Source organism: Mustela putorius, unplaced genomic scaffold, assembly GCF_011764305.1.
Source record: "Mustela putorius furo isolate JIRA1106 unplaced genomic scaffold, ASM1176430v1.1 tig00003845_pilon_pilon_pilon, whole genome shotgun sequence".
In the NCBI taxonomy this organism is placed as follows: Eukaryota; Metazoa; Chordata; class Mammalia; order Carnivora; family Mustelidae; genus Mustela; species Mustela putorius.
The window spans coordinates 86903570-87383304 of record NW_025421998.1 but is presented as its reverse complement, the minus strand read 5'-3'; the positions used below and the strand labels follow the sequence as shown (position 1 = coordinate 87383304).

General features: G+C 41.2%; 1 protein-coding gene and 1 pseudogene across 3 annotated transcripts; one reads left to right on the top strand and one right to left on the bottom strand.

The window, feature by feature from the left end:
* Nucleotides 1-127522: 127522 nt before the first annotated feature.
* Nucleotides 127523-405326, top strand: CHCHD3 (coiled-coil-helix-coiled-coil-helix domain containing 3). Of its 3 annotated transcripts, XM_013050368.2 has the most exons (10): nt 127523-127792; nt 139454-139523; nt 186255-186336; nt 229436-229553; nt 308291-308305; nt 309334-309417; nt 351347-351417; nt 393438-393573; nt 402056-402122; nt 404592-405326. In XM_013050368.2, exons 1-9 carry the CDS (start codon nt 127712-127714, stop codon nt 402077-402079), a joined length of 681 nt encoding a protein of 226 aa, XP_012905822.1. In that variant the 5' UTR covers nt 127523-127711; the 3' UTR covers nt 402080-402122; nt 404592-405326. The 3 variants fall into 3 exon arrangements, with proteins under 3 accessions (XP_012905822.1, XP_004741794.1, XP_012905828.1); XM_004741737.3 differs by lacking the exon at nt 402056-402122 and having other exon boundaries at nt 127524-127792; XM_013050374.2 differs by lacking the exons at nt 308291-308305; nt 402056-402122 and having other exon boundaries at nt 127526-127792.
* Nucleotides 262097-288843, bottom strand: LOC123394810 (annotated as a pseudogene).
* Nucleotides 405327-479735: the final 74409 nt, after the last annotated feature.

Here is a 479735-nt window from a genome sequence, read left to right as displayed (position 1 = left end):
GAGAGAGAAAGGAAGAAAGAAAGAAAGGAAGAAAGAGTGAGAGAGAGCAAAGCTGCAATGTGTTTTGTAGCCTAACCTTGGGAGTAACTTACCATCACTTCTGCCATATTTTATTGGTTACCCAAACCAACCTGGAACACTGTGGAAATAAACACTAGGTGTGAATACCAGGGACGCTCTCTTAGAGGCTGGCTAGCACAGGTGGAAATATCATATAATGATGTGCTACTGTGTATGTCTCCCAAACTCTGCAATTGGTGACATCACACTGATCATTTCACATTGACTGTGGTAGAAGTGTTTATACCAAAGAAATCAATAAATGTTACAAATCAAGTAGTTCTTGTTGTTGTTTCTTTGTGGGTTATTTTGTATGTTTGGTTTGAGGGGAGAACCAGTTGTTAAACACTCACACAACATTATAGATTAAAGTATACTTTGTACTGAGTTTGGTAAAGTAGGGGGGAAGGAGCAGGTGACCCATAGTTTAGGATCATGTGGCAGGGAGAATTATTTGGAACTTATTTGGGACCCCATTAGGGTTAATGAACCAAAATAGAGGTAGCAGATGAAGATTGAGGTGGTGAGAGATGGGATCAAGTGAGGGGCTGGTCTTTCAGTGGTTTGGAAGGAGAGCAGAGTGGTCTGCAGATCACTGCGTGCTCATCATAAATGTCAAGGACAAGGGAAGACTAGAAAAATACTTACCAAGTATAATGTGGTGTGCATTCAAGGCTTCCACTCCCTAGGGGGCTAACATGTGGTTAACATTAGGTTAATAGAAGGTCTGAATTTTGACCTTGATTTGACCTTGAGCTCATATCAATGTCCTAATCTGAGACTGAAACAATAGTCATTTAAGACTGAGGAAGCAAGAATTTGAAGCAATGGTTAAAGAAACAAGCAGAGAAGCATGGTAGAGGAGCAAGAGACAATGTGAGTGGTCTTCTGGATAATAAATGGCTGTTGGTCAAAAGCAAGCAAGACAATAATATTAGTGATGAGAATTGAATCTGTCCTGTGAGAAGAGATCCCTTTCAATCTCTGTTCTTACTGGATAATGAATGTAGGTTTGTTTCATTCTCAACTTAACCATTCAAGATTCAATTCAGTAAGTACTTCTTTGAGGCCTGCTATGCACCACAGAATGGGCTGAGTTCCTGGGAACAGTGGTTGAGCTTGGAGCTAAGAGAACTATATTCAAGTCTGTACTCCAGATAATGTTATAGACTTTGGGGTCTAGTTTAAACATTTTAAGGAACTTCCTATTTTTTCCTGATTAAAAAAATAAGTATTTTGGAATTAAAAAAAATTTTTTTACTGCAGAAATAGACATAACATAAAATGTACCATTTTAACCATTTTTAAGAGTTTGCAGTGAAGTGGCATTAAGTACTTTCATAGTGTTGAGCAACCATCACCACTATTTTCAGGATTTTTTCATCATCTCAGACAGAAATTTGTACCCATTAAACAATAATTCCCCAAGAGATCTTGGAACTTTCAGTATTCTGTTCACTTTTTTTTCTTTTTCTTAGCACCATCCAAGTCCAGACATCATGCATTAAATATGAAAGCAAAAATTCACTAGCCAGGGTTAGTGAGCAGACACAAATTGAAATGTTTCAAACCCAAACAAAACAAGGCTTTAACCTACATCATACAGCTGCTGATAAATTAAAACTGAAAATTTAAAGATCAATGAAAAAATGGGTTTGTTGATTAATTACAAAACTGGGGAACAACCGAATGCAACCTTCCCAGCAACAAAGATCAATTCCATCATATACATACTTAATGAGGGAATTATGTGGGCTGAAATAAGAATCATAATTTTATCTTTAAGAACTTAGCCTTAAAAATGTGAATGGAACCAGAATTACTCTATTTTAACTCACCTATCTCTTACCAGATAATATTTTATATAGATATAAAAACACCATACTTATAGGGGCGCCTGGGTGGCTCAGTGGGTTAAGCCTCTACCTTCGGCTCAGGTCATGATCCCAGGGGCCTGGGATCGAGTCCCGCATGGGGCTCTCTCCTCAGCAGGGAGCCTGCTTCTCCTCATCTCTCTCTCTGTCTGTCTCTCTGCCTATTTGTGATCTCTCTCTCTGTCAAATAAATAAATAAAATCTTTAAAAAAAAACAAAAAAAAACACCATACTTATAAATATATAAATAAAATATATTAAATATATATTTTTATTGCTTTTTTTGAGAGAGAGAGAGTAAAGGGAGAGGGGCAGAAGGACAGAGAGAATCATAAGCAGGCTCCACACCCAGAGAGAAGTCAGACACAGGGCTCAGTCTCATTGCCTGAAATCATGACCTGAGCCAAAATCAAGAGTTGGATGCTTAGCCAACTGAGTCATCCAGGTGCCTCATTTTTATTAATGTATATGTTTTATTATGTACATATTTAATAAAAATGTTCTAGAGATCCAGTGGTATGCTTCCCACCCCACCCCCACTCTCTAGACTTGACAACTAGACCTCTTTTATTTTCAGTCTTAGGAATCACACCATGGGAAGACAGTTGGGAGAACAGGTGTGAAGGTTAGGAGAATGGGAAAGAATACACCTCAATTCAGTATTCCTCCATTTTTAATTTTGCCAGAAGCAGTACTTAAGACAAGTATTCATGTGCAAGTAATTTCATCTGGAGGGGCAGGAAGAAGCTCCATAAAGGAGTGGGGAAGTGAGACAGGGATGGGAAGGCAGCCAATAGAGTGTGCATTATCAGGCTAACTTCCACTTGAGTGATTGCAGCTTAATCCCGTAAGCAGTTCTGGTAAATGTTACCAAACACATTGGTAATGTTACCAAACACAGGTGCATCGTCAAAATCAAAAGTGGAAGGAGTTGGGTATTGGAGAAGAAAAATAATTTTCCCTGTACCATTCTGAGCTCTAAGCTGAGAACCCTATAATAAAAGACAGATTAACAAAAGAAAAACAAACAGAAGTTCATTAAGATGTATACGTCATACATGCATGAGAGATATGCAGGGAAAAATGTGTAACTCTCTGAAGGTGGCTTAGAATTCAGGCTTAAATATCCTGGTAATAGGGTCAGGGGAGAGTCAATGATGTTTAGGGAAGATGAATGGAACCTTAGAAGAGCGTATGGAAGGTATGATAGTTCATGACAAAATCTGTCTGGTGTGATACTGACTTCTGGTCTCCTCTCCTGTGATAAGAGTCACAAGGTTGATGAAACTCCTGGGGAGATTAATGACAACTGAGTTCCTTTTGGAGGGTGTGTCTTTAGGAGCTAAAGGGAGTTCACAGAATGTTCTCCTTGTGTTTGTTCTTTCTCAAATGCATTCAACTCAAAATAACATATCAAAATGGGATACTTTGGGGTGACATACCCTGAACTCCTCAGTCCTATTTCAGAGTATACTACGTGATTCTCCAATGTTTATACACAATTCCCAGGAGTCATTGTTTGAGGGCTATTCCCATGGGTGAATTAAAAAAACACACACACACACACAAAACAAATGGCTGCATTTGAATTCATGTAAGAAGTTGGAGAGGCAGACCCAAGACTGTGGGAACTTGAAACATGATGAGCAGTTAAAACTTTATCCCTGGTATCAAGAATTTTATTCAAGAATTTACTCTTGAAGTATTGGAGAACATTTCCATTCAGCATGGCGATGACAGCAGTTTTAGCATGGGAGCGTTATCTGGCTAAGTTCTAGTTAAGATTACTCTGGCTGCTCTGAGAATAAGAAATTGCAGGACAGCAAGAGTTGAAACAGAGAAACCAATTAGAAGCTGATGGATGGATTGATTGATTACTGGAAGTGATTTTAAATTACCCACTGGGGCAAGAGATGATGGGGGCTCAGGTTCGGGTGACGGCAACAAGAATTGAGCGCAGTGGCGGGAGTCAAGATACATTTTGAGGGTAGAATTAATAGCACTCCAAGTAAAGAGTGAGAGAGAGAGAGGAAAGTAAAGGCTGGCTCTCAGGTTTTCGACTTGAACAACTGGGTGGCTGCCAGGGCTTTGCAAATTCTGGAAAGGCTGGGGAGGCACACGTTTGGTGGTAGAAATCAGGAATTCTGTTTTGAATGTGTTATGCTTGAGATGTCAGTTAGACACACAAATGAAGCTGTTAAGTAGGCTGTTGGAGCTACAAGTCTAGATTTTAAAGAATTCTGGCTTGAGATATAAATTTAGGCCTTAATAACATCAATTTAGGTGACAAATACAGAGATAGCATTTAAAGCCAGGAGACTGAACTTCAGTTTTTAAATAGTTGGCAGAAGACATTCTTGCTTGTGTCGGATATCTGCTGCCCCTCCCCCTAGACCTACCCTCCTCCTGTTTCTACACTGCTTTCTGCCTCAAGGAGATTGTTAAGTGTGGAGGGAGCCATCCATGATCTTCCTCGCCCTCTGAGTCCAGGTTGAGGGCCACCTATGGGGAACCCTCCCTCTACCTCCAGGAGATGAGAGGGAGGAAAGATGATGCAATTCTTTGGTCGCCTCTTTACAGGGTCCCCTCAACCAAAAGCCACTGGGACTGAGCTATTCCCTGTGGTTCCCCTCCATCCAGCTTATACCTTTTATTGAACATTCCTCAAATTATCCCAAGCTCAGTATGCTGTGCCCTTCCTCTTGGGGCCCTGTATAATACACCCCCTTTCTCCTCTTAAAAATCACTCCCAAACGCTAATGGAAAGAATGACTAGAAGCTCAAACTCTACCTTATCACGCATGTGTAACCCAAACTCATACTATATGAAGGTGGGAAAGGGGGTGCGGAATGATGAACGACTGTGCAAAGCTTGGGAAACCACGAGATTGTTTGGAAGGAAGGGGTACAAAGGGGTAAAAACAGGAAGATGGTTTAAAAGGCTGGTGAGCAATACACATGTTCCTACCTCTACTTCAAATTCAGGGCAGGCGGTCTCAACCACTTCAGCAGCAGAAAAGAGATTTCTTTTCTGGAGAGGTTAAACCCCAGAGAGGCCAGATTGGAGCAGAAAGTGGAGGTTCCAGGAGGACTATTTTCAAGAAATAAAAATTAGAATGGATCCACTTCCTGACAAGTTTGACTATGAAGAAAATTCTGTGCAGTGGCATTTTACATTTCCCTGTGATTATCCAGGAAAGCTTAACTATCCATTCAAAGAATATTAAGCAAATGAAAAAATGAGTATATTTTTAACTCCAGGTAAAACAAAAATTTGCACAAGAAAATAATCATAATTATGGTACGTCAGTTGGCTCAGCAGTGAACAGTATTTATATATTCATTATACTGAAAACAGATTTAACATATTATTATGTTGGGAAGAAAGGGAAATACCTATTAACTTAAAATGCACATACCTTATGGCCCAGGAATTCCCCCTGAAATAATTTATACTGTGTATTTGCACATACTCAAGGATATTTATGACAGTGTTGTTTAAAAACAGCAAAAGGTTGAAAATGACCTAAAGGACAACAATAGCAGTAAATCAATAGTATTCCAAAAACAGAATAATATTCAGCCTTCTGAAAGAATGAGGCAGTGCCATAAATACTGACACTGGAAAAAAAAAATATCCAGTGTATATTGTGAAGTGACATAAGCAGGATTCAGAGTATTCTGCAAATTTTATGTAAAGGTGTGTTTGTGTTTGTGTACATCTAGAATACCTCTGGAAGGAGATACAAGACACCAGTAACGTTGGTTGCCTCTATGAAGGGAAGGGAACCAGCGGGAGGGGGATGGTTCAGGATAGGGAAAGACAACGGTGTTTTGCTAAAAACAAAAAACAAAAAACAAAAAACCCCGTGGTGGGAGACCTAGGTGGTTCAGTTGGTTAAGCCTCTGACTTTGGCTCAAGTCATGATCTCAGGGCCCTGGGATCAAACCCTGTGTTGGGATCCCTGATGAGTGGGGAGCCTGCTTCTCCCTCTCTTTCTGTCCTCCCTCCCACTTGTGCATGCTCTCTCTCTCTCTAATAAATAAATAGCATCTTAAAAAAAAAAAAGGCTCTGGCATGGTGTGACTTTTTAAAAAGTATATATATAAAAAAAGCAGAAACAGACCCATAAATACAGAGAACAAATTGATAGGTTGCCAGATAGGGACGGGGTGTCGGGATAGGTGAAATGGGTGATGGGGAGTGGGAGGGGTAGGTTTCCATTTATGGAATGAATATGTCGTGGGGATGAAGCGACAGTAGCCAAGGGATTGTAATGGTGTTGTAAGGTGACAGACGGTAGCTACACGTGTGAACATAGCATAAAGTGTGGTGTTGTCAAGCCACTATGTTGTACGCCTGAAACTAACATAACATTGCGTGTTAATGTCATTTCAATAAAGAAGAAATTTTAAAACTTATTTTTTAACAGTGAACTCATCGACTAGATTGGTGGTTGTTAGAGGGAATTAGAGGGTAGAGTAGGAGTGAGCAAAAGGTACAAACTTCCATCTTTAAGATAAGTAAGTCCTTGAGATGAAATGTACAGCACAGTGTCTGTGTATACCTACTATACATATGACTATACTAAGTAAGTTTGAAGGCTGCTAAGAGAGGAGATCTCCAAAGTTCTCACAAGAAAAAAAAATTTGTAATATGTGCGGTGATGGATATTAACTTAATGTGCCCATCAATTTGCAATATATGCATGTACCAAATCATTATGTTGTGTACCTAAAATGAATACAGTGTTATCTATCAATTATCTCTCAATGAAAAAAAGAAGCCAAAAAACTAAGAATTAAAAAAATTAAAACTATGGACAGTCGATCCCGCCAAATGAATACACAAGTCTCTCCAGCAGTCATATGTTTTTTAAATGCTGATTTCAAATCTGGTCAAATTTCTGAACTTCCTTATCAGCCCTAGTAGTCTTAAGTAATTATCTGGAACACTGGAATTAAACATAATTTGTGATACATAAAGGCAGTTATCTTACTTCCCCAATATTTGTGACTTATTTCTTTGCCTTCAGACTCAAAGCTCCAGTACAATGCAGAACAGAGGAGCTGACGCTGATACCCGCTCCCACATCCCCATTTCAGCTAGAATGTTCCCAGTGCTTGCCCACCCCCACCAAGTACCTACTGCTTCTAGAAATTTCTACCACTTGTTTGGAATCTATGGCAGAGATCATTTATCAGGTTAAGAGTGTTTCATTCCTTTCCTATTTTAGTTTAAGGCTTGTAATGTTAATCAGAAATAGGAATTGAATTTGAGCAGATTTTTAAAGTATAAATATATATATATATATATATATATATATATATATTAAGATTTTATTTGTTTATTTGACAGAGATCACAAGTAGGCAGAGAGGTAGGTAGAGAGAGAGGGAAGCAGGCTCCTGCTGAGCAGAGAGCCTGATGTGGGGCTTGATCCCAGGACCCTGGGATCATGACCTGAGCCGAAGGCAGAGTTTTTAACCCACTGAGCCACCCAGGCACCCCTTTAAAGCATATATTGATATTGATTTCCCTATTTGTTAGTATAGAAAATTACATGAAAAAGATTTTCTGCATTGCAATATCCTTAAATTCGTGGGATTAAATGACACTTGGCTATGGTGTAGATTTGTGAGATTATATACTTATAGATCATCATTTTATAACACATTATTTAGGATATTTATTTGTATTTATAGTGATATATTTATATTTGGTTATATCCATCAATATATTCTATCCATGACCATATAACAAGGTGGGATGGTTTCCATCTTTTTCTATTCCTGGAATAATTTATATAAAAATTATCTGTTTCTTGAACATTTGATAGTACTTGTCTATAAATTTTCCGGGACTGAGACTTTAAAGGATAGATCTTTGATGAACTATTCAATTACTTCTATAGTTGTTGAATAATTCAGTTTTCTACCCCTTATTTCTCCTGAGGTCTATATGGAGATATATATTTTTCTGGAATATCATCCATTTAACCTATACTTCCAAACATAATGGTATCAAATTTACATAATTTTGTAGAGCTAAAAAAATAAAACACTGCTGGACCTTTAGTCTGTTTGCTTTCTTTTTTCTAAGGTTCATTATTTTTGTATTTTCTCATTTACCTTTGTAAGGATGGCCAAACTGTTTATCTTGTTACTCTTTCTTTTCTATTTTTTTTAAAGTAACTCATTTTTGTTTATATTGTTCAATTCTACCATATCTCTATTCTGTTTCATTCATTGTTTTTATTTTTACAATATTTTCCTTTTACTCTTGCATACACTTCAAAGGTTCTTGCAACAAATTACTAGTTCACTTTTGAAAATTTTATTTTCAAATAAATACCTTTAAAGCTATAAGTTTTCTTGGGCACACCCACAGGTTTTGATAAGTGGAGCTACTGTGGCCATTTATCTCTCAATAATTTGTAATTTCAGCATTGATGTTATTTGTATACCAAGTATTATTAGAAGTGTGTTTTAGATATCTTAAATTATATTTTAGAGGGACTTGAATTTTTTAGAGGGACTCCACTTTGATGCAAGAAAAGGCACAACAATGTGAATATAATTAAAACTACTGAACTGTACATTTAAAAATAGTTAAGATGGTAAATTTTATGGTATGTGTATTTTATCACAATTTCAAAAAGTTAAAACACACACACACACACATACACAAAGAGACAAATGGATTTCTAGGTGAGTTCCGTGTAGTCACAAGACAGAGTCAGAAGAACCAGAGCATTGGCAGCATCAGAAGGACTTCGACGATAGAGAAAGGGACCCTGAGCTGAGCAATGCGGCAGCTTGTAGAAGCTGGAAATGGCAAGAAAACATATTCTCCTCTAGACACTCTAGACAGTTCTGCCAACCCTTGATTTAACAGTTAGTTAAGCCTGAACTTCATCAGACATATTACCATATTAGCCCCTTTCTATATTTGGTATAAAACTAATGTAAGTATAGTGATCTGCATGGACTGGCATATAAGCCATGGCTGAAGTCTTCCTATAAGATACACAGAGACTTTCCTCCTCTCACCATCCTTTTGCACAGCCATAGCGCAGACAGCATCATCTAAGGTTCTCAGTGAGAAAATGGTGGCAGAAGGAAGTTAGGCTCCTAGATCTCAGGATCTCAGCGGTGGATGAGGGGGTAGAATTTACTAGATTAGTGCTATCTCCGCCATCCTAACCGAGCTCTCTCCAGAATCCACTCTGCCCAGTTAGGATTGGAACGTTAAGCCCTTGGTACCCAGTCCCAGCGAGGCCCAAAGAGTGAGAGCTTGGGAAATATTAACCTGGAACACCTCTAAAATTTTCACCTGCAGTGACTAGAATGGTGGAGGAGAGAAAGGCCACAGCCCACCAGGCTCTTTGCCCTCTCAAGGGCTTAAGGGAATTTCATTCCCAGAAATGTGTACAGAGCCTTTGCCATTGTGTCCCAGATGTGTTCCACTCACTTATCCTTTGAACTTTAGATTGCATTAGAAGAGCTAACATTTGCTTGTGTGGAAGGAGGCTCTTCTCTATCCTTCTCCCTGGACATCTGAGAAAGGTCTGAGACAGAATGATTCCTTTAATAAACGGATATAGCACTGCATCTTGCCAACAATATTTTGGTCGATCTTTTCTTTCACTGTTTTAAAAACAGAATTCAAAGTGGTTTCCAGATTTGGTACAATTCCTCTGACTTATGATTTTCCAAGTTCATGGATCAGTGCCGGACATTCTGGCCTATAAGTTGGGGAAATTGAGGCAGGGGGTGGGGGAGTGTTGGAGTCCAAGTTACTTAAGATTGGAAAGGGGATTTGAAAACCCATGACAACATTATGAGTTGATGAGAAACTCAACCAGAGATTTTCCAGTTTTTCCTCCTCTTGCCCTCAATGATGCCTCTAATTCTAATTATCTTAAAATAATTATCTCCTAGGCTTCAATGGTAGCACTCTCTCTACAAGGCAGAAAACGAAGGTGAAGATGAATGCCACACGTTTAAAGCTGAAGAAATGTTTTTCTCTCCTTCCCTGCCTCCCCAAATCATCCAAATCACTTCTGCAGTCCCTGAGTCCTGAAAAAAGCTTAAAATCTTTAAATGGTTTCCATTTTTGGTGTTAAAACGCTATTCCAAATGTGAGTTCTTCAGGCAAAAATATTTGCACACAATAATTTTTATTAGGACTTTTACAATGTATAATCTTTACAAATGACTTTCTTCTGCAATATTCCTCAGAAAGTAGTTTACTTAAGAAGGCAGTTTATGAAACTTGTAAGTTGTTAAAAAGTTACTAAGGAAAATCATTTATGTGCAAAATAAAATATTGATCAAATGGTTATAACTTGAAGTGAGCTCTCACATAAAAGAAAAATAAAACGCAAAGATGTAAAGGCACTCAAGTGAAGAGAGATCTAGAAATAGAATTAATTACTAAGAGGTTTTTTTCTGAAGGACTGAAATGCCTTACCTGGCCATAATCTCCTGTTCCTGCTCCATGCAAAGAATCGATGAAAAGACCTAAAAGTTAGAAGGAACTACTTCAGCAGAAGCTGTTAGAAGAGGGAGTCGCTGAAATGCCTCTTTAAACTAAAGCAATAGCCGGGAATTGATGGAAACTATGAAAACAACACTTCACCCTGAGGCAGAGAGTCTATAGAGCCACGGACATGAACCATCTGATGCATTGCCTGACTTTAAAACAGGGATTAAAGAGACATTAAAAAAAGATATCTTAAAGTCAAGTCTTGGGATAAGAAACTATGCGATGGATGATCATGTTTAGAATTTATAAGAAATGAACTGAGTTTTCCATTATACCAGGTGTTTTTTCCCCCCAACGATTGCCCCTAGATGAATGCATCTAAAGCAAAAGTCTCTAGACATGGAATGAAGTTTCACTGATACCTAAGTTTTTCCTATTCCACCTGAACCTGCCAAGAGAGGACATTCCCCTTCCCCTTTTACAGTTAGGTGTGGCCTCTCGACTGAGTCGAGCTCTGGACTTACCAAGGCACTGCAGTGACAACTCCCAGATCCTCGATAACCCCACGCTCTCAGTCTTCCTTCAGTTCCTGGCTGGAGATGGCTTTTCTACCCAGAGGACTCAAAGTCTGTAGAAGATGACAGAACCATGAAATGGAAGAAGGCGGAGTCCTGGAATTTCTGCATGGAAAACAGCCAATCCATTTGGATTGGGACATGAGCAAGAAATGGACCTATTCTTGTGATAAGCAGCAAGGCTTGGAGGTTATTTGTTATGGCAGATAAACTACCTTAATTAATACAGTTAACATGACAGATCCCTCACTCCATTCCAAGATACATTGAATCAGAAACGCTTGGAACAGGATCCAGGTCTCTGGAATTCTTAAGTTCTCCAAGCAGTTTTTAAAACTTTTTTTTAAGATTTTATTGAAATGACAAAGAGAGATGCACCAAGAGAGGAAAGACAAGCAGCGGGAGTGGGAGCTCAGTGGGAGGCTTCCCGCTGAGCAGGGAGCCTGGTGCGGGTTCCATCCCAGGACTCTGGGATCATGACCTAAGCTGAAGGCAGAGGCTTAACCAACTGAACCACCCAGGTGCCCCTTCTCCAAGCAGTTGTTTGTGCTGCTTAAAACTTAGATTCCTTTAAAGTTATCCATATCTATATGAAAATGAACCCTTTCTTAAAGGTATTAAGTCAAACAATTCAAAAGAGCTTTAAATCTGTTAATATAGAGCAATGCTTTAGAAACTATCCATCTTGTTTTTAATGCCACATAGTTTAAATCATGTAGGTCCGAGTGTGCAGCAAATATTCAACAAATATTTTTTAAGCATTCATCATGTGTCAGGAACTGTACTGGATGTTGGACATACATGATCAACAAAACAGTCACATCTCCTCCTGTGGGTGTGGATAACTATAATATGTTGTGATAAGTGGAAATACCTGGTGGTCTGAGAGCTTATGAAAAGCATTTAACCCAGGTGTGGTGGATTCGGAAAAGACATCTCAACTTAAGCATGAAGGATGAGTAGGAATGAGCCTGAGAAAAGGGAGGAGGAAAACATTTTTCCAAATAGGCAAAGTAAGTAGCATGCGTTAAGATGAAAGGGGAGAGAATTTCACATGTGACATGGCGTTGAGGATGGGCATGAAGAGACTTGGGGCGAGGGAACTAAGCATGGGCCAGGGAAGAAGGCAGTGGAAATCAACTTCAGGAACTTAGAAATCATCTTGAGGGGAATGAAGTGCCATTGAAAGGATTTAAAGGGAAATGCACTTTATCAGATTTGTTTATAAAATTGTCTTGGTTGCATTGTGCAGAATGGATTGGATGGGCTAAGACTGGGGGAAAACAGTTACTAGGCTGGTCTGTGTGTGTTACAGAAATCCAAGTAATATGTTAACTAATTTATTCACTCAACTAACATTTATTGATCCCCATCCAAGGGGCTTGGGATACAGTGGTGACAAGGCAGATAATGATTTATCCTCATGAACTTTAAAACTGAGAGAGAGAGATTGAGATATTGAGATATATAATAAAAAGATGATGGTGGCCCAGAGTAGTCCTGGTAAGGGTGGAGGAAACACTGGTAATTGAGGAAATGCAGGAGAGGAGGAAGGAGAAGCCCAAGATAATGTTCTGGTTTCTGGCATGATGAATGGTACCACCGTTCATGGAAATAAAGAGGACAAGAGTACGATGACGTTGAAAGGAGAGAATGTGTCTAGACTTAACACTACCTGATTTCGAGACTTATAAAGATATGGTAATCAAGACAGGGTGGTATTGGCATAAAGACAGATCAATGAAACAGATTAAAGAGTACAGAAATAGATGCACACATATATGGTCAATTGATTTTCAACAGAAGGACAAAAGAAATCCCATGAGTAAAGTTAGTCTTTTCAACAAATGATTCTGTGACAATTAAACAACTATATGCAAAAATAATCCTTTGATCTATATCTTATACCATGTAAAAATTAAACTCAGGACATATTTTAGATCAAACTGTAACTTCTAAAGCTTAAACTTCTAGAAGAAAATATCAGTGGCCTTAGACACAGATTTCTTAGATCTGATATCAAAAACATGAACCATAAAAGAAAAAAAATAGATATGTTGGAGTTCACCAAAATTAAGAACTGTGACAGAGAGAACTTCATCAAATTTAAGAACTTTATTAAGAAAAGGAAAAACCACGGACTGGGAGAAAATATTTGGACGTTTTGTATCTGGTAAAGAACTTAGATCCAGAATATATAAAGAATTCTCCAAGTCCAAAAATAAGAAAGGAAACAATTATATTAAAAAATGGGCAAACGTTTTGGGAAGTCGTTTTACCAAGGAGGATGAATAGATGATAATCACATGAAAAAATGCTCAACATCTTTAGGCATTAGAGAAATACAAATTAAAACTATAATGAGATGACACTGCACACCCATTGGAATGGCTAAAATTAAAAGAAAAATGAACACATAATGTCTATACAAAGATAAATCTGCAATCCCTAACCTGGAAACAACACAAGTGTTCAACAACAAATTATAGTATAGCTACACAGTGGAATATGACACAGCAACTAAAGGAATTAGCTATTGATACATGCAATAGTACAGATGAATCTCAAAATTATGACAATTAGAAAAAGTCATGAAAAATGATATATGCCATATGCCTTAATTTATTTAAAATTCTAGAAAGTCCAAATGAATTTATGGTGACAAAAGCTGATCAGTAATTTCCTGTGGACTGACAGGGAGTGCTGGTGTGAAGGGATTGGAGAGAGGGATGACAACGGAATTCAAGGAACCCTTTGGCGTGATGGATGTATCCATTATCTTGACTGTAGTGATAGTTTCAAGTGTGTGTGTGTGTGTGTGTGCGTGTGCGCATGTGTGTGTATAACACATACAAAAGTTTGAAAGGTTTTAAAATTGTGTACTTTAAATATGTAGAGTTTCTTGTCTATCAAATATACTTCAATAAAACTGCTAAAGTACTTAAAAAAAAAAATACTATGTGGGGTGGGTCTTATCCGGTTTTTTAAAGGCCTAAATAGATAAAAGGCTAAGAATGAATTTTCTTTTTTTTTTTTTAAAGGTTTTATTTATTTATTTGACAGAGAGAAATCACAAGTAGACGGAGAGGCAGGCAGAGAGAGAGAGGGAAGCAGGCTCCCTGCCGAGCAGAGAGCCCGATGTGGGGCTCGATCCCAGGACCCCGAGATCATGACCTGAGCCGAAGGCAGCGGCTTAACCCACTGAGCCACCCAGGCGCCCCTAAGAATGAATTTTCTCTCTGCTTGTCTTCAAACTGGGACATCAGTCTTCTCCACCTTCAGACTTGGACTAAGACAATAATTTGCACCATTGCCTTTCCTGGGTCTCTAGTTTGGGACTATAGATCTTGGGCTTTTCAGCTTCCATAAGTGCAAGAGTGAATTCCTTAAGTAAATATACACATATATACACACGCATGTGTGTATATATGTAAATACATACATATAGAGAAAGAATTATATATGATATACAATTCTATAAATTTATATTATTGAAACATCATATTTATATATTTTTGTTATCTGTTAGATTATACACATAATTTTATGTAGAGATAGATTACAGAATCGAGAATAGGAGATATATACATATGTCCCATATTTTATATATGTGTGTGTGTGTGTATGTGTGTGTGTGTGTATATGTATATATATATATACACACCCATGTAGATATAGATAGAGATAGACATAGACAATGCAGGTATTTCCCATTAGTTCTGTTTCTCTGGAGAACCCAGACTGATGCAGAAGCAGAGAATGTGGACAGTTAGATCAGTCAAGGAATGCTCCTCAGCCAGGTGGTAGAACTGGACAGACAGAGACAAGAGTTGATGAAGATAAAGCAGGGAAGATAGGGTATGGGGGAAATAAGAGGAGGGCCTGGGAAGCAGGGGTGTCCACGTGTTAACTAACAGATACAGAGGGGATAATGAGTGAATGAAATAGTCGTCGGGATGAAAACTTTAACAGAAAACTTTGAGAAGCAGATTTCCAGATGATGACAAGATATTGGGACGTGGAAGGTAGACCACTGAGAAAAAGAGGAGGCGATGTCTATCGGCATTGTGTGAAACAGGGAGCTGACTGACCAGGTCCTTGAGTCATCCCTGTGAATTCTGAAGAATCCGGGCTGGCTGTATCAGCAGCTCCCACTTGCAGGTTTTGCTAGTTCGAATGATTCAGTACCTCTGTAGAAAATCTCATTCCTAAACACACATAAAATGACCATGGAAAATAGCATGCCGAAATATTTTGATCAGAAAAACTGTGTCTTTGGTGTTCTAGATGGTCTAGCCCTTTCTTGTCCTTTCATGGTGTTTTCAGCCTTGCAAGCTATAGGACTTAGAAAAATCCCATTAAAGAAGTTCCTTTCCTGTGATTGATCTTTCCTAATCCCTCACTTGGCAGCTCTGCTTTAGCCCAGTGACTTGAGTTAGTTATGATTGAATGGGTCCTATGAAATGAAGGCACTGGATTAGATTAGATCAGCAAGAGGTTCTGGACCTTTTTTGTTGTTGTTGTGGACTCCTTCAGAAATTTGATGAAAATATGAGTTCTTTTTCTGGGAAAATGAACGCTGCACATATCTACACAATTCTGCATTCAGCCTAAAGGCAGTTCATAGACTGTCACTTAATATAGCCTGAATTTGATTATCATGGGTATGTTTCAATTCTACAATACTACGTATCGTAAAAGGTACAAAAATCAGTTGGCTTGTTAGCAAAAAAAAAAACCAAAAAACAAAAAACCGAAATATATATATGTATACATATATATATATTTTAATTTTATTGCAGTTCTCTCTCCTTAAGTTGTCCCTGAGATCTCTTTCTGTAATTGGTGACATCTAGAGCTACTGTACACATTGGTTATGGCATGATATTTCTCTCCTAGCACGACCCTTGCCTGTCAGAGCACCTGAAAGCCATCTTATTCACCCCAACAGATTTTATTTAAAAAGGATCAGTCTCTTCTGCTGAAACAGCTGAGCCTGACTTCCTGTTTGTTGACTGGCAATGGCCCAACCCCACAGCTGAAGTGGCGGAAGGGACATCAGAGACTCCAACTATTTCTGGGCAATTCTCTCTGAACAGGGAATACAAGTTGGAGAGATGGGCTTGGCACAGAAGGGAGTGTAGGGAACTATGGGCGATGGCAGGGTCTCTGCTGCACATATTTGTGCTCGTGGTCCCAAGAGTGTTTAGAAATGGCCAGCCCAGGAATAGACAATGGAGTGAAATAAGGAAAAGAGAAAAGAAAAAAAATGTCCTTCCCAAGCAAGCAAGCAAGCAAGCAACAAAACATACACCATTTTTTAAAAAATCATGTTTAGAGATAGACTTCATTTTTTATTCCTCTTAAATTAAGATCAATCACCAACGTGGAAGCTTTCTCTTTCTGTGAAAAGGTCCCTAATCATTTGTCTACAGCAGAAGTAGGAGATCTGTTTAGTAGCCAGAGTAAATGCAAATTCCTTTTTTTTAAAGATTTTATTTATTTATTTGACAGGAGAGAGAGAGAGATCACAAGCAGGCAGAGAGGGAGGCAGAGAGAGAGGGGGAAGCAGACTCCCCACTGAGCAGAGAGCCCAATGTGGGACTTGATCCCAACACCCTGGGATCATGACCTGAGCCAAAGGCAGAGGCTTAACCCACTGAGCCACCCAGACACCCCTAAATGCAAATTCTAATCCATTTTAGAAAATGGGCTCTGTAGATGAGGTTATTTCTTCCGGCTCTAGAAACCACATACTAGAAACCACTAAAAGACAGCAAAAGGAGAAGAATCAAGCAAAAGATGGGTTATAGCTGTGTCCTAAAAATCTCAAGCTAAGCAAAACTACTTCAGTCACTCCCCAAACATAGTTCTGAGTTCCCTGGAAGCCAAGGTAAGAAATTTAGTGGCAGAGGTAGTCTTCATTAGCTGCTAAATAAATATATCAGCTTTAAAATTTTTCCCTATCATTAAATTCTCAAGTAAATTTACCTGTCGAGCAGATATTCAACTAATATGGTGGATTTAAATACCTTCAATTGTATTTGAGATACAGGGACATTTTTATATGGAAAGTTCTCAAATATATTCTTGATAAGTGTCAAGGGGAGGATATTAAGTCATTCACTTGTTAAGGTTCTCTCAGAGGTAGCTTAAGGAAGTCTATCATGAAAGTGTTATTTGCTAGTTTTTGACTTGGCATGAAGATAAAACTTAGACTAGAAGAGAATTTAGGCTAGAGGAATATGTCTTTAGCTATTCTTCTTAGAAAATTCTTTTCAATTATCAGTTGTCTCAAGTGGGTAATTAACAGACAGTGAATGGCAGGTAATTTGAGACCTAAAGCATAGATATTCTGCACGGCTGATAGAAGACGACTAGTGTGGTATAAGCATTTGATGTGCAGAACTGAGGTTTTATTATGAACGAAGAGGCTTGACTTATATTCTTGCCTACGTGGAAATTTCCATTTGTACCCTGGGTAGTTTTCAGATGCATATGCAAATGGTGCCAAGATATTTTTCAGGAAGCAGCCTTGAATAACGAAAACATCTCTTGATAACCAAATTAAATAACAAAACTGTTTAGTCTGAAAACTGGTGCACATCGACCCATAGGGACTATTTAGAATTTTGCAAAATTTTAGGCTTTTCAAAAAAATAGTCAATGGGATTACTTGCTTTAGGATGATTGGTAAAGAGAATAAAACTATGCCAACATCAAAGGAGAGGACACACATATTCCTGTTTGCACTGGGAAGAGAGAATGCCTCCAGCTATCCAAAAGTTGTACCAATATGTTGGTATGAGTTCCAGGGAATGGGAAAGGAGTTACAGAGTTGCAACTAAGAGTACACGAGACCTCTTACTTCTGCTTCTCAGGACTCATTTAAAGGTACTGTTAAAGTTAGACCAAGTAGAACCAGATTTACATTATTCATTTCAGTAAGGATGAAAAAGGGCATGGTGCAAGCTATAAAAGCAAAAGACTCATAGTGTCAGCATGGTTGTTAAAGCAAGAGGAAATTTGCATTACAGTTTTCCACATTATTAAAAAAGAAAAAAAAGAGTTCCTTTGGATTCGAAGTCCACCCAAGCATCTTGTCCTATGATTTATGATTTGAGAACAAAGAATTCCTTTGCCTTTTATCCAGTTTTTTTCCCCCTCTGGGAGTGTGATTATCTTGTAAATTAGTAAATAGCTAGGCAGAATGGGATGCAGAGAAGAATTTAGTAAAGAAAGACACTTCTTTGAGTTCAGGATTTGGAAAACTGGTCCCACCATTGTTGGCAGTGTGCAATGAACAGAAGAGTATAATCAGTAGAACCAGAGGTCCAAATAAACAATAAACAACAAAATGTTGTTTATTTTAATATAAGTATATTTAAATATAAATTTATATTTGTTGCAAATAAATATAAATATGTTTAAAATAGATTTTAAAATAGACTTTAAGTCAAATTCGGTTATAAGAGACAAAGAAGGTCACTATATAATAATACAGAGGTCAATTCATCAAGAGGATATCACAATTATAAATATATATGTGCCCAACACCAGAGAACCTAAATGTAGTAAGTAAATATGAGCAGATCTGAAAGGAGAAATAGACAATAATACAATAATGATAGAGGGCTTCAGTACCCCGCTTTCAACAATGAACAGATGATCCAGACAGAAAATCAATAAAGAAACACTCGACTTGAACTACCTCTTAGACCAAATTGACCTATCAGACATATCCAGAACATTCCATCCAGGAGCAACAGAATACACATTTTTCTCAAGTGCATAGGAAACATTCCCCAGGATAGATCATACATTGAGCTACTAAAATAAACCTTAGCAAATGTAAGATGGGTGAAATCGTATCAATTGTCTTTTCAAATCACCATGATTTGAAACTAGAAATCAGTAACAGGAGGAAAACTGGAAAACTCATAAATGTGTCGAAACTAAACAATACACCCTGAACAACCAATGGGTCAACAAAGAAACCAAAAGGGAAACCAAAAAGTATTTTGAAACAAAAGAAAATGGAGATACAACATATCAAAATTTATGAGATGCAGCAAAAACAGTTTTAAGAAGGAAATTTATTGTGTTGAATTTCTATAGCAAAAAAAAGAAAAATTTCAAATACACAACCTAAATTTACACCTTAAGGAACTGAAAAAAGAAAGATAAACTAAGCCCAAAGAAAAGATCAATGATATGAATTGCTTGTTTTTGAAAAAACAAAACTGACAAACTGTTACCTAAACTTACCAAGAAAAAAGGTACAGTTCAACATCCACAAATCAATAAATGTGATATACCACATTAACAGAATGAAAGATAAAAATCATATGATCATCTCAATAGAGAAAAAGCATTTGACAAGATTCAACATTCTTTCATGATAAAAATTCTCAAGAAACTGGATATAGAAGAAATGTACCTCAACATCATCCTCAATTGGGAAAGGTTAAAAGTTTTCCTTTTCATAGAAATAAGAGAAGGGACCCAGTCTCACCATTCCTATTCGACTTTGTACTGGAAGTCCTAGCAAGGGCATCTAGCCAAGAAAAAGAAGTAAAAGACAAAAAAACAAGGCAGGAAGATGTAAAATTGCCTCTAACTGATGGTATGATCTTATATATAGAAAACCCTAAAGATTCTGCAAAAAAAAACTTTTAGAACTAATTAACGGATTCAGTAAAGTTGCAGTATACAAAACCAACACACAAAAATCAGTTGCATTTCAACATATGATCAAGGAAGTCTCTAAAAAAAAGTTTAAAAACCTCATGTATAGGGGCACCTGGGTGGTGCAGTTGGTTAAGCATCTGAGTCCTGGTTTTGGTTCGATTGTGATCTCAGGTTCATGAGATTGAGCCCCACATCTGGCTCCAGAGTCTGCTTGGATTCCCTCTCCCTCTGCTCCTGCTCACCCCCTGTCTCACCCTCTCTCAAAAATAAATAAATATATCCCATTTACAAGAGCATCAAAAATAATAAAATAGGAAGGAATAAATGTAACCAAGGAGGTGAAATATCTGTGTGCTAAAAACAATGAGATATTGATGAAAGAAATTGAAGAAGACATACATAAATGGAAAGATATCCCACCTTCATGGATGAAAAGGATTAGTACTGTTAAAATGTCCATACTGCCCAAAGCCACCTATGGATTCAAACCAATCCCTACAAAAATTCTAATGGCATTTCTCACAGAAATAGAAAGAACAATCCTAACATTCATATGGAACTACAGAAGTCCCCTAACAGACAAAGCAAAGCTAACAAAGAACAAAACTGGAAGCATTACAATTCCTGATTTAGGAAGAATGAAGAATGCAGAAGAATGAAATTGGACCCCTATCTCACACCACTCAAAAAACTAACCCAAAATGGATTAAAGACTTAAATGTAAAACTGGAAACTGTAAAACTTCTAGAAGAAAACACAAGGAAAACCTCCTTCACGTTGATCTTGGCAATAATTTTTTGGGTATGACACCAAAAATACAAATAACAAAAGCAAAAATGAACAAGTGGGACTATATCAAACTAAAAAGCTCTGCACAGCAAAAGAAACAATGAGCAAAATAAAAAGGCAACTTATGGAATGGAAGAAATATTTGCAAACCATCTCTCTGATAAGGGGTTAATGTTCAAAATATATAAGGAACTCATAGAACTCAACAGCAAAGAAACATAAAACTCAGTCTGATTTTAAAATGAGCAAAGAACATAAATAGGTATTTTTCCCGAAGAAGACATGCACATGGTCAACAGGTACATGAAAAGATGCTCAAATCACTCATCATCAGGGAATCACAAATCAAAACCATAATGAGATATCACACCTGTTAGAATAACTATTATCAAAAAGACAAGAGATAACAAGCATTGGCAAGAATGGAGAAAAGGGAATGTATGTGCACTGTTGGTGGGAATGTACATTGGTACAATCCCCAAAATAAAACAGTATGGAGGGTCCTTAAAAAATTAAAAATAGAGCTACCATATGATTCACCAGCGCCGCTTCTGGGTATAGATGGGCAGTAAATAACATCACTATCTTGAAGTGATATCTACATGTTTATTGCAGCATTATTCACAATAGCCAAGGCATGGGAACAACCCGTGTTCCTCAAGTGCGTGTAAAAGGAACACGTGAGAATTTGTATACAATATTATTCAGCCATAAAAAAGGAAACCCTACCTTTTGTGGCAACATGGATGGACCTTGAGGTCATTAGGCTAAAGGAAATAAGTCAGGCAGACAAAGGCAAACACTGTATGACCTTACTTTACTTTGTGATCTTTTCTTTTTCTTTCTCTTTCTTTCTTTTTAAGATATATGGAATCCAAAAAAGCTGAACTCAAATTGAGAGTTGGCGGTGGCTGTCAGGAGCTGAGAGGCTAACGGAAATGGAGAGATGTTGGTCAAAGGATACAAACTTTCAGCTACAAGGTGGTTAGGTTCTAAGGGTCTAATGTCCAGCATGGTGATTGTAATTCATAGTACTTTATTATATACTTGAAAATTGTTAAGAGAGTAGATCTTTTTTTTTTTTTTAAAGATTTTATTTATTTATTTGACAGAGAGAAATCACAAGTAGATGGAGAGGCAGGCAGAGAGAGAGAGGGAAGCAGGCTCCCTGCTGAGCAGAGAGCCCGATGCGGGACTTGATCCCAGGACCCTGAGATCATGACCTGAGCCGAAGGCAGCGGCTTAACCCACTGAGCCACCCAGATGCCCAAGAGAGTAGATCTTAAAAGTCATGACCAGGGGTAATGGGCTGGCTCACGCAGTGGAGCGCGTGACTCTTTATCTCAGGATTATGAGTTCGAGCCCCCCACTGGGGCTTAAAAATAAAATCTTTCCAGACATCATCCCACACACCCAAGCCCACACACAAACATACCAAGTACTTACGGGAGGGGACAAAGGTGTTAACTAACCTTACTGTGGTAATCATTTCCTCATATGTACGGTTCAGGACTCCTGCCTGAATTCCAGAATGATAAAATAATAAATCGGTGTTGTCCAGAGTCACCAAGGCTGTGGTCATTTGTTACAGCAGCAACAGAATACTAATCCCACGGGCAACGTGGATGAAATGTGTCACTGTCCTCAGGTGTTGATATAAAAGGCCATCTTAGGCTTGGCAGGAATTGAAGCAGAACAGTTGAGGGGAGTGGAGTAGGTGTGTTCTTGTTTGTTGCCTGGTAGAGAGGTTGTTCCCCACTCCCATCCCTCAGCTACCTGCATTCAGAAGTAAGGGACAGTAGAGCCGCAGGGGAAAATGTATGAGACTCTCTCCCCTTCCCTCCAAGTGTGAACAACAAAGATGCGTGTGGCAGACTATTCCTCCAGCCTGACGCCAGACTGCAGAACAGGACATGTGGGTCCCCAGGAGAAGCCACACCACAAAAGAGGAGGAAATCTAGGCCGGAGACTCAAATTTCGCACGAGCAATTTGCCTGTCAAGGGAAAATATTGGTTTGAAGCAGAGCCCATGGACTAAAACTTCTCACCCAGCCTCCCCAGCATGGTGGAAATGGCTGTATATTCAAAGAGGGGTGCCCCTCTGAGACCGGGACAGCAGTGTGGCGGGCTGCCTCTCCCGGCTTTCCATTTGGCCCCGTGGCGGGGGTAGAGATGGAAACTCCAGGCAGACGGGAGGCCCAACAGTTCTCGTTGTTGTTGACTGACTGGCTAGCAGGGAAGATAAATGAATTCTCCCTTTCCTGGCTGCCAGCAGCTGGCGGAGCCCTGAGGGGGTCTCCCTGGAGAAACAGTGGGGTTCTTAAGGAGGTCTGGCAAGAATGACTTGGATCTGGCGATTTGGGGTCTTAAAGAAAATTCAGGCTTCCTACGTTTTTGTCCTAAGCTTGTGGATTTTGGAACTTTGGGTTAGTTGAGGTAGCTTTTTTGTCCTATATTTGCATTTAGAACTAACAAATGACCACGTGTAAGTGACGTGCTCAGACTGGGGTGCCTAAAAGATAGAGATTATATGTTTTAGAGATAGAGATTTTATGTTTATAATATATATGTTTACATATATATTATATATAATATAATATTATATTATAATTATATAATTTTATAAATATCCATTGACGGAGATGCTTAAAATGACCACCTTTCCTAGAGAGACTGTTTCTGCCTTATCAAGGACAATTCACTTGGGCGAACCACGTATAAATATCAGAGAGGGAGTCCCCGTGGCGTGAGGAGGGGTGGCAAGACTGCTCACAGCTCGGACTTGTCAATATAAGGGTTTGTCTCTGAGGACAGAGAACCAAATCATCCCTGAAAGGGAAAGGCAGAGGGAGCATTTAGGGGAGGGCCTCTGGGACTCTACCCTATGCTGATAAAACTGGCTCTCTTATTCCTATGGGATTAAGCCTTTAGTGTCCTTTGATCACTGGAAGTATCAGGGTGGCCTTGAGGGTAGAACCCTGGGCTTTCTGCCAGTAGGCACCTGGGAGGGCTTTGCTGTCGGGCAAATAATGGGGAAAGCAAGAGAACTGTGAACATATTTGCACCCTGAGTTTGTGAAGCAAACGGTCATACAATGGATATAAATGACGCCCTGTATCCCGAAGCATTAAGCATTCAGGGAAACAATGTCACTGTTTCCCTCCTGCTCAAACAACGCGTGGCCTTGTTGTCTAAAACTGCAAACAGGGGCATCTTTAGGAGAAGAGGCTGGGAAATACTCATATAGCCTCTTCACAGCCATCCTTGGAGAACAGTTGTGTAGACAAGTATCACTGGCTTTGTCTGACATTTACCAGATTCCTACGTAAATAACCAGTACCTGCATCTCTAGCAGCTGGGAAAGAAATAAGATTTAATACGTTGCGACGAATAAGGTGGTCCGGCCTGGCTGACTTTGTTTTGAAACAAGATTAGATACCCTTGTAGGAGCTGTGAACGTGTAAATATGTGCTAAACGTGTCACTGAAAGCCTGGTAGACGCAGCCCTGGGCTTCACAGAGGTGTGAGGAGGAAGACGTTTTCTCGGTGTGCAGCTGTAGAACGTTTTAACACCCTCTGTCTCGGTGGATGAAACACTGTCATCTTGGCAGCTCCGAAGCCTCTCTGTGTTCTTCTCGAATATTCCCCTGTATTCAGAGAAAGTGATCTGCAGTAATTTTAAGAGGGAGCTCTCCCCAGAAGAGGTCAGGACGGAAAATTTAACTTTTCCAAAAGGCTGGCCCTCCTGTTAAGGAGACAAGGCTTATGCAGATGAGGAGAAAGATGACCTTCAAGATGGAGGAAAGCTTCGAGTTGGTTGGTGAAGAGACTCGAGAAATCGTTTTGGATTGGTGGAGCTCCCACGGTGCTGACCTGTGGGCGTGGTGGGGTGAGAAATCTCTTTGCAGCACTGAGTTCTGCGTTGAGGACTCCGTGTGTGATTAAGGAAGTTCTGGAACATTCATCTGCATGAAATAAGGTGAAAGAAGTAGAGTGGAGGGGTGAGAGGGAGGGGAAGGAAATTGGTGATAGAAAAGGCCTAGAGGGAAGCAAGGGCAAAAATGAACGATTGGGACTTCATTAAGATAAGAAGCTTTTGCTCAGCAAAGGAAACAGTCAACATAACCAAAAGACAACTGACAGAATGAAAGAAGATATTTGCAAATGACATATCAGATCAAAGGTTAGTATCCAAAATCTATAAAGAACTCATCAAACTCAACCCCAAAGAACAAATAATCCAATCAAGAAATGGGCAGAAGACATGAACAGACATTTCTGCAAAGAAGACATCCAAATGGCCAACAGACACATGAAAAAGTGCTCCACTATCACTCGGCATCAGGGAAATACAAATCAAAACCACAATGAGATACCACCTCACCCCAGTCAGAATGGCTAAAATTAATCAGTCAGGAAACAAAAGATGTTGGCAAGAACGTGGAGAAAGGAGAAGCCTCCTACACTGTCGGTGGGAATGTAAGCTGGTGCCGCCTCTCTGGAAAACAGTATGGAAGTTCCTCAAAAAGTTGGAAATAGAACCACCCTATGACCAGCAATCACACTACTGTGTATTTACCCTAAAGATAAAAATGTAGTGATCCGAAGGGGCACATGCACCTGAATGTTTACAGAAACAATGTCCACAATAGACAAACTATGGAAAGAGGCTACATGTCCATCAACAGATGAATGGATAAAGAAGGTGTGGTATATATACACAATGGAATATTATGCCGCCATCAAAAAACCAAAATCTTGCCATTTGCAACGACATGGACGGAACTAGAGAGTATTGTGCTAAGCGAAATAAGTCAATCAGAGAAAGACAATTATCACATGATCTCATTGATATGAAGAATTTGAGAAACGAGATGGGATTATAGAAGGAAGGGATGGAAAAATGAAACAAGATGAGACCAGAGAGGGAGACAAACCATAAGATACTCTTTTTTTTTTTTTTTTAAAGATTTTATTTGATTTATTTGACAGACAGAGAGCACAAGTAGGCAGAGAGACAGGCAGAGAGGGGGTGGGGGGGAAGCAGGCTCCCCTCTAAACAGAAAGCCTGATGCAGGGCTCCATCCCAGGACCCTGAGATCATGAACTGAGCCGAAGGCAGAGGCTTTACCCCACTGAGTCACCCATGTGCCCTAAGAGACTCTTAATCTCAGGAAACAAACTGAGGGTTGCAGGAGGAGAGGGGGGTGGGAGGGATGGAGTGGCTGGGTGATGGACATTGGGGAAGACATATGCTATGGTGAGTGTGTGAATTGTGTAAGACTGATGAATCACAGACCCATACCCCTTAAATAAATAATGTATTTTATGTTAATAAAAAAGGCCTAGAGGAACAGTAGGTTTTCTGTCAGTTTCCTCCAAAACGTCTTCCAGAGGCTTGCTGATACAATTAACAAGTCAACACAGCTCGGGATCCCAACAGTCAATCCCGGATGGGGTGCCCGACCTGATCCCAATCACCTGGCTAGGTGGGTACTTTCCCACCCCCAGAGAGGGAGAAGCTTGCATCAGGGACCAACGAATCCAAAGTTTGGGGAAGCTTCCCAGCACTGTCCAGTTCTCTGGTGGGCCCAGATTTACAGGAACATGGGGCTCCTCCTGTGGTCTGGTGGTTGAGACAGAGCCTCAGACCTACTCAGGGCCACTTAAAACTCAGAGAGTCAAACTGCAGGTTTCAGAGGCAAAGCCAAAGCTGTCTGTTAGTAATGGAACCTTCAGAAAAGACCTAAGACACTAACAACAGTAGGTCATGTAGAGAGTATGGAGAGAGTGTCCTGGGGCTGGGGACAAATGTCAGATACGGAAATAATTCTTTGTTCAAGTGTAACATAGTGCCACCAGCTCCAGACCCTTCCAATTTTAGTTTCTTCAAAGTCTAGATCCCATCTCAGTAAGAGCTGGATGCTATATTTGGTTGGTTGATGGACTGAGACCCATCGATTTCAATATCCCTAGATTACGGCAAAATCATTTAGAGGCCCCTCTGACTGATGGGTTATTCTTCTTCCCCTTCCATCATCACAGCACGTCAACTGTGTGTTTGCCATAATTAACTAACTTAATGTTAATAGCAAACTTCAGTGATGTATATCAGCCCTCAAACTCGCTAAGATCTTGGGAGAAAAAAATAGACTCATTTTTTTTTCTTACTTAACACAATCCCCTGGGGAAATCAGAAGCTAAGGAAATTTCCAGCGATGAAATTAAAAACTATTCCCTCAGCGGCTTAAGTCAAATAATAGGGAACAATAGTGGCTATAACTTAACTGTAAGGGACTTTCTAGTGTCATTTCAGAGTTGGCAGGACTGGAACACAATGGGCCTTCAATAAATGTTGAAAAATACAAGGGATGGGGGCTGGGGAGAGATTGAGAGAATGAGGGACGGATCGGGAGCAGGTGGGAGGGAGAGAAGGACCGAGGACTCCAGTTTCGTTCTGATTTTTGAGGAAGCCAGAGACAGAAAATATATATAATTAGGTATGTTGGAAAAGTATTTAATTGCTTCCTAAAACTTTTGACATGTCAATAGTTACACTGACACATAACTTCCCATCAGAGGTTCCTGTAAAAATGGTAAACAGGTAGAGGAATCTCCAATATTGCTTGCAGTTATGATACTGAGAATCCTCTGGAATGGAAACAAGTGAGGTGTATCTGGGTCAGGTAAAAAATACTATCAACAGGAGGTGTCTGGGTGGCTCAGCTGGTTAAGCATCTGCCTTTGGCTGAGGTCATGGTCTCAGTGTCTTGGGATGGAGCCCCACATGGGGCTCTCTGCTCAGAAGCCTGCTTCTTCCTGTCCTTCTGCCTGCCACTCTCCCTGCTTGGGTTCTCGATCTCTCAAATAAATAAATAAAATCTTTTTTAAAAAAACAAGATAAGATCAACAATGGGGGCACCTGGGTGGTACAGTCATTTGAGAGTCCAACTCTTGGTTTCAGCTCAGGTCATGATCTCAGGGATCATGAGATCTGGCCCTGTGCTGGGCTCTGCACTCTGCTCAGAGTTGGTTTAAGACTTTCTTCCTCGGGGCGCTTGGGTGGTTCAGTGTGTTAAGCTTCTGCCTTCGGCTGGGGTCATGATCTCAGGGTCCTAGGATCAATTTCTGTATTGGGTTCTCTGTTCAGCAGGGAGCTTGCTTCCTCCTCTCTCTCTGCCTACTTGTGATTTCTGTCTGTCAAATAAATAAATAAATAATCTTAAAAAAAAAAAAGACTCCCTTCCTCTCCTTCTGCCACTCCCCCACAATAAAATATATAAATCTTTAAAAAGAAGATAACACCAACAGAGAAAGGTGTTCTCTTGAAACTTAGGTTAAAATAACAGTGATACCCACTATTCTCAACCTCTTAAAAGTATTATCTATATTATATATACACATAATTTTTAATTAAGAAATTCAGGTGTGGAAGTGAGCGCTCACCTGAGACCCTTTCTGGTGATTAAATTAAAGCTATCTATAACACTGGAGAAACCTGTCTTTATAATTTGGAAGTTGAACACTAGCTTACGATTGACTGGTGATTTGTGCCAGTCTATAGTATTTGAGTTTAGGGCTCAGGGTTAGGATTATATCTACCTTCATCTGCCAGAAATTCTAAGCAAAAGATATGACCTTAATCCATAGATGTTAATCAAAACCCAATTAAATACCAGATGATTAACGATGACAATCTCAAGTTCCTGTTTTGAACTCATTTGAAGAAAATGCTGACAAAATATAAAAATGGAAATTGGACCAAAGGAAGTGGAAGGTGGCAAGAAGGAAATCATGAGAAAGGCCTTGAGAGGCAATCAAAAGTAAAAGAAATCCCAAGAAAAGTCCTGAAGTCTTTTGTCTTATGTGGAGCCTCAACCACCTCTGCTGCTCTGCGCCACATCTTAGACATAAAACTGACTCTGCCCTCAACAGTGTACAGACCTGAAAAGTCTAACAGGGCAGGGAGTGAACACCAGGGCTCTTTGCACTTAACCTGCTTCCCACACCAACAAGGGACCAGAAGAAGCTTCTAGTTTTCTTTCTCAGGTCCACCTTTCTCTTGCCAGTTCCAGGGTATATATACTTAGACACATAATCTCTCCGTTTGTTCTCGACCAGCCAAAGCTCTTTCTCGCTCTTTTTCTTACTGTTTAAGGTTTCAGAGTCTATCACGCCTTAGCCTATTCGTTGTGCATTATAACTTGAATATAGTGCAATCAATCAAGATTTTGTTGTTGTGGCAAGTGACAGAAAACTAACTCCAACTGACTTTAGCACAAAAACAAATGAATGGGTTCTCATGATGGAAAAATCTAGAATGTCAGGTATAGCTTGGTCCAGGGGCTTAAACCACGTCAAATTATTAGCACTCAGTTTTCTTCTCTCTCATCTTTATTAACATCAAGAGGATGGTCCCCGTATGGGAGCTCCCAGCAGCTTCAAACTTCTATCATCCATATGTGAGTAACAAGAAATATCTTCAAGAGCTTATCTTTCCCTATAATTTCGGTAAAAGTCACGGGGTTGCATTGCGGTGCCTGGCTTGGATTGCATACCCATCGCTGAACTCATCAATGTAGTCAGCAAAACACAACCTGCTGGCTTACCATGCTGGACCACATGCCGACTTCCCGACCTGAGGGCACAGTCAGTCTTACTGAACTATATGGACCGGAAGTGGTATTGTGACCAGAAAGAAGGGCGAAAGCAATCACTCTCCACCACATAATCTTTATTCTTTTTCTTTTTCTCCACTTTCCTGAGAACATCAGAAGGTCCTTTTATTTGCTTTTCAGGAACCACTTCTCCTACCTTCAGTTCCAGTTGGAAAATGATCTCCTCAGTAAGTTATCCACCTACACGATGTGGTTCACATCCTCTGCCCTCCTTTCCCTTCCCTCAGAGCTATCAAACGAAGAGAAAACATTCCCCTCAGCATTTGCTGCCTGCTTTCAAGGCTCTTCTAGCTGACTTGCCTCTGCTCTGGTAACATCTCTTTTCTGATTATCTCTGCCTTCCTCCAGATCATGTTCCCTCATCCTACACCGTTCTGCTACCTCTTCCATTTGCCCATTTCTACTAGCATCTTTGAGCTTCCAGGCCTGAAGGGCCTCAGCCTGCCAAACAACGTTAATCTTAACAAATAGAAGCACAATTATTGGTTCAACTATTGACCAAAAAGAGGTAGTTTTTAAAAACTCCACAGAAAATTGGGGGGATGGCAGGTAATTCACGATGATGAGCGATGGTAAGAATAGTAAAATTATTACACATGGGTAAATAGTAAAATTATTACACAGGGGTTAGTAATTTGGTAGTCTGGCCAAGTATCCTGGAAGGTTATGGAGAAAACCCTGAATTTATAGCTCGGGCTTTCTTTCCCTCACTAAATGTACAAAACTACACTGAAAATTTGAATGTCTACAGAAGCCTGGTGGGTTGACCTAAATGGCGACAGAACCGGGTCTCAGACAGCAGAGAGTGATGGGTACATCTGTGGTGAACGGCAGCATAGTGGTGTGTTGTTCTTAAGAGGACACATTCTGGTACTGGAGTGTCTGAGTTCAAATCCTGGTTCTACCATCTCTTAGCACTGTGATCATGGTCTAAATATCGGCCCCTGTTTCTCATGTGTAAAATGGGCAAATCGCTGGGGCACCGGGGGGTTCAGTAGTTAAGTGGCTGACTTCAGCTCAGGTCATGATCTCAGGGTCCTGGGATCGAGTCCCACAGTAAGCTCCGCACTCAGCCAGGAGTATGCTTGTCCCTCTGCCCGTCCCCTCACTTGTGCTCTCTTTCTCTCAAATAAATAAATAAAATCTTTTAAAAAATGGGCAACTCACTGAATCTGCCTTGTATCACTGTGAGTACTGAGTTAATACATGTAAAGCATGTGCAGTGGTTTCTGGTACATAATAAGCAACATGTAAGTGTTGACAATTATGATTTGCAAATCCAGCCCATCATTTCCACACAGGAATGTCTCCATCTTGTGAGATCTTCTTATATTTCAAGACAAGCTAGAAATGCAGTTTATCATGGTTAATTTCTCTAAGCCTAAATGTTTGATCTACTTGAAAAAACATTTCAAAACACCAAGAAAGTTGTATTGGTTAGGAATGCATTCAGTTGCAAGTTACTGAAAACCCAGCTTACAATGGCTTAATCAAATGACTGTATTTTTTGCCACATAAAAAGAAGTCTGACACAATCTCTTTGGAAAGCTGCTTAGCAGGACATATACTCTTGGGTGTATACCCACCAGAAATATGTACATGTGTTTATCATCAGACTGTTTACGAACGTTCATTGATAATAACCCCAAACTGGATAGTATACAAACGTTCCCTAACAGTAGAATGGATAAATTATAGTTTATATACACTTGGGATACCATACAGTAATGAAAACAAGCGAACCACAACATGTACCAATATGGAAGGATCTCACACACATAATATTGAGTGAATGGACCAGACACAAAATAATACACATTCTATAATTTCAAGTATATAAAGTACAAAATCAGGCCAAATTAATCAGTGGTATTAGAAGCAGGAAGAGGGTTATCCTTGTGGTGGTAAAGAGTGAAAGGAGAGGGGCTCAGTGGGTTAAAGCCTCTGCCTTCGGCTCAGGTCGTGATCCCAGGGTCCTGGGGTCAAACCCCGCATCAGGCTCTCCATTCAGCAGGGAGCCTACTTCCCTTCCTCTCTCTCTGCCTGCCTCTCTGCCTACTTGATCTCTGTCTGTCAAATAAATAAATAAAATCCTAAAAAAAAAAAAAAAGTGAAAGGAGACCTAGGGGTGGAGGGGGACACTGGGGTGCCGGTTACTTTCTGTTTCTTATTATGAGTTCTGCTTCCAAGGATGTATGCCGGTTGTGAGGTTTTGTTGAGCTATCTATTTATGGCTGGTGTCTTTTTTCTTTGTATATTACACTTCAATAAAAATACTTTAAAAGGAGTATAGAGGTGAGTGGTTGCCGGTATTGATGCTAAGACCTAGGATTTTATTCCTTCGTACACTACATCCTCAGCCTCTTGGCCTTCGTTCTTAAGCCTGTTCACTCATGTGATGACCACCCCATGCCCTGTATCTCACGTTCACCCTCATGACCCGAGGATGAGGCCATCACCCTTTTTTATCAGAAAATCCAAAATTATTTCCCAGAAGCCCCCCTCACCCTAGCCCACAGCCATTCACTTCTATCACGAAGGCCAAAACTGGGTCATGTGGTCACTCCTAGTGGAAGGAGAGACCCTCTCCCCCATAGTGAAAGGGGCCAAGGAGGAAGACCTTTGGGAAAGGTGGGTTTTTTAAATTTTATTTTTTTAAAGATTTTATTTATTTATTTATTTGACAGAGAGAGAGAGAGAGAGAGAGAGAGCGAGCACAGGCAGGCAGAGGGGTAGCAGAGGCAGAGGGAGAAGCAGGCTCCCCGCTGAGCAGAGAGCCCGATGCGGGGCTCGATCCCAGGACCCTGGGATCATGACCTGAGCCAAAGGCAGCCGCCTAACCCACTGAGCCACCCAGGCATCCCGGGAAAGGTGTTTTTGTAATCAGTCAACAGTATCAGCCATACAGGCCAAAGATGATACATTTGCAAGTCAGATGTAATGGTTGCTACTTTTCTGGATCCCCGTGTAAGAGCATTGTGTGTGTGTGTGTGTGTGTGTGTGTTCCTGGGTATAATTTATCATACGGAATTTAAGAGATATTTTTGAGATTAACACAGCTGATCACTGAACTGTCTTACCTGATAGGTCGGGCCTACCCAAAATGATAAGATAGAGAGGAGAACAGGCATGAGGATGATCCAGAGCGATAGGGTCCTTTTGACACAAATTGTGACTTTTTTTTTTTTTTACTAAATAAAGAAGGAAATGTAGAATTACTCCTCTACAAATATCCGTACTAGTCAGATTTCAGACGATAGGGCTAATTTGGTGCCTAAGTAAAAGCAGGTTTAGTTTTCATTTGAACACTAAACACCCCTTCTGAAAATCCTGAGCCCTTGGTAATCTGTAATAAATTTTTTGTCTCTATGAATTTGCCTCTTCTAGATATTTCACGTAAGTAGGATCAAATGATATTTGTCCTTTTATGGCTGGCTTATTTCACGTAGCATAATGCTTCCAAAGTTCATCCATGTTTTAGCATGTGTTGGAACTTTGTTTCTTTTTGTGGCTGAATGATATTACATTTATGGGTGTACCACACTGTTCCTCCTTTCTCCCATCATGGGACTTTTGGGTTACTTTTGACTATTGTAAATAATGCTGCCATGAACACTGGCATGTAAGTACCTGTTTGAGTCCCTGTTTTCAGATCTTTGGGGTATACGCCTAGGAGTAGAATTGCTGGGTCATACAGTAATTCTATGTTTGGCTTTTCGAAGAACAGCCAGACTATTTTCCAGTTGCTGCACTACTTGATATTCCCATCAGCAACGCATGAGGGTTCCAATTTCTCCAAGGGTATGTTCTTTAACTGAATTTCCGCCACTAATGGGCACATTCCACATCTGTGCATCCTCATCTCCCATTTCACGTTTCTGGGAGAGAGAATACCATTGGCCCAGCTTGGGTGGGATCAGGGGCTTGCCCCCAAATCAGCTGGCAACGCCGGGAGGAGGAGGGGTCATGTGAAACTGACACAGCCGAGTGCTGGGGATGGGGTATGGGATTGCGTGAGCTGAGCAGTCCATCCAGGAAGTCTGTACCATACTCGGTTTCCTCTTCTCTGACATGGGGATAATAATACTTAATACAACCCACCTGTGAGGATTAAATAAGATAATACATAGAAAGTTTTTAGTAATTGCCTAGCACTCAATGTATGCAGGTTAGTAGCAACAGCGCCCGCGGGCTGAGAATGGGAAAAGGCTGCTTGGTGGGCAAGCACCGCCCTCTTCGGTCAAGTGTCAAGTGTACCTAGCTTTCCCATTAGGAAGAAAGCCCTCTGTTGTAGATTTATAAGCCTTGAGTTTATACAACGCAATTTTTGAGCCCACTTCTATTTTCAGCCTATATGGACTTCAGCAGGAACGTGTCTCATTTCTTTACTACCTGCTTTGTCTGGGGGTCATTTGTTGTATTTTTCCTAACTGCCTCCCGTGTCCTGTTTCGAGCTCCTGCGACTGCGGGAGCCCCGGGACCTTCACCAAAGGACCTGTTTGCATTTCTGACTTCAGGTGAACGGGAGGCATTTGCACGGGTGCCGGGCTTTCTTCTGAGTTGCTTTCCAAATCATGTATTATTCTTTGCATATCTTCACAGACAAGCTTCTAGTCTTTTTAGCTTTACTGAATCAGCAGAATGAAATCACTTCCTTACAGCATTCACGTAAGTTGCTGCCCAGGAGCTAAGTGGCTGCTTTGTGGCTGGCTAGGTGCCACCACCATCTCTAGGCCTTGTTCAGCTACCCATTGCCCAGTACAGGCCGTGCAAACTCGTGCCACAATAAAATGACAATTTTCTTCTTTTTAGATTTTTTTTTTTTTTTTTGAGAGAGAGCGAGAGTCTAGGTAGGCAGAGTGGCAGGCAGAGGAAGAGGGAGAAGCAGGCTCTCTGCTGAGCAGGGAGCCGCCGTGGGATTCTATTCCAGGACCCTGGAATCATGACCTGAGCAGAAGGCAGACGTTTAATCAACTGAGCCACCCAAGGGCCCCCAAATGACAAGCTATCTTACCTGCCTTTAGAGTTACTCCTATCACAAAGGAAAATTCAGGACTGCGAGAGTATTGATTCAGAAGTTAGTAACAAGTGCATTTTACTTATTTTTTTTTAGCCTTTTCTTTTAGGTTTACAGGTGCAATTAGGGGCATCTGCAAAGAGCTTTTTCTCTATACAAAACCACAGAGAGCCGACTGATGCTCTTCCTTGGGCCCCGCCAACTGAGTCAATCACATTAACCCAAGCTCTGAGAAATGCTACCATGGTGCAATCCATGAGCAACAACTGTGTCTCTTCCCCACATACAGTCACTCCCAATTATCTGCACAAATGCAGGGGTGCGGTGGTGCAGATAATTCAAAACCACAAACAATCCAAATGCCATTTCTGCTTGGCTTGAGAATACATTATGCAAATTTTGACAGCAAATTTACCTTCTTTATTACATTTTGCTTGGATTTCTATTAAAAAATTATTTGCATTCTGTATGAGCGTGTGGGGCGGGGGAGGGAAGGGGCGTGGGGGGGAGGGGAGGAATGGCATTCCTGGAGTTCAAGAGAATCATTAAATCTTGGCAGTGAAAGAAGCCTTAGAAATCATAATGCAACTACTCCTTTTTTTTTTTTTTTTTTTTTTTTTGAGAAAGCAGCCAAGGCCGGGAGCAGTGATGTGACTTACGTGAGATCCCGAAGCAAACTGGTGGCAGAGGAGGAACGAGAGGCTGCTCTCTGGCTTTTTCGTTTCAAGGGGAAAAACACACAGGATTATGTCAGAAGCCCCACTGAGTGATCCAGCTTTTTTCAGGACAAACCCGAACCCACAAACCATCTTGTTCGCCCTTCCGAATGCTGAAGCTATCCACACTCTTGCTTGGAGGGACAAAACTTCCAGAACAAGGCTGGATTGGGAGGTTCTGCCTCTGTAGGGACGAGACAGTACCTGTTTCCCAGAGGCAGCTAAGAGCCCGGGAGTGCTCCGAGCCTTCTTATCACATGCTGTGGGGATTTGAATTGCTTGGCATTAGCTAAGAGCTCCCAAGGAGAGTCACCTGAGTTCTGTGTGAGTCGGGAGTACGGAATTGTGGGGAGGCCACTAACGCTGGAATTAGCGGCTCTGTGCCTTGGGAAGTGTTGGAGGGTGGGTGTGTATCAACACAGTGCTTTGAATCAGGACTCTAGCAGCATGTGCCAACCTGATGGGCTGGAACCTGGCCGCTGGTGAGTGAAGTTGACCTTGAAATAACAGCTAAAAAGCAAACACAAAGCAGATAGGCAGGCCTCCCCACTCCGCTAACTTTAGTTACAAAGCATAGCAGTGAGGTTCAAGAAAAGACATTCACAGAGTCAGCCAGCCAGCAAAACATCAACTCAGGTGTCTCTGGAGAGCTGGGTGGCCAGAGGGGACAGTAAAGAAGGACCCTGCATTGCCCCACTCCACAGCAACTTCCAATACGACGGGCAGCTGTGCCAAGGGTCTAGATCAGCTAAAGGCTCTTTGTTGGTTGGAGCCAGCTGGCTGCGGGTCTTTAAGCTTTCCTGTGTAGGCAGGTGTTCTCAGCACCTTGGCCCTCCTGGAGTGATCCAGCGGAAGGTGCTAGAGCACCTGGAGGTGCTCAAAGGCTGACAAGGCATGGGAGGCCAGCTTCAAATGGGAATGGAAGCCAAAGATGGAGGAGAAACTCTTTGCAGGGAAATAGGCAGGGTTTGCTTCGAGCTTCCAGTTGGGCAAGTTTGATCAATCCCCACCACTTGCATGTCCTGCACACCCTTATTTTCTGCCAAGAATGAAGACAAACATTTACGTTTGAACGTAGAGTAATATCTGAAGCCACTTCATGGGTTAAACTCCTCCCTTCTAATCAGAGTTGGATTTTATTCATGTTTATTTATTCTTTTGGGGGCAAAGCCTTTTTGTCTGCTCATAGCAACTTCTGCTTAGAAGTGCTAGGATTGGGGTGCCTGGGTGGCTCAGTGGGTTAAAGCCTCTGCCTTAGGCTCAGGTCATGATGCCGGTGTTCAGGGATCCAGCCCTGCTTCGGGCTCTCTGCTCAGCAGGGAGCCTGCTTCCTCCTCTCCCTCTGCCTGCTTCTCTCTGCCTAGTTGTGATCTCTCTGTCAAATAAATAAATACAATCTTAAAAAAAAAAGAAGTGCTAGGGTTATCAATAATAGCTATTATCATTATTATAGCTTGCTAACAATAATACATCATAACCATACAACTTTAGTTTACGGAAAGTTAACATTGATGGAAGAGTTTGTATAGAATTTCCCATTTAATTCCCACAATAGCAATGTAAAACAGATAAGAGCAGTTCATTATCTCCAGGTCTTCCCTGAGCTTGTGTAAGGACACAGGACACTGTAAGGCTGGAAGGACACTGTAGGATGGAAACTTGAACCCAGGTCTTGTAATTTTCTTTTGCAAGTTCTTTGGCTCTCCCTCCAAATACCTGGGGGGGAATGATTCAATGGCTTAGGATAGGGCAAAGTGAGAGCTATGAGCAGAACTGCATTGAACATACCGCTCTCCATTACACCTGCGTTGGGACTGAGAACCTTCAATTACCAGTTCATAGAGGACGCGAAATAAGTTGTTGCCTACAGAGGGTAATTCGAAGATCATTAGAAAGAGTTGGAAATACAAATTCTTAGGTCCTCCCCAGATCCAGTGAATCAGAAATTCTAAAAGTAGGCACAAAAATAATCAGAGCTTCCCGGTAGCTCTGATCCTCACTAAATAAATGGATGAGGCTGTGTTTTAGTAAAACTTCATTTAGACTAATCAGAGCTTACTCGGTTAATGACAATAATGCATACCAATGTGAGGATACCTACAGAATAAATTCCTGTAAGCAAAATTGCTTTTTCAAAGATAATGTACCATTTTATGAGAGACTTTAAGAAGTCTTATTTATTTTTATTTTCTGATGACTCACCTCTAGCCTGAGATACCTAGGTTTTCAGTATTACAAACACACCTAGTAGGTTGTTCCCCCCTTTTTTTACTGAATTATATTCCTTTTTATCTTTTATCAGCATATATTCTTATATCAGTATATATGTTATATATATTTTTATATCAGTATATATCTTTTATATTGGTATTTATATCAGCATAAATACATACTGGTATATTTATTAGTATACATTCTTTTTTCTATTTTATCAGTTAGCTTTGCTACCTAACAAACTACCCTAAAGCTGAGGGACTTAAAACAGCAACCATTTACTATTGTTCCCGATTCTATAGTTCAGCTGGATGGTTCAGCTCACCTGAGCCAGGCTTGGCTGATCTGAACTGGATTTGCTCATGTGTCTGTGGTTAGCCAATGGGTTAGCTGGAGGCTTACTCATCTAGGATGGCCTCACTCACACCATCTGAAGGTTAACAGGTAATGATGATGGTGACTCCGACATATATCTCTCATGGGAACAAGCCCAGGCTTATTCACGTGGTAGCTGGACAGTGCTCCAAGAGATCTAGTGAAAGGCCATAAGTCTTGAGGCCATTGTTTGGAACCGGTACAAAGTTACCTCCACCATATTCTATTCATAATGGAATTCACAAGGTCAGCCCAGACTCAAGTGGTGGAGACCTAGATAAGTCCTCTTGATGGAAGGAGTTGCAAAGGCACATTGCAAAGTAATGCGGTTCAGGGAGGAGAATAATTGTGGCTATTTTTGCAATCTACTGCAGAGATGCTTTTAATTTTTATATTTGCTTTCAGAAAGTTCTGAAAAAAACTGCACTGATCATGAAACTAGCTCAGAGTCCTGGATGACATTTTCAGCTCCTCTATCCCGGCTGATACATCTGGGAAAGAATTATGTTGAACCTTAGGCCTTATGAAACCTTCATTACCTACCCAGTGCTGTGAGGAAAGCCCCAGTGAGGTGGGATTATTTTAGTCTCATCTAATGGTCTGTGAAGCTAAAACTATTTTGGAATCATTGTCCATTCCCCTATCTCTCTCTCTTGCTGAGATATAATGTACATGCAGTAAAATTTACCCTTTTTAATGAAGTTCTAAGAGTTTTGACAAATGCATATCATTGTTCAACGCACAGCACAATGAAGACACAGACCTCCATCAATTCAAAATTCCCCTCCCCCATTCCAGCACCTGTAGAGTCAACCTCCGATCTATTTCCTGTCCCTATAGTTTTACCTTTTCCAGAATATCGTAGTGATAGAATCCAATATTATATAATCTTGTGGTTCTGGTTTCTTTCCCTTAGCATAATTCCTTTAAGATTTATCCATTTTGTAGCATAGAGTTTGTTCTTTCATACTGCTGAATAGTACTCTGTCTGTGTTCTTTTAAATTACTCTTCAGGAAATTAACTTGGGCCAAGTTCAGAGGTAGGTTCTATTCATGCAAACATGTTCTTTTCTACTCCAAAGCTTATGGAATTAGTATAAGAGCAAGAAAGAAGAGGCCAATGCCGGGGAAGAAAAGTCTTTATTTAGACCTTTGACATGTTAGTTACTTTTCATACTTTTCTCCTTCCAATGGTTTCTCTCCTTTGACATTTTTAATAAGTGCTTTTAAAAGCACCTAGTATGACCCCATTATTATCTAAAAGTAAATGTTTACTTTCTATCAATTTGTCACAGGCAGGTAATTTTTAAAAATGAAGAAGAGCTGAAAGAACTGAAAGTTACAATCCCAAACCCCACCAATTCCTGGTTCCCCACAGGCCAGTCCTCTCTTTTCAATCCTTTTGTTTCTTCTTTCTGGCTTTTACCTCAATTTCTCTAGGTCATGAGCTCATAATGACGTTTAAGTTACACTTTCTGGTGTTTTCTGTGGACTGTTACATCAGATGAAAATTTAGTTTTCTTATATACTCTTTCCGCTCCCTCTAGACTCGTAGTGTACTCATATCACAGTTGAAGGTTAAACTGACATTCGTATTTACATGACATTATTTTGACTGTACAAACTTTGCCCACTGATGTACCAAATAGTTCACTATGATTGTTTCCTTTTTTGGACTTTTTCCTCTGGTGTTCATGATTGCCTCACATTTTTCATTTCCTGTTCTCTTTGTAAATATTTAACTTTTCATCCAACAACCTCTCAATACAATTTTCCGTGGTGATACATTCATCACATGATCAATCGGTTCCTTCTTTTCCCGGGAACCTTCCATTTTCTTACTCCACTATTGACTTGTTGCTCTCTGGGGTTGCCGCTCTCATTCTAAGAATTCTCTTTATCTTTCTATCTCTCTCTCTCTTTTTTTTTAAATCTTTCTATCTCTTATGTTGGATCCCCAGTGACCTGTTTCCCATCTTTTCTTGTGTCTGTTTTAATCCTTTTTGTGGAGTGCATTCTCTAGTAGCTTCCAAAGAATGATTAATGAAAGGTAAAAAATTTAGGTCCTTTTATACCTGAAGATGTCTTGTCTTTACCCTTACAGTTGATAGTTTGGCTGGGTGTGGATAGAACATAATTTTCCTTCAAAATTTTAAAGACATTTCCCCACTATCTTCTAATTTCCAATAATGCTGTTGAGAAATCCAATGCTATTGTGATTCCTGATCTTGTGTATATGATTTTAAAAGAAAACCTCTGATAGGTTTATTCTCTTTATTCCTGATGTATTGAAATTTTACAATGATATTCTTGGATGCTGGTTTTTTTCATTCTTTGTAGTGACATTCTAGAGGCTCTTTCAATCTGGAGATCCATGTCCTACAATTTTCTTGTATTATTTCTTTGATAATTCCCTCCCCATGCCTTCCTTTGCTTTCTCTTTCTGATATGTCCATTAATCAGATGTTGGATCTTTTGTTTTGAGCCTCTAATTTTCTCATTGTTTCTCCTATGATTTATTTCCTTGCCTTTTTGTTATACTCTCTGAAACATTTCTCAAACTCTTTTTTTCTCTCAATTTATTGGAAAAAAAACATTAAAAAATTTTTTTTGTAATATTTTTAATTTTGAAGAGTTCCTTTTCTCTGATTATTCTTTTTATAGTTCCTTCCCCCCATGGATTTGTTATCTTCATTATTTCTAAGAGTACAAATTATATTTATTTTTTGAAAATAATATTTTGCTGCCTACATTGTCTGTTTCTTTGTCATTCATTTTCCCCATGTGCATGTGTGCGTGTGTGCGTGCGTGTGTGTGTGTTTTGTATCTTTTATATTGGAGGATTTTCTCAAATGTCAAGAGATCCTTGGTTGTCAGTTCATATTTTAGAAGGAGCTATTAAAGAGCTGATTGGAAATTCCATCTGTAGAGCTGAGCTTGCTGCCTTCGTTGTAAATTAGTGGAGTAGCAAGCTGATTGATTTTTATTGGTGGAATTCATATCTGTATCTCTAGGTGTTTTCTCCGGGACATTCAGTTATTCCAGAGAAGAATTCTACAATTTATTTTACTTTCTTTGGGTAGAGGGTGATGGGGAGAGCAGAAGGCCACAGCAATAAATCTGGTTCCCAGTGTTTTGGCAGCTAAGCATAGCAGAGGAGGTGGGGGTCTCGCTGTTCATTTCACACATAATTTACTTTTTTTAATTTAGTGCTTATTCCCTGCCTTCCACTGGCCTGGTGACCCTGAGTTTGAAGCCACTCTGCTTTAATTCCTACTTGGTCCTGGGAATGAGAGAGATACACATGTGGCTGCTCAGGATGGGGTGAGGGTCTGAGGCATTCTCTTTGATCCTTAGATAGACTTTTAATCAATCTCCCTTATTTTTAGCCACTTCCTCACTCCTGCATTCTGTGGTTTAAGTGTCTTTAAAATCTTATTGTTAACCAACTATACAGGCTTTCTCCATGCTGTCACATCATTTAAACTCCTTCATTTATTTTCATGTATTATAGTTTGAGGTTATAAATATTTCCTAATTTCATAGATTATGGAATTTGTGTTTTTTTTCTCTCATATTCCTTGTCAGTTTTGGGTGATATCTTCAAAGAAAAAGAGACAGGAAAAGACCATACTGCTGTCTTAAAATTGGACATTCTCTAATAGCATGTTTTAATTTTTTAAATTAATTTATTTATTTTCAGAAAAACAGTATTCATTATTTTTTCACCACATCCAGGGCTCCGTGCAATCCGTGCCCTCTATAATACCCACCACCTGGTACTCCAACTTCCCACCCCCCCGCCACTTCAAACCCCTCAGATTGTTTTTCAGAGTCCATAGTCTCTCATGATTCACCTCCCCTTCCAATTTACCCCAACTACCTTCTTCTCTCTAACACCCCTTGTCCTCCATGATATTTGTTATGCTCCACAAATAAGTGAAACCATATGATAATTGGCTCTCTCTGCTTGACTTATTTCACTCAGCATAATCTCTTCCAGTCCCATCCATGTTGCTACAAAAGTTGTATCCTTTCTGATGGAGGCATAATACTCCATAGTGTATATGGACCACATCTTCCTTATCCATTCGTCCATTGAAGGGCATCTTGGTTCTTTCCATAGTTTGGCGACCGTGGCCATTGCTGCTATAAACATTGGGGTACAGATGGCCCTTCTTTTCACTACATCTGTATCTTTGGGGTAAATACCCAGGAGTGCAATGGCAGGGTCATAGGGAAGTTCTATTTTTAATTTCTTGAGGAATCTCCACACTATTCTCCAAAGAGGCTGCACCAACTTGCATTCCCACCAACAGTGTAAGAGGGTTCCTCTTTCTCCACATCCTCTCCAACACATGTTGTTTCCTGTTTTGTTAATTTTGGCCATTATAACTGGTATAAGGTGATATCTCAATGTGGTTTTAATTTGAATCTCCCTGAAGGCTAGTGATGATGAACATTTTTTCATGTGTCTGATAGCCATTTGTATGTCTTCATTGGAGAAGTGTCTGTTCATATTTTCTTCCCATTTTTTGATATGTTTGCCTGTTTCATGTGTGTTGAGTTTGAGGAGTTCATTATAGATCCTGGATATCAACCTTTTGTCTGTACTGTCATTTGCAAATATCTTCTCCCATTCCGTGGGTTGCCTCTTTGTTTTTTTGACTGTTTCCTTTGCTGTGCAGAAGCTTTTGATTTTGATGAAGTCCCAAAAGTTTATTTTCGCTTTTGTTTCCTTTGCCTTTGGAGACATATCTTGAAAGAAGTTGCTGTGGCTTATAGCGAAGAGATTACTGCCTATGTTCTCCTCTAGGAGTCTGATGGATTCCTGTCTCATGTTGAGGTCTTTTATCCATTTTGAGTTGATCTTTGTGTAAGGTGTAAGAGAATGGTCGAGTTTCATTCTTCTACATATAGCTGTCCAGTTTTCCCAGCACCATTTATTGAAGAGACTGCATGTTTTAATTTTAATGCAGGTTCTCAAATTATCCTCCATGGAGTTTGTACCAATTTATATATAACAATATAAAAGTGTCTTCCCTATATCATCACCATCTTAATATGTTAACTTAAAAAATTTTTATTTTATTATTTTTTTAGAGAGAGAGAGAGTGAGAGCAAGGAGAGGGGCTGAAGGTGGCGGGGGTGGGTGGTAGGGAGAGAATCTCAAGCAGACTCTGGGAGCTGAGCCTGGTGACCCAGGACTAGATCTCACGACCCTGAGATTGGGACCTGAGCTGAAATCTAGAGTCCGTTGCTTGACTGACTAAGTCACCCAGATGCCCCAATAGGTTAACTTTTTAATCTTAGTCAATCTTTGTGAAAAATGGAGATGACATGATTTTAACTATATCTTTTGTAAAGGGCAATAAGACCTCATTCATTCTAAATATAGTCATTCAGTAAATACACATCTTTGCATACAAGTGTTTGTAGATAAATTACTACAAATTCCTCTTTGGAAAATATCTCAAAGCATTCACTCTTCTGAAAGTAGATTGTCAGGAGAGTTGTATTTATATACGAGAAATTGCACATGAGTGGGCTTGTTTATATATAATAAAGGGCCTGGTGAAGTGGAATTTGAAGAACTCTGGACCCCATCTCATTATTCCCTAGTTTGCTCTCTGAGAATTTCCTTCAGGGAGCCAAGTAATAGGTGATGAAAGGGGTGGGGACACTTATCCTACATTATGTTTTCTTCTCAGGTTCCTGACTTCTGAGCTCTTAGTTTTTTTACACAGTATGTGTCCTCTAAGCTGTTCAAGGTGGTCTATAATCTCTTTGACAGTCAACATTTCATAAACTGTTCAACAGCTCTGCCATTAGATACCAGCCTAAAGGGACACATTTGGCACAGAAGCAAATCCAAATCTCTGGCCTGCCATCACTGAGAGTTCTAGAAGATGTTTAGCTCAGAGAGACCTGATTAGGAAGTTATTTATCCTCATGTTTAAGAAATGTAAAGGGATTGCATTTTCCATTATGTGGTCATTTCTCCTCCACTGGGGTCCTTGCCTATCTGGAAAAATAAAAGACACTATTGGAAGATAAATAAGAGAGAGTTGTCTCATTTTAACAACTTTGTACAACAAATTGTAAAACTAGTTGGCCATTATTTGGAAGAAAACTATTTCTTTGCTCTTTATTAACATTATTTGGCAATTTTTATACCCAATTTCCAATTCCCAGCTCATATCTGTGGCTAGGTGGGGTAGGTAATCTCAGTTTGAGTAGAGGTTAAGGGAGTAAACAAAGAAGGATTCCTATTTAGTGTGGCATGTTAGCCACACAAACATCCATCCTGGCACCAATCTCTCACTGGTTTTGTTTTTGTTTTTGTTTTTTTGTGGTTTTTTTTTTTTTTTTTTTGAGCCTTAATGACTATATTGTCTTCCAAGGGTTACTCTCCTCAAAGATTTAAATGGGTCTTTAATGTTCTGAAAAATTTATAAAACAAACAAAAAGGCTGGCTTCATTTAAAGGTGATTTATGGTTCTGAATCCACTTCACTGCATGTTATCACCCTCATAAAAAGGAAAAATGGAAATAGACCTCTTAATTCCTTGATTTTAGAGGAAAAAACAAAACTGCGTTCTTCGCTACACTTCTCTAGGTGAAGTATAGAGAGGGATTTACACCTTATATTTCAGTGAAGTTTCTAAGCATAATTTTTAGCTTACTTAGTGAATGCCTAACACCTGTGTGTCTCCAACGCTGTACCATATTCCTACCTTATTTAAGAGACACCCAGCAATTCCATCAATAAGGTTTTTTTTGTTGTCACTTGACAAGGGAACAATACGCTGACAGACTAAGCCCACAATAGCTTCTATCAATCAAGCACTTTGGGAAATCAGAAATGACAATGAAACTCACTGCATTAAATAACCCATGGTGCTGGGAATTAATCAGAAATCTGGTGTTGTTGAAAATAAATGAGTTTTTAATAAATTAGATTTGAGAATTACTTACAAGCTGTGGATTATGGGTCTGTGCAGAGACAGCTTCTGATTCATTGGGAAATCTGCAGGGGGTAACTGCTGCTAAAGTAGACAGGAAAATATGCTCATTCCCTCTGGGAGAAAAGGAAAAGAAGGTTGGTTGCCTGAAGATGTGCCAACGTCTCCTTTCCTGCCCAATCTCACACCAGCCAGGCCAGGTCTTTGCTTGAAACCCCTACGTTCTCTGTGTTGACACTGATATCCAACAAAGAAACATTTTTCTTTCTTAGCACTCTTACGTGAAGCATCTGCTTTTCATATTAGGCTTAAACCACCTGAAGTTTCAGAGTAAAATATTTAACATGTGTGACACTCAATTTCATAATTAAATTAATTGATTTGGTTTGGGAAACATTCAGTTAATGATCCACAATAGGCAGCAGGATCTGGCCCACCATACCTAACAGTTAGATTTAACTCAAGAAAATACAGCATTAGTTATGGAGTCCCTACTATGTGCAAGATCCTATGCTATGTATTAGGAATATAAAATTGCCACTGCTCTCTCAAGGATCTTAGAATATTATGGGAAAGTTGGATCTGAATATAAAGCAAGATGTCCTAAGTGTTCAGTGAGGTTACAAATTCCCGTAGAATGGCAGAGGAGGGACAGGAAATTCTAGGTTGAGTTGTTTGAGAAGACCACAGATATGAGGACATTTGGAGTGGATGCTGGATGACTAATCTGAGCACAACAGATAAGGAAAGTGTTAAGGCATTCGAAGCAAGTGGAACAGTATGACCAAACACTAAGATGGAATCCTGAAAATGCAGGATAAATACAGTTAACAGCCCTATATTATAAACTTGAAACTTGCTAAGAGCATGAATCTTAAGTGTTTTCACTACACACAAACAGAAAAAAAAAAAGAAGGAAAGGAAAGAAAATGGTAAATTTTGGTGGATATGTTAGTTAACGTGATTGTATCTATTATTTCACAACATATCCATATATCAAAACATGAAGGCATACATCTTAAATATATATATAATTTTTTGTCAATTATACCTCAGTAAAGATGGAGGGAAGAAGAAGTGCAGGTTATATTTGAAAATTGTAATTCATTTGTTCACCCAATAGGCATTGAATGCCTACTCTAGCTTAGGTTCTACATAGCTTCTGAAGTGTAAGGTTGAGGAAGGACTATAGAGGAGAGGAGGCAAGGAAAAGTTGAGGAACAGAGATTGAATCATGCAAAATATTTTTATTTTGTTTAATGTTTAATGTTTTTTCATAAATGTTTTTTCATAATGTTTAATGTTTTTTCCATTTTTTTATAATGATTTTTTCATAAATAGGCTCAGGCAAGTGAGCCTATGTTTCTGCCACTTCATTTTTTTCACTTAATATGTCCTGGAATACTCCTATATCCGTACCTGTAAGACCATCTCATTCTTTTTTAAAATTTATATATCTTACATAAAAATGAACTATAATATATCTAACTATTTTCCCACTGGTGAATATTTAGATTGAGGAAAATGATCTTAAATATTTTCTTTTGTTTAAAAGAAACCAGCCCAGGGGTTTCTACTATGTTGTAGAACTTCTTTGAAGGAAGATATATTAGAGCCAAGGCTGGATCTTATCAATCATCAGTCACTCAGTCAATATTTGCAGAGGATTCGATCAGAGTCATGCCAGAAAAAAAGGGAGTGCATTCACAACTAGGTAATTGAGAGTTTAGTCAAGTTTTACGATGTCCGATAAAGTAATAATGCTTAGTAAAGGCAGGATTTATGAAAGCATATGTAGGGTTTAGGGGAACTAACAAGGAATGATGTTATACTCCACAGTAAAAAATCAAGAAGCTGTCATCACCTCTAGGCTAGACTGGCAAGGAGCAGGAGAGGTTCCTGGATACTCTACAGAGAGAGGCAGCCAACTTCTCATGACCAGGCAAAGAGGGTTCCACAGGGATGCACATCTTGACCTCATTCTCATCCTGACTGTTGTCTTTCATCTGGGTATTCCAGTGGCCAAACCATTTAGCAGCCAGAGAGCAAGATAATGCAGTCCACAGTCAGCCCCTTGGGCCACAAAGCAGGATGGAGAAGGATGAAGAGAGAATCTGGAGGCGTATCCAGAAAATCTCTAGTAGAAAGACCAGTTAAGAGTTATCAACATTTTTATATTGAAAATCATACTAAGGGGCACCTGGGTGGCACAGATGGTTAAGCACCCAACTCTTGGTTTCTGCTCAGATCATGAAATCAAGCCCTACATTGGGCTTTGTGCTCCACTCAGAGTCCAGTTGAGTTTCTCTGCCCTCTCCCTCTGTCCCTCCCTGCCCAAACAAAAAAATAAGTCTTTTTTTTTTTTTTTTTAAGTAATGCCAAATGATGAGAAGTTTTCATTGAGAGTTTCAGGATTAGTATTTATTGGGAAGAGGTTAAATATTATTGAGAGTCAGTGAGAGAACTTCTAGGACATTCTACAATATACCTGACAAGTAGGTCTACAAAAACAGAACTCCTAAACCTTTATTCTTGACTTTTTTCTTGAGTTCCAGATTCCTCAGATTTCAACTGATTGTTGGGCATCACTTCTTTTTTCAAATATCTCTGCAGGGAGTCGGATTTTATTTTATGTTATTTTATTTTTTGTTTCAAGTTTTTATTTAAATGCTAGTTAGTTAACATAGAGTGTAATATTGGTTTCAGGAGTAGAATTTAGTGAATTATTACTTACCTACAATACCCACTGTTCATTAAAAGAAGTGCCCTCCTTAATATCCATCACCCATCTAGCCCATCCCCTGCCCACCTCCCTCCAGCAACCCTCAGTTTATTCTCTATAGTTAAGGCTCTCTTGTGGGACACCTCGGTAGCTCTGTTGGTTGAGAGTCCAGCTCTTTATCTTAGGTTGGGTCTTGATCTCAGGGTTGTAAGTTCAAGCCCTGTGTTGGGCTCTGAGCTAGGCATGGAGCCTACTTTTAAAAAAAGAGTCCCTTATGATTTGCCTCCTTCTCTCCCCTGGCTTCCCGTATGTCCCTCTTTTGTTTCTTAAATTCCACATATGAGTGAAGAATATAATAATTGCCTTTCTCTGAGTGACTTATTTCACTTAGCATAATACACTTTAGCTTCATCCATGTCATTGCAAATGGCAAGATTTCATTCTTTTTGATGACTGAATAATATTCCAGTGTATGTGTATACCACATCTTTATCCATTCATCAGTTGATGGACATTGGGGCTTTTCCCATAATTTGGCTATTGTAGATAATGCTGCTATAAACACCAGGGTGCACATGTCTCTTCAAATCAGTATTTTTGTATCCTTTGTGTAAATACCTAGTAGTGCAGTTGCTGGATCATAGGGTAGCTCAATTTTTAACTTTTTGAGATGCCTCCATACTGTTTTCCAGAGTGGCTGCCCCAATTTGCATTCCCACCAAGAGTGCAAGGGGGTTCTCCTTTTTCCACAATCTCACCAACACCTGTTGTTTCCTGTGTGGTTAATTTCAGCCATCCTGACAGGTGTGAGGTAATACCTCATTGAAGTTTTAATTTGTATTTCCCCGATGATGAGTAATGTTGAGCAACTTTTCATGTGTCTGTTAGCCATCGGTATGTCTTCTTTGGAAAATGTCTGTTCATGGCTCCTATCCATTTCTTAATGGACAGGATTATTTGTGTTTTGGATGTTGAGTTTGGTAGGTTCTTTATAGATTTTGGACACTAAAACTTTATCAGATACATCATTCACAAGTATCTTCTCACCAGGCATCATTTCTATGTCAAACTTAATATGCCTCACTTGTGCCTTCTTAGACCTGTCCTTGACCCTGGCTCACCTTGACTACTCTCTCCTTCCCCTATGTCTCTATTTCTATTACCTTATATTATAAGCTGTCACTCTAGCTTTCTTCCTCCACTACATCATTAGCTTGTTGAACTCAAGACAAGGATATGGCTCTCTTTTACCCTCTGCATGTCCTATGTAGAGCTTGTCTACCTTTATCTTGGGGAGAAATAGGAACTTACTTTTCCAAACCAAACCTGTTCCACAGGGCTCACCCTAATTTGTATCATCTTCATTGTTCCCAAACCATTCAATTTTTTTAGTCATCTCCTCACTGTCTTGTAAGTTATTTGAGGGCAGGGACCACATTTATTTGTGTTGATATGCCTCCTGGTGTCCCACTCATTGTGGAAAGAACTTAACACTCAGTAGGAGACCAATGGCTACTGTTGATGTTTTTGCTTTCACTGTTAATTGTGTCTGGAGTAAACCGTGTCTCAGCTTGGGCACCATCTGAGTTTACCAGACAAACTTCAGTATGAGAACTAAGTTTGGAACTGTAATATTCAAGATGGATTCCTGTTGTGTCAGGGCTCCCCACTGAGAAAATTGCCTTCAGTTCAGCCAGTTTTTAACTGCTCTGTCAGCTGACATGAATATGCAAAGGAAAAAAAAAAAGGCCACTGACAGATCACAGGGTGGCTTGGTGATTAGGCATTAACAGACAATAAAAGTTTGGACAGATCGCGTCTTCAAGTGCCGCAGGTATCACGAAAATGTACTACATCGTTCCGATTTCATTGAAATGGCTGTTAGACAAGACTGAAAAACACTTGATTATAACTATCCCTTTGTGGGTCTTTTCCACATTCATTTGAAAGAAGTATGGCAGCTCGTAAAGAAGAGCAACTTCCTTGCAAGCCAGAGGGCTTAATGAAGAATTAAAGATATTGCAACCTTGTAGCTGAAATAATAGAAAGAAAATTGAATTATTCTTCCCATATTAAATGCATATATTTCTGAGTGTTTCTGCCAAAATGCCTTTGCTAACCCTGTGGAGTGAAATACACTTTGTTTTCACATGGGTGCATTAAACAAAGCTGGAGCTCTTCTACCACTGCTTAGAAGGGAACAAAAAACATCAGGATGAAAAAGCGCGCTCGACGTATGGTTATATCAGCTCAAAATTGTATCACAGCTGCTTCTGGTACCATTAGATGGAACACTGGGCAATTTATAGAAGTCATTTTTAACAATTTGATTGTTGGTATATATCTGCTGAATTGATTGGTTGTGGAGACAGATCTTTATTTTTGTAATAGCAATAACATCCTTTGCAGATTACTGCTCAATTTATTCCTGATGCTAACATTACCCACCAGCATCTATCAATTTATATTGGAAAAATATGTTCTTATTTCTTAATTATCTGTTTAATTGTAGGGAGACTAGAGTCCCGTGATGCCCTGATTTGCCAGCACTGGGGAGCCTGCCAGAGTCAATGAGAGTCTCTCAGTTTGGCTTCTAGAGAGCTCTATGCAACCTCATGGTATTAACAACATTTACCCCTGTGTATAATAAGGAGCTCATGCCCTGAATCACAGCCGGCAGCACAGCCTACCCCAAGTGAAGTCTCTGCAAGCCAGCAAATGGCTTCTCCATTGACCTACTTTCCTGCTGCTCTAGTCTTGCCAGCTCTTGTGTCAGGAATCCTGATGCTGACACCCTCCATGGGGTCTCACTTGGGCTTCTCTGGAGAGTGACTGATGGGAGGGCAGGACTGCCCAAATTTTGTAGCAGCTCCCTGGGATAAATTGTGGGTCTCATTTTTGACCTGTGAGTTCAGATTAGTAAAAATGGAAATTAAATAGATTTTGCTGGTTTCCTCTTCACCTCAGCCACCACTACCACTAAATATAAACATATATCTATGTTATAAATGTGCGTAAGAAAGCAACTACTGTAATTAAGTCATATTTACGTTTGCCTGTTCTTTCATTTTGAGGTTTCCTTTATTTTTCATTATTTTGATTGTAATAGATGTAACATAAAATTTACCATTACAGCCATTTAATAGTATCATTCAGTGGAATTAAATATGCTCGTATTATTCTGCAATCATCACCACATCCATCTCCAAACTTTTTATCTTCAGCAACCAATCCATTTTTCTGTCTATAAATGTCACTACCCTAGGTGCCCTGTATAAGCAGAACCCTACAATATCCACTTTGTGTTTGGTTTCTCTTATTTAGCATAATACCTTCAAGGTTCATCATGTTGTAGAACCTATCAGAATTTATTTCCTTTTTAGGGTCGAATAATATCCTGTTGTATGGCTAGGCCATATTTTGTTTATTTTTTCATATCATCAATGGACATTTGGGTTGTTTCTGCCTTTAGGTTTTTGTGGTTTATTTTTTTATAGTGGTATGATTCGATCTTTCTCTTTATCTTTTGTGTATCTACTAAAGGATTTTTATTTTTCTTTTTTTAAGCTTTTTCTTTGTGGTCATCATGAGGTTTACATAGATCATCTTACAGTTAAAGCATTTCATTTTTTTTTTTAAGCATTTCATTTTAAGTTAGTTGTTGTGAATAAGGCTATCATGAACATGGGTATATGCATATCTGGTTGAGTCCCTGCTTTTGATTATTTTGGTCTTTGCTTACTCTTTAGAAGTACTGCTCATGGGGCACCTGGGTGGCTCAGTGGGTTAAGCCTCTGCCTTCGGCTTGGGTCATGATCTCAGGGTCCTGGGATTGAGCCCCACATCGGGCTTTCTGCTTAGCGGGGAGTCTGCTTCCCCCTCTCTCTCTGCCTGCCTCCCTGCTTACTCATGTTCTCTCTCTCTCTGTCAAATAAATAAATAAAATCTTTAAGAAAATAAAATTAAGGGGCGCCTGGGTGGCTCAGTGGGTTAAGCTGCTGCCTTCGGCTCAGGTCATGATCTCAGGGTCCTGGGATCAAGCCCCGAGTCGGGTTCTCTGCTCAGCAGGGAGCCTGCTTCCCCACCCCCTTCTCTCTGTCTGTCAAATAAATAAATAAAATCTTTTAAAAAGAAAAGAAAAGAAAATTAAGAAGTAAAAATAAATAAAAGTACTGCTTATTTTCTTCACCATATGACCATATCCCAACCTCATCTCCTTGTGATTCAGAGTTCTTGTCAAAGACTTGCATTGTTGGTACCTGAATTTCCCCTCTTCTCATTCTCTGCCCTCCCTGGCATCCTCTTCTTCAGTGCACAGACTGTGATTTATCTCCCAAACCTCCTTTCCACCCTCAGTCTTCTATGGAAGAGGCAGAAGGCCAGGGCTGGACTCTCAGAAGAGAAATAACTCCCATATCTTCTCACGGATGTCCAATGGCCAGGGTGGATCCCAGTACCAAGCTTCCCACAGCCAGAAGTGGTAATGTCTGATTTCTACCTGGCAGCCTTTGTGAATGCATGAAAATCATCCCTGATTTTGAGACCCTGGCAGAAGATAAAGGCTGAGCATAAGCCCCATGGTCAAAGACCAATAAATGGCTGGAACTGTCATATTGGCCTCCGCAACTTTGAACTCTATCAACACTGTGGCAGGAGGAGGCCATCTTTGTCCCAAGTAGGATCTAAGGTCAAGTAAAGACAGCCCTGTCTCCAATAAGGAGGAAAGGTTGGTTGAGGCCAGCATCCCTCTCAGGGGTTATAATCACTTTTCTAAATCACTCTGGTGTTTTATTATTCTTTTCATCATAATCATGATCAATATTTTATATCACTACCATTTCTAGCATGCTTACTATATACAAAGTACATGATAAGAAATTTACTTGAATTTTTTCTCTTCGTGTATTTTTCAACTCACTCTTAACTAGAGGTAGAATACTCTGGAACCAGACTTCGAAGTTCTAGTCCCACTCGCTAATGGCTTGAACCTCTCTATCCCTCGCTTTCCTCACATAAGAAGGGATAATAGCTGTCTGTATCTTGAAGAACTGTCAGGATTGAATAAGATCATCTGTGGAGAGCATTGGAAACTAGCACAGACTCAGTACCTACTTAAGTTGGTTCTTCTTACTTCTCCATCTTAAGGATAAAGAAACTAAGGCAGAACAGGTTAGGAAACTTACATGAGGCCACACATTCTGAATCTGTTGACTCGTAATATTTCTCAGCTTTGTAGATGCTCATTCTGTTGTCCATGGAAGAGGAAATACAAAAAGCTGTATTTCAGCCTTTTCTATACATTACAAATATGTACCCACCCCAAGATATATTTTGTGTTAACCAACCTACCTCTACTTTAAGTTGCAAAGAGAAGATAAGACAGAGTTAAATAAAATACCTGCCTCTAATTTTTACTGACCTAAGGCAAGTAGATATCTAAAAGGCTTATATATTGATATCGTCCATGTACAAACACTCAGAGAGCATGAAGATTCCTTATCTCACCCTCTGCTAAATATCTATTCTCAACATTCCCAGCCACTGGAAAGCAAACTATTAATCCTTCCTCCTATCTCACCACCCTCATCACTCTCCACAAATTGTTACATCAGAGATAGTGAGTGGAGATGGCAATTCACAGAGCAGGAAATGATCTCCACAGGTATTCCTTCTGCAGAAACCTGCCCATTCCCGAAGAGGAAGGACCAGATGAGTCCTTCTCAAGTGCATTTCAAAGTCATCATGGCAAAACTCTTAAAATCTGGATCATTTCAACATAACCTTTAATAGACTTAGCATTGAATTTTCTTGGACTTGACTCACATCAGAAGCAGTTGGGACTTTATTCTCCCTCTCCTCAAACCTTCATGCTGTGGTCGATACGGATTGGTTATTTGCAAGTGGGCATGGCCCCTCTGACTACAGGAAGGCAACAGGACACAAGTGTGAATGCAGATAGTTTTTTTATTTTGTTTTAAGATTTATTTATTTATTTATATATTTGAGAGAGAGAGAAAGATAGAGAGGCAGGAAGGGGCAGAGGGCAAGGGAGAGAGAGTCTCAAGCAGATTATATGCTGAGTGCAGAGCCCATCCGGGGACTTGATCTCTTGAAGATCTCTTCATGTCTGAATGCAGACAGTTGTTTTTTGTTTTTGTTTGTTTGTTTGTTTTGTTTTTTAAGATTTATTTATTTGAGAGAGAGAGAGTGGTAGGGAAGGTCAGAAGGCGTGAGAGAGAGAGAAAGAGAGTCTCAAGCAGACTCCATGCTGAGCACAGAACCCATTGCTAGGCTCTATCTCATGACCCTAAGATCATGACCTGACCCAAAACCAAAAGTTGGAGGTTTAACTGACTATGCTACTCAGGTGCCCTTGAATGCACACAGCTTTAAATTGAAATATCATTCTGCCTCAGTTGTGATGGGTCCCTGGACATAGATGTGAACTCATCTTTGAAAGGTGATACCAGGTAATGCAGACATGGTGGAATATAGGTGAACTCTTCAGAGTTGGTTAACAAAAGATTGGTGGGCACATGTCTAGATTTTATGGAAGTTTTCTTGCAGAAGACAAGGTGTTAGACTAGAAAGTGAAGTGTAAAGTTTCTTTCAACGTTCACATTTTCTGATTCTAAAGGCTAGAGATGGAGAGTGTGTACTGGGGAAAAGACTATGTCTAGGTCCAGGGTTGATACACATTTTCTGTAAAGGGACACGTAGTTAGGTTTGGAAACTATGCGGTCTCTGTCACAAGCTCTGCCATTATACCAGGAAAGGAGCCAGAGACAAGATATAAATGAATAGTCATGGCTGTGTTCCAATAAAACTCTATTTACAAAAAGAGGTTGTAGGCTGATTCAGTCTATGGGTGCAAGTTGGTCAGCCCCTGTACTAGGTTCTATGCTAGGCACTTTTATACATTATCTCAAGTGCTTAGACTTGAATGTAAGTCCTTAGACTTGAATGTAAGATATAGTCCAGTTATGCTAACCTAGTTACGTTACATGAACAAAGGTAAAGAGATTTTTCGCATGCATCAAGTGAGGAAGAGTAAATAAGGCTGGCCCCAGACTTCCACAAGAGTATCCAACACTAAAAGAAAATAAAGGAGGAATATCATCAGAGTTCTAAAAGAAAGAAATTGTGACTTGTGAACATTTCATGTATGTAAAAAAACCATACCAGACTCTCTCACATACAAAATAACTAAAAAAAAAATACAGACCCATGAGAATTTCTGAAAAAGCTGCAGATAACAAAATTCCACATTGAGGTAAATCAAAATAAAGAACCTAAGAATGGACAGTCCGTGATCAAAGTACTGGTAGAAAGCATTAAATACCTTTGAATAAGAGAGTCAAAGCCAGATTCCAAGGAACTAGGGTATATTACATGTATAGAAATTAAAATGAAAACTACATATGTAGACAATATAAAAACAATACAGCAAACACAGATCAGAGCTGGGCGAAGGGAGCTGGGAGGAACTGAGAGAGTACTGATGTCTAACAGAGAAATACGTGATGACTCTACCTGCCTAATAGTTTTCATATTCTCAGCTTTGAAGGGGTCTTTTAGAAAATTGTTTCTGTGGCAGGTGAAGGAAATAGTTATTTGAAGGTCAACAAACAGTTCCTCTGTTTCATGTCCATTTAAACAAAGCAAAATTAAATTTACTTCTTTTAACTTAAAGTAACCTCTATAATGTGAGCTCATTTAAAAAAATGTATTTACATCTATTTCTAGGTCCGAGTTTGCATTTTAAAAAGATATCTTGGGTAACCCCCCCCCCAAAAAAAAAGGTTTTGGTTGTATTATCCTAAATAAAGAATAGAAATTTGGGCTGGAGGAGTTTGAGCTGTTTCTAAATTTCTGGGTTTTTTTTCTTACATTTCCATTAATTGAATTTACATCCTGATCAAGTAAAATATTTTTTTAATAAAATGATGAAGTGGTTTTCATAAAGAAAAGAATGAAAAAGAAAAAAGAATCAAACATGTTAGCAGGAGTTAACTTTTGGTGAGGATACAAAAAAATGACTATTTCATTTTGTTCATTTATATATTAAAACAATCAAAGAAACCAACATGAATTTGTAAAAATGTAAGATATGTTGTCCAAAAAGCCATAGAAAGAGCATTTTCTAGGAAAGAATAGTCAACAGTGCCTAGTTCTAAAGAGAAGTTAAATAAGATCAAGACAAATATTACCAATAGGAAAGTCACAGTTGACCTTAATGAAACCAATTTCAAGGGAATGATAGAAGCAGAAGCCAGAGAAGTAAGTGAATGTGGAGGGAGTAGGAAGTGAAGAAGCGGAGAGTCTGAGTTCAGGTAACTCTTTCCAAAACTCATTCTTCCTCAGAAACACCTCTTAGGATAGATATTTCCTCCATTCATATAGGGAAATTTAGGTTTATTGTCCTTAACCAAGGCCACAAGGTCTGTCTGATTCTAGGCCTATTCTCTTTCACAGTACCATGATCTGTGTAAAGTTGTGCTTGAAAGGTTTGTTTGGATGATAAGACTGTCCTGGCCATATCGAATTGGACTAGAGTGGACACCCAGTGGACAGTACCAATTGGACTTGAGTAGACCAAACATGAACCTAAACCTCCTGGGAATTTTTATTAGAGCTACAAGATACAGTACTTCTTTTTTTTTTTAAAGCCTTTGAACTGAGGACAATTAAAATGGGTCAAGGTAACCATATTTGTCCTTGTGCACATAAAGAGGCAGAGAAAGCTGATTAAGAGACACAGCTAAATGGAAGAAGGCAGAGGTGGAGATGGGGGTGGGGAGAGGTCATGCAGGGAAAGGCAAAGTGCAAGGCCATGTGGTTCTAGAAAGGGAAAGGGACAGAGTGAAGTAAAGAGAAGCTGCTTTGACTCATCTGGCTTTTCAGTGTTGGTTCTGCAAAGTCCAGCTGCACTTTTTAAATTGAGCTTGTTATTTCTGTTCCTCATAACCCACTAGTCTTGACTAGGGCAGGAAGGTAAGAATTTAGTCACGTCCGAGGAAGACTGATGGAAGGGTGGGAGCTGAAGGTTGACTTGACATCTCCATGGCATTGGGCCTGCTACTTACCAATGGATTGTTGGGTGGACTGCTTATCTATCAGAGTCTTCCAATTCTACTGAATAAAAAGAAGCCTCCTGAGAAATAATAGCCCTGACCTCTCTTCCCAGATACTTTCCTCTTTCTCTGACTGGACCAAGAGAAGCTTTTACAGAAGAATATAACTGAAACCATCTATAACCCAAAGGCAGGTTATGAGCTGTTGAAGCCTCCCTTAGTTGCACTGAATCCTCCTTTCTTGAGAGGAACTGGGAGGATCCCAGCCTGCTGTGGAATGCTTGAACCGTACTTCAGTGCTTCTCAGTCTTTGAGAATACCCTTACGGCTCCTTAGTGGGGTTTGGAGAACATAAAGTTTCCCATAATTACTAAGTCCCATTCCTTCAGGCAGCAGCTGGAGGAGGAGACCACTTATTCCTTTCATTTCTAAGGAAGAGTTCACTTCCTTTATAGTGAAGAATTGGCCTTAGAGGGACTCACAATATTCATTCACTCATTGTTCATCATCATCATTCTCCTGCCAAGTCTCATATATGTAATCAATCAGTAAATGGGTGATGATAATAAGATCTTAAGTTTAAATGACTGTAAGTCATTTGGTATTATTCTGATTTAAGGTGATAGCTGTTAAGCCAGCCGTGGGCTTCATAAATTGCTCCACGGGGGTCTACCAGCATCAGTACTTGAAGGTAAACTCCTCACAAGCCATGACTTTTCCACAGGGGATTGGAGGCACCATCTTCTTTCCAAATGTTTGGAATAGCTTCATTCGTCAGCTCGTTTCTCCTAAGGGCCCAATAGTTGAGGAGTTTTTCAGTGGAGAATGGATAATTCAATGTAGCAGATAAACTTGGGCTCTCAGATGCAGTGTGACGTAGATGTTCTTCCTTAATGCATTTTACACCCTCAGCTATCACGTGCTTCGCATGAGATCATGTCCTCTGAGTAAAGAGCATCTTGTGTCCACGCTGACATGTGTGACTTGGCTGATACTGACTTCAAGGCTGCAATGTGTTACAAGGTGCCTGATGCCACCCCAAGTTGTATCCCCCCGCCCATCATGGCTTAGGTTGACAGGATGCAACAGGTTGTAGCAATGCTGGGGCATGTAGAAAGCAGCGTTACGTGTTCTGCCTGCAAAGCAGGGTGTTCTCAGCGGGAGCAAGCACATCACAACAGAAAGCCCTGCTCTCACCCCATCCTGCATCTGTCTGCAGACTGCGGAAAGCTGGCTCGCTGAGGCTCTCACCACCTTAGAAACTACTGTTCATATCTAAGTGTGTTTTACCCAATTCTCTCAGCAATTGCTTTCAAAGAATCAGCCTGAAGCCAACCTAAAGCCACCTCGGGGGAGATAGGAACCTGGAATTGCAGGTCTGTGGTTAGAAATTAGGCATGTGTGAAATCTCGTCATTTGCCTTGACTTTTGAAGGCTGTCATATAGCTGCTGCATGTGTTTGCCAGATCTACATTTCACTCTGAATATGATCCAGTCGGTGGTACCAAAGAGTCTACACAAGACCACCGTTAGCCTAGAAGTCACCTTTTTGTAAATTAGACAAAGGCACAGCTTTTTCTATGGGGTGTCTGCAAGACTGTTCGTTCTGACAATAGCTGCTTTCTCTCCAGACCACAGCCCCTCCCCCCTTACTCTTAGCCACCGTCTCCTCCTTGGTCAGGTTACCTTCGTTTCTTGCCCATTGGTGTTGCCTATGCCTATCTCCCTGCAGAGCCCACTTCAGAGAAAACTTACACGAAGGGGATGTTTAAAATTCCAAGCTGCTCTAGAACATCCGCTTGCTGATGCAGGACCAAAGCACATCAATAAAATCCAACAACAGTGAAGACAATGTTGTGGTTTCTCACCGAATACGAGATGCTGAGTCATCATTATTAAATGAGGTGTTGGTCTTTATACATAACAGCTTTCCTAATCATAAAAGTGGTGTTTACGAAAGAAAAATTGAAGTGCACAGAAAGTATAAAGTAAAAAATCAAAATCACCTATAATCCTACCATTTTGACATTATACTACCAATGTTTTGGTATATTTTCTTCCAATTTTTGTTATAGGTATACTCATCCATTAAAAAAGCCTCTTGGGATTATGTATATGATATATACTACCAGGTACAATGTATTACACATAATAATTACATGATATAATATTACATTACTGCAAATATATAACATATATAACATTATTCCATATAAATATAGTATATATAATTTTGTGCCCTTCCTTTTTCCCACTTATTATAATATTACTAACATTTCCCCATGATTTATTTTGGATAACTTACTAGCATGGGAATTACTAAGTCAGAGGGGCATTTGTAAATCACGCAATGTATATGTTTGGTCACATCACGAGGATGTTATCTGGGTGTGAAATCTTAGCAAGAACACAGGCCAAGGAAGAACAGTCCATCATCTTTCCCTGAGAGGGACCCAGGTTCATTACAGGAATTCATCTACAGGAGCTGGAGGCTGAGGGTGCTCCTTCTACTTCATTCACCAAGTCACTGGAACAATATATATGTCCACCCCCATGCCTCACTTTTTACCTCTATAAAAGGAATTTAGAAATTGCCTTCAGGATTCCTGAGGTCTTCTTGGGAGGATCACAAGACAGCCAGGCTGGGTTCCCAGACTTCCCGACACATACTGCTCACCGTTCCTGGCTCTTCTCAGAAGTATGTTTTTTGCATATGTTTGGTTCTTCTGGAGACCGGGGAAGGGGTTCTCTGGTGAGTAGAGGGTTGGGAACAGAAGTGAAAGATGACAGAGGAAAATGTTACCGAAGCCTCATGCTCGGCTCCATTTGCTAGGTTCTTCCTTAATTCCCAAAGATTTTTCTCAGGAGACATTGGGAATAAAATGTAACTTAGTCCTTGAAACCTGTCCAATGCAGTAGCCACCAGCCACACACTGGCTATTTAAATTTAAATGAATTAAGGGGTGCCTGGGTGACTTGGTCTGTTAAGCATCTGCCTTTGACTCAGGTCATGATCCCAGGATCTTGGGATCAAGTCCTGCATCGGGCACCCTGCTCGGAGGGGAGTCTTCTTCTTCCTCTCCCTCTGCCTGCTGCTGCTTCTGCTTGTTCTGTCTGTCAAATGAATAAATACAAATCTTTAAAAAAATTTTAAATGAATTAAATAGAACATAACTAAAAATTTTGTTCCTCCATCTCACTAGTCACATTTGGAGTGCTTAGTAGCAACATGTGTCTATACAGATTATTCCCATGATCTCAGAAATGTCTGTGGATAGTGCTGCTCTAAACCATTCCTAGCTAGAGTAGAGTAAGTGCATACCCCTGGGATTCTAGAGCCTTCACCAGAGCTTCATCAGGGAAGAGATTTCTCTGAAGACTCTTGTTTTCTTTGAAAAGCTCATGTGAATTTTTCCTTTCTAAAATATAAGGCATACATATTTGCTTTAATGTAAAAACATGATTTTATATACTGAGCACTGTATAAAAAGGACAAACCAAAAAGGTGCCAGATTTTCCTTGTGCTTTTTCACATCATGGTTGGAGGAACAAGCCCGTGGGGCATGGAGGGTATTGCTTTCTGCTGCCTGTCACCAAGGCAAACCTCTCACAGAATTTTTCCCCACACACCCAGGGAGAGACACATGTGGTCCCTGAGCAACAGCACTTACCGAACACCTACTGTGTTGGGTGTCATGGCAGGCAATGGAAATATAAAGCAGATAGTCATGAATTTCTAGAATCCTAAGATTAGAATCAGCCTTCAACCTTCAAAGCATATACAATCCACACAAAAGCTTCAGTGGCTTCAGTTATAATCTGTGGTCTGATCCTCCCTTCAGTGCACGAGACTGGGATTATCTGTTGATGAGTTTGGCCTGTCTTTTTTTCCCCCCTGAAGGAGTGCTTTCATTTAGCGAAGGCTGCTTAATGGTTTTCAACAAGGAAGATGTCCACAATGAGATGGAGAAAAATGGAGATTTGTACAGTGCATGGAGCAGGGTTGGGTTGAGATTTATGGTCTGTTTGCTATTCTCAAGGCTTCCAGGGAATTAGATCAAATGTCTGGGTTGTTTCCTGCTCTAGAACCTAAAATGTCAAAATGTGTGCTCATTTCAGTTCCTCATTCTGTAGCTGAGGCTTTATTTCTTCCCTGGGCTCAGGAGAGATGGAAACAGCGAATCCCTATCCTATGGATAGATCTCTATCCATAATGTTGAAAATGTTGAAACCTCTATTAATGTCTTCTGCAGATTTACGGCCCAGACTAAATCTCTGCTCTTCTCACCTTCCCCATAGGTACTGTTTTCCAACTCAATCACTCTAGTTTGTTTCTGGAACGTCTCCAACTTCTCCATGCCTATTCTAAAGTAAATGGGATGACAAAATAAGGTCTTAACCAGTGCTCCAGGGTTGGATTCTATCAAAACCGCACCAAGACCAATTTCAATTCCAATTTCTCCTGGCCCATTGGTTTTTCTCTAACCTGGGGCCTAACACCTGTTGTGTGTATGTTTGTGTGTATGTTCTTTTGTTTTGTTTTGTTTTGTTTTGGTTAACCCAGATCAGACCTCACTGTTCAGATTCTCTCAACATGCAACTGTTGCAGATGTATCATATATGGGAGTTGTTGTTGCAAATATTTGTTTCAATTAATTAGCAACAGCCTTATGATGAAGCCTGCCTGCATTTTTCTATTGTAACCATGTGGTAGCTCTAGCCCCCGGGCCACGCAGAGCCCAGCAACAATCCCTAACGATCCTCTTAATTACACAGTTGGGGTAGCCATTCTGTCTAAAAAATCTGCTTTGTAATTACAAAATCACCAGCCCAGCCAGGCGTGTTGACCCATCAATCGCTTGCATTCCACTGTGTCCTTAAAATGTGTGCTGTCTTCTCTCCAAATCACGGGGAAGCTTCAGAAACTGGGGGGCGCAGAGTGCAGCTGCTCCTATAATAAGTGTCTCTGCCCCAGGGTTCCTCCACGGCTGGGCTTCTTCCTTTACCTCCTGCCATCTTTTCCTCCACCAACGCCTCAAATCCACGAAGGAATTCATTTCTTCTTTCAAATCCATCTGCAAAAAGCTAGTTGCCATCATTTAGCACAAGCCTGAAAAAGCTCACGTTGGCCCCCTAGGTTGACTGGCTTGGTTCCTTGGATGCAAAAGATGTTGTGGAAATTGCTACTCAACTGGCTCCCATTTACAAACCAGGCTTGAATCGTCAGCTCCCAGATCAGTATGTGTCCCTCTGTTATTGTGTGTATTGCATTGAATTGTGATGACCTGTGGACATGCGAGTTTCCTTCATGTAAAAGGAGCTCTGAGATGCTAGTATCCAGCACAGTGACTGGCCCATAGCGTGGGCTTGGTGCATCTTTGTAGTTAAGTGTTGGTAATGAAAAAGCTGGCAAGTTCTTAAATTCTCTGCTGTGTCACATCTTTTCATTTTGAAGGCTCCCACTGGTAAATTCATCCTGACTGCAGTAAACATGAGGAAATTTGGGGACCTGGGTAATATAGGTGCATCTTGGGTGGCTGGTTAGTGGGGTTCCTTTCTGACATCCAAGGAACCAAGGAAATACTGTTTGGCTGTGTCATAAGAATTCCTAGTGTTCTGGGTATTCTCCACACGCTCTTCCCTTATTTCACCCAGGCAATCATAGCCTGCCCTTAGACTGTGGAAATATCAGAGCTCCAGTTATCCTCTGGGAACCAGTGGCACCTAGAGGATCTGTGTCCCGGTCACCACCTCTCCTTATGGAAACCCTGCCTTCTGGAGCAGTGCAAACTGGCTAGATGCTTGTGCTCATGTTGTGAGTGACATGATTTGAAAGAAAAGGGAAGTTTTGGAACAACAGGAATGCTCCTTCCTTGCTGGTGGGAATACAAAAGGGTACAGTCACTCTAGAAGACAGTTGGGCAGTTTCCTGCAAAGCTAAACAGTCTTTCCATATGATCCAGGAATCATGCTCCTAGGTATTTGTCGAATTAATTGAAAAGTTATGTTCATGAAAACCTACACAGAAACGTTTATAGCACATTTTTTTAAGAAAAATTATTTTTAAGTAATCTTTTTTATTTTTTTAAGATTTTTTTTATTTATTAATTTGACAGACCGAGATCACAAGTAGGCAGAGAAGCAGGCAGAGGGAGAGGAAGGGAAACAGGCTCCCTGCCAACCAGAGACCCTGATGCTGGGCTCCATCCCAGGACCTTGGGATCATGACCTGAGCTGAAGGCAGAGGCTTTAACCCACTGAGCCACCCAGGTGCCCCAATTTTTAAGTAATCTTTACACCCAACATGGGGCTCCAACTTACAACCCTGAGATCAAGGGGTTGCATGCTCTACCAACTCAACCAACCAGGCACCCCTGTTTATGACAATTTTATTCGTTATCACTAGATGTTGAAAGGAACGGAAATGTCCTTCAATAGGTGGATGGATAAACAAACTGTGGTCCACCGCTACCGTGGTATATTATTTGGTGATAAAAAGAAATCAGCGATAAAGCCGCAGAAATACATGAAGAAACTTGAAAGCTCCTTAGTGAAAGATGCCAATCTAAAAGGCCCCATATGATATGATTTCAATCATATGACATTCTGGAAAAGGCGAAACTATGTAGCCAGTAAAATGATCCATGGTTTCTAGGGCTTCACTTGGAGGAGGAGAGGGGTGAATGGAGGAAGGACAGGGGATTTTTTTGTAAGGCTGGGACATTATTCTGCATGATACTGTAACAGATACATGACATTACACGCTTCTCAAGACCCAAAGAACTTTACAACACAAGGAGTAAATCTTAATGTATGTAAACTTAAAAAATTATTTAGGGGGTTGAACGGTTCCAGGAAGGAATGCAGACGGTGATAAGACAATCTAAATAAATGTATGAAACATTCTCCCTGAAGGGGACAGGGGAGAAGATGCTGACTTAAGTAATTCTGGAAAGCAGTCGAATCTGTAAGACTGAAGATGAAAGACACGGCACACCAGCACTGTGCTTAGCAAGTTGTTATCCCCAGGGTTGTAGGCTAACAGTTCTGATACTGCTACTTGTATATATTGGAAATGAACATTCACGTGTACTAGAATTAGGTAAATGAATGGCAAATGGTACAAATGAGGTTTCTCACTGATGGGTGGAAATTTACAGATCAACTAGGGGAGAAATCTAGAATGATCCATGTGGTAATGGATCAGGGTTGGAGACATCAGTATGAATTCATAGCCTAGTATAGATATAGAAGCCTACATATGGAAATGTATACTTTTGTATTTGTGCATGTGTGCATACATGGGCATATGTAGTATATGTGTACACACATGTATATACACATGTGTGTATATACACACATGCATACATGTATGTGTACACACACACATATTTTTGTTCTGTTAGCTGAGAGAGTCTAAGAGAAACAACATCCCAGTAGCAACAAGCACACTTAACACCCAGACTTTGGTTTCTAACATCACTCTTTAATGAAAGGAACCAGGGCCCCTTGAAGAAATGGCAGATTTTAGAACTAGGACTAATGTGACAAAATAAGAAATACATATTTGGTCTCTCTTTCCAATTCCAGGCAGAGAACTAAAATCCCTGGAACTTCCTGAGTGATGGAGTAAGAGGCACAACTTCTGTTCTTCACAATAAGCCCCTTTAAACTGTACCCAAGTTTCTGCTAATGAAGTGACTCTTGGAGGATGGGAAGCTGGTTGCCAGAGGAACCAATCATGTGGTTAGAGAGTTGGAACTTTCAGCCCTACCTCTACTTTCAGAGAAGGGAATAGGGCAAGAGATTGAATTAATCACCAGTGGCAGCGGTGTAATCAGTTATGCTTATGTAAAGGAATCTTTATAAAAACCCTGAACAAGGCGTTCAGAGAGAGTCTGGGTTGTTGAACATATCCAAAGTACTAAGGGGACAACATGCCCTGAGAAGGCATGGAAGCTCCACACACCTTCTTCCTTCCTTGCCCTATGCATGTCTTCTATTTGGATGTTCCTGAGTTGTATCCTTTATAATAAACCGGTACTAGCAAAGTGCTTTTCTGAATTCTGTGAGCCATTATAGCAGATTACTGAACCTGAGGAAGGAGTTGTGGGACCCTTCAATTTGTAGCCTAGTCAGATAGACATGTGGATGACCTGGAGACCCATTGCTCATGATTTGGCAACTGAAGTCAGGGCAGTCTTGTGGGACTGAACCCTTAAGTGGTAGGGTCTGTGCTAACTACAGGTAGTTAGTGTTACAATTGCTTAATATAAGGCAGAACTGCACACATTTAGTATCAGGAGTGTTACGGGGCTAGAGGACATAATTTTTCTTTTAGCAAAAAATACACAGAATAAGCCTCAAGCACCTTATAGGGCCAGAAATTAAGAAAGCTCACACACAAAAATGAAAGCAGAACAAGCTGATGGGGATGCATCCGTGGAGTCCAAGAGCCAACTGAAAAGTTCCCAACGGCCAAAGCTGGGACTATTAGAACAGCACGATAGATAAAGCAGTGCTGAATTATAACCTAAAGCAGAAAAGAAATATCCGTGAGTCCACACTGACATAAAGAATGATTGAATAAAATGATAAATGGTGGAGAAAAGAGAAGTCTGCCATGCAGAAAAATTCCAAATAATTTATGTAGATACTCCACCTTCAAGGAGGGGAAGTGTCATTCTGCGATCCTTAAGTGTCAAACGTAGTGACTTCCTTCTAGAGTACACTATGGAGAGGGGGAAAAAATTACTGTGTGGTGCAGAAAGCTAACAAACACTTCCTCAGCCTGGTGATCAAGGTCAGCATCAATAGTCATAAATCATGTTGAAAGTATGTACCCTTGATATGACATGATAAAAACGGTACTTTACCCCTGTGGTTTTCCTTCCAGTAATCCATAACCCCGTCTTATCATGAGAAAAGCATCAGACAAGTTCCAATAGAGTGGCATCCTGTAAAATACCTGACCACTACTCCTCAAAACTGTCAAGGACATAAAAAACAAAGAAAGTCTGAGAAGCTGTCAGCACTAAAATGAACCAAAGGAAATGTAGTGATTGAATGTAATATGGGATTGGGTGGTTGGGAGGACTTTAAGAAAAAACTAAGGAGATCTGAAAAAAAAAACCTATCAAGTTTAGTTAATAGTAATGCATCAATACTGGCTCATTAACCATGATAGATGTGCTATACTAATTTAAGATGTTAATAACAGGGGAACCTGGATGCAAGGTATATGGAAAGGCTTTGTATTATCTTTTAGATTTTTCTAGAACTCCAAAACTGTCCTAAAATATGGATTGTTTTTTTTAGATTTTTATTTATTTATTTGACAGACAGAGATCACAAGTAGGCAGAGAGGCAGGCAGAGAGAGAGGAAGGGAAGCAGACTTCCCGTGGAACAGAGAGCCTGATGTGGGGCTCGATCCCAGGACCCTGGGATCATGACTTAAGCCGAAGGCAGAGGCTTTAACCGACTGAGCCATCCAGGTGCCCCTAAAACATAGATTATTTTAAAAGAGAGGACAAGCTCTGTGGTCATCAGGGCTTCCATCCTGGTCCCCTTCTCTCCTGACTCTGCATTCTGGGGTACTGTAGCTCTCCTGGTTTGTCCTCGCTTACCTTGGCCAGTATGGCAAGGGCAATGCTGGCTATACCCGCCCTGCGCTCCCTCCTTACCCTTTCTCTGTGCCCCTAGAAGTTGCCCACTATGAATTGTACCAACTGGACTCCCTTCCCTCTGACTTCTGCTAGGTTCTGCAAAAGGAAGGCACGGGCAGGAGTTCAGAAAGTAGAAGGAGAGAGAAGCTGGGGAATGTATTCCCCTGGTGTCCCTCCTGCTTGGCTGTGAGCTGGTGGTGACTGTGTTGTATTCTATGAGCTAGAGCTCTGTCTGGGAGCTCTGTCCAGAGCCCTGTGTGTTTCCCTAGCCACTCCCTCCTCTTGTACCTTCAGATCTGGTCTAGTTATAGGTGCTGCTGCTTCCTAGAGATTTTACCATTACTCATTGGTTTCTTTGAACCCTGCCAACAGCTTGTAAGTAGCCCCTTGATTAAACTCATCTGTATTTTTCCCCCACTTGAATGTGCCACCCGGATCCTGCCCCAAGCCTACTGACACTCCGGGCTTCAAGGCCCTGATTATCACCAATGCTCCCCTGTGTGCTGGACCCACCCCCTGGCTCTCCTCGCCCCGCTAGCAGTAACTCACAGGCTTCTCTAAGAAAACAAGAAAAGCTTGTCCCCCACTGGTGCTTGGAAGCCTGAGCCTCAGAGTCTGCTAACCCGGTAGAAGCAGGAGGATAAGACATTCGGTCAACATCATATCTCTATGGAAACTCGTGGTGAGGCACCCTCTTCTACTTAGTAAGGGTCTTCATTTGAAAATTGGGCATGTTAGGGGTGCCCAGGTGCCTCGGTCGCTAAGTGTCTGCCTTCGGCTCAGGTCATGATCCCCGGATCCCGGGATCAAGTCTTGCACCGGGCTCCCTGCTTCTCCCTCTCCCACTCCCCTGCCTGTGTTCCCTCTCTCACTGTGTCTCTCTTTGTCAAATAAATAAATAAATAAAATCTTTAAAAAAAAAAAAAAAGAAAGAAAAATGGGGATGTTGCCCCAGGCATACCTTATCTCTTACTGTAAGAACTGCCAGTGACAATGCAAGTGAAGTCATTAATAAAACTAAAGAAACATGTAATAACATCATTTTTGTAATATTTTCTCCTCATTATAAAAGTAATATAAGTTCTAGGGTGTTAAATTTTTTATAAGCATGTATTCATACATTAATATTATAATTAAGAGACTATAAAAAGATAGACATAAAATAAATGCTTATGATTAAACATTTGAAAAATATTTTAAAAGTTTAAAGGAAGCAATAAAAATGACCCGCAAGGTTGGGACAACAAAATGGCGTGTTGAGAGAACATGAGACTTCACGGTTAAAATCCTGGCACCATCCTTTTTAGCTGTAACCTTGTAGAAGGCACAGAGCTCCTCTGAGTCTCATTTGTCACAGCTGTAAAAGAAGGGACACTAATACTTCCCTAAGAGTATTGTGGCAAGCATTAGCGATAATATAAGCATGGCCTTTCATACAGCGCCTCACGCAGAGTTTGTCTGAGGAGAGACGGAGATGGGCTTGACTCTCCGCCAGTCCCAAGCTGTTTGACCCCGAGAAAGTTAACTAACCTCTCCTGGTCTGTAAAACAGGGAGACAGAAATGATTACTCCTTCTCGAACAGGGTAATTCATGACAGAAGAGCTTCTCAGGACAGCCAAGAGCCCGCAGGGAGGGTCTTGTGTTTCCACCTCTCTCTTTGTCTTCTACCTGCTCCTCATCTTTATGCCTTCACCATCATCAGCCACCACCGCCATCATCAGGGAGGAGGGGGGCAAACTGGGCCACGTGGGCGCCATCCCCAGAATGCGCCTTCGGAAATGGATTTTCGTTCAAGCCTGTTGACAAGGCAGTCCTGGTAACGTGGGAGGTCATTGGTCATGGGCTTGGGGAAGGGCTGCTTCCTAGGGGATGGGGGCTGGGGCCTTTCCCACCCATGCATTCCTACGCTGACCAAACCCAACAAGAACAAGCAGTAGCAATAACCTGACATTGGAGAAGAAAAAAAAATAAGGAAAGTGGTGAGACAGAGGGAGGGAGGAGCTGGGGATGGGGAACCCAAAGGAGTGAGAGAGGGCGGCTGTTGGGAGAAGCTGTCTTTTCTAACTCGGCTCAGCGATGAGGGGATGTTTGCCAGGTTTTTGTTTATTTTATTTAGGTTTATGTGCTTGCTGGAGAATCTGCTATTCTCTTTTCTGTGAGCTGGGCACTGTACTCTGCACTTTGCAAATATTAAATTTGTTGTAAACATACACAGTTACAATTATAATCATTTGATTATATGGCGTTCTAGGAGACTTGGACATGGTTGAAAGCAGCAGGCACACCTCTTCTGTCTCATTCCCCTTCCTGTATTCTGGGGGTTGGTACAATGGCATTTGCACACCTGACTATACACTGCTCATTCATTAATTTTTTCCCAGAAAGATTTACTGCACTGTTAAGTCAAGAAAACAGTACACACTGACCTGGAGCTTATATTCCAGTGGAAAGAGACAGAACAAAGAAAAATTAGTCATAAATAATTCTTTCAGGGAACCCAGAGTTTCAGGATGAGTAAGTCCATCAGAGAGTCTTTCTGAAAGCAGCTTTTAATGGCTCAGATGGTGGCCAAAACCTAAGGACATGGTTTTGGAGAGTAGGGTTATATGGGGACATGCTAACAAGAGGAAGACCCAGATGGGGTGATCCAAGGTCAGGGCTATTCCCCACATCCCATCTTCGGCTGGGTCCTGGCCAGGCGCTCTGGCCTCGCTAGCTAACCAGGCTGTTCCCCACAGGCTCCAAGAATGAGGGTAGTGCTGAGCCCAACGGCGGGCTGGGGGGCTACAGAACTCCCTTATCTCTTTATCTTCTGCAGGGACTGTTTCAATAAGGCGGAGGGAAAGCAGGGATGATAGATTTTCTTAGGAAAATCATATTAAAGTTCAATTTGTTAAATCAGCCTCCTGATCTTATCAACGGTGGGCACTCCTTCTAGCAGCAGAACCAGGAGGTGATAAATTCCTCAGGCTGAGCCCACAGATGGTTATCCTAACGGAGGACGAAATCAATGGAAAAGTCATCTAAGGAATGTACTCGGGGCTTACAGAATACCGGGCTGGTAATATTGCTCGATCAGATCACAATCATTATTTTCCCCCGGTGTGTGTGTGTGCGTGTGTCATTTCAATAACCAAGCTTTCGGTATTGTTGGGATTCCCCTCTTCGGGTGAGAACAGCAGAAACACCTGTTACCTCTGTTCTTGTTTTCAACAACAAAATTCAGACTCTCTACTGTGCCAAAACGTTTCCTGGAAATTTTTGGAAACGAGGCTGGGAAGGAGGTTTTATGCTGCTGGCAGTCAGCACAAACCCATAGGACCTAAGCGCTTCTCAGAGAGCCTTCAGTGCTGAGGAAAGCAACCTGACAGCCTGAGGGGCGACTGGGGAAGGAGCTGTCTTTGGGGAGACTTTATGGGCAGATACGGTAAGGGGTTACACCAGGGAATGCCTTAGGAAATGGCCCAGGGACTGCATTTACCTCATTTATCCAGTCACCCAATAAGGGCCAAGCACGTTCTGTGTGCCAGGACCTGTGTGGAAACACAGAATCGTGGGAGCCTGAGCAAGTTATTCCCTTGCTCGAGGAGCTTGTGATCTAGGGAAAGGTGGGCCATATTGGCCCTGCTGGGTGTTGTCATACCCCAAGGGCGAAAAATGATCTTCACATTTTTTTAATGGTTGCAAGCAGGTGGGGGTCATATTCCATGACAGGTGAAAATGACAAGAAATGTCAATTTCAGTGTCCATAAATAAAGTTTTATTGGAACACCGTGCTGCTCATACATCTATATTATCATCTACGGTTGAGTACTCCCTGCAGTAACAGAGTTGAGTACCTGCGGCAGAGCCCTTATGGCCCTCGAAACCCAAAATATTTGTTATCTGGACCCTTATTTGTTTGTATGTTTGTTTGTTTCATATTTATTTATTTAATCTGGCCCTTCAGAGAAAGAGTTTGCCAGCCTTCATCAGGAGGGCAAAAGCAAGTAAGAAAGGAGAAGCTGCCCCACAGGGTTGCTAAGACCTAAGGGTGGTACGTAGAGTAGGGCCCCTACCTCTAGGACCAGGACTCGGCACGTACCACAGACATCGGCATGACAGGTGTCCACACAGCTAAGGAGAGAGTAGAAGAAAGCTTGACCCACTCTGCTGGAGTGGGATCTCCCGCCGCTGGCTTCTCAGACCCCCGGCTGGTCTTGCAGCCCCTGCCAGAGCACGTTCCTGTTGGACTGGAAAGATCGCAGTTCCAGGAGGCTGGTAGGCCTGGATTCCCTGCATCAGTCAGGGTTCTCCAGAGAAGCACCCCCAGAATCAGTGGTGAGCCAAGTATCTGGGCACCCTGTAATCCCGTCGAGTCGACATAGAAAATTAACCTGCAGAGTCCTGACTGACCCTGGTAAGCTATTTATCGTTTTGGATTAGAAAAAACTGCCCTTTCTAACTCATACGCTGGTGGTAAGGATGAAACTCACTTCAAGCTTCACAAAAGAGCCGAGTGCCCTGTAAATATGACATGATTTCTATTTTTTCAAAGGCCCCTTCTCATTTCTTCTATGACACTGCAGACTTTTCAGAGAGTATTAGCTGCCTGTCTGCAGCTTTGCCAAGAGCCTGATCTGTATACAGTTAGCACTTAATAGTGGGAATTTGCTTCCATGGACTAGATGGGTTCACTTGGCTCCAGGCCGTGTCTTGCGACTCACTGGCATTTTCCTATCTCTTTGTTAATCAGTCTGATTCTGAGCACTGAGGAACCACAAACATCCATGAAAAAACTACAGATCTGTGTTTCTGACAAAAGCAGCTCATCCTTCAACCAGACTTTTTTTTTCTTAATTAAAAAAATAAAAATATAAACGAAACTGCGGGACCGTCCTGAGCCCCCAGCCCACTCTGTTTCCTGAAAAATGAAGTGTGTTTGGGTGACAGATGGCACACCTTTTCACATCCTGCTTTCCCGGGATCACTGAAAAGACGCTTTTCCTATTTTTGAGGAATTGATCTTTGATTGTATTTGCTGCTTGTGGGATATCTGGGGAGAACAAAATACTCTGCTGGTTTTAAATATATGCAAAGTATCTTAACCTCAAAGAAGACAGTGTTCATCAAAGGGAGAAATAGCAAGGGAAGGAAGAGGGAGAAAAGGAGGGGCGGGAGAGAAAGAGAGAAAGAAGCGAGCCCTCTCAGGATGTCGTCCCTACTCTGGTCAGAGAAGAGGCAGGCGTGGAGAAATGATAGCAACAGGACAGTCACTATCTTGAACTTACTGCTCATCGCCGCTTGGTTCAGTCCAGGTGAAAATGTTATGAAAAAATATCTTCTGTTTAAATCCATTCATTTTCACAACAGCGGAGAGAGGCACCAAGTAAAACCAATTCCATTCTACAGGTGTGGGAAGTGAGTGCCTAGTGCTCAATGACAGTAGAGCTGGACAGAGAAGCCAGACAATCCCAGAGAATCCCTAGGGACCCCCTTGGTTTAAAGCAGCCTGATTCCCTGGGGTCCCATTCCGCCCATTCCTTGGCCCATTTGTCCCTCCCCCACCCCTGGCGATGACATGTCCTTCTCCAAGGTAATTTTGAGCAGTAGTTCCCAGTCCTGCCATTTGAAGAAAGAAATGGTTTTAAAAATTGAAACTCTCAAACTCTGGAGTCAGTCCTTTACGTCTCCTTCTTGTTTTAAACACCGAAAAGCAGAAATGCTCACTATTCTTAAAGACAAGCAGAGATCAAAGGCAGGAGTTAAACCCACAGTTACAGAGCTGTCATTTCAAAGATTTTCCCACCATTGCTGTACTTGGAATTTGCGGTAAGCAGCGTGTCTCAAGTCAATTGCTTCCCATGTCTTTCATGATTCCTCTTCCTGAGGATTTGACAATCTAACGGTAGGTTTCCCCCATCACAAGAGTCAGCTTGACACCCTGTTTCTCCTTTAATAGATAAAGACTCTGATAGAGAAATGACACATGGCTTTTCTTGTGGTCTTATCAAAGTCAATAGAAGAGTCAGCACTTGACCATTGTAATTCTGGCCTTCCTTCTATTTGGGATTACTAAGGAATGCAGCCAGTCCCGTCTTGGGCTGACTGGACTAAGAAGGCAAAGAGGAATACTACGCCAGGACAACACATTCCCTGGGGGGTCTGGGGGGTCTATCACAGCATCCATCAGCAGTCTTTTTAAAAATTAATTAATTAAACGAATTGATTGATTGATTTGAGAGAAAGTGTGAAAGAGCATACACACGCCAGAGGGTGAAGGGGCAAAGGGAGAGGGAGAGAGAATCTCAAGCAGAGCCGAACAGAGCTCGATCTCAAGACCCTGAGATCATGACCTGAGCCGAAGTCAAGAATCAGACACCACCAACGGAGCCACCAGGCATGCCCCATCAGCAGTCTGAAGATAGACACTGATAATTCCAGCAAAAGAAAGAAAGAAAGGAAGGAAGGAAGATGAGAAGAGAAGAAAAGAAAAAGGAAAGGAAAGGAAAAGAAAAAAGGGAAAAAAAGAAATTAGATGAGGAAAAAGAATCTAGTCGTCAAGAGTCCCTAGTGCCTCTAGCCCCTCACCAGCCCTTTGGCAAGAAGCTCATCACACTCATCCAACAAGCTCTGGAAGATGCAAGACATAAGCTGAACAAGGGAAGCTCAAGTTTTCTTGTAGCTGCGGGCTACACAACCCCTACCTTTGTACAGAGGGTGTCCAGGAGCAACAGCGAGCCCAGGCATGGCTTCAGGTGTTGGGTTTTGTTCTTTTTTAAGATTTTATTTATTTATTTGTCAGAGAGAGAGCGCAATCAGGGGGAGCAGCAGGCAGAGCAGGCAGAGGGAGAAGCAAACTCCCCGCTGAGCAGGGAGCCCAATGCGGGGCTCGATCCCAGTACCCTGGGATGATGACCTAAGCAGAAGGCAGACACTCAAATGACTGAGCCACCCAGGCATCCCCAAGTGTTGGTTTTACAAGGAAAGGACCAGAGTTAGAGTAAAATGTTGTCCATTCTGTCTCTAAGGAACCTGGGCTTGCAGAGCTCAGATTGGTTTAACTCAAAACTACTCTGGAGTAAGGTAAGGAGCAAAGGGCAAATTCAATACAACTTCAGTTACATTAATGAGAGCTAAGTCATGCAGGGCAGCCCTCTCCTGCGGACTCTACCAGGGTTCCTGAGTGAGTTGCCCCAGTGGCCTTCTCCTCTCAACACCTGGAGCCTGGATCCCCGTAGCAATGTAATAGATGCTCATGAAATGGAATGACCCTAAAAATGAGACTCACATCCACAGAGGAAGACTTGGCCCTCCTGGGGTATGGGTGTCCTTTCCCAGTTCTACACTCTGGCATTTGAGGCGTGGTCTATATGGGGAGACCCAGCGATGGGAACGAACTGGGATGGTGATGCTTGAAGAATGTCCAAACTCAATGAAGGCTGGAGGTCTGACCTGATTTTTTTAGTGATGCCCTTTTGAGTTGTGAACATCTAGAGAGGTGAGTACAGAGTTGAACCTGAGCCCATTGACAGGGCTGATCTCTAGGATTATCTTGACTTTGGAAGGTAAATTCCTATATCTATCCAGGCATGAAAGTTTCCTGTTTATTCTTTCAGCAGACATTTTTGTGAAGAACTCCAGGCTAGGCATTGCATCAGAAACTACAGATACAAAAACATTAATATGTGGACCTTTTCCTTGAGGAAATCATGGTGGGCTTTATAGTGGTATTTCCTAGAATCATTACGTCATCCACAGTGTTGGATGGGGCAAAACTGGGGTAGAGGAGTAAGGATAATTAGGGACCAGTCTTGAGCCCAAATGACTTTGACTATTTAACATGAACTCTAGGGTTTCTGCTGAGACAAGGGCCCTGCTCTGAACCTCAGACTTTCTGGCTAAGGCTTTGATATCCTATCTGGCAGTTGTTTAAAAAAAAAGAAAAGAAAAGCTCCTACCTAATGTCAGGCTCTAACAAGGATGAATTTCTTTCTTTCTTTTTTTTTTTTTATAAGGATGAATTTCTTGCCATTTTTTATACCTCCAGGCATCTCAGCATCATAGAAATTTCAGCATTTCTGCTGACATGTCTCACCCATTGGGTTGGACCTCTACATATTTATGCCATTCCAGACTGAGCCTGAATTTGCTATAGACCAGTGGACTTTTCTTCCTTCTTTTCTTGTTTCCATCCTTCTTTTCTTATTGGGACTAACTCCACAGATTACCATCTCGTGAGGACCACCCAGAAAGCAAAATTAATACCTCAGCGCCAAACCTACTTATTTGTAGCTTCTTCCTTTTCATCTTGGCTTGCAGCTGAGAAGCCAGCATGCCACCAGACAGACCCCAGTTATTATAACACTGTCCAGATTAAATCTTTCCCCAGGAAGACCTTATCCTCCGTGTCATCTGTACCATGCCCCCTTCTTTGTGCTGCCATTGTGGATTCTTGTGTGTGTACCAAGGAGAATGACAGCCTGAAATTAGGCTGTTGCTTTTGGACACTGGGTAGGAAGATGATTCCAAACCCAAGTGTGAAGTTGAGTTGACCCCTGATGATCAGCTTGAAGGGTCTCTTTTAACCCCCTCCTGCAGATGACTTTGGATCAGCTTCAACACAAGAGTTAAACTGGTGCTTTGGGACAACAGACCTGGGTCCTAATGCCAGTTCTACCTTCGCTCTGTGACTTTGGACCCATTACTTAGCTCTCTAAGCCTCAGTTTCCCTCCCTCCCTCTCTTTCTTTCTTTCTTTCTTGTTTCTCTATCTTTAAAGAGGTGCTAATACCCTCCCAGAGAGGATGATCAGAGAATTTAAATGAGATGGTGTATTAAGACATTGGCTCAATGTTCAGGAAGAGTTCAACACATGGCAACTATCATTACTTTCTATGGTGATGGTTATTTCTTTGGCTCTCCCTAAATGAAACTGTAGAAGAGACTCAATCCTACCTTTGCAATGACAGAGCCAAAACGTGATTCAGGAAAACCTGGAGGAAGAGCACAGGAAATTGCAGGCGAACCTGAAGAGCAACCTGAAAAAGAAAGGGGAAGCAAGGCTCAAGGTCATGTCCTGTCCTGGGACAAAATGTGCTTTTTGTTTTTTTTGTTTTGTGTTTGTTTCTAGGTCTTGCATTTATGTTTTCATTATGGATTATTTCTAATATGCGCAAAAACAGAGGAAACACTCTAATCAACCATCCATATACTCATCCTCTAGCCTCAATGATCATTTGCCAACCACGTGAAACTTGCTTTTGATACCTTAATTTCTTCCATATATAGTGATTAATGACCAATATCTATTTCCCTCCTTGCTAACAGGAATGGATAAGGATGGTCGTGGGCAACCTGCCATTCTTCCTACTCCTCAAATACCTTCCAGAAAGCCATGAAACACATCATGTCATCATTTCAAGTACGGTAGACTTGTGAAAATGTTGAAATTTTCCAGTCTGGCTTCCCCATCCCCAAACTTGCCCACAAATCCAAGATATAACCTTAAACATATAAAGGAACATGACTTCCTTTTTCCCCCCAACTCCTGTCATATTATGCAGTATGAAACAATTTGAGATTAAAGTGACAAATTAACTGTTAACTGCTAAATATTTAATGTCAAGAAAAGCTGTTTAAAACCCATAAAAATGCAGGCAATAAATCTGAAGAGTATAGAGGGGAAATGTTATATTAACTTAGATTTTGCAGCACCTTAATATTGTCTTATATTAGACGCTTGCCAATTGGAGAACACACAACACATTTACTGCATAAATTTATGAACATGTTCTAGTTACCCCATCCATTTTCTCTGTTTTGTTTTCTCTTGGCATTTATAGCAGCTTCAGTTTGTCACTGCATAAGGATAAGTGATTTTTAAATTTTTTCCTCTGGCATTGGCTCTTGCTTAGTGAAGTACACTCATGGCTACCTCACCTTTTTTCCATCACCCTGGAAAAATCAGGTTGATTTTTAAAATGAAAGTGATAGAAACTAAGTCAGGACTACAGAAGAGGTAGAACCCAAGGATGGGAAAGCTCTCACTTTCAACCTCCCAATAACTCATCCTCAGAATTCATATTGCTACTCTTAATGTATTCTACTGAGGTTGCTAATACTTGCCACAAAACAATTGTCAAGAAATACAGAGGGAGTTAATGAAGTAATAATGAGGTGAAAATGCCTATGAGTTATAGAATGTTCCTTGGTTTAAAGTGGTAATAAATGAATGTGAATCAAGAGAGAGCTTTTGGATCTTTGCTTATATTGTCTTCCCTGACTAGAATGCTTAATCCCCTTCTTCTTTGCCTATCTACAGGGATGCCATGTGCAGCTACACAGGCTGTGCACTGCATATGTCCAGGGACTCCATTCATACAGACCTCTATGTGATTAGTGTTCTTGTCCATTGTGCTCCACCTCTGGGATGCTTTCCTGACCCCCTCAGTCCTCAAGTTTCTCTCCCTTCAGTGGGCACTCGAAGATGCTCTGGCCCTGTTCTCATGAGAGGACAATGCCTCACACCCCAAATAAGAATTCTCATCAGGGAACCCTGAAGACCTCAGGTGAGTGATCAAGAGTGAGCCGAGAAGGGAGCTTTAACCCTATATGTAAAACCCAGTCACCACAGTGATGTTAAACTACCCACAGAAAAACCATAGCAAGGATTCTTGGGCCAAGAAGACCTCCGCCATTGCCACAGGGAAACCAAAGGGTGTGTTCAGATGCAACCAACTCCTTCATCTGAAAGGATATCAGCTCATGGTCCAGCCTGAGGTCAAGCTGTGTATCTCAGAATACTGCTGCCAGAATTCCTTACATTGGAGCCAGGACAGAGCTAGTCACATGCATGTCTCCTAACCTCCAGTTCCACCCTCTGAGTCATCAGGAACTGGGCTTCATTGAGCTGCAACTTATTCTTCCTTTGCTTTAAACAAGAGCCCAGAACCCCTTTGTATGAACATCATTCAGACTCCTAGCCCAACTCCTGCTACAGACCATGACCTAACCAGTTAACCAGGTCCTCTAAGCCTGGCCAGTAGGCCTCCCTGTTACTGCTTCTGTCCCCCTATCCAGGGCCATTATGCAGCCCAGGACAAGGCAGTTATACTGATAGCTTGATATTTGGCTCATGTTACCTGTGATATGTTTTGAACATAGTGTTCCACTTGGATGAGGACACAGGCCAAGCTGCATTGGTTTTTCTATCCCTAGGAGCCAGCACAGCCATGAATGCACAGTGGGTATTCAAAAAACATTTTTTAATAGTGCTAGGTGTGTAAAGGGAGCAGTTTAAAATTTCCTAAACTAATGAAAGAATCATAGCCCTTGTATCATCTATTTTTTATTGCCTTGTGTTGACATGCCTCTGGTTAGTTACCCAAACCTGTTTCCATGGTGAATGTGGCAGGAATATGTGATTATGGGTCTGTAACTTTCTCTTCCTTTTGAAAAAGCTACATGATCACCATATTTCTAAATACTATCTTGTAGCGGACCTGTCATTGTCAATGGCCTTCTGGAGTTGGCTTCTCTTACCATGTAGTTGACTGTTGTATGGAAATTTCTTATAAATGTTCCAGGAAGGAGAAATAGGACAGGGAATTCCTAAAGGTCCATATGAGGATGAGAGAGGTAACCTTTCTGTGGGGCTCTCCGATGCCAGGATATACTTATATAACTTTATTTAATCCTCTCAACCCCATTTTACAGATGAGAGAAACTAGGACTCAGAGAGGTAACTACATAAGATAGGGGGGCTCTTAAAAGAAGAACTCGACTCTAATGCAGGAATATCTGACTCCAGGGTCCAGTCTCCTTTCACTGCACATGCTTCAGAGCAAGTTGGGCTGGGAAGAGAACTTAGCAGTGAAGCTATGGAAGGTTGAGGACATGGATGAGAAAGATGACACCCTACACAGATGAATTGTGTGGTGATAAAGAAAGACAAAGGGAGATAACAGACAATATCTGGTGTTGGCTTTTATCCAGAAGCAGGGCAAGGATCCTATCTGTCCTGGTTACCATTGTCAAACCTCTGCTTAGCATATGCCTGGCTCCTAATTTGTGCTTTACTTTTTTTTTTTTTTTTTTTTTTTTTTTAAGATTTATTTTGAGAGAGACAGAGCTGGTGGGGAGAGGGGCAGAGGAAGAGAATCTTTCACACACACACTTCCTGCTGAGCGAGGAGTCCAACTTTGGACTTGGGCTAGATTCCACAACCCATGAGATCATGACCTGAGCCAAAACCAAGAGTTGAATGCTTAACTTACTGTGGCACCCAGAGACCCTTAATTTGTGCTTTAATTTGTCAAATAAGTTTCTAGTCTCTGGCATGAGGCTTTGTTTGTTTTGCAATTAAATCTCAGCAGGAATAGTCAAATGCACCTTTATTGGTTTTAGCCACTCTGCATAGATCGTTTCATGAAGTGCAACCCAAAGTGCTTCATAGCTTACCCTAAGTCTTTCCTAGAAGGTAAACGAACAAAGTGGTTTTGAGCTGTTGGGCTTGGAAAATCAGGAACCATGTAAGATGATAGTCCCTGGCTGCATGCGACTATTTTAAATTAAATTAAATTAAAAATGTAGTTCCTGCACTGCGCTAACCACATTTTGAGTCTTCACAGCCACATGTGGCTAGTGGCTACCACACTGCGTAGGCAGTGCAGATAGAAAACATTCCCATTGTCACAGAAAGTTCTATCGGACGGCACTGGATTCAAACACATCCTAGTTGTATGGTCCTACAGCTGTGTAACATGGACAAATGAACAAATCATCAACTGACACTTACGATGGAAATAATAATAGTACCTGTCTTAGCTTAAGTGTCCCAAAAAACAGAATCTAAAACAGATGTCTATGTACGAATCCTTTACTGGGGAGTGCCACTCCAGAGAACAGGCATCAAGAATGAAAGAGGGAGAGCGCGTTCATGGTACATGTTTGAGTGGCTGTCATCGTAAGCAACTAACTACTTGATTCTTCAAGACTATCTGCAAAGCTGTATAAAGTGCAACTCAGATTCAATTTTCTGGGAAATGGAAAGGGCCAGGAAATGTTCATCTATGGGTTCTCACTCCCTTTGCTTTCCTCCAGGGGTAGGGGGTGTGCTGATTCAAATATTCATCTCTGAACAAGCTAAAATTTGGTTGCCCTGACCTTGCCAGACAGTGATCACTCCAATTCCCGTTCACCGGTCCCTAAGAGATACTCAAGTTGAATCACCTGGGTTCTAGATTAAATCCTTCCCTATGTGAGTTGTATCTCACTAGCTCTTTGTGGTAATCAGGGGTTAATTACCCTTGCCAGTATAATAGTTCCTTTCTTAGTCTCCTTGTGCTTTAGCTTGAGGACTCTGCAAATGATCAGGTGGAATGACAGTTTCAAGTTCAGCGACTAAGTCCCCTGGCACAATTCCTCCCTGCTCCATATATTCTAGATGTTGGGGAGATAGCATTTTTCTTCTTTAGACTCCATACATGTATTATACCCTGCAGCAAAAAAAAAAAAAAAAAAAAAAAAAAGACAATCCAGCAGGGTGCCACTCCTGAGATAGAGTCTTTCTGGGGATGGCCCTCAGTAAAGTATTCAGTTAGGATTGCTGCTTCTGAATAATAGGGTACATGGTCAGATCAGAGGATCCTGTGGTCACGTATCCATTATTGATCCCTGTTTGCCATTAAAAAAAAAGACCCTTTCTTCTAAGGAAACATGATGCTATATATAATTCTATATATATAACATTGTATCTAATGTATTATATATACATTATATCTATTGTATATATCATATATACATTGTTTGTAATGCTAATAGAAGAGGGATTCTGTAGTTTGATAATAGTGGCTCTGCTAAGGGCACTGTGGGCTAGAAAGGCAAACACATATCTGGATTAAGTATCAGTTCTGTTAAAGGCAAATTTCTGCTCCCTCTGGGGTAGAAGAGTCTGATATAATCAACCTACTACCAATAGTCTGGCTGGTGTCTTTGAGGAATGGGACTATATCGAGGGCTCATGGTCAGTCTTTGATGTTGGTTAATTGAAATGACATTAGGCTTGATGAGAGAGGACCTATGCCACTGGACCCATGGATAGTCTCCATGGCTGCTGCCATTGGTCACTCTGGTTTTCAATCCATTGCACCGCCACTAGAGTGGCTTATGAGAGATGCTGACCAACATTCATAGGATGAGTTATCTTATCCATCCACCGGCTGTTTAGGGTCTCCTCTGAAGAGGAGGTATCAGATATCCTCTGTTGGGCGTCAGTGTGAGACACAGAGATCTGCCTGCTTTTTCCTCATTCCCACAGGTCCAGTCGTATATCTTTCCCCCAGAGTTCTCTCTGCCTTATGTCTTCTAATCTCATTCCTTTCAAGTCCCTGACCAACCAGCCAAAGCATTCACCACTGCCCAGACATCTGTGTTTATCCATACCTCAGGCTACTTCTCTGTTAATAGAAAATGGAATAATTAAATAGACAAATTCTCACTGCTCCATCTACTAGGAAAATTTCCCTTTACCCCTGTACTTATAGAATACATTTTTAGCCAGCACCAATATAGTATACCAACCCATCTAGGAACTGGGGTCAAATTCTTTCTCCCTCTATTAGCTGGCTATAGAGACACCCTCCTCCCACTTCAGAAAGCCATTGTTGCAAGTTGAGGATAGATGTTGGTGCAAAAAAAGGTAACTGACTTGGGGACTGGGCCAATAGATCCTACAACTTCCTTCTGCATTCTGGATCTATTCTGACAGGATTCCAAATGTATTGTTTGTTATGCACAGAGAATGTCTTCTGTACCCAACTGACCTTCTGTCTTAGTGGTTCTGATAACAGTGAGCTCAGAATGGTCAGTCTGGGTTTCATAGACTTTTGACATCCCAGGTATTAGAGACATCTGCTAGAGCCCAGGACATACCAGGAATCATTTCTGGAAAGAAAGAAAGAATGAAAGAAAAAGAAAAGAAAAGAAAAGAAAAGAAAGAAAATTGTCTGATTCAGAAAGGTATGGCCAACTCCAGAAACAAGCTATAATTCTCATGTTAGGGCTTGCCAGAAACTTCAGACAGCATTCTTACCCACGAGGATCTCCATAGCACCATCAGATCTGCTGGGTCAGGTGGTCCCAGCAATAAGACAGTTTGCCCTGAAACCTGGACCCATTGCTAATTGTTTTTGTGTTCTGGATCCCACTTGAAAATAGAAGGGTTTCTAGTCACTTGATATACTGGTTAGAATAGTATTTTCAAGTAAGTGCAAGCTGCTTCCAAAATCCAAAATGCTTACAAACATTGTGCCTCCTTGTTAAGATGTGCAAGGTATAAACACTTGCCCTCTACCTTAGTATAGGTATCCCAGGCCATCCCAAACTTTATGGACGTCTAAAAATTTCACCACCAACTACATATCTACAGGAAACATAGAATAACATGCCAAAGGACTCCACAGGGATGCCATTAGCAAAATATAATTCTGCAGGAAAAACAACTTAGTTCCTTTAACAAATAAATTGCAAGAAAAAAAAATCCCAGAGAGATGGAAGGGGAACTGGTAAATTAAAAGCAACTTTATTTAATTTTTTAAAAAGATTTTATTTATTTATTTGACAGGGAGAGATCACAAGCAGGCAGAGAGAGAGGAGGAAGCAGGCTCCCGTTGAGCAGAGAGCCTGATACGGGGCTCGATCCCAAGACTCTGGGATTATGACCTGAGCCGAAGGCAGAGGCTTTAACCCTCTGAGCCACCCAGGCACCCCTAGAAGCAACTTTAAAAACATATCAACCAGGGCACCTGTGTGGCTCAGGCAATTAAGCATCTGACTTTTGATTTCATCTCAGGTCATGATCTCAGGGTCATGGTTATCAAACCCCAATTAGGCTCTGTGCTTAGCAGGCAGTCTACTTGAGATTTTCTCCCTCTGCCCCTGCCTTTGCCACCTGTGCTCTGTCTCTCTCAAATTAATCAATCAATTAATCTTAGTTGGAGAAATGTCTGTTCATGTCTTCTGCCCACATCTTGACTGGATTATTTATTTTTAAGGTGTTGAGTTTGATATGTTCTTTATAGATCTTGGATACTAGCCCTTTATCTGATAAGGCATTTGCAAATATCTTCTCCCATTCTGTAGGTCTTTTGGTTTTGTCGACTATTTCCCTTGCTGTGCAAAAGATTTTTATTTTGATGAAGTCCCAATAGTTCATTTTCGCTTTTGTTTACCTTGCCTTTTGAGATGTGTCTAGCAAGAATTTGCTGAGACCAAGGTCAAAGAGGTGGCTGCCTGTGTACATGAAAAAATGCTCCACAGAACTCGGCATCCAGGGAAATACAAATCAAAACCACAATGAGATACTACTCCACACCAGTCAGAATGGCTAAAATTAGCAAGTCGGGAAAAACAAATGTTGGTGAGGAGCTAGAGAAGGGGGAGCCCTCTTGTACTGTAGGTGGGAGTGCCAGCTAGTACGGTTACTTTGGAAGACAGCACAGAGGTTCCTCAAAAAGTTAAAAATAGAGCTACCCTACAGCCCAGCAACTGCACTACTGGGTGTTTACCCAAATGATAAAAATGTAGCAATCCTAAGGGGCACCTGCACCCCGATGTTTATAGCAGCAATGTCCACAACAGCCCAACTATGGAAAGAACCCAGATGTCCATTAGTAGATGAATGGATAAAGAAGAAGTTATATATATTTAAAAATATATATATGCAAATTATATATATACACACACATACATATATACATATATACACACACACATATATATCTGGATCATATATCATATGAATATATATGTATGTATATATGTATATGTGTATATATACCATATATATCTGATATATGTATATGTGTATATACATATGTATATGTATATGTGTATATATACCATATATATATCTGATCATATATATATCATATATATATGCTACTCAGCCATTTGAAAAAAATGAAATCTTACCATTTGCAATGACATGGATGGAACTAGAGTATTACGTTAAGTGAAATAAGTCAGAGAAAGGCAATTATCATATGATTTCACTCTTATGTGGAACTTAAGAAACAAAATAGAGGATCATAAGAGAAGGACGAGAAAAACAAAATAAGAGGAAATCAGAGAGGGGGAGATAAACCATAAGAGACTCATAACTATGGGAGATAAACTGAGGGGTGCTGCAGTGGAAGTGGGTGGGCACATGGGCTCCCTGGGTGATAGGCGTTAGGGAGGGTATGTGATGGGGTGAACCCTGCGTGTTACGGTCAACTCCTGAATTACTGAGCTCTACCTCCGAAACTAAGGATACACTATATGTTAATTAAATGAACTTAAAGAAAATACAGCTTTGGGAATTGTATTGGGAATAAAATAAATAAATACAACTTTAAAAAATAAACCAATACATACATACATATATAAATAAATAAAAACATACCAACCAATTGCAATGTGTAGATTTTCTTTGCGTCTTTATTCAAACAACCAACTTTAAAAATGTAACATTGAAAAAGGCAACATTTATGAAACAACTGGAAATTTGAAAAATAACTGAATATTTGATGATATTAAGCAATTATGAAGTATTTTTAGATATGGAATTAGATACTGTAACTATGTTAACAAGAAGTCTTATCTTCCAGAGGTATATATGAAATAGTTAGGAGTTAAAAGATATGATCTCTGGGGCTTATTTCAAAATATTATGGGAGGGGGAAGTGAATGAAGTTATAGAGGAAACAAAATTGGCTATGAGTTGATCAATGTTGAAGCTAGGTGAAGGACACATGGTGATTTATTATATTATTCTGCCTAGTTATGTGTATATTTGAAATTTTCTATAATAAAAGTTAAAATTTTCAGTTAAAACATTTTATTTTATCACAATGTTTGTAATCAAGAAATCACACTAGAAATGCTTGCAACTTGAGTCTGTAGAATTTATCTCCACAACTGGCTCGCGTAAAAGAGCATCCAGGATACTTCCATCGCATTCTCCCCAGATCCCATTAGCAAGATGTCATTAATGCTCTGGCGGGATGTCAAGACAATGAAGTCCCTACAGACTTGATTGGGGGCGAGAATTGGAAAGTTAGCACAGCCCTGGGGCAAGACAGTGAACTCACTTCTGTCCCTCTCATGTAAAATCAAACTGATTTTAAAATCAAAATCTGATCCTCCCTCTACTGATTTGGATGGGGAAGAAGGCATCTGCCAGATCAGTAGCCCCCCATGAAGAACTAGAGGCTGTGTTGATTTGCTTTAGTCAAGATACAACAGCTGGAAAGACAGCTGCTCATTGGGGCGACCACTTGATTAAGGTTTATGGTTATCACCCACCAGGATGGATCTTGGATTTTTTTGGTTTTGTTTTTCAGCATCCAGATAGGCGAATCAACTGGCAGTATGATGGGAACCACTACCCCTGCATCTTTTAAACATCTGATTGTAGCACTAATCTGCACAACTTCCGAGATGCACAGTTGCTTTGCTGTCTTGGTTAGAAAGGTAAGGGAGGGGAGAAATGAAACTGTTCTTTCTATCATAGTGGTGTTTATTCTAGAACTGAGAAAACTAACAAGAGGTTTCTTCTAATTTTTGAACTTATCAGTCCCAGTGACATACTTGGACTTTCTCCAAGCAACCCATGCAGAGCAGGAGCAGAGAAACTCTGGGGCAAGAAGTATGGGACTGAGGGCAGATATCCAGGTTGCATCTCTATGGAGCTGGCTGGAGCCCATGCCAGACTGTTCAGTGTAGCATTGACTTGACTAACAGATCAGTAAGATCCAGAGAATTTCAAGTAGTGTACAGGGAGTGTCCTCTACTGTCAAATTCAGGCTGAAGGATTATCGAGAGGATTAAATAAGCAAGCCATATAATGTTGCATTGTGTATTACATACTTAGGTACTCAAAACTCTGAACTACTCTGTCATTACTGTCATCATCATCATTATTATTTCCCTGAGGAGTAGACCTTTTACTTCGGGAAAGAGCAAGGTGCAGAAAGCTTGGATTATGATACCACGCCCTCCTGTCATCCCTGGGATCTTCTTCTTAAGGATTTCATTTGCTTGCTGGGCCCCATAAGGCATGCAAACATAATTAAAACTACAGTAGCAATTGCTATTTTGCCTCTTCTACCAGAATCTTCCGGATAATGACAAGTTATATTTTCCCAGTTATCTTTCCTCCTATTATTAATTAAGGTTTTACTGAACGGCCATGCTGGATCCTTCTCATGAATTCTCTTTTCAGAGGCCTGTTGTGATTTCATTATGGCACCTGGATTCTGAGCTATCCTTATTTCGAATCTGGCTGACTATATTATCAGGTTCACAAAACTTGCTTCTGTGAAGTGTAATATCCTACTAGGTTTCAGACTAATCCAGAGGGGGGAAAAAAATGAGAAGAATAAAAAATAATCAATTTGAAAGAAAGGAATACATGGAAACAAATATATAGAAAGAACAGAGAGTAACAATAAAAAGATGAGGTGGTGGATATAAATCTAAATAAATCAGTAATTACTTATAAAAATGGACTAATAGGAGCACCTGGGTGGCTCAGTGGGCTAAAGCCTCTGCCTTCGGCTCAGGTCATGATCCCAGGGTCCTGGGATTGAGCCCTCATCAGGCTCTCTGTTCAGCGAGGAGCCTGCTTCCTCCTCTCTCTCTGCCTGCCTCTCTGCCTAGTTATAATATCTCTCTCTGTCAAATAAATAAATAAAATATTTTTTAAAAATTATGAATACTTTAGCTAAAACAAAGATCTTTCAGGCCACATTTAAAAGATCCAAGTACATGTTACTTACAAAAAAATCTAAAGCATGAGACTATAGAAAGATTAGGAATAAAAGGATAGAACTTCTGATTCCAGCCAAGATGGAATAACAGAGGTCTGAAACAAATAAAAGCAGACAAAATATTTGAAACAGTATTTTTCAAGATGTTGGAACTTAACAATGAAGAACAGTGATCGTTAGAAAACAGGAAATGAATGAGGCGAGCCACACACTGCCCCCGCTTAATGTCTTGAGAGTTTCCAATTCAGTGGACAGAAGGAAGAATCCATCCAGAGGTTGGTGAACTCCCTGAATTGAGGAAACAGAGCTGAGAGTCCAAGGTGCTTAGGTGGGTAGACCTTGCAGGAGAGTGCTGCAAAGAAAGGGCTGAAAAGATAGATAACTCTGGAGATCTACAGAGGGTCGTTGAGTATCCAACAGAGCACTGATCAATGTATGCATGTGAGGAAACTACCCAAGACGGGCGGGGCGGGGGGGGGGCATTTGCAGGCTTTCACATAGGGCTGGGAACAGTACCTGTTCTCACCAGTCAGACTAGAAACCTAATTCACAGATAACTGGATAGAGTACTTAAAAGGGTCTTCCCTCGGTAGTGAGGAATAATTAGTCCTAGACTAATTACTGTTCTGGTCCTAATGAACAAAAATTAAAGAAAGAGCAAAAAGGATCAAGTGGTTTCCAAGTAACCTAATTATGTCCCAAAACAAAGATCAAAACTATAGAAAAACAAAACTTTTCAGCACCCAACAAGGTAAAATTCACAATGACTGGCATCCAATTAAACAGTACCAAACCTGGAAAGCAGGAAAATATGCCCCAGAAAGTGGAGTAAAATCTGTTAATTGAAATTGACTAAGAATGGACGAATATTAGAGTTAGCAACAATATTAAAACTGTGTTTTCATATACTTAAAAAGGCAAATAGAGGGGTGCCTGGGTGGCTCAGTCAGCTAAGAATTTGACTCAGACTCAGGTCATGATCTTGGGGTTATGAGGTCCAGCCCCAGTTCTGTGTCTGCACTGAGGGCAGAGCCTACTCAAAATTATCTCTCCTCCACTCCCTCTTCCCCTCCCCCTGTTCTCTCTCTCTTGCACACACACTCACACACTCTCTGTCTTAAAAAAACAAAAACAAACAAACAGCCCTCCCCAAAACAACAACAACAAAAACAAATGGAACTTCTGGATATGAAATTTACAATGTTGGAGATGAAAAGCGTGCTGGATGGGTTAACAGCAGATCAGACATTACAGAAGAAAAGATTGGTGAACTTGAAGGTAATAATAATAAATGCCAATTAAAATGAAACACAGAGAAAAACAATTTTAATGAAAAGAGTTTCAGTGACCTGTGAGACAACTTCACGTGGAAATAAGAAATAAGAAAAAATAAGAAACAAGCAGGAAAGATCTACTGATATATGCCACATGAATAAACTTAAAAATAAATATGTCAAAGAATTCATATACAAAAAAGAGAACATAAGGAATGATTCCTTTTATATAAAATTCTATGGGAAGCCAACTAATGTATAGTGACACAAAAATGGTCAATAATTGCCTTGGGACTCTTAGGAAAAGCTGCAGGAGAATCAAGGGAAAATGGAAAGAGGTGTATGGGAACTTTTGAAGGTGATGCTGATGTCCATTATTGTGATGCACAAAGATACCAGGCAAATACTAACTGAAAGAAATATGCTTTAGCTATGCTAATATTGGGTGGAACAGATGCTTGGTACACAAAAATATTGTTAGTGGTAAAGATGATCATTTCTTAGTGATATAATTGCGATTACCAAGAAGATACAGTAAACAACTTAATATATACTTATTAATATCATCTCAAAATACATAAAGCAAAAATGGACAAAACAAAAATGACAAATAGATAAATCCACAATCTTAACAAGACATTTGAACCACCTTTCTCAAAAATTCATTTAAAGAGCAGACAAAAATCAGTAAGAATATGGAAGATTAGAACAATGAACAATTTAACAAACTTTGCCTAATAGCATCCAGTAACACAGCACCCAACATTTCTAGTATGTTGATGCCTTTCAAGGACCCATGGAAAATTTACAACAACTCTCCATGTGCTAGGACAGAAAAGAAATCTCCACACATTTCAAAGTATTAATTCATATAGAACAGTGTTGCAAATTGGGTTCTCCAGAAGCATGTCCCTCCCAAAGGGAAAGGGAGCTGGGATACTCATATACCAACTCCAATCAGTGATTGGTTGAAGTCAACTCCCTGGGTTTGAGGGAAATCGAGAAAGCTCTCAGGCAAAAAAGGCAAGGCAGGCAGTGTGAGATTGGATCAATGCTCATTGAGGAGGTAAGGATGAGGGGATAACCATATCTGCCACCACAGAAGGGGGTGTGCTAGGGAGTGTGGTGATGAAAAACACATGGATGACCCTTTCCAAAGATATCCCAACTCTTAGTCTTTATTCCCCTTAATAAATTTGCCTTCTTTCATATTGTCTAGAGGTGGGTGATGAGCCAGTGCTGGATAGAATGTTCTCACCATCCTTTTTAGCATGTCTTATGTAATGGTCTAACACTGCGATTTAGAATGTAGAGGTATTTTGCACATTTAAGCATGAGTTGGGGAGCCTGAGCCCAAATTCCAAGACAACAAGAGTCGTATTTTTATATCTTACTACAAATTCTTATAGTTCTTTGCCCTTCCCACTTTCTCTTGAGGCAATGGGGCAAATCTCTATGATTTGAAACCCAGAATCCAATGAAAACATATATATATGTTGGCAGAGAGGGTGTTAATTACAGGACTGGGATGGAAATTGTAGTTTTGAAATCTTTGGAAAGTAATGGAGCATTAGTGATTTTTTTTTGAAGCATATGGCACAAGTTCTTTTGTTATTTCTCAAAGGGTGGAACAAATTTTAGTGAGAAAGGAAATCTTCTAAATGTTGGAGTTGATCGTAGTCTGTATCCTGTAATACACCCATCTGTGCAGCAGCTCTCTTGCCCCCGGAAGCTCAAGTCCTACGCACCATCCTTCCACTTCCCAAGTAAACAGTTCAGAGAAACTTTTCATCTCAAGTCCAAAACCAAAAAGTTGGAGAGATCATTTTCACAATCTGTTCAAACATCAACAGACCAGAACAGCTCAGTCCTCCAGAACTCCTGGGCAAATACAATGATGCCAAATCCAACCGAGAGCTCCCACCACTTCTATCCAAAGAAAGCCCTCCCTGTCCTAGCTCTTGGGGTTGGGTCACCTATTCTTTCTCTGCAGTTTGTCTCTCAGAGACATCACTCTGTGCCCAATTCCTGCTTTCTTAGATAAGGGTTCCATATGGCTTATCTGAACTATAGTCTTCTGGAAGATTTTCTTGCCTCCCACCACTATCTCACCAACATTATGTACCCTGTGTAATCTGGAGCCAGGATAAGCCATTTAAAATACCACTTCCATTACTTCACTGTCTTATTTAGTATCGTACTCCAGTACAAAATTTTTTTTTTATCTAAGGCCCATCCTGACTTTCACAAGTCAGCTCTTCTTTATTTGTCTAGGATGCCCTGTGCCTAATTTTTCATGTGTATCCTATGCCTTCGTTTATCTGGTCTGTTGCCCAGACTCATGATGCTTTCTCTGACTCTCGTATGCACACGCCCTCACTCTTTCCTTCCCACCCACCACTAACATCCAAATGCTACTAAATGAGATGGTATATGTAGAAGAATCTACCACTCTAAGTGACGTAATCAATCTTCACATGTTGCTCCCCTCCCCGCAAATGGTACTGATTACTATTATTTCAGGTGCCCCAGTGATGTGACACCCTCCACCTCCGAGGAATGAGAAAGAAAGGGGAATCGAGTCCAAGCTTTAATGAACAGTGGCTTCCAAACCAATCCGTCTAAGAACCCCCACATCTGTTACTCCTTCCTGCCATTGTAATTTTCTTCATAGTGTTTTCATCATTTGAAATTACCTATTCATATACTTGCTGACAGTCTATGCCTCCCCACTAGGTTATGATCTCCACCAGAACAGTGCCCTTTCTATCTTGTTCCCCACATTATCCCCCGCACCTGTGCCTGACACACAGCAGGTGTTCAAGAAATAGAAGTTCAGGGGGGTTTAGGTGGCTCCATTGGTTAAGCATCTGAGTCTGGTTTTGGCTCACGTCATGATCTCTAGGTAGGGAGATAGAGCCTTGGGTGGGGAGCTAGAGCCCCCTGTCAGGCTCCCCACTCAGTGGAGAGTTTGCTTCCACTTTCCCTCGCCCTCTGCCCATCCCCCCCTACTTGTGAACAAACTCTCTTTTTCTCTCTGAAATAAATAAATACATTTAAAAAAAAATAAATAGTAGTTGAATGAATGAAAGGATGAATGGGTCTGCCTCATGAAGTCTTCTCTTATGGTGGCTAGCACTGATTTCTAACTGGTAACTCAGTACCTCAGAGTCGACCCTCGGTTAGAATGAGTATGGCACTCACTGAAGTTGTCTGCACTTACTTTATACGTGTATCTTATTTCCCAACTTCAACATACTTTATTTCAAAACAATTTTTTTGAATTTTTAAGTAATCTCTACACCCCTGCAGGTCAAGCATCACGTGCTCCACCAAAAGAAACAGGCCCCCTCAGTATACTTTTCGTTACTTCTTTTTGGTAGGAATGTAAGCTTGGTGAATGGGATCACCAGTTTTGACTGAGATCATCCAGTTTTTAGAATTAGATTTTAGTTCCATTTTTTTAGCTGAATGATTTTGAATAAATTACTCAATCTTTCTGAACTGGAACAAGGTTAAAACAGTACTTTTCTCAGAGGATTGATAGAAGGATTCAAAGAGAAATTGCATGTAAAGAGCTGGTAGAGAGCTTTGGACATAGTGAATACTTGTTAAATGCCAGAAACTTTTAATTTAAAAAAATACATACAGAAAATACAATGTATATTAATGTTATAATGCATGTTATAAAAATATAATGCATGTTTTAATAAGCATTAAACTGTATATATTATTAAAATCTATTGTTAAAAAGAAAATAATATAATGACCATGAGCCCACTACTCAGAATTAACAACTAACAGGGAGGAGCAAGATGGCAGAGGAGTAGGAGCCCTAATATCATTGGCTCCCAGGAGTTTAGCTAGTTAGTTATCAAACCATTCTGAACACCTACAAACTCAACAAAGATTGAAGAGAAGAAGAGCAGCAATTCTAGGAATAGAAAAGCGACCACTTTCTGGAAGGTAGGACGTGTGGAAAAGGGAATCCCAGACCATGGGGGTGGGGGAGGGGCCGGGTCCCGGCAAACAGTAGAGCCACGGAGCCCAAAATTGGAACTTTTAGAAGTCTGCTCTGCTGAGGGACGTCACTCCAGAGGCTATAAGGGAGGGAGGGGGTTGTGCCCTCACTGGGACAGTGTGGTCTTAGGACCTTCAGGGACACAAAAAGATGGGTTCCTGAGTGTGGCAGAGCCCCCAGGTATCAGAGTGGGGAAGCCGGCTGCAGAGACAGAGCCGAGGAGAGGTCACTCAGTTTGGGGTTACCTTAAACATTGATCCGAGGCACAGTCGGGTCACTGCTTCTCCAGCAAGGACCCCCACAAGTGGCAGATCTGGGGAGTCTCACCTTCCTCTGGGAGGCAGGGTGCAGGAGCGTTTTGCAGGAATCAGCTGAGTTTGGAGACTCCAAACGGGGCATGTGCCAGAGATAGAAATGCTCAGAAACAGGCCAGGTGACACAGCACGGCCCGGAGACCATGGAGATAGGAGGGACTGACTGCTTTTCTCTGAGGGCGCAGTGAGGAGTGGGGCCCCAAGGTCTCAGCTCCTTCAGGCCGGATATTGAGAGGCCGCCATCTTCATTCCCGTCCTCCAGAGCTCTACAAAAGCGTTCAGGGAACAATAGCTTCTGAGAGCGAATCTGAGCAGATGACTTAGCCCAGCCCCTGGCAAGGGTGGTGCAATTCTGCCTCGGGCAAAGTCATTTGAGAATCACTGCAATAGGCCCCTCCCCCAGAAGATCAGCGAGAACACCCAGTCAAGACATAGCTCACCAATCAATGAGAACCGCAGAACTCACAACACATAGAATTCATGGCTTTTTCCCCATGATTCTTTAGTCTTTCAAAGTTAAAGTTTTTAAATTTTTTTATTCTGTTCTTTAAAATTTTTCCTCTTTCCTATTTTAACATTTTTTAAACTACTGTATCTTAATAATACCTTTTTAAAAATCTTTTTAAATTTTCATTGTTATAGTCATATTCTATCCCTTTATTGTAATTAGCCTTATTGTTTGTATACCTATAGGTTTTTCTTTCTTTAAAATTTTGGGGTAGAAAAATAGAAATGGAAGGACAACTTCCAAACTCATTTTATGAGGCCAGCATTACTTTGATCCCCAAACCAGACAAAGACTCCATCAAAAAGGGGAATTACAGATGAATATCCTTGATGAGCATGGTTGTAAAAATTCTCACCAAAATACTAGCCAGTAGGATCCAACAGTACATTAAAAGGATTATTCACCATGATCAAGTGGGATTTATTCCTGGGCTGCAAGGTTGGTTCGACATCCACAAATCAATCAATGTGATACAACACATTAATAAAAGAAAGAACAGGAACCCTATGACACTCTCAATAGATGCTGAAAAAGCATTTGACAAGTACAGAATCCCTTCTTGATCAAAACTCTTCACAGTTGGGATAGAGGGTACATACCTCAATATCATCAAAGCCATCTATGAAAAACCCACAGAGAATATCATCCTCAGTGAGGAAAAAACTGAGAGTTTTTCACTTAAGGTCAGGAACATGGCATGGCAGGGCAGTCCACTATCACCACTGCTATTCAACATCGTACTAGAAGTCCTAGCCTCAGCAATCAGACAACAAAAAGAAATAAAAGGCATCTGAATCAGCAAAGAAGAAGTCAAACTCTCACTCTTTGCAGATGATATGATACTATATGTGGAAAACTCAGAAGACTACTCCAAAACTGCTAGAACTCATACAGGAATTTAGTAAAGTATCAGGATATAAAATCAGAGCACAGAAATCAGTTGCATTTCTGTACACCAACAGCAAGACAGAAGAAGAAAGAGAAATTAAGGAGTCTATCCCATTTACAATTGCACCCCAAACCATAAAATACATAGGAATAAACCTAACCAAAGAGGCAAAAAAATCTGTACTCAGAAAACTATAAAGTACTCATGAAAGAAATGAGGAAGACACAAAGAAATGAAAAAACATTCCATGTTCATGGACTGGAATAACAAATATTGTGAAAATGTCTCTGCTGCCTAAAGCAATCTACACATTTAATGCAATCCTTATCAAAATACCAACCCTTTTTTTCCCCAAAGAAATGGAACAAATAATCCTAAAAATTACATGGAACTAGAAAAGACCCCGACTAGCCAGAGGAACATTGAAAAAGAAAATGAAAGTTGGTGGCTTCACAATTCCAGACTTCAAGCTCTATTACAAAGCTGACATCATCAAGACAGCATGGTACTGGCACAAAAACAGACACATAGATCAATGGAACAGAATAGAGAGCCCAGAAATGGACCTTCAACTCTATGGTCAACTAATCTTCGACAAAGCAGGAAAGAATGTCCAAAGGAAAAAAGACAGTCTCTTCAACAAATAGTGTTGGGAAAATTCAACAGCCACATGCAGAATGAAACTGGACCATTTCCTTACACCACACACACAAATAGACTCAAATGGATGAAAGACCTCAATGTGAGACAGGAATCCATCAAAATCGTTGAGGAGAACACAGCCAGCACCCTTTTCGACCTTAGCCTCAGCAACTTCTTCCTAGAAACATCACCAAAGGCAAGGGAAGCAAGGGCAAAAACGAACTATTGGGACTTCAATAAGATCAAAAGCTTCCGCACAGCAAAGGAAACAGTCAACAAAACCAAAAGACAACTGACTGAATGGGAGGAGATATTTGCAAATGACATATCAGATAAAGGGCTAGTATCCAAAATCTGTAAAGAACCTCTCAAACTCAACCCCCAAAGAACAATAATCCAATTAAGAAAAAGACATAAGACATGAACAGACATTTTGGCAAAGAGGATATCCAAGAGGCCAACAGGCACATGAAAAAGTGCTCAACATCACTTGGCATCAGGGAAATACAAATCAAAACCACAATGAGATACCACCTCACACCAGTCAGAATGGCTAAAATTAATCAGTCCAGAAATGACAGATGTTGGCAAGGACATGGAGAAAGGGGAACCCTACTACACTGTTGGTCGGAATGCAAGCTGGTGTGGCCTCTCTGGAAAACAGTATGGAGGTTCTTCAAAAAGTTGAAAATAGAGTTACCCTACGACCCAGCAATCGCACTACTGAGTATTTACTCTAAAGATACAAACGCAGTGATCCGAAGGGGCACATGCACCTGAATGTTTATAGCAGCAATGTCCACAATAGCCAAACTATGGAAAGAGGCTACATGTCCATCAACAGATGAAAGGATAAAGAAGATATGAAATATCTATCTATCTATCTATATATATATAGATATATATATCACATCAGATTTATATATATGTGTGTACACACACACACACAATATGGAATACTATGCAACCATAAAAAGGACCATGAAATCTTGCCATTTACAACAATGTGAATGGAACTAGAGGTATTATGCTAAGAGAAATAAGTCAATCAGAGAGAGACAATTATCATACGATCTCTCTTATATGAGGAATTTGAGAGGCAAGGTGCGGGGTTGTGGGGGGCAGCGAAAGAAAAAATGAAACAAGATGGACTTGGGGAGGGAGACAAACCATAAGAGACTCTTAATCTAAGGAAACAAACTGAGGGTTGCTGGGGATGGGGGTGTAGGCAGAGGGTGGTTGGGTTATGGACATTGGGGAGGTATGTGCTATGGTGAGTGCTGTGAAGTGTGTAAGACTGATGATTCACCCGTACCCCTGGGGCTAATAATACATTATATGTTAATAAAAAAAAAGAATTAACAACTAAAATTTCATCATTTTTCAGGTTTTTTGAAACACATTACAGATAAACATAGATAAGTCCTTGGTGCTAAATGTTATTGTGACCATGATAATGGTTAAGGAACCCAGAAATTTTCCTTGAGGATAATAATCATGTCATATATTTTTTCCATTCCAACCATTCTAGAACAAGTGTTGGTATAGTTACCTAGGAATACTCATTGAATTAAATTGAGATGAGAGTTTATTCACACTGTAGAAATCTGATTTATTTTATTTTTTAAAATATTTTATTTATTTATTTGACAGACAGAGATCACAAGTAGGCAGAGAGGCAGGCAGAGAGAGAGGGGGAACCAGGCTCCCTGCTGAGCAGAGAGCCCAATGCGTGACTCAATCCCAGGACCCCGGGATCATGACCCGAGCCGAAAGCAGAGGCTTTAACCCACTGAGCTACCCAGGTGCCCCTAGAAATCTGATTTAAAGAAGATAAGATGCTTCATGATTGTCAGATCCAGGAAAAATCTACAGGGTTTCTAGATCATGTATAAAAGATTTTATTAAGTTTATCAACCCTGTGACAGAGCTGAAGATAAATCCTCTTCATGTAAGATCTCACAGAAACACTACATTTTGAAACGGAACCAAATAGGGGGATGGGAGTCCTATTCCACTCCACCTAGAAAGCCTTTGAAAGCAGCAACCAGCCAGCTAATAGGAGTCAGAAAGGCTTCCAGCAGGGAAGAGATGATTAAGAAGACACTGGCCTGTTCAAGGCAGTTTCCTTTTGTGAACCAGATGAGAGGTAGCGGGTTTCTGGGTGCTCAGCAGCGCCAAGCCTGGGCGGTAGTACTGAACAAAACCAGCACTAAAGCAGCAGTTTGAAGATGCATCCAGGTCTAAGTCAAGCTGTCGCCAATTCACTCCATAACAAGTCCCTTGGTCCCCTTTGAGCTCAGGCTCCTCACTTTTCTAATGAATTGGTAGGAACAGTTGAGCTCTCGGGAGCCTGTTAAAATTCTAAATATTGTGATATTCCAAGTCCCATCTGTTTCTGAACCAGCCTGACTCCTTCACGTTTCAATGTTGTATTAGTTACCTATTTCCATGTAACAAGATACCCCCAAACTTTGTAGCTTAAAACAACAAACGCTTATTATCTCAGTTTCTGTGTATCAGCAATCCCATGATGACTCCACTGGGTGCCCAACGGAGGGTCTTTCTCAAGGCTCCAGTCAAGATGTTGGCAGGGGCTGCAGTGAGCCCAAGGCTAGAGAGGTAATCCGTGTCCAAACTCATCAGGTGACAGTTGACAGGTCTCGGGTCTTCACTGGTCGGTGGCAAAGACATCCATTTTTTGCCATGTGGCCTTCTCCATAGGGCTATTCAAAACATGGCCCCTGCTTATCCTCTGAGGAAAAGGGAGAGAAAGGGGAAGGGAGAGAAGAAGGAGGGGTGGAGGGAAGAGAGAACAAAGAGAGGGAGTGCCCAAGACGGGAGCCACCATCTTTTTTCTAAAGCCTCAGAAGTAACATCCTTCACTTCTACCCTATTCTCCTTAGAAGTGAGCGAATAGTGATCCAAAGGGGCACGTGCACCCGAATGTTTATAGCAGCAATGTCCACAATAGCCAAACTATGGAAAGAATCTAGATGTCCATCAACAGATGAATGGATCAAGAAGATGTGGTATATATACACAATGGAATACTATGCAGCCATCAAAGAAATGAAATCTTGCCATTTGCGACAACATGGATGGAACTAGAGCGTATCATGCTTAGCGAAATAAGTCAAGCAGAGAAAGACAACTATCATATGATCTCCCTGATATGAGGAAGTGGTGATGCAACATGGGGGCTTAAGTGGGTAGGAGAAGAATCAATGAAACAAGATGGGATTGGGAGGGAGACAAACCATAAGTGACTCTTAATCTCACAAAACAAACTGAGGGTTGCTGGGGGGAGGGGTTTTGGGAGAAGGGGGTGGGATTATGGACATTGGGGAGGGTATGTGCTTTGGTGAGTGCTGTGAAGTGTGTAAACCTGGTGATTCACAGACCTGTACCCCTGGGGATAAAAATAAATGTTTATAAAAAATAAAAAACTAAAAAAAAAAAAAAAAGAAGTGAGCGAATACATTCAGCCCGCACTCGACTGGAGGGGATTAACAATGACATAGAATTCAGAAGGTGGGGATCCCTGGGGCCATCTCAGAGGATGGCCACCACAAAAATAGAAATAGAAACAAGGTTAGATGGAGACATGGGACCCGGTGAAATTTATCCGGGGGAGCCAGTGATGAAGATACAGGTAGGAAGACCAACTCATCCCAGCTTGCTTGAGTCTCTCTTGTTTTTAGCAGTGCCAATCCTATGTCCCAGGAAAACCCTTGGTTCTTGGCACATAGAGACTTTTGGTCACCCTGTGGGTGTTCTGGCAATTTCGAATTCTCCATTCCAGGGTGTGCTCTGTCAGTCCAAAGGGGTTGCTTTCTCTCTCACAGTCGCTCTACACAGACAGAGCCAATGGGAACCCATGGGACAGGGTCTACCCTGAAATGGGCCATGCATGAGTTGCCATAATGAGAGATGTTCCTAATTTGGCAGCGTGGACCTTCCCTGGGAAGACCTCCTTACTGAATGGTATACAGTTTATTGTGTCACGCAGGGCATTGTTGCTAATGCCACTTTGGCTGGCACCGGGCTGGTGGATATTGGCACGCCACCCTGCAGCCAGGGCACGGGGCCATCATGACAGATGGATTCGTGTGCTGGCATGTTGTGGAATCAACAGGTCCACTGCATGCAAAAGTGATAGACTAGAAAGGGATTTCAGACACTCAGAATGCAGACTGAGCCCTAGGAGACTTTGGGATATTGTCTAGGCAGTGCTGAGAGATGAGTTTCCTGAAAACAGAATGAAGCAGACTGATGCCCTCTGAAAGACTTTGTAAAAGAATTTGGCATCAAAGAAAATTCCACCCATCCTTGATTTTTTTCTCTCTTAGTGGCAACAAATGCCCAAATGGAAGATCACCTCCTTCCCACCAACGAATCAGAGCAACACAGAGACAAAGAGAAAGAGAGCCTCTGAATCTAACTGAACCTTCAAGTCTCCCTCTGCTTTGTCTATTTCTTTGTGCCTGTATGGTTAAACCAGGTGACGAGTTAATAGAAAAGTCCTATGGCGAAATCTCCTCGAAGAAACACTTTTGCTAAAAATAATAAGTTATCTCATACATTATTATAATTTTTTTTTTTTTTACCCAAGAGTCATCCTCATTCCACTAGAATGTAATTCAATTTACCATTGTGACTATTATTCCCTGCATTTTCCTTAGAAACCTTGGGAAATCATACTCTCAGCCAAAAGGAGTAGTGGCAGGCATAGAAAAGGAATGATTTTTAGTTTCGATACAATGCTTTTCTTAGCAATCAGAAAAGCAGGACAAAGGACAAATCAGGCAAACAGGGCACTGGCCTGACATGGATATGCTGATAGTTCTGATGGCTCAGATACTTGGATTCTCAGAATATCTGTCTGCATCAGACAGATTTGCGCTGCTGTGGGGAAAGGAGACAGAGATTTCAGATAGAAACTACTAGAAGTTGTAAGATTGGGAAGGGGATCACAGAATCTCAGCCATGGTCATACAGTTTCTCAGGGTCTGTTAATTGTCCTCTCTAAGGCATTCTTATCTATAATCCTACCTGGGCAATGATGGTAGGGAAGGTGTTATGAGCCCCGCTTTATCTCTGAGGAAAGGGATGACGAGACTTCCTTCACATATCTGAACTCCAGCCAGTATCTTACCCTTAGATCCCGAAACTGTCACTAAAACATGGCCCAGTGAGGTCCGAACCACATACCATTCAGGGCCCGAGTACCCATAATCCAGCACTTGAAACCCATTCAACGACCCCCTTCACATCGTGTGACAAAGAAAATGATGCCATTCTCTTTTTTTAAAATAGATTTTAATGTTATTTTAGACCAAGTACATATAACAGAAATAACATTTTTTTGGAAGAGTTTATTTATTTATTTGACAGACAGAGATCACAAGCAGGCAGAGAGGCAGGCAGAGAGAGAGGAGGAAGTAGGCTCCCTGCTGAGCAGAAAGCCCGATGCAAGGCTCGATCCCAGGACCCTGGGAACATGACCTGAGCCGAAGGCAGAGGCTTAACCCACTGAGCCACCCAGGCGCCCCAGAAATAACATTTGACTTAGGGTGTGAGTCTTAAAGCCATGATTCACTTATTATTGGGCTTTCTTTTCTTGAGATATAATGGATATATAACTTTAAATTAGTTTCAGATATACAACATAATCACTCAATATTTGTATATATTTCAAAATGATCCCCCCAATAAGTCTGGTTAGAATCTGTCACCATACAGTTAGAATTTTTTTCTTATGATGAGAAATTTTTTCATATATATAGATATAATTTTATATATAATAATATTAACATGTATATATTTTATTAAGCTTTTCAAAAAAAATCCGGCACAGTGAACATAGTGTTCCATTAGTTTCAGGTGTGTGATGTAGTGATTCAACAATTCTATACATTACTCAGTGCTCATCATGATAAGTGTATTGTTTAATCTCCATCACCTATTTATGTATCCCTCCCACCTCCTTGATGGGAACCTTCATTTCATCTCTATAGTTAGGGGTCTGTTTCTTGGTTTGTCTTTCTCTCCTTCTGTTTTTTCCTTTGCTCATTTGTTTTGTTACCTAAATCCCACATATGAGTGGAATCATGTGGTATTTGTTTTTCTTTTATTTCACTTAGCATTATACTCTCTAGATCCATCCATGTTGTTGCAAATGGCAAGATTGCATTCTTTTTCATGGCTAAATAATATTCCATTGTATTTATATACCATATCTTCTGTTGATGGACAGTTGGGTTGCTTCCATAATTTGTCTCTTATAAACAATGCTGCAATAAATGTTGGAGTGTATGTATCCCTTTTAATTAGTGTTTTCGTATTTTGGGGGTAAATATCCAGTAGTGCAATTACTGGATCGTAGGGTAGTTCTGTCTCTAACTTTTTGAGGAATCTCTGTACTGTTTTCCACAGTGGCTGCACCAGTTCACATTCCCACCAGCCATGCACAAGAGTTCTTTTCCTATGATGAGAAATGTTAAGATCTACTCCCTTGGGAACTTTCAAATATGCAATACAGCATTATAACCTACTGTCACTATGTTGTACATCACATTCCTAGGACTTATTTATTTAACAGCTGGAATTTTATAGCTTTTGAACCCCAGAATGTCATCCTAAATCCCTGTCTCTTTTAAGAAAATTAGATGCCGAGGAAGTTCTTGGTAAGGATGCAAAGTGAGAAAGCTGAGGGGAGCTCTAACTTGTTCCATGGGGAATAGGAAGCTCGAGAGGGGGACATTACCTCCAAAGAGCTGGAGAGTCTGCTCCGTGGAAAAGGGAAGGCCACCATGTCCTAAGAGGAATTTAGAGGAAATCTTATAAAGTTTTACTGAATCAACTGTACTACACAGATCTTTCCTCTGTCTTATCACAAAATCTATCATAGCTTATGCAACTTGCTGGTACTCTTGGAGTTGGAGTTCTTACAGATGGGTTTGTTGTCTCCCCGTTTGGGGAGATGGGGAGGTGCGATAAGTTGTGAGGTACTGAGGTGACCCAGTCAGTGGGCAATGAGCGTAACGTAGATTCTGCCCACACAGAAAAGATCAACTTCGGCCCTCCCTTGGCTATGCTAAAGCAGCTCAGGAACTCGAGACAGCAGATGTGGTCAGAAGTGATGCCACAGAGTCACTAGGGAATATATTTATTTATTTCAGAGAGTCATTTGAGATGAAGACGTCCCCTGGATATTCTCGCTCAGAAGCAAGACTAAATAGGACAGCATTCTGAAGGTCTGTCATTAGAGCAGCTTCTCCTGATTGGCCCTAGCTGGGGAATAACAGAACAACATACCAAGAACAGAGAACAGCATGTTAAGAGCCCTCCTAATCCAGGCTACTTTTTCCCATTTTCTCTTTGATTTGCAGAAGGGAAATAAGGAAACTTACCCCTACTCATTCAATTATTTGTCTGGCCACCTCTGGCCCAGAATCTATGAACTAAGGCTTTCTCCACCAAGGCTGAAAAACAGCAGATGGTATTAACCTGTACTTTAAAACCAAGCGAGTCAAACATATTAGCAACAGAAGCTTGAAATAAGAGTCTTTGCACCAATCTCTTACTGAGAAAATAAGCTGTTGTAGTTGTTAGCAATTAATCAATTTGGAATTTCGTGTGGGATTCAAAGGAACCTATGCCTTCCATAGGCATAGCCTGCTTTTATTCTGAGAAGACAATCCATTATCTGCCAGTCCTTTAGCATGGCTGAACTAGACTTGAGGGGGAGGCCCATAAAAGACAACATGTTGTCAGCATTGGGGTGGGTGACACCACTGTCCCTCTCTCCAGAGTAGTGGAAAAAACTGAGCTCCCCAATGCCAGGGAAACATCTGCGTCTACTGCAGCAAAATGCTGTGCTCATTCCCTCTGCTTTTTGACTCATTGCAGGAATCTCATTATGAACTCATTTCATCTCTCCGGGGAGCAAGCTGATGGAAGACACTGTTAAAATTGTATTTCAGTGTCTTGAACCTATTTAAAGCAGACTGCTGGGAGGTTATTATCCTTCCTGTCGTTAAAAGTGGAAACAACGCTAACAATAATAATATTTTTATTGAGCACTCAAACCACAAATATTTATTGAATAAGTACTGTGTCTACCTAGCACTGTATCAGGAACTACCCACACCTCAGAACAGCTTGGTACCTCGCCCCGTCTCAGGAAATTTACAACATAGTTGGAAGACAAGGTCTATAAAATATTTTCAGTACAGTTGAGCGGTATAGTGGGGGAGATTCAGTCCACAGACACAGAAGATCTGGATTCTAGCTTTGGTCCCACCATTTACTCACTGTGTGACACGGCGTGAGCTCTGCAGGCTTCAGTGTCTTTACTGATAGAGAAAGAGGTTTATCCTGCATTATGTATTTTCCAAATATTTATTGAACATGTAGGTGTCAGGCATCATACTGGGGTTATAGAAATAAAATCATCCATGTTTTAATGTGAGCAGCGGATAAATCAATAAATAATGACAATATTCTTTGCAAGGTAATACAATAGAGATCTGTTCATTCCCTTTTTCATGTCGTCACTTAGCACGTACTATGTACCATGTCCTCTTTAGGTGCTTTGGGAAACATCAGTGGACAAAATGGACAAACACTCCCTACCGTCATGGAGTTCATATTCTAGCAGGGAAGAGATGGGGAATAAATAATGAGTAAAAATAAATAATTGGACACCCAAAGGTGGTAAGTATGAGGGAGACAACAGGAAAGCAGGCTCTGTTGGATCAGGATTGAGGGGAGGATGGGGGGTGGAAAGGTGAGGAGGTGATTTTTTTCTTTTGAGAAAAGACTTGAAGGAAATGAGGAAGTTAATCATGCAAATAGCTGAGGAAGGGGTGCTCTAGGCAGAGGGTCCAACGCTGGTGGTATTCGAGGGGTTGGTGAGGCGGCTGGCATGGGTGTGCAGGGGAAGCAGAGCAAAGAAGTAGAAAGGGACAGAGAGACGGGATGGGTCGGGGGAAGACTCTGTTGGATCCTGTGAAATCCTGGAAGGATATTGACTCTTAAGTCTTCATGAAATGGGAGCTTCTGGAGGGTTCAGGTAGAGGAGGATATTCTCTTAACTTACCGACCAAATAGCAGCAGAACCTGACAATTCCACAACCCCAAGGAGCTTGAACCGTAGCCTAAGGGCAGTGGAGTCTTGCAAGGATGCCGTGACATTTCATGACTTGAATTTTAGAGGGTTACCCCTGGCAGTAGTGTAGAGAGTGAGCTGGAACATGAAGCTTGGAAAGGTAAAAAGAAACCTCTTACCCCCTGCACTACCCCCCCCCCAGCTTCATTGGGATATAATTGACATATTACATTGTATAAATTTGAGTTGTCCCACTTGCTGACTCGATACACTTGTATATTGCACAAGTGTAATATACACCTCCAACATGTCGCATGATCAGCATTTCTTTTTTGTGGTAAGAACATGTAAGATTTAACTCTCTTAGCAAAGTTCAAGTATATAATATGGTATTAATAACTCTTATCTCCAGGCTGTACATTAAATCCTCAGAACTTATTCGTCTTGTAACTGGAGGTTTGTACTCTTTGACTAACATCTCCCCATGCTCCCCCATTCCACTCCCCACCTCCAGCCCCGGTAACCACCAAGCTACCCTCTTTTTAAATAAGCCTCTTTTAACGCTTCAGAAGAGAAGGCAGCAAGGCAGAAACTAAGTATTAAAGATGGAGAAGGAAAACCAAATCAAAATATTTTTAAGGTGACAGAATCAAAAAGACTTCGCGACCAACTGTCTTTAGAGAGAAAGGGCGAGGATGGCCCTCAGGTTCTGGGCTGGGGAACCGGACAGATGGCATTATCAGTCTCTCAGAGAACACCATACACACTTCAGGGACCCCTAGGGCAGGGTACGGTGGGAGAAGACATGCTCGGTTTCAGACTTGTTGAATGGGAAGGGAGCGTGGTCACCGTGATGGAGATGTGCAGTCGGTAGTCCTGAAAGACCTTACCAGTGCTTGTGAATTTCAGCTTCTGCCATGGGGCAGGGCCAAGGGATTTATTCTGTCTGATGAGATGTGAATGAAAGTGATGTGGGCCATTCCTGCCACTGTTTGCATATTCTTTCAACAGTTCTTCAGTGGGTAACTCCTTGTGTGCTTATGGCAGTGAACAAAACAGACAAAGGGCATGTATGAATCTGATACTCTAGGGTGTATAGGGGAGGTGGACTGACAAAACTTTTTTTTCACTGCATGTTATTTCTGAATCTGAGATGCACCATGAGACGGATGGTATGTCATGCTTAATTGGCAACACTCTTTCTTCTTAGTAGTATATAAAATAATACTGTGTCTTACAATTGATGACATCTTAAATTTGATGATATATGGGTATAGGTCATCATAGTCACAAATAATATAAAAAATGACTATTGGTTTAGCCAAAAGTTCTGATGTTCTATAATATAAGTGTCAGGGGCTGTGGGAGAGCAGAGGTAGTGTAAATGAGCTGAGTTCTCCCCTATCACTGTGGGAAGTCAATAGATAATACTTAGAATAGAAATAGGATTTGCAGGTTACTTAAAATGTTGAGATAAATACTAAGAGAATTAGAAGAATGGAGAGTGACTAGTTCCTTGACTGGGGTAGAGAAGTGTCAAGCAGGAGATGGCTGTGTACCCATAAAAGCCTTTTCATGCCTTTTTATTTTTTTTAACCATGCCATGTATTTCTTTGATTAAAATATAAACTAATGCAAAGCAAACCATCACCTCTTAGTTCATGTTCCCTAAATGCAGAGGCTGACAGGGACTCTGGTGCCTGGGACTTGTCGGGCTCCTTAGGAAAGCTCTGTGATGAAGCAAGAACATGAGGACAGGGAGGAGGAAGGAGCCAGGCAAGGACTTCAGCCTTAGCCGAAGTCTCACCTTGGTGGATCCACTGAAAGTTCGAGGTCATAAGTTCTACAGAGTTGTCCCACCTCGAGGCTGGAGGGCATCAGTCAGACAGTGGCTGACCCCTGGGTGGGATGTAACTTCCCAGGCACCTCAGAGTGAAGATGTTTTGTCAACCGAGGGCATAGGCATAAGTCACTAGCTTAGCCCTTATGGCGGCATCTGGGGGGATGGGCACACTACCTTGGTGGAGCCTCGACACCAAGCATGCCATAGATCTCAAGGATAAATGCACAATCTCTCATAGCCAGGGTTTTTTGGGTTGCAAGTGACAAAAAGCCACGCCTAACTAAACGAAGGGAAAATAAGGCAGGCAAGGATTTTAATGACTCTTAAAAATCAGACTCGGCCGCATAAGCTCCATTTTTCTCTCCCTCTCACGCAGTCTCTCATCAGCTGCTGACAACCCACAGCCCAAGACGCCCATCTGGTTTAGCAATTCCGGGGCAAAGAGAAGGTTTGCTACAGCTTTGGCAGAAAACTACCCAGGAGGTTGCTGATTGGCATCTTCAGTCGTATCCTTGAACCAATCACCACAGGCCTGAGGTGGGAAGAGGCGGGGCAAGGGGCCGAGGGCTCTGTGGTGAGAGGCAGGGGCAGCCTGTCCCAACCACAGGGAAATGGTCTTCCCAAGAAAAGAAGAGTTCTGGGGCATCTGGTTGGCTCAGTGGGTTAAGCCTTTGCCTTCAGCTCAGGTCATGATCCTAGGGTCCTGGGATTGAGCCCCACATGGGGCTCTCTGCTCAGTGGGGAGCCTGCTTCCTCTTTTTTCTCTGCTTACTTGTGACCTCTGTCTGTCAAATAAACAAATAAAATCTTTTAAAAAATCTATTTAAAAAAAAAGAAGAGTTTTACAAGCAGAAGGAGAAAAAGTGATGTTAGGTGGGCAAAACCCCAGCAGCCCTCCAGGACCACCCATTTCGCTAGCTTTTCTCATTCTCCTGGTGGCCGGACCCTTCATCCTCAGAAAGGAGGACATTGTACCCCTTCATCAGCTCTCTTCACTCGGGCTCAGGAGTCCTGTCAACTGTCCTGACCTTAGCTGCCACCTCTAAGGAGCCCAGGGGCCCATGTGAAATGGTTATTTGTGACTCCACTTAGCTCATCTCTGTTCTGCTCTAAGCACAGGAAGTCTAGGGAGAAGAGAGGGCTTGGGCAAGGTCGGAAGAGAAGGGAAAATTTTCTTGACCCAGTGGTAAAGACGATAAATTCCGTAGCTCGGAGGTCTCCAATCAGGATGTTATGACCTTTTCCGTCTTCAAGTCGTGTGCTCTGCCAGCCTGGTTATTCATAAGAGTTCCGAGAGGCCCAGAGGCTTTCATGAAATAGAAGATGTCATTTCAGAAAAGAACACGCAGTTCACCTCTTCCACAGTGGATTATATTTTTCCCCATTCACACGAATATTTCTCAGCTCAGAATCCCTAAGCTGCTTTTAGCAAAGGAACGCTATCCCTTGTATCAAAATTGGATTCTGGGGGCACCTGGGTGGCTCAGTGGGTTAAAGCCTCTGCCTTCAGCTCCGGTGGTGATCTCAGGGTCCTGGGATCGAGCCCCATATTGGGTTCTCTGCCCTGCAGGGAGCCTGTTTCCTCTCACTCTCTCTCTCTCTCTTTGACTGCTTATCTGCCTACTTGTGATCTGTCTGCCAAATAAATAAATAAAATCTTTTTTAAAAAATTGGGTTCTGATTTAGACTTTAAACATTGAACTGGCCAGAAAACTTGTATCTCCAAACCCGCCTTTACCTCAAGTCTAGACCTTATGGGACATAGAGGAAAGAGTAAAAATTGAGTATTAATAAAGTCTTAAAAATTGCACACTGGGGCAATAGTTAATATTGAAAATCAAAATGACAAGGAAATGCCAAAAAATGTGAGCGGACGGTTTCTAGCTGAGAAAGGAGGGAAGCCCACCATGGAGATTTAAGCCTTAGGAACAGCAGTGTGGGCCTCCGACCGCCTGCATCAGCATTACTGGGAAAATGTATTAAAAAGGCAGATGTGGGGGTCCCATCCCAAACCTAATGTGAATCACAGTATCTGGGGATGGGGCCAGGTATTTATTCATACACGTGCTAGAAGTCTCCCAGGTGATTCTGGTGCATGTCAATGAGTTGACCTGTCACCCCAGCCAGAAAGCCATCAGAGGCAGAGCTCTGTCTTTGGCACCAATAATACCGGGTACTTCAATCTTAAGTCTGCTTTGGAATGCTAAGCCTTTGTAAGGACAGATAAAGAAATTAGCCATGCCATTGTGACATTATTCTTTATAATACGATCACTTTTAGAATGCGGCCAAGAAATGCTTAGTACGACGTGGGTTTTTTAAAGAGATTGTACTATTTGATCAGGAAACCCCTACCTCACGTTTCAAAGGATGAAAGCAATGAAAGGATGGAGGGGCCTTAAGAATGTATTTCTCTGAAAAGTATTTTAAGGTAGCACTTGAGGATTTCAAACCTTCTGCTAGCCAGCATCACAAGATTTTGTGTATAACCGTGTTAAAGCTATTACAGAAGAGCTCCGTCTCTGAGTAGTGCCAAATCAAAGACATGTTCACAAAGAAAATGCGACCTCTTCCCCCAGGGTCACCTGCTGAGGTCCTGTGGAGGTGGGCTTCCTGCTGTGAGGCCAGAGGCCACTGCCAGAGGGACGCTTGAGTAGGCAGTTGACTCTCTCCCCTCCACCATGAGCTTCTGTTGGCTCCTCTAGAGCAAAGTGGGCTTCGTTTGTGTTTCTTGCCTGTTTGTCCCTTCTCACTCAGCTTCGCACGCTTCTGCATTCTGAATTCTCCTTGGATCAATTCCAGCGAGTGTGAAAAGAGAGCTTCTGCTCCACTTTTTATTTCCGATGCTGTCCCTTCTGCCCCACCCTGGAGCTTTGTTTCTGCACATGGAATAGTTTGCACCATCAGGGACAACGACCTGAGTGTCCTGTAGAGGGGACAAAGCCCGTCAGGGGTAAAAGAAAGCACTTAGAGCTTAGGAGCCTGATTTCCGCACTGTCGCCAGTTCACGGAACAAGGGAGAAAACATTCTGGGACAAGAGGGAGTTTGGTGTTACGCTGGAGAATAAACAAGAAATCAGGGACCTTGCCTTTGTTAGTAAACTTAGTAAATTAAGTTTCTGAATCTGATACATTATATTCTGATGTCCCCTTTGTCCACCACGTTAGTTCCCGACTTCTGTTATTACTGGAGCCAGACCCTAAATCCAATCTGTGTTCTCCTTCAAGGCCTCCAGCTACTCCTACCCCTGGCCAGCTGTCCCCCCAAATCATGCCAGTAGCTATCAGAGAAACCTGGTACTTGTCAGTTATCCTATGGAAATATATCCCCATTTTTGGACAGACAACTGAGGATACGTACCTACTGATGATGGTATGGTTTAAAAGTCTTATTCTTCTTTATAAAATTTCATTTATTTATTTGTGTGAGAGAGAGAGAGCACAAGAAGGCAGAGTGGTAGGCAGAGGGAGAAGCAGGCTCCCTGCTGAGCAAGGAGCCCAATAGGAGACTCAATCCCATGACCCTGAGATCATGACCTGAGCCAAAGGCAAAGGCTTAACCAACTGAGCCACCCAGGCGTCTCAAAGGTTTTATTCTTAAAAAAAAAAAAAAGCTTCATTGTCATGTTCAAATGAAAGAAATATCAATATCATTTGGATATCATGCTTTCTTAGAAATCTTAGAAAGCTGCTAGCTGTGCTTAGATTTGATATTCATCAATAATCCAGGACCTCATGGGCCACAAGTGTCCAGATGTTTGACAATCAAATCTGCCCCCGCTTGGGAAAGGGAAGGAAGCCCAAGAGACTGACCCATCACTGTTCCTTTCTCCCAAATCTGGGAAGGGACCAGGCATCCCAGAAGCATGGTAGGACATGCTCTTTTATCTTTTCACCTTGAAGCTAAAAAGGAAGTCTCTTGGTTTTTTACTAGTTGGTTGGTTTGTTTTAGACTTCCAGAAATTATAAAATATGTATTTTATTTTCAAGTAATATTAGAGTATATACAGTGGAAAAATTAATCATCGTCATCATCATTCATCATCTCTCATTCCATTCTCCTCCTCGAAAATAACCAACTTGATAAGTTTGTTGTTGTAGTCATTGCTTTATGGTTTTCTAGACATTTACAGTGTATATAATTATATACTACATATATATTTATTGATAGTTGAGCTTTTTACAAAGCTTCTTGAGTTGGGGAAAACACTGGTATATTCTAATTCTTTTTATACTTCTGATGACACAGATGAACAAGTCTATGAAACTTTGCCCACAAAAACCAATAACTCTAAGTGTAAATTGCACAGGACTTTCTAGAGAGGTTACTGAGTTTTCACTGGCCAAAAGCTTAATATGGGACACATGAGAATATTTATGTAATTATCCAAAAACCATCCTTTTCAAAAAATGAGGTGGTTCGGGGCGCCTGGGTGGCTCAGTGGGTTAAAGCTTCTGCCTTCGGCTCAGGTCACGATCCCAGGGTCCTGGGTTCGAGCCCCGCATCGGGCTCTCTGCTCAGCAGGGAGCCTGCTTCCTCCTCTCTCTCTGCCTGCCTCTCTGCCTACTTGTGATCTCTCTGTCAAATAAATAAATTTTTAAAAAATGAGGTGGATCCTTTTAGAATTCTTCATAAACGATGACAGTGTTTCAACTATTCCTGGTAAAGAGGAACAAATACGTAGGAAGATATTATATTGGTATTAACATTGTCTTATTAGTTGAGAAAAGAGATGGCAAGAGAACACATTTATTTTGATCCCATTCTTTCAGGGAAGATTTTTTTTATCCCTAAGATATATACCAAAATATGATTTTTCACTTTTTTATATATTTTTAGAACTATAAAAATATTACAGTGGCCACATGTTGCGTTTTCATTGTGTCAGGAGAGAAGGATCAAAATATAAATTGCCCTCTGGGGCCTGAAATCCTATGCAACCTAGAGTTTAGCTGGAGCCTGCCCAGCTAAAGGTTTGCCCTGAATTCCCAACTCCATCGCCTCAGGAGGTCCCCAGTCCCCTGCTGCCATTTCTTCCAGTCTGACAGATACTTCTCTCTCTCTCTGGCGTCCTCCATGATGGATTGCTCCTCCCACCTCAGCCCCAATGCAAACCCCAGCATTCTCACTACTTTCCACAACAATGTAATGTTTCACTGGTTCTGGGGGAGTTTTCAGAAGCTGTGTAGTTTAGAGAAAAGGAACACGCCATAGGACATGGGGCTTTCCTCCATCCCTGACTCGACTCTTTCTTCTCCCAGGTCCCAACCCACATCTCTCTCCTTTCATTCCTTCTCCCCTCTCCTTTAGGGAACAAAAACCATCTGCCCTTGTCTTACACCAAATGTGTTTTCGGCCTTCTCTGAAGCTTTGACATCGGCCAGTGCTCTTGCCTGTACCAAGGGGTGGAGTTTTTCCAACAAAAGGGGTTTCTCCCCTCCGAATAAATTTGCTAAGAGCCTATATTTTAATTCATTTTGTTAAATGTAGATGGACCACCACATCCTAGGTTGGAATTGAAAGATTAGATAATAATTTCAAACTTCTGTCCTTCCAAGAACGTTTGTTTTGATCAGAACTTCTAGAAGGAGACCTCTCCTTGTTTAACCAGATGGCTCTCTGCTCTTTTACCAGCAGCTACTGAAGGATGAGCTCCTCGAGATGCGTGGTGCTGGATAGAAGGATATAGAAGGAATGCCTGGGGACCTGGTAAGCGAAGAGAACGTCCCCATGACCTGGGAAGCCGGCCCATCTACAAAGCCCATTCCTGAGGTCATCACCACCTGGCAACTAAGACTCTTGGGCGTCTAATGTCCGATTCTGCCATGAGCAAGCAGGGCTTGCCAAGGTCAGTCCCTGGTCAGGCACTGGAGCTGCCCCCCCCCAAAATACTAGGGTATGTGTATGGGGGTGACAGGGTGGGCCTGGTAAGGGCAAATCGCTCTCCCAGTGCCAAGATGGGCTAGAACAAAGCAACGAAACCACTTTCCGGGCACCGGGCAGAAGGCAGGGCTAAACCCCAGTCCTGAGGGAGACCGGGTTACTCAGTGGGGCAGGTGGTTAGAAGTGAGGAGAATGGAAGGGCACAGAAGCCCAGTGTTTCATACTACGCCAGAATGGGGAGGCAGTAATGTTCCAGGGGGGCCACCCTTGGGGAACCAAGGCTTGGGATTGGTCTGGATGAGATTGACTCAGTCTAGTAGTGTTTCAAGTCTCTGGATTCCAGATGGAGAAGAGTAATCGTTCCAATTACTATGGCTGTTGAAAACAAAACAAAGCAAAACAAACAAATAAACGAAAAATGAAACAACCCCAAAAAACCTATCCTATAAGTTTATGGCTTAAAACAAGACAATAGTCATTTTGCTTGCAGATCTGGTTTGGACAGGGCTCAGCAGTGAGGCCTCCCGCTCACTCACATGTCTGGCGGTGATGCTAGTCGGAAGTGGGGACCTTAGCTGGTACCCTCAGCTGGAACGCATGGCCTCTCCCTGCGACCTGGGCTTCCTCTCAGCTGGGTAGCTAGGCTGCATGGATTGGCATCTTGAGAAAGAGAGAGCCAAGCAGAAGCTATATTGCTTTGGGTGACCTAGCCTCAGAAGTCCTGTAGTGTCTCTTCTGCCTCATTCTATGCATGGAGGCTATTGCCAAGGCTCAACCAGGATCATGGGGAGTATAGACCCCACTTCTTAACAGGAAATGGCAAATCTCCAGAAAAAGAGCACTTGGAACTAGAAGTATTGGAAACATCACTATGGCTATTTTGGGAAAATTCAATCTGCCCAAGTTCTAATACAAAATCAAGGCGGTGACAGTGATACATGTCCTCTCCCAGGCCAATGAGCTGTGGCCCTGGGGCCCATTCAGCCTGGGAAGGGAGGGTGACTAGGAGTGGCAGAGGGTGAGCTTGAGTCTGCGTACCCCATTCTAGCTCTGAAAGGCTGGGGAAGGGAGAGCAGAAGAGATGAACTGAAGGGGACGGGGCAGCTGGCAACGATTCTTCCTTCCGCCGTTCACCGCTACGTTAGCCATTTCACATTCTGGCGGAGGGCCGGCATTTCTCGCAGGGACTTTGTTTATAGGTGAATCACTCTCTCTGAACACACAGGTAGTAGAGTCACAAAGATGGTTCCAATATGAGATGGATAAGGTTCATCACAGCTCCGGATTAACTACAAATTCCTAATGTGTTGAGGCAAGACACATCTCTACCTCTCAGCAGACAAAAAGACAAGCACAATGATCCGTGAACGAAAGAAACAGAGGCGCTGCCCAAGTGAAATGAGCCTTTATATGTCACCTTCCTTACCTTGTGTTTTTGTAGCTGTACCTTCAGACTCCCAGATTGCTGCCTGAGGTTTACTGATGGTTTCTTTCAGGGATCATTAAAAGTGATTTGTGGGCTGGCAAGCCTTGTATTTTCCATGCTCGGGATTCAGTTTACAGCATGTAACTTGGGAAGGGGTATCTGGAGGACTGCTTTCCCATCCAGGAAATCTCCTACTCCGGAAAGTCAAAGAGGGCCTCAACAGTCCATTGGCCGTTGATGATGTGGAGCTTGAGCTGGAGGAAGTGACTCCCTGAGACTCAGGGTGAGAGTGGGGTGAGGGCCCGGGAGGTTGCTGCCTCTCTTCCCTCCTGTCATGCTGCCCTGGTGAACGGGGGCCTTGGGAACGCAGGGCTTCAAGCAGCTAATGCTTTGTGCCGGAGAGCTCAGCCGCACATAACTGGGCTGCTCAAGAAGCCTTTTGCATATTTCCCTTCACTTGCTTCTCAGTGGCTCCTGGCCCCCAATTTTTTTTATCAGGGGCTGTTTTTGTTCACAAGTGAATAGCGCGGTTGGACTTTGCAGATGCATGCTGTCAGTAATCTACTGTGGTTAAGGGTGTGTGTGTCAGGCATCAAGGAATTCTCTTTTGAGATGCTGCCGTTCCTCTGGGCCAGCGCTCCATCCTGGAAAGTACACATCCTGCTTGCCCATCCCGGGGCCAAGGCCCTTCCCTGGGCATTCTCCAAAGGCCGAGCCAGGATGCCCACCTGCCTGGTTGTTTTCTCTTTCTCCCCATACCCCGTAATTTAATCAGCGAGAAATGCTTTGCCCAGCACCTGCTTCGTCTGCAGACGGTCACTGGTCCTAGCATGTGTGTGTGAGACTTGATACTCATTACCAGAAATCAGTCCTATTGCACTGTGTGGATGAGTCCTGCCTGGGTCGCGCTCTCACCCAGAAAAACGGTCCGGTGCCAGAAATGCAAAGTAGATCTAATTGACACGGGTGTGAGGGTCAGTTTTCTGTGTCAACACGGTTAGCTTCTCAGTTGGCCAGTTATTCAATCACAGGCTAATGGAGATATTGCTTTGGGGGTATTTCCACAGATGTGGCTAACATCTAAAATCAGTTGACTAAACAAAGGATATTACCTCGATGATGTGGGTGATCATTTTAACCAATCTGTTATAAGGCCTTAATCATAAAACCGAGGTTTCCCTGAGGAAGTAGCAATTCTGCTCAAGACCACAGCATCAGCCTCTGCCCCAGGGTTTCCATCTTGCTGGTCACCATACACATTACAGGTTTGCTGGCCCCTACATAAGCCAATTCCTGGAAATATCTATACCTATGAATCATCTATCAATCATCTATCAACATCTATCTATTTATTTGTCTGTCTGTCTATCTATCTATTATCATCTTCTCTCTATCAAATCTCCTACTATTTCTGTTTCTTGGGAGAACCCTGACGGATGCAACAGACATCCACTGAAAGACAATGAAGTAGGGCCAGTTCTTTGTCCACAGAAACATGTGCTGACTTTCCCTATCTCCCTTGTCACTAGGATCTCCCATCTCTGACACCCTGATACCCTCATGTTCTGCAGCTACCCCTGGCGCCATCCTCTGAGCCTCTCTGCCTCCATGGTAGCCTCACCTGCCTGGAATGGAGGTGGAGAAAAAGGAAAAGGCAGCAGCCAAGTGAACGAGCCACACGTGTATTTTATGGGGTCAAAGTGAGGCTACCTTAGCCATCCTTTATTCTCTTAAATGTTTCCAAACCACTTTTAAATTCAAATAATTTAAAAATTCTCCTGAAATCTTCATAACAACGTAGAAGGCTATTTTTATTTACGCATACAAGTTAGATTAGGTGTTATTCCTTTCCGCGATGAGAAAATAAAAAATTAGGGAAATTAAAGATTAGGTCTAGGGCGGCCAGGGTGGCTCAGTTGGTTAAGCATCTGCCTTTGGCTCAGGTCATGATCCCAGGGTCCTGGGATCGAGCCCTGTGGGGGACTCAGCTTGGAGTCTGTTTCTCTCCCTCCGTCTGTGCCTTCACCTGCTTGTGCTCTCTCTCTCTCTCTCTCAAATAAATAAATAAAATCTTTAAAAAAAAGTTAGGTCTAGGTCTCACTCTAGATATTGCTTTATTGACCACAAAATTGGGGTTAGGATGTAAGAATTAGGATGCCACTCATTATGATGCAGGCACTTTATAATCAAGAATATGCTTGGGGCGCCTGAGTGGCTCAGTGGGTTAAGCCGCTGCCTTTGGCTCAGGTCATGATCTCAGGGTCCTGGGATCGAGTCCCGCATCGGGCTCTCTGCTCAGCAGGGAGCCTGCTTCCTCCTCTCTCTCTCTGCCTGCCTCTCTGCCTACTTGTGATCTCTCTCTGTCAAATAAATAAATAAAATCTTAAAAAAAAAAAAAAAAAGAATATGCTTGATTCACATTAACAGACGTACCTCAAAGACTAGGGACTTTAGATGGGCTGAATAGAAAGTTGAGTAGGACACAATCCCCACCTTCAAGTACAAGGGAGGAGAGGGGTGCTGTGATACAGACAGTGCCCCCTGGTTTCTCACCACACTCAGGAGGAAGGCAGTTTGTGGAGGTGCCTTCCTTGGGTGAGATCTCCTGCCTACCTTCCTTGCTTTCCTTGTGGAACGTGGTTGGCAACAGCCTGCCCCTGTCATGTGTCAGGAATCCCAGGGCAGTCGGCGAAAGAACACTTCCAAACGGCCTTGATCATCAGGAACTCTTCCCACCCAGAGCCACCGCTGTCCCTGCTTCTCTTCCTATTAGTTTTGTAATTATTCAAAAGATAATTAAAAGCAGAGAAAATGATTCTCAAAAGAAATGAGGAGGGGATAAAAAGCAGGATTTTGTAAGGCAAGAAACGGTTTGAAGAAAGAATTGAGAAAGACTCAAATGAGATAACAGCAATTATAAAAAATTGGGAACGCATTTGAGAGATGGACAATTAAAAATAGATATAAAACAATTTAAAGTAAAAAATCATAATTAATAGTATAAAACAAAATCATGATTAACTTTATAAGGCAAAATTATAGTTAATTATGCTTTTTAAAGATTGATAATTAACAAGCAGAGATAAATAGTATTAAGTTAAAAATGATAATTAATTAAAATAATATTTTAGAAATGATGGGTGTACCAATAGGAAAATGGACTAAGGACACAAATTCACATTTGAAGAAATCCAAATGATAATATGTATATGTAAAAATGTTCAACCTCACTAGTAATAAGATAAATGTAAATTAAAGCCATAAGCTTTTGACTTTTTGTTTATCAAGTTAGTTATGGCTTAAGAAACTAATGCCATTCACTGTAGTCAAGGGTACAGAGAACAACCTCTTCATGACATCTACTTCAAGACAGGTGGAATTGTGAATTGTGAATCTCTATAGAGATTGGCAAAACACACAAGAACTTTGAAAATACCCATTTTTTTTTATTTCAGTTTTTTTTATTGTGGTAACATACATGGAAACTTTACCATCTTAATCATTTTTAAATGTACAGTTCAGTGGCTGTAATTAAACATACATTCATATCATTGCACAACCACCTCCACTGTCCATCTCCAGAACTCTTCTCATCCTGCAAATCTAAGCTCTACACCCATTAAATAATAACTCACCATTTCCCCCTCCCTGCAGCACCCCCTTCCCCAGTTCTACTTCCTGTTTGTGTGGTTTTGACTCCTCTGGGACCCTCATATAAGTGGAATCATACCGTTATTTGTTTCAATATCCATATTCTTTTGTCCAGTGATTTCAATGCCTGGGTTTGATCCTACAGAGGTAATCACAAATACGTACAATGAGTTGGCCACAAGAATCTTCATCGAAGCATTGTTAATAGCATTTTTTAAATTAGCAGGGGATGAAGGGGACACTTGGGTGGCTCAGTCTGTTGGGTGTCCGATTCTTGGTTTTTGGCTCAGGTCATGATCTCACGTTGGGTTCTGTACTCAGCAGGGAATCTGCTTGGGATTCTCTCCCTCTGCCACTCCCCCTTCCTCCTTCTCTTCCTCTAAAATAAATAAATCTTTAAAATTAGTTGGGGGGGTCCCTTTGGCCTGATAGTAGGAAATTTGACAAAGACTTATTATAAAAGGATACTATACAATCATTAAAAACATTGTTATATAAAGAATATTTAATGACATGGAAAAGAGAATCTCAATATATTAAGAAAAACTGCAACAGGCTAAGACCAGTGCATACTATATGACCCTGTTGGTTTTGGAGGAAAAAAATGTGTGCATATATTCTTACTCTATTAGCACCAGTTATTTATAGATAATGGGTAGTTATGGGTGATTTAATTCTCAATTCATTGTTTATCTACTTTGCTACAATAAACACATATTATTTTTCGTAAGTGAAAGAAACTCAAAGAAGGTTATGGGAAATAAGATAACAGGTTAAAAATAAGAAATCCAGATTAAGATTTTAAAATAGAATCAATCTAAGTAATTTAAATATCTAAGACATATACAAACAAAATACAATATTAAGGGCTTGGAATTATAATTAATAAGATACTTTAAATCAAGCAGAATAAAACTGACCCCATCAGAATAACACAAAATCACCATTTATTGAGTTCTCAGTGGATTCTTGCTGCTTGGTGCTTTAAATATATTTAAATACATTAAAATGGGGTGATGGGAAAAAAATTCCTTTATTTAAATAAATTAGTGGATAATAGAGGGGAAAGGTAGAAGAGCTTCAGTCCTTAGGGTCGACTCTAGATGGTGCATCCATTCCTTCTTGAGAAACTCCTTCCTCACAACCTACTCTCGGGAGCAAATGAATCTTCCCTCCTGCTAGTCAGCAGGCATCAAAGACAATGCATTCAAGTGGTTCTTCAGACTCCAACCTATTCTCACAGTGTCCGTCCCTGTTCAGGGCCCCAAGAGATCCCCCTCGTCCGTGATCCAGTCCCTATCTCCTACTCTAGTAACCAAAAGGACCAAGCAACTCTGTGCCACCCGAAAAGATGGAGGGAATTAATGTAATTTTGATACACAGAACTTGAAGCAATTTATTAGTTGTTGTGTTTTTTGTGGCAACTTACAGAAGACAAGACTCAGAGTCTAGGAAGACTTTTGACTAACGGTAAGACTTGATTCAGAGCTGGGAGATGGGACCAGGGCTCAGTTTCTCTCTCTCCGGTTCTTCTTGGCTCTGTTCTCTCTGGGTTAACTCCATTTTCGGGCAGCCTTCTTTTGGGACCAACAAGGGACACACCCCAGGCAACAGCCTCCTTTCCCATGTAGTGGGAATCTATTCCAGGAGCTTCCTCAGAAGAAGGACTTTTTTCCCCTCCTAAAATCACCAGGGGATCTGCTGACAGGCGTGTAGGTCACCGAGGAACATTATTCCCACTCCTCACTGGAGCTGAGGGGGGGACAGTCTCATCCCAAACGGATGGTTGAGGAAGGAAAAGAGGGAGTTCATGAATAGAAAATTAGATTATTAATGGCAGGAGAGAAGAAAAGCAAATGTCAGGAAAAACCCAATAAATGTCCATCCAGCAATTCTTTGATTTTAGATCCCCTTTGATCTGGGGAGGATTTTATTATGCAGGTGATGTCTGAATTGGTGTTTTCAGGGTGTTCATGACCTGAAGAATCTTTCTGGACTGAAATAAGAGCATGGAGAATGGACTATTTAGACCTGGGGGAAAATTTAGTGAGGTGGCGAACCACAGGTGGACAGAGGGAAAGACTGGCCAGGATCCGATCCTGCCTGATTAGTAACCAAGAGACAGAGTGCAGACAGATTTTATTTAAATGTATTTACTCTCCGATATCTGGTCCTACAATCCTGGGGGCAGTACACCAACCCCTGTGGATTGCACCTTAAGTGCATTTCAATAACTTGATGTTTAACAACCAGCGTGAGGAAAAAAATAAAAGAGCTCTGATTTGTAGTGTTTGCCTTCCATCGAGGTGAAATTATTCTTATCCCAGTCAAATCCAAGCTACTGAGGTGATATCAGGAAATACAGAGGCAGGGGATCACTGAACGTAGAAGAGCCCTCATGAGTCAGTGGGATCTTGTCCTTAAACCTCAATGCTTTCCATTCCTCAGTTTGGGGCTGCCTGGGATGTATCTGCCCCACTGCTTCCTCTTTTCTCCATCTTCTGATTTTCTCAGTTTTGCTGAGGAAGACTATAGTAGATTCAGAATGTTCCTGTTAATTATGAATTATTCTGGATCCCTGCTTTCCCATAAAGGATTCACTCAACCCCTAAGACGGATTCTATCAAACACATCTTTCTCTCTTTCAACTGACTTTCTAAAATTTACTTATGTCTTAGAGAATGCAAAAATTGTAAGCGTCCGTCTCGGTGAAGTTTTAAAAATCTAGGCACCCACTCTGCACACTATAAAACATTCCCAGCATACCAGAAGACGCCATCGGGCCCCCTCCCACTCAACCCCACTCAAAAAGCTAACTGCTCCTCTGATATCTACCACCGCAGATTAGTTTTGCCTATTCTCGAACACCATGGAAATGACCTCATGCATATGTATTCTTCCGCTTCGGGCTTCTTTTGATCAATATCCTGTTTATGATGTTCAGCCATGTTGTTGAATGCAGCGATAGTTAATTTTTTTTTTTTTTTGCAATAGTATAGCATTCCATTGTGTAAATATACCACAGTTTCTTTCTCCATTCCAAAGTTGACAGACATTTGGAGCTCTTGTGAACAAAGAGCTGCAGGGAATATTCCTGTAGGTGTCTTTGGGTAAGCATTCATTTCCGTTGCATATAGTCACAGGAGTGAAATTGCTGGGTCATTAGCTAGGGAATGATTAGCAACTGAATTGATGAAGCCTCCAATACTCCCATGGGGAAGGTGTACTGGTTCATGCCAGCCCTGAGCCACCTCGGTACTGAACACGCTTTTGCCCCCTCACAGCTGCGCCCTGTCCTTCCCCACCTCTGCTTGTTGATGTGTTTGCGGTGGGTCCACTGGCCACTGCAGCATCTCAAATTGGGCTTCCAAGCCCTGGCATATCGGACTCATGAGGGCAGATTCTCATGATAGAGCAGCACGAGGTGGTGGTAAAGTACTAGATTAAATTGCTGGAGTTCAAGGGTATCTGGGTGGCTCAGGTGCTCAGGAGCCCCCTGTCAGGCTCCCTGCTCAGTTGCACCTCCCTCTGCTCTATTGCTCTCACAAATAAATGAATAAGATCTTAAAAAGAAAAATGAAAAAATGAATTGCTGGGGATCTGGGAGTTTCCTAGGCTCTGATGAAATGAGGCTGTGTGGTCTTGGTCTTGGTCTTGGGTCTTTCTGGTTGTCAGTTTCCTCGCCTGAGAAATAAAAGAGAAGGTCAAATAGTTGCCAAGACCACCACTTCGCAGTCCTTGATTCCTGATAAGAGTTATAGTGCCCAGATTCCTGTTCCAGGGTGAGTGCTGGGATTCATGGGGTTTAGAACATTCAGATAAAACAGAATTTCAGGGGAGGTGAGATGCTCACAAAACACCCTTGGGGCTTCTTTGAGCTGGGGCAAAAGTGGAACCAAACAGGGCAACACACTTAGGTGAGGACCAGTTGTGTGGAATGTATTCTTCGGGACATTTCTACACAATTAGCATCAATAAACAGGCATTTCTCTGCCCGTCCAATGCTGGAGAAGTGCTCCTGTAACCCTGATGCATTTCAAGCATTTGTTATTTGGAAGTAAAGAGACTAACAGCCTGTATTTCAGAAATCTCTCAAGATCCATGACAGGTAGATATTGTGTAAGGGTTAGGAGAATGTCCCTGTGCTCTCAAATAAAAATGGTTTGAAAATTCATCAAGGCCAGAGGAGCTCTTGAGGAGAGATGACAGATGGAATGTTTGTGCCTGTTTGAGGATCAGAGGAGAAATGAGCCTCGTCTGACCTGGGCTCTGTTTGTCAGAGATGATCACTCCACTATCAGATGCAGAGGAAATCCAAGGCCCCTGAGACTCCTGCGGGGCTTGAGGGTGGAGGGGATAAGAGCTGGGCCAGGTGAACCTCTTACCCTCTGGGCAGAGACTCCCTTAGACTCTGGTATCCGTCCCTCCCTCCCCTGATACCAACACTCTGTATTTCAGCCACTCTATTCTGATGAATATAAGATGAGGAGAAAAGAAATGAGGTGTCAGGGAAACATACATAAAAATGAAAAAAAAAATCAGAAGGATGTGTAGGAAATGGCAGAGAATGGCCTTTTAAGAAACATGCTATACATTTGCTGAGGCTTTACTCTATGATAATCTTTACGCCAGAGGTAACGGGAGATCTTGGTGCATCGCCAAGTTGTAACCCACGTGTAAAATTTATTTTAGTTATGTGGTATTAAGTGGTGTCTGTTAAGGAGAATGGTCGCCGGAGCCCATCCTGTGATGACAATGGAGAACAGCTTATGAAATGTATTTTGAATGAGAAGTTAGTAGCAAAGGCAGCTATTAAGTGGAGGGGAGATAGACGGAGGGGTTCCTGAGACATGGGAGCTGGCTGCCTCGAGATTTTACTGGATGCATGGGCAGTGCGAGGATCAGTCTCACTTGAACAGTGACGGGATGCTAAAGGGACCCCGTGGAATTTGTGCCGTTACTGTGGATATTTCCCAAGACACAGAGAGATACACTTATACAGAACTTGTGAATGCCTTGTAATTAGTGCTGACTTGTCTCATGCCATTTTGTGTTTCTAATCTCTTCAAGTATGCTGCCCCAAATTCTTCTATTCAAAATATGTCTCATAAGCACACTTGCACATGCACCCACACACACACACACACAGACACACACAGACACACAATTACTGTTTTAGGGCTTCATTGTTTTTATGGGATTCTACATACAATAATTGGCTGGGGAACCTTAGGCTGACATCCTGCTCCGGCTTGCTGTGTAAGTCCTAGTCCACATTCTCAGAATGTTTTTATATTGACTGCCTGCACCACGTAAGAAGCACTTTTCGGTAATTTTAATTGGTTTGCTATAACTATGGCAACTCTATGTCCTAGATTTTCTAGGATGATCTTGATTTCAAGGACTGATTTAATTGTCTTTATAAGTACACAAATAATAGAGTGTGTGCTTCAATTTTTAGCTCAGAAAACATGATCATTATATATATCTTCTCTTTTAGCACAGGTCCTAGAATCTGAGGACTCACCTCCGCAGCTGAAGTGCTACTCAGAAATGCTGGGGGAAAAGCTATGATGATCAACAGAGTCATTCGTGTTTCTGGTTGGGGATCAAGAACAGGTCTCTCTCCTTCCTGATACCTCATCATGCCAGATTGTGTTCTTTTTCTTCTTACTCTCCTTCTCACGCACTTCTTCCTACACTCCCAAGTAGTAGAGCAAGGACCGTCAAATAATGTGTGAAGGAAAGTGGTAGAATTCACCAGGATTTTGCTTCTGTGACTTTTTATTTAGCATTGGAACTGAAAAATCAGAGTGTGTAGTGCAAACCTGCTTCCTAACTTGGGACTTCTGGAGTTTTTGTTTGAGTGATTTGGAAGTCTAGTGTATCCCCTGCCTCCCCACCACCCCACCTCAAGGGATAGGGGGAATTTGGGATGACTGGAGTTTTGACAGCAAAAGCATTTATTTATTTGTTTGATTTATTTCTTTGCAGCATTCATTCCAAAGTTTTGACCTGGTGCAAATGTAAAATAGGCTGCTCAGGATAAAGAAGTGGGAAGGTAATATTGCTTGATGGCCAAGCTAAGAGTTATGAAGAATCAAAGTATTGTTCGGTTCTCTGCTTTGTATCGGTGTATACTGTTGCTGGTCTCCTGTGTGAAGACTGAAGAAAATATGTTGTATTATGGTTGTAGATATTTAGGTAGGAGTTGTATGATTACAAAGATTCTTTGGTAAGGCTGGCTGTACCCCAGAACCTAAAAAACATGGAACACTTGGGCTTTAGGAAGAGTAGGAGTCTTGAAAGCTTCAGTCCTTGTAAAAACCCGCAGTATGAAAGCCTTCCTGAAGTCTAGGGAACTCTTGAAGCTTCAGAAGTTGTGGGTCTTTCCCCCTCATGCAATTAGTAGGACTAAGGAAGATCTGGTTTATTCTAGTCTCTCTTTCGATTGGCTTGTTTTTCAGTACCTCAAAGCTTCTCAGAGTTTCTTTTTTCCCTTCCTTTTTCTTTAAAAAACCTATTTGAGATTTTATTGAATGATAAATATATTTCGATAAGGGTTGATAGCTATACATTTTTTTTAACAGTAGAACTCAAATTTTATTAAAATTTATGTCTGCATACAGAAATAAAACATTTTTACACTAGTTATCTCAAACTTGTGGAAAGGTAAGTTATTTCAATTTTACTGTTAATGTCTTTCTTCTTTTTACATTTATATAAGATAATCTTTTAAAACAATTTTTTCTTTTTAGAATTTTTTAATGGTAAAAAAGAAAAGTGAAAATACAGCCTTTAAGATATTAGATACATTTTTAAAAGATTTTATTTATTTCTTTGACAGAGAGAGCAATCACAAGTAGGCAGAAAGGCAGGAAGAGAGAGAGGGGGAAGCAGGCTCCCTACCGAGCAGAGAGCCTGATGTGGGGTCTGATCCCAGGACCCTGAGATGAAGACCTGAGCTGAAGGCAGAGGCTTGACCCACTGAGCCACCCAGACACCCCTAGATATATTTATTTAAAAAAATTTTTAAAAAAGATTTTATTTATTTACTTAACAGAGACAGAGCAAGAGAGTAAGCACAAGCAGGGCGAGTGGCAGGGAGAGGGAGAAGGAGAAGCAGGCTCCCCACTGAGCAGGGAGCCCCATGTGGGACTGGATCCCAGGACCCTGAGATCATGACCTGAGCCGAAGACAGACACTTAACAGACTGAGCCACCCAGGTGCCCAAATTAGATACACTTAAACATTCCAGAACCCATGCCTATAGTTGAAAACACATATTTTACATATTCTGGAAATTTGTGTTCTGTAGATTATTCTTTAGGCAAATTAAAAATTGTTAAATAATTTAAATTCCTAGTAAATGACAAACAAAACTACATAGGAGACAGTTTCTTATTTTTTAATTAACATATAAAGTATTATGTGTTTCAGGGGTACAGGTCTGTGAATCATCAGTCTCACACAATTCATAGCACTCACCATAGAACATACCTTCCCCAATGTCCATAACCAGCCACCCCATCCCTCCCACCCAGTTCCGCTCCAGCAACCCTCAGTTTATTTCCTGAGGTTAAGAGTCTCTTACGGTTTGTCTCCTTGTCTGCTTTTGTCTTGTTTCCTATTTCCCTCCCTTCCCCTATGATCCTCTGTATTGTTTCTCAAACTCCTCATATCAGTGAGATCATATGATAATTGTCTTGGAGACAGTTTTTTTTTTTTTTAAAGATTTTCTTTATTTGACACAGAGAGATCACAAGTAGGCAGAGAGTCAAGCAGAGAGGAAGGGAAGCAGGCTCCCCACTGAGCAGAGAGCCCGATGCAGGGCTCGATCCCAGGACCCTGGGATCATGTCCTGAGCCAAAGGCAGTGGCTTAACCGGCTGAGCCACCCAGGTGCCCCTTGGAGACAGTTTCTTATATATGGATTTCCTTGGGTCTAAGTTTAAGAAGTTGTATTTATTCTTTTTTTCCATTTATTTAAATTTTAGTTATTTAACATATGATGCAATTTGGGTTTCAGGAGTAGAATTCAGTGACTCATTACTGACATAAACAACCCAGTGCTCATCACAAGTGCCCTCCTTAATACCCATCCCCCATCCACCTCCCTCCGTCACCCTTCAGCTTGTTCTCTGTCTTTAAGAGTTTCCTATGGTTTGATTCCCTCTCTCTTTTGTTCCTTTTCCCTCATCCCATATGTTTATCTGTTTTGTTTCTTAAATTCCACATATGAGTGAGATCATATGATAATTATCTTTCTCTGACTTACTTCCCTTAGCATAATACACTCTAGCTCCATCCATGTTGTTGCAAATGGCAAGATTTCATTCTTTTTGATGGCTGAGTAATACTCCATTGTGTATTTATAGCACATCTTCTTTACCCATTCATCAGTTGATGGACATTTGGACTCTTTCCATAGTTTGACTATTGTTGATAATACACACTGGGTGCAAGTAAACCTTCAAATCTGTATTTTTTTTTATCCTTTGGGTAAATATGTTGTGGTGCAATTGTTGGATCATTAGGTAGTTCTATTGTTAACTTCATGAAGAACCTCCATACTGTTCTCCAGAGCAGCTGCATCAGTTTGCATTCCTACCAGCAGGGCAAGAGGGATTTCTTTTCTCCTCCTCCGTGTCAACAGCTGTTGTTTTTTGTGTTTTTAATTTGGATAGCTATAAATTCTTCATTGGTATGCATGCAGCTTGCATTATAAGTCCACCCATTCGGAGTATACAATTCGATGAGAGTCTATGTAAAGAGCTCTGCAAACATCACCATAATCCAATTTTAGAACATTCTTATCACCATCCTCCCTGCTGTCCTCCTGCAAAAAGAAACCTTGTTCCAACTGCAAGTTACTTCCTACCTCCTCCTAATCCTTGGCAGCCTAATTTGATTTTTTTTTTCCCTATGAATTTCCCTATTCTGGACATTTCATTCAAATGGAGTCATAACAAAGTGATCTTCTATGACTGAGTTCTTTCACTTGATGGAACGTTCTTGAGGTTCATCCATATTGTGGCATATGTCAGTACTTCATTCCTTTTTATTGCTGAATAATATTCCAGTGCCTAGATACACTACATTTTGTTTATCCAACAGTTCATGGGACTTGAGTTGATGTGTTGCTGTTATAAACACAATTGTTTTCTTAATTTCATTCTTGTTAATTGTTAGTGTATAGAAATACAGTGGATTTTTGTAAGTTGATGTTGTATCCTGCAGCCTTGGTGAATTTTAAAAATTAGTTCTAATATTTTTTTAATTTTTTTTAAGATTTTATTTATTTATTTGACAGAGAGAGATCATAAGCAGGCAGAGAGGCAGGCAGAGAGAGAGGAGGAAGCAGGCTCCCTGTTGAGCAGAGAGCCCAATACGGGGCTCGATCCCAGGACCCGGAGATCATGACCTGAGCTGAAGGCAGCAGCTTAACCCACTGAGCCACCCAGGTGCCCCAGTTCTAATAGTTTTTTAGTGGATTTCTTGGGATTTGTGTATTTATAAGATCAAGCCATCTGTATAGAGATCGTTTTACTTCTTTTCCAATCTGGATGCTTCTTATTCTTAGGGTTTCTGCTCTCACCTCTCTTTAGTTTATGATGCCTCATGGTTCTGACTCAGTATCAGAGCTTCTCTCTTTGTTTTCTTTTCTTATGCTCTGAATGTTCAAGTTTAAATTTGAGACTGCAATAGAGAGATAAAAAAAAGGTAAAAGACATATAGAATCTGAGTGGCTCAAGTGTTTGCTATTGTTTTTGGTTGGGTAAATCTTTGTGTTCTAGTTCATAGGTCTCTGGCTAATTGAATGCTGCCTTGAGTTAGATGATCACCAGTAAGCTGTGGCCAGAGAGCAAGGGAGACCACAGGTTCTGCGTGGCTCACGAAATGTTTTTTAGAAGGGACTGTGGGCATGCTTGGCCTTGAGAGTGATACAGATAGGCCAATATTGTTATAGTAGGCATAGGATGTATCTTTTTTTTCAGTTCAAAAATTTTTTTTCATTTATTTTTTTGGTAATGTTGTTTGGAAAGCATTATGAATTCTGAAGCATTTTTTATATTGCCTAATAAGCCCGCTTACATGTTTCTATACCATAAAAAGTGACGGCAATGCACTACTTCTCACACTTAGACCTCATCACCTTTATTTTGTTGAAAGAACTCATTTAATAGTTTAAGGACATAAATATATTCAAGATAACTTGTGGTTCTTTCATATCTTTACTTTCTCCTAGAACTCTTACAATTAGTTATTTTGATAAGAATTTATTGAGCATCTGTTTTATGTAGAATCTCCAATATGTACTATATATTGGAGTAATGAATGAGGAGGGTGTATATATGGAGGGAGTGGGCCAAAGAAAAGAAAGACAATCCCTGGTAACTTTAGTTCCTTGTAAAAGGGAGGTTTAAACATATTACACAATTTGAGAATAAGTACAAAGTAACATGCAGTCTCAAAACTGCAAAGTAGTGTAATACAATTTAGAAACATACATATTGAAACTAACAAAATGATGACATGGGATAAACTCAGTACTCTGCTACTGACCCCCAGGGACACAGAGATGAAAGACACAGCCTGGGCCCTAAAGGTTCCTACATTAATAAATCAGCACATAATTGAAACTCAAAAACGTTATCACAATTTAAGGGGTGCCTGGCTGGCTCAGTTGGAGGAGCATGCAGTCCTTGATCTAGGGATTGTGAGTAAACTCCATGTTGGATGTAGAGATTAAATAAATAATACTTTAAAAAAGTGTTATTGCAGTTTGTGAATGCCTGTGTATTAAGAGGATGCCATGCTGTGTTGTGGCTGGTTGCTTTTAATGTTGAAAGGGATTCAAGGAGAGTATTATCATTAGCCTAACTTCCAAATCGGCCTCTGTAAGACTAAAGTTACATGTCACAGATATATATATATATATATATATATATATCCCTATATTATATAATATATAAAAATATAAATAAGTATATATAAATATGTATTATATATTTTTATATATAATTTTTATTTTTAATTAATTATTTATTTTAAAAAAGATTTTATTTATTTATTTGACAGAGAGAGATCACAAGTAGGCAGAAAGAGAGAGGAGGAGGCGGGCTCCATGCCAAGCAGAGAGCCGGATGTGGGACTTGATCCCAGGACCCTGAGATCATGACCTGAGTTGAAGGCAGAGGCTTAACCCACTGAGCCACCCAGGTGCCCCATAAAATATAATTTTTTTAAAAAAGTGGGCTCCACACTGGGTGTAGAGCCCAAGGCCAGGCTCAAACTCAGGACCCTGAGATCAAGCCCTGAGCTGAGATCAAGAATCAGATGCGTAGCTAAGGTACTAGGTACCCCAGTAACAATTTTAAATGTGTGTGTAGATTACTTAAAAATTACTGGTCTTGTAGAGGTCAAATTCTAAACTAGAAACTTTCTAAAATAGATTATCTCAATTTTGGTAGAATTTTAATTCCTCCATTAATTTATTCCATTTCTATCAATCACTTAACTTTTCTTTGCCTCATTGTGTTATGGCTTAACTAGCTTGTGTAACTTAAGTGGAAGGAGATACAAGAAAATGAATGATTTGCATGCTTGGTGCAAATAACTTATCGTCTGTGTTTTCATGAATGCAGATTTGAGAAACACAGTATTTAAACTTTCACTGTACAAAGTAGAATCAGTAAAACTAAAAACACTGTAAAAGTAAAAACAAAACTACATAGTACGTAGTCCTCATGAGATAAGGCCATAAGTCAACTCTTTTGTTTTTATTTTTTTAAGGCTAAGACTTAAAAAATTGTTAAATTTTGTCTCCGCTTTTTATTGTCAGAAATCTAGGTATGGCTTCATTAAGAGAGTGCACCTCCCTCATTAAACAAGGAGTTGCTTTAGAAGAGACCCTGTATATTTTAAATCACCAACCTAAGTTTCTACAACAATATTTTCAGAGTATGTTTTGTGAGAGAAACGAACTTCTCTGAAAGTCGCTGGGTTAGAAACCTTCGGGATAGGAAAGACCACATCTCCCAGAATGCCATGCTCCCCTTGCCCTCTGGATCGGAGGCGAGAACGTCCCAGCCACCACCGCTTGAAGAAGACTACAATTCCCAATACTTCCAGCGGCTGCGGAAGCCCTGTCAAACAGCACCTGTTGCCATAGCATCCGGGTCCAGGCCAACCAATCCGAGAGCCCCTACCGAGTAGGGGCGGGTCGTTCGTATCTCCGACCAACCGGAGGCATTTTTGTTGTGGAGCGTGACCGGAGGAGGCGGGAGCGGAGGACCGGCGCCTTCTCCTTGCTTCTTGGGGTCGTGGCCTTGCTCCCGCCGTGCGGGGAAAAGGTTCGGGCGTGTCCACGCGCGTGTGTGCGCGCGGGGCCTGAAGTGCTCGTGCGTCCGGGCTAGGTCTCTGCGGGCGGCAGAAGCAGGAGCCATGGGCGGGACCTCCAGCACCCGCCGGGTCACCTTCGAGGCAGACGAGAATGAGAACATCACGGTGGTGAAGGGCATCCGGGTGAGTGACAGTGGGCGGGCAGAGGGCCAGCACCCGGACTCGGACCCCAAACCTCCGACCTTCCCCGGACCCGCTCAGCCTGGTTCCCCCCGTCCCGGCCCCCAGGGTTGTCCGGCCCGAAGCCGAGTTCTCTGCAAAGAAGCTTGGAGTTTCAAGACTTGGGACATTCATTCAGAGAGATTTCCTAGTCGTGTGCCCAGTGCTGAGCGCTGTGCTGGGGGGGGGGGCGGGTGCATTCCACGTCGAATTAGGCTCTCCAGGGGCTCGCAGTCCGGGTGGGACTGCATTGCTCCCTCCTTGTGGGACCTTACGGGAAGCCCCAGCCTTACCTTCTGTGAAATGGGGCTTGCCTTACTCCGCCTGGTTTCAGGAGCCCCAGCCCTCATTTTGCACTGGCCTCGCTACCTCTCGGAGGTGAATGGGCGTTCTGAGAAAACCTGCATCTGCGCTCGTCCGTTTCGTGCTTTCGCTCTGATACCACCCATGGCCACACGCTCACACGCCCCATCGACTTCTGCTTAGGGTGACTTCTGGCTTCTTTGCTTTCTTTCACTTGATACCTCCACTTTCCCTTGTCTGTGGCCTGCCGCCTGAGTTTTGGACGAGGCCCAGTGGCTGGGTGACAAGTGTCTGCCAGCCCCGAGAGGGCCCGAGACAGGCTTGCATATTTCAGACCGCTGGCGAGTTGTACAGTCAGTTCTCAGCTAGACCTTGCGGAGAAAGTTCTAACGTCCCCCGCATGTGCTTGACACATAAACTGAAAACTTGATTTTTCCCTAGGGTTTTTAGTCCACCAGCGCTAACTGCATTAAGGCATTCTTCGCTGCACCTGAATTTGGAGCCGCTCATTTTTGAAAGTATGCTTGAACCTAGGAAGTAAAGCAGTTTCACTTCTGAATGTTTTAGAACCTTTTGAAAATTTTTCCTCCTCTGTTATTAGACAACCACCATAAGTAAATGAAATGTGTAAATAATTTTTAGTGTCTGTTATCAGGAAATAAAACTTCTTCAATACTTAAAATGTTTAAAAACTTTTACTCTGAACCTGTTACCTTGAGAAGAATTTATTAAAGTTTCCTTAATAGAAACTCAGACTGTGGAACTCAATTTTTGGTGTGTGACCACCATTTCTTTATATCATATTAATTAATGATAGCACCACATTTTGTAATAGAGTGAGGCTGCATTACATTGTCGTGGTTTAGTTTGTACTCTCTGGAGTAAAATAAAAACTACTATAAACTCTGAGTTGCATGCAGAAATTTGTTTAACCTTGCCTTAGGTTTTGACTGTTCCGTACCTGAAGGTGAAAGACAAAAGTAAGGGAGACCAAAAGGAATTTTGGATGAGAAGACACTGGCCAGAACAGCGTATAAATCCACGTTGTTTGCCCTAAAACAGACACAGTGATGAACGCAAACAAAATTAAAATTTGGTCACAGCACGGACATTCATATCAAGTATTAGGTAATAAATAGGATAAATGACGATTGGGTAGCTCTTAGACCAAAATGGAGACACTGTTTAAAAAACTTTTTCTTAAACCTTTTGGGTAAAAGAAGCTGTGTCTTTTGGCCACTCAGCTTGACAGAAGTATTCTTTATTTTTGTCTTTTCTCTCAGAGTACCTTTTATTTTTATTATTATAATTCAGGCACACACCATGCTTCTTTTGACCTCTGCGCTTTACTTTTCTTCAGGATACACCCTTCACCTGGAATGCCCTTGCAGGGTTCTCCCACTTGCTTCAAGTCCTTCTTTTTCAAGGTTGATTTGCATCACTGTGGTTCAGTTTTCTCATCTGCAAAATGATGGGGCTTGAGCGTTCAGGATCGCTAAGATCCCTGATCTTTCCCAGGTCTGCAGTTCTGTGAGTCTGGCAGCACTCTACATTTCTCGTAGCCATACTCAGCCAATTGCAGTTTCCTCTAAAGATGACACACTCTTGAATTATTGAGTACTGAGTGGGTCATCCTGGACCCAGCAAGTTCTTCGAGGTCCTGGACAAAAGAGCATTAGCTTGGAGTTAAACAGACCTCCGTTTAAGTCACAGATTAAACGTTTACTGTCTGCAGCTTTGGACAAATCGCTTCTTTATATTTGGTAAGAAGATGAGGTAAGGTAGCTAAAGCATGTAATATGTTGTAGATTTTTTTTTTTTTCAAGATTTTAAAAAATTTATTTGACACAGAGAGAGAGATCACAAGCAGGCAGAGAGGCGGGTGGCGGGGGCGGCGGGAAACAGGCTCCCTCTTGAGCAGAGAGCCTGATGGCGGGGCTCCATCCCAGGACCCTGGGATCATGACCTGAGCGAAAGGCAGATTCTTTAACCCACTGAGCCACTCAGGCGCTCCTCGTTGTAGATTTTTAATAAAAAGCTGCTGTTGCGATAAGGTTCCTTCACATCCAATATTTGAAGATTCTCTGGAGATGCTATATAGTTAGTCTAGTGGCCAGAGCACTTGCTTTGGAACCTGGCCACCTGGTTTAGTCCTAGCTCTGGCTTCCACCAGGCTCTGTGGCCCAAGTCACTCTTCATTGTGTTTCTTTGTTCAGTAAGTCTAGATACTGTAGCCTGCTTGTGTTACATACGTATCAAGCACTACTTTTGAGAAATTTGACATAATGTGTGCAAGCATTTAGTGTTCTGACAGGGTTTAGTACTTATATGAGTAGTAGCTATTATTAGAGTTGTTCAGAGGAATGGATTTATAAACTTACATTGAACTTAAAATAATTAAATAAAAATAAGAGCATAATGTGCTCCCATGGGCATATCTAAAGATGTGGGCTGTGAAATAGGAGTCCTGTGTTCTGCAGCTGATCACCTGTGTGATTTTTCTTCAGGCATTTTGTGTATTTTTTCAGCTGATCTTTGAATTTTTCTTAGCTCTAACCAGTCCTCTTGTTTCCCTCTGAGGCATGGGGAAGGATAAGCAACAATCTTGGTATCACAAGTGAGCCACTGTTTCTGGCCTAGGTGATTAAGACATGGTGCTGATGAGGTCCAAACTTCGGTGTTGAACTGCAGATAGGTTCGTTCAACTTAGCTGAAGAAAACATTCCAGATTTCCCCAATTGTCTGATATTGATGCCATCACTCATAAGAGAGTGTGGAGCAGCGATTCACGGACTCAGTCACCACTGGAAAACCAGTTCTGCATTTCACTGATAAGAATAGTAATTTCATCTTCATTTATATTAATATAGGAAGAGTAACATTTAGTAAGCAACATAAGGCTTTCAGTAACTAGGCTGTGTTTATTAATAGATAATGTTTTCCCAGATTTTTCTTGCTGAAAATGTCCTCAAGGGCTAGCAATTAAAGGACCTACTTACAATTTTAAGTTTAGAGTTTATTCTTACCCACCAGGTGTTATTTTCATGGTATTTATAGCGTTTTGTTTATTTCCTTTTTCCTTAGCAATTGATAGCAATTGATAGCTTTATCCACTTGCATAAAATCACCCATATTCTTACACCTGGTTCCAACTTCAAATCTGAAATGACTCATGGTTTGGATGAAAGGCCACCCTCTTGTCTTGCCTTCCTCTCCAAGTCTAAAATAATTTCTAGGGATAGAAAGACCAGGCATTTTCATTACTCACATTACATGTGCTTAATAGGATTTTTCTGAGCACCTGCTGTGCCTGTTTGGAAGGTATACTTACCACTCAGTTTTTCGCTGGTTTATCTGAAACATCAAAGCTGTGAGTGAACTCTTCCAGAGCAAATGTCAACTTCAATGACTTATCATTTTCAAAGTAATATTTATCGTGCTTTCCAGGCATAAATGAATCTCTGCAACTGGCCTTGAAGTTGCAAGCACAAATTCATAGGTACCATACATGTGGTAGTGCGGATACTCAAATGGAACACACCTAAGGCTTTGGGAAAGTATTGGCAGTTGAGAGACCCTAAATGAAAAGATTATTTAATGTGAGATGTTGTCGAGGATTCTGGAGAGTGTATATTAACAGAAGCAACAAATCCAGTCAGTCATTGGGAATGTTGAGGGATGTTGTTGAGGTAATTAAGCCAGCTGGTAGATGATTGGTCCCTTTCCAGTTTAGATTCTGTGACTTTCTCGGAGATAGTATCATGTTAAGCTTTCTAGGACTTTTCTTTTTAAAGCATCCTAAGATTTTAGACAGACAGTAGAAGTTCATTTCTAGTAAGTTCATTTGCAAAGTGGCAAATTACATACATAAGCTAGAAGTTAATTATAGAACTCCATCTGTCCTTTCCCCTGCCATGCCCTTAAGTAAGTATTTAGGAGTAATATCTTCCTAATAATAATGGCAGTTTTTGGAGCCTATGTCTTAAAATGGTCGTTAAAGCAAACCAGTACTCTCACAGAAGATGACCTATGCTACATGGAAGGAAGACCAAGTGAGAAAATGAGTCTGAGTCCTTTAGTCAGTTTGATTAAGGCATATCTGGAAGAGAAAAATATTATGAAGATGGGTATGTGATTTGTTTCTGTCTCATACGGTTCCAGAATTTACCTCTTAGAAGGGCAGCTTGGAAGGAGTTCTCTTCTTTTTCTCTGTTCCTTGGAAGTGGAAATACTTTTACCTCTTTGTCCCTCTTACGCAGCCTCCTGTTTCTGAGAATACTGGATTCTAGAGTGGTGGGTGATATGTTTGTGCTTATTTTAGGTAAGACCAGCCAAGGGGAGTGGGAAGATTTGAGTGGGAAGACCACAGCACATGTTGGTATGGTGAGTGGTACAGCCTAGAACTTAATAATAAGCCCCATTTCCTTAAGTTTTCCTTTAGCAGCAGTAGAGAATAGGGCAGATAATCAAAGTCAGTGGACTGAAGTCTGTGATGTTAGCAGGCCCTGGCCATCTTCTCTTAGTTATCTGTTAGAGTAGAACAGTGTTTCTTTTAGTTTGCAGATGATTGTAAATCTCTAAACTGTGGACTCTGCCCAGAACAATGTAATAAGCAGACTATTTTGCATTCAGCTGAAGAACCAATCTATATATCCCCGAGTCCATGGACCTTAGGGCATAATTCCAGAGTGTTTTGTGTGTGTGTGTGTGTGAGAGAGAGAGATAGAGATAGAGAGAGAGAGAGAGAGATTTTACCATTCTTTGCTGCAAATACTTTTTACACATGGTATTTGCCTTGATGGGGAGTGCAGAGAGGTCTAGAAACCAGGTATAGTTGCTACAGATCTTTAAATAGGACAAAAGCTTTTCTAACAGAAGTACCCTGTTTAAGGAAAGATGTTTCCTGAAGAAGCTGCTTCTGTGGAGGGCTGCTTATCCAGTCCTTGCAGAAGCTTATGTTCTACCCCTGACCCTTCTTTGGGTCAGTTCACATCACAAAGAAGAGTTGTTCTGAAGCTACAGATTGTGTATGTAACCCCGACCAGCATGTCTAAATCTTGTCAGCTGCTTCATGAGTACCCCAGTTCACAGAGGAAGGAGATCAGGTGAGTGTGCCGGTCTGAACTCATTTCTGCAGCCAGAAGGTCAGCTCATCTGGTATTAACTGGAGATACAGAGGGTAACACAGCATGGCCCTTGCCTTGTAGCACCTTGGCTGGGAATGTACTGGGGATGGGGTGAATCATACTTGAAGTAAGCAGAGTTACTACTGTCGGCTGCCATAGATGGGCCTTTGCAAGGGCCTGCGGATCCACTTAGGAAGATTGTAAGGACAAAAGAGGGAGGTTGACTCTCCACACAGCCCTGCAGTATGTTTATCAACTCAAAAGACGAATTGTGCTCCTTCAGATGGCGTGCTGATAAATGTACCGAAATATAATCAAAGACCACGTTGGAAAATGTTTTGAATTGCTAATAGAATTTAGTATTAAGTAGCAAGTTTTGAGGCATCAGGTAAGCCACAAAAGTGAAAGGAAACAATTAGTGATTAGGCTGAAAGAGACTCTGTAGCCAAAGAGCATGCGTAGGTAAGGATAAATGCGGAGATAGGGATAAAGGAGCACTTTATATAACCCTGCTGGGACGTAGGTAGCTGTTTCTGGCAATAACTGTAGCCCAGGCCTTCATGTACTGTGTAGCGAAGGGGCTCGGCACAAACTCGACAGTTGGTGGATGGACTGAGATGAACTGATCAGTCGAGGTCCCCATGACTGGAGCTGTATTGGTAGTATCTTTACCAAATGTATGTGTGGCATGTTAGAGTTTATAATGCACCTGCAATCCTCCCTATAACTTGGGCTTAGGTGTTCTTCAGTTTCAAACAAGGAAAATGAGGCTGATGGAGATGACTTCCTTAGGACTGTGTAGCTAGGGGGTGGCCAGGGCACTTCCTCCGTTCAGGTTAGCCTTGGATTTTGCTCTTAAGAAATGATATTCGAGGCTGCTTTAGTCACCAGAAGGAGTTTTGTAGCGTTCATTTTGAAAGTAGCCATAAGTAATGGCAATATGTGAATTTTTTTTTTTTAAGATTTTTAAAAAAATTTATTTGACAGAGATCACAAGTAGGCAGAGAAGCAGGCAGAGAGAGGAGGAAGCAGGCTCCCTGCCGAGCAGAGAGCCCGATGTAGGGCTGGATCCCAGGACCCTGAGATCATGACCTGAGCCAAAGGCAGAGGCTTAACCCACTGAGCCACGCAGGTGCCCTGGCAATATGTGAATTTTGATGAAAAGTAGATGAAGTGGTATTCAGAAAAAAGGGTAGCCAGTCTCCAATACAGATGAAAACTTACAGCTAACACTTGACTTTTAGCAAACACGTTCACTTTCTTATTGGGTAGAATATATATTTAGTGTAGTTGTAATTCTTTGACTTTGGCCTGAACTATAGAAATAGAAATTAAAATCAAAATTATATACATATATATGTGAAATTAACTTTGCAAACATGACAAATTATAAACATATTAACTATGTAACATACAACAATAAGCAATATTAATTATGAACAATATTAACAATATAATAAATTATATTAAGTATGTAACATATACAATATGTTGTATATAATTGTATAATCCACGGCATATATGGTAGTATATGATACACAGTATATAATATGTGTAGTGTATTATAGAGTACTGTATTTTTTTTTTTTTTAATTTCACAGTTTATTACTCCTAAGTGGCTATACCATCAGGCAAGTCACTGAACTTCTTTATTCCTTATTTTCCTCTTTAAAACAAAGAGATTAGAATAGATACTTGCTAAGATTCCTTCCAATCTTCACATGGTAGGATTCTGTGCTTCTGAAGGAATATCTTGTTGATCTATTGAATTTTCTATATATCAAGAAAACTGATATGAATTAAAATAGCACAGCTAAGCTAATCCTGCCCTATGTGAAAAAACACAAAGACCGTGTTAAATCTCAGCTTCCCTAACTTTACTAGATCCATTCTCCTTTTAGCCAGACCTATGAATAGCCCATAACATAGCACAAATATCTTAATTACATAAGTTAAATTATACTATTATTATTAAAATATATTAAGTCTATGCCACAGTTTTCCTGTATAGAGTACTATAAAATGGCCTATGAATACATATGATATGTAGTATATTATATTATATATTGAATGAGCTTTAAAATCACTTTAAGATTCTAAAACTCTATACTTGATCTTAGCCAAAAGGCCGAGAAGCTATTAAAGATTCTAAAACTTCAGTAAGCCTCATTTTATCTCCTTAAGAGGAAGTGGATTTATTTTCACATAGGATTGTAGGGGTGTATTGTTTAACAGAGAAAGCACTGGACTAGAGATTGGGGGTTGCTTCTTATCCTGATGCTACCAGTAAGTGGATGTTACTCAGGACTTTTTCCTCATCTATAAATTTGAGAGGATTGTGGTCAATCTTAAAGGGTTTTTCCCTACGATGTATCTCAGCTTTGCAGATGAGTTTAAGCAGCAGTGTCAGTGGCTGTCAGTTGTTAGGAAAGAAGCAGCTGACCCTGACATCTTCAAATAGAAAGTTCCTTGACATTGTCCTTCTAACTTCCATTTCTCTTCCTAGAGGAGTCTTGGGATTTTCCTCCAAAGACCCCAGCTTTTGAGCTGTAGTCTTTCCATTAACCGTATCCCCTGCATTCTGGTTTTGGTCCTGAGATGTTAGTAACTGCTCAGGTACAAATTGTTTTGTTCACTCTTGTTATCACAAGGGCCTTGATTAGTACTTGGCCTGGTAAACATTTAGTGAATGATTGAGTAATATTCAGGAGCTCACAGTTTTGTGGAAAGGCAAATACTTGTTCTGTTGTGGAGTGCCATGTTGGGAGATTGGTGCAAGGTGTGGGGGGGCACGAATACGGGTAGCCTTGGGTTGGCAGAGTTGGAATGGAGTGGGGAGGTGATTTGGGCAGAGAAGGCGTTAGGATGTTTGAACTGGGTTATGAAAGGTGCTTCCCTCCCACGGGGCCAAGGGAAAAGGCAGTACGGCCATGTGTAAAAGCAAAGAGACAGCATCCCAAAAGTAGCTGGTATGGGTAGAGAACAAGGTATGAAGTAGTTAGGCAAAGGGCTGTGGAAATTGAGGTTGGACCATGACCAAATGATGAGGAAGTCTTGAATGCTGTGCAGGAGAATTTGGACTTCTCTGTCAACAGAAGGTATGAAGGATTTTGAAGCAGCGAGTTACCATAATCAGATTTGCATTTTAGGAGGATTATTGAGGGTACCATGAATTAGGCCAGGGGAAGGGGGATGAGAGAAGAAATGTGTTCTTTGAATATTTAGGGGTTGAGGAATTTATAGCAAAGAGAATGAGGGAGAACAAAGAGTCGAAGCCAAGTCCTTTGTTCTGATTTGGAAAGCTGCAAGGGGGTGGCGTCATTAATGAGTGAAGGAAAGCAAGAGGAAGAAGAGATTTTGGCAAACATGAATTCAGTTTAGGACATGTTGGGCTTGAGCTGTTTGTGGTCTGTCCAAGAGGAGGTGTCCTTCAGGCAGTTCAGTGTACAGGTCTAGCTTTTGGGACACACAGGTCTTGGGCTGGAGATAAAGGATTTAGAATGCGTTAATTGATGAACTGCAGTTACAGGTCAAGGGAGTGGATAAGACGACCAACAGGAGCACTTAGAGTGAGAAGAGAATAAAGGCAAGGAAGCCGATGTGGGGCCCTCTGGCTTTGAAGGGTAGGCAGGGAAGGGGAAGCCTGCAGCAAGAGAGTAGATATGGCCAGAGTCCGAGGGCAGTCAGGGTAGTGGGAGGTCAGAAGAGCCAGTGGACGGGTTTCCACAAGAGGACAGTGAGCAAAGGTGTTAGATACTAAAGGGAAGCCATGTAACTTAGGTGTTTTAGAAGTATAAAAGTTCTTTATATAAATACAAAAGGTTATTTGGTCACTGGTGACTTTTACAAGAACACCGCTGTGTTGGGGTATAAGCTAGATAGATAGTAGTGAATCAAGGAAGTGGAAGTGGGAAGGTCTCTGTGGGTGGAGGATAAGGATCGCCCAGTTACGTGGCCCAGAAACCTAGATGTCCTGATGACTTCTGCTTCACTTCCACATCTGATCAGACCCTGAGTCTGCCTGTAAAACAGGATACCTGAATGGAACCTTGAGACTCAAACTTCCTGGGTTTGAATCCTGGCTCCATTATTGATCAAATGGAAAATCCAGAGCAGATATATAATCTAGCTGTGTTTCAGCTTCTCACCTATACAGTGGCGATGGTAAAACTATCTATTTCCTATAATTGTTAGGGATTAAATGAGGAAAGTGTTTTGTTTAGTGTAATGTCTGGCACATAATAAGGAATTGGTGAATGTTAGCTATTTTGAATCCTAAGTATCTTTTGAATGTGTTCCCTTTGGAGTACCATAATAGTTTTTATTTTTTTTTTTTAGTAACAGCTTTATTGTATAATTTACATATTATAAAATTCACCTCTTTCTGCATACAAAACTTTTTAATAAATTTACTGAATTGTACAACCATCAGCACAATCCGGTTTTAAAACATTCCCATCAAAGCAATAAGATCTCATATTATAGTTATTCCAATAAGATTATAGTTAAACCAATAAGATGCCCATTTTATAGTTAATCCCCATTCCTATTCTAGCCTTAGGCATCTACCTCTCTACTCTCTATCAATGCAGAGTTGCCTTTTCTGGGCATTTCATATAAATGGAATTATACAATATGTGGCCTTTTGTGTCTGGCTTTTTCCCCTTCACTGTTGTTTAGGTCTATCCATACTGTAGCATTTATCAGAACCTCACTTCTTTTAGCGCTGATTTTTATTCCATTGTATGGACACACGATGTTCTGTTTATCTCTTCACCAGTAGACGGACATTTGCTTGGTTTCACTCCTGCTGTCTTACGAATAATGCTGCTCTGAACACTCCTGCACGAATCTTTGTGTGGCCATATGTCTAATAGCTTCTTAATTGGTCCTTTAGCTTCCTTCAGGGGTCCTCCTGCTTCTGTTCTTGTCCCCCTCCGATCTGCTCTCTACACTGTAGCTAGAGTGATCTTTCTAAAAAGTAAGTCCGATCTTGTCACCGCCCTGCTTAAAATCCTCCAGAAGTGCCCAGTTGCCCTCAGAATCCGTTTAGACGGTTTCACTTAAGGGGTTTACTAGGTGTCTTCGGAATCTAAAACCGTATTTCCCTTTGCGCCCTCTCTCACGACTTCCGTCTCCCCCTCCTCAGCTTCCTGCTTCAGCTGTTCTCCCCGTTCATTCGTCGATGTTTCAGTCCTTTTCTTAGCCCCTCCTCCAGGTAACCAGCTTATTGAGGCTCCAGGGACATAATAGGACAGCCAAATGCTAGCTTGCACGGAGCTTCCTTTTGAGTGTTAAAAGGCAGACACACAAGACTGCCTCACACAGTGGCAAGTGCCATAAAGGAAGTAAAAAGAATGGTATGATAGTAACTTGGGGGCTGAGGACTCTCAGAGCCTCTGCCTTATTGCAAACTGCCTACTTGTTATCTGTGCTTGGTGTCTGGTGGTGGCAAGCCCGGTTTCTCATCTATACGGCCGTGTGTTTCCCTCTTCCTGGAGTACTGTTATGCTACGGCTTCTCTTCCTAACACCTGTTTATCTTTCCCAGCGCCACACCCAAAGCCTGGCTAGATGTCCTGTCCCTTCTGCTTTCTGTATACTTCCGTTCCAGGCCCTATGACTTAGGTGGTGCCCTTCCCATTACGTTCCACTGCCTGACGATTGTTTCTTCTACTCTACTTGAAGCAACTTGATGACTATGAAATACCCCAAGTCTAGCCTAGTTCCTGGCACAGATGTGGTGCATAATAAAATCTGTTGAAAGAGCAATTGTTTGTGATTAGCTTGAACAGGAGCGAGGGAAGGATACCATTTCCTCTGGGACTGGAGGGAAGGAAGAAGCTAAGACCTGTTGCTTGCAAAATTAATTTGTAGGATTAGGGGAGGAAAGTCGAAGGAGTTTTCTTGGCTTATGTTTTCTCAAAGATTATAGTTTAATGCACTGTACAAAATGAGGAGGGGAGTTATTTATAATGAGCAATTAACAGCATTAGAAGAAATAAAGGAATAGTGCTGTGGGGTGCATCTTGAAATCTTCAAACTGCTCTTCCTTGCTTCCAGTTTCATAGCTATTAGATTTCTTTAGGCCTTTTGTTATACATATTGATGTGGATGACTGCATTACTTGGATGCTGTGGTACCATTTTCTTTCTTGTTTTTTTGTAATTGATTTTGTTTTGATGTTGCCTTTTCAGCTTTCGGAAAATGTGATTGATCGCATGAAGGAAACCTCCCCATCTGGTTCGAAGTCTCAGCGGCATTCTGGTGCGTATGGTGCCTCTGGTATTTCAAAATTTTAATTTTAGAATTTTTAGTAGGAAAATTGAGAGATAAAAGTTTACTTGATAGTCAATTCTTTCATACTTCTTTCTCTCTTGTTATCTGGATGTTTGGCTTTTTATACGGAATTATTAGAAATCAGTACTAAGGTTTCTTTGAAAACATTTTGTAAGAAAAGGAGAATGAATTTACTGTTAAGCAGTCTTGGGAGGATTTTTTTCCTCATCCAGCTTCTGAACCCTCTATTAAGCTTTGGCAGGTTATGTCATATCTTTTGTGAAATGGATTACTTGTGGGAATATTAGAGACTTAGGAGCAAATATTTATACTAAAATGAACTCAGAAACAATTGATTTACTATTTGCAAATTGCAAACTATCTCCAGTGCTTTAATTTTCTAATAGAGTTCTTCTAAGTTTATAAACAGTTTATTTCTCCTCCATCTTAATTATTGATGAAAATAAGATGTTAAATGACATTTATAGAGAATTATTAAGCCTCATTTTATCTGTGGATCCTGTGGGATAAGAAACGATCTCCCTATCCTTTGCTCTCCTCTACCCCATCCATTTATTTGTCCAACAAATATTTATTGAGCATCTGCTATGTGTCTGGTCCTGTTCTTGTTGCTGCCCAGTTTGATGGATGGACATGCTGTTTATTGGAGAAATGGTAATGAGAAAATAATCGAGATGATTAATCTTGGTCTAAGTAGTTTCTGTGTTTATTAGGAAGGGTGTTGTGTGGCAGATCTGCCTCCAGACTGAAATGCATTGAGAAAGATGGGATGCTGCCCAAATGCCATTCACTTGGGGACAGTTGTGACCTTACTAATCATGACTTGTAACCATGAATTGAGCTTCTGATATGTTTAAAGCAGAGGCTAAGAGATGAATAAGAAATAGTCGAGTAATAAGTCATGAATAAGAAGTAGTTCTTGCGCTTACGAAACTCCTTTTTCAGTGGGAGCTTTAAGAGGGGTTCACTGTTTATAACGTTAGAAAGTGACCACTCCCTCCTTGCTGGAAATCCTTTCTTTGGCTTCTGGACCACACTGTTGGTTTTCCTCCCACCTTACTGGCATCTTCAGCCCAGTTGTCTCTGCTGAATGCCACTAAGGAATCCCATCCACTTGTGTGGCTTTTGAATGGTGGTGCAGCTGTGTGGGACTCCCACAGTTGTATCGCTGGCCCTGACCTCTCCCTGAAACAAAACGTAGACAACTGCCTACTTGAAATCTCCGCTTTCAGATCCTCAACGTAACATCTCCAAAACAAGCCTTTCTGTTAAAGACTTGCTTTTCCGTGTCTTTCTCAGTAAATGGCACAGGTGGTCAAGCGCCAAATCTGGGCCCTGTCCTTTCCTTCCTCCTTACCTTAGGCCATAAGCAAGGTCTGTCCGTCTGTCTGCAGCACACATCTGAGTATGACCCTTTCACATCTGTCTTTGTGGCTGCAGTCCTGACACAGACAAGCAGCGGCTTGCACCTTGCCTTCTTAGGAGCCTCGTAACTGGCTCCCTTTTCCTCTCTCATCCCCTTACACTTTGCCATGTGATCTTGGAAATTGGGCCTTAGCAATCTTGGAGAAAAAAAATAATTAATCAGTCCGTGTCACATCCCAGTGGTGGCTCTCCATGGTACATGGACTATAATTTGAACAGCTTTCCCTCGCTTCCATGGAGGCACACCATGACTGGACTCTGGTTTTCATCTCATCATTTATCATCTCCTACCACCCTTCTTTTACTTGTGCACAGTGGCTGCCATCTCCACCAGAAGATAAGCTCCAGGGACCTTGTCCCTTGTCTGTTTGTTCACAGCAGAATTCCCAGCTCCTAGGATAGTTCCTAGTGCTTAGTGTTGAGTTACTTTAGGGCAGATGCCATATATATATATATATATATATATATATATATATATATATAATTTTTTTTTTTTAGAGAGAGAGAGCAGGTGCACATGTGAGTGGGGCAATGGAGGCACAGAGGGAGAGAATCTCAACCAGGCTCCACGCCCAGCATGGAACCTGACATGGGGCTTGATCTCACAACCTTGAGATCGTGACCTGAGCCGAAGTTGAGAGTCGGATGCTTAACCAACTAAGCCATCCAGGCACTCCCATTCTACATTTTAAAAATAGCTACTCCTGATCATTCTGGAATATAATTCTATAAATTTAATTCAGGTGATATTTATTGAATATCCACTATTGTGCAAATAATCAGGGTCTGTGTTTTGAGAGGACACAGAAACAGAAAAAAAAAATCTTTCCTTTCAAAAAGTTTAGGGTTTTTGGGCAGAAACAACTAAATATATAAGAAAGACAGAAGCATAGGGTTGCCTAGGTGGCTCAGTGGGTTAAGCCTCTGCCTTCGGCTCAGGTCATGATCCCAGGGTCCTGGGATCAAGCCCTGCATTGGGCTCTCTGCTCAGCAGGGAGCCTGCTTCCTCCTCTCTCTCTGCCTGTCTCTCTGCTACTTGTTATCTGTCTGTCAAATAAATAAATAAAATCTTAAAAAAAAAAAAGGCAAGAAGCATAAGAGAGACCTAGACAGAATAACTTTTGGTGTATAGATATTTTTTTAAGTTGGAGTTTGATCTAAAATATGATTCGTTGTAGGTAGATTCCTTTTCTGCCTACTGTGTTGGGGAGAGAGGATGATAATGGTGATGACAGTGAAGAAATAATGAAGGAATAGTGATAAATAATACTTAAATAATGTTATTTGTGTGCCTGGCATTCTGCTAAATCCTTTATATGTCTTATCTCATTTGATCTTATAACCCTATGAAGAAGGGACAGTTATTGGACTGTTTTACATAGAAGGAAACAGAAACTTGACATGATTAATTTTCTTGCCCAAAGTCACAGAGCTGGTAGGCAGTGGAGGCAATGGTTGAATTCAACTGTCTTTGACTCTGAGCCACTCTGTTTTATTATAAGTTGTAGGACACTTTGCTAATTTTTATGGAAGGAAAGTGACAGAATCTAGATGGAGGGAAAGAGTGCCCTTCTAGTGACATGCTGTTGGAGTATAGAAACCACCTTCTTTCTGTAAGCAGTTGTTGCTTCTTGGTTCTCGTTGAGTAATGTGTGGTAGGAGAGGTATTTTCCTTCTCGCGTTGGTTTCTTGAACTGATACTTCGAGAGAGTGGGAATGAGTGGAAAGGCTCTCTGTGAATGCACCTGGTCTGGCCTGCGGGGCATGCCTGGACATTGTGGTGCACCCTGGTTGTGCTAAGGGATCTGTCCCTTCCCAGTTCTAGGTTTGACATGACCGATGGATGCTGGTCCCTGACCACCCTGGGCACTGAGCACTCTTGGAAGGCCATCTCATGTTTTGGTGGTCAGGCTTGAGCTGAACTCCAGATGGTAACTGCTACTCACATGTGGCTGTGAAGAGTTAAATTAAAATTAATTAAAATAAAGTAAAACTGACATTTTAGCTCGTCAGTTGCACTTGTCCCATTTTAGTGCTCAGTAACCAGACGCAGCTGGTGGCTGCCTTGTTGGACAGTGCCGGTACATCGTGCAGAAAGTTCTTTTGCACAGTCCGGTCTGGAATACATCAGGGCATGGCTTTGGGACCTTCATCAGATGATTTTAATGACATGATGGAGGTCATGGAGCTTGATGGCACTGTGTGTTACCGAATTTTGTTTCCTGCCTTTCCCGTATCCCAGCTCCTCCCCCAGGACCGTGGGTAAATGGACCCTTCTGGGAATATGTCCCTGGGGTGTACTGTCTTCCCCGCAGTCTATAGAAAGCTTCCTGACCTGTGTGTTGTGGGTGTTTTGGAGATATTGATTCCCTGGACTCTGGAGTAGCCGGGGAACACCTGTACCCTCACGTCCCACCCAAATACTTGCCTTTTCTGTCTGTACCATGATGTGGTACACGATGCAGCCCTCTGAGTAGAATATCTCCCTAACCTCTTCCAACCCAACTTGAGAGAAGAGCCAAGATCTGGTATGCAGTTTTGAAATGATCTTGCCTTTAGATTAAGAATGCAATTAGGCTATGATTGTGCAAATTAACAGAGATTTATTCTTCTTAAAATTATAGAAAAAGTGTTTATAAAAGTAGAAAGCCTCAAAGTTTACGTTTTTTTCCCACATTTGTCTCATTTGGGGGTTTCAGTTAATACTCAGTAATAGATTTCTTAAGATTTATAACTTAGATGTGTTATGAAATAATTTTTCAAGTCTATAAAAATATATTGATAAAAATGTCACCAGCCTTTTCTACATTTTTCAGTGTCAAGTAAATTACATATTAAATGTGAGTTGAATTTTTAATATTCACTAAAATGCCTTCTTCCTCATACGAGTCTTAATTCGTACCACCCCTAGGCTATTCATACGTGTGGATATAGGGCAGCGTGTTTGATGGACTGAGAGCCTTGAGATTTCTGTATATAGGAACTAAGTTTTGTGATATATATAGTTTCGAGAATATAATTTATGTTATAAGAAAGTGAGTTCCTCCAAAGATTTTACTGAAACTTTTTTTTGCCAAACCTTGAACCAGATCAATGAGTCGTTGCAATAAGTATTTGCATGTAAAGCTGTTCAGGCAAAATAATATAATATGTGACACACGGCAGATTGTAATGCCACTTTAATAAATGAATGTGCTCTAAAGAACTTAACTGTGTCCTCGCTGCCTCAGACTCTTCGTTGTGTTAATGTGTTATCCCAACTGTTGGTTTGCTTTTACACCAGGGAATTTTTTTTAGTCTGTCTTAAGGAGATACTGTTGTACTAGTTATATATTGACCTTTTCATTAACATCTTGCATCTTTTGATTTTAAAAACCAGTGTTGGATATTGATTTTCTTCACTTCCACCCCGATCCTTCAATTTTTCTGGCTTATGGGGAGGTCAGACCTCTCATGCTTGACCATACCTGATGTAGAGGAAACCTGTCCCCAAATCAATAGGGAAAAACCAGGCAGGAAATGATATTAGGACACTATTTGTCAGTTTCCCAAGCCCCTAGCAACCAGATGAAAATGAAGCATCTGGAGAAAAAGACAAATGAACTCCCTTTTATCATTATCCTCCCTGTGCAAGTTTCTCTGTACATTTCTTGTCATTTTAAAAAATAAGAAAGATTTGCCGATTTGTGTTAAGTACATCACTGAGATCACTAAGTATTTGGCAGCCTTAACAAATTGCAGGAAACCAATTTAAGCTGGAAATAGAACAGCCCAAACTAAACAACCAATTTAGGGAAACAGATTCATCTATATGTTCTATGTGTTTTTCTCCTAGAATCTGGCCCTCTTAGTTATTTTTAAACAGCTCTTTAAGGCCTATTTAGATATAACACAGTAGGGAGAGATCACAGTAAACAAGTTGTGCGTGTTCTTTTGACTTGAGTTGCAAGAGCGGAATGTCTAGGTTTCCAACTTTTCACATACAAAACTCTTTTGATGTCAGTTTCTCAACTCTGCACTTTTTGTGCCATAGAAGATAATTTGTCTGACAGTTCCTAAAAGGAAGTTATGTGTATACTATTGACTTGCAGGTTTTATTTATTTATAAAGATTTTACTTATCCATTTGTCAAAGAGAGAGAGAGAGAGAGAGAGTGCACATGCATGAGGGTGAGCACAAGTAGGCAGAGAGGCAGAGAGAGAAGCAGACTCCCTGCTGAACAAGGAGCCTGATGTGGGACTCGATATGAGGGTGTTGGGATCATGACCTGAGCCAAAGGCAGCCACTTCACAACTGAGCCACCAAGGCATCCCAACTTAAAGGTTTTAAATCAAATTCTGTAGGCAGTATATTCTGCTCTTAAAAAAATAAATCCACAGTCTATGTTTAATGGGTGGTTGATCTCGTTTTGTTAATTCCATCCATCAGCAAGTACTAGCATGGCAGCAATCTTTGGCTTCAAGGAATTGTTACTTTGGTCAAAACCTACTTAACATTATACTGTAATAGATAAGTACTCATTTAGTACCCTTCACTTGCTCAGTTAATATTTTTGAGTTGGCGAATTTGTAAGAGAGATAGAATATGTAAGAAGTATAGAAAGTGTTTTAGGAACTCAGAGAAGGTCAAGAGCTTGGGCAGACAGGTCACGGGGTGGGGGGTGTTGGTGTTGAAGGTGATCAAGAGTGTCCGTACACAGACCTGAGTACTTTAGATGAAGGGTACATGAAGGGTAAGGGAAGGAAGACGGGGGAAGTTAAGGAGTTCCCTTTTATCCTGTAGGGCCTAGTGGCTACTGAGCACTTCCATTTAATTTTAGGATGCCAGTATAGAAAGTTGCATTCGTTGCTACTTTTCAAATACACTCAGATATTAATAACGCTTTTATGGCTAAAAAATGCAGTGCTGATTTTCCCATTGATATTTTTATATTTAACAAATCTAAATTGTAAGAATATATGTTTTCTACTAGACTGCTAAATAAAATCATTTTCGTTTTCATGAAAAAGCAAGCAGCCTTGTAAGCATTTTTATTTGTCCTTAATCCGCCCTATGGCAAAAAAATTAAAAAAAACAAATTAAAAAACCCAAAAAACAAAGTTGCCCTTAGCTGCTTGAGGCAGTGTAGGACACAACAGATAATTTCCGAGCAGGGCAGATGAAATGATGCCAGTGGGTTTTGGGTAAAGTAGAGGATGTGTTGGAAATTAGAGATGGGGACGGCCACCTCGTGCGGTGGAGATGGAAGGGACCAAGGCAAGGAAGCACGTGGCTGGGTCTGGTCCTGAGGCCACTGGGCTGGTTAGTGGCCTTCCTGGCTGGACTTGAACTTCAGTCCTTGCTCCCCTTGGTCTAGGGCACCTTCCTTGGAGTCCCTTGATTTGTCACTCTTTTGTTATATTTATTTTTTGAGAAACCAGCATAAATTTAAACCCATTTTATTTTAAAATTGAGAGCAATGGTTCCATCTTAAAAATGGCATAAAAAAATCATTGGCAGTGTGGATGGTGACATGGGCGTCATGCAGAAAAGAAAAAGCTCCAGCTGTAGAGGAAAGGGATTAGAGAAGCTTAGTAGGTTCTGAAATGCTGTGAGTCACACCTTCCCATAGTTTTCTGTGACTTAGGACTTCTGCCCTCTGATTTCTGGGTTAACTGGTTGACTACTGGCTGAGCTGCTTTTTATGACGTCTTCGGAGGCCCGTGCCCTGTGATCTGTGTAGCATAATTGCATTAGTGTTTCCAAGGAGTATGAAGTCAGGTGGGCCAGAAATTCCTTACCTGTTCCTTCTTTACTAGAAAGAAGAAACTGTTTTCTTAGGTGCATTGCATACCGCAGATTAGAAATACAGGAATGCCATGGGGTTGCAGTACTCAGGAGCTGGAAGGAAGGAATGTCAGTGACCACAGGGAAGGAAGGAGCAAAGCTGTATTGAAGAAACGCCCCCTTACTGCTGCCGTAGATTTTGACACTGAAGTGAATCGTGGGACAGTGGATTGTGTTTTCTCATAGAGCAAGTCTTGTTATTGGGCATAACAATCCAGTAAATCATGTCTAGTACCAACAATGTATCATAAACCACAAAGAGAGAACCATTCTAAAGTATAAATTTTATAATCATGCTTCAAGAGTTATAAAGTAAAATACCAGACAATTGTTTATAAAAGCAGCCCTAATGGATTATAATGTGTAGGACACGCAGCACATAAAAATACTATCTCTGATTTAGATTTAATATGCCAGTTGTAAAATAAACACTTGACTAGCAGTATCTTTGCCTTTCTTAGGATTTGATAGACTTTGAGAGCATCATCTGGGTGACCCTGATCTCGTAAAATAAATTGCCCAAGAGCGCTTCCAGTGTACATTTTTCTGCCGAAAGCTGAGGTATTCAAAATCAATCCGTGGACCCTCTAGCTGTCCACCAAATAGTAGGTTGTTGTTGTTGATGATGATGTTTTCCGTGTAAAAAACATTTTAAAAAGTAAGGTCTGACCCGGCATCTCATTTCTTCCCTCTACCCTTTCCTGGCTCCCTGGTTTCTTCAGAATTACACGTGCAGTACTCTGTATTAGGCCACATCAGGGCTACCACGGAACAATAAGTGCTTTCACGTTCCCTTTTCAACCTGTTCTGTCCCCAGGCCCACTTGATGCTTTGTTGACAGCTGTCGCCTTGCTTGAGTGTTTCTTGAGAAGCTTCGGGAACCCGTGTGGATCATTATAGTGAGACTTTTCAGACTTCTTCCACGGAATTGCCGCGGCACGCTTCAGACGAGGTTCTGGTTCCGCGGGCCCTGGGTCCCCTGAGTGCGTAATTGGAATCTGGGCTTTAATTAGCCAGCCGCAGATGACTGGTGCTTGGAATTACTTCACAGGGCAGTAATGTAACTCTCTCCTTACTTAAAGGCATGAGGTGGTTAGAACATCCCGCGGATTGTGTGTTGGGCAGGTAGAGGCTGCGGAAAGCCCCCGTGTGGGGACTTTGTTGGCAGCATCCGTGGCCTCTGTCCCACGTGCCAGTGCCGCTGCTCTGCTCCTTGCTTCACACTCCCTTGCTCTTTCCTTATTATTATTATTTTTTTGTCTGTGTTCCTTGTGGCTGCGGTCCTGCAGGGGATACCCGCAAGCCTCGCTCCGTATTTGATGAGCAGGTTTCAGGTTCTACAGTTTCTCCCGTCCCTGTGTCATTGACTCAGCGGCTACCGTCTTCTCTCTCCTGCCATGTTCTAGCACTCTCTTGCTTGGGGTCCTGGCCTTCGGTTCCCAGTCTCTTCTAACTGTTAAAGTGTAGAACCAGCCTTGCCATTCCCCTGTTTAGTGCTTGAGACTTCACTTCCTCTAGGATGACCTCCATTTCTTTTACGTAGCCAGCACGTCCTGCGCAATCTCTCTGCTGCTTTATCTCCTCCTTCTCCTCCCAGGCCTACTTGTCTCAGTCAAACTCTTATCTACTCCTGCCGAAGTTCTGGAGTGTCCTTGAACATGGCCCTTTTGGGTTTTTGACTATGTGTGAACCTCTGTGTGAGCACTGTTCCTCCAGCTGTCTTCCCCGGCCCCAGCCCCACCTCACCTACTTGCCTTCTGTCTGGCCAACCCCCCCTCCTGTTCACGTGGCTGCCTGGAAATCACGGACTCCAGGAAGTATTTCCTGACTCCAGGTGTGGGTTAGATGTCCCTCCTGGATGGCCCCCAGCTCCTGCGTGTGCTTCCCCTGTCCCAGCACTGGTCCCCTAGTGGTGCGCTTGCCCATTTACTCAGCCCTGTCCCTCAGGTGCCATGGCTTGTCTTCACCTGCGGGTGCTCTTGGGACCTCCTTCTGTGGCATTTCTTTCAGTACTTTTCCTTTGCCTTGTTGGTGACCTGTCTGCTGAGGCGAAAAGCAGTTGGGGTCTGTCTTCGTTATAGGTAAGCATCAACCTGTTGAGGTGAGAAGATTAGCAAAACTGGGATTAAAAAAAGCCTCAGAGAGCTGAGGAGATTCATTTTCCCATCATCTTGGGGCCGACTTCCCACATTGATACCTTTTTGAAGAATCTCTTGTTCTTGTATCACTAAGTCTACAGTACTGATCTCATTATAGTATATGCTTCATTATATTTTAGCTACTGGTTTAGTTGTCAGTCTTTCCTACTAGACTGTGAGCCTTTGAGGTCAGGGAGTGCTTGTTCCTCATCTTGTGTACCCTCAACCGCGGTGACTAATTATGATACATGCTTAGGGAATGAATGAGCTAAAGCCAGTCAGGTCATGAAGCCTGGTATGTACACATGCACGTGTCAGCTAGACGCAAGGCGGAAAAGGGATCCTTCTTTTAAACTTGTTCCGTGGGTGTGGGTATGAGGGTCTTCACCAGGCCCAGGATGGTGGCCATACAATGCATTGCCAGTTTTTGGTCTTCACTGTAGAAAACCCAGTGAAACCCAGTTGTAAGAGATGACTTTCTTGAGCACCATCTTGTGAAAAGCTCAGTTTGGGGAGGAGGGCCCTGATTTGGAAATGTTGATGTGAAGTTTTCATGTTCTACTCCTAGTTTTTAATTTAGGAACGAAAATAATCTGCATAGATTCTGCCAAGTTTTGGGGCAGGCTGAAGAAGGTTGGGATTTTTCTCCTCTAGGACCCTCTGCTCTTAGTTCTTGGTACCCTTCTCACGTTCCTTCTCTGTTAGGTCAAAGCTAATCTGACATTCGTCCCTTTGCCCTGGAATTTTAGGATAAGAGTTTTTAGGTTGTTTAGATCAGGCCTTTGACTTTGCAAAGCAGCTACTCAGCCCTGGCAACCTCTTCCAGGGGGACCCTCTACTGTCTTTCTGTTGTCAAACTCTGGGACCCTTGAAAGTAGAGCTCCATTTCACCCTCTCTTCTTTCTGGGCGGCTGTTCCCATGCCGGATCTCCATTTCCGACTCAACTGTTAATCACACTTGTCTTCCCGAAAGGCTGGTCTCTCTGCTCTTATTGACTGCAAGTCCTTGGGTCCAGCTTTTGAAGCCTGGGGGTTTTGGTGCCTGGAAGCTCAGGAACGTTGAGGTTTTAGGGATTAGAAGGAAGACCCACTGCTTGTGTCCTCTCAGGCCAGTATAGAGGAGACTGTGAGACCAAAGAGCTGGCTCGCCTGTGTGTGTGTCTGCACACACACACACACACACACACACACATAGCTAAGCAGTAACTAACAGTGATAAAAACTTCCAAGAATTTGGCTGAGCTCATATGGGCCTCTACTCGAGGTATCCCTTTTTCACCTTATTGCCATGTACTGTGGTAATGAAAATGCATATAATTATATCACATTGGCTTTGCCCTACATTTTATTTGGTAGTTATGCTAAATTGTTCAGATGCAATTAGTCTTTGTTATTGACGTAACAGTCATCTCATTACTTTGAAAAATAAGGTAAATATGGATTGCCGTGTGTCATTTTTGAGGATGGACCTGAAGAATTATAAGAAAATCAATTACCATAATCAGAATAGATTTGATTTAAGTAAAAAAAAAATATAAAGCAGTGTTTGAGATTTTCAACTCCCCCAAAACATTTGTATTGTTTTATTAATGCAACCAGCAAAGTTATGGATTCTGAATGTTGTCTTTACAATTGTTTAAACAACTTGTTTTAGCAAAAACACTTCCAAAGCTCTCAATTCATTTCCCTTCTTCGCTGTGTATGTGCACACTTGCAGACATCATAGCGCTGATCCACTCTGTTTTCTTTTCCTCAGACAGGAAGAATGGGGTTACCCAAGGAGCTTTGGTTTAATTTTGTGGGAAAACCTGGACACCCATTGGGCACAGGGTGTTTGTTTAATTTTTTTAAAGTAATATGGTGATTTCTCTGGGAGTTTCACAAGATTGAGCCCATAAACTGCCTTTGTGACATCTTTATAAAATTTTTCTGAAAAGGTTCCTTTAGTACTTTCTTAGAAACTTCTTAGAGTGATTATTATAAGATTATGGGAGGTTATAATCCTCTTTCTGTGACTGTTCCTTAACCTTTGACATACTTTATTAGTTTTTTAATAAAAAATCTTTGAGAAAACAAGGACTGTATAATTAAAAAATAATTTTTATCAAGCCTGATAAACATGCAAATGATAAATTAGTCCCTCTAATTTTTTTCTCTTATTGAACATTATGTGTCTATTGACATAGCCGTTGTTTCATGATTCATGTTCACCTTTTTGCAAAATGATGTCTGCAAAAATGACAGTAAAATTTAAAAACAGTGATTTTTAATCCACTGAGCCACCCAGGCGCAAAACAGTGATTTTTAAAAAATTGCTTATTTTTACTGCCCATTATTGCTTACAGGACTTTGAACTGAAACTTTTTAAGGCTGTGTTATCATTTAATTGCGAACTACCCTCTTCTCCATCCAAGTAAAATTCTTTTTTTTTTTTTTTAAAGATTATTTATTTATTTATTTGACAGACAGAGATCACAAGCAGGCAGAAAGGCAGGCAGATAGAGGAAGGGAAGCAGGCTCCCCACTGAGGAGAGAGTCCGATGTGGGGCTCGATCCCAGGACCCTGAGATCATGACCTGAGCCGAAGGCAGCAGCTTAACCCACTGAGCCACCCAGGCGCCCCTTCAAGTAAAATTCTTGTAGGTGAACCTTCCCAGAGGCCACTATATTGCCCAGGTCTGCAGCATTATTTCTGATGTGCCCGGGAGGTAACGGTCTGCACCAGGCTAACCAGACCCAGGAGGGAGGCTGCAGAGGCTGACCAACATCACCACCTCTTTCCCTGCAGTGACACAGTGCGATGGTGATTCCAGTGCGAACGGGACTCCAGAGGAAGGGAACCCGTTTCTTCAAATAGGAAATGGAAAGGTTGTAGCTGAACTACGTCTGAATAGAAGGGTTTGTGCATGTGTTTATGTGTGCGCACGCACATGTGCACAGTGTATGTTTAGTGTTCAAAGAACTTTTGCCGCTTAATAGTTGTGTGATCTTGTCTTATCTCCGTGTCCTCCAGGATAAAACGGAGAGACTAATTTCACACGGTCGCCATGGAGACTCAGTGAGATAATGTACAGGTGCTGAAATAAGCAGGTCATCGATAAATGTCCCTCTGTTAACACAGCATTCAGGCCTCTGACTTCACTGCCACTCTTCACGCACTCCAGGGTGACTCTGCCAGTCTTTCTGTCTACTCTTTGCCTTTCACTTGGTGTTCTGTTCCCTTGTCCCAACAAGCATCTGTTGAGTCCTGGCTGTGTGTCAGACACTGTACTGAGTGCTGGACTTCCACGGCTGAATCGGGTGGAGCAGTGCAGTGTGGGCTTTAACGCAGATACACATGTAGCGTCAAGACTTAAGGACTGGCTCTGCCTGGGGAGGTCAGGATAGACATGAAAGAGGTGGTGGTACTTGAGCTCAGTATTGAAGGATGAATAGGAGTTTGCTACCTATCAGACATAATGGAATCGATGATGGGGAATGATGGGAAGAGATTCTCTTCCCAATTCTCTCTTCTTGGGAGAAGAAATGGTGGTTATAGCAGTTAGAATCATAAAGGGCTTAATGATGTCTAGGAATTTAGTTACATTTATTTGGAATGCAGGCACTGAGTGGGAGATTAGGGTACAAGGAGTAATTATAGATGGAATAATCAAACTAGGGAGTGTGGATTTACTTCTGTAGGAAATGACTCCATTCTTGTGTTTCTATACCTGATTTTGACTGTCTGTGTGTATATATGATCAAGTCTATTTGAAGTTCACCTTATCAGAACTTCTCTTGTTCCTATTTACCTGGCCTTCCTCTGAACATGTGATACTTTGTATTTTTCCCTTGGCAGTCACCATTTCCATAAAAGTAATAAGTTATTTATCAATAGCTTTGTTTCTTTACTCTTCAGTAAGCTCCTGGAAGGCAGAATTCACACCTGAAAGCCCCCGCGGGTCCCACTGTGACCTGTCTGGCATCTGCCTCACCTGTAGAGGGTGCTTAAGAATGGAAGGTCCCATGAGCATCCCCAACTTCTTCAAAATACTTTTAGCTCAGAAACATTGTGTTCAGTGAGAGAAGCCAGTTACAAAAAAAACCCCAAAACACATATGATCCCATTCTTATGAAAAATGTCCCGTGTAAGCACATCTCCAGAGAAGGAAAGTAAATTAGTGGTTGCCTAGGGCTTGTGGGGGTGCAGGTGGCGAGAATGGCGATGCCTGCTGATGGATGCAGAACTCTGTGAGCCTACTGCCACTGACCCTGTATACTTTAGATGGGTGAGTTTTATTTTATTTTATTATTTTATTTTATTTTTTTAGATGGGTGAATTTTATGATATAGAAACTTTTTCAATAAAGCTTTCAAATCTTGTCAGATTTTTAAAAGAGTATTTTTCAATGCATATTTTTTCCTGTTCCCAATGTTTCCAATATTCACGTAAGGACTTGTGTTTTGATATTTCTTACTCTGTTTTAAAATTTTGGCTTGGAACTCAGTAGAATGTAAGTGAAGTAGAGCTTTGGGAATTTAGTACCCCTTCAGAGATGCAAGGGGGTACAAGGAGAATCTTCTGGGGAGCCTAGCAGAGACCTCATTCTCTTGTGAGTTATTTTAGTATCAGTGAAATGGCATTGTTGGATATAGTTGAACACTATATTTTTATTTTTCAAGTTTTTGAAGAAGTTTGTCTTCAGTGCATTCTTGCCAATGCATTGCTTTGTCTTAATAAAAAGAAATACAGCATTTGTAGAAAGGTAGAAGGAATGGCATTTTTCTGTCACCTTCAGAATGAAGAGAGGTACATATGGTGTGTTTAGCCTGTCAGTCTTGTCTCTCTCATTAACGGGTACTTTATTTTTTACAGTCTGTTTTATACTAAAGCATTTATGAAACCACACATATTAATGAAACATGTGCCCTTAGATAAGTTGTTTAATGTGGTTTTCTTTTTCCTCCCTCATTGTGGGAACCAGTAGTTTCTGTGTTGATGAAACAGCAGGGAGCACCTGTTCCAGTGTGCTCACTCATGCAAAATCTAGCCCTCTTGGAAGATGAACAAGATCATTGCCAAAGGGTATTCATCATGCTGTCTACCCACAAGAAATTTTCAATGGAATCATTATCAAATAACTTAGATAAAACAGTTATTTCCTGATGCTCTATCACCAAATGTAATCATTCAGGACATTTACCATTATGATGTGTGCAGTTTTCCTTATCATATGATTGCCAACTCTCTGAAAAAAATGGGATGTTTCAGATTACTGTTTTGGGGAAGGCTGATATGGTCTACTTGACCCTGATTTAACATGAATAGCAGCAGTGAGTGGTTCTTCACCATGGAGCTGATTGTTAATAGGGTTCTTCAGAGACTCTGTAACAGCAAAAGCATCACATTTGATTTCTCCTCACTTACCTGAAACTAGGTGAGGTCTACCCTGGGTTGCAACCCAGGTTGGATCAGTAGGTCTTTTCCAAGGGTGAGTGGGAGGACTTACTAGGCCAGAGGAAGCCGGAGTCCTCAGGATTTGGTGGGAGATTTTACCCATTAGTTCCAAATAGGCCCCCCAACCCTGGCCTTCCTGTGCGTGACCCAAGAGGTTGCTCAGATGGCTGTTTAAAAACTGCCAAGCACTGGGTTTGACGGAAGGAACGTGAATACTGATAGATGTTGAGGTCCTGACATCCTGAGCCTGGACTTCAGCTCTGCCCCTTGCTGTGTGTCTGACCTGGGGGCAGTGTGTTCGTCCTCTCTGAACCTCAGCTTTCTCTAATCTGTGAGGCCCAAGAGTGGCAGAAGCTGCGTGCTAAAGGCTCTGTTTGTTGGGCAAGCCCCTGTTATTGGGCAAAGACCCTCGGAATGCATTTTCCTAAAAAAATAACAGATGCAGTTGAAAAGAGTGTTCTTAGAGTAATTCTTCAGGCTTTTAATGGATTTTGGGTTAACTCCGAAACCCAGATGCCATTTTACTTTCCAGTGATGAATTTACATTGAGCTCTGGCACCGCTGAGGTGTTGGCACTTTCCTGTAGTCTGTGGTCAGGTTTGGCTCCTTTGGACAAGGTTTCTTTTTGGCTCATAGAAGGGCTTATAATTCTTCACTTTGGATTCCACCATTTGTGGTCTGGTATTGTCTCTGTAGTTCTGGTTCAAATAAACAAAACCTCGTGTGTGTGTGTGTGTGTGTGTGTGTGTGTGCGTGCACACGTGCACATACAAACGTGTGTGGATATTCATCTCCTGTGGAAATAACATGTCAACCACAGATACATTTGCATGACTATTTAAACATTTTATTTTATTTTTCTTATTTATTTATTTTATCATTTCAGCTTAATTTTATTTCCTCTTATAAATGGGCACAGCACGGGAAGTGTTAAAAAACAAAAACAAAAACAAAAAAACACAAACAAACAAACAAACCAAAAAAAACCCAGAAACAAAAAACCCCAAACAGCTCCTTCACAAGGCTGGGCCAGGTAAGCACCCACGGTGGGTCAGGCACCTGGGTCTCTTTTTCCAGTCTTTTCCCTCCACTTCTCCTTAGAGATTTGGCCATGAACTCAGGACAGTTATGGTTAATAAACAGGTTATGGGGGAGAGAAAGGGCGGGGAAGGCCTGGGGGAGGGAAGGACACACTCCCGTCAGGTTCTCAGGGGGTTTCTGTACAGGAGAAAGGGCGCACAGGAGGGACACTGTGTTCAGGGGGCTCTCTGGAGCCACACTGCCTACGAAATATATTTACATGTGTTTGCCACGCTGGGGTCGGGTGCACTGAGCTGGTGCACTGAGCTGCCGAGCAGGCGCCTGGTGGAGGCCGTAACCATCGGCCCTGAGCTGGCAACCCCAGGGCCCGGTCTTGGCGTCTCTGTAAATCTGTACAGTTTGTGGGCTTCTATTTACAGGCAGGAGGCCTGAGGAAGCAAGTCCAGGCTGCTGGCTGTCAGGAGAAACTCAGGAGAGCAGAGGAGGAGGTGGCCACTCCTGCCCCCACCTGAGAGGCCCAGCCGGGTCTGCATCCCATGCCCTGGGCCCAAGCCTGGAGGCCTGGACAGCTGGCTTGGCCGACCCTTGTGGGGGGCCGTCTGGCCACTGTCCGCCGGTCTGTCTCATCCAGCCCTGGTTACCACGCAGCCGCCTGCAGGGCTCAAGGGGACAAACCTTCCAGGAGACGCACCCCACTCTGGCCTCCTAGGGAAGCAGAGCCCGGGAGAGCCAAACCCCACTTCTGGAGGCCCCAGGCGCTCTCCCTGGCAGCTGAGGCCCAGGCTCAAGCCACACCAGCTCCCTCCCCTTGGGAATTTGCCCGGCTTCCAGGAGATGCCAGGGCTCCCGCAGGACTCCCTCTCCCAACCACACTTGGGTTGACCAGACATGTCCCCCTTACGCCCAGGCTGGGGAGAGCCCCGGCTCCCACATTGCACCGAGGAGAGCTCCAGCTCATCCTCTGAACCGACCTCTCTCTTGGCCAGCCCTGCCCAAGCTGGGCCGGCTGGAGTGCATTTGGACCAGTCAGAATGTATTCAGTTTCATGAGGATAATGCCCGGGCCTTTGTCGTGGGTCCAGGGCTCCACGAACATTTTTATTTATTTTCTTATTTAGGCAGGCTTCACGCCCGGGGTGGAGCCCAATGTGCGGCTTGAGCTCACGACCCTGAGATCAAGGTCTGAGCTGAGATCAAGGGTGAGGTGCTTAACTGAGTGAGTCACCCAGGCGCCCCTTAATACATTTTAATTAGTAGTTACTGAAGGCTCCTTGCAGTATAAGCTCTTGTCAAAGGCAGATGTTCTGCCATTTGCTGTTGTGCTTAGGCCTAGCATGACTGAACAGTGAAGTGGTTTTACTCTATAATTATATGTATATAAATATATTTACTCTTATAATAGTTTTAATAATTTTGGTTGGCTTCTGTTTATTCAGTTTTCCCAGTGTGATGGTGGTGGCTTTTTGTTTTTGTTTTCCTCTATTTCAAGACTATTAGGTATGGTGTTTCTCCCCATTACACTGGGAGGGAGGATTTCGCACATGTACATGGAACTAATTTCATGCCATGTCAGGCCATTTCTCCGGGACTCTCAGAGCCCGTCAGAGCTGTGTTGCTCGGGCTTTGGGATCAATCAGTCCTGAATCTCTGTGAGCCAGTCACAGTGGTTCGCTCACCTATAAAATTGGGTACTGGGACACTTGGGTGGCTCGGTTGGCTAAGTGTCTGCTTTCGGCTCAGATCATGATCCCAGAGTCCTGGGGTTGAGCCCCAAATCTAATTACCTCAGAAGAACCTAATGCCCAAAATATTATCTAATAAGTAGAGACTAGTTAAATTAATGTGTTATTGGATTGCTGGTTGAAAATGAGAAGAGCTGACTTTTATCTCAACTTTATTACCAACTAGCCTTTTTTTGGTTGTTGTTGTTTACATTGGAAAAGTTTCTTTATTTCTCTGGGCTGTAGTGTTCTTATCTGTCAAGTGGTGGAATGGACTCTCACCTTTGAGAGTCCTTGCATCTATAGGGACCATTTTCATTTGTGTTTGTGGGACACTGTTACCTGGGGGAAACATTTTTTGAACAAATTATTGAGTTTGCAGCTGTGTATATCTCCACTGGAGTCATAGTTACATAATTGGAAATAGTTACATTGTAATTATGAGCTTGTATGTGTATGTTTGCGAACTTTATATATGAAAATTCTCTTTTCGAAGTTTCTTCCCAGACTGAAATGTATCTAAAAATTCATTCATATTAAGGAGAGTACTTGCGATAAGCACTTGGTATTACATGTTAGTGATGAATCACTAAATTCTATCCCTGAAACTAATATTATGCTATATGTTGGGGCGCCTGGGTGGCTCAGTGGGCTGGACCTCTGCCTTTGGCTCAGGTCATGGTCTCAGGGTCCTGCGATCGAGCCCCACATTGGGCTCTCTGCTCAGTGGGGAGCCTGCTTCCCCCTTCTCTCTGCCTGATTCTCTGCCTACTTGTGATCTCTTTCTCTGTCAGGTAAATGGATAGAATATTTAAAAAAAAATTACACTATATGTTAACTAACTGGAATTTAAGTAAAAACTTGAAACAAAAACCCCTTAAAAACAAAAAACAAAATTCATTCATACATATACATAAAACTTAAAAATTAGATAAAAGTATGTAATAATGATCAAGATATGAGAGTATGTATTTTAAAGGATCTCCTACTTTAAAAATATTTGTATTTTATTATTTGGATATGATGCTCAGAGTAACTTGGCCAACAATAACAGAAGTGCTGTTGGCATCTTCTAGGTTTAAAAAAGTCACTCTAGAGAATTAGGGAACAATAGTCATTAGAAGGATACTGTCAAGGTTGGTGGATCTCAGTTTAACATACCATCTGTGTTTTGGTTTCTCAGGGGTATGTGTGTCATGTGTGTGGTCCGCCTCCCCCTGCCACCCTGGGGGGTTTGCTGGCCCTGTTATGAGCTGGAAGTGTGTTATCATGGGGCTAGGGATACTGCTGCCTCCTGAAATGCAGCCTCAGGAAGTGGCTGCTTTAATTTTGCAGAGCTCTGCTGGCCTGCCAGAGCCTCGTCAGTTCCTGGAGACGTTGTAAGCTGGCAGGTGCACTGTCGTTGGGGTTTCCAGCTTGGCCGTGGTCTGTTTCTGAAGGAGATCTTCAAGAACATAGCCTAGCCTTCTCCACTGTGCTTGCAGTACTGTGATTTCTTGAATCGAAGAAACTGAAGGATCCTGTTAATTAGATGATGCACCATTATTTTATGTTCCACCAGGAAAGAAACTTGACAATTAGCCCCATAACATGCTTTCTTTTCCATTAGGACGTTCGGTTTTTGTTTATTGGAAGAACATGGGTTAAAAAGGAAAATTGAAGTGAAATGAGTTGCTCATGAGCACAGAACCTTTTGAAACGTGTTGAGTCCAGGTGTGACTCCCTCTGTGACTCTGAGTTGTTCTCACCAGTGTATTTCCGCTGGCCCTCACCCTCTGTGCCATTAAGATGTTGCATTTCTTAACAAGAGCGCTTTTCTTTCGACTCGGCCGTTTTCTCTCGAGCTGCCGACACTTGTTCTGTGTGTTTTGATGCCACTGCTCCCTCGATCCTACACAAACAGTGTCATGAACTCTGTTGTGACTGCCATCCCGCTTACAACAACAGTCAGAAGCTGTCACTAATACAGCAGCAGCGTACGAGCTCCTGGAAGGGACCTGGACCCAGGCCTCACAGTCTTGAGGTTAATAGCCAAGGTGTGAAATGTGGAATGTTTTTTTTTGGGGGGGGGGTCCTAAATAATTAACGCTGAAGTTAAGGGTAATGTTTCACTTTTAGACAGTCATTCTCTGATCATTTTAATGTGCACTGTGGTTTTCTTTCATGGAGAAACTTAATGGAGAGTTTAACCTGAAAAGATAGCCCTGGTCTCTCTGCCTGTCCTGTTGAAACGTCTTCCAGGCATCAAAGTTTAGTATACATTATGGGGAATACAAAGATGAGTGTGAGGCTTTTGCTCTCAAGATGCTGATGGTTAAATGGGAAATGGGAATAACAAAGCCAACCAGAGTATAGCTTAGTCTTGTGAGCCTCATTATTGGTGAGAAAGCATTTACTGTGCTTAATACACTTAAATAGTGTAAATGAACCTCTGTCTTTTATTTTTTAAACATGTAAGGCCACCATAATAGTGCATGTAAATAGAACTGAAAAATTACATCAGGTAAGATTACTGGGCACCATTTCCTCTAGATATACTAAGTTTAAATTAATCTTTAAAAAATTAACAAAAATCATGTGTCTGAAGTATGTCGCTAAGTGTGTGATCCAGGATTGGATCTGAATCAGACTTTTTTTGGACATGTTTGGACAGCTCGCAAATGAAATAAGATTTAGTATTATATGGCTGTTAACTTCTTAATTTGGATCATTGAACTGTAGTTATGAAACAGATTGTCCTTGTGTTTCAGAAATCACTGGAATATTTAGGGTGAAGGCCATCATGTCTGCAACTTACTGTCATGTGTTTCAGAAGCATGTGTGTGTGTGTAGAGAGAGTAAATGTTAATTGGGAAATCTAGGTGAAGGGTCTATGTAAATTTTTTGCAATTTTTCTCCAAGTTTGAAATGACATCAAAATAAAAAGTTATAAAATTTAAAAATTTTGCTGAAATACCAGGTGTCCAGTACTTTAAATTAACACATTCTGTATGGCTTTAGAGCAAATACATATTTTTAAAAATTTTCACTTTGTTGGCAGAAACTTACAAAATGTCCTTACCCTGTTTCCATGCCTTAAGAAATCTGAAACCCTCTCTCGATTTGTGAATTTCTGTGTATTTCGAGGCTTGCTTGGGGAGTATTTGCACATATGTTTTTATATTGTTGCTGTTCCCTACATACTTCATCATTATCGTGTCTGAGAGGTTTTAAATTATTTTTAGGGGGACAGTTCTTACGCTTACCCTTTGGTAGTAAATTCCCAATGATATATGAGTAGGTATTTTGCTGATTTAATTCAGAAAGGAGATCTCTTGTTACTTTTAAATTTTTTTTTTTTTTTTTTAGATTATATGAGAGAGAGAGTGGGCACACACACATTAGCAGGGAGAGGGGCAGAGGCAGAAGGAGGGAGAGAACCACAGGCCAACTCCCGGCTGAGCACACAGCCTGTTGCGGGGCTCGATCTCAGGACCCCGAGATCATGACCTAACATCATGACCTGAACCGAAACAAGAGAATGCTCAGCGTTCTCAACGCCTGAGACACCAGGCGCCCCAACCCCTTTCTCCTTTCTGAACTGGCCCTTCTGATCCCTGTGCCCCTCCTGCCTCTTTACTCTTACCTTCCTGTCCTCCTCTCTCCATTAGGCCCTATTCGTCTTTAAAATCAGTAAAATCCTGCCTTTTCCAAGAAGCCTTCCTAGATCGTCCCTGTGGATGATCTTACCACACTCAGTTTCGCATAGTTACTTTATTGTTTTATGTTGTTCTCAGTGATGGATTAAAATTATTGTTGCCTTGTGGTCATTTAAAGGTCTGTGTATATATTATTTTCCCAGCGCAGTGTTAGAATACTGGTGGTTACAAATTGCATTCTTTTTTTTTTTTTTCCTCCTGAATTTATACGCACAGCTCATGGCTGTTTAATTGATTCCGAGGGTCTCTTATTGGATCCCAAACTAAAGCAACTGTGTTTGAATTTTTGGATTATCTATATCTTTCTTCCTTTAGTTTTAACCTCCAGTCTCTAAAGATTAAAGATTTCTTTTTTGGGCTTGCATTAGTTGAGATAATATTTCCATAATTTAGCCAGTTTGCTTACTATTTTATATTCAGACATCATAGGTGGTTTTTTCCACCTGTCATTAGATCTATGATTGTTAAAATGTATGAATCATATTTGAACAGAAAAGTATTCCAACATAATTTATAAATGTGCTCTACTCTGTGGTAAGGATTAAGTGATGAGACTGATTTTTGCTTGAGGATAAACCACATTTGCATCTTGAACATAACTTAATATTTCTCTTGTTATTCAACTCAGGTAAGATATCTTTTTTTTAAGTGCCAAGAATTTAGATGATTACGTAAAATAATGAGCCGTGGCTCTAAGTTTGGTTCATATCTTTTCATTCTGATTTTCCTGGACTATCTTTTTAAAAGAACCCGAGGACAAGATAGTTTATAGAATTAGGATTATAAAACTGTGAAATACCGTCTTTTACCTTTGTCTTTACTCTGAAACTTTTTTTGGTTACATCTTCTAGAGAAGTCATATTGACCGATATAGGCTATTAAGTTTGGTATCTTTACCATAATTTGGCATCATCTAAAATTTGATTCATCGTCTTTCATACATTATCACTGTCCAGCGACTCTGAGAAATATTTGCAAATGAAGGAGCTGAGGCCCTAGGAGGTTAGATGCCTTGCTTAGGCCACAGGCAATTACATCTGGATTTAAGCTTGGGCCTTGACTACAAACTGTGCATTCTTCTGCAAGAGAAGGTCTTCACTGTTCTGTGTCATGGTCTCCTTTGGTATCTGGTGAAGTATATGGAGTCATTCTCAGAATACTGTTTTTATAAATACATAGAATATACAGCATTACAAATGAGACCAACTAAAATAACATTTTCAAGATACTAAAGGACCCAATTTTGTAATATAGAAATATGGTTACTGATTATAAGCACACTAAATGAAAGGGTCTGGTCTTTTACTGTTACTTCAAAGTAGTAATGAGTGTGAATGATATTTTGAGATGTCTGGAACTATTACAATATATTAAGAAACTATGATTTCTTCTGGTGAAAAAAATCACAGATACTCGCTCTAATACTACTTGATTTTAGGCTGTCATTCATAATCAAAGGCAATGCTCATGTTTAATTTAGAGGTTAGTGAAAGTAAAGATGCATTTTTTTTCTATCCAAGTTTATGAAAACCTCAGAATCCCTAGGATAAGAACTGTATCAGATCATACTGTCCTTCGCGCCAGTATACGTTATGTTACCTGTTGGTCTTGGCACATATTAGGTACTTAATAAAGGTTGAAAAAATTAACTGCAAGACCAAAAATATATGCTAACGATTAAAGCTTCATAAAAAAGAGTAACTAAGGCATCCATATGTTGTCAAATTCTTGAGGGTAAACATTAATGTTCATTTTAATTTAAAACAGAACCTATACTTGTAAATTATTTGTTTCTCAGATTCTAGTCCATTCTCTATCCTCCTGACCCCAAAAGGTGAAACGATTGTACTGGGGTTTGGTGTTTTCTTCATTAAGAAGCATTAGTCTTCTGTATTTCAGCTCCTTTTGGGCAGTTTGTTTTAATAAGGGTGACTGAGGGACGCCTGGGTGGCTCAGTTGGTTAAGCAGCTGCCTTCGGCTCAGGTCATGATCCCAGCGTCCTGGGATCGAGTCCCACATCGGGCTCCTTGCTCCACAGGGAGCCTGCTTCTCCCTCTGACTCTTCCTTCCACTCTGTCTACCTGTGCTCGCTCTCACTCACTCTCTCTCTGACAAATAAATAAATAAAATCTTGAATAAGGGTGACTGACCATGCGAGAGCGTTTCAGGTCCCCATCAGTCATGACTGGTGCGTAGGGCACAGACAGGAAGGACCCCGGGGGGCAAAGGTAAAGAGCATTGACATGGCATTGCTCTGCCGTGCGTTAGGGAAGCCTGAAAAGGCTTCTTTGTCGCTTGCCACCTGGAAAGTCTGAACCTCTTCATCAGCTGTCAGACCCGACAGCTTGAGTGTATTATAGTTACTCCTGTACTTACCTGAAGTCTAATTCTCCCTGTTCTTTTGTTAGTTAAATAGGAGATAACCACTCAAAAACATTTTATTTCTTCCCTTAGGTGGTGAATAAGTAGGCTGTTTCTTCTTAGCAGTTAAGGCCTGGGTTAGGGCCCCTCCTTGGCGTGACTTAGGGGTAGCTTCAGAGATAGGAAGTAACTTGGATGGTGTGTCAGGAAGAGCTTCAGGTAGAGGGGAAAAGCCCCCTTAGCACATTCACAGCTCACTAGGACTGCCGCCCTCCAAGACGCAACAAGTTTGTGGCTCTGCTTGGCCCTGGCCAGCTTCAGGGGGTCCCAGGTGTGGCATGGTGGGGCTCACCGGCAGAGCCCTCCTCCTCAGCCTCCTGCCCCTCCCACGGAAGGGGCTTGCACACCTGCGCGTGCTTCCTTCCCCAGGTCGGCCCTGCAGAAATATCTGCCAGACTTCTCTTCCGCCACACACGTTCTCTCCCTGTACTCTTCCCAGCCTTCAATTTGTTACTTGTCTATAGCACTTTGTAACAGCTTTTGGCCTGAGTTTTTATAACAGACTTTTGCTTACTATTGGGCTGGGGAATGCCGTTAAGTCCTGATTATCCAAGGACAAATCTTGAAATTTGGCATAAAGAGAGTACATTTTTTTTTCTTTTAGTTTTTATAAAAGACTTTTGTGTGTGTGTGTACCTACCCTGTGCCCCCATTAATTTTTATTTTGCTATTTGTTTGCCATTCAGACATTTCTGGAGCACTACAACACAAGCATTTATACAGTTACAGGGAAAGTTTGAAGGAATCCGTGTCCGCTTATGTTAGGATTTTGTACCATTCTAAAACGCTGTTTCCCAACTGGGGACTTGAATGACTGTTCTGGAGAACACATTGCTGTTAAAAGCCCTAATGGAGGATATTTTAATTTCTGTGAACAAATCAACCAGTAAAACAGTTATTTAAATATTTTCTTTGCCTGTCTAATGAGTTTTGTGATTGTTAGTGGAGATCAGGCAAATCGGCTTCAGTTCCTTGTTTGCTTTATCACACAGTTGCTTTATTACACATACTCCCACCTGTCTTGGCGAGTAGACATTTAAGTAGTTTAAAATTTTTATTCATGGACACGTAGTATTTGATTTATGCCCATAATGGATTATTGGTTAAAGTCTAGAAACATATGGGACACTGGAGATGAAAAGCAGGTTAATGAACATCATCAAAATGATAGTTTTGAAAATTAGCTTCAGGATGCTTGTTGCTAGATCTGTAAGCTGTATTCATTTGATACAAATTCTCATATATGAGGTGTGCCTATTATTTTAATACTAAACTTAAAGAGAGAAAAATATGGTGATCATTACATTCAGTTTTTCTTTTAATTTATTGGGAATAAAAGCTATCCTCCCTCAAGTTTATTTGCATTTACAGATAGCACCCTGAAATCTCTCTTATCATTTAGAATTAAAACACAAAGGGTCTGAAGTTAAACCACTAATTTACTTTAACCACTTTAAACAACTTAATGCAAAATGTAAGATTTTTGATCATTAGGTCAATGGAAGCATTTTTTTGGTCTGTTTTTGATACTATACTTAAAAAAATTATTGGTCCCCAAATATATGGTCTTTGATTTTATTTAATTTTTTTCCCTAAAGACTGGAACAAGTTGAATTCTGTGATATACTATAAACACTATAGAAAGATTATTGATAAACTTTGTCATGATCTCAGGAATTAGTAATTTAAAATCAAATGTTTTAGGGGCACCTGGGTGGCTCAGTAGGTTAAATGTCCGACTCTGGATCTCAGCTCTTGTCTTCCATCTCAGGGTCATGAGTTCAGGACATGTGTTGGGCTCTATGCCAGGAGTGGAACCTACTTGAAATAAATAAATGAAATGTTTTAAACTTAAAATTATTTTATCAAATAGCATACATTACAGATTCTTTAAAAAATTACAAAGGAGTTTTTCAAGATTCTGTTATTAAGAGGACTTGTGTTTCTAGAAGCTCTGAGCCAAGCATTTGGCTGGTGGAATGTGTAGTAGGAAGAAGAGCTTTGGGAAGGAAAGGGAAGCGTCTCCCTAGTTTCTGCACCTGGGAGTGACTTTGTGGAAATGTGCGTACATTGGCACAGACAAGAGCCAGCTTGGAATGACTTCTGCAGTGTACTGGCCCTACTTGGTCCCTCTGTTATTGCAGAGTTGACTGTAATGATGAGTATCACCCAGTAGGGATGCCAAGATCCCTGCTTGTTTCTGGGGGTAAGGACGGCTGTCAGGAGGCAGCAAGTCATGTAAGGCTCCCTCAGAGGGCGTTCTCTTGGTGTTTGTCTGTCCCGTGTGGGAAAGAGGTTTCAAAACAGTAATCATAGGTGCTCCACCATTTGAAAGAATCCTAGGGAAATGCAGAAATATAAGTGCAATGTAAGGGAAGCATTTTGGGGATTGTCAAAGTATTAAGTATTGCTCTTTAAAAAGGGGAAAAAAGTAGATGTGTTTCAACAAAGCTTTCTGTTAATTGAATATGTTTAAGTGGATTATGGTTCTCCATTTACATCTTTTATGAAATTGGACATGCTGTACTGGAAAAAAAAGGGCCTCTGGATATAATTTGCATTTCTTAAGAATGCAACAAATCAGTCACTGCATGCTTAAAATAATTATTTTCTTATAGAATTTTAACATTAATGCTAAAAAACATTACCAGCAGCTTTAATGTATTAATATTTTACCTAACTTAGGCCCACGCAGACTGTTTTAGACCTAAACGGATGTTTATTTTGTAGCTGATAGTTGAAGTCCTCTTAGGAACTGTTAGCGTATCAAAGGGAGCATTGAAGTGGTGCAGTTGTTTGTTTTTGGCTTTAGGAATTCCTGAAAGTTAGCAGCCAACACAGATTAGTGCAAGTGGGGTTTCTAGATGGCACACGTAGGATAGAATGATCACGTTTGAGTTTTTTGTGTATGATCGGGGTGGGGGCGGCAATGGGGAAAATGAACTTGCGACATAATCAATCCTTTTATTTCAAATGCTGCTTGGTAAATTTGCAAAAAAAAAAAAAAATCTATAAAATAGGAGGACTTAGGAGGATTTGTTTTGGACCCTTGCTGCTATGTGGAGTGCTGCTTCAGAAGAGAGAAGGAAAATATTTGAGAGCATTGCTTCAAGTAGATACTCAACAAACTTCGGGTAGCTGCAACATTTTTTTCAGAAAGGTTTAACTTTCCAGGAAGGTGGTGGAAAATTAGTGGATGATTAGTGGACAGGCGGTATGTTAGACTCCTTTGGAACAGGAGGCAGATGGCAAGATGGAGCCTTGAAGAAATGCCAGGGTAGAAAAAGTAATTGGTCATTTCCATGAGTAATCTGTAAATTGCTGGTTACTTGAATTTGAGGACTACATGTACATATCTTTAGGTAAAGTAGTTTTATGAGAGATAAAATGTAATCTGATGAGGTACTGATAATACATTAGGAGGAGATATAATTCCCACAAAAATCCTGTGATGTGGTTACTTTTGTGATACTTATCTTTACAGGCGAGGAAACTGTGTCACAGGGAAGCTAAAGACATAAAACAAATGGTAGAGGCGGGTGGTTATAGTTCTGCGCAGATTCCAGAGCTGACTTTCTCAGCTGCTCTGCTGTGATATCATGGGTAGAAAAGCATAGGTTCAGAATTAGGTTAAGTGAAAGGGACGTTAGAAATGATCTAATCCATGCCTCTCATTCTAGAAATATGAAACGGAGGCTCTTCTAAAGAGATTGAATATCTTGCTTAAATGACTGACCCTGGAATGGACAGAACGCCTGTGTTGTTTTCCAGTTTCTTCTTCTTGCGCACATCTGGATGGGGAGATTTTCCTAGGACAAAGCCTAGGCTTCTGCCCTTAAGACTTCCAGCTCTTTTCTTTTCTTCTTCTTCTTCCTCTTCTTTTTTTTTTTTTTAAGATTTTATTTATTTATTTGATGGAGAGAGAGAGAGAGGTCACAAGTAGACAGAGAGAGAGGGGGATGCAGGCTCCCCACTGAGCAGAGAGCCCAATGTGGGGCTCGATCCCAGGACCCTGAGATCATGACCTGAGCTGAAGGCAGAGGCTTAACCCACTGAGCCACCCAGGCACCCCGTCTAGCTGTTTTCTATGTTGCGCAGCAGAACAGGTGTTGAAGCTTTTCTTCTCTTCCCCACTCCCCCCTCTCTCTCCCTTCTCTTCCCATTCCCATCCCAAGTGTGCCTGTTTTTGAGACTGTCTTTGATTCGTCCTGGTCTGAGAAAGGGTAGATTAGAACTTTGAATTTTTGCCATGTTTATGAGAATACATAAGGTAGAAGATAGGTTCCACTGTCTAATGGAGACCCTAAGTAACAATGGCTTAAAAAATTAGAATTTTATTTTTCTCTCACATAATACTTTGGGTAATTTGAAGATTCCTTCGTGTTGGGACTCAAGTTCCTTCTGTATTACTGCGTTGTATCTCTAGAGTGTTTCTGTTATCTATATGATCCAAAATGGTCCCAGCTGTCCTCCAGCCTCTGCGGTGGGGAATGAGAAGCTTCGCACACCATGTCCACGTACATACTATTAGCCACGAGGCTACCCAGCTGTGAGCGAGGCTGGAAAATGTAGTCTTTACTCTGATCAGCCACATGCCCAGCCAGAAATTTCCCCTCGTGGCACCCTGTGGTGTGTTAGTTCATAATTTTCTTTGGATTTCCAGGTGAGACTGGAAAAGGATGTAGCCAGGATTGTAAGTGCTGAGAATTTGGGCATCCGTGAGGCACAGGCTCTTCTCCGAATAGAGCTGAGTAATGTTGGGACATTTTGGTTACAAAGACTGCACTTTGTCACATGTCTGAATTCCTGTTTGGATTTTAGTTATTCCTGATTTAGTAGTATGGGTGAAAAGTTGAAAAGACTTGATATTTTCAGTTTACATTCAAACTGCGTAAACATTATCTGAGGATTCCTCTGCTACTGTGTGGAATGAATAATTTAGTTTGATTTTCCTTTAAGCCCAAATAAAGAAGATGAAGAGTAAATTCATGATAAAGCTGTAGTATCTGTTACAGTGTCCTGTCATTCATCATTGCTACTCTGTCTTGAAAGCTTTGCAAAAAGCGATGGTTTTGATATTTGTTATTGAGATATAGTTCCTACAAATAGATATTTAAAACCTTTTTGTCTTAGCCAGTGATTGTCATGTGTACATGTACTAAGCAACTTTTTAAAAATGAGAGTTTGGTACATTGAATAATAGCTTTCACCAGAGACGCTTCAGGCCACGAAACCCCAGCGAGAAGTTGTCAGATTCAATTTTAAGGAAGCAAGGCTAAATTCTGATATGTATTTCCTACTAAGTATAAATCTAATCAGCAAGCAAAGAACATTAAATGTTTTATTTTGCTAGTGGCAGCAGAGAATATAATGATGAATATAATAGTGTAAATTTATAGTCAAAGTTATATTTTCTTTTAGCCTATGCCTCTGTGGAATAAAATAAATAGGACTCTCTGTCTGTCTCACAGCCAAAATGGACAATTTATCGAGTGATTTTCTAGAACATCCCCAAATGTAGTGACTCTGTAGCTGTGACTGTGGCGTGTAGGAAATGGATCTCCATAGAGCTTTACTATCATTATGTTGTGGGTTATTTGTTGCATGATGTAGAAAATTGTATCAGTGGTTATCTTTCATTCCTTTTATCTGACTTAGCTTAACCTCAGTTGATTACTTAAGTCAGTGACCAAGAATTTTTCATCAGCTGTCCTTGATAACATGTTATCATTCATCATACTAGGACCATTGGTGGTATCAATTGGAAAAATCTAAATGGTAGACAAAAAATTAAATGCTACTTGAAACAATGAAGTGTGAAGAGAATATTTTGGCTCTCTGAGGCTCCCTGTCCCCCATTTTCTTCCTGTATTTAATATGGCTATCAAATATTCTTTTTCTGACACTTTGGATCTCATAATTTTCAATACAGAAGAACTCTTCAGCAAGTAGCCCTCGTGTGGTGTGCTTCTAGGTAGCACAGTTAGGAGCCATGCTGTAACTTCCGCTCCCCCAGACATTACAGTAATGGTATATAATCGTACTTTCTTTGAGTGATTTGCCTTTTAAGAATACATAGTCTAGGGTGCCTGGGTGGCTCAGTGGGTTAAACCTCTGCCTTTGGGTCAGGTCATGATCTCAGGGTGCTGGGACCCAGTCCCACATTGGGCTGTCTGCTCAGCTGGGAGCCTGCTTCCTCCTCTCTCTTTCTGTCTGCGTCTCTGCCTACTTGTGATCTCTCTCTGTCAAATAAATAAATTTAAAAAAAATCTTAAAAAAAAAAAGAATACATAGTCTATTATAATGAGGTGTAGGCAGGATGGCTGAGGTAAAAGGGAAAAACAAAAACCAATTTTCTTTTCTCAGATCTTGTGGTGCTCAATTTCAGACTCTTTAATCCCAGCTGACTCCTTTTTGGTATTAGTGAGATTTGAATGTCTGTTCTGCTAACCTGATATATTTTGTATATTTGAAAACTGGAATTGTCTGTTCAAGTTTTTAAAAAATAATTTCTTAAATGAAATTAGGAAAGTAAAAATGCATTTTGTAAAAAAGTCCAATTAAGTATAAAGAATGAGAAAAATGATTCTTCCATTCCTCCATTCCTCCCAAATTCAAAGATATCATTATTATCACTTTATATATATCATTCGAGACTATATATTTATATGGATTTCTTTGTGATGGTTTCCTTATGCTTTTTTCAGTACTGGACATACAGTGTACAAAACAACATGATCAAATAATGTGTCTAAACAATGTGATCAGTTTAGTATCTTGTCCTTTTTGCTTAATTGTGAGACTCTTTTCATGGATTAATATTCTTTAACAAAGCATGTTAATATTAGCACCATATTTCATAATATGGCTCTTCTGTATTACTGTTGGTCCATTTCCCCCGTTTTTGGGTATGAGCTTGCTTCCCATTTCTTATTGCTTTATATGTAAAATACAGGTTGCTCTTCCTTGTCTAAATCTTTCTCTTTGCTACTGACCTTCCTGTTTCTAACAGTATTTAAATGGGCCATGAAAATGAATTTTTAGGCAAGGCTTGCTCAACATCAGTTTTACTTTACCCTTCAGTCTCCTGATCATCTATCATAATCCACGATTTTAGCAGTATTCAAAGACAATGAAAGAGATTAAAATTCATTCTTGTTACTGTCAGATCAAATTCATTTACAATAAATACATGAACCTTGGAGATCAAAAGCTGAAATACTTATGTAATTGGGCCTCAACTTTAGGCCAGATCCTGAATTCTCATGAGAGGCACAGCACAATTTTTTCCTTTTTCAGGTTTTTGTTTAAATTCCAGTTAATGCCGTGTGATATTAGTTTCAGGTGTACAGTTTAGTGGTCTGTCACTGAGTACAACACCTGGCGCCTTAATCCCATCAGCCATTTTACAGTCTCCCCCCACCTCCGCCCTCGCAGTGCCGGTCCAGCACCCTTCAGTTTCTTTCTTTCTTTTTTTTAAATTACATGATCTTTTCTGTATGATGAAAAATTTGTGATCTCTTGGGAAATATACAGTGTTGGCTCAATGAAATATTATATAGTAGTCAGGATTTAAAAAATCCAAGGCTGGAGGCTCTTCAGTTGAACAGAGTTTCATTCTGATTTGTAATGATGCTCATCATTGTCCTTAAAATACCTTCTCAGTTTATTTCATTTCGTATTGAAGAGAAACCTCATTGGAAATTTATAGATAAGAATGTAAGTCACAGAGGATAAAGTCAGGAACAGAACACAGATGTCTTTAAACCTGGTTCTTTAAATACTTTTGCTGTGCTTCTCATTGAGCTCTGTTTTTCCATTTCAGAGAAATGAAATAAGATGTGTTTCTCTGTTTTACAATCCTATGATGTACACACACACACACACACACACACACACAAGCACAATGGTTGTGATTGCGAAATGGAGATCTTTCATGTGTGACGTTTTATACTATTTTCATTATTTCACAGTCATGCTTCAGATGCATATAAATTTAAATCTGAACATATTATACTATTAAAGATATTTTTATATTACATATATATCTTATTTTTTACTGTTAAATTCTTTATAAACTGTATTACGGATAAAATATGTTAAAGCCACTTAAAAAAATGTTAAAAAGATGCAGTAAAATTAATTTGGATTCATTTAAATGACAGCTTGTCACGAAATTAGAGAAGCTTTATGTTTACTTAGCGTAGCAGGATGGGGGATGGGCTGGAAGAGAGGGAGGGTTTGGTAAGAAAATTCCTTGCGGGGAATTCTCAAATTACTTAGCAAATTATTTTATGAAATTGTCATGTACATTAGAAATTGCTATTTACAGACAGTAAGTTGGTATTCTAATTATTGGTTTTGTTAGAGCAGTTCTAGGGACCTTTACCTGATAACATGTTTTAAAAGATTGGATCCAATTGCTAAAGGTACTTAAAAATGACATAAATACATTTTTCTTAAAGTATCTTACATATTTGGATTGTACTCATTCTTGCTGCCTTCCTATAATTTATGCTAGACAGTTTTCTATTATATGCTATAGTGAAAGCTAATTTATTTTTGGTATTTATAGAGAAATTATTCCTTAGTAAACCTTCACTTCCTTAATTTCAAGGAAGTCTCTCTGTGAATTATTATTAGTCAGTTTAGAGTGAGTAACTTTAAATCCTTTTCTCATTTTCCTGGAATACAAAAATGATATGGCCTATTGAACTTTGTTTGGTGTTAATTCTGATATTGTCATTTATGAAACATAGAGTTTTAATTGGCCAACTGATATTGTCACGTATGAAACATAGAGTTTTAATTGGCCAAGAATCATCAGAGGCGGACACTATGGATGGGAAGCGTGCTATGTTTGGGAAATTGTTCTCTTAAAGACATTAACCTGAAAATGTCTGTGAGTTTTTAATAATGAGAACATTAGAACAGTTGGTGGGTAGATGGGTGTCATTTTGTATCTGTGTGTATTCCTGAGGTCTAACAAATGAGCTGGAGTCTCTCGGCTGCCATTTATACCGGCCTTTCCATTTCCATTGAATTCCTGATGGAGTCCTCATCCTTTGAGGACCTATCTTGAGGCATCGGGAGAAAAAAATTAGACAAGTCAATAATTGACAAAAAGTGGTTTGGGATAAATTAAGTAAAATCAAGGCGTTGTGTAAGAATGGGACTGGGCAAATGTGATTTTAGTGAGTATGAAGAGAGAGGATGGTACTAATGCTTGCGCACCTTGGAGCAAAGCATTAAAAAAAATTTTGCAGCCCCCTGCAAATTTTTATCTGTGTTTGGAAACTTCATATTACTATCAGTGCATTATTTGCGACTATCAGTGGTGGTTATACACACCACAAAGTAGCTAGGTTTCCCATGTTCTTCTTGTACCAGAGTGAATATTCTAGCTCAGTCTCAAACAGTGATGCTCGGTGGTGGGGCTGCACTGCTTCCAGATGGGCATTTTATTTATTTTATTTTATTTTTTACTGTGTGATGCCATTTATATGAAGTGCATGAATAGGCAAAACAACTTTTCTATGATAATAAAAGACAACAGTGGGTGTTGCTCTGGGGAGTGGGGGATGGGGGAGGCAAAATAAGAACTGATTAGAAAGGAGCCCAGGAGAGTTTTCTGAGACAATGGAATGTTCTAGATCTTTTTTTTTTTTTTTTTAAGATTTTATTTATTTATTTGACAGAGATCACAAGTAGGCAGAGCAGCAGGCAGAGACAGAGGGGAAAGCAGGCTCCCCGCTGAGCAGAGAGCCTGATGTGGGGCTCAATCCCAGGATCCTGGGATCATGATCTGAGCCAAAGGCAGAGGCTTTAACCCACAGAGCCACCCAAGCGCCCCTCTAGATCTTTTTTAAATTTTATTTTTGTTAACATATAATGTATTACTTGCTTCAGGGGTACAGGTCTGTGAATCATCAGTCTTACACAATTCACAGGACTCCCAGGTGGGTATTTTAGAAATTCTTTGGGGAGCTCCTGGTGTTTAGTGGTATGGGCAGGGATCTAGAGGTCTTACAGTGCCTGAGAGAGTTCTGTCCCTTGAAGTTGTCCTATGGCCTCAATTTTCTGAATGTCCCAGCAGAAATTCATGCAATTGAAAACCTGCTTACTCAGCCCAGAGCTTAATATATAAGCTGACTGTCTGTTCTGCATGGTTTTAAGATATACTGAATTTTCTGAGAATGTAGCTGCTGGGTAGCAATAGTGAAAGCTGTTGCCTTTGTGGTGACTTAATATATAAGCTCAAGATTCAGGCTGATACATCTTCTAGTGTGGTTAGGTTTGAGCATTTATATAGTGAAAAGCCATTATTTTATTACACATTAGTTTCTTTTTTCTTTTTTTTTTTTTCTAAAAGAACACCTAGGGTGTTACAGTGATTAAAAATTTTTGTGTCAAATTATTGTCTGTTTTCAGGGTAGTAAAGGGCATATTACAAAATGTTTGCTGAAAGAAAGCAGCATTGTATCGGGTAAGGGTGAAAACCACTGGTCTCAAAGAAAGCAGCTGTTTTCATTACTACCTTGGACAGCGCTGGGTATTCTAAAAGTTTACATCCTGAAACCTACATAGCGCACGGTGTAAGTTATAAAAGTGAAATGTTACTGAAAGAGAAAAGTGTTTTACTGTCTTTCTCTGTATAACACTGATATTGAGGAAGTTTGTGGATTGTTAGGAATATATAATCATGATAAATACATAATCACAATAAATGTTTTACTATTATCTTCTGCTCAGCCTAACTTTACTATGGGTGATTTATTTTACTCCTAGAGAAAAAGGTTAAATACATTCTTGGATTTAAAGACAGAACAAGACCTTTGGTATTGAAATCCCCCCCCCCTTTTTTTTGGAGAGGGAGAGAGAGGAAGAAAGGGAGAGAATCTTAAGTAGGCCCCGTACCCAATGTGGAGCCCAACATGGGGCTCCATCCCACTGCCCTGAGATCATGACCTGAGCCGAAATCAAGAGCTGGAGGCTTAACCGACTGAGCCACCCAGGCATCCCCGAAGTCTTGTGTCTTAAAGATGGTATAATAAGCAGCTGTGACCAGCCGATTCACAGCTTCCACATTTTTCCCTTACTAGAGATGATGGCTACATTGAAATTCTGTTTTCTTTACAGTAAGTAGAGATTTGTTACTTTAGATGAAGGACAAAATAGCACTGCTATCGATACATTTTTTCTTCAAAAAAGAGGCTGATCTAATTATCACAGTGTGAATTAAATTAAACAAAAAAACAAAGCTCAGGATATTGCACTACAGCTTAATGAAAAATATAGTACTGATGTGTATTCTGCTTTCTCACAGTTTTAATATATTTGAAGTACCATAAATAAAATATGAATTAAGCATGGGTGTTAAATCTGAATTGCTTTTTTAAAAACTTCCCAGGAGAGGCCATTGTTCTGAAGTGGTTAGCTCGTGTGTTAAATAGGCCCTTTTGGCACCTTCCACTTGATGGGCTGTAAATGCAGGCAGTGGAACCCAGAGGTCTGTCTGTGGTCCCTTACTATTTCTACTGGCTAGTAGTGGGTCAGTATCTAAAATAGGACTCTGTAGTTTTCTTCCTTCTCAAAAGGGCCATAATTAGGCCAGACATTTTATTTTCATTTGAGGGAAGAAAAGTCTTGAGATTGGGGTCCGTTGATTTCCCAGAGCTGTGGACAGTTAGGTGGATTAGAGGGTAGATTTTATTTTCAGGCTTTCGAGTCTTTTCTTGGGCTTTGGTTACATACAAAGATAATTTAAAGACTCCCTGAGAAAATAATGTTGGTCAGAATTTAAAGAACTAAATATCCCATTATTTTGTTTATTTGTTACTTAATCACTTATTATATTAGTGATTAAAGGATTTTTGGATAAAATACAATTTTTCTTGCTAAAGAGCACACACTAGTTCATAACAATAGGAAGAGGGAGGATTGATTTATGAGTCTAAGTGTTGGAGTGGTATTTGACTTTATATTTACCAAAGCAAATTATTTAGGGAAGGACATTAGTCTTGGTTAAAGCTTTTTAGCACATGAAGTGGGCTTGTCCACTCCGTCTCACTGTTACAAAATATACTTTAAAAATTGCACTGTGAACTTTGCAACAGGGTGGTAATGAGGAAAGTGGACTGTAATATAATATATAAATTATAGTTGGGCTTCATTCCTGTACCTTAAACTACCGTATCCTAATGAGTAATGTATATGTTGTGTTCTCCACAACTACTCTCCAGAAACAACAACTAGCATTCGTCAGCCTCTTACAGTTTTGTTGTAGATTATTCATTATGGCCGCCCTTAAAACATGCACAGATTGGCACTTTTTGTGAAAATCCTCTTTTATTTATAAATTTTCCACCTAGTTCTCGTTTTATTTCTAAATTTGTTGGTGAGGCCTATCACTGCTGCCCTCCATTGCTCTCTTCCCACTGATTCCTGATGCCCACACTATCCGATTTCCATGCACTCCATGGGATAATAAGTAGTTGTTAGCTGTGCTGCTAGATCTTCTCCAGTGCCCAGCGGAGGCTGTAATTCACGGAACCTGGAATTGGCCGTGGAGTCCTTCCACACCAGCACCCCAAGCAGCTACTGCCAGTTGACTGGAATTGGCGCAGGAGATGAAATCTCTATCATTTGTGCGCATGGTATCTTGGTTCATTTCTTCCTTTCCATTCCATTTCTTCTTTGCTCCTACTGGTGTTTGCTCTTTCACTCCCCTCCTTCTTCTGATGTATTTTTAAGGCCTAATCCTTATACTTTTTTCCCTTCATGCATTTTTTTCTTTTCCAGAATTCACTAAGCTCAGCTCTGTAATAGTCATTCCCAAGTCAGCATTTCCTGCCAAGTCGCAAATCAAATCTGAATTTCAGGTTCAACTATCTAATTGCCTACAATTCCATGTGGTGATTCTACCATTACTTTCAATTGACAATGTCTGGAATGGAACTCATTATCCTTGTTGCCCAAACAGCCTCTCCTTCTTAATTGACCATCATGGGTATTAATTTCTTGGCATCTGGGTGCACCTTTGACTTCTTTCTCCTTCTGTCAGTCATGGAGGATCAGTTTCTCCACGAAAGCTCTTGTATCTTCCACGATGTCTTTACTGCCAGTATCCTAAGCTCAGGTCGGTGTTCATCATCCCATGCCACTGTCTCAAATTTGAGTGACCATCAGGATTGCCTGGAGGGCTTGTTAACACATGGAGTGCTGCCCCTTCCCCCCACGGTATTTGATTTATGGGTCTGGGCTGGGGCTGAAGTTCCTGGTGCTGCAGCACCATGGGAAGGGAGAGAGGTGGGCCTGGGGGGATGAGCTACACTTTGAGAACCTCTCATTCATTGCCATATGCTTTCCCCATCCTGTTTATCTGCAAACCTGTGGCAGAATAAATTTCCTATAACACCCTGTTTGATTGCATTATTTCTGTATGATTTTTTAAGGATTTTATTTATTTGAGAGAGAGACAAAGAGAAAGTGAGAGACAGAACATGAGTGGAGGGGGAGGGGCAGAGGGAGAAGCAGACTCCCTGCTGTGCGGGGAGCCTGACCTAGGACCCCATCCCTGAGATCATGACCTGAGCTGAAGGCAGATGCTTAACCACCTGAGCCATCCAGGTGCCCTGCATTATTTCCATATTGTAATAGCTGTTCTTGGTGCCCTATTTCTAAACATTTTGTATCCCAGTTTCTGCTTGGTTTCCAGGCCTCCTCATGATTAGGCGTTAATTTACGCTTCTATTTTTTTTTCTTCCTACAAACGTGCTTTTTGGGGGTTCCTTTTCTTTTTCTTTCTTTTTTTTTTTAAGATTTTATTTATTTATTTGACAGACAGAGATCACAAGTAGGCAGAGTGGCAGGCAGACAGAGAGGAGTAAAGCAGGCTCCCTGCTGAGCAGAGAGCCTGATTCGGGGCTTGATCCCAGAACCCTGGGATCATGACGTGAGCCGAAGGCAGAGGCTTTAACCCACAGAGCCACCCAGGCGCCCCTCTTTTCCATTCCTAATGTAGGTCCTTGCTCATGTCCCACCTCCTTTATGAAGCACTCCATGACTGCAGCAAGCCTTGGTAAAACTCAAGAGCACAATTTTACTAACTCAGGCTACAATCTCTGACCATATACCTTCATCTGTTAGAAGGCCTAGCATAGGATTAAGTCAGTGTGCATTTCCTATCTAGTGAATTGATGGATTTCCCTAGTTTGTGTTATTCCTAGGGGTTACTTGATTTGGAAGAAAATAAACAAAAATAAGTTCATATGGTTGGCCATAGAAGAGCTTAAGCATTGAAACCTATGGCTAGTACAGGAAGTTCGTAATGAATACCCATCCATCTCTCCTTTATAAATATTATACTGTCCGTAGTGGTGGTTCCAGATTTTTTAAAATAAAGATCTATTTATTTATTTGAGAATGAGATAGAAGAGAGAGGGCATGCGAGTTGGGGGTGGTGGGGATTGTGGGGATGGGCAGAGAGAGAGAAAGATTCTCCGCTGTGAGTGCAAAGCCTGACATGGGACTTAGCTCCACAACCTTGAGATCATGACCTGAACTGAAATCAAGATTGGAGGCTCCCGGCGCCTGGGAGGCTAAGTGGGTTAAAGCCTCTGCCTTGGGCTGGGGTCGTGATCCCAGGGTCCTGGGATTGAGCCCTGCATGGGGCTCTCTGCTCAGCAGGGAGCCCACTTCCTCCTCTCTCTCTGCCTGCCGATTTGTGATCTCTATGTGTCAAATAAATAAATAAAATCTTAAAAAAAAAAAAGAGAGAGAGATTGGAGGTTCAACCCCCTGAGCCATCCAGGCACCCTGGTTCCAGATTTTCTGAAAGGAGGGTCCAGGAGCAAACTTGGTGATGGTGGCAGTGGTGTGGGGGTGGGGTGGGCTGGGGGAAGGGGAGCTTATCTTGAATTTCTTTTTTGAGGAGCTGGTACACTTTTTACTTTCATTGTATGTGCTTTTACATTGTATATGTTTGTTCTAAATCTTCCCAACCTCAAAAGTTGATGACTTATTTTATGTAACAACGATGTTTGATTCTACAGATCAAAAAATTAGTACATCCTTTTTGAACATCTGTCATAACCTGCACAATGTTGCTTCTCCCTCTTTTAGTTTTGCATTGTCTGTGAAGCTTAGAGGCTGTTTTTGGTAGTTTGCTGGGTGGGTATCCGATAGTTTCTCCAAATGAGGAGTGTAACTTCAAGCAACTGACCATGTACGTTGCCAGTGATGTACTCTTTTATTCCTTTCCCTTCATTTTATTTTATTTTATTTTTTTTTTATTTTTTTTTTTTTTTAAAGATTTTATTTATTTATTTGACAGAGAGAGATCACAGTAGGAGAGAGGAAGGGAAGAGATCACAGAGAGAGGAAGGGAAGCAGGCCCCCCGCTGAGCAGAGAGCCCCATGTGGGACTCGATCCCAGGACCCTGAGATCATGACCTGAGCCGAAGGCAGCGGCTTAACCCACTGAGCCACCCAGGCGCCCCCTTTCCCTTCATTTTAGTGGGCTTTTAGGGGAAGTGGAGGCTTAAGCATGAATTCAGTTCCATGAGGTTCCCATCTAACCCGTGTTTTCAGGGGAAGGGCTCTTGACTTTTAGAGATTTTCTCGTTTGGGCCTTCAAGTTTACAGATGAACTGTCCATCCATGGCCTAGAGCAATGGTGTGATTTTGAGCAAAATCACAAAAACCAATTGTGGCAAAGCCTAGATTAAAGGGGAACTCCCTTCGTTTCCAGCTCGGTCCTCTTTGCATTTCACGGGTCTTTCCAAGAAATGTTTGAGTATGGCCACGCTCAGGACTACCGAAACGAAATGGAAACAGGTTTGGGTGGTCTTGGTTCTTTATTTGGGGTTGGAGAATTAACACAGTTTAATTTATAGTTTTATCCCCCGTGAACAAAACACATCCATTTATGAAACACAAAAAATTAAGCTATGCATCAAAAAGCAATATCCAGAGGTAATTATTATTTTTTAATTTAAATTATGGATCTTACTTTCCTTGAGGCTTTGTGAGGTCGTGCAACTATTATTCAGGATATTGAGACGTGAAATACTAGATGTACCTGGTTCTCAATACCGGTTTTATGAATTATCTACTTAAAAATGTGGAATCTGTAGCATGTGACTGATGAGCTTCTCTGGTGCTCTTCTGCTTCAGTGGCGTAGTATTGATGTGTGTTTTCCCATAGAATGGAACGTGGAACCGGTCGCCTCGAGTGCTGGTTGCGGAGGAAACAATAAAGTCGACTTTATTTGCATATTGTGCTGTTCAAATTAGAAATTTACAAAGGTATATAAATCCCGATGGAGCAGTAGTAATACAACGAAATAAGCCATTAACTTGATGCTGCTAATGTTTAGGTGGCCACACTCTATACCACTGTGCCTTCTGATTCAATATTTATGGTTATGAATGTGCATTTACAGATTTTCATTCTAACACTGTCATTAACTGTGTCGTATAGGTGGCCTCAATTACTCAGCCAGGTATCTCGACAGACGGCATTTGTTTGAAGGCAGTCTTAAGATACATTATCCTTGGGTGATAATGAATGTAACTGTCAACTGAACATCACACTTAGTATACTCCCCTGTGTTGTGTGTTGTGTGTGTGTGTGTGTGTGTGTGTGTGTGTATGTGTGTTTAAATCAGGTTTATTTGTCTGCCAAGTAAATGGTGCCACAAATGGGTAATGGCAAACCGTTACATGTTTCTTTTTAACCTCAGAGATTTATCCTTATTATCTTTTGACTCTTTTTCCAGTCAAACCCTGTACCTTTTATAAGATAAGGAGGGGGACAGGATTTATCCTGCAACCCATGCTGTGAGTCATTGAGTTCCAATATACTCTGTGCTGTATTTCATTGATTGCATGGATGCTCCCATTATTCTACTTAAAACAATCAGTGCTCTTTTTGTATTAATGAATTTATTGAAATTATCAGATTAATGGGTATTTCTATGGAGCTGAAAATTTAATTTGGCTGTGTCTCATGGTATAAGCTGGGGCTCAGCTGTCTCAATCCTGGCAGAGCCTCAGTCTTTTTGTAACATCTGCTGCTCGTGTTATGCAGTTACCTACATGTATGTCCCTCTTAGAGCAGATCTTTGTAGTTTCCCTTCAGTGTTTTTAAACTGGCATATGAAAATAATAAGCATTATAAATCTGGAATGACATATATCAGCAAATGGTAAAACCGGAAAGAGAACTGGAGTAAAGAAAAAGATCCCAGAGGACCTGACATTTTCCTAAGAGGCAAGCCATCATTTTTATTAAGTAACTTTTGGAGATTGTTTAAGAAATACTGTAATTGGGGAGGAAATTACAGTGTAAGGATGTTGCAAGGGAAATGAAGGGAAGGGAAAGTCCTAGTCATGTCCATGTTACAAAGGACATTGATATGTCCCCTGAGGTTCAGGGAATCTGTATAAATTGAATCATAGCTTCAGTTTCAATTTTTTGTTTTTTCATACATGATGAGGCATTCATGAAGTTCTTCCATCGTTTGGGGTCTGTTCTCCATTCAAGGAACTATCTTGAATATTGTGAATCTCTTTTCTCACTTCTTCCTTCCTTGTCTTGCCCTAGTTTAAGAAGTTTCTGAAAATGCAGTTTGGACACAAGTCGTATAACATAGAAGGCCGGTGAAGCAAATGGAATTTATGCTACACTTTCTCTGAGAATTAAGAGCATGGTATTTTATTCCTAGGAATACTAGGCTCTGTAATAAGTAGGAGTTTCTTATTTAATCCTGAACCCTGAGAACTGAATCTGAGAAATTCAGATTCTTAGAATCTCTAAAGGATTTAAGTTCTTAGAAATTTAGAATGTGGCCAAGAGGAGTAAAAGATTTTGCTAGGTAGTAAAGAATTAGTGGGCACCTGGGTGGCTCAGTGGGTTAAGCCGCTGCCTTCGGCTCAGGTCATGATCTCAGGGTCCTGGGATCGAGTCCCGCATCAGGCTCTCTGCTCAGCAGGGAGCCTGCTTCCTTCTCTCTCTCTCTGCCTGCCTCTCTGCCTACTTGTGATCTCTATCTGTCAAATAAATAAATAAAATCTTAAAAAAATAAAAAAAGAATTAGTGTACTAACCAAAACATTTGTTTAGAAAGGTGTTTACTAAAAACAAACACAAATTTGTTAGGAATCATGAACTGCTTTTAACCATACAAATATTTATTATATTCAGTAATGTTTTAAAGGGGCACCTGGGTGGCTCAGTTGGATAAAGTGTTTGCCTTTGGCTCAGGTCATGATCTCAGGGACCTGGGATCGAGTTCCACATTGGGCTCTCTGCTCAGTGGGGAGTCTGCTGCTCCCTCTACCTCTCCCTTTGTGCTCTGTCTGTCTTTCTCAAATAAATAAAATCTACAAAAAAGTAATAGTTTTAAAGAAAGGATTTAGGGGGACACCTGGGTGGCTCAGTTGGTTAAGCAGCTGCCTTCGGCTCAGATCATGATCCCAGGGCCCTGGGTTCAAGTCCTACGTCGGGCTCCTTGCTCACAGGGAGCCTGCTTCTCTCTCTCTGCCTCTGCCTGCCATTCTGCCTGCTTGTGCTCTCTCTCTCTCTGAGAAATAAATAAAATCTTTACAAAAAAAAAAAAGAAAAGAAAAGAAAAGAAAGGATTTAGGGCCAAACTTGCTATAACCATGCAGTTGAAACACTGGGCGTTTTTTTTTTCACATGTTCTATGGTCAGTGTTGGGTCATCTACAACTAATTGAGAAAATGCTAGCACTTGTATACGTTAAGATACATTTGCCATTGAGAAAGACAATGAAGTGGTTTTTGAGGAGATTTTTTTTTTTTAAAGTATAGGGTTCAAGTATGTGAAGAAAATACCCTTTTGTCTTAACACATTTTAAAAGCAAAGTGTTGTATGTATGTCAAAGCTGTGGAAACATACTTACTGAGCTTGAAATAGGTTTGCAGATTTCCATGGCAAATCTGATATATGTGGCTTGAACAGTTCTCTTTTTTACTTATTTTCATTTCACAAACTTTGCCAATCCCTAAAGATCTGCTTGGAAACTCCCTGTGCTAATAGGCAAGGTTGGCCTTTCCTGAGCTTCTCTTAAAGTAGCCCATCCTGAGACACTGACCTTTTAATTTAATAACAGTTTTATTTGAGAAAATGTTCAGATCCTGGGAGCTGAAACGAGTGTTTTCAGAAGGGCCATTTTAAATAGTGGTCTCCACATGGTATATCTTTTTCCCTTCTGTGCTTTGGACAAGACCCATCAGAAGAAATAATATATTGTTGCTTTCTGTATTCTATTGATTTTAAAAACAAATAACATGAAACTTAGATTTGCTCAAAACCCATTACTGTACTGGTTTATTTCCCTGCTTTGGCTTTGATTTGCTATTTTAGATTTTAAACTCTTTATGCTAGGTCATGTTTTATCTTTTGTTATTTTAAATTCTCCCTTGTAGCTAAGGTAATTACTTTTTCAGCTGTGACCTTGGACGTGAGACCCAATATTGTAATTTTTTCTTTTTTCTTTTCCAGAAATAGCTGGGGTGTTAGAAAGACAGCTGTGCTTTGATCTCTTTACCGACCGAAAGTGATGTCAACCAGTGGGTCCCTTGGGCACGTCTTCCTCAGTGGCCTCCGGAGTTTCTGGCCCCTTGCATCCCTTTGTGGTGCTTTCTCAGTCCATACCCCTCTCCCTTCTGGCCTACCTAGATGACACCTCCAGTGACCTCCAGCCTTTTCTCCCCCTCACCCACAGTGGGTGGAGGGGCTCACAGGATAGGCAGGATGGTACAAAGAAAGAGGATAAGCCTTAAAGCTACACTTCCCTTCTCTGCAGTCTCTCCTGCGTGGCTTCCTTCCCAGCCTCCCAGCTGGTCGCCATTTGGTAATGGAGTCCTTCCTGTTCCATTTTAGGTTTATCACATCATCCTTAAAAAGCTCTCTGCGGACTTCGGCTTTTCCCGTAGTAGGGAGCTCCTGTATAAACAGCCTAAAATGCACCACGAAGACCTGGAGACTTACTGGCTCACTTCGAAAACCTATCCCATTGCTGCATCCTCAGACCTTGTACGCTGAGGTTTCCCTGAAGCCTAGTTCTAACTGTTTGAATGAAATGCACTTGAATTGTGACCGAGACTTCGACTGAATTTTGCCTGAGAAAAGTGTTGCCGTGATAATTTGAAAAAGTCCCGGGGTGGGAGGGGGAAAGCTGTGTGATTGTGCATGTCAGCCTTTTTCTCCGTAGATTCTAACTGGTATGGGAAACTCAAGAGTACAGTTTGTGTCGTAGTAGTTGGGTTAATATTTGTTTCAGGTTTTGCTACTAATTAGAGCTACCAGCTGTGAACAGCTTGAAAAAATGTGCGATGTTGTTTTGCTTGTTTATGAGAAGTAGCTGGAAATGTGAAAATTGTCACCTTGTGGAGTACATAGTCTAGAACTTCATAGCCAACTGACCCCCATATAACCCAGTGGGTCCTGGTTTTGGATGAGAAAAATCAAAACTCAGGTAGGTTACCTGATTGATCCAAAGTCTTGCTGATGGAAAAACAAAGACTGTTCGGACTTTTGGCTGAGCTGTTGCCATCTGTAGTGTCTCTGCTGATGTTGGTATTATTTTAAACCTTGAATACTGAAAAAGTCTTTTGAGATTTGCCTGAATGCAGACAAAATTCTCTCTTCTTGTTTTGTTCTTGATTTTCTGTGACCTTTTCAAAGCCAAGACTTGTATCTTTCTCATGTTACAGACTGTGAAGTAGGAGAGAAGCCAAACAGTGGTGTAGTATATAGATCAGAGGGACCCTGGAGAACATCCAGTTGAGAACAAACAGGCTTTTGAGGAAAACTGTACAGAGAGGCTAGTAACTTCCCTCTCAGGTCCTCCAGATTGTTGATGGCCAAGTTTGGATTAGACCTCCAATGGTATTGATTCCTTTCTATGATTCCTTGTCCATTTTATTATTTTTCTGTTTTTTTTTTTTTTTAAAGATTTTATTTGTTTATTTGACAGAGAGAGATCACAAGCAGACGGAGAGGCAGGCAGAGAGGGAGAGAGAGGGAAGCAGGCTCCCTGCTGAGCAGAGAGCCCGATGTGGGACTCGATCTCAGGACCCCGAGATCATGACCTGAGCTGAAGGCAGCGGCTTAACCCACTGAGCCACCCAGGCGCTCCATTTTTCTGTTTTTATATTATTTTCTTTTTTCTCTTTACAGCTTTTTTGAGATGGATATACATTTTGTTTATCTATTATCAGTGATGGGCATTTAGGTTGTTTTCATTTTTGGTATATTGCAAATAATGCTACCATAAATATTTTAAATTCTTTTGAGTATATACAGTACCTAAGTGTGGAATTGCTAGATCACATGGCAGCTGTGTTTAGCATTTTGAGGAACTGCCAAAGTGTTCTCTATGGTGGCCACGTCACTTTACATTCCTGTCAGCAATGTATCAAGGTTCCAATTTCTTCACATTCTCACTGACGCTTGTTAATGCTTGTCTTTTTGATGATATTGGGTTTGAACTGGTATATCATCCTAGTTTTGATTTGTGTTTCCCTGATGATGAATGCTGTTGAGCCATGTTTTGTGTGCTTATCTTTTTTAGAGAAATGCCTGTTTCAGTTCTTTGCCCATTTTTAATTTTGTTGTCTTTTTGTTTGTGTATTCTGGATACAAGTCTTCTGTCAGCTATAGGATTTGCCAGTATTTTCTCCCATTCTGTGGGTTGTCTTTTCACCTTGATGGTGTCCTTTGGTGTTGTTTTTGTTTTCTGATAATCCATACCTAGGAGGTCCTTATGACCTTTTCCATATCTTCATTGTTATTGCCCAGTGTCAGCTAAATTTTTAAGGTTTTTCATATTCCATTGTAATTCAGTTTTTGTATATGCCCTGAGGCAAGGCAGTTACAACATGGAGATCATCACATAAAGTGTCTGTCTGGTTTTCCACCTAACAGGCTCCACCATTTGAAGTACTTCTTAAGTCCTGTGTGTACTCTTAGATCCTTCCAAGTTTTTCTGGTGCTTTCTTGGTCATGATTTTAGGTAGTGCGTTCCTGGTAAAGCAGAAATAGTCTCTGCTTATTTCTTATGGATGGGTCTTAGCAATATATAAAATTTGTCTATTTTATTTGCTATCATAGCTGTAAGGATCTTAATAAAACATACCATACAACATCTTCCATTTGAAAAGACCAGATGTTTCAAATCAAGTTACCAGGTATTTAGAAAGCTCCAGCTGTCTTCTCAGCACTTTTCTGTGTCTCTCTGCAATTGTTGGCACTTGACGTTGAATGACATATTTTCCAAAAAATATGGCTTTACAATGTTCATAAATCATAAATGCCTTTTTTTATAAGTCGTGGGAAGATGAATATAACTACAAATGATTTACTGTCATAAATGGTTTTTTAAAGTGTTTAATTGTATGGGGCATGTGGGTGGTTCAGTGGGTTCAGTCTCTGACTCTTGATCTTGGCTCAGGTCTTGATCTTAGCATTGTGAGTTCAAGCTCCATATTGGGCTCCACACTGGGCGTGGCCTACTTAAAAAAAAAATTGAAGTGTTTAATTATCAAATGAGAATGTTTTGGTGTCATTTTCCTCTCTGAAGTCCCTCTCTTAAGCCTCTCCTCCCCTTATACATGATTGTCAGACTTTAATGATACGACATCATTTTAAAGAATTTATACTTAATGGCTCAGTCCCCAGTGGGCACTAAGCACCTCCTTGAGTTTATTATACATTTTGGCAGGTGTGGAAATTTCTAGGTCTCCAGGGAACTTTCGATTAAATTACTCCTGAAGTGCACTAATTGGTCTTTTCTACAGTGTTTAGGTAGTTCCAAGGAGACACTGACCAGATGGGCAGAACTTAATGGGCAGAACTTTGTCCGTTAAGATCTAGCCTCAGCTTTATCTTCTGGAGTGTTTTCTTGCTTTTGTTTTTTAAGATAATGCTGATTTTCTCTCCTTCTACTTATTATTGATCCTAGTTTCTGATGAAGAATTGAAGAGAAGAGTGGCTGAGGAGCTGGCATTGGAACAAGCCAGGAAAGAGTCTGAAAACCAGAAACGGTGAGTTTTGTGGTATGTGAGAGTGATTTTGCTGCCCTCTTATCATAATAACAAAACATTTTTGGAGATGAATGATTGTAAAAAGACTCATTATTTGTGTTTGGCTGCACTTCGGGATGTGTTGAGCATGAGAATGTGGCCGTTTTCAGTTTTGGATTGTGCTTGTAAAAGCCCAGTGTTACCCTCTTCCCACACTTGAGTGTGACCACTGTATCTCTTGTGTGGTTCTTAGCTACATGATTGCTGAGAAGTTTCCTACTCAGTGAGAAGTAGTTCTTGGGGATTCTCCAGGCATTTCTTAGGCGAGTTTCTTCCAACAAACGCATTTATGATTGAAAATTGTATGGTCTACAATGGGTGTTAGAGCTTACAATATTGTTGCTAATGATGAATGTCATATTTGACATAGTGTCTATATTAACACTAATTAACTCTAATTAGTAATGTACTCACTTTAAAAAGCTGAAGATGTTGGGGAAATATGTAAAATTGGAAATTTAAAATCCTCCGTAATTCTGTCCCACTCTTGAACATTTTAGTCTTTTGTACATCTATGCAATTATTGTCATTACTAATACTACTAACAGCTGAAAGAATGTTCACTGAAGTGTTCTTGTTATAGTAGAAAACTGGAAGCAATCCACATGCCCATTAAGGGGACTGGGTGGATGAATCATGGTACATGCCTGCAGTGGAATACTACACAGTCAAGTAGATCCTTATGTGCTGATTCAGAAGGATGTGGAAAGGCCATAAATTGGAGAAAAGCAATGTTCAAAACAGCATGATAATATTTTCTTTTAGTAAAAAATACTACTTTTAAAGATTTAAAGTATATCCTTATTCATAAAAGTATGTGAATACATTTTAATCCAAGATAGAGTCAAGTGCTTCCCATCTGTGCTATTTCTGAAATTTGCATTTAGCACAGATTTTATTATATAATCATGTGAATGTCTTTCTGCTGTGAATACTAGGCACATGCCTACCACGTGTAGATGCCGAGTATGTATTTGTTTTTATTTTGGGCTGCTTAACTATTTTGTTTGTGAGAGCTAAATGGAGTCTAGTCCTCACTGACCACAGGACCTTCAACGTATAATATAACCTGGGCCTTCAAGATTTTATTTCTAAACTAGGGGATTTGAAAATGTTCTCTAATATTTCTTTCCCTTTGACAGAGTGCTAAGCTATCTCTAATTTGCTTGAAATGTCTGGAAAAGGATATAAGTATTAGATTAAGACCACCATTTTGTCAGGAAATAGGGAAGGCTCATGGCTTAGGGTTTTAAAAAATCAAGATGTAATTAGTACTGATAAAAGGGTCTGTGTGTATTTCAATAGTTTCTTACGCAGCACTTTATAATTATTTAATTGGGTTAGGTTGATGGAGTATATAATTAGAGAGTGAAATTTAAATATTCAAAAAATTTCAGACCATTTTCATTAAGAACTAAAGAAAATCGATACGTTATGGTAGAATTTCTGGTCTTTGAAATTTTATTATTTTTAATTGAATTTTATTTTAATAAGGCTTTTTTGATTAGACTCTCATATTTACTTTGCTTATTGTACTTCACATAGGATTTTTGTGTTCCTCCCTCCCCATACAGTACAGGTTTTTGGTTATAGTAACGCCTTACTGCAGTGTTTGGTTTTTGTTTTATGGGTTTTTTCCCCCTTTGTTATTCAACTCCCACTTGATCTGCTGTGGTCTGTGGAAGGGTAAAGGGCACATGAGATGAATAAAAGGTACCAGTGAGATCCGATTTCATATCTCATGTGGACTGGGGTTGGCAGCCTCTCTGCAAACTGGACAAATGACTATTGATAAGGAATTTATTTTCTGTCACCTTTAAGGAGAACAGAGGGTAGTACAACCTTTTTATTATTTTTTCTTATATAAAAAAATATTGTTTGAAGGCTTCTTCATGAAAACTTCCAGCTGTCAAATCTTGGCAAAAAGAACTATATGATAGTTCTTAGTAGAATCAATAGTTTTTTTTCTTCTTCTCTTTCTACTGGAGAAGAAAATTTAGAAAAAGCATTAAAAAAAACCTCTTGGGCGTCTGGGTGGCTCAGTGGGTTAAAGCTTCTGCTTTCAGTTCAGGTCATGATCTTAGGATCCTGGGATCAAGGCCTGCATTGGGCTCTCTGCTCTTTGCTCCCCCTCTTCCCAACCCCCCTCCTGCCTGCCTCTCTGCCTACTTGTGATCTCTGTCAAGTTAAAAAAAAAAATCTTAAATTATTTTTTGAGAGAGAGCACGCAGGGGCGGGGAGGGGGCGGTGAACAGAGGGAGAGGGAGTGAGAGAATCTTGAGGGAGCGAGAGATCATGTGGGACTTGATCTCACCACCCTGATGTTATGACATGAGCCGTAATCAAGAGTCAGATGCTTAACTGACTGAGCTACCCAGGAGCTCCACATGAAGAAAGTTTCATGTGTAGTCTTTTCTTTTTATTTATTTATTAAAAAGATTTTACTTATTTATATGAGAGAGAGAAGATGAGAGAGCACAAATGGGGAAGGGGCAGAGGGAGAAGCAGGCTGCCTGCTGAGCAGGGAGCCCGATGCAGTACTCCATCTCCGCAGGGAGCCCGATGCAGTACTCCATCTCAGGACCCTGGGATGAGGACCTGAGCCAAAGGCAGATGCTTAATCGACTGAGCCACCCAGGCTCCCCTATGTATAGCCTTTTAAAAGCAAGTTTTTGGAGTCAAGAAGCATTTGATACATTATTATATCTGTAGCCTTAGTTGAATAAAGCTTTGTATGCCACTTTAGAGAATGGTTCCTTAGGCCATTGTTCTGTTACTTGTATACATGCCGATTACTAGTCTTACCTTGCTCTCAGGTGCCCATATAATGGTAGGTGAGTTCTCAAGCATTTAAGATTGGCACATAGACACACATATATGTAAGGAGCCAAATTTGTGCAAAAAGGACTTTGGAAATCATGTATTTTTTTTCTTATAGAATATTTATTATCATTGTATAACCTTTTTATTACGGACATTTTAAAGCACACTGAAAAACAGAGAAGAGTACAATGAATCCACAGGACCCATCATACTGTGTTAAACAATTTCAGTGTCATCTGTACCCCATTCACTCTGCCTATGTAGGGAATGGTAAGGGAACATTTTTGGTAAGGGAACAGTAACATTTTCGCTAAGCTGGTGAACTCTCTGGCAGAGAAATCTAAAATGTCTTCTATCAGGCTAGCTTAAAGAAGGACCTTTGTTTCAGTTGGGTTTTTGGTTGAGAGACTGAAACTTAACTCTGGCTAACTTAGGAAGCAAGAACATTTTGAGAAGCATATAGGGTAGCTCAAAAGAATCAAAAGGAAGACGAGAGACCCACTAGCTAGTGAAGAACTGGGTACTGCTGAAACTGTACACGGTGGGGAAGAAGTAATTCCATAAAAGGAAATCAGGATGAAGGTTTTACAACAAAGGGGAGAGGATGGTGGGTGGCTAAATTTCATTGAATTGAAGATACTATTGATTTTAGGAAGCATTTGGTATACCACTAAGAAAAAAATTGCTGCAAATTATAGCAATAATGGCTTATCTCTTAGAAATCTTATTGAAAGACCTCATTAGGATTTCATTTGAATTTTTAAAAACCTATCACTTGTGTATCCATGAAAAAGGAAAATGTAAGCAAAATAAATAGGTTAAGGCAGTATTCTGGGTCTCAGGGGGGATGCTTCGGACCCCAGGGGACATGAGACCATGTCTGCAGACATTTTTGGCTGTCACAACTTGCTCGGTGTCACTGGCATCTAGCAGATCCAGGCTAGGAGTGCTGCTGAACGGCCTATAATGTGTAAGGTAACCACGTCCCCACCCCAGACAAAGAATTTTCTGGCTCACTGTGTCACTAGTGCTGCTAGTGGGAAACCCAGCGTTGCTCACTTTGGGTCAGCTTCTTCTGGATGACTCTTGGACTCAGAGTTTGATGTTCTTGTTCTGTGCCATTGAAACCTTGGCACCACAGCTTTCTATAAAAGATGGTTCCGCTGTCATTCCTGCGATTTTTCCAGGCTGCCAACACCAGTTGTGCAAATTTTGATGTCGCGCACTGGCTGCGGCAACTGTGCAGGACTGCCGAGTGGCAGACAGCAGTAGTGAGATGCTTTCAGGCGGGGAAAACATGCAAGACGGTGGTCCTGGATCTATATCCTGCCGTTAGAGCCCACACACCCGCAATGTGCGGGTGTGCCAGCTCGGAAGGGACTTCCCGCGTGTCTTTCTCATGTTCCACCTGGTGCGGAAGGCCTTTGACAGTGCCTGGCAATGCCGCACGTATTTAGATCCCGTCTAGGAATCGTTCAGACAGAAGATATTTCAGTAGGCCATTGAAAATGTACCTGAACTCCTTTCCTTTAACTCTCCACTCAGTCTCACATGCAGATGTAGCCTCGTTAAGAGTTGTTTTATGTGGTCCCTGGTTGGCTCAGTGGGTTAAGCCTCTGCCTTTGGCTCAGGTCATGATCTCAGGGTCCTGGGATCGAGCCCTGCATCAGGCTCTCTGCTCAGACGGGAGCCTGTTTCCCCCCTCTCTCTGCCTGCCTCTCTGCCTACTTGTGATCTCTGTCAAATAAATAAATAAAAATCTTTAAAAAAAATAAAAGTTGCTTTATTAGGAGAAGGGCTCTTCTAAGACCAGTGACCATGCAGCTGGTTGTAAGCTCTATGATTATATAGTATACCCTTTCTTTGCTTTCTTCGCTTGCTCTGCTTCTTTCTTTCTTTCTTCTTCCATATCTAAGAAGACATTTACACATGGAATCTCAATTCAGGTTACTTTAGATCTGATTCTGTCTTATGAAAATCTGCAGTGATTTGCTTAGTTGACAAACTGATACCCCCCAAATCACTGACGTAATATTACTACACACGCTAAAATTGATGGGTCTAATTTGGAATCCTAGTTTTGCTTACCACAACATCTCATGGATGGAATAGTTCTTTGGTGTATTGGGAGTCAAGAGTAAATTAAATGCCCCTGTCAGCAGTCTGTTTTTGCTGTTATTCTGTGTTGCCTATTTTGGATTACAGCTGACCACACTGTGTTGGAACGGTAGCAGGTCAGTATGGCAGGGACACAGTATGCTACAGTTTGAGTATAGACTTTGAAAATGTGGTCTTCTGCACCCTACCTCGAGAGTCAATCTCTGACAGCAAGAAAAATGTGACTACTTCTGACCTCTGGCCGTTGGCATTTGAATTTCACCCCTTTACCTATAAAGGCGAGTGAAAGTGTTTCAGTTTTAATAACCTTTCTTCAAGACACCAAGAAGAAAGGGAATAGCTCTGTGATGTTGTAACTAACTACATCAACCAAGATGACTTGCTTGCTGGTTTTTGATGAACATCAGTTGAAATTTTACCCCATTTTTAATGACTTGGAAAATTACCTTAAATTTGTGAGATTTGTGAGACTTAAAATAATTATTTTGGTTTAATAAATTAGTCATAAATTTTGTCAGTATCTGGGTAAGTTAGAGTATAACACAGTTCATTGATTTTTACAATTTATAGCATCGGGTAAGGGCTTATGTTATCAAATAAGGGCTTAAAGCTTATTTGTGCCTATACTTTCTTACAGTAAAAGTGAGATTCACACTGATGGTATCTTCTGTTTAAACTCATAATTCATTTCAGTTTTATTATTAGTTGTTTTCTGCCTTTGGAAGAAAAGGCTGGGAAAGGAAGGAGTAAAGAATCCACTGGAGAAAAACAGGGAATTCGTGGCTTCGTGTCACGCTGAAAATATGTAAGTCTGAAGCCCTTTACCTGGTGTGGTGCCTTGCACATAGTGAGCACTCACAAACATTTGCTCAGCTGAATCGGTGGAGCTGGAAAATCCTGAGAATCTTCTAGCAAGAATGGTCTGTTTTATAACATATACATGTATATGCTATATTTTGTTAAAAATAAAAACAGATTGTACCTTTAAAAAGACATTAACTAGAGACTATAGATACTTACAAACCTTTGCTCTAAATTAGTGTAGTGTTGAATATCACTTTCCAGTTGTAAACACAGATCACACATGTATGAAATTGCATATCTTCAACCTGCGTGTAATCTCTAGGTGCATAACAATTTAAAAAATCAACAGTTTTCAGGGAACAAGTGCTGTTTATAACTGATATTTATCAATGGTGTATTATAAAAGTGTAGTTTTAAAGTGACTTTTTTTTTTTTTAAAGATTTTATTTATTTATTTGGCAGAGACACCGTGAGAGAGGGAACCAAGCAGGGGGAGTGGGAGAAGGAGAAGCAGGCTCCCCGCTCAGCAGGGAGCCTGATGTGGGGCTTGATCACAGGACCCTGGAGGTCATGACCTGAGCTGAAGGCAGATACTTAGGTGCCCCTAAAGTGACTTTTAAAAGATCAGTTGATCAATATTTTCTCAAGGCACTCAACTGTCACAGGCAAATGAATCTCACTTCTGACTGAGAAATATTTGCAAATAAGGTGATGAAAGAAATTTGAGTCATCACTTTTCATCTGATGTCCAGATGTGACATGTACCACTCTGCTGTGATGTGGGCATATGTCCCCATGTCTGGCTCCAGGAAGGATAGCGGATGGCTTGTTGGCATTGTCTGCAAATTATTCCTTTATCTGCACTCGCATTTAAGAGCTCCTTCTGTAGTATAAAAATCCCTATGTAATAGAATTGTTTTCTTATTGAAGCCTTTTCTAAAATGCATACTGCATTGCTGTTATTTTATACCTATCCCTTTTCTATTACATTTGCTGGAAAGTAGATAAAGAACGAACCTGTTCTCCGTGCAGGAGGAAGACCGCGTCTTAGCCACCTGTTACTTTTTCCCTGGAAGATGATTAGAAGTGCTGTGTATGTACTGGGTATGGGAATCTTTCGCCATCTGCCACTCTCATCTTTTTCTCTTCAAATGGCACTTTTCAATTTTTAATCGAGATGACTGCTTTCTATATCCAGTCGTTATAGGACACTGGATTATCCAGTCTGTTTTAGTTACCTCTCTTCTTTTTCCAAAGCCAATTTTCTTTCCTATCGATGCCGTGTTGTTGTAGGATCCTACCCCGAATTCTGTTTAAGAGGCCATTTCTCCATGGTGGGAATATTAAACCTGGAAAAGCAGAATCAGTCAAGCATGCCGTGGAGATCTGTAACTTTTTTATTGATTGTAATAGCTGCAGTGATGTTCAACCGCTTCTTGTTCACAGTTCTTTTGACAGTAATTACAGCGTTTTCTCTCATGAAGCCTAGAGTTTGAAGTAATTTGTGCTAAAGTTGGTTTCTACATGGGAAGTTTCTAGAATTGGTTTCCGAGTGTTCTGTGGTTCTAGTAGTTTCTGTTGAAGTTTCTGCGTTACCAGTACGTACAGTCTGCTTTACCAGTACGTGCAGAAGAGAGGAGCTTGTAATAAGCTCTCTAAACCATTTATCATTCCTCCCATAACACTGACAATGGCGTTCGTAGTTTATCATCCCCTTATAGGAACAGGTGACTGAAATAGACATATGTGAAGTTTCTAAGTCAGCAGCAGAACGGGACGTGAACTGGACCGCCCCTTAGCCCTACCCCATCTATTGCTGAGGTGATAGAATCATACTGTCTCACATCATCTTGTAAAACATTTATTCAGAGGAAGCCCGTGTATTCAAAGGGACTCCAGAAGAAAGCTGACTCAAGTGCCATCTGGTTAGGGCTAGGATTAGGAATGTAGAGCTCTGTCAGCCTTTTCCCTACTCCTTTCCCTTCCGAGAGAACCGGGGAATCACCTTCATAGGCCCTAATGCTATTAGGACTTCGTGTGAGAAACCTGTGGTCAGGATAATTTTCTCTCAAATTTGGACGCTTGGTGTGTGAGGAGGATACTTGTCCACACAGCATTTGTTGGATGGCTGCAGTTTTGATTCTGTTTTAGAAGGTGAGTGGGCAGTGGCCTGATGTCCATTTCCTTGAGTCCAGAAGTCTGTATTTATGATGGTGGTCCACGTAGGCTGGGCTTTACCCTGGCTCAGCCCTCAGTCCTCACCCTTCTGGAAGCCATCTGCTGATCCTGCTGGTAACGAATGCTGTGTTAGGAAGAGTGTGTAGAAGAATCTGAGATTCTTCTATGGCAGTTCACTTTGGAAACAGTGGAAAAATATATGGAGAGGGCCCCCTCTTTCCTATCCTGACCTTAACAGCTTTGCCAGTAGAGCCGTGAGTTGACGAGCGATGTGGGCAACATAGATGTAAATCAGATGTAAATTTTTTCTCAGCGTTATAATATTTCCAAACGTTGGCACATTTTGATGTTTAAGTAATAACCCCTTCCCATTCCTTTCCAGGCTGTTAAGAAGCAAGTACCTCATGTTAAGTTTCTGTTAAATATTTTGTTGAGAAAATCCATATTCTTTTGCATCCCACTCATCCAGAAGCGGATAGGGTTTGTCTTTGGAAACTTTGTTCACAGTTTATAGACGCCAGCCACATAGAATATGCGCACTGGGATCACATATTATCTATTGTGATCACATATTATCTATTAAGACCATTTCTGAGTATAGGACCTATTTGCTCAACTAAAATGAGAAAATTAAAAAAATCTTAGGTGATGTTGCCTTGTATTTGTTATGTGTTCGGCACTATTCTGAGCACTCTATGTATTTTGAGTCATTCATCCTGCCTCTGTTAAACCAGAAAACTGAGAGGTTAAGGGACTTGCCCAAGCTTGTATCTAGTAAGTGATGAGTAGGGATTTGAACCCACGCTTATGGAGTCCGTGCACTTCTGCATCCTATAGTAGTACTACCTTTCTGTGTGGACAGGGAGTCCTTCCTGTAAAGTTTTTCATTTATCACTGTGGGAATGAATAGCAAGCATTTACTTGGATTTTCATGTCTAAAACGTAGTAAATAAAACATAACTTGAAAATGACCTCTGCCGTGTGCTCCTGTTTAGTAGATCTGGGCACCTGCTCAGAATGATTACCACTTATCTCCTTTATTTTAGGACCAAAATCTTTGGAGAATTTGTGTTTAAAGTTAATATTCTTTATTTATGTAGGCTATAAGTTAATATGAAATGCTTGTTTGTGTACATATTTTAAGTGATGGTGGCAGTTTGAATTTCCTGTTAGCTTATGATATTTCTCTTAATTGCTCAGTGTGGTGGCAAGTCGTGTGGAAGCCAATGGTACTCCGCCACCTGAACTTGAGAGGTGTCAGCTTATAGTCACTGAGGCACTTGTGTGCTCAGTAGTGTTCTGAGCATTGCAAGAAGGACTAAAGAGGGGCACCTGGGTGGCTCAGTGAGTTAAGCCTCTGCCTTCGGCTCAGGTCATGATCTCAGGGTCCTGGGATCAAGCCCCGCATTGGGCTCTCTGCTTGGAGGGGAGCCTGCTTCCCCCTCTCTCTCTACCTGCCTCTCTGCCTACTTGTGCTCTCTCTTAAAAAAAAAGAAAAAAAAAAGGACTAAAGAGGCACAGGCTTTACTTTAATAGATGACTGTGGAATGGAAATCATTTTGCATTTCTCCTTTTGTATTCATCCATAGGGTTTTTTTTTTTTTCAAGATTTTTATTTATTTATTTGAGAGAGAAACAGTGAGAGAGAGCATGAGAAGCGAGAAGGTCAGAGGGAGAAGCAGACTCCCCATGGAGCTGGGAGCCTGATGCGGGACTCGATCCCGGGACTCCGGGACCGTGACCTGAGCCGAAGGCAGTTGCTTAACCGACTGAGCCACCCAGGCACCCAGGTGTTTTGTTTTTTAAAGACTTGGGGCAACTCTTTTATTTTGTATTGGTTGTGTCGCTTCATGTATTGGGTTTTTGGTTTGTAGTATTTGTTATTATTCATCTGTGTTTTTTGTAATGACCAAAGTAATTTCATTGTAAAAATGATTTTTTTTACATTCATTGTAAAATTTTTTTACATTCTTTGTAAAAATGAATACAATGAAAAATCATTGTAAACATTTAGTTTACAAACTTCTCCAGTTTTAAATCAGTTAGAAAATGAGCTGTTAGGATGATGGGCCTTTGGAACTAGAATATAGAATTCCTCCATTGAATAACGAGCAGTGTAATGTATGGAACAATTTATTATATACTGTTTACTTACAGCTGCTTCCTCACACATCCACTATATAGCCCCTACATGCTTAAACCATTTCAAATGGATTTTTTTTTTTTAAGGTTATCCCATTAAAATGGTTGTAGTGTGATTTTTTGACATAAAATATTAAGTATAAAAATAGTTTATTAACCATTAATGTTTCAATTAATGATTTCAATTTGAGTTCCTTCACAACTTCTTTGAATTGATTGCTTAAATTCCTTATTTCCTGGTGCCATTTTGTGAGTGCTGATTAGATTAAAAGAGAAATCCTGTAAAAACTCATAAATTACAATTTTGCTACAATTACAGTAGGATGATAGATTAAAACCAAACGAAATCAAAACAAAACCAAAAAAAGGCTACTGAAACCACTAATTTAATATGGAAAATGTCAATTAATTTAAAAACCATTACCCATACTCTGGTTTCTCTTCAAATGATATAATTCTTTGCCTTTTAAAAACCATTATCCGACAGAGTTTCTGTAATTTTCATGATTGCTATAGAATCTGGTACGTTTGACTTAGAAAGTCATTCCTCAAACTATTGAAAGCATGGATGTTTATTAGTTTAAAAAAATTACGAAAGAAATATGTGTTGAAGAAAGTCCGATATTATAGAAGCATAAAAACTTAGTCCTCTTTCCCTCTCCCCTCCTGCCTCCGCTCTCCCCCCTGCAATACTGTTCATGCTTTCATACCCAATGGGAAATGTATTTTTTTTTTAATATTTTTATTTACTTATTTGACAGAGAGATCACAAGTAGGCAGAGAGGGAGGCAGAGAGAGAGGGCAAGCAGGCTCCCCGCTGAGCAGAGAGGCCTGATGCGGAGCTCAATCTGAGGACCCTGAGATCATGACCTGAGCCAAAGGCAGAAGCTTTAACCCACTGAGCCACCCATGTGCCCCGGAAATGTATTCTTAATCATGCTTGTTTGTGGTTTGTGTTATAAGCAAAATGAGATGGAAGTAATAATGTCGCATAACTTGCTTTCCCTCCCTCCAGTCTTATATTGTGGTCCTCTTCTCATGTACAGTGTATACGAGCCTTACAGACTTCAGATCTGATCATATACACCATATAAGACAACTTCACCTAGGAAGAGTAATACTAACAGTAATAATAGATAATAATAAGTAATAATTACCACGCAGTGGTAATAGCTAACAGTTTTGAATGCTGCTTTTGTCCCAAGCGCTGGTGCAAATCTTTTGTACATACTGGTCATGTAACCCCCCTGCAGCGGAGTGGTGGAGGTGCTGCTGGCACATTCCCATCGTAGGGGCGGCGTCCAAAACATGCAGAGCTGCACTCGCCAGTCTTATGTTCAGAAAACAGGTTGGGATATGAACATAAACAATCGAATATGAAGTCATACTCATCGCCACTCTACTTGACTGTGTCTCAGAGGCTATCTTATTTTCTGGCCCAACAGTGATGTTGCCTATTATATATTAGTCTGAATATTCTCTCTGAGACCCTTTTGATGTGATTTGCTGAAATTTTATGTTTTTTTCAGATTTCAGTACATTCTGTTTTGCCTTGATTATGGAGCTCAATAAATAAGGAATTTAGTTTTGAAAAGAATTCACAAAGTGAAGGGATTTTTTTTTTGTATTTTTGTTTTTTGAATTGACTGTATTTTGAAATGAAACTGTCAAAATATAGTCAAATAGTACATGAGAATTAATATTTCAGTAAATTCTGCTGTAAAATGTTGGGAATTGCGTATTTCTTTATGAATCTACCTGTCAACTATACAATTCCGTTTTTATAGCCTTAAAGATAAAAGAGCCCAAGCTATTGTCCAAGTGAATTTCTGTAACTTCCTATTTGTGCAGCCGCAAATAAGTTTGACACAGAAAGCACTTTCCTGAAACTACTGAAAACTTGTGTGTTGGCCTGAGAAAAATTGAGGGTAATACTCAGAATTTTGATTACTGATTATTCTTGCTCCATTCTTCTTGCCTTTATGTCTCTCCTTTCCTCCTTATAATTAATCAGCCCTGTTTCTGCCTTTAGTATATGCGCTGCCAAAGCCAGCACATCCCTGTCTCTGCTTTTAAAATGGACTGCAAATCCATTTACCTCTCACCATTTCGGTCCCTACTTTGTCCAGGCTGGTGGCTCTCAGCGGGGGGGTATCCCCCCTCCCTCCATCTCCCCATGGGGCATTGGGCCATGGGTGAGACCTTGACAGTTGTCCCAACTTGGAGGGTGCTCCTGGCATCTAGTGAGTGGGTGGTGGCCAGGGATGCTGCTAGGATGCACAGAACACCCACAAGAAAGAGTTGTTCAGTCCAAATTCTGTCTGTGCTAAGGTTTTGATACCCTGGTCTAAGCCATTATCATTTCTCAGTTGCAGTTATTACAAAGTCTATTCCAGGGAACCACCCTGGTCCCCAGATTCTACTCTTCACAAAGCAGTATTAGTGTGCTTTAAACATTTATCTATTGATTGATCGATTTATCTCTCTATTTATTTATTTATTTATTTTTAAAAATAGATTATTTATTTATTTGGCAGAAAGAGAGAGAGGCAGGGAGAAGCAGGCTTCCGGAGCAAGCAGAGAGCCTGATGCGGGACTTGATCCCGGGACACTGGGATCATGACCCGAGCAGAAGGCAGACGCCCAACTAACTGAGCCACCCAGGTGCCCAACACTTACTTATTTTTTTTAAATGTAATCTTTCTGCCCAACATGGGGCTCGAACTCATGACCCTGAGATCAAGCATCGGACGCCCTACCCACTAAGCCATTCAGGTGCCCCTAAAAAGTATTTTGAATCATGGGAATTTATTTGATTAAAATTCTGTAATGGCTTTTCATTAGATTTAGCATAAAGTCCAGACCTTTCCATGACCTTGTAGCCCTCTGATTCCGTTTATATATTCATATGCTCGTGCATGATCTCCTCCCGCCCTCTCACAAGGATGTCAGCTGCAGACCTGTCTGTGCCGCTTTCGCCCGGCTGGCTCCCTCCTACTGGTCGATGTTCTTTTCAGCCCGACCTAGAGGCTTTCCTTGCTTGTTTTATCTAAATCTTCTGTCTTGTCCCCTCACGGTGGTTATTCTCTTCTCTGCTTCGTTTCTTCCTAGTGCTTTGGCCGCTGATGACTGTCTCTTCCACCGGAATACAAAGGTCTGTGAGGCCAGAGCTCATTGTCATGTAGCAAGTGTCAACAAGAATGCATTACCAAATTAAAATAACATTTTATGGGTATGGCTAAGTAGATGAGAACAGGATAGAATTTGTCCATAAGGGAAAAGAGGCAGGAGACTTAATGACCGCAGTAACTCCCGTTCCCCAGGTGCTGTGCCGGGCATTTGTGGGCCTCAGCTCTGTGTGCCCTGTGAGCCTTCTGACCAGGCCTGTGTCACCTGTGTGGCAGCCTGGGGGTGCCTGCACCCCAGATTTCCCTGGGACTGGGGGAGGGTGGCTCTGCCCTCCACGGATTTGTCCTACAGCCATAGAGCGCTCCAAAAGGCGGAGTGCCTCGCCCTTCGAACCGACCGAAGGCAGCAGAAGGATTCGATCCTGCTCTTCCCTGACGTGCCTCTTTCCCAGCTGTTCCCCTTCAGCAGTTTTTGGATCATAGGAAACAACTGTGGTTTGTGTCTTCTCCCCCGGAGGCTTTGTCGGCTCTCCGTGTTTGACGTGGAGACTTTGTTTTTAACAAAAAATGGTCTGCTTTTCCCCCTGTCCCGAGACCGTTGCTTCATCCTCATTGCCTGGAAGTGAAGGCCCTACATTAGGAGAATGCGGTTTGAGCTCTGGACCGTTTTTATTGGCAGCGAAAAACCTACTCAAAATTTGAACTACGTGTGAAATACACTTGTATGACTGATCCTTGTATGTATCATACTTGTATGACTTGTGTGACTGACCCCAAGTGTGTTTTACCTAAGTCTAAGTCTGTGAGCCTTGAGTGTTGGGTTGAAGTCAGCAAGTCTGAAGCTCCTGCCACAGACCCTTTATTAGAACCTGTGCATTTTGTCAAAGGTGTCCCTTTTCCTCCCTTCAAATGGAGCCTGGGATCCCATGGATTTGTGTTTTGAAAATCTGTGTCCCATTGCCTGGTTTGGTGAGAGTTTTTTTGTTGAATCCTGAGAGATCATCTCTTCTCTGCTTTTCCCAGCCTTCCTGCTCCTAGGAATCAGTGTCCCCATGAGGCCCCCTGGAGAGACAAAAGCCCAGGGTGGCCCACGGTGGCTAACTGTTCCAAGTTTCAGCGTTCCTGTCTGCTTTGGCATTTGAGTATTGTCTTGTGCTTCGTGCTCTCTCGTGTCCACCCTCCCACTACCTTCAAGTGTTTTTTTTTTCTTGGTTCACTTTTTTTTTTTGTTTTTTCATTTTCAGCAGCTTGTCATAGGAATGACACACACACAGCAGAGTCAGCTTTAGACAGCTTTTTGCAGACAAGAACAACAAATTCACCAGTCAGGGAGCAAAGTGAGAGAAAAATGAAGAACAATATTAGAAAAGAACCCTTTGGGAAGCTGCACAAAAAATGTTATATTAAAATCGATACTGGGGCTTGACCTTTTGTGGTACTGTATATTTTAAAGCCTTCTATTGATTCTCTTTTAATAACATGTTTATTCTAGTTTACTGACATAAGCCTAGGGAGAATACAAAAAAAAAGATCAAATTCTTTATTATGGTGGTCATTTAAATTTGTCTCAGGCATTTTTCATGGCAGACTGCTGTTATCTTTATGTATTTAATATATATCATTCTTACACAGTATAGGACTGAGAGGTTATAAAAGTGGCAAAGTGATTTTTTAATTTACTTTTATTGAAAATAGGACTGGCCTTGCTGTGTCATAGAATTGTGGTACCCTGCCACCACCTCCCCCATCCCCCGTAAGATTTTCTTTCTTTTCTGCATGTGTGCAGAAGACAGAAGATTCTCATTTTGAATCCCCACCCCCCCGCCAGACCCCAAAAACATTGGTAGTATAATCTACCAACTCTGGGACCGTTTGGAAACAATTCTACGCATAACGACCGCTATCTGACTCTGTAACTAATGGCAGAATGCCGAAGAATAGGAAATTGCCTTACCTGACCCTTTTGATCACTCAATCTTGTCATTTCAGAGACAGAAATATTCATTGCTTTTCTCTGTGAGCGGCCATTCATTGTTCAGTCAGGAAGGCAGCCCTCTTCATGGTGTAGTCCAGTCTTGAAGTGATTGCGCAGTATGCTCATCTCCGCCAGTTTTCCCCATTAGGAGAAAAACAGGATTAATTTTCTTATCTCATTCCGATGATTTTTCCCCAACATACAGATATTAAGAGGTATCCAGAACAGCAGGAAGGACTTGAAAGATACACCTGGAAAGGTTATCCTGTAAATGGCAAATTAAATGAGATTCAACCTGTAGAACATCAAGTTAATAGGCTTGGGGAGAAATAGGATGCTCGGATCTAATTCACGGTTTTAATATAATAGTTCTGTTGTTTATGGGACATCTGATAGCACATGTTGGGAAGCCAGACAGCAATTCCAGGAAGGCTGTAATGAATTAGAGGACATTTTGAAAGGGCAAATAAATTAATCAAGAAGCCAAGAGAATCAGAAGACTGGAGACGTGTATTGTAGCACGATGGGGAGAGAGCTCAGCAGGGATGTAGTTCAGGGTCCCCAAGGAGGTCCAGATTGGTGAGTTTGCCCTCCCTGTGAGTTGTTAAGTGCTGAGGGCATCTGGAGGCAACAGCAGCAGCCATGATGGAGCCACCGTCTCTGCCCACTTCCGGTGGCCCCTCAGGCATTTGATAAGGGGACTTGGCTTCTGAGCACCAGCCCGTGGCTAAACCCCTCTAGAGTCTGTCTCTGCTTGTTGATTTCCCTTTGTCCCATAGTTGGTTCTTTCTTGTAGCCTGGTCTGCTTTCCCGTGGGCTTTCATCCCCTCACCCGTACCGTCTTTCTAACGCCTGAGACGATCTATGGAGAAAAGCAAAGTCAAAGGCACACATTAGTGGTAAGAAGTGTTTTATTCTCATTACCAAAGTAATGTGCGCTGTATCCAAAATTGAGAGAAAAGCAGCTCAACAAAATGAAGAAAAAAATGAAAATTGCCATAATCCCACTGCTTCTACAAAAACCATTGTAAATATTTTGGTACATGGGGGAAAGTAACAGAGGTGGTGTCGTATGGTCACTGTTGTTTTATTTTTGTTGTTAGGATGTATTGTGAATGTGTTCTCATTGGATAATTTCATGGTAGTTCACCATTAGACATTTGGCCTTCCAAGTAAATAGTTCAAAATGTTTCATTACTGTGAATATTGATCTTTGTTATTAAATTTACACATATCCAGGGTTATTTCCTTTCCTATTATAGTATTATCCAGTATTTCTTCCTTGAGTTAAATTTTTACAAGTGGAATTACTAGGTCAAAAATTATGCAAAATAATTTTTGGTTGGCTCACTCAGCTAAGCATCTGCTTTCAGCTCAGGTCGTGATCTCAGGGTCCTGGGATGGAGCCCTGTGTCCAGTTCTCTGCTCAGTGCGGAGCCTGCTTCTCCCTCTCCTCCCTGCTGTGCTCTCTCTTGCTATCTGTCACTATTTCTGTCTCTGTCTCTCCTAAATAAAATCTTTAAGAAAAAAATTATATAAAATATTATTGCCAACATACCTTCAAGGAATTGTGCTAGTTAACTCACTACCGATGAGCTCGTGCTTTTTTCCTCACTGTTGCAGATTTGGGGAATATAGTGGTAAGACCAGTGTTACCTTATGCCCGTATGATCACAGCTTATCATCTCCATTTGTTTTCTAGTGTTTTCATTCACTTTACATGGGTGGTTCTTAATGGGATGGAATAGTCTTTTTGTTGGTCTTGCTATTACTGAAGAGGTGCTGTGAGAGTTTAGGCACCTACTAAATACTTGCCAGATGATTCTGGGTTATTGTTATGTCAGTATAGACTAAAAAACTCTTAGTTTTTTAATAGTTTAAACTATTACTTAGTTTTTTTTTTTTAAGATTTTATTTATTTATTAGAGAGACAGAGCAAGCATGAGCCAGGGAGACAAGGAGAAGGGCAGAGGGAGAGGGAACAGCGAAGCCAAAGCAGGCTCCATCCTAGGACCCTGGGATTGGGGATCATGACTTTAGCCGAAGATTGACGCTTAACCGACTGAGCCACCCAGGCACCTTACTACTCAGCTTTAACCCCTTGTTAGTTCTCTCTAGATATAAAAACCTGTCACAGAGCCCTGTGTACAGCTGATGAGAGATAGTGTACTCATAGTCATAAGAGATAGTATTTGGCAGGCAGACCCCAGTAGCCTGGAGTGAACTTGGCATTTCTCAAATTGCCACAGTGGATCTGGCCTACATGTGATTTGGCTGACCCAACAACACCATGTTATATCGACGAATGTGTGAATGTGTCCTAAGATCAGGTGTCAATAGAAGAAGTAAACCAGCTTTGAGACATGCCCTGCACATAGTTAGTACTAAATAAATATTTATTGAATGTTTAATTTGGCCACACTTTCATCTTTTAAAGGATAACGCAGTGTTTGCTTTTTGCTTGCTACAAAAAAATGAAAGGAAAATCAAATAAATCTGAAGGTTGAAATGAAAAAACCTATGGCAAGTGGACGACTGAAATCTAGGCTTAAAGAAATTGCATTGCTTACACTTTTGTCTATTTTTTTTGTGTCTTGATTTTCTATAATTACCTAATTTTAAATTTGTAATTAGTGCAGTTATTTTCTTAAGTGTTTATCTTTTTCCAAAACACGTAAGTAAATATTTTTGATGGAACATCTCTTGATTCCGGACTAATAAAAGATGCAGAAGAGGAGCTAGGCATTCAGTTTCAGCCTGGAACAAGGGGGAACTGAGGGTGTCCCCAAACCTCACCCTTACAGCACCCGGGCAGGTGAATATAGTAGACACAGAAATGGAGTAGAAATGGAAGATATTTCAGGGTGTGTGTTTGTACACAAGAACTGGGAATCCGAAAACCGGGGTTCTGGTCTTTCTGTGCCCACTTATTAACTGTTGGAATGTGGCTGAATCACAGAATTAACTCCTATCTAAAAACATGGAAACAGCTTTGAAAGAGTATAATCCTACTTGTCTTCTGGTGTTGTGAAGATCAAATAATATATTGCAGTTGTGTTGGCCCTGTAAACTTTTATAATAATGCTATTTTTAATAATAAAAGTAATGACAGTTATTACCATAGCTACTCTTACTGTAGCTATTAATCTCTTGAATAAACTCCCTTCTTATCACAGATATGACAGTGGAGATATGATGCAGACGTTTCACCAGCAGGATCCAAACAGCCTTTCTTCCTTTTGCTGTATCATGTTGATGAGACTCCATAGATCACTGAACCAAAATAAAAAGTTTCTATATTTGAAAATCTTCTTCATTGTAAAGTATTGTGCTAGTTTAAAGAAATTTCTTTTCTCTTTTCCCTTTCCTAACCTAGGTCTAGAGACTGTTCCCCCTTCACACTGCTTTTTTACTCCTGTTATTTTCATCTGCTACTTAAGTATGCCAGTGTTTAAATTGCTGTTCTCCTTCTCTTTTTGGGCATATATCATAATTCGTGTTCTACCAAGAGGTCAGTTAACCTGACCTCTCTGCCAGATACTGTTTTAAATCTCGGTTCCATTTGAGTCTTATCTTTACTTATAAACGATCTTTACTTATAAGCTTGCTTTTTTGAAACTCTCCTTTTGCTTTCATGGCCTGCTTGTGTAGTACGATCAGTCTTATTTTCTAGGACTCTGAAGCTGCTCTGGTATTCTTCTCAGGAGATGGTGTGTTAGCTTGCTGTGGCTGCCTTAAGAAAATGCCATGGACTGGGTAGCTGAAACAATAGAAATTTATTTTTTCATAGTTCTGGAGGCCAGAAGTCCAAATTAAAGTGTTGTCGAATCTGATTTCTCCTGAGTCCTGTCGTCTTGGCTTGCTGATGGCTGACTTCTCTCTGGTCTTCATCTAGCTTCCTCCCCCACATCTCCCCCACTCCAAGTTGGAGAGCGTCCTTCCTGTGTCGTCTTCTTCTAAGGACACCAGTCATATTGGATTGGGGCCCCACATTTATGACTGCATTTAATCTCATTTACCTCTTTAAAGGACCTGTCTCCAAATACTGTCATGTCCTAAGATACTAGAGGTTAGGTCTCCAAAATAATGAATTTTGGAGGAGACACACTTCAGTCCATAACAGAGGGGTAGACTGATATATACAAGTAAAAATCGACTCTAGTTTTTAAGTTTTCCCTCAGCAGGAAATTCTCATATTAAATCTTTAAGATACCTTTTAGGTCTAAAATTTTAAGTGTTGCTTTTTTTTTTTTTTTTTTTTTAAGATTTTATTTATTTGAGAGAGAGAGAGCACAAGCACGGGGAGGGACAGAGGGAAAGGAAGAAGCAGACTCCCCATTGAGCAGGGAGCCTGATGTGGGGCTTCATCCCAGGACCCTGGATTCACGATCTGAGCCGAAGGCAGATGCTTAATGACTGGGTCACCCAGGTGCCCCCTGAGTGTTGGTTTTTCTAATGGAAGTTATTTTTATCAAGACTCCAATGATTATAGCTTGAAGTTTAAAAAGGGTTAGGGTCAGGATTTATTGATTGGTAAAGATGATGTTATATGTTCCTATTTTTTTTGTTTTTATCTAAGCAGGTATGTTGGTAGTAGTAAAACAAATGAGCCAAATGGTAGCCACTCAAAGGTGGCAGATTAACATGGGCAGGATCTTGAGTTGAAGCTCTGAGCCTTGGCAAATGTAAAACAGAAGACTATGTTAATTTGAACTTGACAACTAACTATAAATGGTAGTGCATTGTCACAGGAACAAAGTAAAATTGGTCTTTACAGTCACATAGTACTTTTTCACTGTCACATATGATGGACAGTGACAGAATTATCATTTCTTCATTACCACATTTTTGAGTCATATGAGATATTTAGCCAGTTTTATGTGACTCACACAGTTAAAAAAAAAAGCTCGATAGTTATATTTGTTATTTTAAACTTTGCTTTAAAAAAGAAATGGTCTCCTGTGTCTTCCCATAGAGCTGACCTGAACCCAGAGAGGGTAATTTACCATTTGAAGCCCATTTTTAAAGCATACAGTTTTCCAGGTATTTTTAAGAGCATGTTTGCCAACTCTGTACTTCTTTAGCCCTAGAAACATGTGTCCTAAAGAAATTTTTAAGAATTGGCAATAGTGGGAGTTTCAGGTTCTAGCAGACTTCCACAAATGGTGCTGCATGTTGTCTTTGAAACATTCATCTTACCTTACAAACTGTTTCCCGAGGTTCATCTTGATTGATTTTAATACATAGATCTTTAATACCTTTGGGATTTATTTTTTCACATATCCTAATTGACCTTATTGGTTACTTATATCTTTTCACACTATTTCCATGCTCTCTTTTATATATACATACATGCATTAATGTCCATACATTTATATACATAAAATGTATATAATATATAAAATATATAAATAACAAATATGTAAATACATACACATAGCATCTCCTAGAAATTGAAATAAAAGTTTTATTTTTCAATGACTAACCCATTTTATTTTGCCATGGAATCTGTAATGAAGCCTTATAATAATGTCACTTATTTTCATTTTTATTCTTGTTTAATTTCTACTTAAATGAATGGTAACTTAATATCATTGTAACATTTACAGCCTATATGAATGTATTATTGTATATGAGGATTTCGGGAGGCATCATTATTGTGTGACATTAAATTGAAAAGCAGTTTTAATAAGGGTTCTGTAGATATTTGAAAAGGAAAAATTTGAAAATGTGTCCCTATTTAAATAGTACTCCCATTCTAAGTTAATTATATTAAAGCAAGCTAAAAGTGAATTAGAAATTGAAGCAGTGTTACAGCCTCTAATAGTTTTGTAATGAGTGGTCTTCTTTTGTAGTACTTAACCTTCATGCAGGTTATCTCTCTGTGTAAAGAACGCTCTTTTTGAACTGTTAAGTACTACAAATAAAATTATTTAGTCATAGGAAAGTCTAATTACATGGGTTTCTTCCATTGTAGTAATTACGAATTCACTTACATTATGGGAGGGGCAGGAATGGGCTGAAGGTTACCAGATGGAGATCTGATCTTTTAGCTTTGCCTCCTACCCGTCTGGGATCTTGACTAGCTGACTTGCCTTCTCAGTTCCCTTAGTTATGAAATTAGGTTGTAGAATACCTACCTGATAAGCATTTTTTAAAAAAAGATTTCATTTATTTAATTATTTGAGAGAGAGTGAAAGTGAGAGAGATCACAGAGAGAGAGGGAGAAGCAGACTCGCTGAGATCCCGATGCCACTGAGTTAAGAGCTGGATGTGGGGCTCGATTCCAGGACTCTGGGATCATGACCTTAGCCGAAGGCAGTTGCTTAACCCATTGAGCCACCCAGGTGCCCTGATAAGCTCGTTTTTAAGTGAAGGATAAATGAGATAATATATATAAATTGCCTGGCACATGTTAAACTTTTCCATACAAAATACTTTTTTACCAAGAACTTTCGTCTCTCTGAAGAGTGTGATGGTTAGGGGTGTGGCCTCAGGGGTCAGACTGCTTGGGTTTGAATTACAACTTTACTGGTTACTAGTTCAGAGACCACATAGTAAATTACATAACTTCTTTAATATGTAAGGTGGAGGACAATAATAACACCCACATTGGGATATCTTCAGGGCTTCTTTGCGAGACTAAATGGGACATTCCATGTAAAGTTCTTAGATTAGCACAGTGACTCACACAGAATCACAGAACATATATTCCATATATGTGATTGTCTATCTTGTCTGTCCATCCATCCGTCCATGCATTTCAGAGAATTATTCCCTAGTTGTATAGAGAAAAACTTGCCTGCTGTCTTCTGCGTGAGCCCTTTCTCATTCCTTGCCTTCATTATTTCTAAGGAGTATAGAAAATCTCTTTGTTGCTGAAAATTCAAGAAAAACAAGCTAAGTGAAGCTAGATGAGCTTTGTTTTCTTTTGCACGAGCCATTGATTATGTTTCTTCAAGGGTATGCCATGCCTAGTTCCAAAAGGGTTAAGTGTGAGAACAGATAGGGCATTTTTTTTTTTCTTATCAGATTAACAAGTGGTTGAAAATAATCAACTCCTAGTTTGAAGAAAATAACCCTTTAAGTTAATATAAATGTTAAAATTGATAATGATGCCAAATGGTTGATTCTTGTGTATTGGCCCTTTTACTTTAAAAAAAAAAAAAATTTATTTATTTATTTAGAGAAAGTAGTGAAACAGTAATATGCCATGAGCTGAGAACTGATGAGAGAGAGAGCTTTTAGTGGGCACCTCCTTATTGCTTTGAAATACTAGGAAGAAAAATACCTAACTTGCACATAGATATACTTGCACATAAGATAGACTTAGTGTAGCCCTGTGGTGTGCTATGGCCACAAGTAATTATTAAGCACTTGGAGTGTGGTTGCTCTGAATTAAGATTTGCTCTAAGTATAAAATACAGATTTCAGAGACTCAGTGTGAAAAAAGAAGATGAAACAGCTCTTTAATTTATAAAAAAAAAAATCTCTTTAATTGTATTGATTATTTTGTGGAAATAATTATTTTGAATGTATTCAGCTAAATAAAATACATTGTTCAAATTAATTTGACCTGGCTCTTTTTACCTTTTTAATGTGGCCTTTAGCAGTTTTTAAATTACATTTGTAACTTTCATTGTATTTCTTTTAGCCAGTATTACTCTAATGTCTTATTTAAACAGTGCATTTACATAACAATGGCAACATCGCAAAATTGAAAAAAACTCAGCCCAATACCCTTCTTTTTCCCCAGTGGTAACCATCATTAACAATTTCTTGTGCATTCTTCCTGCCATTTTTCTAAGCATACTGAGCCGCTCTTAAGTACTTTTTAAAAGAGAATATTCATAAAAGCTACTGTAATTTAACATAGATTCTTGGATTAAGGTGGCAAAAAAGTGCCAAGTGAGTATTTCTCTGCTTTTTTTCTCAGTTATTCACACTTGAGGGAAGTCTAATTACTGAATCTATGTTCCCTTAAAGAGACACTATCATTACCTGCAGGAGCATCAGGACCAGTGCTTAGGAATTAATTAATTTTCATTGAGTTTGTAACATCAATTTTTTAAAATGGTTTAACAGAAAAAAAATGGACTCTCACTGATTATGGTGGTAATTAAGATTTTATAGTCAATGAAGTCTATTACCTGTCATTGGCAAACTTTTCAAGTTTTCTATAGTAGACATTTTAAGGCATTTTTGTTTCTGTTTGTCTCTTTTTGAAATAATTGTCGTTACAATTGCTGATCTGGTAAAAACAGAATAGAATTAACTTAATAGCATTATATAAATGTTATGATATAACAAAGGAATGACATCATTGTTGATGTTAGAGTCACTGATTTTTTAGTATGTTTTGTACACTGTTCTTTTTTTGGGGGTACAGTATTCTAAGCACATAATACATGCTCAGTATGTACTTTAATGGTTAAAACATGGTATATCAAGTTGAATAGTAGAGCATCATCACTTGATAATTTTTCCTTTTTCCAAATTGAGAAGATACTTTGTAAACTATCAAAAAATGACATCAGTGGAAATATAGATGTTAGAAAACATTTCAGCCATATATATGTTCATTCTGCTGCTTTTTTATGGTTAATATATGAAACTGTTCATTGTACACTTGGAAAGAATATGCATTCTCTAACTGTTGGGAATAGGGTTCTATACATGTACATTAGATAAAAATGGTATTCAAATCTATAGTCTTACTATGTTTTCTTTCTTTTATACTGTGTCATCTGCTAGTTTTTGTTAAGAGCTGTGTTAAATCTATGATAGCGGATTTGTCAGTTTTGTCTGTATTTCTGACAGTTTTTGCTTTATAAAGTTTGAAGCTATGTTATTATAGGTTGAACATTATATCTGTTCCTTTTGAATCTTGTTATCATCGTGTAGTCATCTTTATCTGTAACGACACTTAAAGTTTATTTTGTCAATATAGCTGCACCAGCTTTTGGTAAGAGTTCACTAATTACATTTTTCCGTCTTTTTATTTTCAGTCTTCCTGTATTTTAATAATTTTGCTGTATCTCCTACAAACAGTATGTAGGTGGATTTTTACAATCCAGTCTATTTTTTTTTTTTTAAAGATTTTATTTATTTATTTGACAGAGAGAAATCACAAGTAGATGGAGAGGCAGGCAGAGAGAGAGAGAGGGAGGCAGGCTCCCTGCTGAGCAGAGAGCCCGATGCGGGCCTCGATCCCAGGACCCTGAGATCATGACCTGAGCCGAAGGCAGCGGCTTAACCCACTGAGCGACCCAGGCGCCCCGCAATCCAGTCTATTAATATGTGACTTAACTAGCAAGTTCAGTCCAAATTACACCTATTATGATCCTTATATATTTAGAATTATTTCTGCCATTTTGTGCTTTTCGTCTCTTTTTCTCTCCATTCTTGTTATTTTTTTGTTTATTTTCTCCCTTTTTTTTTTCTAGAAGGTAAATGAAGCAGCATAGAAATTGCTGCTGTCTGCTCTTTCTCTTCTAACAACCACAATGATAAACCAGGAAAGGTTTCTTGCAGGCCCTTTCTGGTTCATTGTTATTGAAATGTTTCATAGATTTTTCTGTGTTTACTCACATTGGTGTAATGCTTTGAGTATGACCTAGTGCTTAACATTGTCATTTAATTTGATTCTACAACAATCATTTGACATAAGGTTATTTCCAACTTCTTATAAGAAAAAACACCAACTCAGTGAGGTTTTGCTGATAAATTCAGTATGGCAGAGTAGAGGTTTAAATTCAGATGTTCTGATTCTAATGTTTTAGTGATTACTGACATGGCTCTTGTGAACTGTGAATGCAGATAAATATTGGAAACTGGGCCTTCTTTTCATCCTTTGAATAGTGCTTTATTTTATTTTATAAAATTCCTTCTAATCAATCAATTAATTAATTAATTTTAAAAGATTTTATTTATTTATTTGGTAGAGAGAGACACAGCGAGAGAGGGAGCATAAGCAGGGGAAGTGCGCTGAGCAAGGATCCCGATGTGGGGCTCGATCCCAGGATCCTGGGATCATCACCTGAGCCGAAGGAAGACGCTTAACGATCGAGCCACCCAGGCGTTCAGTGTTTCATTTTAAAAGCACGATAATATTAACATTCCAGTTAGTACTTTGCTGCCCTTTCTTCACAGTTCTGTGGTTTGGGGTATCACTTCACTGCTTTCGATAAATCTCGTTCTTGTTGCTCTTCATATGCTTAGTTTTAAGACATAGGATTGTTTCCAAGTAAGTCAAGGCCAGTAATGTGTGCATTAGATTGACACACTGAACTAACTTCACTGTGTGATCCTTAAGATTAGGCACTTAGCCTTTACAGAAGATAAGAAGGTAAGTTACTTGATCTGAAGTTAATACTTTATAGTTTCACACATTTTTAAAAAGAGGAATAATCAAATTGATATGTTGATGCAATTGGCAGGTTTGATTCTTAAATGTATTTGAATGTGGACTGCCCACTGTTCCCTCCTTTTTCGACCTCTTGGCACAGACTTGTGAGCTCCTAGTAATTTAAAAATTCTGATGAATGACACTTGATAAACGGTGTGATGTTGTGAATACTGATAAGCGCTAGAAATTCAGTTGGTGAAGCATCAATTTCACACCTGAGACCCCAGCTCAAAGTTTAGGTTAAAGGTTTGCCTGGAGTCCGTAGTCCTTTTTCTCAGGTCCCCTGATAAATGCAGTGATTCCAAACCACATTTTTCTTCTGCATCAAATCCAGGCAGCACTCGGAGTCATTAAATATTAAACCTTATATTCAAGAACATTATTCACTCATTAATATTGCATTGTGGCCTAAACTGCATTGTTCAAAACATTTTAGGATGTTATGCAAGTCTGTCAAAATATATTAACAAACTTAGTCATGTTGAACTAAGCAAAAAAAATGACAAACTGTTTGCACCACAAATGTGTTGCACTTACATTTTTGTACAATGTAAGCATTCTGAGTTGGGATATTTGGAAATCACTGTAAAGATAAAATGGATGGCAGTGGAAGCCAGATGGAATGAATATTCATCTTCCACGTAACATCTGCTATATATCTTAATGAAATTTATAGTTCTCCCTGAAATTTTTCTTCCTTGACAGTATTTATTTATCTTTAAAATTATTCTAACTAGGACTTGAATATGAGTTAGTACAGTTCTAGCTGCTTATAAAACTGAAGTATCTAATTCAGGGATCATTTTTCAAATCTCCGTGAAGGCTATCATCACTGTAGAATCGAAGCTAGATGGGCTTCCTGTGAACTGTGGGGTAACTGGGACACTTCTGATACTCGGCAAGTGTAAGAGAGTGATCGAGTTCAAGCCTTGGTGTCTGTGACCAAATTTGTTCTGGATTGCTATGAACGCATCTGGTTTCTTGCTGCTTTTCACAACCCTGTTAGTTACAGTGAGAAGCCATAAAATTCTTCCATGAAGGAAAATGATAGAGGCATTTTGTGTCTAAAATTGTTCCTCCTTAAAAAAAAAAAAAAAGAAAAGAAAAGAAAGAAAGAAAGAAAGAAAGAAAGAAAGAAAAAGAAATGAAATCCTTTTCCTGGTGCAATAAGGAAAAGCCAAGTAGTAAAAGGTTTGAAAATACACAGTTGATGAGATACATTGTTTTTTGTGCGGTGGCAATACCACATTTTATGAGCTTTATCTGAAGTATGATTACACTGATTATATTATACGTTAGGGTTATTGACATTTAATGGGTTAGAATTTAATGAGGGAGCTCAGTAAGAGAGTGTAGGTTGATTTTAAAACATCCTTGATCACTTAAATATTTTTGAACGGGGTATGAATTAATTTTCCTGTGATAGTGGATCAGAAACCTTGTAAGTAGCCCATGGGCTCATCTTGAACACCTTCAGCTGTTATTTCAAAAAGAACAGAAATGGGTATTGTGAAGTAAATAATGAAGGTGGCGTAGTGAATTCCTGCTGGCTGAGAGTTAAATTATTCATTTTGTTAGTTTAGCTAACATGGTTCGTGCTGCGTGGGATTGGAGCACTGTGTCAGTGACTAATATTGCATAATTAAAAAGCCTTAGTTCCTCAGGCCAATAATATAGCTGGAATTTAGAAATGGTTGTTAACATCGTGGAAATAGTTTTATTTGTGTAAGTAGATGTGGTTTACCTAATCATTTTGAAGTTTTTCCGTTATTAAGCATTTGTATATAACAGGTAGGCAGTGTGCCCAGGATGTTTTTAGCTGTAGTTAATCTTGTAGTTCCTTCCCCTTGCTTTGCTTACCACCCACAGTGTTTTTCTTCTGGATAGGCGGCCCAGGAGTAAATGGTCTGGCTCAAGAGCCTGATGCGCACACTCCCTTCTCATTGCAACACCATAGTTCCTTTTCTCACTTAGAATTATGTTGCAGATCAATGAAGGGGACCGCATGGCTGTTTATGTTAACTGAAATGTTAATGTATTACCTCTGCAGTCTTGGTAACTCTGACTCTGAGAGAAAGACCCCACATACGTAGTATTTTGTAGTCGTAATCAACGTGGCTGTACTCTTTAGTTTATGCTTCTTCACTTAATGTCATTTTATATACAGATGATACCTTTGGGAAAGTGCTGTAGCAGGATTTCTGAACCTCGGGTGTCCATGAGTAGGGGGAGGAGTGGAGGCACATTCGGATCCTCTGTTAGCCACTTGTTGCCATGTAACATTGCCGCCCGTGTTTGCTTTCACAGTTGCATTATGGCCAAAATGACAAAAGATGGAGGGCTTTGTTTGGGAGGGAAGAAAGACTAGATGTGTATGTTAATATAATTGAATCGGAACACTGAACATTTTACTTGGGGGGGTTTTAAGCATTTTGATTTCGCATAGGCAAGACCATGTAGGATAGTAATGAGCACATGGTTTTTAAAGTCAGAAAGCTAGAATAGAAATCTTACCGCGTCCTCTCTTAACGTGATTTGAACAGTGTATTTAACTTCTCTCCGCTTCAGTTTCTTTAGCTCTGAAAGGTGAATAACTACTACTCTGTGGGATTTTTGTGAGGATTAAATAAAATAATGTACATAAAGCACCCGTTAAAATACCTGGCACAAGGAGGTACTCCCTAAATGGTACCTATTATAATATTATTAGTTGAATATTATGCACATTTTTCCATTTAAATGGCATAAGTTGTATGTGAAAATCTTCAGAACTCACAATAATAAATGAAATGGACCAGAGAGTAAAAGGACCACCTGGGTCTGAATGCCTTTTGTTGGAGTGAGTTGGAGTTGTGTTCTGGTAGACTCCTTACCAGCAAGGCCTGGGTGTCCTGCTCCGGCTCCTGCAGGTTGAGTCCTTGTTCCTAAACTAGGGGCCACAGATCGAATTTGGGGGGAAAAAAAAGTATTTTTCAATGCATTTTCATTTCTGGTGGCTCCATTTGTTTCTTTCATTGTTATCTTTGATGTGAATTCTGAATGGTAATAATTTTTTATTTCTTAAAGTACGTCTGTGATTTTTTTACTTTAGAATCAGAGATGGAGACTATCAAGCGAAGGAAATGAACATGAACCCTAGAATGAGAGTAGGTGAAGTCCTACAGAATTTCACATTTTTGGCTCTTGTGATACGTCTTTTCTGCTCTCTCATGTTCTGTTTAAAGGTGAAAATTAAATGAAATCCAGTGTACTGCTTAGTGTGGCTTTTAGATCAGTGTGTTTTTATTAGAATTTGTTTTTTCTTTAGCAAGATTTCATAGGGAATGCTAGAAATAAAACCTCTGCCCAGGAATGAATTTTTAACGGATGAGTAGTGTCAGAGAGCCATGCAAACTGGTTGCTGTTACCTAGGGAGAAGGCACTGTGGGGATGGCCTGGTGGGTGCTGATGTTTTCTGTTGTACTCGCTGGGCAGACCAAGGTAACTTGTAACAGAAGGATGAGCTTGGTCTAAGGGACAAGGCCTCTTCAGCTCTTGGTATTTCTTTTGAGGTTATAGAGCAGTCGAGATGAAAAATACAGGGCCATCTTTATGCACATGTGAGACCGATGGATATTCTTTTCTAAGGTTTGTGTTTAACTAGCTAATAATAACAGTTGTGACCATGCTCAATAATGTAAACTTTGATTTTTTTAAATTAACACATAGTGTATTATTTGTTTCAGTCTTACACTATTCACTGCACTCACCATGGCATGTACCCTGCCCATTGTCCATCACCCAGCCACCCTATCCCTTCCCCACCTCTACCCCCCAGCAACCGTTAGTTTGTTTCCTGAGATTAGAAGTCTCTTATGGTTTGTCTCCCTCCTGATCCCGACTTGTTTTGTTTTTTTCCCTCCCTACCCCCCACAATCCCCCACCCTGCCTTCCAAATTCCTCGTATCAGAGAGATCATATAATTGTCTTTCTCTGATTGGCTTAGTTCGAGTAGCATAATACCCTCTACTTCCATCCACGTCTTTGCAAATGGCAAGATTTCGTTTTTGTAAAATTTGGTTCTTAAGAGACCATGCATCCTTTTGTTGTAGTGGATTTCCATTAGTTTTCTGAGAATAGAATTGGTCTTGCAGCATCTACTCCTTTGGTGGAGGGTTGGGGGGGGGGCTGTCTTTCCTTACAACTTCATTAGGCTCTTCAGCTCTCCAAAGAGGACGTCACTCTTCTCTCAGGCTGACCTTTGCGGCAACTGGCTGCACATTTCACCAGGATTATAGAATAGGTGCTTGCCAGGGAATTTAATCTTGAATTTACTACTGTGCAACATTTAATCAAAGCAGCACTCTGTGATATAGGCATTCTGTCTATTCCTTGATGCCCTAAGACCTGTCCTTCAATTATGCTTGATTATTATGAGCTGCAGAACTGGGCCATGCTATTCTGTCCTTACGTGAAATTGCTCTTATCTGATTGTGTAGGTGTTAATAGTTTTCATGCATATATTACATATTATATGTTATATGTATGAAAACTTCGTAGTGTTTATAGTACAAGGGAGATGTGTTATACCCTGAGGTTTCTTTTTAGGAAAATGCCGCTTATAGCGAAAAGGCGATATAGGGAGATTATTTCTATAAGAATTAATTTACAGTACCCTGGATTGTTTCATCCGGAGCTTTTTGTTTGTTTGTTTGTTTTTTAAAGATTTTGTTTATTTATTAGAGAGAGATCAGAAGCAGGCAGAGAGGCAGGCAGAGAGAGAGGAGGAAGCAGGCTCCCCTCCATGCCGGTGCGGGGCTCAATCCCAGGACCCTGAGATATGACTTGAGCCGAAGGCAGAGGCTTCAACCCACTGAGCCACCCAGGCGCCCCTGTTTGTTTGTGTTTTTAAGATTTTATTTATTTATTTGTCAGAGAGAGAACGCACAAGCAGGCAGAGTGGCAAGCAGAGGCAGAGAGAGAAGCAGGCTCCCCGCTGAACAAGGAGCCCGATGTGGGGCTCGATCCCAGGACCCTGGATTCATGACCAGAGCTGAAGGCAGCGGCATAACCAACTGAGCCACCCAGACATCCCTCATCCAGTGTTTTAATCAGTTAAACTTTGCCCTAAAATGCTTTAACAAACCCATTAGCGTTAAAAAAGAATAAAAAATAGAAGAGTAATGTCAAAAGGGGAGACGATATTAGGGAGTTGGAGGCTTAAAAGCGTCTAAAGCATGTCCACCATCCTCCCGTCTCAATTTCAGCCTCATTCCCAGCTGCTGCTGGTTAGAGGAGTGTGTGATGGACGGGTGGGAGCCAGTGGGCTAGTTGGGCAGAGCAAGGATCACCAGAGTGCGTCCCCATCTGTGTGAATGCCCGTCAGCTGGTCTGGGAGAGAGATGGGAATGAGAGACTTTGTCCTGGTTCCTTTGACTGGGGTGGGGGTGGGGGTCGTGGTGAGGGGGTGGTGCCTGAAAACTCAGCTGGTGATCTGCCACCTGGTCCCAAGGGCGGAGACTGCCTGGTCCCCCACCGTGGAACAGGTACCATTGCTAAACACAGCCTAGCATCTGGGCCTACGCCCTGGGAAGTGGGCAGATGAAAAGAAGGTACTTACTGGGCGCTGCAGCCAGGCAGAAAGACAGATGAGAGGAGCACTCCACAAAGGTGCTTCCAGCAAGAACCGTTGGAGTGTTTCACTGGTGCTTTTGATGTTTGTGGCATTGGCAGCTGTTGCTACTTGATTATAAGATACGTCGATTTGAAGGTGCATCTTGGTTTTGTAGATACTGAACGATGGGGAAGGTAACACCATCACGTTATAATTGATGAAAGATTAAATCGTAGATGGAGATAAACAGAAGAGATAGAGAAACAGTGAATGGAATAAACCATTTCCCTGAGCTGAAGATAGACTGGAGTCTGCACAGGGCAGGACCTCGCTGTTTCAGAGGGTTGATGAGAGCAGACGCGCACCGACTCATGGACCCTAACAGTTTTCAACTCTAGGGATAAAGAGAAGATCCTATAAGCTGCCTGGCAGAAGGAACCACTCATTTACCAAGGAGATGGGATCAGTGTGGTTCTGCCAGCCTGTAGGCTGGAAGGTGGGAAGACTGTCAGGATTCCTGAGAAAAACAAGGCTGAAACTCCTGAATTCTGTATTGAGCTCTCATTTGCCTGTCAGGTAAAAAAAGGACCTATGGGCATGTGAGGATATTGAGAGTTTATTATTCTTGAAATATTATTTTGGCTAGCAGCCAGCATCCATCGAGGAGCCAAAACTCATCAGTTGCTTCTACAGAGAGAATTTAATATAAGAATTGTTAGTGAAGTATATAAGGGCTGAAAAGGCAGGAGGAAGCCCACAACACAGAAGAGCCCTAAGGCAGTGCTGTTTACATCGATGGCTCACATTACATTTCTATTAATAAAATCGGTCTAGTAGGTCAAAAACGTACAAAGAAATAGGTGAAAAGAATTCTAAGATATGTTATTTCCCCCAGTATATCCAAAATACCATCATTTTAGCATTGAATTTATTAGTGACAACACATTCTTGTTTTCTACTAAGTATTAAAAAAGGACACAAGTGTGTCCTTTATTGTGACAGCACATCTCAGTTTGCAGTGGTCCCATTTCTGTGGCTCCTGTTGACTGTGTTGGACAGCACAGCTTGCAGGTGTCCCAGAGGTAGCCCTGGCGGGAAGCAGCCGCAGTTGAATAAAACACTGAACCTGCAGGAGGAGTTCTGTGAACTGCTGCTCAGCCTCAGGGGACGAGGTGCCTCCTGGCTGGTGGCACTGCTGTTTGTCTCTGAGCTTGGAGGAGAGGCCAGTGTGTGGGGGACTCTGGTTTTGAGGAGCATCCTGGTAGGGCTGAAGTCTCCAGCGTGGGATGCAGTTAGGTTGATCTTTGCAAGTGTGGGCGAACTGGATTAAATAGTGAGGCCCGAGTGATGCTGAAAGAAGTAGACAGCAAACAGGAGAGTGCCTTTTTTCTCTCCCCAGCCTTGCAGTCTCCTGCTGGCACCCTCTTTGGGCAGAGTGAAAGAGGGACCCAGCTGCGGAGCGGAAGTATGGCTTAGATGGCTCTCACATCACTAGAGAGTGAGAGTCAGAGAGACAAGTATCATGTCAGAGACAAGTATCTGATGTAGTAGACCATCTTAGGAAAATACTTAAGAGAATTCTAACCAAATAGCAAATTCATTACAGCAGATCTCAGTACAGGGAAAGGTGGAGAGGAGAGGAAGCACCCACGAGGAGCAGTCAGCAGTCTTTGCATTGTATGCCCGAATGGTACACAGGGACGTCTAATAAAGATACTGTTCATATGGATCCTTGAAATTGGTGAGAAAGCCTTGAAGAGAGAGCTCAAGAATTGTAGGAATTCAATAGCACTAGGAGTTGGATTCTGGGGAAAAGTCAGCGTATTCAAATGATTTCATCTTACTGAGTTGGCAGAGGGTAGTGGTTGAGAAAATAGTAGGAATTGTGTTTTTAAACAATAGCAGGGGGATGATGTATCTGTGAGGGGAAAGGAATGACCACTAACTGCATAGAAAAATATACTAGAGCTTTTTGAGAGGGGAAGAGAATATATAGTAAAGGAAGGAAGGGGAAAAAAGATAAAGTAAAATTAATCGTAAACATAATATAAAACGGAGGAAATAAAGGTAAGTGTATTAGTTATTGTACTCTTAATAATTGTGGCTGGCCACATTGCCCCTTTAAAGATCAAGGCTGCCAGGTTGTGTTAACATGCAGACACACCCACCCCTCAGGAGCTGTGTAGTATATGACGTACACTTAAAAGTAATCTTTTTGAACCTTAATAAGTGAATTAAAAATTAATGGGTTGGCAAAAGTGTACAAACAAAATAGGAGGAAAGGTACGATTCAGGGTTCTAAGGACTAACGAGAATAAAGAAACACGATTATATGATGACAAGCACAGCTTAGAAAACAAGAGTCATTAGCCTTTACGTGTCAGTCAAATTAACAGCTCAGTATATGAGTCAAAACCAGAAATTCAAAGGCTACTTGATTTAAAACAGAAAAATAAAGAACTTTGTGTCATCATTCTTTTCTTAAAAATGTTTACTCTGGGCTTGATAGAGGAATCCACTAAGCTCTAACATTAAAGCGTCTCCCATAAAAGAGATGGATTGAGTTAGTGAGGTGTGTGTCTGTAAATTCCAGAGGCATAATGCCGGTGGAGGGTGAGAGGTTGCAGTTTGGTTGAAGCTTGAAAGTTCTTTGAAATAGAAAACAGGTATTGATTCTTTTTCCTCTGCAAGTCTTAGAATGGAGAACGGTAATCTCTCTCTCTCTCTCTCTCTCTCTGTCTCTGGTCAGAAGTTTCCCCAAACTTACCAACTTGACAAGGACATAATTTCAAAAAGTGTACCTTGGGTACCTGGGTGGCTCAGTGGGTTAAGCCTCTGTCTTCCGCTTGGGTCATGGTCTCAGGGTCCTGGGATCGAGCCCTGCATCGGGCTCTCTGCTTGCCAGGGAACCTGCTTCCCCATCTTTCTCTGCCTGCCTCTCTGCCTGCTTGTGATCTCTCTCTCTGTCAAATAAATAAATAAAATCTTAAAAAAAAAAAAAAGGTGTATCCTGGTGAGTTGTGTCTTTTATGAAGAAGAAGCAAGTCATTGTAAAAGACTTGATGCGTGTTTCGTATACTTAAAAATAGTGAGAATGCTGTCATTTCTTCATAGCTGAGTCTTCTTTATGAGAGCCTCCCCTGTATCTTAGGTCACTGATCCAGGGAGGTCATAGTTTTCCGTCTACAGGAGGATGCCGGCTCACATTGTCACTGGTCCCTGTCCAAGTTGTGTCCCACGGGGGCTGATGACGGGGATTTGCTCCGGCGATGCCTACATTTGTGCTCTAGACCCTTTCTCCTCCAGCTGACCCTGTGGTTATCTTCCTCCAGCATCTCAGTACATAAACCAGCCCAGCAACCTCAAAAGGAATGTTATAGGCTGGGGTGTAGATACTTTCTAGTCAAGTAACAAAGGTATAGATACTTTCAGGTCATGCAGGGTTGTTTCTTCCTCCTCCTTCTATGAAACAGTTGGTTTTCAAGCCCTACTGATATCCACAATTTAATGGTGTCTCTTTATCTCCACTCTGACCATTGTCCAGTCGTATTTTGAATATTGTAACAACTGATGTATAAAATAAAAAGTTGATTATTTTGGTTTAAGATGCCTCTGAATAGTCAGATTAAGCCAGATAAAGAAGTGATTGTAGGTCCTTCTAGGAGAGGGAAGGCAAAGGTGCTTCAGGTTGTCTTGTAAGTTCCTCCTGTGGAGTTTGATTGTGAATTTCCAAGGGACAAGGAGGTGCATGAGCCATGGATATGGTGACATTAATTTGAGAATAAAATCAGAATTCTTAAAAAAAAATCAGAATTCTTTTCAAATATAAATATACTTTTCACTCATAGAGAATGTATTCAGTAAGAAAATGGTATTAGAAAAGTTGGACAGGTAGATCTTTTTCCCTAAATGAGAATTGAAAAAGGAACTCTATCTACAAAATAATATGTGATATGGGATGGGAGGCAGTCATCTGAGGTTGGGGTTTGGGGCGGGTTAGGATTATGGCTCTGGGTAATCCCCAATAGAAGTTGTGAGCTTTCTGTTATAGGCTGAGTTTTCCCTCCAGCATCATTTTGAAGCTTTGCAGGAAAATGTCCGGACGATGACTACCTTTGAATGTAAGCTAAAATCACTTTTAAAAAATATGTTTGTGCAAAGGAAGGAAATCTTGATTGTTAAATTCTGAATGACCTTTTAAATGATATTTTTTTTTTTTAAGATTTTATTTATTTATTTGACAGAGATCACAAGCAGGCAGAGAGGCAGGCAGAGAGAGAGGAGGAAGCAGGCTCCCCGCTGAGCAGAGAGCCCGATGCAGGGCTGTATCCCAGGACCCTGGGACCATGACCTGAGCTGAAGGCAGAGGCTTTAACCCGCTGAGCCATCCAGGAAACATAGATGACCAAAATAAATGTCCTCTTAGTTATATTCAAAGCCAGGTCGTAATGCTGGTTAAGTAATACTGGTTTATTATATGCTTTGCTAGATTGCAGTCCTTCAGCTTTCTAAGACAGTGCCCTTTATTGCAAAATTACAATTATATAAAGAATACCTATGTTCTATAATATTAAACTATACTCATGCTCTGTATTCCTTCTTTCAAAAATATTTATTGAATGCCTGCCAAAGCCAGGCGCTATTTAACTTACAAATGCTTTGGTTTTACATAACTTCTCTTTGTCTCCACTTCCTAATTCAGAATATAGTAATCAGTTCCATAGGGTTGTGAGTTATACCTGACAAGTGCCTAGACCTATGCCTGGCCCAAATGTCAGCATTATTAAATACTAACTCTTTATCTGTTGTATATCAAGATATTACATATAGATACATATAAATGTTACTTACAGACACGTAGCTATTATATATGACTGTAACATGGCTGTATTAATGTATATTCCTCTGTGTGTGTGTATTTTGAAACCTCAATGCACAAACATTGCTTCCAATATTTGAAATAATTTGAGTGGAGAAGTATTAAGCTTCCTATATTCTTTTATTTTTATAAAGTCTTACTATTAAAAAATTGTATACTTGTTCCATCATTATTCTTAATAGTCTAATAATTAGTTTGTTGAATTACCCAGCTCAGCTTTTCTGTTTAAAAAATGAACAGTAAACAGTATTTTGAATGCTGGTTCAGCATGTTCTGACAAAGTATGATGCATTAAAATAAAATTCATCATTAGCACTGGAAATGACCTTTGAGGTTGTAGTCGCTCATTTTTCTCTTCCAGTGTTTGAAATAGTCTTCCGAGTCAAGTGCATTGCAATACTTTGCAGATACTGTCTCTGTAAAATGGTCACAGTTCAGTTGTAGATAAATCATTTCATCAAATCACTGTATCTCTAACAATCTTCATTTCCAGTTTATTCTCCCCCATTATCTGAGGTTCTTGTCATCTTTCCTCAGTAATATAATGGCCTTATACATTAAATTATAAAGTAATTTTCTAAGCTAGAATTGTATAGAATTACTTGTGTGTCAGCCTATACGAAGATAAATCTGAGTGTTTGTGTATGGTCACGTGAGCAGTGTCCAGGTTCAGAGAAACAGTTAGGGCCCCTGAAAGCCAAGCCACTTTTGGGAAAGGGCTGGTAATAATTTTGAGTTTGGCAAACTCTGATTTGTTATAGTGGAGTCAAATAAAAAATGAGCTTTTAAAAAATAATTATGAATAATATCAGATCTACAAACCGTCCTTCTGTGACCACAGAGGTGAGTAATGCAGTGGGATCGAATTCCTGTCGAGGGAAGGTTTAAGAAGCACAGCTTTGGAAATCAGATCAGGTGATTTTATGTCTCCCATGTGCTTTTGCACATTTCAGTCTTTTTCTTGTGAAAGAAGGAGGATAGAAATGCCTCCTTCCTGGAGGGTAATGAGGTTGATTACATTAAAAAATAAATAGCTAACGCTATCTTTAAAATGCCCTTCCCACTTTCTTGAAATCTTTAAGTTATTTGGAATCAAATAATATTGGCTGGTTTTTATATAGAAACGGAAACATGTAGGACCAGATTTTAGATATCTGTGAAAGCTGAATGTATATGAGGGTTTCTCTTTTTCTTTCCCTTTAAAAGGACATGTTGTAATAATTCATTATAGGAGATTTGGCTGGTTTTTAGAAATTCATTTTGCCGGTGTATCTTAAATCTCTCACCTGACTGAGAATATACCGAGAAAAACAGCTAAGTTGCTAGGGCTTGAGGTATAAGGGCAGAGCTGCCTGGTATTTGTTTCATTAAGCTTAGGCAAGCTATCCAATTACTTAATGCAAATAAGAAAAGTTTACACTAAACTCCTACTTCTTTGCTTAAAACTCTAGAGAATTTAAATGAGGAGAGATAGGTATTTAAAAGAAGGAGATTTAAATGAAACTTAAATCAGGGGCTTAATGTAGAATAATATTAGACCAGGAGATCTGAAATAATAAGTGGGGGAATGCCAATAAATAAAGGGAATGTATTCTCTAGGATGCTTGGTTTGTTTAGTTTTATTTCGAGATAATTCTTGAAGCTTTGGCAACCCGGGTTAATAATCAAAGACCCGTTTTATCTTATGCCTCCTTTTCACCTAACAGGGACCTTCAAAGCAGTAAACTGCTGCCTTCTCTTGTCAATGAGCACTTCACTGGCTTGCCTTGTGGAGTGTTTCCAGAACAACCCGGCTCTGATGTGTGGCTCCACCATTGGGCCAGTAGCACTCAGGCCCAGAAAGCTGGGTCATCTCACTTGGCTCAGAGAGAAAAATGAGATGATCACACAGCCATCAACCTTTCATAGATGGCCGTTGAGCAGAATAGCTCGATAGAACAATCAAACCAAGAGCCCCGGAAAAGAAGCTCTGAAAAGACTTGGGAGCTTCTGAATATACAGGCAGTGTGTGTGTGTGTGTGTGTATGTGTGTGTGTATGTGTGTGTGTTTTGCAATACATTTGGAAAGTGATCTACATGAATCAGTGAAAGAGGAAACTAATTAGAAGAAATGTATTGCTCTAAGTGAATCTCATGGAGGAGAGATATGGGGAAATTAGGAATACAACAGTTTAGAAATTTTTCCTCTGTTGCTTTTACTTCTGAAGTAAAAAGGAAACTTCATTTAGTGATACATCTATCTGAAACTCTGCCCTCCAAAATCATATGAAAGGAAGCAGAACTTCCAAATTTTTCTAGACTTTTTTCCCTAAAATTTTTTTCTGTAATTGTAAGGTTTTTAGCTTTAAAGTTTTTAGCTTTTTAGTTTTAAGCTTCAGAAACTCTTCCAAGCCTTTCATCAATTTTTTATTGATAATTGTGTGTGTCTGTGTGTTTGTGTGTGTATGTGTGTGTTAACAGTGTTCCCTCAGTGACTCTGGGTCTCTCAGCCTTTGGTGTCTGAAACAGCCGGGACACACTGAGCTCTAAAGAGAAGCCTTTCTCAGTACCTCAGGACCCGACTGATGTCTCCCCTAAAACACGTTCTCCTTCTCGAGGTTGCTCAGTTAATATCCTCAGATTTCAGTTCAGATATTGGTCCCATCCATATCATTTCAGAGCAACCTCACTTAAAAAAAAAAAAAAATGCATCAGGGTTTAAACTTCCTGAGGGTAGGAACTGTCTCTTGTGCTCACCATTTTGTTCTCAGTAATCAGAATAAGTCTTTCACCCAGTAATATATATTGAATGAATTTGTGAATCCCATTTATTCTTACCTAGTTCATAGTTTTTATTAAGTAGTGGGAAACTCTAAGGATGAGATGAGAAATATAAGTGCCCACTGAGTGGAAATGATCAAATTTGGAGGTAGTATTCCTTTGTTTCATTTATCTTCTGCTACCAACTTCTCAAGAGTTTTTATGGGATGGAGAATAATGTATTTAATGTTTCATGTTTGTAAAACTTTTACCTGCAAGGGACTTTAAGATTATATAGTTCAACCATCATATTTTAAAGCTGAAAAAACAGGTTTATTAGATTGCACAGTAAAGTTACTGATAGGTAATAAGAATTTATTACCTATGACATTATATATACAGACATAGACATATATATGTAAGGGTGTGTGTGTGTGTGTGTTTAGGCAAGTGGGAAAGAAGCGAGGGAGCATATGAAGGGATAGGGCTGCAAGTCATTGTCAGTTTTTAAGTTTGGAAGCCCTTGAAGATAATAAAAATAAAGCAGATCTTCCTTTTTTTATTAACCTATAATGTATACAGGGGTACAGGTCTGTGATTCATCAGTCCTACACAATTCACAGCACTCACCATAGCACATAGCCTCCCCAATGTCCATCACCCAGGTACCCCATCCCTCCCACTCCCCTCCCCTCCAGAAACCCTCAGTTTGTTTCCTGAGATTAAGAATCTCTTGTGGTTTGTCTCCCTCTGTGGTTTCATCTTGTTTCGTATTTCCCTCCCTTCCCCTGTGATCCCATGTCTTGTTTCTCAAATTCCACATATCAGTGAGATCGTATGATAATAATTGTCTTTCCCTGATTGTCTTATTTCCCTTGGTATAATACCCTCTAGTTCCATTCATGGTGTTGCAGATGACAAGCTTTCATTTTTTGTTTGATGACTGCATAATGTTCCATTGTATATATAGACCACATCTTCTTCATCCATTCGTCTGTTGATGGACATCATCTAACCTCTTTCCATAGTTTGGCTATTGTGAACATTGCTGCTATAAACATTAGGATGCACATGTCCCTTTGGATTACCACATTTGTGTCTTTAAGGTAAATACCCAATAGTGCAATTGCTGGGTTGTAGAGTAGCTCTCTCTGTTTTCAACTTTTTGAGGAACCTCCATCCTGTTTTCCAGAGTGGCTGCATCAGCTTGCATTCCAACCAGCAATGCAAGAGGATTCCCTTTTCTCTGCATCCTCGCCAACATCTGTCATTTCCCGACTGGTTAATTTTAGCTTTTCTGACTGGTGTGAGGTGGTATCTCACTGTGGGTTTGATTTGTATTTCCCTGATGCCTAGTGATATTGAGCACTTTTTCATGTGTCTGTTGGCCATTTGGATGTCTTTGCAGAAATGTCTGTTCATGTCTTCAAAGCAGAACTTCTTATCAGTGAAAATTTGGGAAAAAAGGAGGATGGAAAAGATAAAGCATCCCTAGTCATGGTGAACGGGGAGAGTTTCTTCTTCCTTCCAGAAAACCACTGCTTTTTCTGTATTCCTGACCCCACAGTGGGCACTATTATTATTGCTATTATGTAACCATGTTAAGTGTTGAGTGCTTCAGACTAAGTGTTTTGTGTATATAGGTCCTGGTAAGGTAGGTATTATAGTGGTTCATTTTACTCAGAATAACAAGACCCCGGGAAGTTAACTCAAGTATTGACTCAGCTAGTATGTACTAGAACCTTGATTTGGACCCAGGACTCCCAACTCCAAAGTTTGTGCATCTGTACCAGGTATTACAAACTGATAATCTTTACTTTTATTATAACATTGAAGGCTTTTGTGCCCAAGTTTTTGCTTCTTTTTCATTAACTTGCCAAAACTTTTTAAGTTGAGCTCCTTTTTACTCTCTTTGTAATTAAAATTGATACCCTATGCAAGTAAACTAAATTAGAAAAATAGTTATTATTATTTAAGTAGTATTTTAAACTATGATATACCACATGTGGTAGATATGAGAAAATCTACTTGTATAGAATCCATTTTATGTGAATGAATTAATAATGCCATTTTTAAAACAGTTTACATATGTATGTAAAGTCCTCAGCACAGTTCTTGACGTGTAGTAGGTGATCTATGCAATGATAGTAATTTTTATCATTTTAGTTTAGTTTCCACCTGACTTGTAACCTAGGTAATATCTTTTACTGGTAGGTGATATGCTAGTGCAGTGCTTTAACTGCACTGTTTTGTAATCTGATACAGTAACCTCAGCAGTTACCAGCACATCATCCTTATGTGAACCACTTCATTTTTGTTGTTACTCTCCTTTTATAGATCTCCAGGACTTACGTGGGTCGAAGTATATTTTGGTAATTGAGGGCTGTGGCTCTCACTTCAGTATGCATTAGAGTCACCTGGAGGACTTACTAAGAGGCAGTTTGTGGGGCCCTACCCCCACAGTTTCTAATTCAGTAGATGTGGGTGGTGTCCGAGTGTTTGCATTTCTAACACGGTCCCATGGATGCCGCTGCTACTGAGGTCTGTGGATGCTTTTAGAACTGCTGCTCTCCACAAAACGAGACGTCTAATTATCCGTGTTCTTTTATGATTATGCACGTCCGCTGAGTTACTGTACTGATAGCATTGATCCTGATGAACTGGGAAATAATAATGGAGAAATTTGGTTTGTGTAAGTGTAATTGTACTTACTGCTTAAGGAAAAGCTTCTAGAGGTTACTTTTTGCATTAGAGAATTTCAGAGTATAGGTTTTAATGTATTTCTGTTCTTCATCTTTATTCAAGACATAAAAACAGGTTCAGTTTTTAGGAGTATATTTTAAAGGTAATTTCTGATTTTATTTATTTATTTGAGAGAGAGAGAGAATGCGGGGTGGGGCACATTGGGAGAGTCTTTAAGCGGACCCCCTCTGACCGGGGAGCCCAGGACTCGATCCCAGGACCCATGAGATCATGACCTGAGAGTCAGATGCTCAAGGGACTGAGCCACCCAGGCACCCCTCTGGTTATATTTTTAATTATAATTGATGATAATGAAATTTGATTGTAATTGATACCTGAGAATTTCAGAGTATCTGGATGATGTGGCAGCTTAAAAATAGTAACAAGTTTTTATTTAGTTCTTTTCAAAAATCTTTTTAAAACTAAAATTTGATAGACTAGTATTGAATTCAGTTTGGTGCTCATCATTCCCACTTACAAAGTAGATTTCACTTGGAATTTCACTTATACCAACATAACGATTTTACCTTTTCTTTTTAAAGCATCGCTTATACCTTTGGGGATATGATGGTATAGAGGGGTTTATTCTCTCAAGAGAAGAAAAGGCAATCAGAAAATCTTTGTCCATAAGATTAGACTAAAATGTACTCTCATTCAGTGATTACAGAATGCCTTTATGTGCCAGGCATTATGGTGAAAATTGGTGCCAAAGTAATTTATCTTTTTCATGCACAATGAGGGGCTTTAAGTGGATTGTAACTTAATATGTTGTAATTGTGTGATGAGGTTACCGATAAACCCAGTGCTATCAGATGCCTCATTAATAGAATTAGTATTCTATACAGATCTTGGGAGGTAAAGTTCTGCTGTCTTGTTTTTCTAGACTATGTCCACAGTGTTACATTTGGTGTGGGGCTAAGAGACAAATTAGAGTCATTCCAGAAGTGAGGATCCCTGCTGTTCAAAGGTCTGGCCATTTTTGCATATGAGGATCCTTGGAAAACGGGAGTAATTCATCTGGAGGGGGAAGACATCTTAATTATGTTTTTAGTTCCTTGCTGTAATGTAAGATCCATGAGGACAGGGACCCATCCTTCTTGTGTAGCACTGTGTCATCAGGGTCTTATGCATGGGCTGGTGTGTATTCAACAAACAGTTGAATGGGTCAATTTTGAAGGGAAGATGACGGTTACTTTCAAAATATTTGCCTTGTAGATGACTTGTTAATTAGACTTACTGCTTGTGTTACCAGAGGACAGACAGAGGCACCAGGAATGGAATTTTTAGGTGCCACATTTCAATTTTACATAAGAAGAACTTTGCAAAACTAGTTTAACAGTCTTACAAATAACTATTCTTGGATTTGAACTCCACTAGTTTAAATGCTTGGGTAGAGACTGCATGGGGACTTACTAGAAAATATACCTGCTTTTAGTAAATTATAGGTCAAAGTGATTTTGGCTACTTCTCTTTTTATTATTTAAGTATTTCATTAAATAACAATCCACAAAATAATTTTTTGTCTTTTCAGACTAAAGCAAGGCAAAGAACTAGAACGAGAGAGGGCTTTTGCTAATGAGCAGTTAACCAGAGCTATTCTTCGAGAGCGGATATCAAGTGAAGAAGAACGAGCCAAGGCAAAGCACCTGGTGGGTATTAAAGATTTAGTAGAAACGTCTTGTCTACAAGGAGATCGCTGATGTTTGGGAAAAGCTAAGCACTCCTTGCCAGCTTTTAGTGTTGACAAATGCATGTTCTTTCTCTTTGCTTAAATTTTCTTGGTTTTTTGCCTTTTACAAGTTGTTGACAATTTGCTGAGATTAACTGTGAAGGACTTTTTAAGGCAGGTGACTTGAGAATTATTGCAGTAAAGATCAACAGGGAGACAGTGGCACATGCATCTTGCCTGAAGGGATATTGCTTGTTTGCTCTCCCTGCCACCCCCTTGATTTTGATTTCATCGTTGAAACCTCTGGGACAGGCAGCTATCTTGTTTGTCTCCCTGTGTGCTGCCACCAGATGTTAGTCTGGGAAGTCTCTGGCAAAGGTGAGTAAGGTTTGATCAATCACTTTTTGTGCTTTAGAAAGGGAAAAATGCAGAGCAAAGTCTTCTGGGAACAATCTTTTTAAAGAAAGGGGATCCTTTTTTTTTTTTAAAGAACTATTTGAAAAAAATTTTTAAAAGCAAAGATTAATAAACATGTTTATAAATGATTATTAATAGAAGGGAGAAAATTTAAAAGGTACCCAGAAATCTCTCATTCTTACATAACCATGATTTACACTGGGATGTGTTTCCTCTCGAAAATGTTTATTCCTAGGTTTGTTACATACTTAGAATGTGTTTCGAATTTGTAGGTATGAGAATACAGAAGAATTTGAGCAATGCTGCATATAGCATTTAACATCATGAACATTTTCTTTAATCGGTGAATGTTCTTCTGAAATGTAGTTTTTAATGGCTGAGTAAGGGTTCTGTCTTCTTTGTGCATCATAAGTTAGACGATTTTCCATTGTTAGGTCAAAGTAGGGCTGCTCTGGTTGAAGTCTAGGGTCCTGACTGCTTATCTCCCACTTCAGCCTTCTAGAAACGCACATGTCACTTATCAGAACCGTTAGTGTTCTTTGGAGTGTAGTTGGGAGCTCAGCGGAGAGGTAAACTGAGGTGATATAAGGGAGAACTTTGGATGGAGGACTGAGGGGTTGTCCCTATCTCGGTAGGCAATTGAGAATTGTTTACAAATCGATAAGAAAAGGGTTAATTTATATTCTCTTGTATTTTTTCCCTTGGTCTTGGAGAGGTCATGTGACAGTAGAGAAAATAAAAGGAAGCCGATGTGTAGTGAATCCATTTCTCCAAAGACTAATCCAGGGTCCAGCATGAATGGGTAGACAGTAAAGCCAGAACAAAAGTGATGGACCAAGAAAGAATTTTTGGGGACAGCTGTTTTGAAGGTCTCTCCTTTCTTGATTCTGGGGTTGTAGGATATAGATGGCGAGTAACAGTATCTTCCAGATTTTAGCACCTATCATAATATTAGCCAGATGGAGCCCTCATAGAATTTAGGGAATAAAAGTAGAATTTATGTGACAGGATTATAGTTGATTTCTTTTGGCATGAGTGTTCTTAGACAGCTGAGTGGTAGTTCATGGCCAAAGCAAAATGACCCCCCACAGTAATTTAGGTACCCTGATGATTCCCCACTTACTTATAAGGTTAACCCCCTGTATTGTTACTATTTGTTAAAGAAAGCATTCGTTGGGAAAGAGCAGAAAGTAAATAGGAAAAATATGAAGATCACTTAAATTACTGCTATCCAGAGATAATCACTGTTAACATTCTGGTTTATTACTTTTATATTCCTTTCCACATTCCACTAAATCTGTATAAAACATTTATATCAATGTGTTTATATGTATTTCCCCAAACATAGGTGATAGTATACATAGCCTCATATAACTCTTAAAATAACCTGCATATTAAAAACAATTAGACTTTAAGGTAAAGATCTTTATTAATAAATATATGTTTGTATGATCACTTTTAATGGTTGTATTTCACTGAATTTTCTTCTAATAAGATAATACAGGGATAGTATAGAAAATTTGGAAAATATAAAAATTACTAAGGAACCACGTCATAATCATTAGGATGGCTACCATCAGAGAAAAAGACATTAACAAGTATTGACAAGGATGTGGTTGGTGGGAATGTAAAATGGCACAGCCACTATGGAAACCATTATGGTGCTTTCTCAAAAAAACTAAAAATAGAATTACTGTATGATTCAGCCATCCCACTTCTGGGTATTTACCCAAAAGATTTGAAAGCAGAGTCTCAAAGAGATATTTGTATGCCCATGTTCATAGCAGCATATTTCACAATAGCCAAAAGGTGGAAGCAGCCCGAGTGTGTATCAACAGATGAATGCATAAGCAAAATGGAATGTTACTTACTTATAATGGAATTTATATACTTAGAATTGAATGTTATTCAGCCTTAAAAAAGAAAGAAACTGACGCATGATACCACATAAATGAGCCTTGAAGACATTTTGGTAAGTGAAATAGTCTAGTCACAAAAAGACAAATACTGTCGGATTCCACTTAGATGAAGTCTCTAGACTAGTCAGATCTGTAGGGACAGAACATGGGAGGGTGGTTGCCCTGGCTGCGGGAGGGAGAAATGGCGCACTTTTTTAACAGGTTTGGAGTTTCAGTTTTGCAAGATGAAAACTATTCTGGAGATTGGTTGTATAACAACAGTGTTAATGTACTTTGCCTGAACTTCTCTCTTCTAAATGGTTAAGATGGCAAATTTTATGTATATTTTGCCACAGTCAACGATTAGAAAAAATTCTAAGGAAATAAGCATTCCTGCACGTGTAATATTTAGAGAGTATGAAGTTCATTTTTTTCTTCCCTGACATGTGTCCAGTCTGGGTTTCCAGACCATCTTGTAGAGCGTGCGGTATGGACTGTGATTTAAGTCTAATGTTGTCCCTCAGCCCCTTGATCCTCAGCTGGGGAAGTGGGCAACCCCAGAACCCGTGATTCATGTGGAAGTCACCCTGAGAACGTCAGCATGTTTCTGTTGCGAGGTTGGGCCCCCTTTACTGCCATTCTTAAACCTAATATGTGGGACTGTCTGAGTGATGGTCAGACATCGATTTGTTCCTCTTTGTTCAGATGTCGCAGCCTCTAAGAATGTAAAGGTTGGGGTTCACACCCATTGGAAGGAATTGGAAAGCTCTCTCTCAGGAGAACTAGGAAAAAGGAAACAAAGCCAATGTGTTGTTGGTATTGTGAAATAAAACTACTCCACCCCAGTCCCCATTTTCCTCCGCCCACTAACAGTCGACAGTTAGATCGCCTTCTCCGCGCCTGGGAGTCCAGGCTTCTCCGCCCACAGTTGTAGCAGCTAGCTTTGCAGGGGCTCACAGGAGCCCAGTTGCTGACGCTTTAATATAGAATCTGATTGGACTTTCCCCTTAGGAAGAATTGCTTTAGCTGGAGAAGCTACAAGTGCTGCTCTAGATTTGAGAAGAGCATAGCAGACCCTCACCCTACTTCCCACATGCTGGAACAATAATTTTAGTCAACTGATTTTGCCTAGAAGTCCCGGAGAGGGAGTTCACTGATAATCTTACCTACATGGAAATGCTAAGTAAAATTCACATTAAAGGAGTGCTTCTTAAGAACAGGAAAACACCGCCGTAAAGAATGAAGATTACATGGCACGAGGCAACCTGTGAAGTTCATGCAACTTGACATTCTGTGAATCTTTAAGATCTCGTACATATAAATCTAACACTTGCTGTGTCATTAGTTTTTTAAAAAGGTAGAATTGTATCTTTTTTAACTTTGCAATTACATTTGATTTCTTTTTAAAATGCTGATTAAAATTTTGATTTACTCTTCCTTTATCTAAGTAAATTTTGCTGATTTGACATTGGTCATTTTTTGTATTTTCTTTTTTCCTTTTTAGCCTCAACTTTAAAAGAACCTGCATTTACCTAAGGAAATATTTAAATATTTATACATCTAATTGTGAAATAGTTTCCTTCACCCATTGGGCAACATTTTAGTGCTTCGGTAGATGGACATTTTGATATCTCACCCTAGTGACGTGTGAAGGATAGAATAGAAGAGAAAGTGAATGGAAATGGACAAGTTAGCAGTCTTCACATTAGTCCAGTAGAGAACAAGTGGTACTTGAACTAGGACAGTGCTAGTGGGGAGGAATGGAGAAAAGAAGAGATATAAGAGGTAATTACGTGATGGTATTACTAGGATATTAGATTTGAAATGTTGAAAGATGTGTCAAAGCCACAAGGTTTCTGTTATTAGAAACCCTCTTATTTTAAATAGAGAAAGTAGCAATCAATTAAAAACAATCTGGGTCAAGTGTATATTGTGAGGTGTGACTTCAGTGTAGAATTGGGACAATTCTGGCCTCAGATATTGCAGTAATTATTTTGTTTGACTTTAGGTGAGATCATTAGATCATTATGTATTTTGGTCCCTTTCCACATTCCCCTCCTTTGCAAATTTATTAAACACCTACTATGTGCTAGATGCTGTTAGTTGCTGGAGGTGCAAAGATGAACCACATCCCGTTGCTTTTCCTCAAAGAGTTTCCTATCAAGTGTAGGATTTGTGGGAAGGTCATTTCTTACCTTGAACTTTTTTTCTACTTATATCCTGTTTCTTTGAATCTGTAGAACCTCATAGTGCTTAGAAAAAAATAACACTAAAAAAAAAAAATTGGGTAGGTGAATGCATGAATTTAGTTTTTCTAAATTTAAGTGACTGTTTCACCAAAATGTCACTTTTTATCCCCTGTTTCCTTTTTGTCTGAAATGCACCAGTGAAGCAATCAAGAAGAAGAATTGATTAATTTTGTGCTGTGTGCTTTTCAGTTCTGTGTTTTGTTTGTGCTTCAAACTGTGACAGTTGAAATTTCATGGTAAAAGAGAGAAAGGTTTTGAAATTTGGGGGATGGAGGAAAATGACTAAATTCAAAGAAGTAGATAAGAATACCAGTGCTGCCCAAATAGAAGTGAGGTTCTGGCCAAGGGCAAAGGATGCAGTTGGGGTTGTCATTTTGAAATGATCAACATGGTCCTTCCTCAAAAATTCTCTGTAAAAGAACAATAAGACTGATCACTTGGGGCTTTCAGTGTCATTAAAATTAACCAGGTGAGTCAAGTTTCATGGAGCAGCAGCTCTCCTGGGTTCTTGTATTGGGCACTTAAAATACACTTTAACAAAAACTGTTGTAGTTTTTTTGGGTGCAATTTAGCGCTCTGATTTTAATCTCTATTAATATGCTCCCTCTGGTTATATAAACTGTGTGCTGGTTTTCTTTCAAAAGACACCAAGCCCCAAATGTTTTGACATGTATGGTGTATTAATTTGCTTTTAATGCCAGAAATGAAGTTAATGATTTTGAGCTTTTACTTTTGAAGACTGTTTAAATGTAGAATTTATACTTCATGTTTGGGTGATCTAAGCCCTGTAGGTATAAGATATTTTCCTCGGTGTTACTGGTAAGAATGGGACCTGGGATCCGTCTCCAAGTCTCATTCTTTTCCTCAGGACCGGTGTGCGCGGAACTGCAGCATTTTGCCTCTTGTGTGTTTGGATTCAGCAGGCACTTACCTTTCCAGAACAAAGCATTCAGATGCCATCTTCTCTCTCGGTTCTTTGTTATCATTTATGGTCCTTACTTCCTGTGTGTGTTAAAGTGGTATTATTATTCTCAGCGGGAGGGCACATAGCAGTATGAAGAGATTGTTAATGAAATATCCCAGGGAAAGGATATTTCTAGTGCTCCTGCAGTGGAAGAGAAGAAGCACATTTTGTCTCTGTTTGCCAGCTTAGCCATTATGTTAAGAGCCCAGAGAAAGAATAGGATTGGCATGACAGATTTCAGTATATACTGAAAGCTTAACCAGATAAACATATTTCTCCAATGTACACAGTCATACTCCCTTCTCATCCAGCTTTACAGAAATACCTGGGATCTCAATGTTACCAAATAGCCTTAGAGAAACACGATACCATGCTGAACAGATACCATGGGGCGTGGAGCAGAGAATGGCTGAATGCTTTCCCCGTAGTAGAGACTGAGTCTCACCGTCAGGGATGATGAATCTGTCCAGTGAACACAGTGTACGGGTGACGGCAATTTGCTTCTGTTGCTTTTTTTCCCAAGGAAGTATTCTCAGGCTGTGTGACCTTGTTGACAAAGTGATTAGAGAAGAAATAGCACAGTTCAGTACAATGCTATTGATGTCCTTACCAACAACTAGTTATATTAAAAGACCCCTATGAGGAGCAGCTCTGCTTAGAATGTGCTGTCATATTTCTGTTCGAAATGTACTTTAAAAATGCATCAAGTTGTTTGCAAAATGGTTGGCTCAGGGCAAGTCCTCTCAAGTGGTGTCCTATGTGGTAGCCCTGCCATAAATAGCTTATTGACATCCCATCAGTTGGGTCATTATGGGTGTCAAGGTGAGGTATGGAGAGCACTGAGTAAAAATCCATAGGTAACTAAGGTGCAAAGGGTTGGTTATAATTCCATCTCTTCATAATGACCTAGCATTTATTGTTAACTTATTTGCTTCACTGCCTGGGCCGAAATGAACTGTCATTAGGGCCTTAGAATTTTATCGAACTGACATCATAATCTCATTTCCTACTGAAGAGGCTAAGAAATATGGACCTTGGTGTTTGTTTTAACCTTCAACACATTAAAAGTTAAAGTATCATGAAGTCTGTCAATCCTTACAAATCCCAAAGAAGAGTCTTGTACATTACATTGTGAATGAGAATGTAAGGTACACGGGCTCCTTTTTTGTCCACCAGCCATTTTTTTGTTTGTCTTCATGACAAATCTCACAACTGTCAGTTCTGACATAGCCTTGGAGAATTGCTTTCAACCTCTCGTGGGTGGACCAGTGACTCCGTGAATTCAGCAGTAAATTGAACAGCAGTAACGTTTACTATGTGACATACCATGTGCAATGAGATCTGCTTCATTTTTGTTTTTTGGACATTAAATTTTTCACAATGTTGGACATTCCTGAATAGTTCTGTATCTACACTTATTTCTTTTATGTACCCCTGGTTTTATTGCTTAGTTATGATCCCTAAATGGGACTGAGTTATGTTCTTTCTGAGTTTCTTGATGTTTTACACCGTGCCTTGCTTCTGGGGGTAGGAGGGTTTATTTTCATGTAGCCTAGAGTTATTCCCTTAACCAGAGAGACATTCAACATTTTGTTTCAGTGTGACTCTCTCCACTCTTTACTAACTGTATTTTAAGGATGACTTCTCCTGAAAATACCGGGGGGCAGAATTACCAAATGAAGTAAGGCCGCCATTCTCTAGAGAGCAGGAATCTGTTTACAAACCTGCAGTATTTATTACATACCTCATTTAGTCCATTCATCATTTTAATAGAAAAATGAGTCATTTTAGATGATTCTGAAATAATTCGAGGTAAGCTACATAGCCCCGGGCAGAATATGATTTACTTAGACAGCACCAAGCTTTTTTCAAAAAAATGTAATGGAATGATCAGCACCAATAATTTATGATTACTTGTGGTAAACTCATCAGATGTCTTCATTGTCCTAGAAATTTGTTGATGAGATTAAAAGTTTAGAGGAGTTTTCTACCTAACTTCTCTTCCATTCTTCCATCTTTTATGACAGATGGCTACAAAGTCCCATATTTAACTGTCCTCTGCCTTTTTAAAACACTGCGTATAAATCTAATTCCAGATTGTGCCTGATATTCTCTTGATAAGAAAGAACAGTCAGTGTCATAGGGCAAGTTCTATTGGAGATTATAAGGCCTACTTATATACATTTTCTGCTTAGGCACCAAACACTAATCCTTTTACAGTTTCTTTAGTCTGATTCTCAGAGACACAGCCAGTTGATTGCCTGGAACGATATAGCTCCAAATCCAAGAGAAATCACATAACGTTTTTATGTAATGCTATATTCCTCGTGAGCTTTGTCAACCAGCATCACAATGGAAATAGTTGATACTTATTTTTAACAATTTTCATTTAACCAAGAGTTTCCAAGTCCAGTGTCTTATTTGGTGTTAATAATTGTTTGAAATGGGTAGGACTTCTGTCATTCCTGTAACAGCTGGTGAAACAGATATTCGTAGAAACTGAACTTGAAGATGGACAGGGAGTGAGCTACAAATTAGGTCCCCCCTACCTGTGGTAGCGAATTTTGTTATTATTAAGTTTTTAAGCTGTACTAGTCTGTGCCAGCTGTGTTAGAAAGAGTAAGGGGACTGTTAGGGTAGGCAAATGGACAAAGGAGATAAATAAAAAAGGCATCAAAAAGTAATGCATGGTGAGCACATACAGGAGGTAAAAAGGTCACAGAAGGATGGGCATATTATACTCACAGAGAAGAAACATGGGGGCAGGCAGCCCTAGCTAGTCTAGCAGGCTTTGTGTGGTATTGCTTAATAAAATAATATATTCATAATTATAACACTGGCAGGGATTAAGAGGAATCTGTTTAAGGACATAGAATGGAATAATACATATTAAAACTAAAGTTTCCTTCTAGATTATTTTGAGTTGAAAAAGTTCTGGCAGGTTAGGTTGTAAATTTCAGTATTCCAGAAACTTTCTCACCTGTGAATTTCATGTTGCAAAGGACACTGGTTAAATGAAATTGGTATACTTTTATAAAATCATTTTTGAATGTACTTATTGAAAAAATACTTGCTCCCCTCTTTTGTATTTTGGGAGAGGTGATTGATATACATTCAGAACAACCTGGTTTGGAGCAGTTACCCATTTCCTTGACCTCAGAAGACCACCAGTAGATAATGGCAGAATTTTTTTTTTTAATGTGCAAGGTAAATTCTTTATTTACAGGGGGAGGTAAGAGAAGATTTGATTCTTTTTTTTCTTTTTTTAAGATTTTATTCACTTGTCTGAGAGAGAGAGTGACAGAGCACAAGCAGGGGGAGCAGCAGAGGCAAAGGGAGAAACAGGCTCCCCACCGAGCAAGGAGCCCCGTGCAGGACTCAGTCCCAGGACTCTGGGATCATGACTTGAGCCAAAGGCAGTCACTTAAGCGACGGGTCTATCCAGGCGTCTCAGAAGATCCTATTCTTTTTCTACTTTGGATAGTAAAGATGTGTTAATCCAGCAGGGTTCTTGTTGAGAATAGAGATAGGTTTGCGGAAGTAGATTTAATATTATGAGTAAATGTAACATATTTACAATGTCCACTTTACTCTTAAAGTGGATTCAGTCAGTTTTGTGTTTCATGTTTTCATTGAATTTTATGAGACCTTTAAAGTGAAGATATTCCACAGGTTTTTCTTATAAAGTCAAACTCAATAGTTTAAAAAATATGTCGTTGACCATTTTGGAAATTAGTTAAATTTTTTTTAAAAAGCAACAAATTTGGGATAAAGTTACGTAACCATTAATTTATTTTTCAATTGCATTTCATCCAAGAATATTTCTAACTGACAGCAGATTAATTAATGTAATAGAAAAATTTGTCTACTTCATAAATATAAGCTCTTGTCCTTATCGCTATGGTAGAAGGATAGGGAAGTTCTAGTAACTAATTTTTATTGTAAGTCTACTATAAATTTAAAACTTGCATATAAACAGGGCTAGATGATATACTTGTGTGTCTGCATGTATACTTTATTTTTTTGCACACGGTAAAGGCATTTTTCAGACACAGTAAGAAATTTTAATTTCAAAATTAGTTTCTTAAAGTTTTTATTTTGAATTTTTAGCTTTCAGAAATGTTATGAGGAAGGGTGCCTGGGTGGCTCAGTCAGTTAATCATCTGCCTTCGGCCCAGGTCATGATCCCAGGGTCCTGGGATCGAGCCCCACATCAGGCTCCCTGCATGGCAGGAAGCCTCTTTCTCCCTCTCCTGCTCCCCCTGCTTGTGTTCCCTCTCTTGCTGTCTGTCTCTGTGAAATAAATAAAACAAATCTTTAAAAAAAAAAAAGAAAGAAAGAAAAAAGAAATGTTACGAGGACAAAGAACTTGCTCAGATTCATCTAGCATGCATGCTTTATCATTCTATCTAGGCACATACGTGCACGTGCGCAGGCGCGTGCGCACACACACACACACACACACCTTCTCTGAACCATTTAGCATGAGTTGCAGACATCATGCCAATTTGCCTCTTAATACTTCTACCCTTTATTTTTTATTTACTTATTTATTTTTTTTAATACTCCTACCCTTTAAAAATTAGTGTGTGTTTCTTACGTAACCAAGTACGGTTGTCAAAGTCAAGAAATTGAGCATTGATGCAATAATTCAGTCTTTAATCCAGGTTCCAATAATGTTCATGGTATTTTTCCTCCTGGAATAGGATAGATTCCAGGATCATATATTGCACTTAGTTGTCATGTCTCAAGACATTTTAAGCATGGTTTGCAAACAGTAGAATCAAGACGAATACTGTGTTAATTTCAATTTATGAGTTCTTGCTGATATAGAGTTTTACAAAGACGGAAGTGGAATGGACAAGAAAATGATAGGTCAGACATACAGATTAATATTCTGTATTATGAGTAAGGATTCAATTGTTTTGGGTATTTTCATGAACCAAAATGAAAACAATTTAAATGCTTTCACCAGCATCTGTATTGATTCTGTGTCTTTGAAACGTGGCAGGGATCCAAGTTGTATCATTAAAAACTCTTTGTAAACTCTTATTTTGCTACAAAATTTTTTGACCGATTTTATCTGAAATAGACTTCTCCCCCTCTCTTACCCCCACCTCCCAGTCTTCTCCCCCAGGCACTCCTTCATGTAATTTTAGACAAATTGCTTTTTTCCTTTGTGCTCTTTGTTTCTATCTGTTTAAAATGAGGACAAGGTCTTTAGTGCACTTTGCTTTCAAGTCTGTTACCTTGATGAATAAATATATAAATACAGGAGTTCTAAGAGAATGCAAAGTTCTATGTACTTACAGATTGACTTTTCATAAAGTAATTTTGCTTTATGAATAGGTTACCAATTCCAAGAGTCATGTCTATTTTAATTCTCTTTAGTTATTAAAAAACCCCATTTTAAAAAGGGAAAATAGTTAAAGTTGAAAGCCTCTATTTTCTTGGTTAAATTGGATTTTTGTTATTGAATGCTTACTCTGATTGGTAGAAGTGGTTTAGTCACAAGCACAGGTAAAAATGGCTGGTAGCAGTCACTGTACTGAGAGGGTCAAAATGAGAGGGGTCCTTTTCTTGGTTGTAAGAGGATGGGGTCTTTCTGCTTAATATGTGCTTGTGTACTTAGAATGAAAACCCAGGCCTTTGTTAGCAAAATAAACTTAAATTGGTATCAGTTAAAATATAAATACAATCTAATTAAAAAACAGAATTGGGGCACCTGCGTGGCTCAGTTAGTTAAGCAACTGCCTTTGGCTCAGGTTGTGATCTCAGGGTCTGGGATCGAGTCCCACATTGGGCTCCCCGCTCAGCAGGGAGTCTGCTTCTCCCTCTCCCTCTGCCTCTACTCCCTGCTCGTGCTCTCTTTCTCTTTCTTGCTCTCTGTATTTCAAGTAAGTAAGATCTTAAAAAAAAATAGAAGACTGAATTGGTCGATTTTATACCTTTACAAAATGACTATTAAATGCCATATATTTCTGTATTATAGTGGAATAACCCCTTTTGCTACTCCTAAGTCCAAAAAAAGATTCATCTTTTTAAATGCTTGCTTTATTTTCCATTCATTTCCCACTTATTTCAACTCACTAAAAATCCTGTGCTATTTTTTATTTCAAAGATTTTAGTTATTTATTTTAGAGAGAGGGGGAGAGAGGACCATGAACAGCAAGGAGGGGCAGGGGCAGAGGGAGAGGGAGAGAAACAGACTCCCTGCTGAGCAGGGAGCTGGAGGTGGGGCTCCATCCCAGGACTCTGGGATCATGACTTAAGCCGAAGGCAGACGTTTCACCAGCTGAGCCACCCAGGTGCCCCCTAACTTAATTTTAAGTATGCGCACTGTATCACTACCTTGTCCGTTTGTGTCATAGTTTTTCTTTCTTAACCTTAACCTCCTCTTCGTGCCATGTTAAATTTGCAGCACGTGGACTGCAGAATCTCTAGAATGTTCCCATTGTTCCCGGTTATGCACAGGTGACAGAAGAATATTCCGATTTAAAATGCTTCCAATTGGGGCGCCTGGGTGGCTCAGTGGGTTGGAGCCTCTGCCTTCGGCTCAGGTCATGATCTCAGGGTCCTGGGATCGAGCCCCACATCGGGCTCTCTGCTCAGCAGGGAGCCTGCTTCCCCCTTCTCTCTCTCTGCCTGCCTCTCTGCCTACTTGTGATCTCTGTCTGTCAAATAAATAAATAAAATCTTTAAAAAAAAAGCTTCCAATTTTTAACTCCTTATAGAACTCAGTATATTGTAAAAAAAAAAAAAAAAAAAAATTTCTGAGCTCCATCCCTGAAGGCATCAAAAAGAACAAGATCTAAATTACATCCCCCTTCAGTGTGCAGCATATTGTAACCGTGTATCTCCATCTTGTTGATCACCATTTCCAAGATGTATGTATAGCTGTACATATGCTCTGCGTGTATATTATCATATTGCTTCCCCCACCCTCTTCTCCCCTCTCCTCTCTTTATATGTGTGTGTGTACACACACACACACAATCTTTTTTTTTTTTTTTTTTTCTTCTGTGAACCCTTGGAGCAGGTATACTTGGCCTGTGGAGTGACACAACAAAATCAGGCTCTTGAAGGAGCCTGGTTTTGTCCTTGTAAATGACACGGTACAAATGCATGTGGTGGATTAAAATATGTTCACCCTGACAGAAATCTTTTACTTGAAGTGAAAAAGCCTCCCGTCAATTCCAATTGCAACAAAGGTTGCTGCTGTACCCACGACTTGCCAAGACTGCAAGCTTCTCGAGCTCTCTTCTGGAGATACATTTGTTACTTGATTCTCAGCTTTGAGTTGGATATAATCTTGTCTTGGCATGTTCTGTTTCCAGAATTACATCAGTTTTCAAGTTTCTTCGGCTTTTTCTCCAGATTTCTGAAGGGGCGGGGTTAGCTTTTTGTCTAGCAGGTAGCAAAAATTCTGTTGGGAGTTCCCCAATCAATAATTGTAAAATAACTAGAAATTGATCCATGCCTGCTGTAAATCCATCCATGCATTTCTGTTAATATCTGTCATCTTGGAGAATCTGTACAAAAGACATTTCTGTCCCCATGTCCCTGAAAATGGGACCCAAGCAAGTAATAGCCGGCTGTGCACTAGGGACTGTTCTTATGAGGTCCATGGTTTGATACAAGGTGTTGGGAGCTTTTCTTCTGCTTTGTAGTATGTAATTGCAGGAGGTTGAAGTTTTTGTCAATGTGAGCACAACTTAATTAGGGGCTTAGAGCTTGTCCTGCATGTAGGTGGGATAGTGATGTGATTTAATGCTACTGCTGGGTTATACCTCTCCGAAATACACTCTTCACTGATGTGTCATGGCTTCACCCTCTTCTCTCTTAGGCCTGAAATTCTTATTTCCCTCTCTCTGAAGATAGAAGTAAGGGGGGATGGGGTGCCTGGGTGGCTCAGTCGGTTAAGCCTCTGCCTTTGGCTCAGGTCATGATCTCAGGGTCCTGGGATCGAGCCCCATATTGGGGCATTTGCTTCTCCCCCTGCCTCTGCCCCGCACCCTGGCTTGTGCTCACTCGCTCAACTAAATAAATAATAAATAATACCTTTTAAAAAGGAAATAAAGGGGGAAAAGTGCTTGGGTGTTTAATTTGGCAAGACCATCATTGATAGGTACATCGGTTGCTGGGAAAAGAATGCCAGTTGATACCCTCTCCCAGCTCTGGTCGTGAGGTCTTAGTTGGTCAGATTGCCACCTTGTCACTGTGGAGACTTGATAAAGCCTAAAGTTTCTAACTGGACAGGGCACTTTCAATTTGGGAAGTCTTTTCTGTGCTTTTAGACTGCAGTACAGTAACTTAGAATAAGGGAGAAATAGTTAGTTGTCTTATAATAAAGTTGAAAACATATTCTGAGTGACTCCAGAGTAAGACTTGCTTGTCACAGATGGAATATATTAACATGTCTAAAGAAAGAATGTGTCAATTTTTTATTTTTTTAGTCTTTAAACTGGAGTTTTAAAAGATTATTTAGGATCATGGGGCATGTTTACAATATGATTAATACAGAAAAAAAAATCAGCATGTTTTTCATAATCTGTGTATCTACACCGACAGCTTGTTATACATTATATATATATTTTTAACTTTGTCTGTTTTTAATACACTTCTCTGTTGGGGTGCCTGGGGGCTCAGTCAGTTAAGAATCCAGTTCTTGGTTTCAGCTCAGGTCATAATCTCAGGATTGTGAGATCGAGCCCTGTGTCTGGCTTTGCAGTGGGTGTGGAACCTACTTAAGATTTTCTCTCTCTCCCTCTGCCCCTCCTCTGCTCTCCCTCCTATAACCACAACAACAAAATGTGTGTACGTGTAAAATGTGTAAAATATGTAAGAATATATATTCTTACATATACATATCTATTTATTATATATAGAATATATATATTCTTCTGCTCTATCTATATATAGATATATATAGACATATATATTCTTCTGCTCATATGCACATATATGGCCCCTTCTCACTTCTATGTTTATCTGATTCCCTGAATTGAATAAGTATTTATTATACATGATAAAAAATAGATCCCTTTAGTCACTTTTAAAGGAGTTACATAGATAGAAGGAAAGAGAAGACTTAAAAAGAGAAATAATGCTGTGTCCTTCCCCCCCGGGCAGGGGTCTACATTTAGTCGTCTGGTGCTGTTGGATGTCTGCCTTTTGTGGAGATACTTCCAACAAGCTGTCGTAGCCTCATGCCAGCACACTTCTGGGTCATAAAGCTGATTGAATAACTTTCTAGTTTCCACATAGATGACCTGAAGAAAGAGCATGTCTTGGTTGCAGGTCCTACATGCCTGTTCTTTTTGGCAGATGTAATTCTTATTTTAAAGCAGTAATTTGGCCTCTTAGTTGATTCCTAAGTCTCTGTAAACTTCGGAGTCTGTCAACAAACTAGGCTTCTAAGTGTGCAATACTGAATTCACCGAAGTAATTAATTTGTCCCCTGGGGCTCTTTGACAGGTAGCCTGCTGCTGTTCCTAGTAATAGCCCTTGTGCCGCATGCCAGGCGGGCCTCTTATCTTCTGCCCTGCACTGGAGCAAAGGAGTCTAGAGAGGTGTGCTCTGGAAGGCATGCCTTGTGATGTGAGAGCCGCGTCGATTCCGAGCTGCAGTCCACAGCACAGTTTTGCCCAGAACCTGCTATATGGGGCTCCAGCTCCTTCCTTTGCCCTGTCTTAGTGGCCGGTCAGCCTTGATGCAGATAGAGGCAGAATTTTCTTGCATGATCACTGAACTTCTATTTACAACTTAAAGAGACCGTAGAAAAACCCCACCTAACCTCCTTCTATTTTTAAAGAAAGAGACCTAGGGCTCTTAGGGATAAAGTGGCGGTGAGATCAGCACCTGTATCCATTTCCCTTTTCTGGGCCGTTTTTCATCTTCTTCAGTGGTGATCATGGGCCAGAGAGCAAGAAGGAAGAAGGCCAGGAGTCTTTCTATAAATTTGGGCTGGCTTGGGGTAAGAAGCCCTACTGAGATGGAGCAGCTCCCCTTTTGCACAAGCCAGACACACACAGGACATTTGGGATAGATTCTTCAAGGCCACTGTTATGACAGCTTTGGTAGGGAGTAAATGTCACTGGCTTCTCTCTTCCTACCTTGAAACAAAGAGGCAGAAATAGGGCCATCGAATAATGATCACGGATAGTCTTCATTGCATGTTCATTATGACATTTTATTATATTCAGGTAGAATTATAATAAAGCTCCTGTAATTTAAAACATAACTTGCCTATCGTAGCCAGTGCTCATTGCTTGAGCAAGAAGGAACATTTTCTTTCCCTCATACGTCCATCTGTCTGGGGATGTGTGCATTTTATTTGCATTTCTTGTCATTCCGGAATTATTAACTGAGAGCCTACTACACGCTAGGCACTGTAGTTTATGTGCTGAGGAGATATCAAAACAGACAAAAAGAGAAATCACTCGCCTAGTGCACTTTATGTTTTAGTAGGGGTAATTGGTACCTACCATGCTTAATGCTGATGCCAGAAATAGGGGCAGATTAAGGAGAGAGAGGGATTAACCCTTAAAGGAGTAAAAATAGTTCACTCAGTCTTTCAGGCTCTAATTCAGTCTCTTGATCATTTGTGCATGTGGGTACCTTATACCTGGAGTGCTTTGTAATTATTCAGGGTGTTTTTACTTTTATGTTTGAGTTGGAACAATTTTGATAATTGAGCCAGATGACAATAAAATTTTGAAAACATTTTTAAAAACCGTATCACACTTAAAATATCTATTAACCAAAGAGGTGAAAAACCTGTACTCTGGAAACTGTAAAATGTGGATGAAAGTAATACAAGTGGAAAGATATGCCATGCTCATGGATTAGAAGAAAAAAATATTAAAATGTTCATACTACCCAAAGTAATCTACAGGTTTAATGCAGTCCCTATTAAAATACCAACAGCAGGGGCACCTGAGGGGCTCTGTCGGTTAAGTGTCTGCCTTTGGCTTAGGTCATGATCTCAGGGTTCAGGTTGTCATCTTGGGGTCCTGCGATGGAACCACAAGTTGGGCTCCCTGCTCAACAGGGTGTCTGCTTCTCCCTCTTGCCCTCTCTCTGTCCCTCCCCCCGCTCATGCTCTGTCTCTCTGTCGCTCAGATAAATAAATAAGATCTTACTTAAAAAAAATACCAACAGCATTTTTCACAGAACTGGAACAAACGATCTTAAAATTTTCATGGAACCACAAAAGACCCCCAATACCCAATGCAGTCTTGAAAAAGGAAACCAAAAACAGTAGGTATCATAATTCCAGATTTTAAGTTATATTATAAGACTGTAGTAATCAAAACATTATGGTATGGGCACAAAAACAGACACATAGATCAATGGAATGGAATAGAAAGCCCAGAAATAAACCCACAGTTACATTGATCTTTGACAAAGGAGGCAGGGGTATGCAATGGGAGAAAGGCAGTCTCTTCAACAAATGACATTGGGAAACTGGGCAGCAACATACCAAAGAATGAATCTGGACCACTTTCTTATACACAAAAACAAAATGGATCAAGAACCTAAATGTGAGACCAGGAGCCATAAAAATCCTGGAAGAGAACAGAGGCAGTAATTTCTCTGACATCAGCTATAGCAACATCTTTCTAGATAAGTCTCCTGAGGCAAGGGAAAGAAAAGCAAAAATAAGCTATGGGGCCTACATCAAAATAAAAAAGCTTCTGCACAGGAAAGGAAACAACCAACAAAACTAAAAGACAACCTACTGAATGGGAGAAGATATCTGCAAAGGACATATCTGAGAAAGGGTTAGTATCCAAAATATATATTAACAACTTATACAACTCAACACTAAAAAATATCCAGTTAAAAAATGAGCAGAAGACATAAACAGACATTTCTCCAAAGACGACCTACAGATGGCCAAGAAACACATGAAAAGATGCTCAGCATCCGTCATCATCAGGGAAATGCAAATCAAAGCCATGATGAGATATCCCCTCAACCTGTCAGAGGGGCTAAAATAAAAAACTCAAGAAACAGCAAGTGTTGGCGAGGGTATGGCGATCAAGGAGCCCTCACGCACTGCTGGGAATGCAAATGCATACTCTGGAAAACAGTATGGAGGTTCCTCAAAAAATTGAAACTGGAACTACCCCATAAGCCAGTAATCGCACTACTGGGTATTTACTTTATACGTGTAACAGAATATTATTTAACCATAAAAAGGAATGAAATCTCGCCATTGGCAGCAACAACATGGGTGAATGTAGAGATTCATAGAGAGTGTGATGCTGAGCAAAATAAGTGAGTCAGAGAAAGACAAATACCATATGATTTCACTCATATGTGGAATTTAAGAAAGAAAACAAATGAAAAAGGAAAGAAAAAAGAGCAAACCAAAAAAACAAACTCTTAACTGTAGAGAACAAGCAGATGGTTACCAGATGGGAGGTGGGTGGGGGAATGAGTGAAACAGGTGAAGGGGATTAAGAGTACACTTACCGGGAAAAGCACTGAGTGATGTACAGAATTGTTGACTCACTGTGCTGTATACCTGAAATGAATATATGACTGTAAACTACACTGGAATTTAAGAACTAATTTTTTATTTTTCTTTGGAATTTCAGAAAATTAAAAAAAAAATACCCCCCAAACTGCACCATACTATATAAATATATGGGCTTAATGATAAATCTGTATGGGGGGGAAGGGTGTGTGGATATGTCCAGTTGATTTTTAAGCAGTAGGTACGTGCATTTGTAGGCCTGGCAGATCAAACATCTTGAGGGCGGGGGGGATGGGGGGGCAGACTGGAGACCCAGAGAGGAGTTGATACGGTAGTCTGGAGGCAGAAATCCTTCCTTGGGGACCTCAGTCTTTTAAGGACTTGCTGCTTAGCCAACTTCATGGACCGTTGGGAGATGTACCCCATATGCTGTTGGGTCTGCAGGTGTGGGCTCCTCTAGTCTCCGAGCACACTAGAGTCCCTGTTTTGTTGAGATGCAAAATGTGACACAGGTGAGAGCTAAAGTGGCACCATGTTGGCACTGTCACTTCCTCTCACCTCTCAACCATTTCTCAATAATTTGTCTCTGGATGATTGCCTCATGCTAACCCCTGACCCTGCCTCTGCAAAGATGTGGGTTCTCTGGGCCCTGGCAGTCTCCTTTATATTCTCCTAAACTACAGGGCTAGCCAAAAAATGTTAGGGTCATAGCTGGAACTGTGTAATATGGCAGAGCTAATATGATGCTGCCCCAAATGCTATTCAGCTGAATAGCAACACAGCCAGTAGGTTTTGGGTACCTCCTCTGTGTAGCTGCTGTGTCAGGGGCCGGGGGAACAGAAGACTGAGCCTGGCCCTTGCTCTCAGAACGTGTAGAGTAGCCTGAATGGAATTCTTCCTGTCCACAGTGGGTATCAGTAGTTGAGCAGGCTTGTTGGAACCTCCAGGAAAGCTGTCAGAAAATCCGAACGGGTGGAGTTGGGCCAGGGAGACTCAGCTGTGCAGGGGCTCCTTTTGAGTTGTCTAACAGTCTAAATCTTGGGTGTCATGGCAGTTCGGGCCCCTTCAGGGCTGCTGTGGCCAATCACATGGCAGGTCTGTCCTATTAGGTGGAGTGACCTAACAGGACACTCACGACCATGAGTGACGCTCTTGGGTGCGTTCATCTAAGAGGCCATAGGAAACTAGCTACAGGTGAGAGGGGACACCACCCGTAAGGCTAGTAGGTGACAGGACCCTGTTCCTTCATGCTGTGATTGGTATCTTTGGGGTCTTCATTAGACCTGAACACCCCCGGTGCTGTTTTAAACTGAGAACACTTGAGAAGGTTATAATCACTTCATTAAGGTTGCTAAAAGTTATGTAGGACAGAAGATTCTGTAAGGTTCTTTTATAGACTAGGTGTCACTGATAGATTTCCTTGATGAAGAGTCCAGATGACATTAATTCATGGGCTTTTTCATAGAAATGAAGCACTTGCCGTTTAAACAGTCCTTTTTACTGGCCAGAGTAGGCAGCTATTGGTATAATGAACTCAGGTATTGAATATAATACTGAATTCATTACCACACCATTCTAGAATAAGTAAATAATGGACACATTGACTTATGCTTTATAGACGGCTATAAGACAAGCCCTCTTGAGAACACTTCAAAGGTCTCTAAAGGTGCAGTGTTTTATTGCCATGTCCCTTGTTATCACGTTCTTGAGTGCCTGGGGGCCGACTCCCATGAAAAGGTGCACACTTAGGATCTTTTTGTGGATAATGAGCATTTGGTTTTACTACAGTGTGTAGTTTGGACTTCAGTGGCAAATTGTTAATACAAACTTTAGAGCTTAGGGTATCATAACACCTTTTGTCAAATACGTGTGCTCAGCAAACACTATATGGCATGGGCTTATTGTATTTTCTCTGAAAGTGAGCTTCTTATCCGTCCTTTTAAGGCTATCCTGAGTGCTTTCCTTTATGTAGTTAAAAATCCCTTAGGCCTGATACTACCTTCCTGGACAGGATTGTTTATCGTTTAATTCTTTGCTACACTCCCTGTCCTTTACTCACTCTTGTAAAATCTGTAGCTGGCTTCCAGAGCTGAGAATTTTGCGCTGGCCTCTCTGTCCTCTGCCAGGTGTGTGTGGGGTGCAGAAGAAGTGCTGTGATTCTAGGGTGAAGTTTTCCAAGCCTGGGTGGTCACCAGGGTCCCCTGTCAAGCTGGTAAAAAATATAAATGCCCCAGCGGACTGGGATTTAGAGAGTGGGACATGGGCAAGTGCATTTTTAACACAGGATTTTAAATGTCCAGCTCTCATAGTGAGCAACTATTGGAAGAGAGAGAGAACCAAGGCATCCTCCCCGTCTTGTTGGTGCCTGGTGGCCCCGCGGTCAAGAATGGCTTTTGTGTAAGCCTAGCAAGGCCATGCATTGGTGTGCCAAGGCCTGCACGCCCATATATATTTTTAGGTGTCTTCCATGTAATGTGCCTGTAACATCTCTATTATAAACAGGTTAGGCAGCAGTCATATTCTTCCTGTTTTTGTAGAGATTTAAAGAAACTATCCCCACCCTTCCTACCACTTGTCCCTCCCTCAGTTCTTTCTCCCTTGGTCTTTAAGAAGAGAGCCTTGGCCTTGCAGAGAGAAGACCTGCCTTCTGGGCCCTTCAGCCAATGATCTTGAGGTCTTGAGTCCATCCCCTCCCTCCTTCTAGATCGATATTTTCTTTTTTTTTTTTTTTTTTTTTTTTTTTTTAAGATTTTATTTATTAATTTGACAGAGAGAAATCACAAGTAGACAGAGAGGCAGCCAGAGAGAGAGAAAGAGGGAAGCAGGCTCCCTGCTGAGCAGAGAGCCCGATGCGGGACTCGATCCCAGGACCCTGAGATCATGACCTGAGCCGAAGGCAGCGGCTTAACCCACTGAGCCACCCAGGCGCCCTAGATCGATATTTTCTTTAGAGCTTCCGTGGTAGGCTCCAGTGAGCTAGCATGCCTGCAGTCACTTTGTAAAAAACCCAGTGGTCTGCTTCTGAATTCCCGCTGTGGCTGGATCGGTGTGTCTCCTCGAAATGGGTGATCAACAAATACTCTTCACGGGTTGTAGGCAGAAGGTTCTCAGGGTTCTGATGTGTCCCCATTCTCTTTATAATTCTTCCCTTCTTTCCCTCATGCCTCCGTGCGAGGCTTGGAATTCCAGTCCTTGATTCATTCCCAGGAAATAGGACACGCTTTGCCTGCAGTGGATGTCTCATGTCGGAGACTCACCAGTCAGTAAGCACACGGAACTTTCCCCTTGGCCTTTTTAATAGTTTAATTCCAATCACGTTGTTAAAGCAATATTTCACTACTTCTGATTTTCCTAATTATCATGCAGACAAACAGTGGGGATCATGACATTAGAATAAGTGAGTGGCTTATGATTTTTGCCTCAGAAAGAGAAACTCTTGCTGTTTTTCTCCGCCCTTGAGCAACGCAGCAGTAATAAATGAGCAAGTCCAGAGTACTTTATGATAGATAGTTAATGGTACTGTGCCTCAGCCAACAGGCCTGTTTCCACAGCATCTGTCACAATTCAGAGTCATTAGCATACCTTTAATGGTTTCTTTTCAAAATAATTTCTACTAGGGCATTTAGAATGCATCAAGGAAAAATATTGAGTTGTAGAGATGAGGAATTTTAAATGTAGACAAATGGTTTTCATTCTCTCAGATGTAATTTTGATAAAATCGAGAAACCACATAGCAACATATTATACAGTGTAACACAATTGACAGCATTTAACAGACTTATCTGGGAATTATTTTTTTTAGGCATTCTGAAATAGTTAATTAAGAAAACAAAATTTTAAATAAAAAATCTTAATTTAGACAATTGTAGGGTTTCTTAGCTCTCTGAATCCCACCATAGGCCTTCTCTGATCTGTGTTTGGACTGTCCCTTGGTTGTTTTTCACATTCCCTTTTATGATCAATCATGGAATCAGTGTTTTTCTCATCATACAAGATGAGACCCGTTTTGTTGGTTGTGTGTCATTTTTACATAATACTGGTAAATATTAGCCTTGTTATTTATTTAGTTGTGGGGGGTGGGGGGAATCTTCAGAGAAGCAAATTAAGCCATCTTTTCCTGAAATGTCAAGTGCAGGTGAGAGGAGCTCTTTATTAGATTTTTAAATATGAATGCATTTACAATGACTTATTTAAAAAAAAAAAACAAATGCTTTTTATAAATGAAAATGACGGTGTACTTTAGCATGTATATATACCTATTTGAATAATAGTTCTTTATGTTTGCAAAGGATCTTCTTTTTGGGGGGATATATTTATATGTATTTTTTCATAGTTAATTTCTACAACAACGCTGTGAAATAGACTGGGCACATATTACACCATTTCTCAAGGCAAAATTGAGATTCTCCAGGAAGAATGCATATATTGCCAAGTATATAGAGCTGACAGTTGGGAGGCTCAGGATTTCTAACTTGTCTCTGTCTTTTTTTAATTTTTCCTTAAAGATTTTATTTATTTATTTGACAGAGAGATCACAAGTAGGCAGAGAGGCAGGCAGGGGTGGGGGGGAAGCAGGCTCCCTGCTGAGCAGAGAGCCAGGCTCAATCCCAGGTCCCCAAGATTATCTCTGGCTTTTAACTCCTTTTATTGAATGTTATTGTGAGGATTCTCTGCTTCTCTGGGGTGATTTTTGTAGTCTCACCATATTAAAATTTTACTTCTTTAGAGAGATTGTATTGTTTCAGTATCATTTTTTGGTGCTTTGGAATCAAGTAATTTAATTTTCAAATGTCTTAAAACTAATTTTTAAAAATTTCCTTGAAATAGCGATACTCTTTAGGTCATTTATTCATTGTTCTAGGCCTTTTTTTTTTTTTTTTTGAGACTACTTTCGATTTAACATCATTTGACTGCACTGGAATAGGTATTATCCATTTCTGGAGGTTATTGCATGTATTTTTGCATTCTGTAACACTTACTGTTATATTACTTAGGCAAATAAATACAGGCTTGTTAAAAGATGGAACTTGCAACTTTAAACTTTAAAGTAGTAGTAGTAGTATATGTTTATGGTTAGTCTTCATCCATACTGTCTAAGAAAGCTTATTTTCATGTTTTTGATCTGTACAACAGGAGAGTATCAGGGGAAAAGGGCAAGTAGGGATATACTGGGGTGAGTCCTAAAAGATACACATACTACTTTCCTTCATATTCTTCTGGTCAGAACTTACTTACTCTGGTTCCCACCCAACATCAGAGGAAGTTGGGAAATGTGCCTGTCCCTACCCCCATGCCCATTGATCAGGAGCCCTGCTAAACATCAGAGGCCTTATCATGGGTAAAGGTGAGATGGATATAAGAGGAGTTATCAATCTACCAAAATCATATGGTCTTCAAAACTAATATTTGAGCTTTCTGATGTGAAGCCAATTTTAAAAAGTATTTAGGTATTTAACATTTTTTGACAGCTCCTTTGCGATTATAAATCATATTGACTTTTTGATTACATATATTCATTTGAAAACACCAAATACTATTATTTTCCTAGATATTATGGTGATAAAAAGGTGTCAGTAAAATCTAGACATTTGAAAAGGGGTGATGGACCAAATGGAATTCTAATTACTTGACTTCAATACATTTCTCTCACATTTGAATCTTTGAACAGAAAAGCAAAAAGCAAGATTATTCTTGAAAAATTCTCTCTCAGCATCTAAGCAGCCGTTTTTAATTACAGAGAATGTCTTCAAAATTTGTTTTGTCATTTTAAAGTTTTAGCTGTGAGAAAGTCAATTGTCAGTTGTGCAGCGGAGGAAGGAAATCTTAAACTAAAAACGCCATTTATATATTATGTTGAGTAGACATGTGTTATTTGAACATTAGTGGCTGATTTCCCACAGAACATTTTTCTTCTTGAATGAGGTATCATTGTTGGTCATGTGAGCACAGAAGAGTCTCCACCATCATCAGTTCATGGCTGCAGAAGTAGGACTGGTATGAATCGTTTAAACTAAAATCACACAGTAAGTGTTCTTCCTTCTATAGGAGCCTCCCTGAAGCTGTCTTACTAATTCTGTTGGAACTGTCCTGGTTCGCTCTCCTCCCCTTCTGTCCTCTCCCCCTTTCTCCCTCTCTCCTCCTTTTTCTTCTTTTCTTTTTCTTCTCTTTCTGCGGGAATTGCCTTTAAAAGCACATCCCTTTTGCCTGTCCTCCAAGGTGATAAATCTTCATCAGCTGAGAATAGATTTAATATTTGGGGAGCAAGCTGAAGTCATTTAGAGTTAAGGCTCTTGGGTGATGGAACTGTAACAATATTTTCAATTAGAGACAGAGAGTGACTATAAGGTAATGAGACCAGTTTTTTTGAGTTTTTGGATGGCTGACTAAAAAAGGAAGTTCCAAAATAGAAACTCTCAGTATGATGTTTATGTTTGTTAAAAAAAAAAAAAAAAACTAGGTTCATTATTTGATAATGATATCACGGAATTCATGTATTTATTTATTCACTTATTTTTGTATTTGCCCCTACATTTTTCTCCTAATGGCTGTATTTTGTGGCTGCCTGTGGTACCATTGTCATATTTTTATTTTACAATAATAGTCCTTTTGGAGATTTACTGATAATTTAAGTATCATATTTGAAATATGGTAATTAAACTGACATACACAGGAGGGCATCAAACTTTACTCAATGTTTAATTATATAAATTGGGTACCTGATAGATTTTTTTCTTCTAGAGTTTAGTACTTGAAAATTGCAGCCAGGTTTTTGTGCTTATCTTTTTTTTTTTTTTAAAGATTTTATTGATTTATTTGACAGACAGAGATCACAAGCAGGCAGAGAGGCAGGCAGAGAAAAAGGAGGAAGCAGGCTCCCCACTGAGCAGAGAGCCTGTTGCGGGCCTCGATCCCAGGACCCTGAGATCACGACCTGAGCCGAAGGCAGCAGCTTAACCTACTGAGCCATCCAGGCGCCCTTTTTGTGCTTATCTTAAACATAATCATCATGTATCATATTATCAAATGCAGTGCTACTAATATAACACCATCAGATAAATGATGCACTTAGTGCACTGTCAATTTACTTTGCTTAGAAAGTATAACTTTCAGAAATAAATTGAGATAGGGACACTTGGGTGGCTAATCATTTACATGTCCAGTTCTTGATTTTGTCTCAGGTCATGAGCTCAGGGTTGTGAGATTAAGCCCCGCATCAGGCTCCACCTTGAGTGTCCCCCTCTCACTCTGTGCCCCTACCCCTCACATGTGTGGCTGCAAGCACACGCGCTCTCTCACTAGCTCTTTCTAAAAAAAAGAACAATAATAAATAAATAAAGGTATTCAGCAATTACACTAAGCATTTGAATCTTTCTATTATCTTATTAAACATAAAACTTAACGGTCTTGGGGCGCCGGGGTTAAAGCCTCTGCCTTCGGCTCAGGTCACGATCTCAGGGTCCTGGGATCCAGAGATCCAGAGGCACTGGGCTCTCTGCTCAGCAGGGAACCTGCTTCCTTCTCTCTCTGCCTGCCTCTCTGCCTACGTGTGATCTCTGTCTGTCAAATAAATAAAATCTTAAAAAAAAAAAAAGATTTAACGGTCTTTATTTAAACTTAAAAATCTGTGGTTCTCATTTTCATATTTCTTTGAATTTAAATGGTACCTCAATTTTTTAAGGTTGTGGTTTTAGAAACTCTTCATTTTGCGTTCTTAATGCCATCAGAGGTTTTTAAAATTTGTTCATTTTTCTTTTCTCTCCCTCAACTTCTAGGGTAAAGGTTTTTTTTTTTTTTTTAAAGATTTTATTTATTTATTTGACAGAGAGAAATCACAAGTAGGCAGGCAGAGAGAGAGGAAGGGAAGCAGGCCCCCTGCTGAGCAGAGAGCCCGATGTGGGACTCGATCCCAGGACCCTGAGATCATGACCTGAGCCGAAGGCAGCGGCTTAACCCACTGAGCCACCCAGGCGTCCCTAGGGTAAAGGTTTAAAATAAAGTGAAGATGTTATTGAATTTGCCTTGGAAAGCAGTCAAGAAGGGAAATAAATTAGTACAAAAGCCAAATAGTCGTGCTTAGATAGTGAGATAAAATGCCTTTTGTTTCTGGTTATTTGTACTACATTGTTTGTTCCATTTAATTTTTGATTATTAAAATTATGCCTTCAACTATGATGCTACATAATAAATTTAGGCACTAATTGTAGTGATTAGATATACTTAGAAGCATGTCAGCATGCCTTTAAACATTAAGTTTACCTAAAAAGCAACAATCTTCATTAGATTTTCTAGTATTTTGACAGAGTGGTCTGTCTTGTAAATAAATACTCATTAGCTCATGTCTTGAGAATGAGCAAAAGTTTATGCTTGTTTAGCAAAAAGAATGTTGATTCATGTACATTTTTTTGTAGAAGAGAAACCTGATAAAACTTAGGAGGGCATGTATTGCATGGAGCACTGGGTGTGATATATAAACAATGAATTTTGGAATACTGAAAAAAAAATAAAATAAAATGAAAAAAAAAAAACCACCCCAAAAAACAGTGGCTTGGCAAATGTTTTAAGACGGTGTAAAGGTTATTGTGGATTTGAACATTAAAAAAACAAAAACTATACAACTTAGACATTTCTTCTCATTAAAGACATTATCTGAACAGATTATAATATTAATTTGCTCATTAATTCTTTTTAAAATATCATATGTATTAGGCTATAAGCTTGGTAATAATGACACAAGTTTGCACTAACATAGAGTCCTATCACTTTAGACCTTAGTTTTATATATACAAGTGTTTACTCTGCCTGAATATTTCTAAAATTGGAATATGGGACCAGTCCTTTTTGGATAGAAATTCTTGGAGTTAACGTTCAGTGACCTCTAACAAGAAATTTAGCATTTGCCATTTCCAGTTGAGTGATGCCTCCAATAACATGGGGGTCCAATTTAGCTCATCTTAGCCTCTCAGCCAAACTGAGCAAGAACACAAGAAGAATTCTAAGTAATGTCCCAATCATAAGAGTCTAAATGGACTGATTTTTATTAAAAAAATACTTACTGAGTGCCTACGCTGTTCCGGGCCCTGTTTGGTACTTTTTTTTTTTTTTTAAAAAACACCAAATTGGGTACATTCCAAAGGTATTGAGGTACTCTTGAATTTCTCATTGTTTTCTTTCCCCAAAAAGGCCAACGAAAGTTTTTAGTTAAATTTTTCTTCTGTGGTTAACTGAACATATCTTTATTAAGACCAAATGTTTCAGCATAACTTTTTAATGTTGGATATAATATCTACTTTTATCCATTTTATAACTCCTAATGGCTCTTTAGACACGGGGTGCATATAGATGGTTCTGTTTATCATTTTCCATTAAAATGTGTATGTGACTTTTTAAAGTCTTCTCTCTGAAGGTTATGCATCATAGAATCTGCAGTGTTTATTAGTACAGTTGCTAACTAGTGTTTCTTTTTCTTTTCTTTTCCTTTTTTTTTAAAAAAAGATTTATTTATTTGACAGGGAAAGAGAGAGAGAGAAACAGCGAGAGAGGGAACACAAGCAAGGGGAGTGGGAGAGAGAGAAGCAGGCTTCCCGCTGAACAGGGACCCCCCCCGCCCCCCACCATGCAGGGCTCAATCCTAGGACCCTGGGATCATGACCTGAGCCAAAGGCAGACGCTTACCTACAGAGCTACCCAGGTGCCCCATAACTTCTTGATGTAGATTGTGGTTTTCATCAATTTAATTCAGAAAATCTTATGAGCACTTTTTGTAAGCTACTGTCAGTGTTGTGCATTTTATTGGATCTTAAGTATTTATCTAACTAGCTTAATTATTCTTTTTAGAAGTTCTTTTAAAACAAATTTTATTTTGGCAAGTTGAATTTGCTTCCTTGAGTATTACACAAACGATTGCTTACTCTTCTTGTCAACATCTTTGCAGCTTGCTCTTGCGTGTTTTCTTTTGGTTCCCCCCTTCTTTTGTTTCATTGACATCACTCTCATTCAATCACATGTACTATTTTAACTTACAGTGAAATACAGGAATTCATTTTGATGCTTGACAGCCCCATTGGGTTGTGTGTGTGTGTGTGTGTGTGTGTGTAAATATACACACTATACTTTTTTAAGGATTTATTTACAAGAGCGCTTGTGCATGCATTACCATGCAAGCGGGGGGGTGGGCGGAAACGGGTAGGGGGGAAGAGAGAAAATGAGTCTTCAAGCAGACTCTCCCCTGAGTGTGGAGCCCGATGGGTTTGAGGGTTCAGTCCCAGGACCCTGAGATCACAATCTGAGGCAAAACCAAGAGTCAGATGCTCAACTTACTGAGCCACCATGAGGCACCCAAGATACCCTCATTACTAAAGAAATTTAATCTATTGTGTTATATTCCTTTGCCACAAAAAATAGGCTGGACTACTAGATCTTATTTGAGAAGTATTATTTAAGGTTATTTTTACATTTGTATGCATATTTAATTAATTCTTTTAGTTTTAGGCAACACCATCTTAAGAAGAACCTTTTTAAAAGTTGATTTAAAAAAAGAAACAACAAAAATCAAGAAGACTTCATGGTTCTAAATGGTGATTTAAAAGAATCATTCCCATTGATGTCAGGAGCAGCATAGGGTGTCTTGGAGGGACCGACCAGTACTGTTAGAGAAGAGAAAAAAATAGAAGGGAAATCACTGAAAGGAGAAAGTAAATTTGCAGCATATATATGTGTGTGTGTATATATATACACACACACAGACATAAACATATACGTATACATATATATATAGGCTTTATATACAGTTTATATACATATACAGTTTATATATATATATAAACTGACAAATTTTTATAAGCTAAGAGAATTTTATAAGCTAAGAGAATTAATTCAGTTATAGTAACTGCCTATAAAGCCAGTGAAGAAGTTCTTTGAGTACTGATAAGAAGTGAGAACAACAGAATGAGTTTAGGGTAAGGTTCCATTTTGGAAGACAATTATGTAACATATAGATGATTATATTAAAATAAAACTAAAACCAAATGTTTATTGTAGAAAAATTTGTACTGGTAATATTAAAAACAACAACAACAACAACAACAACAACAAAACATCCCTAATCCCACCGCTCGTGATGACTACTGTTAATATTTTATGATTCCTGTTTTTTACTGTTGTATATACAGACATCCATATACACACGTACAGATTAGGGCTGATACTGTATTACTGTTTTAAAATCTTAGGGCACCTGGGTGGCTCAGTCAGTTAAGTGTCTGCCTTTGGCTCAGGTCGTGATCTCAGGGCCCTAGGATTGAGCCTTGTGTTGGGCTCCCTGCTCTGCAGAGAATCTGCTTCTCCTTCTCCCTCTGCCCTTCCCCACTCTTGTGCTCTCTCTGTCTCAAATAAATCAATAAAATCTTAAAGAGAAAGGAAAAGCTTTTAAAAAATAGAATAAAATATTCTGTAATACAGAAATACATTACATACTTTTTTTTTTTTTTGCATTATTACTTTTTTGTGGTTATCTTTTCATGGATGTACAATTGGATATTTGACCAGTTCCGTATTTTTGGATGCCTGTATTGTTTGCATTTTTAAAAATTTTACCAACAAAGCTAGGGAGAATATACCCTTGAGCTAAATCTTTGCAGACATCCATGATTTGTTTTCTGTTTTTTGATAAATGTCTGAGGTAAATTTGTTGGGTGAAAGGGTATATTGAATGTTCTCTTTCTCTCTCTCTCTCTCTCTCTCACACACACACACACACACACACACACACACACTGCTAATTTGAATTGCCCATTTATAACCTTTTTTCATTTTCCAGTATTTTTTTGAAATATTTTTTTCAATTTTTAGATTGCCTAATCTGTCCGTCTTCTCTCTCTTTTTTAAATTTATTTTTTATTTATTTTCAGCATAACAGTATTTATTATTTTTGCACCACACCCAGTGCTCCATGCAATCCGTGCCCTCTATAATACCCACCACCTGGTACCCCGTCTTCTCTTTTTATAGTAAGTATATGATTAGAACGATGTGTCCATCTGCAAGATTTAGTTTTATTTCTACTTTCATGCTTTCAATTTTTTACAATGAAATTTTAATTTACTCTTGTATTCATTTTGGAATATGGTATCACATGAAGTTTTTCTAGACAGTTTTGCTAGAATCAAGTTTTTAAATAAGTAATGTGTCCATTCTCCTTAGAAATATCTTGGTTATTTTATACCAATTTCTAAGGTAGAATTTTATTTTTATTTCTCTTTATTTATTTGAAAGAGAGAGAGAGAGCACAAACAGGGAGGAGAGGGAGAAGCAGGCCCCCGCTGAGCAGGGAGCCCAACGCAGGCTCAATCTAGGACCCCAGGATCATGACCCTAGCCGAAGGCAGATGCCCAATTAAGGCCCTTTCTTTCTTTCTTTAAAGATTTTATTTATTCATTTGACACACACACACATACACACAAAGCACAAGCAGGGGGCGCAGCAGGCAAAGGGAGAGGGAGAAGTAGGCTCCCCTCCAAGGAGGGAGCCTGATGTGGGGCTCGAGCCCTGGACCCCGGGATCATGACCTGAGCTAAAGGCAGAGGCTTAACTGAGTGAGCCACCCAGGCGCCCCGCAGTTAAGGCTATTTCTGGTCTTAAATTCTGCTCAGTTGCTGTCTTTGCCAATTCTTGAACCAATACCACATTATTTATATTACTGTAGATTTACACCTTAAAAAAAATTTATCAAGGCAGTTCCCTGGTCATGATCATTAATTTTTAAAATTTCTTTACTGATTCGATTCATCTGTTCGGTGAACATTAGTCTGTTTTCATTAAATATTTTCATAATAATCAAGACCCTTGGTTATTCTTTGTGCAGTGAAATACCTTGATGCAGTATTTGGGACGTATACGTAAACAAATTGTTGTGCTCTTGATGTAACTTGAAATACCTGGCAGTTTGTCCTTTAAAGGATCTATTCACTCTTATTCCTTATCCTTTCTCTTTTCTTCTCTCATTGTTTGCCGGAGTCTCTTCTCTCTATTTGCCATGAAACCATTTATTACTCTTGCATGGCTGGGTGTTTTGTGACCCTGAACAGCCAATCAGATGCCTGGTGGTGGACAGCACGTGTAATGTGGATTTTGCTATTAATAAATCACATCAGTTTGTTATTTATGGAGGTTCACCTGTGAACTTCATTTAGCTCCCTCTTCCTTTTCTCATTATGGACAAAGAGAAGTACTTGTTTGCTTTTTCAGAGGACGGTTGTGTGATATATTTTCTTTCTTCATGTTTTATGGATGCTGTCCTACAGCATACCAGTCTAGATCGCATCATATCATTTTCAGCTCTTCCGTGTACTTCATATAGATGTCTTCTTTTAATATTAAAAACACACAGGAGAAACTGTCTGAAAATTCTTCTGATGTATAAAGCCACAGGATTCAATGATGTGAAATTACAGTGGGTTCTTTAGTATCTTCAGAGAATTGCAATTATTAGCACCGAGAGTGATTTTCTTTCTTGTAGTTGTTAGAGAACAATTTAGAAAATTGATGCTTCTGTCAAAAGTCTGGATGAGTAGGATACAGGCTCAGTCTGGATGTGGCAACATTAAGAACCCCAGAACTTTTACTAACTGTGAAAAAGTGAGTCTATTTTATACTCCATTAAACTGTTATACATCATAAATAATTTATTTCAATCCATGTTCTCATCTATATCACGGATGAGAAACTAGTCACTGTAAAGTTTTGTTTTTTTTTTTTTTAAATAAATGGAGTAACGTTCTCCTCTTGTCCTGCCTTGTGGGACTTCCTGCGTTCCCCACCCCACGTGTCTCTTGACATCCTTAGAAAGAAGTTTGTACCTCCTGGATGGTCCCTGTCAACAAATACAGGCCTAGAATTGTTATGGGGATCCTCAGAGGACACTTATGGAAGTCGTAGCTCAGGGTGATTTACTCCCTAGCTCTCCTGCTCATTAAATGTATGATTTGGGCCACAATCCAGTCTTTCTGTCTCCCCATCTTTCAAATGACCATGGGTTCTTCAAAGTTTTGTTCTGGAAATTCAGAGAGATGAGATGTGTGAAGGTGCTTTGTAAATCTGTCCTCCTCATCACCGTACCCCTATGACATTCTTGTAGGTGACTGCCCCTGTCCTTGTATTTGGCCATGTTAATAAGGATTGGGCATTCTGCATACAGATTCCACCATCGTCCATGGGAAGCCAAGCGCCAGTGCTCTCCCGCCTTTTCCTAAACATCTCCTGACTCCCTGACTACCTTCCTGCCCTGGCTAACCGTGCATCTGTCCCAGCAGTTTGCTGGAAAAGCAGGGGAGATGATGGCATTAAGAAGAACAAGATTGAGTTGCTCATTTTTGTGGTCTCCAGCCACGTAGAGAACCCAGCAGCCCCAGGCAATGGGCCATTGGCTAGAGAAGGTGGAAGTTTGAGTTAGAGTTTGTTAAGGAGGATCAAAAGACAATAAGGAGGCTGTGGTTGAAGTGATGGAATCTTAAGTCACAAATCTGTGTAGGGGAGCAGAGTCTGCAGAAAGTGCTGTCGTCTGGGAGGGGCTGTTCCTGGGGAGTGGCTGATGGTCTCAGAGGGGATGTTTGGGAGAAGATAAGGAAAAGCCTTGTTGAGAGCTGAAGTGTGGTTAGGCTGAGCAGCAGGGAGACTTAGTGGAGCATGGCTGAGAGCGGCCTCCAGAGTGGTGTAGAGATGTGGCTTCCTAGGCGGTAACTGCAGCCAGAGAGCACCGCCATGCAGTTGTACGAAGTCTAGTGCCTTCTTTTAACTATGGTCTTCAAGGATGACTGTGTACCTGAGGACCATTGTTCAGTAGAGACATTGGCTACCCCTTCTTATGTTGGGTATAGTCACGTATTTGTGGACAGAATTCAACGAACTGCTGCCCTACTATAATCCTTTTCATTCATTTGAACACACAGATGATAATGCCTTTAGCAGGAAGAATCATGTAAGAATGGATGAAAATAGGTGTGCCTAAAAATAAGGCACCTGTGATTGGGAAGCATCAGCTTTAAATTATTCTGAGAGAATGTTGGCCATTGAGAAATTGGGTTCTTTAGTTGTGTTGGAATTTGGATCTTAGATGTGGAGTCTCGGGTCTAAGAGTTCCCCCTGCTGTCTTCTAAAAATGGAAACTGACAGGGTAAATGCAACAATACCTTTCTCTTTCCATTTCTGACTGCTAATAAGAATAATAAAACCATGTGCTTTTCTTCCTTATGCCCCCAGTCCTAGACTTATTGATGCTTAGTCAATATCTTTCTTTCTTTCTTTCTTTCTTTCTTTCTTTCTTTCTTTCTTTCTTTCTTTCTTTCTTTCTTTCTTTCTTTCTTTTTTTAACCTAAACTGTTTATTAGGTAGGAAATATGCAAACATTACTGTAGTAGCAATAACGGTGGAGCTGAGGGTACTGCATCTTCTCCATGCCTGCAGCGAGGGCCACCAATACTGTGGCAGAACTTGTGAACCTTTCCAAGGCCACCACTCTTATGACCTGCACGTGTCAGTCTTCACTTCTCCCCGTGCGGGCAGACTGGTTCTGTGATCCACTGGGTGTCAGGATTTCCTCTAATAGCTTTGTGGATTGGATCCAGGAGGATGACCTCAAAGAACTTGTATGTGGAATCTCGGCCAACCCAATAAGAATTCAAGACTCTTGGAGCCCCACAGGGGCATCCAGCTCGCTCCTCTGTAGCCAACTGAGGCTTCGAGCAGACTTTGAGCTGGTTAAGCCCATGAGGGAAAGGCTTGCCATAGGTCGCACCCCTAGGAACTGGGCGTTTGCAGCTGCCACACTGTACAGGAATCTGATAGATGACATAACTTTGCTTGGCCTTATACTGGAGTCTGTGTGGTTTACCGGGCCAGGATAGGAGGGTTGGGTGGTGGAGCGCAGATAGCTGTCAGTGCTGCCCATGGTGCACCCCGAGAAGAAAACACATCATGTCGGACTGCTGCTTCTGCCACAGCTCCTGGATGTGCTTCCAAGTGCCCCCATTGGCTTAGCTATGAGCCAAAGGCTGCCGCCAGACGGAGAGGCTTAGATGTATTTCTTAACACATTTAGTTATTTCCCCCACTATGGAAGATGCCACAGACTCCAAGCCTGGAGTGAATCATGGAGTCTGTAAATTAGAAGCCATCACCGTGATCCCCGGAGAAATGACTGCTAAAAGCCCGACGTTGGAAGAAGAGATGAAATATAAAAAGTAGCAACTGTGTTGAAGTACTTTGGCGATGACTGTCCCTAATGATGGCCTTAGTTCATCCATAAAACAAAACTCAGAAGCACTTCACCTCTTTCTGTCCCGATGCCTAGAGAGAGACAGGGAGATGAAAGACTCTGAGGAAAGATCTCCTTTACAGATGGCCAAGATTTAATCAGGGATTTAGACTGCATGAAGACAGAAGCCTCAGTTACGTAGACATGCACTTCCACGGAGCACTTGATTTCCCAGGGATGCCAGATAATTGAGTTATACCTGAAACCCTGAACCGTCTGCATAACACACAGGCACACACACACCCAGCTTCTGTGTGCCAGGAGGTGTTAAATGCTCTGAAAACTGTAATTAAATAGCTGACGTTGTGCCGCAGAGCCACCACGAGCATCGACTGGTGCCGTCCTTCAGCGTGCCGCGCTAACATTCGATCCCGGGAGCTGCGACGAATCCAGCCCCTGTTGGTAACACATTCGAACTAAGAGGTGTGTATTCTTGTTCATGTACTTTTTCATTAGCACTAATAATGCTAATGGGAGTGACAGATGTGATATGTTTTTGCCTCTTATCACTCACACCTTTTAGGTAGCGAGCTCCTTGGAGGAGGTAATTTCCCATGTGATACATTTACAGAGCCATGTGTTTAATAGTTTTCCTCAAAAGAGAATATGTCCGTAGGGACTGTTTATTAGTGGATGGACTCTGGGGAAAAGAAATTTGAATTAAATCAGTTTGAACCACTGAAGAAATTATGATGACAATTAATATAAATGGGAATGCCACACACTCACTTGTTCTTCTGTGTTTTTCAGGATTTTTTTTTTTTTTAAATTTCTTACAAGATTTCAAGGTTTTTTTCCTCCCCCCAGACTCGTGAATTTGATGCTTGAGTATATACCCTCTTCATTCCTCCTCCGCAAACCTTCCTATTGGTTCAAAGGGCTCTGTAGTGTTTAAGTGAGTGACCGACAGTTCTCAGTATTTGAAACCATGCAAAGCCGTCTTCTTCTTGTGAGTACTCATCTCATTAAGGGCTTGTATGCTTGGTTATTGTATTCCCTCCACCATTATAGCAAATACTTAGTTTCTTTTTTGAGAGACCCAAAATGGATCTGTCTGGGATGGCCTGCTGCTACTCAACACCCTGCAGCTCCCCACAACCCCAACTCTCACACACTCAATGTTCACCGCACCCCATGCCTTGGGGGAACAGTGGCGGTCCGGTCCTCACAGCTCCGGCTCCTCTCTGGGCGCTTCTGCCTTCTTCTCCCCCAGGCTCAGAGATCTCAACTTTCTTCCTGGAGAACTCCTTTCCTAGTCCTTTAGTGATGGCGGGGGGAACTCATGGGGATACATGTGTGAGAAGATGGTGGAGGAGCCCTGCTGCTCTGGACGGTGGCATGTGGGGACAGCTTTCTGGCATTCTTATTTCCATGCAACATGCATGTTTCCTTAGAGACGATAGTATAGAATGACGGTTAGGTTACCTAGGATCACAAAGTTTTTATGTTAACGTGGTTCAGAAATGTTATAGACTAAATAAGGACTTGTCTAGGATGGTTTGGGACTGAATGCATTGATCTCCGCAAACCAAATTCCAAATGACCTTTAGGAACAGCCCATTTCCAAATCATGTATAATCTCTGGTCTATATTTCTGTCTCTTCTTGATGGGTTACTCAGATTGTTTACTCAGGCTCTGGAAATAGATGTACTAAGCCTGCGGTGTAGCATGGAGGAAAGAGTGTGAAACCCTGCCATTATTAGCTTTATGTCCTTGCGCAAGTCATGTAATGTCCATGAGCCTCAGTATTTCCATCTGTTAAATGGAGATGATTAATAGCCACGATACTTCACAGAATGATTGGGAATATCATCGGAGATAATGTACATTAAAGTGCCTTATAAGTTGTTAGGCAGGGATGTAAACCAAAGATTATTTAACAGTTGGATGGAGAAGAGCTGTGTTGGCAGGTCTCTCAGATACCATACATTTTCTTAAATTGTTGAAGGTATTTGCTAGGATTTTTTCCTCTTACCATTTTATAACACCACTGATGTATTGTTTTTAAGTAATACAGATTTTTAATGAATTAATATTCTTAATGGCTGTATGCTTTATAAGTAAAACACTTTACAGTAGTAAGGTGCTTCAAAAAGGCAATGTCCTTTTTTGAGTGATTAAAAACATGCTAGTCTCTATGTAACAGAAATGCTCGCCACTAGATTAAATCTTAATCAGTAACAATGTTTCACTAATTACAAAGTTGCTTTATATATTGGATAAATTGCTGTTTGTAAATATTGAATTATATTAACTAACAGAGCTGATTGCCAGCCATAGAATAAAGCACAAGGTTTGCTAAAAGCTTTCATCAGTGGTTCAAAGTAGGTAGGCACTGCTGCCTAATATTTCACTTAGCATGGAAAGGCAGGTAATGACATTATGAATACATTTATAATGCAGGCCAATTTCTTCTAAAATGCATGTAAGTATTATTACTTTACCGGGAGTCTGTGAAATATGATTTATTTAATGCATTTCAGCCCCCATAATATTAAGACATAATTGAGATGCGGAGTAAAAAAAAAATTGCATGCAGTCAGTATGGTACATGAATCATAGACTAAATTGCTTGTAATTTTAAAGGCACTTAGAAAAATTGTGAAATTTATATAATGCATTCTTATGTTTGGAAAAGGTTATAAGAACAATAGTCTGGTTATTTTAGTAGTTCAGTCCTAAAAATAGGACTTATGAAGTATTCCTAAACCTAAGATAGCCATATGTGTGAGGAAATCCAAAACTTCTTATGTCCAGTTCTCATTAAATAATTTCTGTGAGTTTTTCTTTTAAACCTCTCATGTTTAGTGAAGTCGCTGAGCAGTATATAATTTCTATAAAGGCCATAATCTAGTTTTTATAAACTATGCAACTGGATGAATGACAACATAAACGTTGCCAGCGTGTTTAGAAGGGAATCAGTTAAATGGTACTTGGAATTTTGATGATTATTGCTTTGAAAAGACTGAAAATCACAGGTCTTGGCTTTATAGTTTAATTACTTGCTTAACAATTGCTAGTGATTCACTAAATCACAAGGCTTCCAAACAAATAACATCAGTAACTGCTGCCATGCCTGAGCAACTCCAATTTTCTTGACAATGGCTACCAAACTGTGTTTAGCCTAATATAAACTGTTAGTTTAACAGCAAGCAATAGGAGTTTCGAGTGTACCATTGATGAGACGCCAGCAAATTGAGCGCTTTACCAGTGGTGACACTTATGTCAAGAATAACTTCAGCGTATTTCATCAAGACCAGTTGGAAAAGCAAATATAGTAATTATCCCCATCCCTTTTTGATATTGGATTTAATAATAACAAGCACCGTCCAGCCCTCCAGGGCTTCTAATTAATAATTGGTTCTTGAGAACACAGCATGTGGCTCCTCACAGTTGGAAGAAGGCTGGCACTCAGGGTGAGCTTAAGGTCCTTCATACTTTTGTAGGCCGGGGTCAGAGCTCCTGGTGATGGTTTAAAGGGAGAGCAAGATGCAGGTGTCCTGGTAGGAGAAGTTACGTGGGCTTTTATCGACCTGTGCTCTCTTTCTTCACTGTGTCTTCACTTCATGGCATTTCTGTGAGTTCATGCCTCTTCCATCTTGCCCTTTGGCAATGGCGAGCTCTTTATTCCAAGTACCTTCTTGCAGAATTAGATGATTTCCTCAGTTTTTACGTAGGTAGCCATCCCCGTCTTGCTCGCATGAGTCACCTGAACCCCTGTTCTTTAATATTTTACCACTGAAATAATGTAAAAGGACATTGCGGACTTGCATTTAAGTAGTGATAATAAAGCGTAATATTTTATCAAGCACTTGCTTTTGCCAGGCTCTGTGCCCAGAATTCCACATGTATCTAATTTGATTGTTATAGCATGAGGTGGTAGTATTACTGTTCCTGTGATTGGAATAACTGAGGCTTAGAGAAGTTAAGTAATTCACCTTTCACCACTAGGCAATCACTTTGGCTTCAGACCCATGCTTTGAGCTACTACGTACGCCATTGAGTCTAGTATAAATGTGCCTTCTGAGTTTGTGAACATTACTTATTTAGTTGTGACCCTGTATGAAATATGGCCCTCCTTGGTGTAGAAGGGTACTTAAAATTTTTTAAAGTCGTGACCTCCAATAATACATTTTAAGTTATGATGCAATGCACATGGATATATTAATAAACACAAGAAATTCTACTTTCTGCCCTCATATTTTCTGTTTTATTCTGTTTTCATTTTTAAAGACAGTGGGTCGTAATCCACTAAAACATTTTCACAGTCCTCTAATAGGTAGCAACCTACAATTGGAAAATCATTGAGAATCAGTGCTGGCCTTCTGAGGTCCAGGCTCGTCAGTGAAATCTGAGTCTCACTGGTTTTATGTCTCACTTGCTTATATGCTGCCTCAGGTACTTGCACTTCTAATTTTGTTAGTTTTCTAATTTTGTGGGACCTTAAGTAGTTTTGGTAGTAGGCGTTTGTGAGTGATTGAATTCTGAGGATGGATTAATATCTTTCCTGAGGCTCAAGAGTTTCTCCTTTGCCGTTTCATCATGGTCCTTTGGGGGCGTCGTGTGGATTTGAGATTGAGGGTTATTCTCAGGCATAACAGCAGGGAGTCTGCTTGAGAGTCTCTCCCCCTCTCCCTCTACCCTGGCCCTGCTTATCCTCTCTCTCTCTCTCTCTCTCTCAAATAAATCTTAAAAAAGTAGAATTGAGAAGATGCAGGGTAGTCTCTTGTCTTTGTTATGTTGCACCCTTTGCCAGGCAGACCTACCTAATTATTGGCCAGAAGGCAAGACCGAGGTTGTTGCCCCACATCTCTTTGCCTAGAATGAACTGGTAGCACAGACTGGGGTAACCAAACACCAGCGTGACATGCGGTGCCCACGTCCTCTCATGCCGTCCCTCCTTGAGCCAGCAAATTTGGGTACCTGTGCCATGCTGGAAGCCTCTAGGGTTACAGTGGGAAGCTTGACACACATGCTGCTGCTTTGAGTAGCCGTTCTAGTGAGAAGACAGTTGGAAAATAAGCAGATATACATTTATCTGCTTATTTAACAAAGGCAGGAAATATTTGAGGGGCAGCACTCTGGAGTAAGATGACTGTAGTAATTCTCCACTCATCTGGGCTCCATTCTCAGGGTGGTTAGTTTTGCCAGTACCTGCAGATGTTCCAAAGTAACCCAGAATGGGTCCGCCAAAGGCTACCACCGGATTTCCACTTGGGAGAGGCCTGTAACTCAGGGGGAGACTGTTCTGAAGAACAGGGCTGTGCAGGCCATGGAATAGCAGCATTGCTGTCACTTGGAAGCTTGTTGAAAGTGCAGACTCTCTGACCCAGCCCAGATCTACTGAGGCAGAATCTACATTTTAACAGGATCCCCAGGTGAATATGCGCATTAAAATTGGAGAAGCCCTGCTAGAGTAGTGGTTCTCTGCTTGGCTACTCTAGAAAAATAGGGTTGGGTAGGATAAGTCACTCCCAGCATAATGACATTTTGTCCAACCTTGAAGCATCTACTAGGGTGGAAATTGTCAGATGCTGCCACTTAACTCACTCCTGCTACTCCCAGCAAGACCGAGCAGGGTACCGTCTCCTCCCTTTTGATACCTCCCTCCCCGCAACCGGAATGGACCACCAGAAGTTCGTCCTCCCCCAGCATTCGTTAAGAAATCCCCCTGGTGGGATTCAGTTCTACATGGGTATCCCCAGCGGCCGACCTCATTCGTCTCCTTGCACCTACTTTTGGAGTAGGAGCCCTTTTACCTGTGGTCCCCTTGCTCCCAGACTCCGCTAGCCATGTCCGTGCCCGTGTGTGTAATAAACCTTTGAAATACTTGGGATCTTTGTCTTAGCTGTGCTGTATTTTGGTGTTTTGACCTCTGGTATCTTTTTGGAGGGAAGGACCAGCAGACCCAGATATAGACCAAGTCCAACTGGGGCTAAAAAAAAAAAAAAAAGAACATTTCTGCAGGGTAGGACCTAGGATGCAACATGTTTCAAAGCTTCCAGATGATTCCAACTGGCAGCCAAAGTTGATATCTTTTATGTTTTTAGGGCCCTAGAACAATTTAGAAGCAACTTATGATAAACTCTGACTGATGCTTTCCATGTCCATCATTGAAATACACCCTCCTCTGCAGATGAATATGTAGAACGCAGGCTGAGTGTACACCCTTAGAATCACTTGGTCTTGTTCTCACAAAACTCATGGCAGCAGAACAGAGAGCCACCAGAGTTGAATTTGAGTCACCACAATGAGGCTGACATCAGATCCTGTGGAAAATAGGTGGTTACAACTGTGACTCAGTTGATAAATGAATAATAGCACTTTAGCATTTGAAAAATGCTTTTTAAAAAAAGTTCTTTTCATGTGTAGGAAATTTTTGTCTATCATTTTCATCTGACTCAGGCCAGAATGTGCTCCACATTTGTGGAAGTGATCCAGACCTAGGTTTCTGTGTGATTCTGAAATTGACAGCTGTAGTCCCAAACTTCCACACTCTGGAAGGTTTTCGCGTCAGCCTTGCTTTTTTTGCCTTTTGCTTTTTCAGATGACACAGAGCAGAAAGGATCAGTTGGGAGTCCCTCAAAGCCAGACGATTAAATGGGATTAAGAGAAGGTATTCTGAGGCGGGGAACGGTGACTAGATGAAAGAACTCAGGGGGGAAGATTTTGAGGTCCTTAGATTTGATGACGTTTTGGTAAGCCAGGGCTATAAGCTGTGGCTTAGAAGAGACACTCAGGTGGAAAAATTGAAAGGAGGTCCTTAAAATTTTGTAGGATGTAAAAAAGAGAAATTTTAGCAGAAAAGGTTCGTGTGCCAGTAATGAGCCTGATCTGAAATACTGTCCTTCCAGCACTTTGATACGTGTCTATCAGTGGGCTGGCTTTGACGTTCCGACCCTGCATGAGCTGGCTTAACTTGTGAATCCTGACTAAAAGGAAACAGTTGGAGATGGCAGGTTCAGTGCTCACGTACCACAGCGATGGGCTCCCGAGTTGGGCTGGCCAATAAGCAGTTCCTTCCAGGACAGAGACCAAGGGAAGCGCCTTGCTTTTGCTTTGTCTTAGTGCCTGCATGTCTCTGACAAGTGAACAATAAAATGTACTGTTTGATTTTAGACAGTCTTGCTTCTTTTCCTCTGTCCCTCCTGCAATCTTTCTTTTTCATGTCGCATTCATTGCATGAGGTGCTTTTCACCTCTCCTTCCTGACCCTGGGTTCCAGTCAGTGTTCATTGGTAGCTCTCACCCAGGATGTGCTCTAATTGGCAAAACTGTAACCTGGTAGCAGCAGTTCGCTATTTCAGTTTCCTAATTGGTGTCAGGGTCTGCTGGTGAAGCCCAGCTATGTTGGACTGATGGATAGATCGGCCGCTGTGACCGCCACGCTTCAGTCTGACCAACAGGTTTATTGCTTTTTGAAACCAAAAATTAAAATGTTAAATATATCCTACAGTGTTCCTAGTGGGTCTGAAATGAAATCAGCTATTCATCATTAAGGAATACTTTCAATGTTACCTGAAGGTCCCTTGGGTTTGCAACTCAAAATTTTGTTCTATTTCTAACTCACAGCTGGCTGTTTTCTTGCTTTCATAATGCACTGTAAAGCTGCCTTATATTTCACACCGCCTGCTGCACAGTGGGTTTCTTCTTTTCAGAAGTAACGCAGACATTGTGTCAAACGTGTGCGTGTTGGGGGTTGGGCTGGCATTTAGAGACCCCTCACAGAACTTGAAATTTACAAGCTCATTTACATTGGTCAGTGAGAAGGTAAGTTGTTAACTGAATCCTAAGAAAAAATGATACAGATTCTTTTTCAAAAGCTCTTTCATGTAATTGACATTTATGTCAAAAGTATAACTGAGGAGTTAGGCATATGAGTGTAGTATAATGACTGTTTACCCAAATTAATGCCTGAAGTTACAGAAGGCTACAAACTGCTGCATTTTAAAAGCGAGTTTTAATACTTTGATTAGCATATTACACTCCAGTATAATAAACCAATGTAATAATCTTAAAGAGATCAAGTGTTACCAGTGAGCAAACCTCTGATGTTTTTGTCTCTTCGAGTTTCTGTAGCCAGCACTTAATCATTTATAGCAGCATTTCTTTTGTAGAAAGAGTCCATCTTTATCAACACACAGTGTGTTTTAAAACATTCTAGTAATACTGTCTTGTATTTGTTTGCTTTATACTGATTTTCCGTAGAACTTTCCTGGCTGTTCTTCCTCTTGTGCCTTTGAATATCCTCAAATTAAGGAGTTACTATTTTACATTTTATTGCGGGGGGGGCGCTGAAAAACAAAAGTTACGTGACTTGATGGAAATCACTACTTCCACATAAGTGACCAAGTTGTGGCTTGAACCAGCTCTTGTGACTCCATGTCTAGTGTTTTCCCACATTAATATATTGCTCTCTATGTGCTGAATGTATCATTAGTGCTCTGGGCATTACAAAGATGACTCACACTCTCTTGGCCTAAAATTCTAGTTCAGAAGATCAACATAGGCACAGGTAGAAACACAGAGTACTAAAGGGCCGAGGTAGAATTCAGGCTCTAGAGATAAGGTTGGGCTATAGGGATGAATGAGGAGAGAGCCTGCCAAAATTTCTTAGAAGAGTGAGTATCTGAGCTGGAACTTTAAAAAGGAGGGGTTAGGGGTTTGAAAGGTTTTTGGCATCCAAACTGAGAGGACAGCTGGAACAAAAAGATCCAGAGGTGGGAGAACCCATAGATAGCAGAACCTGCTTCTGGATGTTGAGTACACGAATGTCATTGGAACTTACGGGCTGGGTAAGGCGGCCTGTTAATGGCCGACAGGTTAGAAGGCACAGAGTACCCAAACGGCCAGTCTTGTGGCCATGTCGAGGCAGATTAAAGGAGAGATAAAAAGGATGAAATCTTTTAGGATAAGAATGTGGGCTAGTCTTTCCAGCAAGGCGAAGCTATTTCTATTAGGAGACTGTACATTGGCATTCAAGGGGGGAGATTATATATGGTAGGCATTGCTGAGTTTAGAAGTGGAAGGTCCAAAAGGAGAAGTGAGCTACACCATACCATAAAGATTACTCTGATTTCAAAGACTGACAGGAATCACTAAGTCAGTTTAAGGTTTCTGTCATTTTGGTGTATTACTGAAGCAGCAAATAGGCAATCCTAAGGCCATCTGATGAGGTAAGGATCCATGTGACTGGATGGAGAGGCTTTCTCTTACTTTCTTATTTCCTTAGGGCAGACCTTAAGTACTGTGGTCCTTAGAGCAGTCATGGAGGAAATACTCTCTCATGTTCGTGGTGTTCAAAACTATAGGTTCTCTGACTTTGTATATGAAGCTGAGGAAGGCACTCTCCCAACCCTTAAACATCTACCTGTCACTATAAGAAGAAAGACTTCCTGTGCCTATTCCTGTGTCATGTTTCTTACTGTCTAATTGGATGGTGATGGCTTGAGATTTGGTTAATGACCAGTTATGTTTCAGGTTGCTGTGTTTGAAGTACCTCCAAGACATCCATGTGGATATATTCATTAAATAAATTAGAGGCAGTTTTGGAACTGGGGAGGGTGGCCAGGGATGGAGAGAGGTCTGAGAATCTTTCTCACAGCGGTAAAGATCGGGAGTGGGGAGATCTCCAAAGAAGAGAATGTGGACAGAAAACAAAAGAGGGCAAAGGTAGCATTTTGGCAGATACCCGCTGGAGGAAGAGTTGTGGAGGAGATGACATAGGAGCCATCTGCAAGGAGAGAAGGAGGAGTATTGGCTGTGAGCAGAAGAGAGAGCTTCAAGAAATGGTTCCCAGAGAGGGCCAGCAGGATGAGCGCTGATGGGAGGCCGTTGACTTAGGCAATTATCGATCAGTGATTAGCTTACCTAATAATGTGCATACCTCAAGCAGTGGAATCAGAGCCAGCTTTCAGGTAGTTAAAGAAGGGAAAAAAGGAAAAAGCTGAGGAAGTTACTTTTCTGTCAGGACTTTAACCTGTGAAAGAACTGTGGTGAAGAATACATACCTTGAAGAAGCAGCAGTGTTTTGGGAGTTTTCCCTTATTTTTTTCCTTCATTAACCCCCCTTCTTTTAAATAATTTTTCTTCATTGTTTTTAGCTCATTTTTTAATTCAAGTATAGTTAACACACAGTGTTGTATTAGTTTCAGGTGTACAATATGTGATTCAACAATTCTGTGCGTTGCTCAGTGCTCATCAGGATGCGTGTACTCTCTATCCCCTTTCTCTCTTTCGCTCATCTCCAGCCCCCCCAGCTGCCCTCTGACAACCACCAGCTTGTTCTCTATAGTTACAGAGTCTGTTTTAGGTTTGTCTCTTTTTTTTTCTTTGTTCATTTGTTTTATGAACAAATAAATTCACACGCGAGTGAAATCATATGACATTTGTCTTTCTCTGACTGACTCATTTCACTTAGTATTTATACCCTCTAAATCCATCCATATTGCTGCAAATGGCAAGATTTCATTTTTTTTTAAGATTTTATTTATTTATTTGACAGAGATCACAAGTAGGCACAGAGGCAGGCAGAGAGAGAGGAGGAAGCAGGCTCCCCACGAGCAGAGAGCCCGATGCAGGGCTCTATCCCAGGACCCTGAGATCATGACCTGAGCCGAAGGCAGAGGCTTTAACCCACTGAGCCACCCAAGCTCCCCAAGATTTCATTCTTTTTTATGGCTGAGTAATAGTCCATTTGTGTGTGTGTGTGTCTGTGTCTGTGTACCACATCTTCTCTATCCATTCGTCAATGGAAGGACACTTACATTGCATATCATGGCTATTGTACACAATGCTGCAATAAAATAGAGGAGCATATATCTTTTTGAATTAATATTTTTGTTTTCTTTGGGTAAATACCAAGTAGCGGAATTACTGGGTCATATGGTAGTTCTATCTTTAATTTTTTGAGGAGTCTCCGCATTGTTTTCCATAGTAGCTGTATCAGTTTGCATGGAGAGGTTTCCTTTAAAGAGAGATTAATGTGTTTGAGAGCTTAGAGCAGGAATCCAGTGGCAAGAGAAAGATAAAAAATGCAAAACGGTGGTAGTAAGTTGATAGAACACAATCTTAAGGGAGTTTTGGCGGGGGGGTGGGATATATCCAAGTTTAGAGATGAGGGTCTTTGAAAAGGGAAGAGAAATCCTCTTCAGAAGATCATGTGAGGAAATTTAAATTGGAGGGAGAGAAGTTTGCAACCTAATGGGCTCCATTATCTCAGTTACAGGATTCACCGAGATTCTGTATTCTACTGTGTGAATGCCAGGTCAGTTTTTTCTTCAGGGCAGGTCTGAGGCAACCTCAGGTGAACAGGGTCAGGTGAGACATGATGGAATGGCCAGCCCGGTGCATCTTTGTTGCTAATCAGATGTTGATACCTCTTACCTGACTGACTTGTCCTTTCATGGTCCCAACTTGAATTTCACCCAGGTCTCCTGGACTTCTTTTAGTTTTTACCCTTTATCCTTGATTTCATTCTTTTCACGTTCTGGGTCTTCTTCTTGCCTGGGTCCATCCTCCTCCCGTAACAGGATACCCTCCTCATCAGGCCTCCAGCGAAAGACCTTAGCCTAGTCTTTCTGAGGGAATCTTCTGTAGGTTCTGTGCTTCCAAGAGAGAAAGAGGCTGCAGTTGCTTCACCTGTATCAATCAATAGACTTACTATCTGAACACTTAAATACGTTCCGAAGATCCTTCGCGATATGGATATCTTTGATTTTAGGGGTAGTGTAAGAAACTTCTTGGGAAAGATGGGACCTTTTAAAAAAGTTAGAATGAGGGGCGCCTGGGTGGCTCAGTGGGTTAAAGCCTCTGCCTTCGGCTCAGGCCGTGATCCCAGGGTCTTGGGATCGAGCCCCACATCGGGCTCTCTGCTCAGCAGGGAGCCTGCTTCCTCCTCTCTCTCTCTGCCTGCCTCTCTGCCTACTTGTGATCTCTGTCTGTCAAATAAATAAATAAAATCTTTTTAAAAAAAGTTAGAATGAAGTCTTAAATGTATCCAACAGATTTGAGTTCTGTCAGACTAGTTTTTGCTTACTGAAACCTACCTTTGAGTCGTCTTTAGGGTTGAGTTCTTCTGGGGCTTCTGAAATCCATTCTGACTGGCATTGGAAATGGACATCTAATTCAGAGAAGATACTATTATTAAAGATTGTCAGTTTTAAACAGCTTAATGCGTACATAAATGATAGAGCTATTTGAACAGTGTCTTTTATATTTTGAAAAATAACACTTGTTTTAGAAATTCAAGCCATTTTAAACCAGTTGTTTCCATGCACTTTGGCAACAGCTGTCGATACTATTATAAATGCTTGGGCAAGGGTCAGTGTTGTAATCTTGGAGGAGCTGAAGTTTAATACATATTTGATCAAATTACCAGCTTTTTCTACATTTACAGATGTGTAGATTTTTTTATACCTACTTGAGTAGGAACAGTAAAAACAGGGTTAGCTGTGAGGCGTTAGAAATGAGTGGAGGGGTGCCTGGCTGGCTCATCTAGTTAATTTCTCATTTGGTTAAGCATCTGACTCTTGATTTTGGCTCAGGTCATGAGATTAGGGTTGTGAGATCCAGCCCCGTGTTGGGCTCTGCATAGGGTAAGGAACCTGCTTGGGATTCTCTCTCACTCCCTCTGTTGTCTCTGTCCCCCAAACCCACCCCCACAAAAAAACAAGTTTCCAGAGACTTGGTGTGCATATTCAGAGTAAAGGAGATTTTCCATTTCACTTCATTGTGGTTAATAAAGACAGCTGGGCAAGGGGTCAGAAGCATCAGCAATCATTTATGATTTTCCATAAAACTACTGTTATACTACATTTTGGGGGACCAGACTGACATTCATCATTGTCATGGTTATAGGGAGCCCTTTACTGTATGTTCTAATCTGGGGGCGTGGGCTTATGTAATCTGTGTGAAGATAGGTATTAATAAACTGCACTGCCTAAAGTTCTGTCATCTGTTAGATTCTAATCATTAGCTCCATATCCCATAATATATAGAATTGTTCATAAAAAGTCATCAGAGATTATCTGATAAGGAGGGTGGGCACTGATACGTCATTAAAAGAAAAGCACCTCTGTGTCGAAGGTGCACGTTACGGGATGCGCTCGTGTCCATCATCTCCTTTGCTCCTCTGGTTCCCGTGAGTACTTCTTTCCAGCCTCTGTACTCCATTTAGTCTCATCCACTCCCAGGGCTCGAGCCATCAGCTATAAACCAACAACTTCAGAGTCTAGATTCTTAGGCTGTAGTTTTCGACACGGAGCGTTGAGCCGAGTCTTCTCTTCTCCCTGGCAGACTGCGTCGGAGACTGCTGTTCTCTTTCTCAGTGAGCGAGACCACCCTCTGGATCAGAAATCCAGTTGTCCTTGCCATGCCTCCTTTTCCATACCCTGCTGATTCCACTTCCTGAAAACTCTGGAATCCAGGGATGCCTGCATGGCTCAGTGGGTTAAGCCTCTGCCTTCGGCTCAGGTCGTGATCTCAGGGTCCTGGGATCAAGTCCCGCATCAGGCTCTCTGCTTGGCTGGGAGCCTGCTTCCGCCTTTCTCTCTGCCTGCCTCTCTGCCTACCTGTGATCTCTCTCTCTCTGTGTCAAATAAATAAATAATTTCTTTAAAAAAAACAACCAAAAAACCCCCCTGGAATCCAAGATCTGGCACAGACCTTATCTGGGCCTTCGTGACATTTAGCCTGTATCCCTTCAAGCATATCCCCACTGCTTGCCTCAGTGTTGCACACCGCCTCTGGAGTGGTTTGGTTTATCTCAGGTGGACCTCTGATGTGTTAGCCCCAGGCAGGATGTCCTGCAGTGGCCTGCCATGGTCTCCAGGTCAAGTTGGAGCTTCAGCAGGGTACCAAGGCGCATCTTCATAGTCTGCCCGTGCTCGGTTTTACTACCTCATCTTTGGCCATATTTCCTTTTTTTACTTTTTTTTTTTATTTATTTTTGTTATTTTTAGCTAATTATTGGCCATATTTCCAAGGGCAGCTTCAATGCCACTGCCATGAACCAGGTCGCTGAGCCTGCCATGCATTTCCAGGCTACCATCCCTCCGTGCTTTAATGCCTTTGCTTGTGAATATCCATCTTTTTCCACCTTAACTCTTTCTTGAGCCTCTTCTTTTGGAACCGTTTTTGTTAACATTTCTCCATCCACTGTGAAATTTGTTATTCTGCTTCTGTGTTTCTGCTCCACTTCCCCAGTGGATATGAGCTCTTGGTGGATGGGGGCAGCGATCCTCTGTTACTTCAGCACCTTGTATCATGACTTAGGAGTGTCATGGATCTTTGCAGAACATTGCACAGGTCTGAGTCTACATACATATTAAATAACTAAATGACTTCTTCAGGTTGTAAGAGCTACAACTATAGCTAACTCCAAAGGTTCTCCTCTAGAACTTCTGCTCCGCTCCTGTATACACCAATTCTTACAAAAATAAGTCGTGATTCGGCTGACTAAACCATTGATCTTGTTTGAGTTATACTCTGGCTTAAAACAAAAAAAGTATTGACAATAAAACAGTTCATTAGTGTGGCATTAGTATGGCTGGGTGCTGATAGGTTGTTCCATAGGTGAAAAATACCAGCCACAGATTTTTTAAAAAATCTGTATAAATAATATAAACTCAGTTAAAACTTCACATTACCATACTGAGGGGCTAGCTCGGGGAACTGTGTCCCCTGTGAACAATGCATTTAATTAAGTTAAATTTTAATATTTAGGGGTAGCAACCAGACAAATTTATTACTCCCAATATTTATATCTTATAAAGTAGTAAATTGTTGCTGGAAAGCAGTAATAAAATCCAGTCATTTTGAAATGAATTCCAGAGTCACTGTAGTACAGGGTTAATCCGTGAGGTACCATGTTTTCTACTTGCAACATTGCAGCATAATCAGGTTCTTTTAAAATTTATCTTACTTAAATGAGAAATTGTCTTCCACCCATTTGTTAGATTAGAATCTCTCCCCTTTCTAATGGAGACTGAAGTGATTTTCCTCACATCCTTTCTTTCTCCTGGCTCCCTGCTCCACTGCATTATTGATATTATTATCTTGTAAGGGTTGTTTTGTGTTTCCAGAATTTATTTTTCTCCCCCAAACTCCCCCACCCTCTTCCCTTCCGAACAGATAAATTCAAAGAAAGAATAGCCCTTCTTTCATCCATTATAAATCATTTTTCATTTGAGCATGTCATCTTGCTTTTTTGTTACAATGAAGATCAAAGGGAATCAGGTTCACCACTAGTGTTCAGTTCTTTTCAGTTCTGGGCCTTAAAGAAATAGGATCTAGTTTAATTTGTCGCAGCTTTAGATCTCTCTCAAGGCATGTGGCACTCAGGTGGCTGGGCATGAATTCATGCTGTGTGTGTATGTGTGTGTGAGAGAGAGAGAGAGAGAGAGAGAGAGAGCGAGCAAGCGAGCTGGACATTTGGTATTTCATATGCTTTGCATTGCATATCCCAGAGATAGCACATCTCAAAGAACGTGTTTGTATTGGAATATTGCTTGCTTCTATTTAAACCAAGCTGGGAGTCCTTTAGAGATCCTCATTTAAAAATACGTACTCCGTAGTTTGAACTCTGGTGTCCTGTGAATTTTGTATATTCCACACTTGCTTGGCCTTTTTTCCTTTTTTTTTTTTTTCTTTCTTTTTAAAGAGGTTAGAAAAAAAGAAGAAGAATTTTATAAAAAAGGATTTCAGTCCCTCACTCTGATCACAGCCGGTCTGTCCCTTTTACACCATGACCTCTCAGTTGTTGGTTGTCTGAATTTGGAGTATTAGCAGGTCAAATGAGGAGAGGTTAGTCCTTCCCTATATTTAAAACCAGGAATAATGAATTGCCCTTAAATGACTGTGAGACAGTGACAGATTTATAAATTAAAAACAATTGAGCTATTTTTAAACACCCTGCTTTTTACTTCATCCTGTGATTCATGTCTTTATGTCATGTTATTGTGAGACCATCGTTGGGTAATATTAGACCAAATCCTTCCCACTCAGTAGGCTGCTTGTCTGATCATTTTTAGCCTCCAGAATTTCCATATGATGTATTCCGTATTTCACTAAAACCAAGTCTCTTTTTCCTAGTCTCATTATCATCACATAATCTCACCCTGGTCAGTCAGCTTAACACTTCTTTTGTTAAGAAGTGCCAACAGTTCTTTTGTTCTCATTCCTTATTTCTCCAACTGTGGTCAAGGTTCCAGTCTTCTGGTTATATTTAGTCTAAGGTTTGTAAGCCAAATGCTATTCTTAAGGTTTTGATGAGTTGTCTGCAAAGGATTGAGGTGTTCTTCAGAAGTCTAGTACCCATTTATTTATTGCATAGAACTAATGAATACTTAAACACTTCAACTGTGTATTTTTGGGCTTCATTATTCCTGCTCATTCCCTAAGTCAAATTACACTTCCCATATGTGTGTTTCTTTTTTATCTTTGGGTTGCAAAAGTGTTTAAACAAATCTTTCAAAGTCTAAAGGCCAAAAATATTTCCGGTTATTGAGTGGGGTCTATCTCCCACTGATAAGTTATATTCCAAAAAGTGTGTTTATTTGATTGTAGAACTTGGGTTCTGATTTTTATCTGATTTTACATGCAATTTTATGCATGAAGATCTGAAGGCACATAAAACTCATGTATAGTGAGGTTTACAGACCCTGACACCCCGTTGCTAAGAATTAAAAAAATAAATCTTATTCACAGTCAATACTATGTTCTAACTGGTTGCACTTGCCAGAAATCTGGCCACTGCGTAAATGGAATAATTTAAATTTTTTTTCTCTCTGAATATGTTACATATTTATTTCTATCTGTGTCTAATCTTATCTATCTATCCATATGGAAAAACCAGGTTTGGAGTGTCCAGTCACATACAAATCTGTCTATAAATGGATAATCACATTCCAACTATGGTGAAACACACAGGCATTTAAAACTAACTAGAATATCAAGGTTTTGAAAAAGATTATTAATACAAATTTTTTGATAAGGAAACAAATTTATTGAAGATTCTATTGATGCATTTGATCTTTGAATGTCTGTTATGACATTGTTGTGACATTGTCTATTGTGACATGGTACGTGTTTTGATCTCATTTTAGCAAGACATTATTCCAATTTGAATCCATATTCTAAGTGGCTCTTTGAGTTTGGTTTTCCTTCTTGACCTTGTGTGGGAATACGTAAGTTTTCACATGAAGGTTTACATGTAGATTCTGTATAAGATATACTTAATTTGTTTATCCAACAACATTCAGCACATTATGGATGGTGAGGGTTTGATAAAGCATGACTGTTTGAAATGATGTTTCCTTGTTATTGGCCAAGGGATTTAAAAAAGTAAGTAGTTACTTTGCTGGTAGGGTTGCCCTGTCCGTAAAATACAGAGTAGCAGTTTGTAAGTAGACCTACAGTAATGCTGACAGTCTCAGTTGTAGCTAGAAACCTGTTTAAGTGAATAAAACTTCCTAGAAATTGGTCAAGCAACTTAGAAGCCGGACTTAAATACTCAAAATAATGTTATGCTCAAGGGAAAAAATAGGGCTTATGCCTTTCACATGGACATTTGATCAAAGTTGAAATGTATCAAAGTACCTGCTGGTAATGTTTGCCATCTCCGTCTCCTCCGAAGAGAAGCCGGGTTACGGTACCGAGACTTCTTTTAGTGTGTAAGCAGGGTGTGGGGTACAGACCAGGCATGGACTCAAATCAGGGAGTGGCACTTCAGTGATGTGTTGGGCAGTTTTCTGAAGTTTGTAGTATTTTCTTTGGTGTTTAGGCTTTGGGGGACATGAACCAGAGACTGTTGATTACTTAGCTGAGGTACTTAGTGCTAATATTAGTAGTTTTGTTGGGAAAGGTCACATTCAAGGCCTGCAAATAAATTCTGAGTCAGGAGTGATTTGGTCAGTCAACTCCTTTCTTCCTTCTTAGGATAACTGGCGTTGTGCTCTACAAGCACATTCATTCCCGTCTCCCTGCACTCACCTTAAGCTGTTTCTTCTTTTCCCTCCGGCCTGACTCTTGCCTGCCAAGTTGATAACAGGTTTTTCCCTATCCTTTCTGCATTCTCTTTGTGAGCTTAAGAACGCTTATCCAGTCAACCTCAGTTGTGTGTACCCAGAAAAAGATGGCGGGAATGGAGGCAGTGCTTCTTGGCTCTTGTGTTGACTCTTTAGGGCTCTGGGTCCACTGATGGTCATTTACTGTTGCTGAACCTTTGTTCCTTCCTATCAACAGAGATGATGCTTGAAAGAATGGACTTCTCAAATCCTTTAAAACTTTACAATTCTCTGCAAATTCCCTATGTTCTGTAGGGAAATTAGACATCTCACTAACCCAGTGCCATCAGCCTCTGAGACTTGTGGTAAGAAGTCCCCTTTAGGCTTTACTGCTGCCTTTGGGCCATTTTCTAATGGAAAAATACACTCAGAATTTCAAACAATTGCCTTTGAATATAGTCTTTGGAAGATGACTAATGTAAACTTTTTTTGTGTTTATTGTCAGTGTGTGTTATGTTTTTCTGTTTTTTTATTTAAAGATCTCAAGCTCTTCTTAATTTCAGTTTATTTATTTGTAAATTGAGATTTTTGACACATCCTTCAAGAAACTATTAGGCTTATTTACTGTTTATTTTTAGGATGGGCCTAATATACAGAGGCTTGTAGATGATTAATCTTATTACTTTGCAAAAGAACAGTTTCAAGGGGTGAGTACTGAAACTTGTCCTTGTACTTGGAATTTACTTGCTTTTATTACAGTTCTTAAATGAAATTTCAGAGCCTGGAGGAAAGTAGTGGTGTAAGTATATTTCAGGAATATATAATTGGTTTGAATTCTTTGGTAGAGAAGAGTTTTATAAAATTAGAGTATCATTATGAGTAGAGTTTAGCTTTTTTGCTTGTATGTATATATAGACCCTCAAATCTTTTCAAAATTGGAGTCATAATTTACTCAGATATCATCATATTAACACTAAAATATTGTTCATGTGACTTTTTCCTTCCCCTTGTTCCACATTTAATGGCATTCAATGAGTTTTGCTTCTCTGTGGTGGTGACTTGTCAAGAGGAAACTGTCAGTGGTAGGTAGGGAACAGCCTCTCTCCCGGGGGCCCATATGAGGATATGACATGTGGTTCCCATTGTAACCCAAGCAGTACCTGTTACTGTGGTTCTCACTCAGCCAGTAAGTGTTGTTACAAAAAAGAAATGAAGTCTAGAATTATTTTTCATACTCTCATGCAACAAAGAAGTGAGCTGTATTGGGATGTATAGTTTAAAAAGCCATTTTCATGGAAAACTACAGTGCCAGATATTTAAAAGAAGCCATCTGTAAATAGCTTTTTAAAATTTAAAACCTGAGAACATTAAGAAAATATTGATGGATAAAATGAAATAATTAAGTGAACAACGATTATGTTCTTATTTTGGAAGATAGCAAGCCTGTAATTCTAAGTGAATTTGAACTTGGGTTGGAGGAGCCGTTTGTTGGGTAGACATATTGAGCACAGAATATCTTTCTTCTAAAACACACAAGAGCATGCCATCACCATCCTGGAACTCCATCATCACTTTTGCTTCTCTTTTCTATGGCAACGAACAAACAATAAACAAATAAACGATAAATAAAACACAAGTTCAGGAACTGTCCTCTCTGGGACTCATAGTCTTGTATTTAAGAATAGTAAGTTGAGAGAACTTGATCTTTAGTGTCTGTGTTTGGTCATTCAGAAAACTAGTTCTGTATCTAAATCATCTGCTTGCTTTTGGAGAGGACTTGCATGTTAGGTAAGCATCTTCTTTATATAGCTATTCATTTTCTCTCCCAAAGTGTCAGAAGACTAGGTTTTCTAGGCCTTTTGGTTAAGGTACCATATTTCTGTTAGAGCCAGGGTCAGCAAACTATCTGTAAAGGGCCAGATAGTAAATATTTTAAGCTTTGCAGGCCAAACAGTTTCTCTTGCAACTATGTAACTCTGTCATTGCAGCACTAAAGCATCCATGAACAAATATGTAAGTGAATGGATGGGGCTATGTTTCGATAAAACTTTATTTCCAAGACAAGTGGTAGGCAAGATTTGGCCCTTGGGCTCCAGTTTACTGACCTCAGTGGTAGAACAATAGTTCTCTCTCTTTGTTCATATGTGCTGTGGTGCTGCATAGATTACCCACATTATAAATAAAGGGATAGATAAAGGGGTGATGATGGTATGCATTTCTAGGGTGCCACCTGTAGCACTCTCACTTGGAAAACAACCCAGAAACCCAAGGAATGAGAGCAGCTTATCACGGGGATAATCGTTGGTCATCTGTGGTTTGTGTAAGAAGTCAGTCGGTCACAATCTTTGATACTTTATTAGTAGAGTAGGATTACTTGTCCTGCTCCTCATACTTGTGTGACATATCAGATTGTAGCTATAAGTCTTTGAGAAACACCCGGTTTAAACGGCCAGTTCTTTGGAGTTAACAGTTTGGGTTGCATTTAGAACACAATTTGTTGAAGCTGGAGCAAGACATCTCTGCTCATCCAGTGGTGTACACGGAGGCCACACACATCTTACTGTGCAGAAAATGCTTTCATTATAAGGTTAGCCAAAGAGTGTTTTGGGGGATTTTTGTTGTTTTGTTTTGTTTTTTAGTGGTATACTTTGTGTTTAATATTCCTGGATCTTTCCCTGTCTCTGCCTCCTGCAAGCTAGAATCACTTCAGACTAATCTTGAAATCTTGTGACTGGATTTGGTCAACTTGAAAGTTTGTTTTGTAGCTTTCTGGAGGGAGTCAGATCAATTGTCTTAGCGATCATGTGGTCAAAGAAGGGTAAACAATTTATGTGGGATCTTCCTGGAGCGAACCCAGGTATATGGGATTAGCGTGAAAGCAAAAGTGGTGGTGATGATTCAGCTGTAGTGGAACCCTTTGACCTCCCCAGAATCCACCTGGTAGGTTAAACAACTTCCATTCCAGTCCCTCATGAAATAGAGTCAGTCATCTCCATGGTTCATTGGTGCTCATCGCGAGTAGACTTTCTGACATTCCTGTGCATTACCTGATCAGTGAAGTTGGATGCTTACCAAAAGTAGGTCATGTTTGTTTGCAAGCCTGTTTATGTTAGGTGTTGTTATTGCATAAATTAGTTAAATGTCATGTCATCTCTTGCTATTATATGAAAAATAAGGTGAATGCTTTGGAAAGACTCATAAATGTGATTTACTGAAAACTGGCTATTGAATTAGGTGTGGGTTTGAGTGAGAGAACTGTGGGAAGGATTGGGGGATGGAAATCAAGAGGGATCCTGCATGCTGGTTGCTCTGTGAGGGTCTTTTGGTCCTCACTCATCTTTAGGAAAACCAGCTCAAATTAACGATAGTCTATTATAAAGAGGGTAGAAAACTCAGCAGAGCCATACTCAAAGAAAAGGACTCATTCTTATTTCAGACAACTGGCAAAGAATTTGTGTTTAGATGCTTTATTACAACTTAATGTATAAAATACATAGGTAGCTCTTCTATTTGTGTATCATTTACTGGTCCTGACTGTATTGTTTCCCAAATGTATGCCACACTGTGCCAGAACTCTGATTATTGTCCTCATTTTGGTGATGGAGAATCTAAGACTTAGATAGCCTGTGTAATTTTTCCAAGATCCTAAAGCTAGTAAATGCTAGATTTGAACTTCAGTGTCTTTGTCTCCCTAACTACACCATCGCCCATCCAGCAGCCAGCTCAAGATTTTTGCAGTAGATCTTTCTGAATGCAGCAGTAGGTAAGATCTTAACTTGTTATCATTTGCTATGCTAGTCCTTATTAGATTCAAAACTGGAAGTTGTCACAGAGTGAATAAGCTTTAGTGAGTGCAGGAAATATAGACAAAGCTTGACTTAAATTTTAACTGTGTTATCCTTAATGTCTTTTCTTCATTCTGGTCCTTTTTTCCTCATTTGCTTGCTCACATACCTACTTAGAATGAGTATGTTGTTTTTAACTTCTTAAAAATGCCTTTACACATATGATTTAATTTGATTCTTAAAAGAGAAGAAAAAGTCAGGTGTCACTAGCTTTATTTTTTAGATGAAGAAATCAAGGTTCACGGAATTTAAATAACCTGAGAGGGGTGTAGAATTTGAATAACATACAGAAAAGATCCACCTTGCAGTTGAAGAGCTGGATAAAAAAATATGTAGCTGCATAACACAGATATTTAGTTAAAAGAGGAGAAGTTTGAGGGGATTACCTTCTGGTAGTATGTGTAGAAGTACGACATGGAGGATTATGACTGGCTCTTTTCTAGCTACATCTGAGTATGGGATTAATTTTTTTTTAAGGATTCAGTTTCAGCAGGAGGAATTTCATTTAAAGACAGGAACTAGTTCTGGTAGAAGGAGAGTCTATTGGTTAATCGTCTCTGTTGGGATTGTATAGAACACTTTTAGATTTTATCCAGATTCAGAATAAACTCGCCAACCAAGTACAGGGCTCCGAGGTATATATATTGATTTTACTCTTCTTTTTAAACAACAGCAGAATCAAACTTGGAGGCAGCCCACACTATTTGAATGCATTCAAAAGAAATTACATACTTAGAGTTTATTGTAAATAATTTCCTACAATGTTCTTTTCATTCTCGGGAAAATAAGGAATGGTGATAAGAAGCAATGCATTTAGGGAAAAAAGAGGCTGCTCAACAAAGTTTCACTTTTATCAGTTTGTATCTTTTCCCACTGAGTGATTTAGTTATTCTTTCTAATTCTCTGGAAGAGCACTTGAATGGTAGACCCAGGCAGCCATAAACTGTTTAGGATGAAGAGTAGAAGAAAGTAGATTTAATCCAGACGTATATGGAATTGAGGGATGAGAAGGATTGTTTAACTAGATCATTGGGAAATAATTAGAAAAATAGATAACCAGTAGACAAGAGACATTTGGAAATCCAGTTTCATGAGGGGGCTCAGGAATTCATTGGCCTTCCCCCCATGTATGTGAGAGTCCAGAATGGCAATGCTAACTTCGACTTACCAGAGAAAAGCATTCTGCTTTCTTTGAAAAATTAGTTTTTTTAAAACTCACACAAAGCATCACAGTTTTACATGTGTCATAATACTGTGTCTTCTTACTCTTTGTTCTCCATGCTCACAAAGTTAAAAATTAGAGAAGTAATGGAAAGATCGGGGAGAGATTCATATAAGCAAAGATGAAGAGACCTCAGAATGTATTTGTTAAATTAGGAATAGGGAATTTTTTTTTTCTCTGAATTTTTTTTCTTACTAATTGTCTGGAGGGGGGAAAAAAAAAAAGGAATCCAGCCATAAGAAGTAGTGCATGGGGGGTGAAACTAATGCTTCTGGATTTTGAGAGTCAGATGTGTGACGTACTCAACTTGACCTCTTTTGAACTTGGAAACAACAAAAAACTAAGGCATCACATACATTTTTGCCCACTTAAGGGCAAGAACAAAAATGAGGAAGAAGAAATAAGCCAAGAAAAGAGCCACGAGGAAAAGGAAATTCTTGATAAGTGCAAAGATGGATAAATAAGGGAGGGAAAGATTATGACAAAGAGTCTAAAAGTAAACACCAGAGGAAAGAGAAAGAGGGAACAATAGAAATTATCCCCATCTGCCCTCACCATGCCAGTTCCAGCACTTTCTCAGGCTTCCCGGCCCATGCTTTTGCCCGCTAACAAGGCTTGATCAGAGTAAAGCTTTGTCAGAATTGCTCCCATGCTTATTACCTCTGTCTTACCCATGGCCACACCTGTTTACCTCCGCTTTGGTTCCTTGCTGCTCTCTCCCAATGGATGCCCTCCAAGCTTGTGGTATCTATAGGACTTCAGAGTGTCCTTGTTGAATTTATCTTTTTCTTCTCTGTTTTAGCTTCATTAGTAAACTTTTCCTCCCATTGTTTCTAAATTGATGTGTTTAAGTAATCTGACGAGAAAGTGTAGAGCATTTGAGGGTTCCTGTTCTCTTCACCCAGCACACACTTACTCACACACATCTGTCAGACAGGGGGTGCTGGTTTGCCATAGCTGCACCCATTTCTTCCATTTTTAGGCTCCGTGGTTGAGAGCTTCAAAGGCTGTTGACTGGAAAAGGAAAGTATGTTTGTACTTTGTTGAAATCAAATCTGTTGTGACTATCACAACAAATAGGTCATACTTTTTTTTAAGTTTAACCATTTTTTTTCTTTACCTGTTCTATGGAAAAATCTGTTTCCTATTGAATCTATACATAATCGTACTAATTTCAGGAACACCTTGGATGAACACAGTTGTATGCCCAGGTCTCAGTGGTTGAGGTTGTGATGTCATTTCTTCATGTTCAAGAAAACAGACATGCAGAACCCCTTTCTTTGGTTGGCTTCTATGTCCTAAATTAATCAGAAGTTAGAGAGCCTTTGGCTCTTTATATCCCTGATTTTCATCCAGATATCATTCTAAATCCATTGCTCATCAACACCCATTTGGCTTGGTTTGCTGCTCATCAGTGTGCTCTTGTTTTGTAGTTGCTTCCAAGCGGGTCATAGTGATGCCACATCGTTCTCAATTATCTTTCCACCTGTCTTTATAGACTCTCTCCCCAGCCTGTGCTACCAGCCTCAGACCACTGGGGTATCCCTCAGCTGCTGATTCTTCACACTTGTTCAGCCTGGGCACGATATAGCAAGAAAGCACTGTGTCATAGACACCTCCCCCCATTCAAAGTCTTGTGTATTTGGGGTTTGGGGGCTTAGACAATGTAGAATAAGCAGTTCAGGTACTCACATGTGGTGCCAGTCCTTGAATGCAGTCTGCTTTTCCACCTTTAGGCTTCCTGCATTCTGAGCCTGGACGGCCCTTTCTCTTGTCTGGTGGATGAACAGCTACTCCGCCTCTAGGACTCACCTCAATGTTGACCTCGTTGGCAAAGCCTTTTCTGACTCCATTGGCATCACTTTCTCTGATTTCCATGCCATTAGCTTTATCATCGTATTATGTTGTGATTTTTAAAAATCATCTCTCTCCCTCTTTAGATTTCTAGGTCCTTGAAGCAGAGTTTTGTCATCCTTGACATGTCTACTACATCGACCAGAGTTTGTTGAACTTGGGGAGTGGACAAATCCCTAGTCCAGGCAGAGGAAAGGCAGAGCTCATTTCCTTCACTACATACTCATTCTCAGGCCTCTTTTGGTATGTGTCCTTGACATATCTAGTATCTTGATTGATCGATGCTCTGGAATTTTCATCATACGATAGGCTGTTGTTCATTGTGACTTGCGAGTTGTTGCCATGCTCATGCACTCTTCAGTAGAACCAAGCTGTGTCATCATGTGTGGTAGTTGAACAAACATACAGTGAAGATTTCAGTGTTTTGCAAATACTAATCCATTTAACTTCATAGCTACCTTATAAGGAAGGTACTATTAACATTCCCATTTTATAGATGAGGAAACTAATGCACCGAGAGATTAAAGTAACTTGCCTTATATCACAGAGCTAATAGGTGGAGGAATTGAAATTCCTACCCAGGAGTTCTGGCTGTGGATTGTATGCGTAGTTCACTGCCAGCGTCTGTGAACGTCTACTTCGTCTTTAACCACCCAGCATAGTTTATCTGCCTTTTTTTTTTTTTTTAATATTTTAGTTATTTTACAAGTAGGCAGAGAGGCAGGCAGAGAGAGAGAGAGAGAGGAGGAAGCAGGATACCTGCTGAGCACAGAGCCCGATGCGGGACTCAATCCAAGGACCCTGAGATCATGACCTGAGCCGAAGACAGAGGCTTAACCCACTGAGCCACCCAGGCGCCCCGTTTATCTGCCTTTTTGACAAAGAAACAGGAGCATGTCTCAGCTCAGAATCTTGGGCTGGGCAATAATTTCTAACCAGAAATTGTTTTCAGTGTGTTTTCCCTATTATCTTTATATATGACAGCTGAATCTGGTTTTCTAATTATGGTAGTTATATAAAGTTTTCTCTTACAATTATTGAACCTTTAAAAGTGAGCTAGTTTAAAGAAAAATACCAAGTCAGTAGCAGTAGGTCTTAAATGGTGGTAAATTAATATCACAAAAATCCTAAGCATGGGGGCACCTGGGTGGCGTAGTCGGTTAAGTGTCTACCTTTGGCTCAGGTCATGGTCCCAGGGTCCTAGGGTCGAGCCCCGAACCAGGCTCCCTGCTCAGTGGGGTGTCTGCTTCTCCCTCTACCCTCCCCCTACTCTGGTGCTCTCTCACTCATGCTCTCAAATAAATAAATAAAATCTTTAAAAAATAAATCCTAAAGGTGGTACATGAAATATTAATTGATAGAATTTTGTGATTAGTTGCCTGTACAGGATGAGGAAGAGTTAAGAATACAACAGGTTTCTAGTTAGGTTGATGTATTTGATTTTTAATGTGTTACCAAAGAAGCAGCTGAAGATAAAAATGTGAGTAGTAACTGAGAGGAAAAAGGGAATAAAAAGGACATGGGAGGGGCGCCTGGGTGGCTCAGTGTGGTAAGCCTCTGCCTTCGGCTCAGGTCACGATCTCAGGGTCCTGGGATCGAGCCCCGCATCGGGCTCCCTGCTGAGCGGGGAGCCTGCTTCCCTTCCTCTCTTTCTGCCTGCCTCTCTGCCTACTTGTGATCTCTGTCAAATAAATAAATAATCTTTAAAAAAAAAAAAAAGGACATGTGAGGACACATTCATGTTTGATTATTAGTTTACTCAAATTGTATGTATATTCAGTTCTTTTGTCAGATTGGGTGTATAGGTAAAAACTCACTCGTGCTGAAAATGTTCTGCTGTATACAGTTTTATTTTATTTTATTTTCAAAGATTTTCTTTATCTGTCTGACAGAGAGAGACACAGCGAGAGAAAGAACACAAGCAGGAAGAGTGGGAGAGGGAGGAGCAGAGCAGGCTTCCCGCTGAGCAGGGAGCCTGATGCGGGGCTCGATCCCAGGACCCTGGGATCATGACCTGAGCCGAAGGCAGATGCTTAAGAAACTGAGCCACCCCATGCTGTATACAGTTTTAAACACTTAACCTGCTTGAGGAAGTAGTTTAGAATAGATGGGTTTGGAGAGCCAAGAATCCGTCCTGTGAGTTTAGTCCAAAGGCACTAAGTCAGTGGGTAGGAGAGCAAGGGGTTTATCTGGAAGTGGCAAGTAGACTGAGCCAAGATAAGTTCTGTATATAGTACATGTGATTTTTATTTTCCCATGTCACTTTATGCACCTTGACATCAAACTTTTGGTTTCTCATAGGGCTTTTATGGGAAGAAGGAAAATGAAAATAATTTGAGCTGTCCACACCTTTGGGCTCCTTGGGCCTTTTCATGGATCTTTCACTGAAAGCCTCTGCTATGATCCATTTGAGATCTGATGGTTGCCGGGCCCACCATTTAAGCAGGGGCTGTTTAAGTCATCTCGGCTGCTCTATGTAAAGGTGACTCTAACAGGTGCTTCCGTGATGCTCCGGGGTGGCCCCTAGTTTTGTTTGGATGAGGGGTGGCAAGTCATCTTCTGAACATTTCCTGGGCTGGGCTCTTCCCATATTATCCCCATCAGTCCCTGACCCCCAGAATGTGAGCTACTTTCTTTCCACCTGTTGCTACTTAGATGTGTTCTTTCAGGGAGTGGGCATGCTCCTGGGACTGGTGGATCCCTGCTCTGTGATGGCGGAGCTCCTGTCTCCTCCAGCTTTTCTGTCCACTCTCTCCATGCCCTTTCCCTCCTGGTTGTTTATGGTTCAGAATGGTCTGTGCTTCTTTTGGGTCTAATCTGTGATTGCATCTCCTGACCCTTAATTATTCTCCTTTATTCTTCTTGGTTTTCTGTAACTTTTTTCTTCTGCTTTTTCTTTCACTGAAAGCCTCTGTGACAGCCAGGGTGGTACTCTGGCAAACTGTCAGCCAAGTCCATTCGATTAGTACTGCCTGCCTAGAGCCCTGTGTTCAGGAGGTTCTACAACCCCTTCCAGACTCTGAGTCAAGGGCTGTGATGGCCTAGTGATGTCTGCCACGGGCATGGGAGAGAGAGGCAGTGACGTGCCTCTGCCTTCCATTCTGGAAGGAGTCTTGGAAGCACGTAATTGCTAGCTCTTCGCTGATCAGAATGCATTGCTCTCTTCTGTGTGATAGAATAGAGGGGGCAGGTTGGATCAGGAGGAAATGGAAATAGTAAGCTGCCTGCTTAGGCCTATGTCTTGGAACAAGAGAGATGGAGAGAATCACATGTGGAAAAATCACAGTATTAAATTGGGAGAGAGATCTAGAAAGGGGAATTTCAGAAATACACTTTTTTTTTTAACTCACCTTTCTGTCTCAAAAATACACTCCTTGAAATCCCAGTAGTTATTAAAAATAAGGAAGTTGAGGAGTGAGGAATGTGCATTTAGTTAAGCCACTCTGTATCTGTCAGGAACCTGAACAGTGTGGGCAGGTGTGTAAGGAAATCTCATCATTCATTCACCAGACCTTCTTCTCTTAGGTACCTGCTAGGCTCTGTTCATGCAGTGATCAAAAGACATCTTGCCTGGTCTTGAGGGGTTCACAATCCTTTACTTCCATTTTTGTAGTTATTTGCATGCTTACATTATTTCTTGAAGCAGTTTTTTCATAGGAAAAATGATCTGATTAATTTTCATTCTCATTCCAGTCTCTGATGATTAATTTTATGTGTCTGCTTGACTGGTCTAAAGGATACCCAGATAACCAACTGGTAAAACATCACTTCTGAGTGTGTCTGCGAGGGCGTTTCTGTAAGAGATGAATGTATTTGATTCAGTACACCGCGTAAAGAGATCTGCTCTCCCCCAGGTGGGCAGGTATCATCCAGTCTGTTGAGGTGAATGGAACAAAAAAAGCAAAGGAAGGGTGAATTCTCTCTCTTCTTCATCTGGGGTGTCCATTTCTCCTGCTGGTGAACATTGTAGCTGCTGGTTCTTGGGTCCTTGGACTCCTTGACTTAGACCAGTGACCCCACCCCCGTTCTTACACCACTGGTTCTCATACCTTTGGCCTCAGTCTGATTGTTACGCTGTCAGCTCCTCTGGTTCTTAGACTTGCAGATTCAGGCTGAATTGGGTCTCCAGTTCGCAGACGGCAGATTGTCGGACTTCTTGGCTTCCATACCACGCAAGCCAGTTCCTATAATAAGTCTCCTCTGATACCTGTCTCTCCATGTATCCTCTTGGTTCTGTTTCTCTGCAGAAATCTGACTAATATAGTCCTGAGCATCAGCACTCTGTACAATGCCTCACACATAGACGTTTTTTCGTAACCATTACTGAATGAATTGGTGCCTCAGGCTGCAAGTGCCGTGGGAGTTCATAAAAGGGAATGGTCATCAGAACTTGGGCGTGGCTTTGTAGAGAAGGTGGTAAAGGCACTTGTGAGAGTCGTGGATAGAAGACATCTTGACCATTTATTGGCCATGTGTCTTGGCCATTTCTTCTCACTTCTGTGACCCTCAGTGTGCTCGACTGTAGTATTGGGGTGATAATTTTCCCAGGGCTTATTTTACTATTTTTATGCTATGAGCACTGTAGGCATAGTTTGGAAAATTTAATTTAGTCTTAGCATTGTTTTGAGAATTAAATGATGTAATAAATATGAAAGAATTTTAAGACCTCTAAGTGCTGTACAACTAGGAGTTTTTATTAATCTTTGTTATTAAAAGTGGCTTTCTCCAGACTCTTGAGTTCAGGGATCTGTCCCCTTGGGTTTATCTTCTGTTTTGTTGAATTGTCTATGGAAGCCTAAAGGAGCCAACATGATCTGCATAGGATAAAGGCTTGTGCTTCTGACTCATTTATCGGGGCCTCTTAACTGTCTATTGAAACTCATTGGCAGAGGGTCTAGAGTTCTGACTTTTCAACCATACCTTGGAAACCAAGGTCCTGAGACAAGGATGCCTACCTAAAAGCTAGTTAAATCACAAGTTAAGAATGGAATACAGGTTTCCTTGAGTCACATTTTAAAAGTGGCATACTAAACAACATGTCAGTGAAAAATCTGAGGAAATATTAAAATTAGGATATTTTAAAATTTATCTAGAACCATCATGATCTCTTCAAGGTGGTAGGTTTTATTAAAATTAAAATTTAGTGTTAGACTGTAGCAAATTTGAGCTTTTTTGTGGGAGGGCATTGGTACTTGTGTAGAGCTAGACATGGAGAAAGCTCCCAGTTGTATTTTTCCTTGTGATGGCATAATTCTCTTCAACACCAGAATTTCAACCTCTGACTGTCACTGGTGTTTAAAGAAAATAATGCCTAATAGCTCATGATGACATGTCCCAGTTTCCGTCCTCTTTCATTAATTATATCTTCCTTTCCAGTTAATTTTATTTTAGAATGGTGTGTTTGACATCAAATGTTTCAGTGGCCCATGTCCAGATGACATGGTTTCACTGTCTCTTTCTATGCGGAGATTTTCTGTGGTGTGGCTAACGGTACACACTGTGTTAATCCTTGCACGTCACCTCCCTGTGTTTTGGAGAATGGTTTGTTCTTTCAGTAGTGCACTGTCCTCTCATTAGAACTTGTGTTATTTACTTTAGATGGGATTTAGAACGTGCTGGTGGAAACATAACTGCCATTCAGCACATGTAGGCCTCTATTATCTCACACCTGGATCCTTTCAACAGCCCCCATAATGGTTTCCCCACTGGCATTCTCCCCTCTTTCTAATCCATCCCATACACTAGGATTAATCTTCCTAAAATACTGTTTTCATCACACTCAAAAACCTTTAGAGGCTCCCCATGGCCTACAGGCTGAAGTCTGGACCTCTTAGCCTGACAGTTCCGTCTTCCTGCGGGTTAGTTTCCACTTACGTTCTGACCCTCCTACTGTAATTCCCTCTTCAGCTGCTGTACATGCCCAGGCCTCTTGTCTTCTCTCCTCTGTACCTTTGATTACTGTCCCCTTTCTTGCAGTGGCCTTTGACTCCATCTCTGCCCATCTAAATCCCACTCATCAAGCTTTCAAGCTCAGCCCAGCTGATCGAATCCTTTATTTTCTTTGCAGTACTCACTGCCCTTATCATATATTATCTTTTATGATGGCTGTTTGTTTGTACAACCCGTGCACTGCCCTCCACCCCAGTTTGTAAATCCCTGAAGGACACAGCCCTCACGGAAAAGAAGGGATGGTTGGTGGTTTTGCAGCTCTGTGCAAATTGGAGCTTTAGGGTTGTGATGTATGGTCATTGAGATGGATTTGGCTCTTGTTCTACCATGTCTAGCACAGCGTTGGAGGATCTTCATAAAATAGGTTTCCATTGAGTGCTTGTTGAATAAATGAATAGGTAAGTTGATTTTGTTGTTCAGATAGGTAGATTACCTTAGCATTTAACTTAGCATGTTTGCAGGTAAATAGGGTTTGAAAGCCCAGGAAGAGACATGTTCACAAGTGCCCCAGAGTCATTTATGGACTGTCTTGAATTGTGTAGTCTTGCTCAGATCCTGGTTTTATGCTTAGTTAGAGCTGAGTAAGTTGGTGACCAGGTTTTCCTACCAACCACATTGGAAAAGTTCTCCAAAGTGTTCCAGGAACTATTTGGAGAATACATAAATTAACAGCTTTATGGTACATTTCAGCTCTTGAGGATACAGACTACCTCAGCAGACAGAAAGCAGCTCCAGGAGGACAAAATAGAGCTTGTTGCGAAGATCAGTTCAGCAGTCTTTTCACAAATATTCAGCCAGTTGTCAGCTCTTCCTTGATCATGTCATCATTACTGCTTGTGTTCATCTGACACCAGACAAAAAGAACAAAGGAAGAAGATGGGGGGACTTGGGAGGGAATTCCTCCAGTGCTTAAACCAGGCTTGTCACCCGGCAGGGGCACAGTATCTGGTTTTAATAATCTCGTATGTCATCTGCGGTTTATTATTAGCAAAATATAAATCCACATCTCAGAACTTTTTGTAAAATTTTTGAGAAGATTATGAAATGTCACTTGTGCTCTTCTTTGAGGAAAGTGGGGGGAATGTTAACTTGCTAAATGTCATTATACAGCTTGTTTTCAGCTTCAGATTAATAGCAGGTGGGCGCCATTTTTTCAGAGCAAACAGGCTGCCTTTTTAGTTCATTTGGGGGGAAAAAAAAAAAAAGCACTAATTCTTTGCCAGGGCCTGAATATTCTGTGCTAGGTGACAAATGTCAACAATCACAAAACATTCAACATTTTAAGAAAACAGAATAGCTGGCTAATAATGTAAAATTTTAAAGAACCAAGCCAGAGCTTTCAGCACAATATTTCTTTTACCATACTAAATGACCTCTACGTGGTGGTATTCATGCTTATCATCTATACCTGTTACTTTCCGTGACTTTATTTTCTCGCAGCTCTTGTAATTTGTGGTTTGTAGTATCTTTGTCCACTTCCGCAGTGCTCATCCCAGATCATAAACACCACTCAGAAGCTCTGTAGATGCTCCCACATGCAAATGCATGCAATGCACGTGCATTGTAGTGGGGTTAGGGGAGAGAGCAAGAATGGTACGTTGGGAACAGTAAGAATTTTTATTTTTGCATTCTTTCTTCTTACTCACAGGCAGGCTTTTTTTTTTTTTTTTTTTTTTTGAGATGTTGTTTAATGTGTCAACTTTAAAATGTGAGTCAAGATAACCTGTATTCCGTTCTTAACCCATGACTAAGTAGGTTTACGGTCTCATGTGCATAGAGCTGTCGCACAGTTAGATCTTCTGCGTCTGAAGACCTTGGTTTCTAAGGCACGTTCCTGCCTCAGATGTATATGATCCTTCCTCTTTTTATCGGAGTATTTCTGATAGTTGCCGAATATAGCAGCCAGTGCCGTTCAGTTTGTCATTAAGATCGTCTTTTTTACTTGCATTTGGTTTAAGAGGCAAGAGGGTGGGGGTCACTTTCCTTGGGGCTGGAATCAGATCACTTAGCTTCTCAGTCTGAACAGTTGCTAGGAGCTTTCTGGCCTCGATCAAATGATGGATGAATGAAAATTACACTCACAGGAGGATGGTTTTTAAGCCAGAAAGATAACATGTAATAAGATAGGCACAACTATAAGGCAGGCAGGGTATCATGTCAAATAGTTAATAATATTCTGTCTTCCCCAGCAGGCAAAACCAAGTCAAAATCATGAGGTTGCTTTTTATTCTTGGGTCCCAACTTAGAGAATTGTCTGCCCTCTGAGCTGTCGTGGGAAGAGTCAGAAATTCTGTTTTCACGTGACAGCTATTCCACCTGTGAATTTCAGGCAAGTCTCTTGTCTGTAACTGTTTACTTAAATGCAAAAAAAAAAAAAAAGTTGGGGCCACGGTGGCTTAGTTGGTTGTATCTGACTCTTGATTTTGGCTCAGGTCATGATCACGGGGTCATGAGTTCAAGCCCTGCACACATTCCCCTGCTTGTGCACTCTCTCTTTCTCTCAAAATAAATACATGCATCTTTTATAAAACAAAACGTAGGTGTAAAACTATACTCCTTACTTCACATTGCTGTGGAGTGAAGCTTTCTAAAGTGATGGTGTAGTTTTAGGTCCTTAATAGTGATCAAAAATATTAAGAATTGAGCTAATGTTTTGGTTATGTCCATTCCTGAGTCCCTTGTTCAGCAAACCTTTGATGAAAGGCACTGCCCCGTGTGCCAAGGGATTCTAGGATTTGAGAATCCAGAGTTCTCTGCTTCATTATGGCCCTTCCCCCCCAGTGTACAAATAGGGATCAGGACCATGCTAGGTCTAAGCCGGCCACGCTGAGGGAATGAATGCGAAGACGTCTGATTCGGTGGAACCCCCTCCCCACCCCCAGAAGCAGAGACCAGCCGCCTTCTCATCCCTCTTCAACCAGCTCGATCCGTGAATAGAAGTGGCTTATTTACATTCTCTCTGGTGTACTCTGTTGCTTTCCACTTGGATGATTCATGGTTTGGGTGCATTCTCTTCATTCCTCCTCTCTAAGACATCTTTCCATTTTTGCTTTGTTCAAGCTAGAGTTTAATCATTCATTGTTCCCATGATCTCGTGTCTCCTTTAGCCCATCAGTTAAGCTGGAGGCATACAGAGGCTACAGATTTTTAAAATCCTCCTCCCTATCAGGTTTGGGGAGAAATGGGATGTCATGAAGGGCCAGGTTCTCCTTCATTCTTTCATTCCCGTGACCGTTGCTGAGGAATGTTTTAGAAAAATTTTTATCCTTCTACTACTTTGCCAATTCCAGTTTTTCTTGGGATACATGGAGTCACATCTCACTTAAGAATTTAGCTTTAAAATCAGCATGTGAATATTATTTGTCAATTACAAGTCAGTAAAACTAAAACAAAACAAATCATCAACAACAAAAAACAACCCAAAAACCAAAATCTGTGTATGAGGCAAAGGTTTCTTTAGTTCCGATTTATTCTGAGGAGTCCAGCCATGCTATTTTTCTTCCTGTTATTAGGTCATTAGGCTTCTTCAGTTGAGCACTAGATGAAATGTTGGCTTTTGTTTAAGGATTTGTGAATGAAAACTGTATTCTCTTGAACCACTAGACTTCCATTTACTGGGCAGGGAATGAGAGAGGCCGAGAGTACAGCGGATTCAGACTTCCCGGTGGAGTGGGTAGAATCCTGCGCTCTACTTAAATTTCTCTCTCCCCTCTTCCGTGAGCAGTTGGATTTACATACACTGAATGTTCCTGGGATGCAAGGACACTGCACTGCTCTCTTTAAAGCCTATATGTGAGATAAAGATGTCCTGGTATTTTCTGAACATGTTCATATTTCCGTAGAAAACGATAGCTAGTGTGACTTGCTTAGCACCAGTGTGTTGAACTTGTTTTAGAAAGTAGTCCATTTTTCTGTCTGTCTCACCCGTTTGAATCTTACAGGTAGTGCAGCAGGTTCAAGAAGCAGCCCTGTGAATTTTGCTGGGACAGAGAGCCCTGTCACTCCTCCGGTAGCCACAGACCCATGACCGATGCCAAGTCAGGCAGGGAGAGAGCGCCACTGCCGCCATGCAGCGTCTGCCTCTGGCAACCAGGTGTCACATACGCACCGTCATTTCCAAATGTTTTTGAATGTGTGTTTGTGGCATCCTAGCAATTTGGCAGCAGAACACACACATTCATTGAATTTCCTCTGGCCTAACTTTCAAGTAGATTCAAACAGAATAATAGGAGAAATGTTGTGGTAGATGTACTGCATAAAATGTGAATGTTACAGGGATATTGAATATTATCTAGCCCACCCCCTTAACTTTACAAAAAAAGGAAGCTGGCCCTGAAAGGTTAAGGAATTTGCCCAAGATCATGAGTGAGCAGCCAAACTGGACTGAAAGTTTTAACTGTCCAATGACTGTTTTGTTGCTTTTCCTGCTACCCGGGATTTCTGGATCAAATTGTGTTCCGCAGGTCCAGTTGGAATTACCCAGCCTGGCCTGACCTGACCGAGCTGGAGAAATTCTAGCGAGGACGGATAAGTTCAAACCGATAGAACCGCTCTCTGGTTTGCTGGTTTATGTTCAGCTTGAACCGGAAGCTGAAGTGTAAGACCTGCTCAGAGTTTGTTGCCCTTACGTGTGTTCTATGGCAGCCGTGGGAGTGTGCCTTTGGGGTGTCTCTAGCAGAGAAGCTCTGTGAAGGGTGCACTTGGCTGTAAGCCTCAAACGGCCGCAAGCCCCAAACCCACTGCAGGGTACGTCCCCAGGTCACGCCCCCACTGGCTTGGTAGCACACGGCAGGAGCTCTAAGCTGGGCTGTCTCCCCTGACACAGGATTCCTCTACTGGACAGTCTCTGCTCCAAAGCTCCTGGTCATCCTGGCTGGGTTTTCTCAGAGCTACGCTGTTGTCTTCTTCTGTCCTGGGCTCACATCCCAAGTGTCAGATCTAGAGCATCGTCTGGTATTCTCTCCCCCAGTGCTGTTCCCTCTCTCCTTTACCCTTACTCCAGTACATCTCTTGGACTTCTAATGCTGTCTCAGCATCTGCATCCCAGCAGACCTGAACTGACGTGGCATATTGGCAGTTTCGAACACATTTTTAGAATAGCCTACAGTGGGGCACCTGGGTGGCTAAGGGTTAAAACCTCTGCCTTCGACTCGACTCGGGTCATGATCCCAGAGTCCACTCAGTGGGGAGCCTGCTTCCCCCACCCCCTGCCTGCCCTTCTGCCTGCTTGTGATTTCTGTCAAATAAATAGAAAAAAAAAATCTTTAGAATAGCCTATATTAGCCATTACAGCAAATCTTGAAAATCTCTTTATGCTGAATACTGTTGAAAATAACTACAGATTTTTTGGTTAGTCACTTTTACATTGTCTTCCCTTAATGTCAAGCCAAAATGAAAAGAAATACAGTCAGGGAGTGATGGGGAGTGCACTGCCATCAAGAGGTCGGTGCCAGAGCCAACTCTGGCCCTGACCTTAAAGGATTCCCTTAGTCAGCAAGGAGCTTGGAGCCTTGCTTACTTCCTGATACATGAGCTGGATGATCTTTGTGGGTTTTTTTTGTTTGTTTGTTTTATTTGTTTGTTTTTCCAGCTGGGAATACAAAATAGATTCTAAGAGGAGAGGTTGACTCCAGCCAGTTGGTCCTAATCGTGTACACATTACATCTAAGTTTAAATTGAACAAACACAGGTTAATACAAAGAAAAGGAACTCAGAAGTTGTGCAGTAATTGTCTCTGTGTTGTTGTCCAGCTTACATGTCAGATCAGTGACACCAAATGTCTTGGCACAAGTAATGGGGTTGAGCTAGCATCTCTGTGTTAGAGTGCTTCTGAGATTTTTAATCTCTATGGTAAAACAAGATTATACGTAAGTGCCTGGAAATGGAAGTATTATTCCCTGCAATATGGAATAAGAAGAGAGACATTTTAGTATAATTGCACCTTCAGCTGCAATTGGAAGGGCTTGATGTTCCTTTCTGCTCCGTACCATGTCAGCTGTGGTCCGGAGTTAAGACTCCTATGCTGTTATATGTAATGGCAACATTCAGTGGTTTATAAGCCCATCTACTCTGCAGCCGAATCTGATAGTAAAAGCCCCTACCTGCTCTGAGTCCACATAATCACACGGCAGTTTCATTGAACGCGTCCCTTTTTACAAACCACTTTTCCCTCTTTCGGAGATCCTTCTTATCCTGAAGGTTTCTGAGCTTACTAATGATTCTGTGACACAGCATTCTCGTTTCTTTATAGAACTTGGTCTTCTGGAAACTTGTTTTTGTTATGGATGGTCTTTTAGACTTGATGCATGTTTACATTCTCTTGTGTCTTCCATGAACATGTAGTGGCTAAAGCGAGTCTTCATTTCAGAGAAGATAAAGCTACTGCTTTGAGAACTCTGAACCCCTAACAGTTCATTTCACTTTTGATTCTGCATTTATTTAATGTTTCTTCTGTGCTGGATATGGTGATGGCTGTTCTTTCTTTAAGTGGGGGAACCAGTTTCGTGTTGAAATCTCATGTGGCTTTGTACCTTTGAATGTTGTAAGTTATAATGGAAGCATTATATGCCTCTTCTCAGGAATGATACATAAAATATTTAACATCAGGTCCAGGGCTGTCATTACCCAGGCAGGACAGATATTAAACAAGTAGTACCCGTTCATGTTAAATGAATGTCCTTTCTGCCTGAACTGAACATCGGGCACATGGATTCAAAATCCAAGGTTGTCTAGGCATTGATTCCGTTTGTGTAAGGAGAGGGGGAAGATGATAGAACTGCCATACCTGTTTTATGCTTCTGACACTTAGTTCAAAAATAAAGAACTAAGGTTCCCAGTGTCCTCCCTCACTGGGGTATGATGCATTACATGTATGTGAGCTGTTCTGCGTTACACCTGTGCAGTGCAACCCTGCCAGTGTGAGCCAGACTCCAGCTCGATTCTGTAATACAAACAGACGTTTATTGAAGAAAACTTTATTAACAGGCAGGTACGGAATAATTCCTATAACCCATTCAGTAAACTTCTGTGATGCTCCAATTGTCTATTCTTTTAAGTGTTTATTTGTATGTATGTTTGTTTTTCAAGAAGAGGGTTACTTGCGGTAAACAAGGCTGCCTATAACCGGCCTCAGACAGCCAACAATCCCTTTCCACCAGGAGTTTCACTGGGGGCAGTCTTGGCAATGCCTGGACACATTTTTGGTTGTCATAGCTCAGGGTTGGGGCGGTACGGTTGTCATCACAGAGGCTGGCTTTGCCCCTCAGCATTCTGCAGGGCAGAGGGCGACTCTCCACAACACAGAATGGTCTTGCCCCAAAGGTCCGTAGTACCAAAGGTGAGACCCTCTGTCCTGGACCAGTGTCTGGATAGAAGCCTGTTAGGTGATCAAGCCAGAGGATACCATCCCTAGAGTTAGAGCTGTAAGCTTTGTGGTCATAACCTCGAGTAGTCTCAAAACAGTTTACCTAGCAGATGCAGGAGTATCTTTACGGTAGCTGACCTTTCTATCTTTCTCAGTTTTCATTTTACTAACTAGAAGGAACCTGTATCTAACATCTATCATGCTAGTTAATGAACCATTTTCACTAATAAAATCTCATTTCCAGCAGCCATTGTGCTAAGTAGCAAAACATCATTATTGATCAAGGCACGCCCGAGTGACACCCTTGGAGTAGCCCCCCTCTACGTTTTTAGCTTCCAGTTTTGAGCTTCCGGTGAAAGCACTTGCTGGTGGCGCGCACATTATGTGTCTTCGAGGGCCATGGTGGCAGCACCTATTCAGAGCATAACCTAAGGAACATGGACACATAATGTCACACTGTGTATTTTGAACTAAATCACAGATTCTGTGACAGATGGGCTCCCCAGAAGTTGTGTCTAGACTCTTTACCTCAGTGTACTTTTTTTCATTTGGGCTGGCATGCCCCGAGTGTTTCCGCTGTGGAAGCCACAGACCGAGGTTGAGTCAGAGATCCATAGAGAGGAGTAAATCGCTTTTCCTGTCTCAGAGTTTACAGGTGAGAGAGGGGCTGTGGGTAGATAAACAGGTATGATACAAGGCAAAGTCAAAGTCAGGTGCCACATGGGGTGCCTGGCTGACTCAGTGGAGCGTGCAACTCTTGATCTCAGGGTTGTGAGTTTGAGCCCTGCGTTGGGTTGTAGAGATTACTTAAAAATAAAATCTTTAAAAAAACAAAAAAGGAGGTTACCATAAGAGACCTATTCAAAAGTTTTATTAGGTACAGAAGTAGAAGAGGCAGCAGGGTTATTACTTGGCAATAGCTACATGAAGGAAGTAATATTACAAAAGGGTTTTAGACCATGGGTAGGGGCTGGGGTGGTTCAGTGTGTGGTCACATGGTGGTTTAGCAGAGTAGGAATGGGTCTCCCAACTCCCCATCAGGTGGAGTTTCTACTATCTGTCATAGTGATAGTAAGTTCCAAATTAAACTAGAAAGCTGGAGAAGTGAATGTGCCATTAAAAAATTATTTTTCCTCTCTAAAGCTGTAGAAGAAAGCTTGCAAAACCATTTTTTTATTTCATCTAGCACTTAATTTTACTTCTTTTGTCAAATACCTGTGTTCTTCTCAAATGTTAGGAGAGAACTTGTGGAAAAATTTAAAGCAAAGCAATACTAGGTTGCTTTCTTTCTAAATGTCCTCTCTTCACTCATTGTTTGCTTTACTTTTTAGTAAAAAGTAAAGAAAATAAATAGAAATGCCCCCAAGTGATAGAGGACGTACTCAACAGGCTGTTTCTAGTATGTCATCAGCGTGAAGGAAGGTGAAATGAAGAAGAGTGTTCCCGAAGCTCTTCTTGGGAAGGAATGGACTGATCAAGTAATGGAGGCTTGGGTGGGAGTTCCAGATTTAGGAAGTTTGTTGCTAAGTCTTCGTCTAATATTCAGCTTATGCCAGGCCTCACCGTGTTTACGCATGTAAGCATAGTTTCACATTTAAAATCTATTTTTTTTAAGATTTTTATTTATTTATTTGACAGAGTCCACAAATAGGCAGACAGAGAGAGAGAGGAAGGGAAGCAGGTTCCCTGGTGAGCAGAGAGCCCAATGTGGGACTCGATCCCAGGACCCTGGGATTATGACCTGAGCCGAAGACAGAGGCTTTAACCCACTGAGCCACCCAGGCATCCCGTAGTTTCACATTTGAAGCTAGAGTTTGCTCGTACCTTGTGCCTTTTAAGTCGTCCCTGAACGGTGTGCTACAGTGGATAATAGGATGGGCATCATTTACATTCACCTAATGTGGCTCGGAAAACAGTGCTTTTAAGTATGATTCTTTGCTTACTAATGTCACTTGATAAAGGCTCAGTGAACCCTGTGTAATTTCTCATTTATAACAGAAGTCTAGTATTGAGCTGATTGAATACATGGCTACTTTATTTTGTTATGGCTAATTGGTATTCACAGTGATCATGTTCTCCAGCTTCTGAATAGATTATTACCCTACAAGTTTATGACTCAGCCCCACTGGAGCCCTCAGTTCTCTGTTTTATGTCAGCATATACTTTTCTTAGGTTCCTATATATTTTGTGTTCTGTGTAGTTCTGAAGAGAAATAAAGCGCTTTTCCCTGGTCTTATTTGCTTATGTGAGTTTAACATAGAGATTGATCTTTGCTGCAGATTATCCGTATCATTGTGAAGGACTAAATCTCTCTCCATCCATTATGTTTGTGTTTCAGGTTTGTTATAAGATTTAGAATGATAGGAAATACCATTATAGGGATTTCCTATTTAGGTTGATTTGTAGTTGTTGCCTTTTCTCAACCCTAGTAATCTCTGGTGTCATAGTATCCTCCCATGGAAAACTGAGCAGGTACCTGCTTTGTTTTCTCCCTTGAGCTATTCACATTGAACACTGGCATTTCAAGGAACTTTGTCATTTAAAATGTGCAAGCTTTCCAAGTAGCCCAGAATCTTTTCTTAACATGCCTTGTACTTGATGTCCAAGGTAACAGTACAACCTCTGAGCTAGGTGATTGTGATGTCACGGGATTCTCCAGGCCATGTACCTTGTGCCACACCTCAGTCTTCAGAAGCAACTGGGCCTAAGAAGGCTGAGCTGCTATGCCAAGAAGCTTTCGCTATGAAGAGTTACCTAGGAATGTATGTGGGAAGGTAAAGTTCCTACCAGCACAATATGTCGTGTCCATAATCCCGGTTTTTACTTCTGTTGACCTTATTATATATTCTTTGTCATAAGTGCCTTCAAATCCTTTCTGCAAAGAAGTAAGTCTTAAGGAAGTTAAAACAGGGGCACTTCATTTGGAATCTAGCTACCAACACGGAGTTAAAACATTGAAATATTTCTGTGTTGGGTTTCTTACAGAAAACTGGATTTCCTTGTTTTCTTTATGTCCTTTTTGCATATGGGGTGCTCTAGTTTTCCATAATGATCCACTTCAGTTCTGTCATGTTTTCAAGCCCAATCATGTTATCCCAAAGCTAACAGGATCTGAAAACTAATCAGTGCACATTTCTTGCAGCAGGATGAATAGTAAACAAGAGATGAGGGGAAATTTCTTATATTCATTTTTTCCCCCTAAGAAATGGTTCTATAACAATAAGTAATGTTGTAATCCTCTGTTTTTGTCCATTTACAACAATGTTCTCCCTGTTAGAGAGGTCTTCGTAGAAGTTTTATTTCCTTGCACTTGGTTTACTGCTTTTTCATGAGTTGAGTGTGACTCTCCATCCTTGGCAGCTATTAGCTTAGTCAATGTATTCCAGGCTTATTTAAGTTTCAGGATTCATATTGTGTGACTTTCCCTCCCAGCATCACATTAACTGTTTCAAAGCAATGTGCGGTTCAGGTGCTGTGGCTATGTTTCTTGCTTTGTTATTCTCCCCAGTGGACCTCAGACTATTGATTCTGTTGGCTGTCTAGGAAAAGATTTGTGATGTTAGCCAGTAGCTTGGTGGTTTAGGGTCGTTGGAGGTAGTTCCTTTATGGTGTGCACACCTGACCTTTTCACACGTTGCTTTAAGTTTTTTCAAAGATTACATCTTTGACAAGTGAATGAGGATATCACTATATATCCTTTATTTATGTTGCTCCTCAAAATTAAATTTTTTGGTGCATGTCGTCCTCAGTAGGCTCGAGCAATATGTTTGTAGTATTGAGTTCTTGAGTGTTTTCTAAAGGACCATAATAGAATACATACTACTTTTTCTTCGCATTTTAAAAAATGTCTCACTGTGCACTATATGTGAACAAAAGGAACATTTAGTGCAAGTGTTTTAAGAACTGAAATGTGGGTAATGCCATACTTGGAGAGAATCAAATGCTGGTACATTAAGGATTTTGTACGTAAGGTCATTTCCATGCTATACATTATTGTTCAAGTTGTTAAAACAATTTGGTTGTTAATATAATTGCTAAATACCTCACTCTCTGAGCTTCTATCTCATATTATGTTTCCATCTCATCATCAGGGATGCATGTATGTGATAATGTTTTAAGAAATATTTTTCTGATTACAGAAGTTGTAATTCGTTCTAGAAAATTTAGAAAGTATAGTAGTCCAAGTAAGAAAAAGTATCCCACTATGCGTATCATATCCACTGTTAACATCTTGGCATAATAGGTAACGCTTTTCTAAATCTGTATAACAAGGTGCACTCAACTCTCCCTGTTCCTTCCTTAACCCAAATTAGGAATTTCCTGTACATACTATTTTATGACCTGTTCCCCCCACCGCCAAATAAAATTTTGACTTAAAAAATTACTCTATTAGAACATTATTTTTTTTAATGGCTCTAAATGTTTGGCATTATGTTTGGACTGTAATCTTTATAATCAATATCCTATTGGACCAAATCTTATTTATACAAACTTCTATTGTTCCCACTTGTTTGTTGCTTTAAGTAACATTTTTTAATATTTTCATAGATCTAAACCCTTGTGTGCTTTTCTTAATATTTCCTAGGGTTAAATGCCTAGAATACAATTGGCCAAGTGATAAGCAGATTAAGAATAACAAAGATATATGTACAAGTTCATCCATATATTTATATGTAGTTATTTTCGTGAATTTTAGTGTACTTAATTTGAATACATTTTATTTACATAGTTAAATTCATTCTTTGTGATACATAGTTCTATGAGTTTTGACAAATGCACGCAGTGGTGTAACCACCACCATCGTCAACAAGCAGACTAGTTCTCTTACCTCAGAAAATTCCCTCCTGTGTCCTTTGACTACAAAGTATTTGTGTGTGTGTGTGTGTGTGTGTGTGTGTGTGTGTGTGTTTTAATTTGGAAAATATAAAGAAGCAGGAATAACTAAAAATCACCCATAAACCTACCATTCTACTATAACTTTTGTTGACATTTTGTTGAGTATCCTTCTGGTTTTTTCTTTCCCTACAAAGAACGAGATTGTACTGTCCTTTTTGTTTATAATCTGTTCCTTTTTTAACTTAGTATATTTTGAGGATATTTTTATTTAACCATTAAATTCGTTTTTATTTTGGTATCTTTGCAATTCTAAACAACCCTATCTTGAACATTTTTATTATATTGTCATAATTACTTAAGAAAAGTCCTAAAAATAGAGTATAGATCTCAGTGAATATGTACATTTTAAAAATATTACATTTTGTCAAATTCATTTAAAAAGTGGTTATACCAAATTACATCCAGTATGTTAGAATGTATATTTGCTGTACTCTGACATTATTATTTTTCTGTATTTGTGCCATTATTATTACTATTTTATATTATTGTCAGTTCAGTAGATGAATAATGGTATTTCATTGTCATTCTTGGATTTCTCTTAGGGTTGGCTTTTTTTCCCCATGTGTTTATTATTTGTATTTTTGTGTGTGAATTACCAGTGTATGTCATTTGTGTATTTTTCTTTTGGCTTTTTTAGGGGAGGGGTAGAGGGCTCTTTTAAAGTGTTCTGTATTTTAGTAACTTTAACTCTCACAGTTGCCCATTGTGATTTCTTTTCCTCTTTTTGTCATTTGCTTTTTCATTTGGTCTAATGATTTCTTTAAAAAAAATCTTTAATGGAATTTTTCTTAAATAAATTCTTTTACATTTCCTTTATTTCTGTTTTGGGTGTTTATGTGTTCAGTTTAAAAATCTCCTTTCTCTGTAGATCATATAGTCATGCTTATTTTCTTCACACTTAGCTTTTTAAAAAATCCTTTCCCTGTTTACTTTTTCTTTTATATTCCTGGTAGGCTAGTCAGGTCTTTACTATGTTGTACCAAGGAGCCATAGATTATTTTTATAATCTTAATGTATCTTTTTAAATGTATTCACATGCTTTCAAGCAGCATGAGCTTTTCATTGAAATCTTCTATTCAAATTGTAGCAGCACAGTGTCATTTAACTGTGTCTTAAGTTAAGCAAGTTCTCTGATTTTTTTTTTCCCTATTGCCTTCTTTGGTTTGCATCTTAGATATCATCTCTCAGATTTCTTTGCGACATTAGGAAAAAAATACTACTTCTGTTGTTAAATAACTGTTGTTTGTTTTTAACATGCTGCAGGACATTGAAGACAAAGTAAGTAGCAAAGCAATGACCTATAAATGTGCCAAGTGGGGACACTTAACTAAGCAGATAATGGAAGTCCCCCTCACACAAGGTTGAGCCATATGACCCTTGATCAACCTGCAAAAACATGGGGTACATGGCAGAAGGGTGGGAATGCCAACATACACACTTGCTGAGTGTCTTAAGATTTCTCATCAAGTGTGTATTCAACATTTACTGAAGCCAAAATGTTTTAAAAACTTTTCTAACTTGGGGTGAGAGTGGGAGGTCTGTTCTCAGAGATAAGGATCACTTCAATGTAATGATGAAGATACAAACAACAATTTGAAAAATGCATTTTTTATTAACCTTGAAAAATATCCATAAGGAACTATCCTTGTCATTATTTTTCATGTATCAAAATAATTGTACTACCTTTTTAATTTTGAAAAAAAATCTTAGAAATGGGATGACTGAGTTTTATAATGAACTATTTTTATTTCTTACTATTAATTTTTAATTATTGAAAAAACACTTACAGTGGTTTTTGCTCCTTGCTCCAAAGACTACTGCTTCATAAAAAAGAAAATAGACTAATACATGGACTTAGGTGCAGGTTTCAATGGGTTTAAGGGTTCTCAAACATAAGATTTATATAGGAAATGTCATATAGGCATTTTTGTTGTCCATAAAAAAGTAAAAAGATTAATAGCCATGTGGTTTACGCTTGGAATAAATCTGTTTTATTGTATAAAATATTAATCCTTGAAATTACTCTTCAAAAGAAGTTAAATAAAACTGTCTGTGTTGTATTCTGACACTTTCTGACAAAGTAGGGCACAGCTGTCACAGTAAAAAAAAAAAGCACAATGCAGACTCCTTCTTTACATTTAAATACAGCAATCATCATCTTATTAATATTGTTCTATGGTAGAGACCTAATAGATTGCAAAAATCTTCGGCTTTGTGTACTTATTTCTAATGCAATTTATACTTGACTTTTGCTTTGCTGTTGCTGCTTTTTCTTGATATAGTATATTCTTCATTTCTTTTTTTAGGCTAAGCAGCTGGAAGAGAAAGATCGAGTGATAAAGAAGCAGGATGCATTCTACAAAGAACAGCTGGCTAGACTGGAGGAGAGGGTATGACTATTTCTTGTCATTGATTCTCTTCTAGAACCACATCTGCAACTTTCCCATAGAGTTATTTAAGCATCGATAATTAGAACTATAGCTGCTTCTCCTAGTTGAAAGGAAGTGAAGAAGCCAGGCAGGCAGGTAGATCATTCTCACAGGGGATGTCATTCCTTCTTTGGTTGTTTCAGGGTGTGGTCTCGTTATTGGGTCAAGGAGGCGTTTATGGCTCTGCCCCTCCCCCAGGTATTTTTCCATAAACGTTTAGAAACTGCGCTGCCCCCAGGTCAGACAGTAGAGTGCTGCTCTTGCCTCTCCCTAACGTTGATGACACTTGAACAGGTTTGTAGAAATGGACGTGTTTTAGGGGCTATGTTGTCTTGCGTAATCACAGTTTCACTGCATCTATGGCCAAACAGTGGGCAGGAGTTGAACAGTAGGACTGAGGAAGAGGAGTTAGGAGGAGGAGTTGAGGCAGTACCCGTGGGAGGCCCTAGAGTTTGACAGAGATTCTAAGGCAGGGATTAAGGCTAAAGCAGGAGGAGACTGTGGGTTTCAGAATGGGAGTTTGAGCCACCTCATCAGTGCCCCTGACCAGTAACAGATTTGTCCAGAATCATTTCACACTGGGGCCATACAAAGCTGGGTCTTTCTTCCCTTGGATGGAAACCTCTAAAATTTGGTTTGTTTAGAGTAAGATAATAAGTTTCCTAAGAAAGTAGATAAAATAAGAAATAGAGTATTAAGTCCCATTCAGTACAGTTATTTACACAATATGCTCACCCGTGTCTGTGTGTCACTGGTATGTGTGCTGCTTGCATGCAGGGATCATTTCTTCCTTCGTCGAACAGATGTCTACTTAAGCCCCTAATATACGTCAGGCCCCGGGCTAGTGCCAGAGACGTGCTAATGAGGAAAATGAATGAAACTTTTGTCCTCTGGGAGCTGAAGTGTATGTAGTGGACAGCAGGTTGCCATAAAGCCAAGAAAAAGGAGTCCCAGGGCCTTGGAGTGTAGGTGTGGGGTCTGGTAGAGAGGAAGGGCCCGTCTGATAGACAGTGTTTGGGAAAAGGTCTGCAGTAATGGGAAGCCAGCCAGCACCAGAGCCCCGCAGCAGGGCTCTGTGTTAGCATGTTAGAACGGCTAAAGGGTTTGTGAGTGTGGGGAAGGGCTTGCTGGCTGTTGTCTGAAGCAAGAGAGACCTAGTAAGAGGTAATGGCGGTAATTCAGAAAAGGGTTACTGATAGCTTGGGCCTGGCTGCTAGCCATGGAAGGAATGAAGCGTGGGGTTGGATGTTTCAAAGACAGAGCTGATCAGGTTTGTTGATGGTTTTGAACATGAGTGGGAGAACTCAAGGATATCTAGATCTATGGCTTCTGTACCTAGAAGGATGGATTTTCCATGGGGAAGACTATTCAGATACGGATCTGGATACGAGTGGTGGAGAAAATCAGGAATTTGATTTTAAATACTTCAAGTTTGGGATATTTGTTAAGACATCCAGGTAGAGGGGCGCCTGTGTGGCTCAGTTGGTTGAGCAACTGCCTTCGGCTCAGGTCATGATCCCGGACTTCCAGGATCGAGTCCCACATCGGGCTCCCAGCTCCTTGTGGAGTCTGCTTCTCCCTCTGACCTTCTCCCTTCTCAGGTTCTCTCTCACTCATTCTCCCTCAAATAAATAAATAAAATCTTAAAAAAAAAAAAAAAAGGCATCCAGGTAGAGATGATAAATAAGCAGAGAGTGGAATGGCTTATGGCAAGAGTAAGCAGATTTTTCTGTCAAAGGAGTTACTTCGGACTTTGCTGCCCATGTATGGTTTCTGTCACGGCTACTCTGCTTTCAGCACAACTGCTCAGCTCTGCCATTGTGGTGTGACAGCAGCCACAACCAGTGTGTCAGTGAACAAGTGTGACTGCATTCCAGTTTATGGACACTGAAGCTTGAATTTCATGTGATTTCCGTATGTCATGAGATACTCCTCTTTTGATTCCTATCCTGCCGCCACTCCCCACCCCCCTTTAAAAACCTGAAACCACTCTTAGGGCCTTCGAGAGCAGGCTGGATTTGATTCGGGAGTTCTAGTCTGCAGAACCCTCGTTTAGAGCACAGCCTCTGACTTGGGTTTAAGGCGCTGGACGGACATTCACCTGCTGGGTTTTTGTAGCCTGTTACTTCAGATTTCAGCTTCTTCAGCTGTAAAATGAAGATAGAATCGTACTTACCTCACAGATTTGTTAAAGGACTCATTTTCTTAAAGCACCTGCAGTAGTGTCCCACACAGAGTAACCACTCAGTCAACTCTTAGTCTACCTCAACCCTTCCAGAACGCTGTACCTGAATAAATGTCAGCTGAATAAAATGAACAACTGATCATTTTTTGAGGGGATTTACCCAGCACCTGTTCTGTCCCCACCCAGTGGCCATTTTCTTTGCCATCAGGCATTACCGCGCTAGGTACCTTTTGGATTTGTCATTGATCACTGTCGGGTACGAGAAAAGACAATGAAAAATACTCATCTGTTTCTCATAAATCCACTAATCTGATGGTGGTAATTCAGTGATTAATGTGAAATACTGAGAGGATTCACTCTTGGCAGAAGAAGCCAATCTGTTGAGCAGCTAGCTGTTGTTTTTGGCCTCAAGTTAGCACAAGGGTTGGTGGATCAGATGGAGTCATGGTGATGATGTCAAGTCATTGCAATTGGCATCTTTTTATGTAGGTGAAATATATATTTTTTCCTTTTTGAAGATACGACTGGAAAGTAGTTATTTAGGAATTTTAACTGAAAACTGAGCAGTACCAGTGAGCTTGGAAAAATCCTACGGTGGAAGAATCAGCGTACTATTTGTTACTACCTAATAACTGCAGGCTGGACTAGAAGTCAGGAGGCATGGTGCTCTCATCCGTTATTTGACAAGTCACCTGATCTCTTCTGGTCTCTGCTTCTTTATCTATGAAGTGCGGGTAATACTCCATTCCTTGCTCACGTTTATGAGTTTTTGGGGGGACCAGATAAGACGAGGTATATAAAAGCTCTTTGAAACTGGAAAATGCTTAACAAAAGCTGTTGCCATTAAAGAATATCTGCTTACTTTCCATTGTGTACAAAACACTAAGAATCGTGAAATTACTTTAGTATTGCTCAACTTCCTGCTGTCTTCTCTCCATTTCTGTAAAATCATGTTTGTTTATTACTGCCATTCCTGAAGTAGCTACATTAATTTCCTTCAATTGGATTTCTTCCAGGAATATGTGAGAGATGTAGGTGTTCAGTGATAAAGCATTTTGCAGGCTTAATGCAGAAGATTGCAAAAAGAGTTCCCCTTGTATTGTGATGACTGTGAAAAGTGCAGTTTCTCACCATTTCTATTAGGAATTCTACATACAATTCATGTTAGAAGATATAAAAGTGCTGAATCCAATAGTGCATGATGTAAAAAAAAAAAAAAGATTATAATATTATGATAACTTGTAGAATCACCTAATGTGTACTATAAGAAATTAAAGTTGCCTATGGTTTAATAGTGGTTTAAGTACATTTCTTTATTTAAACCAAATGAAACAATGAAGCCATAAACCAGACACCAGGTAGTGTATCATTATTGGAGAGGGAACATTGACAGAATCTCACAGAATCATTCCAAAAGTGATCCCCATCAACTAGATCAACACCGTCATTATGTACACGATCACTTTTAGATGACTCATAATCTTATTACTTGAACTGATCATTTTCATTGACTTGATACGAATTTCTTTTGAGACTGTGAACCCAAGTCGCCCGAGCACATGGAGCACATTTGGTTCTGTAGCACAGCGCGGCTTGCCTCTTGGATCTATTTCAATACATTCCATCAATTAGGTAATTCCTATGTGTGAATGGAGCTTTCTCTCGCATGTGTTCATACTGGTTAGTTAACGTGTCTGAGAGGACTTTCTCCTGTCACCCCCTTATGAGGAGGAATAAGTATGATTTAACTGGACACCAGTTCACCCTTCTTAGGACCAGTATTCCAAAAGCAGTGACTCTTGACTGAGAAAGAAAGTCAAAGCCATTTGAAAAGTTTTTCAAGTCCTTATTTCATTGCAAAGGTTGCCGGCTTTATCAAGTGACATTGACATAGATGTGAAGTGAATTTCTGTATTTTAATTACATATCATGAGGCCACAGTGAGATGTGTGGCCTAACTGAAAGAGACTTGAGTATTAACTCCTGGTTGTTGATGTAAGAGACTTGGAGGATATTAATTCCTGATTGGTGATTTGATGAGAGGAAGCCAAGAGCAGCCTTCAGAGACAAGGTTCTTAAATGTTTTTAGGAAGCTTTCCACAAATCTCTAAGGGAGTGCTCTACAGTGTTTTATATACCTCTCTTTGTGGTGCCACATCTATGATAATTGTGATTTGTTCTCTGTGTTTATCGCATAAATTCCTTGAGGGTAAATGTCATTTTCTCATCTCTGTATTTACCCTGACTCACAGAGGAGTTAAGTGAATAAATCCTAGATTTACTAAACTTAATACCATAAAATTGTGTCTTAAGTAGTTAATGTATAGTTTTTGACTAGCCACAAAGTACCTGGTATCTTCTTAACTCATCATTTAAATTAATACTATATATCTATCCTATGAGAATCAAGTTTGTCTTGATATTATTTGTAGCATCATCATCATTGTGATAGTAACTCACAATAACATTTATTATGCATTTACATGAGCTAGACACTTGGCATGGATTATGTCATTTGATTCACACAGACAGCCCTATGAAGTTGTCGGTCCTATTATTTAGATGAACGCCTTAAGGCTTCAAGTAACTTGCCCAAAAATATCTGACAAAAACATTTCGTTTGGAGGCAGGTCCAACACCTGAGCTTTTTGAGCCATTAGCCAGTACTAGCTTAAATAGTTGTTAGTTCTGTGCTCAAGAGTTAAATCCTGCTGGTTGCATGTTAGCTCTTTGGGTGGTAAGCTAGTTCTTTTTGGCTTCTAATATAACTTTTTAGGTCCCGATGTTAAAATGGGATTAATGCTACCTCATAGTCTACAAGATTGTTAAGCATTCGAAATGCAGAATCTTCTCCCCAGGATTCGGTACTTCCTGTGAACATTTGGTCAAAAGGGAGTAAATAAAGTCTTAATACCTAGCAGCTACAGCATACCGCTAAGAGCTATTTTATTTTATTTTTATTTTTATTTTTTTTAAAAAGATTTTATTTATTTATTTGACAGAGAGATGACAAGCAGGCAGAGGCAGGCAGAGAGAGAGGAGGAAGCAGGCTCCCTGCTGAGCAGAGAGCCCAATGCAGGCCTCAATCCCAAATTCCCTGAGATCATGACCTGAGCTGAAGGCAGAGGCTTAACCCACTGAGCCACCAGGCGCCCCACTAAGAGCTATTTTAATGTCTAGTTGTGCTGCTTCTACTTTGAAGTAAGAAAGCCGTAGTCATTGAAGCAATTCACAAACGCCTTTGAGCCATTCGTTCATTTGTTCCTAGTGTTGCTAGCAGATAGGCCTATTATTCCACCTCTAGAAAGAAAGAAAGTTTCTCTTACTTTTGATAAATGCTTCCATGGTTATTTCATTACAGTCTGGATTGCATTCGTGTTCTTTAGGGAATGTGTAGTAGTCTGTTAGCCCTTTGGGAGGGAAGTGAGAAGCAAGACCAGGCCATGATTGAAGAGGCCAGAGTCCAGATTCTCCCAGGGATCTTCGAGGATGAAGGACCCCCTTCTCCCCAAGACATCTTGCAGATATGAGTTCTTTGGTGATTAGTGTGTCTTTGCGTCTAACTTCCCAATTATGAACTTGAATTGATATGCTCTCCTCTTTTCTCTTGGCGTTCATAAGAGTGGCGGGGTTTGGCACAGTGTGAAGAGAGCTATAAAAGCCTTGGTGACTTGAGCTGAGGGAGATAAGAGGCCTTACATATAGTCACAATGTTCAGATCAACAGGGTAGTGGGATCTGTATTGCTTTCAGTTTATAGGCTCCTCTGGATTTCAGTAGGTATTTGCATACACGCTGCAGTCAATCCCATACAATTAAGGAGAGGGAATTGTACAAGCTGGGCAGAAGAAAGCAGTGCAAAGAGAATGGTGAAAAATAAATTGTCATTAAGAAGAAAAGTACTTTACTAGTTCATCACCTGTGGAGAGAGTTACTAATTAAATTCTGAGGTCGTGCTTACTTACACCAAATGAGCAATTTTTAAAAGCCTTTTACTTATAGTGGGTGGCATATCTTCCATTGCATCATAAAGTGTTGGGCTCATCTGTATGATTAATTGGCTTTTTTGATTGCTTGACTTCTTTGTCAATTAGTACCTTGGTTTCTCTATTCCTCTCTGCAGAGCTTGGGGCAAAGTAATGCCGACAACGATAATAAAAAGAAACGACAACAGAACAGATTATTGTCAGCCCAGTGTGCTGCTTTTGGGAAGAAATTATTATGTATTTTTACTACCAGATGAAGTCTGTCATTACAAAAATACTTCACTGAGTGAGGCTTGGTCAGCCTTTTGATGGGATTAATGCAGGATAGAATCATAGTTCACTGACATCTAAGATACTAAAACATAAGGAGTCTTTTCTGGGGTGGGAAGATAATTTAATACATTTATTGGATTAAAAAAAAACCCCTTTGATATTTCCCCCTTTTGAGTGCTTTCTGTATGGTCATCAATGATTTTAGGTCCTATGGGTAACTCATAACATCTCAGACCAGGGTATGTGCTCTGGCCATACAGTGTGACATAGCAAATTTAACACAGTCGTTAAAAGCATAACTTTGTGGTAGATGACTAGTTTGCAGTTGTCAACCTAGAGATATTTATTATTCCACTAACCCTCTGAATTTTTGTACTGGTTTCCTCATTCATCTTGAAATCAAGGCCGATTCCCTGTGGTCTGAAGTCATCCAGAGTTGCAGAAATAAAGTTCTCTGGTCCAGGAGTTAAACACTGAAGACGATAGAAATCAGTGATACTTTTAATTGTAACGCCATTACACACGACAGGGGTTTTAGTAGCAGTTTGCTAGCATGGCCCTTGAGTTGCTCTTATTTTTCCTCATTAACAAGTAATGATAGCTCACAGAAATGTGCTTCGATCGTCATTGTTAGGTAGAGAAATTAATAAGGGCCAGTATCATCCTATCTTTGCTCATATAATGGATGTATTTATTTATAATGTAGGTTCAAAGACCTGGACCTTTATACACTCTTCACTGCCTCCCTAAAGGAAGCTCATTATTGCAGATATTCCAAAGGTAGCAAGCAGGAATAGACTTCTTTTCCCCACTTCTGTTTTGTTCTCCTGCGGGGGAAGGGAGCGAACCACGCAATGTAGTGGATATGGGGTCCTTATCCTTAATTCATTATTCAACAAGTCTTTCAAACACATGGGCTTTTCTGTTAACCTCTCTGAATTTCCTAATGGGAAATGTGGTTTGGGTAACCTTGAAATGCTTTTTCAGTCTGGCTTTAGGGATATGCAACTTAACATTCTTTCCTGGGGTGAGCCTGTTAAAAGTGCGTCCCGTGAAAATTATCCCTTTAACTGGAGCCAGTTTTTCTGTGCTGAACTTTAGAGGAAAGATGTGCAAATCATGGGATCAGCACTTAATTTGGGGCTCTATTTACCATGTAGACTGTCAAGAAGTATTAACCTGAAGGTAAGATGAGAACATGGAATACAAAGCTATGAGCTGATAGCACACAGTACACCAGGTATTAAATAGCATTATCCATCCTGCTTGCTACAGTAAATAGGATTTCACCATTATGATGTGTCAGGGCTTTCAGTGAAATCAAATTTACAAGACACTAAACTGCTATCCTCTCTGCTGAGCAGCTTTATTCTGGGATCTTGCCTTCATATTAATCCTGTTGGTAGGAAATACTTGTACCAATTGTGCATGGAAATTATAATTTAATGATCTCTTCCTTTTCTCTATTCAGAGCTTAGAATGGACCACTGTGCTTTGCAGTGATAGCCCCAGGGCTCTGAGAAAGAGATAATACAGAGTTCAGCTTTAAAGCCCAGTATTACTGCCTTTTTGTGAGCTCTTGTAATGATCCTAAGTGCTAAGATGCCAACAATACGGGTTGCATACTTTCTCAACTCTTCCCATTCCCTTTACCTCCTGAAAGACCGTATACCATCAAATAATTAAATTCTGTTTATCATGACAGGTTTTAAAAATGGTTTGCCACTTGAATGTGTAAAGACAAGGTGAGAAATAAAGTGTTACGAAATCCAGGGAAAATTAATTTCACTTTTAAAGATTCTGTTTATTTTGTGTGGGGAGGCTCAGCAAGACTGTTTTATTTGTAAAATAATTAATACTCCCTTTCCTTTCTTTGGGAGCTTTTCTTGCTATTGGTAGGAATCTTGAAGATAGGAAGTAATTCTGTGTTTTTCCGGGCCAATGTGATTGAAAATGGGCTGGATCTCTGAACCTTCTTTGCATCCAGTTTCATAATTAGTGATTGTTTTGCTTCTTGATAGCTTGTTTATTTATAAATTTCAAATACACTCCATTTAGGCAGACCAGCCAATGTTTATTTCCCTGTTTTACTAAGAAACTGAAATACACGAATATTAATTTTTTTAAAGGAAATTGCAGGGCTGGTGTTAGAAAATGCTCTTGAATCCCATTTTTATGTTCAGTCCGCAAGCCAGCTGTGCCTCTACAAGGGATTACATTTCAGCACTTTAGCTTCAGTTAGAAAGATGTATTTGGTCATTAAAACATTTGCAAATAATATTAGCTCATAACATCGTCAAAGAAGAAGTGCCCACAGCTGAACTTGGCGTATAAAGCAGGTTGGCACAGTGAGAGCGGCATTCAATAAAGAGAACCCAAATCCAATTTGGCTACACGGACTATGATAGGGTTTTGATCTTGGTCATTCTTATTGGAATTTTCAGGGGCTAGAGGGAGTCCTTGTCATTTACCGTTCATTCTGGAACACATTTGTTCAGCTCCTCCAGTGAGCCAGGCAAGGGTGTGTAGGTATAGTGACAAATACAAATAGCACAGACCCCCTTTGGCATCTGGTACAGAGCTTTGAATGGCCACAGTGGCTCCGTGGGGGCTACGGCAGACTATTATTTTCCAGAGCAGAAATGTTTTGTGAGGAGTAGCTGCTCCTTCTGTCTCAGAGAGCTGGAGAGTATGGGATTTAGAGGGGAATTTAGTGGGTTAGAGGGATCCATCAGATGATGAAATGCTCAGATAAAGACCCAGTGAACTGATTGCCTTAAATAGCGGCCTTTGAAAATAAGTATTAAATACCTAAACTCCATGAAGCCCAGAAACAGTTCCCCTTGGATCATCACAATAGTGCTTGGCACATAGTTAGGCACTAGATAACTTGTAAAAATTAATATGTTTGTCAGAAAGTGGGATGGGTTCCATGGCCAAATAATTTTGAGGAATGTTAAGTTTAACTAAGCCGAACAGATTTCTTTACTGTAGGGCCTTCTCAGAGTTTATATACATTCAGAGCTTCCAGAATGATGCTACTGCACGCCATGTTTCAGCATTACACTCAAGCCACGGAATCTTTCTTTCAAGAAACACTAGCTTATCCTGGCACGCAATCTGAGGTCTGCTGTGCCCTGCGCAATGCCCGTTCCTGGAACTTCGGGTCCTTCCTAGGACGTTGAGGTCAAGAAGCCCTAGAGTTCCATTAGTAGAGTTCCTAACGTGAAGGTTTCTGAGGACCTGCAGCCATCCCAGAATGACCTGCCTTTGTGCTGTGTTGCGAAAGAGGAGACAGATGAGAAAGAGGCCTGAGAATTCTTAAGGTCCTCTGGAGTGGGAGTTGTTCACACTTTTCTCTTTATAATCTTTAGTCTTTCTAAGAATCTCTAGAAAACTCTGCCTGTAATTTTCAGTGTTATATTTATATTCACAGTCCTTATTTCGGCTTGCATTATTCCAAGCTCTGCAGAGTTGAGAGCCATGGGTAGTGAGGTTTCCCTGGGGCCCTTCCATCTCAGGACCCATGTTCATACTCTTTAACCTAGGACTCTTACGTCCTTGGCTGAAGAATCAGGCAGTGGGGGCTGATGTCACCAAGGATCGAGGGTCCAAATAGGAATTTTTCTTCTCTTTCATAAAATGAAGTAGGATGGTAATCAAATTAGATGAATATTTAATGATCATTGCAGGCCTTTAAAAATCTTCCCCCAAGTGTTTACCAAGATCTAAAGCTAGAGGGATAAGGAAAACATGTATTAACACCTTTCTTTCCTTCAGAGCCTGGAGTTTTCTGTGACCCTTGAGTAAGAGTTAATAGGATTGGCTACTATTTGATCAGGAAGCTGTAGGGTTTGCTTGCCTAGGTCAGAAAACACAGTCTTTGTATCCAGTGAGTTAAGCTGAATGAAGGTCAGTGGTCTTGGGCTCTGTAATTTCATTCGCTCTCAGAGACCGTTAAAAACGAGAGATCCGGGGAGAAAAGGTGGACACAGTACTGTGCCCTCAAACTGTTAGTAGTTCTCATTTAGATCTGTAAGGCCAGGAACCTTGTCTGTTCAGTGCTGTATGTCCAACCCCTGGCACAGTGCCTGACACATAGTGGGTGCTTTGTGAACCCTTCTTGAATAAAGTAGACAAGTTTTCAGGAGGTAAAAGGCTTTAAGTCTCAACAACGGTCCCCATGATTTGGATATTCATCTTCCAGGTTGCTTAGTGTCCACCTAACGTCAGGTTACACCTTAGCCTGCAGGATTTCTGCGGAAGCCTGGGTGAGGGTCCTTCTGCTCCAGTCATGCTAGCGACTGATAGTACCGCAACTGCGTATCTTACCTACATAAAATCAACCATCAGTGTAGATACCACTTTCTGAGCAAACTTTGAAAGGAAATTAAATCATATTGCCTAAACAGTGTTCTTAGCTATTACTTTTACGTGACTTTGAAGGGAAAGGCAAACAATTTCATTGACAATCCCTGTCCTCAACGGAGTCCTCAACTTCATGGATTATCCCCAAACTTGGCTTTGGGTGAAAATGCCCTTTTGGACTTTGCACTGTGGACACCCTTGCTATTTGAGGCTGTTGGCCAAGAAATATAGTATCTGTGCCTCTGTCCTCAGCAGCGTCACTCAACCTTTGTTGTTGGTTTTGTTGGTGAGGCTCAGAGACCTCAAGTAACTTGCCCTGAGTTTCTCAGCTGGTGCAGCTAGGTCCCTGTCTCTCTCCTCACTAACAGCCTTTCCTTCCTTGTGACCTTTGCTGTCTGGCCTGGCATTTTTCCATGCAGTTCCACTCCCCTGCCCCCCACTTTAAGAAGATTTTTGGTGAAAGTGGGCCTGACACTTTTGGAGCCTCTAGAGTTCAGGTGTATGTTCTCAGCTGGGTTTCCCTTGGTATCTTCTGTACTTGGCTTATTTCTTAAACTCAGCACCAGTAGGCAGGCATAATTGTGGATCGTGTTCCACAGTAAAGAGAAATTACACCAGTTTCATTAGAGGGCATGGGCCAGATGATGGATATAGTTCATCTGTCAAGTGCACAGGCTACGTTATAGGAGAGATAAGAGTCTGGATCAGGACTTACTCCTCCAGGGGGGTGGAGAGAAAGAATGGGGTCTGAGAAGTATAATGGGGAGAAACCTCCAGAAATCAAAGTTCCACACCAAGCCAGATCCGCCAAGGTAATGTTGGGACTTAGTGTGATAGCAGCAAGGGGAGTATGGGATGTGATCCCCGTCCGGCTTGCACGTTCGCCCTCACTGTCTACCTTTGCCAACGCCCACTCTGCAGAATTCTTTCTTTCTAGAGCACCTTTGGTGAGGGGACCCGGAGTCACTGTATCCACAGTGCCCAGCCTTCTTCCTTGCCTGCTGATGAGATTGTATACATATGGACTCTTGAGGCATTAACTTCTTGTACATTTCGATTATGGTCACATAAATAGGAGTTTACTGTCAATTTCCTTCCTCTAACTTAAGGCCACAGTTAGTTGTCCTATCCTAGAGCTACGTGACCTTGCAACTCAGTGGCTTCCCTAGACTCTGCCTCAGAATTAACCCAAGTAATTTATAAATCTCAGAAATCGGGGCGCCTGGGTGGCTCAGTCATTAAGCGTCTGCCTTTGGCTCAGGTCATGATCTCAGGGTCCTGGGATTGAGCCCCGCATCAGGCTCCTTGCTTGGCGGAAAGCCTGCTTCTTCCTCTCCCACTCCCCCTGCTTGTGTTCTCTCTCTCGCTGTGTCTTTCTCTGTCAAATAAATAAATAAAATCTTCAAAAAAAAAAAAAGTAATCTCAGAAATCACCCTCCATCAAGTACCTGGAAGCCGTTTCTTCATTTCATCTCTTGTGATGGTCTCCATCTGCCACTCCAGCATTGCACACCAGACCTGCAGACTTGCTGTCTCTCCGCACATTCCTCTGCCCTGTGTTATACATCCTCCTTTTAGGGAATGTTGAGCACCTACTGTGTGCCCGGGTAGCGTGCATGGTAGGTCCCCACGATACACAGAGTGACTGAATCAGGCACAGTTCACCACTCATCTCTCCTTGCTCCTCCTCACCCGTTACCTCTCATCAGTGTCTGTGTTTCTAGAACTTAATTCCAGTGTAGTTCTGCCTTGCCCAGACGGATTCTTACATGATGTGACTTCTCGCAAATACAGGCAGGAGAAGGGTAGTTTAAGGCAGAGAGTTGAGACCCTCAGGTTATCTCCTTGAATAGACAGTGCACGTGTTGAGGTCTGTTTTTCTGCTGATCTCACTACCATTCAAATAAAAATGTCACTAGAACTACAATGAGTATTTCTGTAGTTTGAGAAAAATAATACATAATAAATTGTGGACTGTCTGTTCTTTCACGTTATAGTTGCTTAATTTATAGAAATTGGGCAGACATTCCTAGAACTGTTTGTTAAAATTCAATAGCTTGCAATTAAAGACAGAGATTGCCATTTCTCTGTTGAGTACATTAAAAAATTATATTGTGTATCATTTGGATTTGACCCTGAACTCGGTGCCCAAAAGAATAATGCCAGAAAGTTATAAGAGTGCTTTAGTCTAAATAGAGGTTCAAGTAACTACGTTTACAGAAATATCAGTTACACTATAGCTAGTTTAGAGTAATTACACAAAAGAGAGTTTTTGAATGAGTATTACTTTAGGAGTAGCCAAATGGAAACAGTGATTTATGATGAAATTCTGGACTTCAAGCCTTGCCAGGCAACAAAACAAGATTGCTGATATTTGAAGCCTATGCTAACTGACAATTACAACCATTATTAATACAACCACCTGGATTCTGAATTAATGAAGTGGAATATTATATAGACATAAAAGTTTACTGCTCCTTGGAACTTCAGCATTCATCTGCTACAGTAGTATACTTTTTCAGGCAAGGACACAGAAACCTGGAGGTTTGGGGATTGGTTTTATGTAATTGGGGAAGGGAGTGCTGGCAGTGTTTACCTAGTCATTATTCATATCTGATTGAATACATTCTAAGTAAGTAAGTGAATATTTATGTGGGTTCCTAGAACTGATTTGTGTTGGGGTGACCATCCCAAATACTGCAAATGTGTCTGAAAAATCTTGAATTACGTGAGTACTGTTCCTTACATTTAATGAAACTCAAACTTTCACTAGCTTTATTGATAACATGGCACAAAGTAGGCATGCAGTTGTTTTTTAATTAATTGCTGTGCTGAATGAAAGAAATTTCCAGTAGAACTCACACCCAATTGGTTCTAACAGAGGAAAGGTTAGCTAACTTGCTGATTTGTTTCAGTGGCTAATTTCCACATACCCCCACTGCTTTAAAGCAATAATTCCCAAATGCTCGTCTCTCAGTTATTTCATAATTACCTGAGATATTCATGACCCCTGACCTCAGCAAGTTAGGGAGATGGGCTTTGATGATTCTGGTGTGCCTCAAAGGCTCAGGACCTCTCCCCCAAAGGACCCCAAGGTAAACGTAATGACATCAAAGACAAGTGGTGTCAGACCTACTTATTGAGTATTTGTCCTTGGAAACACCACATACCCTCTTTCTCCCCTAGATCCTCATCTGTAATGTGGCTTTCCTAACCTATTTCTTGAGGGTATAGAGATGAAACAATGTTACATATGAATTTATATGAATATTAAATTAGGATAGCTGCTATTACTCATCTTTGGTCTCCAGCATCTAGGAGGATGATAATTCCATATAGTTTGAGGTAACTTGGGTGGGAAAAAAAAAAAAAAACCAAAACTCTAGGAAACAGTATTTTTCCATTATTTTGTTATGTTGAAATGGTATATTGAATTTTGCCAAAAGAAACAGAATGATTAGCTCGACTGTGTAACTGTTTTGTGATACAGAAATCATTTTAAAAAACTACAATTAGCGCTTTAAGTTTTCAGAGCTCTGTAAATACTTCATTTTATTTGACAGAAGAGATACTTCTCTTGTATGTGTATCCCTTCAAATTTGACAGGCTCTGTGTCAGAGGGAGGGAGGGAAGGGGGAGATACCAAATCTGGGCACTTTGGTGTTTTGAAGCCCAGGTCTTGGTTTCATCCTCCATCTTTTGCACAAAGGCTGGTTAGACTCTTTGTTCGTTTCTGACCATCAGGCCAGCCAGTGGTGGGAAATTAAAAACAACAACAGCAGAGTGGAGCTTGTTGAACTTCCACTACTCTGGGTACAACTGGTTTTTTTGTTAAACCCCAAGTTACTGGGATCTTGGAGTACAGCTCCCTCGAGACTAGGGACAGACATGTAAAGATGAAGAGACCAGGTTCCGGAGAGGAGCAGTTGCAGAGTTTAGGGAAAGCAGCTTTAAGGAAGTAGCTCGCGTGTGGGGAGCACAGGGGTGGAGGAGACTGTAAAATTTGGGAGAAAAACTACACAGGTGCTTCTTTAGTAATGTGCTGTGAGCACATGTATTTTACTTGAATGTTTGTTTTTTATTTTCATTTTTTTTTAAAGATCTTATTTATTTATTTGACAGAGAGAGAGAGAGATCACAAGTAGGCAGCAGGAGGCAGAGAGAGAGAGGGGAAAGCAGGCTCCCCACTGAGCAGAGAGCCCGATGCAGGGCTCTATCCCAGGACCCTGAGATCATGACCTGAGCTGAAGGCAGAGGCTTAGCCCACTGAGCCACCCAGGCGCCCCTATTTTCGTTTTTCATTGGAAGTCTCAGATTTGGGATAGCAATGAAGAATAAGGATTCGCTTTTCATTGTGAGTTTTGGGTCAGTCCTGCAGAGTTTTCATTTAACAAGTAAGTGGTACAGAAAGTTATTTTTTCACTTTCTGTATTACCTGTTAAAATGGAATGGATGACCAGGAGGAGAAAGCATGGATGAAGACCTGAAGTCATAGGTTTGGCTTGGGGCAAGAGCCAAGCAAGGAGATACATGGTAAAATAAAAACTGGGAGGGGTGATTCGTTGACATGGACTGTTCTTTAATGATGGATTTCATGGATCAGGGTATTTCTGGTTACAAGGGTCTTCTTTCTTTTTTTTTTAAATGAGGCTTTTATTTTGGATTGTGTTCCTCAGAGGCAGAGAACATTTCTGTTGGGAGTCATGGCGTCAGGGAAATGGCAGTGGAATATTGATACCAATATTGTAAATTTCCTTTCTAAGGAAAGTGTACTAGGTCATGTTTAATTCTGGCATGTCTCATCTTTTTGTGCATTTATGCAAGAGTCTGTTAAAAAGTACTCACCAAAGAACAAAATCACTGAAGTCCTTTTAATTATAAAGCTAATAGTCTCAACATATTGTTGGCCTGCTCAGGAAAAACAAGAACAAAAACAGAAACACAAAAAAACACACCACAGTAGGCTGTGTTAACTTTCTTAACAATGTGCCTTTTTTGACCAGATTTCTCCAAAGTCATTCTGAGATTAGAGAATTTGCACAAACTTAAATGACTAAATACTTCATCTAAAAAATGAAATCACTAAACAGTAACCCTTCCAAAAGCTCTGTCTGTAGGAACCTCTATTGTTCTCATATAATGTAAACTCATTTTTCTCTCTTTCTGACACCTTGCTGTTGTCTTTACTGCTTCTGCCTCAAACAACAAAGCAGAAACAACTAATACTGGTTAGGCCCCTTAAATTATCTTTTATATATGCAGATCTTGTATTTTCAATCCCTTGAATCCAAGTATATTTTAATGACTAAAATATGCACTTGTTACAATATAAATTATGGGCATTATAAGGATTAAACCTGGTTTCTCAATTGTGGGTGAATGGCTTTTTTCATTTGAATATGCTATAATTTAAAGATAAAGGCATAAGCAACTGTTATAAACTGTGTTTTCTTTCTCATTTTCTCTGTGGTACCAAATATGGTAAAATACCTGCTAAGTCGCCACCTTGAACACCCACACCGCAGTTTAAAAAATTTCCTATAGCTTATTTTATACGATGTGCTTTCTGGATCTTCCCATAATCTGAAGAAAATCATTTTTCTTTTGAGAAAATTGCTGCTCTTAAAGTTTATCCACATAGAAGAACAGATACAGGTAGATACTCTTTATGCCTTATAGTTTTCGTTATTCATTTATCCTAAAATCAGTAATGGCAATAGAATACTATATGTTCACGGTAAGTATTTTAAGGAACAGAAATATCGACTTAACATACTTCTTGGCACTTTCTTTATCTGCGGACATTATAGGGGAGAGAAAAATGTGTGCTGATTTCAGTTAACAAGCGAAATAAACTTTCCAAAATACGCATTCTCATAAACCTACCTCGTATACTCCTCATTCATTTTTGTTGATTTCAGGAGTATGTGACTGACCTCCATTTTCTTAGTCCCATCTGTGATTTAGAATGCTTTTAGATAGCTTGCTGGATTTTCATAAACTTGAAAGTCATTATTGCTTTAGCTGGCAATATTCATTTTTTTTTTTTTCAAACAAGCAATTTAATACTCCCATTACTGACTGTTCAGAACTTTTGCTCAGTTTCTTTTTATTTTTTTTTGCTTTGTCACTAGGAGCTCTTCACCTGGCTGGATCATTCATTTAATATTTATTTAGAACAGGCTCCAGGGATATACCAGAGAGGAAAATTGACAGAAATTACTGCTAGAGTTAACACTCTGTTAATATTGACAGTATACAACAAGTATATTTTATGTCAAGTGGTAATGAGTTCTGTGACGAAAAAGAACTCGTAATAAGGGAAGAGAAAATGACAGTGTATGCGTATGTCGGAGGGAGTGGGTGCAGATGCTGTTTTATACCAGGAGGCCCTGGATTTGGGGCCACTTGAGCAGAGAGGCCTGAACACCAGGCCTGGGCCATGCATGTGGGAGAAGGGCCTTCTGGAAGGTCCTGTTGAACACCCATTGCCCCCATCTCTTGACTTGATTACATGCCATTTATTGCTCTAGTGTTTCTTCACTATCTTTTCAGAAAGTGGCAGGTTTGCTTTTCAAGTACAGTATCTGTTTGGCCAAGCCTGGCAGACATTGCTTATTTTGGTCTGTACTGTGTTAGCAGATCAGTTCTGCGTTGAGTTCAAATGGCACAGTGATTTCAGAGTGATCCTAATCCTTGTTCTCCTAGAGGAATAGTAAGCAGATCCTGGGGATCTGGTAAGTGAATACTAATTCCTCACCAAGGGGAAATGTCCCCGCAAGACTCCCTGTGACCTCACGTTCCTTTCTCCGAGCTCCTATCCCCCTCCCCCAAAGCCAGGTCAACACCAGTAATCCTGCCTAGCTCTTTTTAAGGAAGAACTGCAGCATTTACTGTGAGCTGACCCTTTGCCCTCATGGGCGACACACTTCACATGCGTTCATGTCCGGGACTGTATCCTCACTTTCCCTAGAAGGAGAGAGAGAGAGAGAGACAGACTCACAGTGTGTCCCTTATTCAGGTGCAGCGATAGTAAGCAATTGAGTCTGGATTCGACCGCAGGCAGTGTAAGCCCACATTTTCCATGTCGGGACGGCACGGACTCCCGGGAGGCCAGAGCTGCGATGGGATTGAATCAGACGCGGAGGAGCCTCAGCAGGCCTCTTTGACTCAGTGTCCCTCAGCAAAGCTGAACACTTATTTAGATTACACAGATGTTGTATGCTTAGTTGGGTAAACATTCCTCCTCTAACCATGCCCATGGATGGGAAATGGTTAGCTTGTTTTCATCACCTCTGTGTTCCCTTTCTGGCTTTCCTTGATCCTATCAAAACAGATAAAGGCTGGATAGCTATTCTTTGCACCTGACTTTTTTTTTTTTTTAAAGATTTTCTTCATTTATTTGATAGGCAGAGATCACAAGTAGGCAGAGAGGCAGGCAGAGAGAGAAAAGGAAGAAGCAGGCTCCCTGACGAGCAGAGATCCCGATGTGGGACTCGATCCCAGGACCCTGGGATCATGACCTGAGCTGAAGGCAGAGGCTTAACCCACGGAGCCACCCAGGCGCCCCTGCACCTGCCTTTTTTTATACCAAGTCTCCATTTTGTCACCCTCTCCTTAAGGGAATTCCTAATGCCCTCCTGCCCTCTTATCTCTTTTCCATCCTTAAACCGAGACACAAAAAGATGGGACTCCCAGCTGGTTTCTCTGCCATGGACAGTGTGCTGAGGCTGCCACGGTTGGGCACAACTGTCAACATTAGAGTGTCCACTGCGGAGCTTGGGGACACGTGTTCCTGCCCCACCCTAGCGTGGCCGAACCATCATAGTCAAGGCACTCAGTCATGTGATGTTGCTTTCCAGTTGGTGTAATTTGATTAGGTATTTAAAGGCATATTTGTATGATAGCTTTTTTTATCTGATAAATTAAAATTCATTTTAATGGTCTGTCTCTCCATTTTTGACTGTGGAAAATGCACATTTTTAATGATAGAGCTATACGGTTAGAGCACGATTTTGTAATTAATAGAAATATAGCCTGGCATCATATTGGAAAATAGTGTTTGTTCTGAGCAGGATGACCTACAGGATAATAATAAGTGTTCTTAGAACTTCATACATTTTTTTTTAAGTGTCTTTAAATCAGTATTCTACTTGGAAATTGAGGTTGATCTTATGGCCAGTCATCTTCTGAAATTGATGTCTTTCTCAACATGACCCGGTAGTACCAGAATCAAGAGAAAATAAGCTCTGTCTTTGTTTCAGAGTTGCTCATTTTTGCTCTTTTTCCTCTTCTTTCAGTCAACAGACATTAAGTATTAGGTGACAAGATTTGTGGACCTGGTTTCTTTTTCTCGAGAAACCGGGAGGCTATTGGGAGGGTAGCAGATCTGTGAATACAGGGATTGTTTGACAGTGTCAATTCCTCGGCGGAAGTCACACCAGACGCCTCACCCAACATTTCCTCACTCTCTGCTTCCTTGACGGTGGATGTGTAAATTCTGGATAGACCAGGGATCAGCAAACTATGGCCCACAAGTTAAGAATGCTTATTCGATTTTTAAATGGTTGAGAAGGAATCAAAAGAATAATTTCATGACCCACAAATTTTATTAAATTCACAATTCGATGTCTGTAAATATAGTTTTACTGGTACACAGCCACACTCTTTTGTTTGCATATTCTCTGGCTGATCTCATGCTCCAACAGAGTAGAGTAGTTGTGAGAGACTGCATAGCCCTTGAACTTAAAATATTTACTCTCTGGCCTTGTGTGGGAACAGTTTGTCAACCTTTTAGGCGTATTTTTTTTTCCCTCTCCCCAGAAATTCTTGCGGATAATTGGGCAGATGTTTATTGAGTTGCAGTTCCCTGCCAGGATCTGCGCCTAGGCACGCAGGAAGCAGGAATGTATATGAAAGACTTACTACTTGCCCTCGTGGAGCCCATAGTGCAGTGAGTGGGAGATGGTAAGAGGACGAAAAAGCCAGAAAATGAGACCATAAATAAAGTACAGTTAATAACAATGTGGATACTGCGAGAAAAAACAGGTTGCACAGGTGTTTCAGGACACCTGTTTCAGGTGGTGCGCTCTGAGAATGAAGCAGTTAAGAGGAAGAACACAAACAGTCTACAGAGAAGGTGAAGTGTAGGGGTGCCTGGGTGGCTCTGTCGGTTAAGCCTCTGCCTTCTGCTCAGGTCATGATCTCAGGGTCCTGGGATCGAGCCCTCTGTCAGGCTCTAATAAAGTCTTAAAAATAAAAAATAAAGGTCAAGTATGTTGGGGAGGGTGGCAAGTAAAATCACACACATGCCCACCTTCCCCCTCCCTCCTACCTCTTAGAATAGCAGACATAGAGGTCTGAGGTGTTCTGGATACCAGGCTTCCTCCAGGTTCCTTTCTTTTCAGGATGTGACACCGTTATCTATTCAAGGGTTGAAACTAAAAACCCATGACACATATTGAATCTTAGTTTTCCTCACATGCTGTCCTTTCTCCTTTTGAATATGAGAAAGTTCTGTTTATCTTCTTTCAAAATACAGCTCAGTTTTGTCTGCTTTCTAGTTCTACTACCAACAAAGACCAAGCCTCCACCATTTCTCACCTCAACTCTGGCCATCCCTTGTCTTCTTAACTCTATTATCTGCCCCACCAACCAGGAGCTACAGTGATCTAAGAACTTGAGTTAGAGTATATCATTTCTTTGCTTAAAAAACCTTGGCTGCTTCCCTAGTGCTCTTAGAATAAAATCCAAACCCATTCTCTGCCTGTTAAAAAAGAAGAAAGGAGGCAAGTCTGGCCTGAAAGTAGGGAATGAAAACACATGGTATGATGCACTGGAGGTAAGACGTGGAAAGAAGGGGGATTTCTGTGTTTGTGGCTTCATCATCTGGGTAAAAGGAAGAACAATTGACTGAACTTGGAAGACCAGGAGGGATACATTGGGTCATGAAACAAGGAGATCACTGTGGAGCAGAGATCACAACTTGTGTTTCTATCCACTTAATTTTGGGGTGCCTTTGTGATAGCCAGTTGACTTGTCAGCAGAATATTTGGACTAGCAAGTGTGTCGTTGGGGACAGGGTCTGGGCTGACTATACAGTTTGTCAGCCGGGGAAAATTTTAGACTCATGAGGCAGAAGGAGCTCCCTGAGAGACCCAGAAGGAAGAAGGACATGAACCAAACCTTGGGACGTGAACGGATAGTTGACTCTTTGGAGAGGACGGCTTCATAGGAATTGGATGGTGCAGGGTATTTTGGATGGTATGGGATAGTATAGGACTTGTAATATTTATACAGGGAGGGGGTTCTCCATCCTCACAGAGGGAATGAGAATTTGGACAAGAAAAAAAGCAAGAGATTATTAAGAGCATTTTCTATTAGAAAAGTCTGGCTAGTCAAAATTTAGTTCAAGGCCACGTAATATATGGCTTAGGAGTTTAATTTGTATAGAGTGAAAATAAGTTTTGACCTTTATAATCTCTCTGTGTCAGGAAAGTTACATGTTCATTGGCTTGTTAACCAGTTTCCCTGTGATTATTTTTCTGTGGGTTTTTTGTGTTTGTTTTTGTTTTTGTTTTTGTTTACCTTCAGTTTGTGGTACAGAGATTTAAAAACAATTGTCTGGATAGCCACAAAAGCATCACAGCCACTTCGCACCTGTATCTGCATTTGTTTATAATTATAATTGTCTTCTCACTCCTCCTCCCATTTTAAAGCTAAGTGAAATATATAATTAGGAATTTTTTAGTATAATAACTTAAAGATCTAGTAGTAGATTGAGGCAAGAAATGGAATTTAATTAGAGACTAAACGCGGCCTCCTGCATGAAGCTTTTAGATCCTTCTGTCCAGATGTGATCTCTTTACATACGGCACTTCAGGGTTTTTTTTTTTTTTATAGCTATTTGGAGATCATTCCAGTAGAGCTGTTAAGAATATCATCCCTGGAGCCAGCCTGCTTGGATTCTTTTCTGATCGTGCCACTGACAAGCTCACACAATCTGCTAATCATTCAGCTTCTTTGGGCCTCCCTTTCCTCCTCGGGGAAGTAGAGAATATAATACCAACCTAATGGTACTGTTGTATGGTTTAAATTAGATAACAGTATAAAGCACATATAGTGCCTGGCACATAGGGTTTTTTTAGTGGATGTTAAATATTACTATTTATGTAAACTCTGGCAGATTCATTAGTTGAGAACAGAGCTTGTGTGGTGTTGATCTTTGTGTTCCTCCTGTAGTTCCTTACATGCAGCAAAGCATTTGAAAGAATTTATCTTTATTTTATTTTAATTTTATTTTGATCCCCGTCTAGTTTATTTAACATACAGTCTTGCATTAGTTCCAGTTGTACAAGGCAGCGATGCAACGTTCCATACGGTTACTCGGTGCTCATCGTGATCCGTGAACTATTTAATCCCCGTCACCTGTTTCCCTCATCCCCCCCGCCCACCTCCCCTCTGGTAACCATCAGTTTGTTCTCTGTAGTTCAGAGTCTGTTTCTTGGTTTGTCTCTTTTTTTTTCTTTGTTTTGTTTCTTGAATTCCACAAATGAATGAAATCATGGTATTTGTCTTTCTCTGCCATTTCACTTAGCATTATACTCTCTAGGTCCATCCACTTTTTTGCAGATGGTAAGACTACCTTCTGTTTCATAGCTGAGTAATAACCCATTGTGGATAGATACCCCACACCTTCTTTATCTGTTCCTCAGTCATAGACACTTGAGCTGCTTCCCTGTCTTGGCTGTTGTAAATAATGCTGCAAGAAACACGGGGGAGGGGGTGCATGTATCCCTTTGAATTACTGTTTTTGTAAGGAATTTATGAGTTAAAGACATCTTTGGGGAGACTTCTACTTGAATAAAATAAATGCTGAAACTAAATTGAAAAATCTTACTTATTATCCTGTATCATGTAATGGAATATGTAGGAATTGTTAAACTGTGAAACCACCCCCGCCCCCACAAAGAACCTCTTTTATCCACGCTGTTGATACCAAATAAGGGAGACTCTAGCATCCAGGTCATTTTACCGCAGGTGTAATTTTTTATTTTTAATGAAGTATCCTCTAGCTTTATGTTGACATTAACTCTTTCTGGAGGGAGGACATGAATTGACCGTTGGGAAGTTACATTGCTATGTTCCACAGGCTTCTAAGCCATGGTCGAACATGTAAGGGGGCTCTTAATGAAAGTATCAGTTTCGTGTCTGCATCAGTTCCTGCCAGTGAGTTCACCTAAGGCTTTTGTAGTAACAGGTGAGACTCTCTTCCGTTTGGTAAAGTGAGGTTCCACGGCACCAGTGGAACCACTCCTCAGTGCCGCAGTGTAATTACTAGTGCACACAGCAGGCTCATTATCCAGGTTGCTTGCCTTGTCTGACTTAAGAGCTACTTAGGAAAAATAGCTGTATGAACACTTGCCTACAAGATGTTACTTTTACAAGATTTGTAAAGATAATAGTCTTATGAGCATTTATATTCTTTCTTATCCCTAAAATGATTCAGTGGGACTTGAGCAATATTTGAAGCAATGTTATATCAGGAGGGCTAATATTCTCTGACATACAAACTCTTAAGTAGGCAGAACACTAAGAACCCATTTTCTGTGTGTCATCAGTGCTGGCACAATACTGGGCTATTCATACAGAATATTGTTCAGCAGAAAGCCAAACCCCAGAAAGCTGGTATCAGAGAACCAGGAAGATGGGGGCATGGCCGGCAGAAGCCAGCTGCTTCAGGGGTTGTGTTAGCAGCTGCAGGCCTCAATGGAATTTTCCATTGTGTTACAGTTTCTGCTTTTTGTCAAGATGAAAGGTGTATAACAAAAGTTGGTTCAGGGGAAGTGAAGCCAAAAAGAAAAGAAGAAAAAAGAATGAAGAAAGAATGGCTCATGAGTTGAAGGCTACCGTACTCTGAGTGAGCTCCCATGTCCTGATTGGAATGGCTGTATCTCAGCATAGAGAGTTCGAGACCAGCGTGGTGGCTTTGCTTATGGTGTGACAGCACCCCACAAGACAGTGCGGGATCCCACTCCCCACTGAATCAGAGTCTTTTGGCTGGCATGAGGCCATTGCACCTCTAACTGACTTTTCCTCCTTCACTCTGATTCTTTCAACATAAGGATAACTTAATTTTTAAAACAAGGACCCTGAGACCCAGAGAGGTTGAGAGACTTGCCCAAGGTCATGTGATTCATTCAGGCCATCTTTAGGAGGTGAACCCCCTGTCAACCAGAGGCCTACAGCTCTCAAATAAGCTGCTTTGGTGGCGGGGGTGGGGGTGGGGGTGCATGACAATTTCCCTGTTGCCACCATTGTTTTAGGCAGAATGAGAACAATCACATGTCAGGGGTGGCCTAAAGAAGGTTCTTGGAAAAGGATTCCATAACCTGGAAGTTCCCTTACGGCTTTAAATCCTGTGATTCTTGCTCTATTTTCTTTAGTAAGGAAGTGTTCTCTTGCAGGCTCTTTATGGAAATGGATCTTTGATAGGATTTTGTTACATTTTCTGTTTAAAATAGCAATTAACTTTGCATCTCCCATGCTTTACTGAGGACCATATATATCATTCATTTGGAGTATTAGTTCACCAGTTAAGCCCACAGTTCTAGTTATATATGACGCTGTAGTTCAGCACAAGAAAGCTTCTTGCTGCAGAGAGACCCTCATTTTCCTGGCTGTCAACCTGACTGATATTTTAATTTTTCTGCCCTGTAGAAAACTTCAGTCTCTTATCCAATAGATAAATGAGTGAACCCCCCAGGAAATGCTGCAGAATGTTTCTGTTTGCCAATGCAATAAATGCAGAAGCTAATAAATGTCTACTTACATCAGGAGGAGGCGTGTAATGAGTAAATGATGAGCAAAAGAATTCGGGGAAACAAATGATCTATCCAATCTAAGATGACAACCAGGTTCTTAATAACTTGCCTTCTAGTTGGAGAGAGGGCTTTCACCAGGCAGAGAATCAGCCTAGCACAAGGCCATTTACATCTGGCTGCTGATGGATTTGGTTATATTTGGGTCACACTGAGCCGTAAGCCGTGATTCAAATTCAGTCTGGTCATCGCAGACTTTCTTTGCTTCTGTAATTTCTGCGTCCTAAGAAGGGCAGTGATGCCAGGGCCCAGCTCACACTGCTTGCTCAAGATTACATTTATAGTTCACATTTGTCTTTTTAATAAAGACCTTTTTCAAAAGTAAAGAAGCAGTCTCTTTCCCTTGAGATGTGTTCAGATCACAGGGGTTTCACCAGAACTTCTCTCCTGTGGGTGAATATGCTGTTCTTTTAAGTGCTTTTGTAGACCTCAACTCTCTAAACCCCCAGGGTCCGCCTTTATGGACACTCACAGAATACAGAATGCTTTGTCCCCCGGTGGATGGCTGCTTTCTCGCTTGTGGTGCCTGGAAGGACTTGCAGGAGGCAGAAGGCACAGTGTGATTAAGACAGAGCCACTGAGATAGGCCTTGGAAGCAGTTGCGAGCCATGCTGAAGCTCAGAGGAGAGACTCCATGCCAGACCAAAAGATCATTCGATGACATGCATTTTGTTATCACCCCTTTGTGTGATCTTTCTAAGAACACTTCTCAGTAAAGTCATGTGGAAAAGATTGGCTACTGAATACCAGCAGTTTTCAAGAACAGATTTTCATGAATATTTCTAGAAGAGCTATCAAATTTGCTTGCTGGGTCTTCCAGAATTATCTCTTCTTCCCCCTCTTCCCCTCCTTCCACTCTCCTCCGCTTGCTTTTTTTTTTTTTTTTAAATAAGACACACATTCTGGCCTGTTTTAGTCCCACATGAATGAATGCATCTCTGCAGCTGAGGAGTCAAAGTTTTAAGGAGTAGTAGGATTCGGGCCCCATAATGAAGGAAAATGTTAATGAGTCATCAGATAAAAGCTGGACCTGAGCGATACCGCAGAGCCCTTGTGTACTTGGCAGCATATGAAATGTGCCTTGGAGATGGAGGAATCCTGCGCAGGCCTTTCTGAGGCAAAGCCATTATACCTGAAAGCTAAGACTTTTCAATGCGCTCCTATTCACATGCATATTCCTCTGCCAGATCTTTCAAAAGGCCTTTCCTTTGAAAATACAAAAAGATAAACACGTCTTTGAAATGGATAGGTGATCCCTTCACCACTTTCGAAATCTTTCTCCATTTCATACCAGGATTTTAACCCTTAAATTAAGACTGAGTTTTCTATTCACCTGTGAAGCTTTGTGTGTGTTGCCAGCCCTTGAGAGAACCATGTCACTGTTACTATTAACAGCCGAGTCTGGGCTCGGAATCGATGAGAGGAAATTAGAACTCGAGATAGGTGTTCCATGTGCGTGGGATCTTATTCTCCTTGGGTGACCGCGGCTCATTCTTACGTGCCTTAAAGGAAGATAATACCTCTGAAGTCAAGGAAAATCACGAGTTTGTCGAGTACTTACAGAAGAGCATCTATTGCTTTGTGTGAAAGAGGCTACAATATATATATATTTTTTAAGATTTTATTTATTTATCGGGGGAGGGGGGAGAGAGCGAGCACAGGCAGACAGAATGGCAGGCAGAGGCAGAGGGAGAAGCAGGCTCCCCGCTACAATATTTTTAAATCTCAAGACTTGAGTTACAGCCCTGTACTTAGAGCATCAGACGGGGCTGATTTGGTTATAATACTTACTGCCTTTGGGATGTCAAGCCAGTATGTAACTTTAGTTAAGCATACCATTCCTGGTAGGTAAAATGAAGGTAGAGCCTCTGACTTTGCTGCTGCTTTAGCTGGTTTTCATGATAATATCTGTTGATACAAATAATCGTTTATATCACGTATGTGCTCTTGGGCATGGGTGGGGGTCCAGATCCTGCAGTTTTTAAGCTGTTGCTGTGATGGGATTGTGTTTTCCTTGCCAAGGTGGGATCCCCAGAGCCTCTGCTCTTTCCAGGGACTTTTTCATAATGAATACCACATCCGTGTAGATTATAAAGCATTGGAATCATGTAACTATCTTTTTTTTTTAAAAAAAAAAGGAAGAAAAATATTTCCCTCAGCTACTAGCACTTTGCTCCTAGGAGATGGTTGCCAGTAAATATTTCTTATTCAAGAAGTGAACGTTCACCCACTTAACAAATGGCAGAAGAATTTCAGGGACACCAGGAATAAATAGGGTTTTAACCTTTATCATTTAAAATAGGTTTCCCCTCTCTTTTAAAATTAACTCATACCATCTCATCTGCATTTTGGCCTCATGGATGGTTACATACTATGTAGCTTATGAAAATGCTAGCTTTTTATTTTCATTTTCTCACTCTGGAAGAGAGCTGGTACCACAGGAACATTGTAAGAAATTGTAAGACTGTCTTTACTCTTCAACCTATTCACCAAAGACCAAATATTTAAATATTTCTTCTCTCCTTTTTCCATCTTCAGGATTGAAGCAAGCTGAAACAGCTCCTACCTTTCCATTAAGTGGGTGATCTGTTATTTATCTGAGCTGTCCTCTCTGGTTGAATGTTTAAGTTGCTTTTCATTTTTCACTATTATAAGTTCTGGGATGAAAAAAAAATTAGCTAGATTTTTATACATACCCATGATTTCTTCAGATACTTCTAGAAATGAAGCTGAGTCAAAGTCCTTTGAGACATGTTGCTATAAATTGTACTGGTTTATACTTGCACTAGCAAATGATGAGGGGAGCCCATGACTTCATATGCTTGTCAGCATCCCACATCTGTATAAACAAAACAAAAAGCAAACCAAAAAACCCAGCCAACTTCATAAGAATAAAGTGAAATGATTTAACCAATCTCATCTCACAAATTTTCCTGTACCCTATCAGATGCCACTTTCAGGGGAATGTATGTGGCAAATACCTGTACTCTAGAGCTTTTTTTCAATGAGGAGATCTTGAAAGAATGGCATTTTCTCCTAGGTGAAAAATTTTTTTTTTAGAAAATAATAAAATTATTTTTGAAATGTTGGCTTTGGTTGGGTTTTACCTAGTTTTTAAACTAGGCTTCTGATAGCGTACAATGCCAGGGACAAAAGTAGCTCCACAAATGAGAAATGGCTGTGGATAGTAATCCTCTGCCCCTTACCTGCACCACACCCCGACTATTGAATACAGGTATGAGATGTCACATCAGAGGGAGCACCTTAGCTCCTTTGTGAGTAGATCTCAAAGGTGACAGGCAGCTTTCTAAGCATGATGATGAAATTAACCTTTGAAGCTGTGGGGTGCTTTGCCATATGTGCGTCTCGGGGGCACTCTCATGTAAGTTTTTAGGCATAACTCCGCTGAGGAATCTTCTCTTGCTTAAGATGTGCTCAGCCTGGGATTCTGAACATGCGTGCGGCACTCTCCCTTTTATGTAAACTGCTGATTTTCATGTAGTGTTGGAAGGGTATGACCTCTAGCAAAGATTATATTCACTTTGGGGTTGCTGGTCAGCTGGTGCCAGAGGAGCAGAGGCCAACACTGTCATGTCTGTGAGAGCAGCCTCGAAGGTTTGCTTAGTTTTCAGGAAAGTTCTTCTTAAAAGAGATTTTCTGGATCTTAGTGAGTTACTGGTGTTGGCCTCTATCATATTTTAAAAATTCAGGTTCTAGGCGAAAGTGGGAAGATGGCAGGCTCGGTTTTGGCCTGTCCAGCCTGTTGTGTCAGGACCCCTTGGTTTCCTGACCCTTCTCCTTCCTCCTGGGGATTTAGTCTTGAGTCTCCATGCTTCTCTTTTGCCTTGGGAAGCATTAGCGTTGCCCCCACCTGTTTGATTAGGAGTCCCTCGGAGGAAGTCACCTTATAATAAGCCAAAGGGTAGTAAATGGGTTAGCTCAGAGTTTCTCAACCGGGATTCAAGGAAATAATCTCAGAAGGTCTTCTGATCTGTGTGAGAATCTTTAAAATTTGTGTTCTGTTCTACGATTGTATGATCAGTATAATCCTATTTGCGATGGGTAGCGTGGACCTTACATGTTTTAGGAGCACGGGGTTGGATGCTTGCCTCCCTCCTCCCGTGGCATTCGCACTGTGATGAGGAACTCTTGGAGGCCGAAAAGGCTTATGGAACCAAAGGCAGTTACAGCTGTGCTTAGTGTAGTGAGTGAGTTTCTGTTTCTCTCTCCACTAGCCTTTAAAGAGGTTTTCACCCTCCCATCTGCAGGGCCCACCCCTGGGGGCTTGGCTTGTTATAGAAAAATAAGCCCTTTTGTATGAATTGTAGGTTGGCCTGTCAGCGGGCTAGAAGAGAAGGTGAAATGCGGACAGCAGTTACATCACAGGGAGCGTGTCTTGTCCATTCTTCAGACCACAAATACAAAATTGTGAATGAGTAAAGAACACAGCAGAGTTGATGGTGAAGGAACTCGGGTTTGCCTGCTTCTCTGCCACAAGGGTTAATGTTTCCAGCTTTCTTCTCAGCCCATGGTTTTCAGGAGGACACTGAGCATGCGTGCGCGCCAGTGCATGTGCTGAACAGGTACAGGAGAGTTCGGTTTCTAGAGTTCCTTTCCACAGGAGGCAATGTGAGACCAGTTAGGGTAAAATCGAGCGTGTACCTGAGATGTGTTGGCGCCTTCTAGAGAGAGTTGCCCAGTGGGTATGCTGTTCAGTGTGCCTGTAGCCTTCCCTCTGTGAGCCCTTCACAGGACTTACAACCTGGCGAGCGGACCGTGTCCTGCTCCCCAGTCGGCAAGAGGACTGGAGGTTCCTGGGCTGGAAACACGTGGTAATTTTAAAAAGCCTCTTTGTGGAGGCTTGCAAGACATCATGGTAAAGTCTCATGATAACCCGTCTGAGAACTGTGAAATCGCCTTGTCTCACCGTTGTTGAAGAAACAATGAAACACACAACCATGTTGGAAGTAGGAAGGTCTCAGGTGTATAATTCAGAAGTCTAAAAGGTGAGTCATAGGTGTGTAATATAGACTAAAGGATGAGTTGGAAAGGGGGTATGGTTTTCTATCAGAAGAACTACAAATAGTAGAAGATTTTGAGACCTTTTATCGACATTATTATAGAAAAGGATAATAGAAAAATGCATAGCTTCTGTGTAGGGTAAATGGGAAGTCTCTCTGTAACCATGGTTAAAGGCAAGAAGGCGTCAGGGAGTCACTTTGCCGAAAGTATCTACATCAGTTCCTTTTCTGGTATGATATAAATTTAGGTATAATGCCTGTTGGAAATTGCAGCATGGTTAATTTTATTATAAGATGATACAATCCCACGGAAAAATTTTAAGTTGTTACAGAAGACTATTAAATAAGGAAAAGTATCTCCTCCTCGTGTCCTCTTGGCAGGGGTGGCAAATAGTCCTTCCAGATTATTTCAAGATTTGTGTGTGTACATGAATATACACCACTAGTTTAGAAAATACACTGTTCAAATTATTTTACAACTTTCTGTTTTTCCCTGCTATGTGGACCTCCATATCATATCAGTACAAGTAGATTTTCCTTATTTCTAAAGGGGTTAGAAGCAAGTTTTACAGGTGGAGAGAATTCTGCTCTGAACCTTGAATCATCTGACAAAAATAGCGAGAGAAATGAAAAGGAAATAACTAACTTAAGAACTGCCGATGAGGGGTGATAGCTAGTTAGCTCTTTTAGGGGAAAAAATAGGGCTTTAGAGACTCATTAGAAAAACTACTTCCTAGAAATAAAAGAAGTTCTATATAGTGATCCTGTGGCACTGTAGTTCCCTGTAATTATACATTTATTGGTGTGATTTGTGAATTTGTGTCTTGTCTCCTCCCGTATGTCATACGCTTCCGAGAAGCTGGGCCAGCCCCCTGTTTACTCTCCATTATACTCCAGATTCCTGGCCTCGTGTCTGGCACGGACCTTCAGTATTTGTAGAATGAAGAGAAGAACAGATGAAGGAATTGTAGAGTGCCAAGTGAATGGTGCAGTTGTTTATTTAAATTGCCCAGATGAAGAAACTGAGGCACGAGCTAAGATAACTCCTATATACATAGTATAGCTCACGTACTTGCAAGGCTGTCAGTGAATCTACAGTTTCTATTCTAATTAGAAAACTAAATCAGGAAAGAAAAACCTGAGACTCTTAATTAGTGAAGTTTCTAAAGTGCCTGGGATAAAACTCAAAATGCCAGAAGCGGCCCTGAATAGCTCTGTTGCTTTACATGAGCAACAGTGAAGACGGAAGGAGAACGACTCATTAACTCATTAACTTTGCCAAGGTGCCTAGGAGATAGTGGTGTTTTCATGAAATATGGCTTCTTTAAGTCGGTAATATTTGATAATCCAGGTAAACATGGCTTTAAAATTTTACAGTTCTTCCTGTCCTTTGTCAGAAAAGGAGAGAGAGGCAGATGGAAACAGCTTCCTGACAAGTGGAAGCAGAGCATTACTGCAAAGGACAGAGGTGCTCCTGGTACCTCTTTACTTTATTTGAAGTCGTTCATGGGGTGCACAAAAAGCAAACTTGGCAGGGTTTAAGGAAGGTCTATTCTGGATTATTGTGACTCTGGTATCATGAAGATGGTAGCTTCAGTTTTAAGTTTATTTTCTTCCTATTTAATAAGTCGAGAGGTGGGCAGTCGAGGGCTGACATGTTGACTTCAATGTCATAAGAGCCCCGGGCACCTATTGCTTTGCTCCAGCTTCCTGGCCCAGGGTTTTCCCTCTTGAAGGTCAGTTTGTATTGCAGGATGGCTGCTGGAGCTCCGGCCATCACATCTACCTCGCAGACTGGAAAAAAGAGAAAAGGCACAAAAGGGCTGAAAAGATTCTTTGCCAGCTGAGGTTGGCTCTCTTTAAGCAGCCTACTTGGAATTCCCATATAATTCTGCTTACAGCCCGGCCTAATTAGAAGCAACCTGGAAATTGTAGTTTGGTTGATCATATATCTAGCTTAAAGGGGGTTTATTATCTAAATAGGAGGGGAAAATGGTGGGATTAATTTCTCAAAGGCTTTTTTGCAGGGAATCTTCATTTGCCTTTACATAGGACTTAATAATCAGAACTGATTTGTTAGAAACTGCTAAGTTAGTAATTTATTATTGATCACTAGTGTTATGAATTTGGGAAAAAAAATAAGGTAGAGAATAATTAAGATATATATGTACCCAAAAGGTTATTAGCAGAAACACAGGCCTACTCATGATAGCCCTTCAGGCGTATATTGCTTAAACAAAACCAGCATTAACTCCTTCCACTTGAAGCTCAGTTTTCAGGTTGGAGTGTCGTGTAGGTAATTTCATGAGACTGGGCTCTGATGGGATTCGCTAGGGGGCTAAGGGTTGTTGGTGGGAATGGTATTCTGGTGGAGAATAAGGAAAAGCCAGGCTCTGTGCCAAGTGCTGAGCCTACAATGTCCCATTGATATAATCACCCCAAAAGATAAGGTCCTCATTTTTAGATGTTAAAAAGTGAGACCCAGTTTAAATAACCAAATCGATTCCTTGGTGTACCTCTTAGAAACAGAATACTGAATCTGATACACCATGCATTTGAACCAATGTTGGCAGTTTGCAAGCTACTTAAATAGGCCATGTATTTATTTAAAAGGCATTTTCTGGAGCAGGAGGTTAGCGGGAGGGAAAGGGATAAAAGGAGAGAGTAGAGACAGTGGACTCAAGGCCACAGGGTTCAAGAAGTGCCAGTGTTGAAAGAGTCTTGAAGATGCCAAGTCCTTTATTCAAGGGTCGCTTTTCTCACTGATTATGATCAAATTCCTTTCCCTACTCTTCTTCCCACCTGTAATGGATTTCAGCATCTACAGGAACACAGAGAAGGCAGAATTCAAATCAGCCATTAGGCTTTCTGATAGAACGTTTGTCAGGAGAAATACCGAAACCACTAGATAAACTAAATTTAGACCATTAGTGGTTTTTTTTTTTTTTAATTATTTCTAAAACTTCTATAGTTCTTAAAATTGTTGTGCTAAAAATTTAGGTATATTGCATTCAGTCTTTTGCTTCTGTGTAAGTTTATAAAAATACAGGTTGGGTTGAGGAAGCATGAACTCTCTTTGGCCACCTGAAGCCATTCACTGGGTGACTGACTTCTAGGGCTTCTCTGCCTGGAACTGTAACTACACTGCGTTTGCAGCATTAAGTCACGCCCCCAAATGCTTAGTTTCATCTTGGGGGAAACGTACTTAACCTTCATCTAGCTATCACATCCTGTAACATAGTTCCTGGACAAGTGTTGAAACAAGAAGTGGAAGCAGTAACACTCGTGTTTGGGTGGGTGGTGGAGGGATAGAGACCTACAATAGTGGTAATTATAGATCATCTTTGAAAGAATAGAGCCGTATCTTCAGCCAGTCTGCTCACACCTAAGGTCAGACCTGGGGCTTCTCCCATTCACTGTCGCTAAATGTCTGCAGAGTTGCCTTAATCTTTGAATGGACGGTGAGGAGGGGTGATACTCGCCTCTGAGAAATCCTGTAAGGTTACCAGAATTTAAATTATACCTCAGTGTGATGCATTATATACTTGTGCCCAAATCATCATCAGAAGCATTTTGTAGAAGAACTGGCAAGAGCTAGTTAACAAATTTTTTTTGTTTTCTTGTGACCTTTTTGATTTGTTCGTTTCCTGTCTACCGCAGGTATGAGCATTAGTTAGAACAGAAATAAGATTCAGAACCTGAGAAAATACTGCCGGAATACTATGTGTGCATGTTTTCTTTTGATCTAATTTAGAACTTGCAAACAGACACTTTTCAAATGTAGCAATAATGTGTGTCTGTGCACGTGCATTTTAAAATACACTTTTAAAGGGAGACTTTCTGAAAATGGAAAATGGCAGTATCACACATTGAAAAACATGGGCCACGGCCAGCCCCCCCCCCCAAATTGGGAATGATGCCCGCCCTTGTGCATTCCCATTTCCTTCCTATACTGTCTAAAAACTTGGTTCTTGGATATTAGAATACCAGATGGGTAAATCCCGTCCCCACCCCCCGCCAGACCCCAAATTCGGATCTTAAGGGTGGCTGGAAAGAAATACTGGAATCCTTGTATCTAAAATCAACCACACTGTTTTGCGCATCATTTTGTGCTGTCGGTTCAGTTCTCTGTGGCCGGTATGATAAATTGCCTCAATAAACACCAATTCCAAACTCTGGCTTTTCTCTTGCTGTAGAAGTGAGAAAACGAAAACACTTGCATCCAGGGCTGGGCATGGTCTGTGGTTCTGGCCACCGAGCTGGAAGCGCGGATCTCTGGAGGGAGCTCCTCTTCCTTCCTGAGATCATGGGCACGAGAACGGAGCCGCAGTAGCTAGACTAGCTAGACCAGCTAGCCGGCCACTCGGGACACAGGCCGTGCTGAGCCTGGCTTTGAAGGAAGAGAGAGGAGAGGGCCTCGGTATTGGATCATATCCCCGGCACCGACATCAGCTCTGGGTGTCCAGCACCCAGACTTCTCCTGACGTGAGGAAAACAAGCCCCTTACCTCTGTGTGAGCTGCCGTGCATCCCGTGAACTGTTAACCGCGCTCTCTTCGTACTTGAACGTGGTCCTAGGTGAGGTCCGCATCCTTTCTTTGTTGTTGTTGTGGCATAGCAGGCTGCAGTGTTGGTCAGTGTGTGTAAGAGACGTGTAACAAATGTGGTAGTCTTCCATTTTGTCCATGTTTTAGTATTTCATTTACTTTGGACTTACCTCTCTGCCAGCCACTTTGGACTGAAGTTTAGAATGGATGGTGACACTCTGACGTGATTTCAGTAAGTTTCGTGCATCACGTACTGTGCCAAGTGCTGTAAGGGTAGCTGTGAGTGGGATGAGACACTTGCGTCTTAGGATCGTTCGGGCTCGTGAAAGAGACCACACGGAACACATGGTTGGTACTGGGTGCTAAGTGCTTTGGTAAACGTGGCGCCAGGAGAACACAGACGAAGGGCATAAACCAGTTAGCTTTTACTGTATAACCAACTAGCCCAAACTTCACAGCTTAAAACACCCCCCATTAATTTACCTCATGAATCTGCAGGTCACCAGCTGGGTGCTCCTTCTGGATTTGGCTGGCCTGACGCACGCTGAGTTGGTTGAAGTTGGGCGGGCCTAGGGCAGCCTCAGGTGGAGTGACTTAAAGTCTCCCCTTCTTCAGCCTGGGCTGCTTGATGTGGCGCTAGTCAGGGTTCCAAGAGAGAGGCTCCTGTTTGCAAGTGGCACGTCGTGGCTCCTGTCACATTCTGTTGGCCAGAGCAAGTCAGAAGCACAGCCCGGATTGCAGGGGTGGAGAAACGCCACCCAGTCATGTTGGGGGAAACTTACAAGGTTGTGTCACCCAGAAGCATATACACAGAAAAGAGGAAACAACAGTGGCCAGTTTTGCAGTCCACCACAGGGCTCTGAGGGAACAATGGAGAGGTACAGCAATAGGTTTTTTTAAGGACTTCATCTCAACTTCTTTTCTTTTCTTTTTTTTTTTTTTAATTGAGAGAGAGAGACCACAGGCAGGGGTTGGGGGAGAGGCAGAGGGAGAGGGACAGGCAGTCTCCCTGCTGAGCAGGGAACAAGACCCTGGGATCATGACCTGAGCCAAAGGGAGATGCTTAACCAACTGAGCCACCCAGGCGCCCCTCAATTGACTCTTTAAAATTCAGGATAATAGCAGGTTCTTTTTTTTTTTTTTTTTTTTATCAGCACTTCAGGAAAGGGATGCCATCCCTATTTCCATCCATATTGGCATTGTTTTCCAATATTGCCAATTTCTACTGTATAGAACACTAGGCTTAAAAGTAACCTGTAAGGGAATGTTACTCTGAGAAGAGGAAAGTTGCATGCACAGAAGTATAGGATTGAAATAGCGGTTGTCAGCTTGTCCTTAATCCAGGGTTTCTCGGGGACATTTGAGGGATCCCGTTCTCTCAGGATGCTCCAAAATGAACAGGTTCCATGGGAAATCAGTATTGTTCATCTTGGAGATTCACAATGTGTAGTAAGAATTAAGGCCCTAGGAGGTCCTGGCATTAAAAAGTACTTTTAACATTTTAATTTGGGTCACTGGATTTCATTGGTGAGAATGTCAAAAATTATTGGTTTGATTTTTTTTTTTTTTTTAGATGTGGGCTGGTTATTATCACCATCTCTCTCTCTCTCTCTCTCTCTCTATATATATATATATATATAAATATAGAGAGAGATATATAAATATAGATATAAATATAGATATAAATATATATAATATAAATGTAAATATAAATATATATATATATATAATAGTTTTTTTCCATAGCCATTAATGTTTTTGGTACTGCCCAGCCACTGTCTTCACATTTCCCGTTTATCTCAAGGAACAGAAAAAGAGAACTGATGAGCTGTATAAGCAAAGTTCAGTGATGATTGGTTTAATGGAAGAAAAGATTTTTGTTTTGTAAAGATTAAATTTTTATTAAAAATGGCTTTTGAAAAAAAGGTACCTAACACTACATACTTTTCTTTATTTTTTTTTACTCTTCAAATAATTTATAATGATAATAGGTAACATTCCTATAATGCTTACCATATATAGCCCCAGGTACTTTTCAAAGCACTTTACACGAATGACCATATTTAATCTCCCAGAGATTTTCAGTAGGCCACTTCTGTTACTCTCCCCATCTTACGGATCTGAGGGAACTGTTGGGGTAGAGTCACATGTGTTGTTTTACTGGGACAGAGCTGTCATTTCTAGTGTGGCTCTGAAGGAAAGCACAGGCTCTTACCACCGCTCTGCTGTGAATCGCTCACCGAAGTATAGGGTACTGTGAACAATATATTCGTTTCTTAAATACATTAAAGAATTGTGTACAGTGGAGCATTCAGTCTTGCCAACTCAGTCTGTTGCCTGTGTTTTTAGTAATTAGTATCTAGTGCCTTAGATTGGAAAATGTTTTAATATAGAAAATGGAAACGCCTGTCATTTCCAGTGGTGTCTTGTCCTCTAATATAGGGGACAGACACATCTCCCATATCTAGTATTGTTATTTTGGAGATAGTTCACCTCCTAGGAACTCTTGTTTCACTAAATCTTTGACAAAAGAAAAAAAAATAAGCCTTTATCAGATTTTTGATAGTGCTAAAACATTGAAACGATAGTATTATTCTACTTTGAATTGGTAAGGTCTACCTTCTCAAAGGAAATCTTGGTGGAAGACGTTTTAGTGGTCCTGTCAAACAATAAAATCTTCTTTCAAAGTAAGAAAATAATAGACTTTTAATATTTGATTTAAATAAGCTTTACCTGCCACAAATTCATGTAACCACTGGACAAATCATGTCAAATATTTTACCTGCTGTTAATAGAGCAGAAAACTGCAAAGTGAATGAAAGATATTTTTAAATTTTAGGTCGTAGGGGCACCTGGGTGACTCAGGCAGTTAAGTGACCTAGCGACTCTGGATTTCAACTCAGGTCACGACCTCAGGGTCCTAGGATTGAGCCCTGTGTTGGGCTCTGTGCTCAGTGGGGAGCCTGCTTGAGATTGTGTGTCTCTCTCTCCCTTTCCTGCCCCTGCTCACTTTCTCTCTGTCTCTCAAATAAATAAATCTTTTAAAAAAATTATTTTTAGGTTGTAAAAGGGCCTTACCATTATAGAAAACTGTATGGCCATGTACAAAGCAATGTTCCTTTTACCACAATGTCAGATTTGGAGCAGCATTCTCTGCCTCTTCTTTTTGGTTCTCTTTTGAGGGTCATCTCACCAGATGGTTTCTCCCATTCCTCATACAGTATGAGGACTTAGAAAGTATTTAAACAAAGTTTGGAGGGGAGATGTAGGTACATATATATATATATATAGGTACATACATACATTTTTTGTATGGCCATTTTAGATATATAGTTATATATATTCTTTACCTTCTTTGGAAATTGGAGTGTTGATGTTACTTCTTTGAAGCACAGACCATATAGGCCTCAAGATTTGGCTATTAAAAAAGGATCAGATGAAAATACAATTGATGGAAGTGCACTACTACAGGCTATGGGGTTGACCAAATTACAACTAACTTAGTTACATTAATGACTTTAAAGTAACAGTAATTTATAATTGATAAACAAGAAAAGGGCCTTATATGAACCTACTACCATCTCAAGACACCAGAGATAACACAGATAGCCTCGCAGAAAATTAGGGTGTGTCTCCCACCTGTGAGTACCAATTCAGAGTAGAAACATTGTAGCATTGGTAGGCAGCTGTGAAGCCAGAGTCTGGGAGTAGTTTGGGGTCCAGTTTGGAGAAGGACCCATTGGTTCCATGGTATGTGTCTCCATAATGCATAATAATGTAGTCTAATTACGAGATAACATCAGACAAGCCCAAAGTACCAGTCATTCTACAAAATTTCCAACGGGTGTTCCTCAGGAGTGTCAAGGTATCATGAAAGACGAGGGGAGGCTGAAGAACTGTCACAGACAAGAGGAGACTGAGGAGCTGTGACAACTAAATGCAGTACGACAGGCAGGATTGGGTCCTGAAATAGAAAAAGAACATTGTAGAGAAACTGGAGAAATCCAAATGAAGTCTGCAATTTAGTCACTACTATTTACTAGTAATGTATTGTAGAATTGTTAACTTACTCGTTTTGATGATTGTGCTATGATGATCTAAGATGACTTGAGAGGAAGGAGGGTGAAGATAGACTGAAACTATTCACTTTTTTTGTTTGTTTGTTTTGGAGACTTTATTTATTTATTTGAGAGAGAGTATGAGCAGGGAGAGGGGCAGAGGAAGAGGGAGAGAATCTCAAGCCTACTCAGAGCTGAGCCTGGAGCCCACCACGGGGCTCGATCTCACAACCCTGGTATCACGACCTGAGCTGAAGTCAAGAGTTGGACACTTAATCGACTGAGCCAGGCAGGTGCCCTAGAAACTTGGCACTGTTTTTGCCCCTTTTCCATAAATCCAAAATTATTTCACAATAGAAATTGAAAAGGTACTTTTATTTGGTAATGTGTGGACATTCTGCTTTAGCTTAGCGTTACCAAATCTTGACGTAGCCAACGTCTTCAGCATGTATGCCCCTACACATATTTTTCTGTTCTGGCTATATTAAATAATCTGTTGTTGTTAATTAGCTCCTTTGGAGAGAGGGAGGAGAGTAATACAATTTTTGTATATAATACAAAATATAACTAGTGTAATAAATAGTTGTGTACACCTTTTAGAACACTTCATTTGAAGAAATGTAGGAAGGTAGTGAAGCTGCCTGTTTTCTTTGTGTTATTCTGCCCCTCATCTCCTACTACTACCACCAAACTGCTACCACTTGGAGATAATCAATGGAATTTACTATTTAATAATCCTGTTTCATTATTTTGCACTTTTCCAAACTTGACGTAAATTACACTCTATGATATCATATCTAGAACTTGCTTTTGTTTTTTGGGTTTTTTTTTTTCCTCCACGTGTATGGCTAATTCATTCTTTTTCATCACTGTGGAGTTCTCCACTGTATGAATACCCAGTACTTATTCATGCTTCTGCCGGCAAGCATGTTGAGAGTGTTGGGGTTTTTTTGTTCTGTTTTGTTTTTGTTTTTTTTATGGTGGTTCACTTTTTACAAGTATCTTCTGAAACCAAAATTGATCTGTACTCTTTCTGAACTCCAGTAACACTATCTACAACTTTTAACTCAATTATTTGTGACCTTTCCTTACTAGTGTTTTTCTTTTCTCTTATATCGGACGGAAAGCTTCTTGATGATCTGTTTCCCCAAGGTGAACATTATTGGGATAATAAGTATCTAATTTTGTTGAATGAATAAGTAAATACTTAAGTGAATTAAACACTGTCTATGTATAGATCTTGGCCATATTTGTGTTTATTCCCCTTAGTTGTTATATGGTGTTGCCTCCTGGGGCTTTTTCTTTGTTAGAAAGATTCATACAGTGTGGGGAATCTGGGCACTGAGGTGGAAGTTAGGGGCATAAATAAAGCCTGAAACTTTAACCTGTGAAGTTAAAAGCTGAGATTGCGACAGCACAGGTACATTCTCTCTCTCTCTCTCTCTCTCTCTCTCTCTCTCTCTGTGTGTGTGTGTGTGTGTTTAACATCCTAGGGAAACTTCGACAAAATTAGTAATAATTTTACCTGCATTTGGCGTTACAAAACCAAGGGGAGCTCACTAACGTATAGTAGGGCATCATTCTTGTTAGAAAGCTTACTGTTTGCCTTAGATCATTTTGAATTTGTACCCAGAATTAGTTTTGCCGAAATTGGTTTTTTCCTCCAAAATTATTTTATTCTCATTATGCTTGCCAGCAGGAGAATGAATAAATACTGGGTATTCGTACAGTGTTGATCTTACTCTGCAAAAACACTTAACAGGTTTCACAGCTATGGTGCCCATCTTGTTGGATTTCTGTAGCCGCTTTGGCAGAGATAGGCAGGGCTGATATCATCCCTATATTATAGGTTAGGAACAGTGGAATGGAAGCTGAGGGAGTCTGATGGACTTGCTCAAGGCTACAAAATAGAACCAGAAAGCAGATCTTTCAACCTGGTCCTGGCTCTGTCTGGACATTACAGTTTCAGTGCTTAAAATAATTGAAAGTATTAATCAAGATGTTACTGCTTCACCAGAATTCTAATAGGTGATTCAGTAACACAGTGCCCACTTGAGAGTTTATCATAGTATTAGGGGGAGTTTCTCATCAGTGTTACTGTGGATTAACTAGCTTTTTTACTGCCCTCTTGGTTAAAAGGGTTCATGAAAAAGCTTAAAGCAAACATTGCAAAAGAGCATGTTGTGACTGGTGTGTATTTTAACAAAAAGAAAAATCTTATAAGCAAAACTGGAAGGAAGGTGTGACACAACTTCAAGTTGAAATATCTGGGAAGACAAATGGCCTTTTGGGTAGCACGAGACCTACAGTTGAATTAAAACCTCTCCACATACAGACTGACGAAGTTGGTCACTCAAATTGTAATTTTAAAAACTGCAGAAACAGTACACTTGGAATATTGTCTTCATGTCAGAAATGCACCTTCGTGCTTGAAAATGATAAAAAATTACAATCGATCCTTACAACTGTTCTGTTCATCTTTATTGATCAGGTGCAAGAAAGATAAATCGCAGCCCAAATAAGATTATAGTAAATGTTAGCATCGTAGGGGACTCTAGGTTGATAGAGAGCCATTCATCATCTCAAATGGTGACCTGTCCACTGCTCCAGCCACCCTGAGTCTGCTGTCTAATCACATACCTATTGATTTTATCTACATCCAGCAAACCTGGATGTGACTGTCATTGGGCAACCCAGATTGTTAAATGCAAAGGGGTCACTGGTGTGAAGAGGATTTCATTTTCATTTTCTCCCCAACCAACAATGATTTATTAAAAAATAAACTACTTCAAGTCATGCATGTGAAACCTGAGTGATTAGGGATTGAAGGTGCACAATAGACCACTGTATTGTGTAGTGTTCTTTTGTACTGGGACACATTTTGCAGGATATTTCATTGAGTCTAAAGGTGCTGGGGTCATTTAGGCCACCTCCTACAGCAAAACAGGTTTCAAAGGAGCCAGCCAGAACAGACAGTTTTAAATTTTCCTGCATCAGGAAAGGCATTACTTTCCTATTGCAACTTGATTTATGTTGCTTGTGTGTTCATTTATGTAATAGTGGGAACGTTTTTCCTTTTTTGGTGTAGAAATCACCTAAGTCCTTCCTCTGTTCTTACTGACAAATTTGTTATAAATGTTGATGCTCTTGTGGTCATAGGGAGGCACTAGATAGAACTCATTCTCCTCCATAAAGAATCCTTCTTGAGGGCAAAAGTACTGTGCTTAAAAAAACAAAACAAAACAAAACAAAAAACCAACCTTGAATAGCCTAGGTAGAACATTGGAATAATAGGCGAAATATGTTAAGAACTTTCTCATGGGATCAAATAATGATGCATTTTAACTCTGAAAGTTTATTTTAATTATAACTTGTATGCCAGCAGGTACACTATTATTTAAATGGATACCTTTCCATGCATTTTTAGAAGTATCTATGTCACTTATGCAAGAAGTCTTTATCCTTTTGCTTGAATGGCTGAACAGAGATTTTACGTATTGTTTGTAATTTTAAGTCCTGCACACGTTTTGTCCTCTTGGACAGTGAAAACTATACTATCAATCTTTGTCCACAGAGCTCAGAGTTCTACAAAGTCACCACTGAACAGTATCAGAAAGCTGCTGAAGAGGTGGAAGCAAAGTTCAAGTAAGTTTTGAACACTGTTACAGTTACTGTTCTTGACAAGATGCAAGTACAACTTTATCACTTTTTGCACAGAAGATAATTTGTTGCTTAGCCCTCTGGAATACTTGGAAGTGTATTTGGAAGGACAAGGTGTATCCATGTTATCTGCTGTTGGCAGAATTCAAACACAAGGAAAGAGCCTTTGTTGAAAGCTTATTGCAACTTAATTTTATGAAGTAAGAGAAAATTAAAAGCAACGGTAATAGAATTTTCATTTGGAATCATACTACCTAAGATAGGCTGCCCTTGATTATGAAGGTGATGTGAAATTGCTATTAATAACAGAAACATAGAGACCATTCGGTTTTATGTAATAAAATGATGGGCATGTCCAAATTTGAGTACTACTTTTCTCATGTTTAAGCTGTTTTCATTTCTTCATATGTACCTTGAAAGCATTTAAATCACAGACTTTACCTTGCATTTGATTATGAAGGTGATGTTAAATTGCTGCCTCTGTTAATCCTTGGAATGTTTAAATGAATGTTCTGTAATTGATGGATCAAAGTGTCCATGACCTATAGCCCTGTACTTTCCCTTTGCTGCCAGTTCTCATGATAGGTAAGAAGACATCATTCAGAATTTTCCTGAGAGTATAAATAGTTCTATTGTGTAACCGCTGTTAGTAGCACATGTGCAAATTAGCGAAGCAAAAAAAGGTGTTGTGACAGGTTTAGTTGAAAGATCACACTGGGCTCTGACCTCCTTCCTGGTGCATGTTTATAAGCATTTGATAAAATGATTAAACCCTAAGGTGTAATGTTATTACTTTCTGCTGTAGTACAATTTGTATGGTAATGGATAATAGTGTTCTTTTAATGTTGATTTTTTTTTTAAATGTGTGTGTGGTTTTTTTTAATTTAAAGATTGTTTGAGTTGTAGTTAAACAGACCTCTAATCTTTGTTAGTGAATTCTCTTTTTAGGGACAATAGGGAAAGTCCTTCTGAGGATGGGCCACAGATCTCATTCTTAAAGGTTAATGTGCTATCTTAAGTATTTAGGTATAAAATTGGGTATGGACTTGATTTTAAAAGGTACTTTACATATGCATTTTTTAGTTACCTTTTTATCTTTTCTCCCTAATGATAAAGTAGCATTCATTAACTTTTTTTATTTTCTCATGAGAATTTTTGACTTGGCACTCTGGGTATTTCTTCATTGTAAGAGAACAGCTCTTCAGATAACTATTTTAAGGTAAATCGAAGGAGATCAGTTCTGACTAGGATGATCTGTGAAGTTCTCATAAAGAAGGTACTAATGTGGTTGAGGCTAGAAGGAGGAGTACTCAGTGGATGGAAAGGAAAAGTATTCAGAAGGAAAATTACACGGTCTAATTGGTGGGTGAGAAATCAGTTCAGATCAGTGGTTTGATTCAGAGGGACTTGTGCAAGACAGAGTTGAAAAGGTCGGTAGGGGTCATCATTAACTAAGAAGTTGGTCTTCATTTAGTAAGAAGTTTTTGGAAGATCTTTGACCAGGTAAATGCCCTGATTTCTGACCTTGAGTAATATTAATCTGACAGCGGGTGTGAGTCTCGATCGGAGGCGTGAGAAACAGCAGTGGTACTACATGAGAGGACTCTGTAAGCAACAGAGAAAAGGAAGAGATGGGTACAAACAAGTCATTGAAAGATTAGATAGGAGTTGGCAAATACCAGTGCATTGTTGGCTAGGGCTGCCTGACAGAGTCCCGCAGATCGAGTGGTCTAACAGAAACCACTTGCAGTTCTAGAGGCCACCAGTCTATGATCAGCAAGCCAGCGGGGTCGGCTTCTCCTGAGGCCTCTCCGCTTGGCTTGTGGGCGGCCGTCTTCTCCCTGTGTCTTCACAGTGTCAGCCCCTCTGCATGTGTTTTAATCTCCTTTTCTTATGAATCACATTGGATTAGGGCTCACCATGATGACTTCATTTTAATGTAATTATCTCTTTGGAGCCCTTCGTCCAAATGCACTTTCTGATACCCGTCATTAGGTCTTCAACATCCGAATTTGGGAGGGGGAAGTTCAATTCAGCCCATAACACCTGGATAGAGAGGCCAGGGGGTGGCAGGGACCAGAAATAGAGGTTTAGCAGATTGGAAAATTGGTGGAGGCTGGATTTTTATAGAGTTAAGTCTGGTTTGAGATGAAAAGAATCATTCTTCTGAAAGCCCCGTGCACCTGCCATATCCTTCAACCTGGGCTAGCCTGCTGGCAAGTGAGAGGGTACATGGGACACAAAGCCAAGTGTCCTGCTGGCTTACGCTCTCCAAGACAACATGGAGCTATAGGTTAGACTTTGTTTTATTTATTTAGTTTTAAAGATTTTATTTATTTGCGAGAGAGAGGGAGAACAGAGAGAGAGAGAGAGCAGAGAAGGAGAGTGAGAGGGAGAAACAGACCCCCGCTGAGCAGAGAGTCTGACATGGGGCTCGAGCAGAGGACCCTGAGATCATGACCTGAGCTGAAGGCAGACACTTAACAAATGAGCCACCCGGGCGCCGCTAGACTTCGTTTTAATCAGAGCCTCGGCAGCTTCATCTCTCTTTACCTTTAGAAGATATTTCTCTTTATTAATTCTACTCTCACCTCCTATAGTAGAGAATTTGGCCTTTCCCAAAGGGAGGTCTGGCCTTTATACTCATCTTCTAGGAGAGGTAACCTCTCGGCCCTTGGAATTTCCCAAGCAATGGAAGTGTCTCATTAGTCGTGATGGGCCCTTTGGGCCATGTGGTATCAGCCCAGCCTCTGGGGAGGTAGTGCCGGTGACTGAATTGAGCTGAGCAACATGGGCAGTTAGTCAAGTCCATATAATGAGGTCCCAGTGAAACCCTGGGCACTGGAATTTGGGTAGGCTTGTCCCATTGATAATACTCTGTGCATATATTGTTACAGGTTGCTGCCGGGAGAGTAGAACATCTTGAGGACAGTGGAAACTTTGCATCTGAAGCTCTCCCAGACTCTGTCCCTATATATCTCTTCATTTGGCTGATTCTCCTTATCATTTCCCATAATAAGCCGTACTTATGAGTTTAATAGCGTTCTATGAGTTCTGTGAGTCCTTTTGGTGAATCATTAAAGGTTAGAGTGCCTTTGGGAACTCCTTGAACTGGCAGATGATGTCAGGGTGAGGACAGTGTTAGGGACTGTGCCCTCAGACTTTGTAATTCGGCTAAGTTTAGTACAAACAGAATTCCAGGTTTTTATATTCTGTGGGGGAATTTTAAGAGCTAGCTTTTCAAGACAGTGACTTTAATTATATTATTATTATTATTATTATTATTATTATTATTTTTGGCACTAACTGCTAGACCAAGCTTCCTAGACACTGTATTTTTGATTTGCAATAAGTTTGTTGGCTTCACACCTAGAAAGTGATAGTGCTTTGGCTCTCAGAGGTGCTTCGCATCTTTGAAGGCCCTGAAATGGCTCAGTGGAACTTTGTTTCTCCTTACAGATTTGGCCATCCCAGGTAACCATGACGGCTTTAATCTTTTACAAGGCAGTATACTATCTCCTTTTCATTTCATGACAGAGCTGATCTTAGTGGTCCCCCTCAGACAACAGCTTGGAGGGACTTTGAGGAGGATTTAGTTAATTTTATCTGATGGAAGGTTTCATGTGGGTGCATCTTGGTTACAGGAGATGGCAGCTTTTTAAATTACAATTTCAAGGGCAATATTATACACCTAATAGGGGTTCACACAAAATCATTGTAAAGAGAAAGAAAGCTAAGAGCATTTGAAGCCACACATGATAAACACCAGTCGCAAGGATCCATCCTGCCAGGATAGCTTAATGGAATTATTTTAGGGATGCTTAAATATTAACTCACACTTCAGCCCTTCAGTTTATAGTTTTGGCAGGAAACCATTAAAACACTTTAGATTTAATGGAATTTTTCCCCCTATTTAATCAACACGCCATTTATTCAGAGAGCTCCTCTGTGACATGCCCTCTGAGTTCTGAATATACAGCCATGAAGAAACAGGTAGGATCTTACCAGTGTGAACCTCGGAGTCCATCAGAGAGCAGGACGAAGACAGAATTTTAAAGTCGCTTTTGAAAAATTCTAAGTTCTACTGTCATGGGATAATTGTATCCCTAATAAAAATTAAAAATACTATTTACATTTTTTTCAGTAGGAATTAAGCAGTTTGGGAATTAAGAATGTATGCTGTTTATTTTCCTACAAGAGCTTTTACCCCACAATAGCTTTAACATTTTAGCTATAAAATCCAAATCACTCAGCAAATCAGCAATTTTTTTTTATATCTAGCTTTTATTTAAGAGAGAACCTTTGCTTTTCCCAGTCCGACTAGAACCAGTCACTGTTAACAGTTCCAACTGCTTTTTATCACTCCTTGTTATTATCTGTTAAATAGAGCAATTTATGGTGTTAGTTCTTAGTTTGATGATGCTGGGGCCATGTCACGTTAGCTCAGCATACTGAGAATTATGCCCCGTGTTAATCCTTATTCTCCACCTGATAGGTAATTAATTTTAAAAAATACTATATTAAATGGCACATTGATGGTACTTAGCATAGGTCTAGCATAAGATAAATGCCTAGTGAATATTTGATTTTATTGTTTTTATTGTTCTATATATACTCTATATATCTAATATATTTATTGTGGTAATGTTATTTTATTATTATGTCCAACTCAAGTTATACAACTTTGCAGCAGAAGAGAGATTTCTGTATTTGTTTCCAGATAAAATCTACATGATGTTAAACCCTCCTCTGGAAACAAACAAACAAAAGCAACAGAAAGAGTTCTTATCCTCTGGGTTCTTATCCCAGCCCAGCTGAAGACAGGGGATGAAGCCATGAGGCTAGAGGAGGGAGAGGACCTCTATCTCTGGGTCCCTCTCAGAACCGCATCTCCTCGGGGGATTAGAGCCTGGGTCCCACCTATGCAAGAAGGAAGCATTATTACCAGGGTGTTCTGTACATACAAGTTTTTATTTAATATAAAAATCAATATTAAGCACATATCAAAGAAATGTAGAATATTCTGAAAGCAAGGGAAACCTCATGAAGACAGTGCAGTATCAAACAAATGAAAAGCATTTTGAAAACAATTGATAATTCTTTCCCATGCCGTCGTAGATAACAACGTAGCCCAGTTCCACCTTCCATAAAGGAGAAAGTGTGAATGTGGGAAGCAACATAGGTCTGTTCGAAATATTTTGGGGATCCTCTCATTAGACGTGTAACATTTCAGCTTGTCACCAGTTTTGGTGAAAGACGAGACACTTGTGAAGGACTACAGTTTGTGAGATTGTATGTGAATATTCGTAATACTCCTTTGTGTGCCCGACTTTATAAGGGTTTTCACTTTTATCCTTGAACGAAGTTGTTGAAACCTGACTTATAAATTTGGGCTCATGGAAGAAGCCTGGGTTATCCTTACAAGGAATTAAAAGATTAGTTACCCTGTGGAAGAAGTTTAGGTGATTTTAGAGTATCTGAGGAATGCTATGCAAAACTCTTAGAGATAAAGTGGATTTTATAAGTATTACCATATATTCAAAGTTTCTCTCAGTGTAAAATGCTTTAACTTAAAATATTTTTGGTTTTATTAGGTTTTTCACTTTGGCCAATGTAGGGATGGAAAAGTTATCCTAAACTTGGTCTAGGTTCTTTGGCTGATCAAATAATTAAACTGATATAAAACCAATTAACAGGAGAAAACAGCTCAGAGTGTAGTAACGTGTATACATGAGAGAGACCTGGAGAAAGTGAGTAACTCTCCAAAAGGGCCAGAACCATCAACCTTAAAGGGCACCTTCAGCAAAGGACAGAAGATGTGAGAGATATGGAATCACTTATGGGAGCGCAGTAAGCAAGGGTGCGGCTGTTATGCAGACTCCAGTCGTCGTCTTCCCCACTGATGAGAGTTTCTGGAGGTGGGTCGTGCCCTCTCCTGATACCGCAGGAGAGCTGTCCTGGCTGGTGCAGGATTCCTTTAGACATGTCAGCGTCTCCCTCGAAAGGGTCACATCTGTTTGGTTTGGAGAGCTGCTCATGTGTTGGCGGTTAAGTAAAAAATCATCAACCAAAAATAATCCTTAGGCCAGATGTGTCTTGGGGTGGCAGACCTGCTCCTTTTCACCGGCAGTCCTGTGTTTTGTTTCTCTTCTGGGTGGCTGGTTTTAACAGCTCTACTGCAGATGAGTTCGTGAAGCTGAGGATGACACGCCACTGGTATCAGCAGGTGTTTCTCGTGTTCTCTGTAATTACACACGGGATCATGGACAGTTTTAAGCAACAGTGTTTAAAGATCCTGCTTAATTGGCTGTAAAATAATTAAATAAGGTTTTGACTGGCAAATTTATAATTCTGTTAGATGCATAAGCCGGTGCGCTGGAATGTCAATGTGACTTCGGTTTGGAAATATTAGATTAATAGAACTCATTGTACTGCAGGTACAAAGTTTACTCTGATTAATAGTCTCAAAACTTTTCCAGAAGTGTGGCCAACTAAATTTATGTTACTTACCTTTTCCTTTTAATTAAAACTTATTTCAAAAGTTTGCGCTGTTCGGTTCTACTGTGCTTCTCTTTCTGGTTTCTCCAAAGTGGAGCTCCAGCAATTTTTCGGTGACTCCAGCTGCCTTTCTGAATAACTTGCCTTATCAAAAGGATTAAAATTATATACTGTTGTACATGTGTTTGTATCCGCAGCTGACAGGTACCCCGCACATCGTCTCTAACACATATTGATGTCTGCTTATAACCTACTTTAGTGCTGCGTGAATGGCTCTGATAGGCCAAATATACATGATAAATGTTTTATCTCTGATTCTCATTGATCAATTTCTAAATGATCAAATGGTTTCTCTCAGTAAGACACTAATTCACATTGATCAAATTCTAAATGACCAAGTTGACTTGGTTTCTGCTGAACACAAATTGTATTAAAACAACATTACTTGAACATGCTGTCTTTTCTAATGCAGGAGTTATGTTACCAGCAGTTACATTATAACTAGAGTTATTGTATTATAAAGATGTCTCCTTCATAATGAAAAGTTTACACAAGAAGAAAAGAATGCGATATTGCAGGAAGAACAGGGCTTTGAGCAAGGATTTGGGCTTTTACTAACTAATTAAATTCTGCATTTGTACTGGGCCCTCCTTCCCCTTTTTTTAATTTGAAAGGCTGAGAGCAGGAAGCATAGCAGCTGCAGTGGTGACATTTTATCCCCTAAGGTCCTCGGAGCCAAGTAACATCTTGATTATTCATAGTAAGAGATTTAGTAACCGAAGAAGAGGCAAAATTCTAGATAAAGTAAATAAATACCTGTACCCTTTGTGTATAAACTTGGTTTCGATAGCGTATTTAGAAGTTTAAGGTTATTTATTGTTTTTCTAAAAAACAGTCACCTATGTCAACTGGCAGGGTATCTCAAGCCCTGTAGAGTTTGTCAGTGTGTTGCTGGCGGAGGATTTGAATTCTGAAATTGAGAAACAATGTTTATGAGCTGAAGGATATACTTTGTATATAAAGCTAATGGCAATTATACATTTGGCTGAAACATCGCCTTGGTTATTTAGAACAACTAATTCCTCGGGCAGGTTATTTATTACCTCTCTGGCTTGTCTCTTCCATCTGTAGAATGTAAATTATAACCGCCACTCTCTTTAGGGCATCCAAGCTGAGAAGGTTTTAGAAGTTGAAAAAGAAAAGAAAGTTGTCATTGAGCCTCATCTAAAAATGGTTGTAAATGGTTGTTTCACTCAGTTCTAAGACACTGGCCGCCATTTTAAGTATGTTCTGGATGCTGTTGGCAGCCTTTCGATTCTTCCTCAGGGTTATGTGCTGGGTAGTCTGGCACCTGTCAGTGTATGAGTCTGTCTCCCTTTCCATCCCCCACATCCTACCCAGCTCCAGCCACAGACAAGTCCCAATTGAAGTGAGATCTGCTTCGGAACACACCAGTGTTAGACAATGTTTCATATAATAGGCATTTAAAATTGGTTAGATTGTTGAAGAAACCTTGGGTGATTAATGCTTTTTTTGAAACTGCTTTAAGATTGGAGCCCTTCTAATCAGATCTAAGTTAGTTTCTTTTTGTTCCTTGGTTTGGATATCTATATTTAGTCCTTGCGCTATCATCTGAGGGAACAGAAGTAAATGGCAAGAAACACGATGTGGGAGTTAACTTTTTGTTTGTACTTTTTCTCTGCTTCCTAAACTTCCCTTCGCAGCCTTCCCCTCAATCCAGAGGTGAGTACAGAAAGGGGTGGCAGGGTGGCAACGTTGGTTGGAATATAGGGCCCCAAAGGGCAGGTGCAAGAGTGTAAACCAAAGGCAGTATGGTCTGTTTCACAAAAAAGGACATAGACTGCAGCCATCACATGAACATCTGCAGTTGGTGACAAGGTCAAGAGAAGGTTACTGCAGCCACTTCCTCCTCACGTCAGCGTAAGTAGGTAAAGGAGCCTTGAGTGGTGACAGAAGCTGACAAAGGTCCAGTCCAATTAGCCCCATCCTATCCAGGACCTGGAACTCTTTCTTATCTCTGTCCCAGCTATGGTAGTGAGGGTTGGTTTGGTTTGCTTTGGGCATTCTTTTTACTTTAATCTCTTTGTGGATGTTGTATGGAAATGATCCTGATCAGTCTTCTTGTGGCCCTTAGGTTTGTGACCATGAGCTCCTGAATTCCTGATTTGTTCCATGTGAAATAACAAATTGTTCTGTTTTCCCCTAAAAGTACATTAGCATTGAACTTTCATCCTTAATCAATACAGTCCATTAAGAATCTAGCATACCCTACATGGTTATATGAAATATTAATTGCACACTGTTAGATAAATGGAGAGTCTGCCCGAATGATAGCTTGTTTCTTGCCTTGTACCATAGTATTTAAAATGAGAAATTTGGGGTTCTAGAGTGCATGGGATTTTGGAATTTCTTTACTGATCCTTGCTTATTTGAGTCATTAACTAAACTCGCAGCCCAGAGTTCCCAAAGGCTATTTCTAACTGGGACTAGGAAGTTTTTTCCTCTTGCTCGTTCTGTCTAAAGTTCCTTTACATTTTAAAGATCCAGTAGAAAATAATTTTTGATTTTCCTTTGATGTTTTTAAAGATGAGAAAAAGTTCTTATGCTTTTTGAGTGCCACTCAGCTGTAGGTAGAAAGGAGAGAAGCTTGTAAGGAGGGTCAATTAGAGTTAATTATTGTCTGACTGACCTGCCACATTTAAAATGTTCAGGAAGAGTTTTGGGACGTAGATTTTTCCTTCTCTCCTTTTGTCAAGGTTACAGAGTTAACCATCTTAAAGACATGAGCATGGTTAAAAATTGCATCACAGCCATTATCTACACATAAAAACGATAGCTGTCAGGATGGTCTCTGGGAAGTTGTATAGGTTCAGCCATATTGTAAGATCCAATTATGTTTTATTGCTCCACAGTTTGGTAAGCCTGGTCCAAACACTATCAGGTCTTCCTGCCTCTAACCAGATAATTAGGGCTGTCTGAGGCTGCCCTTTCACCATGCATGAGATAAAACCATGGTAGTAAGATTGAAAACACCTTCTCGGATAATTGTGCTTAAATACACATTTCCATAGTTCATTTGAAATTATAATTTATCATGAAATGTCTCATGGTTTCAGTTTATTAAGGATTCTCATTGCTGGCTTTTTCAAATTTTCTTAAGACATAAGCAAACAAAATACAAAAGTTGATAACTTGGTCCTTAGCATAATTTAAAACTTGTGTTCATTGAAGGACACCATTAAGAAAATTTTTAAAATGGGGAAAAGATTTGAACAGATACTTCAAAGGAAGATATAAGGATGGTCATTAGCCATGAAAAGTGCTAATAACATCTTTAGTTATTAGGAAAATTTTAAATTAGGAATTTAAAATGTTGGAATGCTAGAAACTGTAAGGACTGACTACTAATTGTTTGAAAGGATGTGGAGAAGCCAGAATTTTCATCCTTTGCTAGTGGAGTTCTAAAACTTCGGGAAAAGTTTGTCAGTTTCTTATAAATTTAAACATACATTTGCTCTATGACTCAGCAATTCTAGTTTTAGTTATTTATCCCAGAGGAAAGAAAACAGACATCCACAAAAGTAATTGTACACATATATTTGTATCAGGCTTTTCATAGTAATCAAAAACTAGAAACAGCCCCAATGGTCCAGAGAATGGATAAACCAATTGTGGTATATTCACACAGTAGAATAGAATCCTCTTCAGGAGTTTAAAACAACAACAACAACAACAAACCCCTCAAATTGATACATGTAATAACATGGATGAATCTGAGAAACTTGTTAAGCAAAAAGAAGCCAAACACAGAATAATACTATGTGCTTCCACTTATTTGATTCTACAGATGAAGTTCAAAAATAGGAGAAATTAGTCTGTACTGACAGACATCAGAACAGTTAATGAATGGGGAGAGAGGGCAATTTGATTGGAAAGAGACACAAACCTTCTGAGGCACTGGAAGTATTTGTTTTCTGGATAATAGTATACAGACATATACAATTTTTACTACAATATGCACAATTAAGATAGGTGCTTTTTACAAAGAATGCTAATTATTTCGAGTATCTTTGTGTATAGTGTAAGAGAATGGTCGATTTTCATTCTTCTACACATAGCTGTCCAGTTCTCCCAGCACCATTTATTGAAGAGACTGTCTTTTTCCACTGTGCATTATTTCCTGTTTTGTCAAAAGATTAGTTGACCATAGAGTTCCAGGTCCATATCTGGGCTCTCTACTCTGTTCCACTGGTCTCTGTGTCTGTTTTTGTGCCAGTACCATTCTGTCTTGGTGATCACAGCTTTGTAGTAAAGCTTGAAATCAGGCAAAGTGATACCCCCAGATTTGTTTTTCTTTTTCAACATTTCCTTAGCAATTCAGGGTCTCTTCTGGTTCCATACAAATTTTAGGATTGTTTTTTCCAGCTCTTTGAAAAATGCCAATGGAATTTGGATCAGGATGATGTTGAAATTATAGAATGCTCTAGGCAGTATAGATTTTAACAATGTTTGTTCTTCTGATCCATGAGCATGGAATGCTCTTCTATCTTTTTGGGTCTTCTTCAATTTCTTTCTTGAGTGTTCTGTAGTTCGTCAAGTACAGATCCTTTAACCTCTTTGCTTAGGTTTATTCCTGACCAGGGATCTTATGGTTCTTGGTGCTTTAGTAAATGGAATCGATTCTCTATTTTCTCTTTCTTTTTTTTCATTGTTAGTGTATAAGAAAGCAACTGATTTCTGTACATTGATTTTGTATCCTGCCACATTAATGAATTGCTGTATGTGAGGTCAGGAATCCACCAAAATCCTAGAGGAGAACATAGGCAGTAACCTTTTCTACATTGGCCACAGCAACTTCTTTCAAAACATGTCTCCAAAGGCAAAGTAAACAAAAGCAAAAATCAACTTTTGGGGCTTCATCAAGATCAAAAGCTTCTGCAGAGCAAAGGAAACAGTCAACAAAACAAAGAGGCAACCCACAGAATGGGAGAAGATATTCGCAAATGACACTACAGACAAAGGGCTGATATCCAAGATCAATAAGGAATTCCTCAAACTCAGCACACACAAAACAGATAATCATGTCAAAAAATGGGCAGAAGACATGAACAGACACTTCTCCAAAGAAGACATACAAATGTCTAACAGACACATGAAAAAATGTTCATCATCATCAGCCATTGGGGACAGTCAAATGAAAACCACAATGAGATACCACCTTAAACACCAATTAGAATGGCCAAAATGAACAAGACAGTAAACAGGTGTTGGAGAGGGTGTGGAGAAAGGGGAACCCTCTTACACTGTTGGTGGGAATGCAAGTTGGTGCAGCCACTTTGGAAAACAGTGTGGAGATTCCTTGAGAAATTAAAAACAGAGCTATCCTATGACCTTGCAATTGTATTGCTGGGTATTTATCCCAAAGATACAGATGTAGTGAAAAAAAGGGCCCTCTGTATACCCCAGTGTTCATAGCAGCAATGGCCACAGTCACCAAACTGTGGAAAGAACCAAGATGCCCTTCAACAGATGAATGGGTAAAGAAGATGTGGTCCATATATACAATGGAGTATTATGCCTCCATCAGAAAGGATGAATACCCAACTTTTATATCAAGTTGGGTGGGACTGGAAGAGATTATGCTGAGTGAAATAAGTCAAGCAGAGAGTCAATCATCATATGGTTTTACTTGTGGAGCATAAGGAATAACACGGAAGACACTGGGAGATGGAGAAGTGAGTCGGGGTAAATCAGAGTGGGAGACGAAGCATGAGAGACTGTGGACTCTGAGAAACAAACTGAGGGTTTTGGACGGGGGGTGGAAGGTAGGGTGAGCCTGGTGGTGGGTATTATGGAAGGCACATAATGCATGGAGCACTGGGTGTGGTGCATCAACAATGAAAATTTTTTTTTTAAAGATTTTATTTATTTATTTGTCAGAGAGAGAGAGCAAGAGCAAGCACAGGCAGAGTGGCAGGCAGAGTCAGAGGGAGAAGCAGCCTCCCTGCGGAGCAAGGAGCCCGATGTGAGACTCGATCCCAGGACGCTGGGATCATGACCTGAGCCGAAGGCAGCTGCTTAACCAACTGAGCCACCCAGGCGTCCCTCAACAATGAATTTTGAAACACTGAAAAAAAATGAAATCTTTAAAAATATATATAAAATAAAAATAAAAAATTTTAAAAAAGCAATCAAGACCCAGCAGATTCAGGGAAAGCTCTTTACCTCCCCTGACAGCTGTCTAAAAAGAGTTTTGATAGAAGGTCTGCCTGAGGAAGAGAGCTATCACCAGAGGTAACTACTTTATCATGTGAACTGGGTCTGGTGCAGAGGGAGAAGAACATAGCCTAGTCCATGAAAGGCCTCTATATCCCACTGTTTCTAAGTGGCCCAGAAAACACCTGTTTACTGAACAGCTACTGTTTTGTTCTTCCTGAAGATTGCATTTCTTTTCTTTGAAGACCCAGACCCCTACCCACCTCTCCTTAGTTCACAATGATATATATACCTCACTCTGCCAGACTGTCTTTGTAATTTCTATGTTGGTATGGCTTCCCCATACACAGCCTATTAAATTCAATTTTTCTCCTGTTAAAAAAATGCTAATTATATTTAAAACACCCTAAATTCATTGATAATTAATTTTAACTAGGGAAAAAAGTGCCCAAAATACTAGGAGTGCGCAACTTCTAATTATAATTTGTCGGAGGTAAAATAAGTTTCTTCAATTTAATCAGTCTTCAGAAATTTCTGATTACTAACTGTATCCATAATCATATTTTTTCATCCAGTATATTTCAGTGCTTTCAAGATGACAGGAGTAAACCTTGCTTTATTTATTTATTTTCTTAAGAATCAGCCTTTTTTCCTCCTTATTAAGTTACATTTTCCTAGCACGTTCTCTCTTTCTCATTAGCCGAGAGTCATGTAGATAGACCTGGTTACATTTTGAAAGTTGTTTTTGGTGAAGGGATTTTGAAGGCCGTATTTATAAATGAAACACTTATACCGTAACACTGGTACTTTTTTAATATAATAATCTTAGGCAGCAGTTTGTTCATACTATGTATTACGTCCTGGCAAAATGCTTCAGAACTTGTAAAAGCTTGCATCTTGGCCCTTCCCTACATGTTGAAACGAAAGCACACATGTTCCCATGTTCAAATGTCGCCAAGCATCCCCAGCTTGCTCACATGGCTGCCTTAAGCTGTTTTCTGTGCTTTCTCATTCAGTGGCCAACAGTTAAATTGCCGTGTTCCTTTTGTGAGTGTGTATGTCTCAATGCTGGTAATCAACTGCGTCCCTTGAAAATTGATAGATGCGCTCATTATGGGGAGCTCTTGCTCTTGGCTCCTCTCAGGAGTCACCTCCGCTAGTGTTTCTGGATGAATCTGGCAAGAAATACTGTGCCGTGATACATCTGGCTTTGTACTCCGTTGCAAGGGCGCCCGTGTCCTTTTTCAGTGTGTTAAACATGCTTCTTTGTAGGGATCTTAAGTACAAAGAAGTCCGCTATTTGCCAATTACGGTATTAACACAAGAAAGATTAAGGGCTGCTGTTGGGTGGTGGGATTTTTTTTTTTTTTTTTTTTAATGTACTGCCATTTGTTCTTCATTTTGTTCCCTTGTGCTGCTGAGATTACACACATGCCTATTTGTGAGACATACGCACCTACTGGAGACTCTGAAGGCCACCAGCCTGCCACTGGTAGAGATCTCAACAAAGCTGCCTGCGTGAGAGGCACATTCTGTGTGGTTGATGGTGGGGATTTTGAAGGTAGCGTCCACCTGTTTCTGCTTTCCGGATGAAAAATGAATTGCCAATTACTGTAGACATGTTCAGACATGACACTTCCTATCAGTTCTGAAAAAGGGGTGTGTTGGCGAGAAGCAGAAGAGAGAAGGGCCTCCATCCTTGATCCATTAACTACTTTTTTGTGCCCGTGCAAGCTGTGGGAAGGAGGTCAGTGCCTCTCACCTTTGTTGCCCCAGCAGAGCTCTTGAACAAGATGAAGCGATCAAAGCCCAGGGCCAGCGCATCCTCATTGTCTCATTACTTTGCAAGCTGCACGCCCAGATGCTGCTGTTTTCCGCATCAGTCTTCCCTGATACACATTCCCAACACCTCCCATCACAGCTCATTGGGCACTGCTCATAATTAGCCGCTTCTTTTCTTTTCATGATCGTGTTTTCTCCAATACAAAAGACGCTAATGTAAAGAAGAAAATAACATTGCTGGGTGTACACTGCGGCTTTCACATATCCTGGGTAGTTGACAGGCAGCAGGAATCAAACGTGTTGTCACTACTTAAATAATCCATGGTTTTGGCTCGGTTAGTAGAGTTGGTTTGGGGGTGTTTTTGAAATCTGTGAATTTGAGATACTGGATTTTGCCAGCAGATCAGTATCCTGGATGCCCATGTCCTAGAGTTCCTTTCTGTGCATGTATTCTGAGACACTGTCCCCACTGTTTGGATTCTTCCTCCAGCACAGAGCTCAGTGACATCTATTTATTTTGAAAGATTACTAATGTGACAATTTTTGCTTTGGAGAATTTAAATCATCATTAAAATCAATGGAACTACCCATTGAGGGTCTTCGATGCTCTGTGGGCACTGGAAATACGGAAGTACAAGTTTGATTTCCTGCCCTCAGAGGTCTTCTACCTGTTGAGACCATGAGCTCTGCTATTGAGGTGTCAAAACCTTATAAAGAAACCATAACTGTAACATTTGTTCAAGTAAAATTGTTGAGTGTCTCCTATCACATACATTCCGGGTGGTTTTTATGAACAGGAAATAGAGAGATGAAGAGGGCATGATCCCTGACTTCAGAACACTTGAAGAATACATGGGGGAGACAGGTTAATACAAAAGTGATTAAAGTATGGTAACTGCTAATATGAAGGTACAAATGAAATGCTCTAGGAATAAGAAAGGGAAGCTGGATTACAGGGAGAAATGACTGGTATAGGCTGGGTCTTTTCACTTTGAGATTTTTGTAAGGGAGGGAGAGTAGCTTTCCATCAAGAAGGAACCCGATGCTGGATGTGGTTGGGATGAATGTGGAGGGAGATGTGATGAAATAGGAGGCCATAAGTTATTAACTCTGGGGGGTAAAGGTTTGAGGATTCAGCAAAAAAGTTCTACCTATTTGAAAATATTTTTCCGTCTCCCATCTCTGGTGTCCATGATTCTCACTGTGGAATTATGCCTTGTGAGTTGGTCATTGTTTCTAGACATCTTCTATCGAATATACAAGTGTAATGTTTGGTGCATATGCATGTATTTATTATAATCGCAGCTTACCATACCATACCCTTTTAGTTACTATTATTTTAACATTATTAATACCCAAAAATAAGCACATATTAAGCCATCATATTAATGATCTTTTAGCAAGGTTCAGGGCTTTGAGAGATTGGGACAAAGGAAGAGAGAGCAGCTGTGATTGAAAAAATAGGGAAGAGAGAATTCAAGAAAGATTTGGTTCATGGGATGCTGTGTGGGAAACTCCTAGAGCATTGTAGCAGAGGAAGAACATTTCAGATAAAGGAACACCAAAGTGAATAGGCTGGTTCCTTATTTTAGCACTGTCCCTGCAGACCATGTTGTGCGATCATCTTTTAACTGAAGTGATAGAACGATGAACTTTTAAAAATATTCCTAGCCATGAACTCTTTGAATGGCATCCTGAGAATTCATATGATACCAAATTCTTCATGTTGTTGCAGAGAATATGTTAAAAACAAATTTTATATGGTTTATATATTCAGATATGGTCTGTCTGGGTGTATGATTTGCATGCTTGCATGCACCTGAGATACAGAAAATTAGCTCCTATATTGCTAGTCTACCTAGTAAGATCCTAGTATTATCATTAAGTGAATATTTTAAAAACTTTTTCCTTCCCATTGCATTTTGTGATCAACCTTTGCCTTTTGATAGCCTTCCTAGAGGCTCAGTGTAGTGAAAAGAATATGAAATTAATAAATGCTATTGAATTTTTTAAAATTACCAAGGTGTAGTACCTTTTTTTTTTTTTGGTAACAAGGCAAATGAAATTTTTTCCTCTCTCCCAGGTTAACCCCTAAAAGCAAATCATGTGAAATTGTAGTTTGATTGTCATCCTTCCACATTCTTCTCTATCCATAGAAATGTTAGTAAAAAATAGATTTTGTTTGAGTTTGAAAAAAATATTGTGCCATATATATTTTCTTTAACTTCCATTTGTTATGCATGTATCCTCCTCAGTCAACACCTGTAATTCCAACTCCTTCTTTTAAAGCTGCTTATCATTCCATGGTGTTGAGCCATCAGAATTCATGGAGCCCATCCCCTATTGACAGGCACTCAGGTTGTGTTTCAAATTATTTTGTTTTTATGACAAGTAAAAACAAAACAAAAACAAACAAACAAACAAACAAGTATCTACTGCAGTGAAACACATTTGTATATAAATCTTTAGGAAGTGGTACTTTTGTTTCTGTAACATGGGCGGTTTGCATCATGAGCGGTCCTTCCCACTATGTGGCATTGTGCTGTTCTTTGCTGATGTAGAAAATGTATATGCTATAATAACTCATTGGGTTGTTATAAACGGTGATGAACAATATAGGTAAAATTCCGGGCGTATAGTAGGCACTCAGCGCTCTACAGGATCAATTTCTATATTGGTAGAATTGGCAGAGCTAACTTGAGAGGTATTATTACAGTGTGAATCTAAATCTGACCTCCCCAAGTATGTGTCTCTCTCTCTCTTTAAGAAAAGGAAACCCCATTTTGTGAAAATTTTCAGTTTTTTTGACTTGTGTAATTTAAAAATATTACATTTTGGCACAACCTTTAGAGTTTTTGCTGCTGGTTTGTAATTCCCTAGAGGTGAATTGAAAAGATTAGTGGTAGAACTTTTTCCATTAACTCTGGGGAAAAACTACAGAGCAAAAAATTGTCCTTTGGCAGAAATGTCAATCCATACCTCTTTGGGAGCATTTGGAAACTGAAGCACTGAGAAGCTGATTTAATAGGAGAATTGAAAACCAAAATGTATACACATCTTCACCTTTCCTAACTGACGACAAGACAGGTGAAAAATACACACTCAGAACTTGATGACGGAAAGAAAATAGGATCATTGCTCCAGAGAGTGCATTAAGGCTAGATCTGAAAAAGATCTAAGTGCTAGGCTTTTGACCATGTTCTTCAGAAAGCTGATCTGTTCTTATTAATGATACATCTCTTTGGACCTCATGCCATAAAATAAATTTCCCTTTTGTATGATATAGTGTCTAAGAAGTAGCTTTAAGAAAAAGAGAATGTTTAATAATGTTACAGATTTTGCTGTAGCAACTACTAAGAACATATGCTCATTTTCTCTTGTTTGTGGTTTTTCCTGGGTGTTGTGCCCATCCCACGACTCCAGGTCTTCTCTTAATTTTTCCTCCCATTCCATAATGGCAGTATAGCAATAATGAAATAGTGAATATCCATGTCATTGAAATTTTACTGGGTTTAATCTTTATGCATATCTTTCACTTAATGGAACAGAGTTGTTTGATCAAGTTTTCCCTCCTCCTTCCGCACCTCCATGCTTCTATTTCTACATCTGTGAAAGGTGATAATCACAGAGATGCTCTACAGGAATTAAATGAAGACCATCCTTGTTTTTGGCACACCCAAGCTGTTAGTATTTAGCTAATTAGTATAGTCATCAATAGTTCAAGTTTCTGTTGAGTGAATTTTGTGTTTTTAATTGACATCCATAACATAATTCAATATATGTTTCCCTTGGTGATAATCCCTGGACATATAAATTTGCAATTGAGAATATACCATGTCTCTAAAACCATGTGTTTAAGGACATATGTTTTCTGTCAAATCATTAGCCAACAGTTAACAACACTACTCCAAGTAATAATTATATTTTAACGTGCCAGGATGTACATAATTTAGTTAGGAATGCATATGGGAGGCCGTGCTTAGAGAAATGCCGCTATTGCTTATAGTATAGTTTTCATCTAATAACTTGTCTTACCTTTAGGATATTTATATTAATTTGAGATTGTGGGCAATTCTAGGTTGGTAGTGTATAATGAATGAACAAAATTCTTCCTAAAGTTTCTTCTGTCGTCACTTGCTTGGGATTTGGACCATAATTTTTTCCAGAAATGAGGAGGACTTAATTTGTGGTTAACTGTCTAGGTTAGTCCTCAAAGGCCTATTTAACCCCTTTATGTTTGTAGTTAAAGATGAGGTTGGGGAATGTGGGAAGGGAAAGAAGCGAAAGGGGGGAAATAGTGTATTTGCTTATGTGCTTGTGTTTAAACTACATTATGGATTTCAAAAGCTAATCTAGCATGGGTATAACCTTGTTTCTGTGAAAAAAATAAAATGTAGATCCACATATAGAGTAAACCCGGAGCCAGAAACCTTTTAAAGAATAGCTCACTCCCTTCTCCTCTCTGTCCCTTTGACAGCTTTCAAACTTTTTTTCCAGGGTTGGGGGCGCTGTTGAGCAGTGAGCGGGATTCAGTTTTAAAATGAAATCTCAGGTGCAGTCATAACTCTTCCAAATGCTAATATGATATTAAAAAAAAACATAATTGTAGTTTTAAGCTTATTGATATAATCTTTGCTAATTCTCAAGAAAACAAAGACACTTACTTCTGTGAACACAGTGTTTGAAAGTAAGGGCTAATGGTGGTGGCTACAGCCTTCTATCAGCCTCAGCACCCAAATTTTATTTGGACATGCAGCATTGCGATCATCCTGATTTGCAGCGGTCAGTAGTGGCCACTGATAATAGTTGGTTTTTCAGCAGCTTTCCTTGCGGTCTCAAGATACTCATTCATCAGTCTGATCCATAGGATCGACGGTGAGATAAGTTTCTGCTTTAAAGCTGAATTAATTGACAGTATCTAATAAATCATTATATGGAAGTGGGGACAAACACCCCAAACACCCAATATACCATATTAAAACACGGTATAAACATAACCTTTGACATGACCTCAACCTCATCCTTCTGTCTTTCATGGACCTTGGGGTTGGTTATTCATTAAAGAGAGAATGTGCCTTCCTGCTTCTGCTGCTTTGCCCACACTGCCCCGAGCACAGCACACCTTCTCCATCTCCTGCTGGGAAGCTCCTCTGTCAACAGCTGTCTTACATGTTAGTGTTTCTGAAGACTTCTTGACGCTTCCTGCCCACCCCACCTCCCATAAAAGAGCACAATTAATTGCTCCCCCTGTGTTTGTGCAACTCAAGCCCTCATTACAATCCAGTCTGTATCGTAGTTGCCCGAGCTCCTGTCTCCCCTGGAAAGTAAGACCCCTTAGCGTGTGAGCAGTGTCTTAGCCACCTTCATAGCAGGTGTTCAATTAATACCCATATTGTTATTTACTAAGTTGATTTTAGCTCTTATAAAATTTTTTCCTGCTTTTCAACTTCTGCCCTTCTACTCGAGAAGGGACCTTGAATTGACCTGAAAGGAAACCCTTGTGTAAAAAGCTAAGAATTATAGACTCTCGGGAGTTTAAAGGGTCCATTGCCAAGGTTGTCTAATCTAGTTACAGTGTGTGAGTCTCATTCCCAGTTGAAGTAAAGTGAAACCTTCTTGAGGGCAGGAATTGTGTTTTATTCTGTTCATAGCTTTCCTCCAGCACCTGGCACAGGCACTGCACTTGGTAACTACTGGTGAAATAAGTTCCTTCAGCAAATTAGAGTACTGGGGTTATGTGACATCTCTCTGTCCAGCTTAATGGTTTGCTTTGTCTAGTTGTTGGTGTTATTACAGGCTGTTAATTCAGGGCTAATTTTTTTTGGACCCTAGCTAATTGCTGTTCTTCTCCAGTACATGCCAGAGAGAAGGTAAGCATTCCTCTTGACGGTATCAGTAGGGTAGTTAAGATGATAGCAATACTCCACTATTGAACATATAGTGGAGTATTTGTTAGTTGAAAATTTGTCATTAATTGGAAATTCGTACAGTTCAGATTTCTGAATTTTTGTTAAAGAAGATGTTCGAAAAACTTACTGACCTTTGCTATGTTGATATGTTAATATTACATTAACATTTTCTAGTTAAACTTGGAACTGCCAAGGAACCCAATTAAATATATAAGAAGTTACCTTAGGAAAGCCAACTTGCTTTCCCCTGAGGTCTCTATTGTCTGCTCTACAAGTCTGTATTAAACTTGATTATAGACATTTTCTGATCAAGGCACTGGGGGAACCAAGGCATAGAGGAGAAAACTATATGCTTTAAGAGAAGGCTAGGAGAGCTGTTTCTTTTTCTGGCTCAATTAGAATTTAATGATGGTCAAGTCCCATTGACCCTAGTGGTCTGCTGCTTTGCACGCTTAGACAGCCAGCCCCCACGGTCATGGGAAGCAGTCTTGCCACATCATCATGGACACATTTACTAAGATAAATCACAGCCAAGTTTCAGTGTTAACTTCTGTTGTCAGGCAGGCTGTATAAGAAACTCTCTGGCATCAAAGCAGGATGATACTGGCATGAAGACAGACAAATAGACCAGTGGAACAGAATCGGTAGCCCAGAAATAAACCACATTGTGTATAGCCATCTAATATTTGGTAAGAGAGCCAAGAATACCAAGTGAAGAAAGGACAGTCTCTTTAATAAATGGCGCTGGTATAATGGAATATTCACATGTTAAAGAATGAAACTGGACCCATATCTTATGCCACTCGGAAAAATTAAATCGAACTGATTAGAAAGACTTAATGTATGAAAATCCTAGAAGAAAACATAGGAACAAATCTCTTTGACAGAGGTTTTGATAATGATTTTTTTAAAGAGATACCTAAAGAACAAACAACAAAATAAAAAACCCAAGTGGGCCTCCATCAAACTAAAAAGCTTGTGCACGGCAAAAGAAACCATCAACAAAGTGAAAAAGACAGTCCATGGAATTGGGGGAAAAATTGGAACGATACATCTAATCAGGGATTAATATCCAAACTATATAAAGAACTCACGTAGTGAATAGCAAAAAAAAAAAAAAAAAACAAGTAACCCAACTAAAAAATGAGCAAAGGACCTGAATGGACATTTCTTCAAAGAAGATAAACAAGGCTCAGCCTCATCAGGGACACACCAGTTGGAACCACAACCAAGTATCATGTCAGGCCTGTTAGAATGGCCATCGCCACAATAATAAGAGATTACAAAGGCTGGTGAGGATGTGGAGGGAAGGAAACCCTTAGCACTCTGGGGGGATTATAAAATGGTGCATTCACTACAGTATGGAGATTCCTTGAAAAATTAAAAACAGAACCACCATATGATCCAGCAATTCCACTTCTGGGAATATTTCAAAGGAAAGAACGTGGAAGCAGCCCAAGTGTCCACCGATAGATGAATGTATAAAGAAGTTGTGTTTTGTGTGTATGTGCATATAAATATATATAACTCAGCCATAAAAAGAGGAAATCCTACCATTTGTGGCAACACGGATGAATCCTTTCAGCCTCGTGCTGAGGGAGATAAGTCAGAGAAAGACAAAATATTGAATGATCTCACATATATGTGGAATCCAAACAAACACCCACATTTGTAGAAGAACAGATGAGACCTGTGGTTAGCAGGGGTAGGGGAAGGGGAGACTAGAGGAAGGTGACTGAAGGTACCAACTTCCAAGTTACAAGATAAATAAATACAACAGGATGACGACAGCGGGACACTGCCGTGTGATTACGGTTACGGTGGTTCGGAGGGTAGATCCTAGGAGTCCTCATCACAAGGAGAAAATATTTTGCTCCTTCTTTCCTTCTTTCCTCACTCTGTCTCTGTATGAGAAGGTGGATGTCAGCCAAAATTCTCACGGCCATCACTTAACAGCGTACGTAAATCAGACCGTCATGCCATACGCCTTAAACTCACAGGGTGATGTGTGTCAGTTACTTCTCCATAAAACCGGGGCATAAAAGAAACTGGTTTGGCTCTTGCTTTGATTTGTGGAAGGGTTGCTGCTTGAAAACGCTATCACATAGAACAGCACTGTGGCAGCAGTTGTAAGTATAGCAAGTAATGACTGACTAATTAGGTTCATTATCTTCTTGCTCCATTCTGTTCTTCTGATGGGGTGGGCCCTCTTAGCAATACAGTATCTTCCTTGCTTTCGCTTGGATTAGCATGTTTCTCCAAAGGTTTCCTCTTAACAGGAGCGTGTGGTGTGATGCTGGTCGTCTAAGAGGGGATCATTAAGTAGTCGGCTTGATGGTTCAGTTATCCCACAGTGACAGCATCGAGTAATTACCTATTGGTTTTGCCTCAGGGTGCACGTGCATGCACACTCTCCCACACAGACCCCATAGATGGAAGGACTCTGAAATTCGGGCTCCTGAATATCACCAATAGCTCCAAGTAGTAGCAGGTGGCTCTTCTGGAAAATGGCACCTATAGCTTCTTGCTCAATAGGACTTTTGTCCCCAAGGAGAATAGTCATTACGCTGCCTCGGTTTTTTAGTTTCAATGCACTTTGGTATGGTGGAGTGTCTTTTATGCTGTAAAAACTTTCCTTCCCTTTGAAATCTTTGTTTGGTCTTTCTAGTTCCAGTTGCGTCTTAATATGCAAGAAAGGCAGCTGTGTTTTCCTTTAAGCAAATATAATTGTGGGGGAAGGCGTCTCTGTTTATCCCATGGACAGATACATTATGGGTAATGCCAAAAAGAAAAAAAAAAAGCTTGGGACCCCAGAAAAAATGCGTCAATCTTTTCAGTTCTCTCTGAAGCAGATAAGTGCTGCCCTTTCTTTGGCCGTCTCCTGCACCAGCATTTTCTGTAGAGCCAGCAGCTGTGGGGAGCAAGGGGCAAACACATGCACAGGGGAAATGGCCACCTTTCCTTCAGTTCCCACTAAAGACAGAGACATCCGCTGTGTCTCTTCCAACCTCTGTCCATTGTTCAGGCAGCCACATTCCCAGCCATTAGAACCTACCTCCATTTTGATAAATTATTTCTGGGACCTTTATGGGCCATTTATCGAATGAACTTCTGGCGAGATTTTGCCATTCTCTGATCTTCTGTTGACTTGCTCAACCAGGTTGATCCTTTGTGCACGTGTGGAAGACGATCCTCTCTGAAGCTGTGGAATGAGAGGATACAGGCAGAAGCATGTAGGAATTATCCTCGGGAGCAGAATGTGGGCCTGGCCCAGGCAGGTTGCAGCTAACAGCTTCTGGAAGCCCGGAAGGCTTCCGTTTCTGGAATGGCCCGGAGTGATGAAGCAGGGCCCCCATTGTAAAGCAGGAAGCACAGTGGTAGCTGGGGAGAAGCACACATAAGATCCAGCTTCAACATTAATAGGGCCTATTCTTTTTCTCCAGGAAGGAAAGAAAGAGACTAAGCCCAGATGACTTTTCCTGGTTTTGCTGACATTTTAGAGGGATGTGGAATGAGTTGGGAAGTGGTATTATCTGGTGTCTTGCTTACTTTCAGAAGCTAGTGTGAATTTTGACACCACAGACTCTCAGCCCTCACTGTAGGACCTAGGAGAGTGTGGAACGGAGAGGGTCAGACCCCGTGCCAAAGCTAGGACACTGGGGCAAACTTTATAGAGCAAGAGAGCACAAATAAATTTGGTTCCAGGCACCAACCCGAGCCGACTGTAATAACCTCTCGGCAGCATGTTGTTGAGAAGGGTTATGTGGCCGTGACGAGGCTCAGCCTGGACTGTCACAGTTGATGAGTGACATCCGGCACTGGCGCGAGCGCTGAGGGAGTTGGCATGTTTCCTTTATATTCACTGCCCCTGCTTTAGAAGCATATATGAAAATCTGTTCACTCCCTGCCTGACGGTGCCTTGAGTAGAAATAGGAAGGAGGGGGGGCAAGAAAAGCTGCAATTTCTAATATCTTTTCTCCAAAAAAACCTTTTTTCCCCTCCGTTCTCTTTTCACCTTTACTCCTACTGGTGGGTTTAGTGAATGAAATATCACAAAACAAGACTCTTGATTTTCTTACCTCTTGTCCTGATGTTGCTTCTCAGAGGAGAGCCCATTTCTTCTGCCTCGTTTCAGCTACCTGAGCACCAGTGAAACTGTGACTGGCATTTTCAGGGACCTAAGAAATAAGCAGGGGAAAAGCAACTGTTCGTAGAAAGTCCTTAATGTGCAGTCATATCTGCCATTTTCTTTGTAATGAATAGGAGAATATATTAACATTCCACTTTGATTAGCATTTGTAATACATGCAAAGATATTAACCTTCAGTGCATTTCTGAAATAGCGTCTCCTGGGCAGAAGCCTTCGTTTTCAAGTAGGGAAGTAAGACTTGAATCAAATGACCTCTTTCCTAAACACTGAGAGTAGTAAGGCTCCATCTGTTAAGCGATTCATCCATCAGTCTAAATACGGGCACTTACAGCTAATGTTGGGGATATCAGAGTGGTAAAAATCTACTTGGCAGAAATTAATATTATACACAGACCTGTACCCCCAGCGGTATTATTATTATTATATGTATTAACATATAATGCATTTATATGTTAATAAAAATAAATACTTTTTTAAAAAGAAATTAATGTTATACTATATTTATCATCGTATTGAAAAGTTTTGGGGGGGATCTGAGTGGCCAGTTGGTTAAGCGTCTAACTCTTGATCCCAGCTCACGTCTTGATCTCAGGGTCATGAGTTCAAGCCCCGCACTGGGCATGCAGCCTACTTACGAAATAATAATAATAATAATAATAATAAAGTTTTCATAAAGCCTTAGCACTTCATTTCACTATGTGATTGTGATAAATTATCTAATTAATTTATTCACTTTGGATAACAACACCAGCTATTCAGACCTGAAACTCACGTTAGGATCCTGGGCAGTGCTCAAGACCCTCCTCTTGCAGGATTCTTCAGTCCTGACTCCCGCTGGAGTTCCTGGCCATAATCAGGCAGTTTTGACAGCTGACATTGATCAAACTAGGCAGAGAAATCTAGAATTTCTCCTTCATGACCTACTGTATAGCCACAGCCATTATATACTTCTTACCGTGATATGAAATGATACATACATAGCAAAACTCTAAATTTTATAAGCTTTTTCCATCAAAAGTTAGTCTTGTGCAACCGATTTCTGTGCTGTTTTGTTTTTTTTGTTTGTTTGTTTGTTTTTTGGTGTGCATAGGGATCCCTGGGTATCTGGTCTATCCTTTTCAAGGGCTCCTCATCCAGGCACAGGAAAGACCATTTCTAATTTCTGATCAGGGTTCTCTTTGCATCCAGTGTTAGAAGAGAAGCCTCCCGGCCATCCTTTCCCTCACTTCCATCTTGTGAACTGCGCCCAGCACTGTCAGAGTCAGTGCTGTCACGGGCTGCCACTGTCCAACCATTTGGATATGAAATCCCAGTTAGTACTCTCCGATTTCTCCCTGCTCTTAAGTCTCCTTTGGCGGTTCAAGTTTTTGAGGGTGGGGCGGGGGACCAGATCTCACAGCATGAATAAACTGAAAAGTTATCCAACATTTTTAATTAACACTGGCACTTCTAGGTTTCCCGCTGAGGACCGCCGGCTTGGCTTTACAGAATGACATTTATGACACTAGAGATGCCGGAAACCCACGGAAAGAGGCTGAAAAAACCAGTTTCGGGCCTGTTTGAATACTGGCTGAACAGTAATAGAACTTTAGCTGTGTGGTGTTGATTATTCTTGAAATGCCCAACTTGTTTTAGACAGGCTTTTGCTACTAGGGAAGCAAATTAAAGCAGTTTGCCACCAAAGCCACCGAGTTCCCCTCACTACCTAGTCACAGGTAGCAGTCCTGCCACTGGCAGTGGGCAAATCTGTGCCAAGTGTAATTACTTCAAATACAATTCCCTTTATTCAAAGGGAGGACTGTTGCTCCCCATGAGAACTTCACTGTGAAAGAAAAAGATACATAGGTTTATGTTAATTACGTACCCCATGCTGGAGGTTTGATCTTAACATGAGTGCAGCTTTTTAATCCCTTTATCCAAATACATGCAGGAGCCTTATTTTGCCTCTACCTGAACACTTGGTGGGTACCTTCACGTCCTATGAACAGTCAGCAGCTCCCAGGTGGGTTAGATTCTAGAACCAGTTTTAAGTTGGTTGTTTGAAAGTGGAGCTTCGTTTAACTTTGGAAATAAGGTGCTAACTAGTAAGTTCCCAGAATAACTTACTGAAGCTTATTAGACAATACAATATTAATGATAATACGTGTATTTATTAAAAGCTTATTCTGGGCCGGGCATTGCAGTGAGAGCTAAAACATTACCTTACCCATCTTTCCAGCAGTCATTTTTTTTTTTTAAGATTTATTTATTTATTTATTTGACACAGAGAGAGAGAGATCACAAGTAGGCAGAGAGGCAAACAGAGGGAGAGGAGGAAGCAGGCCCCCAGCTGAGCAGAGAGCCCGATGCGGGACTCAATCCCAGGACCCTGAGATCATGACCGGAGCTGAAGGCAGAGAGGCCCAACCCACGGAGCCACCCAGGCGCCCCTTTTCCAGCAGTCTTAAAGAATGGGACCAACGTGCTGATTGTTCCTAGATGATGTATGCGAAGAATTCATGGATTTGGCCACCTTACTGTGAATAAAAGCAAAGGGATGGAAATTGAGGCAGGGGAGGTGGTGGTTGTAATAAACACAGTATCTCCCAGAGCTGTGCTTTCGACAATGGGACAGCCATTGTTTAGATTTAAACTCTTTAGATATAAGTTCATTAAAATTAAGTAAAATTTAAACTGCATTCCCTTTGCATTAGTCTCCTTTCAGGTGCTCAGTAGCCTCATGTGGCTGTCCCCACGGTGTGGGGCTGCGTAGCTACAGAACGTTTCCATGAACCCAGAAAGTCCTGTTGGAGAGACTGTGGGAATGCTAGTGGTGGTCATACGGTTGAGAAAAAGATGGAAGATAGAAGGAGAAAGAAATCCCACTAGAAAATAGGGTAGGGAGAAGGTAAGAATGGGATCCACGTGCCTTTCTTTCTACAAAAGAAGGGACTCTGTCCAGAATAACACTAGAAAAGGTGCAGATCTGGTGTTTATAGTGTGAAGTGTTTATAGTGAAGGTAAAGGAATTCTCTCTTAGTTTCTGTTTTTCTCAGCAAAACATAGACAAATGTCCAAGTGTGAAAGAGGACGGAAAGGGGTGAGATGATTTTTTTGGTGTGGTGGGAGGGGGGGTGAAGGTTGGAGGTGGGATAAAATAATCATAGTAAAAAGGGTGAGAGTAAATTTATCACAGAAACATAAAAATGTGGTAGGCAGAATTTAGTGTTTGCTTCTGAATCCATAATGATTCAAGTTTTCCTGGTTTATGTGATTTTTCCCCAGCAACACTCAACTGGAGAGCTGTGTTAAGGGACATTCGTAAGGCAGACGTTCATAGATGGGGGCTGTGTGTAATGGCTTAGATTAATCGTGCTGAATTGGAACCCTTAGGGAGATGTAAAACTAATGGAGCTCAGCATGGTGAATCCCGTCCAGGACGTGAATGGAGAAATGCATTGTTCAGTCCTGCAGTAATACATCATTATCCCTTTATATAGGAATCATGGAGATTCCACCTCTGAAATACTCATGTCTGAAGTTCATCATCATCATTGGGAGAATTTGCATAGCAGGCTATTGTTTTCTGTCCTTCACGGATGGTCTTGTTAATTTCGGTCTTAGCAGCCACCTAGAATGTTAAACCAATTTGCTAAATCTTGTCTGCCCTCTGAAAAATGCTTAAATCCATTTACGTAACACAAGGGGTTGAGGTTATAGGATATGTTAGAATTTAATGCCTTCTTGTGGCATCAGCACTGAATACTTTAGTTAATCAGAACCAAAAAGAGAAACGTGTTAGAATTTTTAAATAAAGGAGTAATTGTGTTGGTGTTTTACAGGCATGTGTCTAGTTCAGTGTGATTATACATCCCATATAAACTTTCCACTTTCATTAGCTATAAAATGCCGGAGGTGTATCCTTCATGTTTGGGGGATTAAGTAGGGAAATACTAGTTACTTGAATGTGTAATGTACTTTGATTCCAAAATTTGGTCAGTCCTGTTACCATGTGTGATTAGTTGTGCTTAATGTTAGAGGTGAAATGGATTATCAGCAACTTACCTTCCAAGTTCTTTCTTTTCCCTACCAGTTGCATTAAACATCCATTTCCCAAATACAAAAAAGCCTTTTTTTTTTTCCCTTCTCACTTCTGGTACTTATTTCCAGGGGATTAAGAGGTTAATATTTATAAAACTGAGTTTCAAAGATGCAGGCCACTGTGTACAGAGTCATGTTTGAGCATTTTTTTTTTTTTTAAGCCTCTATGTTCCAACCCTTTTGAAATGGATTCAGTTCCTATGGAAACTTACCACTATGGTAAGTAGAGCCCTTAGCCACAGTGAAAAATAAAATCAATTGAGAGTATGATTGTAAGATTTTATAACAGGGCTTGGGAAGTAGACATCAGGAATATGTGTAGCTGGGTTCTTTTTAGCTATTTAGATTGTGTTTGAGAACAACCTTGCATCCGTCACCATCTGTCCTTCAGGTTGAAGCCAGAATAGGTAAATAGTGGCTTAGTAGAAGTTTCAGTGTGTTCTTTTTGTCCCAACACCACAAATAGTAGTTTGTTGAGGAGGCCAAGGATATGAGGAATATTTTAAAAGTAAAATTAGTTACGGGAGGGTAGAATCGTGATTGCCTCCTACAAAAGGTTGGCATTCTGCAGGGTATGCAGTTGGTAGAATTGATGTTGATGATCTTGAAGAGAAGGCCGCAGAGGGCAGAGAGACTGTTCGGAGGGCAGTATTAAGAGCAGGCTGTGCGTAGCCTGTTAGCTTAGCCTAGGGCACTGTTAAGGTGAACCAAGCAATGGTTGAAAGTGAAAGACTTTTCAAAGGAAGAACTAACAGTCTCAGTGACTTCTTGAATATAAAGTATTAAGAGCACAAAAGAGCAAAAAGGTAATCCCTACTGATGAGCTAACAGTGTTGCTTTTGGTGAAAAATGGAAGGAAACTCTTATTTGCATAAGGAACTGGAAATCAAATAAATTGGACATATCCAGGTGATGCTTAGTCTAAAGGCCCTTGAGTTAGAGGGAATATAAGAGGACTTCCGGATCTAGTCCCTAGCCTCAGGTGGGGAAGATTTCTGTCTGTGTATTTTATAAAGATCTGATGCCCAAAGAAGCCAAAGATTGCACAGCTACTTACTGATGGACAGCAACTAGAAAACCCATTCTGTCACACAGAAAGCAATAGGAGGCCCCCAAAGAGGGAAGGAGAACTCCACCTGGAACCACAGAACCACAGGGGTGAAGACCTGGGCTTTGGGGATCGCGCACAAGTAAGAGAGGGAGCGAGGTGGGGAAAGCACAGGGAAGAGGGTACGGAGGCGACCAACCTCTCTGACCGACAAGGATTTCATGGATGGACGCAGCTTTCAGGCTTCCCGCTCTTAGGTTTTACTCCTAACGGCTTACCCCGTGACTCAAAATAATCGGGTGGTTTCTCTGTCCTCCTCACTCACAAGGTTGCCGAGATACTAAGGCAGAAGGGCTATGACGTGTGAAGGCTTTGTGAATCATTGCCCAGCTCACATTTTTGTCTCTGTGTAGAGTTGGCATGAGGGATTTCCTACCTGGTGTCTCAGCACTGTCTATTAAGTGCTACAGATTCACAGAAATGGGAAAGCAACCTTTCTTGTACCTAGTTTTCAGGGCATACAAAGTATCTGTAGATAATATCGCATTGCAATCTTCAAAATGAATTCTTTCTTGATAAGCGACATACACCTGTGATAGAAGATTTAAATACCACATGCAAAACTCCTCCTCAAGTCCATGACCTGCTGTCCAAGTCCTCTCCTCTGAAGCAACGCCTGTTACCTATGCATGTGCCAGCATATACATGTTACGTGGTTTTAAATTGAACTTGAGTACGTGGTGCACTTACAGAGAGTAAGTAACTGTCGTTGACTAATACCTATAAACTCCTCCTTTTCAAATGTACTTTATGCCAGGCTTTCTCCATCTTCTGTGAACCCTTAACCATTAGTTTCAGTCTATGTCTGTCTTGGAGAGCAAGCAGGGGCTCAGAGTGACCGTACACGACACAGTGAGCATGAGGACAAGACCCACCAGAAAATGCACACCCAGATCCCTGCCTCCAGTGTGTTTCCTTTATGTATAAAAGAAAGTGCTGGGGGGGGGGGTGAAGGCCAGTGAGGGGAATGGGGGGGTCACAGGAGGGTCTCTGGCCGGTGCCTTGTCAGTGTCAGGTGTTGCTTTGGTCTTCCCAGACACCCCTGCGTGCCGGGTTTGCAGGCCCTTCTCTGCTCTTCTCCACCCGCACCTGGTGACGCCTCGAGGGGGAGATTCCGTCTCCTGTGCTCTCACAAGATCTCTGTTTTGTCATGTGCCTCCACGAGCTTTTGAGGCTTCTCAGCACACTGCTAACTTCTCCTGCACCTCACCAACCCCATTTTTTGCATTCTTGATGGTGGACTTCTTGCTTTAACCAGGAAATCTGTGTTTCCCTGTGATCGCACCACGTCTGCAGGGACTGGGCCCTCTGTTCTGCCCTTCTTGCCTGCCTTTAAAGGACTGTGGAAGACTCTCCTTTGTTACAAAGCCTTCCCGATTTCCTGACTTCTGAGCACACCTTCACTCATGACTGTCCTTGTTGGGAATTCCTTTGTCTGCTCCTGGAATGTGTCTGTTGAAAGTGTTTGGCTTTCCGATCTGTACCTAAATTCCATAAAAAGTTTATCAGTGACTTCACTGGCTTTACGTCCTTCACCTTTTCCGCCTGGAGCTCGTTTCTGTCCCTCCCTTAACTGCCTAAGCCTTTCCTATTCTTGAAGACCCTACCGAAATCCTTCCATGTCACCTGCGACCTCCACATCTCCAGCCAGATGTCATCTTCCCATTTCCTATTTTTCCCCTTTTCCCATTGCCAGTTGTACCCCTATTAAAGTAGCTCCCTCCATTTCTCTTACTGCCTGTTCCTGAAATTGTTTCTCCAAATTGCGAGGGATCAAATACTATGGCCCTTTATCAGCCTTCTTCTTGCTGACTGTCTTCCTCTGTCGAGACTCCGCCCTCCCCAGCATCCCTGCCTGGGACAGTCTGTTGCGCAGTTCTTCCCTCCACTCAGCTCTGGGGCTTTCCCACTCCTTACCCTGCCTCTCCCTCACCGAGGCTGCTGCTCCCACAGCACATCCTGCCTTCTGTCTCAGCAACCCCTGTGTCTTGCTTGGGGATCTCCCGTGTGTTCACAGCCCTGCCCCGGGCTCAGCTCCAGCTCCATACCTGTCCACCTGGGGTTCCTGGCATCTCTGAGCACTTCCATTCTGTAAATCCCGGGGCCTAAGCTGTGTGTGTCGCTCCTTCTTTCCTCCCCTGACCTCCATGTCCTGTATGCTAGCACATCCATTCCTGCTTTCCGGGGCTGCCCTTCTGGCCTATTTTTGTACCTAGGGAGTGCTCTTCTGGCCTGCCGGACTAGTCAGGTCCCTCTGCCATCCATCTGGTTTATTCATAACAGGTCAAGCTTTTCATGATGGCACCTTTATAACTTCACCCCCTCGTTTGGCAAGGCTGGTGGCTTGCCGTCAGCCACGGAGTAGACCCTAAGCATGCTGTCTGTTACGGGCATTCACTCCCAGACCCGGCCCCTTCCTTTCCAGCATCACCTCTTGCCTCTACAAGCCCCGCCTCCAGCCCCGGTCCCCCGAACGTGTCCGGCTCCACCGAGCTTGGCCCGGGGCTCACATACGCCCACTCTCAAATGTCCTCTGTCCCCTTGCAGTCCCATCCTTCACTCAAGGGCCTTCTGTTATCCCATCTCCTTTTCCGTGCACTCCCGTGCCACCCCCACCCGGGAGAGACCCTTTCCCCCTCAGAACAGTGCAGTGCTTTTCTTACCCTTGACTTCTGCGAGGGTGTGTCTCTAAGGAGCCTGTGTTTTTCTCCCTCCTTTGGTTTCTGCACATCCCATAGCATCCCTTCATGGTGTGGATGCGGCGGCCATCCCTGTGATGCCCATGTGACTTCCCCTGCCTGGCTGCCCTGTGTGCCTGGAGGTCTGCTGGTGTGGCCTGGTGCCCCATTCAGGGGCTTCCGGCCTCCACTGGCAGTGCTTACACACTCTTCCCTTCCTGTCCTCCCATTCAAGTTCAAGTCCTCCACACGGCAGGGAGAACCAGCAACAGGCTTCGCCCTGTTCCTTCCCACCTGCGATTCCCCCCACACACATACACTCCTCGTTTCTAGCACTCCAGCACTTCGAGGGGAGATCAGTATGGGTGATTTTTTTTTTCCTTCACTTGTCACTAAAATACATATCATTCGCAGCTCTCAGTTAAGGGAGCCAGCCACAGGCCTTCCTGGGTGTGTCTGGGAGTTGGCTCTTGCTTTCCCAGGGTAGCGGAGGAAGGAGTCTCACCTCCGGCGATGCAGCTCACTGTGCCACTACAGACGGAACGTTTGGTCTCTACCTAGGTGTTCTAGGGTGCACCGCAGTCCTCACTGAGCTCTGGGACAGTTTTGAAATTTAAAAAATGAAGCTATTCTTGACTTCTCTTAGTAGGAAGAGCACTCTCTCACATGGGACCACAGCAGGGAAGAGGTGGGGAGAGTGGGGTGTGTTGTTATGCTTGGGTGACTCCAAAGGGATGAAACCATTGTCTCCCTGCCCTTCCCCCACAAGCATCCCCTCAGCTGAAGAGCATAAGAAATCCATCCCAAAGGGTAATTCTTTTTGAAAAATGGTTAAGAGACTAAAAATAGGAGCTTAACTCGAATGTGTATGCCCAGCCATATTTCTGTACAGACTGCTGGTACCATACCACGCTGAGGATTCTATGACTCTATGATATTATGATAGTTAGGTCTTGTTGATGAAAATGATATAATAAGGCCTGTGAAGTATATGTCTTCAAATATGGAAGGATTATCTCTGGGAGGTCGTATTCAGCGTTTCACTACATTTGCCTGGAGAGTCTTCTACTCTATCAGAAAAGCCTGTCAAATTGCCAGCACTGGTGCCTGCCTTTTGGCTGTGCTGGGGACCGCCACACTGGCTCTATCCAGTTCTTTCTCTTCTGAACTTGAGGACTTTCTACGGGAAGAACAGGTGATGAGGAGAAGTGTGATATCCCTTCCAGAAATTGCAGTGAAAGTTGTCTTGGAAAACAAACGCCCAGTTTACTTCCGTGGCCGAGCATGTGCAGTCCTGTTGGCCTTGTCCTTGCCCATGGGCTGCTTGGGATGCTCGGCCAGGCCCTCGGTTTTTTCTCCACTGTGAAAACTCCACTCAGTGGAGTGGAGGAGTTTTCTCCTCTGGCCCAAAATGCCTTCCCTCCTCCTCCATGATTTCCCTGCTGGTATGTTCTCCTCCTTCCCAGTATCTTTCTACCTTCCCCATCTTATCCCAGTTCCTCCTGTTCCATCTTATCCCAGTTCCTCCTTCCTACCTCTAAATGTGGGCATTGATCCAGGGCCAAATTACCCAGTTTTATTCTCCTTGGCCATATCAAGTAATAAAGCAATAGAGTGATTCCAAAAGTCATTCTCAAACAAGGGTAGCAACGAAGGCTAAGAGTCATTTTAGCATCAATGGAGAGTTACCACCGGAGCTCTCCTACTCACATAGCAACTGGGAACTTTTCTCAACATTTGTTTATTGTTGGCAGCTCTGAAGCTGTGTCCTGGCTTCTGATTATTTCCTTGAGGATTCCTGCTTGACTCAGAGACTTTACAAGCTCTATACAACTACTTCTGCCTCTCCAAACCAGGCCTGTGTTGGCAAATGTCATGAACACAAATACGAAGCTTTTCTCCAGGGGGACGTAGAGGAGTTCGGAAGGCCTGGAGTCACCAGATTATGGATGTATTCAGATCCCCAAGGTCAAAGGAGGTCTCTCCTCTCCATCTCTCAATCTGTCTCTATAGTCTAGATACACTGGACAGATCTTCAGCGGGCTCGAAGTTGCTTCGAGAAAATCCTAAAGCCAGTTTTTGCTTCCTGTTCACTAGTGAGAGATGTCCTCTTGTCTAAAACACTATATATTCCATTTCTTTTCTATCCAAAGCCAGATCTCCCAAATTTGCTTAGTGCTATGTTTACAACTGTTTTACCTCTCGATCTCCTTATAAGATGGCATGTGCACTTTCCTCTCTCTCACTCCCTAATTATACTGTGAGCTCTCCGAAGGCAAAGATCATATCTTATTCAGAGCCTATCATCGTGAATGGCAGGTAGCAAATTCTTAATAATATCTGTTGTTGGAGTAACAGAATGGATGAAAGAATGAGACCAATTCTTAGACCAATTTTAGTGAACATGCCAAAGTCACAGGAGAGGGGGACTAGAAATCACTCACAAAGTCGGAGGGGAGGGGCAAAATAAATTAATTTGTGTTGGCATAAGTTCAATGTATTATATATAGGTATACACATATTTAAAATAAAAGAAATGCAAGGATGTTGTATGCTCAGGATTAACATTTCTTAAGTTGTTTAATTATACAGTTCCTTTACCAAGTCAGGAGACAGTAGATGCCTATTCTTTTCTTTAGTTGTACTTAAACTGTTAATAATAATGCATTTCTTCACCTTGAAGCCTTATTGAGATATTTCAATTAAAAATAATTTGGTGTATAAGGATGGCTTGTTCTCACTCACACAGTGATGTATCCTTTGGAGATTCACGTTTAACACTGGGCCCTGGACACCTCTGCCTTCCACGGCTTGTGGGTCTTTTGAAGGAACGGAAAATGCCTCTGCAGATAGTAAAAGTTCTTACAAACAAGGGCCGCGTCTGTGACCTGCATTCTGTTTTGTTCCTACTGCGTGGATGCAGGAGCAATGTTTCTGGTGAGGACACTTGTGTAACTGGCTGCGGTCTCAGCTGCTAAAGCCAGGAGCTGCATTGTTAACCCACCAGTCCCTGTTTTTATTACCCCATTATTACTTGGCATTTATTAAGCAGTAACAATATTCCAAGCATCATTAAGAAAGAAAGGGGGGAAAGGAAGAATGGCTTATACTCCTCTAAGTTAAGCCTCGCTCAGTGCAATATGTTAGCTCAAGCGTTTCGCCTCATGAGAAGACTGTGTGAGTTCGAGAAAGCAACATCTTCTGAGTCCTGAGTTGTTCAAAGAAAGTGTGATCGGAAGTGAATTTAGGGTCCTTCCAGGTTGAGTTAATGTTGGCATCATTTATGTTCTGTGTCCCTAAACTCTGTATAATTATCGCCTCTTATTCTAGGCATCTTTTACGTAAGAAAGAAGTATTTTACCTCTCTTTTTAGAGAATACGTCTGCTGCACGTAGCCCAAATGTGTCAAGGGTACCATGATGTGGTAGAAAATTGAAATTAGCCAACTGATTGTTTTCCTCTGCCTCATATCTGATGCCTGACTTCACAAATCTTTTCAACCAAATGACTGTTACCTGTCCAAGACATTATTACTTGGAGAAATTTTCTTGGAATTTTTTTTTTTTTTAATGTAAAGTGGCCATTAGTCTTTCTAAGTTACCAGATTTTAAGAAAATATTTGTTAAACAAAAAATGGTTTGGGTCCTTATTCTTTGGAGATGCAGCAGAACATGGCCGCATTTTTCTAAATCCAGACCCTTATGGGGTGAGTCCGTGTAGGACCTCACTCGGGGCCTGGTGTCGTTGGCAGGATAAACGTCAGAGTTTATCACTGTCCACTGAGCTCCAGCTCCACCAGCTTTCACGTGGTCACGTGTTCGGTTCCCACTCTCCTCCTACATTTGCCCTAATGTCCCCGTCATTTCCCAGCATTCTGTATTCCTGAAGAAGGCAGAAAAAATACATTGCAAAATCGGAAAGCTTTTCACTCACCTTATATTCTGGTTGTTTGTGTTCGTCTGCTTGGGGTATGTGAGGCCTATTGGTCTCAACGGTGACTCTGTGTATGGAGAACGCCGTATTATCCCAGTTTATCTCAGAAAGGTGACCAGAGGTCCTTCCTGTGTATTCTTCCCGGTATTAGGCGCTTTCCTTGGGATGCTACTACCTGGAGTAGGACTGGCCTTGTTTTCCCCTCCAACCTTGCAGATGGGTCACCTTCCTCCTGTGGATCCAGATTACTGAGTTGTAATACTGACCTCTTTCTCCAAAGTCCATCATAGACTAAATTAAAAATTAAATATGAAAGTATTTTCAGATAGATACTGCTCTTTCAAGCTTTGGAGTAGAGGATAGAATTCTATAAACTCTATTGTATCTCTAGCCGAAGCTGAGATTTCCCTTCCCAACACCCAGTTGCATCTGCGGGTTGAATGGTACGGCACTCATTATGGGTAACGATCCACTCTCCAGCTTGATTGGTTCATTGAGTCAAGTGCCGGACCAGGTGTCGTCAAGGTCGGCCGTCCCTTCTCTGAAAACGGGGGAGGCCTTTTGGCATTTTTTTTGTGTTGAGATGATAGACAGCATCATAGCTCACGTTCACCATTTTAAGAAAATAAATGTTAAAAAAAAAAAGTCCTCTGCTTTTATTTCACTTTATTTTCTCAGATTTTATAGCAATATGGAGACAAGTTGAAACGAAGAAGGCAAGCCGCTTTTGGAGATGTTTGGCCTCTTAATGTAACTGTGGAAATTTGATTAGATCTCAGGTAGAAGCATCATTACTAAGGGTGGTTAGCAGTTATTAGGAATGCCAGAACAGCTTGAGGTTGAATTGTTTTTCAGATTTTGCATTGTTAAAAAGAGGCTGTTTACGTTTTGGTCTGGAAACTATTATTAGGATATTGTAATTTAAGGTAAAATGAAAAATGGAAAAAGTTGAATAGGTAATACACTTGAGTTGAATTTCTTCCTTGATATTGCATTTTATGATAGCTTTATTATAAATGATAAGTGAGTGGATTATTACATAGTTTTAACTATTGGCAGTGGGCTTGAGAGCTTTAGTTTTGTGTCATTAAAAGCAGAAATCCTGACTCCCGGGCTTAACATCTAATGAAATGTTTAATACAGAATAAAATTAGAGTTTTTGCATTGTGCCATAGGAATTAGAGCTAAAGATTTGACTCCATGGCTGTGTTGTGTGCCTATTTTTAATGTGGTAGATACCATTTTATGAGATCACCAGATCCCATGAAGGATGTATTGTCACAACCTGTTAAAAGAATCAGAATTCTTTTAGCACCAGCCATTCTTCTATCTGTCCATCTACCCATTCCTTCCTTCCCTGCCTCCTCTCTCCCTCTCTTCCCCACTTCCCCTCCGTCTCTCCCTCTACTTCCCTTCCCCACCCCTACCCCCACCTCCCCACACCACTCTGTACTTACTGGTGCAGATACAGGGAAAGGATTCTTTTTTGGGCACCTGTACTCCCAATGAATGATTTCTGTGTTCCCGAGAGCCTTCGGAATTTGTGGCTGCTGGTTGTCATTGCATGACTCCTTTAGCCTTCTGGTGGAGATGGCACGCGGAGAGCTGTCGCCATGTTTTTTTTTTTTTTTCCTTCTCTGAAGTTTACCTTGTTATCCTTGCCGTTTATATTAGAAGAACTAAAAAGATGGGTAAGTAGTTTCCTCGAAATATAAAGCTCAGACCCACATCAAAAGAAGTTTCTCAGACATGAAAGTGGGGGGAAGCAGCCGTGAAACCTGCAGAGAGCTCAAAAACAGATGGTCAAGTGTCAGAGTGTCACCGAGTCTGAAGAGGAGAGCTGAACACTGCTTATCTCGGCTTCCGTTTTGCCAAATGTTTTTATTTGTCTTTGACCCTTAATTCAACTTATAAGAAATTATCTCCAGGAAAGAATCAGAGACAACAGTAACAATTTATATCCATCACCATGTTATTTTAAGCGCCGAAAAATTAGAAACAGCCCAAATGTATTTCTGTATTCTTTTCTGGGGTTTTCCCCCACCCCCAGAGTTTCTGCGGTGGTCCTGTCCGTATAATGAGCAAAATACTTGGATCTATTTTCTTCGCTGCCTTTTAAAAGTGAATATTTAGGCTTAAACATTAGCAAAGATGGTTTCACTAGCTACAGAATGCCTTGCCAGGAGTGATTTTATTCTCTGTTCAAGTCTTTGGCTTTCCATTTCTCTCGCCAATACGGTCATCCACCCCTTTGGTCCTCAGTGCCCCTGTGGGGTGGGGTAGGAAGGGCAGAGGCAGCTGCTAGTGCTTGTGGGAGTGAGGGAGGAGGAAGGGAACAGAGTGGAGAGTCCAGAAAGGAAAAGGAAAGTGAAGAGGGGCATAAGGCTATGTGGTGGGACCCATCAGAATCCCCAGTCATTTCAAATGACAGCAAAACTGGGCTTTCTGTTGTTTGCGATCAATATATTTTTCAAGTATCGACTTGATTCCACAAATTCCTTTTTGCCAAGAATGTTTTTGGATTACTGTTTATCTCTTCTCTATTACCGTTTCGAGTTCTCCAGACTTATATTTCGTCTTTGTCTTAACATTTCTCATTCGCCATTGCCTTTTTTAATCTTACTTTCCTGCAAAGAAGTTAAATTGTTTAAGTGTCTCTTGCAGCTAAGATTTAATTTTCCTTCTTCGGTATCTTGAAATTCTGCCCTTTTGTTATTTTTGCCTAGTAGTGGCTTTTTCCATCAGCAGGAAGGAAATCAGTCAATAGAAATCAATTGCTGACTGGGCTGTATGGAGGGCTTACCATAATGCATATTGGAAATGCCTTTAAACCTTTTCCTGAATGGAAGGTGCCATGGCTTGTGTTTTATGGGCTTCTAATGGTGGACAGTAATCTCATTTAGCATTTTCCCAGAGTGAAAACAGTGCATTAGAGCAGCATAACAAGCATTGCCGATCAATACAGAGGCAGAGCTTTGCCCTTACAGATTAATCCAAGAAGAATGTACCAGAGTCTACTCCAGCAACTGGGAGACAATTATGCTGATTTCCACCCGTTTCCCCCCTTTCTACTATCTAATCGTCAATACACATTGAAATGTATACAAAAAGGATTTCAGCAGGGGTGTGTGTGTGTGTGTGTGTGTCTCATAGACCAGACTACCAGACAGGAAATCAAGGACCCTGGAAGTGAGCAGTATTGATTTGTGGTGATAAAAGTATATTTTGACACATTTCAGATCATAAATAACTCATGGACATTAACTTACATGACTAACAGCTCAACTCGATAAATGTTTATATACAACTTAAATTGCCACTTTCTAAGAAGTTCATAGTATTGGATGAATTATTCCATCGCAAATAGTTTTTTAAAAGAAAAAAAACCACCCTCTTCTTTATGATGTTTAGCATGTGGAAGCTCAGTTCTTTACAATCTTTTCTTGCATGTTAATGGGGGAAGATCTGAAGAGAAGGTGGGGATTGTTCTCGGCTTCCTTCCCCATCCTCCCTCCTTTGCTTTTAAACCTAAGATAGGATAGAAGAATCGTGATCCTCAGCCCTAGGAAAGAACATAACCCTGTTTTCCCATGAACAATCTTAGGCGTTAGTCATGTATTTTCTGGATTCAGTTGACCTAATGCTTAATTATATTTGATTCAATATTTATCCAGATGTGTCTTGCTATAACCAGTCAGTTTGTGGTGTCTGTGCTTCTGCGTTCCGAAGCACAGCCGACTCCCTTCAGATGCTGATGTTCATGGTAGGGGATTAGGGGAAATCCATGTCCAAAAAGAATTCATAGACATACAAACTTTGAAATCTTAGAGAGAATGGAAACTCCAGGGATTTGGATATAAATTCTGTTCTCACATATTTGGCAGAGCAGTAAGGTAATGAATGAAAAAGTAAAAGCAGTGTTGTGTAAAATTTGTGGGATTATTTTTTTTTTCCCCTGTATGTCTGCTTTCTTCAGATGGTAGGAAGAAGTAAATTCCCTCAGGGACCAGTAACACGGTTTGCGTTTCAGTTTTCTGTACGAGCAAAATACATATTAGTTTAGTATGTTGGATAAAAGTAATGAGATAAATCATCACCCAGGGGTTTTCCTTAGTGATGAGAAATATTCCCCCTGTATTCTCTAGAGGTTTTTTAAAGAACCCATTTAATATAAAATAATGCTATTTCAAGATTACGATAGAAATAAAAAATTTAAATTGCAAAAAAAAGAACTGATACGAAAGACTGGAAGCCTTTTGTACTAAACAAAACTAATTTGAAAAAATATGAATCCCTAGATTAAAAGTGATAATATTATGTATTTTTCCATGTATTTTTAGTCCTTATAATTCAAGTTCCTCTACCATCTTAATAAGAATATTTCCTTTTCATTGGTATAATTCATTTGGTTGATTTTGTTATCATTTTTCAAGTGTGTATTTTAAGATTTTCGGAGACATTTATGTTTGCTACTGCATATTCACTGAAAGCAAATCTAACTAAAATCTGAGATTTGTAAGTATAATTAGTGAAATTTTAGCTCAGAAAATTTAAAAATGTTTTTTTCCCACCCATTTGTATTCTCAGTAGTTTATTGCGTGACTTCTATAAGAGGTATCCATATCCATAGGTGAAGTCACAAGAAGATAAGACAGTCCTTACTTCTTGGCATTTGCCTCCTAGTAGGTATAAGCTAGTAAATTACACCAGACTATGGTGTAGTCAGTATTAAGTAGAAGGTGAAAAAAGTGGTAGAAGAAGCTAATCCAGGATCACTGGGGTCATCAAAAAGGGAGTAGTAGACTCGACTTCAATGGACAGCTAGTGAAGCTGTCTAGAGAAGGTTACACACTTCAGTACTTAACCCAAATATTGAAAGACGAGTAGTTATTTTCCAGATATATAGGAATGGGTGGGAGTCTGGGTGCAGAGCATGTCCAAGATCAAGAGCAGCATGGGCAAAGCCATGAAGGGACGTGTGTGGATCAAACCCTGAAAGTGGTTTGGTCAGGCCACAGTCATGCGGGGAATGAAGGCTAAAGAGCAGATGGAAACCTGATCCAGAAGGGCTTGCCTGTTGACCTTGCATTTTATTTAGAAAGTAGTAGAGAGAGATACGGTCTCAGTTATACATATGTGTTAGCAAGAACCTTCTGGAAGGCAGGAGGAGAGGGGTAAAAGCTAAGAGACAGATTAGTTTAGAGGACATTGGCTGATTCCAGAATACGAGTGATTTTTAATTAATGTCATGATAGTGAATATAGAGAAAGAGGATCAGACTGTATTATCTCGAACTTTGCAACCGTCTGGATATGGGCATGGAAGGGAGAAGTTAGGGCTCTCAAGTTTCTGATTTGGCTGACTGGGCTGAAGAGTATTGGCATCATTCAGCTGATTGAGGTATAGGTTTGGTTGGGAATGTTACAGTGTCGGGAGAGGTTCATGGTGGTATTGATTACTGGAACTAATGTCATAGAAATCATTTTTAGAAACTTTCTTCCTGCACTTGTAACATATGTATCTTATTTAATGTTTCATATACTCTGTAGCCTTAATCTTCATTCTGATAGCCTTAATCTTCATTCTGATCGAAGACCGTTTGTCTCACTGGTTCCTGTTCTTCTTTTCAGGCGGTATGAATTTCATCCTGTCTGTGCTGATCTGCAGGCCAAAATTCTCCAGTGTTACCGCCAGAACACCCAGCAGACCCTCAGCTGCTCCGCTCTGGCTGACCAGTACATGCGCTGTGTCAATCAGGCCAAACAGGTGGGTGTGCCGGCCAGGTTAAATGGGGCACCAGAAGGAAGTGAGTCCAGCATCATAGGGCAGTGATAAGGACTGAATAGGTTAATGTGTATGGAAGCGCTTTATAAACCAAACTTGTCGTTGTCATCAAGAATTGCCATAACGAGTCCATTAGTTAGTAACCGACTTCCATCTTGGCAGTTGTGGGAAGAACCCATATTCACCTTATGTTTAGCTCATTCACTTGTAGGAAAGAAGATTCCTACTAAAACAATATTTTTTCCAGTTGCTTTGAGGCTTTGTCCTTTATAATAACTGTGACCTCAAGGTCATTGCCCCGGATTTCTGGGCCAGTACTCAAAGCCAGCAAAAAGAAAGGATGCAAGGTAAGGAGCCGGCAGCTTTGGGTCTATAAGCAGCAAGTAGTCATGCAGAGAGCCTGGCTTAGGAACACAAAAAACAAAAAACTAAAACAAGAAGTCACCTTTCAAGCACCATTCAATCTTCTACCAGTTGGGAGAGCCCACCAGATTGGGCAGGGAAAGGGAGGTCAGAGATGGGATTTAGGCAACACTTTCCATCGCTTTTATGTACCTCAGCCATACTCTTCTTTTGACCTGCCCCCTCCATTCCAGAATAATTCAGTGTTCACAGGACATGTGTTTTCTGTAATTCATGTGTTTTAGAAAGCTAATGTTAAACTCCGAAGCAAATTATCAATTCTGGCAGGTCACGTAATTGCCCATCATTTAACTGATTTAACAGTTGGATGTAGGTTGTTCTGACAGACAGAAATTATTAGAAACCTTGATTCTTTCTGCTCACAAACTCCCTACAGTTGACCTTCTGACCCAACTAAATCTAGTGTTTGAGTTACACAGCATGCCTTTCTGCAGTCTAGTTTGCTGTAGTTACAATAAAACCACTTAGTGTGAATTTCTAACACTCTGTAAATTTCTGATATTTATGGGAGGGTTGGTATTGTCTGGATAGCTGGAAAGTAACATCAGCATTAGTAGAAAAAAATATAATCAAGATTTATTAAAAGCCTGTATTTTCCTTAAAAGCCTAGTGACTTGAGGCTTCTGTTCCTTGCTTGTAGCTCCAACTGTGTAACTCCTAGTAGCATGCCCGGGATTCTTTTCTTTAAAGGTTTTTGTTAGAAGTAATGTTGCTAATGTTAAGTTACTACATTTTATTTGTCAGAGACAGTTTCTTATATGCTCTTAACAAGCCCCAACCTTTAATAGTGATACTAACTGAAGCGCCTGGGACCTGCAGGTTGACCCATGGATTTTCCTAACTTGATATTAGTGCCACATCAAGGTGGGGGTAGTAGTTAGTGCAAAGAACGGCTGTGACAAAGTGTATGTTTCTTCGCTAGCATCTAACTAACATGCCTATTTGCAGGGTGTGATTTGTAACATTACCAAAGTGGTACCTGCGAGGGTGGATGGAGTTTCGACTCCCCCCTGCCTATCTGGGTTGTGTTGAATTGTTTGCACCTTGCCTCTTGGGATCAATGGCATATATTTTATAGAATAAAACAAACTTATTTTGTGACAACATATATGCCACACAGTGCTGTAGGGAGTTCACATTGGGCAGATCTGGGTTTGTATTAAAGCTTTGTCTTTTACCAACTCTGTGACCTTGGGCATTGATTTTTCTTGTCTGTGAATTGGGGTGATATTATCCCCACTGTTATGGGGATTACATTTATATAAAGTATTCAGTAAATCTTATTTTTTCCCTCTTTCTTGCGTTGTGTTATTTCATGTTGAAACCACTAAACAGATCATCTCAAAGCACCAAGTTATTTCTAGTGAGTCCAAAAGAGATCCCTTCCCCCACTCTGCAACATAATTTAATATCCTTTCCAGCAAGTGTGTTTTGAGGTATCTGTTGTTTTTACAACTCTTATATTCAGGGAGCATATAACACCAGGTAAAAATACAAAGATAGCTGTCCACAAAGTATTATTATCCTAAGATGGGCAACATTATAAAGGGCAAGAAAACAAGAAGCAATGATACCTTATATTTCTATAGTACTTTAGATTTCCAGGTGATTTCACATCCGTTCTCTTGTTTGTTTTTATGACAACCTGAGATGTAAATAGAGATGGTTTTCTTCTCACGGTTTTACAGTTGAGAGACTTGAAACCCAGGAAGAGTCATGACTGTAAATGTAACAACTAAACCAAGATACACCTTACCATAAAAACAAAAATAATGAAAAATGGTGTTTGGTTTTTGAGTTGGGTGTGAGAAGGGACAGCCATTATCCACTAATACAGAAATAAGGTGTTGAGAGAAAATGTCAATGATGTTGATGAAGTGAAGAGAAAAATATGAATATCAAATGAAGTATTGGAGACTGAAGGTAACAAACAGATAGGTGGGCCGTGGACAAAGGTGCCCCCCAGCCAAAAGGTGCCCTATTTTAAGGCCACAGCTCAATGGCCACAGGGGCTTGATATCAGCATCTCCTGAGCACTTTCTTCTCATACCACATTTCCCTGTTTCTCAGTGTGAAGTTTTCTAACCTTGTGACCCCCGATTCCACCCCTTGCCAGAAGGGTCTTCTGCAATATAGTGATCCCGACAGGTCAGCTCCCCTTCTGTGTTCCCTTGTTAAATCCAAAGAACCACCCAGACATGCTAATGTGGAAAATAGTCAACATGGCAACAACCCATTAGGTCATATTGCCCATTTCCGGCACAGTGCAAGAGTTTTCCCCTTGGAATAATTCCAAGGACCAAATCCACTCCACTTTTAAGTAATTCACAAGATTGGGCTTTCACCAGTTCCCTTGAGGCACGTTCTATAGACTAATACATTTTACTGATCAGAAAATATCCGGATATTCCTTAGCTCTGTTTTTCCTTTCTCCATCCATTTACCCACATCAGTCTTCTTTCAGCTCTTCTTATACAATTCCTCCTGGGTTGATGTGAGACATTTGGCTGTTACTTCCAGTATATTAAGTTATATGTTCTTCATAAGGGCAAAGAGATAATAAATTGCTGTAATTATTGTTTCTAAGATTAAAAACTATTGGCTAGCTATATGAGGTACGGCTTTCAAAAGTGGAACCGGACATCGATTGATAGGCTGTGTCTTTTATTTCTCCTATCTGCTTAGCTTCTTGGCTCTCTATAAACTCCCCACGATTGAATTACCTGTTCTTACCCTGATAACCTGATTCCTATTCAGTCTTGGTTCACCTGCCCTTACAGGGGACCACAGAAGGTGGGAAAGAAATGGGAAGCTTGGGATATTTGCTGCTAGCAGACCAAAAAGGTACCCAAGTTTTCTTTCATCAGACGGTGTGGAGAGGATAGAGAAAGGTCCCCTCTCAGATCTGTATTGCTCCTTTTCCCTGGACACCCCCACTGCTCTGATACTTTCTTGCAACATCTGGCTGTTTGGGGTGGGGTGGGGCTGGTGGGGGGGGTGGCGAGTCACATGCTTAGGGGGTGATTCGAAGCATTCCAGCTCTTTCCCCAAGCCTGCTGCTGACAGAATGATACAGAAGCTGGCTGGACTCTGGGCAAACATTCTGTGTCCCCTGGAAGGTAGAGTTTATGGGAAATACTGTAGGTAACATCCAGGCTAGTCATGGTGACCTAGGCTTCGGTTTCTTCTTTGCTGAATTATGGCTTTGAACTAGGTGATCTTTGAGGGGCTTCAAGCTGTGATGATGTGGGATTAATTGTACTAACATGCATGGAGAGCAAGAGTTTGTGTGCACAGGAACACACATCCAGGAGCGCATTTCAGTCAAGAGACGTGTCTGTTTAGTATAGGCAGCACCCCTGCCTTGGGGACCTCCAGCCCTTGGGCCTCTGCCTCTTAGATTTTTCTGTCGGCCTTAAATGTGTAGTTCTGATTTTCCTGCATGTCGCCTGGCCTCCGACAGCTATATATTCTTTCCTTGAAGCTGATGCTCCTGACAGCCCCAGGGAAGCCAAAGTGGCAGAATGAACTAGGAGGGGGTAAAAACAGTTTCTCCAAAGGCAGTGTACTGGAAAAAGCTGTCTCAGCATCGCCTGGCAAACGTAGCCTGCCAGGCTAATACACTCCACCAGAAAATGTAGGCTGCCTACCTCTAGCCCGCCCTAGGCTCCCGTGCTCTGCAGTGGCTTTCACCTGTCCACGTGGATCGTGAGTGGTGAGGGAGTGTGGAGACAGAGCAGGAAGCCAGGTCAGAAGCGCCAAGGAAAGCCTGGGACTAAAACAAGGACCAGACCCAGGAGATGCCAAAGGACAGAAGTTGGTGTGCAGCCTGGAGTCAGATGGTGGAGGCCAGACAGGAGAAGAGAGACCAATGCAGAAGTTTAAATCAACAAATGGGCCGGGGGTCAGTGGCCAAGTAAGCAGATCAGCTGAAGGAAGGATGGAAATGAGGACGTCCTGTAAGCGAGGCGGGGCCTACCTTAGGCCTATGCTTCCTGCTGGCATCACTGGGAGATCGGAAAGGCACCCCCTGGTAGTGGAGAGCATGAGGTCAAGACCCCAGTACATGAGGCTAGATCTTTTTTTTTTTTTAAGATTTTATTTATTTATTTGACAGACAGAGATTACAAGTAGGCAAGAGAGGCAGGCAGGGAGAGAGAGGAGGAAGCAGGCTCTTCGCGGAGCTGAGAGCCCGATGTGGGGCTCAATCCCAGGACTCTGGGATCATGACCTGAGCCGAAGGCAGAGGCTTTAACCCACTGAGCCACCCAGGCGCCCCAAGGCTAGATCTTAATACGAAGTTACTTCAGCCCAATGCTAGTGCACCCAGTTCTTCCTTTCCAAAATGGAAATGACACTTCCAGTCCTTGGGTTATCTCCCAAAATAGAAATCCTGAATTAAGATCAGGGCATATGGAAGCATTTCCCATGGCAGGAAGCATAAGCCTTCTTAAGGACAGTGCTTTGTATCTCCCCTGTGACCTGGGTTTGTGTGAGACCAGGGCTCAGATAACTCCCTGTTTTCTGAGCATGAAGAAGGTCTAAAAAGCATAGGATTCCCTGTTGCTTTCGAAATCAACGTTCTTGAAAGAAAAACCCAGAGCCAAAGCAAGTTGTATTTTATCATTGTTTTCAGATGAATTATAATTACGTCCAAATGATTGAGTAGAGTCATGGGCTGTTAGCGCTAGACAGACCTCAGAGGTCATGTGACCTAACCCCATCTTCTCACCTGGAAATATTTGCACTCACAAATTATGGGACAGAGTCCAGACCAGAATAGCCCATTCCTGATGCCAAACCCAGTGTGCTATTTTCTGTAATATCAGGTCTCCAGGTTGGGGAGACATCAGAATCAGCCGAGGAGGATATTTAAAATGCAACACATCTGGCCCCATCCCTGGATATTATGGTTCAGAAGGTCTGAGGTTGGACCTGGGCATCCAAACTTTTAGCAGATTCCCCAAGTAACTGTGCACAAGAGTTTGACAGACATACTCTAGAGCCCATTGGCCTAATCTGGATTAGAGGTCTTCGATCTTTCAGAGGCCCTGCTAAGTCTGTGTTTTCCCTCTTTCGGGAGTTGGGAACCTGCCAATGCCTGTCACAGCTTCTCGGGCCTGAGCCATCTGGCAGAGGTCTCATCAGACCCACCCTGGGAACTAGTTCCTAGTTCAGCCTCAAGAACAAATCGGAAGAGGTTTTGGACAGAGAGGGTGGGAGCCCCTCAGAAAGAAGTATTTTCTTCCCCTCCTGCTGCCTCCTTTGAAACTAGGTGCCCTTGGGTGAGGAGCCACATCTGGTTTTCGTGGCCAGGAGGGAGGAAGGAGGCACTGAACCAAGGTAGCACGGTCCCCGGGCCGGCTCACCATCGGCACTAACCCTCCCTTGGCTCTGCTGCTCCAGTCACCCTGCTTCCACCCCCACCCCCCACCCCAGGGGCCCCCTCTTTACGCATTTGCTTCTGATGTCCACAGACATCCACCTTCAGGGAGCACAGAGATAAATCAAGAAGGTTAATATTCTGGGAAGACCTGTGGGAGCATGTTTTTGTTGTGTTCAGAGGCTTCTTTATCCTCATCACTTAATGACGTTTATTAATGGCCCAGCTGGGCTGCTCATACTCTGGATAACACATGGGTATGCCACAGATTTCCCGTCCTTCGGTAGGGTGGCCCTTTGGACTTGGAGTCCCATCAAAGCAAACCGAATTCCAAACTTTATGTGCATTATCATTCTCTTCTGTCACAGGGAAGCCTCAAAACCATTTTCTGGGAGTAATAGTCGCTCTATGACATTTTCTCTTTTTTTAAAAATTCGTATTTAATAGAAGAAATATTACGATGGTAATAGACTCCTTCTTCTTACTTAATAGGCATTTCTTTTCTAGTGCTTATCCTTCAAGAGTTAGAGCTGCAGTGTGTTTGTGTTTGGTCCGTTAATGCAGCAAGTTGTGTAAACAGTTAATTACTTGTAACTTAATTTGAATACTACACAGAGCATTTGTCAGGGAAGGTATGAAACCAGGTCCAGGCATTAAGCAGGGCAACTAGAGAACAGCCCTGGCTGGCCAGGGAGAGCCCGAGTGAGGACACGGGAAGTAAGCTAATCAGATTTTCAGGAGGTCTGGTGTAGTGCTTGGTGCACAGGCCAACCTCTCTTTGTGCTCCTCTTAAATTGAATTTATTGGTTACTTTTGCTTCTGTCTTACCGTCTCCTCATTGTGTCTTCATCACTCCCTTGTCTTCTACTCTCCCTACTTTTCATGTCCCTCCTTGGGAAAAACTCAGGTGTACCCAGACATATTCCCATTTCATTTATTCCCCATAAATCCTCCTGCTTACATACTCAGCTTTATTGGGGCTTTTGAGATCTTGGCAAGATGCTGGAGGAGCTCAGAAACAAGCACTCTGAATAGTATCTTTACATATATATATACACACAATATATATATACACTATATGTATATATTAAAGACATTGAGACATCCAGTAGCTGACTCGTGGCTATCAGAGTCAACTACTTCAAGAAAGCCATAATTCAAAAATGAGTTGATGAGATTACTGTGTAACAAAAATATTTGAGGAAAACAGTGAAGATCATTTTAATAAATGGAAATGGCAGGCAATCTGTGGTCTCCAGAGGCCCTGCTCTGACGGTGTGAGCCGCCAATTGTTCCTTCCTCGGTGGCCGGAATCAGAGAGACTCGAGGAGAGAGCATTGCGGATGCCTGAGCCGTGCTCTCCTTTTGGTAATTTACCCAGTTGTTCATAAAAGGGGTTTCTGCAGGCCCCTTTATGTGAATGATGAGCAAATGCAAGGAATTTCTTTCTCCACATTAAGATTAAGTGTTAGCAGTTCCTTAAATGAAGGAAGCAATTTTTTATAACTTGCAAATCTTCTCCCTGATTCTTCGGGGAATTTCCTATGTTAATTTATGCAGTGTTAAATTTATGCAGTGTTGAAATTCAGCCCAAAAGCAGCTACTTACAGAACCAATACAGAGACCGTAGGAGAACCACCTATAAGGTGACACTAAATGACACAGACCTTTCCAGGCCACAGGATCCCTCCAGCCAGAGGTCAGTGGGCCTGGGTTTTAAGCATGTTTTATTGCATAGTTAGAATAGTAAGAACAGAGTGTCTTGTGTCTTGCCAGTCTTTTTTCTTGGGGGGGGGGGGGATTCAACTTGACATGTATTTATTAATGTCTTTGACTGAAGTGAGGAGGATTTGTATCACCTCTGCCACCCTTTGGTGGCAATGGAGTGCAGTTTACAACAAGGGTATAGACTGGCTGCCCTGAAGCCTTCCCTTGTTTCTGTGTCTTCAAGGAGCCACCCGTGCATTAGCTGAGCTATTTTGCTGTCTCTGAAAATCAGAATTTTAATACATGTAGCAGGCTGTTCTATGAATGCAGTGACTTCTCTGTATTTTATATTTGCTCAAAAGTGTCCTGTTAGTCTTTTCGTTAGACTGGCCCACTGATCTTCAGACTGGCCAGGGCCTAGCTTGTCTCTCTGGAAGATTAAAGAGAGTCTGGTACTCTTAACATTATATGATCTGGCTGGGAAATATACCCTTATATATTCGGATGGGGTTACAGAAAGAAGAATAGTAAAAAGATTCCCTGGACTCTCAAAAAACACTTTATTGCTTTAATTATATTGTGGTCACTACAGATTATTTTGCACCATTTGAAAAGAATTACACATTGTCACATAGCTGTCATAACCATAGGACCTAAACTATAAAATGAGGCACAGCCCTGTGATCTTGACCAGGTAGACAATAGCTTAAAGTTCCCATTGGTATGTTGGAAAAGTAGTGGGTATCTAACTGTCAAAATGCAAAGTGGCGTCACTTGTAAGGTTATGATTTTCTTTAATAACTGAACGCCTTTAGATGGGCCGAGTATAAATCTACTTTATACTGATTCTGTTTTGTATTAACATATAATGTTGTGGTAAGATTATCTGTATATCTGGACTTCATCATTTCCTGTCCAAATAATTGGACCCACGGTTGTTGTCTCACACAGATCAAGCCACAAGAGGATAAATGAGACACTATGATACTGGGACATGGTCTGATCTGACTCTTACATCGTAGGTGCTCAATTTTTATTTTTTCCAATAAATACAGAGCATATATGGATGATGGTTTTGAGAGTAGTCTCATATCATGGTGTTTGTTCTGTAAGACAATTCTGCTGAGCAAAGTCTTCTGCTTTATCTGCTTTGTCTTTCCTGTTTTCTCTCGATGCACCTGGCTTTTCTAATTATCATCTTTTGTGACCATTTCTGTATGTGTTCTCTCTAAACTAGTTGGCCTGCTTCTGTATCTGGTCTTTTGTGCCCTATGAACATAGCCTATAATCATGGCTAAGTCAGGATAATCTACCTGTCCTGTGCTTTTGTAACCCAACACGCTCTCTTAGTTGGCATTCCACTCTTTCTGTCCTATTTTGATCATTTTTCTTCTTCTTTGGCTTTAAATCTTCATCTCTAAATGCTGACATCTCTTCCCAAGGCTGTAACTTCCTTCTAGACATTTCCACTTGGGATTTCTTAGAAACCCCCAATGTAAGTCCTTTCCCTCATTCCCAGGCTGGCTCCTCCCCCTGAGTTTTCTCTTTCTCTCATTGTTCTCCCTTTCACTGAGGATCACCAGACCTTAAGTCTCACCACTTCTGTTTTTCTAGCTGTGTCTTTGATGGCTCTATTTCTCATTCCCACCCTTAATTCCTAATCTGTCTCTGCCCTGGTGGTCTTGCCTTCAGACTCTTATCTGTTGGACCCGTTATGCCAGGGAGGTCAGAGTAACCCTCCTAAATGATTTTTTCCTATTTGAAGACATGTGTTGGATTCCCAGGTTTTTTCCAGAGGCCAACAGGTTTTTTTTTTTTTTTTCCAGAAAGCCAACGGGCTTTTACTCTGGGCCCTTTTTGGGCGCTCTTTATTTTTTTTAATTTTTTATAAACATATAATATATTTTTATCCCCAGGGGTACAGGTCTGTGAATCACCCGGTTTACACACTTCACAGCACTCACCAAAGCACATACCCTCCCCAATGTCCATAGCCCCACCCCCTTCTCCCAAACCCCCTCCCCCCAGCAACCCTCAGTTTGTTTTGTGAGATTAAGAGTCACTTATGGTTTGTCTCCCTCCCAATCCCATCTTGTTTCATTGATTCTTCTCCTACCCCCTTAAGTTGGGCGCTCTTTAGGTCCTTGGTGTACACCCTTTCCTCTGGCTAGGCCGGTGTTTCTCCTCCGCCCTCCATACTGGGCTTGCTCCTACCTCCGAATCCTTTTGGCTGCTTCCTGCCCTCACCCCTCCCCAGCCTGCTCCTGAGCCTTCCTTCTGTCTGAAAGACTCAGAGAAATAGTCTGAAAGGTCCTTTTAGAAGCCTCCTCTAACCACTCCAGTTCTAGAGAGCTCTGTTCCTCTGAAGGAGTTAGAACCACTCCTCTTTTGAACTATTACCTTCTCTGCAAGAATACCCAAGAACCTGGGAAACAGGTGCGAGGAAAAAAATTACTTTTTCCTCCGTATTCTTTTGTTTATCTTGAATTTTGTACTGGGTGTGTATGTTATTTATTCAATAAGATTAATTTTAGCATATATTTAGCAAGTATATTTTTTAAAATAGCGAATTATTACATTATATTATGCCTTAATTTTCCACGGGCTTGTGTATTGGTTTCCCCAAAGCACATCCCTCCGTGCAGAGCTTACCTAGTAGGAGCTCAGTTAAGAGCTGGGTATGTGAGTGGCTGGCTGGAAGGTCTGTAAGGAAGAAGGCGTGAACAGGTGAACTGCAGGCAGCCTAGTCTCCTCTTCCTGGATAATTTCAAAACTAAAGGGAAAAGCATCATTTTTGTCTTTTTTTTAAAGATTCCTGAGAATGGAAAGAGTATATGCACTGCCCCGGCTAGTTACAGAGTTTTAACGTGATGGTTGAGCACTCTTCCTATTTACCACCCCCTTCCCCCGGTCACAAAAATAAAGAACTAAATAGGATGTAGGGGCCATTTTCGCAGTTTCAGAATAGATACTTATCTTTGTAGCTCCGTCCGGCGTTACAGGCTCACGAACGTCTGTGTTCTGCCTGGAGTGGGCAGAGGTTTCTGGGAAAGATTCTTGCCCTCTCGGAGTCTTGGGGGTTTAACTCCCCCCGACCCACCACTCTCCACCCGTCACCCCCACCCCTGCTGCCTTGCAGGAGATTCACCCAGTCCCTGTGGCCACCAGAAATACTAACACTTTCCAGATGCCCCTGGTAGTGAGACAGCACACCTGTCCACACCCCGCTACGATCTGGGCCATGCTCACTCTTGAGTTCAGCTTGGTAATGGTGGCAGGGGTGGGGGCGGGGTCATTTAGAGATTATGCATGATTAAGCAATGGTGTTCATTAAAGGTAATAATATTTTGAGACCAAGAAGCATGTAGCTTTTATGTGTTTTTGAGCAGATCTTGGAAAAGTAACATAAACAGTACTAAATAGTTACTGCCGTTTGGGGGATCCCTCCTTCTGCTGGTAAAACTCATGTTTTCTCTTTCTCTTGCAGAGCACGCTTGAGAAAGGAGGATAAAGTCAACTTTTAGAACAAGCAGAACTCCTCAACGTTAATTCCAGAGGCGGAACATTTTTTTTTTCCTAGTAAGAAAGTAACCCATTTAAGGAGAAGACGATTAAAGAGAAGCACCAAAGAGCAGATGCAGCCGAAGCGTATCCCAATTTGATCAGCTGCAGTTTGAAAAGCCAAGGCCTAGATCAGGTATCAGCCAGCAAGGACACGCTGCAGTGTTAGTCAGCCCTGTTCACGATGATTAAAAGAGAAAGGCAGCCCTCTCCACCTATCTGACTTTCTATTCAACTTTCTCTTCTCACCAAGCTCCAGGGTTGGGTGAATCTTCATTCCAGCAGAGCTGGGGTTGGGGGTTGGGATGGGGGCTAAGGTAATTGGAACGGGGTTGGGGAGAGGGCACCAAACCTCCCATCTCAGCCCAGCAGGGCTCGGTGCAGTCTTCTGAGCTCTGGTGTGTTGATTTTCTCTTTCTTCTTTTCTCCCCTGACTACATAAGAGCTACTTCATTTTAACTTATTATGGTGATCATATAAGTAAGACAAAAAGGAGAGAAAAATGTACCTCTTTTACTGGAATAATGTTTATGATTACAAGTGAAATAAGGCATTTTTTATCAACATAAAGGCAACCTTGGCTTATACAACCTCTTCTCGATCATGAATACTGACATCTTTACTGCACTCACTATCAATAATAAATATATTTTCCGAAGAAGACTGGCATTGCAGCCTGGGGCCTCGTGTATTCCTTTCGTTGGATTAGATGGTTATGCATGTGGGAATTGAGTTGATTTATATTGTTATTAATTTGCATCTGTGCCGTACCTTTCCACTAAAAAGCTCCAAAGCACTTCGCAGAGCCTCAGACAGGCATGAGATGCTTACAACTTGCCTCCCAGCTAGGTAGGATTCAGAAAGATCTTTACAAATTGCATGAACCTTCCTGTCTTTGGGATGACTTAAGTCACCCTGCCTGGGGCAAGAACTAGATTAGATAAGCTTGGTTAGGAATGTGTGACCCTGCAAAACTATGAAAATGTTAAAAAAAAAAAAAAAATCAACTCCTGCAGATTTTCTTCTTTCCAGTTTCACTGAATTTTCTTGATTATAACTTGTTTTTCTACCAGAGGATTGGTGCTTCAACCCTGGGTTTGGTAAGTTGGAAGTTAGCATTCACACTGAAGATGAATGGAAAGTTCTTTCTGAGATATACATGGAGAAGAAAATGCCAGTGCTCTGTGATGTCCTCTAAATATCTTTCGTTATGTAGAAGTTTTATGCCACTTTTATCTTGACAGAGAGAGAAAGAGAATTTAGTAAAATGATTAAGAATACAACCTCTGGAATAAGGAGTATCTGTATTCAGTTTGTGTTCTGCTTCTTACCAACTTTGGGACTAAGAAGTCACTATACTGATTCTTCAACTGTCAGTTGATGAAAAATTGAAGAAGCTGCCATAGGTTTCTGGCAAAGAGTCCAAATGCTTTCCACATCCACTCAGTCGGGCCCAGTATATGTTGTCGTCGGTTCGTGTGATCATCCCATAGACTGGTATTTGGAGTTGGGGTCATGGAAAAACTATCCACCTTGCCCACACTTCCCCTTTTACTTTAGAGGAATCAGGATGAATTTGTGCTTGGAAATTTCAACCAACCCCTGTATATGTAAGTGTGGCTTCTTAATTCCTCCTAATTCCCAAGTTGGCTCCATTCGAATGGCATCTTCCTGGACCATTCTGGACACACCTGTAGACCTGATGTTGATTCTGAGTGACCTTGGTAACTCTCCTTCTGTAATTAACCAAGAGACTCTGTGATTACTGTTTCACGAAGGGTTTTTTTTTTGTTTGTTTTTATCTTTGTTTTTTAATGGTGCAAAATAAGCTGAGCTCACTGAAGTGGGAATGAAGGAGGAAGGTAACTTGAGCTGCACATTTGGCCACTGTCAGGAATGCATCCAGGTAACTGCCTGGCAGAAATAATAGGTACACAAAAACAAGTGTTTACGCGGTGACTTGCGGTAGTGTTTGCAAATCAGCTAACTCGCAAATTCCCTCCTAGACTGTTTTGTTTTGCAATTGAGAGCCAAGAACTTGGCACATCCCAGGCTGCCAGTCTTGTCGCTGGCAGAGAAATGCAGCACTGTAGCATCAGGCATTTCAAGCTGGTTAGATACATGAGACGGTGGGGGGGGGGGGGTTTGTCAGGTTACTAATCTATCATTCTGATCAACATGATGGGTACGGGCAAAGACGGCCCTTGGGGAAATAAAAGGATGAGGTGGTGCCTTTTCTCCACCTTTGGAGACCTCCCTGTTGACCACATTACAGCTCTGTTCAGGTCACTGAAGACTTTAGGACAAGTGCCGGGGAAGACTTGTGATTTAGGAGTCTCATGAGAATGACGTGCTCCAATCAGTTTCTCCATGAAGTCGAGCAGACCTTGAACCACAATAGGTTAGCTCTTGAAACCCAGAAGAATCCAGTATTCTGAAAGCTGGTTGCCCTAAGCAAATGTCTGGGGAACTTCTAGAAGACAGCTGGATCAGCCCAGTACAAAGTCCTCTCTTTGAAAAATCAGTAATTTATTACAGAAGACTCGCTCACATGGGGTGGTTTAAAAAATTATTGGCTAATCATAATTAATAGTAAATGTGGACGGCTCAAAGCCAGCTGCTTGTGGCCTGCTGGTCAACCAATGAGACTCTGTAGTAGCTCTTAGTTGTATTCTGCTTAGAACTGAACAAGCAGCCAGATGGCCTTAGCTTCTCTGGCTTACAAGCTAGGAACCTGTGGTTCTTAGCTTGATATCTTTCAGCCCACATGTATAATTGCTTTTGCCAGAAACCCACAGGATCATTCTCTTCCCCCATTTCAGTGAGCAGTAGGATCTGACCCTTTTAAGATGTAAGAATTAGAGCCGATAAAGAAGAATTGAAAGGGTAGCAGTAACTTATTGTGATTCAGACCAAGTGAACTGAAAACCAGGAGTCTCTTCTGAGTTCATATTTTTGAAAAGCTAGTACATTGAATAAGTTAGTTTGTTTTTGTTTTCTGTCACTGCTCTGTTCCCCTTCTCCCCCAGGTCTTCGTCCATTTCTTTGCTTTCCCCCTCTCTGGCTTTCCCATCTGTTTCTCCGCTTCTAGCTGCTGCTTTCTGTTTAAACTTCTCTCATCCCACACTTGGCCTTTCAGGGCCGGCTCCTGGGAGGGATTCCTGCAGGGGTGCTGAGGACATTATCTCCTATACAGAATCTTTGACTCTTCTTCTGGTTTCCCTGCACTTGCTGATCAGGGCAAGTCCTTTCTTAGGTTTTTCATTGTACTTTCTCTAGTGTATGTATGTGTTTTATATTTCATGTTGTATGCTCTCTCTCTCTCTCTCTCTGTCCAGGTTTTTTCCGCTTCAGTATCGCTGGCAGGACAATGCTCCTTCTCCCTTAGCTTTAGTAAAGTCATCATCCAAATCAAAGAATCTTCCACTTTTCCTGTCAGTTGACTTGAACCTTCCAGATACACCCGCAGCCGCCGTACTATTTGAAGTTAGCCTGACGCCCAGTGTGGCTCTCGAACTCATGACCCCAAAGATCAAGAGTCACACGCTCTAGCAGCTGAGCCAGCCAGACACCCCAGACCCACAGCCTTCTTTAGGTGGTGGATAATATGCCCTGTATTTGTGGAACAGTCCAGTATTAAACCCAGTTTAGATTCAAAACATATGGTCACCATATTTATGGCTTTTCAATTAAGGAAGTTAGAAACTGAAAACTGAAACTGTTTTCAGTCCCCGAAATTCCCTCAAACCAAGTCAACCCTAAGTGGGAAATAGCTATACCTCAATTTAATGAAATGCTTCAACCTCTTGAGGTGAGTGTGACGAGGCGAGGCCTCCATACACATCAAAGAGTTTCCTGTGCAGAAAACTTCAACTTCCCTCACCTATTTGTTCCCTACATAGTCTCCCCTCTTCCTCTCCTGGTTACTGTCGCTTTGCTCAGAGAGCAGTGTGCCTGGGATATAACCTTGTCTTCAAAGTAAACTACATTTCTATAATAGCTTTTAAATGCAAATGAAAATGCAAATGTGGCAGCCAGAGGTCCCTGGCCAAGTGGCAGGGTACCACTCCGCTCTGGCCTCAGCTCTCCTTTCCAGACATGGTCCTGGCGCAGGTAACCTCCCCACCCCAGGGTAACCCCCTGCCCGGGCTGGGGAGCCTTCCACAGTGCCCTTCTCTGCCAGGTGTGTTCCCAGGCCAGGCTTGCTGCTAGGTCTTGGCAGTAGCCTCAGCACAACCTGGGCTCACTCTGTGTCCCCATCCCTGGCAAATATGTAAAATAGGGGTTGAGGGCCAAGCGCCTGGGACCACCTGCTTGTTAGCTGCCCGGGCAGTCTGAGAGACAAGAGAAAGACATTTTCTTCCATCTCACAGCCACAGGTTTCTCTCCTCCATCAGCATCAAACCAGCGACCGGTTCAGTCTGCAAATTTTAGTTTTGCTTTGCGTCTCCCTGAGGTAGTGTGCACCCTCGTCTCATATTTGTCTTCAAAGTCGTTGAAAATACTATTCAGCACAGAGCTGAAGTGGTAACGACTGTATTTCAGGCTTAGAAGACGCTGCAGAGCCGGCACCGGCAACTCGGCCTTAGCCAAGGGTGAAGACAGTGTCGGCTCACCTGCTGGCGGGAGTTAATTTTGAGCAACCTCAGTGTTCTTAAAATGCCTCTGCAGGAGCCACATGTTAAATGTGAACCCAAAATAAAAGAGCTCCCACTCCTCACTCTCGGGTGCCTAACACAGAACTTGGCAATCTCAGTAACAAAGGCAGAAGGTGATTTTCCTCCACTGGAAATGAATTTATCTGTAAAGTTAGAAAGGCGTTATTGTACAGAAGCAGAAAATGAGTTATAGATCCCCGTGGGGATGCTTTTTCAGGAACAGCAGAAGTTACTGTCCCAAGTTTGTATAACCACTTACAACTTCCTCTCCTTCGCGCTGGGACCCGGAAGGGGTGGCTTTCAGCCGCAGGACCAGGCCACATTGGCGTTGCCTGAATCACCCACACCTTGATGCAGCAGAGCCTACCTTGTGCCCCAGGCACTGTCCCGGGGGTCAGGGATACACTGGTCAACACAATAGACCAGCCCCAGCCTCTCAGAGTTTACACTGAGTGGGGTGGGAGGGGAGTGAACAGTAAGCATGAGGTCAGGGAATAGTCAATGAGTATGCAAATATAAACATGACGTCAGGGAATAGTCAATGAGTATGCAAATATAAACATGACGTCAGGGAATAGTCAATGAGTATGCAAATAGTAAAGCAGGGCAAGGACTGGAGAGTCCAGGGGGATGCAGTGGGGCTTGTCCAGGGTGGAGGTAAATGAGAAATGCATTCCAGGATGGGGAGAATCTAGTAAGCACAGAGGTCCTGAGGTGAGAATAAGTTTGGTGCGTTAAGGAACAGCAAAGAGGTCCTTGTGGCTTGAGTGGAGTAAAAAAAGGCAGATTACAGTATTGGGAGATGAGTTCAGAGAGGCAGGCAGGGTCCGAGCAGGAGGGACCTCTTTCTCCATGGTAAGAATTAAGCTTTATTCGGAGTGTGATTAAAAACCATTGAAAGAGGGGCGCCTGGGTGGCTCAGTGGGTTAAGCCGCTGCCTTCGGCTCAGGTCATGATCCCAGGGTCCTGGAATTGAGCCCTGCATTGGGCTCTTTGCTCAACGGGGAGTCTGCTTCTTTCTCTCTCTCTCTCTCTCTCTCTGCCTGCCTCTCTGCCTACTTGTGATCTTTCTCTGTCAAATAAAGTCTTAAAAAAAAAAAAGCCCTTGAAAAATTTGGTGCTTGGGGGGCGGGGGTGGGAATGGTTCATCGCTTTATCTAATTTACATTTCTAAAAGATGACTGTGGCTGCTGTGTGAAGAATTATCTGAAGTTTGGGTAAGGTGGGAGAGAGAACAGTAGGAAGCTATCACATTAACGTTGTAAGCCAGAGGTGCTGACTAGGGTGCTAGCCGTGGAAAAGGTGATCAGTCATCAGATTTAGGACATCTATAGATAAAAGTAGACCCAGTAAGACTGACTATTGCATTAGATGGAGGTGGGTGGGGAGAGAGAAAGAGAGGAAAAGTATAAAAAGCCCAAGATTTCCCTGAGCAGCTAACTCAGTAGTGGTACCATTTACTGGGGCTGAGATATAACACTAGGAAGATCGGGGTGAGGTGGGAGCAGGAATCAGGGGTTCAGTTTTGATCTTGTTTAATATATAAATTACAGTTCCTAGTAGAAATGCTGATTAGGCTATTAGGTAAACGCTGGGGGTAGATAGAAGATTGAGTCATCAATGTGGCCATGACTGAGGCAAACAGTGTGGCCTTGGCACTGACTGTGCTTACCCAGGGAGTGAACGGACAACTTCGCCCTATGGCTCTCAGGAGAGAGGCGAGGAATGGGACAATGGCCATTGGGGTGGGGGACAGATCAAGGCTGACTTGGAGGCCAAGAGAAGAAAGTGTTTCAAGAAGAAGGGAATGCCCAGCTGTGTTAAATGCTTCTGATAGATCGAACAAAAGGAAGACAGATTTAGTCAATGGATTCAGCGACATGAAGGCTACTTGACAAGCAGTTTTGGTGACTCTGATAATGAAAGCCTGGTCACAGTGCAGTTGAGTCCAGACTGGGTTTGAGAAGTGGAGACAGGAGAGGCAGTACTTCTGAGAAGTTTTACGAAAAGATGGAGAGGTAGGTGGAAGAGCTGTGAGGTTCTAGGGAGGCTTCTTTTTAAGACTGGGGCTATTTTAGCCTGTTTTGTATGTCAATGGAAATAACCAGGGGAGGAGAAATTCAATGAAAAGTTTCCGAGCAAGCAGGCCAAGAGGTCTTAGGCACAGTTTGTCCTTTGTGATAGGCAGGAAGGTCAAGTTCATGAATATAGATGCAGGCAGGCTATGGGTTTGGTCATGAGATGGTTAGGTCATTTCTTTCCTGATGGCTTCTATTTTCTGATGAGCCACAAGGAGTATCCCAAGTTCGTGTTCACTAGTGATAATTAAAGTAGCTGAGTGCCTTCCTTTCTCTCTGCCTTCTCTTCCTGAATAATTCAACCCAAAAGCCATTAGGTGGAATCTCACAAGGTAGGCCTCCATGCTGGAGGTTGGGGTGATGGTGGCCCCGATGGGGATGCCTGAACACAGTGGGAAAGGGTGTGCATTCCTGGAAGAGGAACTTTATAGCGTGTTGTCAGAGCCTGAGTGCTTGGAGGAGGGTGGCTATGTTGGTAGGAGAAGGATGGTGGCCATAGCAATGGGAAAGTGGTTACATCTAGAGGCCACTGAGCAAGGAAATAAATTTACAGTGAAGATGATGGGAGCCAGTTTCTTAACTGTCAAAGGAAGGAATTAAAAACAAATGTAGAAGAGAAGAAAAGTAAGATGAACTCTGTGGTGTTGGTTTAGAATTGGAGATACTGTTGCGATTGTGGTTTTAAATATAAGTACCAAAATAAGTGCAGATATAAATGTGAGTGCCTGTTTACATGTATATATTCATACCATTTTATAAACTAAGCACATATATATATGTGTATATATGTATATTCATATATATATACACACATACATACATACATACATATATATCTCTTAGCGCTGTCTCTGGGAGGACCAAGAAGCAACAGCATCCTAATGGCAATGGGCATTACAGGTGCCCAGATCTTGTTTTCTAAATACCATTTAGTGGGCTAAAAGGAACCATAACTTGCTGAAGAAATGACTAACTCCAGAGCTGGGACAGGGAAAATACAAGACAGTTACATATCAAAAGGAAAGAGCCACGTTGAAAGGGATATCATCGTTCACATCTGGGACTGTTTAAGCATCAAAGTAAATACTGATAGTAATCCACGGAATAACATAGATATGTAGGGTTCATACTGACAACATAAATGTTGGATGAGTAGATAAGGAAAAGGAAATGCTTCTTTCTTAGGATAGAATCCAAACTAATAAATGGAAAAGGAATGACACAATTATAAAATCATCACTAGACAACAATCACAGTAATAATTCACCCAAGAAACATCAATGGACATTAACAGGGTGGAAGTTTTTTAAGAAACATGGTCTCAGATTGGTGCCCAATTTATGAATTACAAAAAGAGTAACCTTATAGTAAAAAAAAAAACAAAAAACAAAAAAAAAACATAACCAACACCAACATTCCAATTCCAGGAATGAGGCAAATCAAGATCTGATGGGATGCAGTGAAAACACACAACGGCATCGTCTCTGTGATATTCCTACCAAAAGTGCAGAGCCTGATCTAATCATGAGGAAATATCAGACAAACCCAAAAGTGGGGGACAATGTATGAAAGGCTTGTAACCTTCCAAAGCATCAGAACTCTGAACCAAGGAAAAAACTGAAGAACTATTCCAAACTGAAGGAGACAAAAGAGACAACAGTAACTAAATCCAGTATGTGATCCTAGGCAGTATCGTTTTGCTATAAAAGTATCGTTATTGTTGGTTTATTCCAAGATTTTATTTATTTGAGGGAGAGAACAAGAGAGAGGGAGGGAGAGAGCATGAGAAGGGGGAGGGTCCAAGGGAGAAGTAGACTCCCCGCCGATTGGGGGAACCTGGTGCAAGACTGGATCTCAGGACCCCAGGGTTGTGACTTGAGCCAAAGGCAGATGCTTTTAGCTGACTGAGCCATCAGAGCTCCCCGTAAAAGACATTGTTGAGATACTTGGCAGATCTGAGACAGGGACTGGACTATGGGTTAGATGATAGTACTATGGTGACTTTTTTATTTTTTGGATGATCCTGTGGTTATGTAAGGGACTGTTCTTGGTTGGTTATTGGGGTGATGGAACACAATTCAGCAACTCCCTCTCAAAGGTTCAGGATAAAAAGTTATTTGTCCTCTTCTTGAAACTTTTCTATAGGTTTGAAAATATTTTGACATCAAAAAGAATTCTAAAGTAGCCAAAGGTAAAGAGATTTACTAAAAAAATAAAAATGGAATAGCTAAGGACTTCTTGAAGACCTAGATGGGAGGACATGATGCACTAGAGTCATTATCAAGTTACTCTAATGAAAAGAGAATGACCTTGGACAGACTAGTGGAACAGCATAGGGCATCCACAAACAGAACAATGCATAGACGAATGGCTGCTCTATAACCAAGGTAATACTGCAGGCCGGAGGGGACAGACTGGTCCTTAAAAGAATGTGTCACCACTTACCTGTTAGAATGATTATTATCAAAAAGACAAGCGTTGGCAAAGATGTGGGGAAAAGGGAGCCCCCCTTGCGAACTGTTGGTGGGGATATAAGTCAATGCGGCCACTATTGAGAATAGTACGGAGGTCCTCAAAACACTAAAAATAGAACGGCTATATGATCTAGAAATTCCACTTACAGAACTAACTCAAAAAGATATATGCACCCATGTTCATTGCAGCAGCATTTACTGCAGCTTTTCACATCACAGCCAGGATAGGGAAGCAACCTGTGTCCATCAACAGATGAATGGATAAGAAGAGCTCTATGTAGATACACACAATGGGTTATTACTCAACCATAAGAAAGGACATCCTGCTATTTGCAACAACATCGATGGCCCTTGAGGGCATGATACTAATCAGAGAAAGACAAATGCAGTATGAACTCTCGTATATATGGAATCTTAAACCCAGGCTCATGGCAACAGAGAAGAGATTGGCGGTTCCAAGAGCTAAAGGGGAAGGGATAGGTGAAGGTGGTGAAGGTACAAGTTCCCAGCTCTGAAATAAATCATGGGAATGTAAGGTGTGGTGTGGGGGCTATAGTTAATAATACTGTACTGTATATTTGAAAGTTACCAAGAGTAGAAAGAGTAGATTTTAAAAGTTAGCATCACAAGAAAAAAATGTGTGTGGTGACCTTTTCACAATATATGCAAATGTTGAATCATGTTATATACCTGAAACTATTATAATGTTCTATGTCAGATCTCAATAAAAAGTATACAGTGCTGCGTCAGTTTAATATCCACACGGAGCAAGGAGACTGGACCCTACTTTGTTCCATACTCAAGTCCGTTTTAGTTGGAGTGTCATTTAAGTCAATAAGCAAAATACACTTCTAGCATACAATATAGAAGAATAGCTTTGTGACCTCAGTTAAGGAAGAATTTCTAAAATAGGATACCATGAAAAAAAAAAAAAAACACCATAAGGGAAAAGGTTGATAAATTGGATCACTTTAAGAATTTCTGTTCATCAAGACACCATGAAGAGAGTGAAAAGGCAGGCCTTAAAAGACAAGATACTTGTGAAGCATGAGCCAACAAAAGGCTCATATCCAGACTATATAAAGAACTACAAATCAGTAAGAAAAAGGCAACTGAACAGAAAAATGAGCAAGAGACTGAAATAAGCACTTCACAGGAAGTAAATATCTAAATGGCCAATAAGCATATGAAATGTACTCAACAACATTACTAATTAGGGGAATGCAAATTAAATTCACAATGAGATGCCGCCATTTACCACCAGAATGGCAAAAATTAAAAAGATGGAAAATATGGAGTGTTGACAAGGATGTGAAACAACCAGCTTCTAATACGTTGCTGGTAAGACTGTAAATTGGTAAACCACGTTGAGACATGATTTGGCGTTATCGGTTAAAGCTGAACATACTGCCTTAGTTACAACAAAACTAGCATAGACGACTGGGTGGCTTATAACAACACAAATTTATTTCTCAGTGTTCTGGAGGCTGAGAATCCCAGATCAAAGTACTGGCAGATTTGGCGTCTGGTGCAGGCCAACCCAGGTTCTTAGATGGCCATTTTCTCCCGGGATCCTGATGTGGTGAAAGAGTCAAGGGAGCTCCATGAAGTTTCTTTTATAAGGGTACTAATCTCATTCATGGGTGATCCAGCCCCGTAGCCCAGTCACCTTCCCCAAGGTCCCACTTCCAAATATTGTCACACTGGGGATTAGGTCTCAACATTTGATTTTTGGAGGACACATATCCATTCTGTAGCACATACCCATGCAATACCCATACACATACTCAGCAATTACCATGCCTAAGTACATCCCAGAGAACATTCAGGGGTATTCATACTAGCCAAATGTGGAAACAACCAAATGTGCCTTGTAGTAAAAATATATAGGGAGGCATATGGAATATTAAACATTAATACAGATGAATGAATTATGGTGACATGTAAAAATGGGAGATTCTCACAAACTTGAGGAAGAAAAGTATTAATACATACTGTATGGTTCCATTCATATAAACTTCTTAAAAAGGCAAAATACAGGATAGCGTTTTGGGATGGACGCATATGTGGTAAAACTATAAAGAAAAATGAAGTGTTAGCATAAATGAATAGTAGTTACCACTCGGGATTGGAGGGGGTACTGATGAGAAGGGACACAAATGGGTCTTTGAGGGCCCTGGTAATACTCTGTATTTGCCTGGGTGGTGAATGGATCTATTTAATTTATAATTCATTGGGCTACACATTTATGTACTTCTGTGTCTTATACTTCACAATAAAAAGGGTTTCGGAAATAAATTTAAACAGGTTTAAGACTATCCCAACAACAAAGCCATTTCTGCTCCCTTGACAATACCTACCAGTTAGTAACTGATGCTTGTTGTGGGGTATTTTGAGCCAGGCACGGTATTGATCATTTTATATGCATCCTCTCTTACTGCAGTAATCCTATAAATTAGGTATTTTTATTATTCCCATTTTACAGATAAAGAAACTGAGGCTTGGAGGGGTTAAGTAACTTGCCAAAGGTCACAGCTAGTAAACTCAACCCAGTCCCGTTCTCCCCAGAAGTTGCTCTTAATTGCTACATGGTCCCTTTTATGCACATGCCTCTTCCTGCTACCAAGACCTTCAGGGCACCCCTGGTTAGTGTTGACTGCCATAATGGACCCCCAACACACGGCCTCTAGTCCAGTGCCTTGTACAATATAAGCCTTCGATAAACATAGCTCCATTCTTTTCATCCACTTCCTCTTATGTACTGGTTGCCCTAGTGAGGATTTTCCAGCCTGTGCAAAGTTACCGAGGTTTGAAGCAGAGGAAAAAATCGCAGAAAACCCCCTGCCTGTGGCTGATGCTGGTTTTGCTTGCCGGGGTTTGTGAGACAAATTCCCAGCTTCCTTTTTTACCCTTCCTGAGCTCCAAGACATCTGCTTAACTTCATCGTTTTCCCTCCCTTGGCCTGCCACCCAGGAAGCGATTGATGGAGAAAAAGCCAGGCTCCGTGCCTGCCTGCTGCTTCTGCCTCCGGAGGGTGTCCCAGGTGCATCCGCTCTGCAGGGCCTGGCTGGGCCAGGAGGGTGCAGGGCACAGAGCCCAGCCATTCTAAATAAAACTCCTACTGCCACATTGCTACTGGTTTCCCAAGGTTTCCTGAGGCAAGAAGACTTCCAAAGAACAGTGACTTGGTTTGGAAGTCTCAAGCCATGTTTAGTGGTGACTGGTCACTGCCTTGAAAGCCAGAGCTACTCAATAATGCAGGCACAGAACAGGTGCATGGGGCTTTGTGAAATATCACCAACTCGAGCTTTGCACTTGCCCTCACTCTGCCCTTTTCCTATTGCTAGAAGATTAAAAATAAACAACATCAAGAGAAGAAATCAAATTCTGAGAACACTACACATCATTTCCTGGACAATTTTTACCACCATCTCAAGTTGTCCAAAATAGCTAATTTTTTACAATTCTTCACCTCTCCTGAACTGGCTCTTCTTCAGGGTTTATTTTGATACCTGCACCACCTAACTCATGGGTCTGAAGTCTAGAGGTCCATAGACTCACTTCCCGCCACCCTCCCATCCACCAACTCTTGCCTGCCTTCAAGCACTATCCATTTAGCCCTCACAGTCCTTCAGAGTCAGGAGAACTTGGGCCACTGCCTGGTTTATAGGCAGCTTGAAGTCACATAAATAATGTCCTTAGAGTGAGCATTCTAGGTACTAAAAAGATTATGGCTGGTTTCTAACATCCTTCGGGAAAATCTCTATAAATCTGTAGAGGGTAGTATAAGAAGAGCAAGGTCTCTTCCGTGCTTTTTTCCCCATAATCTCACGCAGACTTAATGATGTTCACTGTGGCCTACCTGAAAGTATTTTGAGTTTGTTCAGTTTCAAGTGGCCAGGTGTTTTCAGGGGAAACTTGCCTTGCCTTCCCAGCTGCAAGGAAGAATCTTGAATAACCTAAGCCAATTATAGCAATTCCATTTTCCTTGCCAGTGATTGGCTTAGGAGTGGACATGTGATCTAATTCTGGCCAATGAGGTGTGGGAGTTTTCTGGGTGCTTCCGGAAGGCTAACAGGGACAATAGTGATGTTGGGTTTTATGTCCGCTGTTGGCTTTGGATGTTGCTTTGTGAGTGCACAAGACTAGAGCTTGAGTGCCCACCTGTGATCACGGAGCAACAGGCCTGAGGACAAAGACTGAGACTCGGCGGATAGCAGAGATAAAATGTGGGAAGAGTCTATGCGTCACCTAAGACGGGCCTACCATTAGACTTCTCGTTAGGAGAAGTGATACATTTGTCCTAGTCATTCATGTGGTTGAACTGGTTTTGCTGTTACTTGGGCCGAAAACCTGCTCCATCTGCATTTAACACAGATGCAGCCTTCCTCTCCCATTTCCTGTGCTTCACTCATGAGAACACCAACCTCAGGCTAGCCTTGGTTTTTTGTTGTTGTTGTTGTTGTTGTTGTTTTTGTTTTTTAAAGCAGGGGTTGGTATTCTAATGATATCCTCACATTCAGTCACCTCAGCCTATTTCTTACCAAATGCTTGCTCAAGGTTAGACTTGTAATCTCTAGAATGGAACAGCGTGAAATGAATTCCCCAGTTACATCAGAATCACATGGGAAATGGGCAGAAGATCCGGAGAAGATTTACAAATGGGCAATAACTGCATGAAAAGACCTCAGTCTCACGAATCATTAGGGAAACGCAAATCAAAACCACGGTGAGATACCACTTCCCATCCCCTAGGATGGCTGTGATCAAAAAGGACACTAGCAAGTGTTGGTGAGGATGTGGAGAAATGAGAACTCTCATATGCTACTGGGAATGTGAAATGGTGCAGCTGCTCTGGGAGAGTCTGGACGTTCCTCAGAGGGTTAAACATAGTTTCTGTATGAGCCAGCAATTCCGCCCCTAAGCATAGACCCAAGAGAACTGAAGACCTAGGCCCCCACAAAAACTTGTACATGAATGCTCATAGCAGCTTTATTTATAAAAGTCAAAAAGTGTAAACAACCCAGCTCTCCACCCACCTGATGAATGAAGAAACGAAATGCAGCATATCCGAAGAGTGAATTATTATTTGGTAGGAAAGGAAATGAAGTTCTGATGCCTGCGTTGGTACAGATGAGCCCTGCCTGAAAGCACCCTAAGCAAAAGAAGCCAGTCACAAAGCAACATGTGTTGTGTGAATCCATTTATATGAAATGTCCAGAAGAAGCAAATCCACAGACACAAAAGAGTAAATAGTGGGTGCCAGGGTAAGTGTTAGGGGGATGGGGAATGACTGCTACAAGGTACAGGGTTTCTTTTTGGTGGTAACAGATGTACAACTCTGAATATACTAAAAACCATTAAATTGTGTCCATTAAATGGGCAAGTTTTATGATGGGTGAATTATGTCTTAAAGATGTTTAAGAAAGAATTCCAATTAAACCGTTTTTGCTTTCTGAATTTATAAGAATTGGAATTGCTCCCCTTCGTTTGTTAAAAAGAAATAATGTAGGCAAAAACATTTGCTCTATAGGATAATATAGAGTGTGACTTTTACGCATCTAAGACACACACACACACGCGCACACACACACACACACTCTTGGGGAGTTTAGGTTATGGATTTCCTGGGCATCTCCTGAGCCCTACAGATCAGATCCTCTCAGAGTGGGGTCAGGGAATGCACAGTTCCCCAGAGACCCTCCTCATGCTCAAGTTTGCCAACTGAGAGATGAGAGGAAATTTCTGGCCTTCAGAGTAATAGTTCCTGCCTAGCGGAAGGTGCTTATATACAGAAAGCGTGCTGAGTGCTACATACCTAACCATAGCACCATGATCACAATGACACAGTTATGACAGAGATTACAGAGTCACAGAACTTATCTTGAGTTTTGGCTCTGTTAACCAGAAGGCTGGGCGAACTCTGGGAGCTCAACTTAAACCTCTTTGAGTCTGTTTCGTAGTCTGTAAAATGGGGGTAAGAATATTGCCCCCAAGGGGGCTGATGTAGTCACAGTTAAACATCTGAGGTTCTTCATACGGTGTCTGGCTTCCAATAAGTGTTTATCGAGAGGCATAAAAGAGTTGGTATATTCTAAAGTATGTCCTTGCATCAGTGTAAGTCTTAGGAAAACACTGTTTGAAGGCCTTTAGCTCAAGGGCACACAGAAATGTCTTTCATGAACTATTAGCCATATGGTGAAGTCCGTAGAATAGAAACCCTATGAGAGCAAGGCCCTGTTTTTCACACCATGCTGTGTTATCGGTGTCTGGAGAGCAGTTGATTCTTAAATATTTGTTGAGTGCATGAGGGATACAGGGTTTTTTCGGCAGTTGTTGTAAGTTAATGTTTCCTGAGTCCCTTGCCATAATGTGAGAAGCTCCATTTGCCTGACTGGACACCTGGTGTCTTAGTTGGCTTGAGCTCCTATAACCAAATACCTTTGCCTGGGTGGCTTAAACAAGAGACATTTACTGCTCACAGTTCTGGAGACTAGAAAGTTCAAGATCCTGGCTCCGACTGATTTGTTGCCCAGTGAAGAAATTCTTTCTGGCTTGAAGATGCCTGCTTTCTTCTCTCTGGCCACTCATCCCATCATGAGGATCCCACCCTCATGACCTCATCTAACCCTCATTACTTCCCAAAGGCCCCGTCTTCAGTTACCATCACGTTGTGGGGAGGGCTTCAGCGTATGAATTTGGGGGACCCAGTTCAGTCCATAACACCTGGTTCTTCCTCCACCCCCAACTCATCAGCAAATATCTGTGCTTCTTCCTGCACCGCCTCCCTGCCCGGCCCCAGCTAGACCTGCCGGAGATCTGCCTTTCTTGCTTCTGCCCACTCCTTACCCTCAGCCCTGGCCAGCTTTTCTTCATATTATGGCACCTGTGTGCTGCCCTGCTCAGCTGACCAGATCTAATCTATAAACTCACACTAGGCAACATTTGTAGAGCTTTGTGTCGGTCCTGATAAATCTTTGCTCCCCAATGTTTCTGCTAATGCCACCCAAGAGAATGCCAGCGGACATGGAAATATCTTTGAAAAAATATCATTCTATAGAGCAAAGTCTTTGCTAGAAGAGTTGGCATGCTCTGCTTGGACTGGCTGAGCTAATGGCTCCACATTGCACAGCCTTTCCCATTGGCACATGCTTGTTTCGTTTGCTGTAGATTATCATCAGGAGCTGAAGTCAACAGTTGTGCCTCCTGAGCCTCAAGGAACAGCTTCTGTTCCTTCTCTCTGCCAGCAGCGTTGGTTAACAGACACTGGTTTCCAACATGCCTCACTTGGTGATCATTTGCCTTGGGTTTCTAACCTCTCCCTCCACAGATTGTTTGCTTTCTCTCTGAGGACTGGTGTTTCCTGCACCTCCCAAATTAGTAGCATCTGTGAATTTCATCACACACTGTTTTCCCTGCTTCTCCCAGCTCATGAACAGATGTTGACATGTAAGACCTCCGTCATGGCAGGAGAGACCACCAAGCTGCCATGAGCTCTGGGGAAGGTGGGGAGGTGGGGAGGTGGGCCTCTGTTGAGATGGAGGTGAAAGTTGGAGCATTCTAGAAGCCAGTTGGGAGCTCAGAGAGTCAACAGTGGATAGATGAGAGAGGCCCTCTGCCCGCTCAAGTGGTCTGGCTTTTCTCTCGACTTGAGCAGCTCTCCCCACGTCTGAACTGGGGGGCTCAGAGGCAACATAGTATCCCCTGCTCCTGTCAGTGAAGTGAGAGGCCACATGTCCTGGCTTTCTTCTTGGCCCAGAGGCTCCTACCCAGCAGACAGCCTTTGCTACCCACTGTATCTTCATCCTGATCCCAGGCATTGTTTTCACTATGTTAGCACAAGACCTTGCAGACTGTAAACACCCAGATGTTTGAGTGAAGTTATCTAGGTCTATGAATCAACTTATCGTCAAAATATGACATCAGTATTGCCAAACTGGGGGAATTCTAATCAAAAGCAAAATTGGACATTTAAGTCGGCCTGTTTGGTTTCATAATGGGGACACACCATTTTTTTAATCTTTAAAAAAATAGGAACAGCTTATTACAATATCATCTATATGCCATACAGCTCCCCCTTTTCAAGTATACATTTCAGCATCTTTTAGCATAATCGCAAGGTTGTGCAACCATCCCCACAGTCTAATTTTGAAGCATTTTCATCACCCTGGAAAGAAAACTTAAGGCCTTTAGCAATCATTCCCCATTTCACACACCAATCCTCAGTCTCTGGCAATCATGAATCTACTTCCTCTCTCTCTCTCTCTCTCTCTCGTGCCTTGTTCTAGACATTTTGTAAAAATGGAATCCTCCAGTGTGTGGCTTCTTTCAGCACAATTTGCTGAGTTTTCAAGTTTCACCCCTGCTGTAGGATGGGCCACAACTTCATTTCTTCTTATGTTCAAATAATATTCCGTTGTATGAATAGACCACATTTTGTTGATGGAGATTAGTGTTTCCACTTTTTGACTATTAGGAGTAATACTGCTGTGAGCATTGGTGTACAAGTTTTTGTATGGACTTTTGTTTTCATTTCTCTTGAGTGTACACTTAGGAGTGGAATTGTAGGGTCCTATGGTACCTACCTATGCTTAATATTTTGAGAGACTGCCAAACTTTCCAAAGTGGCCCCACCATTTTACATTCCCACCAGCAGCATCTGAGGTTTCTAATTTCTCCATAGCCTCATCATTACTTATTGCCTTGTCTATCTTTTTGGTCATAGCCATCCTAGTTGTGAAGTGGTGTTACATTATGTTTTTGATATACATTTCCCTGATGGCAAATGATGTTGAACATCTTTTTGTGTGTTTACTAACCACTTGTTTATCTTCTTTGGAGAAATGTCTGTTCCAGTTATTTGCCCATTTTTTTTTTAAGATTTTATTTATTTATTTGACAGAGAGAGATCACAGTAGACAGGCAGGCAGAGAGAGAGGGAAGCAGGCTCCTTGCTGAGCAGAGAGCCTGATGCGGGACTCGATCCCAGGACCCTGAGATCATGACCTGAGCCGAAGGCAGCGGCTTAACCCACTGAGCCACCCAGGTGCCCCTATTTGCCCATTTTTTAACTTGGGTTACTTTTCACTGTTGTGTGATTTCTTTATGTGTTTTGGAAACAAATTCCTTATCAGATAAATGGTTTTCCCATATTTGCTCCCATTCTGTGGGTTGTATTTTCACTTACTTGATGGTATCATTTGCAGCACAAATCTGTTAATCTTTATGAAGTCCAATTTGTTTGTTTCTTTTTGTTTCTTGTGGTTTTAGCATCATATCTAAGAAACTGTTGCCTAAATGAAGTTATAACAATTTACTCCTATGTTTTCTTTTTAAAAAATATTTATTGATTTATTTTAGAGAGCAAGAAAGAGGGCATGCATGAGCAGTGGGAGGAGCCTGGGGAGAGGGAGAGAAGCAGATACCCTGCTGAGCATGGAGTCCAGTGCAGGGCTCCATCTCACGACTCTACGATCATGACCTGAGCTGAAATCAGGAGCTGGGCACTTAAACTACTGAGCCACTCAAGCATCCCACCTGTGTTTTCTTCTAAGAGTTTTATAGTTTTAGTTTTTACATTTAGGTCTGGGACAAATTTTGCATTGATTTTTGTATATGGAGTGAGGAAGGGGTCCAATTTCGTTCTTTTATAGATATAGTTGTTTTGAAAGATGAGAATAACTCTGCCACCTTTAGCCTGTGCTGGATCATGCCCTGGCCCGTCACACCTCTCAGGGCATCTAGCAGCAAGCGAAGTGGTGCTGAGATGCCATCTGGGGAAAGATGAGCATGGAGAGTATGCAGCTAAAGAGCCAACAGACTGAGGGACCAGCTTTGGATTTTAACTGACAGCATCTCTTTTGCACCACCCACTCCTCTCCTGGTGGTTAATTTGGGAGCAGCATTACACTGGGAGTCACTTGGGATTCTTTAAAAATATGAAATGTTAAGTTGTGCCTCAAAGTTTGTGTCCTTGGCAGAATCCTGCTTGGGGAAACCACTAAGGCATAGTCCCAGACCCCGTTCTAAGTATTTTACTGGCATCTTCTCATGGATCAAGGTAACCGTGAGCCCTGCTTTTCAGGCCCATATATCTATCCTTCAGAGAGGATGGTGGAAGCAGTAATGGGGGAATAAGGAGAGTGGAGGGGAGTGGTATTAGGAAAGAGAATCCAACTGGGGAAGAAGGTGGCATGTATGGAAGAGAATGTTGGGATAAAGGAGAATCTTAGAGCAAGCCTACCAGGGCTGTTGAAAGGCTGTGTGCATGCAAGTGTGTATGGAGGTGTATCTTGGTGTCTTTCTCATAGAGATGTCTCTCTCATAGAGACACAGTGCCCCTGTGTCTCTGCTGCTCTATGCTGCGGCCACCCAGGGTAGGCCTCGTACTGTGGGTACCCACCCTGCTCTGCCCTAGTTCTTCAGGGAGTTCTCCTCCCTCTCAGCTAAGCCACTAATGATCTAATGAGCTCATCTAAACCTCAGCTCTGGGTTAACCAAACCAGATGGTTTATTTGCATTTTGGCTTATCAGTCTTTAAAGTGCTTTAGCTTGAAGGGGCCAGTGTTAGGGCTGGTACCTCCTTGTGTTGGGGAGGGAGAAGGCTCCCTTCAAAGCTAAAGCATTTTAAAGCCTGACTCCCGAACCCAGAGCAATCAATCTAGCTGATGTGCCCCGAGACCGTGGTTGCTGCCTGTCATGGACCTGCCCCAACTACAGTTGACACAAGATAAGAAGTGGAAGGAACACTGAACAAGGGCCAGGCTACGAGGAACTAAAGCCCTGCTGAGTTGCAAACTACCTTTGTGCCCCTGGGAGTTAAGTCCTTGCCTGGCCTCATCTGCCTGGGAGACTTGAATGACTTGACCCAGCTCTGGCTGGGTCCTTACCACTTGCCCCACCCCCCCTGCCAACTTTGGTTTTCCCTATTGTCCTCCCAGGCAGGGCAGGTCACTCTGGGTCCTGCATTGAGCTTCCATAGCCAGTCTCCTCCATCAGAAATAGAGGTCTGCACCTTTCTCTTTCTCCATTTTCAGAGCACATGGGTCAGATATACCTTGACCATCTCTCAGGAGAGGGAGCTGCTGGGGCAGACACTGACTAGCTCTGGGAATGTGAGCAAGCTCTCTAGCTGGTTTTGCCTCTGTTTCTCTAACTGTGTAATGGGGATGGTTGTCGTGAGGATTAAGTGAGTCAGTCATAAAGCTCTCTGAACAGTGCCCAGTACAGGGGAAGGGTTAACGATGAGCTCCCATTATCACAACCACTGCTGTTTTGCCTGTTTCCAGCTGATCCTGCACACAGCCTTGCCCTGTCTACCCTGGAAGGGCTGCTGAGTGTCAGACCATGCTGCTGTCTTGCTCCCCATTTCTCACATTGTGAGCTGAGTCTTGCTCTGTGTCACATGTCCTTCAAGCTCCCCAACCTTGGCCTTCCTTCCTTCTGGCCACACGGGGATGCACGTAAGTCAGACTTGGGAAATCTGCATGTCTTGGGTTGGGAAATCTACATATCTCAAACCTACATTTCCATACCTACAGAATCATTCTTGAACCCACAGTTTTCAATACCTTCCGGAATGTTATATCTCTATCTGGTAGACTACACATTGAGATTTCCTCTTCTGTTCCCTTGGTCCTCCATGGTCCACTCTTGATTCTAAGTCTTTAACTGCTGGGTAGCAGATTATTTTAAATCATTTGTTTTGGCTAGTTTATAAATGATACCTATTTGTAAACTTGGAAAATGCAGGAAAGTGAGATAAAATAAGAACAAAAGTTGTTGATGTTTTGTTTATTAATCCTTTAAGTGAAAATACACTTGGACACGAACAATGACATGATTTAATCCTTTAAAGAGATTTAGCACACATATTTCTAGTGACAAGTTTTAAAAGAGGAGCTAAACATACTTATTTGATGATGATACTAGTTTTAATTCCTTTTAATTCAATAATCCTTTATTTCTGTCATAGTGAACAAATGCCCACTGTACTCTTAGCTACTGATAGTTCTATGTCCTGCATCACTTTTTCTCTGAACCAAGATGTTGATGGAAAAATTCGTTGTGTTGTCAGATGCTGAATTAAATTGATACCATCTTCCTCATCGAAGGACTTTTCAGAGCCTTTAATGGTTTACATAATTCCCCAGGAATGACAGGCTCTACCAAGTATTGCTGAAACTTGACTATGGAACAGTCCCACACTTGTTTTTTAAATGTACATTTTAACATCTTGCTGGGAGTTAGGATTCCCTGCAACTCCATGTGAGAAACACCACTTTATATTAAGTCCATCCAATTTTTCACCTATTCACATCATACCCCAGAGCCAATAGCACAAGATTACCTGTGGTTGAGTTGAGGAGCAGCCTAGAGCTGTTACCCATTTCTGGGTAGAGCAAACCTGGGGTGAAACAGAACATAGTGAGAATAGAATAGAACAATAGTGAGTGTGCAGTAGAACACAGGGCTTCATGTCTAGGCATTGCTACTCAAAAACTACATGACTTTGGTTAATCACAGCTGGGGCTATTTCCTTGCCTGCAAACTGGGGATAAGATCTGCCTCCCAGGGTTGCTGTAAAGAATAAATGACATTGTTTATGAAAGTGCTTAGTTAAATCTCAATGCTCTAGACAAGTAGTTTGAAGGTGTTTATTAGTATAGGAACAAACCCCAAAATTGTAACCTTGTTAGTGTTGTGTTTTATCAACTTGGCTTGTGCCTGGTGCTCCAGAACCCACAGGCCTTTCAAACCTGACAAACAGCATCCTCACTCTCTAGGACTTCCTGGAAAGAGACACAGAAGCACCTGTTCTGCTGTGCCAAGCCCACCCTGGCCCACCATGGGAACCCATTTGTGTTGGAAGTCCCCCTGTTCAAGGATACCTAGCTGCTGGGCCGCAAGAACTGCTGCTGCACCTGTCCTGGGGGTAAGAAGTAGCCAGAGCACCAAGAGGCCACCCCTTCCCTCCCCACTCTCATTCTGTCAGCAGGTCCTCATGAAGCTGGGACCCCGAAGGGAAATAGCACACTAGCAAACACTCAGTGGTAGAAATTCAAGTGCAGCTCCTGCCAGTGGTTCTCTCTCCATCTGGTAGGGCTGGGCATGAGCTGCCAACTTCAGAGTCTTCATTTCTCCATCTGCTAAAATGTCCGATAATGCTGACCTCATGAACAGTTCTGCAGACAAAAGAGAAAGTGTCAAACTTCTGCCCTACAAGGGCTTCATTTTAGTGTGGGAGGAAAGAGTCGCCCTCTGAATAAGAGCAAGTGACTTTTTTATGATGAAGGAGCTGCCATAAGGCAGATGGTGACACCTGCACATAGCTGCGTGGCTACCTCAGTGGGCCGTGGCCAAGGAAGCCAACATTGTGGTGTGGTGGTGTCCCAGCTCAGGATGCTGTGACAAAATACCATGGACTGGGTGGCATAAACACAGTTATTCTCTCACAGTTCCGGAGCTGGAAGTCTGAGATCAGGGTGCCCGTAGCATTGGGGTCTGGTGAGGGCTCCCTTTCTGGCTTGCAGACAGCCACCTGCTCACCAAGTCCTCACAGAGCCTTTGCTCAGTACCCATGTGGAGACAGAGACTCTCTGGTGCCTCTTCCTGTAAGGCCGCCAACCCTGTCAGACTAGAACCCTACGCTGATGAGCTCATCCAACCTTAATTCCTTCCAAATACAGTCACATTGGGGTTAGGAGTTCAACATATGAATGAGGGGAGCACAACTCAGTTGTAGCAGATGGCAACGAGGTGGAGGCTGTGCATCTGTTCCCAGGGGATCAGCTGACTCCCCCCGCTTCTAGCACAGGTAGCTCATGGCATGGGGGGGGGGGCGGTGGTGTGGATTTGATGCAGACCATCCTAAGCATTGCAGTGGGAAAATTTTAGACCCCCTAATCCTTTGAAACCACTAGCGTCCCCCTTACTTTGAAGGATGAGCAGATCGGGACTCCCAGAAATGAAGTAATACTCTTAAGGTCCCACAGTCCAAATCATTTACTCCCTCTGGGATTATCATTTTAAGAATGTGTTTTCTAAAAAGCCGTGCCCATTTAAGCCACATTGAACTACTTCCAGGGCTGTGTGTTTCCTGTATCCCAGGCAGGTGTTCACATTTGATCTTGCTTAATGTCAGGCCATTGTAAATTGACTTTTAGCAGCCTTCATGATGAAATCTCAAGGCAGGGAACCCCAAGTCCAAACTATTCTCTTCCTACCCCCTTTACCTTAGAAGCTTCTGGAACCTCCAAGGAAATCCTAGGGCTTCTAGAATATAAGCAGGAATTCACTTAGTCAAGTCCAACATCCTTATTTGAGAGAAAGGCCCAGAGGAAAGTGAGCTGCCCAGAGTTGCACAGCAAGGACAGAAAGTTCGCTCCACACCTGGAACAGAGCCAAGGTCTCCATTCAAAGTCTTGAGGTGTTCCAGTCCAGAAGACTCCAAACTCAAGCAAGTGTCAGAATCACATGTGTGTTTAATATCGGTGTCTTTTCAGGCATGACTTCAAAGAATTCAGTTCAGGTGGTCCAGACGAAGTCCCTGGTATGGAGATATTTAAGAAAGCCCACATGCCAGATGCTGCTGCTCTGGCTAGGACCAGGTGCTTGTGTTCAGGCTGTGCAAGCAGCTTGATTGAAGCCAGAAGTATGAGTCTCTGAGGCTTTCAGGCCAAGTTGTCGTTGGCTTTTTATGTCCCCATGGCACTAACAGCTCTATTCTCGATTCCACCGCAGACCTGAAGGGTGATTCCTAGAGCTGGTCCACAGCGTCACTTGTTAGACTCAACCAGAAAGTTCCCAACACATTCCTATAGGTGGAATAACAGGTGCAGACAAGCGATCCCACTAATTATCGCCATCTGGATGAATAGACTAAAAAAAAATCCCCCAAAAATATGTGATGGAATTTTCCTCTTTGTTTTCTCATTTCTGGTGGCTTAAATACTGTGTTTGGTTTAAATACAGGCATGATTCGACCACAAATATTATGGTCAGAAAAGCCAGCACAGCAGACTCAGTGGAAAGACGGTTGCTCTCAGGTAGGACATAAAAACAGTGCTTGCTGAGTCGGCAGGTGTTCCTGTCTCCTTCTGATATGTGTTGCCTTACTCCTCCGTGGGACATCTCTACAGAGTTAGTGCACTCCCATTTGAGGGAGAAATAATGGGAGGGGAAGAGGTTAGATGGCTTCAGGTCCCCCAAAATTGGTGATGGACTTGAGATGAACATGTGGATGGCAAGTCTTCACCAAAACCAGGTCTGGCCTTGGTTTCTGGTCCCCCGATGTGGGACTGAGAAAGAGCATTGCGTTCATGACCCCTGGATTAAAGGAACCAGGAACAGACCTCAGTTAATTGGGCTCATTTTTGCTTTGATGATTAAGAAGAAGGAGCATTTGAAAAGTCGTCATCTGGGGAGAGTACCTTGCAACCCTGGGGAACCTCCTCCTGGCCCCTGGGTCGTTGTTTCTGCCTTCATGATAGCTGGTGGGAGAGGAGAGGGAGGGGAGTCATTGTTGTGCTCAGCTGCCACGGCCCCTCTGGGGAGAGGTGGCTCTGATCCACTGGCCCCGTCACTATGGGGGAGGATGAGATTTTAATCCTCAAGATGTGGTCTGGGTAGACTGTGATGGTTTACATTCTGTCTCCGGGGGCTCTGCACCTGGCCTTTCCCTATGTCTCACTCTCCTTGAAGAGAGTAGAACTGGGTCTGACGTAGTCAGAAAGTGAGAACAAGGCTCCCCACTTTCCTGTTTTCCTGTAGCTCAGGAATCAGAATCAGGGCTAGTGTAGCTAGGTGGGTGCTGGCAATTCCCTTTTGACCTTCTAAGCACCAGGGGACTCAGAGATATTGAAGGTGAGATCCTTGCTCAGCCCTACTCAGACTTCACAGGATAATGCCAGATGGGGGCTACAGTGCCGGGTCTGCTCAAGGAGGGTTCAGTGGGTCCGCAGAGGGAGGAAGGAACTTGCCGTGGAGGGCTGCAGCTGGGGTAGGGCAGGGGTGAGCTGCCTTGTCCAGGCTTCTAGAATCAGATCCTTAACCATAGCAAATCCAGATTACTTACAGAATCGCTTTATTTTATATCATATAATCTTGGAGTGCTGTTAGATGGCATCGAGATACCGAGCCTGCCAGTTTTCTTTGAGTCTCTTTGCCTTTGTGGATAGGGTTGGTGTCAGGCTAAACCAATTACCTATGAAAGTGAAAACCTCTCTTCTGCCACTGGTTTCTCTTGAGTGGTGGCATTGGAGCCTGTGTTAAAGAGAAAGCATTACCTGACTGCATTATTAGTTGTAACACCTTAGTTCCATTTAGCAAGGCAGATTTTTCTACGTCCCTACCAGGGCCCTGGGAGGCAGATCAAGGGACATGTCCTATTTAGTTAGTTGTGAGATGGATCGAGGGACCCAGGAAGGTGACCTGACCCAAAGGCCTCATTCCTGAGGCAGAAAGAAGTTTGCTAGAGGACGCTGGGCTGATGCCTAGTTGGGGCCGGAGGAGCAAGCCTTCCCTCCTTGTCAGTGATGCTCAGCATCTGTCCTCAGGATGGGTCAGGCTGTCGTGTTTGTACCTGTTGGTTCAGCCCTGCACCTGTGATGGGTCTAGTCGAGCTCTCCCTTTCCCTCGCCGCAGCTCACCCACCTGCTTCCCTCACATCCTCCCTCATCACCCCTGCCAGTCATCAGTTCTGGCTTTTCTCACGTCAGTCAGGTCCTCTGCCCACAGCTAGGTTCCCTTAGTCTGCATCCTCTGCCTTGCAACAAGGGAAAACGGGTGCATGGCTTCAGCCTCCCAGGGAGTTCCAGGATCTTCATTTGTAAAGCTTAAGCAGTCTCACCACTTTATGTCAGTAATCTAGATTTTGCAGATTTGGTGAATTATTTGACGGTTGTGGTCAACTAGGCAGTTGAAAGAAGAAGCATTTTGAAAATAAATGAATATGCCACTGTTGGTTGAGCTGGGGTTGCAGTAAGCGGAAAAGAAGGAGTTGGATAGTTCCCTGGGGCAGGAAGGGTTCGGGGTGCCCCCAGAGCCAGGGCTGACCCCTGTATGAGGGTGCCAACAAGAGGGGCTGAGAGACAAACCACAGCACCCCCTGGTGGGCCTCACGCTGACCTGCCGTCTCGTTAAGGCAGGTGGGTCTGATGAGTGAGAGGTCATCCCCAGTCCTTCTCCTGGACCCCTGAGGCAAGAAGCTTTTGTTTTCGGAAGTACTAGTCAGCATTAAGAATATGGTAGATGTCTATAGAATACTGCAGGGTCAAGTTGCTCGCCCTGACACACCATGGGATGGGTCTATAGTGAAGAAATTAAGTTAACTAATAGAAAGATTTAGCTTTGGTTCTCAGCTCCTGGTAGTGATCTCTAGGCCCTTGGAATATCCCACTTGATAAGGTTGGCTTTCTTTGCCTGGGGACCATGAGCCCCACGGATGATGTGATTTATGATAGGGACTTTGGGCCATGCAGTACCCACACTGCCTCCCAAAGAGAGCCATGTGGGCAGTCAACCATGGAACCCCCATGCAGATTCTACACACCAAAGCTCAAATTAGCTCCCTTGGTTGAAAATGCCCTGTGCATATGTCCTGTATCATGTCTGGGATGAGTTAGCATGGTCTGCAACTCCACGGGAGCTCTACGTGTGGAACTTTCCTGGACTCTGCCCTAGGCGTCTTTTCCCTTGGCTGATTTGCAGCTGCATCCTTTAGCTATAATAAACTGTAATGGAATGTAACAGCTTGCAATGAGTTTTGGAAGTCCCTAGTACATTATAGAACCTCAGGGTAATCTCAAGAACACCCCCAGACCTCCAAACCTTATAGTTGGTCATTATGCAGGAGAGTAGAATCCTTTATCATCTAAATGTTTTTAATGGTGGCTATGTGACTAAGCTTACTGACTGCAGGAAGTCAGACAGGTTGAACCTAAGAAAATTTCAAGAAAAAAAGTGCTAGAGACACAGGCTCTTAGAGGCACAGATGTCACAGCAGTGACACTGGGCTATGGGCCAAGCTCACTGCATGTTGGGCCATGTGAGCTTCAAGTGCAGACACAAACTGAGCTAGCTAGCTGTCACTGGAACACTTCCCACTGCCAGGATGGAGAGAAATCCCACGTAAATATACAAGGTTACAGTGTAATCATGGCCCAGACGACTATCGTGCATCCTTGCTGGAGGGGGACTCTGATTCCTAAGGTTCAGTGGGCATAGCATCTGGGTGGATTGGGGTGGAAAGGTGGGTTGGTAACAGGAAGGAGAAGAACAAACTTTAGGTGATGAGTCAGAAGAAGAACAGGATCCTAAGATGGCTATGGACTGTTAAGTGATGAATCACTGAATTCTTATTCTGAAACCAGTATTACACTCTATGTTAACTAACTAGAATTTAAATAAAAACCTGAAACAGACAAACAAATGAAATATTGTTATGAATGGGTCATGACCTTGAGCATGTCATTGCTATTGCTGGATCTTGGCCCATTTGGCATCTTGCAAGCAGGTATTCATGTAGTTTATAGGCGGATGGAGATGGATTCAGGGCGGATAAGGGTCTCTGTCAGGGACCATGTGGGCGCTTGACTTCCTAGACTAATCCAGGTTCACAGAAATAGAACCAGTCATACAAACACACATACACATGGATGGAGTGAGAGATTGAGAGGTTTATTTAAGGAGCTGGCTTGTGGGGTTGTGGGGTCTGGCAAGTCTGAAAACTGTAGACAGGCCAGCAAGCTGGAAACTCAGGGAAGATCGAGGCTGTAGTCTTGAATCTGAATTTCTCAGCAGGCTCGTTTTCTATGTTGTCGTGTGGGGGAGAATCCCTTCTTTAGAAAGGGAATCTTAGGGGCACCTCCCTGGCTCAGTTGGTTAAGGTCCGACTCTTCATCTCAGGGTTGTGATTTCAAGCCTCCCCACATTGAGCTCCATGCTGGGCGTGGAGCCTACTTAAAGAAAAAAAAAAAAAAAAAACAAGTGGGAATCTCAGTATTTGTTTTTAAGGCCTTCAGCTGATTGGTTGAGGTCTACCTGCTTTGCTCAGAGTCAACTGAATTAAATATTAACCATATTTAAAAATAGCTTCACAGCAATACCTAGACTGATGTTTGACTAAACAATGGATGCCATAGCCTAGTCAAGTGAACACATAGAAATAACCATCACACTTTCCTGATTGAATGTAGCTCACAGCAGCAATGCTGGGCATTGCTAGGCAGGGCGGTAAAGAACAGCAGTGAGGCTGGGTCTGGCTCCATTTTCACATGATACCATGCTGTGTCTTATTGATAATCCCGAAGGTCTTCCAACTGGGTCATTTAACTCTTTGTAAACCAAACAATAGGTCATTTTTCTTGTTCCTTAGCAATCCCCCCAAAAGAATTTCTTAGTATTACCAACCTCCCCCCAACCAAAAGGTAATGATTTCCTAGGAGCCTGGAAAGCTTTTTACTAGCCAAGGACTTGCCCTTGTGTCCACTCTGATACTTACCAGCTTCTTCTTCATCTCTAAGTTTGAATCTCCACTGAATGGCTCAGGGAATGCATTCGTTCATTCAACAAAGTCTATTAAATATTTATGATGTTCTAGGCATTATGATAAGGCTTGGGGATGGAATATGGCTAAGACATATGGCTCAGTCTAGCCGGTCTTGAGAAGATTATGATAAGATGAACAAATGTTTGGAAAGTGCTTTTGCTATTATGAAATGCTGACTCTAAATTTCTCCATGCTCACTGTAGCCCCTGAGTGTACAAGCTTCCATGATCCTGTGAAATGATGTAATTGACTTAATTATCAGCGTGGTGGTGACTAAACATTGCATCCATCCTGAGCATTTATTTGCCTCAAAGTTTAAGTATATCAGTTGCTTAACCACCTGTAAAATCTCCAGATTCCCAGAAGACATGCTAAAGAAAGATCTGAGCTAAAACTCAACTAGGAACTTCACCAAAGAGAGGAGAGAGTGAATAGAAATGAGCAGTGCCATTATGTAGGGACTAATCTCTTAAGTCACTGGATGTTAATAATCAAACTTCACTAATGGAGACGAACACAGCAGAGGAAATGTTACGTCTGTGAACTTAAAAACTCTTCTCTTGCCCAAATGACTCATATTCCATTTGGGAAAATGCCCCATTCTAAGGATGATGAGTTAACTAGGTAAGTTGTCTCATGACCAGAGAGGCACACTTGTCATTTATTCACCTGTACTGTCAGGGATGAGTCACTTTCTTAAGAGTGCTAATTTTGGCCTCAAGGGTTGTAACTGGGACGATATTTTTACCCAGAAAAGTATGAATGAGTAAAGTATGTATTTTGCCCACGAAGAGTCGTGCTGTTCCTTCATGAGTGATTTTGAAGATACACTGATGGAGAGAACAAAATCAGTTTTATCAACCCATGTGGGCCCTGAAATGAAAAGTGACTAGGAGTAGAGAAAGAACCCAAATGGGCCTGCAGAAGCCCAAGTTGTTATATATATATACATATGTGTGTGTATTACCATATAGTATATATGTATATAATATATTATGCATTATATATTTGTGTATATATTTCACATGTATAACACACACATACACATACCTATAAAATGTATATGTTTTTAAATGTCTGGATCTCATGGTAGTGTCAAGGGATGAGGCATTCAGTGATTCTGGAAGGGAGGTATGGAAAATCAGAGGCAAGAATAGAGACAGGGAACAACTAAATGTAAACAATATGCCCAGTTGCATTAAGGAACCAACTTTGGTTTCCGTTTCAGAGCGCGTTCAGGTGGAGTGGCCACTGAGGGCCTGCGGGGCGGGCCACAGCACAGGAAGCTCTCCTTCTGCTTTTCCCTCTAGAGGCCCCTTCTGGCTCTGGAGTGGCTGCCCATTGTAGGTGTCTGGAGGGGCTGGAGGGACTTAGGACAGGCTTCTGAGCCTCTGCTCCAGCCACCGCTGTTTCCCTTCTGAAGAAGCTGGGGAACAGTCCTCAGAATGGCCTGTACCACCCCTGTCCTTCTCCTGCCCAAAGGACTTGCATCATCCGGGCTGCTCCTGGGCCACCGAGCTGTCGAGGCAGGCAGCTGTTGAGCCGTGTATTTATTGCACACGTGAGTTCATTAGAGTCTGGTGTGCGTGGCAGAGCTTCCAGTCTGTTCCCTCAGCTTTTTTCTCAGACTCCCTGGCTCAGAAGAGAGCTCTGGCTTTCATATCTGTATGATATGAAAACAAGATTCTGTGTATGCTATATATAGTTGTGCACAGGTGTTAGATAAGAAATGCATGTGTTGTGCGTACAAAATGTGGTCTTAAGCCTCAGATGCGTAAATCTCTTTATTTCCAGCCACGTGCACCTGTTTACAAAGGACCCGGCGGTCTCTGCCCTGGTCCAGAGAATTACTTAGGACCATTCAAAATGAACCATACTTGTCAGCACGTTCTAAAAGCCAGTTAATAAAAAAAGAAAATGTCAAGTTGCTTCCACATTGATCTAAGGAGGATTCTTTTAAAAATATACCCGGTGGAAGTTATTTATGAGACAATTTCTGTCATTTTACACTCAAGAAATTCCAATGATGTGTCATTGCCTGTACTGAACAAACCGGATTCTAGCTGGTCATCCACAGTCTCGAGCTAGCCTCATTTCTCTTTAAGATACGACCTCCGTTGCTCATCCCAGACATTATTTTTGGTTGTACCCTTTTGACCACATGAAGAAGTCTGTTTCTTGGACAAATATATAATTGACACACACATTCATTTTGCAGGTGGACCAATGCTGGAAGGGGTAGTGAATTCATTTATCAACTAATATTGACACCTCAGCTGGGCTGGGCTTGGTTCCAGCACTGGGGATATAGCAGGGAAAAAGAACAAAGCCTCTGCTCTCATGGAGCTTGCATACAAGAGGGGGGTAGGAAGGCTGACATGTCATATGGGGTAAGGATAGGTATCAAGAAGCTTGTGTTAGAGGGTTATTGCTGGCCTCAGAGAGGCATCTTCTCAGATAAGGTGAACTTTGAGCAGAACTTGTGTAAAATGAAGGAGAGCACCAATTAAGATTCAGGAGAATGGTGTTTTCAGGCAGTGGGAAGAGCACAGGCCCACTCTGAGGCAGGGGTATGCTTGGAGGGTTTGTGCAAGAGCAGGAAGGCCAGTTGTAGCTGTAGTGGAATGAGTGAAGATGAAAAGAGTAAGAAATAAGGTCAAGAGGTAGCTAAGGCCAGATTATATAGAGGATGCTGGTCATAGTAATGACTTAGGATTTTGCTCTGGGTGACCTGGGAAGATTCTGAGCAGAGAGAGGTATGAACGTCTTATGTACTTATGAACGTCTTAAGTGATTCCTTTAGTTGCCGTATGCAGAACAGTCTGCTGTGGACTTTAGGGGTGGAAGCTGGAAGACCAATTAGGAGAGTATTCAGACAGTCTGGGTTAGGGACGAGATCGTTTGGACTAGGGTGTGGGTAGGGGCAGTGGTGAAAATGGTTAGACATTGTAGAAACTTTAAAGACAGGGTTGTAAGGATTTTCTGATAAATTGCATGTGGAATGTGAGAGGAGAGCCCATGATTCCAAGGGTTTTGGACTAACCAGTCAGGAAAATTGGGAATAGAGTCACTATTTATGGAGATGGGGAGAAATTTGGGGACCAGTAGGGGCAGAAAGCCAGATGATCTCTTTTGGATAGATTACATTTTAAGATGCCCAGTCTATAGTTCGAAATCTTCAGCAGGCAATGGGTTATGTGAGTCTGGGATTCAGGGGAGAAATAGTGTTGGCAGTTGATCAGCCTATAGATGGCTTTAGGGAGCCAAGATAGATGAAGGGAAGAACTCCACAAACCCAGCAAGGACAGAGAAGCAGAAACCAATGGGATAGGATGGAAACCAAGAGAGAGGGATTTTTGTGAGGCCAAGAAAAGAAAGTATCCCCAGGAGGAAAGAGTGATCAAGTAGGTTAGATTTGCCAAAGACAGAAACTGGACCATTGAATTTAATGATGTAGAGATCCATATACATGTATGTAGAGTATGAATGATGTAGAGATCCAGATAAATTGATATATAGAATTTGAATTTAGAAAGCCTCCAAAAGGCCAAAACTGTTATGACTGATTTAATAGCCTAAGGTATAGAAGTGTTCAGAAGGGTATCCAGCTATTTGAAGGACTGACCTGTAGAAGAAGAACCATTCTTACTTTTATAGATGGAGGGTAGAATTCAAAGGGGACATATTTGAGGTTTCTGTTTCTGTGTAACAAACCACCCTAAAATGTATTAGTTTAATACACTGATATATTATTTCTCTCAGTGTTGTGAGTTGTTTGGGTGACTCTTCTGCTGGTTTTGCCAGGCTGATACAACTATAGTCTGATTGTGCATTGACTAGGCTCTGGGTTCAGCTGGGTCCCTTCGACCACATGGTCTTGCATCTTCAAGGAGGCAAAATTGGATTTCCTCAAATGGTAATAGCAGTGATCCAAGAGGGTGAGCCCAAGGTACAAAAACTTATCAGGCAAAGACGTGCATTATATCTGTCCCATTGGCCACAGTGAGTTGTAGGGACAAGCCCAAGGTCAAGGTAGGGGGAGACAGTATCAGTATATGGATCCCAGAGATGTGATTCACTGGTGACCATTAACGTAAAATCTCCACCAGCGGATTCTTACTTGATACGGGAGAGAAGCTTTAAACAACTTTAGTCATGCAGTTGGCTGCCTTGTGAAATAGTTGCTTTGGTGGTGGGGGAGATATTCCAATTATAACTTGTATGTTTATTCTTGTACTCATTACATTTTATTAAATACCTATGATGTGTAAGACCATAGGTTAGGTAGTATGAGGGAGAAAAGATGGATAGAAGAGAGTGTGTGGAGTGACTCACAGACCACTGGGAGAAATGCAAAACAAAACAAAAATCAAAACAAAAAAGGAGAGACTTGGGAGAGACTTACAGATAAAGTGCAGTGGGAGTAGAGAGTAGAGAGAGTAGAGAGAGAACTTCTGACTAGAGTCCGAGTGTGGAGGTTAGAGGAGGCCTCTTGAGCTTTTACAGGAAAGGTAACATTTTAGTAGAGGGACAGGAAGTATGCTAATAATTATTGAGTCCTTTTTGTAGGGTCAGCACTAGGCTCTGTGAGAATGTTTTACCCTGTAATCTTTTGGGCAACTGCATCATTCTCATTTAACAAATGAGGACGCTGGATCTCAGAATGTTCACAGATGAATCGTCAGGCCAAGAATGCTGCTCTGGGTGGTTGAAAGTCTGTGTTCTGCATGGGAAGCTAGGCTGCCTTCATAAAATTATCATGTATATTATGATTCTAAGATTTTCAAGTACTTTACATACAAAATTTCATTCAAGCCTCACAACAGATATGAGGAAAATAATTGTCCCCAACTTGGAGGTGAGTAAACTGAGGCTCAGAGAAGTTGGGTCAGACAAATGTGGAACTTACACATTAACTCTTCCCTCTGGCTGGAGTGCTGTAATCCCATGGCCTTATGGGATTCACTCCCTTCTGTCATTCAGATCTCAGTTTACATATTCCCTTTCATGCTCACCAGGTCTGATATAGCTCCCAAGTCCTAGGCTCTCACATAATCCTATATAAATTCTTTGTATCACACATGTCCCTGTCCAAATGATCTGGGTTGTTTGGTTTGGTTTGGGTTTTTTGTTTGTTTGTTTGTTTGTCTGTTTTGCTAATTGCCAGTTGTCAGCTTCCCCTCACTAAATGTAAGCTCTATAAGTACAAGATTTTTTTCTATTTTGTTCAGTTTTCAGATTAATTTCTATAGTTTTATTATGATGTGTCCTGCTTGGAATTTATTGGGTTCCCTGAAGCTGAGAAGTGGCGTCAACGTTGGAAAATTCTAAACCATTAACTTTTCAAATTTTTTTTCTTTTTCTTTCTAGTTACATCTTCTGTAATCCCAATTATACTTTGGTTGTATCTTTTCGTTCTTTCATTCAGATGTCTTAATTTTTTCTTTTTCTTTTTTGCTGATGCCTTCTAGATAATTTTTCAGCTATTTCCTCCAATCTACTAGGTATATTTTTCCTGAGTCTAATCTGCTGTTTAACCATGAATTTTAAATTTCATATATTATAATTTTTATTTCATGAAGTTGTATTTGGTTCCTTAAAATAGGTTTGTTCAACTTTAATAATCTTTTGCTCCTTTGTAATACTGTGAATTCCCTCTTATTTCTTTATGTTAAAAATCTCAGATAACCCAATACCTGCAGGTTCAACAGGTCTGATTCTGTAATTTATTATTTCTATTGACTCTTACTCATATTTGTTTGTACTCCCATGTGTCTTGTGATTTTGCTCTTCATTCATGAGCACAGCAAGGTGCCTGAGTTGAGGGTCCCTTCCGTCAGAAAGAATTTGTTTTTCTTCTGTGTTTGGAACACTGTCAATCTGGGACTACTTTTAAGTGTGGCACTTTTTCTTTCTTCTGGCTTCACAGGTGGCATGAATTATAGCTCCTAACCCTAATAAATATTAGTTTGTGGTAGGAAATACTAGGGGAGACTTTTTTCCACCTGCCACTTTCCTGGCTTAAGGGTCAAAAGGCTAAACCAGACAAATCTCTATGTGACCATTGAGGTGTTACTCTCTAGGAGTCTCAACTGATAAAGTCTCATTCAGCTTGGGACCCAGGATGTTTTCTCCATTCTCAAGTGTGTGTGACTCCAGATCACTAGGAAATACACAGAAATCCACAAGAAAAATGCCTCTGTAGCTTACTTACCCCTGCTGAATTGAACTTCCTTATTTTTAATTCCTCTGATTGGTTTCCTTCTTTTCTTGCTAGCTCAGCCATACTTTGGAATATGTTTTTCATTTTATTCAGCATTTTTAGATGTTCTATACTGGGAGGATATTCTCTCCTCATTTAGTGCAACATATTGCCAGAAGCAAACGCGTCTCATCTTTTTCCACACTGTATTGCATAGCCTTCAAGCTTGACAAATACTTGTCAGAGATGTAGCAAAAAAGTAATTTCTGTTTGGAGCAATGTTACCAGGATCTTATTCCCCTGATATTAAAAATGTCCCTCTTTCCTTCAGCTTCTCTAACCTTAAAAGAAAAGCAAGGGTCTTCCTATAAAATGAAGGAATAATGTGACTGGGACATGATAAGAGGTGGGAAGAGAGGCACAAGAATAAGTTGGAGATAGAGATTGGAATCAGATTGGGAAGGACTATTTTGGGGAACTGGGTCTTATTCTAAGTAGAATGGGAAGTCATTGAAGGGTGTTGAACAGGGGAGAGATGTAAGCTAATTTTATTGAAAGAATATAAATGAGGGTACAAATTGTTGGAGAGCAGAAATGGGAAAGAGAGACCTGCTAGGACACTATGGAAGTACTTCATAGCAAAGAAGAAATGGAGGTAGGTTGGAAGAGCATTATAGCCATGAGAAGCAAAAATATGTATGAATATAGAGTCACTTGTTGAGTAACTACCCTCAAATTTAGCAACTTAAAGCAATTAACACACCTATTATATTATAGAGTTTTTGATGGTTAGGGATCTAGGATCAATTTACCTGGGTATTTCTGGCTTAGGGTCTCTTATGAAGTTCAAGTTGTTGTCTGGGTCTACAGTCGTCTCAAATCTTGACTGGGCTGGAGAATCCACTTTTCAAGCTCACGTGTATGGTTGTTGGAAGATTCCATTCCTTTTCTGACTATTGGTCAGAAGTTTCTCTTCCCTATCACATGGTCCTCTGCAAGGGCTATTCATAACATGGCAGCTTGAAGCTTAATTCCCTCAGAGTGGGGGTGATGGTGGGGAGAACAAGATGGAAGTCATAGTCTCTTCATAACCTAATCTCTAAAGTAAATACCATCAATTCTGCCATATGCTATGCGCCATAGAGACCGACCCAACTACAATGTGGGAAGGGACTGTACAAGGGTATGAATACCAGGAAATGAGAATCACTGGGGAGCATCTCATAACCATGACGGTTATGAGATGCACTTTGGTTGTAGAAAAAAATAGGATTTTGCTGGTGAATTTGATGCAGCATATGAGGAAAAGGGAGAAAATTAGAAAGGCTTCTAGGCTTCAGGTTTGAGCTACCTACTACAATGAGAACTATTGGAAGAGAAACAATAGAGGTGGGGAGAGATTGAGAGTTCTTGCAACTTGCGAAGTTTGCAACACCTTTTAGATACCCAAGTGGGCATGTCTTGTAATCAGTTTGAATGAATGATTCTTGGAACTCAGGGGAGAGCCAAAGACAGGAGATTAAATTTGCAGCTATAGCCTATCACTAGGATTTAAAGTCTAGGCACTGGATAAGATCATTTAGTTGCAGTCATTCTTGACCTTAGTGGGTCAGAATTATCTGGGAAGCTTTAAAAAATGTGACACCAGGCCATTCTCCAAATCAACTATATCTGGGCATGTCACCCAGCCATTGGATTTTTTAAAGCTCCCAAATGATTCCAAAGTTCAGCCATGGTTGAGAACCCTTGACAAGGGAGAAATGCTAGTGAAGAAAAGAAGAGAGCCCAGGACCCTTGCATGTGTGTAAGGGTAAAGGATGACACAGTGCTCCAGTGAAAGGAAGCTATGGCATAAAGCAGAACTTATCTTGCAGTGCCTGAGAACTGGTTGATTTTGTGGTTTGTGTGCCATTGAGCCACTAACCAGCTGGTCAGAACAGTTTGTGTACTTCACGTGTGAAGGGCTATCATTTGTGACCAATGGAGAGCATAGGATCACTCTGGAATTTCAAAATGTTAAAAGTTGAATACATTGATTCCATTTTGTAAGCAATCAGACTTAATTAAATCCAAAGTATTTACCAAGTATTCCTCTGGCCTTCTTAATTAGGGATAAAAGTTAAGCAAATCTGAACCTGACACTCTTTAAAGAGTGGGTGATTTTGTGCGGTGATTTAGTATGATTCCAGCTGGAAGCTTCTGAAATCAGACCGCAGGGGAAAAGAATAAGTGTCCAGCCCAGTTTAACTTCAAATGAACAATTATAACCTGCTGATCTTTGCATGCAGAAAAACTAGGGGGTGATCTATTGTTAAGTAGATGTTTGGAGGTATTTTTCCATCTGTGTATACTAGGTCCTTCTTCCCCTATGGAGAATGAGGGAGAGGATGGAGAAGATCCATCTCCTTCGTCTCCAGTGGAGAGGATCCCTGCCTTATCTCTTTCCCGAGGTCACTGTCTATAGAGAAATGAGTGAGTATGAAATAGCTTTATCTTGCTGCTGTAAAGACTTACCACTATCACCATAACCTCTCTTCTGGGAATATTCAGAAGCCATTCACCTGCCTTGGATGTCTGCTTTCCTTGTCTTCTCCCCATCAAGTCTTGCTTTCCTTCCAAATCTCATGGCACAAACCTCACATTTCTTCTGGAAGTCCTTGATTTTCCCCATCTCACTTGGATCATCCTTTTTGTTTTTCTCTAATGCCAGAAGAAGATGGTATTGTCTTTAAATTAAGTACTCTTTATCTATACGTTTCTCTATAGATGTCCTAAATTTGTCCCAAGTGTTCATTCTGTATCTCATTAGATTGTAAGTTTTAGGGGGTTAGAAATTGGAGATTTCTCCCAGCTTTGTAACATTGATCAATATGAAAGTTCTGTCCGTCCAGGTGGACTACTAACTTCCTACATCAGCATTATATTTCTCACTGTTCTTCAGAAATCAAGATCACCCTGAAAGCAATTGAGTTTAGAATGTTTGTAGACATTTTCCTCCACCTAGATCTCATTCCTTCCCTTGTTAAAACAATTTTTGCTACCAGAGTCTTAGTGATAATTGGGTATCAGCCAGCGAGGGAGGGGGTGGGAACATTTACTTTCACGTTGTTTAGCAGGAGAATGTCTTTTATCAGCATACTTCACTGAGATTTCAACATCAGTCTCCTTCCTTTCTTGTCTTTCAAGTTGTTCCAAGCCCAGTGACATTCAAAATGATGAGGCATTGTCTAAATGTGGAGACCATCATTTTGCATGCACAACTGTGTGTGCTTGGGTGCCATCTCAGTCTGTGATGGAGAACATGACTCCGACCTCACAGAGGAGGGCATTCTGAAAATGATCCTATGTGAACTTGAAAGTGGCAAAGACCATGATCTGATATTTTTGGAACCCCCACAGGGACGAGAGGACTCCAGCTGATGTTTTGTGGATTTTACATAATAAACACGTTTCAGAGGCTTCTGTGGTGTAGTGGAAACATCATCCTAGAAGACAGGAGACCCGAGCTGTCTTTCACTAAGTCCTTGTGTGACCTTGGGTGTACCTTGTCACCCCCGTGAAATGCAGAGAGAAAGCAAGTGGAACTGGATCATCTTAATTTCCTTAAAGCCCTAAATTGCTAATGAGTTCTATGAGATAACGTGACCCAATCAACCAGGACTTCACAATTTTGTTCTTGTCTCATAATGTTTCTATTGATGAGAGAGACGGGAGGGGAACTATTCTGGGGTAGCCTTCTGGATGTCTCACAGATACATATCCAACAGTTAGTGTAAGGGGATCAGAAACCAGAAAGTGGAAATGGGGAAAGAGAGGAAAGAAAAGTAGAAAAGAGGATGTTTTTGAGTTTCCCTCCATACTGCTATTTTTCTGGTGAATAGTAGATTTCTGGTCATTCCCAAGTGGTCAAGGGTGCTCACTCATTGCTATGGACTGAATGCCCGTGCTCTCGGCAAATTCTTATGGTGAAGCCCTACAGTGATGCTGTTGGGAGGTGGGGACTCTGGGAGGTGATCGGGTCATGAGAGGAAAGCAGCCATGATGGATTAATGTCCTTATAAGTGAAGAAGGAGAGCTAGCCTTCTCTCTCTGCCACGTGAGGACACAATGAGAAAAAGATGCATATAAAATGGGAAGAAGGGCCCCCAGCCAGCCTCCAGGACTATAGGAAATAAAGGTTTGTTATTTAAGCCGCCATTCAGTGATATGTGCTGTAGCAGTCTGAACTGAGACACTGGTGACATCCCTGACACAGGGTAGGAACCTATTTCTTAACTCCAGGACTGGAGTGTCCCCCAGATCACTCTGTTTCAAGGACAAATGTCTGCTGGAGAGGCTGAGTCTACTGCCCTTGGCCCCCTGTACTGAGCCCTTGTCCTCACATACTTTTAAAATGAAAACTTTATATAAAGGTACAATTTGGTCTAGCTTTCTGAAGCTTGCTTTTTGTGCCTGTGTGTGTGTGTGTGTGTGCGTGTGTGTGTGTGTGTGTGTGTGTGTGTGATGTACCCATGATGATACCTGGAGCCTCTAGCTGGTTCATTTTAACTATGTACTTTTCCATTGTAAGAATATCACTCTGTGTGTGTGTGTGTGTGTGTGTGTGTGTGTGTATTTTTTTGAAGGACATATATGTTGTGTCGAACCCCTTTTCTATTAAAAGTAAAGCTACAATACACATTCTTAGTCATACCTTCTTGAGCACATGGCGTTGATGGATCAAAGAATATGTATATCTTCAATTTGTTATTGCCAGAATGCTCTTCAAGGGGTCATATGAATTTATACTCCCACCAGCACTACAGGAGAGTTCCTATTATTCCAAATCCTTGTCTCTACAAGCATTTTCCCGGCCTTTTAGATTCTGCCAATCTCTGATATAAAAGGCATTTAATCTCGTTCCAGACTTTTAAGGGAATGACTTTAACATTTCAGCGTTAAGTAGGATGTTTACTATAGGTTCCTGACAGATGTTGTTTATTAGATTAAGGAAGTGACTGGTCTTATTTTTCTATGATTTTTTTTTTAAACCACAAATGGATATTGAGTTTTATCAAATATTTTTTTTTCTGCTTATGTAGAGATGATCACCTAACATTTTAAAGAATCTTGCTAATGGTATTAGATGCAGGTGACTGGTTTGATGGGAAACTGGGATGAGGCAAAGATTCTTATAAAGACAAATTCCTTGCAGTTTTTCAAAACGTCAGCCTCCAATAGAGCATCTCAAAAGTCACCTCCCACAGTCAGAGGGTTGGCAGGGAAGGCAGGTATTGTCATGTACCACAAATAATTCATCATGTGGTAAGTGGGGATGTGCTGGGGTGTTGTTGTAACTAGAGACTATTACCCAGAAGGACTGAAGAACGGCATGCTTCACAATGGGTTATTTGAACAATATACGATTATTATGGGCTGATGCCTCCGGCTTGGATATATTTTTGTTAAGGTGAAATTTTCTTTGTAATGGAGTTGGTTATAATAGGATTTGATCTCCATCCATCTCACTTACCCATTCTCCCTCTGGGGGCTGGGATAACCTTGCCACCTTTGCAGCAGCCAGCCCAGCTGGGTCTAAGGAGCCAAACGTACCTCTAATTTGTGGCCAAAAGCTCTCCAGTGGGGCTCTCTTCCCAAGCCCCAGATCTCTTTGATTTAGCAAATGTTCATCCATCATGGGTAGCTTTACTCAATCTGCCTTCCCAAGGTGTTTATGGTCTTACTTAGCTTATCTCCCTCTGAATACTCCCAGCCTGTTCAGTCACAATCTGAGTCCGTCACACATCACGGCAGGTGCGCAGTGTTGTCCTGGAGGGTTCTGAGTTTTTGCCTCTGGCTGCAGTGGGTGCCCCATCTTTTCTGGGTGGGGTAGTAGTCAGTTCGAGGATGATGCTAATGAGACCCGTATCACAGGTTTTGAAGAGAGGCGCACCTGCCACCTACCTTGCGATGGTATTTGGAGTTTAGTAAGTTTGGCCCAGAAGACGGGTCTTCATGATGCAACACACAGAGTCAGCACTCCAGCCTGCCCGGTTCAGAGGACACGCCCCAGGGGCATTTGTTTGGTTGAACAATCTATATGCAGATTAATAACTTCTCTTCTCCCAAGTGCTGTGTTAAGTATATTAACCTCATCATTCTTTTCTTATTTTGTATATAGGCTGATTCCGTAAGAAGTTACAATGTGGGCAGCTGTGTGTGGCATTTCACTTAAGGGGTGTTAAAAGGCCCCCCTCACCAGACATGTTTCCTCCACCGAAGTGCTTGGGAAAACGTGACTCTGTCGTCATTGGGGCATAAAAATCGTCACTCTCAGGCTAGGATGACTTAATAAGCTTAGCTCGAGAGTCAGGGCTCATAAGAAGTATAATGCAACATTCATTCATTCGGAATACTCTTAATAAACAGTGAGCGTGTGCCAAAGCTCTGTGAGTTTCTGGTGTTTGCGAAGATGTGGCCCGCGTCCTGCTGTGCGCCTCCCCTCCTCCAGGGAAGCACGCGGTCTAGCCTGGTCCCTGAAAGAGCATTGAACTGGTGTGAGTGCCTGGGATTCTTGTCCCAGTCCTCTACCAGATCTGAGAGCTGGGTGGGGGAGGGAATGTCTTTGGGTCGTGATTTCCACATTTTAAATTTTAAAGTGAAGAGAGGGTGGGAGAGGCTCCCTGAAGTTCCTTGCTGGCCTGGCCTGTGATGAGCAGAACAGGAATCACAGTCGCCTTGCTCCCCCTCAGCAGAAATCTCCCCTCCCCTTCCTTGTGTGTCATCTGCCCAGTTCAATCTTCCTACTCAAGCAGATCACCGTTGGTGTTAATGCATGCTTATCTTTTCAGAAATTGGGAAAAAAGTATGTACTAGCCAACTGAAACCTCTATTCTTCATCCGTTTTTCATTAACTCAAGACATAACATGCTACCAACGCTGTCCTACCATTGCCTTTTTTCCTCCAGTTAAAAGATAGCCTGAAGATTTTTTTGTGTTAATCAAGAGTTTTTCAATCTCTTTCGGTTTTGTTCTTATCACTATATAGAATTCCCATATGCATTTCAGCAACTTAGCACGTTCCCATATAGATGGTAGTTCGGCTCTTTCTGTTCTTTTTCTTCTTCCTCTTCTTCTTTTTAAGATTTTTATTGATTTATTTATTTGACAGAAAGAGATCACAAGTAGTCAGAGAGGCAGGCAGAGAGAGAGAGAGAGAGAGGGGGACGGGGAAGCAGACTCCCTGCTGAGCAGAGAGCCCAATGCAGGACTTGATCCCAGGACCCTGAGATCATGACCTGAACCAAAGGCAGAGGCTTGCCCAACTGAGCCACCCAGGCACCCCTGCTTGCTTCCATTCTCTTGCTATTCTAAGCTATGCCCAAATGTGCAAGATGGTGCTTACAGCATTGTGCATGCTGGCTAGGGGACCAGTAAGGTAATTTCTAGAAATAGTTTCTGGATAGGTCAAAGATACACGCATGGGTAATTTTGAAAGACTGATGTCTTCCTTCTGATGCTGAATGTGTGATATCTTTTCCAACACCAGTTCCCTGATTCCCTGACACCACCGGGTATCCAACAATTCAGTTCAAGTCTGACACTATTTACCTGGAGTTGGCAGCAGACTCCACAGGCTTAAGTGCTCAGTCCCACCAGACTGATCTCACTTTAGATGCCTGACGACTGTACATTCAAGGACTCTCGTGGCAACCCTCCCCCCTCCCTGTTCAGTGGTTCTCTAGAATAACTCCTAGAACTTAGGAAAGTGCTCTACTACTATGACTGGCTTATTACAAAGGAGGCAAGTCAGGGACCATCCAGTGGAAGCACCAGGTATATGGTGGGGAGTGGGAGCTTCCAACAAGCTTGGTGATTTTGATGACCAGGCCCATTCCCGAGTCACCCTATTAGCATAAACTCAGGTATGGTTTACAGGGTCTCCCTATGAGTAGGAAAAAACACTCTTAGCATGTAGGAAATTCCAAGCATTCTAGGAGCTCTGTGCCAGAAACCAGGAACAAAGACCGAACATGTATTTTTTAATTCTATTACAGAAAGATACAGTAAAAATATCCTAATATATCAATTTATAACCCATTCCTGCCATTAGTGAATGAGATTGCCTGCGTCCCCACGGCTTGGCCTGCACCGTGGGTCACTGAGCTTTTGGCTTTTTGCCACCTTGGTGGTGATAAGTCGACCTTCATGGTAGTTTTAATTTGTATTTCTTGTATTCTGAATGAAGCTGAGCATCTTTTCATGTATGGGAGAGCCATGTCTATTTTGACTAGATAAGTTTGGAGGGAAAGAGAAAGGAAAAGTCCAGAACTTGGTTCTCCTTAGCAAAGGGGAGAGGCGGGGTGGAGGGGTCCTGCAGATGGGGGCATGAAGGGTCAGAAATGGACTGAAGGTCACTCGTTTTTTTTCTTACCATTTGTATTAGAGTCGGCCCCTTTTCCTCCTCTGCAGCACACCCCTGGGCTTCACAGTGACCCTTTGAGTGGATCAGTCATGTCCCTGCTGTTAGGACATCTCAGGCTCCCTGGCAGCGACTCCAGGACGAGGTTTCCTGGGTGAGCTGAAGTCACCCGGCCAAGGCCCAGCTGTGAGAGCCAGTTGCTCTGTTTTGCTGATCACTGTGTTCCGATGCCCTCTGGAGAATCAAAATTGCCGGGTGAGGAGACCCAGCTTGGGTCACCTTTGATGCTGGAGGGTGGAGCTGTTGTGGGGAGCTCGGACCTTGAGAATAAAAGGACAGTAGGAAAAAGAGACAGAGAGGGAGAAGGTAATGCTATTCAAGCCACTGATATTCACTGCCTGCTCTGGCTGGCACAGATGCATTCATGTGCAAGGCCCCTCATTCCAGGATGTGGAACTGCCAACAGCCATCAGGGGAAGTAGTGTGCCTGTGCTGGGGGCTGCGGAGGTGGGACGACTTGCAGGTTTTGTCTCTCTACGGCAGCCAGGGCTGGGAGACTGAACTGTCCGTGGGAGGGGACCCCACCTACCCACCCAGGGGGTCACCCATCTATTCCTGGAGGACAAGGGACTGGCCTCTGCTGCAGCATGGATGAAGGGCAGGGGCCAGTCTCCTTGAGGCATTAAGATGCTGTCAGCAGGGTGACTGGTCTTGTGTGTAATTCTCATGTCCCTCCACCAAAGCTGTACCCCCAAAGCAGCCCTAGGGAGAGATGCTTGGCAAATAAAAGGAGAAGTACCCTGCACTGGGTGATTGTTTCCACTCTGTCCCTTCCAAAACACTGGTAAAATGCAGTGGGAGTTTAAGCTGGTTTCTAGTCCGTGATGCTTGACTCAGTTTCCATTGTGTGAAATGCTTGCGAGTGTTCCTAGAACATTCTCATGTCTGGAAATGTTAAGAGTTCCAAAGACCGGTTGCTCAGATCTTCTCCAAGAAGCAGAGTGACTGAGTGTGGACCGCTGACCCCAGCGACCATGGCCTCTCCCTGAGTCTTGAAGGACCCGAGGCAGAGTGTTCCCAGTGCTGTGATGGATGGAGGTGCAGGACAGAAGGATCTTTTGGCAGCGGCCTGCCCGGCCTCTGATGAGCAGCCAATTCAGAATGAAGATAAAGCACCAGTGAGCTTTGATGGACGATGGGCAAAGCTTGTCTTGAAATTGGCCTCTCAAAACAATATACAAACTAATACACAAATCAATGCAAAGTGTTTAAACCGCCAGGAAAACTGGGCCCATCTATCACACTTAAGGGGAAGAGGGGGCCATGGAGTTTGGCAATTGCCTGAGTCCCCAAGGCCCTGGGGAAGGAAACTCTATCTCTGGGAACTGACAGCTTGATTCAGCATCTCCCTGCTGAGCATGGACCCCAGTACGGCCCGATCTGGGTAAAAGGGAACGAATTCCAACCTCAGCCATGCTTCATAGGAAGAGTTGTGGCCCTTGCGTCTTTCATTCCCCCCAGTGACTATGGATGGAGGGACCCACAGTCCGGGGGTGGCCATTGTATTGGGGGGTCTGAGATGGTGGCAATCTCCGAGAGTTGGTGACTGGAAGCCCAGCAGCACGGGGGCCTGTGATCACTAACATGGTTCAGTTCTTATGTGTTTTTTAAATATAGATGGGTAGGTATTTTTATTTTTAATGAAATATTTAAAAAAATTGTATTGAAGGTATAAAACATGGTGTTTTGGTACAATACTAAGTGAAATGCTGACTTCGGTCTGGCTGTTTCATGTAGACGTCATGTGTGCCGATGAGAGCCCCCAAGACATACTATCTTATGGGACGTTCAGTGCTCATTACAGAATTATGAGCAGTAGTCCTCATGCTTGCACATTAGATCTCAAGACTCAGTCATCCTATAGACCTGCACCTTTGCGCCCTTGGCTAACGTCTCCTCGTCCCCCACTTCCCTGCCCCAGTATCTGCCATTCTACTCTCTGCTTCCATGTATTTGACTTTTTTGGATTCCACGAACAAGGGAGATGGTGCAATATTTTTCCTTCTGTAAGTGGCGTATTTCACTAAGTAGAATGTCCTCCAGGTTCCTATATGTTTCAAGTAGTGGGACTCTCTACTCTGTAAGGCAGAATAATACTCCATTGTGTATCTATACAGACACACACCCCCCCCCAAGTTTCTTTGGTCTTCATCCATCGACAGACCCTTACATTGTTTCCAGACCTCAGCGGTTGGAAGTAAGGTGGCAGAAAACACGAGTGACTGGGTTTCAGCGGCCACTCCAGCCCCATTCTCCTTACTCTCTGCCCATCGGGGCTGGCTCTCTTCTTTCTTCATTCTCTGAATAATCACACTGTCTACCCTGGACTGTTTCTTTCATCGACATTAAGCTCTTAGAATTTTGTATCAGCCTTATTTGTTCTAGATACAGCTTCACTAGAGTAGGAGGTGAGCACACGTCACTATGTGCAGCCTGCTTTGCACGTTACAGTCTTTTCCTGTTTACAGCTGACAGTGTTAGTTCCATTTAACAGAAGAGATCGAAGCTCAGAGAAGTTTAGTGCTGTGAGCAGTCTGCCAGAAGGAAAAGCCTTGTAGGACTGGGGAGTTGTAGCTTGTTTTATTTCTCAAATCATTGACCACTGAAGTTGGTCTCTGGCAAGGACTCTTTTATTCCAGCTTCCACAAAGGTTCTGGGGAAGGACTAACTACTTCATCCTTCCCTTGGGTTGTTACAGTTTCTGATCTCATCTCGTGGCAACAAGGCCTTACTAGCCTAGGAATTTGACCAGAATGAAAGATGGTTAATTTTTACTGATTTTATCCCATAACCCAAAACTGAAAGAACAATCCCATTTTCAGCAATAAACATTAAGAGAAAGGTTTGGAGAGTCTCCAGCAAAAGGGCCATATAAATTGCAGGGGGAAAGGAGCCCCTGGGCATTCCTCGCTCATCTACTTCCAGATTACATCCACCCCATCCCAGCCAGGTATGCTTCTGACCTCCCATCAGAGGGAAGGAAAGGAAATGACCTTCTCCTGAAGCTTAGCCTAGTGCTGTGCAAAGCCCTTGCTTGGCAGTTCATCCTAAAATTTCTCTTCTGTAATTTTGACCCATGATCTTTGGTTGGATTGTGTCCTATTATGATGTCTCAAAACTGCAAAGTCATTCCCGGATCCTCTGGGCTAGTCTCAGTGCCGTTTGGTTCACCCCTGGAATGTCTGGTCAGTTGTGGGTGTCCTGTATAAAGGCTGTGGACAAACTGGAGGCTTCCAGAGGAGAGTGAATAGGACATAGAGTGGACAGGCCACTCTGCCACATTGAGCATAGGCCAAGAGTCTGAATTCTGTGGGGGAAAAAAAAAATGGATTCGACTTACTGGCTGGGATTTCAAAGGAGCACAGTAGGGATGCCCTGGGATCAGAAGCATGAAGATAGGGAGCTGTGGGGAATGTGGCTACAGAGATGGGCGGGATCAGGGCATGGATGCTGAGTATCATGATAGAGAATTTGGTTCTGAGAGTGGTACGCAGCCGGTGAAGGTCACTGCATGGCAGTTACCTACTTAGATGTGTGTTCAAAAGTAACTAGGACACTATCTGGAGTTCTCAGAGGGGCCAAGACTAGAGGCAAGGAGGGCCATAGGAGAATGGCAGAGTGTCAGCACCTAAAGAAGAAATTCCTGACTCTTCCTTTGGGGTCCTGAGAGGCTCTGGGGGTTATATGGGCTGCCCCTCTCCCTCAGAGGCCCTGGCAGTTGCCCACAGAGGGTACCATGCTTCTGCAGGGGATCACATGGGGGCTGGTTGTCAGTTGAGCTGCTGTCCTGTGAACAGCCACCATGTGAGAGCCCACATCCCACTTCTTGGGCCCCAGAGGATTCTGGGAAGGCCAGCTGGACAAGTTCCCAGAGGAGGAGCAGGGTGTTTTTTGCTCCCCAGTTTCTGTTGACAAGAAGAGAAAAAAATCAAAACTCTTATTTTTAAAGACACATGATTAGGAGAGGCTGAAACTCATTCCAGGAAAGCCTCTGGGGCAGTGGATCTTGTCTATACACTGTCTTTACATTTTGGGGCCCATGAAGACCCAGGCCTATTCTACCACAGACTCTTTTTTTTTATTGTAGTAAAATATGCATGAGATAAAATTTACTATCTTAACAATTTCTAAGTGTACATTAGTGATAGGTACATTCACGTTGTTGTATGCTAGTCTTGGGAACTCTATCTGGCAGAAAGCGTGCCCGTGAGACAACTCCCCACTGCTCCTGGTAGCCCCATCCTACTTTCCGTCTCTACCAACGTGACTACCCCAGGCGCCTTTTATAAGTAGACTCATACAGTGTTTGTTTTTTGGTAACTGGCTTATTTCACTCAGTGTAATATCCTCCGGGGTCAAGCTCGTTGTAGTGTGCATCAGCATTACCCAATTTTTAAGGGCGAATAATACTTTATTTAGTTTATACCACATCTTGTTCATCTCTTTGTTGGTTCATGAGCCCTTGAGTTACTTCCCCACTCTGGGCACTGTGAATAATGTGCCATAAACATGGGTGTACAAGACCTGCTTTCAGTTCTTTGGGGTCTATACCCAGAAGTGAAATTGCTACATCACATGGGAATTCTTCTTTTACATTTTTGAGGAACTACCATCTAGCTTTCCACAGCAGCTGTACCATTTTCCATGTCTACCAATAGCGACCATAGAATTTTTATGACATGCCCATAAGCTACAGGGCTGCCATGGGAGTTGAGGACGCAGACTGTGATAGCCACGCTGGGCATATCATTCAACCCTTAATCACACCATGACACACTCACGAGCCCTGGAGGTGAGGGGCAAGGAGCAGTGGGATCTCTAAGCTACCGCAGCTCAATATGACTCTGGTTCAATTTCAGAGTCTTGGGTTTGAATGTAAAGATTTCCTCTACAAGTCTACTTAAGAAACAATATAAGTTTTGAACAAGCTTCCTGAGTTATGAACTAGAGGTTGTTTAGGGAGCTAATTGCCTCCCACCCTTTATTCCTTTTTTGAAGGTGGGAAATTTCAAAGTGTCACATTCTAGCTGGGACTTTGTTTCTGAGGATCTCAAGTGACCGCAAGAAGTTTCTTGCTACTCAATTCCATGAGATTATCTTGAAGTCAGAGGATGCAAGAGCTAAGGCGCCCAATTTATGGCTGCTACGATGAGAAGTGATATAGTAGACCCTTGTTGGGGTGTCTCCTCAGACTCTCTTCTTTGAGAACAGCATGCCTCACCTCCAGGCTTTGGCTCCCTGATGTCATGCTTCTGGTGTGTTTCCCTAGTATCTGGTTCCCGACTAAGGGACTGACGACTAACCTATGCTGAACCATTCAGATTCTTCTGAAAATTTGGGGTTGTGCCTAAGGCAGGGGTCAGCAAACTGACCAAATCTTGCCTCCAGCCTGCCTGTTTTTGTAAATAAAGATTTATTGGAACACAGTCATATGCCCATTTATTACATATTAACTAGGACTGTTTTTTTGCATAACAATGATAGACTCAGGTAGCTGTACAGAAACTCTGTGGCCCACAAAGCTAAAAATACTTTCTATCTGGCCTTTACAGAAGAAGTTTGCCAACTGTCAGTCTAAGGGAAAGTCAGTTAGTCTCTCTGAATGGCTGGCCCAGGGTCTGTGAACCTCCAATCTGTAGATAGCCAAAAATTCTGCCATGTAGACTGAGAAGGCCAGTCTGCAGAAAGATAGAAACAAGAAACAGACCTGGAGGGAGACAGGAGAGCAAATCCTTTTCAAGATAGTCTCTGAAGCCTTGGTTCTATACCTTTTTTAAGGCTACTGGGTTTCTATAGTTACTCCCAGACCCTTATAATGACTTTTATTTTATTATTATTTTTCTTTTTTTGCTTAAGTTAGCGCAAGTCTGTTTCTGGTTTTGGCAACTAGACCCCTGACAAATAATCTGGAGAAGCTCTGTGCCTCCTGCTGCTCACAGATCAGTGGTGGACCAGCGCACCAGAGCTAAGTCCAGAGATCTGGCCTTCCCTCTGTCTTATCTTCTGAGCTTGTGAACCTCTCCGGGCCCTGCCAGGGGAAGCAGGTGTGTGCAAATGTTGGCAGCTGAGCTGACACAGAGAAAAAGTTGCTGGTGTGGAGCCCAGGATCAGAGCCCCCATGAGTGGCCTCTTGCTCTTGACTGACAGCCACCGTGTCCTGCTGGCAGGAGCTGGAGTGACCTCCAAGCCTTGTGTGCTCCAGCAGCTGCCATCAGGGGAAAGACCAGAAGCTCCCAACCCTGGCCTTTCTGCCCTTGAACCTTTTGAAACAGTTCTCTCAAGTCTGCCTTGAATTTCCTCTGTAACTTTTAAAAATGGACTCAAGTGTAATTTTTAGTCAAATACTTTTTTTTAAGTAGGCTCCACTTCCAAAGCGGGGCTTGAACCCATGACCCTGAGGTCAAGAGTTACTTGCTCTACTGACTGAGCCAGCTGGGCACGCCTCAAACACTTCTTATCCTGGCAGCCTGGTAAGGTCAAACATAATGTTTGGCACAGAGTAGAATAGCATTCATGGTTCAAATTCACAGTAGAATTCCAACAAATTTTTAATGAGAACTTCTGGTTCACGATGGTAGCTTGAGCTCATGCTTTCATCTTTGTCACTTAGATTTCACTGGAATCAAGGTAGAAATAATGTTTATTATGGCAAAAGAGTGGAGAGGAAGATCACCAGAGGGCAAGAAAGCTCAACACTCTTCTGGAAGATGGAATGAATGGGATTTGTGATGCATGCAAGAGTCAAAGAAGGACCAACCTACAGTAGAAGGAGGCTGCAGTAGGATGTGGGAGCCTAAAAACCTGTTAGAAACCAAGAAAGGTTCTAGGCTCAGACTTAGCAGGTGCAGTGAAAAACTGGATAACAAATGAGGCTTATGGAGGAGAGATGGTTAAGTTAGTATATGTTTGCACAGGTCACCTGGTGTGTCTTCTCCAAGACCACATACAAGAGGTATATCTGTAATTTTAAGCCAGCTCTCTGGAGAAGGCTGAAACATCTAATGCAGATTTTTCCAGAGTCTGTAGCTTGACTTTCAAGTCAGCTCTGCATCCATTCACCCTAACACCAAACCTGACAGCCTGCATGCAACCAGGCAACCTTTCATGCCACAGAGAGAGTTAATCAAATTTCTAGGATAGAGACCTGGTGATAAAATGGATCTCTTGTGTTGTAGCACAAAACAGAAGAAAACCACATTAGCTGCCTGGTTCTTTTAAACTATGGAGTGACAACCAGAGATCACAAGAATTAGTCAAGAATTAGACAAGAATCTGAAAGAGACAGACCAAGATAAATAGACTGACCCCAGTGGCAATTGAGTTAATTCAGAAAAATATCATATTTATACACTCACATTCAAGAGTATATTATATCCATAAAACATGACAAGATGTAATATAAAAAAAAAGGAACAGAAAGCCAATATAAGATGGTTCTTAGAGATTATAAAATCTCACTTATCAAAATAAATTCAAAACAAGCTTGGGATAAAAAGTCAAGGGGACCTCTCAAAATGGAGAACAGAAATTTTAAGAGAAGAGAAATACTGCAGAAAAGGCAAGAAACATGAGAGCTCATCCTGAGGTCAAACATAAAAGGAAAAAGATTCAGACGCCTGGGTGGCTTAGTGGGTTAAAGCCTCTGCCTTCAGCTTGGGTCATGGTCTCAGGGTCCTGAGAGCCCCACATTGGGCTCTCTGCTCAGCGGGGAGCCGGCTTCCTCCTCTCTTTCTGCCTGCCTCTCTGCCTATTTGTGATCTCTGTCTGTCAAATAAATAAATAAAATCTTAAAAAAGGAAAAAGAGAATAGGGAAAAGAGAAATTAGTAAAGAAACAGCGAAAGAAAATTTCTCTGGGCTGAAGAGGACCTTAATTCTAAGGAGCTCTGAGTATCCAGCAAAATAAATGAAAGCCACAACAGCAAAACAACTCAACACTCATTTTGCAACACTTTGCAAAATCTTAAATCACCAAGGATAATCGGTAGATCCTAAAATCTCCCAGAGATCAAATGCGTCCCTTCCATGGAACGAAATTTGAACTGGCAACGGACTTCTCATCTGTAACTCTCCGTGTTGGAAGACAATAATGTCTCTAAGATTTGGAAAGAATAAGGCCTAACTTAATTTTTTTTTTAAATCCAGCCCAAATTACCAAGTATAAGGGCAAAATAAGGACATTTAGTTTTCATATACCCTTCGTAGGAAATTATTTGAGTGTGTATCCCAGCAGCATGGGGAGGTAAACAAAGGAAGAGAAAGACATGGGATCCAGGGGACGAGAGAGCCGCCAAGTAAAGAAGAATTGTCAAGTGGACCCCAAACTACCCACGAAGGCAGCACGTCTTTGGGACAACTGATCTTGAGGGTCGCCAGTCCACACTGGAACAGAAGAGCAGTGTGCTCTGTCAGGAAGAGTGTCTGAGCAAAAAGGCATCTCCTTGTGGTAGATGATATCCTTGGGAAGATGGAAAATGGTGAGGACCTGAAAAATGCTCTTTGTTCACGGAAAAAAAGAATGTATTTAGAAACTTCTGGAAAAACAAGAAGCTATACCAGAAAGTCATTATCCAAATAACAAGAAAATTTGCATCACAGTTTTAAGCAGTTGCTGGAATACCAGAAAAAAAAAAAATTCATTGCGTTTTATGCTGTGACCATTCTTCCTTCAGTGGCCTGGGGATCATAATCTCAGGTTTGTAGAAGAGAAACGGGTTCAGGAGACTTACTGGATTTGGGCCGTGAGCAATATGTCTATAGTGATAGTAATGTAAACACCATTAAGAGAAAACATTTGGAGTCACCCTGTGGAAGCTTAGAAGATGGGCTTGTGGTTGCAGAATGTAAATGCTAACCTTTTCAATTCAATATAAAAATATGTCTGGGAGTAGGTTGAAGACGGAAGGGAGAAAGAAGTGTAGGGGCATAAATATTACCATCTTTACATGAAAGAGAATCAAAATACTGACTCAAGTTGATGGAACAATAAAGGAAGCACAGTGTATATGTTATTTAATGTTATGAGAGTTACCAAATGTATTCTTAAAAAAAAATAGGAAACCACAAGCATGAAGCTCGGTCTTAGAGGCAGGCAATTGAAACGGGTTTAAATCCTTCTATTTTTGCAGAAGGAAAACAACAGATATTGTTTAAAATTGACAAACCAAGAAGTGGAATCATCCACACCATTTGGGATAAGATGGTGACCGCCAGTAGGACACGACCTTGATTGTTTGGGTTTGGTGTAGAGCCCTGTGGGGCCTAGAGTGGCTGAGCCCTAGGCCGGCCCCTGGCCATTGTGGGCTCTTTCCGCTTCCCTAGATGCACTGAGTGGGTAACATCACTTTCTGTTTGTGCACTCAGGAGAGCTAAGTCAGGGAGGCTTCTTTTACAGAACCTGGCAGGCCTGGCTCTTCCCCATCTCCACCTGTGATCTCTCCTGGCTGCTGGGCACCTGTTTGCATCTGAGATGGAGCACTCCATCTCGGTATGGGGTAGGATGGGGTCAGTTGTGGCCTACAGGATACTGGCAGTCCGAGGCTGAGCTGCCATGCTCTTTGGAGCCGGGAAGGGCCCGCAGGGTGCCCCAGAAATGTCCTCCTGGCCAGACCTGGAGTTGTTGTGCAGTGTGTGCTGGAGACAGGCCCAGGTCTCTGGTGGGTTTCCCTGTGAAATCCCAGTGTATCCCGCAATGGTGGTTTTATATCAAGGAGCTGGTCTACTTTGGCCCCCATGAGCGTGTATTGAAGAGCCACAGAGTAGACTGGGCTAATGACAACCTGTGAAGCCCCTAGGCTCCTGTGGTGGGGTCAGTCCTCTGCAGCCACAGATGCTGTGTTCAGCAGCACTTACTAAAACTCAGAACTGGTCTGCACTTGAGAACTGGGCTGACTTGCTTGGAAAAGGACAGAAAAGCGAGGTCTCTCGATGATGTAGTGTGACTAGCCCAGGCTGGTGGACTCACCGGGTTCAGAGGGACCCAGCGTGTAGCCAAAAGAAAGGGTGGACACATAACAGAGCCCGCAGCATGGGGTCACTTTCCTGAGAGCTAAACTCAAAATTGATGGCTACACGAGACCCGAGGAGCCACACCAGCCTCCCAGCCAGTGCGAGATTTTCTTCTGTGCTCACCTAGCTTCTGCCTGCCTGGAGTTCGAGCTGGGAAACGTGCTCCTACCCCAGCCGACCTGTCCACTTTCTCCACAATGCTAATCATTCAAAAATTAAATTTGCTGGTCTTCTGGGGGACGGTCCTGTTGTGCTACTCAGCCATCAAAAAAAAAAAAAAATGGAATCTTGATATTTGCAAAGACATGGATGGAGCTAGAGAGTATTATGTTGAATGAAATAAGTCAGAGAAAGACAAATATTATATGATTTCACTCATACATGGAATTTAAGAAACAAAACAGATGAACATAAGGGAGGGGGAAGGAAAAATAAAATAAGATGAAAATAGAGAGGGAGACAAACCACAAGAGGCTCTTAACTCTAGGAAACCAACTGAGGGAGACTTGGGGGGGAGCTGAGGGGGTGGGGTAACTGGGCAATGGGCCGTAAGGAGGGCCCTTGTAATGAGCACTGGGTGTTCTATGCAACTGATGAATCACTGAAATCTACTTCTGAAACTAATAACACATGAGATGTTCATTAAATTGAATGTCAATAAAAATTTTTTTAAATGGCTTTTTGATCATTAAAAAGAAAAAAAAAAAGCAAGCCCTCTAAACTTGACTTCACGGACCAAGTTCACCTTCAAAGACGGATACCATCACTTGAAGATGTGTCCATGTCCCTCCAATCCCAAGAGACAGAGGCAAAACCAAAAATGGAAACACACCATAAAAGCATCTCCCAGCAGTGGAGAACAGCTTCAGAAGATGACAGAGGAATTAAATGGAAACACTAATCTTCAGGGGAGTCTAGAACTCAGTGCCCGAGAAACTGAGGGATGGAACCCAAGGGTCCGTGCACCAAAGGAGCAGAAAAAAGGCATGAAAACACAAATGCATGGTTGAAACAAGTCACAGATGAGAAAGAGAGCCGGTTGCAGTCTTGAGCTGAACCCATGCTGGACGTCATAGGTTTGCTTACTCTGTCTAGAGCAGATCTCTACATGGATGGTGGCCACTTGGAATGAGAGGAAAGAGGGCAGCGGACAGTGGAATTCACCGGGTGCCTCAGTGCTGGTTGATCTTTTTTCTTTTTTTAAAATATTTTATCTATTTATTTGACAGACAGAGATCACAAGTAGGCAGAGAGGCAGGTAGAGAGAGAGGAGGAAGCAGGCTCCCTGCTGAGCAGAGATGTAGGGCTCGATCCCAGGACCCCGGGGACGATGACCTGAGCAGAAGGCAGAGGCTTTAACCCACTGAGCCACCCAGGTGCTCCAGTGCTGGTTGATTTGAAGAGACTCAGGGACCTAATAATTTAGACACATCCTTTAAACGACACGAAGGAAAACAAAAAACAAAATATATCCCCCAAAGTAGGTGAAGACAATTGAATGAAGAGTTTCCAGGACAAATAAAAGGCCTCCAGACAGCCCCAGCATCTCTGCAGTCCGAGAACTCTAGCTTGAACGTGAGTTTGAAAGTGAGATTTGGAAGTTCCAGCCGAATCCTGAAGTATAACACGAACATGTAATGCCAACTCAGGGAAAACACATTGAAAAGGAACTCTCGTGCTTGGAAATCGAGAAGAATGGTCTCAAAGTGCATGGAAACATGAACCACACAAAGCAGAAGGGCCATCTCTGCGGGAAGATGGCTGAAGACTCGGACAGAGAATCGGAAAGAACCACTTCCTTGTATCAAAATCAGATTCTCTTCTATGAGAAAATGTTGGAGGAAGTTGGACAGCAGCTCTGTCAGCAGAGAGAAAGCTCAGTGAGCTGGGAGAAGAATACTGGCTTGCAGCCAATATTGGCTAAAGTTGAGTTTCAGTTCTAGCCTGTCTCACGTGGGCCTTTGCTGCTGCTGTTCCTTGTGCAGCCCACGGGGCTGGGAGTATCACCCCCCACTCGCCTGCACCCAGCCCCCTCAGGGGAGAGGAGACTTAAGTTGTGGGAGCTAGGGGATCTGGGGCCTGAGGCAGATTTAATTCCACTGACCACAGCCAGACCATTCCCTGTGTTTCCTCTTTGCAAACATAATTTTGATTTATCTCCTTTTAGTTTAACTGCTGTTATTTAATCGATGCTATAGTTGCTCTTATTAAAGTTTGATAGCATTACAAAAAAAAAAAAAAAGGTAATGGTCACCCAAAGAGCTGGAAATGGATCGGTTTTAGACATTGTATCTGGGAGAGGAGATGAGGGTGAATGGAGGGGTCAGGTCATCTAAAGCTGGAGGAACGACAAATGTGAGTGTCCCTGGAGCTCATTCCTGCTCACCGAGTGTCTGGTCTGGCCAGGCCTGGCTTTGGCCACCTCTTTGGGAATGATGGGAGCCTGGGGGACCGGGCACCCTCCTCCTCCTATTGCTCAGATTTGTGAATGTTCCCTCAATCAACCGATGTGACATCTATGCCAGTTGGCATAAGCCATGTATTGTCTTCATCTCCCCTTTGCACAAAAGGACACTCTTGCAAGATTTGATGTGTTACTGTTTGCATGTTATTGTAAGGAAAGTGAGAACTGTAAAAACCATTGAGTCTACTGGGTGACATTGAGAGTCTACAGGTAACGATACTGAGTCCTGAGAACAGGCAGGTAAACAAACAATTGGAGCTAAAATATGTTTTGAATGACTAAAGGGAGCCTTCGCTAACATGGAATCTGTGAATCCAACTCCAATGGCTGCCTATTCTCCCAGCTTGTCCCCTTGGCCTTCCAGAGTGAAGGCTTCTAAAGGGACCAGACATTTTGTTCCTACACGGCTCTGACCAGCCTTCAGGAGGTCCTGAAAATGGCCATAGATGTGTAGTAATAAGAGGTTAGAGCTAATCATGTGTGTTTATGTTGAAGAAGGTGTATGCAAGCTGATATAGGATTTGAGTTTGTCTTTTTTTTTTTTTAAATCTGAGTGACTTGGGTGCCTGGGTGGCTCAGTGGGTTAAGCCGCTGCCTTCGGCTCAGGTCATGATCTCAGGGTCCTGGGATCGAGTCCCACATCAGGTTCTCTGCTCAGCAGGGAGCCTGCTTCCCTCTCTCTCTCTCTGCCTGCCTCTCTGCCTGTCTACTTGTGATCTCTCTCTGTGAAATAAATAAATAAAATCTTTAAAAAAAAAAAAATCTGAGTGACTTGTCCTTCTAAGCTTGAACACCCTTTTCAAAATAAAACCAAAACCAACAAATACAATCCCAACCCTTTTTTTAAAAAAAAATTTCGTTCTCAAATAGTTGAGTTGGTCGGGGTCCATGGAGCTGATGGTAAATTTGCCCCCTGTGCTGTGTCTGGGCGTTAGTTCCCTGGAGGGCAAGGACTTGATTTTATTTGTTCTTGAACCCCTTGTACTGGGGATAGTGCCTGGTACCTAGGAAGTGCTCAAAAAATTGTTAAACAAAAAGTAGTTTGCACTAAATACTAAAATAAAAGGAGACAACAAGCGATTCACTAATAAATGTGTTGTTCAGTTGTAAGATTTGGTCCTGAGTACGTGAAACATGTGGTCCATCCTGTCTCCACCCCAAAAAGCTCAGTGAATGAGTGGGTAGAGGAATGGATACCCTTGCTCCCACGTGAAAGTTTGCCACAAGAGTGCACTTTGGGTTCAAACCTCTGCTGAAGTTAAAACGGCAGAGGAGTAGGGATCCTGTATATATATGAGAAAGGCAGCTTCTTAGTATCAGTAATGTTTCAGTACAATTCTTTTGGGCTTTCCCCCCATATTTTTATGGTTGGATGTAATGCCTGGTAGACACTAAATTGTGGTTTTCTTCCTTCTCTCTCTTTTTTTCTCTCTCTGTTCTTTTCAATAAGCCACTGAGCAAATGTTTTACAGCATATTGTCCTGTATTTCTCCCCCATGCCTCCCCTCCCCCCATTTTAATTCTGTTATGCAGGGAGCTGGCATGAACTAAAGTGAAGAACACATCCTTGCAGACTCGGGCTTAGGACACTGGGTGTGTAAGGGTCACTTATGGCCAGCTCCAAGGTATCTGCCACTGATAGGATCTAGTCCTGAGCTGTCAGAGAGAAGAGGCAGGTAGCCCATGGGTCAGGAGGAGACTGCAGGATCAGAAAGGGCTTTGGGAAGGGAGAAAGACCCCAGCTGTTATCTTCCTGCCTTGAACCAGCCATCACCACGAAGAGACACAGTTCCCTGCTCATGTTCTCCTGCTCTGATCCCACCCACCAAGCCATAGAGACACATGGGCAATGCTTTTTTACAGTTGAAGATGAAGACTTTTTTTGCCCCCATGGACTGGAGGGAAATATTTACCCTCTTGGTCTTTTGTTTTCCCATCTGTAAAATGGAGCTCCTAATATGTGCTTGCTGAGCAAGGCAAGGAGATGTCCTGGCAAACACTAGCCTAAATGAAACTGACCTTATCATCCACTATGCAGAGAAACTGAAAGCCCATGGGCAAGGCTGGCTTCCCTACTGCCTGAGATCTGAGCCCCCTCCCCCCTGCCCTGGGAGGGTGCTGCTTCCTGCTCAAAGGAGAGCCTTTCAGAGAGATATTTTATGGGCATTGCTGAAAACATAGGGGATACAGTAAAACACAAAGACACAAGAGCATTGAGTGGGAGATCTCATCCATTCTGCTTGACAGACATAAATTACTGACCAGACGCAGGCATTTCCCCTCTTGGTCATCACCCAATGAAGGGGAGAGCTTTTATTTTCTAAATGATATATTGATCCGATAAAATTATTATTACATCATCTCTATTGCCCATCACCACTCACAATGGGAGAGCATTATAGGGAAAATGAATGCTCCCACTGGAATGGGGTATAGAGATGTGTGTGTGTGTGTGTGTGTGTTAAAGAGAGAAAAGAATGTGAGTGTGCATGTGTGTGTAAAGATTTCTGACAGAGGAAGATAGAGAGTTTCATTAATATTAGTTGAGGATGTTCCAGCACTCACGTGCCAAACCAAGCATCTCTCCCAGGGCCCTCCTCAGGGGGTTACAGGAGAAATTAGATCCTGTTAGGGAGACGTGTGGACAGTATGTCAAAGACCAGGGCCTTCAGGGCTAAAGGAGTGGGACTAAAGGGCTCTTGCCAGACTCCATATGTCTTCCTTAAAGTAGGGAGGAAGGGAGGGAGAATCCACAAAGTCGAGTTTCATACATCTGCATATGCCATGCAGGGTAAGGGGTAGCTTAGTGAAGGTTCTCAGACTCTTAATGCATGCTTTATGGCCATCTTGGGGGAGAGCCTCCTTCACTTAAGAACTAAGGTAGCTCCATAGATCGTGGGAAACTGTCTTCTCCTGAGGCAAGTTATTGGTGGGTTAATGACCTTGAGTCAAGTTGGCCATAGGGAACTAGACCCCTCTATGTTGATAGAAGGCTGGGATGGGCCAGAGTGGTGGAGTTGTGAGTGGGACCCGAAAGCAGGACTGGCTTTAACCACATGACCCCTGAAGGTGGCTGTCTATGAGCGCTCAGTTACTTCTCTGGTCTTAGCAAGCTAAGGACAACAACAAGATTTCTCTAACTTCTTTGGGTCTGAGGGAACAGCTAGACCTGGGGAATTTTTCTCGCTTGAGTAAATGGACTGGGTGCCAAAGCATCACAGCAGTTTGCGTGGCTCTTGAGCCTACCTGGGAGCTCCAGGAGAGAGAACACAACCAGACAGCCAAGTCTCACTTGCTGGGAGGACAGCTTTTAGTCCCGGGTAATCCATGAGATGGACTGAGAATGTGTACAGATATGTACACATGTGGTGTGGACACACATACACATACACACACACACACAGACTTCCAAAAGATAGAGATATTTGATTGTACAAAGGAGTTATCCTGGGAAAATATCTCAGCCAGGTTGGTCTTTCTTTCCCTATGGTTTAGTGCTATTTTAATTTTGAATTATATACAAGGGGGTGTTTTTAGTGCTTGGAGTCCTGGCCAATTTGGCCTGAGAGGGAGGAGTTGTGAGAACTGGGATGTCCTCTTAGGGCACCTTGGACCTGGTGGACCTGAGTGCATCTTGAGGAGTCTTAGACCTTATGGAGACTTTTGGGGTCACTTGTCTCCTAAATTCTCATTAGCCACATACTCAAGTTTATCCTTTTGGAATACAGCTTAGTGGAGAAAGACATGACAACACAAGCTTAGATAGGTAAGCTCCCACTACTCCCTCTCTGGGTCAATTCAACTTTGTAATGTTCACACTGTCACCAAGTCCACAAGGCCTTCAGCACCTTGAAGGCTTCAGCCCCCTCAGCACCCTGCCTGCCCCTCAGCAGGGAGCCAACAGACATGCACAAGCCAGGAACCACTGACCTTCAAGGATGTTGCTGTGTATTTCTCTAAGAGGACTGGGGACCAGCACGCCCTGCTAGGAGGACCCTGTATAAAGATGGGATGGTGGAGGGTTTGTCCCAGGGAGTATCAACTTTCCAAATCAGAGAGAATGCCTCTAGACTTCTGTCCATAAATTACTAGCAAGCCCATCCTCCTCAAGAACAGAGTTGTCCTTCACTTTTGTTTCAGAAAACTTATTTCTGAACACCCTATTTTGGGGGACAGACATGGGAACTCAGCTTCCAAGGTCTTCTACCTTCTCAACACATCCTACTTACACAATAATGTTGGTTTCCCAACCCCCCTCAAAGGCCAGTTCCATTCCTTTAGTCTCCTTAGGGTTTCTACATATGTTGGACTCAGTTAAAGCTGTGTCTTACAGCAGCTCCTTAACTTATGACCAGTCCTCTTTTAGTTCCAGCTTTCCTTCCTATAAAGTGGACATAATAAGGGAACCCACTTCTTTAGTCTTCATTTAAGCTCTTAAACTTCATTTAAGTTCTTGGCCAGTGCCCACTGCTATCATACACATTTTGTAACAAATGTCCCTTGGTTGACGAGTCCCATGTTGCAGGATGAATCTAATGAGTTTTGACTGTGATTCTGGAAAAGCATGCAGGCTCTGGAGTCCATCACAAATGCCTAATGAAAGAAAACCTCCTTGAATATACAGGCAGACAAAATCACCTGAAATGTGAGGGTATGCTGCCTTTGCTCTTGTGCTGTATCAACAGGCTCTGTAACTTTGCTCACACTCTACACCCTGGCTGTCTATTTCGTGTTGAACTTAATCCATCTTATTTTCACAAACCCAAGCATGTTTCAAAAATGTTCTTTGTAGCTATCTTGAGAAAGAGTGTTGTGGTTATCTGTTAGCTGAACAGTGCAGTGGCCTTTACTGACATTGCTTTTTTTTTTTTTTTTTTTTTTTGAGTTATCTTAAAAGCTTTCCAGAGATGTTTGGGAAGGATGGGACTCTAAAAAAAGAAGGGAAACCAAGGGGGAACTGAGGGGCATCAAAGGGAGAGCTCTAGAGACCCATTATCCATGAGTATGATCTTGGAAGTCACGACTTAGAGATCTGATGATAAGTTGTTTCCCTCTACAATGGATGATTACTTTATAGCTGCTTTGTGTGGTTTTCAGAGCTTTTGAAAGAAAGAAGAAAAAATGGAAAACAAAGTCACTGCTCTAAAGATTCGATGTCACTGGAGGAATTCCTTCTTCTGATATTATCTGTATCACCTCAGTTACAGAAAGCAGATCAGACCCTTCCAGATCAGACAAGATGGGCCTTCGTCTGATCCTGTCCTCACATGTGAGGGTAGCCTTAGAGCTGATTTCGGCAAGTCTAGAAGACTCTAGCACCCACCTGCCAGGATGCTGGGTCCCATGGGGTTCTTCCCACTTCCCCTACTAAGAGCTGTGGCCAGGCTGGTTTTAGAGTCTGAAAAGCCCAATTGATACCGCGGAGTACGTGATTACCAGTAATTTAAGATTGTCCTTTTCCAACCATGGGTGTTCCTAAAGGTTGAGGCAATACCTTCACTGGAAGGAATGAGTCTATAATGGCAGAATTTCAGGCCTCAGGTGTGTGTTGTGGTTGGGAAAGGCACTGTGGAATGGGTGATTTTAGTGCAGGGGTCTTCTGAGAATCCCTCCAAATTATACCACACGAGTGACCTTTACTTTGCCAGCGGTTTAAGGAGATAGCAGCCATATGGTCTCTAGAAAGCCTGGTACCTAAAGGAAAAAGGAGGTTTGGGAAATACAGTGGAATCTTGTTGCTATATGGCCGGCCCCTGACTCTTCAAGGATATGGCTTCACACCTCGGTGAACTACCAAGTTTGAGAGTGATACTAAGTCCTAAGACTGCTACCCCCGCAAGGCAATAAAATATAATTGAAAAATCTCCTGCCTCTTTTAGATCCATGAGGATTCTATAAAAATGGACCTCAGGTAATTTATAAAAGCTCCTTTCTGGCCCAGACTGTCACATGATTAGACTTCTCCTCTTTCCTCCCCCATGCTAGCTGCCGCCTTCCTCCTCAGATACATTTTTCCCACAAAGCAGCACAGGCTTTGTCACCTCCCCTGTGTTCCTGCCTACGGGTGACAAATGGAAGAGAACAAAGCCACAGCCAAGTGCCCTGTCCATGCAGCAGGCTCAGAGTGTATGATTCAACTTTGTGCCTTGGCAAAATGACTAATGCCAGCCCGTCATGTGTCATAAATTATGGGATCATTCAGGAATAGTTAAAACCATGAATGCTGAGTCCTTGAATGCCAAGGGCCTCTTGGGTTGCTATCATGGAGATGACTTTGACACTTGAGGTACAGCCTGAGAAACACACTGCCCTGTCCTAGGGCCGCCCAAGGGAAGGGCCTCTGACCTGTTGTATTGGCCACACTCCCCTTTGTCCACTGACCTGCGTATTAGCTTCTTGGGGCTGTCCTAACAAAGTACCACCACCTGGGAAGCTTGGAACAGCTAAAATACCTTGTCTCATGGTGCTGGAGGCCTCCACGAGATCAAGCTTTCAGTAGGGGTGTGCTCTCTCAAGGTGCTAGGAAAGTCCCTCTGGTCCAGGCCTCTCCTGTTTTCTGGTACCTTCCGAGGTCTCCTGGCATGTAGATGGTTGTGTTTTCCCTCTGTTTCTTTACCTCTCTTCTCTCTACATGTCTCCGTCTCTTCACATGGTGTTCTTTTTTTATGATGACACTCATCATATCACATGAGGGCCAAGCGCAGTCCAGTAGGACCTCACCTTAACTCATAACGTCTGCGATGACCCTACTTCTGAATAAGGTCAAGTTTGGAGGTGCTGGCGGTGAAGACGTGAACATGTGAATTTAGAGTGAGGGGGGACATGTTTCAATCCATAGCAACCTCAGAAACTTCTCGTAGACTCTTGCTGATGCTTGTCAGTGGGCCACTTTCAGAGAGTGACCAGGCCTCGTCATTTTAACACTCAAAAGAGTGATAAACAACTATTCTAACTTCTTACCCATCTCATCAAAACATGCAAACCCATACCCCCCACACACAAACACACTCACACATACACACACATACACATACACACAAAAGAAGCCTTAGCACCAAACACACACACACCAGGGTGGCAGAAAGCTGTATTGGAAAGCATGTGGGAGCCCAAGCTGGGCACTGAGGGGTTAAATGCAGAGGCTGGAAACTCCCTTCAAGGACCAGTATTCATAGCCTGAGGCCTTGGGGGAGAATGGAGACAAGGACTTCTGCCTTGTTTACCTCTGGGGGGGGGGGGGCTTGTGGTGAGGCTGTGTCCTTTGAGAGAAGGAAGCTGATGACCCTAAAGAATGACCTGAGTGCCACAGACCGCAGCAGCCTCGTCAGTGCTGTCTGCAGACAGCCCCACAGCCCCCGGGGCCCTGGCGGGGGCGTGAGCCCTGGAACCGAAGCTGTCGAGGCTTCTAGAGAAGTCTGTCTCTGAGGCCGAGAGGATAGAAATCCTTCTCAGGCCGTCCCATCTTGAGCCTCAGAGCTGGCGCCCCCCTTCAAGTGCCCCTACAAGGCACTGATGCCGTCGCGACAACTCTGGGTCCCCAGGAGGCAGGGGAGAGACGGCGGGGCGCTGACAAAGTCTAAACCTCTACTTGGTGGTTCATGTTCTTCCTTAGTGTCAAGACTCCATCTGCCCAGAGGAAGGGGTAGACTCCTTGGTCTGTCCCTCTGAACTCTTTTGCTTTCGTTTCCATCCTCCTCCTCACAAATCTGCTACCAATGAGCTCAGGACCAAAACAGCCCTCAAGCCTGAGACCAGCACCTTCTTCAAAGGGAGTCAGGGTCACTGAAGTCTGTCTCATTGAGAGGAGCCCTGTCCCCTCCAGGAGTGGTGTGAGCCAAGCTAGAGCCCATCAGGAGCTCAGGGCCTGTTCCCTGGTACTCCCCAAAGACTTTGACTGAAGCTGCCATTCCCTCACATGATTGTCCAAGGGCCAGCCGTTCTCGATGAATATTTACCTGGTAGAGAGTCTGGCCACATGGGGGGTCTGCATGCTTGCCCATCCACTCCTGGCTGGAGGGCCAGGAGCCATGGACAGAAGCCAATCTGAAGTGCTCAAGGAGTGTCAGCCCTGCCTTGATGACACGGTGGTAGACTTCAGAGCAGGAAGGAGGGCCGCACTGATGGTGCACCCCTATGTTCATGGTGACAGTAGGTGTCATGGACATGGTCTGGTTTACTCCTCTAAGCAATCCTGTGCAGCCCACCTGGGTGCCATTGTTTTTACAGAGGAGGGAAACAAGGCACTAGAATCACTCAGGGGAGCCTTAAAATGTTCACTGACCGCGCAAGAGAGTGTTAAATTAAAACAACAACAATGACAACAACACTATTCTAGGAACTGCCCTGAGAAAGATTTTCTCCTCAAACAAACTCTAATCAGGCTTCTCTAATTTTATTGTCCAATTTTAGAAAGAATCTGGCTAAATTGGTTTAGCTAGAACTATTCCCCACCATATCTGATCATCCTAAAATCTGAATGGATTCCTCATTCTCCACCGTCCCCCACAGCCCCACAGAAGATGTCCAGTGCCTTTAGCAAGAATCCTGTTGGTCGCTTTAGCCAGAATTCCCCCTTAGTGCTGATGTTTCCTCTCAGTCATTTCCATCCACTGACCCCACGCTCTGCTCTTTGGCTATAAATTTTCAATTTTCCTTATTGTGTTTGGAGATGAGCCCAATCTCTCTCCTCAATGTGAAACCCCCTTGCATTAGTCCCCGTGCATATTACACTGTGATAGTTGACCTTACTATTCCTTTTTTTTTTTTTTAAGATTTTATTTATTTATTTGGCAGACAGAGATCACAGGTAGGCAGAGAGGCAGACAGAGAGATAGGAAGGGAAACAGGCTCCCTGCTGAGAAGAGAGCCTGATGCAGGGCTCGATCCCAGGACCCTGGGATCATGACCTGAGCCGAAGGCAGAGGCTTTAACCCATTGAACCACCCAGGCGCGCCATCTATTCCTTTTTTTAAAAAAGATTTTATTCATTCATTCATTTAATTAACATATAATGTATTATTTGCTCCAGGGGTACAGGTCTGTGAATCATTAAGCTTACATATTTCATAGCACTCACCATAGCACGTATCCACCCCAATGTCCATAACCCAGCTACCCTATCCTTCCCGCCCTCACCCCCCAGCAACCCTTGGTATGTTTTGTGAGATTAAGACTCTCTTATGCTTTGTGTTCTTTCCAATCCCACTTTCCCTCCCTACTCCCCACGACCCCCTGCCCTGACTCTCAAATTCCTCATATCAAAGAGATCATATGGTAACTGTCTTTCTCTGATTGACTTATTTTGCTTAGCATAATAGCCTCTAGTTCCATCCACATCATTGCAAATCTTGCAAATGGCAAGATTTTATTTCTTTTAATGGCTGCATAGTATTCCATGGTGTATGTATACCACATCTTCTTTATCCATTCATCTGTTGATGGACATCTAGGTTCTTTCCATAGTTTGGCTATTGTGGACACTGCTGCTATAAACATTCGGGTGCATGTGCCCCTTTGGATCACTACATTTGGATCTTTAGGGTAAATACTCCGTAGTGCAATTTCTGGGTCATAGGGTAGCTCTATTTTCAACTTTTTGAGGAACCTCCATTCTGGTTTTCCAGAGTGGCTGTGCCAGCTTGCATTCCCACCAATGGTGGGCATCCTTGCCAACATCAGTTGTTTCCTGACTTGTTAATTTTAGCCATTCTGACTGGTGTGTGGTGGTAAGTCACTGTGAGTTTGATTTGTACTTCCCTGATGCTGAGTGATGTTGAGCACTTTTTCATGTGTCTGTTGGTCATTTGGATGTCTTCTTGCCAAAATGTCTATTCATGTCCTCTGCCCATTTCTTGATTGGATTATTTGTTCTTTGGGTGTTGAGTTTGATAAGTTCTTTATAGATTTTGGATACTAGCCCTTTATCTGATATGTCATTTGCGAATGTCTTCTCCCATTCTGTAGGTTGTCTTTTGGTTTTGTTGACTTTCCTTTGCTGTGTGCAAAAGCTTTTGATCTTGATGAAGTCCCAATAGTTAATGTTTGCCCTTTCTTTCCTTGCCTTTGGTGATATTTCTAGGAAGAAGTTGCTGTTACTGAGGTCGAAGAGGTTGCTGCCTGTGTTCTTCTCAAGGATTTTGATGGATTCCTGTCTCACATTGAGGTCTTTCATCCATTGGAGTCTATTTGTGTGTGTGGTGTAAGGAAATGGTCCAGTTTCATTCTTCTGCATGTGGCTGCCCGATTTTCTCAACACCATTTGTTGAAGAGACTGTCTTTTTTCCATTGGACATCCTTTCCTGCTTTGTTGAACATTAGTTGACCATAGAGTTGAGGGTCCGTTTCTGAACTATTTTGTTCCATTGATCTATGTGTCTGTTTTTGTGCCAGTACCATATTGTCTTGATGATTACAGCTTTGTAATAGAGCTTGAAATCTGGAATTGTGATGCCACCAATTTTGGTTTTTTTTTTCAATATTCCTCTGCCTATTCAGGGTCTTTTCTGGTTCCATATAAATTTTAGGATTATTTGTTCCATTTCTTTGAAAAACATTGATAGTATTTTGATAAGGATTGCATTAAATATGTTAATTGCTTTAGGTAGCATAGACATTTTCACAATTTTGTTCTTCCAATCCATGAGCATGGAATACTTTTCCATTTCTTTGTGTCTTCCTCATTTCTTTCATGAGTACTTTATAGTTTTCTGAGTACAGATTCTTTGCCTCTTTGGTTAGGTTTATTCCTAGGTATTTTACAGTTGTGGGTGCAATTGTAAATGGGATCAACTCCTTAATTTCTCTTTCTTCTGTCTTGCTGTTAGTGTATAGGAATGCGACTGATTTCTGTGCATTGATTTTATATCCTGACACTTTACTGAATTCCTGTATGGGTTCTAGCAGTTTTGGAGTGGAATCTTTCGGATTTTCCACATACAATATCATATCATCTGCAAGGAGTGAGAGTTTGACTTCTTCTTTGCCAATTCTGGTGCCTTTTATGGCTTTTTGTTGTCTGATTGCTGAGGCTAGGACTTATATACTATGCTGAATAACAGTGGTGATAGCGGACATGCCTGCCGTGTTCCTGACCTTAGTGGAAAAGCTCTCAGTTTTTCCCCATTGAGGATGATATTTGCTGTGAGTTTTTCATAGATGGCTTTGATGATATTGAGGTATTATGTACCCTGTATCCCTACATTTTGAAGAGTTTTGATCAAGAAAAGATGCTATACTTTGTCAAATACTTTTTCAGCATCTATTGAGAGTATCATATGGTTCTTGTTCTTTCTTTTATTAACGTATGGTATTGCATTGATTGATTTGCGGATGTTGAACCAAACTTGCAGTCCAATAATAAATCCCCACTTGGTTGTGGTGAATAATCCTTTTAATGTGCTGTTGGATCTTACTGGCTAGTATTTTGGTGAGAATTTTTGCATTCATGTTCATCAGGAATATTGGTATGTATTTTCCTTTTTGATGGGGTCTTTGTCTGGTTTTGGGATCAAGGTAATGCTGGCCTCATAAAATGAGTTTGGAAATTTTCCTTCCATTTCTATTTTTTGGAACAGTTTCAGAAAAATAGGTATTAATTCTTCCTTAAATGTTTGGTAGAATTCCCCTGGGAAGCTTTCTAGCCCTGGGCTCTTGTTTATTGGGGGATTTTTGTTGACTGCTTCAATCTCCTTGTTGGTTATGGATCTTTTCAGGTTTTCTATTTCTTCCTGATTCAGTTTTGGTAGTTTATACATCTCTAGGAATGCATCCATTTCTTCCAAATTGTCAAATTTGCTGGCATATAGTTGCTCATAATATGTTCTTATAATTGTTTGTATTTTTTTTTTTTTTTGGTGTTGGTTGTGATCTCTCCTCTTTTGCTTATGATTTTATTAATTTGGGTCCTTTCTCTTTTCTTTTTGATAAGTCTGGCCAGGGGTTTATCAATCTTATTAATTATTTCAAAGAACCAAATCCTAGATTTGTTGATTTGTTTTTCTGTTCTTTTGGTTTATATAAATTATTATCAACAGTTATATGCCAATAAGTTAAGCAACATAGATGAAATGGATGCATTCCTGGAAAACTATATATTTCCAAAACTGAATCAGTTTAGGCTTTCTGCTGGGTTTAGGCTTTCTTTGCTGTTCTTTCTCCAGATCCTTTAGGCATAGGGTTATGTTGTGGACTTGAGACCTTTCTTGTTTCTTGAGAAAGGCTTGTATTGCTATATATTTTCCTCTCAGGACTGCCTGCCTTTGCTGTGTCCCGCAGATTTTGAACAGTTGCATTTTTATTTTCCTTTGTTCCCATGAATTTTTTCAATTCTTCTTTAATTTCCTGGTTGACCCATTCATTTTTTTTTTAAGATTATTTATTTATTTATTTGACAGACAGATCACAAGTAGGCAGAGAGGCAGGCGGGGGTGGGGGGAAGCAGGCTCCCCACTGAGCAGAGAGCCCAATGTGAGGTTCGATTCCAGGACCCTGGGATCATGACATGAGCCAAAGGCAGAGGCTTTAACCTACCGAGCCACCCAGGTGCCCGGACCCATTCATGCTTTAGTAGGATGCTCTTTAGCCTCCATGTATTGGAGTTCTTTCCAGCTTTCCTCTTGTGGTTGAGTTCTAGTTTCAAAGCACTGTGGTCTGAATATATGCAGGGAATGATCCCAATCTTTTGGTACCAGTTGAGGTCTGATTTGTGACCTGGGATGTGATCTATTCTGGAGAATGTTCCATGTGCACTAGAGAATATGTATTTTGTTGTTTTGGGATGGAATGTTCTAATTATATCTGTGATGTCCATCTGGTCCAGTGTGTCATTCAAAGTCTTTATTTCCTTGTTGATCTTTTGCTTAGACGACTACTACTACTACTACTGTTATTATTATTATTATTGTATCTATAATTGTCATTGTGTTTCTTTGATTTTGTTATTAATTGGTTTATATAATTACCTGCTCCCATGATAAGGGTATAGATATTTAAAATTGTTAGATCTTCTTGTTGGACAGACCCTTTAAGTGTGATATATTGTCCTTCCTCATCTCTTACTATAGTCTTTGGCTTAAAATCTAATTTATCTGATATAAAGATCGCCAACCCAGCTTTCTTTTGATGTCCATCAGCATGGTAGATTGTTTTCCACCCCCTCACTTTATTTTATTTTATTTTTTTTAAAGATTTTATTTATTTATTTGACAGACAGAGATCACAAGGAGGCAGAGAGGCAGGCAGAAAGAGAGAAGAGGAAGCAGTCTCTCTACCGAGCATAGAGCCCGATGCAGGGCTCGATCCCAGGACCCTGAGATCATGACCTGAGCCAAAGGCAGAGGCCCAACCCACTGAGCCACCCAGGCACCCCTCCACCCCCTCACTTTAAATTTCAAGGTGTCTTTGGGTCTAAAACAAGTGTCTTGTAGAAAGCATATCAATGGGTCATTTTTTTTTTTAATCCATTCTGATACCCTATGTCTTTTGATTGGGATATTTAGCCTATTTACATTCAGGGTAATATTGAACAATATGAATTTAGTGCCATTGTATTGCCTGTAAGGTGACTGTTACTGTATATTGTCTATATTCCTTTCTGGGTGTTACTTTTAGGCTCTCTCTTTGCTTAGAGGACCCCTTTCAATATTTCCTGTAGGCCTGGTTTGGTGTTTGCAAATTCTTTCAGTTTTGTTTGTCCTGGAAGCTTTTTACTCTGCTTCTATTTTCTATGATAGTCTAGCTGGATATAATATTCTTGGTTGCATGTTTTTCTCATTTAGTGCTCTAAATATATCATGCCAGGTCCCTGTGGTTAGCCCTTCTGTCAGTCTAGTATTTCTACCATTGTATATTATAGACCTCTTGTCCCAAGCTACTTTCAGGATTTTCTGTCACTGAGACTTGTAAGTTTTGCTATTAGATGACGAGGTGTGGACCTATTTTTATTTATTTTGAGGGGGGTTTTCTGTGCCTCCTGGGTTTTGATGCTTGTTATCTTTGCCAAATTAGGGAAATTCTCTGCTATTACTTGCTCCGATATGCCTTCTGCCCCTCTCTCTTTCTTCTTCTTCTGGGATCCCAATTATTTTAATATGGTTTCATCTTATGGTATCACTTATCTCATGAATTCTCTCCTCATGATCCAGTAGTCGTTTGTCTTTCTTTTGCTCAACTTCTTTATTCTCCATTGTTTGGTCTTCTATATCACTAATTCTCCTTCTGCCTCATTTATCCTAGCAGTAAAAGCCTCCATTTTTTATCGCACTTCATTAATAGCTTTTCTGATGTCAGCTTGGTTAGATTTTAGTTCTTTTATTTCTCTAGAGAGGGATTCACTAATATCATCCATGCTTTTTTTAAGCACGCTAGCACCTTGACAATTGTCATTCTGAACTCTAGTTCTGATATATTACCAATGTCCATATTGATTAGGTCTCTAGCCTATGGTACTGGCTCTTGTTCTTTTGTGTATGTGTGTATGTGTCTGTGTGTGTGTGTGTGTGGTGAGTTTTTCCACCTTGTCATTTTATTCAGATAAGAATAGACGAATGAGAGAATAAAATACTAAAAGGGTAGCAATGTCCCCAGAAAAATATACACTAACTAAATCAGAAGAGACCTGAAACTGGGAGGAGAATGAAGGGGGACAAAAAGAAAAAGAAACAAAAAAATACACACACACACACATACACACATACTCATACACACACACACACACACACACACACACTCATTAGACTGGTGAATTAAACAGAGACACACACTTGATTCTGGGTACATTTTGGTCTGTTAGAAGAAACTACTTCCCAAAATTTTAAAGAAAGAAAAACTTATATATATACAAAAATAAGAGTAAATACAATGAAGTGATAGAATATGACTGTAAAGATGAAAATTCAAAAAATATTCTAAAAAAAGGAATTGATAAGAAGTTGGTTGAAAATAGAAAAAAGAAAATAGAGGAAAGAATGTGATAAGGTTGGAGACTAGAACAAAGTCATGTGTTAGATTTAGGGTATATTTTGATCTATTAGAAGAAATTGTATCCCAAAATTTTAAAGAAAAGAACCTATATGTATACAAAAAATAAGGTTAAATACAATGAAGGGATAAAATATGACTATAACAGTGAAAATTTAAAAAGATTTTTAAAAAGGTATTGATAAGATAAAATAGTTTAAAAAAACATTAAAATAGGAAAGAAGAATATTTTTTAAAAAATAGAATAAGAAAAAAATAAAATTAAAAATAATTTAACTTTGCAAGACTAAAGGATCATAGCAAAAAAGCTATGAATTCTATGTGTTGCTGAGTTCTGCTGTTCTCATTGACTGGTGAATTATGTCTTGCCTGGATGTTCTCGTTGATCTTCTGGGGAAGGAGCCTGTTGCATTGATTCTCAAATGTCTTTGCCTGAGGCAGAATTGCACCACCCTTGCCAGGGGCCGGGCTAATTCATCTGCTCCAGTTTGCTCTTGGAAGCTTTTGTTTGCTGAATCTGCAGCGCTCTGGAGGACAGAAATGAAGATGGTGGCCTCCCAATATCCAGCCCAGAGGAGCCGAGAGCTCATGGCCCTCCTCCTCACTGCACCCTCAGAGAAAAGCACTCAATCCCTCCCATCTCCCTGGTCTCCAGCCATGCTCTGTGCTCACCCAGTCTGTGACCAGGTGTTTCTGTCTCTGGTACACAGATGTGCCTGGAGTCTCCAAACCTAGTAGATTCCTGCTGCACAATCCCATGCCACTCCCCTTGGGGGAGGAAGGTGAGTCTCCTCAGATCTGCTTGTGGGGTCCCTGCTTGAAGAGCAGTGGCCTGACTGTGCCTTAGATCATGGTTTAAGATAACCCCAAGCTGAGAGCTCACTCCTTGCCTCGTCTCTACAGTTGACTTCCTCACTCTGATACCTGGGGGCTCTGACACACTCAGGCACCCCTGGTCTTTTTGTGACCCCGAGGGACCTGAGACTACACTGTCCCCACAAGGGTTCCACCCCCTGCCTAGCCTCTGGAACGATGTCCCTCAGTGGAGCAGACTTCCAAAAGTTCTGATTTTGTGCTCCGGGGCTCTACCACTTGCCAGGAGCTGGCCCCACCCCCATGGTCTGTCTTCCCAAATGCTGCCTCGAATTCACTTCTCCACATGTCCTACCTTCCAGAAAGTGGTCAATTTTCTGTTCCTAGAATTGCTGCTCTTCTCCTCTTTGATCTCCTATTGAGTTTGTAGGTGTTTGGAATGGTTTAGTAGCTATCAAGCTGAACTCCTGGGACCTGGTGATATTTAGATCTACTCATCTGCCATCTTGTTTCTTCCCCAAGATTTGATTTATTTATTTGTGAGAGAGAGAGTGGAAATGAGTGTGGGGGATGTAGGGGGCAGAGATAGAGGGAGAAGCAGGTTCTGCACTAAGCAGGGAGCCTGACCTAGGGCTCAGTCCCAGAATCCTGAGATCATGACCTAAGCCAAAGACTGATGCTTAACTGACTGAGCCACTCAGGCACCCCTCACCTTACCATTCTTTAACAAGTGTCATAAATAATTCTTTCTTTAATAACTGTAAGGGAATTATGCATCAGTGCTTTTAGGGATAGGAAAGAGGGAGGCACTTACAGTCAGGGATCTTCTTGGATGGTGGAACCTTCTGGAAATCTTCAGCAAGCAGGCCTATCACTGCCATTTGGGCCACAAAGAGAAGAGAACCCTTTGCTAAGCAACTCAAATTAGCAGTAGCTTTTGTGGACAAATGCCCCTTCCATGAAGGGTAATTGTAAAGCTTCATGGAAATTCCTGGGTGTTTTCTGTGAGGGCCATTAAGGGCCCCATAGAGAGGAAGGAGGAAGCAGAGCCATTAGATGTCACACTGCTCCTCTCTCTCCTTCTACACATTCTTAAGTACCCAGTTACAAAGAGACATCTACTATTATTTAGACAAGCAAAGAAAAGCAGTCTGGACTTTCATTCCTATTTTTCTCCTTTCCCAAGAGTTTGTGGAGTGGCTACTGTTAATGATTGAAAAAGATTGCCCCGAAGCTCTAGAACTAGACAAAGCCAACCACCCTATGATTGCCCCGGTACTTGCTCTAAGTCTGACGGGCCAGGATCTCCTGTGATCAGCCACCTCAGTGGCAACACCAGTAGTTAAGGGTGTGAACTGAGGCTCTAGTAAAATGTGGCCGAGGTGACCCCTGTTTGGTGGTCCTACTGGATCCAGGGACACAGGTGCAGGAGCCAAAGCACAGAATGGAAAGCTCTAAGCCAAAGCAGCAGGGTCAAGCTGGGGGCAGGGGTGAGCACATACCTTAAAACCTCCAGATACTTAGCATCCAAAATGTTTACAAACCCTGGTGAACAGCAGGGATTGGCAAATTATGGTCCTGTGGGCTAAGCATGGGTTTTTACATTTTTAAATAGTTGGGGAAAAGAAAGAAAAGAGAAATAATATTTTGTGACAGGTGAAAATGATATGAAATTCTAATTTCAGTGTCTGTACATAAAGTTTCGTCAGAATACAGCTGGTTTGTCCACCTACGGGTTATGGTGGCTTTTGCACTGTGGGAGCAAAGTTGAATAGTGGCAACAGATGGTAGGACCCACAGACTCTAAATATTCATTATTAGGCCCTTCCTGGAAAGATTTTGTTCGCTCCTGGCTAAGCAGGGTCTAAATCCCAGCTATAACACTTACAGATTGTGTGACCTTGGGCCAGTCCTCTACCCTTTGTAAGCCTCCAGTTTCTCATCTATAATATGGAGATACAAGTGATACCTGCATCTTGAGATTGTTGGGAGGATTTCCCAAGATGACAAATGTAAAGAAAGTACGTAGCCAAAGGCCTGGTGCAGAATTAATGCTTAATTAAACCTTAATTAAGGTTTCCTGTTATTAATCTGTTTGCTACCTTCTCAAGGAAAAGGGTTTGGCCTCCATGAGGGAGATTGGTGGTTTGCCATCCCTGTGCATCCTCCAGATATGCTACTTTTCAAGGCTAGAGAAGCTAAATATTTGCTTTCTCGGTCTTCTTCCATCCATGAATGGCCATATGATACAATCTGACCAAAAAGGCATAAATGGAGTTTGTTCTGAGAGCTCTGGGAAAGCTTTTGCTTTCCTCATAGAAGGGATGGCATGGTTGAACACTGCCATGTCTCTCTCTATCTTCTGGCCTTGACTATAGATGTGATGTCTGGAGCTGGGGCAGCCATTTTGGGCCCATGAAAGCAATGGTCAATACAATTACAGAGACCACTTGCCCTGGAATCATTAAGTTGCTGAGTCAATGTCAACTACCTACCTTCAACTTGTTGTTGTTTGAGAAATATAAAACCCTATTTGTTTAAACCATTGTAAGTCAGGTTTGTTTGTTTGTTTGTTTTTCCTACACATAATGGAAGACATTTCTAATTGTTATATCCTTTTGTAAGTTGAGTGGAATGCAGAGAAACCATGAGTCAGGAGGGAGGACTTTTGAGAAAGAAAATCTGAAGTAACAAGTGGATATAAGGATATAAGTATGGACATTTTGAGAAGTCTGGTTCAGAGACAAAAGGCCAGAGAAGAGAGATAGGAGTTGAGAGCTCTAGTCAAGCTCAGCTTTGATGAAAAGAGATGTCATTGCCTAGCGATAGCAGATCCAGATTGAGAAGATTGTTGCTTTTCCTTGGTCAAGTTAATAGGGAAGGACAGGGTCTGTGGTCACTCCTGAAACTGCTAAGAGGACAAGGAAACTAATTAAAATATATACTATTCATTTAATTAAAATTTATAAACTTCAAGAAAACATACATATGTTACATTCCTCCTTAGAGTAAGTTAGCACTCTGAAGAAAGTCTGTGTTTTGGATCTAAGCAACTCAAGATGAGGACAGCTCCCAGAGGCACCTAGAAAAGAGGTATAGGCTGGTGCGTGAAGGGCTATTTCCTCTCTGAGCTGGCCTTGAGCCCCTTAGATTTCTAAGAGTGTAAGTGGTTTGTAGGAAGAGAGTGAAAAAGAAACGGCTTTGATGGAATGGGAAATAACCATCTCCCAGCAATTTTGCAAGTTGTTGGTTCTCGCTGGGCCAATCTGGGAAGGCTTTGCCAAGGAGGGGAAGTTTTAGTTTAAATTTATGGGCTTTTATCTATTTTCTGTTTGAAGAGGTAATGCACGTTCATTATAGAACATTCAAATGATACAGAGAAGTATAA

Coding starts and splice junctions, on each gene's coding strand:
- CHCHD3 (XM_013050368.2), top strand. CDS start 127,712: ATGGGCGGGACCTCCAGCACCCGCCGGGTCACCTTCGAGGCAGACGAG. Junction 309,418..351,346: donor TGGCTAGACTGGAGGAGAGG/GTATGACTATTT, acceptor CTTTGTCCACAG/AGCTCAGAGTTCTACAAAGT. Junction 351,418..393,437: donor GAGGTGGAAGCAAAGTTCAA/GTAAGTTTTGAA, acceptor TCTTCTTTTCAG/GCGGTATGAATTTCATCCTG.